This window comes from Cavia porcellus, unplaced genomic scaffold (assembly GCF_034190915.1).
Source record: "Cavia porcellus strain 051 isolate PalLab524CR breed Dunkin Hartley unplaced genomic scaffold, mCavPor4.1 scaffold_9, whole genome shotgun sequence".
Taxonomy (NCBI): domain Eukaryota; kingdom Metazoa; phylum Chordata; class Mammalia; order Rodentia; family Caviidae; genus Cavia; species Cavia porcellus.
In genome coordinates, this window is record NW_026947492.1 from 30,313,376 (window position 1) to 30,890,091 (window position 576,716).

General features: G+C 34.6%; 4 protein-coding genes and 1 non-coding gene across 14 annotated transcripts; 3 read left to right on the forward strand and 2 right to left on the reverse strand.

Moving 5' to 3' along the window:
• Positions 1-2,241: 2,241 nt before the first annotated feature.
• Positions 2,242-26,227, reverse strand: Aasdhppt (aminoadipate-semialdehyde dehydrogenase-phosphopantetheinyl transferase). 2 transcript variants are annotated; one of them, XM_003472537.5, is made up of 6 exons: positions 25,944-26,223; positions 24,390-24,615; positions 11,077-11,198; positions 10,384-10,545; positions 7,225-7,296; positions 2,242-4,047 (listed from the first exon to the last, which is right to left on the reverse strand). In XM_003472537.5, the coding sequence occupies exons 1-6, from the start codon at positions 26,124-26,126 to the stop codon at positions 3,883-3,885; spliced, it is 930 nt and encodes a 309-aa protein (XP_003472585.2). In that variant the 5' UTR covers positions 26,127-26,223; the 3' UTR covers positions 2,242-3,882. The 2 variants fall into 2 exon arrangements, with proteins under 2 accessions (XP_003472585.2, XP_063112209.1); XM_063256139.1 differs by lacking the exon at positions 10,384-10,545 and having other exon boundaries at positions 25,944-26,227.
• A 99-nt stretch (positions 26,228-26,326) lies between these two features.
• On the forward strand, positions 26,327-55,200 carry Kbtbd3 (kelch repeat and BTB domain containing 3). 2 transcript variants are annotated; one of them, XM_003472533.5, is made up of 3 exons: positions 26,327-26,502; positions 44,088-44,332; positions 47,330-55,200. In XM_003472533.5, the coding sequence occupies exons 2-3, from the start codon at positions 44,100-44,102 to the stop codon at positions 48,930-48,932; spliced, it is 1,836 nt and encodes a 611-aa protein (XP_003472581.1). In that variant the 5' UTR covers positions 26,327-26,502; positions 44,088-44,099; the 3' UTR covers positions 48,933-55,200. The 2 variants fall into 2 exon arrangements, with proteins under 2 accessions (XP_003472581.1, XP_013011061.1); XM_013155607.2 differs by lacking the exon at positions 26,327-26,502 and adding an exon at positions 46,805-46,934 and having other exon boundaries at positions 44,171-44,332.
• Positions 55,201-87,024: 31,824 nt separating this feature from the next.
• Positions 87,025-98,798, forward strand: Msantd4 (Myb/SANT DNA binding domain containing 4 with coiled-coils). The gene is made up of 3 exons (XM_003472530.5): positions 87,025-87,178; positions 95,694-96,311; positions 96,634-98,798. Exons 2-3 carry the CDS (start codon positions 95,850-95,852, stop codon positions 97,207-97,209), a joined length of 1,038 nt encoding a protein of 345 aa, XP_003472578.1. The 5' UTR covers positions 87,025-87,178; positions 95,694-95,849; the 3' UTR covers positions 97,210-98,798.
• Positions 98,799-106,696: 7,898 nt separating this feature from the next.
• Positions 106,697-440,999, reverse strand: Gria4 (glutamate ionotropic receptor AMPA type subunit 4). Of its 8 annotated transcripts, none has more exons than XM_063256141.1 (17): positions 440,816-440,999; positions 440,170-440,345; positions 438,859-439,017; positions 317,662-317,901; positions 213,275-213,459; positions 193,102-193,155; positions 179,860-180,018; positions 175,147-175,314; positions 174,547-174,651; positions 168,732-168,842; positions 160,985-161,191; positions 154,831-155,201; positions 152,332-152,530; positions 144,553-144,800; positions 115,184-115,298; positions 112,883-113,017; positions 106,697-109,156 (listed from the first exon to the last, which is right to left on the reverse strand). In XM_063256141.1, exons 2-17 carry the CDS (start codon positions 440,255-440,257, stop codon positions 108,992-108,994), a joined length of 2,709 nt encoding a protein of 902 aa, XP_063112211.1. In that variant the 5' UTR covers positions 440,258-440,345; positions 440,816-440,999; the 3' UTR covers positions 106,697-108,991. The 8 variants fall into 8 exon arrangements, 7 of the variants coding, with proteins under 7 accessions (XP_063112211.1, XP_063112214.1, XP_063112210.1 ...); XM_063256144.1 differs by having other exon boundaries at positions 112,770-113,017; XM_063256140.1 differs by lacking the exon at positions 115,184-115,298 and adding an exon at positions 121,737-121,851.
• A 92,191-nt stretch (positions 441,000-533,190) lies between these two features.
• LOC111757705 (small nucleolar RNA SNORA12) lies at positions 533,191-533,336 on the forward strand. Its single transcript, XR_002791989.2, has one exon. It is a non-coding gene; the product is annotated as a small nucleolar RNA SNORA12 (small nucleolar RNA).
• The last annotated feature ends 43,380 nt before the right edge of the window (positions 533,337-576,716 follow it).

Consider the following 576,716-nt stretch of genomic DNA (forward strand, 5'->3'; position numbering starts at 1 on the left):
ATGCAGTTATATGCCAGTTTTCTGCTTTAGTTCTTTCCCATTTTTTTCCCACTGAGCAAATGACCTTAAAAACAAGAGGGATTGTGAATTCATAGAGGGAAAAATCCTCTCAAGTCCCTTGTTTTACTTAAAATGCAGGCAAATTTGCATTTTTGGATTCTACTTCTCTGTACTGCTTTTATTCTCAAGTGTTTTTTCTGATACTTTCGGTGCACAAATGCCTCTAGATGTCTAATTGCTATGCTGTGATGAGTAACTACTGTAAATACTCCTAAGGTACACATATTGTTTGAAAGGTTTGGGCTCAGACATGAACTCAGTTATTTTGACACTTGCTTTAAAGTAACATTTTTCCATTACAATGTTCCAATCCTTATAGGAAAATCGAGGATATAAGCACAAAACATTATGCCTTAATTTTCGGTGTGTACTCAAGTAGTAACAGAATAAAACTATAAATATGGTAGAGATTACTCCTAGCGAGGAAAGGAGTCTTTAGTTGCATCTGCTTTATTCCTGAAGGAAAAAAAAAAAAAGAGAAAATATAGCATAATGGCAACAGGTTAGTAACATACTCTAATTGAACCAGCAAAAGCTACAAGTAAAGCCTCTTAATCCTACCATCCCTGACTCCTTGGTATCAGTTGTTGAATATTTACAAGCACATTTTCATTAAGCTTAGTAACAGTTAAGTTCAGGCTCTGGACATGGGCTGTCCAGGTTCAGATAAGCTCCACGAGTCCAAGGATATCTGATCCTCCATATGCTACTCAGCACTATCTCAGCACCTTATCTTCCCAGGCACTGTAACAGAACCTACCCCCTAAGTCTGTAAGCACTAAATAACCTGATAAACGTGAAGCATTTAGAAGACAACTATTCCAACATAAATATATTGAACTAGATGCATATGTCTTTTGACATCAACTGATAATGCAAAGATTCATTTTCCCCATAAAAGTGAGACGGATCAGTATGTCTTTTCATATCCTCTTTGTTTTCAGGATTTTTTCTGATCAATTGTATGTGTACACGTATATGTATACATCTGTTTAAGTCCCCAAAATTTAGATGGTTGTTAAACCAGTGAAGACTTACTCAAGCTTAATTCACTTATAAGCACAAGATACTGAGTAGGAAGAATTCTGACAATGAATATTTTAACTGAAAATTTATCTAAATCTAGTAATTTTCTGAATCATCAAGAAACACATATGCAGACCCAGTTTTTAAAGAAGCAATTCATTAAAGAAGTTATTAGTAAGACTAATAATGGCATACAATGGGCAGTAATGTACAATGCACAAAACAGTTTTGGATAGAACCAAACTTTACATTTGGTAACGCCAAATTCTTGGACAAAGAATAAAGTAATATAGCTAATCAACAGGGTAGAGGGGAACAGGCTACTGGTTTAAGAGCAAACTGGACCCTGAAGCTGTCTTGCAGAGGTGGATCTTCCCTATGTCCTCTATTTTAGAAACTACTTGAGGATATGCACCACACAATGGAATACATCTAAGAAAGACACAAGATACAAGAAATGGGGAGACAGGGAAAACGAGAGGCAAACTATCCCCAGGATGACAGCAAAGGAGATTTCAGGATGACAGCTTTATCCCAGCCACAGTAGTCTAGACTGGACCAAGCTGACTACTGCAGAGTGGTTCTTCAAGATGAATGGAACTGCCAGGGTAACTGTTTGAGCATATGCACAAAGCATTCATACATTTCTTAGAGATCTATACCAAGTCAACTGACTCAAGGAAATAAAAATGTGGGGTAAGGTAAAAATACCACATTGTTCAGTGGTAACCAGTGTTTACATAATCTTAATAATGTAAGCATATTCTTAGTCTAACCATAGTGAAAAATGTAACATTGAATTACAATATAATTATATTGAGAAGAAAAAGGGGTAAGAGCAGAATGTGTAAAGCAAAGAAAAAGACAAAAAGTTTGAATTAAGAATCAAAGAAAGAATACTTAAAAATCAATTAAAAGCAATAAAAATGTTATCTGGAGACATGGTAATAAGTGACAAAAATATTAACTCAAGAGTTCAAACAGCTTGCTTTGGGGACAGGAGAAAAGGACAAAAAAGTCACAGTAATGGTGAGTTTCTTTAGACAAAAATGTCACTTTGACTTTTTAAACAATTTGCAGGTAGAAGTTTAAAAATAGACAAAAAAAAATGTAAACACCACAAAATCTAGCAGTGTCAGGCTCATAAAAACTCCATAACTGTTAATCATTTTATTATTATAATGACAAGACAAATGATTCTTTGTATCACCATTACATTCACGCTAGAGATAACAATACTTTCTCTGTCATAAATGCTGTTTGATCTTTTTAAGACACTATTTATTATGCTTGGAGTAACAGCATGCTTAATGAAAGAAATACAAAACATTCCACTTTTTTTAACTGAGCAAAGTATCTACTTTTATATAATTTACACCCAACTTTTAATGTTAGTAATAGAAACAGTGAAATATTTTACTCCTTGATATTTAACAAGAGCAAGACTAACCCCAAAGACATGCACTACAACCATATAATAGGTTCTATCATCAATATGATGGACTCGATGTCTTTAATATATTATGTTCACACTTTGTCTTATTTTTAACATAGAAACAGATGAAGATGGTGAGCAAAAGGATCACAAAAAAACACAAATAGCTAATAACATCAATATATCTCATTTATAATGAATGAAATGCAAATTGTAAAAATGCATATTTTTCAGTTATACTAGCAAAGATTAAATATACAGGAAAATAAAAGATAATAACTACTGATGACCAGGAAGCATATCGGTGGAATGGCCACACATATAGTACTAAATGGAAGTATAAATTGTACAACCTTTTTGAAGAGCAATATGGTAATATTAAAGCTTTAAAATGAATGCTTAAGCCCTTTGAATCAGTTATTCTACTTCTAAAAATCTCACTAAGAACATAATTATGTACCTTAAAATGTACAAGGATATTCACTGTACCACCACTAAATAGTAATAAAATGCAGACAACTAAAATGTCTAATACAGAGGAGAATAAGCATGTTATCACCTATCTTTCTTATGCAGGTAGCAGGTTGTAGCTCTATGCCATCCTCTCAAACCTGCCTTAGCTTTTTCTTTTCCAACAGAATCTGCTCAAGAGGCAGAAAGTGTTAGATGCTGGTTTTCTTTAAACAGATCTGAAAAGACAGAAACTGTGGAGATATCTTCAGGGGACCACTGGGAGACATCTTCTTCACTAATAAAATAATTGTAACAGGGAAGCATTTCCTGCCTTATAGATGCGCTTTTTATTAAGAGGTAAAACTAGACTTTATAGCAGTTGTTCTTATAATTGAGAAGGGAAACGAGCCTAAGGCAAAATAAATAAATTGAGGCCAAACAAATGAACAAAAAGTAAAACATAACCACCCTGAATTGTAAATGTCCTCAGTTATCAACCCAAATATAATTGAACATTATCATCTCTGATCAAATTAGTATTAATCATACAAGAAGGTACTCTAGAACCATAAGTTCATGTGCTAGAGGTATAGTTATCAAGAGTAGATGCAGTTTTAAAAAATTACAAAACAGCATGTTCCCTTTAAAAAAAAAAAAAAGTTAATACAGATTCATTTGACAAGAAAAAAGTCTAGAAAGATACTCCAGGTTTAGAGTAGTGATTTCTGATAGGATTTAAATATTTCCTTTTTGCCCATTTGCATTTTCTACAATCTTCATTTATCAGTTGAAGATTCTGTCGCCCTATTTCTATTAATTCAACCCAAGTTTGGATAGGAAGGATTTATTTCATTGAATACAGAAGATACAAACAGTTGTCACTTTCTCTTCTTACTCAGTGAATAATATCATGACTTTGTACCATTTCGTATTAGAATTTCTTCTGTAAAGTAGAAACAGTCCCAAAATGAAGGATCTTCAGGTGTCATGGGAACAGCAGATGACATTAAATCATTAAAGGTAAGAATAGTAAACTGCCTCTGGGATGGTTTAGAATCATCTTGGGAAGGAACCTATAAAAGGGAAAAATAAATCACCTTATTATACTACATAATCTTATGATCAATTTTATGACTATAAAAAAAATAAAACAAAATTACATTTCAGTGGTACTACATTACAAATTCAGTTGAATTTCTAGAATATTTTTACTCTTTACATTAGTGTTACCAATAGAAAACACAGTTCTTGAACTTTTTGTATCTGACAGTAACCTTTGGTATATACTTAAAACTGTACAGACTACAACTGGGATTTAACACCTTTTTAGTGCATACTTGCAACACATATTTGCATTCTTTGCATGGGTTGGAGTGGTTAGCTAACACTCTTCCTTTTCTTCCATTCCTGTTCCTCTTCCGCCCACTTCTGTCTCATGATTTTTTCCCATCTGAGAAAGATCTACCTCCCTAATTCCTATTATCTTTTATTTTGTTATTTATAATTTGCGTTTTTATATACGAGAAACCATGCATATTTAACTTCGTGTGTCTGATTTATTTCACTTAACATTATGTTATCAAGGTACATCTATTTTTCTACAAATGACTCAACGTTGTTTCCTATTGGCAGCATAGAATTCCACTATGTGTAACTACCCCATTTTCTTCATCCATTCATCTGCTGATGGACATAAGGCTTCCAAGATTTGAAATGTGGTACCATTAAATATGGGTATGTATGCTTCACTATAATACAATGTGTTTAGCTGTTTCAGAAAGATAGCAGTAAGAATAATTAGTTCTAATGGAATTTCTAGTGTTAGCTCTTAAGGAACCTCTATACTGAGTTCCATAATGGCTGTACTATTCTATATTCTCACCAACAATGCAGAAGAGCACTCCCTCACCCTTGGCGCCTACCCAGTTTATTATTTGATGTCTTGATAGCCATTCTTTCTGGAGTGAGACGAAAGCTCAGTGTTGTTTTATTTTGCATTTCTCCAATGGCCAGCAATATTAAACCTTTCTTCATATATTTATTGGCCATTTGTGTTTTTTTTTTTGAAGTGTCTATTCATTTCACTTGCTCAATTTTTACTTTTATTTTAGGGGGATTAAATTCTTGATTTTTTTGTATATTCTAGGAATTAGTCCTCTGTGTAAGGAATATCTGGCAAACTTTTTCTCATTCTGTAGATTGTCTTTTTTTGCTGTGCAGTTTTTAAATATGATATGATCCCATTTGTTGATTCTGTGGACTACTTCCTAAGCAACCAGGATTCTATTCAGAAATTCTTTGGCCATGCTTATGACTTCACGATTTATCTATTTTGTCTTCCTGCAGATTAAGTGGTTCTGTTTTAGATTTAGTTCTCTGATTCATTTTGATTGTGATTTAGTGTATTGTGGAGACATGAGTCTTAGCTGAATCTTCTGCATGTGGTCAGACAGTTTTCCCTCCATCATTTGTTAAAGAGGCTCTTCCTCAGTGGAAATAATTCACCATGAAGTTAAACTGAATCTTTTACTCTGAAATACAGTCTTTGTTCAAGAACTCAACTCAGTGTAGCTCTTTCATAACCTATACATTCTAACACAGGCTGAGTATCCTTATGCTGAAAAATCTGAAATGCTCCTGAATCTGAAACTTTCTAAACACCAACATGATACCACCCCTGATGGTCAGTCAGAACACAGGTACACTAATGAATTTACTATGTATACTTGTGTACTATCCTTAAGATACTTCATTATGTACAGGTTAATTGTCTCAAATCCCCCAAAATGCAAAATGGTCTCATCCCAAGCATTTCCGATAAGGACTCTTAAATCTGCATAAACAGTAGTGGGGTTTTGTATAGTCTTTTAACAAAGTCAAACATTTATTTTACATGATGTATGTCTCATAGCTGCATTGTGATATAGTTATTATCCTGATTTTACAGATAGGGAAACTGAGGTTCATGAAGATTAAACTATTTGCCAAAGCTTAAACACAGGTTAAATGCGTCTAGAACTCATTATTTTCATTATGCCCGTGCTGCCTAAATAGGCTCTACACAGGGAAAGAAAAAGCACAGGCAGTACTAAATATGCATAAAGCTGACTTGAGAACATGAAGCTAAGTAACCTGGATTAGTACATTTTCCAATAACATGCATCAATTTTAACATGATATTCCTTTCTAAGGAGTATAATCTACGAAGTATTTTAATTCTTTGATTAATGTATTAAAGGGCTGGTCTATAGTCTGAGCTATTCTTCTAACGTAATACTATATACATTAACCATGCCACAATTCCCTCAAGTGTATTTCCTAAAACGCCTTGCATATAGTTTTAGTTATCACATTGCCAGTATTCCTTAAAGAAATTATCTCTGCAAAAGCACAAGTATACGTCGCCCCTAAGTTTTTTTCTCCTTCATTTATGAGATAATAGCATAACATACAAATAGTTCAATCAAAACTGATATTTTGCCACAATGTATGATCTCTCATGTATTTAATGTTATAATTTTGAGAATAATTTGGGATATTTGGGATATCAAAAGGGAAAAGACTCAATATGCAACCTATTACTACCCAACGTTAAACATAGTGCTTTTCATATTCAACACAGTCCCAGTTTCCTGGGGAATAAATTCCTGTTAAGATAATTATGACAGGGGGCTGGGGATTTAGCTCAGCGGCATAAGCACCTGCCTTGCAAGCAGGCGGTCGTGAGTTCAATCCCCGGTACCAATAAAAAGAAAAAAGAAAAAAAAAAAGTGTAAGATAATTATGACAGTGGCCATAGTTTCTTGGGGTTTTTTTTCTTCTTTATTGGGAATTGAACCCAGGCCTTTTTCACTGCGCTATACCCCTAGCCTCCATTTTATTTAAATTTTGAGACAAGATTTTGCTAAACTGCCCAGGCACTTGCTTCCAGAGTGTTGGGATTAACTGCATGCTTGTAACACCACTATAAGCAACTATAATGAATTCTATTAGAAATGTAACCATATGACAGTATTGCCACCATTTTTCTTTGCAGTGCTTACGTGTATTTCAATACAAAGCAGATAACATGTTCTTTAAGTTTCTATAATCCTAGATAATCTTAAAAGGTTTGCTAATGAAAAACACTTAAAAGTGTATAATCTTATAAAAATAAACACACCTTTAACCTGATATAAAGTTTCTGTTTTTATCAGTAAAGGATAAACTTAACACCATTTATGCTTTTGAAAAAACAAGACAAATCTTACATCCTTTTGTCTAGATCCATCAGGTTTTCTAAGAGCAACTGCAACAAAATGGTGCTCATCTATTTTGCTTTCCTGAAAATTAAAGGAAATAGCTTAATAAATATATCTACAATTGTACTTACATTTTTCAAATCTTATTTTCTTTCATTACACACACACACACATACAAATGCACTCTCTCCAGGTGCCAACCAATAGGCAAACAAGATCAAGTGTTCACCACATTCAAATGTTACATGTCTTAACATTTTAAAATATAAACCCTGTCCCAACTTTTATTTATTGCTCACTTTCAGTTTGTTTGATGTTTCTTAATGACTAGATCTAGGCTATGCACTCTCAACAAGAACATTACACAGGCACACAGATAGCTATCTGCTCCTCGCTGGATTAATTTTATATATGCTTAATGTTCATTTAAAAAATGAGATGCAATTCTGGCTGATAAGCATTCAGTGAACTATATACATAAGCCTATGGAAAAATCAAGGCAGAAATTTATAGGTAATTTATAACACTAACAAATATGCATATTTTCTATTTTTCTCTACAAATGACGAAGTGGAAGGAGTTGAAAAATGTAACAGTGACTGAGGCAGACACAAAATTATAAGCAACTACTAAAAACTAAACAAAATTTTCTCTTAAAAACCAGCAAATAGGGCACTCTTCTATTAACCCATCAACTGAATAAAAGCTGTAAGCACAAAGTCATTAAGGATCTTTCATTCTCTATCTGTCTTTTCATATTTTCATACCTTAAGATATCCAAATTAGCAAAAACTAAAACTCAAAAAAAAAAAAAAAATTAAGACAAGAATAGTTATAGAAGAGACCAGGCATGTGGCACATGTCTGTTACCCCAGCACTTGGGAGGCTGAGGCAAGAAGACTGCTGTGAGTTCAAGGCCAGCTGGGGTTATAAACAGCTCAACCAGCTTGAACTGCATATGAAACCCTGTCTCAAAAAGACCAACAAACAAACAAACAAAAAACCAAAAAAGAATACTTATGGAAGAAAAGAAGACCAAGAATCACCAAATGTAATAGATAAAGTTTTCAAAAAATAAATTGGCAACAAAATTCTTTGTTTTTTCTTAAACAGTAAAACAAATCACACAGATTTAAAAATATCTAAAATAATATTTTAGAAATTTAAACATAGTTCTTACATGTATGGGATATTGTAATAAATCTAATATGATATACATAGTTCTTGACGTAGTTCTTACATGTATGGGATATTGTAATAAATCTAATATGACATACAGTATAAATGGTAACCTAAGAATGTTGCTTATGGCTGCACTGTTTGGAATATTCCTAGTACTGTGAGACACTGGGACAGTCACTTTGTAACAGGCCCCAAAACAAGATTTATTCCCTTAGGCCCCCAATAAGATCATAGTAATTTATTACAATATTATAAACAAAATCCTTTTTCTATAGAGCCTTCCTCATTATTTCCACTGAATGTAAAGGACAGTAAAATGAACATTGTATACAGATGGTTTGGCTATAATTTCTTTTGGAAAAGGATGTTAGCAGTTCTGCAGCAGCTGCACATACAGCAAGGATCAGAGATATCTGTGGGCAACCAGTTTTTGTGCAGGCTGTCAGCTAAAATCCCAAGAATCCTTCCTCAACTTTTTGGTTTATGCTGTTATAAGCCACGATTCAATGAAATGAATTCCAAAATGAAGCTTCATCACATCTACTCAGACCTTGTCAGCATTAGGGTTATGAAATGTGACAGGATTTATGTCAGTATCAGGATATATGAAAGGTTAGAATAGGTCACTAACAACTGATGACTTATTTTATATCCTACCATCGTTCCTTCTCAGCCTCCTCCACCATTCATCTGTGTAACATCAGCATTCTCAGGCCATTCTCTTAAGTATCTCACAGTTCAAACTTCAAGTCTCCTGCTCTTAACTACCACGAGCATGTTAGCACTTAAACAGTCTCTGCCCCAGCACAGCCTTCCATTCTATTAGCCTAGTTGACAGCTTCACTTCAGTGTTTCAATGGTATCTCAAACTTAAAATTCCATTTGCTTTCTAGTATTTTATATTTCAATACACAGTAGAATAAGCCAGAGTATTCCTCGTATCTTTGACACCTAACTTTCTAACTTCCACATACCATTACAAACAGGACCTGGTCTTCTTAAAACACAAACTTGACTCTATCACTCCCTATTTAATATCTGTTAAGAAAAACAGGTGAGAAAATTAGTGAACACCTCCTATTTTACCATTCACTGCTAACTCCGGGCAACCAACTTTCTTTGCATGTCAATTCCAATGTTGTAGAAGTAACCACATTATAATACAGCCTATTAATATTCTGGACTCTGAACATTTAATGTAAGCAGAATGAAATACAGTACACTACCTCCTTGGCTAGTGATTGGTCTGGAGAGTACACACAGGACCCATGTTAGGACAGTGAGTCCTTCTATGGGGATTTTGGACTTGCAATAGACAGTGAGCTTACTAGTCTCCTTTGAGTTTTTTATAAAGTGGTATATAAACAGCGAAGCAACTAAGTTCCTGCAACTCAGCCCAGAGAAGCTAAGATAGCTGGTGTGCAGAACAATGAACACAGATGAGAAAAAAATAAACGTAAGAAAGATATATAAAAAGGCAAAAGATAAAGAGGTCTGAGTTCTTCATTCCTGAATTCTGGCTAATTTTGAGGTCTAATTACTGAACTATTCTAGTGGCTTGTAGTTATGGCTTTTTGATTTTCTGAATCTGTGTTGGGTTTCTCACTGGCAACCAAGAACCGCTAGTGACAGAAACCAAATAAACACAAGGGCCAAAACCCTTTAGTGTGACTAGTTAACGCCTCTCGTGGCGTACTAGCCCAGGGTATCCCTTCTTCACAACCCATCCAAAGTGACCATCTTTAGCTTCTCACTCTTTCCGTTCTAGGGCCTCTATTCTTGTCCCATTCCGCTTAACCAGAATGTCTCGTCTTCCAACTGTCAGCTTACACGTTACATGCTCTCACAGTTCCCTGACTTCATCTTCAGAGCATCAAAACTGGATTTCACATGCGTTTAATTTCAACAATTAGCCACAAAATAATCTTAAACACAGGCCCAGAATATGGATATTCTCAATTATAACAAGTCTGATACATTTTTTACCTCAAATGCCCATTCTTTTTCTTCTTCCCCATCCAGGAACAAACGTGTTTCTTTATAAACCTGGCCTATATCCAAGTTTAACGGGGAGATATCAAATTCGAGCCTTTGCAATTCAAATCCCAGTCCAACACCAATGGCTTTAATGAAGCTTTCCTTCAGTGCCTAGGACACAGGTAGATATTTTTCTTTTAGACTATTCAGTAGAAAAAACTTTTCATAAAATCTACATGGCTAATACATCCAGATTTCTAACGTCATAGTATATTACAGCTATAAGCTTATAGTATCACAGAAACAAATTATCCATGTGAACTTAAAGCAAATCATTTAAACTCTATGCCTTTACTCCCTTATGCATAAACTGTGTTAACTACATTGTATTCTTACAGGGCTGTTCAGACAATTAAGTTAACCATCTTATGAAAAGTTGAAGGTGATATCCTGTGGCATACAGTAATATTACATAAGGTTGTGTGTATGAACTTAAGACAGAACACATTAAAGTAAAATGTTCTCTTTTTAGCTTTTAGATCATTAATTGAACATTAAATATATTAAATTTTCTCAAATATTACACGGTATGGTATAACTAAGGAAATATTTATTTTTAGTGAAGATATTACTTTACTCTTATTGTTAGTGAAGATAATGGAATCACTATATTTTATTTTAAAAATTACAAAAGAATCTTACCCAATTCCTATAAAACATATCCAGCTGAGTCCACTCATCTTTAAAGCTTCTGATTGTTTCCCATTCTTTGTTGGTAAACTTTCTTTTCATAATATGAAAAAATTCTGGAATTGAACCACGACCTGTCAAGCAAAAAAAATTAAAAACAGCTCTATTAAAAAAAAAAAAAAAAAAAAAACAACAGCTGTTCTATGGATTGAAACTGCTAAAGACAACACAAAAAAGAAAACTACAGGAAAACGCTTAGGATTATATCCTAAACAAAATAAGACCAAATCAACTGATGAGAAGAATACATCAAGACAAGCATGGATTAACCTAGAAACATAAGAACAGTTTAAAAGAAATCAGTGAAATAATGTATTATTAAATAACTGAGCAGAAAAGCAATATAGTTGCACCAAAAGATATTCCAAAAATTTAGCAGCTAGATCTGTTATAAATTCTAAATAACTAAGAAAAAATATCTTTTATAAGACAAAATATGTCTCAAAAATCAACAAATATTCCTAAAACAAAGCTGTGCTATTCTGCGGTTTGAATTCTTACTCTGCTGTATTACAGGGAGACGGGGAGAGTGACATGTTACTGTGACTATCCCTGCTTGTGGGTCAGAATCTTTGGAACTGGTTTGTGGCCTAAAGAATCCCAAAATGCTGTAAGGAGATCCTGGTAGATGACTGTAGCTGAAACTTGGAAGACCAAAGTGTCGATGGAAATGCAGACAAGAAACAGGCCAGGCAGGCTCAGGAAGTCTCAGCTAGGAACAAGAGTGCCACTGGCAACTGGATTAGACAGCATGTGTGTTACACTGTGGCAAAAAGTTCGTCTGTATTTTGCTCATGTCCTAAGACTCTGTGTGACCATGAATTTAAAAACAGTAGGTTAATTAATCTAGCAGGAGAAATTTCAAGGCTGTGGCATGGATACTGCTATCTTGGTCAGATCTATGAGAATCAAGAGAAGGCAAATGTAAAAAAGCTTATAATTTCACCACAAAGGAAATGCCTGGAAAGCAATCCATCCAGTCAGAGGCCACCTTAGCCGTGGTCCACTGCTCAAGTGTGTGGTAGATCTGGCACAATACACATGGTGCTGACTTTCAAGCTGCATATAAAATGAAAGATGTGTTGAATCATAGTGGTTTCCACCCAAATTTCAGAAGAAAACTGAGTGGCCATGCAGTCTACCCAACAGACAGCAGTGTGTGGAGCCAAAAGTGCAGGATACCAAAATTTGGAGATGCCAGGAACATGGATCATCCTCTGGGGTAAAAAAATGTAGAAAGGAAGCAGAATCAGCCCAAGCGAGACCCTAGGGGCTACACCTGGCAGTATTGGAAGGACAGGGCTGACCCAGTCCTTCCTGACCCAGTTTACCACCACCTACCCAGGAGTTGAATGTATCCTCTGCCAGTTTTCAGTATCAGCTTAGGTCTGTTTCCTTTCTACCTTCCTGTTCCTCACTTTTGGAATAGGAATGTTTGTTTCATGCCACTATACATTGATATTTACAGATCAGAGTTTATCTTGAGTCTCAGAGAAAACTTTACACTTGGGCTTTTCAGCAATGTCAGAACTATTAAGATGTTAGTGACGCTTAGAGATGGCTAAATGCATTTTGCACAATGAGATGAATATGAGCCTTTTCTGGGCCAGGATGCAGGATGTTAGACTTAGATCTAAAATGTTCCTCCCCAAAGGCTCATGTTTTTAGAAGGTGATTGAATTGTAAGGTGCTATAGGTTGGTCTGATTAGAGGCAGAACACCCAGAGAATGACCTGGAAAGGTAAATTCTTTCTGCTTCTTGACTGCCATGGGTTGAACAGCTTTGTCTCACCCTGCCCTTTCTGACCTGGAGTGGTAGTGAACCCATGGCATGTGTGCTGCAGTAGGTACACAGAGTCCTCTATTAGAATGCAAGCCCAAGCTAAGTCACCCAGCAGCCAGGCATCGTTTTTTTCTAAGTGAAAACCTCAGAATTCAGGTTTAAGCAGTGTATACACATGGTAATAAACACATGAGTTTTGGGGTGCAGTTTGGGCACTTGGTCTTTGAAAGGTTCACCATCCCTGCTGCAGACTAAACCATGAACCAATGAAACCTGTCTTCCTTAAATTGTGGGTGTCAGGTATTTTGTCCTAGCAATGAGAGAGCTGATTAACACAGTAGTTTAACGGAAATCAAAGAAAAAGAATTAATTACTAAATAATTAAGCAGAAAGACAATATGGTTGTACCAAAAGATGTTCTAAAAATATGACAAAGTATAACAGCCAAATCAGTCATAAATTCTAAAAAGGAAATGTCTTATATAAGAGTATGTCTCAGAAATCTGTAACAAACACTCTTAAAATACAGCTATGTTGTTCAAAAGTTTACATTTTTACTTTGCTATATTTCAGAGGGAAAAAGAGAACCCTTTTTCACTGTAAGTTGCTAACTTTTTGCTGAAAGTTATTCTTTTATTCTAAATTATCACTGTGACTGGAAATAATGGTATACAAAATAGAACTGGTACTTACAGTCACAGAATATACACAATTTCTCCTATAGTAAATAACTTTTCCATAGTTAACTCTAGAATAGAAAATATTAAGGTCAGTTCTTACAAAACTGTTTATGAACTACCCCCACCATCACCACCTCTACTTCAAAAGACTCCAAATAGTTTTTAAGACAGACTGTTAGAGAAGGAGAGGGAAATCAGGATAAAAGGGAGGAGGGTAAGGCAGACTAATGGGGTGGATATGATCAAAGTAGGTTACGTATATGTTATGCAAAAGTCACAATGGAGCATATTACTCTAATTACTATGTACTAATTTTTAAGTCTTCAAAATAGTTTCCTTGTTTAGCTGGGAAATATTTCTGATATCCTAATATGTACCATTTTGTGATACTTTAGATGGAAGACAAAATTATCATTTATTTTCAGGCACTGAAATATTAAACTACGATCTTAACAGTCTCATCACATAGGATATTCTTTGGATCATGGATCCTTTCATGATTCAACACCATCCTGAGTATAACTAGAAGCCACTGAATAAAAACTGTTTTATTCAGTGCACCAATAGTATGTGCTGGCTTAATAAATAATATACTAAAAAAGCACCCTGAAGAAAGTAAAGGAGTAATCCCATCCAAAAAGGATTTATGCAAATCTGGTTTTAAATACATGAGTGATAAACTGTTTTACTCTTGAATGAATTCTGGCATAAATAATATTAAGTAATAACAATAGCTGGATTTTGAGATAACATTATATACATTGAGATAATATTATGTATAATTTTAATGTACTAATATCCAAAATGTTTAAACAGATGTGCTGTGTTGTTGTTTTAATTGCGGGTTTCTTCAAGTTTTCATTCTATCACTTCTAAGAAGGCTTCGGAATTTTAATTAAATATGACAAAGCAATCAAGGAAAAAATTAAGTATGTGCGCTTATGAAAACCTAATCAACATAAAAAGCAATCTAACACAATCACTAGCAAGCAATCACACAACTCATTATTTATGGCTAAAAGAAGAACCCAATATGAGTACATTTTCACATATTTTTGAGAGAAACTTATCTAAGCCACAAATGAAATTTGACAATGACAAGAAAAGGTGATTTTGTAAATATTCAGCTAAAGCACAACAGCACCACACTGTGGTGTTATGGGGGAAATACAAGAGTGAATATTAGGTTTAAGCACAGCTCACTTACGAAGTAGGAATAAAGAAAAACTATTAAAATATTAGTAGAAAAATAAACCTGCCCTGCCAACTTTTCAACATTACTGGACATTTAAATTGGCAAATCCTCCTAATAATACTCTATGATATCCACATCTACTGTATTATATTCTACTTATCCTGAGAATTTAAGAACTTGGTGACTATATACATAAATAAGAAAAATAAGTGTCTGGAAAACACATACAACCACTAAGCAAGTTTAGAAAAATCTTATCCTCTAGCTTACAGCTTAATCTCTAAGACATGTTAGAGACTAATGAAATGTTCTGCAATAATCAATACCTCATAGCAACTAAACACAGTAACATGGAACAAAAATCAGTCAATACCCTTGTATACCAAAACACAAAAAGAAAACAGAAAAACCCCTAAAGGAAGCCCACCTGCATTCATCTCCCCAACAAGGCCGCCAATATATCTCACTTAAAGTTTGCTATTCTTCTTAAAGAAAAGGGACTAGTTATTTTTCAGGGAAAAGAGAGTGAGCTGAACAATACACATCTGCACAATCTTATTTCTAAGAGCGTGATAATATTTTACCGTGATATAAACCCAAAATAAGACCAACCCCTCAAAAATGCAGTTTGATAAACTGCATTTAAAAATCTCTTAACTGACAAAGTATCTCCAAGTTCTTGAAATATGGGCATAGCCAAAAAAAAAAAAAAAAAAAAAGACTAGGCTGACATATGATGTAGGCTTGACACTCACAGTCCCAAACTTTAGTTGTGCTTCTGTGGTTTATTTTAATATACATACATCAAGATGTACAGATGTTAACACACATAGCAAAGACACACGCAAACAAAGCTAAACAACTGGATTGAGAATACTGTCCTTCAACAAAGGACTACCAAGAGCCAGGAAGAGACCAAGGGCCGAGAGAATGGGACCATCACCATAGGGCCAGACAACAGAGTACACCGTCATTTTCAGGCATTGGAACCTAATGAAATTTTTCCTGCTTGGAAACTTGCTTGGGAACCATGATCCCTTTGTTTCCTTGTGACGTCTCCCTGAAATGAGAACAGCTATCCTTTGTCTCTCGTTACTGTACTTTAGAAGATGACTTGTTTCCATTTTCACAGATCTGTAGATGGGGAATTCTGTCCCAAAATGGATTATAGCTGACTTAGATGATACAGAGGAGACACACAACTTGCAGTGCTCATATTTAGATGAGATTGTATCTGAAGTGAGGGTATGGGTTAAGATTTGGGGAACATAAGATGGGTGAAGGCAGTTAATCTTTATTGTCATCTTGACTGGACTAAGAGATTAAAGCACATACTGGGTGTGTCTGGGTGGGTAATGGAGGGGTCACCTTGGGGACTGTATCTGGTCCTGGCCCTTTCTCTCTAGTGCTCTGCCCTTGTGCTCCACTTCTGGGTCACTGTGAATCAGAAGCTCTCCTCTACCATGTCCCTCTGCTGTGCTCTTTCTGCCTTGCAGCTAGATGACTACGGACTGAAACTCTGAAATCATGAACCAAATTAGACCTATCCTCCTTTAAGTGAAGGGTGTCCACTGTTTGTCTCAGCAACAAGAAAGTTGGCTAATGACAGTGAATTTATTTTGTAGGGGGGACAGATATAAATTAGATGAGGTGGGAGGGCTGGGCAAAAATCATCTCCCTAAAGTCAAATCCACCCAGAACCACAGAACATGATACTGACTTCAAAGAGTCTTCACAGATGTAATCAAGTTACAAGAACACACATATCAGGGTGAGCCCTGAATCTAAGAACTGGCATACCTGCCAAGGAGACAGAAAATGACACACAGACAGGAGAAAGAAAAGGCCATGTGAAGGAGGAAGAGGAAACTGAAATGAAGAAGCTATGAGTCACAAACTCCTCGGAAGTGCCAAGTACTAGGAAGAGGTAAGGAAGGACTTTTTCCCCAGGAGCTTCATAGGGATCAAGGACCTATGCCTTTCGGCCTCCCAGAACTGTCAAAGGATAAATTCATGATGTTTTAAGATAGTAAGTTGTGCTAGGTTGTTAACTACCCTGTGAAACTATTATATACATACAATTTTAAGTACAGAGGAGCAAAACCCATTCATCAGTCTAGTGTTACAGCCCTGGATTCCAATGTTAAAATACTGACTCCATCAATGTCTTAGATGATATTTATTTTACATCTCTAAGTACAATGAATTCCACAGATTAAGGAATAAACATGTTGAGTTCCTGGAACCATCCAGTACTCAATAAATATCACCTTTAAGATCATTGTGGTAGGTGTTTTTAGTGTGTATCTTTTTTTGTCAGTAACTGTTTCATCAAGTCCTCTGTGCATTCATCACTTAACACTTCAGTGGTTTTTTTCAGACAGGATCTTACTATGCAGTTCAGGCTGGCCTCAAACTTATAGTACTCCTGCCTCAGCCTCCTAAGTACTGGATTACAGGCATGTACCACCATGCCAGCTCTTTCTCATGAGTTCTTCTTTTTTTTGTCTTTTTCCTTTTTATCGGTACCGGGGATTGAACTCATGACTGCCTGCTTGCAAGGCAGGCACTTATGCCACTGAGCTAAATCCCCAGCCCTCTCATGAGTTCTTAAAAGCATTTTGAACGTTAACTGTATCAACCTTTGATTTATTTGCCACAAATACATCTCTTGGTTTGTGAAAGTGATTTAATATGAAATCATATCCACTGACTTTGTGGTTTCTTCCTCGTTCCTTTCATAAACGTGACCAAGCACATAATTTTTTTTGTGCCCTAGTAATTGTCACTAAACTCTAGCTTTGCAATATAACATGAAACGAGGATCTAATATTTTCTGACTGCTTTACTCATTTACAAACTATGAATAGGTCACAATTTTTCTTTTTGTTAACTTTGAAAATTACATTCAATACAATGTTTCCCAGACACGAATATGCCTAACAAGCAACTGGGAAAATTATTAAAATAAAAAATCTTTGTGGTACTCTGAAATTCTGGTGCAGTAAATTTTAAACAGAACATCTTTATATTTAATATTTGAGTCTCTTAAATACTTTATATTTTTATTGGTACCTGGGATTGAACTCACAACCTCACGCTTGCCTGGCAGGTACTTATATCGCTGAGCTAAATCCCTAGCTGGTGCAGTAATTTTGAGGCAGTTCCAAGGAACCTGCATTCTTAACAAACATCTTGGCTCATTTTGACATCGTAGCCACAATTTTAGAAACATCATTTTATGGTTCAATTTCTATTACAGAAGAGAAATCTAAGCCCAAAAACCTCCCATGAAACTTCACTGATAATATTTTACATGCTATTATTTTTTAAACTGTGGTAGAATACACACTTTTCTGTCCATCTTAAAGTGTATGGTTCAGTGGTATATTCTCAATGTTGTGCAACAATCACTATTATCCACCTCTATAACTTTTTATTCCAAGAAACTCAACTTGCCTATTCCCAAAATTCCTATTTTCAATGAAATGTTTATTTTTTTTAATCTCTCTATCAATAACAGTTTAAAAACTGTAGTTTCATAATCTCTATGCCCAACCTCTTTTTCCTTGTATTCATTTCTTTTCCATTCTGGAAGTTTCTCAGGTCTATCCTATGTATTATTGATCAATTTCCTATACAAAGCAGTCTATTTATAGCTTTATAAACAAGATTCTACTTTCACTAATAACTTTTTGGAGAAGGCTGCATTTATGATAATTTGAGGTAATGGAATTACCTTGCTAATTTTGATAATTTAATAATGAAGGCCGATTTTATCCCAAATTAAAAAACAAAATGTTCATGAAAATTTTTTTCCTCAAAAAGACATTTCTTTTTAAGCCCTTTGGTCTCTGAAATTTCCCCTAAATTCCTAAGTTTTAAAAAATTATTTTAGGGGAATTTACTTTTAAAAAAAGAGTACAGCTATATATATTTTTCTACACTACAGCTTTTAATTAACAATACATATTTCAAGTCATTTCCAACTGATACAAACCTCATTCTTTCACAACAGTTAATAATTTGTGGAATGGATCTAGCATAATTTATTTAGCTGATTCCTATTAATAATATAAAAATTATTACATATATCCTCTCCTCTCATGTTCTTCTTTCCAAGGGCCAGAAACAGAACTGCTAAATCAAGGGGTGCACACATTTTCCAAACAGTGCAGCGGTGCCTGCTTCCTCCATGTGTGCGTGACTGTTCTACTCCAACATCCTCACTTTTCCCAGGTGTTGCCTTCAGTGGTTCACAGAGCCGATGAGCACCTCAAGAGTCCCCTACATTTATAATTTTTTTACACTCAAGTCTCTTATTCTTTCAGAATTTATGACTTTTAATGTTTTAAAATCAAATGACCAACCAATTCTATCAGCATCATACATTACTAAGAAACCAATCATTTATCCACAGAATTAAAATATTATGTACATATATCAGGCTCTCTATCTTTTAATCTTCTAGTCATCCATCCTTCTTTACTCATATACTCATTTACACTGCCTAAAACAAGTATTGAAAAAATAGTAAGGCAATGTTTCATCGCTATACTTTTCATATTCTTATACAATCCCACTCATTTGCTCAATAAATACAAATTCCTTGACAATTTTACAAACAGTAGAATAACTACTTATAAGAAAGAAAGGACAAAACCTGCAAGTAAAGATTTGGCTTTCTATGAAGAAATTTAGAGTACTAAGGGAATGTGACTTTCTAAGGTTACGTACAAACTCTGTATCTAACCTTAAAGAAAAGCAAATAAATAAAAACTGCTTTAATTAAGCACACTCTGAAAACTGCAGATTTAGAATGTAAATTGCCCCAGAGACACGTGATATTGGGTGGATTATCAAACATGATATCTGAGGAACATAGAAATTTAGAAAAGAAAAGGAGAAAAATGAGGAGGAACCTTACTTACTTTTTTCACTGCTGAGACAAAATATCTGATACTCAAAGTTAAATAATGGAGGAAAGGTTTATTCCAGCTCACAGGTTGTAGAGTTTCAGTTCATTGTTAGCTGAGTCCAAGGCAAGATGGCATGCCAAAGGGAAATCAGAGGAGAAACAACACTGCAGACAGGAGGCGGCAGCAACAGCAACAAACAGCTAGCCTATTTCCCTTGTATACCACGAGGCTACCAGCCTTTTGGGTGGTACACTCACAACTATTCTAATTCAATTTAGTGGACGTGGTACCACATACATTATGCCCAGTATCATAAGCCCTAGATCCCGCCAGCTCCAAAAACCCCACCTATGAGCACATGAGGCTTTGTGGGGACATCTAGGTACAAGCCATAACTGGAGTTAAGAAAGAAGAGTGAAAAACACAACCATTTGCTATTACAATTCACTGAGAACAGTATATATCCAAATAGAAACTAATATGAGTATTCAATTTTTCATTATGAATCTTTTTTCACTTTTCAATTAACTTAGAGTATTTTAATAAGAATTAAGGAGCACTACGCTGAACTTTCCACTACTTTGTACGCTTAGTAGACACTTACTGAATATGTGCTATGTGCTAGACACTCTACAAGTTACTTAGTACTGTGACAAAAATCATCATGCAAGTGTGATTCCTGAACACAGCTAATGAAGGAGCACAGCTAATAAATATCCAAACCATTTAAATAGTGACTACCAATAAACAGAGCCATGAAGCAAAAGATCAAGTGTCAGGTAGTCCTTTTTGAAAAAGTACTATTTTCTCACCCTCGGGTCATAGGTAGTCAAGAGTAGGAACAATGGGCAGAGAAATCAGCTTTATTGCAATGATCTGAGCCTAAACAAGAAAAAATTTGCAACTTTCAAGGTAAACAAGACCAGTGTAGAAAAAAAAACAGTGATCAAATACAGCAGAAAAATATGAGAAGTGGAGGCCTGAGAATTGGTAGATGGGACTAAAACAACAAGGTCCAAGCGGCTTGTTTTATTCTATGAGCAATGAGAACCAACCGAAGAGTTTTAAGAAAACTGCCACAGATTTTTCAAAAGGTCATTGTATAATGGTTGTACTGACTGTGAAAGCACAAATGTGAACAGTGGGAACCAATTAGAAAACTATAAAGACAGCTAGTTAGAGAGTATGGTGGAAAGAGAAAGAAAAGGCTCCACTGTCTTCCTAGCAAAAAATACAACGCTTGTACCTAATTTTTAGCTGCTACTAAATAAGGCTGCTTTCCAGGGCAATCCCGTAAGACTCATTCCAAATTACTGAAATTAACTCAAATTAGTTCTGGCCTTAAATTCCTATCAAGTAATACCTTGCAAAGTTTATAATAAAAATATAACACGAAAATGTAAAGCCATGAGGGTAAACATTCTGGACTTTCCTGAAATCTATAAATTAATTTTTATATAGACCTTGCTGTACTATCTTGCCTCATTTTGTAAATATGGTAACAAAACTGAACAAATCATTACGCTATATTTTCTTTACACGTAAACGGCAAATGCCTTTACTAGCAGATAAAAATTAGATAACAAAGGAAAAAAATTTCACTCAGAAAATAATCATTCTTTCAAGGTGATGAATGTACTAACAATTATATTGGGGTTCTCAATAGCCAATAAACCATCTTTTACGGAGAATTACACAACAAATATTTATTGCGTTTGCAGTGTATACCAGTTTCTTTTATATAAGTGTCAGTTGTAAAAATCTCCTTTATAGTGGGCTTGCTGGAAGAAAGAAATTAAGTTTTCTAGATCCATCATTTTATTGTCTTCTCTGCAACAGCAACAGTGGGAGAACTGGAGAGGCAGGACATGAGCTATACTTAGTAAAAATGGCTAATGCAACAGGGAAAAAGATTCCTCAAGTTACTACATATGTATATTTGCAGATATAAAATGAATGTAACTGAATTGTCTCTTTCAGTATACTAATGTTCCCCCAAAAGCTGATCTGACATGGGAATTAACAATCTAGTAACAATATCCATCACAAAGTAGCTATCCTAGCTGCACATGGTGGCAAACATCTGTAACCACAGCACTCAAGAGGCTGAGGCATTAGGATCACCATGAGTTTGAGGCCAGCCGGGGCTACCGTGTGTACAAGACCACAAAACAAAACCAGAAAGTAGCTATCCTAACTTTTACCTTCCATTATTTTACAAGTCTCTCAGGAATCACCTCTATTAATTTCACTTATAGTGGCAAGAAGAACAATTCCAATCAATCCTTAGTGAACCAAAGCTGTGTCTACTTCCCATCCCCATGAAGAAATCACGCTACATGCATTGACACTTGAGAAATTAGCTGCATGTTGGCAAAAATAATGACAACTGGAAAATGTCTGTTCCTCTTATGTCACTGAATATAGCCATAAGTTTTTTGGTAACGAAAACAACTGCAGGAAAGGAAAGGCGTACATACTGTGATTAATCAACAGTCACCAGTCAAAAAGGTTGGAGAAAAGATCTAATAAAATATTGACAGAAAACTGAATCTTCAATGTGTTCATGTACCTTCCCGTCTTTTCAATTGATAATTGTTTATTGTCCAGTACTGACCACAAGCCAATTAATAAAAAAAAATTTTTATCCAGTACCTTTTCTAGCAGATACTGACATTCTGATTCAATCATTACTGTGTAGTTGTGTCTACTGTACTGTAAAGATTAATGAATGTCCGCTGCACAATTTCTGATTTTACGAAAAGCTCATGTTAGGACAGCTCAAAACTACAAAAACATACGGGCCGCATGCGGAGACTCTCTAAGTAAGTCCTCTATGGTTTTATGTGTGGTTGTTTTGGAATAAGTGTTGTACAACTGTGATGAATACTAGGTCTTTTCTTTAGAGATATGGTTTGGATATTATGTTACCTCCAAAACTTGTATTGACACTGAATCACCACAGGAGGTGTTCCTACGAGGTGGTAGAACATTTAAGAACCAACAAGGATGTGGGTCACTGCTCGCAAAGGTATTAATTCATTAAGTCTTACACAGTAAACAGTGGATTCTTGCTCTTGTGGGACTGGATTACTTCAAGGCAGGAAACTATGAAGTGAGGACGCCCCTTGCGTTTTGTCCGTTTCGTACATGCCAGCCTGCCCTTTCACTTCTGCTATGAGTTCAAGCTGCACTGGCACAAGGCTTTTTACTGCTCTTGGATTGCCCAGCCATCAGAAGAATGCATCAATATAAAGCTCTTTACAAATGACCCCATTTTAGGTATTCTGTGATAACAAAAAAGGGGGGACACAGAAAAATGCACATGGGTACATTCATAAAAAAATACAACAAACACTTTCATAAGGTTGAAAAAGTGCCCTGTGCTTATCCACAGTTTAGGTTAAAAACTTGACAAAATCACTAAGAGAGTCTTCTTTTGAGCAAACTACAGAATAGAATTGTAACAGAATTGTTATGAAAAAGACAGACAAAGCACACAGTAAAACACAAGAAAATGATAAAAGTTAAGATGAAATTCACAACCATACTGTGAAACCTACACCATCACAATACAGTGTTAGGTCATTCATTGACAAATTATTGAGGAAAATTATAAAGCAGGCAAAGGTAAGATATAATAATGCTCAAACTCTGATATAACTAACGTGAGTCTTGCTTTCCCATTGCTTCTAAGCACAAATGGTAAAGACAAGCAATTATGCTACTGAATAATTTAAACAGATCTGATACTAAAGGAGATATATATATGAGCATCTACAATAAAAGAACCACATTGTGACTGAACTTCACAAAACTGTTCCCTAAAGTAAAACTATAGTAAAACCTACACAGTGAATAAGGAATCTATGCAGAAATGGGGTTAGAGAATAAAGTTAACAAAAACTTTGTAGACTAAAAGGACCATTCACAAACAAAGTAAAGGCAATGTGAGACTAAGCTATTTATACAATATTAGGAAGATGTTGGTTCTCTTATTAATAGCTTTCTTCATAGCCTGTCACTCACCATCTTAAAAAATAATGATATATTACAGTCATAATAAAATGGCTGAAAGAACTTAGAAAACATACATAAAGTCCTTAGTAAAATGCTGTGGCCCAAATGTCAGTAATGGCAATTAAAGAGCAGACACCTAACTTGTATGTTGTGCAAAATGTTACAAATGGCCTGTTAATTCAGCTACTAGGCAAAGAGTAACAAATCTGCACAAACACATAAATAATTTAAATACTTTAATGATGTCTGCTGTTCATATTTACCTATATAAATGAGATAGGGCTGCACTTAGATTTTGCACAAACATATCATCTTTACTGATGAACTACAACATACTTTTACCATTAAGATTACTCTTTTAAACAAATTACCAACTTACTGATGAACTATGACGAATGCTTAAGTAAAACAAGCTGAGATTTAAGTCAAAAGGAAAATAATTTCACTTTGCTTCTAGGCAAAGTATTATATGGATCACCACTAATTTAGAATTTTTTGTAGAAATCTATTACTGTTACAGGGAATATATTTTTCAGTTATATGTTCTCTTGGATACTGAGTATTCAGTAAATTTTCTCAAAACTTAAATATCTACACTGTATCACATAGGTTCAATTATTCAATAGTTGAGAACTGAGACATACAGACACTTAAAAATGTGACATTACCTGGAAAACTAGTCTTCATTACATCAATTCCAACTTGTAACTCAGGTTCAGCAGCAAGTACTGCGTAGTCCCCTTGATGAGAGATGTTAAAGTTGAAATTGGGGTAAGGGTTCAATGAGTCCTTTGCAAGAACAGGCTTTCCTTTTGCAGTTCTTTGCAAGCGAATATTATTCCAAGGAATATTCAACTTCTCTGCAACTAATTTCCTTATCATCAGACGACCAGCCTGTTAAGTATATAAAACTTCATAAATATTAATGTCTACTAAAACATATACATTGTTCACATATGAAGTATTTTTTTGAGTTTTCTAAAGTTTCGTTTTGAAAGTACATAAGCATTAAATACAATGCATTAAGATTACGCAATTTTCCCCCCAGTTTTTTGAGTTCAGGCTACCCTTGAACTCACAGCAATTCTGCCTCAGCCTCCCTAGTGCTGATTATAGGCGTGTCCTACCACATCCAGCTCTAAACTTTTTAATTTGTAAGTATGGGATTATTATTTTATATCTAACATATCAATCGGGTCCGTATACTCTTAAGTGTAGCATACAATTTTACAGTATTGAGATACAATAGCGCTGATATTTCTCTATATTACCAGACGTTTTAGGTTGGTTCTAGTTTTGCTGTTATAAAAAGCCCACAAAGGGCAGCCCAACTTACTAACACTTGTGCATATATGCAGCTACTTCTAGGTACTACATACTGATCGCCTGGCTTCAAAAATTAGCAACATTAACCTATCTTGTTCCTTTCTTCCACCTCCACTAATTACTAAAAATAGAAAAGACTCCAGAAGTTGAATGGCAAGAGGAACTTTTTAAAAAGTATCCTTCAGTTTTTCCCTCCTTTAATTTTAACAAGTTTAAAAACTACAGGGCTTTCAAATTCACCCACTTCCCTATTTCTTACAATTATAAGAAAGTGGCCTTTGAAACTGTATCAGTTAACCCACTTTTCAAACGGGAGTATTTTTAAGAAATGACTTTTAAGTGATAGTGGAGGCTGTTTCAAACTGCACTACATAGTAAAAGCGTTTATTTTTGAATATAATTTGCCACTTTCTGTTAGAAAATACATACTAAACAGCATGCATGTATTAAATAGTTTCTCAAGCTATCCAATCAGGAAGGTATATCCAGGACTGTACCCTAACTGCGCTTCGGTAACAGGCGACTGGCCTAGGCCTCTCCCAGGGCCTCAGTTCGCAGGCATACAAGCTAAGTCATATAGTTAATATTTTCTGAGGCCTAACACGTGCACCGTACCCCTGGACAGTAGTGGGATATGTAAACGGCAGATTAAGCATGGGCTATGAACCAGCAAAGAATAAAATGCAACTTGGCAAAATTTAAAAATATAAATGACCATTCACCACGGGAAGAAAAACGTATCACTTCGTAGGCCTTCTGGGTACTTTGATGATTTACAGGGCCTCTATTTTCAATCGCATGTGGGGAGGAGCTAGTTTTTACTGCAATTGGCCTCTGAGAAGGTACAAAGACCGTGGAGGCCCGGCATCCCAGCCCACCTCCCCCAGCATTAGTACCATGGCTGCCTTAGCGTCCCGGGCAAAGACGAACTGGCCAATGCGCTCCTTCTCCTCCGGCTGGATCGATCGGACCGCCAGCAGCCATTCGGCTCGGCTGGGCAGCCAAGTGCCACAGGAAAAGGCCCAGCGCACGCCCTCCATGGATGGCACAGAGCAGAACCGTTTGGCAGGGAAAACCATGCACTCCGCAAGAAACCTCCAGGCGGATGGCGCGGAACCGAGCGTGGCCACGCACCCTTCTTGGTGGCGTCTTTGCGCAGGAGGCGGAGCGTCACGCACTGACCGCAGGCACGTTGCCCCGCCTCAAAGGCGGTAGTCTTCTTCAGTAGCAAGGAGCTGGGGGCGGAGACCACGACCTACGTCCGCGTTCTGCGGCATCGTGTGACGTCAGGTGGGCGTGGCCCTGGCGGTAAGGGCGGGACCGTACGCAAGCGCCCGGACCCTTACGCCACTCACACTTGGAGAAGAGCTAACGGGACAGTGGTACAAGCCAATCGCAACCAGTGCGCTGGAGGCAGGGAGACCGGGGTGGAGACTTCGGAGACTGCAGTTGCAGGTGGGTGAGCTCCGGGGTTTGCTGGAGGAATGGGATTGTAGCGTCTTATTTTGGGGGCTTGGGATGGGCTCCGTCGACCCCCAGAGGAGGGGGATGCTTTGGCTTTAGTGAATTTTGGCTCCTGCGTGTTCCTAGGGACGGGAGGGCTGCCTTTGGTGCCCGCGGAATTGTGCAGCGCGCGGCCCTGAGTTGCCGAACATCTCCCTTCGGCCCCCCCACCCCCCAGTCCAGCCTCCTCGGCCAAAAACCTAGCCTTGCCTTTTACACTCCTTCCCAGCCGCCCCGTCCACCTTACAAACAGCCTGGAAAGCCGAGCTAAGACCGTGGCCTCAGTGCGGGCTTGGGCTCCGCCTGAATCCCGGGCTGTCAGCCAGCTGCCGGGCGAGTCTGACCCTTCACTGCGGCACTGTGGGAGCCGGGTTCTGTTTTACAATTGCCACGACTGGGCTAGAACCCCCCGGGAACGACTGAAGGTTCTGTTACTGAAGCCCCAGTGATTTCATCCGGAGGCCCTTAGGCTAAGAACAACAAAATCCAGTAAATAACTTAGGTGGCCCTTTAGATTTACTGCATGCCTTTATTCAACTTCTTTCTCAGACTTGAAGAAGTCATATTGGTACGTGTCTTCCCATAGTTGTTCTAAGTAAACTGTAGATGCCTTATCTAAAAGCCAACTTGATCGATGTTCCTTCGGGTTTTGGCCCAAGGAAAAGTTGGTCTCTGCAGGTGAGGTAAATACCTCTCTAGATGGTAGACTGAGAGCCCTAGAACGGCATTCAGCCTATTTCATCTTCCTATGGCTCCACGGAAATAATCCAGCCGAGTAATAGCATGGTTACCTGACCCTTATATCTGTTATCTTTCTATTGGATTTTATTGTGATTTTCATGTATACTTGCTCCTATGCCCTTTTTGTGATATCTTGCACCTCGAATCCTTTGCATGCACACACACCTAGGTCCTTTTGAAGGACAGTTGCATTAATTACAGCCTTGGTATGTCAACTAATACTAAAAGCCTGTGTCAGGTGCAGTACTTAAGATCTGCTTACCGCTGGCAGTGAGCTCACTCACTGTATGACAAGGCAGGTGAAGCACACATATAAACAACTACAATGTGTAAATGTACATATGTGAAAGATATTAATACTCATACCTGTAATGACTACCATTCAGTTTTTCATTTTTTCACTTTATGTATATAAGCGTTTTATTATAACCTCCCATTTTTAAAACTGATTTTATACTTTTGATTTACTTTGTGTCTCTAAAACAATAGTATGTACGTTACATATTCTTTGTGTATTAGTTATTATTTGTAATAGAAAGTCAGCTCAGAAGGAATTTGTGAGTGGAAAATCTTAAATTCAAGTTTAGAAAGTCATATTCCACTATTTTACTATTAAACTAAGTTCACTGTATTAGATCTATGCAGCTTAATATACAGACAGATAGGTAGTCTTTACTTGTAATTTTCCTCTTTACCTGGAATGTTCTTGTATCTTCCTAGCATCACATTCCTTGTTCTCCTGTGTCATTCAGGCTCAAATGTCATATACTCACTCAATTTAAGAGTAACTGATTTTCCATCTCCTTTCCCTAACCAAAGCCTGGTGCCCTAAATGAGCTTAATCTCCTTCCCTATTTACTTTTTTAAATCTTACTTGTCCTTGAAGGCTTATCTTGAACCGTGCCTTAGTTTAAGGCTTATTCCGGTGTACTTTTAAAATAAGTCACATTGTTTACATAATTAATTTGGCAACCATTCTAGTATTGCCTTATGGCGTCTTTCTTATGTGTCTGCATTATGTATCTGTGCTATCTTGCAGATTAAAATAGAAACTACTCAAAGAGAAAATCTCATGTATATTTTAGTTTTTACAAATAGTAGACAGGAGTAAATGCTACTGATTTTTACGATACATTTTATTATTCAAACCAGAATAATACTAGTGTTTATTATCTACCTTTTCTTCTCTCACTATTTTAAAGGAAATATAAGCATAATTAACACCTTAGCAAATACATTTAATAAGCTGAAAAGCCATATTAAAAATTTGCATCCAGGGGCTGGGGATTTAGCTCAGCGGCATAAGTGCATGCCTTGCAAGCAGGCAGTCGGTGAGTTTGATCCCTGGTACCGATAAAAATGAAAAAGACCAAAAAAAAAAAAAAATTTGCATCCATGAGTCAGAAGAAGATGATGACTAATGTAACAGAGATGCAACAACGTTGTGAGTACTGGTTATCTTGCTTGATCCAGATTTGTGGCTTTTTAGCATCTTGGGAGACTTATGTCTGATCTGTTTCTACTACTCATGGGACTTTGGATAAAGCACATAATTTGAATTAATTTCAGTGAAAAGACATAAATGAAATCATTGTTTTAATTATGTAATTTTAAGGTAAAGATCACTAGCTTCTTTATTGAGCTTCAAACTTTGTTCTCTTAAACCTTATTCCTTTCCTTCAAGATTTCATTAAATACCTCCATAATTCTGCCAGTTACTCATGGAGCAAACTGTGAGTCTGCTTTTTCTTCATTCTCCATACCCAATCTATTCCAAGGTACTGTTGATTCTACTTCTAATATAGAAAAGTACCTAATTATATTAATCTCCATTACTGCTTAACTCTAGTCTAAACCACTATTCTTTCTCATAACAAGACGATACTGTTTAGTGTTTATAGCTTAGGAAGGTGATGCATTTTCTCTCAATGTCTCTTTTCCATGCCGTAAGTATAAACTGTCTTTAGAGCTGAATCTAGTAGTCCATGCTCCAAATACCAAACTGCATTGCATCCTACATCCTAATTATATTGAGGAAGACAGGCCAACAAAGTGCAAAGCTTGAAGAGGATCATGCTACCAAGGGGGGAAACTAATGAGAGGTTAAATAAGCTAAGGAGAGGCGAGTGAACATTTGACTCCTGTCATTGCATGGTGACTTTGATGGGAGTAGTTGTACTAGGGTGATACTGAGGTACTTGATTGTAGTGGATTAGAGATGGTAAATGGAGGTGATACTACTACACAATGTTCTTTAAAGAAGTTCTTCTGGTTAAGAGAAAAGTGGAATGTTTTCTAAAGTAGAATTAGAAGCCAAAGGTTGGACTTTTTTGTTTCTTGTTTGTTTAAAGAGGGGAGGTACCAGAACTTGCGTGCTATCAAAAATGTCTAGAACAAGAACACTTTTTAATGTAGGAGTGGGAAGGAGGTTGTGTGTGTGTGTGTGTGTGTGTGTGTGTGTGTGTGTGTGTGTACATCAGAGTAAAAGACTTGTCTGAAATGCTAGGCTATGTCCCCTCATATTTAGAATACCGTCTGCAATAATAATATTCTGTAAGTATTCTAACAATCACTGTATAGCATGACCCTTCTTATCTTAACTTTTTACTTTATTCATCATGTATCAACTAAAAACATGTTTAAAAATATAAATGAAATCAGTTCACTCTCTTAGTTTCTGTGCCATGATCCTCTTTAGGCTCTGCACTTTGTTGGCCTGTCTTCCTCACTATAATTAGGATGCAATGCAGCTGGGTATTTGGAACATGGACTACTGGACTCAGCTTTAAAGACAGTTTATACCTATGGCATGGAAGAGAGATATTAAAAGTTGTGTTGCTTTGCACTTGCATTTTGCAGTCCTATCTCTTGACATTCCTGATCCCAGTCACTGTACTCTAGCTCCATGGACCCCTTTTCGTTTCCTGAAGCTCAAGGACTCCTTTCTCATTTTAAAATTTTGAATATGATTTCTCCTACCAACTTCTTTTCTTCTCATCAGGACTCAGATGACACTTTCCTTCAGAAAGGCTTTCTTAATCCTGAAGTGCAAGGATTCTGGGGCCAGACTGTCTGGCTTCACTTCCCAGCTGCCGACTTCCTTGTTATGTGACCTTAGCCAAATTACTTCAGTTCACAAAATCTCATTTGCCCTCTATACCATGATAATGATAATAGCATCCTCTTTATACAGCTGATTCGAAGACTTAAAAGACTGTATAAATTATGTAGTATAGAGCCTGGCTCAGAGTAACCATGTATAGATGTAACTGTTAACCATTTTTTGAAGTAGGCTGCGCCCACAATGTTTCCCTTTATTTCGATTTCCTATACTCTGCTTCTTCCCAGTATGTATAACAAGTAATAATTATTAATCAATGTAGTTTAATGTCAGTCTTCCTCCTTAGGTAGATAGTGAACACCACAAATGCAGAGGCTATTTGCCATATTTTCCAAAATATCTCTAGTTCCTAATTCATTAGTTAATATTTGTAATGAAGTAATAGTAAGGTAATGCCAGAATTATGTGCTATATTTAAACATCAGTAATCAAATTAATGTCACTGGAAAACTCACTGAAATCAAATCCTAGAACAGTAAGATCACAGCCTAGTTTAGTATGCTACTTCTGTCAAGGGACATCTATTTTTCTGACAGTAATTTACTTCAAAGTCCTGGTTATTAGGCTTAATTCTTATACTTTTAATAATTCCATTATTTAAATCAATTTTTAATAGTAAACATTCAAAGAAAGGATAAAATAATAGTTTTGAAAGTTAATTTAGTATTTCTATCATAAGGTAAAATGAGATGCAACCTGATAAAGTACACTATTATTAAGTATATGCTTGTACATGCATAAAAAGCAAAATAAAAGCAAAATTAAGATACTCCTAAAGCGTCTTAACATGTAAAGGCTTTTTCACTCATTTTCAATGCAGTCTCTATGTCCATGTTTTGTTCAACAGTGGCATTCTCAATTTTAAAGCATTACTCACCATTTTTATACAAATATTTGTTATTATCTCCACCAAGATTTTCTTCCAAGATAATGATAAATATGTCATGTTAATCTAACTAAAATGATGGTAAGATGCCTATCCACTTCAGATATACATGTGAAAAAAATTTGCCTTAGAAAATATAAAAGACCATTATTGATTTTGAAGATATTTCAAGAAAAATTATCTTACAAGTATTTTGCCAGTTAAGAATTATTTTACAAGGGCCGATGGGTTTAGCTCAGTGGCATAAGCACCTGCCTGCCAAGCATGAGGTCGTGAGTCCAATCCCTGGTACCAGAAAAAAAAAAAAAGAATTATTTCACAGTTCATAATGTTATTGATTCTTGTCATTAATATTTATTGACAATATTTATTGAGTATTTATTAATACTCTTGACAGTATTAATTCAATATTTTGACATCATTTAAGTGTCATATCATGCCAGGGTGACTAGTTTACCTACTTTGCAGATGAGGAAGCCAGAGCTTTACGGAGGCTACACAGACGTTAGTAAGTGATGGTCTATTTCAGATGCTCTTCCTCTAGTTCCAAGTCCTGTGGTTTTTGTTATTTGTAAAATACGTTTATGTGGGTAGAGATTATGGTAACCAAATTTAAGAAATGGCAATTTTTAGCTTCTTGGATTTGTCATTCTATGTAGAATATACATGGCTTTCTGTACTTTTAAAAGTTTTATAAAAGTGAATATATATGACTTTAAAACATTATGTTACTATACTTGAAATTTTCTGGTAAAATTTCTGTTTATGAAAATTAGCAGTTATTTTATGCATAGATGATTGGATTCAATTCTTATTTATGAACTTTGATCTTCAATAACTTTAATACAAGATTTAAATTACATGTGTGTTTTAATGATAATGAAATTGATTAAAAGGTGTTTGGGTTGGATTTTTTTTTTTTTTTTTTTAATGTACCAGAGATCAAACTCCCGACCTTGCATTTGCCAAGCAGGCACTTAAGCCGCTGAACTAAATCCTGACCCCTGGCTTGGATTTTTTAAACTGATATTCTTAATGCCTATGCCACTATGCAAAAACATAATTTTTATCCTTTCAAAAGTCTCTATTTTGATACCTTTTTGTTGTTTTCTTTTATTTTCTACTTTTAAAAATACTGAGAAATCACTTCATACCCAAAATAGTGTGATATTTCTTTGCATTTCTTCAATGAGCACTTAGAGTAAAACTAGAATGTCAAAGTAGTTTCTGAATTGAATTGATATTTTATCATTTAAATTTTACTTTAAAATAATTTTCCATAGGTACAGAGTGTTCATGTATCCTTCACCAAATTTTCCCCAGTGACTAAATGATTAATCATTATAAAATTACTTAGTTAATAACAGAAATTCCATAATTGTAGTACAAACTCAGCATAAAGATTTTACATTGGCACAATGTGTGATTTTCTCGTATGTATACTTTCCACAATCAGGAGTCAGATTGCTGTAGGTCACTACAAATGGCTCCCTCAAACTTACTGTTTTCCTCCTCCACTTGCCACCATCCTAAATCCCTGGCAACTACCCATTTGTTTTCCACGTCTCTGATTTTGCTTCAAGAGTGATACAAGCATTGCATGATCTTTTGAGATTAGCTTTTCACTTAGCAGTAAAATCCATTTAAAATGTTATATATGTCAGTATTTTGCTCATTTTTAAATGGTGAATAGTATGGATGTTCCACAGATTGTTTATTCATTCACCTATTGTGCAGCAGTTTGGTTGTTTCCAGTTTTTTACTGTACAGATGAAGTGTTTATGGAATAGCATGTGCAAGTTTTTGTGCCCTTATAAGGTTTTAGTTCTCTGGAATAGTTGCCCACAAGTATGGTTGTTGGGTAATATAGTAAGTGTATGTGTTTGTTTATCATCTGTATATTCTCTTTGATGAACTATCTCTTTATGCCCTGTGACTAATTTTTCAGTTGGTTAGTGTGTGGTCAATTACTGGTGAGTTTTGAGAGTTCATATGTTCTATTTTACGGATTTGACTTGCAGATATTTTCTCTTAGCTTATAGCTTGTCTGCTTATCTTCTTAAGAGTTTTTCACAGAAGAAAAATCTTACTTTTGAAGAATTACAGACTGTTAATGCATTTTTGTTATATAGATTGTCTTTTTGACTGTCCTTTTGATTTTTGCTTTATAGATTGTCCTTTATAGATTGTCATGTCTAACAATTCATTGGTTAGTCCTGAGTCACAAAAATTTTTGCCTATATTTTAAAAATTTATGTTTTTATATTTTCATTTAAGCAGGTGTCTTATTTTGAGTTAAGTTTTCTATGAAGTGTAATGTTTAGGTGGAGGCTCTTTTTTCCTTTCTTGTTGGAAAGGGGGTCATTGTTCTTTTTGCTTCAGCATTATTTTTGAAAAGATTATTTTTCCTTCATTGCATTATTTGTATACCTTTCTCAAAAATGACCGTTATGTGGGGAGTCACTTCTATCCTACTTCCCATGTGTTTGTCCTTTCATCAATATCACACAATCTTGGTTATGTATAAACAGTGAGTCTCAAAAATAAGTAGAATAGTTATTGCCTTACTATGATTCTTTCTCCGAGTTATAGTAGATATTCTAGTTTACTTACCATCCTGTATAAATTTTATAATCTAAACCATATGTATGAAACTTTAGTAACAATCGTGTTAAATCTCGTATCATTTGGGGAAACTGACATCATTTCCTCTCTGTGGTGCTAAGGATTGAACTCATAGCCGAGTCTTTTTTTTTGGACAGTCTCACTAAATTAACCAAACTGGGCTCAGACTTGCTGTCCTCCAGCTCCAGCCTCTCAGGCTGCTGGCACTATAGGCATGTATAGTACTACCACACCAGCTTCGAGGTCTTCATTATGCTTTCATTAGTGGTTTACATCATAGGGCCATGTCTTCCCTTTATTTCAATCTTCTTTTATTGGGATTTTGTACTTCTCAGCATACATATCCTGTATGTGCTTTGCTATATTTGAATCTAAGGATTTCTTTTCCAGGCATTGTTAATTTTAGTTTTGAGTGTTCAATACTAATATATAAAACTCCAGTCTGGTTTTGTGTAGTGATCTTACTTTCTATGTGTATCTGATTATTTATTAATTTTGAGAGGTTTTTTCCTTGAGAATTTCTGTGTGGACTTCTTAGTGTCTGAAAATAGAGACAGTTTTGTTATTTCCTTACCAGTATATATGCCTTTTATTGAATTTCTTACTTTAGTGTGCTGGTTAGAGTGTTCAGTACTATGGTTAATCATAGTGTTGAGAGCGCATGTCCTTGTTGTTTTCTTCATTTTAAGGGGAAGGCATTTAATCTTTTACCATTTAGTATGTTAGACATAAAGTGGTTATTTTGTATGTATTCCCTATGAAGTTTGAGAGGGGAACTTTGACTTCTATTTCTTACTTGCTAGGAATTTTTCTAGTGAATAGGTATTTGATTTTTCTTAAGTGCTTTTTCAATACAGTTTTCTTCTTCAACAATGATGGCATACATTGATTGATACTCAGATACTGAATTAACCTCACATCCCTAGATAAACTTACTTGGTCATAATTTCATTCCTTTTGTGTTTTGATATGTTCTTTTTGCTAATATTTTTAATTTTTACTTGTAAGAGATATTTTTCTGTGGTTATGAAGTGTGTGTGTGTGCATTTATTTTTAGGAGCACCACAGTAATACTGATTTCTTTCTTTTCTTTTTCTTTTTTTTTTTTTTTTTTTTGACAAGAAGGCAGATTTTAATCTTTATGTCAGTGGACTATTGTAGAATAATTCCATAAAGGCAATAGCGTGTAATTTGCAGATAGCTTAGTTTACATAGCATTTAGAGGTACAAAGCAAGTGATGAAATGTTACATAATTGGTTCCATGCATTGAGTCATGTAGTGACAGGCAGGCTAGTCTTGAGCAGATTTGTGGAAGCACTCCAGAGAACAATGGGAGGGGCCCTTAGAGAATGAATAGAGTCAAAAGCATTACCACAGTCTAGGAACGTTCCATAAAGGAGACCTTATAGGTGAGCATAGTTTTTAAAGGCGTCCTTGACAGCCCAGGGTGCCAGAAGGTTTAGATAAATCCTAGGGTTCAGTGTTCATCAGAGGTCTGCAGCTGAGCTGTAGACACTGTCCAAATTAATTGAATTCATCAGAAACAGCAGAACAGAAGCTTAGTCAGAGACCACTAATTGATTATGAAATATCCAAGTTTTCTATTTTACAAATGTGCTCTACATTATAATTGTACCTCATCATCTGGAACCCATCAGTACACTCAAACAATTTTGTAAAGTTATCTCCTAACATGCAAATACTGATTATTTCTGAGTAGTAGCATATTTGGAAGCTGCATCTTTCTTGCCTGCTTTATTTCTTCAAATCGTTAAAAAAAAGAAAATGAATATTATTTTGATACAAGGCAATTGTAGATACTAACATCTATGTGTGTAGAGTCAAATATTAATATTCACTGTCACAAAAATAAAGTTAGCTGTTTAAATCTTTGTGATTTTCTGTATCTTCTGTTATAATCTTATCAATATTGAAATTATATATTTTTAAAAAATGTATTTTATATTACTTTAAAGAGATTAAGACAAAAGAGGATATAACAAAGCAGATCAGAACAATGTAAGCAACACAGCTCTTCACCACAAGACAACCCAGTATTAACAGTAGCTACCATAATGTTTCTTTCTTTGAAATACTTAAGCATACCTTCACATACAATAGTATCAAACATAACAAAATAGTATAAAACCATTTAAGAGAACAAAAGTATTATAGGGTATTCAGATAATGGAAAATGAACAATGGCTACTGTATCATCTCATTTTCCATAAAAAATTTGTTTATCACACATATTAAAATCCAATAAGACACAACATGATATAACCAATGGAGACAGAAAAACAAAAGGATGGTAGGACTTTAAAGCAAGATGATATTAAATCAGCAATTACTGCCATAACCTCTAATTTTCTTAAAAATAGCTGTTCATACCATCACACATAATAAAATCAAACAAACCAGAATAAAACCATTCCAACTAATGAATGATAACATTATAATGCTTCAGAGCAATGTAATGGGAGTCACGATTACCATAAAATCTTATGTACTCTTACCATTTCTTACACTAGGGAGACTATGTGAGTTTGATTTATTTCACTTAAGTGTATGGTTTCCAGTTGCGCCCATTTATTAGTAAATATCTCAATCAATGTGATCATTCTTTATAGCTGAGTAGTACTCCATCGTATAAAAATACCACATCTTTTTTATCCATTCCTCAGTTGATGGATACTTAGGTTGTTTCCAAGATCTGGCTGTTACAAATTGTGCTGCTATAAACACGGGTGCACATATATCACTGTGATATGATGCTTTCAGTTCCGGGAATATGCCCAGAAGTGGAATAGCTGGGTTGAATGGGATCTCCAATTCTAGATTTTTGAGGTATTTCCAGACTGACCTCTATAGTGGTTGCACCAGTCTGCACTCCCACCAACAGTGCAGGAGAGTTCCTTTTTCCTTACAACCTCTCCAGCATTTGTTGTTGGTACTTTACTTGATCCTGGCCATTCTTTCAGGAGTGAAATGGAATCTCTGTGGTTTTAATTTGCATTTCTCTAATGGGTAATGATGATGAACATTTTTTCATGTATTTATTTTGTTATTTGTATTTCTTCATTTGAGAATTGTGTATTCATCTCGGATGCCCATTTTTGCATTGGGTTTTTGAATTTTGGGGTCTGATTTTTTTAAAATTCTGTATATGTTTTAGACAGAAGTCCTTTGTCTGAGGGACAGTTCACTAAGATTTTTTCCCAGTTTGTGGGTTTTCTTTTCACTATGCATAGATTCTTTTGACATGCAGAAACACTTTTATAAGACATAATCCCAGTTATTGTTTCTGGGAAATATTTCCTGTGCAGTTTGATTCCTGTTCATGAATTCTCTAAGTACCCCTATGTCTTCAAGATTTTTACCTAATTTGTTTTCCAACAGATTTAGTGTTTCTATTTTAATATTTAGATCTTTGATCTATTTAGATTTTAGTTTAGTACATGGTGATAGGCATGGGTCTAGTTTCCAGCACCACTTACTAAAGAGACTGTCTTTCTTCCAGCGAACGTGTTTGGCTCCTTTATCAAAAGTGGTTGAGTGTGTTTGAGTGTGTTTGTAGTTGTGGTTTTATCTTCTAATCTATTCCATTGATCTTCGGCTGTGTTTTGATTCCAGTACCATGTTGATTTTATACAGTAGCTTTATAGTATAACTTCAAGTTAGGGATTGTGATGCCTTTTGCTTTGCCTTTGCTGCTTAGAATTACTTTTGCTATTCTAGGTCTCTTCTGGTTCGAGATGATTTTTAGGAGTGACTTTTTCTGGGTTTATGAGGTATGATAGTAGAATTTTCATTGGGATTGCACTGAATTTGTGTAACAGTTTTGGGAGAATGGCCATTTTCGCAATATTTATTCTTCCTATCCATGAACAAGGGATGTCTTTCCATTTTCTGAGGTCCTCTTCAATTTCTTTTTTCAGAGTATTATAATTTTCCCTGTTTAGATCTTTTACTTCTTTTGTGAGATTAATTCCTAAGTATTTCATTTTTTTTTTTTTTTTGTTTTAGATGCTCTCTTGGTGATTTTGTTGTTAGTTATAGGAATGCTGGTGATTTTTGGTAGTAACTTTGTATCCAGCTACATTGCTGAATTTATTCATTGTATCTAGGAGTCTTTCAATGGAGTTTTGGGGGTCTTCAATGTAGAGTATCATGTTGTCTGCAAATAATGATAATTTAACTTCCTCTTTTCTTACCCTTACTCCTTTCATTTCTATCTCTTGTCTAATTGCTCTGGCTAGGATTTCCAGTACTATGTTGAATAGGAGTGGTGATAAGGGACATCCTTGTCTTGTTCCTGATTTTAGGGTAAAGGCTTTCAGCCTTTTGGCCATTTAATATGATGCTGGCTGTTGGTTTGTCATAGATGGCCTTTATCATATTGAGGTAAAGACCATCTGTTCCAATTTTCTGTAAGGTTCTTATCTTGAATGAGTGTTGGACCTTGTCAAAAGCTTTTTCTCTATCTATAGAAATGATCATGTGATTCTTACTTTTGGCTTTAATGATATGATGGATTACATTTATTGATTTACATATGTTGAACCATCCCTGCATGCCTGGGATGAATCCCACTTGGTCATGGTGTATAATCTTCTTGATGATTTGCTGCATCTTGTTTGCCAGTATTTTATTGAGAATTTTTGCATATGTGTCCATTCAGGAAGTTGGCCTGCAGTTCTCTTTTTTAGTTGGGTCTTTCTCAGGTTTTGGTACTAGAGTAATATTTGCTTCCAGGAATGACTCAGGATGTATTACTTCCCTTCGGTTTTCACTGAAGAGTTTGAGGAGTGTCTGCATTAAGTCTTCTTTCTTGTAGTATTTCTTGTAGAATTCCACAGTGAATCTGTCTGGGCCTGGGCTCTTCTGTGTAGGTAAGGACTTAATTACTTTTTCAATTGCATTGATAGAGATTGGGTTATTCATCAGTTTTACCTCTTCTTTTTTTTTTTATAATTTTTTTTGTCTTTTTCTTTTTTTTTTTATCGGTACCAGGGATCGAACTCACGACCGCTTGCGTGCGAGGCAGGTGGTCATGCCGCTGAGCTAAATCCCCAGCCTCTGTTTTACCTCTTCTTGACCCAGCTTTGGTAGTTCATATGTTTCTAGAAATCTGTCCATTTCTTCTGTGTTACCAAACTATGAGAGTAGAGGTTTTTGAAATAAGTATTGATGGTCTTCTGTATTTTCACAGAGTCTGTAGTGATTTCAGCTTTTTCATTCCTTATTACATGAATTTGAGTTTTTTCTTTCCTTTTTAAAATAAGGTTGGCTAGTGGCTTATTAATTTTATTTATTCCCTCAAATAACCAACTCTTTGATTCTTTGATTCTTTGGATTGTTTTCTTAGTCTGTATTGAATTACTTTTGCTCTGATTTTTATAATTTCCTCTCTTCTTTTGCCTTTGGGCTTGACTTACTCTTCTTTTTCTAGATGTTTGAGGTGTAGCATCAGATTGTTTATATGTACTTGTTCTGTTTTCCTGATGTGAGAACTCAGGGCAATAAATTTTGCTTTGAGGACTTCTTTCATTGTATCCCACAGATTCCGGTAATTTATATTTGTATTTTCGTTTGCTTGTAGATATTAGTTCATTTCTTCTTTAATTTCCCCTGTGACCTACTGATTGCTCAAGAGTGTATTATTCAATTTCCATGTGTTTGTGGGTGTTTGCAGTTTCTTTCATCATGAATTTCTGGTTTCATGACACTGTGATCTGATAACATACATGGGATAAGTTCAGTTCTTTTGCATTTACTTTATGTTCTGTGGGCTAATATAAGGTCCATTTTAGAGAATGTGCCATGTACTTCCGAGAAGAATGCATATTCTGATGTTGTTGGGTAGTACCCTCTGTATATATCTATCAAGTCTATTTGTTTGTCATTCAGTTCTGTTATTTCTTTGCTGATTTTCTGTCTGATTGATCAATTGTGTCATTGACCTTTGTGTCAATGGTGTGTTAAGGTCTCCTGTTATAATTGTGTTATTGCCTATTTAATTTTTCATTTCTGTTAATACTTTGTATAGCTGGGAGCTCTGGAATGTAGTGCATATATATTTAAGATTGTTACTTCTTCCTTTTGAAGTTTTCCCGTAACTAGTATGTAGTGGCCTTCTTTATTTCTTCAGATCATTCTTGGTTTGAAGTTCACATTATCTGTAAACAGAATAGCTACCCCCACTTTTTGGGGTTCCTGTTGCATGAAGTATTGTTTTACATCCTTTGGCTTTCAGTCTATGAGAATTCTTTTGGGTTAGATAGGTTTCTTGTGGACAGAATATGATTGGATGTTGTTTCTTGATCCATTCTTCCAGTCTGTTTCTTTTAATTGGTTAATTGAGACCATTTACATTAATGGTTATAACTGTTATATATTGGTTTATTGTTGACATGTTATCTTTCTGCTCTTGCATCTTTACCTTTCCATTCTGTTTAATCATCTGCCTTGCTTAGTGTGTTTTGCTATGTGTATCTAGAATCTCTTTCAGTATTCTTTGCAGATTGGTTTGGTGATCATGAAGTTCTTAAGCTGTTTTTTGTCATGGAAGTAGCTTATTTCTCCATCCATTTTGAAGGACAGTTTTTCAGGTCACGTCAGTCTAGGTTGGAAGTTGTTTTCCTTTAGGATCTGAAATACTTCCCTCCATGCTCTTCTTGACTTCATTTTGTTGAGAAGTCTGTTGTGATTCTGATAGGTTTTCCTTTATAGGTGTTCTGTTTTCTAACAACTTTCAATATTCTATTTTTATGTTGGATTTCTGTATGTTGATTATTATATGTCTGGGTATAGTTTTATTTTGGTTATGGCTATTTGGAGTTCTATATGCTTCACTAATCTGATTGTCAGTTTCCATTCTCACGTTTAGGAAATTTTGAGCTATTACTTCCCCTTCTTTACATTATCTTTCAGCTGTTTAATTGTTTTTTCCTGATTTCTTGTTATTTTTAAACGATCTTTCCTTTCCTGTTCACTAGTTTCAATCTTTTGTTCCAGGTCTGAGATTCTATCGTCACTTTTGTTGATGTAGTTTTGACAACTTCCAGTGGAATTTTTGATTTCTTGTGTATCTCTTTGAATCTGCTTCATGTATTTTGTTTGTTTCTTATATTGTTCATCCAGAGATTCTATTTTTTTGCATTTTTCCTCTAATTTTTAAACTGTGTTTTCTTTAGATGTGTTTAGCATTTCTTTCATTACTTTTATCATTTCTTCTTTTACCTGGGAGATTATTTCTAATTTGAATTTCTTTATAACTTCCCATAGTTGCTTCTTAACTTCAGTTACTATTATTTCAGGTATTTCATTGTATGACTTGTATTTTCTTCTATGTATATGGTTCCTAGGCTTTCTTGGGATGTACTGGAGGTTTGAGATTGCATTTTTGATCTTTGGTCTTGTCATTTTCCTATATTTCCGTATATCAAGTGAGGTTCCAAAGCTTCCCCTGGGTGTTTTGGAAATTGCCTCCTATGTCCTCGGCTCCTGGGACTGAATGGAGGGTGCTGAGCGTGGTTCATTCTGGCCCACAGGACCTCTTCTGCCACCTCTGGTGTTCCAGGAAACTGGGCGGGCTCCTAACCACTGTGGGTGAAGGTCCAAAACTCTCCCAGGTCTAGCGTGGTGGCACTGGAATTCACCTTACATGCCTTCATCCTCCCTGATTGAAGAAGGTCACTGGGCGTGGTCTAGTGCAGCTGGAGAAAACTCCAGAGCCTAGTCCAGTGTGTCTGGAAGCTGGGTAGACACTTAACCACAGGGAGCAATGGTCTCAAACTCTCCCCAGGCTTGCCCTAGTGCACTGGAACTCACCTCTCGTGGCATCAGCGCCGTGAGTTGAGAGAAGGTCACTGGGCCTGGCCCAGTTAGGCCCAGGAAACCTGCTGAGCCTAGTCAAGTGTGGCTGGAAGCTTGCCGTGCTCTTAACCACTGGGAATGATGATTTCAACTCTTCTTGGGTCCATGCCAGTGTGCTGGAACTCACCTCGCTCTTTCTCAGCTCCCTGGATTCATTGTGATGCTTGACATTGTCCAATGATCCTTTGCAGCCCACAGTAAGCAGAAGTCACAGAAACTTGAGGTGAGCTCAGCTCCAGGCTCTCTAATACTGATTTCATAAAATTAGTTGGAGAGTATCACCTTATTTTCTTTTGTAAAATTCTTATTTATTCTTCTTTAAACTTAATATATTGAACTTTCATAGTAGTTAAAGGGCTGTTCAAATTATATATTTCATGTTGAGTTTTAGTGATGTAAATACTTAGTGCTACAAATTTTCATTTCAGTACTATTTTAGCTGCATCTCACAGTTTTTTCTTTTTCTGTTTTATTTTTTTCAAATCAATTTTATTTCAAAGAAAGAAGAAAAGGCTAAAACAAAATTTCAAAACACATCATCAGAGGGCAAAATGGTACATACACTGCACATTGTCATCCCCATATCATTCACCCAGAGCATAATATATCTGTTTACAATTGTCCAAACGATACCAGTGCAAATCTTTGTCTTCGTTGAACTAAGAGATATCAATATACAACTGTCTTAACTATTTTTATATACACATTTACATATGTTGTTGCTTTCAGCTTCTCACACTAGTGACATCTCACATATTTTGGTGTTTTATTTCCAGTTCAATTTATTTTATAACTAATCTTGAGAGTGGCCTGTGATCTCTTAGCAGTATATTTAACTTTCAAATAGCTGTATATTTTTATGGGTCTTATTGTTGTTACTAATTTCTAGTTTGACTCCATTATGTTTAGAAAACGTATAATTTCAGTTGGTTTCATTCATATGAAATTTGTTTCATGGAGCAAGATATGTTCAATCTGGTTATATAATAATCTTTAAGCACTAAAAAGGAATATAAGTCATGTTGTTAGGTGAAGATTGAAGGTACTGTTGAATTCTTGTATATGTTTGATGATTTTTTTATGTCTAGTTCACTTAATTTTGAAGAATGAAATAGGAAAGTCATTAGCAATCAGAGTGAATTTGTATACTTTGCTTTTCAGTTGTATCAAGTTTTGCTCCATAATTTTAAAGCTCTTTATTGGTACATCTAAGTCTTTGGTGGCTTACTATTATTTGTATTCATGAAAATTTTCCTTGCTGATATCTACTTTCTCTCATTAATATCGCATGTATGCTTGCATTTAATTAATGTTTCCATGGACTATCTCTTCTATTCTTTTACTTTCACCCTACTTAATATATTTGTAGTAAGTTACTTCTACAAAGCCTAAATTTGGGTCAGTTTTTAAAATCTACTCTGGTGATCTATCTGTAACTGATGTATATAGACCGCTTACCTTTAGTGCAATTATTTGAGTGTGTTTTCTATTCATTCTTTTTATTTTTCTGTTTTCTCTGCCTTCCTGTGGGCTACTTGAATCTTTTTTTAAGAATTCCATTTTGAGTTAATTATATTAGCTATGAGTATAATCTCTGTGCATTTTTTGGTAGCTTTTCAGCTTACTCTGACACCATCCTAGTAAAAAAAACAGGAGGAGGATGATTGAAGTCTGTCATTACAGCCTATTATGAGTAGAAATCTACAATTTTCATTGTTCCTTTGCAGGTGTGGTCAGTATAAAGCTAAAAAATGTTATTGTGCTGTTTAGCTGGGGTTTCTGTCTTGCTAGTTTGCTTCTTTACTGGCCATGTGACTAAAAAGAATATTTTTACTTGAAGTGCTTTATATCAATGCCCATTGTTTCAGAATGGCCAGCATCTTCAGTAGCTCACCACTATGTTATTTCTCAGGTCCCAGTTTCACTAGCCATTCAGCTTTCTTCTCTCCACATTTTTTTTTGTTGTTTTTTGTTTTTTGTTTTTGTTTTTTGGTCTTCATATGATTGTGGTGTGTGTATATCTCTCTCTGTGTTTATGTAAGTTTTTTTTTAGTAGAAAAATAAAGCAGGAATTTGTTTTTTTGTTTGTTTGTTTGTTTTGTTTTGTTTTGTTTTGTTTTTTGTCTTTTTTCCTTTTTATTGGTACCGGGGATCGAAGGAATTTGTTTTGTATGACTGTTGTCAGTGAGCAGTTTTGTATGATTGACAGAAGGGGACAAATTTTGTTGTCTAATATTTTTGTTAGGTCTCTACTACATCAGTGTTTTTTTTTTTTTTCATTCTAGTTCTAAGAACAGATGGAATTTGCTATGGATAAGTCATATGATTTCAACGAACGGAGCTCGTGTAATGGAATTCCATCTGAGAAGAAAAGCAGCTTCCTTGTATCAGAAGACCATGGACAAAAAATCCTAAGTGTATTGCAGAATTTCAGAGAACAAAATGTCTTTTATGATTTCAAAATAATCATAAAAGATGAAATAATCCCTTGTCATCGTTGTGTGTTAGCAGCATGTAGTGACTTTTTCAGGTATTTTACCTTGTATATGCCTCAGATTTTATGATATATGGGTAATTGACATATTTTATATAACTGCATTCAATTTTTCCTCCACAGGTACATGTGACAGTAATTTTTAATTCTTAAAGAAAAACTGAATTAACTAGTGATTTTTGAGAACTGAAGACTACTTTTTTGAAAGTGTGGGTCTTCCCAAGCCAGCATTTCCCAAAGTTATGTGGAACCTTAGCCCCATGAAATGTTCTGAGAGGCAGAAAACTTCATTTCCTCCGGGGTCAGGTTTGGGACGTCCCTATAGCACACCATATTACACAATAAATGGGAAGTTAAACAACTGAAAGACTAAAATTCAGAGAAAATGAGTCTGAAAGAGAAATAAACAAGTTCTGTATTGGACTCATGTATTATCCAAAAGTAGGGACTCTTTTCAGTCAGAAGACTTAAAATTTTTTCCTCTCTTTGGCAAATATTGCTGTAATAAGGAAAACTATCTCTTAGCTAAGGATGATTTCTCTAACATACCCAAATTGTTCTGATTATAAGCAGCCTTCTAAATATTTGTTTACTCATGTAGTAACCCAACAGGAAATGTCCCAGTCATGATACTATAAGAATCCCCTGTGATGATAACAGGTTCTGATTCTGCAGAATTAAGGGTTAACACATTACCTGAGCACTCTGGTAATGGTTTCAAAGTAATAATGTCCTGTGGGGCCTCTGGGTCAACAGAAAGGTAAGTCTGTTACAGTGATACCCTGGTCTTCAGCCCTTCCAGGGAAAGTACAATAAACTTCACTTTTTTTTTTTTTTTTTTTTTTTTTTGTCTTTTTCATTTTTATCGGTACCGGGGATTGAACTCACGACCGCCTGCTTGCAAGGCAGGTGCTTATGCCACTGAGCTAAATCCCCAGCCCCTAAACTTCACTTTTAATTTGGAGGCCAATATATAGGGTTTAAATCTCCATAAACCAATTTAGTAAAAACATGTGACAATATTATAAACAATGTAATTTATACCATTTTAATCCTTATTTCAACTCCTATTTTTCAATGACTGTCTAATTAGATCTTACTCACATTCTTTAGAGTATATCCTGTAAGCTGACTTTGTGTAGCAAACATTTTTTGATTTATGACATCTATCTCTGAAGAGCTTTTTGCTTTGACAGTGGGACCAGTGACATAGCTGCCCAGTTTACTGAGGACAGGGAGGCTACAATAGTTTGGAAATAGCTGTTTGCCTGACTAGGCTATAAGTGTTCATCTGTGCTTTGCATTTCTTCTCTCAGGCGATCTCAGTTATTCCTTGAATTCTAATATGGCCCTGAATGTTGCTATACTGTAGTGTGTTACTCTTAGTGACAGGGTCTTCCTTCCACTCATTTAATTCAGCTTTTTTTTTTTTTTTTTGTTAACGTTATGCTGCTCCCTGTGATACTGCCTTTCAGGGACAGGAAACTCTATGAGGGTTAAGTCCTTAGTCTCTTAATAGATATTCCATAAACCTAAATCCCAGATCTGCCACTTGTTGAACATATGCACTTCAGTAAATTACTTAACCTCTTTAGGCCTAAGTTCCTCATTTGTAAAAAGCTAGGGTAATAAAAATATTACCTAACTGATAGGATTGAATATAAATTATGATAAGCACAGTGCTCACTGGATTCAATTAATGTTAGCCAAGATGGCTATTATTACTTCCAAACTAGAGAAAAGTGGAAATAATCTGGTATGAACATGTAGCTTGATTTCCTTATAATGTTTTCATGCCAATAAACTATGTAAGCATTTGAATTTTTAGTCCTCTACCTCATATAATTAGCATCACAGATTAATATTTCTAAGTTGATAAACATCATTGGGAACTTGTACATAACGTGTGACATGCATGTATTTATCACTGTTTTTATTTGACTTTATATTACAAATATTAAATAACCTCATAGTAAGGCATTTTATCATCCTTCCTTTTCCTAGAGGTGTTCCTTATTTGGAAGATCCCTCTTATTTTTTAGTTGGCTGTTCTGTTACTTTAGTAGTTCTTCTTGCCCTCTGGAGCAGATTCAAGTAAATATGTTGGCTTTTCCCTGTAGTAGTTGAACACCTAAGGACACCACTGTCAAAGGTATTTTGAACAATACCAAATCATTATTAAACCAGAACAAGTGGTAAAATATATTTTATGCACTGCCCACATGTCTCCAAATTATCTATTTTATTTTTACCTGCAATAAGCCAAAGCAGTTCACAAATTCTTAGATTCTATCAACTTTACCACAAATACCATGAAGAAAAATAGACTTTAACAATGAAGAACTTTCATGCATCTCTGATTATTCAAATTCAGCACTCATCTCCATATTTTAGGGGCTGTTAACACAAAGACTTGTTTGGTATACTGGTATTGCACCAAATTCTTCATACTTCATGGTATAAAATCACATTCCCTTTTCCCTAAAATGATGTATAAATTTTTTTCAGATGTATCTTATTTAGTGACTTTCTGCATTCAAATTCACTAACACTTCACAAGGCCATATGGTATTACTGCCAAACTGGAAGTTACTTTGAAAAAATTTAAAATCCTAATTGCTAAAGAATTATGTTATAAGTAAGTTTATTTATTATGAATACAGTTGATACTGATTAACCCATAGATAGATGCTGTGATTTGAAAAAATGTGCCAATTTAATAATATGTAAGAACAAATCAGTCTATAAAATTTTAAATTTTTATAGTTATTTTTGGGTTAGTTGCTGTTTCTGCTATATTGTATATATTCTTAATATGGGAGTTATATAATACATGTTTATGGGCAGATAAATAATGTCACATAGTTATTTCATACATTAAAATTTCTTAGGATGTTATTAAAATATGATTTTATAAGTATATTTTAAAATCTACTTTAGAGCAAAGGAAATCAATATAAAGGTAATATTATATGTAATTGTGGAATAAAATATTCCTGTTTATTTCTTCTTTTGTGTTCTTTACTTTTTCAGGGCTATGTTTGAAGTAAACATGAAAGAAAGAGATGATGGAAGTGTTACCATTACTAATTTGTCCTCCAAAGCAGTAAAAGCTTTTCTTGATTATGCCTATACTGGAAAAACAAAAATAACAGATGATAATGTGGAAATGTTCTTCCAGTTGTCATCATTTCTTCAAGTTTCCTTCCTATCCAAAGCTTGCAGTGACTTTTTAATAAAAAGCATTAATCTTGTCAATTGTTTACATTTATTATCTATTTCAGATAGCTATGGCTGTACTCGATTGTTTGATCATGCATTGTACTTTGTACAGCATCACTTTTCTTTATTATTTAAATCGAGTGATTTCTTAGAGATAAGTTTTGGAGTATTACAAAAGTGTCTGGAGTCAGATAAATTAAATGTTCCTGAAGAAGAAACAGTACTGAAGGTTGTCCTTAGTTGGACTAAACATAACTTAGAGTCAAGGCAAAAGTATTTGCCGCATCTGCTTACAAAAGTAAGATTACATCAGATATCTGAAGATACACTTCAAGACTGTCTGCTGAATGAAGAGTGTTTACTGAAAAGCACAAATTGTTTTGACATAATTGTGGATGCAATTAAGTGTGTACAAGGTTCTAGTGGACTTTTTCCAGATGCTCGACCATCCACAACTGAAAAATACATATTCATTCATAAAACTGAGGAAAATGGAGAAAATCAGTATACGTTTTGCTATAACATTAAAACAGATTCATGGAAAATACTACCACAATCACACCTGATTGATTTGCCAGGGTCTAGTCTGTCTTCTTATGGAGAAAAAATATTCCTGACAGGTGGTTGCAAAGGAAAGTGTTGTAGAAAGGTTCGACTTCATATTGCTGAGACTTATCATGATGCCACTGATCAAACTTGGTGCTATTGTCCAGTCAAAAATGATTTCTTTTTGGTATCAACTATGAAAACACCAAGAACCATGCATACATCAGTTATGGCTCTCAATAAGTTATTTGTTATAGGTGGAAAGACTAGAGGATCTCAGGACATTAAAAGTCTCTTAGATGTTGAATCTTATGACCCTCTTTCCAAAGAGTGGGTATCTGTTAGCCCTTTACCTAGGGGCATATATTATCCAGAAGCAAGTGCATGCCAAAGTGTAATTTATGTTCTTGGATCAGAAGTAGAGATTACAGATGCCTTTAACCCGTCGCTTGATTGCTTCTTTAAATATAATGCTATAACTGATCAGTGGTCTGAACTAGTTGCAGAGTTTGGGCAATTTTTTCATGCTACACTAATTAAAGCTGTCCCAGTAAACTGTACACTGTATATATGTGACCTTTCCACCTATAAAGTATATAGTTTTTGTCCAGATACTTGTGTTTGGAAGGGTGAAGGATCTTTTGAATGTGCAGGCTTTAATGCAGGTGCAATTGGAATTGAAGATAAGATTTATATCTTAGGTGGTGATTATGCACCTGATGAAATCACTGATGAAGTGCAGGTCTACCACAGTAGCAGATCAGAATGGGAAGAAGTTTCTCCAATGCCCAGAGCCTTAACTGAATTTTACTGCCAGGTTATTCAGTTCAATAAATATAGGGACCCATGGTTTTCTAATCATTTCTAATAGTATATGCTTGGAGATTCTAAAACTGTTCCAGTTCCTATAACCTGCAATAAATGTGTTTACTATAATCATTGATAAAAAGGTCTTTATATATTAGTAAAATAAAATATTCCTGCTGTTATAGAATTATTACCTATGTATGCTATATGAATAACAATTCCAAGAAGCTTAGGTATAAACCTAAAATTATCCTGAATATAATTAATCTTGGAAAATCCAGAATACTTAGTTTTCAATATGTTAAGTCCTTTATGAAAAACTAAAAAAAAAAAGAATGTTCACAGATTTAAACTATAATATACAGGGAAATCGCTGAGGCACTAAAAATTATACATGCTATAATATGTGACATGAAAGATAGAAGGGATTGATCTCATTTTTATACTAAAGTTGCAAGAATTATTGAATTCCCAACCTTACTGATCATTGGTCAACTTCTTTTAAATGCTGTACTATTATGTTATATTATTTTGGTCAGTAGTTTTTCAAAAATGAAGTATATTGCTCCACTTTTCTAAATGCACTAAACAAAGTAGCTTTTTCTATGTTTCAGCTCTTTATTAAGAGTATATTGTACAATGTTATGCCATCAGTAATTACTTAAATCTTTAAAAATTACTTATTTTGTTAGTTTTTAGTGTCACATGCTTTCAGTGTTCTGAGTGCCATATCTCCTTATATTTTGGTTCAGTTTTAGTAAATTGGCATTGCCCATGAACTTTGTAGCTTTAAATTACACCTTGCTGAGTTTATCTTAGCATATAGCCCATTGGATGATATTTTTGGATTTGAAGTTGGAATCTTAAAATATTTTTTCCCATATCAACGTGGGTTCCAATGAAATTGAGGATATAGACATTGTGATATCCACATGAGTGGTCATCATTGTTCCATTTCTTAAACTTGACCAAAATCTGAGGTACAGTAGAAATTTCCAGATTTAATTTATACCATGTCACTTTTCTTTCATAATATATACCAGCTATAAAGCATCGTGTGACTTCACTACTTCAGTAAGTTATCATAGTGAATTATAAATTTAAAGTATGATTAGTCTTTTGGTATTGGTAGTATTGTTCATAGTCTGCATCTACTAAGACATTTAGTCTTCACCTCTCATGATGAAGGATATGAACATCCTTGTTTTCACCTAGATCTGCCTCACAAAAGGGTATGTTGCTTTAAACAGTTAAAACAGTTTAAGAAGATGTAGGCATTTTAGGTTTTAAGATCCCTAATTTAGATCTCAGGTAATGTGTAGATTGTATTTTCTGGAACCAAATGATGTTGTTTACTGTACTCTGTAGTAAATGTTACTCTAGTAAATGTAAAATGGAAATACACTTAAATGAAGGTCCTTTTATTTTACCATATAAATTTTTGCAAACACAAGTTTAAATATATTTTTCAAAATTGAAAAGATACTAATTTTTTGCAGTTCCAAAATCAGGGACTATCTCTAATTAGATGACAGCTCTTTAAAGAATATAGAATTGGTGGCCTTCTCATGTAAGCACATGTTTAATGGACTGCTCTTTTCTCTGTGTATGTTTAAGAAAACAAATCATGTGGAGGTGTCTCTTTGTGTAAATGTGCCTTTCAGAACAAATTAAGAAAGATTTTTAACAGTGAGTTACCTTTATGTGGACTTACTGAACTGTTAATTAAGCATATATAAATAGGGTACGTTTAAAATAAATAGGTTAATCACTGACTAGCAGTTGTTCATTTCTTCCAGAAAGAAGAAACTAAAGCAAAATTGAATCCCTTACCGATACTGTTTCATTATCATATCATCTTGATTTCCACCAAGCATATCTTTGACCATTCATTTATGGTAATGTTTCTAAAAATATCCTTGCCAAGAACTAGGTGGCTCCCTCTGCATTTGATTTAATACCTTTTCTAATACTGTAAGTCCTCATTTATGAACAAGTTCCACTCCAGGAGAATATTCTTAAGTTGAATTCATTCATAAGTCCAACAGGAGTCTTACCTTTGATACAAATGTGAAATGTGTATTCTGTGCTTCCTAGTAGTTTCCTCCATATTACCGCTGCTTTTCCTCTTGTGTCCAGACATCCTGGGCTCTGATTGAGCATTCCGATGGAACACAGTTTTACTATATAGTAAGCATACAGTAGCACAACTATGACAGTGGCCGCCAGACACTTAACTACTTGTGAGATTCATTCATATCTGTGAATATTCATAATACAAGGTCTGTTAGTGTCTGTGAAAGTTTGCAAGTTACATGTTCATGTTCATAAGTCAGGGATTTACTGTTCAGATTTTCTACTGTAGTTGTTACAGTTGCTTTGAGTTACTTTTTAATTATTTTTATCTTAATCATTGCCATCGCTTTATATAGAATCCTTGTGTTGCTCTGTCTGTCCTCAGGAGGAAAATACTGTGATCCCTCTTCTCTTTTTTTTTTTAATTTTTTCTCTTGTCACAGTAGAAATCGGTACTAGGCTTGGTTCCACTAACTGAATTCTCTAATTTTATATTTCTTTGTAGAATTTTTATTGGAAAATAGTTCTATCTTCAGAATCCTCTAGAAACCAGACCACACAGGGTCAGTCCCTAGACTGGTTCCACACTGTAGCGTTTTCCATCATGGTGGCTTTGCTAAGTGAGAGCGATGTCAGCCTGGCCTTACTCCTCATTCTTCATTTCTACCATACAAATCTCAGCGATTCCTCATCTATTCTCATTCCTCCAGGAGGAGCTATTTTTTCTGTCTCTTAAGTTTAGGTAAAAGAAAATAGCATCCTTTTATGACTTCTTCCCTTTGACTTTTTTTAAAGTCTGTTTCCTTTTAGTTACATTCTCTAGCCCTTTAGTTACAGTGTAGGAAATAAGACAATTGTGCTCATTATCCAGATGGCTGTTGGTCATATATAAGTTTTCTGTTTACTATTTCTAGCTCCATTGTTGTCTTGCTGTACTACACTTGGATTATGCTTTCAAAAACGTTTGAATACTGTAATATCTTTTAACATTAAGGTAGATATATAGGATTATGAAATATAAACTTAACATATGAGATCAAAGTTAATAGCAATTCCTAGAGCAATCTTTAAACTTGGGTTAAAATGTGGTATACCTTTTGTTCATTTTATAGCCTTTGGGACTATGTAGTGTGACAGTTATTTGTATAATCAAAATTAACTAAATTCTCTTAGTATTTAATTTTGGTATAGGGAAAGAAAAAGGTCTTTAGTACAACAGTATGCATCACATGTTACCTGTGGCGGCTAGGTTACTTAAGAGCAGACTTATACTGCAATATGATTCCATTTTCCAGATACTAAGAAAAGCCATTGAATGTGTGTTCAGTGTTCTTAGTTTAAGGTATACCACTTGAAAATAAGCTTCTAGCACAGAGGGAATGCATCTATTTATTTTTTTATATTTGGAAGTAATAAATTTCATAGTATGATTAAATACGTATTTGAAAACATGCTACTCAAAGATCATTCTCAGTTTAATTGGAATGTAGTATTTTAGGAAATGTTCTCCATATTTAGAATTGAAGTGTAAGATTCCAAAATCTCTTCCAAGGGACAATGTGAGAACAATCAAAAACCATGGGCTAGAATTTATAGAACAGTATGCTGTTCAGTATGAGAAAGAATTTTGTTTCACTGTATAAAATCTTACTTTAGAATGACATGTGACAGATTATTAGCTGAGTAATTTCCTACACAGCAGTGCGTGACCAAAGATTGTTAAACAGGATTTACACATTTTGATCTTGTTTTCTTACATGTGACTAATTACTTCTTCCAACTTATTTAGCACTTCAGGCAGTCTAATTTCAGTGGTTCTCCATATTCAAGATTTTTCAATAAGACTCAAGTTTTAAAAGTGTATCATTTGAGGAATATTTTCATTGAAAGGAATTCTCTTCTTTTTCTTTTCTTTCTTTAATTGCTCAGGAAACATTTATAAATGGTGCTGACACTTACAGTAAGTTGCTAACTGGAGTTTTTCCTTGTATTTACCATAGGTGCATTTTTTATAGTGAATAAAGTCCAGTATATAAAATTTTCTCTGAATTATTATTCTTATTTCCCTAAAAATGTATATAACCAGAGATACTGGTTTGAGTTAAATATTATTTAATTTGAAAGACTTTTTACCTTAAAAATTTAAATGTGTATAAATATATTTGATGACTGATGCTTAATCAAATTTAACATCAAATTACAGAATTTAATCACAAGATGATGCTATTACACATTTATCAAAAGATGACTCTTCTAAATCATAGACATGTTCAAATTTGAAAATAACCTTGGAATCTAATGTAGCTTCCAACCTAATGTAGAAAATCCCTCTAAATTATGAGACATCCTGAACATGCAGTCTGTTGTCAGTTTTTCATTCAGTGTGTTCAGGAGTAGAATTACTGTCTTCATTTTTGAATACTTCTATTCAAAATTCTTCCTAATATTGAAAATAATTCTGCCTCATTGTAATGATTTCCGACTGTTGATCTTAGGTTGCTGTCTCATGCCAGTGATTCAGATGTTTCAAGCAGTACCACGACACTCAGTCCTCCAAAACATCATCTCATTTTTCTTCTTGTTTAGGGGATTAGCCACTTTAACATCTCCTACGATGGCTGGATTTAAGCTTTGTCCGTATGCATTTGGCTCAAGAGAAACTATTCTAGCACTGTCACTTAAGTGGATCAAGCCTGAACAGCATTGCAGAATCTGTTTCATATGTAGACATTGCCTCTGTGTCCACCACCAGTGTACTAATTAATTGAGAATCTCATTCACTCACCGAGTCCTCCAGCTCCTAGAAATCTCACAGGTTTCACTCTTGCTGTTTCTTTCTTCTCTCTGTCCCTCCCTCATCACATAATTGCAAGTACATTTTCTACAAGGTAAATTTTAAATCAAATTTTAATGTCTATCTTTTGTCATTGAATAAAGTTTTCAAAAATTAAAAAAAAACTTCTAAAAAAGACTCCAGAGAATAAACAATAAATAACTAAAGTAATTATACCCTTGGTGATTAAGAACAGGTCAACTTGCTAATTGACCAGACTGTGGTAATAACTGTCTAAATTTTAAAGTTTATCTTTGCTGTTAGTCCAGTTGGAAAGCATAATATTTTCATAATATGAGGTCATAATTAAAGAATTAAATAACTGGATTAGCCAAGCAGATTTTTTTCATTTCATTTAACTTTTACGACATCCCCAACCATAAAGACATAACAGGCTTGAAAAATTATCCTGTTGGTCCCAAAGGTAAGAAGAAAACTCCTCTGTTAATGAGTATTTAATTACATAAACATTTCTTTACATTTCTTTCTTCCTCATTTAACTGTAAGCTTTTAGGAATAGGCTCATAACTTAATCATAATGGCTGTCATATAATGAGGCATTCAATAGGCTGATATTGTATTGAACCAAAGTGGGAAGCAACACATTTATTATGGTTATATTGTTACTGAATGGATTTATCTGTACATTTTGTGACTTGTATACAAAAGTTGTTCATATTTATGTTAGAGTTTTACATTTTAGAATGTTACTACGTTGTACTTTAGTCATGTATATGTGTTCTTTTTATATTTGGTATTTTGATTATGTTCAGTGTATGAGACAATTGATTTAGGTAGTGTATACAACTTTAGGGGTTTTTTTCCTTGTGTATGGAAAAGATAATTAAAAGCATTTTTCAAAAGTGAAATTGCTTTACATAGTTCATTGCCAACTTCTGGAGAGTATATATAGTTGACTGTCTGGTTTTGTGTGTATATAGTTGGTTCTTGAAAATGAGACTATAGATTCAAAGTCACTTATCCACAAAAATTTTTAGTGCTTAAGGATTATTTGTTTTTCATGAATTTTAATTATAATAATTCCGTGTTTCCTTTCAAAGGCAATAATTCACAAAACAATGATTTCAAATTGAATTAGTGTATTTACAACCTTCATCTTTCTAATAAGTGCATAATATCTTCAGTGATATTTTTCCCACTTTTTTGGTGGAGGAGGGAATAATGTCCAAAGCATCTTACCTTATATATACGGGTAGCTTATTTCACTTCTCTATTACTGGAATGTAATCTTCTGCCATTTGCTATAAGAAATAAAATCAGCATTTCTGCAGGTCCGTATTAATCATATTAACATGTATTAAAGCATTTATTCCTATAAATAATTATATTAAAATGTATATAAGAAAAATAATGTCTGTGTTTATTACTGTCTGAAATAAAACAGGTAGAAGAACGTGAATGTCAGAGCTTTCTTTTTTTGTCTCTTTCCAGACATCTTAGGCATCCTATGGGGGCTCTGATGGATTCAGGACCACCAAGAGATGGGGGTAGCAGTTGATCGTTAGAAGAGGTTTCTTTTCCGTAGTTGAGATAGGTCCAGCCGTGTATACTTGAAGACAAGACAACCTTGTCTAAAATGAAGGAGTAACAGCTAGTCTTCAGGTGACTTACAGTATGGGACAAACCTCCAGGCCCTGGCTGAGTTAACAAAAAAAATAGACAAAATGCCCATAAGCTGCAGATGGCTGCAGCAGAAGCTAGCCAGGTGTACAGGGTCAGGAACTGTCCTCTTATCTCCCTGGCTCACAGACATCAAAACGCCGGTCAGCTTCCAACATGTAAACCTTTCTACCTCACATGCCAGATACTCATGGAAGAGAGCCAGCAAAGGGACCAAAGCCCGAAAGCCTTAAGTCGTAACAGGACAGGGCTTTTTAAATTTTTGTATTCGATGGGTTATATTCTAGTACTGTATTTATAGTTGTTCTTCGCTCTGGACAAGACTGTTTTCTATCGTGTTGTTTTAACATTGGGAGCTATTGCTTCCTAAATGACCTTGGCTGCCAAGTCCTTTTTCCAGATGATAGCCCAGCTGAAAACAGAGTTCCTCCTTGGAAACCCAACTCTTAAAACGTAAACTCTGTTCCTCTCTCCCAGGTGTTCATAAAGCCAGTTTCTTTAGCAAAACTGTAAAAATGTCTAAGGCTACTCTTCATTCTTTGATCTAAACTCCAGACTTGTTTTCATTATCTTTACTTTTTCATGTTTCTCTAGTTTTTTGAAATTGTTTGCCTTCAAATATTTCCTTTGTTTATAATCTCCCTAGACAGAATCCTTTAACAGAGTTTACTTAAATTTTAAGGCCATGGTGGGAAATTGACCTGCCACTAGGTTGCTGAGGTTACTTCCCTCAAATCAGAGGCGTCTCTCAGTCAACATTTTAATAGGGGCTCACGAGAGGGCAGCTTTCCTTTTCTGTCACTAGACAGATTGGTTAGCCATCAAAGTCTGATGCACTGGCTTTAAAGTTCTTTCCCTAAATTTGGAACCAGCCTGAATTATCCCCTTTCCTCTTATAGAAGAAAGGAAAGAAGCACTTCAGTGATATTTCAACCTCCACTCTTACAGAAGATAAGGCATAAAAAGCATTTAAAGTAGCATGTTGTCTTCTTTCCAGTCACTGAATTATATAAGATGGGATACAGGATTTTATATATTTACAATATAAGTTACAAAATTTTTAGTCAAAAACTAACAATATAACCACTGTATATATTTGATCTATATGTATATTTTCCAGAGAAAATAACTTAAAAAATAATACTCTTCATTGTTGATCTACAAAGTTTCAAAACACTAAGAATTCTGTAGTTTTTAAAATACCAACAAACATTGAAGATTGAGGCCCTTGTGGCCTCCTCTTACTTGGTCTACATAATGAACATTGATTATTTAAAACTGCTAACTTTATTATTAAATAACTTTTATAAAATCCATTTTCCCAGGGTAACATCACTTTGTGCTTACTAAATTTTGTGGTTTTAAAAACCTTTATAAAACTTAGTAAGCCTAACCTATGATATCTAAATTATAATAATATTCATTAAAATCTTAAACTATTGTGAACTCTCTAAAAATCTAATTTACACATAAATATTAAGCAAATCATCTTAGTGTTTATAGTGTTAATTTCAGCTGCAGTTGGTAAATATTTTTCTATTTCTTCCAGGTTCAGGGCTAAATGTTTAACCTGATTTTGCTCTGGTAATAATTAGAGAATTTTCAAAGGGAAATTAATTACTCTTCCTTAACCCTGACCAAAATGTGTGCTGTAAAATGAATTTAAAATTTTAATCAGGAAAAGCCCTCCCTGTGGGCTTTTCATATTTTAAAATCCAATTAGTTTTAATGTTTTTCCTTTTAGAGATTATCCACCCTTTTATATTATGAAGCATTAATTGGAATTCAAATTCTTTATTGCTCTTTCTCAAAGAACTTCTTAACAAATCAGTATACTTTTGTTTCTTACAAATAGTCTTCATGTCATGTCTATTCCACAATATCTTCCATTTAAATATGGTTCCCATTTCTCTTGTAAGTACAAACTAAAATGTACTCATTGCTAAAAATTTTCAAAGAAAAATATTCAATAGTTTAAAATAATGCATCTATTGTATACAGCATCCTTGATAAGTGAAATTTGGCAGAACTAACCAATGTTGTGTTAGTGAAAAGATAACACGAATGTATAGGTTTAGGCAGTTTTCTGCAAGCTTGCTTTACAAAATAAAATAATCATTTGAAAAATACCTGTTAAAAAAATCTGAGACCTCACTCTTTTTTTTTTTAAAGGATTAAGATAAAAGAGGACATAACAACACAGGTCAGAACAGAACAATTTAAGCAACATAGTGTTTCACCATAAGACAACCCGACATAACAGTAGCTACCACAGTGTCTCCTTGAAATCTTTGAGAATACCTTCATATACTATAGAATCAAACATAACAAGACAGTGTAAAACCATTCAAGAGAATGAAAGTATTATGGGGTATTCAGAACCAACTAACAAAATGAACAATGCTTACTATATTATCTCCTTGTCTATAAAAAATTTTGTTTATACCATCACATATAATAAAATCCAATAATATATAACATGATACTGATGGAGACAGAAGAACAAAAGCTTGGTGGAACTTCAAAACAAGATGATATTAAATCAGCACTAGCTCTTGTGGTGTCTTGTTTTCTTCAAAATAGCTGTTCATACCATCACAGACAATATAATCAAACAACCCAGAATAAAACCATTTCAACTAATGAATGAAATCATATAAGGCTTCAAAGCAATATAATGGGGAGTCAAGATTACCACATACTTTTATGTATTCTTACCACTTCTTACACTAGGGAAACTATTCGGTAATTATACATGTGAGTTTGATTTATTTTGCTTAAGAGTATTGTCTCAAGCTGCATCCATTTATTTATAAATAATGTGCTCATTCTTAATAGCTGAATAGTACTCCACTGTATAAAAATACCACATCTTTTTTATCCATTACTCAGTTGGTGGACACTTAGGTTGTTTCCGAGATCTGGCTATTACAAATTGTGCTGCTGTAAACATAGGTACATATATATCACTGTGGTATGATGTTTTCAGTTCTTCTGGGAATATGCCTAGAAGTGGAATAGTTGCAACAAATGGGACTTCCAATCCCAGCTTTTTGAGAAATCTCCAGACTGACCTCAACAATGGTTGCACCAGTTTACACTCCCAACAACAATGCAGGAGAGTTCTTTATCCTCACAGCCTCTCCAGCATTTATTGTTGGTAGTTTTCTTGATCCTGCAAATTCTTTTTTTTTTTTTAATTTAAGGAGAAAAAGAAAAAAATAGAAAAAGGATACAAGTTATACAGAATTTCAGAAAACAAGCAGTAGGAAATCACTAGTTAATAGATTACATATTGTTATCTTAGAAATAGTTGTTCAAGTTACAAAATTAAATCATATAAAATGGACTTTCAAACAGTGAGACTGGAAACAGTTTTGTTCAATGATCCAACAAAACTTAGTAATATGGTTATCTATCTTATACACTTAAATATATATGCAGTTATATTCTTTGGAGCACTTTCTTTTCCTTTCTTTTGTACAATGACAATTACATATTTTGGGTTTTGTTACTCCCACAGTTCTTATTACTTTTTTTTGGAAGAGAGTAAAACCAAATGTGACATAACAGAACAGTCAGTCAAATCAAAAGGATGGACATAATAGATAACGTAAAAACAAAATACTAGGTGATCAACAATGGTTACCATACTGCCTCTTGCTATCTTAAAAAGAATTGCCTATATTGGCAGTTATAATAAAATTGAACAAAACAGTAAAGAATAAAACCAAAACATTGGAGACATTACAGGACTTTAAAAGAAGATAATAGTCAACCGGAATGGGCATCATAATGAATCTTATTGTCTTCACAGTTGTTGCCTATACTTTCAAACCTGGTACTATCAAGCAAAGCAGAATAGAGGAAAATCAGTCACAGCAAGATGGTGAGGGCTATACAGGGTGCCAAATCAAGTTAATAGGAAATCAAAGTGGGTTACTATAATGTATCCTGCTTTTTTTATTTTTCCCTTAATTAAAAAGATAAAAAAGATTGAGATGAAGGAGGGCATAACAACAAAACAGTGCAGGTCAAAACATAACCATTTAAGCAAAATAGTGTTTCACTACAAGATATCCTGACATAAAAGTAGTTACCATAATGTCTCTTTCCTTGAAATCTTTGAGTATAACTTCATATACTGTAGCACCAAATATATCAAGACAATGTAAAACCATTCAAGAGAATGATAGTATTACAGGGTATTTAGAACCAACTATCAGAAAATGAACAATGGTTTCTGTATAATCTCCTTGTCTATAAAAGTTTTTGCTTATATTATCATATACAATAAAATCCAATAAGATACAACCTGTTAAGACTGATGGAGACAGAAGAATAAAAGCTTGATGGGACTTCAAAGCAAGATGATACTAAATCAGCACTAGCTATTATGATGTCTTGTTTTCTCCAAAATAGCTGTTCCTACTATCCAATCTTCTCTGCCTCATTTCTGTTGAGCTCTTTTTCTGTCGTTTGTTGTCAGTTTGTCTTCTTCATTTCGCTTTCTGCTCCATACCTTGTGGCCTCTCTGCCACTGTTTCTGAAGTCTTGGTATTTTCCTTTTTTTAGAATGTCCTGCAGTATTCTCTGTAGAGTTGAATTGGTGGTTGCAAATTCCCCTAGTTCCTCTTTATCCTGGAAGCACCTTGTTTTTCCATCAATTTCTAGGGACAGTTGTGCAGGATATATCAATCTTGGCTAGAGGTTGTTATCTTTCAAAGCTTGAATTATTTCCCCCCATGCTCTTCATGATTTGATGGTTTGTGCTGAGAAGTCTGCTGTAATTCTGATGGGTGTTCCCTTGTAAGTGATCTGTTTCTTGTCTCTGATGGCCTTTAGTATTCTGTTCCTATATTGGATTTCTGGAATTTTGATTATTATATGCCTGGGTGTAACTCTGTTTGGGTTGTAGGTGGCTGGGGTCCTGTATGCCTCAAACATCTGAGTATCTTTACCTTTTGCTAAATTAGGGAAATTCTCTTGGATTATTTCTGTGAATAGCTTTTGTAGTCCATTTGTTTGTGTCCCTACTTCTTTTTTTATGTTCTTAATTATTAAGTTATAGATCCTCTTATCATGTTCTTCATGTTCTAGCCTTTGTATTATTAAATCTTTTTTTTTGTCTTTTTCATTTTTATTGGTACCAGGGATCAAACTCACGACTGCCTGCTTGCAAGGCAGGCGCTTATGCCACTGAGCTAAATCCCCAGCCCCTAGCCTTTGTATTATTGCTGTTTGCTTTCTTGTTATTTTTAAGAAGTTTTTCATTTCATACTCCCATATTACAAATCTGCCCTCCAATTCAGGTAATCTATCCTTAGTTTCTCTCAAGCTGTTATGCCAGCTTTCGATAGAGCTTTTAGTTTCCTGGTAATCTCTTTGAACCTGCTTCACATATTCTATGTTTTCTGTATTTTCTCCATCAAACAATTCTTGCCTTTTTTTCTGTTCTTCCATTCTACCATCTGTTTTTTCTTGGGTGGTGTTTAGCATTTCTCTAACTATTCTACTTATATCTTGCTTTATTTCATTAAATACTTCATTTTTAAACTCGTCTATGAGGCTCTGGAGATATCGCTTTATGTCTATTGGTGCCGTGTCTGACATTGCGTGTTTTCTGTCTTCCTTTGCATTTCCCTTTCCTGGATCAGTGTTCTCAGGATTGGGGACTGAGGATCCTTTCTTGTTACTTCTTCTTCCCATACTTTTTGTTCTTTCCATACAAGCGAATGTAAGAGGCCCAATTTTTTTCTCTTTGTCAGTTACAGTTTGTTTGAATTGCACTGGCTAGGTGTTCCCGCCCACTGCAGTGTACTAGGGAGACACAGACCTCAGCAGCCTTTTCTGGGTCTGCCCCTCCAGGTCAACCTACCAAAGGCTTCACTGCTAGGGTGCACCTCCAGGTTCTGGGACCTGGTTTGGGCTAGCCTACTGGGTCTTAGCAGCATCATGCAGGCCAGGCACTCCCCACCAATCCCACTTGAGAGGGGAATATGCAGCTAATGTCACTGCAGTGTCCTGTTCTGGCAAGTCTGCCTGGTCCCAGTATGTCCTTTGCTGGAGCCTCCTACTCTATGAAAGGGTCCCCATTCAGCTCACTCGCTGCAAGTCGATGTAGGGCTCCCTGTTAGTCCTCAACTCCGTTCGCAGATTCCCACTCTCACAGCTTTTGTGTGTCTCTCTCCCTGCCCTGCAGATTTGGATGCAGCAGCGGCAGCAGGAAATTCAAATCACAGCTTCCAATGGCACAGGTTCTAGCTTCTCGCACTGAGATTTTATCTGTTCCTGTTATAGCACCAGGATTGGATTTCCAGTTGGTTTGGTTTCTCTTAGCTTAGTTCATTCCTGCATCACCAGGGTGTATCTCCCCTTGCTTAGGACTCCTCATACTGCACCATTCCTGGATCTTAAGTGGGGTATCTCAGAGAGCCTCCATAGCTGCTGCTATCTATCCACCATGTTCTCCCAGAAGTCCTCTCCTGGCAATTCTTTCAGGAGTGAAATGGAATCTCTGTGGTTTTAATTTGCATTTGTCTAATGAGTAATGATGATGAACATTTTTTCATGTATTTATTTGCCATTTGTATTTCTTCATCTGAGAATTGTGTATTCATCTCAGATGCCGATTTTTAGATTGGATATTTGAATTTTGGAGGTCTGATTTTTTAAATTCTTTATATGTTTTAGAGAGAAGTCCTTTGTCTGAGGGACAGTTCACTAAGATTTTTTCCCAGTTTGTGGGTTTTCTTTTCACTAAGCTGGAGATTTCTTTTGACGTGCAAAAACTTTTTAATGAGACGTGACCCCAGTTATTGATTCTGGGAAGTTTTTCCCATGCAGTTTGATTCCTGTTCATGAATTCTCTACCTACCCCTATGTCTTTAAGGTTTTAACCCAATTTGTCTTCTAATAGAGTTAGCATTTCTGTTTTAAATATTCAGATCTTTGATCCATTTAAATTTTAATTTAGTACATGGTGATAGGCATGGGTCTAGTTTTAGTTTTTGGCATGTGGAGAGCCTGTTTTTCCAACATCATTTATTAAAGAGACTGTCATTCTTCTAGTGAATATGTTTGGCCCCTTTATCAAAGATAAGGTGGTTGAGTGTGTTTGTAGTTGTGATTATGTCTTCTAATCTATTGCATTGATCTTCAGCTCTGTTTTTATTCCAGTACCATGTTGATTTTACTACAGTTGCTTTTAGTATAACTTCAAGTCAGGGATTGTGATGCCTCCTGCCTTGCCTTTGCTGCTTAGAACTGTCTTTGCTCTTCTAGGGAAGACCTCATTCTTGAAACTTTTGTTTAGTAACTTCTAGATTCATGTATTAGTAACTCATATTTTCTTTTCTTTCTTTCTTTCTTTCTTTCTTTTTATTTATTTATTTTTTTTCTTTTTTGGTACTGGGAATCAAACTCATGACTTCCCAATTCCCAAGCAGGCATTTATGCTGCTGAGCTAAATCCCCTGCCCAGGGAACTCATATTTTCAACAAATACTGCCAATATTTCTTATTGTTGGGCAAATCAGGAATGCATTGAAGTAGACATTGAGGATCAAGCTCTGAAATCATTCATTATAAAGAATTAAGTATTAGCTATAAAAATACAACTAAGGTTCTTATACATTCTGTGCCCCAGTTTTTTTTTTCCTGAGTGAATCTAGGATAATAGTTATATCTCCCACAAAAAAGTGACAATTCAGTTGAATAATGCATTTGATGGTGCTTAGCAAATGACAGTTTCAATAAATGTTTCTGTCTCTTCTCCATTCTTTCTTTGATTTCAAAAGAAGCCATCTTCTCCTAACTTTTCAAAATGCTATGTCTTTCAGCTCAAAATGCTACCACAATGCTACCACAGTCTTTCAGCTCAAAATCAGATATATTTTAAATCTGAAAAATATGTCTGCCTTGACAAAGGGAATTGATGTGAGAGAGTAAAACTTTGGCTAATACATAGTTTTGACTTCCCTACGCATTCATTCTTAGGCCCAACCATGAGTTTCTTATTGATTTATTTGTTTAACAACTATTTCTTTGGGCTCCTACTGAGTGTTATTACCAGACTAGTCTTGGAAGTACAGCATAATGAAAAGGAAACAGTCCATTCCCTGTTCTTGAATCACTGGGGATCCTCCTGCCTCTGAATTTGTCGATTTTTTCATGTTCTATTTCTAACACTTTCAATTTGGCCCCATTTTTTCCCTATTCACTCTAAAGGTATTGAGCCTTAGAAAATTTCTAATTTTTGACATCTGTTCTGGTCAAATGGGCAGCCTCATTAACTCCTTGACCACAGCTCTAAAACTTAACAGGAAATCCTGTCAATGATGCCAGACGAAGCATGAAACCAAGCTCACTTGCCTATCCAGGAGCAAAGAAGCCAGACAATCAGAACTCTAGAGCAGTCTAAAATGGTGATAGATCTTAGCAGTTATTAAGAAACTGAGTTTATTGAATAACTTATTTTTATGAATTCCAACACGAGATAGGTAAATTTTTGAATGAACAAAATTAATTTTTTCTCAGTTTTATATAGGGGGTTATGTTGGCAAGGTCTAAGTGTCATGCAAGAGTACTGTATTTATATTTTACTTGATAAACTGAATGAGAATATAGTTTCTCATGTGTTCCCCCACCATGTATGCTGACCAAAAACAGCACACATTTAAAAGCATATGTAGAGTTCAGCTACTGATTTTTAGAAATACCAAATGAGGGTGGCTAGTCATGAAAAAATACATTTATGTACAGGGATTCCTTTTAATAATTTAAGAACTCTCTTCGGTCCTGCAAATGTGCTTAATGCAGCATTCAAATAAAAGACAGCAGAGGCAAGTAGTAGAATTCTCATGTTACAAGAAATATTGGAGGAATACAATGCACAGTCAGAACCTCAGGAAAAAGGACACGGACGAAGAATAGAAATAAGTGAAGAAGAGTTATGTCAATACCTATCAAAGACCCTTTCCAAAGTGCTTGGTATCTAGGTCCCCTGCAGTGAGTCCCCAGTCTCCTGCCACGTGTTATGGTACATGACAGGAAGAAAGAGCAAGAGACAGAGTAGAGGTGCAGACAGGGATCTGGGTGACCAGTTGTTCTCAGGCCCCCTATCTGTAGATAGCCACCATTTTATTTAGCCCATGCAGGGAGAGGAATAGGGTATTTTTCCTGAACAGCATAGAAGTGCTGTTTAATGGGTAAGTTTAACATCATAAAGGAAACAAGTTAAGATTCATGTCAACACCTGTGTACAAGTTTCCCTGTATTGTCTTCAACAGACTGCATTCTGCTCTGTGAGCCTGATTGACCAAGAGGAACTGGAATTTCCACATTCTAAAACCAGCCCACAAGGAAGGGTAAGGAGGCTCTCAGACAGATTCTATGTCAGTTTATAACTTGTGGTCCTCAACATTCCCCCTTTTTATTTTTGTTATTGCAGCAGTTGAAACAGCCATATACAGGCTATGATGGCCATCGTAGCAGCAGACATATTCTCAGGAGTTTGTAGGAAAGCCCTGTCACACCACCAGCACGTGAGGCTCTTTTATTTCTTTAGTTTTCCTCATGCTATGGGTTTTGTAGCCTGTGTGCATCTTAGTACTTGCAGTGTTGGGCTTTTCTTTAGGGTCATTCTCAAGAACACTCATACTGGAGAGCCAGACAAGAACAGGGCACACTATGGCAGTGGGATGTTTCTCTCTCTGTGCTCACATACTCTGGAAGGGCAGCCATAACAGTGTTTCATTGTCTATTAACACACAGGCATACCCTTTACCCCATGTTATCAATTGCACTGGGATATTCCACTTTTCTGATGTTCTTCTATAGAATCTGAGCCCAAGATCTGCTAGTCACAATTGTCCTTTTACCAATGAAGTTCTGATGGAAGGCATTTACTTTCTGCAACCAGGTTTAAAACATTTAAGGTAAAGATTCCAATATCTAATTTTGCATGTGGAAGTAACCATATCCCCCCCATTTGCTTTTGTAATTGTGTTTTCAAGGAAAGGTGAGTATGTGGGTAGTCATGTTGTACTTTAGCAGTTATGAATTCTTACAGATTTTATTATAATTTATTCTTAATAATCTATAACAGGGAGCAATTACTGGTGTAATCAGAAACTGCCAGGAGGCAGTGATTGGAGTGCCTTCCTGTATCTAGCTTATTATTATGGCTTTGTTTGATATATCTTTTAGTTATACTTTTCTGTTAGATGTTTAGAACCAAGTTAAATTGAGACCTATATTAATTAAAATTAACTTCTTGAGATCTATCAGATTCAGTTAGTTCTCCTTCATGATTTATCTGGGAACCCGATGTACTGTGCCTCTCACTTCTTTTAGTGTCAGCTGACGGGACAAGTCACAGACTTTATGACCAATTTCTATGGAAGCATGGGAGACTCTCACCTCCAGTGATCCTTCTTTGTCACTCCATTAGCTGTTTCCATCCTCTGGGGCCCAGCAATCTTTTGACTTATATAACTCAGCAGAGTTGTAGGGTGTCACAGAAAAGGTTCCCTCATGTCTTCGGTCCTCCTTGACCTGGGAGGGATGGGACCAAAATATTGGCTGTCCTCTATGCCCTGTTACCTTTCTAACTTTGGTCTCCAAACCTCATTTTTTCAACACCTGGAAGAAAATATCAATGACATTAGCATTTTAGTGAGAGCAATGAGCTTGTTATAATTTTATCAGGATAGCAAGCATGTTGAAATATAAAGTATAACTAGAAAACTGTTATTTCTTAACAGCCATTGTTTTCCTAGTTGAATCCTGTAGGGTAGTAAGAGACAACAGTGACAAATTGTAAAGAAAACTTGAGATCAAAATCCACACGTAGCATTTTAGCATGACAATCATGAGGATTTTTTTTTTTGTTTGTTTGTTTCCTTTTTATTGGTACCGGGGATCGAACTCACGACTGCCTGCTTGCAAGGCAGACGCTTATGCCGCTGAGCTAAATCCCCAGCCCCAATATTGTTTTTGTAAAGCACTTAAATCTCCATGTTGGTGTAGAATACATTTTTAGTCAATCATTTCTATCTAACACTTAAGAAACTCTCACCTAATTTGTTGTCCTTTAATGGAATGTCGCTGAAGAAATTATTGACACTGTCTGGATTGTTTAATACCTAAGCATCTCTAAGTGCAATAACACATGTATAACAAAGACATCATAGAAGACTTTTTAAAAAAATGTTTTTTCTCTAATGTAGGTTTGACATATATCTCCTATTACAAGTAACTGGAGCTCAAGAGAAAAGCAGATATCTGAATCTAAAAAACTTGTCATTATAAACAATCCCAGTTTTACATTTTAGAAGACCTGTACATCTGGAAGACATGAATACATTTAATATACCATGAGTTTAGCAAAAGTGAATTGTCATAGCCATATGAAACCTCTGTTTCTTAATTTAGTTTTGTGCCAAGAATATCTTTTAATGAGAAAATCTTATTTTATTTAGAGAAAATTTAAGCTTTTGACAATAACCAATATGAATGTATCACAATAATATACTTAACAACTTTTATTGGGGTGCCTCCCATAAGGCGATGGCAACTATTGGGGCCCATTTAGTGAATAAAAGATGGAATAAGATTTTTTTCAGGCATCTGCTCCTTTATTCACCAAGGGGTGCCCTGTCCAACAGCTTCCCAATAATAAGGGGTATATGTATAACTATCTTAACAATTTTAATGGTCTATAAGAACCAGAGCATAACAAATAGCACATTACTTCGACCAATGTAATGTTCTCAGGTCACTGTACTAGGACAACAGTATGCATTATATTCATAAAATGAATTTTGACATTATTTTGACCAGCTGGAAACTTAGGTGGAAGCATGTCTTTAATATTGATGATATTTATCTGCAAGCCAACATAAATCACAAACAAATGTTTTAAAAATCCAAAAAGAAAGAAAATTTTGAGCTCAAGTAAAACAACTATTTACATATTAAACACAAACAAATACACATAAGACAATTTATTTATGAAATCTGAGTGCAGTTTATAGTTGGCCAATTTGAACTATGAAAACGTAATTTTAAACAGACTGGTCAGAATATTTTGTAGGTCAATTAACAGAGATCCCTTGTAATAAGAATCAGAAGGAATAACACCTTTTATACCCATGAAAGTAGTAAAGAGAGTTTTAAAAATGGATCCTAGGCTGATAGTTTATCTAATTGGAATATCTATTGATACAGGCTACTCATTGTTGCTTTGATAGCCAAAGTAGTTGGATAGTCACTGCTGATAGCCAAAAATGCTATTTTGAAGTCATATATTAGTGTTTCTTCTAATGGAATAGACCGTCAAAGATAATTTAATTATTTCTAAGATGTGAGCAGGCCAGGTGTCGGAGTAGAAAAAGAGCTCTGAAAATAGTGGTCAACTTGAAAGATATTCTTGAGAGAAATCACGATGACAGGCAGTCCGTGGGGATGGGGGCTGTGCCTATTTTTCAATATTTGTTATCATTTAGAACTGTTATTAACCTCATAAGATTCCCTAGAAATGTTTTGTTCTATCAGTGGAATTATCTGTGTTGTAAAAGTCAGTCTGCCTTGTATTATAACAGGTCAGCATCATCCTTGAGAGAGGGAAGAGGAGTTAATCTCTAGTTCTGTTTAAGACTATAAGGCAGATAAACTTGGATTAAAAGTTGTACATCTAGAGCTTTAGGATTAAATATAGATTGATTTTTCAATAAAACCCAGAGACAGGTGAACAAAATTCTACAGCAGGTATTTGTTGGGGACCACAGATTATAAATTGACATACAATCTGTCTGAGACAAGTTCTCATGACAGCCTGAACCCACTGGCATTCTTGAACCGACAGGCAACCCACTTGTCTGCCTGGATTTCTGGGGTCCCCTTTTGTTTGTCCAATGTGTGGGAATATTTGAGAGATTTAAAATCTAATTGTACCATGTAATATTATTTGTATTTTACGAGTCATTCATCTTTGTTACTTTCTTGTTGCTGAGACACAACATTGGACATCTGAGACTCACTGGAGAGGAGGTTTATTTTGGCTCACTGTTACAGTCCTTTGTCAACCGGCTGCAAGCTAGAGACAGCCTAGGAGAAGGGTTTTGGCAAAGGAAAGCTGCTTTCATCAGCACTCTGAAGTAGGGAGAAAGGAAGAGCCAAAGAGAGAAACAACTCCAGGTCATGACCCAGGGACCTGCCTCTACCAGGCCCCACCACCTAGGAAGAAGCCAGCTAAAGTGCTCCCAAGATCCAGTCACCTTCCCAAAGACCCGCCTCTGATTACAGGTGGGTTTGGAGCTCATTGCTGATCTAAACCATAACACTGCTGCTCTTTTATTTTTAGTTCCTTGTAGCAGGAATTTGATACAGGAAGCTAGAGGGGGCTCTATCACTGTGTTGTTTAGCACTTTAGTGGCTTAGTTACTTTCTGTGAGAAATAGGAATAATAATAATGTGCTGGCAAGAGGACCACTGTGAGTACTGAGTGCGTTAACATGTGAAGTACCCTGCAGATAATGCCAGGCCAATAACAGAACCACATAAAGTGAGTTTTTATGATTGGTTCTCTAATTTTGACATTTTAAGTTATATAACATAGAACTCAAATATAATTTTATGTCTTTTTAACTTAGGATGCTTAAAGATACACAGAATAGTATGAAATAAGCAACCCAAATTTTAAATACTAGACCTGCTTCTTTGCTCCTTTCTAAGCTTTATGAAGATAACAATTCCTCTAAATAAAACTACAGTGCTTTCAAATTACCAAAGTACATTACATTCTGTGAATACTCAGCAAATGTTTAATGATAATATTTTAGTGCTTCTGAAAACAATAGTTTTATTCTATATTTTAATAAAGTAAATTGCAGTTTTTATAATTTAACAGCAGAAGCTGAATATTCAAATTTTATTCACAAGGTTAAATCTATTTAAAACCAAGGGCTCATTTAGTCTTTCCTCTGAACATTTTATCCCTTGATGATTAAATGCATTCATTAAAGACAACATAGATTTGTAGCTCTGTTGTTTCATAGCTTAATGGAATTTTGTTTGATTACTTATTGATTTAATTTTTAGAGATGCAAATATGTGTGGCCTACTTGCTGAGATGTATTTTATTTAATGGAATACAATTTAGGACACACATACCCTTCTTTTGTCCTGGTTTGTTTAACCACATTAGAAATACAAATCTAAAAAGAAACATTTTATACCAAAACATACAAATCAAAAAAGATGTATTTTACACCTAATAAAATCTGTCTAGTCATATAGATCTCAAGGTAAGCCTAGTTACAGATCTGACCTCTGTCTTGAGGTGACAGTAGGTAACCTCATAGAGACCAGCATATTAAGAGAGACAGAAAGAGAAAGAGAGACAGATAGACAGAGACAGAGAGACAGAGACAGAGAGACAGAGAGACAGAGACAGAGACGGAGAGACAGAGAGAGAGACAGAGACAGAGAGACAGAGACAGAGAGGCAGACAAAGACAGAAACAGAGACATAGAGGCAGAGAGAGACAGAGACAGAGAGAGAGACAGAGACAGAGACAGAGAGATACAGAGAGAGAGAGAGACAGAGAGACACAGAGAGAGAGGTATTAGCCAGACATGCTAGCACATAGCTGTAATCCCAGCACTCAGGAGGCTAAAGCAGGAGAATTTCCATGAGTTCAAAGCCAGCCTGTGCCACATAATGAGTTCCAGGACAGCCTGCACAACAAAGCAAGACCCTGTATAAAATAGAGAGAGACAGAGACAGAGACAGAGACAGAGACAGAGATTATTATGTGGAAAATTACCTACAAGTGATTTGTAACTTTAAAAGTAATGTCCCCAAAACAGACATCTCAGGAAAGAGACTGGGTCTACTGGTAGATCCAGAATAAATAGAGGTAGGTTAATAGGATTCCTGGTCCCATGCGGCTATAGATCTTAAGACTGTGAAAAAAACACTAAAATTCAGAATCTCAAAGAAATGCTTTTTCTGGTGGGTGGGGAAGAGAAAACAGAGCAGTTTCCCTAACCTCTAAGACTATGTTCTTTGGTAAGACTCTGACGGTGGGCAGGTGAGCAGAGGTGGATTAGGGGTAAGAACCTAGTTGCCAGTTATCAAGCGCATGGGAAGCTGATCTAGGAAAGGGGGACTAAAATAAAACCTAACATAAGAGTCTGTACTTTTAGAAGCTTTTGGTGAAGAGGAAGTCTGCTTGTGACCCAGCAGAAGCAGTAATGTATAATGGGAGTAACGCTGCGAATGGTGATCATGGAAATGACAAGGCTAATATCAGTGACTCAGATAACTAGAGATCCACTCCTGCCTCCAAAAGAGATGTTGAAGCAACAAATTCCAGCTAATGCTCCGAGAGAGACATAAAGCAAAATGATGGGTACTTTATATGCATTTCTTAATTAACCTTCATAACTCTAAGCACGTGAATCTCTATTTTATAAGTTTACAAATAAATCAACCGAAATTAGATGTGCCCAAGGACCCACAACTAGTAAAAAAAATGTGCTTAGAGTAGATCATAGTACTATTTTCTTGAAACCACACTGTCTCTCTATCAAAGTTTTTACTAACTCCATTAGATCATTACATTCCAAGGAGCCACAGCTGGAAATAGCAGTTTTGAAAATTTATTTGATCGATGTTTCCTATTTTATTATTTCAAGAAATACACATTTCATCTTTGTTTGACATTATAAGATTATTATTCATAAGAGTCATTATTGAAAAGTGAGTCCTTCCCTCATTAGGATATCATAAAGTTTGAGAATGATTGAACATCATTGATCAATTCTGCAGGGTAAGTGTCAACTGACAGCAAATTAAAATGTTTTTGCTCTATGAAAATAAAAGCAAATGGTCAATAGAATTTTACCACCATTTGTGTTTCTCCTTTGTTTTTCTGTTTTTTAGAGAAGCCAAACTGATTTTTATTTCCTCATCCAAATTACTTTAGTCAAGAAACAATGAGTCATAGAAATCCTTTAAGATTCTGTGATTTGTTCAATTGATTGCAAAATCATTCTGATAATTTAAAAATGTAGGGAAGTATTCACATCACATTGAAACAAAATTTAAAATATATTTGGAAATAAAAGTTCTAGTAATTGCTTAAAAAGTTACTATTAGAATAACATAATAGGATAATTTATGTTTAATAAAAAGCATTTCACCCAAATTGAATGTTACTTCAAAGTGTTCAAAGGAAATACAATGACCTAATCATAACTATACATGTTTAAACTTTTTATTATTTTGAAGGTAGTGAAATACAACAGAATAAGACATAACAAAGCCAACTAAGACAGTGCAGTGAAGTTGGTACAGAATGTCACAACAGGTTACTGGGATAACGGTAATAGGTATCATAGTATATCTTGTTATCTTTACAATAGTTGTTCTTTCAATCAGGTATAGTAAAATCATACCAAATATAGAACTTATCAAATATAGAACTTATCAAAACAGAATATTGAGTAGAGCAATACAATTAATCAGAACAAACCAAAACAGTGATAACAATATTTGCCTTCAAAGAGATGGTAGAAACAAATCTCCCCATTTGCTATATTGCATATTGTCAACCTCCCAAGAGATGCTCAGACCTCTGGCTCCCATTTGCTAATGGTGGGTAGTGGGGGATAGTATGTTTGATTTTCAGCCTGCATGCAGGTAGGCTTATGGCTGCTTACCAGGGAAGCGAGCAGGTTGTTTGGTTTCCCAGTGCCCCAAGTTCCAACATGGCGCTGATCTCAGGAGACGCTGGCTGGTTCTCTCCCTGGTGTGGCCACCACTTTCCCGGATCATGGCTGCTTAGCAGGGAGGCAACTGGGTTGCTTCTAAATATGCATGTTTATAATGAAATTAGCAATCATAAAAATAAATCATACATAAAGAACATATAAAAACAGTACTATAGACATAGATATTTTTCAAGAAGCAATAGTAATATCTTGTCTCTTTTACGCTTGCAGCTATTCATTTTTTTAAATAACACTGCAGTACATGTGGCAGATAGGCAAGGAACAGTGTCCACAGTTTGTAGAAGTAGATATAAAATCAGTCACTGGATTACTCAGACGAATCCCGATGGTATCTCCCCCGCTTTGTGGAATGAAAGAGTACGTGTGGCTTGTTTCTGATTCATGAAGCTTCAGCTGGAGCTGAAGGTAAGCATTCAGTTTCCAAGGTAGTTCCTATACTTATCTGCTGCCGTAGTGTTTCCTGGTATCTTTTCTTCTCTGCGTCAGGTTTTCTCCTCAAAAGTGTGGGATGTTGGCGTCACACCTCATATGGTGACGGCTGCCTAGTACGAGGGAGAAGTGGAAGCTGCCAAACCAATTGAGGGCTGTGCATGGAACACGTCTGCTGGCTTGGTATTATTGTTTCTGGAAATTTTTAAATTTTTGGTTTGTTTTCCCTTTTGGTTTGTTAAAGGCAGACACTAGACTTCTGCTGTGAAACAGCAATGGCACTGTCACACTGAGGAAGAGCCTGGGCGGGATGGGAAATACTGTTGCAGCCACCATCGGCAAAATGTAATCTGAACAAACTCAGATTTCTCTTAATTTATATTCAGTGATGTTCACACTACAACAAATTGCTTGATAGGAACAACTACACAAAATTAATCAATCAATGCATTCAACTTAGACTTTATATTAATGGTTAAAATATATCCATCTGATTAAAGCTCTTATGCTGATTAGGAACTATCTTGACTGCTTTGGCTAACCACGGTCATTTAATTATATTTAGAGAAATGATTAAAACCTCATTTTTACAGTTTGTACTTTAAGTCCTATGTTGTTGTGATCCTGATACCTATCTTGTTTTTTGGTTTGTTTGTTTGTGACTGGGAATCAAACTCAGGACCTTGCACTTTGCCAGGTTGGTGCTTATGCCTCTGAACTGAATTCCCGGGGCTGACACCTATCTATAAATAAGCCAAATTTACTACTGACCAGACTCCCAATGACTCTGCTGGCTCTTCCTTCACCATTTCTCACATAAGCTTCTCCTGTGATGTTAATGAGGTTTTTGTTTTTTCTTTGTGATTTGCGTGTCAATAATTTCCACTGCCTTAGTCGCTCTATTCACCAACTTTCAATGCTTGTCCAAGACACTTACATTGTAATCCCAATATCGAGTATTGTAATCCAAGTATTGTAAACCCCTTTTTTTATTTTGAAAAGCAAAACAGAAAAGAGGATAGAAACAATACACAATTTTAAAAATAGGAAATTAACACCAATTAATGTATTGCATATTGTTGTCTTAGAAGTTGTTCAGGTTACAAGATTTAGGCATAAAAATATGATCAAACAATGAAATAAAAACTGTTCTTTTGGATAAACTAACAGATTAGTAGGATAGCTACCTATCTTGTATATATGTGTATGCCTATAAACATAGTAACGTTTTTCCTTCTTCCTGCTCTCCTTTCCCCTATCCCAGTTGTTCTTTCCTTTTGAGCACTTTCTTTACCCTTCATTATCACATCTTCCTCACAACTCAAAAAGTTATATTTGTAATTCCTTGAGACATTATGGAATCCCAGCTAGCTAATTCCAATCTACACCTTTTATACAACCCACAGCAAGAGTAAAGACACCAAGATATGTTCAAAGTTAAGGGCAGCTAAGGGGTCCTAAACCTGATCCAAGTGAGGATATGGGGACAAAGGCCCTGATCCAAGGCCTCTCCCAGAATGTATTATCTTGTGAAGAAGGGCGTGGCTCACAGATAAGTGACAGTGAGGAAAGTGAGTAAATTGAGCTGGCTGGCCAGGTGGGGAAAAAAGCAAACAAACAATATAAACAGATAAAAATCTCTATGAGCAGGAGTTAAATATTTTAGTTAGCAACAAGAAAGTGAAATGTAAATTATTCTGCAAATACTCAGACCGTGTAGAGGTGGTGTTGGCACAGAAAAGAACAAGAATAGGGAACAAGAAGTGCTTGAGGAAGCAGCTGACAAGTTGGATCTGGCTTCAAAATGAGGATCTTGACAACAGCAAACAAGACACAGTGGATCAGGGAAATTACTTGGGAGATAAAATAATTTCTATAAATGAGTATGTTGAGAGCCCACACCCAGAGAAAACAGGATGAAATAGTCTTAAAAACCACCAAAAAAGCCAGGCATTAATGCCTGCAACCTCAGAACTCTGAGAACCTGAGGGTGATGATAAGTCTGAGCCCAGCCTGGGCAACTTAGTGGAACCCTGCCTCAAAGTAAAAATTAAAAAGAGAGCTTGGGGGGCTGGGGATTTAGCTCAGCGGCATAAGCGCCTGCCTTGCAAGCAGGCAGTCGTGAGTTTGATCCCCGGTACCAATAAAAAGGAAAAAGACAAAAAAACAAAAAAAAAAGAGAGAGCTTGGAATGTGTCTCAATATGAAGTCCCAAGGTTCAATCTTTAATACTGCCAGAAACAACAAAAATAAGGAAAAAAAAAAAAAAAACTAAAGAAGGAAATAAAGGATACTGGTTAGGGTGCTGGGGATATATGTCAAAAGTATAAGCACTTGTCTGGCAAGCACAAGGTCTAAATTCAATTGCTAGTACAAACAAACAAACAAACAAACAAAACCCAAGCTGGTTAGAACTAGGAATGAGTGAGAAATAAAACTAGTCATTTAACTATTGAACAAGCTCTTGCTTGTTTTTCTTTTTAACCTGAGAGAAATCCTCAACAATTGGTTTATGACTCATTATGACCTTGGATGTCTTTGATTGCCCATAATAGTGCCTCATGTTTTACAACAGTGGCTTGAAACTAGTTATTATTTTAGTCAAAATCGTTTGTTCTCTATGTAAAACAAAAATTCTCAGCATTCCTTATGGACAGTATAAAATAATATTCAAAGTCTACATTCACAAATAAATATAATCAATAGATAAAAGAGAATGCCAAATGATGTATTTCTTAATCATTGTCATCAGAAATGTGCTTCTATCACTTTGGCAACTAATTACAAAGCAATGCTCATGTTCCTGTATTTGGCATAATTTCTTCTACTTTCTATCATTCCTAAAGTTGTGAAGATATCTTTCTAGTTAGTCTTTTGTTTTCAAAGATATGTAGTCCTAGTGATTTTCATCAACAAATTGCAGTAAGAACAAGAAATAATTTTGACAAATAAATAGCAACAAACATAATAAATAACAAACATAAAACCTGCATAAAATATTTTCATGTAAAGAATCATTTTTTTGTAAAAGAATAGCCATTTACTCCCAGTAATCTATAAAAGCTTTAAAAATGCTTTCAGCACAGAGTATAAGGGACACCACACAGATAAGCAGGGGATTACGGAGGTAAGAAGTCAGCAGGAATCTGACTTAGAAGTAGGTTTCAAAATAAATTTAGGACTTATACAAAGTTAAGTCTATGATATAAGTTGTGGGAACAGAGTATTTCTTTCGTTCATTGACTAGGCTTTCAACAAATTTTTGTTAAATGAATAAAGGTGACAAAGTACACAAATAATGTATAAATACATAATATTAATAGAAGTATAAAATTATATATATTAATAGAAGTACACAATTGAGAATAATGAAATTTATAGTTTGATTATTTTATATTGGGGAAGAGATATCATTTAGCTTTTATAATTAATATATGGCACATCACATTTTAAAGCGTATAGAACAGTGGAAGTATTTTAAGGGGTCAAAGTAACAGGTTTAAAATCCTATTATAAGACTTAATAAAAGGAATTAGAGAAATTTAGCTAGCAAATTCTTACTGATTTTGGGAAAGATAAAATTCAAATATTTTATTATTTAAACTAGCTCACATATAGAGATCTTCCCACTCCTGCAAGTCAGTTGTTCCCATCTGAATCTTTACAATATCTGTTGTCAGTTTGCTATTGAAATTTTGGAAAACACAGCATATGGATCACCTAGCAAGCACATTATCTGATTGGATAACACTAATACCTAGGTTAGGCTGTAACAATTGTTAATTGTGTAAGGTGTTATAATAATATAACGTTCCTTCTTTTCTAGAGATACATTTAAAAATGCTTACAGAAGAAATGAAAAAAAAGTTCAATGCGTCTCAAGAAAAAGAATCAGTTTACAATATCTGTGAAATGAATGGGACAATCTCCAGAGAATCAGAATTTGATATTGTATCTTTTCACTTCCTTTTAACCTCTCCTAATTGTTCTTTATCTTATGCATACCATATGCAGTTAATATCAAATTCATTATCTTAGATTTACAGGAAGAATAATTATATATCATTTCTTAAAGTTTGGTTTCATTCTTTTTGTCACAAAATTTTGTCGCTTGATTTTGTCCCAAAATCAAGAAGTTTAGTTTATAAGATTCATTTCAAAGACTTTAATCTTTCAAATGGATAAAGGGTAACTCTAAATACCTTACCAAATGAGTTACTAAAACTTGATGCTCCTAAACTGAGACTAACACAGCATGCATTTGCTGAGAATTTGATTTCACAAAATCAAAGTTTTGATCATGCATATACTGATCACTAGAATCCCCAAAATTTTCCAGAGAAAAAATTATTATCAAATCAGTTATGTTAGTTTAATCTATGCCTGCCTTTACTTTCTAGTGAGCAAAAGAATTCTAGTCATATTGAAGAGAAATAAAATAATAAAGAAAAATTCCAGTCACTAAAAAAACATTAAAATATTGTTATTAACTCTGAATTAAATGGGCCAAAGTAAAAGGCATTTCAGAAACACTGTTCATTTCCCTTATGTAGAGCTAGAAGTTGCATTAATTTCCTATTGCTGTTAACAATACGAAGTAATTATAACACAGTGTGATCATCTTACATTTCTGGAGGTCAGAAATTGGAGTCGCTGGTTCAAAATTAATTTCCTTAGTTTTTTCCAGCTCCTAGAATCTGATTCTCCTCCTTGGTCCATGGTCCCCTTATTGCCTCTTCAGAGCCAGCAAAGGCTGATCAAGTCACTGTTTTCACTTTGATAGTCACTTTTTTTCGTCTCTCTTTTACTTCTAAGGATCCTTGTACTTAAATTCACCTTATCAAGAAAATCCAGAATAATTCTCCCATTTTAAGATTCTTGACCAAATGTTCAAAGCTCATTCTGCCAAATAAGGTGGCATATTTATATATTTGGGACATGAATATCTTTGAGGGAACACCATGCTTTCTATGACACAGCTACTCATACTCAGATAGGTTTTCTGTTGCCAGAATTACTATCATTGGCTGATGGAGAGATTCTCCTGCAATCCTGAAATGGAAGTTCATTTTGCGCAGTTAGTCTTGAAATAATCTTATAAAAGTGAATGCAAACTATGGAGGTGGTATTATCATTTTCATAGCCCAGGAGCATCTCACATTACATGGATTTGTGCTAGTAAACATAGAAACTTACCTACTATTAAGCATGTGGGTCCCATAGAATAAATGCATCTTGACTGCCCAAAACTACCTTCCAAAAGGGTCTAAAGATCTTGTCATTTTAAAGTAGACTGTACTTTGTTAAAAAAAAAAAAAAAGAGTGTCCCATTAGTCCATTGCTACCTAGTCACACAATATCTGTCTTAGTCGCTTTCCTCATTGCTGGGACAAAATACCAAGTACCCACAAATTAAAGAAGGAGAGATTTATTTTGGCTCACAGTTTTTGTCCATAATTGGATGGCTCCAATATAGGAAGATGTGATGGAAGTAGACCAGTGGAAAGCTGGTCACCTCAAGGCAACCAAGGAGTGGAGACAAAAGTGAGGAGTGTGGGAGAGAGGTGTGCTCTTCCAGGTCCTCATCCCAGCGACCTGCCTCTGCCAGTAAGACCCCAACTCCTAGCAATAAATAAATAAGCTACGTGACAGGCATCATCAAATCACCCAAAAGCACTGCATATAAGCAGGTGAGGCTCTTCAGGACATATAAATCAAACTGTAATGATCTTGACTTTTGTGTTTCAGCCATCTTGTATAGTCTTAGAATAAAACAAAGAACATTGTGTGGTAGAAGCTCAAGCATTAAACAAACATTTCTTATGTCCTACCACACGTTAGAAACTACATTTTTAATGGCAAAAATGAGCATGATAACGTCATTTCCTTGACTGACTCTAATGGAAATAATTAAGGCAAGTAAAAGATAGGTACAAAGGGTAATAGGTATTGTGCAGCAAGAAGGATCTTGATGAATTACTATAATAAAGAGTGTTTTGTCACCAAGGAAAGGAGGCTGCTAGAAAATAAAAAGGCTGGGTGGGGACAGAAGGACCAGTATAAACTACTGCCTGCTCTACTGATTTTGTTCAGTGCCACCACAGTTGCTGGGATGTGTGCACCAGGTCTGGCTCTTAAAACCACTATTTTCCATTTTGTTATTCTAAAAGTCCCTATTTTTGGAAGCTTAGAGAAAATGGTTTGAAATATCATGAAATGACAGTGCAGACATGCCTTACACACCGTGCTTCAATTTTACTAGTTGCAAATAGAAGGAATACTTACCAGAACAAAAATGAGAATTTCTATTTCTCTTATAGTCTTTTTTGTGTGAACTCTGTGAGTTTCTTATTAAATAATGCAGTGAAATAAATTGCTTTCATCTCTTGGAGGTTTCTTTCTTTCTTAAATCATTTTGAACTTTTTCTCTCTTCTTTGAGTATTCATATAGATGAATATATTTGAAATACTGACCAGAAAAGAATAGCAAACATATTCGGTAAAGCAACTGATTGTTACTATGACAACATCAAATGTGTTTGACATTTAGTCTTTCCATTATTCTCTGTTGCTATAGTAATGAAACCTTGGATTCTAACACCATTTCCAAATTCTATTAAAATAAAGCCCCTCGCATCCCCAAGCCAGAGGAAGGGCCAGTACTGTTAATGTACAAGACGTATTAGAATGCTTTTCAGCACTGAGATACAGATGATTTAAGAAACATTTTGCTGCACTTTAATCAAACTGAAAACATCTAAAAGTAAAAAGGAGTACAGCAGGAACATTAAAAGTATTTTTGCTATGAAAATCAGTCTTTTATCTTTTTTAACACATATAAAACAACCTTAATTTATGAGATTAAAGTTACTGAAATTTAATATCCAATCTTAATACACTAAGAAAATAATTTTTGTTTTGTTTTAGGTCTACATATAGTAAAAATAAGAGCAACACAGGGTCACCAAACTAAGTAAATACTTAGGATTCTGAGGAGCTTTATGTATTCAGGAAAATATATAGTCTATTTATTCACTCAAACTTATGATTGGGAACAAGAACATTTTTATGTTATTAATTTGTTATGTGTAACAGTAGAAGCATGCCTTGGTTACACATTTTAATTAATGGAGGAAAATAGGATTTGAAAGTAAAATGAAGGACAGGATAGAAAGAAGACAATGTAGAAGAAAAAAGGGATATTAGAAAATTAGTTGTAATGTAATAGCACGGGGGGGGGGTTACTAGGAAAGAAAGAACCAAAAATATGGAAAGATAGATAGAGATTTAAATAGAGACAGACCAAAAATCCTGAGAGGGCTGTTTTATAAGACCTATAGCAGGTATTATAGGCTAATTGACACAATATCAAATTATTCAACTACTAAAATCAATAAAAATTGCTAAAGACTTGTCGAAGTTCGTTCAGCTCTAGAATAATTTTCAAAAAATGTTTCTTGCTTGGAAAGAATAGATATATAATGATTAAATTAAGATTTCCTGGAATCAGGAAAATCTATCTTAGTTTTCCTATTTCCTTATAATCTTATCTTGAGTAAATCTAAATTTTCTGAATCTTATTTTTGTTTTTTGTAAAATGATGACGTGCCTTAAACTCATGCCTCAGGTTCCCTAATTATAAACACCTTAAAGAGGTACTTTGAGCAATGCATTTTTCAGATTGTCTTGTGTTTATTTAAATATCTATCGAATGTAGCTGTTGTTATATTTTCTAGCTAGGAATTATGGGAGTTTGGGAAAATGCTATATATTTTTGTCTTTTGTTTCTAAATTCATAAAGATTTTAACCATCAAATAGTATGATATAGATGGAAATGCCATTTAAAGTGGCAGGGAATGGTTCTTAGAAGTGAAACACACTATCTGGAGAAAATAATGGAGCAGAAGCATGTCGATTCGTGATGGGGTCTCAGGTGGATCTCTAATTAGTGACATTAAATAAGCCAAAAATTACCATAGACCCACGTTATATTTTGTCAAATTGGGATAAAATGATAATGTACTTAGAATAGAAATAAAAGATATAAATTATAAAGAAAACTATGATAATAATCTTCCAATTTATTTTCTTATCATGTAAAAAATATTTTGAAAAATGAATAATCACAAGTATAGTTCACATCCAACTTTTACTAACTATAGTTTAAATCTGGATCTTAATATCTTGAACCAAAAAGTGTTTTTATTTATTTAACCTGCTTGAACAAATAAACAATAAGATCTGGTGGTTTGAATTATGAACAATTGCTTTTCAACAATTCTAAAATCTGGCAAAACTGCTGGCAGATACACTTTCTGAGTTTATTGACAGCTGGCCGTGTGTCGTCCCTTGGCAGAAGGGATAAGGAACCACTCTGAATTATGTCTGGTAAGCACACGCATCTCACTCCTGACTATTCCACCTAGTCATCTCCCTTCCTAAGGCTCCAAGTCCAAATATCACTATCTTGGTAGAGTTTTAATATATGAACTTGGACTGTGTGGGGGAACACAAACACTTGGTGTATAATAACAAATACAATGTGTGAAATAGTACAGAGACAATGTTTGCATGTGTCTGTGGTAGAGGAATAAGTAGAAAACTGGAGGACGCCTGTTTATTTCCGGGTCTCATGAAATGCATTTCCCCCAACTTTTACTGTGCTCCCTTTGCCATTCCTCTTCAGAAAAACATTTCTACACATCGCTTCTCTAGTTGAACAACCCTAAAAGCCTTGCCAGTGATCAGAGTCCTTACCTTAAAATAATGTAAATGAGTTCCGTAACCATAGGTAAGCTTTCTAGGTAAACTCAGGATCCTTTTTATGCTGGTACTATTGTTACTATATATTAATCACAGCCTTTGTATTTTCCATAGACAAAGAATTTAGATAAAATAAAAAACAAGAACTTTGCCTATACATGATACATTTTGTGGTGTTTAGCAGGTATTCCGTGGAAATGGTCAAAGAGGTGGAGTAAAGACAAGGGACAAGAAGGATAAGATAGTACCAATAAATTTAAATTTAAAAAAGATAATTTCATTTGGCTGGTAAACAATAATATATTTATTCACTAAGATTACAATTCAAAAATCTGATGATTATTATGTATTCCAGAACATTAAAAATCTAAATTTATTTGGTGATAAAGAGTAAATGCAAGATCTGTGCTCTATCATGTGTATAAAATAATGGTAAGATTGTCTTCGAGCTTTCAATACACTCAAAAGAAAATGTTAGGGAAAAGATGGTATATTGTGAAAAAAAAAAAAAGAAAAGATGGTATATTGTGTATGGGGTGGGGAGTGTTGACTTCCTCATCTATTCAAACCTTTCCAATATTTTAGTCACCTTTAAAGAATCTCCCTTTAAAGAGCATCAATCTTTAGGCTAGTACAGTCTGATGTTTAAGTGCACACAAATAAATTAATTTGTATGTAGCCCTTAGATTAGTTTTTCAGAAAATAGTATTCAGTAATTCCTTGTTAAATGAGTTGGAGAGAACTGACTAGTGAATAAAAAGCTCCCAACTCCAAAACTCTCTTAGATTCTTATGAAAGTGAAAAATACTCAAACATAAATACAATAAAGAAGTTATAAAACTTCACAGCAATACCTTAAGCTGAGAAAACAGCACAATTAATTTTTACTACTAAAATGAAATTTATGCATCTGTTTTGCTATATAAAACCAGCCAGGTCAGTTTTCACTATTCAAAATATAGGACTTTTTTGCATAAGAAAAGTAATTTTCTGTCAACTCAAAGAAATAAATGGTTATTGAAGGAGCTACAGAAATGTTTGTTCAATCAGAGCCGTCCTTGATTGTTAAGAGATACATTATCCGAAGATGTATATATACACCAGAGGTGATTATTGAAAATGAGCTTTGAGTCAAAGATTATTAGAGCACATATTCCAAACTGCAAGCATAGATTTGAAAATGAATCCTCTTTTATGACCAATTTCATGTGCTGGAATAAAGAACACACTTTTTTTTTTAGTCCTGGGGATCAAACTCATGACTGTGTGCTTGCAAGGCAGGTGCTTATCCTGCTGAGCTAAATCCCCAGCGCAACAACACAATTTTAAAAAAAGGATTATTAATGATTTTTATGATCATTAACTGACTCGTCTTATTTCATAGGCGTTCTAGAAAAGACCAAAATTCAGCCAACCTTTCATTAGAAACAAAATTGGCAAGCTTACCACAGTTTATGCTGATTGGAATTTTAGGATTCACTCAACTTCTCAAGATTTGTATGGCACTTGGTATAAAAACACATAGATCAGTAGAATTGAATAGAAATCACAGAAATAAATTCATTCATTGAATAAATTTAATCCTTGATAATGGAGGAAAGAAGGACTTCAATAACTAGTGTTTAGGTAAGTTAAAGAATGAAATCAAGCCCTTATCATTTATCATGTACAAAAATTAACTTAAAAGGATTAAATACTTAAATGTTAGACCTGAAAGTATAAAGCTTTTGGATAAAAACTCAAGTAAAAAACTCCTTGATACTACTTTTGGCGAAGATTTTTTGGAAAAGAAACTTAAAGCACGGGAAATAGAAGCAATAATAAATGGAAATGCATTGGACCAGAAAACTTCTGCACAGCAGAAAAACAATAAAAAGAAAAGGTATTCTGCACAATACAAAAAAATTACAAGCTATACATCTGATAAGGGATCAATATCCAAAAGTATAAGAAATTCATACAACTTAACTGCAAAAAAGATTTTAAAATTAATATTCATCAGAAGGATACATACAAATGGTCCATAATTATATGAGAAGATGCCCACAGAGCTAATCATTAGGCAAATGTAAATTAAAATCACAATGAGATAGTCACTTTATATTTGTTAGGATGGTTATTATCTAAAATTTAAGTAAAGAAATAAATGTTGGTAAGGATGTGGAGAAAAAAATACCTAGTTAGTAAGGAAAATATGAGTTGATACAGCAGCTATGGGAAATAAAATAAATTAGATGTATCATTCAATCCAGCAATCCTACTTCTTGGCATATATCTAAAAGAAATGAAATCAATATCTCAAGAAGATGCCTGCATTCCCATGTTCACTGAAGAATTATGGACAATAGCCAAGATACGAAGAAAAACCCTGTGTTCATCCGTGGATAAAATTCTCTGGTTTATGTATTAAAGATGAAAGAAATTGTTAGGAGTGGTTGGCATGCCTGCAATCCCAGTACTCTGGGAGACTGAGGGAGGAGAATCTCATGATTCAGGCCAGCCTAGAGAATTCAGCAAAATCCTGTCTCAAAATAAAAATAATAAGAACTAGGGATGTGTCACAGTGATACAGCAACCTTGAGTTTGATTTCCTGTCTTAAAGAAAAAGGACAGAATTTCTTCCATTTGCAAAATCATAGCTAAATCTGGAGGACAGTCTACTAAGTAAAATAAACTAGGCAAAAATACAATTATTATACAATCTCTTATGTGTAGAATATAAAAAATCTTAAGCTCATGGAAAGCGTGTGTGGCACATTGGCTAGAAGGAAGATGAGAGAAATGAGGAAATGTTGGTCCAAGGGTACAAACTTTCATTTGTAAACAAACAAGCTCTGGGGAATCTAACATAAAGCATGGAGGCTACAGTTAGTAATATTGTATTGTTTACATTTAATTTGTTTAGTATATCTTTTGTCCCCCTACCACACACAAAGAGCAAGAATGATAGATCTATCAATTAATTTGACAGTGGTAATCATTTTATATATAGTATATAAAATCATCACAGTGTATATCTTGAGACAATAAAATTTTTATATAAATTAAACCTCAATAAATTTGAGAAAATTAAAAGAATGGATAAAGTTAATTTTAAAAATATATTTTCCTTAACTATGCAAATATTATGCTTCCACTTATAATCAACATAAAAATTATCAAAGATATTTTTAAACTTTTTCATACTAAATTTTAAAATTTGTGTACATTTTACATATACAACATATCAATTTAGGCACTATCTTGTTCTTTATCAAAAATAGTTGGTGTTCAGATTTCAAAACCATTGTAATTAAAAAGTAAATTCATGTAGCCCAAATTTTCCAAACATACTTGAGAGCTGTCTAGTAACTGAAACAAATACCAGTTTGGGAGTTAAAATTAAATACAATTGGCCAGGGGTGGTGGTGCACATCTATAATCCTAGCAGTCTGGAGGCTGAGGCAGGAGGACTGCTACAAATTTGAAGCCAACTTGAGTTATAAAGTGAGTTCAAGGTCACCCTAAACTGCAGAGGGAAATCCTGTTTCAAAAAAATTAAATACAATTAAAATTAAATTATTCAGTTATACTAGCCACAATTCAAAACTCATTTGGCAATCACATTTTGATAGTACAAGTTTTGAATAATTATGTAAATAACTGTGGGTGAAACCTCTGGCCTGAATTAGTACTTACACAAATCACATCAGTAAGCAGAGTATGATGTTAGTAAGGGGCACTAACATTGACTGTTATGGATTATCGCCATTTTCTCCCTTTTGGTCCACATCCACTCAGACAAGGGCTAGCTGGGAAGAAATAGTGATAGTACTCGGAAAATCTCCTACAATCTGCAAATGCTGATGTGAACTGGGGAAAGCACAAAGTTAATGATATTAAAATAAGCTTCCTAATATTTACACTTTCTAGATTATCTCTGTTACTGAGTTATTAAACAGATTTAAGTGATGGACAGACGCTGAAAGGAGATAAGGTGTTTGGTTACAGTGGGAATGGATTTTTATTTTCCTTTGTCATACACTTACCTAAAAATCAGCACAAACACCCCATATTATAAAATACAAGTTCCTATATTGTTCCCAAAACAATGAAAGCTTGTTTTGTTTTACTTAGGCAAAAATACAGACATACTGCATTTTGGCATTGCCATAAGAAAAATCTGTAAAATTAAATGTCATTACATTTCAAAGAGCCTACTATAGTCACTTCAGCTACTAAAATATCAAAGAGCCTACTTTGTAAGCACTTCCTATTTTCTGCTGGGAAGTTCTAGGAATGTACAGAAAGGACTCATCATTTATCCAGAATATTTCACCTTTATTTACAAGTCTTTCTACTATTATAGTCTATAACTCTATGCATCATGTTAGACATAAGGAGAAAGTTTTGGTTGTAGGCTACGACCCATGGATGTTCACCTGAGAGTAGGGCTGCCTTGGGATACACTAGTTAGCCTCAAATCTTCAGGTATACTCCCACAGAAAGCTGGGATTACAGACCTGCTTGACAGCGCCCAGTTTGAGCATCCTGTTTTATCTGGCAAATCTACACAGTATGACTATTTGGGAGTAGGGTTAAGATAACATGAAGAAAGGAAAGCTTCCTTCAGAAAATAATCTCTCAAATGAATCCTGGCCATGGCAGAGAAGTGGCTGCAGGGGAAAAAAAAAAAAAAAAAAAAAAAAATCCTTTCTGGATGGAAACACAGCAAAGCCAGTAGAGTCCCAAAGACATTCCTGAGTCTAGGAACTGAAAGAAGCAAAGCAATTAGGGTAAGGAAGAAAAAAGGAATATTGGGAGATGATGCTTCAAGGAAAAGCATGTGCTTTGTGTTTTAGGACTTTGTAAACCTTGTAAGACTACACTTCATGGTAAAATCAGAGAAATTGCACCAGAAAACTTTAGCTTGATTACAGTTTGAAGAACAGATTACAGTAAGGCAGACAGGATCCAGGGAAATCAGATTGCTGACATAATTCAGGAGAGAAAACACAGGCAGTGGGACGAAAAGCGCTGTATTAACACCTCCATTTGCGATGGCAGAGAATGAGGTAACTGCAAAGATGGACAGAAGAAGATGGAAATGGAGGAGAATCACAAGATCCGCACAATAGGAGGAAAACCGAACGATTGAAAAAAATTAAACGGTCTCTTTGATAAGTCAAGGATAAGAAGTGACTCCTAGATTTGACCAAACGTAAGTAACCATTGAGCCTTGGCAAAGGCAGTTTCAGTGGAATGGTTCTGGCCAAAAGACATCGCAGTTGTTTGCGTAAAGGAAAATGAAGACTTTGGAACCCAGCTGGAGCACAAAAGACTCTCAATTCTTTTTTGACGTTTTAATAATAGGCCGAGGATCAAAGAGCAGAGCTGAGTTAGAGAAGGAGCGGCTGTGTCCCAATCAAGCGGAATAGCGCAGCTAGCCTGTCTCTAGGGACCAATCCTCTTGTAGAGCCCACTTGATTGACGGAGCTGCTCGCCAAAGACGGAGTGCAGAGCGGGGAGGCGAATCACAAGGGGGCGGGATCCAGGGTACTAACCCGGAACCGTTTGGGACTCGATTCCCATTGTGAGGCCCTGGCCTGGGGCGGGATCTCATGCAGAATAGCAATATTATTCGGCCCAATGGATGAGCTATGCCAAATAAAAGGCAGCCACGCTAGCCAATGGAGGGACGGAGAAGTTGGTGGGCGGGGAGTCAATGAAGCATCTCTTTTCTACCCTGAGGGGCGATCCAGCGGAGGTGCAACCAGGTCGCAGGTGAGCCTTGCTGTGCTGGAAAAGGTGGCGAGGGAAACTATCCCCGCGGAAATGGGGTGCCCTCGCTAGGTGGGCTGGGACGTGTGGGCCCGGAGGGGTCAGCGGCAAGTGGTTACCTCGCCACTGCGGGCTAGGATCCTGGTTTTGCAACGCGTAGCGGGGCTACAGCGCTCGGGAGAAGGACCGCACTGGGCTGTAGCCTGGCCAGGGAGGGCGAGAAGGCCCAGGCCACTGAAACAGAGCTGCCGAAGTTTCTGGGCACACAGTTGGGACTCTCGTTTAATAGATGGAGCGAGCGTCTTTCCAAGTTGCCTCGACTCGCACAGGTGCAGCCGCATCGTCCGGCGGAGCCCGCGAGCGTCCCCTGTGCCCGGCGGCCTGGGAGAGGCAAAGGCCTGGGAGAGGCAGAGGCGGCGGGCAGGGTGATTGTGTTTTGATAACCAGCGACCCTAAACTTCAGTTGTTTACCTGGCACAAGTTTAGAGAACAGCATCCTGTTGGGCAAGGAAGTGACTCTCCCTTAAGAATATAGAGGAGAGAAGAACCGCTCTTTCCAGTGGAATGGGGTGGTGGGAGGATTAAGGAAAGTTTGTCTGTTTGTAATGCTTTTCTTCTCCAACTGCTTAATGAATTGATCACTCTATCTCTCATTCTTTTTTAACTTAGACTTCACTGTTTTTTTATACCTCTTAATACAGTATCTAGGGACTTATTTCTCAACTTGTCCTGGTAAATAATGGCCCGTTTATGATATGCAATTAATGGTACATCATCTTCACAAGGATTATGTAAGTGAACTGCATATTATTCCCATTTTCAACCAGTAAAGAATGATTGTAAGGTGAGAATTTAGGGAAGTGACTTGTGTCTGGGATTGGACGTTGGAGTTCTGTAAGGTTTAGATGTACAGACCGTTGGGACTATTGAAATTCCTACTGCAAAGTCAGGGATGGCAACCAACCAAAAAAAGTCGTTGGCATCTTTATACATTTCATGGAGTATTTTTATAATTGCAGCACTTGGTGTCTTTTTTTTGTCTTTTTCATTTTTATCGGTACCAGGGATCGAACTCACGACCGCCTGCTTGCAAGGCAGGTGCTTATGCCACTGAGCTAAATCCCCAGCTCCAGCACTTGGTGTCTTGCGCATTGTAGGAACTTAGTAAATGTATTTTGGAGAAATTGTTGGACATAGATGGCTGAAAGTCCATTACACGAGTACACACATGTGAAGGAGATGATCACAAGAGTAAGATTAACATTCCTGAAAACATAATTTTTATGTGTATAAACATAACTACCAAATGTTAACAGTTCAACATGCATAAATGTTAGCATCTTTACACTAAGGTTTCAAGCACAGAGTTTCACACACTTATGTCAAAATTGATAGGAAATCTAAGATGTGTTCCAGTATCTAAAGTATGTTTTGTCAATAATATAGTTCATCAACTTAGCGTGGATCAGTCAGGGATAACGGAACATTACTTTGTAAGCTAGAAGTATAAATAAAATAGACCATGTAAATAGCAACAATTGGTGCCAAATTTTAAAAATTATATTAAAAAATTAAAAAGTATATCGACTCCATAGTAAGTTAAAAAGCACCTTTATTTCTGTGATGTATCAAAAAATTCATAATCCAACTACTAAATCGATTTCAAATTGAAATTTGCAATCTAATGGTTAATATCTGCATAATTTAGGATTTTCTTAAATGTCCATTTATTGCATTATAAACATTTATCATGTGACAGTTTAGATATATATTTATCATATATTACAGTTTATATATGTTATTATAGTAACAGTGCCTCTGAATGAAAGGTGACTGGCTTGAATTTTAAAATAAGTGAGCTTTTACCATTAGCACTGATTTTAAGACCTTGTATTAGCAAAGGTCTTGTTATTAAAGATCTGCTGATATTTGACGTTATCTAATTTTCCAGCTTTAGTTCCTGGTACTTCTCCTATTTTTTTCCTCCCTTAGTGGTCTATTTCTTCAAATAAAATGCTGATTTTGTTCTCAAAACCTTTTTATTCCATCAAAGATTTTTCTCGTTTTCCTTGAGTGTTCTGTTAGGGCTTCTTTTCTTCAAATGTTAGCACTCAGTTAATCCAGTAAAGAAATATTTCTAAATCCAGATACTGTACTAAAGGTTTCCGTAGTGCAGTGGTTAACACGTTCGCCTCGCACAGATACCGTACTAAAAGTTAATGCATAGTAGCTGAAATTTTTTGTGAATTTACTAGGTGTTAGTCTCTGTAAACTTAATTGGATTATGTATTTTAATCCATAGGATGTCATGAATGTTATTCTATTGTTATTCCCATTTACAGATAGGAAACAAGAATAGAAGTTTTATTTGCTTGAGATCAGAGAACTATGAAGTGGTAGAATTGGCACATAAGCCTGTGTAGTTTGTGTTCACAACTTTTAATTTACATGCTCACATTACTTTTTCACATGCATTTTTTTTTAAAGATATCTTTTTACAGTTTTAACTAGGCTGTAAGTTATTTGCTTGCAGGTGATATTCTTCTGGCCTTTTATATAGCTCTCTGTACTTTATATAGCTTTATGTACTTTCCCAAAAATAAACTAGCTTTTTTACTTTGTGGCAGATGAGGTCTTTCCATAACCAGTCTCCAAAAGGAAATCTTTTAGCATGTACAGCATTTGTGCTCCTTCTTGCCTTTCTGTGCAGGGTGGTTCTTAGTGTTCGCTGACACAGAGAGAGTTTTTAAAATTCCTAATGTCTAGCCCTATTGCAAGATTGTTTTAGTTTATCAGAGAAGGGTTTGGCTAGAGGTATTTAAAAAAATCCTTAGGTGACTTTTTTATGTGTGTATAACTGAGTTTTAATATGTTGCCCAAACCACCACGTAACTCCTGGGCTCAAGTAATCCTCTTCCTTCAGTTTCCTTAGTTGCTGGCACTGTAGACTCCTTATGTGATTTTGATAACTTAGTGACTTATATTCAATATTTTACCTACTTGTACATGTGCTCTTGAGTTGGTGAAATGCAGCTAATACAAAATGAGACGTGCTGTTAACTGTAACATACTCAGTTTTTAAAACTTAGTGGAAGAAACAAGAATGAGAATATCCCTTTAACTTTTATATTAATTATAAATTACAATGATAATATAAAGATTATATAAGATTAAACTATTGTTTAAATGGCACTTTCAGATTTTTACTTTCATTGTAGTTATTAGGAAATTAAAAATCACTAAGAAGTTTAAAACCACATACGTGGACCACAATATTTTATTCAACATTGTTCCTCTAGCATGACAGTAGATTTGTGAGCAATGGATTTATGAGACTTGAAAAAGGTAATTTTCTATAATAAAAAGTTCACGTAAATAGATCATTTTAATCACTTGAGAGTAGAGTGTGCTGTAGGCTAATATATAGGTACATGCCTGGTGCACATGATCCTGAGAGCCAGTGATTGTAGTATACAAAGTTGGTGATTCTGTTGCAGACAGTATCCTGCTCTACTCTCTCTGACCACTGATAGATAGCACCTTTGTGAATGTACACATACAATTCATTTTATTTGGTTTCAGTATCAACATTTGCATAGGAATGATGCTAATATGCTAAGACATATGCATGCTCTAATGGAACATGTATTGCATCTATTCCGTTATGCGGCATGGTAGTTTATTTTTTGCATAGTTCTCTATTAATGGATATTTGTGTGTTTCCATGTTTTTACCTTGAAAATATGATAGTAGCTTTTTGTTTCAAAAACTATTCTAGATTTTTTGGAAACAAGTCATCCTATCACATTAAGAATTTGATTTGATATGGAATTTTACGCCACGTTTTCCTACTTTCAAGATATCTAACTTATTTTTTAAAAATGTCTTTGATAATCCAGTTTTTAAAAATGTTTTTGATAATCTGTTTACCATTGATAGATACTAAGTAGCCATGTAGCCTATGCACTGGAAAAAGTATTTGTTGTTGTTGTTGGGAATTTTGTCTAAGCTATTAATTGTTATATTCTGTGGCATAGTTACAGAGTATGTGGGTTTCTAATGTCTTTGCTTATTCTCATAAACTGGTTCTTACCCATACTGAGTTGGGTTGCTGCCTTTTTATAAAAATTATATTCTTTGTGTGCCCATAGAAATCTCAGTTTTCCTAGTTTAATCTTCAGTTATTTTGGTTTCTGCTTCATTTTGCCCCCCCTGATCACCTCTTACTTTTACATTTTTGCCTCTTCCTGTTTGTTCGGCCTATGCCAAGTATTGAAGATACTGTCTTTGGAACAGATAGTCTGCATTCTCTGAGATCCTCAGTGGTAGGGCAAATGGTAGAAGGAAGAAAGTCAAGTTTTTATTTCATTTGTTCCTTCAAATATCTTGCAACGCAGGGTAGTAAGAAGAGACTATTGGGCCAGTTCAATGATACAGAAGTCAGTTGCTTCAGTTGTTTTTATTGTTAATTATAAACATGGCACTGCCATAGTATTTTTAGTTACCTCTGAAGAAAAGCTGAATACTTGTTTACTGTATTGGATAACTTGAATTACATAAGGACCATTAGACCACAGTGCTAATTCAAAATGTTCCTCTAAAATTATAAGTATTGTGGAATGTTTACTTAACTTGCTTGGGGTCTGTTGTTAAAATACTTCATTTCTTTAATTTTTCAAATTGATACTAATTTGATATATATAAAAATAGTTGCCGTAGTGTTTTAGAAAACCAGCCCCTATCCAAACAAAAGCAATCCCAACTTGTAGCATTTTTCAATGCTATAATTTTAAAGTTGCGGGGTAAATACTGCCATCTTGGACCATTTTTAGCTTCCCACTTGACATCTCTGAAAGTAGAAATGAAAAGATGTGTATCTGACATTCGTGAACTCTCCTAAGTAAGCTTTGTAATGTAACATACATATTACAAAGCATTATGGAGAGCCATAGATCTACCAGTTAAATAGGACAGTACCAGTATTATTGTGACTTTTTTATTCCTCTTTATTAAAATTATTTAGATTTTGACCTTAATGATAGCAGATACTTAACATTGCTTTGTGTATGCCAGGAAATATTTCCCATATTTTACTAAATCCTTTCTTCTTTATAGGGAGGTTAAGTAATTAAGGCCACATAACTAGTAAGTAGTAGATCTCAATTCCTTGTCTGGGGAATCCAAGTCCAGAATCTGCTCATAATCTCTACATGCACTGCCCTTTAATGATGTTTTGATTTATAAATACCTTTACTTATATTCTTTTGACAAAACACAAATCCTTATGTTAATATCCAGCTTATTGTCACAGATTACACATTCTGATTTAGTAGATTTCAACTTATTAAATGTTTGGAGATATTTTGAAACTAGTTTAAAAATAGGTTGCAGTCCTTGTTTTTATATACTTTGTCCTTTTCGTGAAATTGAAGTGATTTTTTTTTTGACAGTTCATTTTCTGATATTTAGAATTTCTCATTCTCTGTAACCTCTGTTTCAAAAGTAAGTGACTCTCCGGAGATAGTTATTCCATATGAGTGGCTAGGAACAAACAGATGTGGTGACGGGCATACTTTTGGTGATGTTATAGGCCATATATCAAGTCAGTTGAATAAATATTACTAAAAAAACAAAAGAATAAAGGTTTACTGAAATGGTGATAACATGCTGTGTTATTAAAGTTTCAAAATAAGGCAATAACATCCACTTTTAATTATGTAAGAGAAAGCTCAAACAGTGATAGAAAGAAACTTGTGTGTTTTCCGGTTGAATTTACCCTGGCTTGTTTTCTAGGACCCTAGAAGACACTCTTTGTATGGTGAATGGTCAAATAACTATTTTCATAGTAATAAAAATTTTAAACTGAGAGATACTATGTTGAAAGGCAAAATGAGATACGGTAAAATTTCAAGGAGTTTGTGGGAATAGATTTATGAATTAGGCAGCTCTAAATCAGAAATATTTCATTAGAGATTCTGCTTAGGGAATGCAAGGAAAAGGCTTTTATAGGATGAAAGTGGAAGTAAAAGAAAATGTTTCATGGGTTATAGTTCCAGGCCTTGTTTGTTCTAGCCTGTTGAAAAGTTCCCATTATATAACCATAAATTTTTTGGCTGATTCTGATTGATTGGCCTTATGTTTCATTTTTCTTATATATGGCACTGACATGACATAGCCTAAGTAATTTTGTTTATATTTACAAATCAAAGTTAAAAGTAACTTAGAGGGTCTGACTGACTGTGACTGTTAGGGATTCTTCAGACCTAGTTTCCATTTTATTTTACTTTAACACATGATAAGAGGAATGTAACAGGTTAAAAATTTGAGTACGTTTTCTACTGATATACAAAATTATATCTGACTCTTCCACATAGGTCAAAATCTACTCCTTTTAAAAATATGCCAAATGTTATCTCAAAACTTGCTTTAACAACACATTTCTGATTTAGCTATCACACACTGCTAAGAAAGCTAAGATATATATAACATAAGGGAACCTGGGTATAAATCCTGTTATTTAGCCATGTACAAATTAACCTTTTAGGCTTGTTTTATAAATAAAAATACTGATATTTGTAGTACAGTGATCAGGTGAGGACTAAATTAGTGGATCTAGAATTTTACAAATATTTGATATTTTTTCCTGTTGCCTGAAAACCTTTGTGGTCTTATACTGATACAGCTGGAAAGGGCTTTTAGTAGTGTCATCCCGTCTTCTCATTTTGTAGGCTATAGTCTGTACCAGTGATAACTGAGGGAATTTGAAATCAGAGATCGTGGTCTGTGTATGTATTCCGTATTCTTTCTGAGCTCTAGCTTCCTATTACATACCTTTGAAATCTGTTTCCCAAGTACATTTTCTAATCTTTATCCCACTTTTCTCCTGAACCAGTATATATAAAGCAGTGTTTGCTATAGTACTATATAAGGTATTGGGACCTTTTCTGCTTCTAGGAGAAAAATGAGCTCTTGACACAGAATGCAGCATTTGTTCTAACCTCCCAGACTCCTCCACCTTTCCATACATAGCAGAAAACACTTCCCCTCTTTGAGGATTTTAGATGTGTTTTATGTAGTAGTCTACCACTTGCTGTACTTGTGTAAGACTTGACTGTAAGCATGTGAAACATTCATTTTACTGGGGGGTCTTGTGCAGAAATGCTTAAACTTTTTCATGTATTATAATCACCTAGATATTTTATTGAAACACAAATTGCTGTGTGCCACCTCTACAGTTGCAGATTCCGTGAATCTGCAGTGGGGTGTACCTGGTAAGTTTCAGATTGATGAACAAAGAGCCAGTGTCATCTGGAAATTGGAGAAACATTCTGTCTTCTGTCTAAAAATAAATGCTTACAAGAGGATTTGAAATTCATACTAAAAATTTGCCACATATATGTTTCTAAATTTATTTTACAAAGACTAAAAGTGCAGTATACCTAGTTATTTGACTATATTATCATCTTCAGCGGTGAAGTAAAAGTAGCCCAGAAAGTTATAAAGTACTACTGAGAAAACCTCCGAAGAAAAGCAAATAATGAAACATATTAATGAACAGACCACCAGTGCACTTACCTTTGTTTCAGGTCAAGGGATTTTATTTGGAGTGGCATGAGGGTGGGGACAGGTAAACCAAGAACTGTGTACAGCTCCAGAATGGTGAGGAATTGGCACTTTGCTTTTTTTTTTGTTTTATTTTGTTTTAATTTATAATTTTCTTTAACTGATTAGTTAGGCAGGGTGACTGTGAGAAATCATTGTCATTTTTATATTACTACTTAATTTTATTGTATCCTAAAAATAGTTGCATTGTTTCAGAAAAATTTATTCTTACTTTATAGAGTTAAAGTTAGTTTGACCTAAATATAAGTTTTAACTTATGAATGTATAATTAATTGTCAGTTTTTAAAAAACATTACATTTTTGGGCTTTACTGCTTGTTCAGCTCAGCTCTTTAGTTTTGTCTTTGGTATTTCAAGCCCATAGCCATTTTAGCAGATCAGCTCAGTCATTCAGCAGGTATTTGTCACGTGCTGCCACGTGCCAGAAACTCTGCTGCACACTAAGGAGATGATGGGAGCAGAAACCTTCCTGTACCCTTATGAAACTTTTCACAAAGTGGGCAAGAGTAGGCCAAGAAGGGCACCGTCCATTCAGTGGGTAGAAGGAAGATTATGAACAGAGGCCCTGAACAGATAAGGACTTTGACAGGAGCAGGGGGCTGAAAGCAGGCTGATGTTGGTGGAGGAAAGCGGGTAAATTCATGGGAGGAGCTGGAGCAACAGGAGCTGGTCAGGAGTACAACTAGTTAGAATCTTTTGTATCATCTCACAAGAGAGAAGGTGGTAGCTTATGGACCATGATGATCATGGCAGAGAGAAGTAGATGATCTCAATTCTTATTTAAAATGTGTGTGTGTGTGTGTGTGTGTGTGTGTGTGAAGCTATATAGGTTATTGGGCTGAATGTTACAGATGTTGCAGGTTGACTGGTTGATTTTGCTTTGCTTTCTCTCTTAGGAATTACCCAGCTTGCCTCCACTTCTAGACACACGGGAAACCCAATGATTTGAGCTAAGTGCCAACAGGGGACTGTCCTTGGTTTTTGTGCTGTGCAGTGCTCCTCAAGTTCTTTTCAGATCTTCTCTGGTAAAAATTGCATTTAAGTTTTGAAAAATGAAGCAGTTGAAAAGAAAAAGGAAAAGCAATTTTAGTGTTCAAGAAACTCAGACTCTTTTGAAAGAAATTACCAAGAGGAAAGAAGTCATTTTTTCCAAGCAGCTCAATACCACGATCAATGTGATGAAGCGAATGGCCTGGGAGGAGATCGCGCAGTGCGTGAACGCTGTAGGTGAAGGAGAACAGAGGACAGGGACGGAAGTGAAAAGAAGGTACCTAGACTGGAGAGCACTTATGAAGAGAAAGAGGATGAAGGCCAACCTTAAGCTGGTGGGTTCAGGATTCCCCCTTCCCACGTCTGACTTAGATGATTCCCTCACTGAGGAGATAGACGAAAAGATCGGATTCCGAAATGATGCAAATTTTGACTGGCAAAATGTGACAGATTTCAGGGATGCAGGTGGATCCTTAACAGAGGTCAAAGTGGAAGAGGAAGAAAGGGATCCCCAGAGTCCTGAAGTAAGTATTAGCCTGGGTCACTTTTTTTTTCATTTTCAATTCTAACGTGAGAGTTTATAGTCCTCAGATAATTGATTCTCTTATTTTCAAGCTCACTTAATAAGATTATTCTGTTTGTGTTCTTTTTTACATTATTAAAGTGGGAAACGTTAATTGTCCCTAATTTGTTTATTGGTAGTATCAGATAATTCAGTGTACATTGCTTTCACAAAGTTAAATGCTTTTATGTGTTCCAATGATATTAAGAAATATCTGTCCTAATGTAACAATTACCAATGAGGTAGAGGTAAATACTGGAAATCACTTGTCTCTTTTCTCTCAGTTTGAGATTGAAGAAGAAGAAGAAATGTTGTCATCCGTCATACCGGATTCCAGGAGGGAAACCGAGCTTCCCGATTTCCCCCACATCGATGAGTTTTTCACACTGAACGCAACACCATCTAAATCTGCATACGACGAACCCCATTTGCTGGTAAACATAGAGAAACAGAAACTAGAGTTGGAGAAACGCCGCCTGGACATCGAGGCCGAGAGACTGCAGGTAGAAAAGGAGCGGCTGCAGATAGAGAAGGAGAGGCTGCGGCACCTGGACCTGGAGCACGAGCGACTCCAGCTGGAGAAGGAGCGGCTGCAGATTGAGAGGGAGAAGCTGAGGCTGCAGATAGTCGGTTCCGAGAAACCGGCCTTGGAAAATGAACTTGGGCAAGGAGAAAAGTCCTTACTTCAGCCACAGGATATGGAAACAGAGAAGCTAAAACTTGAGCGGGAACGCTTACAGCTGGAGAAAGATAGACTGCAGTTTTTGAAGTTCGAATCTGAGAAGCTACAGATCGAGAAGGAACGCTTACAAGTGGAAAAGGAGAGACTTCGTATTCAGAAAGAGGGACACTTGCAGTGATGTTTTTTTAGGTTTCTAGTAAATGTTTATATAAACTAGATTTTTCTCATACCAGGGTGGTGTAAAGGTAGTTTCTGGATTGCAGTGTTGTTTTCCTGATGTCTGTTTTCAGTAGATAGAGATAGTTACTTGTGGGTAGCCATATGCTTAAGTTGTATATTGTATAAAACCTCTGTGCCCTACTATAAACAGAGTAGCAGAATTATTGTGCTAGACTCTTCACATTAGTAATATTATATAGTCTTGTATTATCTGTGTACCCAGAGTTTACAATTATGTCTGTATAAAATTCTAGTCCAGTGGTTCTCAATTTGGGTAATTTGGGCCCGGGGAAGACATTTGACAATGTCTGGAGACATTTTTGATTGTCAAAACTGAGTGAGGAGGCAGATGGCTCTTAGCATCTATTATTTAGAGCCTAGAGATGCTAATCATCCTGAGATGCACAAGTCATCGCTCTTCAAAGGGAAGGATCAGCCAACGTAGAATGTCATTAGTGTCAAGTTTGAGAAACCCCATGCTAGTGTAGTGCACCTCTATAACTATACTGTATAGTTTTAGGATATTAAGACCTCAGATACTTAAGTGGGTAGATAATTAAATGGCCAAAAACTTAACTATGAAATATTGCTGTGTAGTATGTTAAATGTAGGAAATGATGAAAATTATAGGTATTTTATTCCCATGTTTCCATTTAAAAATGGCCTGATAGAAAATAATACAGGGCACATCTGAAATTACTTAATGTGAGATACTTTGAAAAACAGTTCTTTCATCTATAGTTGCTTTGGAAGCAACAACTTTGAAGCTTTAGTTCTCTTTTTCTTCAAATCTGTTGTCTTAGTTTGAATACAAAAATTATTTCAATCGTGTACTGAAATCTTATGTAAGAGAATGGCCGAAGTAGTAAAAATGGTACCAGTATAAAAATGGTACCAGTAGTCCATAAGCTTGCACCCAGTGAATGGTTGGTTGACTTATAGAATATAAAAGGATAGCTATTTGGGAGTGGGAAGTAGGGGAGAATGTACTTTATATCAAATAATGATGAGATGGAAACAAAGATAATAGCTGTATGTTACAGATAGGGGAAACACCACACAGTATTTGACCTCATCTGTGTAGTGGTCATGTGTGTAGTAGCTGTTTCTGAGTCTGATACTTGAAGTCACACAGTGAGTAAATTGCTAATCTTTTCTATTGCGGCGTATTTTGTCTTTGCTATTCCCTGAGGAACAAAGTTTGTCTCTTCAGTCCCTTTGGTGTTTTGAGGCCAGGGACAGGCTTAACCTTTTCCACAGTCCAGGTGATTCTGATGCACACTAAAGTTGAAAATGGCTGCACGTGTTCACTTTGTGTTTTCTGATTTCCAGGGCTAATATGTAGCTTTAATACGTCTCCTGTTGACATACTACCTTAACTGTGTCTCTTGTTAAATTACAAATGGGTTAAAATCTTTTTGACATTTGAGTATGGGTATACAGGAGAGAAATACACTTCTGCGTACTTACCCTGCTTTTGAAATAGTGTTATTTTTGTATCACTATAATAAATGCTTCTACCATAGAAATAAATTTGCCTATACCATCTGTGTGAAAGTTTATCATTTCAAGTGCTATGCTGTGATCTAAGACTGGACATTAGCAAGCCTGAGAGAGACCCCTGGCATTGTGACTGGGAGCGGACCCCTAATACCCGGGGCAGACTTCTGAGCTGCACGCCTCACATACATTATTTATTTGCTCCTTAACTGCCTTTGAGCTAAGTCATGTAATCCTTACTTTTATAAGAAAGAAAACTGTTGTATCTGTTTACTTAATACCTGAAAAATACACTAAGGGATATAAATATACCCAAGATTGTAGGCTAAAAGTGGAATAAACTATAGGTATAGTCATAGCTTTGCCATTTGATAATAATGTCAGCTTGCCCTTCCACTTAATTTCCTCAGATACAAAGTGAACATAATGCTAACCTACTCTGCTAGGGTTGCATATTGCTCAAATGCAAAATGATATTCGTGGTTTCAGATGAATAGATTTTAATTTTCTGGGAAAGCATAAAGATAGCTAATTATTAATTTCAGATGACGCATACTCGAGTCCTGGATGTAGAAACAAAATGCCTAACATTTTCTAGTGCTTTGGTCAAGACTGTTGGATTTCTTATCTCCGGTGCAGGTAGGTTGAGTCACTCCAACAGTTACTGCCTTTTCTGTCAGTTATTACTGTGCCACAAACTATCAAAAATTTGATGGCTGAAAACAACCAGCTTGTTACTCATGGTTTTAGTAGAAATTTGACTGAACTTAGCTGGACAGTTTTGATGTTGGCTGCTTTTCTGTGGTAAGCTCCAAGGTGGCAAGATGATTCAGCTTCTTCTAGTTAGCTGAGTATTGGGTGGAGCAGGGGCCTGAGCTGCTATGGTGTTGATGGTCCAGTCAGGCAAGCTTGGGCTTGGTCTAATAACGGGTGATGGAAGTCCAAGAGAGGGAGCACAGGTGCTCAACATGCATTGAGGCCTTAGTTAAAGAATAGACACAAAATCGCACCCTCCTGGGCTGTATAGAGCCCAAAATTAATTGCAGGGCTAGCCCAGAGTCAAAGGGTAGGGATTAAAGTTCATTTCTTGAACAAAAGAACTGCAATTTCGGTTGAATGAGAAATTAAGCCATTTTTATAATCAGGCTTCTGCAGCTCCGTTTCAATTGGCTTGGAATATACCTGATTTGATCTGTCCCTGCAACTGTCTAATTTAGCATTTGTCTTAGACAAAAATGTCCCGAAGACCTTGAATTATCACCCTGTTTAAAAGATGTCTTGATTTACACAAAAGTGCCATAAATTTACAGAAAAGTGTTCTCTAGGCCTAGGTAGGTACATTGTAGTCTTTATGACTAAAGAGAATTCCTGCTTCACTTCTTTCATTTTCCGTCAGAATTGTCCATTTTATATGACTTTCTCTTCATTATTTTATCTCTTCATGTTTTGTCACCTCTTTATATATAAAGCAAATCATAGTGCTTAGAGAATATTTTATTTAGTTCAGTTAACAGCTGCCTTTTCCTGGTTCTGCCTGTAACATTTTTTTGTTTGGACCCAAAACGATGTCACTGTATGTTGACATTATACTTTTGAAAAATATAATTTTTAATTTTAAATTTGCTATAATGTCTAACACTGCCAGAGTTCTAATAGGCTGTTTCCTTTCTCAACATCTAACTTCTTTTTGATGTGCGTTAATCCTTTATATACATACCAGACAATGTTTTGACAGTTCATTCATTAAAATTCAGCTGAAGATTGTCAAATGTATTTCTGAAAAATTTCTGCCAATGCATATCAAAAGAGATTTAGCTTATGTTTAACTGGAAGACAGTTAAGAAGAATACATCTTTTAGAAAAAATAGGTAGTTGGTTGCTTAAATCTTAGAAGATTCATTTACCACTGTAGATTGAAACTATTGTATTACGCTTTTTGATTCAAGATTAGGATGAAAGAAGAAATGATAATTATTACCAAACTTGAATTTTGAAATGTATCCAGACATTAAGAAGTTCCTCAGTAGTTTTCATTGGGATATATCTTGTAATATTTAGCACTTATTTTTCTGATATGATCTATCTTTTTAAAAAAATAAGTTGAAATAAAAAAATTCCCTGTTATTCCATTTCAAATTGAAATCTCCAGTTTTAACATTTGAGCTGAACTGTAAACCTGAATGTGCAATTGTTACAAGTATCTCCCCCTGTACATTCTGCGGTCTTGTCAAGTATATTCAGGCCAGCACATGCCAGCTCTGAATTCATTAGCTATTTGTCTCATAAATCCTTTTCCTCTGCAGTGACACCGTTTATTCCAGGTTGTTTGGAAATTTTAAAGGTATCTTTAAATCTTTTGCCTTCCTCTTTTTGCCCAAGATGTTGATGACCGTCTGCCTCGCCTTCTGGTGATGCTTAAGATCAGCTTCTTCCACTCTCCCATGTAACCCTCTGCAGCTTAGATCCCAGCAAGCTCCAGTTTCTTGTCCAGTCCTCCTTGTGTGACACATTTAGCATAGATTTCCCTAAGTATGCTCTCTAATATCCATGAAGTAGCCAAAGAAGAGCTGAATGTAGGAAAGACCATCTCTGTTATCAGCTCTACTTCACGCTGTCAAGCTGCTCTCCAAGTACACCATGCATTTTTTTTTATCTTTGCCTTTGATCCTGTTACTGTCACACTTGCCTTTCTTTTTTCCTATCCCAAAGTGATACTCAGCAGAGAAAAATTCAGGTCCATGCACTTTATCATTTCTATCACTGTTTGCCATAATTTAAGGATACTAAAATGAATTTTACTGAATATAATTAGAATATTTTATCACATAAAATTATATTATTATATCTTCCAATGTTTCTTCTGAGGAACTTTTTCCATTGTTACTGGCCAGCATTGGTGTTAGGCAGTCAGTTTTCACCTTGGCATCAGGACCTTCCAAAAGTAAAACTGGGCCATCTCTGGTGAGAGTTTTCTGCCTCCGCTCAGCATAATAGCCCCCCCCCCCGAGTAATACTGATACAAGCTCTTGAACCCAGAACAGTTTCTTGTCCTTTAAAGAATAGCCTTTAAGAATTTGTTTCTGTTTTACCTGATTCCTTCTCCTTCTACTTTTTCTTCTCCTCCTATTCCTCCTCCTCTTCCTTCATTTTTTTCTTCTTTTTGTCTATTTGAGACAGGATCTCACTATGCAGTTCAGGCTGGCCTTGAGTTCACTTTGCAGCCCAGGCTGGTCTTGAACTCTCAACCAGCCTCCTGCTTCAGCCTCCTCAGTGCTGGGATTACAAGTATGCACCACCCTGCTCAGCCTCCTGATTTCTTCTTACCCACTGTGTCACTGTCAGTACAGTACCATGCCTTCCCTGCTGCACAAATGTGAAACTTTGTGCACTCCCTTTCTCCTCGAAGGGGCTTGTACTTTGGAATTCAGATTGCCTGGTTGTCATGGGAAGTTTTCTGATTTGAACAAGAAAAGTTATTATTTTATAGATTCTTTGATTTTTTTTTTTCCTCATGGTTAGAATGAAAGTAGCTTTTTCTTTTCCTCTTTAAAGCTTTTTTTTTTTCTTACTTGGAAGCAGAAGCCCAGGGCTATGGAGATGAAATAAAGTTTTGTTTATTGAACTTCCCATGACAAGATGCTGTGATAAGTAATTTATAAAAATTCATTCTCAACTTCAGAGCAACATAAAATTCTTAGGATTATTCCCATTTACATATGAAACGGCAGCTTTCTCTAGAGGCCAGAGAGTAAGTGCCAGCACAAGAATTCACACTTAATTTTGTCTGACTCTAAAGCTCAAAATTGGTTCTTTCCACAACTCATTTCTTGCCTCTGGAAATAAAGAGCTGACTGATATAAAGCAGAGAACTTTATAAAAATAATCATGTAACAGCAGTATAAGTGCTGTTTTAAAAGTGAGCACAGAATATAGAGTAATGCAAAATGTTTTCAAATTGAGCCCATTTCAGAATGTCTACTTGAGGATATAATATCTAGAATACTTCCTGATGCCAAATTAGGCATAAAGGGTTTTTACATATTTAGCTTTTTAAAAAATATCTTCCTTATTCTTTCCCCATATTATGCCTCATAATGAAAACCAGAACTTGTTTTCCCTGCCTTTGTTATTGCTAGGTCAGAGCCCTGTTAGGTACTCTCCTCCTGAATTTTAATTTGGAAAGCAGCAACTTATAGAAACCTTTTCCTGAGGAGGTGAGCAAGCATGTTACTAGGTACCTGCTCACACAGCCTCAAGAAACCAAGGTCCTGGGAGTGGTGTCTATGTTCAGTGTCCTTGTGGCAGTATCTGGAACAAGGACACTGAGGTATGTACCTTTACTAGTAGGTAAACGTACACTGCGCTAGATCAGCAACTGCGATTATTCCGAGCATCTTTGCTATTTGTCTTCAGACCTTATTTAAAAAAATTTTTTTTTCTGAGAAACTGGTATCTATTCTGTCACCTATCTAATTTTCATTAATTAACTCACTTTCCGCTTAACTGCATAGGCGGGGCTTTGTTGATTACAGGTAGGAATCCTATCTGAAGCACTGGGCAACCCAAATAGAAGAAATAACTGGCAAAAATTTTAAGGGAAAGAAAATGAAGCAAACCCAATTTGTGAATAATGTGATGTTACTGTTGGGGAAAGTAGGTGAGAAAAGATACTGGAGAAGGTCACTGTCTCACATGGTGCACCTCGAATTCTCTTATTTAAGAAGTGACCAAATCATATTTGAATTTGAGAAAGTCATTGTGGCTTCCATGTAAAGAATGAACTAAATAAGCCAGGAGACCTAGCTGGGGACAACTTTAGTAATAACAGTGAGAAATTGAGTCCCCGCATTAAGTCAGTTGTGGTATGAGGGAAAAGCATGAGTAGAACACAGAAATATTTAGGAGGTAGTACGAGCTAAAGATGTTGATTAGATATCAAGACGATGAAAAAAGATTCTAGAATAATTCTAGAATTGATATATGGAAAGAAATGTCACTGAAACTGATATACAAAAGGAAGGAGACACATAGGATAGAGAAGAGAGTTTGACATTTGGCAGTTGAGAAGTCAAAAGGAAGATCATCAGATAATTGAATATATGGCACTACAGTGAGACAGAAATTTCTTTGTAAATAATGTAAAAGTGACTGCAGACATCTTGGTAATAGTAAGACCAACCAGATGCAAAACGTATTGTGAGGAGGGGGGGGGACAAAAGATGCAAATCTAGCTTGGCAGAAATTTAATACAAATGGGGAACGTAGAACACACTGAGACATTCTCAACAGAAGAAAAATAATAATTCATGCAAATGCATGAAGAGATAATGGGAGGTAACTACAAGATGATTACTGGTGACCCTGAGAAGAACATTTTGGTGACATGATCAAGTGAAATAATGGGGTTGGTAATGGATTCATGGTCACTACTTTAGTTAACCAAGGTGAGAAAACAAGGAGAGAAGTGGATGACTAACTGAAGGAAGATGAGAATATAATCAATCAAATGGTTACATGTCTCTTGGCATGAGTGATTTAAAGAACGCAAAGGCAAAGATCAGTGGAGAATCAAGGAATTACAAGCAAAGGGATTAAATAAACATCTTCGCTGTCCATTCCCTAATGATAATGTGTTGGGATGCCCAGATAACCAAGGGAGGTAATAGAGTAGAGGGATTGTGATGTGTGATTGCAAAGATGAAAATTTTCAGAATTGCCATCCTTTTTTTTTCTAGGTTTGTAGCATGTAGAGCGATGTTATCAGAAGATGTATAGCATTCTGGGGGAGGTTGGGAATGTGAAGATTCCTTATTTTATATTAAGAACGAGAGAATAATGACCTTGTCAAGGGGAGAGGCTAACAGTGGGAAATGAATATGGAAAAGAAAGAGAAGGGCACAAGAGTCTTGGGAGACAAATGTAGACAAGACAGAGAAGAATTATTGGGATAATATTTTTGTAGGGTTGCAAACAAGAATGACAAGGATATTGATACACTCCCTGAACTTTAGTCTTTCAGGTAGAATTTAATTTATAGTTCCTGTGCACATTGTATCTCAGTAACCCTGAAGTCACCTACTTTGATAGTGGCCTTGGAAATTTAATGATGTTGGGAAACTTTGAGTGTTTAGGTTTAAAGACGATATTGATAGAAAATCTTGCTCTGAAAAAACCTCAAGCAGGTGAGATTCATGAACTCTGTTTTAGAACTTTGAAGTAGTGCCAGTTTGTTGATCAAAGGATTAAATAAACATCTAGATGGAGCCAGCTATGAACTAAATTGTTTCAAATTCCTTCTTTTATAAAAATATTGGAACTATTTCTATTTATGTCAAGAACCAGCTCTAAAAGGAGTTGGATGGGGCCTGGTCCTATATAGGGAGCTCCTTGGCATCCCCCCAGACATGGGGTTTAGAATTTCCTACTGGATTCCTGCCTTCTAGATAACTATGACACCAATGTGAGCCCTGTAGGAACACTTAAAGTATGCATATTATGAGATGAGGAAACACGGAACATTACACACCTAGCAATGTAGAAACCGTATGTCAAGCATCTCTGTTTCATACTTCTTGGCTTTTTGCCCAGCCTTTTGCTTTTGTAATAGCTCTTTTCTCTCTTTTCTTCTTTTTTTCTTCTTATTTCTTCACCGCCATGTGAAGGAAAATAAAACAAAAGAAAATAAGTGAACAGGTTTTCTTTTTCATGGAAAATAGTTTTCTGTTGTCTTCTGAGATACAATTTCTTGTCCTCATATCTTGTTTCTAGTAATTGATCAAAGTGTTCTCTTAAAGGTGGGTCTGTTTTGAAAAGACTGCTGGCATTGGCTGCTTAGAAGATATATAAATAAGCCACCTGTTATATTTGCCTTTGGTTTTACAAATACTAAGATTCTAGCCTGCGATATTGCCTGACACTAAAACTCCTTGTGAATGTGTATGAAAAGATGTATTTTTCATGAGATATCATACTAATAAATGTAAGGGTGATGCATCTATAGTTCAATTTGTCTTTCAACTTAATTCTCCAGGATATCACTTTTCATTTTGTTCTTATTCCTGTTACACTGCATCAGTGTTGCAGATTGGGATATTTACTTTTCTGAAAGTTATTTGAATATTTTTTCACAAATACATGTTTATGTACTGACAAATAAATACTGAACGCCTGCTATGCACTATGCCTTAGGGAAATAGAATAACTGATAGTTTATAGGTAGAGAAAGCTGACCAATATGTGTCAGACTGAAATACATGCAGTCAAGGCAAGACTGATTTTCAACAAGCTGCTATTGAATTGAGTGTAGCAAATGTTTCTTTTTAGATCTTCAACTAAAAACTGAGGACACTTTAGATCTTTTAACTGGTCATTGTATATGTTTAACTGATGTAGTTTCAAAGTTGGATTTATCTGATATGTTTAGGCGCTTTCTTTTTTGGTAACTGAGTTCTTCAACTTTGTGAAATCAAATGTTTTAAATGTTTTTAATATATAGGATTTCATCAAATAGCATGTAGGGAAGTGTCTCTTTTCACTGATGCATGTTTAAATTTTTGCCTTTCTTAAAATTATTCCTTACTATAAGAAATTTAAGTATGACACAAGTCCAAGGGTTAAAGGAAAGTTGTCTTTAGAAGTATAGCTAAAAATGTAACCAAATTCATTTTCTGAGTTACCTTTTTTGTGACAATGTCTCTCGTTAAACAAATTGTCAAATTATACTACAGCTAGGTACAATGATATACAGAGCCTTCTTATATGATGAGATTTACCAAATGATTTTTTTGCTTTCCTTTTATCTACTTTAGAAAAAATGCCATGAAATCAGCCAACCTTGAGATTTCATTTTGATTCAATTTATACTTAGCACACATTTTAGACACTATCAATGGGGAAAGATGATGTTTTTCTGCTTTCACTTAATTAAATTAATTCAATTCAGTTCATTTTTTTCATCAACAAATATTTATTAAGCACCTACAATATGCCAGGCACTGTGCTGGGTGCTGGGGGATACAACTGTGAACAAGATAGACACAGTCCCTGCCCTCAAGGAGCTTACAGTCTAGTAGTTTTACAGACAAGTACACAGGCAATTACAATGCAGAATGGTGAGTGCCGTGATGGGGAAGAACATTAAAGAATGGCACCTAACTCAGTCTCTTAGGCAAGGGGTAGCGTGTACTTATAAATCCTCCCAGGGCTAGTAAAGTTCGAATACTGAAGGGTGAGTATAAGTTAGTTAGGTAAAGAGAAGACAAAGAATTGTTACAGGCTGAGGAAATAATATGCGGTGTCCCAAGTGCTGCTTTGGAGGTTTGTTTGCTGATAGGAGGAGTTGGGTAGGAGTAAGAGAAATTCATAAAGGAATAAACAGGGACATTGCCAGGAAGAGAATCATTTGCTCTTCTCGAGAACCTGGAATTTTTCCTGAGGGAACAGTGCGTGTGTGTATATTATCTGACATAAATTTTTAAGAATGTTCTACTGCAGCACAGAGATGAAATGAGAGATGGGTTAAGGAGAGGAAATTAATTGTTCACCTTTTCCTGCTTGTCTTCCATGATCCTACACCTGTACTCTCATCAGCCAGGTTAATGTGTACATTCTTCAAACAAGCTGTGAATGCTCAGGGGACTGAATACGCGTTGCTCAGATATTGGCCTCTTAACCTTTCTCCTATGAAAACTCATCCCACAAGGTCAGTCTTTTGGAATCATCCTAACTTGTGCTTTCTGCCAAGATTCCTAAGGATGTGATTTTTATTTATAGTAGAGTACTTATTTACATCTAATGAACTAAAACCTTCTTTGCAACCATGTTAATTTAATCCAACATAACAATATAATTTTTATATAAATAAAACAAAATAAATTTTTCTTCACATAAGAGCTAATCCTTCATCTGTGGTCTACTCCAAACTATTCTTAGTGCCTTCAGAGGATTTAATTGGGACAATGAGAATGAGGGGAGAAGCTCGTTGGACACATGACTTTATGCAGCAAAATACAGTCAAGTGAAATTTCAACACACAGTGACAGGGCATGTTACTATCCAGACAGTGATTCATTCCAGTACTCAAAAACTCCATCTTCCACAATTTAACCTCCTAACAAGTGAAAAATCTATAAAACAGGAGTAGCTTAGTATGCAAAAATAATAAGGACTAGCTACATTTTCCAGAAAGGTCCACCACTTGACTTCTATAATCCCTTGTATACTCTCACAGTTTCTCAAATAACTTTAATTGTAAGAAAAAAAAAAACCTTTAAGCTCTGTAGATATTGTAAGAACATCTGTTGTTTTATTCTTTTCAGTGGGTACAAAAACCACAATTTTGTACACAGAACAAGATTATAAATAATATTGATAATATGAATGACCCGTAGTCTCTTCTGATTCCACATCGCAGAGTGATGATTTAACGTCAACACTTTCTTCATTTTGATTTTGTTTCTGGTGTGAGACAAATGCAATCTGTGAACCAACTCATGTGACAGAGTGAAGTTTACAGCAAACGAGAAGACGACCAACAACTTTTGTAGAAAAAAGTCTCTAAAGTTTATTACAGTGATGGCATTTATATCAATTATTGCAATGTATTGTTCCCTAAGATGGTTAGAAAAAAGAATTGTGTTGTCCTCTACTGAATTTATGTCAGTTAAAAAGCAAGCATGTTTCAGTATTTGTTTTCTCCAAAGTAAGTGTAAATACTTCCTTTAAATTTTTTTTTCACAGGATTTACATGTTTATTATTTTCTTATCACAGTTTAGTGATTTATTTTCTCAGCTGGATATTCTTCCATTGGCTATATGGGTGTTCTGGAGACAGAGGTTAGCATGTTCATTGACTTCTACAACTATTTTATCCCTTTTGGTGAAGACGAAGGCCTTGCTGAGCAAGAACTTCACAGTTTAATGAGCTAACTGGCAAGTCTGATTAGTTTTTAAGTTCACTCAAGTGAAATTTGTTGCTGTTAATACACCCATCCCAGCTCCCCTACCCATTTCCCAAAAAACCTAAATTGTGAGTTTTCCTGATATAAAATCTGAGTTTGGGTATCCGAGCTGAGCTCATGCACACGTTTCTGCGGCTGATGTCCAGAGCATTAGCATTCACTTCTCGCTCTCAGCCAAAGAACTGGTTTAGCAAAGACCCGCACTTGGTGTGTCCCTCAGGGCTGCATTTCCATCAGTCACCAACACAGTTTAGTTAAGGCACTCAATTATTTTTTTGGTTTTTATGGTAGGTCCGACGCAATGACAGCCAATCCCGAGCTCTGTCTAACTGCAGTTCCAGTGTGTACAGCCTTTGGGCAGTCGGGCGTCAAGACGCGGCCGTTTTCTCCTACACTCCCAGTGATGGATAACCTGGCTTTGTTTCTTATGGCTTCAGAAAAGGTCAGCTGGGTTGCATGGAAAGGAAACAGAAAGAAGGCGGTGTGTTATAATATTTGTTTGTTCACCAAAACGTGACACAGCAAACACCAAAATATCAATAATTAGACATCTGCATTTTTTCCATAGTCTTTTGGTCAGATGTAAACTGCTTATGAAAGTGTGGAAAGCTCACCTACACTGAAGACTTAAACAGTCTAGTGTCTGTGGTCCTACCTATTTAAAAATAGTTTCAATTCATAAGTCAGGTTTTGTTTAGTCAATCTGGGCAGGAAACATCTTTTAACCTGCTGCTCTATCCACGAGTAGTTCTACAGGAGCCTAAAAGTTTCTTAATGTTGATAACATTCTTTGAATAATTATTTTTCTTATAGATATTATATACTTTAGAGTGCAAAGGTTAGACTCTTAAGATTGAGAAGCTGCATATACAAACTATATGTATCAATTATGAATGTTTTCATAATACAGACCAATCCACAAACACCTTGATTTATTCACACTGGTTATAGACATGACTCAGAACAGTACAACTAGTGACATGTAGTTCACTTTGTGCCTCTTATGGGAGTAAAGGATCATATTTTAAGAATTATGCTGGAATAGGATACACTAAAAAGGAGACACATGTAAAAGGGGACTGTTTTAAGACTTAGTGAATGATTAATACTGAGAAACTTCCCAGATGGAAGCTCTAGGGTTAAATCTCTGAACTGTCCATTAAATTCTTATTCTTTAACTTTTAAGATAGCAAATGATAATACACAAAGGAAAAGCAGGCAGTGCTATTATATAAATCTAATTCTTGTTCATTCATTGCCTTTAAATTCTTTCAAGTAGCTGAATTCTCAAGTTAACAGAAAAATAAGCTAAAGGGGCGCCTGTTTCACCACTAACAATGCATATGATTCTCCATTGTGAATTTAAGTTTAATCCTGTAGAAAATTGTATCTGTTTATTCTGATCTGGTACTCAAATGTTAAAAATATATATTACAATTATGAAATTAATTAGTATAAAAACTGTTGGAGTACAAATGTTTAGAAATCATTTACTGTAATAACTTAGAAAAATTGAACTAAAATTGCTAATCGTGACTTCGCGTTGATAAAAAACCAAGGTGAATGTCAAGTTCTCTTTTTAGTGAATAGGGGACTGGGAAATGGAGGTGACATTAGTAATCTTGCTCTTTGAAGTGAAACTCTTGGCACCTAATTTATTAGAGATGAATATTTTTCTACTCAATATTACAGTATGTACAGTTTTGGAAATTCATATAAAGAAAGGCATTTAAACTACTACGTATAACATGAAATTTTAGTTAAAAATGTTATATTTAAGGAAGATAGTGCAGAAATTGGCTTCAAAGTTGCTGAATAACTTTCTCCTGTAATCTTGTTTTTCAATGTTATGTGCTTTATATGATTAGACAGTTTTTAGATGGATGATTTTGAGTCGTTAAAAAATATGGTCAATGAAGTTTTTGAAAGGAAAAGCCCACTTAATTTGATAGGAAGGTAAAAATTGCATAACTTTCAAGTCTGCTCTATGAGGCAGAGCAGGTCACTTATTCTGAATGTCAGTGTCTTTTAAAAATGGATACAAATGTTTTCTTTTTAAAAGTATATACTTAAAAGTTCAAGTTTAGTTTTAAAGGGAAACATGATGAACTTCAATACCACATTCTGACTTCAAAACATACGTGTAAGTTAAATAAGCAGAAGTCTTTTTAACAATTTCCTAGAACTTTATAATAAATTGACATTCTTGAAGATTTCTTTCTCCAATTCCTTATATATTTTTATTCTTTTATTTCTTCATTCTTGGACTTTGCTAAAGTTTGGTTTGGAAAGAAAAATTAGTAACAAAAACATTTTTAGCCTTATAAAATCTTTTCTCAGAATTCAGTCCAAATAACTGGCTTTGAAAACTAGTCAAGTATTATTTTTCCCAATTTGGGTAAAATTGCTGCTTAACTCTGTAAACACTAAAATGAAAACATTTTTAGGTTGGCAAAGTATTGCACGTCTGTAATCCCAGCTACTCTGAAGACTGAGGCAAACAAGATCTCAAGTTTGAGAGTTTGAGACCTTCAGGGGCAACTTAAATTCCTATTTTAAAAAATCCCAGCAAAATACAGTTAACAGGGCTGGGGATGAATCTTAGAAGTAGAGCACCTCTGAGTTCAGTCGCCAGTGTAGGGTAGGACATGGAATGGGCAATGAAACATCTCCTAATGATGAGATGCCCTGATTCCTTCTCAGTTTGTTGTCTTGCTCAATATGCTTTGACCTTGGTGAACTGAGGACTTCGTTCTTAGTGCTCATTTTATAAAAATTCAAATTGGGAAAGGAGCACTTGGAGATGATCTACATGCAGTTGTACAGCACTGTCACTGACGTCTAGATAATGGTAAAAGCAGTTAGATGTGGATCAACATGGATGACTTCATTTTTGGTTTAAGATATTAAGTATCGCAATAATGTACATCTAAATAACTATCAAAATCAAGCACATTTATCTGGTATAACCTCAGGTGTACACCTTACTAAAATTATATTTGGTTTTTTACTTTAAAAAACATTAAACACTGAATGTCTTTTGAAGTTTCAAAGATTCATTTATCATGTAATAAGGCTAAGCAGTCTATTCACTTGCTGTTGTTATATAATTTTAGCAAATGGTTTTTGGAGCTCTGAGTTTAGAAAAAGCAATAGCATGTCCAATCAGGTCTCATTTTAAAATTACTTTCTATTATTAGAGGAAAGAAATGAACATTTCGATTCTTAAAAAAGTGGACTCTATCTCCTGTTTCTCACTGACAGCATACAACTCTTTGCAATGACATAATGAGAGAATGTAAGTGGATCTGGTTTGCCTTGTTTTAAGGCCATTGAAATGAAAAAGCTGCATACTCACTCAGTACAATTTTCATCACTATTGCTGCTATGGATTGCATATATTTCTGAGATTTTGATGGATGACTTGTCTAAAATACACGTTTGCCTAAGTGATACTGTGAATGTAATTGGGTATCATAGTCAAAGTTCTGACAATTATTCTTCTCTGCAGGGTCGGCTCAAGGACTACTGTTACAAACCAACAATGGGGATTTGTGCTTTAAAAATAAAGGTGGCTAGTATAAAGCCGATTAGAACTGCAGGTAAGGAATTCATGGAATACATACATACCATGTGCCTTAAAAAACATAGGCAATTATGTATGTTTTAATCATTTGAAAAAGATTTTGTCATTATTTTATTAGCACTAAATCTAAATATGGATTGTTAGAAAGGAGATTTGCCTGGTTTGTATGTGAGGAAGCCCAGATCTAATTTCCAATGTCCCCAATTTCAGGGGAATTTTACTGTTTACATCATTTTACAGAGCAATTCTGGCACGTTTTTGTCTTTCTGACCCATGCAATGCAGATATCTATTGGCAACATAAAGTTTCAAACGGTACATCTGCAGCCAAAGAAAACTGAATTGCTTTGCACCGAAGTTTTGAAAAATAGAAAGCTCTAATTAGAAGCAAGCAATACCACCACTGGACAGACAGGTCACGACACTGCGTTCACAGGATGCATCCCCACTCACTGTAGCAGGCCCTAAGTCCTACCCCTAAATCTTAATACTTTCGGTTCCATATACGTTGTAACCTTCTCTATAGGTTGCTAAATTGTGGGTATTCTGCGAGGAAGTTGGGTTAAAAGTCTGTGCACTCTTTGCCACCTTCATTCTCTTCGCTTCTGCCCTGGACTTGTAACAGAACTCTATCAAAGCCACCAGCATTGCCAAGCCCAAGCCGCCAACTAGAATGTAGAAGACGCCGGCTACGTTGCTCAGGCTCAAGGCACTCGTCTTGTCCTAGGAGGGATAAAGATACTTCAGTTAACTGGGAACATGTCACAAGAACACATGAAATTCAAGCAGTCAATTAAAGTCAACACTTAATTTAACCAGAAATTATTTAATATAAGTCACTGATGTAGGTTTATGGGTTTAAGAGTAAAGCTTATAGCTCTCAGAAGAGCAATTATGATTACCAATAAATTGTGTGCAACTACATTCAATAAAATCTGCAACAACTTATCATTAAATATGTAGTGAAAAGCACTATACTTAGACAGAGATGAGCATTTGTATATTTATATGGGGTGCCAGAAGTGAGTTATTACAGAATTTGAAAATGACCTGTTGAAATTTCAATTACATGGGAAAAGGGACCTCTTTTGATTTTACTTCCTTCAAAACATAATATTAATGTATAAGATGGCTCTTGAATAAATTTAAGTTTACATTTACTACTTAGGGAACAGAAGTTTTCCAGCTGGTAGTTTCACATTTTGTTCATAATTGCTTTATCATATATGTACCAAGAATGTCCTATGGTCCATGTCCTTAGGTTTTTTCAGTTATGTCTATATGCAGAATCTCATAAAAAATGTCACTTTTGCATATTATGTACTATTTAGAAATAGTTGTATGTGCATAAAACCTAGGTAACTTTTTAAAGCTAACTTTTAAAAATACGCAAATAGCCATATTCAATTGAGAAATAAATTATATATGGACAAATTTATAACTTATTTATTAATGTAAAGGTATAACTCCATTCACACTTAAAAGTGCTTCACCAATTAATATTTTAGATGTATTCATGTTTACCACACATACATAAATCTAGAGGTGGTCAAGCATATTCTAGCAAGATATTAAAATTGTAAAAAGAATTTGGATTTTTTCACAAATTATAAACAATAATTATTACATAATATTATTTCAACAAGTATTTTGGTGGAGGATTCTTTATAGCTGTCATTTTCTCATCAGTATAAATTTGTGCAAAATATGGTTGAGAAGTTTACTTAATAAAAGTACTTAGTTTTATTAGGAGAATGTCTAATTCAAAAGATGACTGCTGTCTACTCGGCCGTACGATCAACTGAGTGGGCCAAAAGTTTTACAATAATTTAATTCGTAAAATAGTTACTCATTAAATATTTATGCTTGTCTTTCCATCAGGATTTAAGATACTTGTTTCATAATCTGGCCACGATCATGTCATTCCACTCTGGTTCAAAGGCAGTCACAAGTGATTAAACACATAGGGATAAGGCTTGAAAATGGATTAATTAGCTGGGCTTTATCTCCTTCTCCAATTTATTGAGGCTCTTTTATTTAAGTCACTTTTTAATGTTTAAATATAACTAGTAAGTTGTTTTCTTTCTAGAAGAAAATACAAAAAAAAGTGGATTCCAAGAATTTATGACTTTCAGCCACTGTTAACGATATTATTATGTGTAGATATTTTGAGTCAATGACAAACTTGTTATATTTTTTCTTTAGAATAAAACATAAACTTATTTGGCAGAATTAGGCCTATAGGTTTCTGCATGGTTCTAAAATGAATTCATTAATAAATATTTTAGAACTTGATATTATTGTAAACACTGACATTAATCTAGTGTGGGTTTGGAGAATTCAATCGGAAAGCTCATTCTGTTCATCTTTCAGCACAGAAATGTAACAGAGCATCTTTAAACTAGAGTGGAATGCTTGGTGATAAAGCAACAAAAGGCTAAACTGAATAAACATTTATTTAAGATTTAGCGGTTTTTATTTTCTAGATGACTCCTAACCAATTACCCATTTCTTGTTTTGAGGATACATTAGTTCTCAAAGAAATAAATTTCATTGTCTTTATCTCTAAAACAACAACAACAAAATTTTATTAGTGGTACGTAAATTTGAGATAATATACATAATTTTGTTATTTTATATATTTTTGCTGTTAATTTAAGTTTATTTGAAAGATTTAATATCAGGGAGCAGGTTGTACAGTAATTTCCTGAAATTAGTCCCCGTGCTTGAAATCTATGGCTAATCTATTATGAAATCTATTAGCTGCTAATTGAGACAGTGGCTGTGTGTACAGAAAAATGATGGGTTGTTAAGGTTTCCATATTTGACAGTTGCTCCCATTTACTATTTTGTGAACACAAGAGGAGGCCCCGAACTGCAGCGACTGACCTTGCTTCCCGAGTCCTTGGGTCCACATTCACCTTTATCGTACCACCATTTGTTTTTCAGCTTGTCTAAGACGCCTGCCTCACTGAGTTTCAAAACGGCAAGGTTTACAGGAGTTCTTCACGTGGAAAATAACATAAATAACATTATATATGTTATTTTATGTTATTCAAGTAAAACTACATTAGAATCGCATGGCAAAGTGACAGAGCAGAGGCCACAGTAGGTGCTATGTCTTGTACTATAGGCCCAGGTTTAGAGTCAGACATAAAACTGGGACCTGCTCCATCGCTTTAGGTAACAGGCACATACTGCTAGGGATATTGTTAAATAAAATGTATGCAATTACTGTGAATCCAAAACTATTGGCCTGAGTTGGGTTACTTGAATTTATAATGTTCCCCATGTAAATGTGGTAGTTTCACAAGTTTCTTTTTCTCTTTAAAAAAAAAAAAAACACAAGTGGCTTCAGGATGATGGAAACTTATTATGAAAGCTAAACATGACTGACCTCATTTCTTGCATGCATTACAACTCAGTTTGTGGGATATTACTTTATGTTCTACTATGTGCAAAGCATCCATCAATATATTGACTCCATAACTATTTTGATTCAGGACTTAAATGAAAGAGGAGAGTGATTCTAGTGTCACAGACCAAGGTTCACCTCATGCAAAGGAATGTCTTCATAAGACAAATTTGTAAATTCTTGAATTTAAGTACAGCATAAGCCATGCTAATACTTTCTTTCTGAATTGCAGCATTTAACCTAAATAATATCACTAGAAGCAATGCTCACCTAAAGTCTCATATTAATACACTTAAAGTATAAGATGAAGTGATTATAATTACTCTACAAATTATTACCAACAAACAAATGAGAGATTAGGGATAACTAAGGCTTCTCTGAAGAGAGAAGCTTCCCTTCATATAAAGTCTTTTTCTTTTCTTTTCCCATCTTTGATCCCTTCAGTACTCATTATTGTGTAAGGAGTCTTAAAGAAGTTAGCTATCAGCAAACACTGGTATTTTGAGTAATATAATTCTTCCAGCTTTCATTCCCAGATAGTAAGATGAAAGCTTAAGTTGGGTGGGGTGGAGCAGTAACTCCTAGGATCTTTTGCTGTGACAGTTATCTTGGTTGATTGACCTTTGTTTCATTTCACTGGTGATAGGTTGAGTTTCTCTGGATATTTTTAAGGCTGCTGGTGGTTTTGTCTTTCTATATCATCCAGTGCCTCATGGAAAATGTGGACTGTGTTTGGTTGAAAAAAAAAACATGCATTATTGAGTTACCTGGAGATTAATTCCATCAATCCTGCTACACAGCTAGGTAATGCCTTAATAATGATGACAATAATAATAGCTAACATTTGCTGGACACTTACTATGTAACAGGTACTGTTAAAAGATTTAACATCTTTATAACTATCACACTTTATGAATGAGGAAACCAAGACACACAAAACTTAGTTACACAGCTAGCTAGGCATTAGCTGAACCAGGATTTGTGTAATTTCACAGAATGTGCAATTAAAAATGTGACAGAAGACTTAGGGAATGTAATTCCTGATTAATTGAGTTTTCTGATTAAAAGTGATACTAAAAACTGTGTTGCTTTTGAACAAAACTATCTCTAAAATGTAAGTTTTTCATTTTTTACTATATTTTTCTGAATACAGTTTGAATTTTTTTGTCAGTGTCATGAGACATTACTATGGTTTGGGCTTGTTATCCTATTTAAACAGTAGTAGGTGATTGCCATGTTCCTAGATTACTAAATTGGATTTTGGTTTAACATCTAGCATAAGCATGATGTAACACTATACTAAAAGCTCTTTCTGAAAATGAGTGGTTCACTGGGATGTTAAGATTAATGGAGTTAATCCAGGTTTTAATATTTAAGCCCCTCTCATTCCACATACGGTGCTCCTCCACCTCTATGTATGAAGCAATTGTTACAGATTACATCTGTGGGTGTTTGGTTTACTGTGGACACCTTAAGAGCGAAAGCTATAACTCATCTTTGTAAAGCAATATTTAACAATATCTGGCCCAGGTAAGTGATCTGGAAAGTCATCAAGGTGAAATTGTCATCCTTTGTTTAGAATAATCTTTTTTCTTTTAATTGATACACTAAAAGTCTTTTTGTTTGCTTTGAGACCCATCATGTTGCCCAGGCTAGTCTGTAACTTCTGGGCTTAAGCAACCCTCCTTCCTCAGTCTCCTCATTAACCAGAGCTGTAAGTTTTTTGGTCTCCAGGCCAGCCTTGCCAAAGCCTTTTAAACACATACATAGCTCAATTTCATTAGCACATATTGCATTTCTTGAATGAGGTGGCTGAAAGGAGGATCCAGGGCTGCAAAGAGGAAGAAAATGAAAGAAAGGAGACTCTTTTTCGTGTTTCTCCTAAAAAGGACAGTTGAAGGCACAATTAGTTTAAAAATTGCCTTGGCTTGTGTCTTTCCCTGTTGAAGGTATTCTTCTGTCTTCCTTCCTTCCCCTTTCCTCTAGCCTCCTTGTCCCTTTAGCTCTTTGCTCCAGGGATCTTGCTTTATAGAGTAAGATTAAATTGCCATTTTGAAACAGAATCTTCACTACCAACCATTCTTAGCAGTCAACTAGTGGCATAACTTGATAGAGCAAAGACTTTATTATTGGAAAAGCCCTCTCTGAGTTTTCCCTAGTGGTTTTTACCTTTTATTTCCTCTTGCTTATGGATGTGTGTTTTCTGTACTGATCCTTTATGCTAATTTCTGTGTGAGTTGGTTCTTGTGTGCTCTTGGTTGCCCTTGGAAATTTTGTCGGTGTCCATAACGTCAAATCATCATAGTACTACAATAGCCTCAAAGTAATTCATTTTCATATATATATATATATATATATATATATATTTCTATCATTATGTGTGTGATGTGGATAGACATAAAAATAATTTTGTAAGCATAATTAGTAAATAACGTATCCCTAGGAATTATTTACTATGCAATTCTTTGAAGAAGTCAGCCCATTACTTGTATACTTACAAACTGGCATAAAATACTTTGTATTGTTTATATTTAGACTAAACCATTTCTGATTAAGCAAAGGGGAAATTATGGTTTAGATATGCAATATATATTTTTAAATTGAATCACTGTTAATAAATTTCTATTTTACTCACGAGTATGAATTTCTTATGATCATATTTTTAAAAAACTACACAGTGATATTATTAATGCAAAGAATGTTTTCAAATAAATGAATTTAAACCCCCAAAGAATGCCTTGTCACTTTTTTTCTTTTAAGATGGCAACTGCTTTTCCTCACATCTCTTGAACTTCTTGGTGCTGGAGGGCTGTGGGAGTGTCACACAGCTGTAGAACGTGGAGTGTGACAGGAAGGCTGTCACAGGGACTGTGACTAGTTAAGTTGTTGTGTATATTAAATCATAAATTCCTTGAGAGAAAAGACAGTGAGTGATGCTCTTTCTCTCCACAGGTAGTGGCACATCGCCCTGTGAAAGCACAAGATAGATAATTTGCTGCTGAGTGGAAGGCTGGAGAGGTGTGTCACCCTTCATGGCATTCCTGCAGCCAACTTGTCACAAGGCTGTGCGTGACAGGTGGGCCAATTGTCTTCTCATAGGCACTTTTCCACGTGTAATACAGTTTTCTATTTATTTCTCCTTCATTAGATGAAACACTGTTGCGAAAGTTAGTGTTCTATGTCCATAATTCTGTATTTTACAATCAAATAACCAGGATTTTGGCAGGCTTGTGTTGAGAGCTCTATGTATTTCCTTCCTATAGTGAATTGGTAGCATTTGTCTCTTCTGCTTTGGTTTTACACTAACAAAGGCCCTAGGTAACTGCAGTCCTCAACTGGTTTTTTTTCCTCCTTATTTTACTTATTTTTAGGAATATCAGGCCAAAGGGGAGAGTAAGGTAAGTTTAAAGAGAAATTCAGACACCCGAAGAAGAAATAAAATAAAGATGAAAAAGCAACAATTGCCTTCTGGTAATAACATTGATCTAAATTGGCTCAGGGCATTTACAATGTCATCTTTTATTATAAATTCAGAGTGCAGCATTACTACATTTAGATTGTAACAACCTGTTCTCTTGGTGATAAGCCTGACATACATATGCAAACTACTAGAATTTTGAATTTAGGAAGCAAACAAAATTTCTGAGAGAAAATAGAAAATACTTTTTAAAAAGGACGGGGAGGACAGGACACAGTGCCTGCCTGGTAAGCATAAAGTCCTGAGTTTGATTCCCAGTACAAAACAAAAAATACTTTAATTTCGTTTAGGTAAACATTTTATGCTAATTTTGTACTATCTTGGAAAGCTGCTTCTTAAGATTTGAAGTAAGTTTCTAGAATACAATTTTCTAGTCCATATTGATGAAAATGATGTTCTACATACCAAAAAGAATAAGCAGTTTGATTTTTGGTTTTGAAAATGATAAGGTTAGGTTCACAATTTTTCTTTTGGATGACAAATACTTACTAAGTAGACATATACCAAACAATGTGTTGAATGCAAAGCTGATAAAATTTAGCCACGTTGCCTAATCCTTTTTTCATGTAAATAAATTACAGCTATTTTTGGTGCATAGATTCTTCCAATACACACATATATCTGCCATGTTTATTTTTCTCTAGAAAGTCTTAGTACACTAAAAAGACTTCATTACTTGTAGAAAATTTTATCTCTATTGTGATTCTCATATCTGAAGTAAAAATAAAAATTTGCAAACAAAAATTTTCTAATGGTCTCAAATGTTTTTATTTTTCTGGAGCTACTATAGGGCATTTTATGATATTTCCAATTTTCATGGAGGCATACTGGATTATTAGTATTAACTTGAGTAATAACATCTGTATGTATACATATATTTACTTATATGTTTACAGAAACTATCAGAAAATTCTAGGCAAGTTGAGGCTCCAAAATGGAAAATAAAGACTTCTTAAGGTGGTTTAAGTGTGGTTTGTTCCCATCAGAATTCAGGGTTCAGGCTTAATTCCCAATGTGACAAGAATGTGGTAAAGGAAAGGGGTTTTCTAAAGGACTATTAGGGACATGAGGCATCTGCCTTGCTGGATGGTTCAAATTTTATTTATTTATTTATTTTTGGTGCTGGCAATCAAACCCAGGGCCACAGCTATGTGAGGCCAGTGATCTGGCATTGAGTTAAATCCCCCTAGAGACTGTGCTAGCTTTCTCAAACCTAGATTAGATTTTAAGGGACTGGGTTAGTTTTTCACATGAGCAAGTCGTTGTAAAAAAGCAAATCTGACCTCTTAATACTCTCTTTTTCTCTTGTGTCTCATCTTGGGATGCCATCTGTCATTGTGAAGTATCCAGTGAGCCCTCGCTCATGCTGTTTGGACTTTCAAGCTACCAAGATTAAAGCCAACTAAGTGTCTTTCTTTTTACCTACCTAGTATTAAGTACTTTGTTATAGCAACACAAAATGGATTAAGACAGATGTTGTCTAGAAGAGAGGCAAAGTTTTAACTTTCTCTTCCAGCAGTAGGCCTGATTATCAGATGAAAATATATTAGTGAGCTTAATTTTAAGGACTTTTTAAAATGGGTTTGAGAGGAGCTAATGACAGCCATCCCAACAGATACTCCCTGAAAACAGAGTATATAACAGAATTTATAAGTTCAGTTGGTGGTCACATGACAGAATTTATAGCCCAATCAAAATTTGGAAAATTTTCCAGATTAAAAAATCTGCATTTTCAAATGTATACTTAGCTTTTTCATTACGTTTCCTTAGCAATTGAAAGTAGTCAAGATTTCCCCCTCTATGGATGATGTTAAGTCTACCAAAACTGATACATGTGAAGAAGTCTTCTGAGATGTTAGTTAATATATTCTGTCAGTTGTGAACTTCTTCTTTTTAGATACTGCTTAGAATTTATATAAAACATTCTTTTATAAAAGAAATCTGGGAATGTGACCCAGATGGAGTGAAGGTAAAGACCAGTCACCCTTGTTTTTGTAGCCTGATCATTTTGTAATTAATCCAGTAATAAAAGGCAACAAAAAATGTGTAGTTCACATAACTATCTTTGAGGTTTTGTTTAGCTTTGATGGAACCCATGATATTTAAATGGAGAAAATTTGATAGTGGAATTTGCAAGCATGCCTAGGTGGAGTCAGGTTATTGGTGTTACTCAGAAATGTTTTGTAGAAGTTTGGGTCAAGTAATGGTGAAGAAATAAAGACAGGTTTACTCTCCTGTCTTGACTAGATTATACTTTCACAAATTCGCATCCCTTCTGCTTTCCAATAGTAAGGTTCACAGGACTGTGTTTGAACCACAACCTTTTAAAACCAGAATTTTTCAGTGACTATTTTCATCAGATGTCTTAGGCGTCACCAAATTGGTAACAGTTGCAAATATTTTTGCTTTGACAGTAATTGCATACTTAAGTTTGCAAAGGGACTTAACCAACAATTCAAGTGTTAGTAGGTCCAAATCTTAAGTCTCCCAGCAGATGCACCTATTACTTTACATACTGTTTACCCGCTGTTGGTGACATTGAGGCTAACCTTGGAGTCACCTCCCCCGCTGCCACATTCTCCTTTGTCGTACCACCATTTGTTTTTCAATTTGTCCAAGAGGCCTTGTTCATTCAGTTTTAAAACTGCGAGGTTAACAGCATTTCTTGAAACGATAAAACATATTTTGTAAGAAACTGTACAGCTGTTAAGATGTTAGAAGGAATGAGGACTTAAGCTCTTTTATAAGCTTCTCCCAGACGCTAAATAAACCTCTCATTTTGCCATCCTGTATCCCCTTCCACCAAAGTTCAAGTCAAAAACAATTTTAACTGGTTGCAAATGTATTAAGCATGCAATATTTGGTGCTGTTCATGATCAAAGTTCATTTATTTTCAAATAACTAATCTCATCAACCAATTACATGGATTTTTTTTTCAGAACAGTAATAAACTTAAATTTACTAGTAATTGAGAAAGAATTGTGTCTTAAGTTTCTTTGCCTCTGAGTATGGCAATGACCCAAAACAGAATGAAATGAAAATTCATTCCCAAAAGGAAAAGCAAAATGGCAATATTAGGCCAACAAACCAGCCATTAATTTTGTGTTCAGTTTTCTTAACAAGAATATAGTTTGTTTAACTATTGCCTTTATTATTTTTGTGAGTTGGTTTGGTTTAGCTGATCTCAGAATCTAGGATTTCCAAGTTGGTCCATTTTCCTGGGCTAGAGGTGACATGCTAGGCAAGAAATAAAAGCTTTGAGGGAAAAGTTCTTAAGTCCAAATTTTATGATGATTGGCTGCCTTCTGGAAATTAGGATCAAATATCCAACTTGATTTTTTAAATTAAGAAATTAAGCCCCAAGAAGTCATGCTGTGTGCGATATGAACTTTGCAGACGCTCTAGATTAGATTTTTCTCCATGTTTACTTCTACAGAGAAAGAAGGGCAGTTACTTAGTAAGAGGACTGAAAACATGTCTTGGGTTTCTGATTTTCATGCATTTGCTTTCACATTACAGTTTTCAAATGACCCATTAACTCTTTGAAGAGGTTTTCTTATATTTAATGAAATTTTCATTAAATCTAGGTGGCTTATATCCTGGGGAAAATTTCAGTTCAATCCATGCTATGCTGTTTAAGAAACATTGAATCTGGTGATTACAGAATGCCAAAAAAGTTACAGATAAAATAAAATGAAACAATCAGATTAATGAATAGTATGATTTGCAGGCAAAATGTCATTTAGCTAACTAATAAAATGTGTTGGATATGTTCTCACTAAATAACCTGTTAAAGTGTTATCTTAAAATGTGTTCAGGGTATTTCAGATAGGTGACATCATTTTCTACTGTTATGATGGGCTCATCTGCTAGGAGAGTAAACACTTATGAGTGAATCACACACATTGGGAGTGTTAACCCTTATGAGTTAAGAGTTTCACTAATAAGTTCATTCCCATTCCCAGCTGTAGGGAAAAAACTACCCATTAACAGTGTAAAATAACTAATGTATATTTCCTAAACTGAACAATATCAGACATTTGGGTTACAATTGCCAAAAGGAACAAATTAAAATGTAGAAATGAAAGAATATTCAGTGAAGACAGATATGTATTTGAAAAATTCTGTTGGGAAAAAGGAATTGTTTTAAAGGTTGGCATGGTGACACATGCATATAATCCCAGAACTTGGGAGGCTGAGGCAGGGGGGATCATTATGATTTTAAGGCCAGGTTGGGCTACAAATGAGTTGAAGGCCAGCCCAAACTGTGTAATGAGACCTTGTCTCAAAAGATTGAAAAAGAAAAAAAAAAAAAAAAGAATTGTTTTATTCTGTGTTTCAATGAATTTGTCTTTCAATGAATTAAATCTACTAACATTTTCTAATTAGAAAAAATTATTGTAACTTTTTTTCTAGTTTAAACATTCTTATTAGATTTTTTATTGAAGCGATATCCCAATTACTTTATATAATGATTTAGACCATTCATTTGATAAAACTAAAATCATTTCATGAGAGGGTTATTTAACAGGGTTGTTAGCCATATCCAAAGACAGTTTCACAGCACAACAGAACACAAATAAAGCAAATAAAAGAATGGATAAGAAAAAAAACTTTATGTTGAAAAAGTTGTTTGGAATTGAGCTTTCTAAAAAATTGTTTTAAGATATTGTCTTTCTAATACCATTTAATAGGCCATGTAAAAACAGTTTAGTTTCACACTGCTATCCATACATGTATGTATATAAATTTCTGTTTGTTTAATATTCTACATTTGACCAGTAGACAAATCACTGTCCTACTCATAGCTAATCTACCTGTTTTCCTTTCTAAAACCTGTGGTCCCTCAATAGAGTCTGTTTAATACCATCATATATAAAGTTTAATGATACAAAGTAAAAGGCACTTACAGTTAGTATTTGAAATGATTTGTATATTTCAAGATTTCTTTGTATGTTAAAATTACCAATTACTTTCTCCAACTGCTCACCTGAAGATATAATTTTCTTGGGTTAGATCTAAAGGCCTCCTTCGATTGCTACTTAGACTGCAACATAAACCTCATATAGATGGATCATTTGGATGTATGTTCTACTTTATGCAATGCATTACTCTTACATGTTATTAATAGTAATCATCAAATGATTATAAAATGTATAAAGTTATACACTCATTTTACTAGACTATGTTAAACAGTTCTTTTTATTCAGGAATCCCAAAGGGATTCAATAAGACTAACGAATTCACAACTCATGTGCACAGAAACATAGAAAATAGACCCTTGCTGCAACACATTTTGTTACTGCTTTGAAATCTTCCTTATATATATATTTCAGACATTGACATCAAAATCAGTGTCAGAAACTCATAATGATTATAAAGAGCATTCTTACACTAAACGCATCAAGGAAGTTGTAATACTGACCTACCAAACAGAAAACAAGAAAAGAAAAATATTGTGGGAAATGTCTTATACCAATTACTCCTTTTATTGTATCAAGTGAAGCTTCCACAGAATAAAATCAATTGAAATGGATTGTTTTACACATAAAAATGGAAGGCAGGGAAGAAACGATCATAAGTTATCATATTTGTTTGGATGCGTAAATCACGCTGGAGAACTCAGGTGTGTGGATATTGGCCTTTTAAGATTTGAAAGAGGACACAGGTATTTATTTATTTGCCTTTCTCTTATATGCCTCTGGAACGTTTAGGTAAGAAAAATCTATTTCCACATAGCTTTTTAAATTTATTAATTTATTTTACTAATAGTAAGGTAATAAGGCAAGTTACTCTGGACTAGAATGAAAATATTCACTTGGTTGAACTTCAGGACCTCTGGAAATTTTCCAAAAGTTCTTAAATTTTAGAATTTTCTTTTCAGCAACTTGGTATTATGAACACTTACCTCATTGCCCTAGACCCCTTTTTATTAAGACTGTTATAGAAATGTCACATAAAACAAAAACTTTAAAACAGCCACTAACAGATGGAAACTTTTTCCATTTATCAACTTTAGAAAAATTAACAGTGTAATGTAAAATGTTTTGTTAAAAACATACTTAATCCAGGCTCTGATCTTTGCCTTTCTCTCTACCTTACCATAAATGATTTATCATGAAATTCTATAAATTTGAATATGTTCCTATGGTTACTTTATATCTTATGCATGTTGTTTACTTCAGAGTCATATATATCTTTAAATTTCCCTGTTGTTGAGTTGTGTTGTATATGTGACAACATGTCTACTTAAACAGGGAAATTTATAAGGCACAAGTTTGTGACTTCCTTATTTCTTCAGTTTGTGAATTTTTTTTATAAAGAACTGATGATACAAACCCTTATGTTTAGTAAACATCTGTCCACAGGATAATCAGTACACATATAGTTTATAGAATAAATAATGTCCAAAATATAAATAAATTATAGAGTAAAATCAAAGATACTAGGAAACATGGAGGGAGATCTTTTGCAAAAGGAAAGGGACTAAGAGATAGAGGGAAGAAGGGAAAATGAGAGGCCAAGGAGGTAAAAAAAACCCAAAAAAACCCGAAGAGGTGTTGGGTATATTCCTCAGCTCCCCATGATGAATGCAATCATTATATAATCCTACAAACATGTAGTAATAAAATAAAAAATGAAACACAAATGAATCATATACTAAACTAAAAAAAACTTTTTAAAAAAACTTAAAAAAAAAGTAATGCTAATTAAATTCTAGTTTACTTTATGTAATAACCATTCAATTGCTAGAACCAATAGGGTATGGTCCCAGAGCCTTAACTACTGTGCAATGACTCCATTGCTCTATTATCCTGACAAAATAAGATCCCTTAGTTATACAAACATGAAAAGTTTCCTCAGTCTTAACTCTGTATTTTCTTCCTGGAGTGTTCTTTTTATACTGTATTCTCTATAAAAGTTAAGCACCTGATATTACAATGTCTAAAATATTTACATATCTTTCATAGTCTCCATCAAACCCTAATACATATTTTGAAAACATTAAAAATTAGATGAACTTATAAGAAATTTTGTAAAGAATTAAGCATATTGCTTTAAAAATCAACAAGGGACATTAATAGGTAACAGGCTGAAACACAAATCACACGATAATAATTCAGCCTTACTTGGAACTAAACTAGTGAATTAAAGAAGTGCAAATTAAAATAAAAAAGAAGCACAAATTTATATTTTCTTTATTCATATTGGAAAGGATAAAAATAGAGATGATGATATAGTTAAGAATTTAATAAATTGGGCATTCTCATGCACTGATGATCAAACTAAAAATTAGAGAATAATTGGCCCTTATACAACTCAACTTTAAAAATGTTTATCTTTGATCCAATAATTTTGTCCTATTGGACACAAGTTAGAGTCGGATATCAGAGCCATTTATTGCAAACACAGATGCTTAGAACTAACTCTGTCCAGTAAATTCTTCGAGATTAGGTAGTTTATTTACATTTCTACAATGCTCCTGGGGTATTAATATTGAAAAGCACCAATAAGCTATATGATAGATTTGACAGTCATTAAAAAAATTAATGACTATAACTTAAATTAAAAATAAATAATATATATTCTTTGTGCTTTTTATCTGACAATAATCAACGCATGTATTTAATTTTAACAAAAATACGCTGGATGGAAATACAATAAATCATTTTCTCTGGGTGGAGGGTTTATGACTGACTTTTACTTTTTATGCTTCTCTACTCACTCAAAAGTCTCCACAGTGGACAGTGATATTTTAGTGATTAGTAAAAAACAAATAAACAGAACCACCTTTCAATCATTTTATGATACAATGCTTTACTGAGTTGTTTAATTCAAGTCAAAGTTTATGTTCTATTTTATATCAAATGCGATTTGAAGAAGTAGAATCTAAGCGTTATTTTTGGGAATTTCCAAAACACATTCATTGCTCCTGTTATGAGTTTGCTGTGATACCCCTGGTTTTGCACTTCAGATTGAAAGATTTGTATTATACTGGTTTCTACAAAGTTTCTGCCTTACTCAGGGAGAACAGGTCAGGCAGAGAAGTATGAGTAATGCTTGAATTAGCAGGCCTGCCTCCTCAGATAGAATCTGCAGGTGGTTAATGGATCTCTCATGCCCAGAAAGAAGACTTGCTGTGTCATACATATTTACATAGCCCCGGTGAATCCTGTCCCCCAGGCTGAGTTAAATTAAAGTGACTGTCAATAGGGTTTAAGTCTGCCTAAGAGGGCCGTTTTCCGAAAAGTATGAGTATAGTACTGTTTTTACAAAAAAATAATTTTCATGGCTAACAACTTTGTTCTTTCCTAGAAAAGTACTACAGACCTTAGGAAAAAAAATCTTTGAAAATTTTTTGCAGGAATTAAAAACTGCAATTTTAAAAATCATATTACATATTGGCTATATCCTTTTTTAAACAGCAAACAAATTTCAGATTGCAGAATTTACTTGATTTAAACATGATTAATTTAAACATTATGAAACCATATATGCATATGAATATATATGTATATTGAGACAGAGAGACACACAGATAGAATTTCTAAACCACTCTAATAAAACAGTAATTTCATGGAAAAGGAATAAGGTGAAATTTGTATAGACTATAATGTTTTAAAATGATGTCTACATTGTAAATATGGTTACAACAGTTGCATGCATGAAAACTTATTCTTTATAACAAGATGAGGTAGATGAAAGATAACATCAATTGGGATTTATCTTTATAATTTAATTAATAATTTCCTTCAGGTGATGGTGAATGAAGCAAATTTGCAGAAAAACATAATTTTCAATAAACCCCAGAACTTGTATCAATTCAATTAATAACTAAATGAGAAGATAACTATCAATCAGGAAAATATAAAAAGTAAATAAAAATCATTAGGCTGTCAAATGATGCAGCATCAAGAACTGAATATGTCTGATTTTAAGAAAAGACATTTGGATTAACATTTCTAACCTTTATCAGTTATTTAGGCCTGGAAGGGTAACCAATTCTGAGCATTTTCAATGCTTCACTAAGTTTTCAATTTAACTTGTAGCTATGCTATTACTTTTCTTCCCAAATTATTCCTGTCAATAGACAGGCACAGGGACTTTTTGCTTCATTGGATTTGTGCACTTATTTTGAAAAGCAGAATTTGTACTAAACTGTTCTACATATATATGTAAATTTTTAGGAAAGATATTAAGCCTTCACTCCAGTTTGCTTATGAAATGACAAGCAAGGTTTACGAAATTTTTGCAAATGGAAAGGCAATTCCCCAACATGATTTGTGATGGAGTATCTGAAAACTACCTTGATAAGGAATGATTTAGTGTCTTTTGTTTTGGGATTTAGATGATATATACTGTTGTAATTGGTACTATATGGATGTTTTTATTTTCTACTGCAAATGGGTCAAGGAGAACTAAATAAATGAGGTAGCTACTGATCTAGCTTCCTGAAGTTGTCACTGACTTGTGTTCTTTGGAATTTGCACACCTATTTTCTACCTGAAAATTGAGTCTAGAGAATGTGATTAAGTGAAAGTGCATTGTGATTGTTGTAAGATTATCTGCCAGCAGTTTAGTCAGTACATTAGAAAGGGATTGTGAGAAATGAAAATTTTAATTATATTTTAATATTAGATGTTTATAAACATGATCCTCACAAATATTTCATACAGTTGACTTTCATAATTTTGTCAATTTTAGATCACAAGAGTAAAATTCCTTCACCTACTTTGAGTCATTTCTATTTTAGAATTTGATGAAAGCCTGATACTTTCTTAGAAAAGATGCACAGCTAAAAATAATTGACTTCCATACGATTTCAGGAGATTCACAGACCTTGGGTGGGAAATCATGTATCTGGATTTTAAAATATCTGCTCTAGATTCTAGTAACACTTGTCTTTTGTGGTATGTACTAAAAGTAAAAGAAATAAAAATTTCTCTGGCATGGTGATTCTAGAATTTTAATACAGAACTTTTAATATTCATTAGTCAGGAGGGGATTACTCTCAATCTGTTATCTTTCTGCAAACATGATGTGTGAGACTTGTTATAAGACTGTTCTTCAGTGGTTAAAACATTTAAAAATCTGTCAAAAATACATTTAGATACATATGTATAAGTGGAGGACATATCAGTAGTTAATATTAAATAATGTAAATTCATTTTCTTTGTGGTGCCCTTGAGAGCATGCAGTCTCTTCCCTAATTCAGCCTAGTTATCATTACTGTTTCTGTTCGGATCAGGAAAAGGGAGCTTGGTTGTAGATGAGACCACACATTCCTGGATGAAATGCTTCACATTTCTACTTTTACTTTTCAGATTGTGGTTATTATTAAAGTACAACTTCAAAAATATAAGAGCTGATTACTATCATATTCATGATATGTGAACCCAAAAGTCCTGCCTCCTTTCTTAGTATCTGAACCCTAAAGTACTGTGCCTTTCATGCAGACACCCTGCCTTGACCATGATGGGTTATGTGGACTCTGCCTATCCTTGACTTTGGATTCCTTCAACTTCTATGCTATCCTCTTTACCCTCCTTGATTTCCAGAATGTTCAATTCTTTTTTTTTTTTTTTTTTTGGTACTGGGGATCGAACTCATGACCTCGCACTTGCCAGACAGGTGCTTCTGCCACTGAGCTATATCCCCAGCCCTTCCAGAACGCTCTAAACCATTCCGTGAATTACACATCAGTCACGTTTCCTTTTGCTATTTGTTTCCTAAAAACTTTCATCAGTTGCTGTAAAGATTTAGATTCCTACAAATTTTGAGTCCAGTGGGAGTGGGGCTATGTCTAATCTTGTTTTGTGGGTGTGTCCACGGGGGCCTATTCAAAGTTAGGTGACTTGCCCATCAAAGCCCAGCTGGACACAGGACTTCTGCCTTCTAGTCCAGTGCTCTTTCCCAAGTACTGTGTATGATGCAGTCTTTGCATTTTGTCAGTGCCCTTTCCTTTCAATCTATCTTTATTTATCCCTCCTAGGTCTCTCTGAGGGAAATTTTCTTTTTCTTGAGACATTTTAGTAAAGTTTTACCTAATTAATCTTTGAAAGCTATTTAAACGTGTATATCTTCTATACTACTCAGCTGGCAACTTCTGATCTCTTTGGCTAAACACTCCTTGAATTGACATAAAAACTTGTCAACTGAGATGATACTTCCTAAAAAAAGTAGTAGAGAATTTTCATTAAAAGGAATAACAAAATGTATGTAGTAGCTTCATTTAATTAGATGATAACATTTATCTTCTCCCAAGGTTAAAACGTCTATCTGAATAAATACAAAATTCTTAATGATGTAAGGTCTAACGTTTCGGGACTTGTACCTTTGGATCCTAAGGGGCAGCATCATAAGGAAATTTTCTAATCCAGTCTGCAGTAAATTCAAAACTTTTATCCAGAAGGAATAGAAATGTAAAATCAAATAATAAAATCAAGAGACCCAGCCACAAACTCATTCTTGTGTTTCAAGTTTCATTTGTTTTCCTTTCCTAGAGCCAGATAAAAACTATTTTTTCTGAAAAGTGCATGGGAATTCATACTTCCATTTCTACTGGATTGGAATCATTCAGTTGAACCCTCACCACTCAAGACCAGAGGGACTGGCTCCTACAGTCCATGCTTTGCTCCCCAGAGTAAGAACACCCTCACCTCTCCATTCCTTTGTAGTGTTTTGTCAAAAACCAGCAGAAACTCATTGTGCCCTTCAATATTTTATTCTTTTTCTGACATTCAAGGCTTCCCAGTGATTCACTTACATATGTTCTTATTTGTTTATGTTTTTAAGACAGGGTCTCTCTATGTATTTCAGGCTGTCTTGAACTGACTATGTAGACCAGCCTTCACTTGAATTTGTAGCAATCCTCTTGCCTCAGCCTCATAAATTCTGGGATCACAGGCATGTGTCACCATGCCTGTCCAAATATGTTTTGGAAATATAGGTTTGTTATATTTTATTAAGCCAAGTACTGTTTCAACTTATTGATAGATTAACTGAATTTTATATCAATCCTGTATTATTGGGTTATAACTCCACTTCACACGTGAGGAAAATAAGACCTAAAGTTGTGTGATTAGTAAATGGCAACGTGTCAGTTCAATACAAAAGTCTAGTCTATTAATCCCGCTAGTCTCCCATCTGGACTCTCTGCCTCTAGCAAGGTCAGTTTTTTAATCAGTCTCGAAGATATTTTATTTAAAATTCACTCCAAATTCACAATAGGACTTTCACTGGGAATTTCTTTTTTCCTTTCTCTTACCCTTTCTGCATTTCCTCATTTTCCAGTACCCAACCATGGACTAACTCATTCAACTAGTGTTTATCAATGATTATATCTTCACCTTCTTTATGAAGTCTTTCTGGATTCTCCAGATTCTATTCATCTTCTGTTTTTGAAGAATAGCATCTGCTATCGGAAAGTACTCACATTTGCTTTGAGTTGTACATGACATTGCAAAAGTGTGTGTGTACATATTCTCTCCTTTTTTGAGGGTAGCAATTATGTCTTATAGTATATTACACCATTTTTAGCCCAAGGCAGAGAAAGCAGTGCTGTGGAGTTGATTTGTAATAACTACATATAGAACTGACATCACATGGAGTTAATTTGAAGGGCTGTTTGGTAAACATTCCAGTAAAGAAAATTGTGTTGGACAGTGAAAGGGAATCATTCAATTGTGGAATCTAACAGATGTTTGTAAAGACCTAGTGTGAAGTGTTTTTTTTTAAAAAATGCTTTGGCAAGAAAGACATCAAAATATTATTGACACTGATGATCTTGATGAATAATGGTGGATAATTTGATCCATTAAATCATCAAAATAATCTAGAAAATATTTCAGAAAGGTTAGACATAGTTGAAATAAAAGGGCTCACCAATTTACTTTATGTCAGCAGATAACACAATGTAAGTAGCTGAACTACAACTTTCTTGTTAATTTTACACTTCCAACTAAATTTTAAAATGAAAATCTCAAATAGTGCTATTTTAATAAATCAGTCTACTTACAAGTATCAAAACATATCACTTGTAGAAATTTTTCTTTAATTAATTTGTTAGCTAGAATAATTCAGTTAGAAATTAAACATTGTATTTATTATCAACAAATGCTAAGTGTCAGCATTACGTTTGGTTTAATTTCACTGCAGGGGTTTTTTTTTTTTTTGTTTGTTTGTTTTTTGTTTTTTCTGGTACCGGGAAAACAACTCAGCACCTTGCACTTGCTAGGCAGGCGCTTGTGCTACTGAGCTATATCCCCAGCCCCTCGATATATATTTAATTTCCTGAATATGTCTAGTAAACCATCACATATAAATACTTTATTCTATCAAGTTCTTTAGAGTAAAAAAACCCAAAGAATCAGTTTCAGCTTCCTCTCATTTAAGGTTCATGGTCTTTTCCACTAGGCATGTATTTGAGTGTTACAACATAAAATGTGTTGTAATTGATTTCTTTTTCACTTACTATATTTCTGATTTGGCTTTAGTTATGTGAGAGAATAGCACAAATAGAAAAATGAACTTGAATGATGATGATGTTTCTTAGAGAAACAGAGATCACAAGCTAAAGAAAGGAAATTTTCTGAAATCTCCATTTAAAAATTCAGGACTGTAATGGGGCTGATAACTAGGAAAGTATGACGCTTTTTAGTTATTATTTCAAATGTCTAAAGACAAAGACTTTAAGTTTGCAGCACTCTAAGTGACAAAACAAATCTTTGAGGGCAGTAGCGTTCATAACCATATTTAAAATAGGAATATGTCCCAATGCTCAATTACTAATTCAAATAGAAAAAGTGGCAAAATTAAATTCTTTAAATAGTTTCACTGACATTTGCTTCTATTGATATTAATACTAAAACTTATCACATGCTTATTTTAATTATTTGTTCCTCATCAGAAATTGAATATATCTTAGTGTATAAATTTGAACACTTCTATGAATATATTCTTTGATGTACCTAATATGTTGTGTGCAATTAATATAAACCAATACTTTGTACTGTACTAAGCAATTTCAAAAACTTTTCCCCCTCAATTTCAGGTTATCCCAAATAAGTCACTTAGAACCACCACCAATTCTTATCCTGAATGAGATTATCATGAAATAGTTCATAAGAATTCAAAGTATACAACACATCTTCCTGCCATAAGTAACATTCCAATGTACATGAAATCGTACTGACATAATTGCCAGAAATTGTGACAATTTCTCTTTCTTTCTCTCTCTTTTTTTCTTTCTTTCCTTCCTTCTTTCTTTCTTTCTTTCTTTCTTCTTTCTTTCTTTCTTTCTTTCTTTCTTTCTTTCTTTCTTTCTTTCTTTCTTCTTTTTTGGACTGTTGCTTAATCAAAGGTTCCATATGTTTGGCATCTTAAAATTTAGGATTGAATAAATCAGGAATGAATAGTGTGACTCAAATGTATCCTGTACTCTTCTCTAACGTTAGCTTCTTTCTTTTTGAGCTACAAGTGCCTCAGATTCTTGATCCTAAAACAATTCTAAAATCTACTGGAGTTACATAAGATCTTGCCTCTTTAGAGGGCAGTGACCACAAGGAGCTCATCTGACCAGGCTCTGGAAGCTGTTCCTCTTTGTGATCTACAAGATCCATCTGTTTTCTACAGTTTCAAATTCTAGATGCTTTTGAAATTCTCTTTCTTGTTCCTCTCTTTTAATTCTCCTCTCTGAAAGTACCAATTGAAACAGGCATTGAAGTCAGGGAATACCAATGATAATTTTGAAACAACAGCATAAAATTAGAGGGTACAGTGGAAACCATGAAAATCAATATGAGAGATCTGGGAAGAGGGTATTTCAGTAAGGAAAATAATGTTTTTATCTATTATTTTTATCTATTATTTATCTATTCTTTTATCTATTATTTTTTCAATTATAGTTTTAATAATTAGACTAAAATATCATTTTATCTGTATTACTTCAGATTAAAAGATTAGAATGATATTTTAAAATATGTATCATTAAAATTATATCAGTATTTTATTAAAATTCTTCTTAATAATATATTCATTAGAAAAACATTGGATTTTAGTTTTATTGTTTTGTGGCTTCTTACCTATTATGGTTTGATTATAGATATGTATATTTCACATATAAAGAAATTAAAGTTGAAGAATCTAAGCCTTAAAGGTATACCGGTACAAGTTAATATCCAATATGATGGAAAACATAAATATATTTTCATATAATTGATATGATTTGTGTGAAGGGTTTCCTTTTTTCCTGCTGTAAAATTTGTAAGTGGATTATGCACAGGCAGCAAGCTGTTTTCTTATTGCTGGTGAGTTAAAAATATAAATGTATAAAGAAAAAGGATTAAAAAATACATGGGGGAGGGGTTTCCTTCAAATGGATGGAACCCATTCTTTTGAAAGAAAACTCCCCTCTTACCTTGGTCCTGGAGCTGGTTAGTTCTCCTCTGTGCTCCTCCTAGGGGAGAAATACCCAAAGTTAAACAATAATAGAACATGGTCTTGTATTAAAGTCAAGTTCAATTCTGGCCAACCCTTTCCTCAGGTCTCACAAGATACTACCAACTGTCTGATATACTGGAACTTCCACTGAATTGAATTTAAAACCTGTTTTCATGATTAAGCCAAAGGGGAATGAACATTAGCTAAGTAAGAGTGGGAAGCCGTATCCACTCTTCAGCCTGTCTTGTCAGAGAGCTCTAATAAATTGAAGTCTGGGTTAGTTGCATGGAATTCATGGGAGAGCATCAGTTGGGTAATTTTCATCAGTCAGAGCCAATAGTGGAGGCTGAGTCTAGGAAACCCCAAGAGCCCTCAGGGAGCAGGAGGCTGCCTTTTCAACCCTCATTTCTGATAGGACAAAAGAATGAGAAATGATGTTACCAGGAACTATGTGATTGTTTTATTTTTTGAAAATAAGGAATCACAGGTTAAAGAAAGATGTTTCTTTTCTTTCTTGTCCAAGTAATAATTAGGCCCAAGCTTGCTTCATTTCCAAGTCCAGGCAAGTTCAGGGCAGTACGACCATTATTGGATGGGATTTTTTCTTAATGCATGTCAAGTTACCAGGTCTTCTGGTGTCGTTGAAGAGAAAAAGGCAGCATAAAGAATGCAGTCTGGATTTGGGAATTCAATAGTAACAAGCCTCAATATCACCTCTGTCACCCATCAGCTATTTGAACTGCTTTAGCAGCGATAAGTAACTTCCAGATGAAGATAATAGAACCATCTTCAAACAGTTGTGGGGGTCAACTTAAAAAAGATAATAATGCACGTATGCTTGGCATTAGTAGTTAGTAAACTTTAGTTTTCATTGTACAGTCTCTGACATGACCTTTAATAATTTGAACTACCTCATCTCTCCCCAGGCTCCTGCCTAATTAATTGACCATAGAGTCCGTTCTCGGTTACCCTTTGGCATAATTTCAGATATGGTGGTGACTGGTTCCCATATAAAATCAAATACCAGACAATTGATTGAATTCCGTGAGACATGAAGGAGAGTGGAGACCAAGAATGAGCCCGAACCTATACAAGATCATGTGCTATTGTTATTTAACTTTGGGTAACTTATTAAAATTCTTCATCAAGTAAAATGATCAGGTGAGAGAATGGATGTACTTTGGAACCTCAGTGTGTCCCAGTATGTTCCAGAGACATCAAAATGAGGGATGTTGTCATCAATACTGTGAATGGCCATTATGAAAATGTTCAGGGAACAACTGTATGGCAAACTGTATGTTACACAATGAAATCTCGTCTCTATCTATTGCTGTTATACTTAAAAATTGCATGATATAAACATAGCATAATAAAATTCCTCCATCTACTATACACATGTTTTTCCTTGTGTTCTTCCTTGGGAACTGTAACTTCATTCATTATTTTTAATGAATGTACTAAAAATAACTTTTGACAAAGTTTTTATCCACTAATGCTATTAATCACCCAACATATGCAATTTCCTTTTTATTGAAACAAATACAACTGGAAACTGTAAAACTATGCTTACAATAGAAAAAAAGAGTAAAGTATACTTTATGAAAACACCTATTTTATCCATGGAAGCTCCTTTTATGACCATTTTGAAGTAAATGACTTTATATTTAGAAATAATCTGGAGATCTATGAATAAGAACTATTGCTATACTTCCCAGATTGAGTAAAATTATAGTGGTTGTGCAGTATTCATGCTTCAGGGCATAAACTTATTGCTATTTTTGATGAAGAGAAAAACAGAAAAGAAAGTAAGTAATACTGAGTTGTTAGGGTTATTACAATGTCCTTAAAAGTCACCTTCTGAAGTATTTTATATCAAAATACCACACAACACCATATTGCGTGAATCATCTTTTAACATATCTGAGTATGAAAAATAAATTTTATTCTCAAAAAACAAAGCACCTCTTATGTATTTATGATTCATTTTTGCTGTTTTATTTCTACTTTAATGTAATTCAGTGAACCATGTGGAAGTCAACATATAATTTTAAATGCACGATAGATAGGTGTACGAGACTATAGTTCTGTGGCTTTTTATAGAAAAATATTTTCATTAAAATTCTTTTTATGTCATAGTGTAGATGGACCAGCTATTCACTAGCAAAGTGACATGTTTAATTCCAAACCAGAAGAACTTCTACTGAGGTTCTGAGATTGAGTTTTTCTCTCAAATGAATTAATTATTGGCAACTCCAAAGCATCATAAAATAATTTTTAGGTTTGCTAAGTGTATTCCAGGGTATGGACCAGAATTTTGACGTCTTCAAGCAGGAAGGCAATATAGCTATCCTCCTCAACTCTCCAAATAATATGGGGATCTCTAACTTTTACTCATACAGGTCTGATATTGGAAATGATAACCCAATCTGACCTTTTCAGGAGCCAACAAGTTTAATCGTTATAAAATCTCTCATTGTGCTAACCTGAAATCTAGCTTTGTGTCATTTCTTCAACTCAAAAAAATTACATAGTGTATTAAAAATAAATTTAAAATTATGGAAACTTGAATGATGTAGGGGTATTTTCAGCATATGTGGAAATATCAAACTTTGACATACAAGAATTATAGAAATTGTAAGTTTTCAAAAGAAACTGTATTTATATTGAAATACTTTTTGGGGGATCGTTTCCCCTAAGAGCGCTGGAGAGAGTCAGAAGCCCTGAGTTCTAACTTGAGCAGTGGGACTGCGGGCAAGTCACTTAACATCTCTAGTTTATTGTGTCTTCCCTCGAATCAAATGACACAAGATGGTTAAAATGAGCAAGTAAAAATATATGTGGAAGTGGCTTGAAAGTTATAACACTATAGTATTAGTGATAGTGCTTGATATTAGATATACCAATCAGTAATTTTTGGTGTCTTATATGAGCCAAACTGAAACACAATCATTTTTAAGTGAACAAAGTAATAAATTAAGTGACAAAAAATGATATGTTAACTGATTTTTAAACTTGTTCAGTATTATCATTTAGTAGTAACTTTCCAGGCTATTCCCTTTATTTTTTACTCTGGGAGACAATCTGAAGTCAGCATTCTTTGGATACTATTAACTCCTATTTACCTAGATAAGATAAGGCAAAGATAAGGCAAAGGTTAGGGGTGTGTCTTAAAGACTCTGGACACCGTCCTTAAGTTTTTTTCTTATTTTTTATAAAATTATTTTTACTGTTAACTAACAGAACTAACAGTACTAACAGGCACTAACTGTAAATCAGTTGTCCTCGCTGATCTTGCTTAGTGTGTGTGTGTGTGTGTGTGTGTGTGTGTGTGTTTCTAGTTTCAAAAGCCTAGAGCTGGGTGCACACAATGGTTTTCCTAGTAGTAAAGTGAATTTGGTTTGTTACTCCTTCAAAGCAGAACAATGGAAAGCTGCAGATCTTTCAGCACCAAATATTGTAATCACCAAAATTCAATTGTGATAGAGACTCGGGAAGTATTTCCTGAGAATTTTTCTATCTTTTGTTTGTGAGGGATCAAAGAAGAGGAAGCCTTATACGGTATTCTTTTATTTCCTTTTGAAAATAAGGAACTCCATGTCACATTTGTTTGACTCCAGTTGAATTCCAATTCCAATTAACTCTCAGATTTGTAGTACTTAGAGAAACACTGAATTTTAACATTTTAAGATTTCACAAACTTTTTGGAAAAGTATTTCAGTCTATGTATATTACTTAACTGTAGAGTTTAGATTTTCACAAAGTATAGACTGTGTTCATTTATAAAGAACTATTTTCAATAATGACTTCTGATAATGTGATATTATTTATAACTTTTTTACTGTAACTATTATTGAAAATATCTTTGTAATCAATATGGTATCTATTTCTAATAAGGCTCAGTGCTATAGCTAGGTATTTTGCAGAGCTGAACAGTGACTTTCTACTTACATATAGCCAAGTGTGTATGATACTGTAAGTTATCTCAGAAGGATTTTTATTCTTAAAAATAGAATTACAGTGCTGAAGTTTTGGTGGGAGGGACTAAGCTTTGAAATAATTAGGCCACAGTTTCTTATTCCCAGTTAAAGTGGAAAGTAATTCTCAACCAGTCACTACTGTTTTCTAGCTCATTCTCAATGACTGCCAAACTATTTTGTCTTCCTTTTCTGAAGTATGAGTCTTAAATCTAGCCTCATATTGGTTGATACTGTTTTTTAAAGACAAAGTTAATAATATCTAAAGTAGTGGATGGTTTTATTTTTGAAGAAAACCATTATCTTCTATGATCTGTTAAGTAGCTGTTGATCATTAATATAAACGGCATTAAAGTGGCATGGAGTACAATTCTATAGAAGATTAGATTATATTCAGAATAAATTGAGCTTCATAGTATTTTATTTAAGGCATTTTGGAGGTTCATGGTAAACATGACTATCACCAAACCTCTCTCCAAAGCTATCTGTATTAGTATGAATGCATGTGTGTGTAATATTCTAATGATTTTTTTTGTGTGTGTGTATCTAACTGTTGCAAATATTTTACTCTTTTCCTTCAATTCCTCCCTGTTCTACTGCTATAGTATGCTAAGAGTGGCCTAAGGTAAGGAGAGGAAGAAATCTACTGCGGCATGATTATAATGTCTTTCTTCTTGCCAAACTGTTCAGAGTTGTATGAGTTCTGGTAGTTACGATCCCCTCCGAGTAGCCCATATTGAGGTCCCTTGGCTGTCATCTTCAAGTAGGAAGCTAAGTCTGGAGAACAACACAAAACTTGTCACTTGATCTCTGCTGATGTTCTGAGGACAAATTAAGGTACTTATAATCCAAATACAGACAATTTTATCGTTAGTTTCAAGAGCACTCACTAGTTATAGAAGTTATGATCTGATAGTGTGAGGTCCTAGAGTGGAAAAAATTAACCTGATACATTTATTTAGCAATTGAAGCATTATTAAAAGAACTCAAGAATGGTTATATAGTCATGATAGAAACTATTGTTATGCACCACAGTAACAAAACTCTTTGAGAATTTAAATCTTGATTTGGAGAATGCTTGGTGTGAGGCCATGGAGGTGATTTTAATGACAAAGGAAAACTATTGAAGCATAATGCATTGCAGTAAACAGGCACTGGCGTCTGCACACCAGATCCTTGCACAAATAAGGCTTTGCCTTTGATCTAAATCACCCCTCATGGTAATATTGTGCATGCCTTGGTGTTCTTCCCTGTTATGGGAGTACGGAACCTCCTCATCTACACATTTTATCAATTCATTCCTGCCAGGTGACCTTGTGGATGTTGAAAATCTCACATGGTAATTTCTCTGCTAAATGATGTCTGTTCTGCATTGAAGCCTTAAATATGAGCAACATGTCCATATACTCAGTCACAACTCAGCATAAAAATAACAGCTCCAGGCACCTGGATATACATTGGTCTCCCTCTCTTTCTGGCTCTAGGATTCAAAGCTTCATAAATTGCTCTACCAATATCTCTTTTCAAGTCCCATCCTTTTGTTAGGAGATCTTTTCTTTCACAGCTGAATCTCTCACTAGGGCGTCTTAATTGTGTCTCTCTCTAGACCTTAGCATTGGAAGAACTCTTGGAGATGTCTTCTCTAGTTACACTGTTTTGTAGTTTGAGTTCCAGAGAACTCTTATGTGGGTTCCCACCCACCATTACAGCAAGGTGGATCCAAATTCACAGGATTTCTACACATTTGCTTTGTTCTTCCCACATCTTATTTTATTCTGACTGCTAGATGGAGGGGCAACTGTGTCTGGAGATCATTTTTCGAAGTGGTGTGATCTGTAAAAATGAGTGGTGAAGTATGGAACCTATGTGGCTTTCTTGTCATATGCCAAGAGAAAATTCTTGAATATGCTACAAATGTAGGGATAAATTTAGCTAGAGATCTCTGGTGTACTTATTATGGGTCAGATTATGAACTGTGGTCTTAAATACACTTTTATGTTTCCAAATACTCTTGGCATGTGGAAGTCAAATACCTAACTTAGCCATAGGTTCTGTACCTATGTCAGTTTATGTTGCAATGGAATTAACATGAATTGTATGGGATATATATATATATTCTTTTTGAGTGTTCTTCATATTTTATAGGACTTGGCCCTGAAGCAATTGGATGGGTTGAAAGAGCAATGGTTTGGAATTCTAGCTCCCCTTAGCCTATCAGAATTGGAATCTAACCTTAGATTCCTCATTGTATCAAGTTGTAAAACTTACTAAATGCCTAAACTACTTTTGCAGCAATTTTATCTTGTTAAATTTATCAGGCAAAAGTATTGCTCTTTATTCAATTCAGTATTGCTCAGTATTCAATTCAATATTGAACTGAAGTTTTCAACCTGATATTTCCTAGTTGGGGACCTGCAAAACATTTCAAAAGTGAACAATTTAAAAACTGCCTGAGAAGTTCTCAGTTGGAAGTTCCCAACCATTGAGTTGTTTGTCAAATGACTGAAGACAAATTATTATTATTGGGGAGGAAAAAAGGCAAAATTATATAATGCCTGACAAGTATTAAAGAAATGCAAAAAAGAAAAACAGTATTTGATTTCTCTTCATGTCAATTATAACTTTTATTGTAAAAAAATTAATAGAAAGAACTAAATTAAAAACTTGAAATTTCAAATGATAATTGTTTTATGCTTCCTATTGTGCTCAGCATCCAAAAAAAATAAAATATGCAGATTATACAGTGCAATTATTTTTCCCTAGGACCTATGTAATATCCATACCTTCACCATGTGAGAGATTGATGTGTGAATGCTAAATACTTGGTACCCATCATGCACATCATAGGTAGCTGTTTAAGGATATTACCACATGGGGATTTGTGTGTATTTGTGTATGTGTAGGTTAAGGGATGTGATTGATTTTTATTGTGCTTGTTTAATCTCTAGCCCGGTGGATTACATTCAAAATATGACAGGAAGGCACAGAAAATTATCTGTGACATCTTTCTATTTATTTATTTATGATGGGTTCTAACTGTGTAGTTCAGACTGGCTTTGAATTCACTATACAGCCAATGCTGGCCTTGAATTTGCGGCACTCCTTTGGCCTCATCCTCTTGAGAGCTGGGATTATTGGTCTGAGCCACCACACTTGGCTATCTTTTAATAAAAAAATGGGAGAAAATCATAGACATTTCTTTCCCTGATGATTAACATAATAAAAAATTATGTACGAATTTACTGGAACTCATTTCTGGAAGATGCAAAAGTTCATCCTTTTGAGGCCAGGTAATGCTCAATAATGTTAGTGTCTACAATTAAGTAATGAAAGTTGACTTGTTTCTAATTTTTTGAAACATGGCTTATATCTTTATTCTTAAACACAGACTCCTTTTTTCTAAAACTTCAAAATACAACTGAACTTATGACTAACTATACATGGCAAAATGGCCTCTTAGGATAATACATTATTCATACATGAACTTGAATACTAATTTAATACTTCTGCTCTTGCAAATATCCAAAGTGGAAGAAGCGTCATTTGGCTTATGAAGAACTCAGATTTAACTCTCTAGTGAACCAAACAAAGACAGGTTTCAAAGACACTCCATATGGAATACCTCTGCATCCCAGTCTAATGAATGGAATTAATTTGAACGTGCGTTAACAACTTTAAAAATTTACGCAGAATCTGCCTGTTTGTTCATTTCTGGATTAGTTTGCCTCTTTCAGAAAATAAGAACCCTAGTATAATAGTAATGAGAATTGAAATCGAATGAGCCCGTGCTTAAATGCCCAGGGGTGGGGGAGTGGGGAGATGCAAGGCAAGGAATGCCAGTTATCCGTCAGTGTCTTTTGAATGTTCTCAGAAAACAGCACAAAAATGCTGAGGCTTTGGCATGCAGGGGCCAGCTTGCTCAGGAAACTGTGGTGTATACAAAGCAAAGTGCATAAACAAACTCTCCATCCAGGAAGCTGAGTTTAACAACTGCCTCATTAACAAGATGGAGGGAAGGACAGGAAAAGGGGGAAGCCAATGACTGAGTATTATACAGATCTAGACAGATGAAGCCCTTCAGCAGCTCCCCAAACAATCCCTGCAGTGTGGATTTGACAAAGTGGCACATTTAAGAGGGAACTCTCTTGCCATCAATGGGAGTCAGATGTACCCGCATCTTAGGGCCAAATTCAGTCTCTGGAGCTTGACTTTATCAGTAGACACAAGACAGAGCACAAGCCAGCTATACTCACAGAAGATTAATTAAGGGCAGAAGAGACATCCAGTGAATGCAGTCACAGACAGAACACTGATCTACATGTCAGCCAGCATTGCTTCTACCTCTTCTTTTTTCATTTAAATTATTTCCACTAAGGTACTCTGCTAATTACTACTTCAACAGAAATTTATTTGCTGACTGACTACACTGAAATGTTACACTTTTTTATTACTACATTGGGCAAAGTATATAGACTGAACATTCTGACGCCAGTTTAAGTTTCTGAATGGTCAAAATCTTTTGTGGTGAAATTCTATCATGTATAATATATTAGTTTGAATTTCTCATTACACATTTCTTCAGTTTTATGTGGAATGTAAATTCAAATAAATCAGATCAGAATTGCCAAAGTCAACTGTCAACTAGTCTTTACTAGTTTTCCTGATTTCCTTTTAAAATTGTTTGTTTTATAACGTACTGTAAACCTCTACTGTTTATGATAGTGTTGCTTTTAAATATACAGTTGTTTTCCACACCCTTTTCCAATACCAGTATTTGTTTCTATGGATGTCTTAATCCATACCCACCCAGCACACATCTAAAAATCACATTGCAGTGCCCTTTTTTGAAACCAATGAAAACAATCATGTGATACGTATATTGCTTTCATTTTTTATGGGCAATAACGCAAGTCTCATTACCTTCAATTTTCAATGGCTTACCAGAGACATCATTTTTCAAGACCAGGTTCCTGGTTAAGTCCTTTAGCAAAGATTCTGACTTCCTCTTGAATCTGTGCTTTGTGTGCATCTCTCCTAAGCAGCACTGAGACCAGAGTAATCTGTCAGTCATCACTTGTGATGGGCTGTAGTCCCATCTGTTCAACAGCAGCCTTTATTGCTTAAGGAAAATAGGAAATTCTGCCTCCTGGACACAAACATGTGCATTTTCTATGTCCAGGACCAAAAGGATGAAAGGGGCAGATTTAACCAATATTTCCATAAGAATGAAAGTCTCACTTTTAACTCACACGTGGAGTGCTTCTCTTATAAATCACATTTCAGGGTCTATTTGCAAACTTATCTGAATTGTTGTGGATCTAATTTTACAGATCTTACTTACACCATACTCCCTTTGAAATAGGCAGGAGTGTGACTTGAGTAAGCACTATAAAATTAGAGCCTGTTTTCCTCTCAAAGTATGGTTACTTTTATAAACAGGTGATTTCAAAAGTTAATGCCATAAAACCTCTAGATAATCTAAAATAGAATGATTCCATAACAAATAAAACATTGAAATGGGGGAAAAAGTGATCTGCTTAGAAGAAGTTGCTTTCTTCTTACTCAGAAACTAACAACAAGCATAATTTAAAAATAATGATAAAATATAGAATTATTACTGACAATGACAGTGTAGATGTTGGGCAAAAAAAAAAAAAAAAAACTGGTGAGATATATAAGCATATGATACTCATATTTTAGGCCTCCTGGAAGCAGCCAGTGTTCAACCAGTTTGGTTTTTATATGGCCTTCAAAGATTTATGTCAATTATCATTACTTCAAAATTTAAAAGTTACCTGATTGTTGATCAAAAAATATGAAATGAATAAAAAGAAAACAAACAAACAAACATACCATGTTCACACACAAAAGAAAATAATTCTCTCGGGGACATCAGGGAAGGTGGAATACTATAACAACACATGTTATATTGTTATACTATTCCACCCACCTTAATGAGGAACCCTTGGGCGTTGCTACTCCATAGCCTTTCGAATCCAGATTTCCTCCCACTTTCATCGTGTCACATGGCTTTCGCTGCTCAATGTATTCATTCATAGTGGACTCCAGAAGAAAGGCAAATTTGCCCTTGGATTTGCGGACACGAGCTACTCCCTCAGCTGTGGTCCTAGTGAACACCGATGGCTCTGCTGATCGCATGTAGGTCCACATCTTTTCATACACTGCTATTTTTGATCTCTGGAGGAAATGAAAATAAAATTAAATACAGGAAAAAAGAGAACAACATGTTAATATTGACTGAAGCAAGATGGGGATAAAGGCTTTTAGTATCTTTCCACTCCCCCCGCCGCCCAGTTCCCGCTTGCCCTACACTAACACAGTAGTTAGAGGATATTACTTTTTAATAACTAGAAAACTGTCCTTTGAACTGTTTAGGAAAATCATTGAAATGGCAGATATATAAAGATATGCATTTCTTTCAGTAAGAATTACCACAGTCAACTGCTTAAATAGTAACTTTTTTTTCAGATGTAGAAAGCCATGAAGAACACTGAGCATTTAAAATCTTGTTTTATGTTGTGTTCACGATAAATGTAAAAGGCCCGTGGACTTGATTTCAGATTTGTAAAATTCTATTTAATGCTGTACTCAAGTTACAACAACAATAAGAACTGTTATATCCATTGTTCATGCTGCAAAATAGGGTGCATAAAAAGTTCAGTTTCTATCAAGTCAATAAGTGAACACTGAAGAAGGAGAAAAACTTGACTAACAGTTATAAACCAACTATACACCACAGAAGAACCAAATTCTAGGCTCGTCAAAACATTATTTAACTCTTTCTGTCAGAATTTCCAAATAGGACATATACAGAGCTGTGAAGTGAATTGATTCCTGTTTTCCTGCTTTGTATTCTGGTGAGTTTATCATCTTTGTCTCCCATTTATTTCTTTTTAGAAATTACTTTTGTCTACCTGAGCTCTCTGTACGTTACTCCCACTAATTAATTTGCTTAGGTTATCATCTCCACTGGGCTCAGATGTTTTTTATTCATACATTTATATATAATGTAAAAACATATTCAAGTGAGCTCATGTTCCCGAAAGATTTATTTAGTAAGTTAGAAAAGCCCTATTGCTGTTCGAATGATTCATACAGACTTTATGATTACATTATTCAGTAAGACTTATAAAATTTATATATGGATCCAAATAAAAAGTAATGGAAATTTTATGTGTGAACCTAATTCTGAATAACATGCATATTTATTATATTAATCTTTCTTTTTATCAAATACAGAGTCCACTAAAATTAGTTCTTAAGTAGTCAACAAATATTCTGAATAGCAAATTAGGGATACATATTTTTGGGCAAAAGGAAATAATCCAGGTAGACAATAAAAAAAAAGAAAACAAATAAAAGTTGTTTTCAAAATTCTAATTTCAAAAGGTGGGAAATTAGTAATCAAAAAGCCTGTAATAAACCACTGAATGATTCACATATTTGAATAACAAAGAAGATGTATATTCAAATATTAACAAATATCAAGATGGGAAATAGATAGGCTTTATTGTATTATGAAATGTTTTTATGTTATGAACACTTGAAAAGTAGCTCATAACATACAGATTGTGATGAATGTATGTGTGTGTTTTCATATTAGAAAATTGTAGGCTAACATTATATATATATATATATATATATATATATATATTTTTTTTTTTTTTTTTTTTTTTTTTTTTTTTTTTTTTGGTGCTGGGGATTGAACTCATGATCTCTCGCTTGCCAGGCAGGCACTTAAGCCACTGAGCTAAATCCCCAGGCCTGGGTAACATTATATTTAATTCAATTTCAATTGCAAAGACACTTGCAAAGATTTTGTGTACTCTGCAGACAAAGGGAGGATTTAAAACTTCAGCTACAGGATCTACTGGGGAGGTGATATAGTCAGGGCTCACTCATTCCCCGCCTAAAAGGGGAGTTCTGGAGCCTCATTTTTCTGAGCAACCCCTTTGTGTTGTGTTCTTGAGTGTCTCCTATAGATATAGGTAAATCCTCCTGTCTCCTTTTAAAAAAATAAATAAGCTGGGTCTGGGAGTAGCCCATCAAGAAGAAGAAGCCAATTAGGTCTTCTGGTAAGAAGCGCAGGCAAGCCATGTGGGGCCCAGGAAGGGAGAAGCCATAAAGTAGCTCCTCTGAGCCTACCTGCACGCTTGGGCTGAGAATCCAAACCTCCTCACTTACCTCAAACAACCAGCTGGTTTAGGGACAGGCTGAGGTGATAGCAACTGAGGTACAAAAAAGCAACTGAATGCTTGTATTGTTTGGTTAACTTTGCAGACCTAGGCCCTGAGTATCCCTTGGGAGGATGACAAGTATGTAATACAGCAAATATGGGGGATTTCCTTCCGTTTTGTTTTGAAATCCAATATTGTTCTCACTGTTTTGTTTTGTTATGATTTATTGTTTTGTTTTTTTTAGTGTCCTGTTTTGATTGGCTTTATTCTGTTTTGATTGGTTTGATTTTGCTATGTCTGATGGAATGGACAACTATTATGAAGATAACCAGAAATATTATGGTAGCCAATGTTGATTTCCTATTATCCTGCTTTGAAGTTCTGAACCAATTTCACTGCTTTCTTTTGATCGGTTTTATTCTGTTTTGTTTTGTCGGGTTTTATTATCTTTAAAATGAAATAATTTTTAAAAATTTTAAATAAGTAAAAGTAGAGTTCCTTTTTAGAAAATCAACTCTTTTACTTTACAATGACTTCACAAAAATATTAATTTTCTGGATCACATGATAAAAGATTGTTCTCGTATACCTATTGTGATGATTTGCAATTCAGATGTGTTAATAAATAAATTCTTTAGATATATAATCACTTCTTAACTATATTTATAACTTTAGAGTTTCGCTCCAAAAAGTGTAAGTCCACACATATATTGTAGATTTAGCTGTAAGTAATATAGTGAAAACAGAAAAAATAAAACCAATGAGTACTGAATGAAGAGAACAGTTAAACCAAAACTAACAGCAAAATGGACAAAGTATTTTTACAGCTTGGTGCTACAGTCCATTGATATTTTAAGAATTCATTTCTATAATATTAATGTGAGAAAAATTACTACATTTGTTTAACTATATTGAATTATGTATTACTTAAAAGCAAAATACTTTGATCCAGTCTTTTTAAAAGGTGGAAGAAAGAGGAATCCAGAGTGGTTATGCTAGATTTAGGATGTCTAAGGTACCACAGAAACTGTGAAACCGAATCTCAGTGGAAAATAGAAGAAAAAGTATTTCTTTTTGAAGAAAAAAATTTAGTTTGGTTTGTCAACAGGTTAGTGTTTCAAAAATCTGATTCTGATTTCAAGGGACACCACTTGGATACGATCATTTTCACACGGGGACAGAGGGGAGGCAATCAAGAAGTGAAGGGTGAAAACTTTTTGTGCTTATTGTGTGACAGCCACACAGTGCTTGCTTTGGGGCGAAGGCAAAGAAGTATTTCTATGTTTGATAAGAGGGGCTAAAAGGAGGAAATTCTTGCAGACCCAGCTACCTCCTAAACGACTGAGTTTTTAAGGCCCTAAAGCCTTCAATGGTAGTACAGCACGTATGTACAAATCAAGTCAGGCACGGAAGTGTGCTCAAGGAAATAAGCAAAGATAATAAAAGACATAATTTCTCACAGTAGAAAATTAGTCTCTGAACTATTTGTTTCACACATATTGTAAAACAAGGATCAGGAAACTCTGATTTAAAACATTCTATTAGTTAAAATGTTTCTTGGAGTTTTACAACTGTGCTATTCTTTTAATTTCTAAAAAATGAAGTATTTTCCTATACCTGCTTGTAAAACAAACTATAAACACCACACATTTTAGTTAATGTTTACATTGCTGCCAGGTGAATTCCTTTTTTCTTCTAGCAGCTTCTGCAGCAAGACTGTGTTTTATTCTAGTGAGAGCTCATCAGTGTGTTATTTGACGATATGCTAAACCCTGAGATAGTAATCCACCTTCTTTATGCATTGATGATTTCACTGATGAGTGGAACTCGCAGATGATAAAATCTGCATTGAAATGAAAATCAGTGTGTTTGATTCAGGTGTATAATGAAAAAGTATCTAAACAGAAAGGCTGTCATTAAGTGACAAGTGACATTCCTTAAATGACTGTGTTTGTGCATAACAAGGTGTGCAGAGCATGAAGCATATCAAGTTTCATAATGGGACAAAACCAATGCACGGTTGAATTTGGGTATAATTTTCCCCCATGGCCTACTTCTTTCTTCAGTTGATTACACCTGCTACATTTTTTTGAGAGCTGAGTATAGGTCACTGCCTGAGGCAGCTTTGTGGAGCTGACAGATGTGCCATTACTTTGCCTTTACGAGAAAACATTTTTGACAAGTACCAAAATACCCTTCATGTTCTGTTTCTTCAGCCCATCTGACAAATGGTTATTGAAACCAGGTCATCATGTGTAGAAAATGAGTGAAGGAAATCAGGTAGGAAATGAATGAAATTTTTATCAGAAAACCCAAATTTATGCATTCCTGAAAGTATGCTGCTATGGAAAGTTACTTTCTAGTCCCGTTAGGGCCCAGAGAATTCTGCAAAAATAAATACCTATACTTACAAAAGTCTTCCAACTGAAAAACTGAGGTTGAGAAGAAGAGAAAGGAAACAGGGCCTGGTTTGGAAGACTAAACTTAGGAAGCAGCTTTCATTGTTCCTGAATTTCTTAACAATATATTGTCTTATCTGCCTTACCAGTGTTAGGAACTTGATCAGTTTCTTAAAAACTTACAAACTTTAGAAATAAGTATTTTTGGTGTAGTTCATGTAAAAGACTACACAGTAAGTTATTTCTGAAACCTTTTTAGTGAGCCAACAAGATATTTATTTTTCTGTTTATCGCACAGGCAGATAGATGATAAACGTGCAAATATTTCCTTTATTAAATGATAATCAGTCATCACTTTTCAGCAAAATGCAAGTGACCATAGAAACCTGCATTTATTTTACTGCATACACAGAATGGTTTCCAGGTAAAATCAGTGAATTTTGTCTACTGAATTCTGGGTGGAAGCAATTTCAGAGTGACAGATTTTCAACTGTGTACCAGCATTATGTTAGAATGCATTACAGTATTAGGTTTTTATTGCTAAGTGTGGGGATGAGGATGCACTCACTAAGTTAAAGACATTTGGTAAATTAACTATATTTGGAGAGTATACTGTCATAACAAAATTTTTAAAAATCTACAATTTTTTTAAAGGTTTATGCAGTTATATCTAATAAAAGTGTTCCAAATTATGGACAACAATGTTACTCACCATTGTTTTTTTTTTTTTTTTTTTTAGGCAATGCCCAAGAATGAGTTCAACTGAATTTTTTTTTTTTTTTGTACCAGGAATCAAGTTTTTCTTGTTTTAGTTCATGTTAAATAGTACATTAAAATCAAATCTTTTTAAAAAAGCACATCTCAAGAACATAAAATTTCAAACTGGTTAAGTAGTAGCACATTATATTGCTTTTACTTTTCAAGTTCAGTGAAAAAAATTATGTGTATATGTTTAAAGTGAAAATTAAATCTCTAAAATATTTGAGTAAGTCTGACTATTAAATAAGCAACACTTATATATAAAAGCATAGGAAATGGTGAAATATATCATGTTTTCTACACCAAAGAATATTCTAATCTTTAGACCAATGATGCCAATTATAAAATGTATTCATTATTACCTACTTCATAATTATGAAAATATATCTAACTACTTTTTCAGTTTTCAATTCTGAACTCTTTTCTGTGGCCAGATATTACCATATACGTATCTTTGGATTTAAAGAGAACCAAAATAGAAAAAGTGTTCACTGATCAAAAAACTCAACCCCATAATGCATCAAACAACTAAATACAACAATGGTAACAACAACAACAACAACAACAACAACAACAACTTGTGTACACTTATGGAAAGACGAAGAAACTCATCTACCTATGTAGTGCAATTTTACCAGTTTGAATCAGCACAAGTGAAATATCATACCGTCAAATGCCCAGAACTTATGGTTTTGCTACTATCGTCCTATGAGAAAGTAAACATGTTGCTTTGAATTGATAGAAAACATCTTACAGAATAATGTAACTTATAGAAGCAGTACAATCTGTAGTTAAGGTTTTGAAGTCATAGACATTTGCAAGACTTTTTGAACAGAACCCAGTTGCACAGGAAATACTGTAGTACTGAGCAACATCAAATTAAAGTTTCTGCACAGTCAAGGAAATAACGGACAGAAGGAAGACACAAATGACAAAGGACAAAAAACCTGGCAGTTATTCCTCAGAGGATTAATACCTAGAATATATAGAAAGCTCAAAAATATTAGACCCCTCAAAATAAAAGACTCAGTCTAAAATTCGGCAAGTGAAATGAATAGACACTTCATAAAGAAAAGTAAAAATGACCGATAAGTACATGAAGAAATACTCAACATCACTGGCCATTAGAAAAATGCAAATTAAAACAACCCTGAGATTCCTTCTTACTCCAGAAAGGCTATCACCAAGAAATCAAATAATAATACTGAGAAGACTGTAGGGAAAAAGGAACCCTTCCACACTGCTGGTGGGAGTATAAACTAGTTCAGTCACAATGGGAATAATACGGAGGCAATGCAAAAAACCCTGAAACGAGAAATTCCATTTGACCCAGCTATTATCTTTCTAGGTATATTCTTGAAGGAATGAAAGACATCATATTATAGCAATACACGCATACTCATGTTTATAGAAGCACAGTTCATAACAGGTAAATCTTGGAAGTAGCCTAGACGTCCATCAACAGATGAACATATAAAGAAAATGGGATATTTGTACCCAATGGAGAATTACTCTGCCATAAAGAAGGATAAACTTGACTCATTTGTATGAGGCAAAATGAATGCACCTTAAGACCATAATGTTAAGTAAAATAAATCACACACACAAACTTAAATATTGTATGGCTTCTCTTATATGAGAAACTCACAAAGAGCACAGCAAAAATATAGATAATAGGAAGTGGTAGATCATTCTGCAGGGGCGGGGAATCAAGAGAGAGACCGAGTGTGGAAAAAGGGAGGGAAAGGAATGGGCGTGTTATATACACGTGCCAGCTCCACACGAGGAATATAAACTCTATGTACTGGAAACATGCAGGGAAGGAAGGAAGGAGAGAGAGAGAGAGAGAGAGAGAGAGAGAGAGAGAGAGAGAGAGAGAGAAGAGGGGAGATAAAAAGAGGGATAGAGGATGGAAAAAGGAATTGCGGTATATTAGGTAAATGTATCAATTGCTCACAAGAAATGTAAATATTATGTACTACAAACATTTACTAAAGAAAAGAAAATAGTAAAATGTGCTTTCATTTTTATACTCTAAGCCCCAAAGCAAACATAAATCCAATCTTGTCCAATCCAGTATTACCACAGCATGATCAACACTGGAAAGCTTTGGAAAAATTACATTATAAATTTGCTTTGATTACCTTTTCACTGTTATTATTTCTTAAAGGCTTCCTCCTGCAGAATGAATCAATCCATTAGCTTTTTAAATGAAAGTCATTATAAAGTTCAGGAAGTATTAGTATTGGACATAACTTTTACCATTATGTGTGAAGAATCTATGAAAGCTAAAATCATAATATGATTCTTGGACAAATAATCTGAATTTCAAAGTTATGAACATATGTCATCATTAGTCTTTCCCTGAACTTACTCTAAAGAATTCTTTTGTTGACCCTGAATCCAGTGTTCCATACGCAATTTCTGTTTGTTTGGCCAAGTCTTCTGCGCTTTCTATGGGGGAGACCATTCTCTCAACCGTCAGGAAAGCAGCCAAGTTAGCAGTATAAGATGATATAATGATGAGGGTAAAGAACCACCAAACACCTCCAACAATTCGACCTGAGAGGGATCTAAACATGAATAGGATAATTCACATTGTTGTTTCTCTAAGCAACATACAGAAAGAAGATATGTCAGTTTCATCAAGCATTCTTAAAAATAATAATTGCAAGTTTCATTTATTTTCTGACAATCAACTCAAGAAAGATGTTAATATTTCCTTATAATCTTATGGCGTTTATGCTGTACTGAATACATGTGCCACTGAAAGTATGGAGACCTTTTCTATTTAATGCTTAACTAGCAGACATGTGGAACTTAATGACTTTATTTTAGATAAACAAAAGGAACACTTCCTTAAATTCATTACTACCCTCTTTCACTCATATTTCAGGCTTTCTGAAATTAGTTACAGCCTAAGGTTGATGAGATAAATGTGAGGCAATGATTTAGGTGGCAAGACTGTTTCATCGCTTAGTTGGACATAAAATAGCAGCACCTCTGGACAATGATGGGGTCCTAGAGTCAGTGCAAGTCTGTGGCTGCTTTTTCGTAGGGAGAGAAACACTGTCTTTAGCTTCACTGAGAGCCCTGCCCAGGGAGCAAGGCCACGCTTCACAGGAGGCTGGACAAGATGGAGGCTTGGGATTGGTTTCAAACTGACCATACTTCCATACTTCAGAATTGTCTCTGCATTTGGTACTCAGTTTCTGAGATGAGCAGAGGGTGAGATAGTGTATGCCATAAAGTATCTTATATAAGGGAACGAAAGTGTTCTTCCTACATTTGCTCTTTGGCTATCAGAAACTGAGTGTGAGTATAGAAGAAAAGTTAAAAACAGATGACTGAAGAGATACAGGAAACTTTTACTCATTGGGACTATCAAACTATTTTAAATTCTTGCGGCAAATCATTTTTAGATTTAAAAATGTCTTGTGTATAATCTGAGATCTTTTGTAGGCTAAGGCAGGAGAATCTCAATTGAGCCCAGCCTGGGCAATTTAATGACTTAGCAAGATTCTGTATCAAAATAAAAATTAATAAGGGCTAGGGATGTAGTTTGGTGTAAATGTCCTGGGTTCAGATCTCTCTCTCTCTTTCTCTCTCTCTCTCACACACACACACATACACTGATTATTTTTTTAAGTGTGAATGATCGTTCCGTATTTCCCAAGGTACTTCTAATTTTAAAGTGCTGTCTTACTACTTGTTATTGTATGTGATACTTCTCGGTTTTAACTTAATATTTCCTTAATCTTGTCTTTTAAAAACCATTATGTCATTTGCTTTGATGCTAATTCGTTTAATTGAAAATTATTGATTCAGTTTCTCATGTTGTTGGAATTTAAGGGCATTTATCATTTTGCTGGTTTTTATGAAGCACATGGCCACATTATAGAAAAAATATTACTTTTTGAAAAAGCAAATTAGTGATGCTAACACGCAATCAAAATTAAATTCAACATTTTGCTTTTCATGCTTTATTTTCCCTGTGGGAGAAGTTGGGAAATTTTCTTGCAGTGGGAGATAAGCTAAGTTTTAGGGAGCACAGAAAATGAATAATGGTATCCAATAAAAGGATCCATGCATCCCCAGGTCCTGAAAAATATTTCTAAGCAACTAGCATTTATTACCTTGTTGGCATTTTTCCTACTGCTTAGCTTATTTATGTGTTGTTACATAAAACAATATATCTTGTACAAATCACATTGACTTACTGTTTAGGAAATTCCACGACAGAAATCTCCCTTAAACCATTTGAGCTGATTAAGTTCAACATTTATTTTTAACATTGGAAAACAACAGTAGCAACAGAAACAATATTCATCTTTGAAAAGGATACAAAATTAAAAAATGAATGCCTCTTCTGCAGTTTAGGTTTTCTTCCTTTCCTTACTAGGGGTAGAACACCAGATCCTTCACACTAAAAACTGCCTTTCCAGCCCTTAAATTTTTTTAAATTTAGAGATAAAAGTCTTGCTAAATCATTAAATTGCCAGAACTGTACTCATTCACACTTGCTATTGTCCTGCCTCAGCCTCCCAGCGTGCTGGGACTGCAAGCATGCAACACCAGTTTAGTTTCCATCTGTGAAACCACTGAATGCAATATTGATATAAAATAATTTTTAAGTTCCCACGGTTTGACTATTTACTTTTCTGTTGAGAAATTTAATCATTATGCTCTAGAGTATCTATGTTTTGTGCCAGTTTGGAAGAAACTGGCTATGAACATACTTACATCAATGAGAATTGTTGATTTCCTCTGAGTTTAGAACTGTGCTCTGCCTCCAGAAGAACACAGACAGATACTCTGTACAACATTCAGAATTACTGGGAACTTGGTGAGCAATGTGAGTTTTGAAACTAACCTTGGTGAAATGTCACATCCTTGTTGCATAAAAGCACCAAGGGAAAACCAGAGGCTGTTAAAGATGCCAAACTCATTGGGAGGCTGGTCACTGGGTCCTTCCTTTCCATCCTCCGGCTCTTCTGTGTGCCACTCATAGGGGCTAAACCTGCTCACTAGGAACAAGACCACACTGACCCCGATGTAGGCAAAGACTATGCACATCCATATCTCATAGGCCAGAGGGTCCAGGAAGGAGAACACTCCGGGCTTTGACTTCTGAGGCTTCTTGATCATGATAGAGATGCCCAAGCTCATGAAGGGCTTGGAGAAGTCAATGACCTCTTCCCGAACCAAAGTGATTGTCAGAGGTGCAATAGCAATCTCCGCTTTCTGTAAGAAAAAAGACACAGGGGACACATAGATTAGTGAATTTGAAGAAGCACTGGAGTGATACAAAGTTAGCCAATCATGTATTCATCCTGAAGTTTTCAAGTGCCAAAGTGAAAAATAATTCCAATTATAAATAAGAACATGAATGGTAATTTGTTTCCGTAAGATATTACTTGAATGACATAAAGTATTTTTAATATAGCGAGCAGTTAGATAAAAAGATGAGAAACAGAGAGTGGATGCACAGAAGTAACTTCAACTCACATCACTGTTACGACTTTTTGAGGGTTGAAATAGTGCGGAGGAAAAGACTTAATAGTTTTGCCATATGGCTGTGTTTCTGAATTTCTTGGCAGGAATGCAGCTATGCAGCAGCCTTTTCTGTTTCATTTGGAATGTTGCCCCCAATTCATTACTTAGCCACCCTTAATGTTAGGAATTGCAAATTTCAAACAGTCCTTTCTTATTTATTCCTTTCCAATTACAAGAAAACTGATCCTAGAGTCTGTGTTTATATGATAAAAGAAAACCCATTGTTTGACAACATTTTCCAACTCATTGCACACACAAAAATCTGGAAATTGGCATTTATTTCTTGCTATGCACACACTTTGATTTTCTGCTTCCAATTTTTGAAAAAGACTTTGGAACACAGTAGTTTCAATTCTGATATTATGATCAGAATAAACCAGCTTCCTTTTCCAGTTTTGTGATTTTGAGCAATTTTTTGAGCCGCTTTCTGTATCTTCAAAATGGTCCATTTAAACTTCCTAACAGTCTTATGTTTGTCATTGTCTTCTAGATGATGGAATTAGGTCACATAAAGATGGACCTTACACATGTGGCAGCTCTGAATCTGAGCCTATTGAACCATATCACCTCTAAAATCAAATGAAATAAAACGGTGTAAAAACTAAACTGTCATACACTCCACAAGTAAAATGTTATAATTATTTATCTTAAAAGAAAAATATTTAATTCTGATAGGGAATCAGAAACATAGCCATACACATGAAAGGCTGCCACGCTTACATTCACTCCTGTATCCTCTAGAGCTTCTGAGTTGATGTCAGAGCCCCTGCTCAACCAAAGGGCAGTGAAGGGCAAGGATGGCGCGGGGACCGCCCTGCAGTCATGTCTCTGTTGGGAGACTGTATCTTCAAGTAGGAGCAAATAATTTTCCTCATAAATGCTCACACACAGAAGACCCAGAAGTACTAGAGAGACTGTTATTTTCATCATGTTAGTATTGTTGGTATCATTTCCCTTACCTAAAGAATGTATGAATTTGCTACAGAAAAATTAGTATATAAAAATAACAGATTCAACAAATCAGGACGTTATCTTGTTCCCCTTGCCTACTTTGCATTCTTTCTGAATGCCCCCAATAGACTTTGCTTTATAAATATTTTTATTATTTTAAAAATAGAACATTATAAAACACTATTTTTTTCTTCTCAATGAGTATGATGAATGTTTTCAACTTAAACATACAGATTAAAGCTTTCAAATATTTCATCAAACTAAACGATCAAAAGGTACTCAAATTTATGTCTTGTGGGATGTTTGTAAGGCTTCTAGCTTTATACAATTTAAAATGATAGCTGCAAACATTTTTAAAGACAAGTTTGCAGACATAATGTAGTCATTTAAAATAAATCTCCAGGGTTGGCAAAATACTCAGTGGTAACCAGATAGTCATGCACGAGTGAGACCCTGTGTCCAGTCTCCAGCAATGAAAAAAGTCTAGAAAAGGAACTCTAGATTCTGGTCTAACTAGTAATGACTTTTTCAATGCTTATGATGTATTTTCCCTTCCTTTTCTCCAGAAAGATGATGCAAGCATCTTCTGTCACCAACAGGACATGAAAGGACCTGTAGCTTTGATCCTCAGAAACCTCCTGTTGTTTTCTTACATATCTTTGCCAATTTTCTTTATGAAAGAATTCATCATAGTAATTGAAATTTGTTTTTATAAGGTAAGTAGCTCTTTTTACTTCTTTTATGCATTGTCTATCATACTGTGATCCCACCTTCTACAAGGACACTAATTTTTGGTTTTCCAATTTGTGGACAGTTTAAAACAAATTTGAGTATCAACTTTTATTTTCCATATATGTTACAAATATTTTCCCTATTCATTAGCTGTTTTATTTCCATAACTTACTTCATGGTACTTTAGTATAATACATAGTTTTATTATACATATTTGTGTAATGATCATTCTCCTCATGGGAAGTGGGTACATGTATATAATACATCTTAATTCTTTTTTAATCCCTTTCTTTCCCCTCTTTTCCTCCTTCCTCCCTTAATGTCTTGTACCCTTTTTCTTTGTAAAAATCTACCTCCCCTTTATCTATAATACATATTTCATTTCACTCTTTGTTTGTGTTTGGAGTTTCATGTATTTTAAATTTTTTTGTATGTATACAAAATTCTTTTTTGTTTCCAGTCCTTGTTTCATGCTTTAGAATTACCCTTCTTATTATCATATTTATAACCTAAAATTTATTTAGTATAATTCATGATAAACCATAGCAAGATTATTAATATTCCAAGTAGTTGTCCTTCTTTCCTAACAGGAATGGATAAAAAATGTGCCCTTTCACTGACTTGAAATATCTCCTTTCATGTATTATATTTTTCTGTATAGAATCAACTGAAAATTTTCATTTATACAAGTTACCATCAAAGGCAGAGGAGAACCTTAAATAGAAAGATAAGAAAAATGAAATGAAAGTGTTCTGAGAAATAGATGCAGTGGACAGTGAATATTGGGTGACGGTGGTGACAGAAATGTCTATTGAGGATACCTGAGATTTGTGAGTTTCAAAAAAACATGGTTAAAAACCAGAATCTACATGGATTTTCTCTGCTAACGCTAGGGATGTTATATGTCTCTTGTTAATAACTGTCAGTGTGTACTAAAAGTGGGTATATAAAAAGTTTCTTTTAGGGGTTGCACAAGATTTATGACCTCTAGCGCTGCTTGAGTGAGGTTGGTAAAGCAATATTTCCACATGTACTGCATGCAGGTGTGTCCGTGCCAGAGAGCTATGCAGTGTGCTTTGAGAAATACTCCCTTGCATTAGGACACTAACAGCAACTAAAAATGAAAAAAGAAAAGAAAAAAGAACGAGAAGGAGGAGGGGCCCAGGTGAGGCATGGAGCAGCAATACTCAGTGGGAAATAAGCACACTGCTAGAGTGCACAGATGTGATCACAAAAAGGGTCTCAGCGTATGAGAGGTTCTGAGGTTTTGTGTACCTCTGTGGTGATGTTTCACAATCCACATCAATTATAGCTGCAACACTTGCAGAGTAAGTAAAAACAAGTAATAGATTTGAAGTTAATCATTGAAATGGATTCAAAATTAATCATCTGGCTGTATTCAGAATAAGACAATGAATTGAATTTTATCTGAAGAGGAGGAAGTGGGCATTCCTGCATGTATTAGCAGGAAGAAAAAGATTGATTAGCTGCTGCTAGGACAGACTTTGTAGACAGCAGGGAAAAGTACAAAATCTGTGGAAAGCTTAAGAGACATAGAAGAAGATTCTCTCAGGGACATAAGTAGGCAGTTACAGTGTCAGAGGCTGAAATCTTTAAATACTTAGATTGGCTGTAGAAAGATTATGTTGTTGTCAATAACCATTATGTTAACTTTTTTCTCTATGACTTTGGGACTTTGTGATACCATGGCATGAATAGTACTGATATGTTCTTATTGATTGTGCTGTTCTCTTGCTATCATTCATTTTAATTATTTAAAGTCCACCCCGCACAGCCAGGGTTTTAGCACAGTGGCATAAGCACATGCCTGACAAGCATGAGGTCGAGTTTGATCCCAGGTACCACCAAAAAAAAAAAAAATCTATTCCCAAAACAAAACATGATCAGAACACTTACAAAGGCTTGGACTTGGACTGTCCACCCGCAAGATAGGGACTCTAGAGGAGAAATATGTAACAAATGCTCTCAGAAAGTAACTCAGGTTAGTTAGGCTGCCTATAACTAGTAAGTAACCTAAGTATAATTTTTCAGATGAAAAGCTTAATAGTATTTTGAAAAGGCATTGAATTATTGTATAAATTTGAGCATCTCTAAAATCTCAAATGCTCCACAATCTGAAACTTCTGATCAGTGACATGATGCTTGCTACCAGTGGAAAATTCCACACCTTGCCTCACGTGATTGATTACAATCAAAACATGGGTCCAAGCACAGAAAGTCTGTTTCATGCACAATATTATCTTACAATATTTTATACAATTACTTTCAAGCTAAGTTTAAAATACGTGTGTGAAATATAAATAAATTTTGTCTAGTCCCTAGAAATCTGATTATTCTTAAATCTGGAAAAAGTAGATAATGTCTGTGTCTGAAAATTGCTTACTGTTTAAAAAGTTTAAGATATTAGCGAAAGAACAGATTTATATTGGGAAGCTTTTTTTCTTTGAATTTTAAGAATCAGGGAATCTTCTGCTAAAGTATGTTTTGCCTTTTTAAAAACTATCTTTTCTCCCTCATTTATGGTCGTCATCTAAGCAGTCAGAAATTCTTTCTTATAGATATAAAACTGATTGCTTTATAATGTCAAACAAAATTTCCTCTTTCTGCTAGGCTGTAGCTACTGTATTGTACCACACTGAAAATATTCGTTGCTTTATGGTCTGAAAAGCGAGATGCAGAATCATGAAACTATCCAATGCAGTGCAGATAGGAAAGTGAGTCTCTCTGGATTTTAGATATATCCTAAATATTTTTATCTTTACTCTATTCCAAGATGACTCTCTGTGTCATTCAACATTTCAAAGGGCCCTCAAGAGGATTAATCAGATGTATGCATTGAAAGTGAAATCTGTGAAATCCAAATTGACTTTCAGGACATTTCAGAATGTATTTCAAGTATATGGTATCCTTTGTAATTACATGACAAACCAGGATTACTGTTAGCTATTGATCTGACTCTGGACTTTAAAATACTACATCATCTCTAGCATTGTGTAAGTGCGGGTTTCATTTTGACACTGCAGTGGTAGCTCAAGAGAGAGATTTCGCTCTTATTCATTTAGGCACTAATGTTAGCGGCTGCATCTGCCCTTGGCTAACCATGTGCCCACTTAGTACTTGGCACACACAGGAGAGGGCGTGTGTGCTTTGTGGGAGGCTTATTTCAGACAAATTTCTGGCCTTTGTGTTTTATTATGTATGCTGGTATGAAAAATGATGGCATTACATAAAGTTTACATGTACTGTGTTCTGCAGAACTGTAAAAATATTGAATTATGGGTGAATATTTTATAGAAACTATTGTAGTGATCATCAATTACTTAAAAGATGCTTATAAGTATTTACAAGTAACAGAGATATAAATAACTAGTCAAATAATAAACCAACATTACATTGCTTAAAGAAATCTATTCCTATAATTACCAAATAAGAGATTTACTAATATAATTCTGTGGTGTAGCGACATCAATCTGCAGGGAGCAGTCATCTCAGATCCTGAAGTCTGTGTTTCTCTTTGTTTTTAAGTAGGAAAGCATATTCTGAATTTTTATCCCTTTTCTGACTTCGAAGTTATTAAATATCAGTTTCATTACTCAAAAATCACATTTTTCAGGAAATAAGGAAACATTTGAATACTATTCATGGCTCTTGGAACATAATTGTGAATTTTAAAAACAATAGAAGACATTTAAAACTTGATAAGAACCCAAGTGAAAAAAAGTTTCATGGTAACATAAGTAGATTTTTCAATAAATTGATTTGCTTACCCCGTAAACAAGTTCTCCTACCATCCCATTCCAGATTTTTGTATCTGCATCCCTCGCTCCATATTTTCCATCAGGGACAATGGCAATTTTGTACTTGATACCAATATGTTTTGCAATTTCAGATGCCAAATCTACACAGTATCCTTCATACTTGTCATTTCCTTCAAACATTTCATGATTTTTCTTGTACATAACGTATGGGGATTCCTATAACGAGAGAAGGATAACTGTAAAGGAGAAACTACGAAACATTTGAAAGTCTTCGTGTCACTTTACAGCTTCAGAATTTGAGAAATAAGGTATATTTGCTATTGCATACATACGATTTTATGTGACTAGAAAGAAATAATAAGATAGATACAAATCTACTTGGAAGTATATAAACTGCTCTATCTTGGATACTGAAAGTAAAGTATTTAAAATAATTTTCAGTTGAATAATAGGTAATTAGAAAAATGTCCATTAGTAATTTTCTAGGGAAGCATAAATATCTTCTTTGACGATTAAATTATTCTTCCCAAAATATACTGTGAAATTATAGATTATTCAATATTCAACTTTATATAATACCAAACACATTCAGGATCAAATAGCTCAATAGTCTGCATTTGTAAGCCACATTTCACTGTGTCTTTTAAGAAAAGGCTATATAAACTTTCTTTGATCTCTAATATTTAGCAACAACACTAATTTTCTGTACAATTGTTCAACAAAAATAAGTTAATAACTTTAAAAATCATATAAATTCATTTGCTAATTTTGTTCAATGTTTTGGCATTAACTGTGCTTCATGACTTTTAAGTCTATTATAAAATATGTCTCTAATGGAAAATAGCAATTTTTCCCAATATTGATGTTGTCATTTAGTTTTCTAAGCAACTGAGTCAGAAAGTAGGATGAAGAATCATTGTGAGCATCCATAAAAAATAAATCATTTACCAGTAGCTAGTGACTACCAAAGAGTTTGTACTTGGAACACAAACAGCACCTCCACACACACACTCACAGTCAAACCATTTAAAGACTGTAATTAAAGAGATTTGTTTACAAAAACTGTTTAAATTTGTAAATGACACCTAAAGTCAGCTGTGTGCGCAGTAGACAAAACTCCTAGTCATGTCCAATTTTTCCAGAGAAGGACTGATAACCTTTCGGTCATGGTATTATTGACATAACATACTTGCCTTTTATAAAATTATACTCTTCATTTAGTAAGTTTCTTTGAGACAGGTTTTACTGTGTAGCTCAGCCTGACCTTGAACATAGCTTAAGCTGTCTCAAATTCACAGTGATTCCTCTACTTAAGCCTTCAAAGGGCTGAGATTAAAAGTATGCACGACCACTTACAACGAGCAATTGTTCTAAAAAAAACCCTTTATTTTCCCTTAGAAAATTCACAATCATGTGTGGCAGTTGTTCTTGGAATTCTGAATTAGAGAGTTATTTACTTTGCATAATATGACAGTCCTACACTAATTCTGACTTTAAGTACTTTGTAAATGTAGAACTCCATTTAACAACACTTAATAAAATGTGTAAACTGCATGACATTTCATTTTCTCATAGATATTCTAAGTAATTCTACAGTGTAGACTTCTCCAGGATTGACCTTCATACTATTTTCTTAAATCTTACCTATACTTGGCATGACCAAAGGGTCTCACTTTTTGAATTTGATGAATATTCTAATACTGGATTTGGTTAAATAATGTGTCTCTACCCTCTATAAAATGAAAACAACTAACCATCTCTTCTCTAGATAGATAAAAATTATTAGTTCACAGAAAACATTTTGTAAATTTATAAGGTTTGAATTTGTAAAAGTGATTATGAAGATGGATGAGTTGTTGCAAAACATTGTTAATTTCTAAAATATGTTATAAAAGTAGTTATGAGCTAATTCTTGGTTTTCTTTTTTTAAATAGTTATCTAATTGTACAATATGGAAGATTATGTAAGAAAAAGAAAAAAGTCATATATTTGTAAATGGCTTTGCATTCTAATTTAAGTGTCTGTACAGCTGGCATCCCTAAGAAGCTTATGACTCATTCAAAACATGGATAGCTAAGGCACATTGGATACTAAAGAAGAAAATCAGACCCACAGTGTCTGAGTATCTGAACACTCGCAAACCTGTTTCTCACTTATATACGCTGCCATATTAACATGTAACATGTATAGAAGTTTCTAGAGCCCCAATAATCTAACCACTTAATTCTCTCTTCATAATGTAGTGAAACTTTTGTTAATTAAAACTGTGTGTTTATTGTTTAATCAAATATTTATTAAGTACCTACTGTAGGTCAGGCAATTTTTTGGAAGATATAGGCACACATTTTTATTTTTACAAGTTTTTAGAAAATGTCCCTTGTTCTGTTATGTTCAAAGTAATTGCAAATTCTCTGTAACAAGGTTAAAGGAGTGTGAATGGGAGGATCAATGATAAAATGTAATGAAAACAGTAATAAATCTTACTTAACTTTGCTCTGTGTCAGTCACAATGCTAAACTCTTTAATTATGCCCTCTGATTCATTTTACACATTGACACTGTGAAGTAGAAATTTCCTATTTTACAGATGGGGAAGTTAAGACTCACAGGCAAAACAATTGTTCGGTTTTACAGAGAAAACAAGTGACAGACCTAACTTCTGCATGTGAGTTTGGCCCACACTTTGAAATATCTGCAAATTGTTGAAGCTATTATTGCACATCAAAGTATATGCAACTATTGAGACTCTAGGTGACTTAAGCAAAGAGGGAGCAAAAGAAATGTATTCCGCATCTCTGGAATATGAAATTTTTTATATGTTTTTTGGTAAAAATACAGGTCCACTTTCAATTATCCTCATGGTGTGTGGCACATTAAAAACACTCAGTAAATGTACAGATACCTTGTTCTATCAGTGCTTCTTACAGAATACGATTGCTAAGTAATCACATTAGAACTTCTGATTTAGATTTTCAAAGTGAAACTAAGTATTTTAAAGTGCTAGGTCATCTGTTCTGAAGCAGGCATATGCATATATGAGTAAAGTATTTCCTCAGTGTCTTCTCTCTCAGTTTTTCTTGTGTATAGTTGGAGCCCATCTGCCCTTTGCTCTTTGTTTTCCTGCCAAGCACAGCCAACAAAGCTAGAAAAACTTTTAGTTTACTGAAGATGTTGGCTGCAAATTTATCCAGCCTGTTTGCACAACCAGGGCCATAAACAGAGACTGAGACTTCAGTGAGTAGTGCATGCAGCATAAGAGAAAAGAGATCCCACTGTGAGGGAGAGAAAGGTTGGGCTTTTCCTGCATCACAGCTTTCATGGCTACTCAGCTCTATCCCATTACTTTGAGTGTGTCTCATTTTGCTTTTCTTTCATGTCAGATCCAAAGCAGATTCTTAACACTGCAAACCTCACTTGCCCTCTCCCAAAGCTGACATGCACACAGTCTTGCGTGTAGCTCTTGAAACACTACGTACTGGCGAGATTTAACACAGAGTTTTAGATTTACTATGGGTGAACGAAATATGAAATCTTTTCAATATTATAAGTGACATTTTGAAAAACATTGAGGGATAAGGGAGTATTTTTGAATGTTAATCTATATAGAGCCCCTAGTGTTTGGTTGTAGATAGAAATGAAAGGATGAGAGGAGTGAAACACGATCTTTCACCTTGTTCTTGAGTGCAATCTTCTTTTGTTATTATAAATTACTGCATTCTGTAGGACACTAATTCTTCAGAAGCCATTTTAAATGCATTATTTCTTAGTGATAACAAGTATATTAAGGCAAGTTTACAAGTAAAATAGATGGTGTCCTACATCTGTTCTGTTACTTCAGAAATCACTGTGTCTAAAGTAGCAACATTAGGACTTGGCTATGAAAATGTTTATGTAAATCAATTTAGATGACTTTTAAACAATAGAGTACAATTTTTATACTTATATAATTTCAAATATTATTTGTATTTAGCAAAACAAAATATTCAAAGAAGATGCACACTGGAAAGGCTTTAAGATTTTCTAAATATCGCATATAACCTTTACACTTACTATTAAAATAATCAAATATAATAAAATAAACTGGGTCAATCTTTGTTTCCATTGTGAATATTTGATTTCTCCAAAAAATGTTAATGAATATAGACAATTTATTCCATGAATTAAATTCTTAAAAGTGGAAATTCTGGTGTTATCATTCAATTTGGGAAAAATGAATGAACTTAATGGTTTTACAATTTTAAATTTGGCCAAAATAATGTATTTTGAAGCAAACTGAGTTATGAGCCCTTTAGTAAGAGGAAAATGTGAAAGTAGGGGGTTAATATTTGGTATGAGGATGAAAATAAATTTTAATTTAGTTTTTGGTATATATATTCATAAATATATAAATAAATATACATGAAAGTATATATGGTGTATAAATTCATATATGCATAAAATTATGCATACATACGTATATATGTATTGTGCATCTACAAAATATCAAATAACTCATAACAACTAAAAAATAACTTCTGAAAAGATTAAGTGGGATAAGTAAAATTGCTTTTGGATTTGTGAAATAATTCTGAGACTGCAGTGAATAAATATGACTATGGAAATTTTTCCTAAGGAATTGCTATATACATAAGCATATAGCATAATATTCCCTTAGCTGAGTAATGCATCACAAATAGCATTTAACTTTGCTAGTATAGCGTAGAAGGTAAAGAGCTTGTCTGACATAGCACTACAGCATGTTTCTCTACAGAATTGAATAATCAAAAAAGGTAGCAAGATTCCAGAGGAAATCACTTTTTCTTCCCTCAGATCTATTAGAAACTGCTTTTCCTTCAATTTCTGTACTTAGTCTAACCACATACCACAGATCTGGTTTCCTTAGGTGGTTTACAAAAACTATGCCTTTAAATGCAAAAAATTAAATTGGTATAGTCATAGTGTCATGTCTATCATAGATTTTATAAGAATTTTAGTCAATAAGATAAAGATTATGACATTAATTTTATTTTCCATTTAGACTTAGTCTTGTTATTGTATTTAGTATGACTTACTAAAAAATCCATCATTAAAAAGATCACATTATAAATATACAGCACTCTTGTAAGAAATAAATTTTAAATGATATGCAAACTAACATCCCCTTTTATTTAAGAATGAAAACAATTATATTATGAATCATGTTTCTTATCTACTGATTCTCACCAGGACATAAATTCCCTGAGTGCTAGATTTTTTTTCTGTTGTTTTCAACTGACATATCTCCAGAGTCTTTAACTGTGCCTCACACAGCAGACGCTCAATAAACATTTATGAGTAACTGAATTTCTCAATCAATTTTATTTAATAATAGCACATAAAATTACAATGAGTTGACATATAAATAACAGCATACACAAAGGAAAAACAGCAACACCATATCAACTTTCATAAAAATAGATGGCTTCAAGTGCTCCTTCTCAGGCTTATTCTGTATTTAGGTATCTATATTGCACATATTAAAATGTCTCAGTAACTCCATTTGTGTTGGTTGTTTTCAATTGAACTTTGAAGATTATTACATGCAGGTGTCCATATCTTATTCATCCCCAAATAATCATATTTCTTTCAAAATGAATAAGGTGATAGAACTGTCATAGGTACCAGGCTACCATTTTGAAACAAAGCAAACACAAAGAACACTTTCAGGGGAAAGATTCTAGTGTATCATTTTGAATTACTGAATGATTATGCAGTTGCAAATACCAGAGTTATTATTCATGTGAAGATTACATTTGTATACAAAAAGACAGATGCTACTATTACACTTCTTTGATAGCAAAAATATTGACGGCATCAATCAAACACCAGATAATTTTACAAAATCTTCTTATATCTATAGGAAACAGTTGGAGTTTTCAATCATTTTTACTTATTTTTTTAATAGCATGCTTCCTGAAAACTAGCCATACTTGCAAAATTAATTATTTCAGCTTTAAGAACCTGTCCAAACCTGTTAAACAGGAATGGAAAGGAAATTTTCTACATTTTATCTATAATGCATATTAATACATATTATTTCACAAAAAACAGGCAAATTTTCAAAAATTTCTAAAGAAAACCATTGTATATATTCAGAAAACAAGCACAAGTTCAGAGATTTTTTACTTTTAGAAAATCTATCTTGTCCAATAGGAATGATATAATGATATAATTCTATGACTTATGCACAATGCCTCAGTTCACAATATAGGAATTCATTTGTCAGATTTGCTAAGTGATTCTTTTCAACATCTATTTTTCTTGAGAAAGATGAGGATTATTTCTTCTTTTGCACTAGTGTTTCAGAAAAGTCACAGATAACTAAAAAAACTGTTTTCTGGTAGTCCAGAGTTGGTCATCCAAGAAGAATCCCACATGAAAATTAAGCTTAAAATTACTACACAGGAGGACAAGACTCGTGCCTTAGTTAGCAATGGTCGAAGAGCGTGGAATTCTTTTCTTTCTTGATCAATTTCTTAAAATAGGATTCTTCATCATAGGCTGAAAAGAGGAGGACTGTACTGAAGTATGAATTTCCATTACTGTGTCTTTTTTTAGGAAAAGAAATATATATATATTTTGCTCTCAAGTCCCATGCAAACATTACACAATTAAGTTAGAGGGTTTACACAAACACTGCTGTTGGTTGGTTTGCATCTTAAAATCATAAATTTCCAATCAAATCTTGTCAAATTACATTAAATTGCTAAATGGTGATCTAACACAGATGTAACTACTTGCAACATATGAAAACTTCTCTCTGGTATTTGCATGCTTTGACCTCAATGTCAGTTTTAGAAACAATTTGACATTGCTAAAAAGCTAAAACTAAAAATTAAAATTGTGTAAGATAAAAACTAAATTGCATAAAATACCTTCATTGTATTTAGAATAAGTGCTTTTATAAATAATAATATGCTTTACCTAAAAAGACAGTGAGCTGAGGATATATAACTTTAAATTAAATAGAAAAGGTCACTGATTTAGATCTGTTTTGACTAGTGTTGATTCTAAAGGGCATGTTTGACTTTAGAGGAGAAAAATATATAAGATTTTCTATTATTTAAAAGATAGGTTTCATGAGAACCTTAAGATGTGATCGAATGAAGCAATCACACTTAATTACTAGAAGCCCAATGAATTATGTGTGTATTTCTTCTGATCAATGAGAAAAATAATAGGTACAAAGAAACTTCTGCTAACATCAAAAATAATTACAGAGTAAAACTAATATCTAAAGCATTCATTTATGTAAAACATGCCCACTAAAATCTCCACATTATAAAGAGAATGCAAATTATTGGATGATTAAACTACTTCAAAATTATAATTTTAAGTATTATTAACTATTATTACATTGATGTTTTCAAAAAACAATAACAATAATAATATGGTGTTTATGACTAGTATTTTTATGACTGGATGTTGACCTTTTTCATATTTAGTATTTCGTATTTGGGTCTTAGTATTCCATACATTTCCATCTAGAGCGTGACAGTCTCAGTTTTTAACATCTAAGATTTTCCCAAGAACAATGCAATAAAAGGTACATAAATACAAGTACTGAACGTACTCAAAGATCGGGATAAACCTATCCATAGCCTTAATAGACTTGGTGGCTTAGAGTACTTATGTCACCTCTAAGATTCAGCTTTGACTCTCACCATACACCATAAGCCAGGGAGTTAAAACTGCCGATAGACTAAACGGAACACCATAAAACATACACCAAAACTTACCATAATTGTGGTTACAACTACTGTTCTGTTCTCAATAGCAGCTGTGTCATTGCCAAGGGTGGGTACATCTTGAATCAAGACTAATTTATCCATATCATTCCAGTAACCAACCTGCCAAATACAGAAAGACTTCTAAAAATCTATTTTAGAGGAGTATACTCCAGCTATCATTGGAATGAGTGCTCCAAATAAACAAGCAATCAGAATAAATTTAAAAAGGAAATGAAAAAAGTGAAAGTTTTTAAAATTGCTGATAAACCATTCTCTTGGTTTATATATATATTTTCTTTTTGGTACGAGAAATTGAATTCACAACCTCAGGCTTGCCAATCTAAATGCTACCAAACTAAATCCTCAGCCCTAAAATTTATATATATTTTAAGCACTGTAGAAATGGTACTTGGTTTGATATAATCTAATCCCCTGATAGCAACACAGTACCTTTTATAAAATGCTACTTACCTCTATGATGAACATGAATCAGCATTGTTTTCATTTTCAAAGCTTATATTTATATGTGTATTTTAACTTAAAATCATTGTAATACTTTATCATTTAGAAATGAAGTGTTTTTTCATAATGTTAATTAAGCAATTAAGTACAGTAAGAAATAGTAAATTACAATGAGACCACACTAGAAATTTAAGATTCTCTGAGTTATACAGACCCTTAAATGACAGCAATGATTACAACATATTGCACATTTGCTCTAGGCAGATACTGCACACTTTGTGTTTTATTTGCATTTTAATGTTAGCGTACATATTAAATGTAGAGATTAAAGACACAAGCTTGGTAATATGTTGCTTCTATGGAAAACAGTTTCTCAAAATGAGTGTTCTTTAAAGCTCACCATACTTCCTTTTTTAAGGAAGCTTCCTTTTTTCTTGAAGCTGTTGATAAAGTTCATGTCTCCATAAAATGTGTGCATTTGCTTATTGTGCTCACTATTTGTTCTCCTATGTTTTGGGGGCCTCTGCTCCCTCTTCAAGTGTCTTAACTGCCATGTTAGTATTTATCAGCATATTAAAATACAAAGCATTAGCATGTCAAAAAACGTCACTATAATATTCACAAGTTTTGCATATCTATAATTCAATAGCAGGATAAATGAAGAGAAATAATTTTCATTAGCATGTCTTGCAGTACTTGGTTTGACCCTAAATTATGGTTTACATGAATTCAACAATTGTTTTCAGTTATCCAAGAAAATTTATTTCTAGCTGATATTTGTTTAGCAATTCTGTGAAAAAAATTTAATTGAAAAACAAGAATACTTTTGAGACCCTCCCTTTCTTCAGATGCTTCCTGCTAATTCTCTTTCCCATACGACAGGTACATGATGTAGAAAATAGGTTTTACAGTTTCGCACTTTATTAATGTGCAGCCACCCTACAAATCTCAGCAGCCTACTCTAAGGCAAAACATTTTTTCTTTACTAATTTGTCTCACAGCAGAAAAAAATCTCAGATTTGGGACACATTTTAAATGATAAATGATCCACAAATATGCTCCACTTTTGTATCTTTGAATAACTATTTGTAGAGGACAATATGTAAATATCAACTAGTGATTTCTTACTGTTTATTCTTTCTTTGAAAGTATGTATTATTTCTACCCATTTTCTGTTTTGTTTAGTCTTTCTTTAAAATTAAAAAAAACAGAGCAAAGGGAGGGAAAGGTGGAAACTACCGTCACTTTCTTCTATTATCTTGAATTTTTGCATTGTTTACATTAATTTTATTAGTCTGGCTTTGTTCTGTCTTTTGTTAGATTTTATGCTTTCAGATGGTAAGGGAAGCTATTTTGAATACAATGGGAACTATTATGGTAATCATGGTTTCCTATTTTATTGTTTCCTATTTTATTGTTTATTAATAGTCTTATAATGCTTTCATTCATTGGTCTGATTTTATTTTGTTTTGTTTAATTTTATTATGTGAGATGGTATGAACACTATTTTGAAGAAAACAATACATTATGATTGCTATTGCTGATTTACTATCATCTTGTTTTGAAGTCCTACCATGCTTTGGTTCTTCTGTTTTGATTGGTTCTATCCTGTTGTGTTTATTTGATTTTATTATGTGTGATGTTATAGACAAATTTTTTGAGGAAAATGAGGCATCACAGCAGCCATTGTTCATTTCCTGTTATTTGGTTTTGAAGTCCTCTAATGCTTTCATTCTTTTGAATTTTTTTTACTATATTGTTATGTTTGATATATTGTGTGTGCAGGTATGCTCAACTATTTCAAAGAAAAGAGACATTATGTTAGCTACTGTTGATGTCCAGTTGTTTTGTTGTGAAGTGCTGTGTTGCTTGCATTTCCCTGTTCTGATTTGTTTTGTTTCATTCTGTTTTCTGTTGTTCTCTTTAAAATTAAATAAAATGAAAAGAAAAAGCAGAAAGTTATCTTCTTGTATTATCTGCATGAAATTGTGGTGAAAACTGAGGCCACATTTTCTAATAAGGTCAAATCTATGGCAGATTTCAGGGGTCTGTGGATTTATTGGAAAGATAGTCTTTACATAGATCATTTCCTAAAGAAAAGAATCCCAAGGCTTCAATCTAGAATAACATGTGAGATGGAATTTTTTCTCTAGTTCTTCCCAGAATTTTATATTTTACTCAATACTTTTGTCTGACCTCATTTGATCTATTAAGGAATAGATGTATTTTTTATAGAGATACAACCTGGACAACAGGGGTTATATACTGCAAAAGTATGGAAGCATTTAGATCGCTAACTTGACAAAGATATTCAAAATATTCATCTTTGGGCTTTTAAAGATAAATTTTGCACAAATATTACCAGAATAAATTCTATATGTGTAGGAGTCCATATCTATGGTTGACTTGATTTGTAAAATAGGGTTGAGGTTGGGATTGAGAGATTACACTCTCTCACTGGGAATCTTATAGGCAGTGGGGCTGATGTTTCATAGGAGTCCACAGAGAGAGCTTTGGAGCTACTGGAATTTTGGCTTCCATCTCTTTCTAGCTGGACAGGATACTTAGTTTGTCTGTGCCTTACTTTTCTATAAAATGAGAAATTATCTATTTATCTATCTCATTTATCTATGATCAATCTCTCTCTCTCTCTCTCTCTATATATATATATATATATATATATATATATATATACCTTATTTTTACATTGTCATGAGGATTAAATATAAAAATGCATATCAATTTTCCATGACAGTACCTGGCATGAACCTGCTCCTAGATAAATGAATTGTTTATAACTAAGAATTCATGTAACCATGTAAGTCTGGTAAAAAGAAAAATCTGCTCTGAAACTCTGGGGAACACCAAACAATAAGAAGGGTCTACTTTTCTTAGGAGTCTGGACTTCATAAAGAGCTTTGCATCCTCTGCTTAATGGGACTCAGTCAGTTACAGAAGTCAGACAAATGGAGGGGTTGGCTTTCCAATCTATTTCAGAGATCACTCCCTTGCTGGCAAGTGTTCAATTTACAAGAATAATTGCTCAGTTCTCAGGCATATTGCCTAGCCTCACCAGCGTACTGTTTCTCACGGTAGCTTATTTTTAAGTTTAATATTCCCAACAGAATGCTCGAGTTGATCCTTTGCAACCCACAAGAAAACGAAGACAGATGAGTCTACACCATTTTACACTTGATATTTCTTTAAGTCTTGGATGAAGGTCATCTGGGCATGAAGATATATTGCTCATTACTCTCTCAACTTACTCTAACTTTCTCCTCAAAAAGTCTTCATTTTTGTCACCACCACAGTTCAATAAGCCCTGAAGGATTCCGTGTTATAAATAGTCCCACTAGACACCACACTAGTTACCAGCGGCTTCCTTTCTTCATTATTCCTTCTTTATACAGAACCATTTGACTTTCTGTACTCACTGATGTGTAAAACATGGAGTTCTCTTTCGAATTTAAAAATTAGTAGTTGTACTGAATAGTTTTCCAAGGTCTGGGATGTGACAGAAATGTGGTGTGTCTTCCCTCTGCCCATCCATTACCCGGTATTTTTAAGAACCTCTGGAGTACTCTGTCTGTTTCACAGCTAAGTGGGACTCTGTTTCAAGGGGTCTCTGTTTCCTGCTGCTGGCAGGGTGCTAAGTGGGTACAGTGGCATCTGACACAGAGCTCAGTGAGTTTACCTCTCAGGAAGTGTGTCCCGCCCTCTTCCCTTGCTTCTGCACAGGTCTACAGAAGCCTATCATGGTGGCCAGCTTGGGTGTCCTCAGCTTCACTCATCTCCTGTCTTATCTGACCTAGCCCTGTAGATGCTGGTCTGCCATGGATCAGCTGTCAGCCTCCATGCCAGAAGATGCTGCCATGGGAATGACAAGCCGGAGAGGTTTTCACGGCAGCTCGAGGTTTCTTCTCACATGGATGTCAAAGCACACCCACATGATAGAGTACAGCAAGACACCACTTTAAAGTGTTCATCATTTTCCATCCATGGCTTTAACTGTCCTGCCCCGAGGCCTTTCTTCTGATTTCTCTCCCTGTTTACACCACCGCTCCTTGGCTCACTTTAAACCCCACCTTCCCCATGCAGCCATTCCTAACGTGCTTTCCTCCTTCCACAAATTCTGCATGTCCTTTCCTCAAGTGGCATTTGAAACACACGTATTCCTCTCTACTAGAAAATAAGCTTCTTAGGAACATGGTCCATTCAGGCTGGGTACGATGTGGGAAGATTCTTCTGGAACCAGGTATATCTGAATCTTTGTTTTCCCAGACATGAGCTTTAGGCAAGTAACCACACTGCTTGGGTTATAACTTTCTCCTCTGAAGAATGGATATAATATTCAAGTTATAGATTTGCAGCAAGGATTAGATGATGTGAAGCACGAAGTCCAGCCTTGGGACATAGCAGTAATTTCATAATCTGTAGATCCTCTTACTCCACTAAGTCAGGAAGGTGTATTTTGGAAATACTTTTTAAACAGCCAAGTGTGGAAAGAGTTTTAGATAAGGCTACCTTTAATACCTTTTTCTTTGATATTCTAGTTAATTTTTGAGAAAAGACAAGTTAAACTTTTAGCTTGCTATTTGTAACCAATTACTGAGGTGAGGTTATATGGTTCTATCACATAAAGTACTCTTTGGAAGGAAGACTGTTGACATGTTTGGTCACGACTTAGGCTCACGGACTTACTTTTCCAAGTGCAAGTTGCTGAATCCAGCTCCCTCCCAATCAGCAGAAGTGTTTCTTTTTCTTCTCAGCTAACAGTAATTTTCATAATCTTGTCTTTCTTTTGCCTTCTTCCTTGCATTTATCTACGGGTTTACCTTAAGAGCCTCTGATCTCCTCTGAGGATGCTCATCCATTAAAGGGATTAGTATTCTTTGCACTCTTTTAGGTGACTTCATGGATGATATATGGACATAGCACTGCACTGTGCTCTTTCCTGCTGAGTAAGTTATACTTGCATCCTTCCCCAGTTGCTTCCATTGTGTTATAAATGGTAAACACTTTAGTTGATTCAGCTTTGCTAAACCATAGACTATCAATTATATAATACAAAAATTTATCAGTACATATTACCAAGAAAGTATTATTTGTAAGTACTCACATTCAATATTGTAGAATAACCAGTTTTTCATTCCTATAAGCCTTTAAAAATGACAAGTGCAAACCATGCAATGTTATTTTTATGTATGTATTTGATTTTCTGAGTCAGTCTCACTATGTCATCCAGACTGGCTTTGAATTCATAGTGATCCTCCTGTCTCAGCCTCATGAGCGCTGGGACTGCAGATGGATACCACCATGCCTGGCTTAGGATTGTCTGTTTTTCAGTTTGATAGTGGCTCACCTTTCTGGGTCCAGTGCTCTTTAGCTCAAACACATCCATTGTGTAATTGACTCTACGTCCATAGTGGTCAAATTGAACATTTCCAGTTAGTCCCTGAATTCGAACCTATGGAGGAAAAAGAAAACCCACACATGTATTCAATAGCAACTTCACTTAGAGAAATCTCGCCTTCATCTGATAGGAGTATGCTCACATAAGGATGTGGAACTATAAATTAGCACTATTTATTGGGATTTTGTTGGGTAGCTGAGCAGCATTTATGATGGCAACTGCTCTGTCAGCCAGCTTGTCTGAGTGATTGCAGTGAATTGAAGACATTTGTTAATCTAGTGTGCGTCTAGCGAGCAAAGTTCTTGTAGTATTTGAGGTTTTTACTCTAGCAAAATTTTGTTTATCATTGGCTGTTTATCTATATAAGATATTAACATCATGATGCTAACCTGATTATACTTAGGATACTTTCCAGTCACCTCAACAGTGGTTATGGCTTAATGTATTAAGTTGCCGATTGTAATACATATTTACACTCAGAAAAACTGTTTTCCTAAACATTCCACTTAAGATAATATCAAATAAGTAGAAGTTAACAGAGGGAGTTACCTGTTTGAGTGTCCTCTCCATGTCAATGCCTTGGCCCCATGGAGCAGCAGGGTTTGCCAGACAATCCCCAGCATTTCCTCTCCTTGAAATATCTATTTTCTGCCTCCTGAGACTTCGGAAAGTTTCAGCCATCACCAGGACACCATCATAAGTCAGGGCAGAGGTGTACTAATCAAATGAAAATGACAGCAACAGTAAATATTAAAATCTTATCTAGGAATAGTCTGGAGGTTCTCTGAGTTTCTGACAAAAACACTATCCTATATGCATTATAGTTAAATTACTGATAATGCACTCTGGCTTTAGAAGTTTCTACTCTTGCTTGAATACAAAGACTGTATACCAAATATTACCATCATAATTTTAAAATGAGAAAACACACTCTAAAAAGAGAGATTTTAATACACAACTTCCCATCAGTTAGGTTAAGCAACGCCTTAGGCGAGGACTTTGTATCTAATTGTAAAAGGCTCTAAAAACGCTGTGTGTGGCATTGTTCAATTTGCTTTCTAGTTTATTATAGTGGTTGAGGCCAAGGGTGTGGGATGTAATCTTTTCTCCTCCAAAATGTCTAGCAGGATTCCCTGGCTCATTCATATTTATTATTTTAAAGTGTATATCTTTGTTTAGTCTCCTAGAAAAACTGATAGGTGGTTTACTGTTATTAAAATATGCTATCATAGATAACAACTTCTCCATTAACAAATATGTTTCACTAGTCATCACCCTAAATAAGAAGGAGCATCTTAACTAGAGACGTGATTCGTACCTGTAAACCCAGGACTCTGGAAATCTGAGGGAAAGGAATGCAAGTTTGAACTTAAGCCTCTGTATGTGCATAAGGAGATTAGGAAGATTAAGTCATTTCTTTTAAGTTTTTCACACAACTAGGGCCAAAGTGGAGATATGAAAAATAGATTGTTTGCTTTCCAACCACTACTCCATGCTGTACTTGAAGAACGTGAGCCTCCAAATACATTTTCAAGGTGAGAGCAGAAGTGAGGAAAAACCAAGTAACTTGTTTAAGCCATAAATGAAAAGAAAATAGATGCCTTTGGTAGAGTTTGAATAGAATGGTTAGAGAATTAATATGCACTTGGAAAACATGGTACACTTGTTTTAGAGCATGGAAGAGGGTCAACTACGTCATCTCTTTCAGGAACTCTACATGGTTAATTCCATATGATTATCACTTTCTACACCTATATGATGGGTAGGATTTGCTGTGGAAAAGGGGGAGTTCTCTCTCTGACTTTCTGTTTGTAAATTCCAACTGTAGAAAGCAAACATGAGCAATGTGACCATAACACACAAAAACTAGGAAGAGGTAAATTAAACCAGGAATATAAAAAATAAAGAATACAGTATAAATTCTAACCAAGTCTTCATAGTAGAGGACCTAACTATGAAGCTTGTATTAGAAGGATGTATAAATTAGGAGACTTGCTATGTATCCTTCAGAATATGATACAAAGGCTTAAGAACACGCCTAGGATAGAGCAGCTGCAAGAAATCAAGATGATAAGTGAGGAGCTACTTAGAAATGAATATATTTCTTCTCCTGCCTGAACTCACACATCTATCACATTGTCTTTTTGTAAATCAAGAAAATACAAATAAGAAATAAACTGAAACTTACTAAAGACATAAAGACAAAAGAAAATGCAGTACTAGCATTTCAGGATCAAGAGAGAGAGAGAGAGAGAGAGAGAGAGAGAGAGAGAGAGAGAGAGAGAGAGAGAGAGAGAGAGAAACACTTGCTTTTTCAGTTTGCAGAGAGAAGCCGAGAAGAGATGAGATAAACATGTAAGTGCACTTGCTGCTTTTAAACTTCATGCATTTTTGTGAAGAAAGTGTACTAGAAAAAAAGAGCAGTATAACACAGAGGGCCTCAGAGTACAGGAGAGGTTCAGCCAGAACTTGACAAGCCATAGAAGATGGAAAGAAACACTAATTCAACAGGTCTTAGCTTTCCAGTGAGTGCCATTCTTGCCCATGTGCCTCATTGTGTTGTCACCCAGGAAACCATATTTATGTGTGTACAACTTCTAGATGTCACCTTGAAAATTCCTATTAAACAAACATTTAATTTGGGGGAAGGATAGAAGTAAATTTAAGCCTGTAAGTATTAACTTCTCTGACCAGTGATCAGCCTAGTAGAATGAATTGTGTTTCCCAAGCTGTAGATTGACAAGACAGAGATGAGCGATATCACAGTGCAGCGGAAAGAGTACGGCCATGGAAAGAAAGGACTGAGATGAACTTGACTTCTGCTACACACAGATTTATGGGAAAGCAAAGCACATTCTTCAGTTATGAAACATAAAATAGAACAAAATCCAATAAATAAGGTAATAACCTCTATCTACTATGGTTGTTTTGAGGACAAAATTTTATATCATATCTGAGATTTCTTTGAAAAATGGTCTTAGACACTGGTTAGGAATCATAAGGACTACAAGGATTAATAATAGATGCTTACTGTCCCTTAAGAAGTTTACAGGTGTGAAACAATAAGCCTACAAAGAATTATTTTAAATTTTTGGGAAAAAAAACATGTTCAAATGTTATGAAGAGGACCAAGGAAAAGAGGTTCACATTTACTGGAGAAATTTTCTAGAGGCTTTGAAAGAAAATGGTGTTTGACATAAAGCTTTGGAAGATGGATGGATTTGGACTGGTAGAAATGAAAGTGTGGAACTATTGCAGTGAGAGCACACTGTTTATTGAGTGAGACAAGGATAGAGAAGTGTTCTTGCTGGAGCATCAGGGTGGGGCAGACACTGATTTCCCCTGTATTATGGCTGACCTTTGTTCACAAAGTGACAAGACAAAAAATCTTGGTGGAAATACTAAGAGACTGAAATATAATTTATATAATAGCAATCAATTCTTGTTTGTGGATTCTAGGCATTTGAAATTGCCTCGTTGCAAGTACTTATTTTTGACCCCCACATCCATACTAGCAGAATTTTTGCGATTACTTGTGGACATGCGTGGAGTGCCAAAAATGTGATTCACTCAACATAAAATGTCCCAGTTCTAATTGAATAAGAAAAACACTATTTTTGTTTGTTTCTGTTCTTATATCATAATCATGTGATCAATGCTGTTTTTCTTAATTTTTTTGCTTTCTGCGGACCATCTTCCTATTTGAAATGGACCAGAAGCACTGTGTTGAGTGCTGTCTAGTGTTCCTAAGTTCAAAAATGTGATGTGCTGTGAGGAGTAAACATTCATATCACACAAGCATAATCCAGTGATGTTATACAAGTGTTAGGCATAGTTAATTGTTAACAAATCAAAAATGTATTGAGATTTCTTTAAACTGAAACATACATAAAACAATGTTATGAATTATTTGGTTGAAAAATATAGATACATGCTCACAGACACAAACCCTGTATTTCTTTGAAAAAAGGTTTAACATTTGCTCATATATTATTTAAAAAGGTTATAGAAATAACTAACACAAGCAATTGAAATTGACTGTATATATTTATTAAATTTGGAGTGCCTACAATCATGCAAAGAGCTGTGGAAATTATCTATATATGTAGGTCATATTTATTATAGTATATCATAAAAGCTGTATTTATTAAACATGAAATTGGTTTAAATCTTAATAGCTCTATCAAACAGGCAGAATTATCACAGAAGAATGCCATAAAGGATCATATAATTTTTATATAACAAAGAGTTCAAAGCTGTAGTATGAATAAGTCTAATTGGAAGTTATTGAATAGGAGTTATTAAAATGATTCTATCCTGATATTTTGTGAACCTGATCCTCAATTTAAGGACAGTCAATGAATACACCCACTATGTTCTTACACACATTAATCTGGAAAATCAGAGAGTAGAAATCTAGTGCCTGACACATACAGGACACCCAATATATTTTTGGATACCCAATATATATTTTGAAAAATCCATGGTTCTATAGGCTAGCTATTAATATTCTAATATTGCAGAGGAGAAATCAACATGGTCAAAATGAAAAATTCTGTAGTTCAAAAATGGAGTAGTTAAGAACCTCAATTTTTCTATACTTGAATTTCCAAATTAGAAATTAAAACTCTTTCCTGGAATATGCTGTTGGTGTAAACACTGTTGACTGTGATGTCTTATTATGTGACACGTCATAACCTCCTATCGTACTCTATTGACTACCCAATGTCTAAGAAAACCATTTAGCTTTTCAAATGTGTTTATGGTGGGAAATTTACCAGCTATCTTCATAAATACTAATAATATGCTTCTGCAATACTTTTCAGAAAAAATTAATGTCTAGTTGTTTACTGTTACTTTTAAAGAGAAATTATTAAGCTCTACATTTGCACTGCTAACAAATTCTTATTTCCTCATTATAAGTCATATTACAAAACAGTTTTTATCTGGCTAGAAAAGTTAGTAATGGACATGTATAGTAGAAATATTGAGCTAGTGAAACTTTAGAAACCAAATAATTTCTTCAAATAAGTTCATATGATAAAATTATAAACTTCTCAACTTAATGTATAAGAACTCTGCCCTTAAATACTGAAGTTTAGAGACTGTTAGAGGCCTATTCAGTACAACAACAGTAACAAAAGGCTGCTTTCCTATGAGAGATTATCTTTGAAAAAAAACACAGCTAGAATTGCATAATGAACCTTCTACCTTAAAATTTTAAAAATACCCAAAGTATATGAGATTCAAAAAGGCAAATACCTTTGGGGGGGTCTCAGACCCTGGATACTCTCTCTGATCTAGTTTCTTCCAGCGATCCATTAGCTTGGTTACCATAGGTGTATTAAAATCTACCAACTGGAATCCTGTAACATTCGCTCCTCCATGTATAAACCTCTCAAGAGAAATATCCTTGAATCCCTATGAAATCAACATGAAATGTTAAGTTTAGCACATTAACATATATTTCAGCTTTTCAATATTAATATAGATCAATGAGCAATATATACATCTAAGTAGAATTCTAATAAACAATAGCTAGAAGGAATAAAAAAATAGACTTATGTTAGCTTTTAAATTCTGTTCCTCAAAATCCAATACATAGAAAGAATTCAATTCAGTATCAGTTCAATTCAGCATCAGTATCAGTTCAATGCAACTCAAATATTTCTCAAATGATTTTTAATGTCTTTTTTGAAGTATAAAGGGGTATATAGGGGAAATATAACATCAACGAATCTTCTGCTGAGAACACCACTGCCTCTGGAGTAGATATGTGTGTTTTCTCTTAGTATACCTATATTATCTTTTGAGGTAATAGGGATAGGACTTAGGGTCTTCACACCCAGGATTACATCCCAAGCCCATTTTAATTTTTTTTGTTTGGTGATACAGAGTCATGAAGTCTCAAATTCACCCAGACTGGGCTCAGATTAACGATATTTCTGTCTCAGTCTCTCAGAGTGCTGGTGTTACAGTGGTGTGACATCATGCATGATTATCCTCTGATACAGATATGTGAAAATGTGTATTATATGAAAGTAACACCAAGATACCATGACACTCCAAGTCTGTGATAGGTTAAAACATTTAAAGCTGTTTTGGCATCATTACAAAGTGGTTTATAAGCAGAGAGAGCTGCTTATTTGAACTCGAGAGGATAAAACTTTTGATGAGCTTCTGTGTGGTCAGAACAATGATATTTTTTTCCAAGTGGAATGCAGAAGTTGGCAGAGTGAGAAGGGAGAGGTCGTCTCTTTGGGCCTAGATGTAATAACCTAGGTTTCAAAAATTCTGGAAAAGAATTCTTTCTCTCCTGTCTATGTATTTTCTCTCTCTCTTTCTCTCTCTCTCCCTCCTTTCTCAGCACCCTTAATTTCCATTAAGAATATAAAGCATGCCATAAAAATATATACTCAACGAAATAAAGGAGCAAAAGTAGATTAAGGAGGTAAATTAATAAAGCCAAGTGTATCAGTTCAGAGAACAATAAATGTCGTTTGTGCATTTACGTGTGCATGCACGCACACTCACACACACACACACACACGCTCACAGATGCAGTTTATAGTCTCTATAAGTCTTTTTTGTTTTGCTGTGTAGTAAAAGTTCTTTTGAAGATGTGAAAATGTTTCAGTTCTCCTGAGAATACTAAGGGAAAGTGTTTTTTGTCTTGGTCTGTCTGTCTGTCCCTTTTCCTTTTTGTGGGAGAAAGTGAGTGTCAGAAACCCTGAACTCTGACATTAGTGGAGGAAGCAGTGAAGACTTAGGGCTGTTCACATTGGTCATGCTTTCGGAAACATTTAGGTTTTTATTTTTGTTTTTATTTAATTTATTTCATAAAGAAGCAGATTGCTGTCTGGTTCACATATGATATTGCTGTTTGGTTTTCTATGAAGAAATAGAGCAGCCCTTTGGCAACTATGCAAAATGGTTGATGGGAGGTCCAGGTACTTGATCTAGTAACTGATGCTGAAGTTGGGTTTACTGTGTGCAGACACTGTGTTAAGCACTTTGCACCGATTCTCTGTCTAGTTCAGTCTTCACAACAAAGTTAGGAAGCGGTATCCATTACTAATCTTACAGAGGAAAAAGTCTGAGGCTCAATGCAACAACGCAAACTTTTCAAGGTCACTCAGTAAATATATAATAGGGCTAAATTCCAAGCACATGAATGGATGTTTGAATTTGCATTTTTACTTTATTCTCATGCATACTCTTCCATAAAGATAACGAAATGTTTTGAATTTCATTAATTATCAGTGGGTATGCAATAGCAGTACAGTGATACTGGAGACAAAGAAAACTGAGACTTTGAATCCCACCTTTAACTTTCTAACTTAGATTTTCTACCTGCAAAATGAAAATAGTATTGCTAACATATCTCGCACATCATGTCTGCATTCAATAATTAATATTGATTATTAATTAACTCACCAAACAACTACATATTTCATGGCTACCATGTGCCAGCTAATTTGACAGATCAATAATATTCTAAATAAAGTGGATGTCAAAAAGCAAATTTATGTTTCAGAAACAGGAAACAACAATTTTTTTGCCTCATCAATCTCTAGCTACTAAAATGTCAGTTGAATATTTGTTTGTTTTGACCAGAGCATAGGGCAGACCCACAGCAGGAAACTAATTCCAATGATTTCTAAAATCCACAGTAATTCAATTGTCGTATTAGTTGCTAACTGATGACACTATTATTTTCTTTCAGCCAGGGCTAAAAGGCTTGGTCTTCCAAGCCTTCTTTCATGTCATTCACCACAGTTGCAAGACAGAAGCAAAGATGCAACCTTCAGAAAAACGTACGCATTGTAAAGACTGTCTGACAAGTAACTGTCCATATTTCTCTGCTTCTATTCTGTTGCTGCATTGAAGGAGAACTAAGAAAAGTTACTTTACCTGATGATAAACTGCTTCCAGTTCTGATTTGAATGAATAGAGGATGACGTTAATATCAGCTATGTCTGGTTGAACACAGGCAATATTTTTCCTTTCATACATTTTCATATGATTTTATATAGAAAATTGATAGGATCTAGCCTGAAAAGTTGTTTCCTTGGAAACAGTTGCTTTGGTGGCCATTTAGCTTCAGTTTGTATCAAGGGAATACTGTGGAACTGAAAGTTCTAGGGCAACATTGTAATAAAATCGACTACTCCGCAGTCAGGGGGAAATTGGTGGCTAAGTAACTAAGTAAATAATGTCCCAGAGGGCAAAGTGAGCAGAAAGCCCCTCTGCCTATTGAAATGGGCTGCTATGTTGCTTACATTTCCCAGTGGTTAGTGAACTCTCCAAATTAATTACCAATTTGGTTTCCCTTTTTAGTTGTAATCATATATCCTGCAGGAGGGATGCTTATACATATCAGCTAAGCATATCATCCTGATGACTACTTATGTAAATCTGTAGATCCATTACAATATCAATATTTAATTAATGTTCATCCTTTAAATCTTACCTAACTCTGCTAACATTTCTGCTGTGTTTCTTAGGGTGACAGGTTATTAAATCATATTGCAACTGTTCTGATGCTGTTAACAAAGGAAGATAAAATAGAATAGAAAAATTTCCCTCCATAATCTTCTTACGAATTAGTCTGTGAAGAACTGGCTTAATATTTGCACTTTTAAAAATTAGTGCATCTCTTCAGGGCATGAAATTTGCGGTCACCTTGTAGAATAGTTACATGCACATAATACAGCTTGTTTCTCTTAAATCCTCTTCCCACCCTGCCTCTCTCTGCTTCTAAATCATCCTTTCCCTTGTTGATGCTTTTTGTTAGTATTATTTATAGCTGGTGTTTGTGACATGCAATGTTTAAATTCTTTGAGGATATCAGGTTCTGTACATGGCATATCTTAACTATTCTTGCTTATCTTTTTCCCTCCCTCTGTCCCGCAACCTCAATCTCCCTGAGCCCTTTCCATTTGTAAGAAATCTGTCCTTCGTTTCCATCTATCCTTTGTTATGGCCTTTGCTTGTACTTTGCCTTTTTTCAGATGAGAGCTATCTTATGGCATTTAACCTTTTATGTCTGACTTATTTTACTAAACATATATTTTCCAGGTGCATCCATTTTCCTATAAATGTCTCAGATGTATTCTCCTTTATAGCTGAATTGTACTTCATTACAGAGACACCATTTTTTTTTAACAATAAATTTGTCTGTTGATGGGAATGCATGCTTACTTCTAGCATTTAGTTGGTATGAATTTTGCAGCTGTGAATACTGGTGTGCATGTATTGATGCAGCATAATGTCTTTAGGTCTTCTGGGACACTAATAAGAGGACAAGCTGGGTCAACTGGAATCTCTAATTTCTAGGTCTAGATTTAATTATAGTTCTAATTTCAGTTCTTAGACAAAACCCCATAAAGGTATTACTTGTTTACATTCCATAAAGGTATTACTTGTTTACATTCCCAGAAACAATGTAGAAGGATTCTTTTGTTTTGTTTTGTTTTTAGCCAGCATTTGTTATGATTTGACTTCTTGATTGCTATTCTTTCTGGTATAAGATAGAATCCTAACACTGTTTTACTTTGTTTACTCTAATGACTCTCTAGTCATGTCTTTAATGTTTGCTGGCCACTTGTACCTCTTCTGAGAAGTACCTGTTCATTTTGCTTGCCATTTTTTCTTTCTTTCTTTCTTTTCTTTTCTTTTTTTTTTTTTTTTTTTTTGTCTTTTTCCTTTTTATCGGTACCGGGGATCAAACTCACGACCGCCTGCTTGCAAGGCAGGTGCTTATGCCGCTGAGCTAAATCCCCAGCCCCTTGCTTGCCATTTTCTGATTATTTATTTCAGATAGACTAATGTTTTTAATTCTTTGTATTCTAGATAATAGTGTCTGTCTGAGAAATATTGACAGGATTTTCCCATTCTGCAGTAGGTTGTCTCTTTATTAATTGATTACTTTATTGTCTAGAGGCTTTTTAATTTGATAAAATCCCATTTGTTGATTCTTGCTGTTATCCCTTGTGCAATTTGGTGTGCTATTTAGAAAATCCTTTCTTAAATCTTTGAGTTCAAGTATTTTACCTTTTATTTTCCAGTGGAATCAACGTTTCTGTCTTTAATGCTTATATTTTTAATCCATTTTTATTACAGCTTAGTACAAGATGAAAGATATGAGTTCAACTTAAGACTTCTGCCAACTTATCCAATTTTCCCAGCACTACTTGTTCAATAGATTATCTTTCCTCCAATGTATGCTTTTATCAAATATCTGTGTCTGTGGATGCTTCTGTATCCTCTGTTCTGTTTCTTTGACTCAAATATCTGTTTTGGCTCAGTGCCATGCCAATTGATCACTGTCACTTTATAGTATAGCTTCAAGTCAATTATTGTGACATCTCCTGTTTTGCTCTTGTTGCCCAAGTTTGCTTTTGCTACTTTTAGTCTATTTCAGGGCCATTTAAGTTTTATAAGTGTATTCTCCAAATTTGTGAAGAATGTTGTTGGCATTTTGAAAGTGATTGCACTGAATCTGCATAAAAGTTTTAGGAGTATGGGCAGTATTTCATCTGCCTATCTAGAAGTAGGGAACATTTTTCCATTTTCTGATTTCTTCTTCAGTCTCCTTTTTCAGAGCACTGTAGTTTTCTTTGGGGTCTTTGTATATTTTTTTGATTATGTTAATTCCTAGACATTCAAATTTTCTTGATGGTACTGCAAGTGGCATTGTTTTCATAATTTCTATCTGATTCACTTCATTATTGGTGTATTTATGTGTTGACTTTGTATTCAGCTACATGGCTGAAGTCATCTATGAATTCTAAGAGTTTTTGGGTCTCCTAAGTAGAGTATCATTTCATCTGCAAATGATAATATTTTCAATTCTTTCTTTCCTGTATGAATCCCTTTTATTTCTCCCTATTTCCTGGTTGCTCTGACTAATGTTTTAAGTACTATGTTGAATAAAAGTGATACTGTATTTCAATAAATTGGAAAATTTTGATGAAATGGACTAATTTCTAGCCTCATGCAAACTACCAAAGCTAAATCAAGAAGACACACAAGTGCTGAACAACCGAATAATAAACCATGAAATTGAGACAATACTAAAAAAAAATCTACCAACTAAAAAAAATCAGGACCAAATGGATTCATTATGATTCTATAAAACCTTTAAGGATGTTATGTCACTGTCATAGTTTATGTCGATGGCCCCCAGGTCTCATGTGTTTGCATTATGCATTTCTGATTGGTTCATTGTCTAGAGTTTGGATTGATTGTGTCAGTGCTACACCCACATAGGGGTGGAGCCAGCATTCAATGTAATGGCAGGAAGAAGGTATGTCTCTCTCTCTTGCTGGTTTCTGCCTTGCTGTTTGCAGCCGCCATGAACTGTGGCCCTGCCTTGGAGCCAACTGACTATGGACTGAAACCTCCAAAAACTGTAAAAAAGAAACCTTTCCTTCCCCAAATTTGGTCATCAGGTATTTTGTCTCAGAGATGAATAAAAAGTAACTAAGACAGTCACCAATACTCTTCTAGTTTTTCAAAGAAATTGGAAGACATAGAGTGCTTCCAAACTCATTTATGGAAGCCAGCATCATTCTGATCCTAAAAACAGATAAAGAACAGACTGAAAAAGAAAACTATAGACCAATTTCATAATGAACATAGATGCAAAAAAAAAATTAGTACCAAAGGGACCAAATGATATTAGTGAACAGAATGCAACACACCATCAAAAAGATCACATACCATGACCAACTGTGTTTCATCCCAGAGTTGCAGGAATGGTTTATAATCAATCAAAAAATATAATATACAATATAAATAGAAGCAAAAATAATATAATAATATCAATTGATGTAGAAAAGGTTTTTTAAAAACAAAATCCAACCCTCTCATGACAAAAACTTTGAGAAAATAGACAAATATGAGAATATTTAATAGATAAATATGAGAATAGATAAATATGAGAAAAAAAAACTATCTATGACAAACAGGTGGCCAATATCATATTAAATGGGGAAAACCTGAAATTATTCCCTTTAAAATCAGGAACAAGACAAGGATCCCCACTATTACCACTTCTATTTAGCATGGTAATGGAAACATCAGCCAGATCAAACACAGGCACATGTAGGTGATCTGGTCACGCATGCTCAGTGCAGAAAATCTGAAACAGAATGACTAATAAAAAATTAATATCAAAGGGAGCATTACTAGAACTATGTCTGATTGTGTGGTTTAGAAATCTTTGGAAATCATTTGTGGGAGGAGTTTGGAAAAAGTTCAGGAAAGGAGGAAAGAGAAGTCCTTGATTCCTGTAAGTAAAGCTTAATAAGCGATTCAGAGGTTAGAAAATCAGAACGCTGGGGCTGGGGATTTAGCTCAGTGGCATAAGCATCTGCCTTGCAAGCAGATGGTCATGAGTTTGGTCCCCGGTACTGGTAAAAAAAAAAAAAAAAAAAAAAAAAAAGTTTACAAGAAAATCAGAATGCTGATAAAAATGCAGAAAGTAAAGTCCAGGCTCACAAAGTTTCAGACGGGCATAAGGATTCTATTCAAAACCTAGGCCAGAGGCCAAACATATTACACTCTGGCAAGGAATTTATCTATATTTTATTCATGTCCTAAAATTTTACATGGGGCTGAATTTAAAGATCTTGGACTAGGTAAGCTGCTGAAGAACATTGCAAGGTATTCCAGTGTTCAGACTATGTGTACTGCTGGCTGCCTTTAATCAGATCTGCTATAAAAATTATGAGCAAAAGACAGAACAAAAAGACATAAAAGATTCTAATTTCGTCAGAATGTAAGCACCTACAATTTTGAGGCAAAAGAAGGCATGATTGCTGACAGGATGAGCATTTAAAAGAGGCCAACTACTTTGCTTTTCTTAATCCCTTTGGTATCAGGAATTGAACTCAGGACCTTGTGACTGCCAGGCAGGTGCTTTGCCTCTGAGTTATATCCTTAGCCCTGAATCAAGTGCTTTGCATCAAGACAACAGGCAAGATGGTTTAAAGGCATTTTAGCAGTTGGCCAGACACCACTCTTTCAAGGCCTAAGAATGCCAAAGTGTAAAGACTTTTTAATAAAAGAGAACCCAGTCGCGCCCTGTTCCTTCAGGGCCACAGAGATAATGGTATCCTCAACTTCAGCCAGTCAGGGACTCCGAGGCCCCTGCAGCCATGGTCCTCTTGGAGTCACCACATGATGCAGGTTTTTCAGGCATACAGAACACAAGAGTTGAGAGTCATGTAGGCTTACACACAAATTTTGAAAGAATGTCTGTGCAGTATGCCTCTGAGGGTAGAGTATATGTACTAGGAATGTAAAGACAAATACGTATTGGATAGTTCAGAAAGTTAGAGACCACAGGAACGCAGATCATCTGCTGAGGAAGGATGCAATGAGTAAAGCTAGTCAAGAGAGAAGCCCTGAGGGCTACAGTCAGCAGAGCTGTCAAAGCAGGACTGCCCAAGCCCTTTGGAGCTGAGATCTCGCTACATCCTGCCAGAGATGTTAGACATGAAGCTATGGTGTTGAATGTTTTTGTGTGCTTTCTTTCTATCCTTCACTTTTACTTTTTGGAATGAGAATTTTCACTCCATGCGATTGTATGAGAGTAACTTTCTTTTTAATTTTCACAAGGGCTCACTTTTAAGAGTGTGCCTTAAATTTCAAAAGATACTTTGGAGTTTGGCTTTTTACTCAATGCTGAAACTGTGGAGACTTTGTTGACTCTTACAGATGAATTACATATATTTGGCACAATGAAGTGGACATTAGCCTTTAGGGAGTTAGAGGCAGAATGTTATATTTGGAAGATGTTTGGATTATTGGGATGCTATACCCATTAGCTAAATGTGCTATTAGGAAGTGGGGCCTTGTTGGAGGTGTGTGACTGGGACACAACCTGAAAGGGTGTGTTTTAGTCCCCAGCTCCCCATTTCCCCCATCACTGTTTCTTGGTTGCCATGGCATGAATATCATCCCTCTTCAATGCTCTTCCACAAGCCTATTTCTGCCTTGGAATCAACCCACTGATAATTGTAAGCCAAAATAAACCTCTCTTCCCTTAAGTTGTCGATTTTAACTATTTTGCCCAGTGATGGGAGCATGAGTAATATGCTAAATAAATCTTAAAAGCTTAAACACTTAAATGAGAGCAGGATTCTTACTTTGCCTTATAAGTGGGAGATATACCAAGAGTTCCTTATTGCTTTTCGTGGTCATATTTAAACTATCAAAGGGCTCAAGGAGGAGTGAATATAAATACAAAGATTGTGTCTAAGGCCAAGTAACCCTTAAGAATGGTGCAAGAAACTTATAAATGAAGTCGCTTTGTGACTTTATTGCCACTGTGTGATAAGCCATGTTATTTATTTGTATATTTATTTCTTGAAATTAGAATAGAGATTTAAACTTGCTATTGAAACTTAATAGTCTGTAAGATCTTGGATAAATTACACTGAACCTCATATTTTGGTCTATCAAATAAACACATCAAGTTTTAAGGACTAATTAAAACAATTATAGTAATAAAATAAAAATATCAACGAAAACCAGATGCAGAGGACAAGCGAAGTCCAACAGATAAAGACCTATCTTACAAGGCAAAAAAAGACATAATTTCTGTTAGTAATCTTGTGTTGTTCTAAGAGTTTATTTGTAGCTGTACGTCAGGATGTTTGATGTTTACTGATACAGAGCTGATCTAACACAATGATCTGATAGATGAAAAATATGAATTCTGTACAATCATTGCTCAGGGTGACTTGCATACCCAGAAGAAGGGCTATCAGAATGCATACTTAGGGACCATTTTTTAAAAGAGAGTGATTGTAACTATAAAGATTGGGTGGAATGAATTCTTCGAGGTGAGAATGGCTGCCTAAATTAAAATTTTAAGGAGAAAGAAACCTTAGTTGCTGACAGTTAATTGTTTTGGAGAGGATGCATGTGGATAGAGTGAGAAAGAGACCCTGGGGTAAGCAGGGTAAAATCATAAAGGGCTATCTGCATAAAGTTAAGTAGTATAAATAGTTGATCCTAGAGGTGCTTAGCTTTAGAATGTTTGCTCTGGTTATGAGATGTTAACACTGGGGCAGTGAGTCAGGGTATGGCATTTTAAGAGAAAAAGCAAGTCCTGTGGAGAGGTGAGATTAGTATTAGCAGGTAAAGATGCAAAGTGCACAGGAGATCAGATCATGAAACATCTGATGTTCTTCACTATATTTGCAGCCTGAGGCCAATAAAAAAAATTTAAGCAGAGAAGTGGTATAATCTTTTCTATCTTAAATACTTGGTAGTAAAAAAAAAAAAAAAAAGCAAGAGAGAAAAATCCAGGGGCAAAATATAGAAGTAATTTTCTTACTTCAATCTCTGAAAAAATAGACTACTTTAAACCAACAGACAGATAACATTTTCCTGCCTCTATCTGTTTTGGAAATCTCTAGAACAGAACTTTGTATATCAAGAAACAATGTGCTTTCATCAGCATCTTAGGTGATTAGTTGTGTCTAAATAAAATTTACATATACCCATATACAAACCATTCACAGGATACAGAAAAGGAAAAGAAATTCAGCAATTTACCATTTTTGATAAGTTTACTCATATTTAGTAACAATCCTTAATGATAGTAGCAGTGATGATCATACAGGAATTTCAAGAATCAGGAAGTGACATATCAGTTCCTTCAGGTACCAATCATAGTTCATGCAAGTTATGTGCCGCCTACTCTGTGGACCCTTTTGGACACTCACTAGTCTCAGGCTTGACTGAAGAAATGTTAGCTTCATTTAACTTGCGAAAGTTGAAATGCCAGAACACTACAATAACTTTAAAGGCTGGAAGGTCTCTGAGACATGGAAAGTATCCATTGCCACTTCATCAGGGCAGGAGAGTGCATACACTGGACATAAACTAACTGAAGAAGCTGAGCTCAGTTCACAGTTAATTGCATGATAAATTTAAACAATGCTGAAAAATATCCACAATCTATTTTCATCCTTACTTAAAATGAAACTCAATATTATTTTATTTGCTGACATGGAATTGACCTCTTTTTTTCCAGTTTTATTTATGATCTTTAGGGAGTCAATATTTCTGTGTCAGTTCTTACTTTGTTTTTGCTTAGGGGAATTACACTTGTTTAAAGAATATGCATACTTAAACCAAGTTTTGCCAGGGAATTAACCTTGTTCATTTATTTATTTTTTATCGGTACCAGGATTGAACTCATGACCACGTGCTTGCAAAGAAGGTCCTTACACTGCTGAGCTAAATTCCCAACCCCTTAACCTTGTTTAGATAAGGGAGGTCCTTGACTTAAAAGTATATACCTGCAAACTTTTGATACAACTTCATGCATCACATATTTCTATCTTTTAAGCTTTATTCTTCTGTTCTTGGGTGAGATAAGCTAACCTTTATAATTTCTGTTTTTACTTTCAATAAAATACTAAAATATTCATTAAATATTGTGTTAAAGCAGTTTAACAGTATTTTAAATCTTCTGGAATACTTTTATCTACCCAGTAAGCAGTGTGAATTGCTATTTTAAAATAAGTTTTTACTAATTAAATCAGCCTTGTCAAATGTGTTAAATACCAGACACCTATTAATTTAAAACTAAAATCATAAATTATGAGTGCAAGTATTTTCTAAATTTATTTCATATTGTTTATTCCAGTTATATAGAAATACATCATATTTTTGATTATTCATTTTTTACTGAAACTTTGAAGAACTCATTTATTCTACAATTGTTCTTTATTCTCTAAGATTTTTTTATATACAAAATCTTTTTTTTTTTTAATCAGGAGCCTTTAAAAATTTTTTTTCACTGAGTCATTGCAATTTGGTACAAAGTTCTGAGTGGTGAGAAGGTAGAAGAAAGCCAACATTGTAACATTAAACATAATGTTAATATAATTTTTTCTTTTAATTCTAAATTGACTTCACATTAAGGAATCTTATTACATGGCTCTCAAAAAACAGTTGTTGATTGGCTAATGATACAGAAATCATTCTGATGTTCTAAGTCGCAGTCCTTTAGAGCTAAATGAATTTGGATAGAATTGTGTTAATATAATGTGCAAGTCACTGGCTTAATCATGTATTACAAAGATATCAACGACATGCGATTAAAAGCTTGCTTATTTTTAGTGAGAGTGATGGTCATATATCATTATAAGCAAAATGTTTTCTATTTTAAATACTGGCATTTCAGACAGCTTAAACATACTGGCGTTTACTAGAGTTGTTTTCGACAAGCTATGATATCTATTAGAATTAGGGCACTATAAATATTCATTCTTTTGTACTGCATATTTATTTTAGCTTCTAGTGTCAGAAGCTCATTTTTGGAATGACAGTTTATAACATACTGATTTTTATCCCTTAATTCCATTCTTTAGAAAAAATAGATGTCAAAATCCTTTATTTGTAGTAATTAATTAGAATCTCATTATACAATGTCATTGTGAGTACAGATATTCCATAATCATTAGATCTTTTATAGTGATTAATAGTAGAATATATTTGATTTATTATTCATATTTTGATAAAAAATAATAAAGCACACTCTGTGGATTAGCTAAATCTATGAAAAAGACAGGTCAGATTTTTCCAGTATTTCCACAATAATTATCAGGTTGCAAAATTATATTTTATTTAAGAAATAAAACACAATTATTGTTCATAGTCTGACTCTACTTTACTGTTTCAGCTCCATATTGAAATCCTGCTCACTAAAGTCTGAAAATTTCAATATTACTATATCGTGGACTACACACCACATAAAAAGAGGGACAGATCTGAATCTCTTTTCTATCCTTTAGCCCCTTTTTTGTTTCAAGCACAAGATACTTGTCAGAGAACTGTGTGATGAGAATAGTCAGGAAAAACATAAAACTTGAATTCTGTAGGAATTCAGGTGATATCCTAGCACAACAAGAGAATGTCTCTCCATAGCCCGCTGCACTGGAAGGTTAACAAAAATCCTTCAGTGACGCTCATCAAGAAACTTCCCTGGGTTGTTAACAATGTCATTAATGTGTGTGTGTCTTATTCACTAACATCTATGTATGTGAAAAGTTGACATTCAAGAGACTTGCTTATACAGCCAGTCTATCCCATTTTTGTTAAAACTGAAGAACATAGACCATAAGTTTAGATGTTTTATGTAAGTCATATATTGGCAATCCTCATCTACAGAGTAGTCTTTATCACTTAGACAAAAAGCTAGCATTTAATTTGACAAAACATTAACACTATAATTAATGGCAAATTCAATATAATTAATTTTTAAAAATCTCTTTGACAGGTATCAAGCTGATCAGCGTAAAAATGCATTGATTTTATACTAGAAACATGATAATCATTGTAAAAAAAAAACCCTTTGAGTTATGAAAGTATGTGGCCTAACCATTCATTAGGACATTATTTTAAGGTACAACTAAAATCATTTTAAGTATTTCAGTAATTCTCACAAAAAAGCAGAAAATAAACAGTCCTTACCAAGTTGGCAATGATATAATGGTAGCCTTTAACGTGTTTTCCAACACTGACAATCTGCGGAGATAAAAATAAATAAGAGAAAATAAGTTTAACTTTGTTAAGAGATTATTTTTAAAAAGTTACCCTTCTACCATGATTTCATGTGGAACTGTGATAGGAAAATCACATAGTTTTTCTTAAGAAAGTGATATGTTCTAATGAGAAGAATTTGATGTGCTACACTAAAAGTGAGTTATTAAGTTTAAAAAATATCATTTCTATCCATCACACTTTATAAATGACCAATTATTTTACTATACTTTGTTAAGAAACCTAGTATGTAAGGATTTCCTTTAAAAAGAATGACAACACTCTGAACCAACCAATAATTTAAATATCTTTCTTAAGAAAATATTTTCTATTAGATTCTATCTAATCTTAATTTTGTTGCAGAGAACTTAAATATGTTTAATTTATTGATAATTTACAGAAATGGAGAACCATGTAGTTTTCTTCAGTAGTTAAGAAAGATTGTATATGAGGAGACTGGACTGTTGTCTTGAACAAGAAGCAATACATGTTAAATGCACAATCTGTTTTTAAACATCTCTGATAACAGCAAATGTGCAGTTCATTCTCATCTGCATATGAGTAATTCTTAAAATAATAATTAGGACAAAATGACATCAAAAGTCTTTCCTGTTTCTACTAGATTAATTTTTTTCCAAGAATTATTTTAGGAATACTTAGAAAATTATAAACTCAGAAATTATAAGGAAATAAAAAAAATTTATGAACAATTTTATTCCTCCATTAGCAATTAAAATTCTTGTCTTCTATAAGACTGAGAATTTCTTTGATAAGAGACAAAAATCTAATTGCAGTTACTACTGAGCAGTTTTGTAGCCTCACTGGTGACCACAAATCAAGCTTTTAATACATTTCTATTATTAAAGTAAAAATCCTATTTGTTTTTAGCTTTTTAGGATCCTCTAAAGATAGTTCATTTGTTTGAGGTATTTGTTCAAAGTAGAAGATAACTTTTTAAAAACCAAAACATGTCAATTTTTTATAGGTTTTTTAAAAAAAAATTTAAAGAGAAAAAGGAAAAAAAAAACAGAAAAAGGGTACAAGTTATACAAAATTAAAAAAAAAACAGTAGGAAATCACTAGTTAATAGATTACATATTGTCATCTTAGAAACAGTTGTTCAAGTTACAAAATTAAAGCATATAAAGTGGACATTCAAATAGTGAGACTGCAAACAGTTCTGTTCAATGATCCAACAAAAACTCAGTAATATGGTTATCTATCTTATACGCTTACATATACATGCAGTTATATCCTTTAGAGCATTTTCTTTTCCTCTTTTTTTTACAATGACAGTTACACATTTTGGGTTTTATTACTCCCACAGTTCTTAATACTTTTTTTTTTTTGAAGAGAATAAAACCAAATGTGACATAACAAAACAGAGTCAGTCAAATCAAAAAGATGGACACGATACATAATGTAAAGACAGAATACAAGGTAATCAACAATGGTTACCATAATGCCTCTTGCTATCTTAAAAAGAATTGCCTATATCATCAGTTATAATAAAATTGAACAAAACAGTAAAGAACAAAACCAATAAAACCAAAACATTGGGGACGTTACAGGACTTCAAAAGAAGATAATAGTCAAATCAGAATAGGCATCATAGTGAATCTTATTGTCTTCACAGTTGTTGCCTATAGACTCAAACTTGGTACTATCAAGCAAAACAGAATAGAGTAAAATCAGTCAAAACAAGATGGTGAGTTAATTGTGCTAGGAACAATTTTCTTTACACGGCTTTGTTGGTGTGTAATTTCTGCTCATTCCATCTTTCTCCTCTTGAGTATACGTAATGTTCTTTTTAACTTTAAGGTCCTACAGCTTGAGTTATCCAATTGGATTGAATGTTTACATTCCAATATATGTTTATATTGCCCAAAGTTTGTATTACCCTACTATGAGGATTTCTCTTCAACTCTGGAAAATTCTAAGTCAGTATCAATTAAAATGTTTCCCCCAAAGATGTTTGTGTTTGCTTGTAACAGACACTGCCTGTCACTGCTTTTATGATAATTTCTCAAATTCTAAATTCTCGGGTCATAGTATGCAGTGTAAATTCAAAATAGAATCCATTGAAAGAAGAAGTCTGTTACCATTCTAAGTGCAGATCACTGAGCACACTAAGTTCTGGCTACAGTTGAGAAAACTTAACTGACTCCCTGTACATATGGCACAAATTTTTTCCTGTAGCTTTTTACTGGTTTTTGGCCTTTGAATGGCTGAGCTTTAAAAAGGGCCTATGATCTGATTTGTGGCCTTGACTGAGTCCGAAGAACTTGTTATTGGGTGAGCATTAAATGCCCAATCAGGTTACCCTATGCAACAACTTCCTTCTTTACAGATGGATTTCAATCTTATCCATTTAAGATTTTCTCTGTTTACTTGAAAGTTCACCTATCCATTTCTAAAATATTTACAAAGCATTTCTAAATCATTTTTGTTGCTAGATGTGTCTAATCTTCAATTTCACTTACAAAACTCCCCAAGAGAATATTACCACGAAGTGAGGACAAGCAATAAATACACAGGGTTATAACATTTGGCGAAGTAGTGTAAGGAGTCATACTGGGTAATATAAAGCTGAGTGATTTCTTTTAAGTTGTTCAGGCTGGAGTCATTTCTTCACTGGAAATCCCAGTTATAGTTTGTGCAAAGGACAATGATCACAAATATTTGATAATTGGTATTCATTTGGGACCACATATTCTAGTAACGAGTTTGCTATTAGATTCTTGGTATTTGACATCAGTGGGGCTTGATGTCATCCAGCAATCCATTGTTTATTCTTTTCCTGTTTCATTGTTCCTAACTTTATTCGGTGTTGTTATTTAAATCTTTTTTTACTTTCTTTCTGTCTCATTCCCACCCTGTTACTTTTTTCTTAACACTCCGAGTTTGTGACTTCTGTGTGATTGTAGTCAAAATCCCGTGTCAGATTTATCAAATATTCATTTTAAGGCAGAAACACTTGTAACTGTTGTAAAACACAAGGACCTGTGGGAATTTGGTAGTGGGTGTCTCCACAAGGAAATCGCTGTTGGTTCTATTATTTAGACTTGCATCAGGACAGAAGGGAACTGTCATCAGTTAGAACTTTGCAATACAATTTAAAGGATGAAGACTCATAAAAACAAAGGAACTGAGAGGGACAAAAGTCTGTGCAGCAAACGTCTTGCAGGGTTTGTTTTCATTGGTATTCAGGGTATGAGGGCTGAGGCACCAAGGATCTGAAGATTCCTCACTGCCTGGAGATGCTGGTACCATGTTTATCTTTGCTGACCAGATCCTTGCTGGGAGAAAACGAACACATCACTCAACCTGTTAGAAGACTCACTGTCTTTGAACAATAGGGAATTCTCTATCACCAATATCTGGGGTGGTTATGGTTTAAAGCTGATCTTGGTTCTTCTGCTAAGTATTCACTCCTAGATGAAAGATTCTTTGTGAAAAAATCCAGTTTATATTCTATGAAATAGTGTTTTATAAAGAGTGCCAAGTTTTTTTTTTAAAGTGATGTGTAAATCTGACGTCAATGTTTTTATCATCCCTTTCAAAGTGAAGTATTTTTTATGCGAAGTTAATCTGAGTAACTTGAATTTGGGGGCAGAAAAGACCTTGTGCTTCTATACACTTGATATTATTCTTTCTTTGTAAGTACTGTAGAAAAAAGAAATAATTTGAGGTGAAACATATAAGGATGAAGTGGTACTGCCTTCATACTAGTGTGGATGGATAAGTTGCTTGGAATAGTGATGTCTAGGTCAATTACTTCATTGTAAAAATAATTGTAAATTTTCATTAAGATAAAAAGTTGCATGGATAAAGAAGCTGCCTCATTTACTAGAAACAAAGGATACAACTAGACAAGGAATTATTCTGAAGGAGAGTATAGAAAGGATGTGGAAGTTATATTGTCACCACTTTGAGTCAATCTTTACAAGAATAAAACACTTAAGAGAAGTAACTATTTTTCTCTAGTTTGTAGGAAATAGACAACTGTTTAGAAATATCTATGATGCTGGTCAAATAATTTAGCTGTAAAATCAGGGTTATGTATACATGTTTTAATAAGGTAAATACCAGGCATAAACATTGGGGCTGTTTTTATTAGCATATTTTGACAAAATCAATATTTGTAAATGTAACCTCTAAAGTTTTTTCATTAATTAAAGCTGGTGATGAATCCACAGCCTCACCTTCAATCTTGGTTTTCATCTTGTCCTTGACTTTCCATTCAGTTCAGTTCAACAAAAGGGAACAAACTGCCTCCCACGTGTGAGTTTCGGGATAGGAGAATGGAGGATTATAAAGATAAGTAATTCAGTGCTGCTGTTTCTACAGTGCTTATTATCTCATAAGGGGATAAGAGTGAAATAGAAACAACTGAAAATGCAAAGCAGAACAGCAGGAGTGTTACAGGTTTCAAGGAGAAAGATACCAATTGCTGGGGAGAGCAGGTAGATTTTAAATGAATGAACACTAACGATTGACTAGATGAATGACTAAAATGCAGAGCAGGATACAAACATCACAAATATTAGTATGTAAAGTCAACTTGAGACTTGTAAATGAATGGATCTGACCTTCAACTCACAGTGAGATTCTATATGTATCCTTTATGGTTTACTCAGGAATCTTTGTATAAGGAGTGCTTCGTGTTTTCAGAAACTATTATGATGAAGCTGTGTTTGGGGCATCAAAAAATATCTTTTAGCTAAAATTACAGAGTGACACATGGGCATGAATGATTTTGTTTCTCTTTTGATATGATTTTATAAGTCAGCTAGGAATTTTTTTCTTGGATATTATTATGTTCCGGAGAATTCAGTTTCGTAGAGAAAAGAATATAATGCATACTGCTGATCAGTGATAGGAACTGCCATGACAGCAGCCATTCTCACTTATCTTTTTTAAAAATAGGAATTATACTTGTTAAAATATCTCCTGAATATTGATTTCTATAGGCTTCAAAATATTTTACCTCAGGAAAAATTAATTTCTTGTTAGTGCCATCAAAAAATGTATAAGGGAATGGGGTTTTTGCACTCAAGCTGTAGTTGTAAACTAAGACAATAGTCCGATGTTAGTTTTAGTGGTAAGATGTAGGGAAAGGTAGAAAAAATAAAACATCTCAGATCTTGAATAAGGTATGAGAAGAGCTTTAGGAAGAGAACAGAAATCTGTGCTCTTATGAGATACTTAGAATTATGTGGGTGTGCATATGGCTACGTAGTATGTGTACGGATTTTAATATTTTGTATCGTTGCATTGTTAGCTATTATATAAGTTTTGGTTGGAAGTAAATCTCTTCAGGGGATTAAAAGGGAAGAGAACTGTGTATAAAAGGACGATTCCATGTTAAAGTAATGACATTTCTCTCATAAGACATTCATAACAAGCCTGACTAACTTTTAGTAAAGATACATTGGGATACATTCTTCTTCAATATGGAGTCTTATACAGACAGGAAGTTGTTATGTCTTGTGTAAGACTCAGTGATGTATCACTTTTTCATTTCAATGCAGATGTGCTCACTTGCCAAGAACAGCACTTGAATTTCCTTGCCTCAGGATTTTCTCTGTCTCCACATCCTTGGCTTTGGAGTGGGCAGTGGTCAGAGCTGCAGGACCACTAGCTTCCTCACCCCACGGCAGTCTTCATCCCATGACAGGCAGGAGTTGAGGGTAAATACTGCCACTCTCTTGCCCCACAAGTAAGATGATTTCACGGAACATTCTGTACTTGCTCTTTCTAGTAATTAGCTTACACTCTTCTCAAATGAGCTCACAGCCTATCACCCAATACTCATTTACTTGACAAATGCACCTTTTACCCGCTATGTTTCTCCAGAGAACTCTTCCTTTTGGTCTGGTCTTTACTTTCCAAACAGTTTGCTTTCAAATCCTTGTCTTAAGATACACTTCTGGGGAAAATAAAGTAAAAAAAAAAAACTCACTGAAGTGGAAAAAACATTTACTAACATTTGTTAGTTAATGGTCCTAAGTTTTTTTTATCTCTGTAGTGTTACACATCTGTGTTACATCTGAGTCTCTAATCTCTGTGTTTAAGGACTTGAGAAAACTCCAGTGAGTGTTTAAATTTAAAAACTTGTTATAGGAAAGAACACATTGCTATCAATTCCAATCAAACTACTCACTTCTAAACACTCCTTCATCCCCTCATTCTGTCACTCTTTGTGAGCAGTTTTGGAAATTCTCTTTCATGAATGTCTTTAAAATGGTGTGGTCAAAAGTTTCATTGAATGCTACTATTGCATGCCACTGAAGAAAAAGGCAGGCTCTTAGAAACATTCCAGTATATCTGCATCCACCTATTCACCAGATAAGCCACCGTGTGATTGAATTCTGGCTACTGCCTAGAGTCTAATTAACAATGAGAAGTAAACATTTTGCATTGCTCCATGACACTGAGACAGTTGGGATTGCACAACTGGACTCTCAAGAAGAAAGACTTCCAACAATACTGTTTCAGAAAGAGACAGGAACAATGGTATAAGTGCATCTGAAGTAAAGAGTAGCATTTTGAGGGGGATGAATGGCAATATGACTTTTATAACAACATTTTATTTTAATTTAAACACACATTGTATATCTCAATCACCATATATAAAGAAGAACTCAAGTTACGTATTATGCCCAACTTTTATTTGGGTATCTATAATCGAAGAAAAAATTTGCTGTCTTCCATGGGTAAGTGGTAATAGTTTAATGTCATTAATTAATTCTTTATACCTTAAAACAAGATTTTCCTTTTCATACTATCTGAAATATCTCATGGACACTTTTTTTTACAGGTGCTTATGCCACTGAGCTAAATCCCAGACCCCTCATGGAATTATCTTATTTCTCCTTTAATTTTGAAAGATAGTTTTTCAGGGTACATCAATCTGGGTTGGAAGTTGTTATCTTTCAGAACTTGAAATATTTCCCTCATGATCTCCTTGACTTGATGGGTTGTGTTGACAAGTCTGCTGTGATTCTAATTGGTTTTACTTTATAAGTGATCTATTTCTTTTCTCTAATAGCCTTTAATAGTCTATTCTTGTGCTGAATTTCTGGGATCTTGATTATTAAACGTCTGGGCTTAGATTTATTTTGGTTATGGCTAGTTGCAGTTCTATATGCCTCACTGATCTGTATGTCAGGTATTTTTCCATGTTTGGGAAGTTTTCCGCTATTATTTCTGTAAATAGTCTTTTTATGCCATTTGGGTTGACCTCTGCTTCTTTGCTGACACCTGTCAAGTCTTAAATTATTTGTCTTTGGGTTGTTTTACAGTCATTGAATTGCTTTTTCCTGGTTCTTTGTTATTTTTAAGAGATCCTTCCTTTTGTGATTGCTAGCTGCAATCCTGTCTCCAAGGTTCAAAGGTCTATTTTTCAGTTTCTTTCAAGCAGTTTTGCCAGCTTTCAAAGGAGTTTTTAATTTCCTGGATATCTGTTTCATGCATTGTTTTTCTTTCTTGTATTGCTCATTCAAAGTTTCCATCATTTTCTAATGCTACTCTTCTTTTATCTATGTTTTCTTTAGATATGCTTAGCATTTCTTTCATTATGTTTGTCATTTCTTCTTTTACTTGAGACATTATTTCTGATCTGATTACTTTTACAGCCTCATGATGTTGTTTCTTTACTCTGATTGCTATCCTTTCAGAAATTTCAGGTATGTGACTTCTAATGTCTTCTGTTTCTATGTCTCCTAGACTTTTTTGGTGTAGGCTGGAGGACTGAGATTGCCTTTTGCCCTTTGTTTTGACATTTCCCTGGGTTCCTTTGGATGAACCAATTGTGGGGTCTCAAGTGCTTCTCGTGTTGGCTACCTGTCTGTAGTATAGGAGAATGGGTCAGGCACCTGGGTTTCTTCTACCCTAGGTTCCCAGAGAGGAGTTGGGGTGCTGGGATGACTTCTCCAGACATGTGCAGTTACATTGAGGCTCCCTAAATGATGGCAGTTATGTGGGAGCTTGGCTGGCTGGTTCTCCCTACCAGCACTGGTTACAGGTCCCTGATGGTGGCTGGCAGGCTCATGGGGGCATCTATGTTCGGTTTCTTCTGGTGTTTACAGTCCTGTGATAATGTCCCTGTTGCATCCCAGGGATGTGAGGGATATAGACCTAATGTTGGCCTCTCTATGTGGGGGTTGAGACTGGTCTTCTGTCAGTGGAGTTGTTCAGTGTTCAACTTCTGTCTCTCCCCTGCTGCTTCTGATATTTCCATGTTACCAGCCTCACTGATTACTTCACCCTCCACATGTGTATGTGCATCTGTGCAGTGGGCTGTTGTTCTGGGTATTGGGGTTCCTGTTAGTCTTACACTATTCTAGTAGGCCTGGCCTCCAGGATTCAGTGGATGAGACCTGGAAAACAGCATCACTGTTTGCCAGCTGGCCTGCCCTGCAGGATGTAATGGAGAGGCACAGAGCATGAACTTACTCTCCTCCAGCCAGTTCACCCTCTGGGATGTAACAGAGGGATGCAGAGCATGGCCTCACTCTCCTTCAGCTGGTTTGCCTTCTGGGATGTAATGGATGTGTACAGAGTGTAGACTCATTGCCCTCTAGCTGACCTGCCCTCGGGGATGTAATCTCTCCCCCCGTTTTATTGATTAGCAAACTGTGGGTTCTATAATAAATATATTTTGAATAGGGTCCTGAGGAAAGTAACAACTCAAGTGTTGGCATTTAATTTTTCTTTTCTGTGACAGTCGCTCAAACTGCCAATGTCCATAGAAGAGCGTCTCCTAGGCAGAGTATATCCTCCTCTCTGCCTTTAATGGTGATATAAAATTCTACATTAACAAAGCTTAAATTATGTAATTCTCAAGATATTAACTATAAGTATTTCTTAGTAGAGCTTCATTTGATTTAATAGCATTTTAATTTTATCATTTAAAATGTTTGCAAAGAGGCATAAAAGACTGCATGACATTTGTAATTATGGATTGGAAGTACATATAGTAGCTTAATTGTTTATAATCATGCTCTTTTTAAATTAAAGAGATATTTATGAGAATCAATATGAACAGATGAACTGGAGAGGGATAGTCCCTTGCTTTCATAAACAAACATATTAAAAAAGTCATTAAATGATGAAGCTGAGACTTCAGCAAAAGTGTTTGATGACAACGTCTGTGTTTTTCCCACTCCTCTTTTTGCTTTCTTTAGACCACACCCATTGAGCAAAATGACTGATACTTGGCCAATATTAAGATATCCTTCATAAAAGGAAAATTAATAAAACTGATACTTGTGAGAATGACATTCTTTTCACATTAAATGTTTGATGAATGTTTAACTCATTTATGAAGAAAATCTAAGTTTCTCATAATGAAACAGAAACATAATTCTGGTTCACTGCAAATGTCTGAACATATTGCTTATTTAAATAGCAGTATATATGCATAGTGTTCCTAATTCTATTTTGTGTAAAACTGAAATTGGCCCTCACAGATGGAAAAATATTAGGTAAGCTTTAATGCATCTAAGTCTTCATGTGAAATTTTAGGATATATCTATAATACAACTAATTAGCAGAAAATTTGTATTTAGTTTTGCATAATTCATACTTTCCTAAGTATATTTAAAACAAAGGTTCAAGTTGCATTTTAAATTTGTGCATGCTGAAATCAGTCTGATAGGTCATGCTATTGATTTGCTACAAGTTCAAAATAATCATTGAGAGGGTAAAGTAAATGTATTTTATGGCCTAATTTTTTGAAAAATGGCAATTTCAAAACTATAAATCTATAAATTAGCTTTCTTTAACCAGACAATAATCAGACTATCTCATGTCTTGAAATGATCAGTAAACATATCATCAATGAGGAAATATCTATTTTTGAGTTATAAAGACAACTAAAAAGGACTGGTAGTAATGAGAATACAAGTTATTTTTAAATTCATATGCTGTCACATATATTTTTATGTAATAATGAGGGAATATGTGATGAGCTTTAACATTACATATGCACAAGAAGAAATCCTATTGTTTAAAAAAGAGATGCATTGTCTCTGTATGCCCGTGGAATTTTCACAGGATGGACAGCATCCAAGGCCCCAGCTCTCTGGAAGTCTCTGACTCTGTAAGTGGTGTAGAGGAATGTGTGAGCCATTGGTTATGGAAGTCTCCTGTTAATTTCTTAGCTTCTTACCATACATTCTTGCTTTGAGATTAGTTTTTCTTAAATCGTATTTGAGTTATTACCCTCTGAACTATTGCCTTATTTTTGAATGAATACTGGTGAAGTGAAATATGAGGAGATGAGTGCAGGAAAAAAGCATTGCATGACCGTTTTTGCTTGGAGAACTATGTTAAATAAAATTTAGGAGAATTATTTGCTGTAGGATATTTATAGATTTGAATATGCTAATGTACGCTGAAATTGCAGCATCCAGATAAAGGTATGCAGTTTTGCTGAACAGTTTTCAAAGATTAAAGACTTTCTCCTTTTTGCATCGCTCTTCACGTATCCTCTTTAACTTTTACCTACATTTCAGATCTTATGTTGCTTTAGATTTCACATAAATGGTGCCAAAGCAGCATTTTCTTATTTCCCTTCAGTGTGGATTATGATAAGGCACAATAATAATTCACTTGTGGCATATTTAAAATAATTTCTGTCCATAATTTTGGAGGTATTAACTTCATCACTTTCAGCTAATAATGGGTTTTAAATTTTGTATTACTGTGTGTAAGTATTTTTGAGAGATGAACTTGACGAATTAAATATGTAAAACATATGACCCCGGAGTTGCTCACTTTCTTTTATTCCAATTTGCACTTGAGACAATTTGAGATTTTTTTTTTAAATGAAAGAAGATGACTTATTTGAAGATAGGTAAAAAGGGAAAAGAGAGATGACAGCTACTTTGGACAGTTATGGAGTATTTGAAAGTGAAATACCTGCGCTTATTTGAGGTTTTTAAATGTGCTACTTCAAACAGGTAATAGATAATCAAAGAAAACAAATGTAAACAATATACTATTTTAATAAATAAGCATAAATTTTAAAGTAAATGCTTTACATTTATCCAAATGCTGAACTCTAATATTATTTTAGAAAGCAAACAAAATTCTAAGTAAATAGAGAAAAGTCAAGGCGAAAGTTTCTACTTAATAAATTAAATTGATCTATATAGTGAAGGTATATTTGCACAGCACTATCAGTGACAAGTATTTTGCTTTTGTTGTATAAGGACCAAAATTTAAAAATTGTCAAATTAAAAAAAATAACCTACTCATATCAGCTATATTACTTAAAAGCTTAACAAAAAATAATTAGCACTACAATTGCTAAACTAAGTCCATATAGTGCTTGAAAAAAACAGATGCTTAGTCATAATTAAATAAATAAATTTGCAATAACTGTGTCACATTATATTTTTTCCTTTTTGCTTGTTGAAATGTCAAACTAAAGACTCATTTTTCTGGGGAATTTTACCTCATCATGTAGCAGTTTTATCTCATTTTTTACAAACATTGTCATATTTCTTGATTTATTTGTGCTGTTGTTTCCCTTTATATTTGCAGATCCTTCACTGGATAGTTTAAAATTTATCAATCTTATATAGAAGATTAGGAAATTGTTAGGTGTTGGATAAATATGTGTCAGATAAAGGATCAAATAGATATGTGCTATATACATGTAGATGATAGAAAAATAGGGTGGTGTGGGCAGTGACAAAACTATGTATTTATCTTGTGATGCCTGCAGTTTATTCCTTTTACTAAATCATTGTATTATATTATATACATCAACTTATATATATATATACCTCCCTCTCCCCATTGTGGGATCTGTGTTGTTGAAGGGAAGGCCATAGGGCAGCTATAGATGTGAGTTAAGCTTTAAAATATTGCAATCATTTGGTATATGGGGCTCTACAGAAAGAAATATTAAAAAATAGATAAATATCTCATACCCAGTCTTCACTATTCTTTCTTTTTGCATTTGTCCACGATTTTGAGAACCTTACTTTTTCCTTTTGTTTCTCTCTTTTTCGTTTCTTGCTTGCTTGCTTTTGGCTAGAAACAATACTAGTTGGATTTCTTTACATAATCTAATCTTAAATTTGGCACAAACTCAGTTTATAGAGAAGCAATATTCAATTAAGTATTTGATCTTAAGGGGTGGATTAAGAATGACTTTGCATCATTGCCTGACTAAATTGAAGTGATTAAAATGATGCATCACTTCATTTACTGGTAAATAGAATGCTTTATTACAGAACTGTGTAGTATAATTCTCTATAATTTGTAAAAGTATAGTTATACATATGATGTTTACAAGACTCAGAAAAATGTGCTCGCATGGACCAAACAACTGGACCTTTGGATTTTTGTGTCAAAAACAATAATGAAAATTATTTTAATAGTTGCTAACACAAATTTAGTTGACTTAATCCTAAAATCACAGTGCTTCTAACACAAAAGTACTTGCATTCTAACAATCATATTTTTTTCCTTCCTTGAGAAAACATATGCCTTGTTTTCTTTACTTTTCCACATTATATTTAAGAAAACCTTATAAGAAAATGCTGTATTACCATAACCATAACAGTTTCTAGGAGACAATTACACACCTCTATGTAACCCTGCCGACTCTATTCACACTAGTCTAATTGAGATCATAAAATGAATGTTTCTGTTGTCTAGGAAAACAACAAACCTAGTGCATTATAATGGGATCCCAGATTTAAATAAATGCAGTCAAAAAGTAAGATAAAAGAAGAAAATTCACCTTCCTAGTATAACTTAATATCTTTCTCAGATTGTTTCTTATTTTGCTGCAGTCCTGACTGAGCAAAGCTTGATAAGCAAAGGAGCTTTATAATGAAGCACAAGTTGCACACTCTGCCAATACTGCAGTGTGGGAAGTCGCAGATACGATTTCTGTGCTATAATAATTTCTCCAGGTGTGTGATTTGTTTCCCTTGCATCTCACTCAACATGTAATATATGGAAATGAAACTCGTTTGTTTTTTTTCAGCATATTCAACATACTCAACAAAATATAGGAGTCCCATAATTTTAGAGGACTCTAGAAAAGAATGCTCCCCAGGTAACTGAGTGCTTCAGAAACTCAAATATTACTACTGGGTCTTGCCTTAACCACAAGATGTGCTCATGTCTTCAAGAGAGGCACAGCCACATTTTCATTTATTTAACAATCATGACTTGAGCCACTATTGGGTCACTGGGGAAAATAGAGGCAAAGTGATAGATTCTGCCATGATGGAGATATTATAGCACTAGGAAAAACTAACTAAATTCACTCAATTTAAGGCTTATACATTTTTGTTCCCTTTAACCTTTATAGCTTCACCCTTGATTAATGTCTATTCCAATTTCCATTTTTGCCCATTACCCAGCTTTTATCATACAAAGTAACTCTCTACATGTTTTTAGATTTTTCCTTTGCAGTTTTTTTTTTTTTTTTCCTATTCATGACTACCCTTACCTTTTTTCTGTAGCTAGGTAAATCCAATGTATATTTAATTAAATTTTTTTCTGTAAAACACTCTAGACTTCTTTGACTAGACTTAGCCATTCAATCTTTGGGCTATTGATGTGTTTTGTAATATGTCTGTTTCTGAAGTCATCATATTGTTCTATAATTGTTTAGGCAAACTTTGGTGGTCTTCGCTTGAGCATAAGCATTTCTTGTAGGAATGATGTTTTATTCTTCTATGTATGGTCCTGAGTTCCTGGAACATAATTGCTGAATGAATGTCTGTGATGTTGAATGCAGACTGTATTGCCTATCATTGTTGGTTATTTCCACTGTCAGAACGTGAGCCACTTAACCCTCCCACAGATGACTCCACTAATCAAAACCCGTACCCCAATCGTCAAACATCTCATGGAGTGACTCTTCCTCCAATCTGTTGCTACAGTTCCTTTCTGTTTGTGTTTCTTTTCATCTCTTCTGCCTCTTACAATTTTGTATTTTTTGCACTTGAGATTTCTTTTTCTGGCTTTGATGTGAAAAAACTGATCAGATAGACATTAGCCAGTAATGATGAATGATTCAACCAGTTATGGGGTAGAGAGGCAGATCTTTTAAAATGGTGACTTTTAAAATTCCTGTATTTAATGTCATTCTGAGGAATGAAAGTGGAACCAGTTGAATTTTAGTTTGATTTGGTACAATTCCTAGTGTTTGAGAATTACAAAAATTTTAAAATTCAGACTCTGGTTATGCAATATCTTGTCAGTGCTGTTATGCATTTGACAGTTTTTGAGAGATTCTGCCCGAGACCTGAGATATCATATAAGCTAGTGCTAGACATTGTAAGACAGTTGTGGGTTTAGAGTAAGTTAATTGCAATCAAGTTCACAAATCACTTCTCATGTGCAAACGGTCACACTTATGTTTGAGAGGAATGTTCTTCTGTTTCTAATTGATCTAGGCCTGATGTTATTGGTTTCCTTTGGTGATTCAATGAAGTCAGAGAGGTCAGTTATGGCTTTTATGCTTGTTATCAATTTTTAAACAGTATAGGAAGGTCACTAGTGTAGTCAATTATCTGAGATTCACAGTGTGTCTAGTGAGACAGTGACATTTCTTTTCACATCGTGAAAGTAGCAATATTACTGAAAGGGGTGCCAATTACATCTGAGATATGTGATAGACAACTATTGAGATACCTGTCAGCCAATTGCAGAGCCATTTTCTCCATCCTTTTGTTAAATGTCTATTTTGTATTATAAGGTCAATCTTTATCATATTATCCTGATAGTTAGGAAACTTAAATATATCCACTGTGTCTTGGGGTCAATACAGTGCCAATTTTCTATCATCAAATATTCATAATAACTGGCATTCGTAGCAAAATCCCTGAGGCAGTGAAAACCTTACTCACTTTCTATGCACTATATTTCTAAAAGAAAGAGCATATTTTTTAGCAAGCAGTTTTGGCTTAAATCTTAACTAATTAAGACTTACTAGTCAAAATAGAAAATGTATCTGTTTTGCTTAGCACATGAGCGTGCATGAGTGCATGTGTGCATGTGTCTTAATTACATTTATCTCATTGTTGAGACAAAACACCTGATGCCCAAAGTTAAGGGAGGAAAGGTTTATTTAGCTCACAGTTTGTGGAGATTGCAGTCCATAATTGGCTGGCTCCAAGGCAGAGTGGCACATAGCAAAGGGCAACAGTTCCTGGTTATGGAAGACAGCTAAGGGAACAAAACAGGTGGGCAGCAAGACTCTTTCTGCCTCTTTTGTGTTATCCAGACTGCTGGGACTAGGGCGGTGCCAATCCAATCAGTGAACTGATGCAGCAACCACCTACACTGAATCCAGCACCCTGAATACCAGTACTGAACCATGAATCAATCACAAACTATAGATTCAGGTATTTTCAAAAAAAATCCCAACTAAGAGTACTTAGGCTTTGAGAGGACATCTAGACACAAACCATAACGATGTATGTGTGCATATATGTGTATAGGGGGTATGCAACAAATATTGATGGATAAAGAATAGCTAGAAGAGTCATCTGAGTTAAGTTTTATCTCATGTCTCTTTTTGAAGACTTATCCCCTTGATAAAATAATATGTTGCATCACAATCAAACACAACACCAGAAAAATTTTGGTGGAAATAGCATTATTGAGTTTTAGAGCAAGTAAGGTTTTCCAATATCGTCTCAGCTCAATTTTCTTATTTAAAATTAAGAGAATAATAGGTTTTAGGTGACTTCATCTATTTTTTTCAATGAACAATTGAAAATTTCTTATCCATCCCCAGGAGTGAAAATATTTCTCCTCCTTTTCTTCTTTTTGAAACACTCATAATTTGCTTTAATTGTTCCTCAGAAGTGGAGTTGGGGGTCTCTGAGAAGAGATTTCACTGATACTAGGCAAAAATCTAACATAGGACCCTAATATATGCCATTTCACAGTTGAGTGAAATGTATGAGCAACCACTTGCCTTAAGTGCTATTTGTCAGATAATTTGCTGGTGGTGTGTGTGTGTGGCATTGGAGCTTGAACCCAGGCCTTCACCCTGAGCTCTTTTTAAAATTTTGAAACAAGTATCTCTAAATTACTAAGTTGCCCAAGCTGGGCTCAAATTTGTGATTCTCCAGTCTCAACTTCTCAGAGTGCAAGGATTACACCACCAGGCCAAGCTCAAATAAGTTTAAATGCCAAGAAGATAATTAAGGTCGAGTTTTTTCTTCTTTGCTATTGGTTAAACATGTGCATCAAAGTGCAAAATATCCCTGTTCAATTTATAAGGTGTTAGAATCCCAGAGACTCTGCAAGTACCCAGTTTGCAATTAAACATAAAAGATATGTCTAAAAGTAAAATAATATACAAAAATCTTCTACTAGAAATCATTTATTGTGATATGAAAATAGTTCTTTAGATTCTAGCTATATTGAACTATGCTACAAAATAACTTACACATTTTTAGAGGAATAAAATTATGTGAGATAGGTTTGTATCCAAAACAGAATTTGCATTACTTCTCAAAATATTAATTTAAGTAAAACTATAGACTTTACCGATAATCACAAATCAACAAATTTTAACCAATATTTTTAATTTTTAAGTTCTTTTCTACAGATGAATGGATTACATTGTCCATTAAATTTAGAAAGTCAGCAATACAATCTGGAATGGAGTTTATATGTTTCTATTGCAGGTGCAGTGGGTATTACTGGTTTTTTTTTTTTTTTTCCTTATCTTGCTATTTAGGTTGAATCAAAATGCCTTAAAGTTTATTTTTATATACTTGTTCAAAGGACAAAATGACAACAAATTAAAGATCTGAGTTTGCTTTAACATTCTAATTGGACCCCTCAAACCCATCGGAATCAGAACAGGCTCAAAGATCTCTGGGCCTGCGAGTTGGTCAGGCAGCATTTGTGTACAGAAAACAGCAATGGCAGAGGGCTGGTTTAATTGCCTACAGCTTGCTGTTTGCCTTATTTGAAAGAGCTGACTGCCTGCGACTGACTGAGGCTCAGCTGCTGCCACTGGATGACACTCAGCTATTTGTACTCAGGTTGCAGCCTGATCATCCTGGTGTTCAGCCACAGAGCGTCCTCAGGCCAGACATTTAATTTACCATTCTGATGTTCATGTTTTGAAACATTGAAATGAGTACAAGGATAACTGCTTTCTAAAATAGCAGCACACTGATAAGAATTAATTAGTTTATGACATAAAAGAATTTGGGAAACACATACAGAAGATGAAATGCTTCTCTAACAATAGCTGTCCATTATGCTCAAAGAATACTGCGTAAATTCTATCTATTATGTTTTTCCAAACGGATACAAATTGAAATGTCAAGGGAGTAATTATTGACAGCATGCCACCATAATGCAAAGAGTGCTTGCCCTTCTAGAAATGTAACAATGCATTCTCTTCTCTTCATTGTATTAAGTTCACCATCTTCTGAGAAAGGGATACTTTTTCCAAGGCATTTTCTCTGATGAGGATTATTTAGCATTTAACTTTTTAATTTTTCAATGTGTTCAAATAATTTTAATTGATAGAATTAGACATCTTTACAGGGTAAAGTGTGATGTTTCCATCGTGTCTTGAACAACTCAGGATATTTAAGTAATATCTTATGTCAAATATTTATTATTTCCTTGTGATGAGGGCATTCAGAGTCCTCTTCTATCTGTTTTGAATTATGTGATATAATATTGTTAACTAGATTCAACCTCTGTGTAGAAACATCAGAGCTGTTACTCTTCCATGGCTGAGACTTTGACTTTGTCTCCTTCCCTTCCCAGCCCCTAATAAACAGTTCTCGAAAGACATTTCGGTTGATTTGCTGAAATTGCTTTCCATTGTTAATTTATGAAGAAGGATTTTTGAAACACATGGGCATTGTTGAAAACCAAGTATACACAAAATCTTCACAGAGTTTGGATTAACTTTTTTGCGTGGATGAATCAAGAGTTGAATTAATAAATTTAGTTCACTCAAAAAGGAAGTTTTGTTGCTATGTGTTTATTTTTTTCTCTGTAAGAATCTTTTTGGTCCATGTTTTATCCACTGAGTAACTACTTTGAAGACAATGGCATACAAGGTCTCAACCATTGTGATTCTGTCATAATGTTGCTATGATATTTTTTCATAGAACAAAAAAATTTGAAAAGAAGTATTAAAAGAGATTTTGTTTAGAACTATGAAGAATTAAAATACAGGTAACAAAAAGTCATGTTCAGAATCCAAAAAAGCTTTTCTTGAGGAGGATGGAAACTTTATAGGATATTGAAAGTACGTTATTTTCTCACAATAGAGCAGGCTATTATAATATAAGCGATGTCTGCCTGAGAGGAGTCCCAGGGACGAAAGTCTATTATTATTCTTACTATCCCTGTTAAGCCATGATAGAAGAGACTTTTTACAATTCAGCAAAATGAATGGGGAAGGTAGACTCCGAAGTTGTATGTTTTCTTTGAAATGACCCTCAAAATAAGATGTCTAGTGCCCTTAGCAGGAGCTCATTTACCGCTTGTTCAGAGTTTTTTCTGAGCTCCTGAGTATGCCGATTTTCTTCTTAGAAATCAGTTAAGCCACTGAAATGGTCACTGTGCTTTGGGTACTCAATGGCTTCCTCCAGACACTGTCTTTGAAGCACAGGTGCTGAGTGGAGGGTCTTTCCGAGCCTTACTCAACCTCTGACAGGAATTTGGCAAGCCTGGCAGGACTTGGAATTGGCCTCGCTGTGGGATTCATCATGAGTTATTTACAAAGCTTCAGTTGTTAAGGTCAAACAACTCAAACTCTCAGTGAGGGTGGACGTGGGAGGGAGAAAATGGGAGTCAACAATCAAGTGACTGCATTGCTTAAGAAAGAGAACAACGTTTTCTCTTTTTTTTTAATTCCATAAATATCCATTACAAATGTTTATATATCCAGCAAAGTTACAACTTGCATATTTTGTTTGGACTCTCTCAGAACTACATAGGCTTATAACTAATATTGGCAAAAATAATAAGTGTCGTAGATATTTTTTTCTTCTATAAAAGAATGACAGGCAGTGAAAGCTTTGCCAGTTCCTTTTGTAGTGCAGTGTGACTTCACACCTTATAGATGCAGCACATTTTGCAACTATTGCACAAATGCAACATGTAGTTAGATATCCAGTTTGCTGCCTTTAGATACTAGGTAGAATTTCTGAGACATATTTTGGATTTGATTTTTATCACTGAGCACTGATGTGATTCTGATGTCAGTATCAAACTTGACAAGTTTATCACCACAAATAAGCAAATCTATATGTGACAAATAAAGCTATATGTAACAAATTAACGTTAGACGAACTGTGTTGTCACATTCGTAGATGAGTACGAGCAAGTGTTTGTGAAACCACTAGATGGCACACGCTCACTGCGCTCTTGGCTGAAGACAGTTTAAGCATTTGTTCTGAGATGCAGGCTCAGCCAGGAGGTGGAAGTTAGCCATCGCTGGATGACATTTTCCTGTCATTTAATGCAACGACAAAGCTGAGTTTTAATTTTTCCTGCCTACTTCAATCAAATCAAGGTATATTTATCTTCCTTTATAAAGGTATATTTGTCTTCCTTTACAAAGACAGTTGAAAATCAGCTTTATCATGGTGGCTAACATATTTAAAATGTCTAGCAGAGAAATGTACTGTTCATGAAATTCTACTTAATTTTCTTTTATTTCATTGTTTTGGAAATTTTTATTTCTATTTCTCATCCATCTAATTTCTAAAAGGCACATATCTGAAAATTTTCTTAGCTTTCAGAAAATATTCTACACTTCAAAATTAATATTTCTGAAAATAGAGATCCACGAGCTCTTGATGATTCACCAAGGGTCTTTTGTTTGTTTATAGCTTACAGCTGTCTGAGAAATGATGCTCCTAAATTTACTGAGACTCAAGATTCAAAGTGTCTTCTGATGACAAAATATTTTGATTTAGTCCTGGAGATAAATCAGATCGAACACCCAAACATCACACTCAAAACTAAAAGATTGAGAGAAGATATTAATGGAGACACAGCAGGCAAAGGTCAGCATTTTTTATATGAACAATAGATCAATAATGAGATAAAATATAGGACTTACCTGTTCTAAAATGTTTTGAAGCCTCTCTATCTCACAATCTATTACAAATTTCTTTTCTTGTCGTCTGTCAAGTTCTTCTAAAAGTTGTCTGTAGCTGACATCATTAAAATTTTCCACACATATAGCACTGACGTGCCAACCATTTTGTCCTGCTTTTTCCATAATAGCTTGAAGTATTGAGTAGCCTATTATGGGGAAAAAACCAACAGTTAGCAAAAAGATGCTTTTATTCCCCTTTATTCTTTTGCCTACATCAATATTTTTATGTTCCAAAATATATAACAATTGCTCTGAAACTGAGAAGCCTGAGCGATTATTTCAGAGTCATTTATTCTTTCTTTCTTTACTCAGGGTAACAAAAATCTCTTAAGCCATTAAATGAAGTAGCAGACGATAATTTATGTAAGCTCTCACAATCTCTCTACTGGAGAAAATCCCATTGTTCTAGATGCACTGTCCATGAGATAGACCACAAACAAACGAACTCTACCACCACCTGTAGTAAATAACAGTTCCTAAGCCTTTTTGCTATTTTACTCCCTGGACAGAATTCATTTTAAACAACAATTTTTGATTTCCCCTTGAGTAAGGTAGTAACATTTTCAATTCTATTATGAAAGAGGAGAAACAGTACAATGATACTGATTGAGGACCCATTACTGACAGAACCACATTGGTGGTGAGGACAGATCTATGCTAGAAAGACTTTATTTAATAAACACCTTCTCTCTTTGCAGGAGAATGGTGTGGCCTGGGGTGAGTAAAATAACAGCTTGGTGAGACACTGAGAACTCAAAATTAGCTAGAGGAGACAGACATTCAAATAAACAAATGCAATTTAGTTTTAAAAAGTGTAATGACCATTATTTAAGGTAAAGTGTTGGCCCAAGGAAAGGATTAGGTAAATCTGAGTGGGAGAAAAAAATAGCACAAATGAAAAATAACTCAAATTTGGGTTTTGAAAGCTGAAAAAGAGCATGGAAGCTTGCCAGAAGTGGGAATGGTCAGTAGGTGAAGGGAGCTTTCTGGAGAGGAAGAGATAGACTCCTCCTCCAGATTCCTCTGCATGTGGAAGAGATGTTACCTGGTATAAGCCCTGAGGTTAAGGAAGGAATCTGTAAAATTCTTAGCTCATCCCAGAACTAAGAATGTGTCTTCATGCCAACATTCTTCACATACTATCCTGCTATTTGCTGCTTTGAGGTTTGAATTGTAATGTGAGAGAAGAAAGGAAAAAGACCCTTTGACTTTATAAATAGCCTTTAAATAAGGGTTGGTTAGGATTAAAGCTTGCAAGTCAGTAGTTTTCAGTTTTACAGCATACTGGCATATACAAAATATTCTAGTTATAGTTAAGGAAGTCTAATGCTTATTTGTGCTAATTCTATAGTAACTGCCTGTATTTCCTTTCTCCCTGAGTTCTGGAATTGGGATAGAGATCTGGGTGCAAGTGAAGGTTTAAAATAAATACACAGCACTTACAGGATAAGCACATATTTGTTTCGACTTCTGATTAGTATGTGGACTTCTTCGATTCAACAGACTTCGATTTTGAGGTATTTTTTTACTGTCAGTTTCAAACATTATGATGCTCAGGTAATATCAACAGATGGAACTGATGATGAGATCATATTTGAAATATAAATTACTTGGTATTCTGCCAATTGAAATACTGTGGAAGCCAGGATTCATTTCCATTGAAATAAAAAAAAAAAAAAATCCCTAAAGACTGAGAGGGCATGTTAATTACTACACAATTATTCTGGTATATCTGTTGCTCCATTTAGTCTTTTCTTATGTAATGCATGCAAGCAATTATCTTTTTAAATCTTACCAATCCAAAATCCTCATCCCCTTATCTGCTTGGAAATCAAGACTCTCTTCTCTGTTTCCTATTCAGGTCGTATGTAAAATGATGGCATGAAACCTTTTATAATATATATGTGTCTTCATACCTCATTTTTTCTGCTCTTAGGATTTGCATAGTTATGGTAACTGAGGCTATGTTCCCTTTATTTAGTTTTTGACACTCATAAGTGTGTTATTTGACTTGAAAAGAACACGAAAATGCTAGTTGGTATCTTACTTTTCCCTTTTATTCTTTTATTTACTAACATAGCAAAGTAATTCTAAGACATTAGTTTGCTTGACTGTTTTCAAAATGACAAATTATGGACCACACACATTGACATGTTTTTCTGCTGTCTGGGATTCATTCATAGCTAGGCGCTGATCTCTAGAAATTCAGATCTTTTGGTACTATGTGGTTGTTAGACCTCACATCAGTGCCAGGCATCCGTGTTGTTATTCTCCTGCTGACATGATGTTTACAGGATTTAGATATATATACCTTCTGATGAAATAAATGTATGCTTCCACTCATATAACAATATTGAGAGGTTTATACTAATAAAATAAAATCGTAATTCAATTGCAGCATTTCATTAGCTAATTGTTCAGATTTACACATGAAGCTAAAACTGAAAAGACACAACTATAACACAGTCTTTGTTCAGTGTCAAAGAAGTTTGACTACCTAAAAATCCACATTAATCACAGTCAGAAATAAATGACATCTTTTTAGTGCAGGACAACTGACATACAGTTACAGTTTCAGAGCCTTGTTGAAGCTTATATTCTTTTGCAAGCCGTGTTTGATTTAATATGCTTTCTTATTATTCATTGCTGCTCAGATGTTTATGTCTGTCTTGTTTGCCAAGGTAACTCTGACTATATAATAACCGGGAGAAAATTCTGCTGTTGGATGCATGATTATAAAACTTAGTTGTTATATAAACTAGAAAACCACAATTCAGGTCATTATTTCTACATCTTTTATATCTTGCTAATTATTAAAAATCTGTAGCTTAATGTTTCTAATCAAAAATAAATGCTGCAGTTTTAGGTGGCCATCACTTGGCTAGCAAGAATTTACTACTGTAAAGAATATTTTAAACCTTGACTCTACATGGACATCTAACATTTTAATTCAATATAATTCACTGAAAAAGCAAGACTATAAGATATATTAAAATAAAGGTATAATTCTTGTCATTACATGGAAACTAATGTATGATAAAACTGCCTGGATTATTGTGCAAAACATACAGTACTCCATAAACAATTTTAAAGGGATAAAAATATATTTCAGCATAATAGGGAAAGCATACCATGAACATGATCAGGTTTTTGGATTAAAATAAGTAACCAAAGTCTTTTCTGCATTTATCAGAGGATACTATCATGTACACATATTTTAAAAATGTTATTATACTATACAATGATACTGAAATTCTGTTAAATAGAACCATAGTAAGGTAAGCAGTCCAACACCACTGCATCTTTACACATCCGCGTTTCTAATATCATCCACCTATTTCAATTGATGAACACATCAGAGATGCTGCTGCTATCCACACAAGCTGGGTTTATTTATTTGATATTCTTTTTCTGCAAGATTTATTTAATTCAACTGTCTGTACATAGACCAGAAGGGATAGAATCACCAGAAACTTACGCCAGGGAGGAGATAACTTCAAACTGACAAGAGTTGCCGCATGTCATAAAAATTTCCCTTGGACAAAGACTGAAAAGTGTTTGCTGTATTTTTCAGTAAAAAGGTCATTGGGGTGCTCAACATGAACAGAAAATGGAAAGCTGAATATAGAAGTTCTATTTCAGAGCAACAAGGAATTGAAGTGGGAATGGAAAGACCTGAATTACAGAAGTTATCAAGAAATATTATCAGTGTAACAAAGTTGCGAGATAAAGCATATGCTTTGAGTAACATGGGAGAGAGAAACATCTAGGTTACAGGAGCTAATGTGGGAAAGAGAAAACTGAATGTTGCAGGGTATTGGTGAGCCTGAAAAGGCTCAGTGTCCAAAGATGACAGTGGCAGCCTATACCTGCTCAAATTAAAGCTGCCCTCAATGATCTCATAAACTGCTATTCAGATACCTACTACTATATTCTCAGTTTCTCTTATCTGGATCAAAACTAGAGGATGTGAGAAGAAACATATGCATATGTGGAAATCTACTTCATGCGGATTATTGATCTGAGTTATAGAGAGAAAGAAGATTCTGTTATCTTCACTGCATTTAATAACACCACACTGGGACTGTACAGCAGATTTAGTAACCGTTTAGTTTGATTCTTGTCAATGCAGCTTAGTAGTGAAATAATGTGTTCAAAGGTCACAATGTGGATCAAGTTCTCAGCACACTGAAGGAAGAACCAACATTGTAGCTTTAGTACAGTTATCTGCAGCTGTGACTATAGCATTTATTCATGCCAGCATTCAAGATGCTATAGTGAAATAAGCAATGATTTTCTTACTTCTATAGCTTGAAGGTATCATGGAATCTTGAGATAAGATGAAATGTCTTGAATTTTTTTCTTGTGTAAAAATTCTCAAGAGTAAAAATAAGAAATGTACCTTCAAAGATGGATTAAAAATGACCACTTTCAAAGGTGATCATTAGGTCTAGATTTTCCCTAAGGACTCTTGTATTTTCTGACAATAACATTTGTTGTTTCCTAACTCCTATTTTACAGTGTTTTTACATGATACCTTACAAAGGAATCTGATATTTTATTTCTTTAAAGTAAAAGTGTTGTAGTAGCCTGTAAATTGGCCTTTACTAGTAATTTTCCATTTCATTCAAAACAATGAAATTTTCACCTGGGCATATGGGTAGCCAGAATAAATGCATTTTCTCAACTTTTATGCAGCTGAGTATTGCTCAGTGAGCAAGTTTGGGCTAGTACATTGTGTAAAAGCTTCAGGAGATATTCCTCAAAAGGCTGAAGGAGTATGCCTTTCATCTTGCTGCCTGAATATAAAGAGCGCCTTTTAACCTCAAGGCTGCGAAGGATGAAATGGCTCGATTGAAGAAACTTGTGCTCTGGCTTATTGAAATGGGCTGCTATACCCCGATCATCTATATGGAATTTCAGGTGATTGAAATAAATCTATTATCTCATTTTAACTATTAGTACGGGTTAAAGTTTTCAGTCAGGTGTAACTGAGATTAATCTTGATTCATAAGGCATATAACAAGTATTCTCAGCTATGCGCTACAGATTCAAGGCAGTCAGCATCTCCTCCAAAAAAATGTCCAGTCATTATTCTGTCTTTTTTTTTGTGTGTTGCAACTGTAGAATTTTATTTCAGCACTACAAATGACTGAGTCCATTAATTGATATGTTCATTTGTTTACATAGCAAGTATATAGATCTCTGTGAACAGGATTCTAATTATTGCATATCTCTACATAAATCTTTAGTGTTTTACTATTATTTTTATGGTACCAACATCTGGTGATACTTGGTTGTTGTCTGGTTTTCTTTCATCTCATTTTGGGCACTATTCTTCTTGCTACCTACATGCCAGTAGCACTGGCCTTTTTGGATAAGATACCAGTGTTTTTGCATGCAATATTGCTACTTTCAAAAAAACATCTCCTTAATCTTTTGCTTTCTGTTCATCATTTAGATCTCAATATCACACTATTCCAGTTAAATTACTTCCTACTGAAATAAATTCTCTCTTGGCTTTCTGTAAATTTATTTCAGAGATTTTCAGTCACAGATTTGAATTATATGTTTGCAAGATTAGAGTTTTCCTTCGTTAGTATGTGTGGATTCCATGAAAGTAGAAACTATGCTTGTGATCCATATATAGCAAATATTTGGATGGATGAGTAATTTAATGGGCAGTTGATTGAAAGGAATTGACATATCAAAAGTCTTAGATAAAAGACAAAGCATTGGTCATATTCAAGAACTTCAAATACTCCATTTTTCCCTCATGTATTTGGAAGGATAGGGTATGTGTGGAAAATTAGTGTGGTCTGTGGAATAAGTTTCTAAGTCTTGAAAGCTAAGGAGGCAAGGGACAAACTTGAAGAGACTGTGTATCATTTTAAGGAATTTGGACTTCTCAAGGACATTCAGAAGACATTTACAAAGCAGAATGGGATTGTTAGAAGTGAAATGCTACGGGTAACAAAGAAACAGAAAAACCACTTAGCAAGCTATATTGTAGTAATACGATGAGGGGTAATGTGAGTTGGACTGGGGCTCATGCAAAGAAAGGAGAATAGAATCTAGATTAAAGGAGCAGGATGAATCAAGCTTGTGATTGATGTGGCATCAGGGAAGCAGAAGGATTTGAGCATGGCCACCCTTTGCTCTTCTGGTGGCCATCCAATGTTTCTTTTTCAGTTGGAATTCTTCAGTCTTTTTTGGATTCCCAAAAGAAGAATCTGCTTTTCTATTTCAATAATAGGTACCAATTGGCTTCTTATAAAAACAATTCTTATAGTCACCTCCTTTATCACCCAAAGTATGATAAGTTCTGATGCAGATTGGAGAAATTCCTTTTCATTCTTACTACGGGCATCTGAAATTCTACTCTATAGATTTTGAATATTCTATAGTACATTAGGTATCTTTCAACATCGTATCTCCTTACACCATGGACCTTTATTCATGTCTTTTTACAGCATAAAGCAATTTATATTTATTAAGTAAGACATCCTTGAAAGACTAATATCTTAATCAAAATAAATATCCATAAGTTCTATAGCTATTATTTTACCCATAAAGTGAGATTTCTATGTCAAACAATGTAAAATCCTCAATTCTGATTTCTTTTTTATATCACACTATACCAAATTGACTAAAACTTCTATGAAATGCAGCCTTGTACAATAGGAGAAGTACAATATACATTTGTAAATGAATAAATATTCAAACAGTTTGTCTTGAATCAAGCTTTTAAAGTACAGAAGACATAATTTTAAGTCTCAAGTCTATTCAAAATGTCAGTACTTTGGAAAATGACAGTGTTAACAGGGAATAAGATGCGGACTTCCCAGTAGTGAGAATGCCAGGAACTATGATGTAGTTCTTGGAGTAGAGGGGGATTTGCTGAACAGAGATGCTGAGGAAGAAGAAACTACTGTACTATAAGACAAAGGGACAGATGCAGGAAGCTTGAGGAATCCTTAGTAAATCAATAATAGTTGTAGTTAATGCAATACTTGGCTGGAGTAATGGATGCACAAATCACATCATGCCATACTGGTGTTATACTTCAGATCTAAAATGACCTCCAAAGCCTCATGTGTATGGAAGGTGATTGGATCATGGGTGTGAATTGGTCTACCAATGAGTTTACAGCTTAGTGTGCTGTCAGGAAGTGGGCCTGGCTGGAGGAAGGCCAGTTGGCGGGGGAGCTGGAAGCTGTGTCTCCCCTGCCAGTGTCCCCCTGGAACTCTGCTTCTCCACTGCCATGCTGCCGGTTGTTTTCTTTCATCCTGGCCTCTGCCGTGATACCTCGTCTTAGAGCTAGTTCACTGTAGACTAAAACATGAGCCAAAATAAACCTCTCTCTCCTTAAATTGTGAGTTTTGGGTATTTTTACCGGGCAACTAGAGAAGTAATTAAGACAAATGGCTTTTCACAGTATAATTCGATCTTAAAGCAATCCTATGAAGTAGGTATTTTCCATGCACTGGGGACAAGACAAGTGATTTCTATGATTTCTAAATCATAACCCTGGAGTTCAGGTCTCCGATTCTCCAGCTGAGTCCTAGTCAAGGGACTTCTCAACACACTTTCTGCAAGGAAAAAAGGAAACATTAACGAGTCTGTGTTGTGGAGCTTGTTGACTAAATGACACCATCAATCTGTCTTGTTAATGCGTTTTCTATCTTAGTACATTTGTCAGAGCTACTTTAAAAATACAGCGAGAGTCTGATCTTTGGTCTCTAACTCTGCTCCTTCACCCAGATCCAAGCTTCTGGCAGGATTATCAGCATAACAGCCTCATGGTTTTCCTGACTTAGCTTTTTCTCCTGCCTTCTGCATGGCCTAGCTTTTCCCGTGCCTTTTATACCAATGTTGCCTCTGTAGTGAGGCCATCCTTTTGTTACCTGATCTGAAATTTTGGCTCTCTCGTCCTGAAACTTCTAGTCTCCTTTGCTCTGTCTTCTCCGTGGTATTTTCCAGTATTAGAATGCTTGGCATTTTCCTCACATACCTCATTTAATACCTACTTTTTCCACTAGAATGTGAGCTTGTAGAGCCACAGACTGTTCTTTTTCACTGTGCTTGCTTAGAAGAGTGCCTGGCATCTAAAAGACACTCAGTAAACACTTTTAAATAATTAAATACTGAAACTTTAGAAATGACTTCATTGATAATAAAACACTGAGCTCTTTGGAGCAGGGTAAAGATAGTTTTATAAATCGGCTTTCATAATATTAGCTGGAATACAGCGGAAATGATAAATGATTAGAAAGAGAAGGAAAAAAAGGAATCCAAATAGGAGATGGTAAAATTAACACATGCATAATGCAACAACTCCTCGCATATAGTCTAATTCTGAGGGAGAAAAAGGGAGAGACAAATGCTTGCTTTGCTCTAAATTCTATATTTATTCCCTCATCTGCATATAAGCCAGAAAATTTTTTAATCCTGTTAGGTGAAGCCATGTAAAATGATCATTTCTGTTGGTCAAAAATAGCCAGCTATCACATCTTACTATTTAACCTAGAAATGGTTATCATAAGTAATAATAACTTATGACAAATTATACCAAGTGTTATTAAAATAACCTAAAAGGTACTTAATTTGTAACTTACTTATTATATCCTAAAAGATGTGAAAGATTACTACAGAAACTTCCAAATCTGGGCAGGAAGAGGTCATGGATTGTGAGAGCCAAAAGCCGTATGTAATTCAGTAAAGATAATTCATATTTTCCCTTCATATTACTCCACAGTTATCACTATCAATATTTATAGCAACTACCTTGAGTCATTAATAAAAGCTAAAGGGGACTGGGGACTTAGCTCCATGGCTCAAGCATTTGCCCGGTAAGCACAAGGTCATGAGTTTGTTGGTACCAAAAAAAAAAAAAAAAAAAAAAAAAAAAAAAAAAAAAAAAGAAGAAAAGCTAAAATAATCTTCACGGAACTCAGAGCTGGGCATGGCACCCATGCCTGTAGAGCCTTAGTAGTCTGAGGCAGAAGGATCACAAGTTCCAACCCATCCTGGGCAATTATTGACTTAGCTATAAAATGTCTCAGAATTAATAAAAAATGAGGAGTGTAGCTGAGCGTGAAGGCTCAGAGTTACATTCCCAGTAATGCGGAAAATGGACTCCTCAGACCCCCAAATCCTCAGAAGTAAAGTAAGTGTGAAATTCATTTCAGAAAGAACTCCACCCTAAATGATTAAAAACTGAAATAATTTTTATTCATACATACGAAAACTGAGTTAACTCTGTAAATTTTGCTTATTGGTTGAACAAGATAGCCAACACTTTGCACAAATTTTTGATTTTTAAAAGACCAATTAATTTGTCCTATTTATAGTGAGGTTTGAATCCAAGAGATCTCATTAATGAATCATGAAATCAATCACTAGCAACTAAACATAAAAGTGTTACACAATATATTAAATATCAGTTTGTTACATTCACATGCCAAGCTGTGTACTGTAATAATATTAATTTGTATCTGGATTTTATGCAACAAAGCTACAACTATTCATTTTTGTCAATTTGAAAGTGATATTTTAAAATGTTACTTTGTCTTTTCCTTAGAGCAGAAACAGTACATAATTTTCTGGTGGCGATTCTGGTGAAAGGATTTGCATACAATTATGGACACAATTTTTGTTCCTAGCAGGAACAAACACAGGATGAAGTGAATATTCACCGTATGATTAGCCTAATTTTTATATCCCACTGAGGGTAGCTCAATTCCAAGAAGTAATTGTAGACTCATGTCAATGACCCAGAGTGAATCTACTTGATTACTCATGATTAAATTTCTTTAGAGGGAAACAGCTCAGAGGTGATCAGCTAAACACAGAGTGATTTCTTGATCAGCAGGCTGTATGACAAATGATGGGTTTTGTGGTGGACTTGGCGGCCGTCAACTATAAAGTTGTTCTTCTCACACAAACTCTGTGATTCTGAGGCAAAGTTCTGAGCTTTCCACTTTTGCCTTTTTATGTAATGAAAATGATTAATGTGGGATTTTATTACCCATTATAATTTTTCTGTGACTGCTAATAAAAGTCAGCTTGGTTCCCTTTGGTAGAGACGACCTATTGCTTTTGGCTACTGGAGGAAATTACTTTGTGGACTCTTGGGAGGGAATTCAGCCCTGTAATTTTGGGACAATCATGACATATGTGAACATCCTACATTTCCTTCTAAGAGTAAAAACGGAAGCCTAATTCTTATCTGTATTTGGTTATTAGGAATTTGCTCAGTCACTTTTACTCAGGAATTCGGGAGATTCAGACTCTTCCCCTCTCCACTCCCATCTTGAGCTAATTTTCAACCTTTTCCCTGATACGATATTGAAGATGTCTCCTGAGTGACCCTCTGCGTATTGTTCTTTCTTTTTCATTCATGGGTGTTTACTGAGAGCTGACTAACACACTAGGCTGCAGATACGGAAATAAACAAAGCAGTAAGTGTGCGCACCTTCATGAACATTATGCTTCTGTGACTGAGGCTGACAAAAACAAATGCACACATACATTTATAATAAGAGGAGACAGGTGGTCTAAAGAAGACTGTAGGACTGGGGGAGATATTAGGATGGGAGCATAGATTCCCAAACCAGTCGCTCACTTTGTCTCTTAGTTATGCATGATTCAGCTCATACTGAAGACCAGACTCATCTGATAACTGGATCCCTTGTGTTAATGCACGGATGTGCTGTCTCCAGCTGAAGAATGTTTTCCCCATGCTCGCTTGTACCTCTGCTTCAGTTTCAGACCGTTTTAAAAGCCTTCTCCGGCTTCCTCCATACTGACATTTCCCCAGCAAACTGTTCGCATAGTAATCACAGCTCTCACCACCTTAAATTAATTAATACAATTATTAACTAAATTCTACCTGGGAGTTTTGAAAGTGGTAAGTACACAGTGAGCCGGTTGTTGATTTCAAGGATATTGAATTAAAGTAATTGCAATAGTTGGTTTACTTCATTTCCCTTGAAATGTTAAAGTACTTCTTATTCATTTCTGTTTCCTAGTTTTTTCACACAAAGCAAACAATATGTTCAATAAGAATAAATTAGATTGGACTGAATGACTGGGATAAAAATGCTGCCTTTTTGAAATATCTCCCCTCATTTGCTCAAGCCCATTAATAGTAGAGGTAACAATAATAAGTAACAATTTTTCAAAACCTACTTAATCCAAGGATATTCTAGTAAGTGCTTTGTTGGCACTGTTTTAGTTTTATTACCTGTATTTTACGTTAAAAAAAACTTATGATTGAAGTTCTTGGCCAAAATCACTTAACTACTGAGTGGTACAGATTTATTCCGGCTGGCATTAAACTTTGCTTTTTATTCTGCTCTTTGATGTGCTCTACAATACAAAGAAAACTTAATTCTACTCTATTTGGGTTAATTTGATTCCACCAATAAGGATTCTTTGGGACCCAGGCAGATCCCTGACCACAAAGCACTTCTAGGGGTATTTCTAAGTGCTGTGGGTTCTGCTCTTGTCATTTGGCCTCCACTGACCAGCTTTCACTCTGAGTTCAGAGAGACTAGTCTCCCTCCCCCTGCGCACTCTCCTCGCTGATGTCTGGCAGATCCGATCCCAGTGTTACACAACCACTGTAAAGATTAAAATAATGACCAAAGTTTCCTTCTTCAAAATAGCCTACAATGCTGCCCTGCGGTCCGGTTTTGTTAATGATGTTGCCCTTGGCTCCGCTGAGGGCCTACTATCAACCACCTTCTCTCTGCAGGACATCAAACGCTAAATCTAGAATTAGGTCAGCTTTAGTTAAAAGCTTTGAATTACTACTTAGATCTATCTATATGTTTGCCCAACTTCTTCCTTTCTAGGAAGAGTCCCAGGACTGTTTTGCGCATTAAATCTGAATTGTGGTATAGAATCACTTGATGATACAGAGATTAATGTACTCAAGCTTCCCGAATAGTAAAACCAAAAAGTATCTGTATTTCTAATTAGAATAAAATTTTCCTGGCAACTAGACACATAACAGAAATACTTATCTCTATTTTCATAATTGCTACATTTTTGAATGAATTATTATCCAGGATAGACAGGACACCAAACTTTTTTTTTTTAACAATTATTATCATGTCAAATCTGTAGGTAAACATTTGTTTTCTTTTGTGATTTAACAACCTAGATACCACTGATATCTTGATTGCAACTCAATAAGGTTTTTAAGGCTTACTATCAGAAAATAAAAAGGCACCATGAAATTAATTGTGCTAGTATCATCTTTCTAAAACTGGCAAACTTAGTACAGTTATATGACATATAAAACCTACATACAAAAATGAAGCAATTAATGAGGATTGAATTCTTTTAGAAACTTTGTTTTAAAAAACAAAATCTCTGAGAATATTTAGCAGGAAATCACAGGTAGGATTTTAGGGCTGTGACTGTAAAGTTTGAGATTTTAATCCATCTGATATCTCTGGTAGTCCAGGTTGCAGAGGGGAAGGGACCACATTTATTATAAGAAGCACTACACTTTCATAGCACAGCATTGTCTCGGTGTGGGGCTCGCACCCAGGGCCTGCCTCATTGGCTTCAATCACCAACAGGGCCTATCTGGTGGTGCTGCGGCTGCTAATCAGTTTGAAAAGGAAGTACAGCATTATTACCAAATTGACACATTGATTTCAGGCTCCTTGATTACCTATGTTTCTTGGGAATTGTGCTGGATCCACTTTCTATTACTCACATGCTACTGTGTGATGGTGATGGAGGAGGCTGACTGGTGTGGTGTATGTCTGTGGTCTTTGAGTCCCAGTTGAGTCGATCAAAAGAAGTCATGTGCAACATATTAAAGGGGAGAGTGGCATCAGGGTAGTGTTTCATGATTTCTTTTCCACCAGGTCAGTGTGGTGATGTCTGTATCCACATAGAGAGGTCACAGTCTCTACCATTCAGCATTCTCCACAGTCCTACACTCTCCATAAGATCATAGCTTCCCCATCCCTATTTATCACACTAGAGGGTCCACCCTGCTGCCGCCTCTAGTACAGATGCACCGTTCCTTTTCAAGGTGTCACTAAATCCTGCCTACATCTCAATCAGTCCCAGTTTTAAGATGTTCTTCATTATCCAGTTAGGCTATAACATTTGTTTCCCATTAGAATAGCAACTAATTAAAGAAGTTTTCAGTGTAAAGCAAGTATAAGTTTGGAAGAATAAACTGATAAGTAAAACTTTTCTACCTATGACATTATATTCTAAATTCTAAATTCATTATATTCTAAATTCCCAGAATGCAATGAGAGCCTTTGTAACTTTCACTTCTTTCTAGAATCCAAAAAGGGCTATTCTCTGTTCTTATATCCTTAAATGTTACCACTTCTAAGTAAATTAGATTTTATACTATGGGATAATTAAGCATATAATTATCAAATCAACTTGGGCATATACTTTGAATATATATAGTCTTTATCAATTAAAAGTTTTTAAAAAATGAATATCACCATTTATATTTTCAAAGGCCAAAAAATAATTTGCATTCTAGCACTCTTTATTTTGTTTGTCCCTTAATGAACTGTGTTTCATATTTTAAACAAAGATAATTTATAATAAATAATAAGCAAATATTCTTCATTATGGCAATGATAGGGTATGATGGCATTTCTACGCAGTAGAGTTGGCCAGAAAGGACAAGTCTTTTTCCACCTAACTGCTGCCACAAATGATGGTTTACTTGTCACAAACATGTCAAAAGTAAAATCATTACTTTTGGTAGACATTATGCAAAATTAAACTGGTTAGTTATATAAAACCCTGTCTATTATGTTTACTGGTTAATCTCCTGAAATAACTTTTCTAACTTACTCATGTTGGAAGGGATATCAGTGGAGAGTCTTTAATTAAACAGTCCATAGAGACATTTGAAGAGGACTTCCAATGGCACAAGGGTGAGTTTTAATAACTGTTATTAAAGTTTTCTAAATGTAAACATTACTACCTTGTAATATGGAGCTTTAATGTCATAATCCATCGATTATATAAATATTTGACCTAACAAACACAAAATTGCTTTGTGGGAAAAAGATCTAAATTTGTCTATAAATAGCTTTCCCCGGGGAGTTGAGGATTCCTTTTCTGCACACTGCAGCATTAACACAAAATATGTTCTATCTTGTCACGTCATCATTTGTTTCTTAAATTTTATGCATGCTAATTCAAGGAACAAAACAAAAATCAGTGTTTTGCCCTCTCCTTAAGTATTCTCTCTTACTACCTGCTATTGTGATTCATATATTGATAGAGAAAATGGGATTAGTTGTAGTCTCTGCTTCCCCTTCAGTTACTTATATTTACAACCTAACATGCCCAGGATGGGTACTGGATGGCATCAGCTCACCACCACTGCAAAACTGGGTTAACAAGGGACACTATTGCAGACATTCAACCTTCAACTTTTATTGAAAGTCTTTTCAATAAATAATGACATTTAGAAAGCTACTGTATTTGTTGCAAACCTATTTAAAGAAAAGGTTTGTACTTACTGTCCTTTAAGTAAAGTCTCACAGTTGACTTTTCTATCTGACTTCAGCACTTAGATGTCATTTCTTGGAGAACTGGTCTACTCAACATTTTTCTTGTGGTAATAGCAATTGCACAATCAATAGCATTCTGTTTTCCCAACTGATTACCAAGCAGATCAAAGAAAATATTATGCTTAATCATTAAAATTGTTTCAATACTGATGTCTTCAATGATTTTTTCATTACTTCATCTATTTCTTTATAAATATACAAATGTATTTGTGTTTAATAATCTCATAGGTTTAGTATATGTTTTCAAATGCATTAAATATACACTGTGTAATTGCAAATATGTGCATCACATTATATATGCCTACATTATATTATAACACCATCTCAGTTCCACTTTATAGAGTCAAAATATAGATATGTAGGAAAATATGTTCTAAAATTGTTTTAGTCAATACCTTTTCCTTCATACCTTCCAAATTAAAAGTAGTGTTAAAACAATTTATATGCAATGGGAAGTTAAAAAGTCAAAAATCTCAAAATGGATATTGTTTCCTAAAATTCAATTCTAATATTTCTGATTTTTAGAATTATTAAATATGTATATGTACATCCAAAGATGTAGAGTGAGTAGAATTCTAAACCATTCAAACACTTTGTAAGTTAGAAACCTAGTCTTACTACTAACTATACAGATAAACACACTATGAATAGTCAAGGAATTTTTTCATTTTGCTTTGACAAGTAAAAAACACTATGCTTCTGTAAGAAGGAAATGTATGAGCCATAATTAACATTTATTGACAGGTTATTTTGTGCTGTATTAAGGACCTCACATGGATTTTCTTAGTTTCCTCAAAACAATTATGGTATTGATACTTTTGATAATTTTTTCAGATGAAAAATTAGCATTAACAAACCTGGTGGCAGAATATGTTTTTCAAGATAGCTACCAAAAATTCTTCTTCTCTATATACACTTCTTAGTATGAAACTTTGGCTTCAAAATTGTGGGGTCAAAGAAGTACATAAGGTAATAATAAAATGATCGTTGTTGCTAAAAATCATTAAATCTGAGGATGAGTTGTTTATCAGCAATAGGTTACCAGAACTCTGGTTAAAGTCACAAAACTAGTAAACAGTCAAAGCTTGGGTATGGAGCCAAGCTTCATCATCGCCCCTTCCACTACCTCACATACATCTTATTTACTATCTTTTATTAACTGAAGGGATGAACACTGCTTTTTGTATAAAGATGCATAGAATAGTATTGCGTGCTTGTGTGTGTGGCAGTGCGTGCAGTAGTAGAAGCAGGATTAATAGCAGTAGCGACAGTAAAAGGAATTTGGATAGCATCAGAGAAGATTATTTTTAAAACAAGCATCATTTTTAAAACATTCTGGACAAAGAACGTGATGGAATAGTTTAACTTTTAGAATCTTTAGAAGACATTCATATTCTTAACATATTTGCCTGGCTGGTATTTAGCTCAGTGGCCTAAGTGCCTGCTTAGCAGACCTGCGGTCATGAGTTCAATCTCCGGTACAAAACAAAACACAAATAAAACCAACTTAACAATAACAACCCCCCCCCCAACAAACAAACAAACAAAAAAGAACATATTTCCCAATAACATAAAACCTACAAATTTACATAGACTGCATTATACTGTAGATTGGAGCAGTTGCTTTTAATGCAAAAGGTCTTGTTTTACAATTGCTTCGCAATTCATTAATTTTCATTTTATTCCTCAAAAGGGCATCTAGGGTCTAGGTTGTGCATTTGTAAAACATAGCTCTCACTAGAATTCATAATTTACTAAGTCTCAGTATGCTATTTGAGGAGGTTCTTGGGACATGATGAGGTCAGAGGAGAACAGAAAAGAAACTTATTTGGCATGTTTAATAATAGACTATTAGTCCACAGAGTAGTCTGAAATCTTTTTAAACATGACTGAAGGTGACTTGTGTCTTAGATGCATTTGGATTGGATTTGTTAATTTGTAGGAATTGGATGGGGAAATTATACATTTGACTAAGTTTTTAGCTAAATGATATTTAATTTGGATTGCTCATTGCAAGTAGTTGAGTGCATGATTCAGCACAAAGACAGACATGCTTTCAAAAGGAAGAGAGGGCAATGTTAATGGTAGAACACGATATCAGTTATAAACCAGGGCTGTGGAGGCAAACCACGATATTACAGCAGTTAGCAAACTAGCTGTGAAGGAGAGTAGTTATAAAAAGACACTGCTCTCAAGCAGTTCTAATTCTCTTATTATAAGTGAGAACTGGCAAAAGTATTGAAAAAAACAATGACCAATGGAAGAGGTCACATGAAAGTTCAGAGGTATTACGTGCAAGGAGCTCTAGGTATTCAGGTAGCTCCTGAATCTCTGATTATTTTTCTTATTCTTATCTTTCTTATTTCTTATTCTTATCTCATTCAAGCATTTATACCTCAGAGGAGTTACATATGCGCCTCTTGGCTTTTCTGTTTTGTCATTTCAGAGACTTATGGCATCATTAGACAGTTTTTCAGGTACTTATAGCTGAAGAACAGGAACTGGTATCTACTGTTGAAATAATGGAATTCTAGGTCTCCCCTCTTTGCAGGATGTTGAGACCAAGATTGCTAGACCTGCATTGAAATTCAGCAGTAGTGCCAGCTTTCTTAGTTTGGGAGGACACTGAAAAGGGCAACGCTATGAGTTGACAGAATTCATTAGATTTTATTCTTGAAATGCTAACGTGAATTTTAGCTGTATGAGAGTATTCAGACAGAGGCTATAATAATTAATTTATTAGATTTTTATTGTTGATTATCTATTGTATTTTGTTTTTTAAAACTAGTTTGAAAGTGTTAACAAATAGACATAATAGACTTTCACAAAACGATGTACATTAGATTTAAAGATGAATGACCCTATCATGTAAATAAATTCAGCTTCCAATTCTAATCCATGTGGGATCAAAAAGCATTTTCCAGCTGGGAGGAATCATAGTGACAATTTAATCAAACCCCTGATGTGGCACAAAGGATGAGCCAGAGTGGCTATATGAGTTGCCCAAGGCAGAGAGCTAGTTATGAAAAAAGCTAGTTGGTGGCAGATAAGGATCTTTTAAAAAATTCCATTCTGACAGCTCTGAGGACAACGTCCTTGCCCTTGGGGAAATCTGAACAGGGAGAAGCTGCGTGAAAGTCAGACCAAATTCAAGAGGATTTAGGCATTTGCCATTGTTAATGTGAACTTCTTTTAGCTTTGAATAGAAAGGAGTAAAAGGAAATAAGACTGTGCCTACTAAGTTCTCATGAAAACAGTCTCTAAAACGGAATGGAAGTGATCCAAAAGTTCGATTCCCTTTTCTGCTAGCATCATATTTTTCCAGGAATAGATCTGCACAAATAAATTTTGAATCCATCAATAGTTGGTTGACCCCAGTCTCAATAGATCAGAAACCCTACTTTCTCCTCCTGATTCAGGGACAGCCCACTTTGTTCTATCTTATCTCCAGCTCTCCCATTTCCCCTTTAAAATTTGTGGCTGCCACATCTTTGGAAGACATCAAGAGGGCATGAGCAGAGAATCACATAATCGCCTCAAAACCTGCTCAAGGTTTGACAGGTGAAGTGTTTGCTTTCAGAATGACCTAGAAAGTGATCAGTTATCCATTTGTGGTAGGCAAGTGCCAGGCAGGCTTGTCAGTAAATCCTTTTATTTCCAACTTCAAAATCTCAGTACCTCCACTGCTGCTGTCCAGGTCTAAGCCCCACCATCTTTATCCTTCGTTATTAAATTGCTTCCTAAGAGCTTTTATACTTTTTGCTCTGGACCCCTTTCCATCTGTCCTAATCACAGTTCCCAGACCGATTCTGTGCAACCCACAGCCGTACTGTGCTGCCTCCCTGCTTAAAATCCTCTAGTGGCTTTCTGTATCACACAGAACAAAAGAGAACCCCTCGTCATGTAGTTTATCCCTCCTCTTATTTCTCAGACTGCTCTTCTTGGCCCTTGCTTATTCTGTCCTCATCAAACCAGCTTCAGCGCCACTCCTAGGTTGGGAAAGGCACCCACCCTCTTCTCAGGGCTTGGCCACACTGTCCTCTCTACCTTGTCTGCAGTGATGCCTATGGGGAAAACTTTAAGGTAGAGAAGTTTAGGTTTCACTCAAATAATAACTTCTTAGTGGGATCTTCGCTGAGTCCCATTTTTAAAAATCAAATTAAAAAATTTAAATTCTATGTCACAGCGCTTAGATCATAGTAGGTTCTCAGTGAATGTTAATTGAGTGAATGAAGGACAGCCCCTCGTGGTTCTGTTAGTTTTGACAATCACAGTTATCACGAGGCATCTCTGCCAAAATACCTGAAACTTCTCAAATTTCTTTAGATCTGAAATCTGGAATTAGTTCTCTGAGTCGTGGGCTCTGCAGTTTTTGGAACTTCAAAACAGAGATGGAGACCCTCATTGAGACTTGCCAATTTTTTACCTGAACAAGTCAGAATGATAAAAAAATATATTCAAACCTTATGACTGCCATCCACACCTGAATAATTAGTAAAGAAATGATTTTAAAGAAATAAGAAAGGTATATTTAAGAATAAAGAAGTTTTTTCAAATAGGAAAAATTAGCTTCACAGATAACTCTCTCCTCCATCCTGATTTCTTCCAGGCCAATTCAGCAAGGTGGGTCCCTATGGATCTTAAACTCTGGACACTAAGTTCTTAGCTCTCTTGAATCCTAATTTAACCATCCACGGTTAAAGATGGCACTTCTGTCCACAGAGCCCAGAGAGTACACTGTGTCTTAATTTTGTCACCAAAGGTCAAAATTAAGTGTTCAGAAAGAAGTGCCAAGTTTAAAACATTAGATGTAGATATGAGGAGAAAATATCCTTTAAAGTTTTAAGAATTTTTCTTGGGGAAACCTATTAAGCACTTCCTCTGCTGTTCAGGTGTTTGAATACTGATTTAGCTGAGTCTTTAAGAGTGAGAAGTCATATCAGAAAGAAATGAATGCTAAAAAGAAATTATTCAAATGTGTAGCCCAGTGTTACTCCACTGAGTTTTATATGGAGCAAACTAGATACTTAAAGAGATTTGAAACACAAATAGAATTTGTAGGGCTAACAAGTAGGCATTTATATACAGCCTGATTTCTTTGCTTTTAGAGTCTTCTATAAGTCATGGAGGGTAATCGCATATTTTTTGAGAATTTAGGATGGTTGATTATGAAAAGGTCTGTGAAAGTAAGGAAAGGTCAAAACTTCATAGTTAATAATAGATGAAAAGGGACAATTTATGAAACCACCGAAACTCTCAAATTCAGATTCCAGATTCTTTTCGTTACTGCAACTGGCTTACAGATGCACATTTTTCACCATGTTGTGAGACATTTAAGAAATGCTTATACTATATTAGGTTTGATAAATATTGAACTTGGAGAAGGAATATCTTGAAACTGTTTGAAGAACCCTTTGAAGGAATTTTAACATATTTTAAAATTTCTCAAAGAAATTGAATAGTTCAAACCTCCTAAGAAGGTAAGAGCATAGCATTTTGATATGAATAATATACCATACAAAAGAGTGCATTCTAACATGCCACACACACAAGCTACAGGTATATTTGTATACTTCTGTCAAAATGAATCATTTCACATCCCTCTACTGTATCATACTAAGGATTCCATGAGGTATGCTATCGTTTTGTGAGACAGTCTTGGAGTTTTAAACAAAATAATGTGTGTGGAGAGAACTATCTGTAGTTTACCCAATGCAGAAGAAAAAAACACATTTTGGTGCCAGTGTGACTCATTTTGTTGTGGATAGTAAATTCGTTACTGAAGTTTTGAATACCACTAGTGAGAAATGGTTTGTATCTCATAGGTTATAATAGTAGAAAAATGTAATGCACATTTATGAAAAGAAAAATGTGTTGCCTAAAATGTGAATAATTCCTCAGCAATCTGAAACTACTATTTATAATAGAAACTTTCTGAAATATGACAATACTATCTGCAATCTCATGTCAAATATTAGTCAAATTATTTTAAAATATAAAAGTTAATTGGATTATTCTACAGGGCTAACCCCAGAACTCTGTACTCAGTCATTTGCCTGTAAGCCTTGAGAAAACAAATTACCTGACCCTAAAGTACAGGAGTGGGTGTGTACATTACACAGCAGCAGAAGACATTCTGTTACTTTATACAGAACTAATATTCCTGAGAACCTACGTAGGCACACATACTGCATCATCATTCAAAGAAAGGCTGATATTAAGGCTTAATTTGTAGGAATGAAACTTGTAGGTAGGTTTTAATTTAAAACTTAGAGCATTCTAACTCATACAGTGAGAACCATAATTATTTGATATATTATCTTTATTGAAAAATTATGCTAACGTTAAATGTTTTTACCTGTTTTCTTTTATTGAGCCTCAATTCAGCTTTTTAACAAAGTTTAATTCATTTAAATGATCAAAACATTAGAATGAGTTTGAGGTAATAATTTTGAAACAATCTGAATAAAGTGTCTTCTGATGGAAGGCACAGAGTGAGTTTTATCTCTCCAATCCCATTATGATTCTGTTGGAAAGTTAAGTGATTATAATAGAAACAGAATGAATCATTCTGTGATGTTTTCTCACCTACCACTACCTCACTGGTTTCTGGTTGTTTGATCCAGTAGTTCTCCTTTCTTTTTTTTAATTCCCAAAGATCTTCTTTCTCCCTGTCCTGTACTAATTTTATCTTTTGTGGTTGGCTTTGCTGTTCTGTTCCTTGAGAAAATGAAGCACATAATTCTTCACTCTCTTCATTTCCTTCAAGTGGAAAGATTGGCCTGCAGTGCCTTCAGCATGACTAAAGCCAGTGTCCCTTATGGTTTCTCCAATAGTAAAACAAAGGAATGTATTTGATTTGCTAATCCCAGTGGCTCCAAGTTGTGGGTTTGGATCCAGCATCTGAAGATCCAATGTTGCTGTAGTGTGTTTGTAGAAACATCTTTGCTCATGGGGAACTTCGGTCTTAAGTACACCATGTGAATTGTCCGGTTGCTAGTCCAAGAATATTCTGAAAATGCTGCTTGCAGTAGAGATCATCATACACATACACTATAAAGCCAAAGCTACCAGTATGGAAAGTAATGCACACACATCTAATAAATTCATCCTAATATATAATCTAAGACTGCTTCTCAAATGTGTCATTAATTTCACAATTACTTAGTGTACTTTTTAAAAAGAATGCCCTCAGGCTCAGAACCTCTGTAGGTACGACTCACAAGCTCTACATGCCATTACATGGAAAGTAAATTTGGGAAGCAGTGACTGCACATGATGGCAGAGAGAGTATCAGCTGTGAGAAACCAGAAGGCCAAGTGGAAAGTGGAGAAGTATGTGCCTCTTAGAAGGAAGAAGACCCTCAAGGCAGGGCGCCCAGAGTGGGTAGAGAACAGAGAGGCTGGCATCTACCGTCAGCCAGACTGTGCTCCTGCATCACTGAATCAAGTCAAGATCACCACTAGTTGAACAGCAGAAACCTCCAAATGAAACACCCTCCATGGATGGGTGTCACAGTAAAATTAAGTAAAGCAGTGTAAAATTACCTCCCTCTCTCCCACCATCCCTGCTAGCCGGCTAGGTGAGTGTGACCCAGACAGTGAACAGCCAGGGTTTTCAGTCTCCTCTGCCTCTTCAGTCAGATGCAATGAGAGGAACAGAGACGAAGACTACAAAACAGCTATTTCCAGAGCCCTGGCTTCTAAGACTATGTACTTTCCTTTTCAGGATCCTACTTCTTTTCTGCCAGCCTAATAGTTTAAACTCTTTGCTATTAAGAAAAGTCAAGGAAGGAAGCTGTAAACTGAAATGCTATTATCTCACAGTTGGTCTTCGTTATTACATTTATCTCCCTCATGATGTTCAAAATCGCCTTTGAAAATTGGCTTTCAGCTTCTACTCTTAAATACATTGAAGCTTTTCCATTTTGATGAATTTTGTTTCCTACTTTTGTCTTCTGAGCCATTCATTTCCTTCTTTTCTCTACCAACTTTCTCACATGACGAGTGTATATATACTTCTAGATTCACTTTCTCACCATTCACTTTATTTTTAGCCCCTTTAATGACAATGGTTGCAACAGAAAGTGCTCTGCCTTTTCAAATATAATGGCTTTTGATTTTGTGTTGCTTAAAAGTTATAAAGAATAATAGTTTAATATGCATCACCTGAGAATCCACCTCCCAAACTGCTCATTAATCACATATTTTAGTATGGTAATTAAAAATGTGCCTGTAGTTTGTAAATCTTCACTTGAATATACATGGTTACATTTTCTCACCATTTGATTGCCCACTGTGGCATTTATAGTTTCATTTATTTATATTATGTAAGAATGAGAAAGGAAAACAACATCATAGTATAATTTGAATATGTCACATCAAAGCTACATGGATTTGGACCATTTATCTTCTAGTGTTCTACAAATATATTAATAAAGATTATGGTCTTGACAGATGTATCATTTGTGAAGAAGTAAAATTTTGCACATATGACTGTAAGAAAATTCTCTACTTAAGAGTTAATAATATAATCAATTGCTTGTGCTTTAGTATATTCAAATTTTAAAGAAGTATAACATTTACAGATAAAACTAAGTGAAAAAATTTATTAAATAAACTATCAAAGATATTTAATAAAGAATAATATATTTCAGTTCTTTGGTATTGTCAACTTATTAACATTTCTAAAAATTAAAACTTACCTTGCATATTATAACAAAATGTAAGTAATTTGTCTTGTTTATTCCAAAATATAAATTTTACATTTATAGTCTCTAGAAACCCTTCAATAAAATGCATTATACTAATGAACTGTATTGACTGGGATGACGCTGAAATTTATGGAAGAGTATTTGCAGCAGGCTGACATTTAAACAGCCAGCCTGAATAGGATTTCTCTTTTTAGTATATTAACTTGCTGCAGGCATGCTCAAGGCCTGGATGTCTGCTCCAACCCATGGGGAATTGATGCTTTTGGTTCATGCCACACAGCATAGTGGCAAAAAAAGCTCTTCATGTAGCAAGACAGTAAAATATCTGAAAGTTTCTTTAACTCTCTTTCACTGGATATTTCTAGTGAATGCCACATTGTCCATAAACTCTTGGATTCACTTAATACCCTTTCTGTTTTGTTCGACTTAAAATGCCAATATTGCTCCCACAGCTAACACTGGCATTACTCTCCCCAAACAGGCTTCATTAATAGAGTCAAAGTATAGCAGCATGTCACCACGTCACATTCTGTTTAGTATTCCTGTGGCCACATAATGTCTTGACAGATTTATTATGGAATGGTGAGAGATTTTTAACGCATGAGACAAGATGTATGGGTAGCACATGAAGACTATAACTTGGGGTCTGTACTCTTATCTGCCCTTACATACTATCCCATTGATTTTCTATTATACTTTTACAGGTTATTGTTTTCATAATGATAATATTTATCCTGAATAATTCCAGTATTCAAAAAGTCTGAGCTATAGAGTAGGAATGCATACACATACACACATTTAATGTGGAAAGATAAAAATAGCAACAAATGGAAGATGTCTGCTCCTTGATCCTTCCTTTCTTTTATATAATTATGATTTAATCTTTGTGTTTGTACTGTTTCCCCACGACGTTGCATACTTCCAAAGTCACAGCCATTAACACATTTTTCTGCAACTATTCTTTTACTTTCACTTCCTTGACATAATCTAAGAAATCAGCATAAAAATTAAAATATTCTAGAAAGGAAAGGCAGAGTTAAATGACTGTTGATGAAAATGTATTGTAATTAAATGAGCAGTTGAGACTTCACCAGGAACTATGGCTACAGAAGAGCAAAATGAAAGTAATGAAAATTAATTATGTAAAAATAATGCAATAAAATTTGAAGGTAATTAGAGGTACATGGAAGAAAAAGTAATGACACCAAGTTCTGCATCTTTGACAATGCAGAACCAGCCTAAGACAAAAACAAAACTAGAATTACTTCAAAAAACTTTTACCTAATATTAAAATAATCCTATGGGAATTTAAAAAATTTTTGAAATTCATCAACTAGCAGAATAATTAATTTTATAAAGGCAGCATTACAGTTTGAATTTTACTTAGTAAAATTATTTCTACTAACTATATTTTTATCTCCATTCATATAAGTTCCATTGTATTTGCACCAATTGATTTACCAGGTTAATAAGGATCATATTGACTAGTTTACAGATGTTACAACTAGATAGAAAGACAGACACAAAACAGGGTGTGTAGTTGATAACACTGCCCTGAAACAGACCGAAATAATGTCCACTAAATATTAATGTTGGCTATTTTTGGATAATAACCATTTTGTAACCCACAAATCTTATGGAATATCTAACACCCTCTTAGCATCCAGTAAATATTGGCTGCACAAGTGATGAGAATGGAAAACTCTGCTTAGGGGTAAAAGCAACGAGAAGTACTCAGAGTTAAGTTCTTCTAGGAATGCTGAAAAAGATGGAGGTTTGAAGGAAACTGTATTATTAAACCGCTAGTAAAAATGTTTTATAATTATGTATGTTTGTGCCTAAGAAGATAATGAGAGATGTCTCTGTCATAAAAAACAGCGTGTTCAATTTCCTAGCTGTTGGCTTTGTTCAGTACCATTACTAAAGACAGAGATAACCAATTAACTGTTTTCAACATATTCAGTGAAATTCATCCTCCAGAAAAAAAGAGAGTCGAATTCACAGCCACAAAAAGACAGGGCAGGTGTCAGCCAGCCTCAGATCCCTGTTTCTGCCTCATCTTTTCTGCCAACACTGATAAGCATATGACAGAAAACTCCCAATTTAGATAACCCAGGTATCTGCATGGCTGAATGAAAAGCAAGGACTTGATCCTTAATGTAATGGAGCAGCTCAGCAGAAGCAGAACTGAATTGGGAGTCAGAGGACAGTTTCACTTTGGAATAATCACTTCTCTAGGCTTCAGTTTGCTCATCTGTAAAATGAAGATACCAATACTCATTCTGTGTACTTCAGAGGGTTGCAGTGGAGAACAAATTAGATAAAGTAAAAGAACATGCTCTGTAAACTGTAAAACACTACACACGGCAAACCTGTCATTATTTAAGGTCATCTTTGATTCTCTAAAGCGGGGACAAAGCGGGGAGGAAAAGCAGCTTTGCCGTCAATTAATACCTTGTCTCTGGAGCTCCTCCGGGAGCTTGTGTAAAGACAGTGGTATAAAGCTAACCGCCCCTAAGCAGAGATCCTTACACACATTTTTAAGGAAATGGCTTTTATCGTTCTGTCGCATTTTAGCAGATATAGGTCAGGTTGGTGCTGCTTTCAGTCTGCTGTTTTTTAGAATGCTGCTTTGGCTTTCAACTTTATGCCTGAATATTTGAGGGTGATTGTTTCAGGCCTCTCTACACTCAGTCTTTTCTTCACCGAACTCCTGGTTTCCTGTTTTCTATTAACTGCTTTCTTCAGTTCTCTAATAACATTTCCTGCTACTCACCAGACACACTGATCTAGGTGTTGCACAAGCCCTTTGAATTTGGCATTTTCAAAATGGAGGTGGTCTTCTTTTCTGTACTTACTTTTCCTGGATTTTGCGTCACTTACTTTAGAACCCAGTTTAGAAACTAGAGGTTCAGGGAGATGGTTGATGATTGCATGGTGCATAACCCTAAGGGCTGCCATTGACACAGAAGCTATGTATGGAGCTAATGTCATGCAGTGTACAGACTGCAAACTGAGCGTGGTACCCTTTCCAAGAATTCCAGCCCTTGGCCCCTTATGTAGATGGTCACTAACTCCTTGATTTCTACAATAAAGAAACGCCTGCAGATGATTCTTAATTTCTCAGAAACACTCTCTGTAACACTTACAGGATTTTATAATGGGGTCTATCTTTACTTGGTAAACGCAGGGAACATATTCTAAGTATGGGCTTTTATATGTGAAATATAGTAGCAAATTTTTTGTGGATCTTTAAAATACACATGTAATGTTGAACACAGATGAGTATGTGCAGGTATATCTGTGTGTGTGTTTATGAGAGAATTTTCAAAGGTAGCTCTCAACAATTTCCTTTCCCTGCATACTCATTTGCTCATGACATTAGGAGGTAAGGTTTATTTTTTCTCAACTTGATCTATGCTAGACTTTTTGACTAGTGCTGACCATACAAACGTTACCAAGAGTGATGTAACTGAAGACGTGCTAATACTTGCACATTGAAACTTGTCCTTTGAAATATTCCTTCTTCATGCCAAACATGTCTCTCTAACTTATGTCTTCCCACATCCATCTCTCCTCGCGTCTAAACTTTCTAATTTATATTTACTTATGGGTAAAGTGGCTTTTTGCTTCTTTTCCTTAATTTCTATCCTCTATACAAAGTGGAACACATACAAATGGATCATTTAAATCTCTTTCTTTACTCCAGACTTCTTCCCAAATGCCAGCCTTCTGCTAATATATCCCGGCATGGCACGGGGAACATGTTTTATTATAGATAGGCTACACTGTATGGTCCCTCTGTCACGCAGACTAATCTCTGTGGGTAGTTGATTATGTTTCAATTTAAACTGCTTGGCAAAGTCCCTTTACTTTTCACAAACACAATTATGAGGGCTGTTCCTGGACGCTAGCAATCCTTGATACTTTTGTCACTGGCAGATAAGGCTGGTAATTAAAATCATTCCACAGCCATCCGCTGAAATCTGTTCAGTTCGTGCCGTATTGGCTAAGTAAGAAGATTCACACTAGGAGGAATTTATTTCTCCATTCTGTAACTCCTGCTAAAGAGCTAGTCGTTGATCTTGCCCTGCCAGAAGTTAAGGTGACAGCTCACAAGAGAGTTGATGCGTCAGTTCTTAGCTTTAGACAGATCCTGATCAGTTCCTGATCCAGATCATTCAAAGTACTTCCTTATCTTATTAATTAGATGGTCTTCGGTAAATTACTAAATCTTAATTAGCCTCACTTTTCTCATCTATCAAGCCATTATAGATATATCTGTAAGAATTAGAGTCTATCACACCATGTATGTATTGTACATCACTGGGTGTAACTCAATAAATAATGATTATTATTATTAAGTGATTCTGTCTTATCTCTTGCAGATCTGTTTGGGAATCCAGGAAATTCTATGTCTCCTCCCCACTCTGAATTCTCCAATTTGTAATATCATCAAGTCATTCTCTGTGATTAGGCTGAACATTGTCTCTGAAAATTTGGAGTGCTTTACATGATTTAATATAAGGAATCTCATGTCAAAAATTAGATCTGGGGACTCCTTACAATACAAGAGATAGTCACCAAGGACATGAGATTAATGTTTTCAGATAAATAATTCCTCAAGATGTTATTATCATTTGAAAATGTTTTTTATACTCTACATGAGAAATCAGAACATAGAGACCACAAAATTGAGTCTGAGTGACTTATACTCTTTTTATGAAAACAGTGAAATTGTTTTACCTGTCTTTCATCTTCTAGAAATTCTACTGAGTGATAAAATGTCATGTTTAAATTTGTCCTCATTTTGCAGTTTGACTAGGAAATGGAAGCTTTCCTAAATATAGATTTTATTCATTTGGAATCATCAGTAATACCTGATATTAACAGTCACAAATGGGAATTGTCAACAGAGCTTAAGTAGCATTTCCAACATATGGAATTATTTGAGTACATGCCACACACAGGTTCACTGATGGCTACTGTGTGGATAATAATTTCTCATGCATAAAAAATGCATCCTTGGCTATGTCATATGTCTACCGTTAAAAGTCCTTTTGGGTTCAGTGTGAATGCAGTGACTTTCACATAGAATGATACAAACTGAAAGATTTTGTTTTCTCTTTATAAACCCAGAGGGACTAGTTCACTTAAGAAACAAGTTAAATTGTGCAGAGTAGATACAACAATATATTTGAAATATTCAGTGTTCTTCCTCTCCATTTATATTTAAAAATGGTTAGGATGTCAGTTGTCAAGTTGGAATAAAGCCTTGTGGACCTATTGTTAACGGCTAAAAATAGAGTGGCATTGAAAATTACAGTGCAGAAGCTATCCTTTCTAATGATAGTATCTTAACAATGCACTGTGTATCAAAACATTGCCTGTAAGAAAAGCACTGCCTTAAAAAAACATTTGCCACATGGTCTTTTAATATTGAGCACTAAAATCCTTTCTTACTTTAGAACATACCACATTGTTGGACAGAATGTAATTCAGTATTTAATCCCTAAACACAGAAAGCAAATTTAGTTAATATTCTATTGATTTAATTAAAAATATTTTTTAAAAATGTCCATACAATATAATGAAATATAAGATTAATAAATATATATATTCTCTTTTGTAATCTCCATTAATTTCTATTCTGTTCCTTTGATGATAGAAATCATAAATTAATTAGTAGTAATATAGCAAATAGCTGAATTTTCTCTGCTAGCTCTGTAGCACTGATGAATGGAAGAAAATTTAAACAGTTTTTTTTTAGCTCTCATTATCTTTTTCTTTCATGAAAGGCAGTGGTACCAGAATAGTCACGCTGTTCTCTTCTCTATTATCCTAACTGTAAAGTAACATTAGAGAACATTTTAGTAATACTGTGAAGTGAAGAAGATTCATTCAAGCTAAGTTGCTTCAACATGAGAAAATTTTCTGAAATAAAAATTTAGCTCATTACTTCTCTAACTTTGTTTTTTCTTGTAAATGTTTTCACTCTACTTAATAGTGACAAACAGGAATGTAATTTAGCAACTCTTATTAACCAAAGTCATAGAATCTTAGCATATATCATAAATGTTACTTTACTATTATTATAGACTGCTAAGTTAGATAAAAACATTATAGGCAGTCAGAGAGGGATATGTCCTTGAAGGAGCCAGTGCAGAACAGATATGTTGCAACTGCAGGGAAGACAGAAACCTCAGCAGTGGACCAAACCTCAAGACAAAAGATAAACAAATGCACCCACATACTTCCTAAGGATAAAGATCAAGGACTGTTATTCTCATTAGACGTAGATCACCTTGAGGAAGTCAGGAAGTGTCACTGACCCAAACTCCTACAGGAAGAACCCCTGTTCTATTTTTATGTTCTCTTGCTGCATGACTTGCTGCCCAATTTAATCCCAATTTAATCCATTTTACTTGAATAATTATACTCTTAATCTTATTGGTTGACTATAGCTTTGTTCCACCTCACACCCACATTATGATTTCCCATTTTCCCCCACCTTAGGTTTGCCTAGCCCTCTGGTTTTGCTCTACAAAATTCTTCTGAAAAGTAGGTCCTCATCAACCCACTAAGGACCTCTTCTGTCTCTCTTAGACAGAAACTTTCTTTCCCCACTGAATAGATTCTGCTCTTAACCTCCATTGTTCTTAGAATTCTTTCTTTGATTTTAGAGAACAGGAACTCATACTGGGTTGACAGTTGAGCAGGTTGGGAGTTTCTTTCCCCTATACCACTTTGGAGAAGTTAGAATCAAGACAAAATGCCTATAAAACCCCCAAACACAGAAACTGGAAGTTTCAGAAACTGCCAAAAACTGGTAAGTTAATAGGGTTAGATAATAGGGTATGCTTCTAAATTATCTTTTGAATCCTTGCAGGAGCCAGTATAAGGTATGGCTGAGGTTACAGGTGTGGCATTAGAGAGAGTCAAGTGGAATTCTGTATGTGGAAAAGATAAGAGTTGAGTCATTTGCCTAGTTCAATTGTAAGAATTCTGGAAGCCAGGGTTATATACAGTAAGCCAGAGACTGGGAACACTTCTGGGGAGAAGCTGTCTAACCTAAAAGGAAAAACTTGGGGAACTGAAATAGGTAAAGTCTTGTCAAACATACAGTGGGACCACTGTCTTGATAAGCTCCATTTAAGTTCTGTTGGGCTTCCAGCTAGACTTGTAGTGGCTCAATATCAAAGAAGCTAAACAGGCTAGGAATATTACACTGTATTACATTTTCAGAAAGTCTCTAAGATGAAAGACAGGCATTAAAACAAGGAAAGAACTTAAAGAACAGGATAACGCAGGTAGCAGAAGACTTAGAAAACTAACAGAAATTGAAATTGATATGCTGAAAACCTATGACAAAATATTACCCTCATGAAACTAAGAGTGAGGCTTTGAAAAGGAGAAGGAGGAGAAGGTGGAAAAGGAAGAAGAGGAGGAGGAGGAGAGAGAGAGATAGAGAGAGAGAGACAATCTAGAAATTCAAGAATTGATAACAAAAATTAATATTTTTATTTTAAAGGGAAAAATATAAACAAACGATAAAACTGAGTTTCAAAACAGTTTAGTAGGGCAACTACAAAAGTTGATACATTGCATATTGTTGTCTTCCTAGTAGTTTTTCATAGTACAGGATAGAGACATGATATCTTGTCTAAACAATATTAACATAGAACATTCTTTTCAAGGAACAAATAGAAGCTAGCTGGATAATTATTTTAACTATCTTGTGTATACACATATTTTTAGAAATTAAAAATTTAATATATGGAAGAGAAAGTTGAAATCTCTGAAAGCAGGACAAAAATAAAAGAAACACAAAAAGTTCTGAAAACCCTAAAGTTAAGAAACAAGTATTTTAGAAAGAGGCGACAAAGGAAAGTACCAAAGAAACAATGATAAAATTTCCCTGAAATAAAGAGAACACACTTTTACTTAAAATAACTTATTAAGATCTATTAAAAATTTATTTCACACCTAATATTGAGATACAATTCTCCATGGGTCTTATATGTTGCACATTTTTTGAGAATGGACTGTACTTGTTTCAGATTTATTCTGAAGGATATGTGGGTGCAAACAGTCTTGGAAAATAGAGATACTATATTCTCCTCATGTAAAGAGTAGGATTTGCTTATTCTCAAACTACAGTGTCTTCCTATGGAGTAATCTAGGCTAAGCATACTAAAGTCAGAATCATTGTGTTCCTTTCTTTTGACGCAGTTCTATGTATGCATGTGTCCCGTGAACCTCTCAGTTTCACTCTGGAAACTGAGCTGGGAGAACTGTTTAAAAAAAGTGTTATTTTAGCTAAAGTAATTTCTGTGAGTAATAAATTATCCCTGACTTTGAATCCAGAATCTTATGATTTCTGTCATCACTGAACTATAATAGGATGACATGTTGTCTTGTAAGTCGGGTAGACCCATCATGGTACCTGACAATTTCGGGAAGTGGGAGGATAAGGATCTTAAAGATTGATTAACAGAATTTACAAGAAATCCATAGGAGTCAGTAGCAAGTATGTGGAGTAATTGTAAAGTCAAGCAGGCAATGAATTCTCTTCTTTATTACTTATTAATGAGTAAAAAATTGATGTGGTAACTGCTGACCAAGAAAGAGGAAATGTGTTCGAAGACATCTTTTCAAATCATGTTCCCACTTTGCTATCTCTATTCTACAAAGAGGAGGTCCTTATTAATTTAGTCTCAGGTCTGTCCAAACATGATCACATTACTTAATTCATTCTGTGGGGGCCATTTTTATCTGTTTCAGACAAGAGTTCCAGAGTTGCGTACCCTCACTGAGAGAAAAAGAAAAGAGATTTATGACTGTTAGAGCTAGATACTAAATGACCTGGTGGAGCTTAGTCTGATTTGCTCAAAAAATGAGAAAAGCATGAATCTTTATTAAGGAAGCCTGTCCACAGCAAGGACTGCTAAGGACACAGACATTCTTGCAAAGATGTCAACCTATCATGATAAGTTTAGATCCATTCAGTTAAGACAACAGAAGATCTAAGAGGTTAATTTTCCTTTTTCTTTCCTCCTCTTCTCCCTCTCTCCTCCTCTCTCCCCTTCTTCCTCTTCCTCTTGTCTCCTCTTTCTTCTTTTGCAGCTGATGTTGGCTGTTGTGAAGGACCTTTGGTCCTCTCAGGAGTTTGAAAGGTGAGCCCTAATGGGAAATCAAAGGTGAGGCATCTTCTCATCAAGTTTTACTTATGTTGGATCTGGTACTGATGCAGGCCCTACTGGAAAATGGGCAACTAATACAGAGAAATCTAAAAGTGTAGCAACATTATACCTTGAAATGTAAAATGCAAATAGTACCTTGTTTACTGGCACAAAGCCTCTCAATCTCTAAGCTTTTGGTCAGTTCATTTCCTCTTCTCCTTCCTCCTCTTCTACCTATAAGAACATTCATGCATAGGGGTGAAGCTGAGGTCTCACTGTCCTTAGGAGAATGGAATGCTATGGGTACTAGTCTGAGTATGCCAGAGAAAACAGGGATACCATTTTTCCTGTATTTATTGTATACAGGTGTGTACCATTTCACCTTTCCTGTTCAGGAACACGGAAACCTCAGTTCAACTGATGGATCTGGAAGGATTTCACTGGGTGAAAGTAAGCTAAAGTGACTTCATGAATACAACCCTTAAGGAGAATTCAGTGCCCTATTTCTGTGGCTTCCACTGCAGCATATATAATTGGTATTGTTTGTCTGCATTATGAATGTTCATAAATGCCAGATGGGATTTTCTCAATTGAGAAGAGCCACACATAGAGAAAAGAGGGTAACTTTGGTGCTTCACAGTCCTAATGACCCTTGGAGCTAAATGTGTGCTGGGTGATTTTGTTAACTGATGCTTTGGGATACTCCTTTGTGTTTGGGGCTCTGTCTCCTTCACACAGCTGCAGCTGTGAAAATGAAATGTCTGCTGCACAGAACTCTTGTGATTCTTTGGCCTGAAAATTTCACTTTGGAAAAGGTCAACTTCTACTCTATTCTGCCTAAAAATGTGACCAAACAGTAAGTCTTTCCTGTCTGTTGAAGTGGTACATTGAAGAACACAGTTGTCTTGGAATCAGAAGAATCTCAGCTTCAGCTAAAACGATGGCAGTTTACTTCTTGAACAAAAATATCTCATTTGATGATACTGCACTATTCACCGTACTTCCCCTAAATGCCTGGGCTTGGGTTAGAGATGGAGCATCTGAAATCCCGCAATATTCTCCAGCCTGCTAGAGTCACACACATACTGCCAACTGTGCAGAACTGAAAATGCTCAGTGCACAGAACTCAAGCCCGTTCTCATAGTTCTGGGCAATACTGACCTTGATGAACCCTCTAATATTAACTCTTCAGTGACTGCGAAGGTCCTAATTTTTTCATCCAACACTTGAAAAATCGTAAGACTGGCAGATTAGAAAAACTCCTTTTTGACACCATGAACTGTGCATACAAACTGAGGGTGTAGCTGAACTCTGAGTTGTTCACTGGCATCAGGTGACTAACAATGGGGAAAGGGATGGTCTTTCATGAGACTAAGTAAAATAAAAAAAAAACTCCTGAAGCTTGTATCACCCAGATTTTTACCATTTTCCCTGGGTGCATCCTCAAAGGCATATCTCCAAATATGCTACTATTCTAAGGTACTGGGTATTGGAGCATTAATATTTGAATAGAGTAAAGCACTATAACTCAGCCCGTGGCACATATTTCTACTAAAAATTGCAAAAATTCATGTGTCTAAAATATCTTTCAGATTAAAACCATGGAAGGCTTAAATAGTTACTCTAATGCTTCAAGCTCCATTATTACCTCCAATCCCAATATCTATGGATATTACACTTTGCATATACTGTATTAAAACTTAGAAAGCAATATATTTTTTCAGAGTTATTTATTCTGTTTCAAGAAAAACAGCAGTAACCACAATATCTTGGGAGAATGCCACAGGCACTATTTCATCAGTGGTTTTTCTTCTTGAGCTCATATCAGCAATTCTTCAAATTTCTTAGCCAGGGTCCTACTCCACCTCCAGCTTCTCTCATTCTTTCCCTCCATCCCCTCCTTTCATCTTCCTCCCACCCTGCTTCTCCTTCTCCTTCTTCCTCTTTCTCTTCTTCTTCCCCTACCACTTCTGCTTTGAATAAAGGAGTTCCTGGCTTGTTGACTTTTCTCTTTTCCTTTGTTTGCTTTAGAGAACTATTTCCAAGCCAGGGAAAGTGAAATGCTTACTATAAGTAGGGAGTGATCTGCTAATTACATCTCAGGATACAGGTGCACAACAGTTACCTAAGTCCTGCACATGGAGTTTTGAGAGTCTGGTCATAAGGTGGCTTAAACCTGACACCAGCCCTAACAGGGTAATACAAAAGCACAGTGCATAAGGAGGTTTTGGTTTTTTGTTGTTGTTGTTGTTGTTGTTGTTGTTGTTGTTGTTTTCTATTGTGTTGTCTTACTGTAGCTTGTTTTCTTCCTATAGAGTATACTTAATTTCTGAGACTTTTATTTGGTCCAAATTCACTCTGCAAAGCCTGTTTCTTCTCTCTACCTTTAGTAAATATAAAACATTGCTACTATTTGCAAATGTCTTGGCCAGTTCTTTGTTCAAGACAGAAAGAACCTAGAAACCATCTCTAGAAGAGCTCAGCAACCCAAAACCCTGTAACATTCCTCCTTCCCCTTGGTTTTAAAATCTTTTTGGCTTATGAAATTATTTTTTCCACAAGAACTTGACTAAAGTAATTTTTGCCTGTACTTGTCGAAGACATTGGATGTTTTTGATGAGGAAAAGAAAAAAGAAAAAAGAAAGAAACACCTCTATAGACTGTAACAAGTTACTTCTGTAATTCAAGCTGTGTTCTGTAATAATTCAAAACCAGCTCTGGTTAAATCCATTGGGAGACATATATGAATCTGCCAACAAACATTGTGATTCAAAATGAAATTCTGTAAGCAATGATAAAAATTCTTTTTTATCACAATGCATTTGTGAGACTCTGACAGAAATTCTGAACAAGATTAATGGGAAAATATGAAATGGGATTGAACTGAGAGTAAGTTAATATATCGGCTACCACTACTGTCATTCTAAAATAGTAGAAAACACTGGGGACTGCTTATGCATACTGAAAAGAACTGAATACTTACAACACTGTGGAAGAAGTGTGCAGAAGCATCATTTACAGAAGAAAGGGAATGGTTCATATAATATATTTTTTCAACATTTACACTGTATTCAGACCTTCCAAACAATTTCAAAATTTTATATATTCCCATTAATTGTCAATTTGAGGGACTGACTGGAGGGTAAGTTCAACAGTACAGTGCTTGACTGGCAGGGATGGGAACCTGGGTTTGATCCCCAGCCATGAGAAACAAAGAAAGTCAGTTTTGCCACACATACTTTTGAGACATATTGACCTAATAATGGTCCCACTCTTTTCACTGGCATTGCATTATTATTATGTTAAGAAGATACTTAATGAAATATGTCATGAGGATAATTAAATTCCAGTTCTTTATACTTCAATTAATTACTTAATTACCAAAATATAATAAAAATTAAGTAAACTTACAAAACTTATAACAGAAGTAGTACATGAGAAATTTTAGTAAAAGGGAAATTCAGGTAACAAGTGAATGCATTTGCTCAACACCCTACAAGTTTTATGTTCACATGCAAAGGGATCCTTCGCAAGAGTTAATAATGTATTTGGTGACACTGACCTGCATAAACAAATACTTATAATAAACATTTTATTTTCCCTGACTTTCAAACAACTTTCTAAATCAAACAAAAGAAGAGAGGAAGGTCAGTGAACTCTAAGTTTCTTTGCTCGAGACCCCAGCTCTCTTCCTCTGCGATAGGCCTCAGGCAACACTTCTGGCAGTGTCTTTGGGTCCACATTTACACTTTAGCACTGTTATTATTGCTTACCTGTCATGTGAGTGTTTACATTATTTGTCAAGCCTTATTAATCATGAAAAAAGAAAATGTTGAATGACAGTATGGCTAAAAACTACCTTAAGCAAGAGCATTTGAGGTTTACTTAAGCTTTCGGTATTACTACGTCTTTGTAATGTGAATTGTGCTACATCATGAGGATTTTCCTCCTTCGGGACTACGCGGTGAGCCCGGTTGAAATGAGAGCTCATCTGCAATCTGCAATAGTTCTGTTGCATTATGTTGCTGTCTCAAAGCAGCAGTGAAATCAGCCCGAGTCTGCTTAACATAAGGCATGGTTTGTACCAATTAGTTGTCTAATGTGGTGTGTGTACAATCTTAGCATAAATTTTGTGGAGAAATTATGAAACAAAATATGCAAATTCACATTAAGACTGTGCACAGTTTCTTCCCAAGGAATAATATTAAAAAGATTAAATTGCTCCAATAAAATTTTAAATCACTCAGATTTGGGCTTTTTTCTTTGTTTTTCTGGCATTTCTCAGAAAAAATAGCTTCTAAAATTTGACCTTTGAGTGTAAGTTCTGATCTTATCATTTTTTATATATTGAGACTGAATGCAATTTTGTGTAAAAGTTTAGTGAAATTTGCAATTTATCAGAAGATAGGAGAGTGAAGAAGAAGGTTCCACAGTGACATAAGTAAAACCAATTAAAACGTCAAAGACCACAAAAACTACTGAAAGCCTGGGGCCTCATAGCGTGTCATGGAAGTCTTCTTCCCTCTGTCTCAACAGGCAATCAATCATTTTCTAGTTGGAGAACAGGACAAAGATTGCATGGGACAAATTCAAATTAACAAAGGCACATTTTGAAACTATCATATCTGAGTAAAACTTTCAGATTCTTAGTCTATGGTTCCTTAAAGGACATTTATAATCTTGTGAGTAAAGAACTGAAAATTCTGTGAGGTTTTCAGACTTTTCTATAGGCTCCTTCCTAGTCACCTACAAACACAATGGAATGAAATTAAAGATAAGGAATACGGAATGGTACACTTAAAATCAAACCAGAGAAAAATGATAATTCTAATTGGGAGTATCTGACTTGGAAGTAGAAGATGGACATTTTCACATGGGAAATGTGGCGGAGAACTTCTATCAAATTGACAAAATGTATGAAAGTTGCCCAAGTGATTCGTGGCAATGCCATGTCTGGGAGCCGAGGAAGGGTGACTTGAGATGACCACTGGAGCAGACGATGTGTGAAGACGAATGATGGAAAGAGATAAGAAGCTAGAAATTAGTTCTTTCCCCTACCAGTTGTATAGACTTGGACAAAACTGTTACTCTCTAGGCCTAAATTTCTTCATATTCGAAGTAGAGATTCTTTTAGTTTCCTAGAGTTGCATAACACAGTACCCAAAACTGGGTGGTTTAAAACAGGGTAAGCATATTTTTCTCAGCTAGAGGCTAGAAATGCAGTTAGAGTGGCCGCATGGCCGTGCTCCTGTTGAAGGCTGTAGGACCATTCATTTCTGTTGACTCTTTGTATCTTCTGTATCTATCTTACTGGCAGTATTTGGTGCTGCCTCAGAGCTGTGTAGCTGCGTCTCTGCTTCATTGTCACTCTGCATTACCTCTCTGTGTATCTGTCTTCATTCACATGGCTGTCTTTTAAAGACACCACTCCTATTGGATTAGGGGTGTGCAATACCCCAGTACATCCTCATTTTTAAGGGTTTATATCCTCATTGTCTATATACTCAATAAAGGCATACTTGGAAGTACTGAGGATTAAGATTTCAAAGTATCTTTGGGGAGGGAGGACACAACTCACTTGTGCAGGAATAGTAATGCATCCTAATTTTATTACATGGCTGAGAGACTTAAATATTACCATGTATTACAATGTATATATTCTATAAAATGTGAGTTAGATATACTTTTATCTATCCTTAACCTCCACCCAAGAGAGTTTTATGCATCCCACACACCATTAACCTACAAACCCTACATACCCTCTCGGAAAGAAGAGAGCCTCCAATAAACGTTATATTTTTAATATGAAGTATAGTTATTCCTTAGTTGAATTTATGGAACATCATCATTGATACCTAATATGATATTTTCCAGTAATGAACTATGATTTTCTGATTGCTTATAATGATACAATTAATGAGGGCTAAAATTACTCCAATACATTCTATGTACTGAGCACGGCTATGAATGATTTATGAAAACTAGCTGTCATCCAAATAGGCACATGGAAATTCACATTTTAATAGATTAAGAGCCTAGGTACAGAAATATGAATTGCTTTGTACGAGGTCACATAAGAACAAGGAGAGCAAGGCTCCAAATCAGAGGGTGTGGCTTTCACAGCCCAAGTTCTCAAAATTCTACCCTGTCCACCTCTCGTAGAGAGCTTGCACATCAATAAGTAAAAGGAAAAGCAATTTCCAATCTTCCACCTTTAGATGCCCTAGTTCTTCCTGAAATCATAAAACGTTTTTATCATGCCTCAAGAGACAAATTGTATACCAAAATAAACTGACAATGTTTCAACTCCAATGGCTGGGTTTTAGGTCCTTAATCCATTCTAAAGATGAAAGGAACAATTTCTTCCATTGTCTTGATTTCCTTGGTTAAAATGCATAATCATGAAAGCAACCTAATTCACATAGCTTGACTTTGTTATACAATCATAAACAATTAAATTAAAAACAGGGGAAGACTTTAGGTTAAAATATATAGTTTTCTAAAATCCCCTATCAAACTTGTATTGCTTTTCAAAGGCCAATATTAAATGCATGTCAGCACCCTATACTACAGGTTACTTATGCATGGCTATTAACTCAAGCCCTTCCTGGCCCGTGTTGCCTTTTCTGTCCTGCTGCTTGCCTTTTGGCTATTCAGTCTCCCCTACAGTGCATGTGAAAGGGAAGACGTCAGAATGTGAAAGTTGGATTTGTCACATAATTGCTTTAGGCAGGCGTTTTGTGCTGTAAAGTGATTAAAACTTCACTCAGAAGATGTCTGTGGACATTTTGAGATAGTTTTCCCTCTGAATTATCTGTGTCACAGTTACTAATTGCAAAAAAATATTGATTGAATACTTGGAGAAAAGAAACAGTAAGCACAGGTGGTTGTAGTGCACTGAATTATCCCATCAGACATACAGGTTATTGGTCTGCAGAAGGTGACTGTGAAAAATTGTACCTATAGGACTGTTTCACAGGAGGTCCCCTGAACAACAACAGACCTATGCTTCTGGTTTTCTGTTGGATGTTTCTGTATGAAGGAAGCACAAGTGGTTTTGACTTGCTAGATTAAAGAACAAACATGGTCCTCTCTTAGCAAATTTTGGTACTCTAATTATGAGTGAGGGATCTCTGTAGATTGTCGTATATACTAGCAATTGCTGTCTAATCTTTTAAAAACATTTATTACTTTGATCAAACTATTTTTAGCAGTGTAAAATTTTCCCTTGTCTTTTAAATTTTATTTTTGCCTTATACCACCTTCTTGAAGTCTATTCCAGAATATTTGTATCTCTACTTTGTGCTCTTGCTATGGATACAAGATTACATCAGTAAATTTAAAATGACTGCATGATTTTTCGCTGAATTCACTTTGTTCGTACATGTTCTTTGGTTATTTTTCATCATTTAGTTTCAATTGTCTCCCTGTTATATCTTTTTAATTATTAACTGGAAAATGTTTTTCCTAAATTATTTAAAGGCTAGAGGTACTAGAGATAGGTCAGTTCGGTTTTTTTCCAGGAAAGCGAACATTTTCTTATGAAATAAGATTTTGCCTATGTATTGTTTAGATTTCTGTAATTTTCAACTAAAGAACAAATAAGTAAAATGTTTCCTGTGAAATAAATGTTGCAGCTGTGATACTTATGATATGTGAATTGACCACTGGGTCAACAAATATTTGTTGAATGTTTACTTTATGTCTACAGATTTCCATTTTGTACCATGTTTTTCAATTATAGAGATCTTGACTATTAAAAATAGTTTTCTTTTGTTAATCTACATATATAGATGCATACATAAACAACAAGAGAGAAACATTTTTGTTATTGCCCTATGTCTTGTGCTGGACCTGAGATCTATATCTATCTATCTACCTATCTGTTTCAATTACATCTGTATCTTAATTTTATGTATCCTGCAATTAGAATGTTGCTTTTATGACAATTTATTGTTTAATTTTATGATAATTTACTGATATTTACAATTTGTGTTTGAAAAACTGGTCCAATGTTTTACTTAATTTCCATAGCAAAATAATGATATTTATACAGTTACAAATCTCCTTTCACAAATGAAAATATTTCATCTTGAAAGATAACCAACTTGGCTAATAAAATAAAGTCAGTAGGTGGAGGAGCTGGAGTCTGAGTTTTGGAGTCAGAGTATCTTAACCATGATACTCTGCAAGTGATAGAAATAATCTAGTCTACTGAGACCCGCCCAGGCATCATGTAAGTGCTGTTTCTAAAAATATACAATCTTATTGTCCTAATGAAGAAATCTGTACTTAAGAAATAAAGTGTGGTGTGTGGTAGCACTCAGTTAATCAATACATTTCTGGAAACATGGCCTTACTGTCTGGATAAATGGATAAATTCCCTGGCACACTGTTAAACTAAGCCAACTTGAAAGAAATAAGAAATTTCCTAAGAAGCTAAGATCTTAAAATCACACTTTCTTTGAAGTTATTAAATTTAAAAAAAATATATTTCCTGAGAGTTTAGATATAGCAGGAATTGTTCCCAAGCTCTGCTCATTCTTTAGGAGCGACTGAGAGGGCATAAACCCTTCAAACGCATCTGACAGTGTATTTCAATTTCATTTCTTGTATTTGGCATGTTTTTTTTTTTTTTTTTCCCAGTAACAGCTAAAGCAACATCAACAGCAGATGGACCAGGCAGCAGAAAAGAACCAGGGGCTCTCAGCTGAGAGACGACCTGATGTAAGAGGGAGGTCAGCAGTCAGGTCAAAAGGCAGATGCAGAATAGCAAGTCCAGAAAGGCCCTAGGAAGAAAGTCACTTTCCCACCTACCTTCTGGTGCGATAAAGAATTAATAACAACATTACTTATTACACCTGGTAGTATTTCAAGGTCTTTTTCCAAATCAAGTCAAGGATTTTTTGGCAAGAAGAAAAAATTTCCACCCAAAATGAATACCATAGTTTCAAGATTGACCTAAACTTGCAGGCACCTTTGAGCTATCATACTGGTTCAAGAGAGGTGGAATTTATTGACTTGTATATATGGAGATGTTCAGTGGAAAGCCTGCAGTTAGGTTTTATTTGATTTAGGGCATTAAGTACTATAGCATTTATCAGGAAACATGATGAATATCTCTATCTGTTAATAAATGAAAAGGACTGGTTTATCAAGATTCATTTATTCACCTATTCACTCTAGCAAAACCAATCTTTGTTTGTTTGTTTGTTTTACCAACAAGTCACTGGATGGACTCTGATTTGCCAAGCTTGGATCCCATGCCTGTTTCTGCACCAGTCACTGTGATCAGGGAGAGAGTGTTATAGTTCATTCATTAGCTAAGGGGAAACAAGATGTACTCCATTCTTGGTGAGGATTCTCCATGTATTAATTGTTTGAAATTCTCTGTATGAAAGGAGTAAAAGGAAGAGCTTTTAGGACAGTAGATGTTCATAATAATTGCTAGGCATTTATTTCTGCACATATTTCATGTACTTTAGAGTCTGAGACTGAAAAATGTATCCAATTATGTACTCTTAAAATGATAATTATGGCAAACGTTTATTATTTTCTATTGTTACTCTACTAGGGATATTATCTGTGTTTTCTCATTTAAATCTCACACAATAACCTCAATATTGTTACATTATCACAAATCAGAGCACTAAAGTTCAAAGAGGTTAACTTGCTCAAGGCTACTCAGACAGCAACATTTGCTGTACAAAAATTTATCCTTTTTGATGGAATTTACTATGGACTTTGATTTCTAAAAATTGTCATCAGACATATAATATTATAGATACATATTAGCAATAATAATAATGAATAGTACAGATACCACTAAATATACAATAATAAGTTGCTTATTGGCAAAGTTTATTTCATATCGTGTGTCAGAGATTAATGCCTATTTTTTCAACAGTGGCCACAAGTTTTCAAAACTATAAATCATATCAGGTCATCTTCTATTTAAAAATCCTGCTTGACTCATGTTAGACTTAAACTTAAATCTAAACTTCTTACTGTGGACTAAAAGGCTCCGCTGTTCTTACTAACCTCCCCCCCGCCCTCTGCACTCCCCTGTAGCACATCAGGTTACTTTTCAGCTCAGCACATTTACACGTGCTGTTTCACTTGAGTTTTGTTCTCTTTTGTGTATTGTGATTGTTGCTGTTCTTGCAGGACTGGGTCTCTGTTCTACTTCAGATCTCTGCTCCTACACCACCTGAGAGAAAGCCTTTCTAGGACCACTTATTAGACCAATTCTCGTCCCACATCCCCTTATGTCCTTGTTCTGTTTATAGTCAGTCGCTGCCTGTCTTATACTTCTAATGTGTCCTCAGAACTTTGAACTTAGAGCCAGGTAGATGCAGAAACTCTGCACTTTTGAGGAGAGAACTGTCCACCCTATTCTATGAGCTGGGGGCTAGTGAAATTCTAGTTAATATCAATAAGGGTATGAGAGGTTAGAAATGAGTCCAGATGTTGCATAGTTAGCAAATAGGGGAGCCCATATATAAACCTTAATCCCAAGGCTTTTCTATTTATTGCCCTTTTTGGTCTGGGTCTTTCTTAGTTCTCTCTAAGAATGATAATATAGTAATGTGTCCAAAACAATTTTGTTCCCCTAGAAAAATATTATAGTCATTTATAAAGCATAAAGCAGGAATATGTCTGTTTTTAGCACCTTTTGGAAATTTTCTTCACTTGGTAGAACTATTTTTGGCACCTTATAACATCTACAACATGAATTTTATTATAGCTGTTCAATCTTGAAAAGATTTCAAGCTCTACCAGCATCTTACATATGAAACAAATAACTACATGACTGTAAGATTCATTATTGAGGATTTTTGATTAATCCATTACCTAGATATGAATAAAACAGATGTGACCTTAGGAGAGTCCCTCTGTTTTCCACTTTCTCTTTATAAAAAATGTCATGTTTGATTATTAGAACTAACTGTGATGTTTATTTTCTAGTCCAGATAAAGAAATGAGATACTCATTCCTAATTTCTTTGTAATCATATTTAAAGTATTATAATTTTTAAGCACTGTACTTTTCCTTGTAACAGTTATGAAGTTGGGCCAGGGATATAGCTCAGTGGTACAGCACTTGCCTACCTGCCTGGCAAGTACAAGGGTTTGAGTTAGATTTCTGGCACAGAAAAAAAAAAAAAAAAAAAAAAAGAAATCATCTTTATGTATAAGCAGAATTGTTGGAGAGAAGACTAAAATCAGAAGCCCAGAGTTTTAATTAGAGTTCAATGCTATTTTGTTGAGACCCAGAAGGAAGCAGAAAGCAAGAAAAGAGCATTGAGATCCTACTCCACGTTAGTATTTGATAGTCACATTCTGAGTTCACTTAACTTTCACGTCCAACTAGCTCACTATTATCTCTTTTTCAAAGATTAGGTAAAGGTTTACTAAACATGGATCAACTACTTAAAAGACAGTAGTAGGGTGACAAAGACAGGATTCACAGTAAGGTGTCATTGATTCCCACAGTGCCCTAGCACAAAACTCCGCATTCTCCTGGAGAATGTCACCGGGTGGCGGTACGGACAGATCAATATGTGTTTGGGTCTTACTGTTTTTAACTGGAGAATGAGATGGGCAGAAGTTTCTAAAGGTCCCAATCAAGCAAACTTATGTAATTGTTTATGTCTCATTATTCATGACTGATTCATGAAGCCAGCTACATGTATAAATGCTTATCATATAAATTTGAAGGCACTCCGTGTGTGACATGGGAAACAGCAAAGAAACAGACAGAAGCTGAGCGATTCCACCAGCTAATGTGTACTACTACAGAGGAAACCAAGACAGGTAGCCCCTGTAAGGTCACAAAGGTAGTTATGAAGAAATGATTAGACTCTATCTAAAACAGTGAGCTATTGAAAGCTTACTTTGGTCATTCAGGCTTTCGCTCTTCAGCATTCATGCATCCTCCCACATGCCCACTTTAGGTGCAATTATGGAACATCTGACTCAGAAATGAGTCCACAGGTTTTCTCCCTTAAAACTATGAGAGAGGACAGAGACAGAAAGGCAGAAATGGGTGCTGGTCTCTGTGGATTCTAGCCCAGAGAAAGCACCTGCCAGGAAAAGTTCAGGCAAACTTTGCATGTCATGCATCTGCCTCATCAAGACTAAGCTTTGTGGTGTTGTGTAAGGTTGCCACATATAGCAAAGTAAGGTGCTCAGTTAAATTTGAATTTCAGATAAACATCAAATAATTTTTAGTAAGCCAACATTTGTAACATATTTTTCCAAGAAAATTATTCAATGTGTATTTGAAATTCAAATTTAACTGGATATCTTGTATTGTTTGCAGGAGGCCAATCTGAGTCATTTCTAAGAAATGATAAAGCACGCAGGTAATGCCACTCTCTCATTTATGAACGGGCATTAATAAAATCTCTTGACTGAGCAATTCCGGTCAGCCTTTGTGCACTGCCAGGGTGGAGTTCCAAAGCCACAGCTACCAGAGGCTGCCTCTGGGGATGTGACATTTGGGACTTGCACACCAAAAGAATGGAGATGGGGTGAGAGAAAAAGGGACTACAGAGAGGGCTTAGAGATCTCTCACCACTCTGGCAGTGAGAATCTTCATTTCTGTCTCATTTGTAGTCTGAGACTGGTGAAGGATGTTTGAAGGTCACAGTGTGTTTAAAAGGCACCTCCTGCTCGCAGTTCTCCTGGTAGGGCTGCTGTGTTCCCTGTAGCCTCTGCCCCACGGACCACAGTGGGGCTTCTTCTTGTCTCCGCTCACCTAACGGATTCCTGCAAGACTAGGTCGATTTTATTTTATTTTTTGAGTCCTGCAAGACTGTACTGTGTTAAAAATGTAACACTCATTTAGCTTTTTCCCTGTCTCCCCAAATCTACAAGAGCTTACCATGCATATAATTTGCTAAAAATCATAGCATTATAGGTATATTGCCTTTGAATGTCAGATAGCTCCAGAAATGGAACACACAAAATAATGTAGCCAACCGTCAAAAATGGCTTATAAATGTCATTTGATGTTGTTTTCCTCACAGAAATAATTTTGGGAAAGGCAGCTTATATACATTTTATATTTCCTTTATTCTGGCTTTTACAAAAAAGATGTTCTGTTTTCATGTATCAGGTGAAATAGTAGAAGGTTCTGGTTAGGGGAATATTATTAAAATGTCTAGGTAGGTTTTAAAATTTGTATGTAACCTCTGAGTTAGGGGTCCAACTTTGCCTCAGGAGGAAGTAAGAGGTGAGGGGCATTTCGAAGCAGCTTCTCAGGAGTATTTTCCTTCTGTTCCCCACCACCCCTTTTCAAAGAGCTGCTTGGTGATGTGGAATGGACAGGAGCTCATCCTGTCTTCTTTTTACCAGTGGACACCTCCAGGACCTAGTGACATAGCTTCCCAATGATGGGCTCTGTTTGTGGCAGGCTCACTAAACTGATTTTTGTGGCAGGTGTCATTATCATTTGAGTCAACCTCTAGAAGTGCCCCGATGGCTGAGTGGCATGCTGACCTTGGCTCATAGGTTAGGGTCTATTTCTATTCTTTTTTCTCCTTTTAGGGCAAAAAGAGAGTAACAAGTTGCAAACTGTATTCCAAAACTAAAAGTAAATTAAATGACTGCAACTTCTACCAGCAATCAGTCTGTTGTGATACTGATTCACCAGTCATCTGCATAGTGGCAGTGAGAATTCAGTCTTTTTATGTAGAACAAGAGTGTTTGTCCTTAATGTCTTTTTAATTTAGTTTGTTAGAAATGCATTAGTGAACAATCATAGAGTGTTATGTAGCTTTATTATGTAGCTTTTATTTTAGTAGTTTATTATGTAGCTTTTATTTTAGAGTTTTATCTATTATATAAGATCATGGTTGTTATTAATGCTATTATTGCATGTAGAAAATAAAAACATAGGGATGATGCTTGTTTAGGTTCAGAGAAGACGCAGCGTTCTATCCAGGAGAACCCAGGGAAACTGGATGCTGGACAAATGAAAACTGTGTGGCAACACAAACTAAAATCCACCCACATATTTATGAAGCGATTTGCTTTTCCTTGGAATTCACTGAATTCTTTAATTGGAACTATGTCATGAATTTTGCCACAGACTTTTGTGCTCCCCAGCCGTTATTAATGTTTATTTTAATTAACAAACTTTGAAGTGAATGGTTCTGTTAAATTTTAGCAGATTTACAGATTGAGTCTCCATTTTTCTATTCATAAGATAGACTTAAAACTAGCATTTATTCCTCTGCAGGCCTAGGCTAAATGTGTTTGTGTTTTAATTTTTAATGTGAAAACTTAAAATATTTTAAAAATTAAAAATTGATAAAGGCTTATAGGGCTCTAAGAAGGAAAACACTTGTGGAGAGCTGTTATAGAGTGCTAGTATTTTAAACTGTGCTATTACAAAAGTAAAAAGGCTAATAAAGTTAAAATTTACAAAATATAATCATTTGTAGTAATCTAGGTATTTGTTATTGAGGAAAAATACTTTTAAGTATCCGTGTTTCTCACTTACTCCCAGTTCCTCCCTGCCTCAGTGTCCGCGGGTCCTTCAGTTCTGTATGGTATACCAATTTTAAATTTTATGTTGTGCATTAATGCATTCTTTCCATATTTAGATATGTTTAGGTGCACAAACTCTTATTATTATGTTACAAGTCCTTGCCATATTTAGTGTGGTAACCTCTCGTGCAGGAGGAGCCTACTACACGGCACGATATAGGTATGAGGTAGCTTACGTAAACCACCTTTGTTAGGGTACAGACTATCTATGGTGTTCGCACAGTAGCTCAATTACATAATCACGTACTTCTCAAAAAGTTTCCTCCCTCATTAAGCAGTGCAAGGCTGTAGACCAAATAAAATTAAAATCTAGAACAGTAAAGGCATTGAGTAAGAGAGTTTATTTGAAGCAAAACAGGAGATAAATGTACAAAACATTCAGAACATAAAGGAAGTAAAGAATCCAAAGAAAAATATGAACTAAAAAAAGAAAGAAAGAAAGAAACAAGAAAGTGACCAAGACATCAGAATGGATGATAGAAACAGAAGACGAGTCACTGGATAATAGTAAACATACTGAGACTCAGCAATCAGTGATGGAGTAGGAAAAAAAAAAAAAAAACAAGCAAACTATTTTTCAGAATTGAAAAGAGACTGTAGTTGCATTATGTACAGTTGCATTATGTAGGTCTCACTGAACTCTATAAAAATTGAGTAAGTAGAAGTCAACATCAAAACACATTGCTAACAAAAATAAATCAAAGTTGTGCATGTACCTAGTTTAACAAGATAATTAGTCGTACAAGGAGTAGAAAGAGAGAGATCCTTTCCTTTCTAACCTCAATTTTCATTCCTTAGAGGTATAAACGCAAAACTCTTAGAAGTATTTGCCTTGATTACAAATTTCTAATATATAAGTTTTAAGCATCACACCATTTCTTTGTTTTTGTAGTGCATATTAATCATACAGAGTAATGGGTTTTTTCCATATAAGCATATAGCACACTTTGGTCTTTTCACCTCCATTACCCTCTCCATGAGCCCTCCCCTGATTTTCTTTCTCCTCTTTGATGGCCTCACTTCTATGTTCACAACTTTTTTCTTTCACACATTTTTCTTTCTGAGTCTGTAACACCAAACTAACAAATAATCAGTCAACTGCTGGGGGAATTAACTGAACAGAGACTTCATAAAAGAATTACAGATAACCAATAGTTACATTGAAAAAAAGTTCAACATCTTCAGCCATCAGTGAAATGCAAATCAAAATGACACTGAGAAAACCTCTATTCCATGAGGACTGGTTATCGTTAAGAATTAAAAAATCAAAAGTAGTAAAGAGTAAGTTTTGGCAAGGCTTTGGGGGATATACTATTGTTATGGTTGTAAATTGGTATAGCTACCATGGAGATCATTATAGAAGTTCCTAAAGAAAACTAAGACTAGAATTACTATATGATCTAGCTATACCCTCCTGTATATTACCTGAAGGAACTAACATCAACATACTGCAGTAATAATACCGTGGGATTACCCATGTGTATCGCAACAGTTCCCAACAGTCAAGTTATGCAGTCAGCCTCAGGGCCCATCAATGGATGAAAGGATAAAGAAAATGTGGTCTATATACACAATGAAGTATTATTCAGCCATAAAGAATAATTGTCAGGAATTGTCTGGAAAATGGATGGAACTGGAGATCATTATACTAAGTGAAATAAATTAGAGTCATAATATTTTTAGAGTAATGTTAGTATTACATACAACCATTGATTTCCTGTCATGAAAAATGAACACTGAGCTATCTTAAACTTCAACGACTACCCATTTATTTTTCTTCACTTTCATTCTATTAAGACAGTTGTCACAGTTTTGAGTTGCAGCAACATGTGGTGTTATTGTAATTATAAATCTTTAGTCCCATTAATTTGTACTGGACAGTTTTCTCAACTTCTCTGTAACTAGTGAGAAACTGCTTTGTATTCTAATATTTTAAAATTATGTAATGACATAAGGACTTTTTTCTCATTTATGTGTTGAGCTATCCAAACTGTCAAACAGCTTTATCTTTAGAATTTATGTCATTTTTAGTCTTGTCTAGTCTCTTTTTATGAATTGTTGCTACCTGAATATTCAGTGTTGTGAATTCATTCTCGAGTTGCCTTAATTTTTAATTCTAATTTTTCTTTGTCTTTAGTTATTATGTCTAAGAAATTTTTATCATTACTATAAATGTTTTTAAAATCTTTATCTTATTTTTTATCTTCAAGAATTTTTTTTATTGTTTTAGATGTGTTTTATTTCATTTTCTCTTTTTTTATGTCATGTATCCTTTGAACAGGAATTTGAACATTTTTCGGCATCTTGCATGGATACTGTTAAAATTAAAATTATTTTCTTTGGATAAAAATTATTTTGGTTGACGTGAAAGCTATTTTGCTTGGATGGAACCATTTTCCAGATAAGGACATTTGTCAAATGTCTCATGTAGTATACACCCATGCAGTATGTAGCAGTAAAGCATTATGAAGGTTACCTTTAATTATGTAGAATTTAATTTTCAGCTATTTTCTTCATGGTATAGCTTCCCTAAACTAGATAGTCTACAATAGCTTTGATTTATTCTTTTTAGAAATAAAACTCTCAAAATTTCAAGGCCTATTAGATGGGTAAATGCCAATCACTTGCCTCGGGGCAGTGTCTTGGTTACTTTTCTCTCATTGCTGAGGCAAAATATCTGATACCCAAAGTGAAGGAAGGAAAGGCTTATTTAGCTTACAGTTTGTGGGAGTTTCGGTCCATATCAGCTGACTCTAAGGCAGGGTGGCATGGCCCTGGAGCAACACTTCAAGACAGCAGCCAGCAAAAGCAGCCAGCGCAAAAGAGGGAAGAACAAGTATCTTCTCCCTTACACAGCATGCAGGCCACCCCCCTGACCCTGGCAGATGTAGCACTCACAAAATCTCTGTGGCCTGCTCTTGCACAGGATGAGGATATTTACAAATTGAGGATCCTGGCTCCCTGCTGAGTCTCTCAGTTAAACTTCTCTAAACTTCTCAAGTTGACACAATGTATCAATCTTAACAGGCAACTTCTAGAGTTTTTAACAGACTTTCTACAACTATATCCTGTTTCCAGCTGCCCATACTTTGTGTTTTCCCAAGGAAACTAATGTCTCCATTCTTGACCCTTTCTGGTGACTCTGATGGCTTCTCTTTTGTTCTGTATCTTTTTTCTCAGTAGGCATAATCTCCCTCTGCTCTGTCAGATCAAATATTGGACTCTCTTTTTTCCCAGTTTTGTTCTCTCACACCCACTGATCATGTGGGAACACTGCCACCTCTCCACTGTTCATTTCTTACTGTCATTCTGGCAGGGTAGTGAGGAAACACTGGAGAGGAATTCAGTTCAATCTTAATTACTAAAAGTTTATTTACTGTAACTTTAAAAGCCAGCAATTACTGATTTAAGGAAAGCCTGGAAAAAGGAAGAACAGATTATTCTCTTAAATTAGAAATTCAGGCCAGTTTTGAATTTCTCTTCTGCAATTACAATTTGGTTTGGTTCTTTGCTGTCTTAAGGCCTCCCTAAACCTTTGCTTGAGACATTGTCATTTTCCCCTAAATTTCTTGATTAAATGGAACTCTTGTGACAGGTCCTGGGTTTGTAGGTAAGCCACATTTTCTGGGTTCCTGAGGGAGGCTCTTTGCCACAAAATAACCTTGACAAAGTTTGACATTGTGGCATTTAATAATGGAATATATCCTTTGTGTTTAGAAGGCTTTTAAAGTTTCACAAATTCTTATTAAAATGTAAATGTCTATGGATGGGATAACCTTCCAAGCTATTAGCAATTACTCTGGTCAAGAAAGTCTTGAGCTGGAGGGAAGGGCAGCTTATCACATACATTGACCTTTAGCATTCCAGATTTTGTTTTGTTTTTGGCCTTTATGTTGTATTGCTTTAATTTAGTCATTTATTTTATGAAACTCCTTTGACTTTAGCTATTACTTTTTGCTTCAGTTATTCCCAATTTGGTCTCTGATATGAGTTTATCTTTTTAAATTATTTTCCTTTGCTTGTTTCTTCCTCTCAATATGAACTTTACATTCCTTGTGTAATTTGGAAATTTGACTGATGCAAAGACTATTTCAGATGCTTAATTGCTCATGATTTTCCTCTTAACCATCAGTTGCTGGTTATGGGCTGTCTTAGTAGATCATGGATGGTCTCTTTACTCTATTTTCTATTTCCTGATCAATCTTTTCACAGATGAGTCACACTAATTAATTAGTGCAGTGTTTGTAGAACAGTATTTTGATTCCTTTTCAGCTTACTCATTTCTTTAAAAAAATGCTAAGATTAGCATTACAGAAATGGAAAGGCTGGCACAAAACAAAATAAAACTGATTTGAAAGTGTGTTTATTCAAAATATTAACAACTGGGGCTGAGGATTTAGCTCAGCGGCATAAGCACCTGCCGCAGGCACTTGCAAGCAGGCGGTCGTGAGTTCGATCCCTGGTACCAATAAAAATGAAAAAGACAAAAAAAAAAAAAAAAAAAGAAGAAAAAAATAAAACATTAACAACTGTCTTAGTTACTCTTTACTTGTTGCTGAGACAAAATACCTGATGCACCAAGTTGGGAAAGGAAAGGTTTATTTCTTATAGTTTTTGGCTCCAAAGCAGGGTGGCATGGCAGGGCCGCAGTTCATGGTGGCTGTATAAAGCAAGGCAGAAACCGGCAAGACAGCGACACACTTTCTTCCTGCCATTACGTCACATCCTGACTCCACCCCTATGTGAGTGTAGTACTGATAACCGTCAATCCATGCACTATACAATGAACCAATCACAGATGCATAAAGTAAATGCATGAGGCCTGACATGCCTCATAAACCATGAGACCAAAGACATGAACCATGACAGCAATTAAGTTGTCAAAATAGATTTAAAAGCATAAAATTCTGTATCTCATATAGTGTAATTCCTGAGAACAATTGATTAGCTATCAGGATATAGAGAGTATCTAAGTCGTATTTTTCTATTATATGTTCATACGTGTAAGTAGATTGTTTTGCAGTCATTTTTATGTTCTCTTTGGAAAAAGACAAACTGCTGTGCTCTAGTCATTTAATTGAAAATACTTTTGCAATGCTATTTATATCTAAAATATTTCCCTGGTTGTTTTCACATAGGAATGATTTTCATATAAAACACACTTTTCAATTGCTCAAAAATGAGAGGAGCAGTTTAAAAAATGAAGGATTTAAGTTTTCTATTAGCTACTAACATATCCTCAGAATTTTAAAATTTTATAATCATTCACATAAAACTTATGTATTTTTATTAGTTTCCTCCTCCATTCTAGTGAACTATTGTTAGCTGTAACTTATTTGCCCCCTTGATATTTTTAGCAATTCTTATCAGGGCCTTCTTGTATCTACTATCATTTACCAGTATAAGAGTGCACAGTTAAAACAAAATTTATTTTCTTCCTTTTTGATACAAGCCACAGTTTAATGAATCAGCTAAGAAGAAAATTCTCACTTCTAGGAAGATGGTGGAGTGGTGAGCAGCAGGGAAATCTCTCTCAAAATCTGGTGTCCAGATAATGGAATATAGCAACATGAGGAAGAGAAAAAGGAATGAGATGGGTCCCCTGGACGCAGGAAGGATCTAATGTGAGATTTGACTTCCATGGAGAGTGATAATCTGGAAATCCAGCAAAAATAAGAAAGCCAGGCCTGCTGCCTTGGCCCACTGAGAAGAAACTATATCACCCCCTCTCCCTTCCTGATGAACCAGCCACCAGACTTGGAGAGGAAGCCCCATGTTCCCAGAGAGACAGCTGCAGCACGTCCAAAGAAGAAGCCATACCACCCCCAGTGAACATGCTGCCTCAAGTCAGTGAGAAGAAGCCACATCCTATGGTGAGCCCCATGCAAAACAAACCCAGGAGATGTTGACACAAAGAAATTGAAAGTCACATACCCAAGATTTCTGAAATGATAGCAACTGAAGAAAAAAACAATTTAGGACTTAGATTGCTTAACTTTGTATGTCTATGTCTCATCAGAACAAGTGCAGGAGAAATTAGAAGTCACACAGCTGAAATTTCTGAAATGGTAGCAACTGAAGTACAGAAACAACTCAGGGTTTATACTGTTTGACTGACTTTGCACGCCTGTACCTAACAACTATTTTGAGGATAACAATGTGGAGTGTAGTAGGCATTGTTGATTTCTTACCTTGTTTTTGAAATTCAAGGTCATTCTCATTGTGTTGTTTTCATTTTATTGCTTTGCTTTGTTTTATTCTCTTTAACATAAAAAAGAAGAAAATTTCAACTTCTTTCCTACATATAAAAACATGTCTTTTCTTAAATATGCCTGTGTCTGTGTGTTTTAATTAAATGCAACCAAGATGTTCATATAATTATTATTTATGAGGGAAAATAAAAACAGCTATAAATCATACTATGCCTCTAATAATTAGGTTTATGTTCTTCCAAGCCTAAGAGAAATCATTATGAGAAGTTATATCATATGAATCTATTAATTAGAATGTTTAATTAACATTTCTTATGTGCACAGTATAAGTGTAAACCAATAGACTGCCAATTTACACTTTAAACAAACATAATACCGAGCACGGTTAGATCATAATTCATTCTATCATAATATTTTAGTCATATAGCAAATGAACATGTTTATTAATTTTTTGTGCACAGAAAGTTTAAAGACAATGAAAAGCATTTTGGTAGCCACTGTTGATTTCCTACTATCCTGTTTTGAAATCTTGTATCATTTTTACTGTTCTGTTTTAATGGGCTTTTTTGTTTTATTTTGTTTGATTTTATTATCTTTAAAATAAAATTTAAAAAATTATATGCCAAAACTCCTTATTTTCTCCATCCTCAAATTTATCTTTTGACTTTTTCAAAATCTAAGGTCAAACACGAGACCTTCATGATACAATTGTCATTCAATTTCAGCCTTCATGATATTAATATCCATTGCTCTTTGCTTTTTGGTATAGTGTTAATAAGACTTTCCTGTCTATTCAACCTATCAACTGTAATATAATCTTACTTTGTGATTAGGGACACATTTTGTAAATTTTTGAAGCCACAAACAAAGCTGATTAGGAGTTTATGAAGTATTCTTTCCTAAAATTTATTTTATTAGTACATGTTTCCAATACATAATGATTAATTAGCATATGCACATATCACATTGTAATTCTTTTTAAGTTCCCTTCCCCTCTGCTTTTCTCCTTCCCTCCATCTGTCGGTCCTTTTCCATTTGCAAATATACAATCATGTTGTGTAACTAGGCTGAAGAATGTGAAAGGAAATAAAATAATAAAGGCACACAAGTACATTTATCACTTCCCCATGATGAATATATCAGTATGTACTGAAAATATGTACTAATAAACAGAAAAATTTAAAATAAAGTGGAAGCATGTTGCAAAAAGCACTTCAATTCATGTAGTTATTCATGAGCATTAATCTAAAATATGGCTTGAAAAAGCCTATGATTTAATTATCTCAATTACGCTTTCATGCCATTAAAATAAAGTTTCAGTATAATTATATTTTCACACTAACATGTAAATAAATAACATTTGTTCTACTCTATATGGAACATAATAGGACATTCATGCATATCTATATCTATATAACTGGATAGTGTAGAATGTGTACATCTGTCTACCTGTATGTTGAATATGTATTTGTTTATTTAGAAAGGCACAGATACTGTATATCATTAGCCAAAACAATGTAGACTTCAAAGTAGCAATAATCTAGTCTCAGAGTCTCAGTATTATTCTTCATGTAATAAGGTATAAATAATAACTCGTTTCCTTCTTATAAGAATTTGTTACTTTTCCACTGAAATGTTACATCTAAGAATAGTCTGAAAAATAATATGGAAAGTTTCATTAAACATTAAATGTATAATAAGAAGTTATTTTCATACAAGCAAAGTATTATGGCAAATGCACATTTAATGTAGGATTATTAATTTTTAAAAATATAGACAATTTTTACCATAACTCTTAGTAGATGTTTTTTTTTATTTTTCACTAAAAAGTCTTGACTGAAAATTTCACAAATTAATCACTGTGATATAGATCAGAGAAAAATTTAAAATATACTTAAATTCAAAATGCCCACTACTGTTACAAGATTCCAATGTATCTAGTGTCCGTGTATGTACAATGTACAAAGTAGCACATAATAGATAAAGAAACATTACATAACATCTCTGCTGATATTATTGATATATTTATACTAGGCATAATATAAATTAACAAAATGTAGCTACTAATTAATAATCTACTGTGAAATAGGTAAAACTAAATGTATACATGTCTATAACATAAATTTGCTAATTCACAATCAGTTTATAGGATATATTGTATCAAGAATTGTATTTAATATCCTTAAAAAAGTTATCCTGGTAAACAATAGTCAATATTTATTTTTATGCATTTCTGCATGAATTCGTAACACCTAGCAATCCTTTTGATATTAAGTTATTGAATAGGTGAGAAAATGTCTTTCCTATTTTAGTGAATTGAGAAATATTGATAGCAATTACTTTTTTTTGGATAAACTTACTTTTTTTCATTTTTGTGCCAAGGAATTCAATTAACTACTCTTTCTGCATTTTGATGACTTGTATCCCTGAAGAGGTCACTGAACCCACCAAACATGGACTTTATGTGTTAGAAAGGTACACTCACTCATCTTCATTGTGCAAGTTCCTGGATGTCTTGCGTGGTTTTAAATCCAAGAGACATCACACAGTTCTTTGATGGGAGCGCATAGGAAGAGCTCCTTGGCCACAGGTCATTCTCTAGTGCTGTCATTCTGGCTCCGTTTTCCGAGGTCTTCTAGCAGACGGTTTTTGCTGTTCAACCCTGGCCTCCCTTTTTCTAATTTCTTTCGTTGTGTCCTGTTGTTCCACTGCCCGCCTTAGGAACTCAAATACCCTATATTTGTAGGTTTGTTTGGGATCACTGACGAAACTGATGAATCTCCCTGATGCGGATGCATTGCACATCTGCACTCCGCCGGCTGCCTGCCCATGTGCCCTTTTGTGAACTCGCCCCCTTCCTCGCATCGCTGCTGTGCCTGGTTATTCTGCTCAACTGTCATCCCAGATGCTGGCCTTTGCTTCAGCTCTGCCTTGCAGTGTTTGTATTCTGTGTGCGCTCTCCTTTGTGATTCATACTTAGGTATCACTTTTTAGTATTGTAACTTTTTTTTTTATAGGAAACACAGTGTCTACTAAGGAGCATAATATTATTTTTATTATCACACTTATTACTAAAAAGTTTTTCCTTATTTTGTGCCGGAATTAGCCTCCCCATTGTGTTTTCCCCTTATTTTGGCTTCAGCAACAGCAAGCATAGTGTCTGTACATAGTGGTTGTTATTCTATAGAAATCTAAATTTTCAATTGAAAATGTTTTCTTCCCATGAAGAATAATATAGTAGAATAATAATAAATACTGAGTTTTGCCAATTTGAATGGAACTCTTTTAAGCTCTGATGCTAGAAATCTCTACATTTCTTCCTTTAAAGTTCATTTGGTATTTTTTTCATTCATGAAGTAATAATCATTGGAAGTGAACATGTTCATTTAATTTTCTCTAACATTAAAAACTTTGTTCTCTCTCTGTTCTGTAACTTGAATCAAAGCAAAACCCAAACACATATAATCCGTTTTCCTGAAAGTTCATTTTAACATTTTTGACTTATCTGAGTTTTCAATATTCCTAATCTATTTGTTTTAAATATTAAATATTGCAATAGCTTAATACAGTGTAATGAAGTTTCTCCTCTCTCCTTTGGTTTTAACAAATAACTTTTTTTTGTCTTTTTGAAACAGGGTCTCACTATGAAGTTCAGGCTGACCTTGAGCTCACTTCATAGCTCAGGTTGGCTTGAACATTCAACAATCTTCCTGCCTCAGACTCCTGAGTGCTGGGATTATAAGAGTGCATCACCATGCTTGGCACAAATAACATTCTTAAAAATAATTATTTTACTCCTAATTTCATTCTCTTTAGAATTTAGTGTATCTTTCAAATAAATATCTGGGAAAATTTATAGAGTTAAAATGTTATGTTTACTATTCTGGATTGTCATCATGTATAATATCTGTTAAGAGATGATACTTTGTATTTCAGTACGTTTTAATGATTCCAAACTAAAATTAAGAAATTTCTTTGTAGAAGCAGATTTTGTTAATTTATTCAGATACATTTTGGAATTTATTTTTAAAATTAGGAAATTTTAAGTAGCAGAAATATTAGTGTGTCAGATGAGGCTTATGCATTATAAAATTAAAATGAGACTGAATAGTTTGCTTGCTTTGGAAATATTTGACTTTCTATTCATTCAGGATACATCAGTTATTTTAATTGATTAGTCATGTTTAAACCTAAACATACTGAAAGGATTAATTATAAATATTCAGATAAAGTTAATTACCATTTATTCCCAGTTAGAAACAACATTTTCCCCTAATTTAAATTTTAGATAATTTGAATATTCAGACTTAGTATTTTAAAATGTATGTACCCTACATGTCCTCACTATAGTCTCAGCTGAGGCTTAGAAAGTGCAGGTGACTTGCCAAAAGTTATAGTTAGAAAATGGTAGTAGTGAGATTATAGATAGGTAATCTCACTTTTACAAATTCCTATGTCATCTTTCACAGTGTAGTCACTTCCCCCTGTGATTACACTGTCAATATTAGCAAAAACTGTACAATCTCAATATAATGTTGATTTCAAACATTCCCCAACTCACTTTTTTTTTTTTTTTTTTTTTTTGAGACAAGGTCTCACTATGTAATCCAGAGTGCCCTCAAATGCTCAAAGTTCCTCCTGCCTCAGCCTTCTGAATCCTGGGATTAGGGAATTGCAGGCATGCGTCACCATGCCCAGCTCCCTCTGATTAATTCTTTCTATAGCCATATACTAATAGGGTCCCTGAGCCCTACCAAAATTGTCAACCCATTTTTGTTCTATCCTTCATTGTCTTTGGTTGTTTTTCTGCTTCCTAATTTAGGTGAAATTTTACGGGCAACCAGGATAGTACTTAAATTTACTAATTTCTTGCCCCTTTGGAATTTATGATTTTTGTTTGGCAAAACTGTAACAGAGAATAAGTCTAACTTATCGTCAGGCTGACCCTGGATTCTTACAACTGAATGCAGCTGGAGAAAAATCTCATAGTTACACCAACTATTCTTTTTTTAATTTTAAATGATCTCTTGTAATCATACTTTGTTTTCTTAGTTCATCTTCATTTTATTCTCCCACATCAGTGAAGATCAATCTTTTAGAGTTTTCTGTGACACAAATAACCTCAGCTACACAGATGGCCTTGGTTCCTACTGTGCCTAAAACCTGAAGCCTTCCGAAGGGGACTTTCCCAAACTCCTACACTGTAACTGACCCTGCATCTGATCTGTGCAATTATTCCTCTTCTCTTCTGTCACTAGGGATGAACCATCTGTGTTCCTGGCTAAGACAAAGTCCTACATGTGTACCTGGGCCGTGTCTGCTGTGGTACCTCCAGCATTTCTCCTCTCTGGGTCCACACTGGCAGTTGTTTTTCTCTCCAGTGATTACGTAATTAAACTATAAACATGCAACACCTTCTCCTCTTTACTGCCCCCATTTCTGTTTCCTTCTTTACAGAAAATGTGGAAAGAGTCCTCCATCTTGCTGTCTTTTCCTTGTTTGCTTGAACACTCTCAGATTAGACTTTTATCTATTTAGTGAAGCTGCTCCTGTGAAGATCCAAGTGACTATCAATTTGTTCATCCCAGTGGGAATTTCTCATTTCTTTTCTTACTTGATTTATAAATCTCCTTTTCACTAAAGCTATAACTTTCCTGGAAACCTCATATTTGCCATTTGAACTATCTAACTGATGTAGAATTCCTTATACCATTCAAAATATGCTGTTCTTAATCCCTTTACTGCTTAAATCTTATCTCAACTACCTCTAATGATCAGAGTGGTCCAACACAGAGTTTCTTATTTGGATCTCTCTTATTTTCTCTCTCCTTTCCATGAGCTGATACTAGAGATGATTTTTAAATGGTATTTTATACTAATCACTCTCAAACTTATATCTTCATCCTGGTCCTCTCTGCCTGGTCACAGACCGACTCATTTGCCCACTTGGCATATCAGCTTGGAGATGTAATGATAAGAACTTAAAATTAAAATATTAATAACTTTATCTGGCTTTCCCCATCCTCATCATGGTAATGATAGTTCCATTTTCTGGCTCCACAGCAAAGAACTCAGTTAGCATATCCTGTTGGTGATATTTTCAAAATATATTCAACCTTTTTTCTCAAGGTCAGAAAATATATTCAACTTTTTTCTCAAGGTCAGTGTAGGCATCATACTCCTGGATCATTATCCTAATGGCTACCTTCTAAGTAGCCTCAGCTTTTTCCTAACCCTATTTTCAATCAGCTTACAGACAGATCTTGCATAGAATCAGATTATGTCAGTCCTCTTCTCAGTGAAACCTAACTATCATATGTAAAGTCCCATGTGATACATCTTGTGAGATATTTTCCTGTCCTTTTACTTTTCTTTTTCCAGTCAATTTGGTTTTCTTACTATTTTTTAAACACTCTAAGGAAGCTGCCCTCTGAATCTGCTTTTGATATTTTTCTCACAAGTGGCCTTTTTCAGGGAAGTTCTCAAGGCTAACTCCTTCACCTCTTTACTTGGTACCTTCCTAGTGATTCAGGTTTTTCTCTCTCTAATATTGATTCCGTGTTCTCTACTTTTTTCTTTGTCAACCTGTCATATAATTTATTTATGTTTTGTTCATCTCTTTTACTTGAATACATGCTACATGGCTATAGAAAGCGTTTTGTACATTTGTGTGTTTCTGTGTGTGTGTGTGTGTGTGTTTGTGTGTGTATTTGTATCTCTTGTGTATGTTTGCTATCAGGAGATTTTTCTTTTTTTATTGCTGAATATAGAACAGTTTCTGGCTTATAGAGTACTTAACAAATATTTAATGAATAAATCAATATTATATAAAAGAGGTAGAATTCACATTTGGCATTGTGTTATTCCAAAAATTCATGTTTTCTTTGTTGTAAAGCTTCATGTTCAAAAACTCATATTTGTTGCTTAAATTTTAATCTGTAAATAGCTAGACAAAGGCATTAAATTCTGTGATAAACAGTAGAAAACAAACAGGTATGGAATTTATGGTCTTGTCAGAAAGCAGATGACGTCAAGAATGAATTGTAAAAATTGGTATATAATTAATTCCCAGTAGTGTGGTACTAAATGATTACAAGTTTTGTGAAGAGAAAATGGATTCCACCATAGTTTCAAAATGGTAGTATGGGGCCAGGGCATAAACACCTGCCTGGCAAGCACAAGGTTGTGAGTTCAATCCCCAGTACCCCCTCTCCCCCAAATGGTAATATGATCAAGATAATTAAAGTGATAGGCAATATTTAGCTAGATTATGGACAAAGGATTACTTACGTTGGAAAGATACTGGAGTTCTGACTGCCTGGAATGGATTAGGAGTATAATGTTTAATACCACATGTGAGATCCCAAGCAAAACACAGAGGAATTAAGACTTTACGCCACGTTAAATTGAAAGGCAGAGTGTAATCACGGATCCAAGAATTAATTATTCAATCAGTGTCCCTGATTATTTATGTATGTAAAAACCAATGTATTTGCATGTTTTAAAACTTTTATTCTTCTCTGAAAGGAATGCATCACTGGGTGGGCATTTACCCTGAGCGTATTGATAGTTTTTGGTTTGTGCCTTGTGTCTCATTTAGTCACAATTTCCTTATTGCATTTATGTATTAGTACTTCTAATACAGCACCTTCTGCATAATCACTTGAATTTAAATTTTTTTATTTTCAGTATCAAATTAAGAAATGAACATTTACACTGTAATCAAAACAAAGGCTAATGACAAACTTTAATGAGTTCCTTACAAGATAAAATTGTCAGTAGCTATGATATTAATCTATTGCTCAGTACAAGTGCAGTATAAATTTTTAAAAAATGTTCAAAGTAAAATAAATGGTCATTGATTCACAGAAAGAGTTGTAGCCTAGTACTAAGATAACTTTCCTTTTATAGTGCTATTTGCTTAAGTCTTCATGTATTTATTCTGAATATGACTACCTACAATGCTTACTATCTACTTACCTTCTCTTGGACCTCAAAGGGTGGTAGAACCATAACCTTATGATAATTAATTTGCTCTACAGTGGGACTGGTTGAAGGCAATTGGAGTAATGACAGTGTTATCACATTTTGGAAATGTGTGATTGAAACAAACCATTATATCTGTGAGCCTAGCTGCAGTGAAAGCCAAACACTCTGAGAGTGCAGCTCACATGATTTCTGAATCTCACTTACTGCTGCCAACATATGAGTGCACATCTCAGTTTTATCCTATTTCAGTTCATTTGGAAAAGAACAGATTTAAGATTTAATGAAAGTATCCACAAAAATGAGCACATGTTGAAAAGGGAAAAAAGATGAACAATCACTCCAAACGTGCCATATTTAATTTTAGGATAATGGGTTAGTTGGACGGAATCAATGAAAGTATTGAGTTGCATCCTGGGGAACAAAAAGTACAGAGAGTCAAAGATTTGGCCAAGCATGAAAGTGAAATAAAAGCTACTGATACAGTTTCATTTAAAATGATGTATTTTATGAAGAAATCACTATGTCCAAATTGTACGATGTTTAGAAATGTGCCTTACATAGGTGGCACGTGGCTGGTAGTCCATCCTGCATTAGATTTTCTGTTGAAATTCCACTTATTAATTGATGAAGGTCCTACCCTACAGTACATTTTTTTTCTACTCATTGAATTCCTTAAATCATTAAAAGTAATGTGAATGGTTTACATTATGAAGAGCTATAAAGTTAATCAAACTATAACCTTTATAATAATTCTATTAGTAATAATATCAATTATACACACAGAATAGCCATTCTTGTTCTAGCACTGGTCTGATTTTATTTCTGTATTTTTCTAAAGGCAGAGCAGATCTCACACAGTGTTTCTGAATTAATTCAACCATACCTGTCACTCTCCCTAGCTGACTGCTTGCTTCTCCCTAACAATCTCTGCCCAGTGAGCTTTATTCTGTTTTAAAAATTCATCAGTAGCTTCCCATTATCCTTAAAATAAAGTGTATAGTTTTTTGAGTCTTACCTTACTCTGTCTAAAGAGACCTTTTTAGCGCCAACTCTTAAATTCAGACATCCACCTATTTCACTCACACACTCATATTAATTTTTTTTTTTGTACTGGGGATTGAACTCACAACTTTGCACTTGCCTGGCAGGCACTTGTTGTGCCCTTGAGCTAAATCGTCAGCCAGATAATTCTTTTACTATAACACTTTCTTCAGTTCCTTGAACATAAACTACTTTTACTAGTTTTTCAGTAAGAGAGCCAAGGCATAAACTTCTCTGAAAGTTTACACCACCACACTAATTAATCCAATTAAATGATCATTCTTCCCCTGTTATGTTTTATATCAGGGTCCCCTCCCCCCATGACACAGGCGGTGGGGCTTGTGGCAGATGCCTGGACTGGAGGCATCCATACAGTGCAGCTTGGTGCTAGGAGGTGGGGTGCTGTTAGAAGAGGGGGCACTGTGGGCCGAACTGGAAGGTGTGTCTCCTTCTCCTCCTTCACTCTGTCTCCTGTGCACCATGAGGGAGCAGCTTTCCTTCGTCCAGGCCTCTCCACATTGCCACTTGTGCTTGGGTCCAGCTGACCAGGTAAGGACTGAAACTTTATAATGTGAGCCAAAATAACCCTCTCCCCCTTTAAGCTGTAGATACCAGCGATGGCCCCGCAATGAAAAAAATAATTAAGATACCTGTCATGTACTTGTCACATAATTAAATCACAATTCCTCATTTAATTAATTTCTTCATTTAGACTGCTGTTTTGAACAGTTCCTGGTATCTTGGGCCTATTTAGCATTCAAGTGAGGTCTGTTGCTCCCTTCTCAGAACAATTCTTTTAAATGCATAAAATGAAGTGTATAGGATTATAAAAGAAATCAGTTCCACTGTAATTCAATTTCAGTGTAGTAACTAAATTTACGATATCATAAGATCTGCATTTTATTAGTGCATTAAATAATAAAAATTAATGGTATATATATAACAGGCAAGTTAAAAACCAGGACAAGGAAAATGATTCTTTAGGTGTCCACAAGACTAATCCCGTGAAATTATATGCTATTTTTAATGTTTGACAAAGTTACAGATACTACCAGTATTTCTGGTTTGTGGCCTATATTTATAATTAATTTAATACTAAATTAGAGATTTAGGTTAAAAAAATAAAGCTGTATTTAAGATGTATTTTTTTCCAGTACAAGTTATAACTCCCCTCTCTTTAAGTTAAAATTCTTATACTAGAGTGTTTACAGCAGAACACACACTGCATCTAGATTTTTTCATCTTTGATATATCTATTAGATGTGATAGAAAAATGAGGTGGATATTTAAATTAAAAACACTCTTTAAGTAAAAGACATTGCCACTGATTTTACCAAAATACACCATTTCCAACACACACACACACACACACACACACACACACACACACACACACTTACACGCACACACACCCTTTGAACACGCTTATTCCATCATTCTCATCACTTGCTGAGACCACCACCAAGGAAGTCCTCTTCCAGTAGTGCAATGACTGCTGACTCGATTTCCTGAATTGATTCAAAATATTTATCTTTCATGGCCATTTTGACTTTGGGGAACATTCAGAAGTCACATGGTACCAGATTTGGTGAACAGGTGGATGAAGACACGCCATCACGTTTTTAAGTGCCTGCTTGGTTCGGGATGGCATTCCGCGGCAACGGACGCCATACTTCACGCCTGTCTCATAAAGACATTCACAAAAGAGAACCTCAGGAATTGCTGCAGAGGGTGGTAACAATAATGGAATCAACCTGAATTGCTGAAAACGATGGTAAGAATGATGGGATCAATGATGGGCCCAAAGTGGAGGAAAGTATGTTGTGGTGGATTAATGGCAATGTGTCTTGTACTATGATAAAAATGGTTTAAGAATGCGTTGTACATTTTGGTTGTCAGATACATTCATATTTGTGATGGTTATCAGTTTTTGTTCTAAACAGTGGAGATAAAGCTGTGAAAAAAACCCAGAAACTTTGTATTATGAGGGAGAGAGGACAGAGAATGTCCATAGAAGGAAACAATTCCAAAGCACACCACAAATATTATATTTATGTCCCTGCCTCATTTTGTTTTTTTCCCAAGACACCAAATATCGAAATTCTGATTGAATTCAATATCAAAGAAATCATTAAAAAATGAGAGTGATTGTTAGTGCTTTTTAAAATAAACATTGTTATAACAAATGGTTATGTTTGGGGATCCTTAATACGGAGAATTATAATTCCTACATTTTTGTGTCCTGGATCATGCAACTCTTTCTTTTTTGAGTGTCTTATAGTTCCTAGCTACCTATTAACTATTCAAGATTCACTCATCATTTACTGTGAAAAGAGTTCCCTCCAATCTTCCCCTCCCTGGTTCAGCACTCTGATTAGGACCTTTCGTTGCTTTCAAGTAGCAAATTGGGCCTATCTCTAGAAAGCAGACAGAGGAGTGAATTATCTGCTTCAGAATTCATTCTATTTCTTTTCTTCTGAGATCTGTGACCCTGTGTTTGTTAGAGTTACAACGCCCTTGCTGAGGCACTGTTTCCATATTCCCGTGAGGATGACTTTACAGGAGGCTTTCAGTCTGTCACTATCCATTCTTGCTTGGTTAATAATGCTTCAAAAGCTGGGTGTGACTTTATAGTTCTTGAAAGTGTGAGGCAGGGGGATTGCCTTGAGTCTCAGGCCAGCCTGGGCTACATAGTGAGTTCAAGGTCAGCCTGACCTACAAGAGAGAGACCTCAAGATAACAAAAAGAAAAAAAAATGTTCGAGGGTCCACTTTAAGAGAGGTAGGTAAGTTTTGCATTTTGGAACTCATGAATTCCTGTCAAGTTAACAATCTATGCTCATTTTGGGGTTTTGGACTTCTTCCTGTAGGATTTCATGGGACCGTCTCTCTCATGTAGGGGAGGAACTCAGCCGGAACCACAGCTAGATGTAGAGCTCCAAGTACTGGGCTTGTGCCAGTCTTCTTTCTTTGTTATTCCCGAGGAAGAGACAGGACAGGGGATTGGGGATCCTTGACACTGTCCTTTCCTTTACGCATATGGGAAATGGAATAGCTTTCACTAGATACTCAAGAGACTGCCGAAACTAGGACCAGGAGGGAGTGGTTCTACAAATGTTTGCTGGACCAAATCGATCTTTTTAACAAAATGGTGAAATTTACCAACCTGTGGGCGCAGGAATCTATTTTTTTTTTGATAACAATGTGCGTTTTTCCTTAAGTAAGAGAATAAAGGAATGTGTTGACATTCTGACATAACAGTTTAGTCTCAATAATTTAGTTTTTGACTAAACAAGAAGAATAATTCATGGCTTATCTTTGCATTCTGGAAAAACATTTGCTGGCAAACTGACTAGACTAGACCATATGTCCAGATTCAATCTGAAATATCTGTTTATGTGTGTCTCCTGCTCTAGACTATAAACCAGTTGAAGAGGCATTAACTGACACATATTTAACTGTTTAAAAATTTCAGTTAGACTCAAATGTTTCAAGGAAAGAGACACTATGGTAACTACTATTAATGTCAGGCTATCTGGTGGTGAAATATAATGATGCTTAAATTGTTCGGTTCTGACCTGTGTTGTGCTATTGATATGCTCTTTTTTAAAATCTCGATCTCCACCCCCCCTTTTTTTTTCTTTTTTTAAAATTTAATTTATATCTTAGTATCTTTTAATTAAGGGAAAACTAAATTAAAAATAGCGAGATCTATTATAGTACCTTTTTTGTTTTCCTATTAACCTGATTTGAACGCTTGTATTGGTCTCCACATCTTGTTCTGACTGATTTTATTATATTCTGTTTTGATTAATAGTATCAAATTTGAGGGTATAGGCAACCACTATGAAGGCAACCAGATACTGTATGATGCCCATTATGGTTTGACTATTATGTTCTTTGGAAGTCCTGCAAGGTCTCCAATGTGGGTTTTACTGGTCTTATTCTGTACTGTTTTGTTCAATTCTTTTATACCAACTGATATAGGCACCTCTTTGTAGGATAACAAGAGGCATAATGGTAACCATTGTTGATCACCTAGTAATCTCTTTTAGCATTATATACTATGTCCATCCTCCTGCTCTAATTGACTCTGTTTTGCTTTGTCACATTGTGGTTTTTTTTGTTCTGTTTTGTTTTGTCTTGTTTCTTGTTTTATATATATTTTTTTCTTTTCCTCTTTAAAGAAAAAGTTATAAGAACTGTGGGAGTAATGGAACCCAAAATGAGTGATTGTTAGTGTAAAATAGGGCGGAAAGAAAGTGATCTAAAGGATACAACTGCAAGAGTATTTAAGAGTGTAGGATAGAAAACCATATTACTGAGTTTTTGTTGGATCATTGAACAGAACTGTCTACAATCTCACTGTATTAATGTTCACTTTGTATGCTTTAATTTTGTAACCTGGATAACTGTTTCTGAGATGACAATATGTAATCTATTTACTAGTGTATTCTTACTGTATATTTTTTCTCCTGAAATTCTGTATTACTTGTAGCCTTTTACTGTCTTGCTTTGTCTTGTTTTGTTTTTCTCTTCAAATAAAAAAATTCAGTTTTGGCATAAAAATGTTCAGTTAAAACTTAAATTTATGAGTCCATCAGTAATGTTATGTGTGTTGATTAAGCAACTGTTTTCTTACTGATAATTATTGGAAAAAATAAAATAAATCTTCAAATATATTGTAAATATGTACTAATTTTAAAAACTCACATGTCTAATACAGAGATAATGCATACAAAAATTTGTCTGAATATGAAATAAAATTCATTAACAATGATTACTTTTCATATGAAGGTTTATTTTTGACAGAAATTTATAAAAGAAATAAAGCTTTTTATGACATAAATGCCATCAAATTTTAATTTTATGAGGGAGATTTTGCTTCTACTGCTAATGTCAAAATGTGTTATCTCTTAGAGCCAATCCTGTAAACTTATAGAAAACAAATTGAATATGTGACCTTGACTCCTCTTGCAAATTCCTTTTTATATTTCTGTATACCTAAAGCGTTTTCTAGAGAATTTATATCCAAGCTTTTGATGTACTTTTATCATATTCAACACTCTGGGATTCACTTCGGTTCTATAAATCTAATAGCATATGAAGTTCAGGTCTGTTATTTTTTGTTTCCACATGGGAAAAGCCAAGTATAACTATACGCTTTGGCATTCCTTAAATGTTTTCTGAGTGTCTTTCACGTGTGGCATTTAGAAGTAACATTTTGAAGGCATTACCCTAGCTGAAGAGGCAGAGATGTTGCTGTTTATATTTGCATTTCATCCAATATTAGGTCAGTTCTCTTTGAAACACTATCTTACAGAAAGTTCTCTTGAGAATGTCTCTAACCTTTTCCAGCTTCTACTGGCTTTCTGGGGATAAGTGCTTTTATGAAACTCTAATGATTTAGAACATTGCTAATAAATTACCCAAATATAACTCACTTTGGATTTTTAAATTATTTTACTTTGAAAACAATTTAAAAGTTGTATTGTTACATTTTAGATATGTATAATGATAATATTCATCATAGAGAATTTGTACCTGTACATGATATATCTTAGTTTGATATTAAACCCCAATGCTAACTTCAACTGGATACTCAGCTGATATAAGTATTCATTTTACTGCAGTGCCTTTGAATATTGAAGTATTTGTATTGTTTTTAGTATATTGTCTATATGATACACTTCTGTATAGGAAGCAAAGCCAAATCAGTCCTTTCAAACAACTGAGAAGGCTACTGAGTTTATTTAACTTCACATAGCAGTCTCTAGCTTCATTCCTTTTCCTAAAAATGACTCAATTTTCTTTATGGCTGAGTAATATTCTATTGTGCATATACAGTATACTACATTTCATCCATCCATTCATACATGCATGAGCACCTAGGCTAATTCCATAGCATTGTGTGTTTTGAATTGTGCCAGTGAGTGTGGATATGCAGCTGTATCTATAATAGGCTGTCTTTAATTCTTTTAGAATTATGCTGAAGAGTGGTACAGAGGGATCAAAGGGTAGCTCTATATTTGTTTTTTTGAGGCATGTCCATTTTGGAAAGGGGACAATGGAAAGGGAATGATTAGATTAGAGAATGTTAAAAGTGTACAGGATTATGACAAAATACAATCCACTATTCTATGTAACTAATGTGCACTAATAAAAAATGAAATGAAATTAAATTCAGGAATGAAATATGTCACTCTTTTTAATTAAGGGGTGCTCCATGTGCATATTGACTCTAAATATTTTTAACTTTTAAAAATGTATTGGAAAGAGAATTCCAATGCCTTGTATAGAGGAATACTATAAGTGAAATGCACAACACTTTTCAAAGACAAACCTAGAAACTAGCTTATGTTTGATTATTTTAGTAGTGATATACATATAAGAGCATATTAAGATATTTTTCTGTTTCCCACTGTGCAAAATATCTTTACTTTGGTGATTATACTTTGTTTAGCAGTACTATAATTCATAATTCAACTTTTTTTTTGGTTATTGTGGTCTTGGACTAAACTACTGCTGATACATTCTATATTAAATGAGCCAACTTAGAGGAAAAATACCTAAAACAACCCTTAGACATGATCAGCAAGAAGGCCATCTGGCTGGAAGCTCCCTCAGCACTTTCAGGGATGGCTTAGTCAAGCTAATCATCCACCCAGTGGGAGGACAGCACTCAGAGAGGCCACTGGATCTGCTGACACAGACTCTGCTTGATGATAAATAGAGGAAAATGCTGCCATTACGGAGAGGGATGTGCAGTGGACAGCCAAGGTTCCTTCAGGGCAAAAGAACAGGCGTCTGATCAAGTCAGATAAAAAGTAAATGGATATGAACAGTTCATCAAACTGTTATTTTAAATTTGCATTTTTAAGACTTAGCTCTTGTTACCTTCAGATCTCAAAACTAGTTTTGATATGTCAAAGTATAAAATGGAAAGTGTGTATAGTAGCATGATAACAGCCTGTACTTTGTAAACCTACACTAAGGCCTCCATGGGCTGTCACTTTCAATTTACAGCACTATGTCTAAGCCTTTTAGTTTCCTGACTTGAGAAAGAAAAGTGAAAATGTAACGGAGAATTGATGCACGGGGACATTAAGTTTATATTAAGGAGGTTTCACATTTTATTACTCATTCTCTATGGTGGATAAGGCTGTTCCATAACTGGAAAGAGAGCTGTAGAAGTAGCCTATCATCTTAGCAGCATGGGAGAAGATAACCAAGCTCCCAGCTCACCTGCTACCTGGGTCTGAAGTCAAGAGTGGGCAATAGATGGATCTTCAGTGACTGACAGAGCTAAAGAGAGTTTCAGACAAAGCATACTAAAAGGTTTGTCCCACAGTGCTGGCAGCAAATAACTAAAGCGTGACACACATTGATGTGTGTTGGCTTCTGTGAAGGTAACAGATGTCGCTCTGACAGGTTAGCTAAAGAAAACACTTTGTATAGTAAAAGGATGCAAAAGGGGAGACAGAATAAGAAAGGTTGGAGAAGTTCCAACCAGTCTGTGATTCTTACCTATGCAGGTGGAAGGAAAGAATGAATTATTTTCTCTTGGAGTTTGGTAGGCAGTTTTGCATTTTGAATAGCTAACAGCATTTAATAGCTGTGTGAGAATGGTAGGAAAAAATTCTGTATTTTCATCCTCACCGAGAGGCATAAAGTCCCCTTGCGTGACTCAGACTGCCTTGATCATCCATCAATGTTGCTGTCCACTCCGTTTTAAATAGGAGTGCTTCAGAAGAAGCAGCTATTCTTCAAACTGACATTTAGGACTGTTAAGAATACCACCATGACTTCACTTAGCTTTTTATTTTTTCCCCTGTTCCTTTTGATCAGTAAAGTCACCCTGAGCAACAATAAAATTAAAGACTTTCATTTACAGAATCTGCTTATATAAGCTTAAATTTGATTTTAACAGGTCAGAATATTATCTTTGTATTTTGCTTTTAAGTAACGTGAACAGAAATAAGATTCCATTAATTTTCTAGCTGAAAAGTAGATGTCCAAAAAGATAGGACTGCTAGTGGTCACAGGGCAAGTTAATTAAGACTCTTGGGATCCTAGTCTGAGAAATCAGATTGAGCTGTAAGAAAAAAGGCAGAAGCAGAAGCTCACATATCCTGGTTCTAAATGCTTTGGGTTTGTTTAAATGTTCATTTTTGTTAGCATATCTAAGGGTCACAGTTGATTTGGATTTCTCTTGTTCTATCTAGATCAATTCTGGAGGATAAAACTCAATCAGAGCTTGAGTCATCATGGAAACCTTTCTACGAGTCTGGGATCTAATACAAACCCAAATGCACTGCTAACAATGTTTACTCTCTGTAACTTATATTCCACCAGATGGGAAGCATAAAATTCGTTTTTAGATCCATACTTTGTCAAAGCAAGGAGTTAACATTTTAATTTGTCTTTCATGTCTTATATCCACTTTTAGTTACTACCATTTCTATCTGCAAGGCTACACAATTTAGGATCTGTGTTCCAAAATACATCTATTTAAGAGATGTGGTGTTGTAAACCTGTAATCCCTGTGAGGCTGAGGCAGGAAGTTCAAGTATGAAATATGCTGGGCAGCTTAGCAAGATGCCATCCAAAATATAAAATCAAATTAAATTAAAAATAAAATAAAAGATGGAGGATACAGCTCAATGCTAGTGTATCCCTAGATTTGATCCCTAGTACTGAGAAAAAAACACAAAACAAACCAAAACACAAAATAAAACAAAACACCCAAATCAAGTATTTAGAACCAGCTAAATACTTTCAGCTCTGTGTCACTAGAAATGTTTAACTTCTTCTTTTGACTATAGATGATGCTGACTTTTAGATTTATAGATAATGCTAAATTTTAATTCTCTTTTTGGCTGGAGAACTACAGATCGATTATTCAATTCTCTTAATATGCTCTTCATGTCACTTTCTAGTCATATAAATACATCTGTCAGAACCAAAAGACTTCTCTTTAACAGCACGGTTAAGAGATTCATTTTAACTGTTGGAGACATTAGACCAAAGTGGAAAGTCCTTTTTTGTTACTGTTTATTTGCATGTATATTTGCAAATACTTTTTGAAAGTAACAATGATATCATTGCAAAATATCTTAATTTGCATAACTGTAGAACCAGGACATAGAGCTTTATAGGTAACTTTAATGCTGAAGAGCCATTTTTGTTACAGTATATTGCAAAAAATTAATTTTGTGGGAATGCTGTCATTCAGTTATAATCTTTTATTGAATATTATTTTAACGCCAACAATTTTAGTTACTATTACTTTTTGAATCAAATATTGGTTTATTCTATGTGACTTCTTTCTTTTGTGTGAAGGAGGGAGCTCTTGTAATAGACAATCTACTTCTATTTATTGAATAGACGTAGATAATGGTCAAGACAATATAGTAGTGCCAATGTTATAAAGCAAATACTAAAGCAGTGCAAAAATAGGAATACTTCCATAATTCATCTTTTTGTTCTGTAAACAGACAGTACTTAGGCAACATTTTTTGCATATTAACTTGTGTGATATCCATAATCTTATGTGATTCTGCTAGTCACACCATCAGTTTTAATATTGCCATAGTTACAAAAAAGAATTATTATATAGAATTTTTCACCATATGTACACTGTTTTGTGTCATTTATAGAATATTTTCTTTGTCTTAGACTCCTCAGCACTCTGGCTACCGGAATAATGTTTCATACTTTCTGTAGGCTTGAGAGGGCCTAACAAAAAAATTAATGAGCTTTTTTTAACTGGGAAAAGGAATTTATTGTTTGTTTGCTATATCTGTTCAAATTTACATTATAATGGTTCACATAATTGTTAATTATTTTGAGTGTGATTTGATCGTAGAGCCATAGGCTTTTAGATTAGTTTATATACAACACAATAGACTTTGAAAAGTTTTGGAACTGAACTGAGATCTATGCTTAATTATCTTTGCTTGGAGAGACTGCTTAGACAGTTTGGCAGGTAAATGGCTTCAAATCTGTGTCCTCTGCTGCAAATGTTATCTACCAAATCCTCATGCAGGAAGCTTCCAAACTTAACTCAGTGGGAGGCCTTGGATCAACACTGTATATCATGTGCATGGCACTATTCAATCCAGGTATTATCAGGAACAGCATATATAATTCAGACCTTTGGTCTTGATAACCAGTGAAAGTCCTACTTAGTGAGTGAATCTGTATTATTGCAAACTGAAGAAATATGGTTCAGACTTCTAAATGAAATGTTTCTCTGAAAGGCTTTTAGGAGGAAAGTTTTCTAGAAATCTTTCACATGATTTCCCATTAATATTATGTAATATTTCTCCTCTAAAGGAAGCCATGTTGACTTGTTGGAGCTTAGTACAGTTAACAGCAATTAATAAATATGTGAAACTTTAAAAAAATGTAGCTGTCTTGGCCTGTCAGTTTAAGTACAGTCAATTAGTCCTTTTTGCCAGAATGCAGGATGAAAACCACTGCAACCTACATCAAGAAAAAGAGTGCTTTGTAGATGTACAATGTGAGGGGAACCTGGATGCTCAGAGGACAATGCCTCAATCTCCATGGCAGTGAGTGTCAGCTCTGATAGTTTTCCATTTACCTTTTGCTGAAAGAGATTTCTTTCTTTGCTTGTAGAAATCTATTTCTTTTTTCTGAAAGTCCAAAATGCACCATAACAAGGTTTACTGTTTAATTCAGTGGGATTGCTAGTGGTTCCACTGAAACTGCAGCTTCATAGACTATAGAGATTCTCATAGAGCTTCTCCTGCAGAGTGGTAGCAATGAAAGCTTACCACACACACACACACACACACACACACACACACACACACTCACACACACACAAACACACACACACACTCTCACATGCATGCACACACACATACAATCCAACCCCTTTCAATATTTAATAAAAGACTTACGTAGGGGCATGATTTTTCCCCCCTACTGAATCAGAAGAGATAAACTAGAATAGATGCTATGTCGCATTTTTCTTTTAGTAAAGAAACCCATCAACCTTTGGTTAAATGACTGGCTAAAGAAAGGAAAGAAGGAAGGAAAGATTATCTTCCGTTGTTTAACATGTTATTTTTTAATCTAAAAATTTCTTATAAGGAGAAATTAAGAAATAATATAGCTAGATGTTTCCTGAATCAATAATATATAAAACATATATTGCTGAAGTGATCTGATTTTCAATTTAATTAAGATGAATGAATTTAACAAGAGCAAATTCTTGCCTCACTTTCCTCATGACTTTAGATAATCTTTTAAACTAGAAAATTCAATTCAACCTGTGAGCTTTAGAGTCATATTAGGTCATAAATATTTTATAATCATTGTAATAAATAGCTGGTAAAAGGCAGACATTTCATTGTAGGCATGAATACTTTTATCCTAGTTGATTGAGACCACTACAATTCATTGAACTGAAACCTTGAGTTTTCCAACACTTCTTTTTGACTTTATTACTAATGTAAAATGTAGATAACAGTAGCTAAGAGACAGTATCAATTTAATACTTTTTAATGTGATAGAACTCTGAAGATATATGTGTCTTGATTTATAATGAAAGTTTCCTGTGGTAAAGATTGATTTAAAAATGTTAAAAGTTCAAACATATCAAGGGGATAAATTATATCAAGGGATACCTACTTTATACTTTAGATGATGTGTGTGATGACTTCCCAAGAAACAACTGCTGTCCTTTGGATACTTCATAGCAATCATTTAAATCACTTCTATTTGCTGTTTCATTTATTGTTTTTTCGTGTCCTTTTTGTAATGTTTTGCATAGTTTTCATTTGTTATCAAATCAAAATATCAAAATATTGATATAATTTGTCAGAATAATAGTTATAATCAGTGCATCCATATTTATATGGTGAATTTTCCCTTATTTATTTTCACTCCATGTAGGTTAATTTTGAATTTGCAAATGAAGAAATTGCAGTTGGGTGAGAGTATTTGCTTTTCTTGATTATCTAAGTCCCAGTATCATGTGCTGTTCACTGGCAGGAATCTGGATTTTGGAGATATACTGTTTGGGCTTGAATTCTGTCACAGAGTGATTTGGGGGCCAGAGCAGCATGTGAGCTTAATACATGTTAGTATTACTATTATTATATTTTACATGTTGATATTATTATTTCTACACAGAGATTTTCCAAATGTCATATCCAGAACCTATTAAAATGTTTAAGATTGCAGATTCCTGGACCTTACTGAGACCCACTGAGTCACAGGATCTCATCTAAAAATCACTGTGGTAGTCATCCCCATAGGTGATTCTGATCTTCTAAAAAATTTTTACGTTGCAAAAGAGGCTATATTTCAACAAGTACTTTTCTTATAGCACAAGACTTATTTATGCCAGCCAAATGCTTCATTAAGAGGCATAGCGTGATTATATAATTTTCAAATGTAAGATATACTGAGGAACAGAGCAGGGGAAAAGATAATTTGCACCACACAAGCATGTAAAATTTTAAGACATCAAGCCCAGCAGATCTGCTGTTTACTAAAAATCTATTATTTTTTAAAAAGCTCTATGTCATGCAACACATACAGACTGAGATCTTTGCTGGGCCGTCCTGGGCTTACTACGAGGACAAAGATGGAAAAGGCCAGACCCATACACTCATGGCACTGTAAACATGAAATGTTCACATTCAAGACTAAATATTAACTTGAATATTTCATTGATAAAACCATATTTTGAATAAGTGTTGATTAAAACTACATAAATTATGAAACTATTGAGATATTTATGAGAAATGCTTTTAAGATTTCAAGTTGAATCTGATTGTAAGATCACAAATATACCTTCTCATTAATTTTCTTACAACAATTAGAGTACATTTCTAGAAATGAGTAGTAATAATAATAAAGACAACTAGAATTTACACAGTGCTTGTTATAACCCAGCAGGCACTTTTCACATATGGATTCAATCTTCCACAACAACCTTTTGAGGAAAAGAGCATTTTTGTCTGTATTTTTCCTGAGAGCTGAGGAGCTAAGAGATGAAGCAATCCAACTCCATACAAAAATATAGGAAGAAAATCCCTGAGAACTTGTACTCAAGACCACTATGCTCTGCCAGCTTGCTATATTCAAGTGCATTGCACTTACATAATTAGTGTATTCCATGCAGCTTTGCATAGCTGTGCAAAGTGAAACTAGATGCCAGTATATATTCTCAAATTAATTATTTCTGTTGATCTTAGTTTCAATTATGAAACAGACTTGTATGACCTTTATAGTCACGGTGGTACAAATACACACATCTATATGTAATCATATATATACACATACATACAGTCAGACATTATACATTTAGAAAAGATATGCCATTTTTCTTTGTATCAAAGTCTGTCACTTTTGAATAGCATAATTCATAAAATGTGTTAATATTACATGTGAGTAAAAGTATTATAACAAAATTCCAACTAAGTCAGGAAGAAACATAGATGGTGGAGGAAACTTTTCAGCATTTCTGATGAGCAGCTGCTCTGGTTGGTCGAACGCTTCCTTAGCGTGACCGTTATTGAATCTTTATACTTCTGCACTGGCATTATGCTTCTCTGAAAGGAATTTAGAATTATCTGAATGAATGGAAAGAGATCTATCTCTGTCCAATTGAATAATTCCCAGAGTAACAGCTGTGTGGAGCCAGCACTGAAAGTCACTCTGGAAATGAGATGATGTGACTTTGTGTTCTCTTCACTTTTGCATTTCCTTCATTTTTGTATTTTAGTTCTCCCACATGCTTGGGAGCAGCACACATTCAGTTATTCCTGAATTTCAAATGCCTTTTTGTCCACTGCAGTGATAAAGCTAATGCATACATTTTCTTTTATTCACTGATAGTTATATATTCAGGGTAAAAGTCTATTTTCTTTGAATTATCTTACTCTTGGGTTTATTACAGGATAGCATAACATTAAACAGATAAAAACACAGAATTTATTGCAAGAAGATTTTTAAGTCCATCTCTAAATAAAGTGCAATAGCATTTATTAAGCAGTTATTGTAGGCTAGGTATTGAGTTGCATTTTGATAAAATTTTATATTTATTTTTTCACTCGGCCCTTAGTTTCATCTGCGGCTTAAGAAGTTGAGTAACAGGCATGAAGTACTAAAGCTAGAACCCAAACCTGAGCCAGACTTGTTTGAACCCAAATTCTTGAGTTTCCTGTCATCCTTACAGGATGACGTTGCTCTATTTGTGAACAGATGTTTTGTGCTCATGTAGGGAAGTAGCAGCACCTTGGAAAAACCTGAGGCCCCGAAGACCTAAACATAACAGTACCTAAATCCATAACCTCTTCCCTGCCTGAGTTATCAAGTTAGGGTAGTTTTCTTAAGCTGAAGAAATCGCAAGGCCTTATGAGTTGGTTTAGTTTTGCAGGAATCCAAGGATCCTAACACTGAGAGTTGCTATCTCAAAAACTGAACTTCATAACTTTGCTTTATGGTTTTATGTAGTGTAACAGAAAATAAAAATCCACTCATTGATAGAAACACTGAAATCATAGACTGCTTGCTTTCAAAGGAATTACTAATACGCTTTTCCAAAATTTCTGTTTTTAAGAGTTAAATTAAAGGATGCATTCAACAGGTCGTAATCTTGGAATTCCATTTCTAAGACTTCGCATCAAACATGTATCTTAGCAGATTGCATGTTTACTTAGATTTTTTTCATTGAAAATTTAGTACTTTATATACTACATACATGGTTACTAAACTCAAATAATAAAAGAGAAACTTTCTTCTCCACAAACTTTCCTTTCCACAAGCAGCTTTAAAAAGTTTTTAAGATTATTTAGTAAATATGAGATGGGATAAAAATATGGTAAATATTGAATTAAAAATGAAATTTACACAGTAAAACATATTTGCTGTTAATCAACCTCAAAACACCTCCCCTTGCTTCTAACCTGCTCATCCCATCATCCTGCCAGTTTGAGAAGTTCTCAAAGTCCCGCCTCTTTGTGATTGCCTCAGCATCCGGAATCAGTTCAAGAAACTTTTGTGGCTTAAAACGGTGTTATGATGGGTCCTCATCTACCTTGCTTTGAATTTGAATTTGAATTTGAAATCAAAGGTTTCAATCTGAATCACGTGAGGCTGGCTCTTCTGCAAAGTCAAAGGGAATCAATTCAGGACACCCAGGTAACCACAACAATGTGACTTCCAAAGACACTTCTGAGAGAGATTTTCCAGCACTGCATGAGACAGTGGCAGGAACAATGGGACAAGCATGTGTGAACCATGAGGGGAGGACCTATTTTGAGGAAAACTAATAGCGATATGTTTTTTACAGTCATTGTTAGGTTTTTTTTTTTAATTACACTTTCCTCATAGCTAGAACAGTATTGCCACACAGGCCACGTGTATTTCACTGTGGGAAATAAATCTTACTGTGTGCATAGGTGGATTTGAAGAGAGAAAATAGGAAATCTTAGAGCAGCCTAAATATATTGCCCTTATCTCATTACACAAATCTCAAAATCAGTGAAGGAAAGCATTGAAAACTTTCATCTAAGAGTGAGAAAAGAAGATTAGTTTGCCTAGGCATCAATCTCTGCTTTAGATTAGTTTATTTTACAGCTGACAAAGGGCCACTGTCTCTCCTAAGTCCTTAAGCAAAAATTCCATAAAAACCCTAAGACCCTTTTGTTTATTGTAAAATAAACAAATCTGCAGTGAAGAAATAAATGCCTATAGTTTTGAATAGGTGAATGTTTTTATTTTAGCCTTTTTTCTAGGCCAGCTGGATTATTGACTTACTCTCGAATAAAGTTCTTAAAAGTAAGTAGAAATTACAATGTGTAGTTTTGCATATGTAGTTCTTAAGGCTCTGTCAGTGATTTTTAAACAAAGAAGAATGAGTTGAATTACACCTAGCTATAAATGAAGAGAATACCAACGAGGTGGCATTGCTTTTTTTCTCTGGAAACTAAAATGAATTGAGGTTTTAACTTTTGCTTTCCATGAGCAACATAATTATCTCCAATATAAAATGTATTCCAGAAAATATGAATCAAAAATAAAAACAAAAAGAAATAGATGTGTACTTTATTCATCTAGCAATTCCTTCTACAATAAAATGAAACTTAGACTCCAATACCAGGAAAGAACAAGAGCATAAATGGATAAATAAAAGTACTAGAACACCTGCAAGTCAAGGCTAATCTTTTTTGGAGCCTCTATTCACAATAATGGGAGTTTCCTGTGAGAGGGCTTTAATTTGTGATGTGGTTCATAGAAACTCCAGACAAAAAGGAAACGACAGATAAGGATCCCTAAGGACAGCATGATTCATGTATGACTAATGTTAACATTTCCCAAGGGTTAATGGAAAATGTTAATTTGGAAGAGGTGAACACGACTCTTCAAGTTCTTATGATTAAATGTGTACAGATCAGCAGTTATGAACAATTTAAATATCGGATCAGGTTTTTAAAACTGATTTAAAAATCAAATCATTAATTTTCTTTTACTGAACTCTTGTTAAATCTTAAAGGTTACCAATCAGATTTATTAGATAAAGTCAACCTCAGTTTAAGTTTGAACAACTTTCATTGTAATGTGTGTGTGAGTAAAAGTTTGACATAGCTATAGTTTGTTATTTTTCTTTTGCCACTTTAAACTGTTTGTATCTGTATAATAAGATGGTTAAAGTTTTGTCGGGCAGCCAGAGAATGTTAAATCCTAATCCACGGAACTGGTGAATATTCTCTTGTATGGAAAACTATTATTTATTGTAGTTAATAAAGATTTTGAGATGGGAAGATTCAAGCAATTAGGAATTAGGTAGGGAGCGACGGTTACAATGTGAAGGTAGAGTCCAGAGAGGTTTGCAGACACGATGCAGATTACATGGAAGATGAAGGAAGAGGTCAAATGCAAATGATGCATGAAATGTAGCCTGAGAAACAGGAAAAAGCAAGGAAATAAATTTTTCCTTGCAGCATCTAGCAGAAATTTGGCTCTGCCAACATCTTGGTTTTAGTAAGTGCGGCTAATTTCTCTTTCTGACACACAAAATATGTACAGAATTCTGAGACAATAAATGGGTGCTGTTATAGGCTACTGAGTTTGTGGTAATTTATTATATCAGCTATGGAAAACTAGTATTTGTTGATAACTGGTTGGTAGTGGATATAATGCAGGACCTAATTTTATTTTATTTTTCAAATTGTCAAACACCTAAACACTGTTGTATTCCAGAAATTTTCAAGTTTGAATTATGACATTTCTCATTTGTTTTACTAAATTCCTATAAATCTGTTGTATTCCAGTTTTCAAGTTTGAATTATGACATTTCTCATTTGTTTTACTAAATTCCTATAAATCATTCATCTTTTTTTAAATTTTGGATTTGGGATGTATTTATTTATTTATTTTTGGTACCCAGGATTGAACTCATGACCTTGCGCTTGACAGGCAGGCGCTTGTGCCACTGAGCTAAATCCCCAGCCCAAGGGATGTATTTATTTGAATATTTTAGTCTTATAAATTTTAACATGTGGAGCCAGGGTTTAGCTCAGCTGCCTAAAGCGCCTGTCTGGTAAGCATGAGATTGTGAGTTTGATCCCTGGCACCAAAAATAAGTAAGCAAATAAGTTAAATTAAATTAAGTTAACAAATACATTTTAACATGTGGTAGAAAGCATCTCCTCTTTCTAACTTTCCTCCCATCGCCCCAGACTCCTTTCAATGCTTTCATTCGTATCAAACATTCATACCTCCTCAGGGTGAATTTTCAGAGTTCACCCTTTTAAGAAAACAGTTCTTGAAATTCAATTATACATTTTTCCTATTTTTTCAATTTCTGCAGTTTTATTTCTTATAATTTTGGCTTTTTTTCATTAATTTTAAATAGTTTGACATTAATGATTTTACTTCTCTTAGTTTCTTTTTTTTATTTTACAAATTTACATGAAGTTTGATTTTTACCTTTCAGTTTTCACTAATAACATACTTATCCAATATATTAACAAATATAATTTCTATGATTTTTACATTTTAATATATTAATTTTAAATAGTTGACTATGAGCATTTGATATATTTATAAAAGGAATATATCCTTTATAATTAATTTCAAATGTGTATATTATAGTATTCACATTCACAATTTTGTTTTATTTTAGTGTTTCAGTTAAAATCAGGAGAAAGAGCTTAAAGTTCTTAAAGCTATCTTTGGTAGCTTTTTAAATGTAGGCTCATTAGATATTATATTAGTTCATGGTCAATCATCATTGCTTTTGATATTCTATGATTCCAATCATTGCAAACTGATTAATTTAATAAAAAACAATTGCTTGATTTATGTGCAGTTAATATACACATGCTTTATTTGTTTGGTTTCTTAACTAGTTGTTGCCTCCCTTTTTGGAATGTTGCTGTGTTTGTTTGAGTGCTGTCTCCCTCTTTTTTACCTTCTGCTCCATTGTGCCTGGCACTTATGCAAAGGGATAATTTCAACAGACAAAATGTGGAGGGCAGCAAGTTTAACATACAAAGCCAGTGCCTAAGAAAGAAAATGAAGAGGAGGAGCAAGAGTTCAGGAGGGGAGGAGAGAATAAGGAACTATTTATAAAGCTAGAAGTGAGTGGTTTACATGCTCTGTGGCTTTACTACCTATGTACATTAACTTTTGTCCTCTACATTATTTAACATCTTTTCATATACTTAGACTTCTGGTATGTTTTCCTGTGTTTTTATTTCTTCAGCTGAAAACTTATTTGTATTTTCTTGTTTCACAATAGATATCTTCAAAGATGTAAAATTCTCTGTTAGCACAAACTTAGCTATACACTATATACTTTTATAATGTTTTTTGGAACTTATTTTACATTTAGAGAAATTTAATTTCTTTTTCACAAATTTACCTAATATTAACATTTTACAAATACACATTATTTATCTGTGTATTCATCCATCCACATACATGTTCCATGGATATTATTCAATTTTGTTCTGAAGCAAAATACATACATGGTTCTTTACTCATATTTCATGCATGTCACCTAAGAATGAACTAACATACATAACCTTTGTAAAATTGTATATATAAAATTTGTAAATCAATACCTGTTTCATTAAAAAATACTAATTATTCTTAGAGAAACATGTTTGACAAAAGGACTAACATTTTAGCATGAACTAATACAGAGGGATGTGGAAATTGTTATATTAAATGTATAGAAAATGGCAGAAATAGCATTAGCCTGAGAGAGATGCTGAGAGCACTGATGTGTGGTAATGACTTAATGTGAAAGATTTTAGGATGAGGAACATATGGCTGAGAACATACACTATAGAAAATGATCATGGGAGCATAATGTCTCAATGGAGTTATAAAAAGTAGTGTCAGACACCAAGGAGGCATTTAAAAGGATTAAAAATGGAAGTTATTTAATAGTATGGAATATTTGGAATATCTTTGGATTTGAATAACTAAATGTTAATTTTTTGAAGATATTACATTCTGCAGGGTGATGGTGTAGAAAATATTACATATTTGCAAAGGAATAGAGAGTGAACATGCTAGAAAAATGTGCACCGTGTTCCTTGAAGTGATGACAGAATGTGTGATGAGCAATGAAGGTGACATTAAGTAAACACAGCTTACCCAAGTGCAGGTTATAAAGTCTATTTGATCACTTATGAATTGGGGGGCTTCTGATCGTTGTGGATGCAAAGCACACAGGGAACTAAAGGAGAGAGAGTGCTGACATCGTGCAAAGGAAACTCCTGTGTGTGTGAGAGGAAGCTTGGGTTCATCTGGAGTTAGCCTTGGATGGGTCTTAGGGCTCATTTTTGGTGTCAGGAAGAAGGGAATGGATGAGTATTCCAAAGCCCTTTGATGTTGACACACTCATGGGAAATGGAGGCTGATCAACAGAGAACTTTTCACTTCATGGTTGGGAAACAAAGCACTATGAAGACAGAGGCTGGACTTCCACAGTTTCTTTCAAGGAAGTGCCCTTGGTGATATAAAACCTCACAGCAGGCCTTAGCGCTAATGTTTAACTACCTCTCAAAAGTACCAAGCTAGGAATCAAGCCTTCCACATATGGGCAGTCAGGGATACTCCAAATCCAAATAATAAACAACATTTAATAAAATTTAGTGTTATTTTGAATGAGTGTGGTGGAGACAGAAAATCTGCCCAAGTACCCAAACGTATTCAACTTATTCAAATATATGTAGACAAACTAAGAGAGAAAAGACATAAAATTTGATAAAAATATGTATTAGTAAGTGAAAAAAAATTAGTATTTTCATGTATTGAATATATGCAAGATGGAAATATATTTGTTTTGAAAACTTGGAAAATTCTAGAGAAAACCAAGTAAGAAAAATCTACCCACAGCTGCAGTCTGTCTTTTAATGGGAACATTAGGGTGTAAGCAGGACGTTACAATAGATTTAACTCTTCTTTTGGTTGGATGATAAATACACCATAAAGTTATAGCAAGCCAAAGTAGGTAATCATCTATATTCGTGCATCATTCCTTACCCCAAAGAGAAATCTAAAAGGTGTTTTCTGATTTAAAGTTAACTTATATTACCAGCACTTTTCTTACTAGCATTTATAATACATACTGCAGTATATAGTGGATGTATTAATCCACGAGTTAAAATAACTGGTACTTTATAACATATTTCTGTTTTTTTTAAATTAAATAAGAAGAAAAACTTCCTCTTGGACTCTGAGGCAAGACTGCAAATTTAGCCCATTCTAGTAACCTGTAAAAAATTCTGCCTCAGAATACAGAATAAAGCTGTTGAGGATGTAACATAATGCAAAGTCTGTAGGTACAATCCCCATACTGGAAAAAAAAGCAAAAATCTTTAAAAATATGATCTGATTCCAAATCTAAATGACGAACTTTGACTAAAGCTTGCCTACTCTGATGACTCACGTGTCTGACACCTCCTTAGCACTCATTTTCACTTGCTCACTTGGCTTTCCATTTAATTTTCTTGCATGCAGAATATTCCACAATGCTTTAGTGTTTGATCATGCCATTATTTTATTTTAAAGTAACTACTGTTATTCTTTTTCCTAGGGCACAAAATCCAATCTCAAGCAAAGCATTTACAATCTGACATTATCTATTCCCATCTGTCCTAAACATCCCACCAACCTAATTCTCCATGTCAAAACCTCCCATTTCACCCTTTTTTTTTCTTCAAGCAATACTGAATTATTTACTATTTGTGTAACTTTGCGCTCTTGTACACATTATTTTCTCTGAAAAGCACTCCTCTCTCTCCACTTCAACGGAAACATCTATCAGTGAATCTTTAAGATCTACTCAGCTCAAAACTATCCATTCTGAAGCTTGCCCTGTCTCTGAGCAAATAAACCTGCCCTTTCTGTAGCACACCATACAAACGCAGAGCTTGTAAGGGCCTCAGTCAGAGTACGGCCTTATCATGTGATATGGTTAGCTGCATAGGATAACGAGATACCTGCTGTTTCATTTTACTCCCTATTAACCAAGAACCTATTGGCTCCTTTAACCATTAACCTCCTATTAACCATAAGACATCATTATATGCCAGTCCATCACTGAGGTCTAGGGACTCAGCACAACTTAACACTTGTCTCAGCTCATAGTCCCTCCCTTGCTTTGCTACTAAGCCTATGCTCCAAAAAACATAGCCTGCTTGCCATTCACCTTGATCCTTACCATCTTGCTTACTCCCCTGTACTGTTTCCTCTCCCTGGGATGCCTTCTTCCTATATTAACTTCTTAGGAACCAGTCAAATTCTATCCTTCTTAAAATGCGTGAAAGTACCTAATCTGGTATATTAACACCTATGTCAATTTGATAGTTTACACATAGATTTATCTAGCTATAGAGATTCACCACAGACATTTATTTAACTCAATAAAATGCTTTAACTCACACTAAGAAGCCCTATTTTTACCTAAGCACCACTTATTCATAGTGATTCATATGAGCATCTGTTCATAGGAAGTACCAGATGTGTTTGTTCTTTAAAAAGGTACCGGAGGTGTGGTTTATATTTTTTTCTCTTTTCTTTTTAGGAAAAAAAAAAACCCACTTTCACAAGAAAGCTAAAGCAACCCTTTATATCCTAAGATTGAAACATGTATCATTATGGTAATTTACTTATCTTCAAGTGATCCTTGATGTAACTGTCTGACTTTATAACTCTATCTTCTCTAGTTTAAACTAAATTTTAATTTTTAAAACCTGCTAATGCCACTATCTTAATGCCAGTATTATTCTTTATCCATCCACAAATGATGTTTCTCAGAAGACAATTTGGTTTTCATTAATAAAAATTCATTTAAAAGAAAACTGGCACATGCGTAGGTTTTACTTTCAGTATTGAACTTGGCATTACTTCTTGGGGCTGGCAGTCCCCACTGTGCTGGCCTTATCCACTGTTATGTAGTCTAGTTGGACAGCCAACACCTGTGACCACACAAAAGACCATACACAGCAGCTGCAGGACTCAGATGTCCACTCTGAAATAAATTTCTAAAGCTGAAATATTTGACTTTATGATTGGCTCTATCTTTTGAGCCCTTAAGAACTGTAAGGATTGCTTGGAGCTGTAGAGTGTTATTTATTAATTGTCTATGGTCTGCTTACTTTACTAGTTTCTTTGTCTGTCTCTGAGTAAAATAAAGATGGAGGTTCTCTGTGGCATAGTAATGTAGGGATTGAGAGCACAGATTTCCGCACTAAAGTGGTGGCATTTAAAGCCTGGATTTCCTACTTCCTGTGTGATCTTGTACAGGCTACATAACCTTTAAGAACCTAACAGTTTTCTCATCAGTAAAACTGAAATGGTAGTAGCACCCACCTCTTTCTAATCCTGTGAAAATTATATGAATTTAGTTATATAAAGCTTTCAGATCCATTATGTACATAGTAAGCTTCTTATCATTATTAGATTATAAAGTCTTAAAAAATCTCCAATGCCACTTAAAAGTGATTTTTTTCATAATATCCAATAAGCCTTTTCACTTGTTTATAAATTTTCTTTTCCACTTGTATTTCTGTGGAATATGATTTTTTTATCCATAACATGTATAAGGGTCATCAATACATATTTGTTTTATGACTAATTTTAGTGAATTTAGGATGAAATACATTAGTTTTTCCAAATATTTTTTCAGAATTATTTAAAGAACGTATCACAGAATTACCAAGGGGTAAGAGATAAAAGAAAAAAATACATATTTTTATTGATCAATCAGATATCAGATACCCTATGAATTCCACATGTAGCCTAGAAGCCAGCACTCCTGGTCCCTTTTCTGGGCATCAGGAGCTACTGAGTATCCCCGCCTTGGGATCAGTATTTAGTGAGTGTGTGTGCTCCGTATTTTGTTGCATTCGCAAATCATTTTTATCTGTTTAAAATTTTGTTATTAAATGCTATTGAATGAATACATATGATATTGACATTTTATTAATAAATGTTAATAACATTTTGTTATCAAATGTCATTCAACAGATAACTGTAATTTCTTGAGTCCTAGAAATAACTTTAGATGCCAAGAAAACAGCAGTGAAATACTAATGCTGTGCTATACTGCAGCTTATATTAAATAAGTGAAATGAATAGGTTGTGTTGTAGTGAAATCTGCTATAGAGAAAAAAGTGAAACAGAAAAATAGGACAGAGAATGACAGGAAAGAGAATAGAAGTGGTCATCAAGGGCCTCCCCATGAGAAGGACACATTAAAGAGTTTAGCAGCACGGGGAGGGTGTCTCTACAGTCTTGGAGTGTTCCAGCCATAGCAGGGAACATGGACAGAAGATGTGAGGGTGAGGTGTTCTGCAGTTCCTCAGAAGAAGTATGATTTTACACAGGATGAAATGGGAGAAACCTGGGCAGCTTTGTGAAGAGAAGAGGTGCGATTTGCCTGTTTTAGAAGGTTCGCTCTGAACGCTGTGATACAAAGATAGTTCGGAGTGTGAGCAGAAGCTGAGAGGTCAGTTAGGAAATTGTGCTAACAATTCTCCTTAGAAACGATAGTGCCTCTATCTTTGGTCTATTTTTTAATTAACTTAGATTCAGTCAGAATTTTAGAAATGACTGTAAATTCATTATAAAGTTAAAAGTGCTGCTATTAGATTGTGATTCCAAGTTTAATATGCAAAGTCCATCCTGATAACAACATAGAAGATAAGGAAGCATAAAACAAAAATTATACAAATGACTTAAAAGTGAAAACTGATGATTTTACTTTACCACATGCACATACATCACAGAAATTTATGAATGCTTGTGAAGTTTTTCAGGAATATAGAAGTCTTTCTATATGTGTCTTTTCTTAATAGACACATACAGAAAAGAAAATAAGTTGTTGGCATGTAGCATAGTCTTTTCTCATATGCTATTTTATAATGGGGGCTTTGATCAGATCTACGATGCTATGGTATCTCAAAGAATGGGAAATAACATTCTGTGAGTGTAAAGAACTGAGTTCTATTTATCCAGTCATTGAAAAGGATATTTTACTATTATTCTGAAAGTTAGAAACTAAGATTTTTTTGGGTCAGGAATGTAATACATCAGGTGCAAGCACTTGTGTTTGAGACATTAGGGATTTATAATTTTGTTTCCATGGCACCTGTAATCACATCCTTACGTAGATCCCAAAATAAACTTCACAAATACTTGGTGAGTTGCCTATATAAATCATTTTTGAAAGATACTTCTGTATTATACAAATTTAGTTTTAGTAATAAATGCACACAGAAAAAATTTAAGAAACTTGTTTAGCTATAAGGTGACTTTGTTGGTAGAATACATTTTCCATGAAGATTCAAAGCTAAAAAGTAGAAAGTTTTTCTAAGGATGGAGTTGGTAAGTATTTTAGGTTCTGCATGTCACACATGCTTTACTGAAACTACTGAATTCTGTCATAGTTGAGGGGAAATGGGTGATACATTCATGAAATTGTGGCTGTATTTCAATAAAACTTTATTTACAAAAAATGGCTGTTGTTTGGATTTGGCCCATGGGCTGTAGTTTTTTTTTTTTTTTTTTTTTTTTAATGACTGCTCTAGAGATTAGGACAGGAAAGTTTCAGAGGTCTAAAGGTGTGTGGAAGCTGGTATATTCTACTTACTATACAATATACACAAGGATGTTGTTTCCTGAGCTGGTCTTGTCAATGCACTTTATCTTCTGTCTCACATTTATTTCCACTTTTCTGCTTACTTTCTTATTGATATCATTAGTAATATGCTGCCTTTAGGTCTTCTTCAGATTCACTTTATGTTATGTACAATTCATCAGTACTTTGATCCTTGCTATTATTGATGATTCAATTTTACTTTTGTTATTTCTTGAATTATTACCCTGTTTTTTTTCCCCAAAAATTAAACATCCATATAAAGAGGACTAATCTGAATAGGAGTATTTCTCCACACTGAATCAGAGGAACTATGCCTATTTCATTATCTGTTCCATTTTGCATCGTGTATTAGCCTGTGCTAAGTTTAGCTGCATTACGGTGTTTGCTACTTGGGCTGCTGTTTGAGGCTTCGTGATCCTCTTCTTCTGAGGACATTCTTAGGCCTTGCATAGATATATAGATGAAGCTACCATTAGTTACAAGCTTCTGGATTTGCTGAACACCCTGGCTATTTAATCAGTGGACAGTTCTGACCCTATGCTGATACTTTATGTTTTTGATTAGTCTTTTGTAGCTAGTGTAGGTAAGCCTGTCTTGTTTCCACGTTTTTAGACAAAAACCAGTAATTTCCAATACAAGAGCCAGCAGAAGGACATTTTAAAAATTATTTTCAGAAACTTTAATTTTAGTCATAAAAATATGTTATATGGGAAACCCGGAAATGTTCAGAGGGGATGCCAGCATGTGTACATCTCCTACTTCAAGAAAATCAATGAAGATGTATGGGTAATATTACAATCACTTGCATTTTAGAATGCCTTATGTATTTTTTCTTTTTTGTGTCAGAAATTGAACTCAGGCTTTTGTGCTTTATGTATTTTTTTTAAACGAAATTGTTTGGTAGCTTCAGGACTAAAGGAATCCTAAAGAGGTGATATAGTCCAGAATTCTAGTATCAAATTAATTAATGATTATTCTCCCAAAAGTGCTTTTTCCATAAATTGCTGCAAAATGAAATGTAAATGGCCAAAAAAGTGCTCAACATTGAGATTCCATCTTGCTCAAGAAAGAATGACTATCATTAAATATCCAAAAAAACAAGCAACAAAAAATAACCAATGCTGGTGGGGTTGCAGGGGAAAAGACACCCTGTTAACTGCTTGGGGTAGTGTAAACTAGTACAACCACTATGCAAAGCTGCCTGGAGCTTCCTCAAAAAACTAACACTAGAAACTGTTTGACCCAGTTATTCCTCTTGTTGTATTCAAAAAAGAGTTATAATATCATACAACAGTGATAAATGCATACTTCTGTTTATAACAGCACAATTCATGATATGCCAGCCTTGGAAAAGGCCTATATACTCATTTATACATACTGGAATACTGCTCAGCCACAAAATAAATTCAATTTATTTGTAAAAAAGTGGATACACATTAAGATCATAATGTTAAGTGAAACAGACACACAAGTTTAAATACTGCATAACTTCTCTTACAAGAGCAACTTAAAATAGTTACAAATACAAAATTAAATTTAGAAAATAGGCACCAAGAACATGTATACAATGTATCATTTTGATACTTTGGGTTTCTTATATAAGAGAAACCACGTGATATTCAAGGTGTGTGTCTGATTCATTTCACTCAACACTATGAGCTCAAGCCCGGTCAATTTTCCTATTAGTGCATCATGTTTATCCTTCTTGAAAACTGAGTCTTTTGTATGTAAATAGCACACTTCAGTAGTGGAACATAATCATTGTGTACCACAAGCATGTATGAATAAAACAATATAAATTGAAAAAAGAAGAGAAATAGGGAGTTAGATCTTTACTAGTGGGAGGAGGATCTGGAAAAGGTGGGGGAAGGGAATGAGAAGAATTAAGATATATTAAATACATGTACCTGCACCCTACAATGAATGTAAATGTGTACTACAAGCATGTATTAATAATAATAATTTAATAAAAGAATCTAGAGTAAAAGCTACTACTCAAATAGCGATTGTTCTATTTCAAAAAAGAAGCTACTTGCCATAAATATTACCTTGACTCACAGATTGTTAAAATATTCAATGGCACAGTTGAAGAATAGGAAGACTATTTTTAAGACAATGAAAATTTCTCTTGTTTATTTTTTCTTCTCTGTTCATATCTTGGAAAAACAACCCAGCTTACTCTTGCTGCAGTAATCTGAAGGCAGCACATGCTTCAGATGAATGCACACAATTCTCAAGTGTGTCATTGTAACTCAATATTCATTTGGGTGATTTAAATCTTGCTTATTCCTTATACTATATATAGCTCCTATATAAGTAAGTATAATTGGGAGTATGTCCTTTCTAATATAAACTTACTTTACTGGGATACTTTTTATAATTTATGTTTCTATATGCCATTTTTTCTGTATACTTGAAAATTGGATAATATGATGTTGACAATCTTAAATTCACAAAATGCAGTAATTGAAATGCTTCAAATAACATGCATTTGAGAGAAAATGTATAGTACAATGAATGTAAGTCATGAAGTATGATATTAAAGCTATCAAAAAACAAGAACTTTAGTATCAGTCAGTGGGAAAATGTTAATTTCATGTTTAGTTATTGTCTATTTCTGGATTGGCCTTCTAAGGTCATGTTTAAGGTATTTTAAGATACTCACAAATAGAATAACTTTTAAAATGAGTCATAGTTTAAATCTTTTGTATGTGAAAACTGATAGAAATGTGCCTCTTATATACCTTCTGCTAAAATTCACACGAAAAATGCTAAATGGTTACCATGGAAGTGGGAGAGAAAGTAATGTGCACCCACATACCATACTCCCTCGCATGGAACACTTTTTTGGCAAAGGCAAACATGTGAAGGGCTTGGAGAGCAATATCCCCCACAGAATCTGTTTATCCCCTTCCACGTTAAAGTGACAGACTCTTACAAAGATGAGCAGTTAAGCTGTTTTTCTCCAGGACACAATGTCTGTTTGTTATGATCTTAGCCTGACATTTATTGAAATAGAATAAAATCTTTACAATAAACTTTGGAAAATAATATGAGTATAGTCTTTTATATGATAATTTTAATGATCTTTAGATACTAAAATCTTTCACTATGCTACTAGATAGTACTCGTCGTAAAAAACATAAAAAATTTTTTTTTGGATTATTGTCATTGGTTCAATAAACTTTTTGTTGCATATTAACATTATATGGCAAACTTGCTTCTCTTTTTTTTAAAATTTTATTTAGAAGGAAAAAGAGAAAAACACAAAACAAAACAAAGCGGTGTAAGGGTACAAGTAATACAGAACTACAAAAAACAAAAACAAAAACAAAAAACAAAAAACAGTAAGAAATCACCAGTTAATAGATTACATATTATCATCTTAGAGATAGTTGCTCAAATCACAGTATCAAAGCATACAAAGTGGACATTCATCAGTGAGACTGCAAACAGTTGTGTTTAATGATCCAACCAAAAACATTAATATGGTCAGCTATTTAACACTCCTAAACACACTTGCTGTTGTATCCTTTAGAGCTCTTTTTTTCCCTCTCTTTTTTACAACAAAATTTACACATTTTGAGTTTTATTACTCCTTAGTTCTTATTACTTTTTTGGGAGGGAGAGAATAAAGTCAAATATGGCAAAACAAAGCTGTCAGTCAAAACCAAGGATAGACATAGCACATGATGTAAAAACAGAGTACAAGGTTATCAACAATAGTTATCAACACAAACTTGCTTCTCAAATGTCACTTAAGAACCCAGTGGCATAGGGATATCACATAATGCTACTGAAATCTTAGAGAACATTGTCATCACAACAATTGCCAACTTTACTTCCATCTTTGTACAAATCTCATATGCTACAGATTTCAGTCAAAACAGACTAGGACACAATCTGCAGAACTCCAAGAACTTTTTCACCTCCATTCTTTGATCTGTACACCTGGTGTTTTCCCTGTTGCTTCCCTTTTTCGTTTTTTTTTTTTTTTTTTTTTTTTAGAAAAATTGATTTCTTTGGAATTTTTTGTCCTTTCACAGAGTAGTAAGGTCATCCACTACCTGATGTTGCATATCCTTTTTCATGTTATGTTTGTATTTCTAACACAAATTAATATGGTCACCAGATCTTATTTAACTTACATTTCTCTGACGGTCACCTCAAATATTCTTTATGCCAGTGAGTCTACAACTTGTTGAGAATTCAGTGAAGAGTTTAACTACACTGTAAATGTAAATGCTTAAAATATCTATGGCAGGTAAATATCCCACAATAAATGAGTACAATATATGAAAGAGATTTGACTAACATTGTGGTAAACCAGAAGAATATTCTTGCTAACTAATTAAAAGCAAAGTTTCTTAGAACATAATCACCCAAAAAGTTATTAGCCTCACTTTTACCAATAATGTATCAGTCTATAGGGTTTATTTTTTATCACAAAAAGGCATAAGAGAAATTTTGTGTTCCAGTGAAACTGATCCATATGTTGTTTACGATGTTTACATGACTTTATGTTTTATTAACATTTATAGAACTGTACATTAAAACTTCACTGTATCACAGTCATAAAAAGAGTAGTGTAATAAATTTTTCATAGTAAAACACAGAAAAACAGTACCTTCATGATATCAGACTGTATATAAAACCACAAGAAATAAGTATAAAGCTCCATGATATTGATATTAAGGCTTTCTATTCCTTCAGATATTATCAAGAGAATGGAAAAGTGCTCCTCATGATGGTAAAGGATATTTGAAATTTATATATCTCCGAAAGACTTATACCCAGAATAGATAAAGAATTTGTAAGTTCAGTAAAGGAAAAATAATTCTTAGAAAAACTAAAAATTTCACAAAATGATTTTCAAATAGCCAATGAGTGATTTTTCAAATGGTCAGCTGATAAAGTTTATCAACTTCATTAATCATCAAAAGAGTGCAAATTTAACCTATGATGTCACAAAACTGCATGCCTCCCAAATTAGTCATGATAAGCTAAGAAATTCTGGTAAGTTTAAGTATTGATAAAAATGTGGAGCAAATAAAAGTTCTCTTATGCTTGTGGGAAGATGACTGTCACACCAACAGACATGCAAAATATTGCCAGAACAGTTCTCTTGATAACAGCCTCAAACTGGAAAACTTCACCCACAAATGAATTATATGCGTTAGATTCAAACCAAGGACTGCTATACCTAGTGTGAGCTCAACAACTACAACTGACTCAGCAATATTATGTTCAGGGTTTACAAACAATACATAAAACTTAAAACAGTTAAGTCACACAAGAGTATAGACTTTCTGATTCTATTTATATACATTGCCAAATCAGCAAAGCTCTTAATAAATGTCTGATTATTGATTACCCAATGGAAAGTGGTATGTGGAAGAATACACAGAGGGGAATTTGGAAAATCAGCAGTTTTTTACATGAAGAACAAAAAGCAGTAGACGACTCTAGGGTTTGTAATGAGAGAAAGCGGCTCACACATCTCTGCCTAAGAAATGAACTAGGGCTGGAATTTGAGCAACGAATGAGGTGGAGAAGGGCATCGTAAAAAGAAAATTAGGAGTTGGCAAATAAGAGAATGATACAAATTTTTATGAATTGTGTTTGCTCTTCCTTGACAATCTCCTAAACTTTCTTTGGTGTTCTCCTCTCACCCAAGACAACCAGGAATCCTCACAGAGATCCATGTCATGAGAACAGTGGAGACATATAATTTGTTAAAATGATCCATTCACTGCTTCTCTTGCTATTTGCTTTTTGGGCATTTTAGGTTCTAAAATAGTAGAGAGAACTAAATTTTGGGCTTTGGTGCCTACCATATTGCAGCTGAGCAGAGATCCTTCAGACTTCCATGTAGGCAAACACTGGAGTTCATGGTCACATTCCTGTCCACATCCATTGTGCTTGTAGCACCAGTCTCCTGGTTTGATATAAGGGATGACTTCCAATGTCATGGGAGGATCTCTTCAGCCTGTCCAGTGAAGTGCTATGATAATCATGTCAGCAGGCCTGTTCAGGCAGTTTGCTATATGGTTGACTTTGTCTATCTCTGTGGGGTTTTTTTTTTTTTTTTTTTTTTTTTTTTTTTTTTTTTGGCATGGTGATGTTTCTTAGCTTTCAGACTATATGTAAACAACACAAGGTGTTTCAGAAGCAATACTTAAGAGAACCCAGACACCTCACTAATTATGAAGACGGTGAAGAGGAAAAAGAGAAGTAATTCTTGACTTCTACCAAGAAAGTTCCTATTGGAAATGTATGTCGTCTACCTTTTGGTACAGATATCAGTAGAGGTGATCTTGTTGGTTCTCCTTTCATATTATCAGTGACCACTTGTTACCAAATACATTTATTGCAGTAGCAGATTGTGTGAATGGCCTTATTCATGTGTGTTAATTGGGACACAGGAAAAGGTTATATCCGTCTACCTCCGAGTACCCTCTGAGTGGTAGCTCTGATTTTCTGTGTTATGTTCTTCATGCACACTATTGACACATGTGTATTCTCTGGGTAACTCTGAGTAACAGACCCGGAGGCTGTATAAAATTCCATTACTAGTGCTGATGGTCACCAATGAGAACATGTGGAATGGATGTAAAACGGACCCCAAGTGATCTACTGAAGAATATGTACTTTACTTTTATTCACTGTTTCCTGATGCTCTTATCTTGAGAAAATAAAAATGTGAAATGTGATAAATCCACTTTCTTCTTGCAGTAAGTGATCACTTTATTTCAGTTTTGGAGGTTTTAATTCATGGTTGGTCGGTTCCGTAGTGTTGAGGGCTGCATAAAGGTGGTACCTCAGGGGAACACATGGAAGTGGAAGTTTCCTACCTCATGACAGCCCAGGAACTGAAAAACAGGTTGAAATATTGAGACTTCCCAAGGGGTTATGGAAAAGAGATATCTTAGGAATGTGTGTGCCTATTCACACATGTGAGTAATACTCCTTTTATTTATATCATTAGGAAATTTCTAACACATTTAATGAATATCTATTACAACAAGAGAGGTGCAAAAGAAAAACATTTTAAGAAACATGAACATAATTAAATTCAAATTTCAGTGTCCATAGGTTTTTCCTGGAACACAGTCATACTCATGCATCTATATATTATCAGCAGCTTTTTTTCACTGCAATATCAAAGTGAGACATCAAAGTGTGACAGAAAACGTGGCTGACAAGGAGGAAACTATCTAGTATCTGCCTCTTTATGTCAGGAGAAACAAACTGTATTTGTTTAATAAGTAAGGCATAATAAACTCAGTGTAAATTTCTTGCAACATAGTATATGTTTTTTTGTTTTGTTTTGTTTTGTTTTGTTTGGTACCTGGGATCGAACTGAAGACCTTGCGCTTGCCAGGCATGGGCTTATGCCACCGAGCTAAATCCCCGGCCTCTCAACATAGTATAATATAATGGTTAAAATAAACAGTTAGTTGAACAGCAGTAACAAAAAAGTTAAACAAAAGATAAAGTTGTGCTAGCTTTGTTATTGGGCTTTGAGACTTGGGAAGAATTAATTAAACCATGTCCTAATTATCTTAAGAATAAAGTAAGGTAATTCTGTTTATCTTTGGGGCTTTGGGGAAATTAAATATGTAACACACTAAGCAAAACAGTGTATAATGCAGTATGTAGAGAAAAAAAGATATGCTTCAAACATAAATGTGAAGTTTAAAATGAAAAGATGGCAAAGGATTCGTTTTTGAAAATGTGAAACAAAGAAAGCTTTGTTAATATTAAAAAACAGACTTCAGGACAAATTGCTTATACAGGAGAGGCGAATGTATCACGTAGGCTGCAAATGGGTCAGTTTACCAGGAAGATACTAAACATTTTAATCTTTTAATTAAAATATGTCACATGCACAAAAATAATTTATAGAATTTCATTAAGAATTGACAAAACTATGATGAACACTGTAGATTTCCATGTTCCTTTCTCAAGTCAAATCTTAAGTCAATTTCTCAAGTCAAGAAATGTAACAAATATGCAGGAGTCTTGGCGCATAATGATTGCACAAAGAAACTTGTAGCTAAAAATTAAAGAGCAAATATTCTTCTTTATCTCCCAGGAAAGATTAGTAAACTTGACCATATGCTGGAACATGAGAGAATTCAAAAAATATTTGAAAGAATTAATATCATAAATAATACATTTCTGGGTTCAGAATCCATTGATCAATTCATATTAATGCATTGGTATGTATCTCAAAATATATGATATAAAAAAGCCTCAAAAAGAAGAGTTACTGACTATTAGGCTTTTACAGTCTTCACGCTCAGGGTGCTTTTTTTTTTTTAATTTTAAAGAGAAAAAAAGCACAGGAAAATCAAGACGCAAGCAAACAAACAGGGCAACAGAAAAAACAATAGCAATATAGATTTCACATCAAAATGATAGAAATTGAACAATGGTTGTTATATTATATACTGTTATCTTCAAAATAGTTGCTCTGGTTACCAGATACAGGCTCCCAAAATTGATCAAACAATGTAATTGCCTTTAGAGCAGTTTCTTTGCCTTTGACTGTGTCTATGTCTGTTGTAACTTTTCGATATTATTTACTCTTCTGGCTTCTTACACTAGTGAGACAATATGGTGTTTCCATATGCAAGTCTGATTTATTTCATTTATGAGTATATTTTCTAGTTGCATCAGTTTACTATAAAATCCTTGATTTTATATTTTTTAATGCATATCCAGGTGTTTTAAGGTGCATCCTACTAAAATTCTAAGGAAGAGATATTTTAAATATTCTACACATCAACCAAGAATACTAATTATATGCTGTAGTGTCCATAGAAGGCTGTTTTATTTTGTAATGATATAGAAGGCTAACATAACCTTATTACAAAATCATCAATTACATGTGATAAATAAAAATTATAAGGCACTGTAGAATTTTATTCCAAGTTAAAAAAAAAAAAAAGATTGGTGGGGAGGCCACAACGAATGGAGCAGAGAACAAAATGAAGAAGACAAACTGACAGCTACTGACAGAAAAAGAGCTCAACAGAAATGACACAGAGAAGATTGGATGATAGGAACAGCTATTTTGGAGAAAATGACATCTTAATAGGTAATACTGATTTAGTACCATCTTGTTTTGAAGTCTCATCTAGCTTTTGTTCTTCTGTCTCCAATGGTCTAAACAGGTTGTATCTTATTGGATTTTATTATGTACGATAGTATAAGCAAAAACCTTTTAAAGACAAGGAGATTATACAGAAACCATTTTTCATTTTCTGTTGGTCGATTCTAAATATTCTATAATGCTGTCATTCTCTTAAATGGTTTTACATTGTTTTGATATACTTAATGCTACAATATACGAAGTTGTACTCAAGGACTTCAAGGAAAGAGTCAATATGGTAACTACTTTTGGGTCGGAATTATCTGGTGGTGAAACACTATTCTGCTTAAATGGTTATGTTTTGATCTGCCCTGTTTCGCTGTTATGCCCTCTTTTTTCTCAATCTCCACTCCATTATTTACTTTTTTATTTTTATCCGTTTAATTAAAGGGAAAAAATAGCAGGATATAATATAGTAACCCACTTTGACTTTCTATTATCTCGATTTGAAGCCCTGTATTACTCTCACCATCTTGTTTTTGACTGATATTCCCCTATTCTGTTTTGCTGGATAGTATCAGGTTCGAAAGTTAGGCATCAGCTGAGAAGATAATGAGATTCATTATAACGCCCATTCTCGTTGATTTTTATCTACTTTTGAAGACCTACAATGTCTCCAATGTTTTGGTTTTGTCGGTTTTGTTCTTTACTGTTTTGTTCAATTGTATTACAACTAATGATATAGGCAATTCTATTAGAGATAGCGGGAGGCATTATGGTAACCATTGTTGATTACCTTGTATTATGTTTTTATATTATCTATTATGTCCACCCTTTTGACTTGACCGATTCTGTTCTGTTATGTCACATTTGGTTTTACTCTCTTCCAAAAAAGCAATAAGAACCGTGGGAGCAATGAAACCCAAAATGTGTAATAGTCATTGTACAAAAGAGAGGAAAAGAAAGTGCTCTAAACTATATAACTGCATGTATATTTAAGTGTATAAGATAGAAAATGATATCACAGAGTTTTATTGGATCATTGAACAGAACTGTTTGCAGTATCATTATTGGAATGTCCACTCTACAAGCTTTAATTTTGTGACTTGAACAATTATTTCTAAGATGGCAATATGTAATCCATTAACTAGTGATTTCCTACTGCGCATTTTTTTCTTCTGTAAATCTGTATAACTTGTACCCCTTCACTGTTTTTTTTTCCTTTTCTCCTTAAATAAATAAAAAAAAAAAGATTGGCTGAGTTTACAATGGAAAATTCATTCAAGAGCTATTGCTGGTTGATGTAGAAGAATAAAGAGGGTCCAAGCAAAGGCTACTATGATTTGAAAGGAAGGATGAATTTTGGATATTTTCAGGTGATATATATTTGGCAGGAGCAGTCATTATTTGGGTGTGATTTCATGAGGCATTAAAAAAACTAGTAAAAATGATTCCTATGTTCAGCATGTAAGGCACAGTGTCACTGTTTATGACAGAGAATGTAGAATGTATCAAAAGCAGCAAGTTTAGTAATAAAAGCAGGTAATCAATTCCCCTTTAGAATGTTGAGTTTTGATATACGAATGGAACATGGATAGTAACTATGAGTCTAGCTCAGTGGAGAGGACTGGATTCTAAATACACATTTCAAAGTCACTGCTCTACAAGTGGAAGTGAGATCCTACAATTCATTCATTTGTATTGATCAGGTGTGACTGTGTGCAGCAGTATTAACCTTGTTAAAAAAAATCAGTGACTAAGACAGAAACCCTGTTATTAGAAGCCTTAAAGAGCCATTCACGGTTATTCTGTAAATTTGTATAACTTGTACCCCTTCACTGTTTTTTTTTTTTCCTTTCTTTTCTTTTCTCCTTAAATAAAAATTAAAAAAAAAAAAAAAGAGCCATTCACACAGAATAAAAAAATACGGTGTTTGCTTTAGAAAATGCAGACACTGCCAGAGCACACAGCAGGGAGTTTTACTCACTTGAGGGTAAGCATGCGGAAAAGACTCCTTGAGGGAAGTTATGCTCAGATGTGAAAATAAATAAGAGTTATCCAGGGGGAAAATGTTTGCAAAAATAATTGAGGTGAAGGAATAATTTGTAGAACTATCAAGGCAAGATAAAAAAAAAATCAAAATCTTTTAAAAGACCATTTCTACTGGGGTGTGTTTCAGCAGAACTAGGCCACACAATGATATTGAAGAAGCAATCAGAAGAAAGTCCACAGAAATGTGGACTTCATATGACGGGTAATGATAAGTCATGCAGTGATTTTTACTAGGAGTGTGACATATGTATTTCTTATTTAGACATATTATAAAACAGGCAAAGTGGGTGAAGACAGAACCCAGATAGAATGCTAGACTTACAGGAGCGGTGAGGAGATGGGGAGTCTTTGAAAGAAAAGGAGAATAAGCAATGAAAATTTATATTTCACTTTGTTCATTTACGGCTTTAACATTTATAATCAATAATGTCCATGTTTTTGAACATGTATTGTCACACAAAATATCAACCAAAAACCTGTGACTCATAATAAAATGATAAATTTTTTTCAAAATTTAAGGATAGACTATTATAGTATTAGTATACTAATAATGATAATGGTCATAATAAAAGAATAATAGCTAAAACATACAGTGTTTAATATGTTTAACTTTATAAGTAATTTATGCATATATTATGGTGTAGTGCCTGAATAGATTTTATTTTTAGCATTATATTCTCAGTCTAAAAAAAATGAAATCTAGTAATATTAGGGAACTTACCCAAGGTCAAAATGTAAAAAATGGTAAAGCCGATATTAAATGCTGGCATTTAACATTGTGATCATACAGCTACCAATGCTGACGCTATCTGGGCTTAAGAGCTAAGAATTTCTATTTGCACCTACAAAAGATTGGTATGTATTTCACAGTTCCTATTTTAGGGAGTTTATATATCTAAGAATTCTTTTCAACAAATCATGTTACTGCCTCCCATAGTTCTAATATCATACGTTATAGCACCATGAATAATTTATAAAGCATGTTGTTGAGTGACCCTTACCTATGACGTGGTTTACACTGTATTTCAATCTTAATTGGGAAAATCATTTGCACACATTTGTCTTATTTTTGTAAGGAGGTAATGTTTTCAGTCAGAGCTCTAAAGGAACTTTTTCTATAGATGTTCAGAAAGAAACATTTTTAAAATAAAACTCATCAGAAATCATGAATCATTTGTAAATGTTACTGCTGGGGAAAGTCATAGGTCATTGAAAATACAGAACTGGTCAGAAAGCCTATGCATCTTGGTCCTTTTCATGTAAAAAATATTATTAGATCTTTAGATTCACATTTTTTCAACCTAACGATTGTTATGGAGTAGGTTTCCTGTCCTTAGAGCTTAGACATGGTTGAATAACTCAACTGACAAGTTCAGTGTCTACTCAGAGCTCTAGCAAAAAGTTATTTACACAAATTTATATTTAAAACAACATCAAAATAGTTAATGGGAAAAAGCAGAACTCTGTTAACATTCTATATATTCATTCATTAGTTTGTCAGATTCTTTAATTTTGATGAGTTAGGTGAAAATCCCTTTTCAGTGAGTACGAAGTTCAAAGGCATTGTTCAGATCCTCCATTATCACTGACTAAATATGGACAGTGGGAAGGAACAGCCACCCGGGTGACCTATCAGTTGGCAATGTGTACCTATGCCTTGTAATGACAATTGACCTGATCCAGCACCAACATTCATCTTTGCCCCCTACCGTCTCATTTAGGCCTCTTCAACCTTTCCAGCAAACCTTCACAAGGCTGCCTACACTACTAAGCCATCTGTAGGTTTCTGTACTTCCATCTTTGAAATTTCTCTATTATGATGACCTACAGATTATTTTCCTATGTTCTGCTTTTTTTCTTTTTACTACCCTAGTTTTAGCTTCTTACCATTATTCTTTGCTCATTCTCCTTGTTTGCCAGGCCTTGTTAGATTTCAGCACTCCTTCATGTTGGCTACCAGCAGCATTTGCCCTCGAATCCCTCAGTGTGGGACCAGAGACAGTGAGATCTGCCACACACACACACACACACACACACACACACACACACACACACACACCTCATTTTCTCTTTGCCTCTTTCCACAATGGAAGAGAGACTGGACACATAACTTTCTTCATAAAGATATATGGCTCAGAGCAAGAGTGCCCCTCAAAGACCTCATGGGCAGACCTATTGGAAGGTGACTGAATCATGGGGACCATGTAGCTGACTTGCTGGTCACTGGGGTCAGCACATGGAAGGATGTGTCTCTCACTATAGTGATAGCAGCATTTCCATGTTATGCCATCCAGTACGTAATTTCCTAGGTTTCTGGGCATGCTATGCAATCTGTAGGATATATTCTTGGTAAGAAGAATGCCAACAAGAATCAATGAGCCAAAGGAAACAAGCAAAATACACTAAAGGAAAACTTTCTGCTCCATGGTCTGCCAAATATAACTCTCCTAGTAACAGTTTATATAACATTTCAATATATGATATTCAATACAAGATATTTAACAACCTCTGAAATAAAACCATAATCTAGAAGCCACTTAAGCCATAGTCTGGGAATCACTAATTTTCATACAACAAAATTAAGCATTAAAGAAAATCAAGGGTAAGTGAAACAAAATCTTTGCCAGCAATTGCGGATAACTTTTCAAGAGATCAAAACTGTTGGCAATCATAACAGTTTTGAAAAATATCGTCAGTAATCATTACCATTTTAAAACATTGGGATTGTTTCTCTTCCTTTTTCTTTCATTCAAAAACTTACTTTGTTACCTATGATATGTTAGGAATGGTCAAAAACACATGCTAAATATTTAAGGATCTGGGCAAATAAACACAGTAAACATATATTTACTTGTTAAGATGATTTCAGATGAGAAAATAATTGTTACTTATATATGTATATCAAATTAACTTTTATCCCTTCAAGGAAAATTAAATCATGTCAATTAGAATTTAAAAATTCAAGTTATACTTTATTAGAAAATTTGATATTTTCAAAAGATTTCTAAATATTTAAATTTAATTAAATCTAAATAATGTCTTTCAGCAGTTTTCATTATAAGGAAATTGAATTTAATTCAAGCACTATTTCTCTAAGTGATTTTTGTATGTTGGCCATTAAATACTTAATCTATAAATTACGGCACCATTAATCACAAATGAATTATATGATTAGATATAAGGTCCTAAAATTTTTGGAACCTATTTTGAAAGACTTCTCTTATTTACTTCATTAACTTATTTTGTATTTTTAGAATAAAAGATCATTATTTTAAACAAAACATAGAATTTGACTTGAGATCTCATTATAACATACGAATTATTGGAGAAGCACTCACCTATTAGAAGAAGGGATATGCAGATACATAGTCCACATAGTGTGTATATGATCTTTGAAAGATTTATGCTCAAGATATTTGCTAAGATCTTTTTTATATTGAAAAGTATTAGTCAAGAAAATATTTTATAATTTCAGTCAAATTGAAATATGTTCTTTTTTATAATATATTATCTAAATGGTTCAGTTCAGATTGACAACTAATAGTAGGTGAAATAAATAGGTTCACATATTTACAGGAAAGAATTAGCATATGCTATGCAATAGAAAATATACTGATGATACTGAATTGTAAAGCTTATTTCTTAAAATAAAATTTACCAAATATGATAATAAAGGAGATGTATGGGCACCACTGTTGTGACATCTTCAATGATATCTTTCTATCTAATATCTAATTTTTAGGAATAAAAATTCATTTAATGAGTTTTCAATTTGTGAATATAAGAAATTGTAACTGAAATTTGAGGGTGGATTATAACCTCAAAATGTTTGTTTTGCTTGTTTATTGTTTTTTACATGGGAAAAAAGAACATCTATTGTTCTCATTCATTTTATAAATGGAATTCCTTCTCCTTGATGTTCTTAAAATATTGCCAGTTTCAATTTATTGAAAGAGAATTTCTTGTATTCTGATAACTTTTAAGCCCCAAGAGAAAGGATTTAACTATAAAACTGTTCCGTAATGTCTATTTTGAATCATGTTATTTTGCTACATTTATATCACTAAATGAAAGACACAACTGAATATATGTATATATATATATATATATATATATATATATATTTGCAGGTGAGAAGATATATATATATATATATATGTTAAGAAATGCCTAAATTGACAAGTTACTGTGGACAAAAAAAAATGTTTGGAATTTTGTTATATGGATTGTCAATAGATACTGTGGTAGTTACCTTGCCTCTTCAATATACAAGTCGATGTGTATCATTTATAGTCTGTACAGTCTGATACGTAGATTTAAAATGAAAGGTTACTGGCAAGAAGCCACTATAGTAAGTCTGTACCACTGTCATAACCCTTTGATTACTCATAAAGACAACATTGTGGCTCAATTAGATATTATTTTAAGATATTCTAAAGCATTAACTCATTTGCCTGTGAAGGTAATAATTGCACCTGAAATGTCATCACAGAGACTTTTAAAAGAGAAGTTGATGGGAAATTGTTAAATGTATGGTATGTGATGTTTGGTATAAATTTCTTCTTCTTCTTTTTTTTTTTTTTTTTTTTTTCTGAGACACAGTATTGCTGTGTACTCCACGCTAGCCTCAAACTCATGCAATCTTTTTGACTCAGCCTCTAATTGCTGGTATTTTCAGGTTCACCTCCACACCTGACTAATCTTCATTTTCTATCCCACAATTTCTATAATTCTTGGAATCCCTAGAGTGAGAGGAGTGTCTTTGTTTACAGTAATGAGATGGTTGATTACCTCTGCCAGCAAAAAAACCCTTCAGCATTGGTACTGGTTACTGGAAAAATCAAGGCATGTTTAGGAGATTGGGACTTCTAATCCAACTCCCAAACCTCTGTGGAAGGAAAAGCACCAGAAAGCAGATTATCAGTGGCCAATTATGTAATCAATCAGTACTATAAAATGATGTGTCACGAAATTCTAGAGAACAGAGTTTTTAAAACTTCAGGACAGCTAAATGCCTGGAGGTGATGGCCCAGAAGTGGCATGAAAGGTTTTTATGCTTCTAGTGCACGTTTTCCACTCATTGTTTATCTGTATTCTTTGTAACATCTTTCATAATAAATAAATAAACATGAAAAATTGCTTTCTGAGTTCTGTGAGTTGATTTGACAAACCAGTGGTACTCCCTCCGGAAGCTGTCATGGGAACTCTGATACACAGCATTCATTCAAAAGCACAGGTCAAACATCAACTTGGCTTCTGAAGTGGGGGCTGTCTGGCAGGGATGGAGCCTTTAAACAGTGGTAAGTGATGCTATTTTTAGGTAGATAAAGGTAGCACTGAATTAAATTAGAGGACAGCTAGCTGGTGTCTACTGGAGAATTAACCAGAGAACTGTTTGGTGGGTGGGCTTGTGAAAAAAGTCCACATATTTTGGTGACCCTGTATAATATGTCTGATGTTGTGTGATAGAAGGAAAGTCATCTTGGTTTGATTTTGCTATACATGTAGTTATGTTAATTCAAGCAAAGTTGCAGAGCATGTTTTCCCACATATAACTTCAGGAATTATATGTTTTTTCTTCAACTAATAGTTTCTTCCCAGAGTCAGGATAAAATATTGATAAAAGGTATCAACTATTTTCTAATCTTAGCAGTAATAAGGGTAAGTATATATTTTGGCTAAATCACAAAAGCAATCCAAGGCCATTTCAAATGGACAGTTAGTTTTCCTGCTGTAGGCAGGAATTTGGACTTACCCCTGTCCGTGTCGTACAGGAAGACAAAACAGTTCCATTCATAGTGGTCCAGCAGACTTAGGAGGGCTCCTCGTAATGAAGGCCTTAGCTGCAGCACAAATTGGCTCTCCCCCTCTGTAGGGAAGCTTGGTGTGATAAGGGAGATGTGTAAGGCGCTGCAGAACGAGGTCAAAGTGTGTACTGACCTCTTATCATAGAGTCCAAAAATGGCAAATACTCCTCTGGAGTACTGGGAACAGACTGAAATGCAAAACAGAAAAAAGAAACCATTAGCACAGCTGAAAATTCTTGACCTGGGAATCTTTATCCTGTAAAATAAAAGAAATTTGAATTACTGATACTACCTATGTAATATAAGAAGTTAAATATACAATTAATTGTACAATCACATTTTTGAGTTTGTACTCAAAGTCATGCATTGACTGAAGCTGATCAGTAAAAATTAAGATGGTATTTTCAATTAAATGAAAATTAGAATAAAATTAAGTAATATTCTCCATATGATGTGGGGAATCCCATGCTAGAGACCTTCATAGGTGATAAATCTAAATTTTATATGATTATCTTCTCACCTGCAAAAATTACGATGATATACTTTTGAATTTTTGAGTGTTAATGCTCTAAATTGCTTTCTTTATAAGCTATATGCTATCTTCTCTATTTTTTGGCCATTATGAGACATAAAGCATAATAGGATTTATTAAGTATTTATAAAAGAAAAATATCCAACTCAAATTCTATGTACCTCCCAGAAACACAGCTGATCGCTTCAGCAGACTGGCTGGTTCCGAAGGCTTGTTCTGACAGTGGATTTAGACAATGGCAGTGGATTTAGACTCCTTTTTTGTAAAATTTAAGGAATATTATAATTTAACCATTATCTTGAACTTTAATTCAGTTCAATTCTTATACTAGTCAATTACATGAATTTACTATTGCATTTGTTAATCTAGTAAACCAAGTAGATGAATTCGACCCTCACCTCATGAACGTTACCCTATGGCTTTGGGGGTATTTGTATCAATTCTTTACTTTTAGGCTGATATTGCTTTGGTCCTTTGTGTTTTCTTTTTTTCTTGTTTTCTGGGTTTTCATGCAAATTGTGATCCTGTTCTCAAACTTTACATGGCAAATAATCTCAGTCAACCCCTCTTTTTGCTTTGTGGTGGTACGTTGTGGATGTAGGACTTGGCATGTGCTAAGCAGGTGTCCTATCACAGAGCCACAAACGGATGCATTTTTATTATACTGGAAAAAAGAGTCAAAGGGCTTCAGAATGCAAATCCTAGCTTCCAGTTTTTAGTTTGGTGCCAAAACTACACAAAATTTTAATATTTGTTTTAGAAAAAGTAAGCAAATAAGATTTACAAATTAGATACTTTAACTTGTTCATCTATATTGTTCAATTTACACAGTCTTACTGTTATGGCACATTAAGACCATATTATTTTCACGTTTTAGTTTCCACTGTTTTTCTAGGAATCCAAGGAGTACTCCAGGAAGACTCGTGCAGTTTTACATGGGAAATATTGGTGAGATAACATTAGGTGGGCAACACTGGACCACTTTTTCTGCTACCCTTTCTACTTAAAAAAAAAAAAAAAATCCCAAAGCATTCCTGCTTCTATCCATTTCAGAGATTGAGCCACTATCTGTGTAAAGCTTTACATGTAAAAAGTATTAATTACTAAACAACTGATATGGTAAATCTAGAATCCCGTGAAATGTCTCATGCATACATAGGTGGAGCTTTTGGAATATGACTGAATTATGCGATTGCTATAGTTGAGTCGCTTTGGGGAGATGGTGTCACCGTAGAGGAGGCAGGTGACGGAGGTTTAAGTGTGTGACCTGGAAGGGTATAGCTTCCTCCTAGCTCCTCCCCTCACTCTCTGATTCCGAGCCTCCATGACATGAATGACTTTTTTCTGCCTAACCTTTCCACTGTGTCTTCCTGATTTGGATTTGCTCAGCTTTGGGTAAAGGCATGAGCCTTTTAAGCAGTTGAGTTTCAGGTGTTCTGTGCTAGTGAGGAGAAGGTGACTAGTACTTAATATTGAAAAACAACAAATGTGCTACATAAAAAGTCGTTCTACTGCGTGTTTTTATTGTATAATTTTCATTATGACTTCCTCCCTATTCCAGTGCTTACTAAGGTATTTAGCTCATTTCAGTTTATTCTAGTGAGTCTCAACAAATTCCATTTAATTTTTTTCTGATATTTAATCATCTTCAATATGATACATCTTCTATTTATGCATTTTCATTTGTATCAACATACATACGTATTTTGCAACTTTTATATTTATTGGAAACTCTACCTGCATTCCTACATTATTACTGTGAAATTACACATCTCAGACTAATTAACATTGTTCCCAGTTGTAATCTGTCACTAACATTTTGTACTTTGTTTGCAGATTTCCACATGTGGTAATATTCCTGCAGTTTTTCTCTAACTTAGATACTAATCGGGGCAGGTGAGGAGTACTAGGTTTTCTTTGTATGAGAAAAGTTGTTAGCCAAATAGTCAATGTTATTGCCTTGCTGTGATACTTTGAACAACATTTTATTTACTTAGTATATTTAAATTTAAGAGTATAACTATTTTCCTACTTATTATAATCTAGCTTTTGAAGACCTCTTAAATCAAAATTTTGCTTGGCTATTTTTTATGGCAACTATTGTTGCTTAGCATACAAATAATTATTCAAACAATGGAATTTATTAGACCATAGAAATTATACATAAATCAGTGATGGTAAAATAAACTGAATATAAGTGTGTTCAGGTTATATAAACAGGAAAAGAAACAACTTCATTGCTGTCATGTATAAAATGGCAAAATAAGCAAGAATTAGTGCTTAGTCACTGAGAAGATGCAATGATATTAGATTGATATTTATTTTGGGATACAAACAGTAATCAGGAAAAAACCATTCATTGAAATAATCCAATCATAATTTTAAGTACATGTTCTATATTTTGCTTCTCTAATGAGATCAGTTGGATCATGTATTATGTAAATAAACACATAATATCAACACATGGTAATAAACTATTCATCGTTTAACAGATCATATCAATTAATTAAATATGGCTTCTCATCAGGTAATCACTCAGCTTCATTCCAGTGCTGAAAAGAGTTATGTAATTTATGATGATTTGTAGTCCTGTCTCACATGCAAATCAAGTGACATTTTCTTAGCTCGGTGTTTCTCAAGCTGTGAGAAACTTTCTAATCCAGGAGATGTGCTGAATTTGACATGACCACTGCAGTGTGGTCCAAAGGAATTGGGACTACTTGTCCACCTACCGCCCTCCTCTTTCTCCTTTACTGTACTTCCAATTCTCCTCCTCTTAGTGCCTGGGATACCGGGGATCGAACTCACGATTTCCTGCTCGCTAGGCAGGTGCTTATGCCACTAAATCCCTGTCTCTAACTGCTTTATTAGCTCCACTCTTCCATTTTTTAAAGCAAAGAACTCATTTAACCCCATGTTTCCTCCATCTCTCACTACCTGCTCACAGTTCTCTTACGGAGGGAATTGTCTATTCACAAACTTCCTACTTGGTCCTATACTTTTGCATCACTCAAACCATTTTCATCAACTTTATTAACGACCAACTACATTGCAATTCCTAGATTTTGCTCCTGTCTTGCAGGTATCCTGTTGTGTTTGACTTTTTTTTGACTCTTTGAAAGGTTTCCCTACTTTGTGTTCTAGCAGCTATCTGTGTTCTTCAGTCTCTGAGGATGTATTGTCTACTCTTATAGTTAGTGTACCTCAATATTTTTTCTCTCCTTAGCTCTTCACTCTATGGATACTTCATAGATGAGCTTCTGTAAATTAGTGATTTTAATTATAGTCTGTTTTCTCAGGGCTCCCCAAATTGTACCATGAAATTCACATACTTTCCTTTAACTTTGGATTCACGTGTCCAGTTGTCTTTCACAACCTGTGTCATACTGACCTTTGTGAAAATGGCTGGAATAATATCATCTTTATCCTGTCGGATGCCATAGTGCTTTTTCCTCCCTGTTCCTAACTGAAGTCAGTCATCTGTCTTCTCACTGACCCTGAGTGACTTCCTTGACTATTAAATTGTAATAGAATGAGTACATATGACCCTTTGGTGTGAGATTGTCTCTTCCTGTGGATATATGACCTGTGTGTCCAACTGCCGCCAGACTGAGAGCAAGCCTGGGCTGTACGAAGAAATCCAAATAGAAAGAAAGGAACAAAAACACATGTGACTCAGCCACAGCTGACAGCCGGACTGAACCGCAGAATGAGTGAATAATATTAGATAAGGACACTCTGGTCCTCAGTTAAAATACTCTGATAATGTTTCACCAAATAGTGATTAAATCTTGTCCCAAATATAAAATCATGGACAAAATTTTAAAAAAATCGATCCTATTTTAAGTCATTAAGATCAAAGTGGTTTGCTGTGGAACAATATGTAATAAAAATATCTATATGAACTGTTTTTTTTTAAGTGTACCTATATAATAAACATTCAGTAAATATTTTTAGTCAAAATAGTTAATGAGTATTGTTTTAAATATGTACAAATTAATACTTGTCCATATCTTTTCCAAGAGTCCATCATCAACTGTTCTTAACTCTCCTTTCCCCTTATAATACAGAATTCTACATACTATGTTTTTTTTTTTTTTTGTGTGTGTGTGTGTCTTTTTCATTTTTATTGGTACCAGGGATTGACTGCCTGCTTGCAAGGCAGGTGCTTATGCCGCTGAGCTAAATCCCCAGGCCCAGAATTCTATATACTATGTTTATTGGTTCAGTTGTTCCTCTTAAATTTTATAGTCATACTTGAAATAAATTCTTAATTTAATGAGTATCTCTACATTTTTTTGAGTAATGCAGACATGTGTAACCATATTGACCTCAGACATCACCCTTTTGTCATATATATTTTTGTTTCGCAGAATTATAGCTTTACCTGTGTTTAATACTTTTAAATACCTCATATCCTTTCAAATATATTTATTATCTGCAATGCATGTTAACATAACATTATTTTGTATGTATTTCACTTTTTTTCATGGTTGATTACCAACATATACTTTGTAATTTCAAATTATGAGTTCATTTTTTGAGTTTATTGGTGCATTTTAGATACATAATGATCACACTCATCAAAGGGAACTTATATCTGTGTATGATACATATTGTTCCTCTTTTTCTCCCATTCTCCTCCCCTACCTTCAACCCCTATTCTTCTCTTTATTTACAGAGTTTTGTTTCCATTTTATTCTTTTTTCTTTTCTCCCCCTTTCCCCCATCCTGCCCACCTTTCCTTCTGAACAATTTCTATTTCACAATATCTATTACACATTTTGGTTCTTAATTACATCTTCAGTTTGTCATACCAGACAGACAATGTGATAGACATGCATGTTAAATTTATTTCATTCATTTACCTAAAAATGTTTTAACTTATCATTCTTCATAGTCAAATAATACTCCATTTATAAAAAGTATCTTTTTTATTCATTCATCAGTCAATGGGAATTTGGATTTTCCCCAGTATTTAGCTATTACAAACTGCTGCTATGAACATAGGTGTGCAAATATCTCTGTGGTATAAAGCTTTTAATTGAAGGTACTAAGAAGAGGAGTAGCTGGATCCAATGCGCCTCTAGTCCTTGTTTTTTGAGGAATCTCTAAACTGATTTCTTCAGGGAGTATACATTCACACCAGCTATGAGGAAAGGTTCCTTTTTCCACACGGCCATGTCAACATTTCTTACTGTTTTAGTTCCTGGTGGCAGCTGTTCTTTCTGGAGTGAGATGGAATTTCAGCAGTGTTTTAATTTGCATCTATCGAATGATCAATAACGTTGAATTTGTTTTCATATATTTATTTTCCATTTGTACTTATTCTGACAGGTTCTTTTCATTTCAGATGCCCAGTCTTGAACTCGGTCTTTAAATTTTGAAGTCTAGTTATTTTCATTCTTGTTATGTTCTAGATACTAGTCTTTTGTATGAGGGACAACTGGCTGAATTTTTTCTCACTCTGTGGATTTCCTTTTCACATTGTTGGTGATTTAATTTGATGTGAATAAGATAGAATCGTAGTTGCTGATTCTTTGTAGTATTTTCTCTGCTACTACCCGACTATATAAAACAAATACTAATGGACATGAAAAGTCAAATAAATGTGAACACAGTTGTAATGGAGGTCCCACTGTCACAAATAGATTTACCAACTAGACAAAAAAAAAAAAAAGAAATATCAGAACTAAACCAAATTTTTGATCAAATGGACTTATGTTGGAAACCACTATGAAGCAAAGCAGGTCTGCACAGAATTTAAATTTTACTAATTGACTTTCTATGTTTTTTGTGAGTCTGTCCTAGGCCTAAGCCCCTTGCTGCGGCGGGAGCTGAGTCATAGTAAGTGAACCTCTATGAATCACTGGTCCTGGCTGAGGCCTGTAGTGGCCTGTGAGGACAAAGATACCTCAAAGGGCAAGATAAGCTCACAGCTACGGACACTCTGGCTCCAACCCCAATTAACAAGGTAGAGACTGCATGTGCAAAGATTACTCCTACAGTCTCACTTCTACCAAGTCTTCATGATAAGACAGTGATACTGAATTGACTTGATTCATTACTTGGAGACGTTCTTGAAGTGACTCCCAAGGCCCTGCTCATTGCCTGTCCTTTCCTCAGTTTCTCCACATTTGTCCTTAATCCTAATATAAGTGGACTGACCCAGAGAATCCGTTGTCTTTACACTCAAAGCCTCAAGCTTAATTAAAGGGTTTTGACCCTCTTGCAGCCCTACAAATCATATAATTTGTCTCTTTTTATTTAACCTCTGCTGTACACTCATTTGGGAGATCGAAGATCTAGGACAGAACCCGACAGACTTAGTAGATGTTTATAAAGTATTCCACCCAACAGCATCAGCATACACATTCTTCTCAGTGATACATGGGACATTCTCCAAAATAGCCCACATAGTAGCTTACAGAATATGCTTAAATAAATGGAAAATAATTGAAATTACCCAATGCATATCATCCCACTGTAAAACAATGAAACTGGAAATCAATGGCAAAGAGGCTATAAAATCTTCATAAACAAAAATTAAATGATACCCTATTGGACAACTCATGAGTCTCAGAGGAAATTAAAAAAATAAGTTAAACAGTACCTACAATTAAATGATAATGACAATACAATATACCAAAACTTATGAGATATGATGAAAGCAGCCTAAAGTAGAAAATTAATAGTGGTCTATTCTCATATTAGGAAAACAGAATAAACTCAAATAAACAACCTAATGCTGAACCTCAGACTTCTAGAAAAAGATGATCAACTGAATCTCAAAACTAGTATGATGAAGAAAATTATAAAGATCAGAGCAGTAATTAGTGCAAGTGAGACTAATAAAACAATATGAAGAATCAATGAATTGCAGAGATAGTTCTTTGACAGATTAAATAAAATGGACAATCATTAGCCAAACTCATCAAAAAAATGAATACTGAAATTCACACAATTAGGAGTAAAAAGGCTAAAATCACAATGGAGTCTTCAGAAATCCAGAAGATCACCAATACCTGCTTTGAGAAACTTTAATAAGATGGAAATCGCAGAAGACATGGATAGATTCTTAACTATATATGAATTACCAAATAAGTCAAGAAGATATAAACATTTGAATTTACCAAATATCAATCATATTGAATGTGTAATTAAAAACTTACCAACAAAGAAAAGCCCACATCTTGATGGATTCACTGCTGAATTCCAAAAGAAATTTAGAGAATATCTAATACTATTACTTATCAAGCTTTTTAATAAAATTGAAAGGGAAGCAATACTCCCAAAGTTATACACGGAAGCAAGTATTATCCTGATACCAAAGGCTCAAGAAGGACTCAATCCTGAGAGAGGGAGAGAGGGAGAGAGAAAGAGAGAGAGAGAGAGAGAGAGAGAGAGAGAGAGAGAGAGAGAGAACTATAGGCCCATCTGCCTGATGAATATAGATGTAAAAATCCTCAATGAGATACTGACAAACAGAATGCAGCATAACATTGAGAAGATTATATATCAGGACCAGGTAGGATTCATTCCAGGAATTCAAGGGTGGTTCAGCATATGCAAATAAACAAATGAAATACACTATAATAACAGAGCCGTATGAACATCTCAAGAAATGCAGAAAAAAACCTGACAAATACAACATCCATTCATGATAAAAAGCCCTACAGAAAATTGGAATAGATGGTCTTTATCTCAATCTGATAAAAGACATCAATAGCAAACTAACAGCCAACATCACACTGAAAAATCAAAAACTGAAAGCCTTTAGTCTAAAATAAGGAACAAGAAAAGGGTGTCCATTATCACTACTCCTATTCAGTACAGTTATGGAAACATTTAAATTAGACAAGGGAAAGAAATAAAAAGAACGAAAATAGGAAATGAAGTTGTTATTATTTGCAGATTACATGATACTTGCATAGAAGACCCCAAAAACTCCACCATGTCTTCTAGATTTAAAATATGTGCTGCCAAAGTGAGCATAAGACATTTAGATTTAATACACAGATTCAAAACATGTAAGTTGATACAAAGCCATTACTCAAAATCAATACCATTCCTGTATACAAACAGCAAACTCACTGAAAGAAAACTTCAGGAAACCCTGACTTATATAATAGTACCAAGAAAAAAAAAATACTTAGAAATAAACCTAACAAGGGAAGTAAAAGATCTCATTATATCCAGAATTAAGCAGGAGCCTGAGGACTTGGTATTTTTGCTTAGTGAAGATTGGTAGTGAGTCCAACCATACGAAAGTTAAGCAAGATGAAGCAGCTGGTGCAAAGGTCCTGAGGGGTGATGAGAAGGGAACTTAATAGAAATAGGAATATATGCTTTTATATATTGCTGTAGTATGATTCAAAGGCTAGCAGAATTTTAAGTAGATATTAAAAGCAAACTTATTGATAGTTTTTGTTTAATGGAGAGAACTGGGAAGAAGAAAATTGTATATACATATGAGATTTCCACAGTCTAATTTTTTACCACAGAATTTACTTTATTTATTTATTTTGCACCTGTCATAATTATTTAAAATTACTTATATGCTTGCTTGTTTGTCTATTATAGCTGGGAAAAATATGTTGCAATAGTAGAGATAATTTAAATATCTTGGTTTTTGGCATATTCTAGGCCTTTATATCAGCATATGGAAACTACTCAGTATTTACCGAAAGGATAAAATCATGGTTTCTGGTAAAGATACAGAATGAAGAGGAACTCAGGAAAGTCAAAGCCACAGAAGTCTACTTTTCACTTTCCTGAGTTGACTCTGAAGTTTAAAATTTCCATTTCTATAGTAACTCTGGGCACTTAGTCTCTACATACGTTTCTTCTCTCTGTAAGACTATGAATAAACTCACCACTAGTTTTTAATTAAGCTTGGTTTCTGAATGCTGCCAAGTACTTGACATAGAAATTTAATACATCCTTGTGAGGAAACTAATTATAATCACACTTATGTAATAATTGTGTAACAGCTCAACCTCATGTGATGAGAGTCCTCTTCATGATTGACAATATATGCCTCTACATTTTTTCTAATTTTTAAAATCGGAGAAATGTTGTATTGTCATTTTCATGCATTTAATTCTCCCCATCCGGGCTGTGAGGACACGGCCAGTGCACTCAGCGGTAGAGGGACTGAACCTACTTATGGCATGTTATTCATTTCCGGTCTTGCAGCCTCGCCAAAGCTTCGTGCCACAGTCCTCAGTCTTTGTCTTTGTTATTGTGTTCCACGCTTACTTACCTAATTACCACCACTAACTTTTCTAATCCTGCTATTTATCTTTCTTTTGAAATCAATCTAAAAACCTCTCTGGATTTAAAGACTGACTTATCTTAATGTACTTCTAGCCCACTTGAAAACCTAACAAAGTCAGGTTGCAATAGTTCAGCATCTCTTTTCTTCTTTGTATTATTTGATATTCATATGACAAGCTTCTAATGTTCAGATTTGAAAAAGCTCACTTAGACAGTGGATGGAGAATGCTGGGTCCAGAATTCATTAATTTATGCCCTTAAGGCATTATTGTAGGTTATTAATATGTAAATGCTAATATTCTTAGAATTCTAAATGGTTGTTAGTTACAGTACATAAAGTTATGAAGCTAATCACCATCACTGACAAGTTGAAATGCAAATTACACAAAATATTTCACTTTAATTTCATCACAATTAAGTACTCTAAGTTTCTCAGATAGCTTCTCTGAAGTGGCCTCTGGACTGTGCTGTCAAAGATCACAGTAAGGGACAGTCACATGCTGCAGGCTCACAGCCCTGCTCATGCTTGCCTCCAGTTTTATAATATCTCAGCTTGAAAGCACATTTCAATTCTAAATTAAACTAATTGAGGGCTCAGTAAAAATATACAGCCTTGTTTGCATATTTCTTTCCGGAGTCGGGTCATCATAATGGAAACACATGGCTCATTCTGCTTCCAAGATCTATAAAAGCATAAACAGAAGCCTATTTACAGTACTCAGCACAAGGAGCAAGATTCCGTCCTGTGTGAACATCATTCTTTTATAATACTAATATGCAGCCATAAAGGTTCCACCAGGTGAGCCCTTTGTAGGAAGGAAGGTGATAAGAGAAGAAGAAACTTATTTCAAAAAGTGACCTAAATCAAAACAGGTATATTTGCTTCTGATCAGCTTCCAATCATGGGTAAACAGAGTACAGTACAGAAAAAAGATGCACCCAGTGATTTATTATTTAGCATTAAGAAATTTGGAATATATTTTTATCTTTAAGTGGCTCCTTAATGGAAACATTTGAATTCTATCTATATTTTATACCTTCTGACTTGATTGCATAACTGCAGAAAGAATCATTTTACGCCAGAGCAACAATTTTTCAATGTCTAAATAATATGCTGGAAGCTTTCCTTCATCAGGAGACACAGCTGTCTTTCAAAAAATCATTTAAATGCGTTTTGGAAGTAGAGACCATCAATTAAAAATGGAATGCAGTGATAATTGGGCAGCAAGTTGACTGCATTTGGAAACAACTATCCTTGTGACTACTAGACTTCCTGAAAATCTGAATTGTCATCGCTTATTTTGGATGCAGAATTTGTGATATTCGTTAATGTCTGTTTGTGCCATTAGACATAATTCTGTGACCACAAGGACTGGGATGACTTTAGGCATCAATTTTTTTCCTCTTGCCTCCAGCATAGAGCTTGGCACATAACGGGGGAGATAATAAGTATCTGCTGAGGAAATGGAGGCTAAGAAGAGGTTATGTATGAAGGTATTTCACATTAATAAATACGTTTTGCTTAGTTAATCCACAGAATGAATAATGCTCAAATACAATAGTATTTAAGATAACATAGCTACCAGGGTTAATCTAAAAGTAGCTTGTTTGGAATTTTCCATTCATACTTTTAACTTGTGCTTTATGCAAACGCTCTATATGTCTTGAACATTGTGGGAGCCATTTAGGCAGCTAACTGAGGAAGGGGAAGAAATTAACAATTAATACATTCCTTCTGTGTGCAAGACTCTGTAAGAGTCATTATTTTACATTTTAGGACATTCTTATAGATAGGTTTTAATTTTGATTTTTTTCTTCTTTTAGTATTAAAATTTGGTGACATTATATAACTAATGAAAGTTTATACATCTAAGTATAAACTTATACATCTAAGTGATGAAAAAACTTATACATCTAAGTGATGTATAAATTTATACATCTAAGTGATGAAAAAGTAGTTTTTAACCTACGTCAGATTCCAAAATTCACGCTCATTCCACAGCACTGTTAAAAGAAAAATCTCCAGCTAACTACTTCTTCCTTTCTGCTCTGCTGAAGGTACTGGGGCCATTTTATCCTTATTGATCCTACACGAGGCACTGTAAGAACACTTACCCTTCATGGGAATAGAAGGCGGTCTTAAGGGATTACTGAAAATCGGTTTCCTGTTAAGAAGCTACTTCTTAAGGCAAACTGAGTTTTAGCTGTGAGTTTAAAAGAACAAACACACATATAACTCATATCAACAAGACTGAAACATTCAATGTTTCAATATTTTATTTTTGTGATTGTGTCATGTTAAAATTTTAGGAGAAAATTTAAAGCTAACCATAGCTAGACAAAAATATAACATTTTCATGATTTAGTTTCTTCAAATATAGTAACAAATGCTAAGAAATGTCTTCCTTTTCCAAAATACAATATTAGAACTAGTGGCTAGATGTTTGAAAAGGCTATAAGGTCATTGGTTTAATGCATTATGATTCAATATTTTGCCCTTTCTCAATGTCAAGAACAGAATTCAAACATTTGGGCCATAAACCACGAAGGAAAACATGAAACAGAAATAAACAGTCATTTCAGTTACTTTCTCTGTAAAAAATGTTTTTTAAGACAGATTTTGGACTCTCAGACACATTTCCAGAGTTTTTAATTAATAAATTTTCTTTTATAAAGTTTTTTACTTCTTGCCACTAATTTATATATTATAGAACAGAATGATGTTTAATGAAAATGTTATTTGATTTCCTATGATATTAAAACATGATTTATTAGTCAATAATATTGCTAACAATTTCTATATCTATGTATATGTTTGTATGTGATTTAGGAATTTATAATAGAACATACTTTAATATAATCATACAGTATTAAAAGCATTAAAGCTTGAAGTATACAATTCCATGATTTTTCATTAAAATAGTATTTTTATGACAACTCAGACTTCTTAGAATTGTTTGAATTTTTTATGAATTCAGAGTTTACATTAGAAACTTGATGTTTGAAAAAAATGTAAGATATATATTTGTATTTATATGTGTATACATTTATTTTCTTGGTAGATAAAAGACAATAAAATTGTTCTATCTAAAATAAAAAAATTATATAACATTAAATTTGATTACATAAATAGAATAATTCATATCAGATATTGAGACCAGTAGACATACATACTATATCAAATACTACACAGTAAATTTTAAAATTTTTCTAAAGAATTAGATTATTTAACATGTTATGCAAGAAAGAATATCTTTCAGAATTTGTACAAGAAAATTAAACTTCACAGTTCTGTGAATACTCATGAATATTACCCCTCTCATTTTCTAACACAGCCAATCATATCCTCAAAAAGAGGTAGAATCATTGACTCTTATTCCAGTATAACTCTTCAGCCACCTGAATGTCTATGGAACCCGAACCTCCACTACACGAAACCTTCACAATAACATGTAATGTAAATGTGTGATACTCAAATTCAAGCGAAGAATTAAAGGTAACCAAGATATCTGGAGACTTTGAGTTTTTGACAGTCATTAAATCTGAAAATGTGTATTTGACTTATTTTTAAATGTTGGTCATTAATTAAAGCATTTAGTTATTTTAGAATGTAACCAGATGCATTTTATTTGCATGCAACATATTAGCTAGAACTGACAATTTTCTGTGAGCACTTTCATTGTACCCTGATCATTTATATCTGACAATATATTACCAAACCACATTAGAGGAGATTCACAGTGTTCATTTTAAACTGCTGCTCTTACATTGGAGTTGTCTATTGTCAGAATTAACATGTGAATAAAAACATTAACATGTATTGTTCCAATACATGAATTAACATGTATTGTTCCACTGACAAAGAGAAATATCTTTTCTGGATTATGGAATTTTGTAATTGGAAAGAATCAGACCATCTAGATGGATTATCTCCTTTTACAACTCAAGGAACATGATTCCCTAAGAGATAATATCACCTACTGATCACCTTTAGACACTGATAGTGTAAAGCCAGTATCTTGAGTTTAGTCTCAAAAAAGAGACAGAAGTTCAATTCAAATAAGGCAGGCAGTTTAACGGCAGAATCCTACTGTTGGATAGTATCAACAAATTAATAGAGATTTGAGAGTATATATTTTATTTATTGTTAATGGTGAGAAATACACTTGAGAGCATGGGAAAGGTATATGTTCCTGTTCACTGTTACATTCATATTCCATGTTTTGTGATTTTTTGATAAGTGAGTATAATAAAATAATTCTGCAAATTTTTGCCATGGGTCTGTGCATATTTTAATTCATCAAAATTTTACATGTGATATAAATTATTCACCTTCTGTCAGTCAAGATAAGTGAGTTGCTTTATTTCTCTAATTTACTTATATTCAAATAGACATGTAAACCATGGAACATAACATTGAGTCATTAAGCAGTTTTTTGATTCTGTAACTTGATTTTTTTCTGACTTAATATGCACAAACACCATGAGATGAGGTTTCTAAGAACTTACTCTGAGAAATTTGTGTTTGATACACAAATACACAGTAATTCAGCATATACTTACTGATTATTATGAACAGCATATTATGTTTCTGATAATCCGGGGGACTGAGCATAAGTAAAATATATTTCATAATTTTTGAATATATCAAATTAGAATTTTATGTGATAGTGTTATTTCCATCATAGGTAGAGTAAGTATTCATTCAACAATATTGCATATCTACTCTGAGTTAGGGAAAATGCTAGGTGCTGGGGTAGTTCCCACTAAAGAATATCTGTGGTTCCCACTTCTGTGTAATCACCAACATTGTAAGAAGACTTAGTACTTGTAAAAGAGAACAGGACCCTATGTAAACTTTATCTGAGTTTTAACTAGAAATATACAAGTACCAAGATGGGGAAAATTTTAGACATAATGAATGAAAAGTGCAAAAAGCTATAATGAAACTAAATGATCCTGCTTGGTGCCTAGAACAAGGGAGAGAGAGAGAGAGAGAGAGAGAGAGAGAGAGAGAGAGAGAGAGAGAGAGAGAGCGAGAGAGAGAGAGACAGACAGGAGAATAGAGAGAATAGTGAGTGAGAAGGTTGAAGCAGTATCAGGACAAGTCTTGGATGAGAGTGTAAGGAACCATGTGGATTTTGGACTTTATCTTAAGGGGAGAAGTAAGCATCACTCCCACTCTGAAGCAAGAGAGTGAAATTAGCTTCTGGTTAGAAAATTAATTAAACGAGTCTAGAACCGCATTCGGGAATCTTGATAGCTAGAAATGCAGTAATCCAGGCTAAAGCTGTTGAAAGTTTTGAATTGGAGAGAAATGGATGGAGTCAAAGCTTGTTTTCCAAGTAAAATTACGGGGCTTTGGTGAATAATTATACATGGGCATTAAATAAAATTCACATTTCCATCTCTGGTTAAGGAAGGCAACCAGCTCAGTGTCAGTTTTTTCATCCACTCACTGAGATAGATCCATCTGTAAAAGATGTGGTTTTGTATGTGAGTTTGAAATGCTGGCAGGAAATTCAAGGGAAAATGTCGTACAGCCATTGAGCACACACACCTATTTGAAGCTGGAGATACAGGTTTCAGCTACATTAAAACTATAGGAGTAGAAATAAACTTTTTGAAAATGTTTGTTTTTCTTTGGTTTCTTTAGAAAACAAAAGAGAAACCGAGGAATAGGAACAATAAATCCTTAAATATACGATGAATACATCATGTCCGTGTTACATGGGGGTGGGGTTTTTGAATGTCTACTTGCAGATAAAAATTGATCTAATACACACTAACGAGCTAGGTAACTAGACAATGAAATGATAGAGGCAGGAAGATTTTTTCTGGGGGGGATTTTGCTCCTCTAGTATTACTTTTCTGTGCAAGAATCCAGCAGCTTACCCCGAGGAATCTCAGCACCTGTTTTCCCCACCAGTGGCTGTAGCTAAGCATCTCTACCCCACAGTGACCCAGCAACACGAGACCGCTTCCCTAGAAGTGCACACTTACATTTCTACTCTTTTTGCTCTTTCTAACGCTTCCCCGATTCATACCCTCTACTCATGGTGAACCATTCCATAGTTATATTCTGGCCCCTCCACTTTCAAACACGTTTATTTGCCAATTGCCAACTTTCCACAGCTACACTCTCTCCAGAGAAGTCCAAATTAAAAGCCTTGACAGGCGGCCTTATACTGGTATTTAAGGCCTCCTGGCTCATTCTCCTTCATTATATAGCTAGTTGCTATGCTTTTGTACTTTCTAATTCTAAAGAGCTCAGAATCATCTTGTAAACATTTTAGTACATTTTCTACTACTTAATAGCTTTTTTAAATAGCAATACTTCCCCTCAAATGAATTTTGTGGTTTTTACTCATGATTAGATGCTAACTAGTGTAGATTATAATATGGAATCTGCCAGTTCAAACAAGTGTCCATGAGGTAGAAGCAGTCACCACGGGTACCTCTGAGGCTGCAGTCAGGGCTGGGGTCCCAAGGAGTACAGATGAGGGTGGATGCACACCGTGTTCAAGCCGAAAACCTAGCGATATCACAAATGTCTTCATTGACCACTAATTTTAATGTAATTGATTTAGGCAATGTTTATATTATATCTTCCTGTTCTAGTTGTCTACCCTCCTGGAAATTCTGGGAACACTTAATAATTTTTAATAAATTATTTTTTCACTTAAGGAGCCAGAATGGTGTTGCTTACTACTAAGAACTAGAAATGACTAACATTGATGACTTAAACTGTTTCAGACACTGTTCTAATTATTTATATTTTATGAGATTCTAATCAGTGCTTACAGAGATCATATAAAGTATCAGTAGTCTTCATTTTACAAAGAAATAAAGCCTAAGAGATTAAGACTTGTCAAAGCTCCCAGAACTAAGAAAAGGTGGGATTCAAATCCAGATACCGATTTCTGAATCTCATGCCCTCGTGCTTGAAAAATTGGGATATTTGGTTTACTACTCATAGAATTATATAGAAAAAACTATTATCTCTGTGACAATGCCATCAAATACAGCATTTTATTTTGCCCCAACAAAATAGGAATTATATTTGTCAATCTAGAAAAGAAAAACAATCGTGTAACTTATGTGTTCATGGATCTGGGCTGAATTTTAACAGAAATTTAGAACCGAATGAGGTCAACTATTTCTCTGGGTCTCCTCCTCTTATCATTGTCCACGTATTTTTCATAGTTCCACAAAATACACTAGTGAATTGAGAAATCCAAGCAATACATTATCAGTTCTCTGTCTAATGAATGATTCAAATTAGAAAGGAAATACTAAGGTTAAAGTTAATTCCTATTAAAATCAAGGAAAATTCGTTGTACAAAAGAGAGGAAAAGAAAGTGCTCTAAAGGACATAACTGCATGTATACTTAAGTGTATAAGATAGGTAACCATATTACTGAGTTTTGTTAGATCATTGAACAGAACTGTGTGCAGTCTTACTGTTTGAATGTCCACTTTATATGCTTTAATTTTATAACTTGAACAACTATTTCTAAGATGTCAATCTGTAATCTATTAACTAGCAATTTCCTACTGTTTATTTTTTCTGAAATTCTGTATAACTTGTACCCTTTTTCTACTTTTATTTCCTTTTTCTCCTTAAATAAAAAAAAAAAAAATCAAGGAAAGTAAATCAGTGACAATGAACTTCCTATTTTGTCCTTTGGAGCATTACCTTATTTATAATAATCACTGCTCAATCATCTTTTTACTATCTATGTTTACATATTCATTTTGTAAAATAAAGAAAAATTTATGCTTTTATTTAAAAATTTTAATTGATCTAACTCAGTGAATCATTCCTTAAAGGATACTGTTTTAAAAGACAGATTAAGGCACTACTCAATTTCTGGACTATTTAACAAAAATGCAGAGTTTAAACAATTTAAGGAACCCATTACACTCAACTACATTTTAAAAATTGCATAATTTGATTAAATTGACATTTAAATGTCAAGTACTTTTTCAGCATTTCCTTTCTCATGATTGCTCACCGCTGAGACATTTGTGGGTAATTAGGAGGTTTTCTCCCTATCTTTCTTATTTAATCATTTACAGTATCTCTCTCCAACCTAACGCATTGACAGGTTGAAGGGTCCAGCTGTCTTGCTTTTAAAAGTGATTTTGGGTTGGAGGTTGGATCATTAAACTGACTTGTTATAGTCAGTACTTTAAAAGTGTTAAAATTTAATTAAGCAAAAATCTTTTAAATAAAGGAAGGTTTGTTTCAATAGGTTAACTTACAAAAGTGCCAAATTCTAAGTATGTGAATATAAATTTGATGGTGCCATGATTTTATTATAAACATGTCTGGAGCATATTAATTTGATTAAATAATTTAAATTTTACTTACCTAAATTTTTATTTTATTGGTACAATCCAATTAATATGGAGTATATTTATGGCATTTAATAAAAATATAGTGCATACATTTAACTTTATACATATATAACTAAACTGAATATAATTACACAAAAGTGAAAATTAAATTTTGTTATTTTTACCTTTGAATTTAAAGGTTTCAAAGGAATAATACTTAATGGTGCTAAGTGTGTGAAAAGATGGGATTTTTTTTTTTTTTTACTATACACAAACCATGAGATGGTATAACTTATAAAAACTGCAACTTATTATTTATAAGGAGCCCTAACTTTCTTATCAGATAACTTTTGGGAAGTGATTCTAAAAGAATGGAGTGCAAAGATATTCTGTCTCAATAATATAGCACACGAGAGAAACTGGAAAAAAGCTGACTTTCCAATACTGAACAATTTTATAATTACATAGTTACATATACAGTATGATTTCAAGTTAGGAAAGGGCAGAGAACATGTATCAGTACATCAAGAAAAGTTGTCTCTGAGGGGTGAGTATATATAATTTTTTTATATTGCTTTATGAGTTTCAGCTTGCAGCAGACTTATGAAAATCAACATTTACTGCAAGTCTAGTTAAGGAACGAGTCTTGAGCACAAGAAAAGTACTTCCGAAAGAGTAAACAATCTTTGCTCTCCAGACCAAACCTTTTCTTCATGTCCAAAATGGATGACTGATAGTTGAGATTTAGGCTGCTGTAGGAATGGAGGAGGGAAGGATGTCCCTGGCAGAAGGGAGGAAATGTAAAGGTCAGGGTGAATGATTGCATAAGTAATCTATGCAATTACTGGTTTAATTAAGCTTTCCCTTTCTGTTTGGTTGTAAATCCTGCTAGGGCAGGATCTTGTGAAGGAATTTTTTTTTTTTTTTTTTTTGGCATTTTGTACAGTACTTTAAAGTTTTAATAAATATTTGTAGAATCAATGAGCAGATCTAATTATAGAATGTTCCTTAATGTGTTTATTTGAGCTTAGATTAATAGATTATTTTTGCAAACAACCAAATACATGTTTACAAATATTATGCTAAGAATTGAAATTAAATTTTAAGAGTCTTTCAATTTGTTTATTTCTCTCAGAAGTCTATGAGAATACAGGAGAGATGCAAAGAGAAATGAAAATCCAAGCAGCGGAGAACAAGAAGACACGGTGCTGTCTTGGTTCCCAGGTACTTCAAAGAAACAGAGATGAGCAGAAAGACTAGAATTTATTTAAAATTTTCTCAGCTTTAGCAGTGAGTGGCTTGTCATGAAACTCAAGTGGCCCCAAAATTAACAAAGGAGATTGGCTAGATAAAAATGTTCTAAACGCAAGACTCAAATCACGGTCAAGTGAGAAAGAGCAAGCAGGTCTCAATTCCAGGAGAAAGGCTGCCATGCCAGGAGGGAGGAAGAGCCGCATTCTGCAGAACTGCCCATAGAAATGTGTCCTTCAAGACAAGCTGCGCCATTCCCAGTCGGCTTCTGTGAGCCAACATCTCTTTCCACCTAAAATGAAGCCTGAGGGCTGTCAGGTACCAAATAACTCAAATCCAGATAATTCCTAAAGATACTTTGTCCGGGATATCTCCAGGCGCTTTGAGTCAGTACACCTATAATGCAATCACTCTGTAGCCTGAGTCTGTATTGTAGCACAATCTTTAACTTTGTGGTAGGATGGTTTTGGTATTTACATAAGTAGTGGCATGCTTCTAATAAAGGTGCATGGCCATTTGACCAATAAACTGAGCCATATATCAAAGTATCAGTTTAAAATATAAATGCCAAAAAAAGTCAAGAAGATGATGTAAATAAGTGAAGTAAAAAGACTGTAAGTCAAACAGCCCACTTCTTATCCTGGCTTTTAATAATATAAAAATTTGAGCTTTTTCAATATGGACATATTTTGTTTACGCAGCCTCTGGTTTAAAAATGTACCTTTTCACATTTGTAAAATATTATAATTTCAAAAATATTTAGGATTTCTCAGGTTGGATATAATAATGGATTCTAAAAAAGACTTTCATTTTTCTTCTAAGTCCACTATACAAAACAGCAAAATCCAACAATTATAACTGGTGGCACCAAGCTCTGACTCCCTGGAATGTGTTTGGTCGAGGCCAATTAATGCTCCTCTGCCAGTGATTGCCAAGAGGAAATGTCAGTTCAGCAATATTGTTAGAAAAGATGTAAGTTTGGAATTTTATAAGCCATCTCTCAATTTTAAAATATTAGGCCTCATTTAAGAAAAACGTTGTCTTAAAAAAAAAAAAAAGAAAAAAAAAAAAAAAAACAACTATTGGTCTGAAAATTAAATTTGACACCCTGATGTAATTTTGTACTTTGGTGTGTAAAATCAGAAGAGGTCGTTTTCCTAGATGACAGGGGAATACATTTTGCAACCCATTTAAATTAAAGTGTAATCATACCACTGTTGAGAAACTCTAGGATAGAAGAGTCTGAGTGGAAGACTAATTGGTAAGTTTTTTTTTTTTTTTTTTTTTTTTTTTTTTTTTTTTTTTTTTACAGTAACACGAAAATGTAATTTTAAAGGATGTTGGCTGCTCATAAAAATACAGTATAGAACAGCTAATTCTCCACATTTATAATTTCAACAGTCATTCTTTGAAAAATTATGTAGACCACCTGGGGTTCTTTTTTCTTCAAAAATTTTGCCTACCCACAGAACCAAAGCCCATGTGAATCACTTGTAAAGAAAATGCTGTACTGGTTTATACCTGTGTCCTTTCATGCATGGAACTTAAGAATAAAAGTGGTGTGGATACTGTGGATTTCTTCATTAATTTTCAAAATAAATCAAGCACACATGCTTATTTAAAAAGTAGGGTCTGTTTTGTCCTGTGCCTACTGTCATATTTCCAAGCATTAAGTTCTACTACTGCCATAGAGTAGAACATAATTAAACAAGTACATCGTTAACTTAAACTGGTCTAAGGACCTGTTTTTAATATTCATAAAATTTAAAGTATACAGATGCAGAAAGAAGCATTATTAGTTTAGTGGGCTGCCAAAGATCAGGAATGTTGGTATGTCACAGAAGAGCAGTGAATGGCGTGACTTTGTTGCTACCAAAACTTCTGATGTTTTCCATTGCAAATCATGATTCTGTTCATTACATGCTATGAATGACACGGAAAATGGAGATCGCTATTTAATCATTCCTACTCTTTGGGGGAAGCTACAAATTTGGTAACACTAAATTCACAATTAATTAATTTTAAACCTGAATCCTGAAACCTGTACTAATGCCTTGAGAAGTTCAGTTTATCTATTTTAGAAATCAGCACTACACAGTTAAGCTGTAATTGGACAACTCTCTTTTAAATTTAAAAGTAAATCTCCTTTTTAACAGTGAAGTTTGAACCAATTTGATGTCTTAGTCTGGAGCTCCACAACACATGTGTGATATAAGTCCATTCATGCCTCATGTCCCCTGGCTGGCTCCAAACTTCTAAGTGGACTGTTGATTGAAATTGACAAGAATTCTGCTCAAGGTGCTTCAATAAGCACAAATCTTTTCCATTTCAGTACTCTGGTAACTCAAAGGAATGAGCTGCTAGGGGAGCAGCGGAATGGAAAGCAAGTGTACATTTCTTCTTTTACATCAGCAGTCAGCACACGCCTCCACAGAGCTCTTTTTACAGCATGACTTCACATGCTAAACAAGCAAACCACAACCATTATGACCACAAACAAAATAATACCATATATATGTCAGGTGGACTGAAAACAATTTCTTAATTCTTTTCTTTATGCATTACCATGAGAGGACAATGATTTTATGTTGTTATAAACACCAATGTCAGGATTTCTGAAATCTTCTCCACCTGCCTCAAACATACATCTGTCCACCCATCCATTTATTCACCTTGCCAGCCAAATTGGCTGACAGTGCGTTCTGTAAACTATCACAAAGACTACAGATGGGAGAGAGATCGTACTCACAGTCCTACATTATTGCTATCACTGCCTAGCTTGTCATACTCCGTACTATGCATCAGTCATCTATGAGTTATAGTGTGGATCTGATCATATACCTTAAAATAACCATACTAGTGAAAACTTGGCAATGTTGGGTTGCTTTCTCTTAGTACTACATATGTATTTTCTAATTCACTTGATAACGTTGCATTTTGTGCACTGGTTTCAGATACTTACACTTCTTAAGTAACTTTAAGACACATTTATTTTTCCGTATATCAGATATATGTTTGTGTTGAAGCATGATACATAAATTTGGCTTAGATTATGCTACACTGTTAACCAGCAACCCATTTCTTTTTCCCAGAGAACAAAGTCTGTATGTGAAAATTAGTTTGACTGTGTATCTCTTCGTTGTGAGTTTTTGCAAAACTATTTGCAAGTAAGAAAAGTATATACCCACTGAGTTTGCGTTTCTCTTTCCAAGGATGATTATTCCTATTTTCCAATGAAAGAAGCTAACTTATAATGATATCTTTTAAGGGTATAGAACATATATCACTGAATTAATTTAGAAAATCCTGGACAGTATTTTGCTTTAGAAGATACAGAGAGCTTTTGGTTTATTCTCATTCACTCTCTAAAGGCTCCCCATTGAGAGTTGTCTAAGAAGATAGTTGGTGGAGTGGCTTAAGTAACACCAGAATTCCCATTTAGATTTTTTTAAATTTTATTTAGTAAACATGTTTATTTATAGTCACATGAAAAAATTATTCAGTATGGAATTTGTCCTGTTCTGAAATGGAAAAATGAATTTGAAAAGGGATTGAACATGTTCATTTTGGCATTTCTGAAATTCTGATTCTATGAAATTAATGGCATTGTTAACTTCATTTTCAAACTATGGGGAAAAATATTTGTCATGGATATTCTGCTGATCAACACATAAACTGCCACGGGGGGCTTTGCTAAAATAAATATCTATATGAAATCGAATACCAAGAATTACAATAGGGAAAGGCAGAATCAGTTTTTTTTCTTTTATGGGTTAGAGCAAGTCATAAAAAGTGAGAACAATTTCTTCTTCTGAAAGTAAAGCACTAAAGTAATTTACATTATAATATAGTATCATTGCTAATTAAAGAGTGGATTACTGACCTTTTGAGTATGAATTTTTCAATCATTTTCCATTTTTACATAATTTTTGCCCTTAGTTACATACAGATTTTTCTGCTAAGTGACAAAACCTTATAATAGGACATGTCTGGAGAAACTAGTATTGACCTAAAAGCAAAATATTTTTTTCTAGGTGACTGTGCCTGGAGTTCACTGACCTGTTGGTAGTGACACACGGGGCTCTGTGTAGAGTGCCAGTGTGCAGTTCCTGGGTCTCTGAGAAAGTGTCTACCATTTACTTTTAAGACACATTAGAAATAGAGTCACATTCAGCAATAGCACAGATGTTTTATGCTTTCTCTGACTGAGATAAATCTTAATTTAGGGAACTAAGTTTTTATTTTAACCTCTATATTATCTTTTCAAATTATTAAAATTAAGGAAGCTGAGAATTACAACTGGAATCTTTGAAAGTCATTTGAAGAGTTTACATTATCAAGTGAAGCATAAATAATTTAAATTGTTTTACTTGATTATGTAAGTAAAGTTTTTAAATCACATTTCTTCATGTTGTCACAAGATGTACAGTTAATCATTGCAGAAATGTGGCCTACGTGATAGAATGTTGTCCTGTCAATTTGGAGTCCTTCAGTTGATTCTGAAAACTCTCCATCCTCAAGTTTGGCTACCAGTGGAAAAATGGAAAGTTATAAGTAAGGACAAGAAATTAACAGAGACATGACTGGCACTTACAGAAAAATTATGCCTTTATTATGCATAACTTTTATTTTTAATTGTTTTAATATTTGGGATATAGTACTCTAATGTTCACTTTCCTCTTCCTCTGCATTAGTTCTGTATTTCTGGTCCCTACATGAGTCTCAGAACGCACTGGGGGACCTTGACGTATAATCCTGCAGACAGGCATGGAGATCACTGAATTATAGTTCAAGAATTGCCCAAAACATGTAGTTCCTGTATTGCATTTTTCTGACCCTTTTGTCTTAATGGGAGTGATTTCTTCTTGATTTGATTTGTTGTATTATTCAATTAACAATTAATGAGAACGAAACACTCCTTTTGAGGGCTGCTTGGCACCCAAAATAAAAATAGAAAGACAAACAGTAACATGTTTTGATTTTCAACAGGGAACCACATGTACAGGTAACTGAGCAAAGGGAAAGCTTTCTCTAGTGCTGCATTTTAAAAGGGGTTTGAGACATGAAGCTTCATGGAAGTTAGAAGCATTATAGAAAGTGTCCTTAACAATATGCTCAGAGCAAATGTAATTGACAGGCTCCATAGTATGGTAAGTTACAGAACTTTTCGATTATGACCATTGCCAAAGTTTGCAACTTTGCAGAATGCCAAGGTAACTATCTATAATTCAAAATTAGATTGACGTTAATATGACAAGATGGTGCAGTACTTATCATAAGACAGAGAAGCTATTAATCTGATTTGTTAAAAGATAAAAATGTATTGGAACCAATAGTGAGTGCGATTGTCATCAGGTCTGGCCTCGATGGCAGTGGATTCTAAATTATTGGTATATCCACTACTTAGGAGACAAGAAAAGCAGATGGTTTCACTGTAAATCTTTTGTATATGTTAGGGATGTTAATCTAGACTCTTGACTAATACAAGACTCCTAGAGATGTCTGAAATCAGCCAAAATACTCATACCTACACATATACTTAAACACACACACACACACACACACACACACACACACACACATATACTACATTTATAAATCAGATATTACCATCACTGCTCAATAAATTGTTTCATTGGCTCATTTTGTAACACAGGTTCTTAGAGAATCAAAATAAAATAATTATTTGGAAGTACACCTTCTAACATGAATTTACTAGGTGTTAATTAATTATGCTTTGTAAGATAATAAATATTATCTCATAATAGGTTCTATTAAGTGTTACATCTGATAATACATTAGTGGCAAACCCCATTACTGATTGAGGTAGTGGCTACTTTGTGGCAGGATAACCATATTGGCATCTTGTGATAAGGATTCATCTATTTTTTTTTCAGGGAAGCAGTCAGTAAGATGATTTAAAAGTTCTGTCAGACATCTAGACATTAAAATATTGAACAAGTCTAATTTTACAACATGTTATACAGCAAAATTTCCTTCATTAAAATTAGACCTAGAAATTTGAGTCTCAATTACTAGTTTGATTTTTCGGTCTTCAAAAATGTTTAAGTAGTTAAGGTAGTTTTAGTTTAACATTATTAAATACTATTAAATTTGTGATCTTCAGATCACAAATTCTTGAGAAGCAAAAATCTTTTTAATATTATATCAAACAGCCTCTAAATATTCATATGTCTACAAATTTAAATTTGGAAGCTGACAGTTAAATTCCACCTATTGTCAAATACAAGCTCCCAATACTATGCAAAACCTAGATCTCAGGGACTTTGTCTCAGGTCCTGTAGAAGTTTAGTGGTTTCTATGTAATTGTGATAACAACATTAACTTAGGACAGCTGCACCCACAGAAGGACCTTAGCTTCCAAGGCTTAGAAATTCCAGAGTGTGTTGCGGTGCATAGAATCCTGTCCTTGCAAAGCTGTACTACCCGTGATCCTCTGAGAACTCAGTTTATAATTTTAAATTGTACTTTTTTTTATATCAGTGGCCTCAAGCTACTTTACCTTTCATTTTGGTTCTGCATATTCATCTTTAAAATATGCTGCGCTTTTAATTAGCATATATTAATTAATAATTCCTGAACTAGCTTATCTTACTAATTTAACAGCGACCTCAAATTAAAAAGCTTCTTGTACAAAGCAGAAAAATTTGAGATTGATTGAAAGCTTTATTCCCCACAGATTATACAGGAAAGAATGAAAACTTGTAAGCAAAACTGAAATATGTAAGGCATGGTAGAACTTTTTTTTTGACTGTTTTTAATTAAACATTGCTTTTCTTTACAAAAGCCTTAGAGACAATATGTCTCCATAACCCTATTATTTTAACAAATGGTTCCATTTTATAAATTATCTTTGCATGTGTGCCTAAGTGTACTCAATTAAATGTAGTTAATATTTTTATATTATAAAATATGCTTACTGCTTCTTAGAAGAGTTCTCTGTAGTTTTAAAAATAAGTATGAATTTCATATATCTTGCATGAAATTCCATATTTCATCATGTTTAAAAATACTCAGTAACATTTAGTTTTTCTAAATATTTATAAAACATATTATAAAATACTTTTATAAAAGTATTTTTATAAAATATTTTTTGAAAATAATGAAAGCATTGTTTTTTATAAAAAATTTATTAAAGGTTTTTTCCATGTTTCTTACTTTTTGAGCTATACAAGTACGAGGAATGACCTGAAGCTAAACGTGCTTTTAAAATCTGCACTACAATGATTTATTCATAGTTAATTCGTTCAAAAGCTTTTCATTAAAAAGAAAAACAAGATCTATATGAAAAGGATTTAGTAGACATGGTGAAGGGAGCAAGGGACACAATTTTAAAATCATATACCCTTTGTTCATTGTGGCACTGTTCACAAAAAAACCCATTATGGGATCAACCTAAATCTATCAACATAATGAATGGGTAAAGAAAACGTGTATATATACACGATGGAACACATTCTAGGCTTTGAAAAAGGAAATTCTGCAGTTTGCAACAACATGGAAGGAAGTGGGGAACATTATGCTAAATGAAATAAGTCAGGCATGCTCTCACATTTATGTGGAACACAACACTTGAATTCATTGAAGCAGAGAACAGAACACTGGTTATGAAAGCTGCGGGATGAGAGGAATGAGGATTTGTACAAGGATACAAAATCTCAGTTAAACAAGAGGATTGTTTTTAATTATATTGCAATAGTGGGATGCAATTAATAATGAGCATTACACATTTTGCATATACTGAGAGTAAATTTCAAATGGGTGCATCAAAGAAGGTTAAGTATTGGAGGAGATCAATATGTTAGCAAGCTTTAATTATTCTACTTTGTATCAACAAATCACAGCATCAGTATATACTCTAGAATTTTCTACAATTATCATGCCCCTGACAGGAATATTTCCATTAATTTATCCCTTTTCCATAACTATGGTACATAGGTATAAAATTATTCTATAAAAGTTAGCTATAAAGTTAGTTATAAAAATAGCAAATTGAAGGACTGATTCAGCATAAATAAGAGTATAACTATAGATCCTTTCATGCACAAATACATTATTTACCATATTGTTAAAGATCTTTCCCTCCCAAATACCATATTCTATTTTACAAATGAAATATTTAGGAAGAAATTTTGCCACCAGTAGCCAGTCAGAATGTGTTACACTACTGAGAAAATAATAAATTTTGTATTTCGTATATAAACCAACACTTACTCAATCTGCTAAATTTCAAGTAAGTCCCAAATTTTAACTTCACATCTAACATAGTTGTCATTTTTTTGATGTTTAAATATAATGTAACAGTGACAACTGATGGAATTCTTTGTAGTGTTTTAAATAGAATTCTTTTGGTGGTGTGTTCAGGGGCCAAGGATCTTACTGTGAGCCTGCAGCTCATTCTAGAGGTTTCTCTCATGAAAAATCTGAGGTCATCGCTGCTTCCAGTTAGTCAATTCAGCTAAAAGAGCAATCCAGCGATGTAGAAAAAAACAAAACAAAACAAAAAACCGCGGCTTCTTAGTCAAGGTATAAACCAGGGCAAAAGAACTTTTCACGCAGTGGCCCCTGGTGTCCCAAAGACGAATGTTTCATGGTGAGTTGGCTTGCCTATGAGCATGTTGTCAGGTTACAGGTAGTCTCTCTGAGCATACAGTGTGGTTATCTGACCCCAGTGTTAGAATAAGAAAAATAAAATAAAAAACAATAAAAGATTTCAGGAAGGATATGCTACACACTTGGCCACGCTGCACTGATGAACTGACAGATTTTGAAAGTTAGTAGATACTTCTCACAATAAATAGAATGTTTCTGTTTGCTAGGAGAAATAAAAGAAGAATATAATCTGGTGTGCTACGGTACAGCAAGGTTTATACAATTAACCGTAATATATTATAGATCTTAAATATTGCAGTAATTTAAACATATTCACCAGAAAGAAATGATAAATATTTAAGATGGTGGATATGTTAATTATCCTGTTGACCACTACTCAATGTATGAATGAAACAAAACTTCGTATTGTTCCTCATAACTACAATATTATGTGTCTCTCAAAAATACTTAAAACATTTTTAAAGCAGGAAAAATTCTTTGTCTTCTCCAGCGCATCCTGCAGAAGATACATGGTAAAACTATCCACGTGTTTAATAGCACATCAATCTGAGTGTGTATGTAATCTCCATCTGCTCCCTGGCACCCACTGCTTCACATCCCGTATTGATTTTTAATTTCTGTGGATTCACAGTTTTTCTCACACTCCACCTCCTCTACATCTTGATCAACATTTTAACCACAATGGTGGTTTCAAACTACTATCAATAGCTATTTCCTCCCTTCCTCTGCCTTCTCTTTCCCAAATGCCTGTTAAACACATGGGAGAAACATCACAGAAATGATGCACTGGCCTTCTAAAGTGTGAGGTACCTATGACTGAGAATATCACCTCCGATCAATCACTTAGTTAACAGCTGCGTCTCTCCTGTGCCTGCGCAGTGAAGTTACTAACTTCCCTTACTTTTTTTTTTTTTTTTTTGGTACCAGGGATCAAACTCAAAACCTTGTGCTTGCCTGGCAGGTGCTTATGCTGCTGAGCTAAATCCTTAGCCCATTCCTTCCTTATTTTTAATGACATTACAGGCCAAACCCACAGCCTTGTGCATTCTACCACTGAGCTACACCCCCAGCCCTGTCATCTCTTTAATAATTAAGAAGTATTTTGATTAAAAATACATTGACACTATTCAATCTCCTGTTTCTCATTTTATTTCACTTATTAATTTCCACATGTACTGAGATTCTTTCTGTAATCAATATTACGCGTTTTTTGACTAATGCTGACTTTTCTATTTTCATTTTTCCATTTAGATTATTTGTTGAAATTGCAAGGAATAGCTGCTTCCCCTCTATAATTTTATTCTTTCACTTATTTACATAAGTTGAGACTCATAAACATTTATTTCATTTTATGGTTGTAACACAGTGTAAGAATTCTTCTGCCCACATCTATATATGGACTCATTTGCTTTTCACTGGTCCCTGAATCCTTTCCAGCTCTCTCTCAATCATTCCGGAAGCACTGCTTACTTCTGGAACCACAAGACGGTCCTTTCTCACCCTGCTCCCTCCAGGCGCAGCCATCAGACATTCTGCTATTGGACTTTGATTTCTTAAATTGGAAACTAATACTTAGAAATTAAGATCCAGATGTTAAGTGATGTCAGTAGTCCTGGGATATTCTTGCTCATAGGTCTTTTGAGTGGAGAGAGTTAGGAAATACAGGTATGGATGCCTACATATACATATCTGTATGTCTATAGCTAATATTATGTAAATATATTGAAAATCTATGAGTTCATAACTCTACCCCTGATGTTAATGCACTGTAAGAAGACTCATTTGAGCTTTTCTTTTTCTCTTATTTGTAACTTTTATTAGGCTCTTATTATCAATGTATTTACTTATTTGCTAATTGTATTTATTATCATTAACTTATCAAGAACTTGTTTGAAAATAAAATAATTTCAAAAGGACTGAAGATGCAGTTCAGTGAGAGGGCCCTAAATTCATTACTCAATATCACCAAACTTTATTAGCTAATACATTTATAACAAACCAAGTTACTTACTGGAGTGCAATATTTATGTGTAGTAAACAGTCAAAATTTTATTTTCTAAAATTACTTAAGTTTTTTTCTTTCTCCAGTGTGATTATACTCTATTCATTTATAACACAGATATATCAGTTAGATAACTCGGTTCCCTCTACATTCTGATTGGTTTTATTTGTGGTTTAGTGTATATTCTTTTTTATTTGAAAAAGTAAAACAAAAAAAAGGTAGCAATGATACAGAATTAGAAAAAATTAAGAAAATATGTGTAGTTGATTTATTGCATATTGTTATCTTAGAAGTCATTCAAGTTACAAAATCAAATAAAAAAACAGACAATCAATGACAGAATTTAAAAAATTAAGAATTCATCTCTAGTTGATATATTCTAAAGATCTATAAAAGTATACTTAATATCACTTTTTATACTACTATATTTCCATTGCCTCACACTGTATGTTGGAAATAAATTGTATTTATTTCTAATACAACCTTCTAGGATTTCTTTTGAAGAAGATTAGTAGATGAATGTAGGGTTTTTGCGTTCTTTTTATAACATGCAATATGAAACATGATTAGACTCCTTCACAATTTGTTGTTTTCATTTTTTAAATTTTATTTAAAGAAAGAGAAAAAAACAGAAAAAGGGTACAAATAATATAGAATTTAAAAAAAACAGTAAGAAATTACTAGTTAATAGATTACATATTGTCATTTAGAAATAATTGTTCAAGTTACAAAATTAAAGCATAAAGTGGACATTCAAACAGTGAGACTGCAAACAGTTGTGTTTAATGATACAACAAAAACTTAGTAATATGGTCATCTATCTTACACATCCAAACACACTTGCAGCTGTATCCTTTAGAGCACTTTCTTAAATAAGAACTGTGGGAGTAATAAAACCCCAAATGTGTAATTTTTATTGTAAAAAAGAGAGGAAAGGAGAATTTGTTGTTTTCTAATAGCAAGCTGAAAACCTATTTTGAGCCTCTTCAAAATGTGCACTTTGTGAATCTTCATCATTTCCAGTTACTATTGCGAGGTCTTAAAGTGAGCACTGGCAGGTACAATGTTTACCATGTAGCACAACGCGGCTATCCTAGAATATACATTTCTGTTTGTACAAGGTATGGAGAAGTAGAACCTGGATTACACTTCATACCTCCAATAATTTCTAATTCATTATTCAGCAGTTTTTCATAGTGTTAGGTAATGATATTGTTCTTCCAAACTTCTTCACTGCATAAATGGTTCTGCTGACTCAATGTTCCTGTTTGCAGAAATCATAGCAACTCAGAAATTTCAGGGTTTTCAGTTTTAGCTTGCTTGGTAAATTCAGTGGTTAACACATTTGTGACTCAGGTCATATTTTCTAGGCATCCCCTAGAATACTATTTATTTTCAAAGCCTTCCTTGGAAATAAAGTATACCAGTAAAATGCAGTGGTAGTACATACCTGGCCTTTTTATTTGTATTACTGACAACACCTGGAACAAGGTTAGTACTAATGATTTCATATTCAGCTATTAAGCCAATTGAATCTGTCACCATCTTTTCTTAATTTTTTCCATAGTAAGGCCTAAGAGGTTATTCAGAAAGCACCAAGTTTCAGAAAACTGCACGAAACCTTGCATTTTTGCATAAGCCAGACGAGAGCAGAAACCAGAGCTCTGAACACCGGCCTCTCCTCTTCTGTCAAAGGACTGTGAGCCAGTGAAGTGTTTCTGCAAGGTGGAGAAAGGTCCTGCACAGGACTCACATCAATGCTCTTCCCCTTCTGTTTGTAGTTTCTTAGTACTGTAGAGTGTCAATTCACACCAAGTTTCATTCAGCTACTCTCCTACCTAAGGGCACTTAGGTTGTTTCCAGTATCCTGCATTTAGAACTAATGCTGCAGCAAATAGCCCTGTTCATCTGTGTTGCTGGAAGTGCACGTCCTAGGGAGACCCCTATGAGTGGGATTGCTGGGTCAACGGGTAAGTATAGAGGCAGCTTATGTTAGGTACTGTCCAACTTTTCTGCAGAGGAGTTGCACAGGTGTAAATTTTCATTACAAGTTATTGGAGTCCTTGTTTCCCCATGCTTCAGCCAAAAGGGTATATTGTTATTAATATTTCTTCATCCAATAAGTGAAAAATAATCAGTGTTAAAAATAAACTAGTAATAAGATTAAGATCATTATTTTAATTTGTAGTAGTCAAATTATTTGAACTTTCAGTAGGTGGGTATATTTAAGGTTTCTCTCTCCTTCCCTCTCTCTCCCCTTCTCTCCTCTCCTTTGTATATCTGTCTGGACCTCTCTGTCTCTGTCTCTGTCTGTCTCTCTCTCATATGAGGGTCTGCACATATTATTCAACTTTTTTTCATTGAGTTCATGACCCTTCTCTTGAAATTTTAAATTCTTAAACTCTTATGGGGATATTAGCCTTTTGGGTTATACACTGAAAATATTTTCTCCCAACTTATCTATTGTCCATGATTTATTTATGGTATTGTTTTAGTTAAATTGTTTAGAGTTATATGCATCAATTTTTCTTCAAGTTTGTGAAATACAATGTTTTACTAAAGAGGAATTTGCCTCTGTTTTCTCTAGTTCTTGTATATTTTTCATTTTCTTTTTACATTTAGATTCCTAATCCACTTGGAATTTCTTTTGCAGTGTTGGTAAACCTTTGAGGGACAAGTGCCCAAACCACAATCCATAACCTTTTATTTACTGTAATATGTCAAAAATGCACTTAAACCTGAATATTGAAGTTTTAGTTTAGAAAAACACTTCATATATTAGCACCTTTTGTTTTAAAAGAAAAGCAAATAACACACAAACCACAGATTCACCACCACATGTATGATGTATATAATTAATTTTAATTTTCCAAATCACTGTAATATGGACCAGGTATGTAGCTCAGCAGTGCAGTGCCTGTCTGACAAGCATGAGGCTCTGAGTTTGATTCCAAGGACCAAAAAAATAAAATAGTAAAAAAACCAAAACCAAAAAATGACTATACGATGTCCCAGAATCATAAATTAACAAATCTCTTTGCCCACGATGCTCCAAAGATTCTATAATTACCATGTAATAAATTTCTGTGTATATTTATATTTCTTGCCTTCCATGCCCTTCCACTTGCCTTCTTGTCCCTTCATGTGCCATTACCACACTATTGCAATTACAGAAGCTTTGAAAAACATTTTTATAAGAATAGGATTCTTTCCCAGTATTTTCTTGACTTTTGTTGCCTTGTTTTTTTCCCAATAAAATATCTGAATAGTGTTAAAATACCAGTAAGTTCTCCTGTTCAGTTTTAAGCATGCTTTTTGAAAAGCAGTTAAAAAGTAGCATATATAAATATATATTTTATTTTGTAGCACTGAAGATCAAATCCATGACCTTTACAGTCCTTGTTTCTTATTTGAGGCATGATCATGCTAAATTACTGAATTACGCAAACTGCCCTTTAATTTGCTCTGCCCCTGTCTTATTCTCTCAGTGTGCTTGGAATATAAGTATGCATCATCACATTCAGCTCGTATAAATACATATATGTCTATATACATATATAAAAATATAGATAGGACAGTGTTGCTAGCATTTGAATGTGCCGGGGTTAAAAATTTAGATTAAGTAGATCACTTCTATAAAATTTTACATGAATCTCATTATTATTAATATGATTTCCTACTATTTTTATATTTTATCACATGAATATTTTTAATTTATTTTCCTACCTGAGCACCACTAGTTGTATGCATTTCTTATTCTTTGAACTCTTTTTCTTTATTGTCATTATTTTATTTATTTGGTTTTCTAATTCTAGATTTTTAATCTTATATGTACAATTTTTACATATAATTACGTTTAATATTTCATTCAATTATGTTAATTTACCCTTTCATTATATTTTATTGCTTCAGAATCCACTTAGCAACTTAGATGCATAATTCTCTTTTCAGTTACAGTGGTACATTGATTCGTGAAGTTAATTCTTACTTCTTTTTGGCTGGAACCAGAATCATGGAACAAATTCTGTGATCAGAACTGTAGAAAGAAATTAGTTTGTGAATGAAGGTATCCATGTATTTTATTTCATATTTAATTTAGTTGGAACTTATTGTGGCATATCAGTGAAGGTCCAAGATGTAAGTAAACTAACTTCAACAACTAGACAAAATGTTAATATGTTAATATAAGAATGCAAGTGGCTGTAGAAAAAATTATATATTACCTTAAAAATATTTCTTCTTTAGCAAAGATATAAATTAAACCTACCTTTAAGGAATGTCCCTTTAACGTTTCATAGCATCAAGACTGAATTCCTATTACACTTACATTTTCTGGGCTGTCATAGATCTAATAATCAACACTTTTCAGGTGGGAGAGGCTAAGTGAAGATGTAATCTTAATCAATGATTTCCCCACACTATTTAATTTCATTTGAGGAGGTTAAAATTATGTTTGCTTCACACCTGCTGAAAGTAACAGCCAAATGCCTTAAATAAATCTTGTTTCATATTCATATGAACATCCACACTTGCTTCTATAATGGAATTTAATTCTTGATCAGCACAAGTTGGCTTTGAAATAAAGGCACATTTAAAAATCACACAGTTGCATATTCAAAACTCCCTAATTGGTTTAAGAAATCTGAACTTCCTAAAAAGTCTTCCACAGAGATGTAACATAGAGATGTATCCTATCCCATCCCAACTCCATTCTGTAAACACATTTTCATTGCTGCCAAGGGCTTACTCATTGAGCCAATGAAGCTGAACCTTTACTACCCATCACTGTGCAGGTTGTTTGGTAAAAAGCAAAGCAACTATGCAATTTCAGCACCTAGTGATAAATCCTATGACAAAAGCAAACAGCATAATAAATGGACAGACAGGAAAGGTACCTAATTCTCAGGGCATCCAGATTATCATTTCTGGGCAGAAATAGCATTCCAAATGAAACCCGACAGAGGAATAAACTGCACCAGATTAGGAGAGTTTTTAGAGTATAAGGAATCGGGCACAGTCCCATGTGATTCATAATTCTCATGGATGGGGATAAGATGAGAAGCTGAAGAATCAGTTAGGTGCCTGCAGATGAATGGTCTTTCACGCGTACTGAAGAATTTAACTGCATCCTCAAGGGGAAAAAAAAGCTAACATACATTTGCATTGTTACAACAACATTTTGAATTCTGTGAGGTGAATGCATAGGAAAGAAATAAGACTAGAGGCAGGAAAACTAGTGAGAAATAAATGTATTAGACTACACAAGAGTTGATGGTGGCTTGAAGTAATTTTTGTATCAGTGAAACAGTTTCAAGATAGAGTTGACTTAGCAGGCTGAATTTCTAGATTATGAAGCTAAACAAGAGAGAAAAGTCAAAGATAATATCCCCGTTTCTGGCCTGAACATCTGACCATCACCAGAGCATAGACAGTTGCCAAAAGATAAAGGAAAAGAGAGATCTGATGTAGGATTAGACACATTCATTGAAAGTGTGCCAGCATCTGTTTAACTGTAGCATGGGATTTAAACACTTTTGCTGGCAGCGAAGCTTAAATATGGAAGAAAGTAATTGGGCCACATGGGATCAGAACTACTAATAAGAATGATGTACTCTAGTTTAGCAAGATGTGCATGGCATTAGCTCTCAGTTCCAAAGCAATTCTCCCATTCATTAAGTAAGAGGATAATTCTATGACAGAATTTTGGAAATATGTTGACTTATCTGAAGTCCATGTACCACACTAGAAATATGATGACTCACTGTTCATTGTCTGTAGTTATGTAATTAACTAATCACATAGGTTCAGTGGTTGCCAACAAAGGTTTTGCTACTTTGAGCTGTGTCATATCCCAGAAAGACAGCAATGGTAGCATCTACCACTAGGAGAAACACTCTAGGTATTACTGGTATCATAAAAATACCACATACTCTATGCTTTGGGAGACAGTATAGGATATGCATCAATTTATAACATATTCATTCTTTCATTTATTTATTCCACAAATATTTATTGATCGCCTGACTAGATTCTAGGCACTTTTCCAGGTACTAGAAATAAAATAGTGAATAAAATAGACAACATTCCTCCTTTTGGGAGGTCTTTCATGATTGAAAACAAATAAGTGTGCCAAGTAGCAGGACATGTTCTGAATAATATTAAATCAGAGTAAGGAGAATGGAGGTATGTATGATTAGTAGTGGAATACTAGAAGAATGGGCACTGCTAATTTAAGTATCTACAGTAAACCCTTTTGGTAAGGTGATGTTTGAAACATGTAAAGGGCAAAGGCAGAGAGCCATGGGGATGGGATATTTGTGGTATGACTGTTTCAGGCAAAAGTAAAAGTAAGTACAAGACTTCAATAGTTCCAATGCAAAGAGCAGCAAGGGATAAAGTAACAAAGATAAACAGAAACTTGATCTTTATTTTTAAACAATTTACACTTATTTACAGAATATATATATATATATATATATATATATATATATATATATATAAAGGTAAAAGTTGTCTGCTATGGTTTGCATCTGAATGTCCTCCAAAAGCCCCATGCAATCATGGGGTGTGGGACTTTCAAAAATGGCTGAATCTAGAGTTTGTGATTGGTTCATTGTTTAGTGCTAGGATTGGTGGTATGTGTGTTGCACCTGCCCTGGGGCAGCTAGCTTGCATACAATATAAGAGAGCAAAAGCAGCTTGCTTCTCCCTTTGGGCCAAAATGCTTGTCACTTTTGGTATGTTCCAGAGCTAACATGAATGATTGAGCCTCAGTCATGCCATCTCCTACCTTGGAGCCACCTGAGTATGCATGAAACCTCCACAAACCATAAGCTAAATAAGTCTTTCCTTCCTTAAAAGTAACCAAGACAGAATTTGTTACCACAGAAATAAGGTCATTGCTGTGGCTGGTGTGACCATGTGATTTAAGAGCATTTGAAAACAACCTGTGGGGAGAATGTGGAATGGTTTGGAGATGTCACCTGAAAGAATAGAGCTGGAATGCCTTAGGCTGTTCTGTATAGGAGATTCTGGTTAGAGTTCAGAATTCCAGAAGGCTGAGAGAAATACTACCAGTAAAGACAGGGTTGGGAGGTTTCTGCTGGGAAGAAAGACAGCATTGATTGTTGGACTGCAGATGATATATTTTATGGCTTGGTAAAAAAGTTTGTCTGTATTTTGCTCATGTCCAGAGATTTTGCCTGAGACTAAGTTTAAGAGCAGTGGACTAATTAAATGGGCAGAAAAAATTTCAAGGCAGTTGAATGTTGGGGCTGTGGCATGGTTATTGTTGGTGACTTTTATCCGGGTTTATGTTGTAAATCAAGAGAAAAGAGCCCAGGAGGATGATTTAAAATGTGAGTCTGGCCAGAAAGGAGTGCCAATAAAGTTGTGAACTGCAAAGATAGGAAAGGAGACAGCTGCAGAGCACCATGTTTCAGAATTGAAGCAACCACACTGTATTCCAGAATGGCAGCAGCTTCCAGATTTTGAAATGGCAGTGGCATACAGAACTTATTTCTCATAATTGGATTTAGAGTGCCCAGTGACTCAGGAACTCATCCCTATAGATAAGAAAGAAGAAAATCTGCCTGTTGTTCGAACTGGCGGCAGACCTTGGCATTATTCACGTGGCATGGTTTTAGGTACATACAGAATGCAAGATTTCTGAGCTTAAAAAGGCTTCCATCCTAATCTCAGAAGGTCTGGAAGGTCAGGCAATGTGCTGCTGAGAGGGCAGGGTGGAAAGCTGTGAGGCTGAAGCCAATGGTTCAATGGAGACCCCAGAAGGATTTGGAAAAGTCAGGAGGGTAGGTCATCTAAGGAAACCTGGAAGCAGGGAGCAAAGCCAGACTAAGAGAGAAGCCATAAGAGCTACAACCACTGAAAACACCATAGAGGTGGAATCACATAAGCCTTTTGGAGCTCACAATTTGCCACAGGTTGCTTCAGAAGCTCGACATGGAAGTGGAGGACTTCATATTTGCCCTGCTGGAGTTTGGACATGGTTTTGCCTCAATCATTTGTATCCTCCTGTATGTAACTTTTGGAATGGAAATGTCTATCTTGTGTCACTGAATGTAGGAAGTGTTTGACTTTCTCTTCATCTGTACAGGGACTCACAGCTAAGAGTTTGCCTTAAATCTCAGAGAAAACTTGGTATTTGGATTTTTCAGCAATGATGAAACTGTTAGGACTTTGGTAACTTTTGCAGATGGACTAAATGCCTTTTGCATAAAAGAATTTGCATGAAACTTTGGAAAGCCAGGGGCAGAATCTTATGCTTTGCATCTGAATGCCCCCTTGAAGCATCATGCAGTCATGGGGAGCAGACCTTCCAAAGATGACTAATCTAGAGTTTGTGACGGATTCATTGTTTAGTGCTGGGATTGGCTGTGTAAATGCTGCACCCAACCTGGAGCAGGTAGTTTGCATACAGTATAAAGCAACGAAAGTGACTTAATCTTCCCTTTTGATCTTTTGCTCTTGTTGCATTTGATATCTGCTGCAGCAGCTAACATGAACAGCTGCCTCTCAGCCATGCCACCCTGCCTTGGAGTCAGCTGACTTTACACTGAAACCTCCATAAACTGTAAGCTAAATAAACCTTTCCTTCCTTAATTTTGAGTGTCAGGTATTTTGATTAGCAATGAGAAAAAAAGTAAACAAAAGAGTTTCTATATGAAGAAAAAGTTATAGCATTTCCTCTGGAATAAAGGATTGAGAAGCAAAACAGTAAGAACTGGAAGAAAAAAATGATACCAATGTTGTATCTACTTCTAAATGACATATAAGATTAGCAGTACCAGAAGTTATGTGTTGGGAGCCATTGAAGCTGGAAATTGAAAACATGTGCAGGGCTGTGGCATGACCAGGGCATGGCTGACCCAAGAACAAAGAGATGCCTCAAAGGGCAAGATAGGGCCATAGTTGAAGACACCTGGCTTCAACCCCAATTAACAAGATAGAGATTGCAGCTGCAGGCTGCTCACTCCTGTAGTGAAAGTCAACCTGGAGACTTCCTCCTAAGAAGTTCTAAATTAACAGTCTTGGAAAAGTCCTTGAACCACTCCCAAGGTCCTGCTCAGTTTCCTGTGTTTTCCACTCCAACCCCTTCCTTGTTTGAAAACTAAATAAATAAGGGTAGCCCAGAGACATTTCTTATCTCAGCCCCCAGAGTCTTGAACTCTATTAGAGGGTTTGATCTTCCTGAGTCCTAAAATCATATCACTTGTCTCACTTATTTAAACCTTCACCATACACTTGTTTGGGAGTTTGGGGATCTTGGCCATGTTCCCAAGTTATGATTTCATTCAAGTTCTGGTATGAACACCTGGTATAAATGTTGTGGAGAGTAGAATCTGGTTTTCTGAATAACAGTATCAATCTGATTTACAGGTTCTCTCTACAACCAAATAGCAAGCATGCAGCATCTAAAGGCCCTTGCAAGGGATTATCTTCTTTCTACTCTATGTTCAATATGCAGCATAAAGACTGGTCCTCAGTAAATATTTTCTGAATGAATAGATAACTAAATGAAGAAAAAACAAATGCTCATCATTTAAAAGATATTTATAAAATACGTGATAAACTTTTCAATTTCAGTTTTAATTAAAGAAGACAAAGAAAAGCAAAGCTTTATTTGGGCAAATATTAGGATTCAGTGGTAGAAAGTTAGGGTAACTAAACATAGATGACAAGACTGATATGGCATATTTAGGAATTCAATGGCCCCACCTTGCAAAGATGAAAGACTGATTTCACAAATAAATGGTTGTGTATCTCTGAATAGCAGTAGCTCCTGCAAGCTACAAGGTCATCCTGGTACTGGCAGAAATGACATGCTGTTCATCAGCTGATCTTTGAGCACACATACCCGTGGATAATAACTAGCATCGTGTTATCAAGTATGACAGGCACAATCTGATGTGTGTGTGTGTGTGTGTAATGTTATGTCTTCATCTACAAAGTGACTACACATTATCCCTTGTTTTCTGGTAGATTATAAGAAGTTTTCCTTGTAGCTACTGCAGTTTCTTCGAGGCCACAGTTACTTCTGCATTGATTCAGTCAAAATCTCTTCTTGTGTCTTATTGAGAAGCATATCCATGTTAGTAGGGAAACAAATCTGATTCTGAGGGTCAGTGGATAACTGAGAGGATTAAAATGCCCTTTAACTCCACAAGAGTACTACCTTATTTTAAAACTTCCCTGTGTGTATAAATAATTCTGGTGGTATCAAGATACATCATATTTTTTGTTAAATATCTGCCAAAATATCATTCCTATTTGGACCCTATTATGATGCTGAAAACTAAAATTTTATATAATCACATTAATTATAGGTCATATTAATTCTTTGTGTTATAGTAATTTAATAGTATAATTATATTTTATAGTTATAGAAGTCATTAAGACTTGGTTTATTTGCACATAATAGCAATAATAAAGATAAATGGAAAGTGGCTAGTGGGCATATAATCAGTACCATCATAAACAGAGAATTTTACAAATAGATTCTATTTTTTCATTTCTAGCACAGCAGACTTGTGTGAGTGAGAAACAAAAGTAACTGCTTGATTTAAAATAATAACTTCTTCCACAAGTGCATCACATCAAATCTTTCCCCACTCCCTCAGTTTTTAACACAGTTCTTGTCACACAGAAGAACCAAGTAAATGTATTATAATTGAATGAGAGAATGGATGGATGGACGAATGAGAATAGGTGTTCGGATTTCAAGCAATTTAAATCATCTTGGTGAGGCACATTTCGGAGTTTATACAGCACTTGTATCTTTGGAAAAATGGATTTCTCTGCCATCTTAAACTCCTGTCCTTCACTTTAGCCCCATCTCAGATTCACTGATGCTCTTTTACTCTGATTTTACACCAGGAATTCTCGACCTAGTTCTCTCGGATGGAACATGAAAGTCCTACCACTACAGGCAAAATTGTTGAGTACAAATACATTTGGGTGTTTGTTTTTTTGAGAGAGGGAGGGAGAAAGAAAGAGAGAAGAAGAAAAAAACAGAGACAGACAGAGACAGAGAGAAGGAGGAGAGACAGGAATTACTTCTACTTATTTTTTAAAGGCATGTTGCTTCCAACATGGTTTTTAAATGCATTTTCAAACATCTGCAAAAAGATATTCATTGTACTTCTTTTAGGTGCTTGTTTTGGAATTTTTTTTCTAGAAAATTATAAAGTTCTAAGCATGCTGGAAAATAATAACAATAGTTATTTTTGAATATGAAATACACAACTAGGCAAATTCTATTTATATATCTTTGGTATGCACTTTGTACAGAAAAATATAAGCCTTAAAAAATCTTTTTCAGGTGCAAACTAAAATTAAATTTTAGTAAGAATTGTCATCTAAAAAACTATAGAGCACTACTTATGGAGAGCTTATATTATGCAGAGGGCTTGCTATTATTAAATTTTAAATAGCTGAAATTGAAAAAATGTATTTTGACACATATGAATATATCTAAGAAACATAAATATAATATAATGACTTAATGGAACTTTACAGGCTGGATAGAACTAGACAGAAATATATTTTACTTCCACCTTCAAAAAAATGGTTACTTTAACTTAATGAATAAATACTGAGCCCTGCTTTGTTGGAAGCTCTGTGTAACTCTTGAGATGTAGCAAGAAGACATCGACTTGTCCCGAGGGTCACAGTCCTGTGGTGGAGACAGAGTAAGGCAGGAGAGAGAGAGAAGTCTCCCGCTGAGGGATGCTCTGTGCGTCAAGATCAAGTACCTACCATGTGTTGGGCTGGGGTGAGGGGAGGTGCAGAAAGGAAGTAACTTCTGAGTTTCAGGTGTGATTAAACCAGACTCTGGCCAGATGGGAAAGGAGGATATGGTAGGGGAGCAATGGACCTGATGGTGAAGGTAGTCAGCATAAAAGTTCAGATATGACAGGAGGTTGGTGGCTTCAAGAAACTGAAAATTTCTTTAGGAGATTAGAAATGTCAAAGCACTGAGTCTTTATATCATTTGAGTTTGCTGGTCCCTTATCCAGCGTAAATTGAACAAATAGTGCTGTGACATGTAAAAGATGAATTCATGTCATAGTTGGAGAAAAGCTTTTGAAGCAAATGTAAAATCTTTTATTCACTGAGCTAAATTAACCATTTTCTTGAAGGTGGAAGTAAAATACATTTCTGTCTAGTTCTGTAGAGCCTGTAAAGTTCCATTAAATATTTCCATTGAACTCTGCTAAATTACCTCTACAAAGAAAGTTGTTACACAAAGTTCCTACTATGTTATCAACCATTGATGACCAAACTCCTTTAAAGACCAGGTAATAAATATTTTATGCTTTTTTTAGTCACCTGGTTAAAACTATTTAACTGCTTTTGTAATGTGAAAGTAGGAATAGTTAGCATACCTTCAAAGGAACATAGCAGATTTTCAACAAAACTTATTTGTAAAAATAGGTGGCAGGTTGGATTTGGCCATGACTTATAGTTCATGGTGTGTGCTGTCTGGTGTGACTGTGACCACCCCCACCCCACACCCACCCCCTGCACACACAAAATCACAAGCAGTCACAGAGACATAGGATACACCTACCACACACTGGCCAAAGTGCTTTTGGTCCAGGCAGCCCACCAGTGAACACAGACACGAGCCACTCTCACATATATAAAGGTGTAGGGAGTCACATAAACATATTGGTCACTTGGGATTAGTGATAGGGACCCAAACAGCAGTATTTGCAAATAGGTATTGCATTTACAGACACTAGTAATGACATACCATTGTGACAAAGTGGAACACAAAGAGTCTTGGGCACTAGGTCTTGGACTGTCACAGTCACCCCACTCCTTGAGACACTGTGGCAGGACACAGACAAGTATTACAACGAAGTAATACTTGCCACCACACCTTTACTGATCTCTGCTTTAGACTTTTTCCATCCATATTTAGTACAGAATTTATAATAATTACAAACAGTGCTGTAAAACAAACTATTTTCCATGGTTAGGAAGAAAATATTAAAATACTATGCATTCTGTTAGGATTTAGTGAGGAAACAAGTAAGTTGACAATTAAAGAAAAGAAGAATGTAATGACATGCTAAAAAGATTTCCTGTGTTCCATGAGTGCACAAGAAAATAAATGCCTTCTTTTTATTTTGGTCAACAGGGAATATTTCTTCATGGGAATATTTATATTCCCCTTCTCAAAGTTGCTGGGCTTAAGAATATATACTGCTCTGCAATCAAACATTTTGAAAATCAACTCTATTATCACAATTAAGCTACTCGAACTTTGGGGGGTAAAGTATTTGTTTTAAAAAGTCTTGAACCTCAAATGCTGTTTTTTTTTCCTTATGTTGGATGTCTCTGTCATTGCTGATAAACTATTATTAAACATATATAAGAATGGAGTCATAGATAAGGAATATTTCATAAAATGCACAGATAATTTAATTTCCAAAAGAATAAATAACATATTTTATTATTTGTTTACTTTCACAGTAGTTTTCATTTTTAAAATGATGATTTGATTTAACCCAATCTTTATTTTCCCTCTTCATGCTTAAATAGCAATCTATTGGTCTCATAAAGTGGTACGGAAATAACTGAACTTTTCTATAGGGTGAGCTCAGTGAAGTCTGAGACAGATACTGACCTATCAATTTAATAGGAAAACATAGAGAATCCAGAGTCTTGGGGAAGTTTGTTGTTGTTGTTGTATTATTTACTAAGAACAAACATATATAATCAAAATACCACAGTTTTCTTTTGCATATTTCATGTCCATTATACTTCATTAATGCTCAAAAGCTAGGTTATTTCACCAAAATAACTAATACTATAAATTAATTTAGTAATTTATACTACATTATTTCAAAAAATGAAAATTTAAACAATACATACGTAAAATGTGAAATTACTACATTTTCAAATGATTCCAATGATACATTCATTTTTTAAGTTGTTGTTTGTTTTGTTTCGGCACAGGAATCAAACTCACAACCATGTGCTTGCAAGGCAGGTGCTTATGCCACTGAGCTAAATCCCTGGTGATGCATTCATTTGTAAATGCAAAATCTCTATTTCCAGAATTCTACTTTAGAATTTAAAATTTAAAGCTGAAAAAAAAATGGATTACCAGCAAGTTACATAAAGAAATACTTAGACAAAAGACTATTCTGAGCTTAGTAGTAAAAACGTGGGGTAAAACATCTTTGTGATTTATGTGCCAGGGAGAGGATGTTAAGATGAAATTTTTCCCAGGTTGATCCTAAGACCTGACTCTCTAAAAGTGTCCTACTCTCTAGTAGCAGCAAAGGGGCTGCAGCGGTGTGAGAGAATAGCAAATGCCTGACGAGTGGTTACTGTTTCCTGGTTCACATCACAGCTCTTCAGCAGCACAGTGCTCTGCAGCAGAAGCTTCAGTGCCATTGGAAGAGCTGCAAAAAGCTGGAGTATTTATTACTATTTCTTCTTTTTCTAAATATAATTTGCCTACGGTATGTATGAGCTGTGTTATGTCTATAATGGGACCACACGGTTATCTATCCCTGTCTTTGTCATCATTGTCATCATCAGCATCAGCACTGTCAACTGTGTAATAGTGTGTTCTTCAGCTTCCTGAGCATCTTACATCTTCAATAGCTCAGCATCACGGAGGTCACCTTTACTGAGTCTGAATTGATCTAGATTCTCTCTTAAGTGCATGACTCTCTACTTATTAATTCAAACTGATGCCACTTAAAATATGCTTTGATGAAGATAGTTTGTTTAATCCACAGAATAATCTTTGAAGTACTATAGCTAAGCTCATTTTACAGATGAGAAAACTCAGGCAGTGATAGGCAGAGCTAACATTTAATAAAATAAAGCAAACTATTATTCAGATAACTATGTAAAATTCAAGTATGATTTCATAAGAAAATTTAACCTTACCTCTGGCTAATACATATAAGAGAAATACATTTTTTATCTTTTTCAAAGAAACTTTTATTATGTACTATTTCATTTCATGACTCAACTTCTATATTTAAACACCATTTTGGGGAAGTTTTTGTTTTGTTTTGTTTTTGACTGTTAAATTATGCCACTCATAAGAGGCATATGTCACTATATCTAACTGGACACAGAATTTGTAGGAATCAATACCGTAGAATTATGCTCACTTGTTCTACCCACCATCTTCATCTGATGAGAACTAACTAACCAGTGAACAAACCAACCAATTAATATACTATTAAAACAAAACCTTCAGTGAGTAGAGGAAAAGGCACTGTCCTTCCCTTGTTGTCTAGGTAGAAGGATTGTTTTCTTCTGAATCAGTGCAAACCGTCAAAAGAAAGAACGATTTTTCTTGTTTCTTTCAGGATTTTAGCATTTAATTTCTTGGTTTCAACTCCCTGCTTTTGGCTCTTCAAGTATAGTAACTTCTCTTAAAGACTTGATGCACTCAAGGAAAATATCTACCTACTTATATTTGAAGCCTAATTTTTAAAGGTTCTTTATAGAGTAAAGAAAACCTACAGTCAGTTATTTTTATTTAAGGGGATGCAAACACTCATTACCAAAAATCTCCCATAAAACTCCAGTCTACAAATAAGAAGATGGTCAAAGCCTAGCGTCCAATTGCAAGCTCAACCTTCTCATTTTAAAGAGGAGGCAATGAAAACTGAGTTCAAAAATATACATTCGTTAGGAGAGAGAGAGACAGACAGAGAGAGAGAAAGAGAGAGAGAGAGAGAGAGAGAGAGAGAGAGAGAGAGAGTCTGATAGGCAAATTAACTCACATTGATTAAATATTTATTATTGAAGTTGATTATGATTATTTAATAACTATGCCTTTGTTAGAAGTGAGATGTGATTTTTTTTTTTTTTTACAGTTCGGGAAAAGAGCTGTCTTTGGCTGGATAGATAAATATTCTCGTCTGAAGGTTGTGAGATATGATATGGGCAACTCTCTTTTATTTCAGGTATTTGAATATTTCTTTTATGTAAACATCTTAATCAAGAAGCAATGAGAATATTTTTAGAACAAAGTTTATCTTCATAAAAAAGTCACTTTGTGCTAAATGCTTGTTTTATAGGAAATATCCTATATCCCAGCTTCACTCAGACCATATTCTTATTCTTTTGTATATTAAGAGTAACCCTTGCAGAGTTGACTATTCTTTGCCAAGACATACATGATTAGGTATCATCTAAAATATTAATGTAGAATAAATTTAATCACATATACACTTAAGTCTAATCAAATAATCATTAGCTCCTTACAAACAGAGACACTTCTGTAGGTAAGTGAACATGAGCTGGATTAAGAGAAATAAATATAAACTCTTATGACATGCAAAAGAAAATGAGAGAAAATTTCCTAAAGGCAGAGAAAGTAGAGGCTGCCATGGGAATCAAGATCATGTATCATTCATTGCGAGCAGAAAAGTCATAGGATTAAGAGGGATGGAAGGGTTGCTTATCATTTCTTGCTCAATCTTTTTCCCTCTAACTTTAAAGCAAAACATATAAGTACAGGGACTAAGTGCAAATGAAATATCATTATTCTAGGGTTGTTCTAGAGCTACCAGAAGGTTTCCTCAGATAAGGGAGTTTGCTAAGGTGTACAGATAAGCACTCATTAAAAGCTTGTGATCCAGAATCCGCCAACAGGAACTTGATGACTTTTCAGTGCAGATGGACTAAAATTCAACTTAAGAAATAGCTGTGGATCTCAGAACCCATCCTTCACAATCTCACATATCCTATTCTGTTACTGTGCATAAGCTAAGAGTTGCTAAAAAGGATGGACTTTGAATCACAAAATTGTGTTGACAGCACTGAAGGGATTCTGTCATATGGCTTGATGACGCTCTGGAAAAGGAGACAGAACAAAAGAAAATAAAGATGCTACCATCTCAGTCATTTTAAATAGAAAGCAAAAGCTGAGGATTTAGCTTAGTTGCAAAGTGCCTGCCTGACAAGCACAAAGCCCTGAATTTGATTCCCAGTACCAAAAACAAAACAAAACAAAACAAACATTAAAAAATTGTTTAAAAAGCTAAATATTCAGTCCAATTTTTTTTGGAAAAAACTTTTAGTATCTACTATGAGTTATTTCTGCATATGATTGTACTGCCATATTGTGAATGAAAACTTCAGTGTGTATAAGAAAATTATTTTGATACTGACAACATCACAATGCCTGTTCATAGAAGGAAAAATACACTGCTGGCTTTAATTGGTTCAACATTCAGTTCAATGCATGACAATGTGCTTTATAGTGGAACAGAAACTACAAGTTCTGGGTCACAGAAGGATTAGAAAAGATGTGAACATTTCATCAAAGTTTCTGCAGCATCTGCTTTTCAGTGAGGCACAAAGGTTAAAATTCTAGATCAGAAAACAGGCAGAGAAAGATGTGGGTGACAGTCTCGAGCCATTTCAGTGCTTCTTAAGTGACAGCAGAAGCACAGTCCTCCTCATGCATTTATCCTTTTGCTTAGTTTCTCCAGTGTCACCAAATATGCCTATCTTTGGCAGTGCCTTGAAATAGCCAGCTTGTGAATGAGTTTTGCATCACTTAACATCTTCAACATAAAATACATTTATCAATTTAAAACAGCAGATAAACTTACGTTGTGTTAATGCCATTTGTAAGGGACAACTAAGCCTATGTATCTTCTGTACTTAACCTACTCTCTCACTCTGTATTTGCTGTGTATGGGTAAGCCAGCCTTCAGGCATCAGGCCTGTATGTGTCCTAATCCAAAATGCATTCCTTGGTTATCTATACAGTGTATACTAGAACAAATCCCTCTGATGTTAATAGTGCCTAAGACTTTTTCCTCTTAGCACTACAATCTTTGTTAATAATGTATCACCATATGTTGTGTGTTTACCATGCACAGCTTTACTAAAATAATTTCTTTCCCATAGCACTATGCTAAGGATGGATTATAAGCACTGAAAACGTGACTCTTTAATTCCAGGAACTATTATGCCCCTAGTACTCAACACGCTCCTGCTCTATAGTAGTTTAATACATATTGTTCAAAGTACAGATTTTTTCCTGTTTCATTTTACTTTTATCCAGTCTAGTGATTTTGAAAATGTGTGAAATGTGCTAGTTACTAGATATATGAGGGAGGAATCAACAAGGAGTACAGATAGATAGAAAGACAGACAGGCAGACAGATAGAAAGATAGATAGATAGATAGATAGATAGATAGATAGATAGATAGACACATGGATAGATACAGAATTTGAAATGACCTGGAAGTACAAACACGTTTCTTTATATGGTTAAAATTTTTCTTCTCTACATAGGGATTTAGATGAAGTTATTCTTGGAGGGTGATTAAAAATTAATTGATTTAAAAAATAACCCATCTGATGAAAATGAAGACAAAGTTAAGAGAAGTAAAACTTGATAGAGTTACTTAATAGACATATAAGGATTAATTGTATTCTGTTACATTTAAAGGGAGAATGATGTGCTCTGCTGAAACTGAGCACTTGGAGTCTTGAGAGTTGTTAGTGCCTAAGTATCTTCTGCTTCATTTCAGCCCTTCCCTATATGACCACACTCGCTTTTGCATTTGTCACCATCACCACGATTGTACCTGTCACAGCCCCTCTGAGAATACCTTTGCCCTCTGGATGGCTCTGTTTCTATAGAGGACCCTGTCATTATCTAGGTTGGGAAAATTAGTTTTTCAAATTGATACATTTTTTATATTTAATTAATTAGCAAGTCACCCTGGTCTGTCCAAGACACACAAATATTTGAAGACTCAAATAATAGTTAATCCCTTTTACAAAGCTTTTCATGGGCCTTCGGCAGGAGACTCCCATAGCTCTGTCTTTCAAGGACACCTCACTTGCTCCCTAAAGGCCAGTAGCACATCTGCTCTAGAATCAGCACAGAGAGTATCAACAATTTAATAACAATGATAAGAATCAAACTACTTTTGCCAAACTCTCTACCAAAAATAGAGATTTTTTTTTCAAATGCATATTTCATAACACTTTACAGAGAAGGGGAGCAGAAGAGACTGATAACAAATGTAACACTTACAAATTAACTCCTCCCAATGTTTCTCCAATGCCTCCTTCTGTTATCATCTTTATTTTGTTCTTTATTGCATTTTTGTAGAATAGCTTCAATTTTCATTTCCTAGTTTTGAGTATTTTCTCTTCTTTGCTCAAGATCTAAATGAATGCCTCATGTTTTAAAATGCATGAGGTTTTCTGTGACTTTTATGATTTAAACATCTTCACCATTTTGCTATTATATACTAGAATACCACGTTGGTCACAAAATATTAAGGATGTTTATAACAGTCATTATTGAATTTTTGATTCTCATCTGTCATTTCTTTCTTATGCAACTCACAGTAGGACTCTGCCAATCTATCCTGCAATTTTCTTCCTCCTTCCATATTAATATATCAGTATTTCCTTTTTCTTGTAGACTATCTTCTTTCTACTTGCATTACTATATCTTGAATTCAATCCAAATGTCCCAAACTGTTATCAAGTCAACATAAAATCATTGTAAAATCATGAATCTTTTACAATATTTTTCATATTAAACCCAGAAGGAGGTGTTGATTTTACATGATAGGACACCTCAGTTCGGACTGGTCACATCTAAAGGACTTCACATGGCTCACAGCGCCCACATGGAGGGTGTAGTGATAAACACCATGACTTATTGTGGAACTAGATAAAATTATGGGCTTCATAGACTTCATGATTTAGAGTTACAGATATCTCAGTTTTGTGTGCTATTAATATTAACGCACTCTAGGAAATTGTAATTGAAGTGAAATTTCTTGTTAACTTTTTGTAAGTGCTGGGTTCCCAATTATAAAGCAGAAGCAAATACTGTTAATGGTGGAAAACAGTAAATAGACTGACTCTTGCGTCTCCCATCTATCTCTTGGCACGTCACTGACTAAAACACAGGTCATTTATTTGAAATCTCTAATTTTCATCAACAAATGCATACAAAACTAATATTTTACTCTTATAATGTTTTTATTTACTCTTCTTTTTAATAGTAGAGATTGAATCAAGGGCCTTATACATGCTAAATAAGTGCTCTACCACAGCCCCAAAGTAAGATTTTACAATCTTAATTTTAAGCCAAGTGAATTTCCCAAGGGTCACGTACAATCTTTTCATCTCGTAATATTTTTTAAAAAAAATTCTGTTCCCACTGGAGGCACCAGTATAATTAAGTGGCATAGACCGTCCAGTGTTTTAAAGGACAGATTGGGTTCCAGGATTGTGCACACTTCCCTGGAGAGGGTTTCCACAGAGTTCATGTGAGTAGCGATGCCTTGTATAGAGGACTTTATAGTGTGACAGTAGGGTTACACATGGACCCTCAGAGAAGCACTTAGCTTGTGATATTAACTCAGTTACTTATTATTATGTCTTAGAATGCACTTGAGATGAATATTTGTAAAACAGAGCAAAGACAAATCACTCCCTAAAATCTCTCTCTCTCTCTCTCTCTCTCTCTCTCTCTCTCTTTCTCTCTCTCTCTCTCACACACACACACACACTTCCTGCTAAAGAGACAGGTGAGGAAGCTCATTGGTAAAAGCAGGAGGCTAAATACAGAACATAATTTAGTTACCCTTTTTCCTCTACTCTGTGAAGACTGATTATTTATTTATTTGGTGTTAGGGATCAAACCCAGGGCTTTGCATATGCTAGGCATGCATTCTACCACAGTGCTACATATCCTTATCCTCTAAAGAGATGTAAAAAAAAAAATAGATTACTAGGGTCTAATCAGAGATCCACAGTCATGTTTGGTACTCCATACATTGCCTCTTAGCAATAATTTCTCTTCACATTGATTGAGTCCTTGTACTTGGCCTATATTCAGAGAATTCATTTGTCTTAACTGTGTTCCTCACCATCCTGAGGCAGATTCTTAAAGATTTAGGTGCACTGCTAGCTATGTGCTAATATCTTGTGGGGCTGGAGCAAGATTCTCTGGCAAGTTGAACAAGTTCTAAAGTAGCACTCAATATATGATACTGTTTCTCTCATGACTAGGTTCATGAACCCAAGAATCAAGAATTAGAATCAAGGGCTAGGGATTTAGCTCAATGGTATAAGTGCTTGCCTTGCAAGCAGGTAGTTGTGAGTTCGATCCCTGGTACCGATAAAAAAAAATAAAATGTAGAAACAGGAATCGTACCACTCACAATAATTCCTAGTGGCCATTAACAAACTTTTATTTTTATTTTTTGTAACTATAGTTTCATGTCTTACTGGCTTTAGAGACTTAATTTCAAACAGAGCAATGATTTCACCAGGGAATACAGCACTGATGCATTGAGGCAGAAGTTAAACCTGCCAGCTAGTCACTTTGAACTCCCATCCCTCTCCTTCCCTCCACATCCCTCCACATCCCTCTCCATTAACAAGCAGAGAAAACAATTCTATGATGGATATGGTAGTTGATATTGCCAACCAAGGAGAAATTAGATTAGTACTCCACAGTGGAATTAAGCAACAGAGACCTGGAATATAAGAGATCCACATGAGAGTCTTTTAATGAAAATCACTGGGAAACCACTGCATAATTTAGGCCAAAGTTCAATGGTCTAAGCCTTTGAGGTTTGGCTCACCACATCAAATGAACAATTATAACCAACTGAGATGCTTGTTAAGAGCAAAGGAAATAAGCAATGGCTAGTATAAGATGATTATGACAAAATGACTACTAATATCATGAGTATTTTCTTCTTATTTTGTTGTAAATATATTTAAATACATGTATGTATACTTATGCATGTGTTTGTATAGTATTTTCCCTCCTCCTTTACCCATATAGCATAAATGTATTGACATCATCTTAATATTTATTATTAAGTTTACATCATGCTACTTAAATTTCAGTATATTAAGCAAGGATCTTATATCCAGGATTATTTAGTCGCATGCAGGATAATTGTAACATGTTGGGCCAAAGTATGGATTTCCTAATGTTTCATTTGGGATATTCAGTATGGTCTAACAAAATGTATTTGAGTGCCAAGCTGGTTTCCGGTAGACTTGTGATTTTATGTATCAACTTTGCTGGGTCAAAGTGCCCAAGCAGTTGGTCAAACATTATTTTGAGTATTTCTGTGAGGGTTTTATTTTGGATGAAATTTTTTTTTTTTTATTTAAGAGGAAAAAGAGAAAAACACAAAACAAACCAAAGCGGCGTAAGGATACACGCAATACAGAACTACAAAACAAAACAAAACAAAACAAAACAAAACAAAAAACCATAACAGTAAGAAATTACCTGCTAGTAGATTACACACTATTTTCTTGGAAATAGTTCCTCAAATCACAGTATCAAAGAACACAAGGTGGACATTCAAACAGGGAGACCGCAAACAGCTGTGTTCAATGTTCCAAAAACATTGATAAAGTCAGCTATTTAACACCCCCAAACACACTTGCTGTTATATCCGTTAGAGCTCCTTTTCTTTTTTTTTTTCCCTCTCTTTTTTACAACAAAATTTACACATCTTGGATTTTATTACTCCTTAGTGCTTATTACTTTCTTTGGGGGGGGGGAAGAATACAGTCAAATATGGCAAAACAAAGCTGTCAGTCAATACCAAGGATAGACGTAGCACATGGTGTAGAACAGAGTACAAGTTTATCAACAATGGTTATCAACGTTGTCCCTTGTTTCCTTAAAAAGAATTGTCTATCTTATTAGATATTATAAAGTTGGACAAAACAGTAGAGAACAAGACCAATAAAACTTAGGCATTGTAAACATTACAGGACTTCCAAAGAAGACAATAGTCAAACCAGAATGGGTATCTTAGTGAATCTTACTGTCTTCAAAGTAGTTGCCTATGTCTTCAAACTTGACACTATCATATAGAATGGAACAGAGTCTAATCAGTCAAAACAAGATCGTGGGAGTACTACAGGACTTCAAAACAAGTTAATAGGAAATCGAAAAGAGTTACTATTTATATATCCTAATTTTTTTGAATTTTTTCTTTAATTAAGACAAACATAAGAAATGACTAAATAATTTTTTTGAAACAATAAGGGGAAGATTGAGATAAAACAGGACATAACAATATAACAATAGAGGTCACAGCATGACTGTTTCAATAACCTAGTACTTCACCACCTTATAACCTGACTTAATAGTAGTTACCATAGTGTCTTTTTCCTTGAAATATTTGGGTAAAACTTCATATACTCTAGCTTCAAATATTTTCATATCAAGAAGCCCAGAATACAGCCTTTCTAATTAATGAGTGAAAACTTTATAAGGCTTCAAGGCCACCTAATGGGGAATCATGATTACCACATATTTTTATATATTTGAATCATTACTTACATTAGGGAAACTATTCGGTATTCACACATGCGAGATTGATTTATTTCACTTATGAGTATGGTCTCAAGCTGTGCCCATTTATTGATAAATATCTCAATGTGATCCTTCTTTATAGCTGAATAATACTCCATTGTATAGAAATACCACAACTTTTTTATCCATTCCTCAGTTGATGGGCACTTGGGTTGTTTCCAAGATCTGGCGATTACAAATTGTGCTGCTATAAACATAGGTGCACATATATCACTGTGGTATGATGCTTTCAGTTCTTCTGGGAATATGCCTAGAAGTGGAATAGCTGGAATAAATGGGATTTCCAGTCCCAACTTTTTGAGAAATCTCCAGACAGATCTCCACAAAGGCTGTACCAGTCTACACTCCCACCAGCAGTGCAGGAGAGTTCCTTTTTCCCCACAGCCTCTCCAGCATTTGTTGTCGGTTTTCTTGATCCTGGCCATTCTTTCAGGAGTGAGATGGTATCTCAGTGTGGTTTTAATTTGCATTTCTCTAATGACCAATGATGATGAGCATTTTTTCATGTATTTATTTGCCATTTGCATTTCTTCATCTGAGAGTTGCATATTCATCTCAGATGCCCATTTTTGGATTGGATCTTTGAATTTCGGAGGTCTGAGTTTCTTTAATTCTTTGTATGTTTTAGACAAGAGGCCCTTGTCTGAGAGAGAGTTCACTAAAATCTTTTCCCAGTTTGTGGGTTTTCTTTTCACTATGCTGGAGATTTCTTTTGACATGCAGAAACTTTTTAATAAGAAGTGGTCCCAGTTATTGATTCTGGGAAGTATTTCCCGTGCGGTTTGAGTCCTGTTCATGAATTCTTTACCTACTCCTATGTCTCCAAGGTTTCTACCTATTTTGTCTTCCAATAGATTTAGTGTTTCTGTTTTAATATTCAGATCTTTGACCCATTTACATTTTAATTTAGTACATGGTGATAGACATGGGTCTAGCTTTAGTTTTCGGCAAATGGAGAGCCAGTTTTTCCAGCACCATTTATTAAAGAGACTGTCGTTCTTCCAGTGAACCTGCTTGGCTCCTTTATCAAAAATAAGGTGGTTGAGTGTGTTCGTAGTTGTGGTTGTATCTTCTAATCTATTCCACTGATCTTCAGCTCTGTTTTGATTCCAATACCATGTTGATTTTACTACTGTTGCTTTGTAGTATAACTTCAAGTCAGGGATTGTGATGCCTCCTGCTTTGTCTTTGCTGCTTAGAATTGCCTTTGCGATTCTAGGTCTCTTCTGGTTCCAGATGAAATTTAGGAGTGATTTCTCTAGATCTATAAGGTATGTTGATGGTATTTCTATTGGGATTGCATTGAATCTGTATAACAGTTTTGGGAGAATGGCCATTTTCACAATGTTTGTTCTTCCTATCCATGAGCAAGGGATGTCTTTCCATTTTCTGAGATCATCTTCAGTTTCCTTTTTCAGTGTATTATAATTTTCACTGTATAAGTCTTTCACTTCTTTCGTAAGAGTAATTCCTAAATATTTCATTTTTTTGCTTGCTAATGTGAATAGTCCAGTTTCTCTTATTTCCCTCTCTGTAATTTTGTTGTTCGTGTATAGGAATGCTATTGATTTCTGAGTATTGATTTTGTATCCAGCCACATTACTGAATTTATTTATTGTATCTAAGAGTATTTCAATGGAGTTTAGGGGGTCTTCTATGTAGAGTATCATGTCATCTGCAAACAATGATAATTTAACTTCTTCTTTTCCTATCTTTACCCCTTTTATTTCTCTTTCTTGCCTAATTGCTCTGGCTAGTACTTCCAGTACTATATTAAATAGGAGTGGTGATAAAGGACATCCTTGTCTTGTACCCGATTTTAAAGTAAAGGCTTTCAATTTTTGGCCATTTAGTATGATGTTGGCTGTTGGTTTGTCATAAATGGCCTTTATTATATTGAGGTAAAGACCATTTATTCCAATTTTCTGTAAAGTTCTTATCATGAATAAGTGTTGGACCTTATCGAAGGCTTTTTCTGCATCTATAGAGATGATCATGTGATTCTTATTTTTGGCTTTATTGATATGGTGGATTACATTTATTGATTTGCGTATGTTGAACCATCCTTGCATTCCTGGGATGAATCCCACCTGGTCATGGTGTATAATCTTCTTGATGATTTGCTGGATCCTATTTGCCAATATTTTATTGAGGATTTTTGCATCTGTGTTCATTAGGGAGATCGGTCTATAGTTCTCTTTTATAGTTGGGTCTTTCTCAGGTTTTGGTACTAGAGTAATATTTGCTTCCAGGAATGACTTAGGAAGGATTGCTTCCCTTTCAATTTCATTGAATAGTTTGAGGAGTGTCAGCATTAGGTCTTCTTTATATTTCTTGTAGAATTCTGCAGTGAATCCATCTGGGCCTGGGCTCTTCTTGGTGGGCAAGGACCCAATTACATTCTCAATTTCATTAGCAGAGATTGGGTTATTCAACAGTTTTATATCCTCTTGATCTAGCTTTGGTACTTCATATGCTTCTAAGAATCTGTCTATTTCTTCTGTGCTATCAAACTTTTGAGAGTAGAGGTTTTCGAAATAGGTGTTGATGATCCTCTGTATTTCTATTGGGTCTGTAGTGATTTCTCCTTTTTCATTTCTTATTGCATGAATTTGAGCTTTTTCTTTCCTTTTTTTAATAAGGTTGGCTAGGGGCTTATCGATTTTATTTATTCTTTCAAAGAACCAACTCTTTGATTCGTTGATTCTTTGGATTGTTTTCTTAGTCTCTATTGCATTGATTTCTGCTCTGATTCTTATAATTTCCTCTCTTCTTTTGGCTTTGGGCTTGACTTGCTCTTCTTTTTCTAGCTGTTTGAGGTGTAGCATCAAGTTATTTACTTGTATTCGTTCTGTTTTCCTGATGTGGGAACTCAGTGCAATAAATTTTCCTCTCAGAACGGCTTTCATTGCATCCCACAGATTCCGGTAAGTTGTATCTGCATTTTCATTTTCTTTTAGGTATTGTTTAATTTCTTCTTTAATTTCTTCTGTGACCCACTGATTACTCAAGAGTGTGTTATTTAGTTTCCATGTGTTTGCGGAATTTTTGCAGTATCCTTTGTCATTAATTTCTAATTTCAGAGCGCTATGGTCCGATAATATGCAAGGGATGATTTCAACTCTTTTGCATTTGCTTAAATATGTTCTGTGAGCTAATATATGGTCTATTTTAGAAAATGATCCATGTACTGCTGAGAAGAATGTGTATTCTGATGTTGTTGGGTGGAACATTCTGTATATGTCTATCAAACCCATTTGTTCACAGGTGTGATTCAGTTCTGTTATTTCTTTGCTCATTTTCTGTCTGGTTGATCTGTCCCTTGGTGTCAGTGGTGTATTAAGGTCTCCTGTTACAATTGTGTTACTGATAATTTGAGTTTTCATTTCTGTTAATAATTGTTTTATATAACTGGGTGCTCTGGAGTTTGGTGCATATATATTTAAGATAGTTATCTCTTCCTCTTGGAGTTTTCCCCTTACGAGTATGTAGTGACCTTCTTTGTCCTTTATGGTCATTGTTGGTTTAAAGTTCACGTTGTCTGCAAACAGAATGGCTACTCCTGCCTTTTTTTGGATTCCTGCTGCATGAAGAATTGTTTTCCATCCTTTGACTTTCAGTCTGTGAGTATCTTTCTGGGTTAGATGGGTTTCCTGTAAACAGCATATGGTTGGATTTTGTTTCTTGATCCATTCTGCTAGTCTGTTTCTTTTGATTGGTGCATTGAGACCATTTACATTAATGGTTATTACTGTTAAATGCTGGTTAATTGTAGGAATGTTATCTCTCTGCTGTTGCATCTTTATCTTTCGGTTCTGTTTAATTATTTGCTTTGCTTAGTGGTTTTTTCCTTTGTGTATCTAAACTGTCTTTCAATATTTTTTGCAGGGTTGGTTTGGTGTTCATGAAGTTCTTCAGCTGTTCTTTGTCATGGAAGTATCGTATTGCACCATCTATTTTGAATGATAGTTTTGCAGGATATATCAGTCTTGGTTGGAAATCATTTTGCTTTAGGATCTGGAATACTTCACTCCATGCTCTTCTTGACTTTATCGTTTGTGCTGAGAAGTCTGCTGTGATTCTGATAGGTTTTCCTTTATAAGTGATTTGTCTTTTCTCTCTGACAGCTTTTAATAATCTATTCTTGTGTTGGATTTCTGGGATGGTGACTATTATATGTCTGGGTGTAGTTTTATTTTGGTTATGACTGTTTGGAGTTCTATATGCTTCACTGATCCTGATGTCAGTTTCTGATCTCATGCTTGGGAAATTTTCAGCTATTACTTCTCTAAATATCCTCCTGACATCCTTCATGTTGTCTCCCTCTCTTTCATTAATCCCTATCATTCTTATGTTATTCTTCTTTGCATCGTCTTGCAGTTGTTGAATTGTTGTTTCCTGGTTCCTTGTTATTTTCAAAAGATCTTTCCTTTCCTGTTCACTAGCTGCAATCCTGTCTTCAAGGTCTGAAATTCTATCTTCACTTTCATTAAGGCGGTTTTTACAACTTTCAGTGGAGTTTTTTATTTCCTGTATATCTCTGTGCATCTGCATTATGTATTCTGTTTGTTTCTTATATTGCTCGTCTAGGGATTCTATCTTTTTGTTTAGTTCCTCCAATTTTTTATCTGTGTTTTCTTTAGATATATTTAGAATCTCTTTCATTTCTTTTATCATTTCTTCTTTTATCTGGGAGATTATTTCGAGTTTGAATTTCTTTAAAGCTTCCTGGAGTTGCTTGTCAATTTCAGTGGCTATTATGTCCGATATATGAGGTGGATGGGATATATTTTCTTCTATATACATCGCTCCTAGGGTTTCTTGAGATGGGCTGGAGGTTTGAGGTTGTAATTTGGTCTTTCGTTTTGTCATTTTCCTATATTTCTGTGTTTCAAGTGTTACTTGAAAGCTTCCTCAGGATCTGTTGAAAATCCCCTTCTATGTTTGGAGCTACTGGGACTATGGCGCCGCGCTACTCCAAGCCATTAGGCCTACAGAACCAGTGGCCCTCCTCTGCCTGCTCAGAACTCCGCAGTTCCAGACAAGCTGGGCCTCAGGGACACTGTGCGCCCACCTGCCCCTTGGAAGCTCCACAGTTCTTCAATCGCAGCCGGGTTAGGGTACTCACCACAGGCCGCAGTGCTTCAGGAACCTGTGGACCCTCCCTGGTTGCAGAGATATCCACAGTCCTCCAGACACACAGAGAGGCCAGTGAGGGCACCCCAGATCTGCCCAGCTCCTCCTCTGCAGACCTGTGGCCAGGCGCGGCAGCTAAACAGGCTGGGCTAGGCTGGTAGTGTGGGCCAGCCCACCTATTGGGAGCTCAGCAGGTCTCCAAATGAAGCTGGGAATGGGGAGGCTGATGTGGAAGCCTCAAACCCACCTCTCTCCTTCACTGCACCTGGAAGCCTGAGGGAACTCCAGCAGTCTGGGCGCAGAAATCCAGAGTCCTCCAGACGCGCAGAGAGGCCAGTGAGGGCATCCCAGATCTGCCCAGCTCCTCCTCTGCAGACCTGTGGCCAGGCGCGGCAGCTAAACAGGCTGGGCTAGGCTGGTAGTGTGGGACAACCCACCTATTGGGAGCTCAGCAGGTCTCCAAATGAAGCCTGGAATGGGGAGGCTGATGTGGAAGCCTTAAACCCACCTCTCTCCTTCACTGCACCTGGAAGCCTGAGGGAACTCCAGCAGTCTGGGCACAGAAATCCAGAGTCCTCCAGACACGCAGAGAGGCCAGTGAGGGCACCCCAGATCTGCCCAGCTCCTCCTCTGCAGACCTGTGGCCAGGCGCGGCAGCTAAACAGGCTGGACTAGGCTGGTAGTGTGGGCCAGCCCACCTATCGGGAGCTCAGCAGGTCTCCAAATGAAGCCTGGAATGGGGAGGCTGATGTGGAAGCCTCAAACCCACCTCTCGCCTTCACTGCACCTGGAAGCCTGAGGGAACTCCAGCAGTCTGGGCGCAGAAATCCAGAGTCCTCCAGACACGCAGAGAGGCCAGTGAGGGCACCCCAGATCTGCCCAGCTCCTCCTCTGCAGACCTGTGGCCAGGCGCGGCAGCTAAACAGGCTGGGCTAGGCTGGTAGTGTGGGCCAGCCCACCTATTGGGAGCTCAGCAGGTCTCCAAATGAAGCCGGGAATGGGGAGGCTGATGTGGAAGCCTTAAACCCACCTCTCTCCTTCACTGCACCTGGAAGCCTGAGGGAACTCCAGCAGTCTGGGCGCAGAAATCCAGAGTCCTCCAGACGCGCAGAGAGGCCAGTGAGGGCACCCCAGATCTGCCCAGCTCCTCCTCTGCAGACCTGTGGCTAGGCGCCTATTTTGGATGAAATTAATGTAAACCACTGATTGAGTTAAATGGACTGTCTTGTATCATATAAGTGGTCCTTATCCAACCAACTGACAGCCTTAATAAACAAATGCTGATGGATTCTATCAGCAGACTTCTTCCTTTTCCCCTATTTTTGTAGCCTCCTAGTTTACTCCTTCTAGCCCATAAAATCAGATGAGCTAAAACTTCAAAATTTCTTTCTCTCCCTCGTTGCTCCTTCCTTTCTGTCTCTCTCCCTCTCTCTATCTCTTCCCTTTTACATGTTTTGAAAGCATCTGATTTAGAGTTAGAACCCTTTACATTGTGAAGTGACCTACAAAGTATCCTTAATGATCTCTCTTCTGTCCTGGAAAACATCAAATATGTCCCTCCATGATCAAGTATTCTATTAGCTTTCATATTACTATGACACAGTACTTTAACCCCACAATTTAAGGGAGAAATTTAATTTGACTGGGCTGTGAAAGGATTCAGTCCATAGTTGGCTAGGCCCAAGGCAAGTATGTTGTGGTTAAAGGGCCTGGCAGAGGCAAGCTGTTTATTTCATGGTGGCTAGGAAGCTATGCCTGCATATCTCAGTGCACATGCAGAAAGCACCCAAGAGGAAAGGACAGTGGATCAGATACAGAGCCTTGGGTGCTTCTCCCGATCCACCCGGACACATCTAGAAATGTGCTCCACTAACCCCCTGGAAGACCCCCAATGAATAAGGTTGACATTGCATGCTTCATGCCACAAATGTTTTTATTTTTTTCAAATAGTATGCTTTTAACTTAAGGATATGTGAGAATATTATTCTGAAGTGACTTATGACTTTCATCTAGTCATAATTTTTGATGTGTTCAGTGACATCAATTTGAATGGCAATTTCAATGTTTCTAGGGGAAACCATTCAGAAATTAATTTCAAAACCTGGGTTTCAAGGCCTTTAAAGTGCCATGTTGACCATATTTCTCTAGCAACTGGTTATGTAAGCTACTTAAATAAATGTTGAGTACAGTTTAGCACTGCATAGAAAAGCATTAACTTCCCTAATTAAATACAGAATTTAAGTGAATACAACAAGAGCAATTTTTAGCTAGACCTCTCTCTTTAAATCTTCTGAAACTAAAAACGAAGATAATGGATTACGTCCATTAGATTTCTCAGGGGAAAGAGGAACATCATAATCAGTGCTGCCAGGACTTCCCTGAAGGCCTGTGCACAGTTGGGCCCATACATTAACTTTACATAGACTCCTACCCAACTTACCACTAAACAGGACTCAAATCCCAGGTTAAATCAAGTTTTCTCTCAAGCTATGAAAGAAAGGCTATAGTTGAGGTTGAGCATCCCTAAAACAAAAGCCTGAAATTGGAAATGCTCCAAAGTCTGATGAGTGCCAACTTAATTCCATAAGAGCGAAATTCTGTGTTTAACCTCATGTGATGAATTGCAGTCAGAGCACACACTGAATCTATTTATTAAAATTACCTTCAGGCAATGTGGGCAGGGCGTTTAAGGGACATGAGTGAATTCTGCATTTAGATTTGGGTACCATCTCACATATACGCAAGTGTTACTAAACTCAAAGAATTCCCCAATGCAAAATACTTCTGAGGCCAAACACTTGGGATAAATGATACTCGATATGTAATTTTTTTTTAAAAAAAATGTATACTTGAATAGACATTATACATAAAAATGCTAAATTAAATAAATTAGGTTGCATATTTATAATTTTATACATGGATTTTATTTTGTTTTGTGCCAAGTACTATGTAGATCATCAGTGATGTACTATAGAATAGGGTAGATACGATTTGTCATGGATCACCAAGACATGCTTTTCAGAAATGCAGACAAATAGTCATCTCAAGATAATAATGCTCAATTCCTTATCAAAATACACAGTTCTGTCTACTCATCTCTATGACCTATTCATTTAAGAATGTCCTCCTTGTTCTTGCACACCAGTTATCTACACTTTGATGCTTTTGTGAACCTAGAATTCTCTTTTTATATAGATCCTTTTATGAATACTTCTCGCATAATGTAGAATTACACATTTGTTATCTGGTGACTTTACTAACATGAATTATTTGCTTGTTCTGGAACAAAGTTAGTTGTTTTCTGTTCTTCACCTGCGATAAACTTGGACATGTTTCTATAACTGAATGCATAATTTAATTTTATTATTACTATTGAGTATTACGCACACAAGTGTAACAAAGGTTACACTATCATATGAAAAGAATGCTAAAATACACTTCTACCAGCAGCACCTACATATGCAGTCACTGTCTGCAACTTCCTGTCACTGATGCATGTAGTCATCTCCTGACTCCTTCCAGTGCTTTAACACACAAGCAAACACAATCGCACACGGATATGTTGACTTGACTTTACAGCTTTGTTGCATCTGTGCATTCCATCTTCTTCACATTCCAATGTATAGGCATAAAACAGTTTATTCATTACTAAAGGAAGGACATTTGCTTTATTTCTCTGTTTTCTTGAATACAAACAGTTATTTAGTAAAATACTGAAACGGTCTTCTGTGTGCTTCTATAGATAGTTTTCTAGAGTACTGGAACTCTAGGAAATATGCATGTATTTTTAATTATGTAATTATTACTAAATATTTTAAAGTGATAATAGAATTCAAGACATATTTTCAGCATACACACTTGTCCATTCCCCCTTATTCTTTCCAATGTTTAATATTCCTCATTATACGTTACATTTTATAAAGAACATTTCAGTTTTTAGCAAATGTACTGTGCCTAATGTATTTTTCAAAGTTCACAAGTGTTTATGAAATAGTAAATAAATCAATAGATTTATATATCCATGATGGATTACATGAAAGATTAAAAAATCATAACATTTTGTATTTAATGTAATCATATAATTATAATTCACAATTAAACTAGTACTAGGTCACACTATTCAAATACCTGTTCATAGTTCTCATTAGCAATTGGGTAACTGAAATAGTGCAAATATCAGAAACTGTAATTCACAAGATACTTACATTTGGCAATATAAATGACTCCAAAATTTAAATAAAAGTATTTGCATTCTAAAAGAATAAAAGATCATACATATTAAGGCGTTTCTACCACCCATCTTAGGCAATCAAACATAACAAAGATGTGTTTTCAGTTCAAAATTATAGAAAACACTGAGATTAGCTTGACAATGAATGTACTGTTTGATGATCCTAATTGATCTTTTTCTTAAGAAAATAGTTTAAAGACACCAAACTGAATTCTAATTATGAAACAATGCGCACCTGAAATGGACCTTTTAAGTGTTAATTATATTACCTCAAAGTTTTCTGTCAAATATTAAGCAAAATTCTAAAGCTGGGCACTGGCTTACTAAATTCACTAGTCAATGAATTGTTCTTTGAACCCTGAATGTTGAGGGCTATTATTCTTTCTAAAGGTCAATATGTAGATGACTCAAGTTATTATATATTTATAAAGTTCAAAATGTACAGAAATTTCAGTGAAGAATTAAATTTCAGCGCATCAATCACATAATTTTCCTGTGTATGTGTGTGTGTAAATTTTAGGGGTAAAGGATTCTTAAATTCATTCAATTAGGAAAATTCTACTACCTATCAGCAGAAGATTTGTTTTGTCAATTAGGAAAATTCTACTACCTATCAGCAGAAGATTTGTTTTAAGAATCCTTTACCCCTAAAATTTACACACACACACACACACACACACACACACACACACACACAACACACACACACACACACGCACGCACACACGCACACACGCACACACACACACATTATCTACTTTGCTAAATATCTTCTCAATGAATGTGAATTAATATGAATTGCCATTTTGTAAAGATAGCAACACACAGGAGAAGCAATTCTTTCATAGGAATTTGTTCTACATTGCCATCGGTTTATACCTAATTTCTTGAGAGGGGACAGTAAGGGAAAGAAAATGTGTGTCATTAATTGACTACCTTTCCTGAGTTTCAGCTATAATGAATTATCTTGAAAAGAACATAAACCCAGTGCTTGTCAGCTACTTTAAGAACACACCCCCTAAGGAGCTCTTTCAGTGCTGTAAAATGGTCTCCATGCAGAGATTTCCTTTTTCACACAGGCACTTATACTTTCAATTCTTTACATGTCTCTGAGGATTAAGATGAGAAGGTTAATACTTTCATCTGCAAGATGATGGCTTACCACTACTGAGGTTTTGATTTTACAACTGAGTTTCTGCTGGAATAGTATTTGTTTTATTTTTCATGGAGCAGAAGATATGTTTTACATTTCCAGTAGTGATACTAAAGCACTTCTCATTTTCTTCTTGCAATGTGCCTTTTTTTTTTTTTTTGGTTTAAATTGGAAAAGGAGGTTTATATTGAAATGCACACTTTTAATGCTTTGTAAGAAAGGAGATATAATGTGCATAGCCATACTAAGAAGCACACATCTCTATGAGTGCTAGAATAACAGAATTTACTACCTATCTAGACAATTTCAAGCCATGTGGTTCAACTTTACAGAAATTCATCGTTTTTGGCAATGATTTCACTATAAGACAAGTAACATTTGGCCACAAATGCTGTCATAAATGCTACTGCAGTCTTCATAGCTAGTCTGCTTCATGCTTTTTCTTTCAACCACATCAACAGAAAAATCACATTAGGCAGATGGGGTTGTAAATTCTGTAGTAGCTGTTGATACATACAATTAAATTTGCCTAATTGAATAAATTTAAGAATCCTTTTCCCCCTAAAATTTACACACACACACACACACACACACACACACACACATACACACACATACACACATACACATTACACATTATCTACTTTGCTAAATATCTTCTCAATTTGACATTGCCAAAATTTATTATAAAATTGATTTAAATGCTTAGCAAAATTTTAGTATACCATAGAATATGCAGACTGTTGAAATTGTATATATATATATATATATATATATATATATAATTTTATGACATCTATAACAAATTGATAGAATTTTTCATTAAATGAAAAATATTTAAATTACCTACTATCTAATCCCATGTATATTTCTATATTTCCAAATTATTATGGTTACATATAGCATGGCCCCCAAATTCCCCTATGTTCAGAGACAGGATTTTGAAGGTAAGTGGATAATGCAAGTGCTATATTTATCAGTGAACTGATCGTTGATGAGTTTATGACCTTGCATGCTTTCAGGAAATGGAGGAGGTATGACTCTGGGGGTGTGCTTTGGAAGTACAACGTCTCCCTGGCTTCTCGCTTTGCTCTCTCTCTTTCCTGACTGCCATGGGGTGAACAACTTTTGCGTGTCGTCCCTTTTATCATGATGCTCCTGCCTTGGAGCCAGCTGGTCAAGGACCAAATCCTCTGAAAACTGAGAGCTAAAATAAACCTCTCCTACTTTAAATGGCAGGTACTAGGGGCTTTGTCCCAGAGATGGGAAAGTGGCTGATATATTTTGCTTTATAGATCCTTCAGATAAATTATATTTCAAATTTAAAATGTAACTTCAGCTTGATTTTATATGCAGGTGGTTGTTACAAATTCTTGTCTTTAAATCTCAGTACATTAAAAATGTCCAGGACCACTACAAAATCTAGTTGCATTTTAAAATATTAGTTATAATTTTCCAATTTAACAATATTACCTTTGAAAGTAGAATGATTTGATATTTTAGTCTGACATGGCTAACTTTAAAATGATAGTCTTAACAGTGAACTAATTACTAATATTCATAATATTGTTTTCTTTACTATTTTCTAATTTTATTTTACTAAACAAATGTTAAACACCAAAAATTTATGTTAGGTAATGAGAAACTTTAAAATAAGAATAACAGTTCTTTCATGTGAGATGAATATGGAAAAGAAATGAGACTTAATAATTAACTGGCATCTCAAATTCAGAAAATTCCTAGTGAGTAGATAAAAGTTATTTCTAAGTCCTGCAGAAAAGGAGGGACAACGAGAGAAAATTTTTCAGTACGGAAGCAAACACCTGATTTCATGACATCAGTTTTTGGAAAGGCATCAATTGGGTTTTACCTTTTGTAAACTTCAATGAGAAACTCAGTGAATTGATTTGGCTTTGCACACCCTCTTTTGCATATTTATAATGCACTATTCATGCTCTTATTTAAGTATTTATAGCCTGCCTCTTTAAACAACACTGTATATTATATGTTTTATTTATTTATTCACTATTTTATGGACTATTGAATTTGGGCACCTAACGGCAGTCACTTCTACAATTTCAACACCAGAGACAGTGTCTTCTCCAGTTATTTTCTTGGAGTTTTGCAGCCATCTAGTAATTTTATCTTGCGGGGACAATGTACGCACAGCACAGTGAAACAGATCAGATGATAAATTTACTTTGAGGGCATAACAACTTGAAGGTTGGGACCCTTTTCTGTACATCTTCTTCCAGGGAAGGCTTCCTTAAGAAAAGAAGATGAGACTTGAAGATAAATAGCAGAAACCCATGTAAGATAAGGTATGTTGTTCTTGGTAGAGTACCTATAGGTCCACAAAAGGAATAGATCATGACTTCCAGCAACTGAATTATAAGAGCTTGAAATTAGGTGAGTGAAGGTGATTATTATACAGTATGACTAAAAAGAAAGTGGAAGTTAGATGTCACAGAATTTTCTAATATTTATTGAAGGCTATAGAAATTATTAACAAATTGTTCAATGAAAGTTGATATTTATAAATAATATATCAGCAATTTTAGGTAAATAAAATAATGCAAGTTGGAAAAGTATTCCATTTTCCAAATAATTCTAAAGTTAACTTATGTATTGTTCATTATAGGTGAAATAACATGATGCCATATTTTAAAATAACAGGTGTCAATATATTATAAAATAATAATCAATTCAATTTTGAGAATGTCATCATTGCCAATGCAGATTTATACTGAGTTGTGTATTTAAAAATTACTTTCAATTGTATGATGAAAGTCAATTATTTCTCTTAGGGCTACCAAACTGACCTGCCTGAAAAAGTTTCACTGTGGAGTGTTACCACTAGAAAATATTCTTTCACTTTTATTATATTCATAGAAAGGAAAAGTAGTGGCATTAAAATTATTTTCATTGGCAAGAATTTATGAGCTACGTTAGTCTATTTTTCTTTATTTCTTTCTGTCTTTCTTGCTTGCTTAGTTTTGCCTTTGTTTTCTTTCTTTGAGACAGGGTCGCATTATGCAGTTCAGGCTGGTCTTGAGCTCACTTTGTAACCCAGGCTGGTCTCGAACTTGGAAGGATCCTCCTGCCTCAGCCTCCCAAGTGCTGGAATCACAGGTGTGATCCACTAAGCCTGGCTCTCCATTGTCCAGTTAGCACAAAATATTATTTATGTGTAACTTTGCAGAAGATATGACAAGATGGAACATGAGTTTTAAAGCTGCAACTATTGGATACTCCTTTGACCATACTGTAGCTCTCAGTCCTGTCTTACGTCTACAGTGATAATCAATGTCTGTTATGGCTTTTTTTCTAGATACCTTTCCCTAAGCCTTGTATGGTCACAGGCAGAGCTTTTCAGAGGTGGCTGGATCTAGAGTGTGTGATGCTGGGATTAAAGTGTGCAATTCTAGTACAAAGTGTGTGTGACTGGTCTACTGGTTGGTTTGGCATAATTCTGAGTGTAGATAATTGGAAGGTTCACCTGGGTACGAGGACACTACCTGTCCTCAGGAAGTGTAGCCTGGATGGAATATAAGTGACAGAAAGAGGGTTATTGTCATTGCTTGCTGCTTGTTGATTCTTCATTGCTTTGCTACCTTTATCGTGTCAAGAACTGCTTCTCCTCCGCCATGCCACTCTGCCTCGGAGCCTGCCAACTACGGACTGAAATCGCTACAAACTGCGAGTCAAAATAAAACTTTCCTCCTGAAACTTTGGACATTGGGTGTTTTGTCTCAGCAATGAGAAAAATAACTAAGAAAGTAACTTTTAAATAAAATACAAATATGATTATTCAACTCATAACAAATTGTAATGTAGTTATTGATTTAAAAATACATTTTTCATAAGCCCTAACCATTCTATTTACTCTTGATTGCAGTTTTGTTTTGTGATATCTCTTCTAAATGTCAGTTTTGAATAATAAACTTTCTCGAGAGCTAGAGTTTCAAACACCAGTGAAGATAATTAAGCTTCTTCCAGCTCCAGCAGTAACGGTATAATCACTAAAGCAATGTTTCTGGAAGCACAGCAGTAAATAGACACAGGCATCAGAAGCACCAGACATGCTTGTTAAAAGCAAATCGCTTAGACCCGCAGATGGCTTCCTAAGTCAACCAACACATGTGCTGGGTGGCGTCTGCAAATATACAGTTTTATCAGATGCCCTAAATTTAAATTCTAGGAATAGGATAGAACTCGGCTGATATTAACAGATATTTACTTAAGCCTAGGTGACTTTACACTGAATTTTCTTTCCACAATGCAATACCACTAATTTTATTGCTTTTAACTTTGTTTGATCTGTTATCAATGTCAAAAGTAAAATTTTTGGTGACTACCTGTTCTATGCAGTGCTTGTAACGTCTCATCTTTTCTGAAGCCATTTCTCCATCGAATTTGATAAAAAACCATGTTAGGTTTTAATCCTTGGCACCTGAACATATGTTACCTTACATGGCAAAAGGGACTTTGTAGATATTATTTAGTTTAAAGACTTTGAGTTTGGAGACTACCTTGTATTATCCCAGCAGTCTACTATAATCACATGAATTCATAAAAGGAAAGAACACTATCTGTGGTCACAGAGGGAGAATGCAATAAAGGCACACAGGTGCAATGTTGTGTCTTTTATGGTAATGAGAGAGGCCCCAGCCCAGGAATGCAGGCAGCCCCTACAGGGTGAAAAAGGTGGTGAATGAATCTTCTAGCCTATAGGAAAAGAACCTAGCTATCCTGATACACTGGCTGTACCAAGCTTCTAACTAAACTTGTGCTGTTTTAAGCCATTAGATTTGTAGCAGTTTGTTATGACAGCCATGGAAGGCTAATGCAGAAGGCACTGACTGTTCATTTAGGATGCAGGCACTGATAAGACCAGATGCTGACAAGGAGAAAGATATCCTACTTATAAACATTTGGGCTTTGTTTTCTTGTTGAATAAGAGTATTAGAGAATTATAATAAATGCACTTATGTGTATAAAGGTATGTAAAACTAAAGATTTTAGCATCCAAAGTGTTAGTTCCACTCACTTTTAATTGTTCAGATGCCAATAGAATTGAAGAAGTAAAAAAATCTTCAAGTAGATCTAGATTCTCTACCACTTTTTAGTTCTGGTGGTTTTGGATAAACATTAATTTTCTGTTCACATTATTCAGCCTTTGAGAAATGGGTATGACAATCAAAATGTACTTCCTCAAAATTTCTATTTAATTAAAATAAGACAATTGATGCAAAGACAACTCCTAAAATATAAAATGTCCAACAATGTTCAGATAAGGATTCCATCGATTTATGATAGTTTAAATTAAGATTTTTTTTAGTTCTCAAGGCTATATAAGTAAACCCTAAGCAGCTGAAACTTTTTAAATCAGTTAAAGTGCAACAGTGTTGCTCAAATTGTATAGTTTTTTGGGGTACAGGTGATCAAACCAAAGGACTCATGCAAGCTTAGCCCGCACTCTACCACTGAGGTAGGCCTCTAGTCTATTTCATATCTCAAATTTAAAATTTTGATCTTTTCCTGCCTTGGTGATATGCCTAAAATCTTCTTTTTAGATGCTGCTCAGTGGCATTAAAAGACAGTACCCAGTCAACTAAAAAATCATGAAAACAAGCAGCTAGTATTTTACAGTGTATTGTGTTACTAAATTAATATGTTATAGGTTTGGTATATTAAGTTCATTTTCAACTGAGGATAGTTTCATTTTAAAATAATGACTTATTATTATTATTTTTTGTACCACAGAGGCAATAGAATATAGTAATAATATCCAAGATATTTAATAGATATTGTAATAATGAAAGGGAGAGAAAGTGCTCAAAAGGAAAGAACAACTTGTTGGTATGTGCAGGTAACTGTATATAACTTTAAGTGTTCAAGACATAGCCATACTACTAAGTTTTTGATAGTCCCTCAAACAGAGTATTTTGTACTGTTATTGTTTCATTGTCTGTTCATCTTTCATGCTTTGATTTTGTCACTTGAACAACTACTTCTAAGACAAAAATATGTAATATATCAACTAGTGATGATTTCTTAATGTTTTTTGAAATTCTGTATCATTTCTACTCTTTTAAAAATAAAAGTGAATAAATATTTTTATCTAAAATTAATAAATGATGAGTTATTAAAGACAGAACTTCATTTTAACTAGAGGAGCATCTAAATTGTACAAAGTTACAGTGAAGTATCCAGGAGAATTGAATCACCTTGCAATAGGTCAGCCTAAGAAGGAAACTTTGGAAGGACACTACCTACACACGCTACTGATTACATAGACACGATGCACTTAAGATTTTTGGTTTCTTTCCCAGTATCTAGAAACAAATTTCCTCAATAAATGGAACATTCTAATTTTCATTTATTCCAGACCTGCCTTTAAATTTTTTATTACTTCTTACATTTACTATATCCATGTAACCTACAGGGAAGAGCAGGAAGGAAATGGCTTTGGAGTTTCATTTTACATGCACATGGCTTGTTCTCTGAGTCCAAATGGTGTTTCTGAACTCTTCCGGGTATAGAAACATAGGTGTCTACTTAAAATAGATGCCTGTTTTACAGATGTAGCATCTAGGATCAGCAGGCTGCAGAAGCAACTTGGCAAAACTTATCTCATGGTTTCCTCTGCAGTAGTTGTTTAACAATTCCCAAAACTGACACAGATAAAATGATACACAAAACACTTTTTTTTTTGTCTTTTTCCTTTTTATCGGTATCGGGGATTGAACTCACGACTACCTGTTTGCAAGGCAAGCACTTATGCCACTGAGCTAAACCCCTCGCCCCTACACAAACACTTTAATGAATAAAGTTCATTCACTGGTGATGTTACTAACATACATAATCTGAGCAGGCTGGCTGCTAGGCACTTGAGATGTAGATGGGAATATGTACATACAGTAAGTTCTCTGATTTCTCCACGTTGCTAAACTATGCTGTGCGGTAGCAATGTAGGAAATATGAGAAACATAAAAAAAAAGACCTAAATTTTCTGGGGTCACTTCTTCAATGGAGTTGGGCAGAACAAGTAAACTACAAGCTAGAATATTGCAATTGGGTTCTGTGACAAAGAATCAAAACAGATCTATGAGTACACAGCATGATTCAATCTATTTGGAAGTATGCAGCATGATCTTCTATTTATTTGTTTAAAAATTGACTGAAGTATTCTTGGGTAGCTAGAATAGCACAGATAAAGTCAGAAAATATAATTGCATATTCTGTATGGGTGAAGTGAAAATGATAGGGAAATAATTTTAGAAATTATAGTACAAAAAGGATATTATTTTATTTTAAACAGATAAATTACATATGACATATATGTGTATACATCTATATGTATATATGTATATATGTGCATATATATATATGTATGTGTGTGCATATATATATATATATATATATATATATGTTTATTCAATCTGAAAAGAAACCAAAGTATGACACACACACACACACACACACACACACACACTCGAAATATATAAATTAGAAAAACATTTTAATTATGGAGTGGAAAGATGAAAGTCTGAGAGACTAAAGTTGGAGTATTTTAACATATTATGATCCTTAATGAAGGACATATGTAAGAGTAATAGAGGAAATCGGCTTAGACAAAACAAGGAGATATCATACTAGGAATAATCAAGATGTGGTGACTGAGTAAGTGGAGCAAGTCTAGGAAACTCAGTAAAAACAACAATGTTTTCTGCACACCTGACTATGTTCTTAAGAACAATAGGAGGTAGTTTCAGGTGAAATTATGTTAACTGTGGTACCCGAGACAACTATGCGGCAAGAATAAGCAGGGCATTTAACACTGGTAACTGGAGCTCAGGAAATATAAAAATTTTAGGGCAAGCAATTTGAAAGTCTTATCATTTCAACTACAGTAAATTGACAAACAAAAAGAAAGAAAAAGTTAAAATGGGATGCATTCAACTAAAAAAAGATTGTGCACAACAAAGGAAATAATAGATCAAAGAGACAAATTATAACGGGAGAAAATATTTGTAGCTTATATATCTGGTAAGAGATTAATATTCAAAATGTATCAGAAATGCAAAAAACTCAGTAAAAAAACAAAACAAAAACAAAACCTAATAACCTAAGAAAATCCATAATCTTATAAATAAGAAAATGACCTGATATATATTTCTTAACAAAACAAAAATGGCCAACATACATGTGAAAAGATCCTTGGGTTCATGTATTATTGAGAAACTGTAAAATTAAATTTCAATGAGATATTACCCCATACCTCTTAACTTAGCTATGTTACAAAAAAAGAGGAAATAATGGATTTGGGTTTGGATTGGAGAAATGATGATTCTTACCCACTGCTGGTGGGAATGTGCATTGATCCTTCTCCTTCTCCTCCTGTCCTTGTCTTTCTTCCTCTCCTTCTCCTCTTTTTTTTTTTTTTTTTTTTTAATCAGGGATCAAACTTAGCATCTTGTGCTTGCCAGGCAGGTGCTGTGCCAGTGAGCTATATCCCCAGTCACGTTGAGAAATATATACTATGGGAAGCAGTAAAGAGGTTCTTAAGAAAAAAATACGGTACCTTGGTTCACAAACTTAATTTGGTCCATGGTGATGGGGAAAATGGCCATGACCAAGTATGCTACCTGATGCAGAGATGCTGAATGGAAGCAAAATTTTGGCTTGGTCACAAAAGGATTGTTTGTAAACAGAAGGTGTTTGCATAAAACTGTAACTTTAGTAAGTATGTACCAAAAAGTAATGAAGTTAGCACCTTGAAGATATATCTTCACTCCTGTGTACACTGGAACGTTATTTATAATAACCAAGGTATGCAAATCAGCTGAGTTTCCATTAATGGTTGAATGGACAGAAAATAGAATAATATTGAACCACAAACAAGGATATCCAGTTAGTTGCAACACTATCGATGAATGCGGAATGTATTACATCAGACTCAGTAAGACAAATACTGCATGAACTCACTTACTTGGAACATCAAATAATTAAACTTGTGGATGTAGAAAGTAAAATGATGCTTGCCAGAAGCTGCAGGCAGGCATAAGAGATACTAGTCAAAAGGCACAAAATTTTAGTTACACAAGATTAGTAAGTTCTAAAGATGGAACGTTTGGCACAGAGATTATAATTAATATGCTGCATTGCATACTTGAAATTTGCAAAGGATAGATTTTAAGAATTCTTTTTGGTACCAGGGATCAAACTCACGACTGCATGCTTCCAAGGCAGGTACTTATGCCGCTGAGCTAAATCCCCAGCCACAGGAATTCTTGATATACACACATAATCATAACATATGGTGAAAAAGTAGCAAATGTGCTTTTCTGGTGATGAGCTCATAAAAATACATCAAAACGTCACTTATTATACCTTAAATCCATTTCATGTTTATAGCAATTGTACAACAATATAGATTTAAAAAATACATTGTAGATGGAGGCAAATTGTTAGTTGCTAGACATGTTTCTTTTTTTTTTTTTTTTTTTTTTTTTTTTGTCTTTTTCCTTTTTTTCGGTACCAGGGATCGAACTCACGACTGCCTGCTTTCAAGGCAAGCACTTATGCCGCTGAGCTAAACCCCCAGCCCCTAGACATGTTTCTGTGAGCTATAGTTCTACTGAGATTGTACATAAACTACTTGTTTCTTAAAATTAATGCAAACAAGTAGTGACCAGATACAGAGATAACTAAAAAGGGGTAGAAATAAAACAGAATGTCACTGCCTTTTTTAGTTGTACTCTCCCACAGTGTTCATGGTCACAGTATTACATAGTATGCTTTCAAATAAACATTAAATCCAAAGAAGATACATATGGAGTATCTTTATAAATGGTACTTTGCCAGAATATCATACTTCTTTGCTGAGTATAAATAAAATCTAACAAGAAATACATAGTTCACATGGTTTTTATTAATAAAAAATATTTGAGTTGAATTACATTCCTACAATATGTATCATTTAAGTGGTTCTGAGTATATGTAGTTACGTTGCAGGACTTGATAAATATATACTATGCATGTGGGAGGAATTATTAAGGAAGCCCAGTGAGGGAACCACTGCAAGCCTTTCAGTCCTGCTGCCATGTCATTAATGAAGTTGTTAGTGATCTTGAGGTGTGCACAGGCATTGTGCTCTCACTAAATACTCAGTGGCAAGAGCAGGTCGTTAATTGAGGAAGATATTTAGAATTTGGTTGTTTAATCGTGACCAAAAGAAGTTTGCTTAAAAAGAAATTTTGAAAAGAGACATTCATAAAGTAAACAAAAAAAATCAAAATTAAATAATGTTTCATGTAACACACATGAATTATCGTTAAGGAAAAAGAAAGAAAGAAGGACAGACAGAAATACAGACAGACACACAAAAGGGAGAAAGAAAGAGAAAAGGAAAGGAGGGCAGAAGGGAAGGGAGGAAAATAAAACAATATAATTTAGGTAAGGTAAGAAAAATGTTACTTAGATATTCTTTTATAAAAAAATAAGCCAAAAATATTAAAACAACATATCTCCAGACATTAAGGAATTCTTTTCAGTTATTTAATTATATAATTTTATAATAATGAGAAAACAGCAGAGGGCTAGGTCCATGCCAAATGCTGCTTCCTATTGATATATTTATTTCATACTTTGTTTCATTTTATTATTTCAATTCATTTTTAAAAAAAAGATTAGAATTATTAGAGTGTCTTGGTTAAAACCAGAAAATTCACAAATAACGAAAGAATGAACATTTTAGCATGTACATGATTAAATCAGGCAAAATATAATTTTGTTTGTTTTTTTTTTTTTTTACTTTTCTATTTTGAATGAGTGCTTAAAGGCATAAAATTTATGGAAATATATTTTAACTTGAACATCACACCCACTGCAGCACAAAATAAGTATTCAGCATATATTGTTTGACTGGCTCAGTGAAAAATGCGACACCTTTTATATATATTAATAAACTACTTTTTATTTTATACTTAACTTTCAGTGGGTTAAAAAATGTTTATTAGTATCTGGAGATCAATACCTAAATTTTAAAAACTTGTAGATAAAGCTTTCAATTTGTTTGAAAACAAATCCTCATCTGTTCATACCTAAGACTTTATTTTCATAAAGAATAAAATAAAGACAGCACAAAATCAGAAATAAGATTGAAAGGCACTTGGCTTCAACAAAATACCTAATTTCCCTTTCCTGTCCATGAGTTACTCCTTGTGCATCTGAAAGCTGTGAAGAGGGTTCTTCTTAAGTAACACCATACATGCATCATAGCTACATGCACTTGGAACCATCAGTATTTTGTGATACATTTATAGACATCAAGCTTGGTGTCTCCTGTGCAAATGTTTCATAAGCATTAAATTCATTAAGAGGAGTGCCTTACAAGTATATATGATGTATTTCTATCTTCCTAATTTGATAGGAATACATGTGATAATATTTTGACTCAATTTACCCTACCAGGGCAGTTTATAATTCTAATGATTGAGAAATTAGGAGTTCTTAAAATATTTTAGTTTAGGTCTCTTAAAAGCAGAAATTAATAGCTTAATGTAGATGTTAAACTGAGCTAAGTCATTTTCTTTCATGTTTTCCACTTTCTGGGCTCCTGTCACTTTAGGTTCACGTACTCTTCATTGTGCCTGGCTTTTTAAAAAATTTTTTTTAAAAAAATTTATTAGCATACAATTACAGTACACAGTAATTACATTCATTGTTGGAAATTGGTGCATATATATGAGGACATCCCAATTTTACCTTTTCTCCTTCCCTCCACTCACTTTTATTTTGGTAGCATTGGAGTCATTAATTTATCTGATAAGTCATTATAAAGTTGATTATTATATATTCATATTAGCAACATACTAAGAGACTAAAAAGCATATAAAATACATAAAGTATTTCCAAAACAAGGTACACTTTTAAATATATTGTCCATATTGGGTAACAATAAATTACTTTTCTTTTTTCTATAATTTGTCTTTATTTCATACTTTATTTATATATTGAATTTTCCATATAAGAGAAATCAGGTGATATTTAAACTCTTATGTCTGATTTACTTCACTTGATATTATGGTCTCAGAGTGCACTTATTTTCTTACAGATCGTTAAGTTTATTTTTCCAGGGAAGTAGTACACCATTATGTACAAATATCACGTTTTATTTATCCATTCGTCATTCATGGACATACTGGCGGTTTCTAAGCTTTAGCTGTTGTGAACTCTGACGCTAAAAACATGATTATGCATACATCACTGTCGTATGATGTCTTTAACACTTTTGGGAATATATCCAGAAAGGGACCAGCTGGATCTAATGGATTTCTGGTTTAGTTTTCTAAAGAATCTCTGTAGTAGGGGCTGGGGATTTAGCTCAGCGGCATAAGCGCCTGCCTTGCAAGCAGGCAGTCGTGAGTTCGATCCCTGGTACCGATAAAAAAGAAAAAAGACAAAAAAAAAAAAAATCAGATAAGAATCTCTGTAGTGATTTCCATAGTGGTTTATGTTTACATTCCCATCAGCAGTGAAGAAGGGTTCCTTAATCCCTATTGTCTTGGCAGCATTTGTCATTGCTGATTTCCTGATGATAGCCATTCTTTCCTGGTGAGATGGAATCTCAGTGTTGCATATTTTAATTTGCTTACTCAAATGACATAGATGTTGAACAATTTTTCATATATTTTTTGGCCATTTATATTTCTTTATCTGTGAAATCTCTAATTCAAATACCTATTTTTATTTGGTCTTTATATTTAGAGGGCCTAAATTGTCTGAAATCTTAATATATGCTAGATATTAGTCCTTTGTGGAGTAGCCTGAGAATTTTTTGGTAGTTTTGTAGGTTGTCTCTTGACTCTGCTGGTTGTTTCTTTTGATTTGCACAAGATTTTTATTTGATGTGATCCCATCTGCTGGTTTTTGGTATTATTTCTTGGGCAAACTGGGATCTCTTTAGGAGGTTTTTGACTACACCTATGACTTCAAGTGTTTACCCTGTTTTGTCTTTCAGAAGATTGTTTGCTTTGATGTTTAACTCTTAGGTCCATTTTGATTACAATCTAAAACACCATGAAAGGGATAGGTCACATTTCAGTCATTAGCAAGAAGACAGCTACTTATTAAAAATCAAGGATTTGGCCACTTTGTCAAAGATAGCATACTCAAATATGTCTCTGTATATTCTGTTCTGTTCTATTGACCCATGAGTATATTTTCCCTTTTTTAAAAAAATACCATCCTGTTTTTATTACTGAAATTCTGTAGTATAATGTTAAGTCCAAGATTGTGATGGCCCGTGCCTTGCCTTTGTTGCCTGGAATTGCTTTTGCCATTCTCAGGTCTCTTCTGATTCTACTTGAATTTTAGGATCGCTCTTTCTAGTTCTGTGAGGAATGCTATTGGCATTTTCATTGGGATTAAAATACATATTAAAATATAAATTTTATATTAGCTTCAGACCTAAGGCCATATTGCCTATATTGGTTCTGCCTATCCAGACATAAGGACTATCTTTGCACATTTTAGTGTCTACTTAAGTCTATTTTTGGTGTACTATAGTTCACATTATAGAGGCCTTTTTCTTCCATGATTATGTTAATTCCTAAATTTTCATTTTTCTTGGTGCTGTTGTGAAAGATATTATTTCCCTAATTCCTCTCTCAGTGAGCTTGTTATTGGTGTACAAGAATGCAACTGAGTATTGAGCACTGACTTTGTATCTTGTTGCACTGCAGACTTTGGTTATTAATTCCAGGTACCCTTTAGTGGAGTTTTTGGTTATTATCTATTAAGAAGCACGTTACTTGAAAATAGTAATAATTTAACTTCCTCCTTTCTATCTATATCCTTTTTATTTTTCTCTTAATTGCTCTAGATAATATTTCAAGAGCTATATTGAACAGAAGTGGTGATAGTAGACAAGTTTATTTTGTTCTTGATTTTATAAGGAAAGCTTTCAGCTTCTCTCTGTTTAGTAGGATGTTAGCCATTGGTTTCTCATAGGTGGTTTTTAACCAGATTGAGACACGGACCTTCTACTTCTATTTTCCTCAGTTTTTTAAAATCATAAATGAATATTGGATTTTGTCAAATGCTTTTTCTGTTCTATTGAGATCTATGTGATTTTTGTCCCTTCCTGTTTATGTGGTGGATTGCATTGACTGTTTTGCATATTTGAACCATTCTGAATCTTTGCACTCAGTCCTACTTTTTCATGATGTCTGATCTTTGTGCTGTGGTGTTTTGCAGCACCATTCCTGGTCATGCATCATGCTCATTCTCCATGGCCAATATAACCTTAGAATACAGTAAAGTCAAACAGCTAAAATTAGGTCATACAGTCTGGGTACAGATCTTGGTTGTGTCACTTATGCATAAAGTTAAAACAAATTAACTGAAACTATCAAAAAGCTCAAACTCTTTATGTAAAATGAGAATAATAAAAATATCTTAAAAAGTAGTCTGAGTCTTAACACGTGAAAAACACTGAAAGTTATCCTCAATACAAAGTAAAAATCATGTATTTATTAACCATATTATTATCCCATAATCAAATGTTTTACCCTCTTCATGCTACTGAAAAACTATTTGTCAAAATATTTCAAAAGTAACACACACTAAGATATTTAACTAAATGAAGTATTTGAAAGAAAATTTTATAATGCTTTCCTTGAGTTTAAGAAACAAGCATACTGACTTATAATTGAACACTCATAACGTTGTTTGTATTGGAATGCTAAATAGTGAAAAAAGATGTCATAAAATATTCCAAAAGTTTATCCTCATAAAAGTAAGAATATAGTTCCTTTAAAAATTATTTTAGTTAAAATGTCTACTAAGTTAAATTACGGATAGGTACTTTGTCAGTCTGAATTAATTCTATTTGAATTATCTCTCAAATATTGTCAAATGATCTCCTAAATAGTACCAGTTCAAATTTGAATAAATTAATTGAAAGTACTTCTTATAATTGCTTATTCTTCTTGAAAGAGAATCAAATGTTTGGATCCTTGGGGCATCATTAAACAAAATGAAAATCACCCAATTGATTCTATCATGGGCTGTATAATGGAAAAGGACAAAAACAAGAATATTAGAACTAAGTTTATTTCTCAAACTGCAGAAATAATTTGTATTTGAGACCTAGTGACATTTTATTTGATTTAACCACTTGGTCAGGAATAGTTTCATTTGTGAAAACTGCCCAGAATATTTCTGTCTTTTTCACAGGGATAATTAAATTATACTAGTTTAATAAAATAACTAATTGGTTGTTCTAGCTATCTTACAAATAGAAATGACTATTGATTCTCCATGGAGGAAAGTGCTAGATAATACTAGTGGTGAAGCCTATCAAAGCTGTAAAATATAGACAATATACTACTTTCCTCCTCTGCAAGTCTGCTCCTCACATTTCATTTATTTGAAGGCCCCTGCAGTTTGACAATATTAATATTTGTCTTGATTCTCTTAAGGGAGAGGGAGACTACACTCACATAGTTGTTACAGTATATTGTTATAATTGTTCTACTTTATTGTTAATTACTTTAGTTACTGATCTTAATGTATAGATTAAACTGCCACAAGAATATAGGTGTAGTGAAAAAAGAATACAGCATGGGATGTATATATATATATATATATATACGCACATACATAGATGTATATGATTTGTTACTATTCATGATTTGAAGGATAGACTGAGGATCTTGAAATGTATTCCTCATGCATAAGGGGGAACTACTATATAGATAATTAAAATTATCTTCTTAATTTATACTTCAAATTGCATGCTTTTCTGCTTATACTACAAGTTGGGATAACTTCACAGTGCGGTTAAAATGCTTCTGATCTCATATTGCTTCAGTTTTTCCTGATCTGTGCTCTCATACACTGCTGCTCTGTTTGCTCCCAGTCATGATCATTTTCTATTTTTTTTTTCTCTCAAAGTCAACAAGCTCATTCAATCACGGGACTTTTGCTTGAATGTTTTGTGGTGTTCACTTCTCTGAGTTCATATCCGAGCTAATAAAATCACTTCATATGACAGAAGTTTTCGTAAACCTGACTGCTAGAATGTGTACCTTAATTTCCATCTCCTCAATCCAACACCTTGGCTTTCTTGTGTTCCCCATGGTATCCCAACATCACAGCGTGCAGATATTCATTACATTCTTTACTAGTAGAGCTATGGAATAAACATTATGTGACAGGCTTTACGCTTTTAGTGATATATCCTGTTTTTAATTTTCCCTAACAGCCCAACAAGGCAAAAATTGTTATTTTGATGCTGTGTTTAGTAAGGCTGAGACTCATGGTATGTCTAACTCCAAAATTTACTTTCCACTAATTTTCTATTAAGGGTTAACAAAGACAATACTGTACTTAAGTATTCTAAATCCATTTCCCACTGTTTATACAATAATGGAAGGTCGCACTATTCAGGGAGATTTTATTGTGCAATAAAAACTTATTGCCTTCATTCTAATCCCACAGATGGGCCCTGCTTTCTAGTCACATGGAAAACTTCGGAAACCTCATATGTCATTAAAAATATTCTCCATGTCCTTGTAACTACTTTTCCCTAATGCTATAACGGTTTTCTCTCTGATGTATATTCACATCCTTGTGAGTGACAGTGTTTCCTAAGTCCTCTGTAAATTTAGAATTGTCCTTCTCTTAAACAGAAGGCTACAGATACTTCTGGTGTAGCACTGTCACTTTGAAGCACACTCACACTTTGATTTCCCAAGTAAGCCAATGATTTGTAAGACTAATGAATCCATATTTTTTATCTGAACGGCTAGACACCTGGGACTTAGTAAATTTGCAATAAATATTTATTGAAGAAATAGATGCATTCAGGGAATCCCATTATGTATGCACGTATGTGTGTATGTATGTATGTATGTATGTATGTGTGCATGTGTGTATATATGCAGTTTTGCTTTTTGAGATAGGATCTCGCTTTGTAGTGCAGACTGGCCTTGAACTCACTAAAGCAGCCCAGGCCGGCCTCAAAATTTCAGTGATCCTTTGCCTCAGCCTCCAGAGTGCTGACATTACAGATGTGAGCCACCATGTCCAGCTGGGAATTCCAATTATTTGTGACCAAAATGAGATCTAGTTATGGACAAACTGTAGTAAGCTTTATAATACGGTCAACCTTAATTAATGAAATAATTTTTAATTTCACATGTAATGAACCTTGAATTATATAAACTTTTGGACTTTAAGAATGATGGATAATATAAAGAATTTGAAAGGACTGTTAGTTCTATTCAGAAACACAAATTTATAATAATTACTTGCATTTGATGGCAACATTTTTTTGTAAAAGAAGAAGAATATTTTGAATTATCTACCACAAAAACACGTTTGAAAACTCTATTCCCATTCACTGGTTTTCACACAGTATGATACTATGTATTTACTTTCCAAGTCATGGACATGTCAGAGTTGGGTGTGAGATGGTGTGAGGACTGTGACACTGACACCTTAACGAGTTAAGGGACAGCAGGGTCACTTTTGTCACTCTCATTGTCTGATATGACTTCATTCACAGCGAAGGAACTGTTTTTCCCCCTAACTTTTTAACTAACCTTTGTTTTCTTGACATGTTTAATGTTTTTATCATGTCATTTATTTTCATCAGAATATCTTTCAACAATGGGCATCATCTTGGTTACATAAGAAACATTTTGTTATATGATTATTTCCATCCCTTTCAAACATCTATTTCAGCATACATAAAGAAGCAAAACTGCTTTCATCATCCCTAAAAACTCACTTCTTATGCACCACTGTGGCCTTGTGCACAATATTTTCTTCTTGGGATCCTGACAGGTTCACTGCTCCTTAACTTGAACTCTGCTTTGTTCCTTGGCATTCTCCCTGTCCCATTCCTCCAAATTCCAAGTACACATCAGCCTCTGTATTGATCTTTCTGTCTCATACAGTGCAATTCTCTTCCTTTATTTTTCATCCTCATATTATTTTTTTTAATCAGCGAGAACCTTAGACTCTGGAGATAGTTAAATCTGGGGCTCAAGTCCCGTTGATTCCCTTTGAGATGTATGAACTTGGGAAAGCTACTCAATTCACTAGCTCTACTTCTCATAATATTCTCAACACAATACTCTAGAAAAAAAAATTGCCTTCTAAGTGCAAAGTCAATATCAGTCTGCTGCCTGGCACTGAAACTATTGCTGATAAGCATCCTGAGGCTAGTCTGAATCTTGTTCTTTGTACATTATCTCTTGTTTTCTTCCTGAAGTTTTGGCATCAACTTTTTATCCTTCGGTTTTTGAATGATTTCTGATTTTATTCTCATCATTTTGGATACTTAGTGGATGTTTTAATCTGGAAACTCATGTCCTTGAGCTATGAGGTATTTTATTTATGTACTTACTGTTTTAAATTAAATTTCTTCGGCTCAGTTTTTCCTTAATCAAGCAAATTATTAATCAAGTATTAGAATTTCTGTAGTTATATTCTCTGATTCCTTTGCTTAATGATTTCTAGGTCTCTTTATAATTCATTTTGCTTCTGGAAACCTTAGTATTTTTTTGAAATTTTTTTCCCCAAGTGCTGGTGATCCTTGGCATTTTTCATGTCAAGAATTACTAAGTAAGAAAATAATTGACTGGAGCTTGGTAGAAATAGTTGGGACTTATCAGGTAGCAGGCTTTCTTTTTAACTGGTTAGAGAGGTGGCTTTTGGCTCTGAGTAACAGCACATCTAAATAAAGTGGTTTAAATAGTACAGAATAGCTATAAAAATAGAGATGATGCCACAAGTTTAGTAATGCTACTTTGGGCACAGAATCTTTTTTTTTAATTCTTCTTTGCCAAACTTAATATATTGGCAATTACAAGTAGCCTAGATAGACACAAATAATGTAATAGAGGAAAAGAGTGTTTTCTTCTGATACTTTTCTTTTTAATATTAGATAAATCTTCCCCAGAATCTCTTAAGACTTCTTCATAAACAGTTTTTCAGGACAGGGTCAAATGTTAATGTCTGAGATTAAGGGAGATTTCAAAAATCATTATTTGGTATTTTTACCTTCTGTACTGACAGCCATGCTGTGCCAAACAGAAGTCCAGAAGGAGACATCAATGTCATTTGGGTAACAGAACACAGGAAGTGCCACACAGATGATGTGACAGAAACCAACTAATATATTGGAACTCTTGGATATTTTATATATACCAGAATTAGTAACTACAAATTTTATTGCACATATATAATTGGTGTGTTTGTAATGTATAAGTATTACATTAATCTTGGGTAAGTACTATGCCCAAGTATATTGTTTTCTAAGGTTCAGTGGTGCTAGCCACATTTATGGTTTTCCTCTTGATTTTGTTTCTGTGAACACTATAATCTACTGATGACATTTCTATCATTGATTTCATCAGTGTGAATTTGTGTCTTTTTACTTCTTGATCATCATTTTGTTGAAGTATTGCTAAAAAGAAAAATTTTACACATGTATTCAGTTTATCAGACTGATTTGGGAATTTAGAATTTAATTTCAATAGAAAATTGACAACCTAATTTAATTCTAATAGAAAATTGAAGACCTACCTATCTTTTCCATTAATGTTTAAGGAAAAAATTTAGTAATTTATTACATCAGACTACTGTCTTATAAGCATCTCTTAAAAATTATTTCAAAATATCATAGATTTAAGAAGTCTCTGCTCATTTCACACCTGAGTCCTGTATTTCTATACATTTCTTCTAGTCTGAAAAACGTCAGATGTAACTGCCAAGCTCGTTTCTGTCACCTGCCGCTTAGCTTATGCTAATATTTCCTTTTTATCCTCATTTCTTTCAGCCTAAAATTACTCATATTTGGGTTTGTTTCCTCCCAGAAATCAGCTTCTTTCATCCCATATCTGCACCTTTTTATCTAGGATAGCAACTTTTTCTCCTTTCATAGATATATTTCAGAACTTCCTTTGAAGTATCATGATTTTATAAATTTCAGGCAATTTCCAACACACTGTAAAAAGCTCAGTTACATAATATTCTGAGCCTGATTTTTACAATGTAGATTACAGGTTCAAACAAAGCACAATATTGAAGAGGAAGTGAAGAGTCAGTTATCTCTTCTTCATCGTTGATGGAAGACAGCAAACTCTTCTAAAAGCATATTTCTTATTTGAATACTAGAAATACCTTCATCAAATTATATGCCTTTTTCAGTAATACTACTGATAATTGGAATGAAAAATGACTATAAGCTGAAATATTTTAAAAATGAGACTGTGACATTCAAGAGTTTAGTATCTCTGAATCGTCTGCCCTACTATATTCACAAAACATGCTTAGATTTTTCTCTAAAATAATATTTAAAAGTGATAAACTTCTTCAAAATACTTTTAAATACTGACAACCTAAAATAGGTAATAAATTATGAATATTTAAGCACCTTATTTTTAAGAGCAATTTTAGTCTACAGTATAATTGAACAAAAACTGCAGTTACTAATGCAGTTTCCTTTGCTGATTAAGAAAATCTCTTTTACGTGTACTTTCTTTAAAAATTTCATTCCACTTTCTCTTTTTTGTTTTTAATTTGATTATGTTCCATATAGACCATGAAGCACCTTTTATAAGTTAGACTACCCTGGTGAGGACTGCCAAATAATTAGTGGTATGTAATTGTCAAATGAAATGAAGCTATACTAAGGCTCAAATGGCATTTCTAATACCTAGATGTGCACTTTTGTATGTGTTGGCCACAAATCACATAATTTAAAAGGTTAAAAGCTAAAAGTAGACCACAGAGTAATAAGACTTTTATATTAGCAAGCAATAAATTGATTCTCAAATCTGTGGGAATAAAGCTAACGTTTTCTCTGCATCTTGTAATTCATTCTTTGTAGCACTGACTTTGTAGTTGTCCAGAACATATGAAGCATTATCACTGTAATATGGCTAATACATTTTTAGAATCCACTCTATCATCAAAACACAGGTTTTAAATAAATATAGAACTATAAAGTAATTGTATGAGATAAAATTTCAGAACTTATAAACTATAAATAGATAAAGGTACCACTTTCCTCTCCATGTACCAATATAAATACAAGAGAAACTTGTATAGTGTGAAAAAGGGCACAAAAATCATAAGAAACATTGTTTCTTTTCTGAAAAATAAAAGGAGCTATGTCTCATCTGTATTGAAAGCAAAATACCTTTTCCTTAACTGCAGTTCTTCAGTTTTCATAGCTATTTAACTACTTGGATGATAACACTCCATTATTATCATGAAAGATAAAACTATAGTTGAATAGAAATAAGGGGCTTGTTTTCTGAATATTTGAATTACTATTTAGTGAAAGCTGCAAAAATGTATCCAAACTTGAAACAAATACACACTTACAAAGATTAACAGTACTTGATACTTGAAAGGAAACAATGAAATGCAATTCCACTCTTTCTACAGTTTCATCTTAATCATGCAAATTGTCAAGGTCAACCATTTAAGACACTTTTCTTACAAGTTCACAGTAAAAATGTTGTCAAATGGCTGGCAATAGTAACAAAATTACAGTGAAAATTTACCAAGTAGGTACTCAGTAAATAAGCATAGTCCATTTTAAAGATTTTTATACTTATGAACTGAGATTTACTTATTGCATGGCATTTGAAGAATATTCTTCTAGTCTTTTTAGATAGCACCAGTGGCCTTTACCTTACAATTTTACATAAAAGAAATATTGCATTACTTCTTAAACTTCATTCCAGATCACTCTCTCTTTGTAGAAAATTTCTAATTAGTTTATGATCATGATTGTATGTGACAGGCACCGGGACAGTTGAGTATACTGTCCAAGTCAGATGGAAAGTAAAAATATTCCCGGATATCATCAATGGGTAGCTGATTATGAGGCTGAAAAGGGTTCCAGCAATCAGAAATATATGTGATATGATTTCCTAAGGATTTGGAAGAAGGTTTAGACTAACAAGGCATTTGCAATACACTGAGTGTTCTGTTACACAACTTCTGTGATCATTTCTAATATGAAGGTTAGCAATTCTTAACAAATAACACCATGAAAAATCAGTACAAAGACATTAATGCATTTAAGAAGCACTCCATTTCTTTTACTAAGGAAAATAAAAATTCATTAGAAGAGCTGCAGAATATTTGAAAATTGGTGGATAGCTTTAAAAAAGCTTAGTTGTTACAGATAAAATAGTTAATTATCAATTAACAATAATTACTTTCTTGCATAACCTGTTACTTCTGAAATTCAGGGCTAGCACTGAATATTACCATATCCATTAATACTGTCTCCTTGGTTCTCTATACATTTTCAGGGCTTCAATTAACATTCATGGAATAAAGTATGTACTTCATTAATTAATATTTTTGTTACTTGGAGTGATAATCCCAATTTTTTTAAATGAACAAGTCAAATATTATAATTTATAGTAAAACTAAACCATTCCATTCAATTAGCAGTTAACTTTAGTATTCATTTTGATTCATTATTGAATTTATCAGTAAAGATTTTCTGATAGTGTTCCTCTTGCTAATTCATACCATTTTTGACTTTGTAAATCAAGGCTGCTTTTTATAAGAATATAAAACCCTAATTGACATTATTTTTTAAAATAATTATAAAGTAATAAATATATACTTCTTAATAATTCCAATAAGAGTCTCAAACCGAACACTAATCCGAAAGTCTATAGCATTGAGGGAAACAATTCATACAAAAATTCTGAAAGCTTTAAAGTATCCTTAAAGAATAAATGTGCCCCGAAAGAATCAATAAATATAACAAAGCCTTAGAAATGCAGAGATTATTTCTTTATTATAATGTCACTTAACAGAAGAATCCTATTCTATTAACATAATTTTGGTTCTCTACACAAAACAGAAAAGTTATCTTATAATTTCATTATTTGAAACTTGTGTAGAGAGGAGGTATTGGTGCCTAGAGAATTATTCTTTGAGGACCTCAATGTGGTCATGATTAAGAATAATAACTGCGAAGTTTTATTTCACAAACCCCCAGTTATCATGCTCCAGTAGCCATTCTTTTTAAAGAATGAACAAGGAAAACAAATATGAATAAAGAAAAACAAATATGGATAACAACAAGGAACAAGGAAACACAGATGAAAAAATAGAGCAAAATTCCATGCAGATGAATATCTGATCTATGTAATATAGGTATCTATAGCTTAGGAGAGGACAAAGTAAATGCCATTGAGGAGTCTGAGGACCAGGACCAGGAGCAAGGGCAGGGTTATATTTAGTCTGGGAACAAAGCCTTGCTGCTCAAGGAATTGCTCAGTATGGAGATGCGTTAGGTTCCCTGTGTAGTTTTTCATGTTAGAAATGTGTGCAGGTTACTTCAGGCATTCTGTTGGATGCCTACTCTTGTATGGAGGGGACGTTGGATTAGAATACAGGGCACATTCTCCTGGGTGGTGGGGGCGGTGTCCTGAGGCGGGAAAGGTGAGCAATTCTACCAGACTGCCAAAGTAGCTGTTTCCTTCCTTCCTACCTCTGTCCTAACCCCAAGACTGTGATCAGTAGACAAGGAGGATAACATTTCATGTACATTCATGTGTGTGTGTGGTTTACAATGCTAACAGTGTAATACACAATGTATTATGCGTGTAACATTATATTACAATCTCATTTTAAATTGTAAAACAAAAATATATTTGCTTATTGATTTTTTAATAATATAAAATTATAATTAATGATAGTCACCATGCTATACAATAGATTTCTTAAACTAATTCCTTCTACTTAAATGAAATTTTCTGTCCTTTGACCAACATCATCTCACAGCCTATCTTTTTCTCCTCCAACTTTTGGTAGCCAGAATTCTATCCTATGCTTCTTTTAGACAAAAAGTTTTAGAGTTCCCACTCTAAAACTCTAAAAGTATGCATCATTTGTCTTTATTTCTGTCTCATTTATTTCACTTAACATAATGTTCTGCAGTTTCTCATGATGTCACATTGATAAGCTTTCCTTCCAGCTAGAGGCTGATTAGTATATATATGTACCCAATGGAATACTATTCTTTGCTCTTAAAGTTCTTTTGTCAGTTTTGTTTTTTTAAGTCATCTTTTTTTCCCCTGAAAATAAATTGCTATATTTTGAAAAAACTCAAAACCAAACTCAAAAGACCAACTCAAAACTGTTTGTCACATTACCTTCTCTATCACCAGCCTTCATTCATTCTTCAAGATTTAAGACAGTATTATCTTTAGGATGCTTCTGTTGATTCTATATTACCTGATTTTTCTTCTATTCAAGTATAAAGAATCAAATCTGAGGAGATTTCTGTCCAACACTGAGCTATGTTCACAGAGGAAAAGTTTCTGGAAAACATTCTGACATTCAAATGAATATGACTCCACGGATTGGTCGGCTGATTAGCACTTTGAACATATACGATGGAGCATGTCTCGATACTATTACAGTAAAGAGGCTCGCTTTTCTGAGAATGGCAGATCAGAAATTTTCTGAAATGAAGAGACAAAAAGTTCTTGCTAATTTCATAACACTTGATGATGAAGCACATTTCCTAAACTGCTGGGTCGCTACACCTTCTCATTCATATTAATCACAAATAAAGAAACATTTGTTCAAAAAAATCTGAGCGTTAAAGTGGGTACCCTCCTCTCATTTGACACACTGCAAGTCGGTGTTAATGCAGATAAATCTAATGAGCACAGTTGTGGTGTCAGCTTTGATCTGGAAACTGAAGAGGGTATGTGAGATTCTCCTAGATATCTTGTGCTTCCTCAATGTTTTTGTTTCTGTGAATTCTTATATTCTACTGTCATATTTTTATTTCTATTATTCTTTTATTCCAAATTTAAATGATTTGGAACTTGATTATGTTGTATATGCTCATTATAATATTTGTTGATTAAGATATTATTGTGACCTCTTCTTAATAAAATAAGAACATTGAAGGTTCTCTTATAACACAATTTTATTTCAATATCTTTTTATAAGCACAGGGATTTTCTGTAACTGTATTTAGGGGGCCTTTACAAGAAAAAGAGACTTTATGTCTAATAATAAGAGTAACATGTCAAGAAAACTAACTTCTTTGTGGAATATCCAACTAAAGCATTACTATTAAATGAAGCTCAAAGTTAAAGGTCTGCAAAATAGCTCACTTTGTGCATGAAATTTGGACCTCTTTCATCAACAATATTTGCTTTACTGTTTTGGATGTGAAGTGACAGAGTCCTATTAATTAACTGAAGGACTAGCATTATTCGTTCTTTTGGCACTGAAGCAATTCTAATTTCTTTAACTTTCATATTAAAAGTTATTAAATCTACAAAATTCAGAAGTTTATTAAATGTGAAGGTGATATCTTAGTTACTCATTAAAAACTAATAAAGTTCTCAAATGATAAATATTATACTTTATTTTACTTTTACATTCTTCAATAGCATCATGACAGATTGGATATACATTCATAAACGACTCATGGCAAATATAAAACAAAGCTCCAAACTGGCTCCACTTCCTAGTTTCACATTATGCAAATAACTCATTACTGAATTAATCCACTGATGGTGCCAACGTGATTCAATCATCTTCCAAAAGCCCTCTGAATACAAGAGACTGTGGGGGATACTTTAGATTTAAACACTAACAGGTTAAATCTCAGCTGTGTTCAAGTGAATCATGTGACTTTAAGGAAAGAAATTTAATTTTCCCAGTAAAAGGAATTATGAAATCTAATAGACATTTTAAAATTTAACAGTTCACAATTACCTTGGTTGTATTTTAAACATGAAAAATACAATGGTAACTTCATTGTAAATTAAATTTTGAAGAAAAACACATTGTACAATTGTGAAGTAAAATATCACATTGAATTTTAAAGAAATTCTTTGGTCATTCTACTTTTTTACTTTATAAATATTGTAAAATATAAAAAAATGTTGACTGGTTATAAAGAAGACATATGATTGTGGTGTTGAGATTTTCAGCAGGCAAAATGTTAGGTCCCTATTACATTTATTATTCAAACAGAGCCATTAACGTACATCATTCATAAATTAACTTCATCTGTTTAAGAAGATTTAAATATATTTTTCATTTGTACAGGCACTTGTCCTCCCACTAAAATTTTGTTTTGTTTTTATTTTTTTCCTAAAAGCAAATATAATGAATGCAGAAATGCTTAATTCAGAGTTGGAAAGACAAGGAACACCAAATTAAATCTGGCATAGCATAAATATCCCTTTTCCATATCGAGTTAATGTGACTAAACACATAACCCTATTCCAAATAAGAGAGAGATAGGATGATTTTTCTGTTTTTTTTTTTTTTGTTTGTTTGTTTGCTTTTGTGGTTATTTACTGTTTTAAGGGAAAACAATGACAGGCTGTTAGAATATAAAGTAAATATTTGCTGATTGTCTCCTTTATGTGGTATGTTGATTTGAAAACTGAAATTAGATAACTGAAATGGATTTGTGAGAACCTTCACTAATAAAAATGTAAATGATGATAGGAAGAGGAAAGGAAGAATAAATGCTATTCTGAGATGGCTAGAGGAAGAGAGAATGTGTGTTAACTCAAATGAAGACAATCAAACGAAGAAAACAATTTCCTCAGAGCACAGGTAAGATAGAATAGTTGCAGTGGAGGAGCGATAATTAATGGGACAAAAATGTAAGAAGCTGTAGTCAGTAAAGAGGCTTAAATAGGGTGCAATGATTTTATTATGGATGTAGGCAGGATAATCAAAGATGTTATTTCATGAATTCATGACAAACACAGAAAAGGCGTCTCTGAGGTGCAGGTTTCTAATAAGAAAATCTGTACTTGAGTACACCATTAGTTTGTGCCAACCACATTCATTTTAAAGGATTGATGCATTTATAAAATAAAATAACATGATTTAGAGCAATGAGTGTTTAGTAGATGCATGGTGGTTTGCTTTTTGGGTGAATGGCCCCAGCCTTGGAGCCTCTATAAACAGTGTTCCTGATCCATCTCTTTTATTATTTCTTTTGCTGTTCATATAAGTATGATCTGCCTGCCACTTTGGTTTCATATCATTCACTATGGAAGTTTTTGCTAGAATTCTAAAGCATGACCTTAGCATTTCTCAGAAAAAAAATTCACAATTCTATTCCTGCAGTTTCCTGAACAAGAACTACTCTATTATTTCAGGAAAAAATATCTCCTATCATTTACCAAGTGAAGTGAAATTAGTTTTTATATAAATGATATATATGTAGAGAACTATATCACAGTAAGAAATTAGAAATCATGTCCTACATCATAAACATGTATAATTTTTTGTTTTAGTATAAAATACATTTTTACCAAAAGAATTTGTAATCTAAAATATCAAAGTTAACACAGAACTGACAGTGAATTAATCAACCATTTTTCTTTTTTATTCTTAAATATGAGTTCTTACATATCTGTTTATAATTAAGGTCCAGTGCCTTATTCTCCTAGCTTGCAAAATTTTCTGTCCTTAGAAGATGCAGAGAACCCGGTGGTATCACAATCTTCTTTTCAATATAATGATCGATTTGCATATCTTACCTCTCCTACTAGGTTTCAAATTACAGGAGAATAAAGCATTTATGTGGTTTTTCTTTAAATTCTTTATAGTACCTGACATGATATGTAGGTTAAGTGCTCAGAAAATATTTACAAATAATTCAGTTAACTATTATAAAAAGATATTTTTATAGATGATTCATGCTACATTGTATTAACTAAATCCAGAAGTACTACTCTCAGAAAATTCAGTCCAATATAAAAACATTATTTTTAACATAGCAGTGATACTATAATAAAATCTTTATAATGCTACTATAAGCAAAAGGATTAAAGGCGACAGGCACAGAATTGTAGTTAATACTAGAAAATACATTAAAACTAATTATTTAGATCCATTTCTAATGTTAAGAGTAAGAAGGCTTGTGTTCATACCTCATACTATTTAGCTTTATGAAAACTGTTTTCAGATAGGTGATTAGCTTCTGAGTGCTAATGGACAGCACAAAATATCTAATTTATACAACATTTTGTAGTTTTAATCTTCAAAATGTAAATTTATCTTTGATTACGTAAAATTTTATTCTAAAATATTATTTTATATTAGTGCATGTTTAAGTAATTTAATAGAACTTTAAATTTAGCCAGAAAGCAAAACAGTAAATGATTATGTGGTAATATTCAACCACATCAGATTGAGGGGAAATGGATGGTTTTGGATAGCAAGAGACACTGCACTAATTCACTTCTACTAAGCAGTTAGAATTGAGAATTTCTGTCACTGTAGTTTATTTGAAATGATTTATTGTTGAGGGCTATTGTCACTCCATGTTACCATTTTAGAATTTTTTTTTTACAAAGAGCTCATAGATTAAATAAGCATCCTTTTTCCAAAGCATATGTTTATAATGACCTTGTCACACCAGTGAGGAAGCCTCACCATATGGTCGCACTAAATGAGGCTAGACTTTAGACAATGGACTTCTGAAATTCAGGCAAAAGAGGGAGAAGAGGAGGGGTGGCTTTTTCACATTTAACCCTGGCATTACCCAGCTAAGATGTTTTCTTGCATTGGGGCATAAAAGGACAAGATGAAAATGATGCTTTGATTGATATCCATAGCAACTGTGCTAATACAAGTAAATGAGATTTTGAATAAAAAGTAATTCTGAACTTTAAAAGACTCTGACCTTGAAAAACATACAATGACAAAGTATCTTTACAAGATAAAATAAACGGAATAGATGATGAGAGAAATATAGAAAAGTATACTGTTGATACTTGCAATTTATAATCACCATTACCTTAAAATAAACATTTCATAGCAACACCTGCCTTTACAAAAAGGAAAATTTGTACTACGAGTCATACAATTTGAAGATCATATCATAAAAACTGAACTGTGACAGTTAAGAAGGTATTTGCCTTGTATTGGCTTTGCATTGGAAGATGCTCAGGTACCCTAAGACTATATGCTCAGGTTTGTGGATTATAAATACACTTAATTAGGAGCAAGTGTCTTGAGTTCTTACTGAAGACACCTGTGGTGAAGAAATGCAGGGTAAAGCCAGCTCTGAGTGTATTTGCACTACTGCATTCTGGTCTCCGGCAGCATTCCACACTAGTGTCACAGAGATCATCTCCTGGACTTTCTTGTTTCCAAATTCTCATACAAGCATTTTTTCTTTTTCTTTCTTTCCTTCCATCTTTCTTTCTTTCTCTCCTTTTTTTTAGGATTTGGGTTTTTGGAAAAGAGGTAAAATAAATAAGATTAGCATAGTCTGTGATGTTTAAATTTGTGTAAGAATTACTGCAGATTGCTCTGTATTCAAAGGTCAAGTCTGCCCATAGACTCTAATACAGTTTTCAGTGCAGTGATGGGAAGGGTCCTAGAGGGGACCATTTGGTGGGATGTGAAGAGCTGGAAGCTCGGTATGGACTGCTGCCACAGCTCTGGGTGGCAGGAAGGGGCAACCTCTTCTCTACCTGTCATGATCTGTGCAGTGGCATGGATCCAGGACCAGACTCATTCCTGTGAGTCCTACTGACTGTGTCCTTCATGTATTTCCCTTTTCAAAAATATAATTCCCACAATTCCGATTTCAATTTCATGTAGTCATTTCTCCCAAAGTAAAGTCAATGGAATATTTCATGGAACTGTCATTTATCAGCACTAAGATTAATATTCATAGTATTTTCCCTTTTAAATTTTAGCTTTTATCTTCCAAATCACAAATTTTATGTTTAAATAGGATTTTTAATGAGGCTTGTAGTTCAAATACTTTTATTCTGAAGTAATTAATTTTCTATACAAAAGTAATTTCTCCTGTTCTATTTTGTGTTCCAAAAAATTAAAGAAAATGTAAAGTCTCTATTATTATTTTGCAGAATTTTAAAATGTGAACTCACTATAAATGATTGCCTATATATATATATATATATATATATATATATGATTGCAGAAAGATTTAAGAAAGTAAAGTCACACAGATTGTAGATTTACCTAACAATATACTTATCAAAACACTACTTGTTATTTGACTTATGCCTTATTTTTGAAGCAAGGTATATAAATATACCTTTATGGGATGCTCACATATGATAGATGACTAGACACGGGTCTCTACATTCCTCAAGTTCCACTCAAAAACTGTATTCCTCAGAATCATTTAAGAAAATATTGTTAGATGATTTATAGAAAGCATATGTTTTAAAATAGATTTTTCTAAGACTTTTCCAACATTTACCTATACCTCAGATAAATGAGATTTTATATTCACAATCATGCAGCAAGTCCTGTAAGTGATTCCCCATATGTTATATAGTAAATTGATTTGGGCAACCTGGGAAATTTGTGCAAAGTCAGAATCTAAGGTAGTAAAAAGTGACAGCTATCAAGCATTCTTTGTCCTTTTGTGAGACAGGGAAACAGCATGGAATTGGGAGGCAGGAGGCCTTCTCTGAAGACCGCTTTCTGGGTAAAGGACTTTGAACTGTGGTGGTCACAGCCACAGTCAGACTGCTATATGCAGCAGATATATGATAATTAGCACTTTTCAAGCAAAAGCTCCAACAAAGCTCAGAATGGTTTTTTAAGTTATGACAATTGGTCCTGTTCTTAAAATTCGGACTGAGACTTAAAAAGTTCTGGAACCTGCATAGAAGGCTGTGTATGCATGATATTTAGGAAACAGAAAACACCGTTTTCAATCTATGAGCACCATTGAGCTATTTCTAGGAGTAGTGGTTTCCATTCCAATATTTCTATTTCCTAACATATTGTTCTTATCAACAGATAATAACTGTAGACTTTCGACTTAATGTGTTACTTTGGCACATTCATATATTGTGTAATAATCAACTCAGTACACTTAGGTTACTCATCATCTCAAATATTCATCATTATCTTGTGATAAGAGCATTCAAAATCCTCTTTTCTAACTGCTTTGAATTATACAATATAATACTGTTGACTACAGTAATTCTTCTGTGTAACACAGCACCAGAACATATGCCTCCTATCTGGCCATGACTTTGCATCTCCCATCTACCCACCCACTCTTCTCTCCATCTTCCTTGGCTTCTGGTAACCACTATTCTGCATTCTATATTTGTGATCTAAGCTTTTTCAGATTCCACATGTAAGTGAAGCCATGTGATATATACATGTCTTGCTATGACTTAGCACAGTCTCAATGAACATATATTGTTCTCAGTGCATATTTATTTTATAAAACATTGAGTTTCAATGTAGTATTTTTATAATGCACATACATATACATTTTTTATCAGCTTAGTGAGTAGTAGATTGGCTGTCATCTATTTAATTTCAAAAATTCTTTTCGGGGCTGTAATTTATATTTGCTATTGAACTTAACTATTTGATTTATAGAATTCTGTATTTCAAGAACTTTGCAAACTTGTCCTTATCTAGAGCTTCCTTGAAAGAAAGCATCATTATGGAAGGTAGATTTATTTTTGTTTAACAGTCTCTAAACTCCAGGGCAATTATGCTTGATCTGTGAACTCACAGCTTAAATGATAATGCAAATTTGCATTCAGAAATACTACGGAAGGATTTTTTATAATTTACACCTTGTGCTATATATATGCTGTTCTTAGGAGATTTAATAGAAAAACAAATGCAGTCTCTTCCCTCAAAAACTTTGTAACCTACTAAGCAGATTTATATCTTTGAGATATTGTAAGTATACATGTTAAAATTAATTTCTTTGAATCTGGCAATCAGAAAAATACATATATTACACAGAAAAATATATGGAACATCAAAAATACATGTGGATTTTCAAAAAGTAATCTTTTGAATTTAAGGAAACTTTCAAAAAACCCCTAGTTACAAAATAAAATTCATGTCTTTATATTATACTGATTCATTAAATGACACTATTGAGCATATATAAAAGTTGCATTTCTCACAAAATACAAAAGAAGCATAATACACTACAGATTATTTTCCAGAAGCTTCTAAGTTTAAATTCTAATTTTTATTAAATATTGTAAGGCATTTGGAAGATTGAGCACATAATCTTAAGGATGAAAATCTCTACCAATCAAAGACACCTCAGGTCTTAATTTTTACCTCTATCTGAGATACACTACAGGATATGTGTTCTGTGTTGGCTTCTGAGAAACTTCCCATGAATCTCTTACATGGAAATTTTATTTTAATCTAATTTTGTATTTTCTGCACGTTTCCTTCTTGTTGATAGGTTGTCAATGATATTTGTTCACTCCAGATCTGGTTTCCTCAACTACTTGAATACCTGATCACATCTGAAATAACTATACTCAACAGACATTTCTAAGCCAATTCATATCAAAATGAATTTGTGCTATATGTTGAGTGTTCCTTATCAGAAATCTTTTTGGGTAGAAGTGTTTTAGATTTTTCTTATTTTGAAGTATTTGCATTTACATAATGAGATACTTTGACATAGGACCAAAGATTAAGCATGTTGTACACATGCCTTATACATGCGGCCTGCAAATAATTTTTATAATATTTGACTACACTCCATCACATGAAATCAGGTGTGGAGTTTTTTAGTTGTCAGGTCATATTGGTGCTTAAAAAAGTTTTGGGCTTTGGAATATTTTGAATTTTGGATTAAGAATGTTTATACAGTATTACTCAGGGCTTTGTACTGTTTTTCTGTTTCATGGTAAGTAGGACTATGCTCCATCATCTTTCGAAAGACAATCTTTGTATCATCTCATTAATGAAACATTTTTTCATGAGGTTGAATGAATGACATACACAATTATTTGAACAATTACTGTGGTTATGCAACCCTTACAGTACTGTACATAAAAAGTATTTCCATGTTACTTTTCATAATTTTACTTAAAAACAAAGCAAGTCTTTCTGCCCTTTATTTATGTATTAGAGTCATTAAACTCACAGAGGACAGGACATTAAACTCAAAGAGGACAGAAGAAAAATTCATCAGCAAGTTACACAGCTGGTGAGCAACTAATCGCGGAACTGAATTTAGGTTTAGGTTTAGAGCACTTGTTTCTTCACACACAAAAGAACTGGGAGTGGAAGGCTGGACACAATTCTGTGAATGGAAAGAGGCAGAAAGACATTCAGAGGAGCCCTATTGTCTTTAAAACTGATGAAAGTGTAAAAGGCCAGAGACTAAAAAGCGAAGGTAAATCAAAGATCTGTGTCTGAGGTAGAAATTCTTATGTGGGGTGAAATGAAAAACTAGTTTAAATCATAGAATAAATTCAGAATGATGAGGGTGACGAGACATGAGATAAGTGACTTTAATTAAGGTTATTTCACTTTCTTGTGTCCTTCTTCCTTATTCGCTAAATTTATTCTGCATACCCCTGCTGGAATAAGGTCACAAACTCCTCTTTCCACAGAAAAAAATCCCTACCCAAGGCTTCAGGTGTTCCCTGTATTAAAATTAAAGTGGTTCTTTTCTTGCCTTGTAGACTCCTGAGTTCATCATTAAATTCCCCTCCCCTGTCCCCACACTTCACGTGCCCTACAGTCCTATGCAACACCTTCCTTGTCACTTTGTTCCCTTTTCTTTTCATGATGTTAACTTACTCTGTTCAACCTATTTTCACACAGGTCCATTTTATTGCATCACTCAAAATAAAACTGTAGTTACTACCCTTAACGTTTATACCATTTTTTTTTACTATTTTAATACAACATAAAGCATCTTCTGATTTAACCTCTACTTATCATCTTATTACTGATTATGTTACTTTTGTTTCTCTAGTAAGTTATAAGCTTTATAGGGTCAATACCATGTTTAACATTTCATTTTATTAACAGGTATGGCACAATGAAAGAAGGAAGTTTACAACTGAACATTCAATTAGTTAAAAGTGAAAAGCGAATACAGTAAAAATTTCACATAATCAGGCAAAAGATCTTGGTAGCAAACTGCAACAGATGCATATGGAATATAGACTATGTAACTGCTCAGCAATTTAGAGTCTTTGAGATAAGAGGAATGGTTCACATTCGCAGGAGTTAAACTTAGTCCAAAACTGTCACAGGATTTATTTCTTACCATACAAATTCTAGCATCTAAATAAATCAGTATGATTTTACTTCATTAGACAACTTAGTTTGGCTAATGTAGGTTCCTTTCTCTAATCTGCTACCATGGCTTTATATGAGGCAGGTAAACTTTTTTCTTGGTCCATGAGAAAAAAAGAGAAGATATCTTTTCAGTATATTAAAAATATACTTCAGCATGCAGTAACCCAATCAAGGCTGGTTGCCACCTCTCCAGTGTAATCATAGCTTCTAACACATAGCACTCAGGTATTCAGAGATCTTCAGTAGATTGTGTGTGGTCTGAGTCTCCATAATGAAATATTGCTTGGAACTCTACACATGTGAAACCAGCTTCAAAACTGGGTAGAAGTGAGGAAATGTTAGTAGATCTAGGTATTTATAATGTGCATGAAGGGTAAAAGGTACTTGGGTTTTTAAAATGGTGTTAATTTTTCAGCAGCCGTACTTCATTTGGGCTCAACTTTACATTTGGTTAGTTTTGGGTCAAAAGTTTTCAAAGTTTTCTGCTCTGCTTTTGGTTCCTAATTCTCAATACAAATCTGATTAAAAGTATCCATCAGTTCCCCGAGCTCTCTTGAACTTCCTCGAACCAGTTCAATTAGTTTACTGCCCTAATCTCCATCTTCTGAAGTCACAGGATATAGGCAACATCTTGCTGTGTCATTGTCTTACTGTCTCATTATCTCTGTTTCTGTTTGTTTCCATTTCTGTTTCCGTCTGTCTCTGTCCTCCTCCTCCTTTGTCTCTCTCTCTCTCTCTGTCTCTCTCTCTTTCTCTTCTCGCAACAGTGAAACATGCATGGCTTCTACTCTGCTCAATAGTCCTTGTTTATACCCAACAACTCCATAAACTTGATCTTTACTGCCCAAATTTCATGCTGGTCACCTGAGTTCCAACTAAAGTTATGTGCTGGGCTGTGCTTACAGGCTTTCATGGCTTCTCGGGCTGATTCTTCTGTCTCCTCTTGCAAACCTCTTCCAGAGGCTCCTGAACTACTTGTTTAGAGTCCCCACAGTGACTACTTCTCCAGTATCATTTTTTGGGTGATATTATTCAGATTATTATTAGTGGATAAACACTTAACACACCTTGCCTCAAAGAGCAGGGGTTTATTTGACTCACTGTTTTGGAGGATTCAGTTCATGGTTAGCTAGATTCAAACAAAATATCACAGTAGTAGAAGGGCAAGGGGAAGCTAAACTGTTGACTTCATGCCAGCGGGGGAGTAGAGCAGAGGAACAGTTTGACAGAAGCAGCAGTAGGAACCAGACAGAGCAGCCAAGCTCTCATCACCCCCTTTCACCAGATACTTCCAGGAGGCTGCTTCACTAATCAGCTGGTAGCTGGCAAAGCAGTGGAGCTGACAAACTCAGCACGACCAACAACTGCGATGAAACACACTCAGGAAACAGAAGAGCTCAGAATGACAGTGAAAGGCAACTTGTTCAAATAGTGTCATAACTGGCCATTTTGGTTCTAAATCTTGAAGATAGTATGTTTTAATGTAATGGCTTTTCAACAGTCATCCATTCAAATAAACTTCACAAAACACTCTTGTTCAGTCAGGCATGGCTTGCGTAGATACAACTCCAGCACTGTGAGACACTAAGCCAGGTGGATCACTAGTTTGAACTCAGTTTGGGCAACTGAGCAACTCAGTGAGATTTTGCCTCAGAAATTATTTTTAAAAATGGCTGGGCATGTAGCTCAGTACGAAGTTTTTCCAACAAAATTGCTTTTTACTTCTTTAGTTCTATAGTTCAAACACACTCATTGATACAGAGTCTGTTACAATTAATACTCAATTGCATGCTTAAAAGTTAAGGAAAACACTGGTAGCATCTAGCTATCATTTCTTTCCATTTTGATATCTGCACATTTGTTGAGTATTTATTTAGTTTCATAAATTGTGTCATGAGTCAAACACCATGCATTTACTCATAAATATAGTGGCAAATCATTCATGCTAGAATTCATATTCTGGAAGGGCATGCACAAATGAATTATAGAATAATATAACAAGGTAAGCTCAAGGTACTATGGAATCTTAACAAAGTGGAGTTTAAACCACTTTAGAGTGGTCAAAAAAGACTCCACATAAAATGTCACCAGATATCTGAGACCAATCAGCTCACTTATGCACTATCAACTTCTATAAAGAATGAAAATAATGTATTCTTTATAATATATGCTGACTTATAACCAGCAACTATAACAGTTGTAGTTTATTAAAGTTGGTTTTTAAATTTTCAAATAATTGTGTGCTACCAAATAAATTAAACATGACAGCTTATAAGCAAACAAAATACACTAACATGATAATTTTTTTTCTAGTTTATCTTTCTGTGTGGATAGAACAAGAACTAAGCACATAGTGGAAATATCACTACATTTTCTTTTGCTTAGCTTCTTTGATTAACCAGAAAATTCATAAATATAGAAAAAGCAGAACATGTAAAAATGGAAATTCTACATAAAGACACTAAAAATATGAGAACCGTCACCAGTTTTGTATGATCCTTTTTCTATTATATATTATTATTCTTACAAAATTGCAACCAAAGAGAATCTATTTTTTCCACTCACTATTATATGGTATATATTTCCCACATACTGAAAATATCTGGATCATATTTAAAAGATATATATTTTACTTTCAAATAGTATATCAGTTGCAGTTTAGTAATTAAAGCACTGGAATATTAGTATTACTAAATGGAAATTTTTCTTCTAAAATAAAATAATGCATAGGAGAAATTAAGACATTGCTCTTTGAAAAATAAAGTACAGAACTATTTTAGCAACAGTTCTCCCTCGATGAAAACATTCACAGTTAGGTTCTAATCTGTGATTTCACCACTTCTATAAAATGAGGCTTATTTGCACATTCACTTGTGTTTTCATAGCAATCATTACTAAATTTTGTGAAAACAAGAAGAATCAAATGCTATAGTTATGCATGTATTAAATATGTATGAAACAGTTCTGATGTGATATATATGTATATATATATATATATATATATATACAAATAACAAAATGTTAAGTTCTCTTGAACCATATATATATATATATATATATATATGTCAGTTTTCTAATTTTTATTTTAAAGAAAAATTTGTAAGACTGTTATGCAAAAGTATGCACAGGAAAATTAGTAATTATTTCAAAACGAATAAACAAACACATCTTGCAAGTTATATATACTAGTTTCTCACTAGTTATATACACTAGCATACTTTTTGATAGGCTATATGTGTATGCACACATATTCAGTTTGGTAACATTATTATTTAACATACATTGTGTGATTCATTTTTAAAAACAAAAATATTCACATTCAATAGTATGTGATTAAAATGCCAAGTCACAACTGGAGTAAAAATCACTCTTTCTGTTAAGATAATTGAATACTACATTCCATCAACAACAATAATTAAAAAGGGGGAGATAGTCTGCTGTTATGGATTAAGAACAGGTAATCAACTTAAAGCCAGCTGGATTACATCAGCATGGCACTGAGCAAAGATGCTCCACCTGAGGAAAGTTGCCAACCTAAATAGGGACTTAGAGGAGAAGTTGTTGTGTTAAAGCATTGGGACGTTAATGCGTTGTTTTGTTGAGGTGTTGTGGCATTGTGGTTCTCCTATGTGTTGCTATTTGAGCCGTTTGGTTCTCCTGGAGAAACTCTGGTTCTCACATCCAGCATTGCTTCCTGACTCCAGTGGGGAAGACGTGTGCCACTTGGTCTCCAGGATGAGCTCCTCAAGCTGGCTTCCTGGCATGTACCTGACTGTGCTTGGAGGAGGAGCTTGGGGCCTCAATCTCACTGAGGATGGCTGCGTGCCTTTCAGGACAGCCCTAGTCCTTGTTCTGAGTGTAACTTCTTGGCTCCAGCGTAGAACCCTCAATCTACCAGCACAGCTTCTTCACCCACTGGCATGGACTTTCTGGCTTCCACCTCTGACCTTTGGGCTTTCTCAGTATGGATCCATAAAAGAGACTGGCATAAGTCCTTCTTGTGGGCTATGGACCTCCCATTGGACCTGTGGGAGGCATTGTCCTGAGTTCTGGGTCTTCATCTGGACTCATGTGGGACATTGCTATGAGATTTAGACCCTTGACTTAATATTCTATGTCTCTGGTGTTGTGGATCGATATCCTGCAGTTTCTTGTTTTACCTCTGGGTGACCATCATAAAACAATATTATAAACTCCATGTCCTGATTCTAATTGTTCTCTGTGTATAACCCCTAACTACAACATCTACGTTTAATAAGGATTAGAATTTGTAATATTCTGTTAACACCTGTACTAATCTCTAAGGAGAATTAACTATACACATATTGTAAGTGATGCATATTTTTGTTTTTGCTTTTATTCTTCCCAGTGATATCAGCTAGTTCTCAATCTGTTTATAATCTTTAAAAAATCAGGATTGCAGTTTGGGGGATACGTGGTTGAGATGATAGAGAAGAACTGGTTGATGGATATAACAGTTCATACTGAAAACAGCAAGCAGTGTATATACAATAGTGGGTTAATAGCAAAAACTAAACTTTAAAAGTTACATCTCTTGTCTAGGGTATAGTTTCTTAGTGTAGGATTTGGTATAAGAAAGGAGCTGCATTTTTCCATATATAAGAATTATCAACAACAGAATTATTAACAGTGCTACCGCAAGTCTTTCTAAAACACAAATGTAACAATGCCATACGCGGTTTAAAATAGATCTTACTGCCTTCTATTCTAGAATAATATATTCATCCTAGCCTACAGATCAGTGTGCACCGCCACTGTCCCTGACTCTGCAGTATTATATGCACATTCCTCTCAATCACATACTCCCCCATCTGTCAAATGCTCCTTTCCTCATCAACACCGTATTCCCCATATTCGATTTCCTAGAGTTGTCCTGGGATCCCGTTTCATCTCTTCACTGAATGGTAAGTTCTCATGTAGCTTTTAAGGCCCAAGTGAGTTATCACGTGCTTTCTGAATCTCATTCCCTATGCTGGGAGAATGGGAAAGGAAGGGATGAAACCAGAATCAGTGACTTTTCATCTCCTCCACTGACTAATATTGCTAACTACCTGTCCCAAATCAGGAAGCCCAAAACTCCCAAGACAAGCAATGACTCTGTCTTTATTCAGCTATCATCCAAGACAGATGTGGAAGTTTTGTGTTCCTTCAGAAAGCTAATGCTTTTAAAAATCATTTAACTAGATAAATCAGTTTTGTAAATCACCAATATAGTTGGAAACTTTCCCTTTTTATATCTTTTTAACAAGAACACTTTTTTCTGTAATGGTCTAAAATTTCTGTAAAAAGAAAAAAAATTAAAGTACATAAAGAAAAGACAAAAGGATTCTCTATACACACAGAAAAACCTTCTGAGATTTGGAACTATTGGCAGAGTTCAGATAATGAATTTTCATGATGGACAGCCTTTCTTCAAGAGTCTGGAAAGTGTTAATTAATTTAACCATGACAAAGTGAAGATAAAGTAATGCTCTCATGAACATTTCATGAACATCATACCTGGAGGTTTTCTTATAGTCTTGGTGTCAAATGATTAATAATTTTAATGTCTTTCAGTAGATTATGAAAAATTTACTTTCTAACACTTTATATAAATTTTAAATGTCCCAGCCATCTTGAGTCTTAAGATTCTGTTTTACCACCAAATCAGCCAGTTTATTACAAAAATTATATATATGATTTTAATTTTTTCTCTTATTACTAAGGTCAGGCATGTTGTACAGCTTATGCATTAGTTACCTTTTTTGTTTCAATATTAATTATCTTTCATATATCCGGTCTCCTTTCCTTTTTATCTGAATGGGGTATGTATGCGTGTGCATGTGAGTCATCTTTTATCCTCTATGGTTGCATGAAATATTTTCCCATATTTAGGAATTTTTGGTTTGCTTTGATGTTACAAAAGCACAGATGCAATGAAATGGCCATCTTATATGTGTAATATGGACAAATATGATGACTTTTTAGCACAAGTTACATTTAACAATCCATATATACCTTAAGAAGTAAACGTTCATAATCTGATAACATTTTGCATCTATATTCCACTCTGAAGTTTATCACCAATGTATATAACAGTCAACCTAAAAATGCTTACAATAATTTATACCTAACTTAATAAGAATCGAGGTAGTTTTAGTATTTCTGAAACAAGTTTAAATTTAAGAATGTACATATAAAATCTTACACTGTGACTATTTTAAAATGCTCTATTGGGAGTTTAAAATGCTTTTTGAAGAGATTAATTAGTAGTAACTCGTGAAAAAGTGCAGAATGCGAAGTTTTAATAATCATAGTCTTAACATGAACCAACAGAATGCTACACTTTAAGAGCACCTTCATACTTGTAATACCTAAATAACTGGAATCCATAGTCTTATCTGGAAAGCTCACGTCAGATGACATTCATGACTTTCAGGAAGGTTAAATTTAATTCTGTATAGATCATGACAAGGATGTTAGGGTTACTTCAAATCAATATATTTTAATGAAATAATGATAAAACAGAGAACACCCAAAATGCCAGAATTCAATGTTAATAGTTTTTAAAACTATGTTATATGGAAAGATTTATTAAATAATAAGAAAACACACAACGTGTTGTAAAAAATGTGAAGACTATGAGTCATATAGAAATGAAACTATATTTATATTTGTATTATTTGATTCTAGCTAAGAATTAGTTTTAGTTATTCATTCAAGAAGTAGGTTCCTTCCTCTTTTCTCCCATAATCACCCTACACTGCATATGGAATATTTATGTTCCAGACTCTAATAGGCCTTTATGGTGGTGGTATTAATATACTATCATCTTTTCTATAATGGAACTCAGTTGACAGTTTATCTATCTACTTACCTACCTACTATGTAAATGTAGATGTAGATGTAGATACAGATACAGATATAGTAGATATAGATATAGATATAGATATAGATATAGATATATACATAGATATAGATATTTGACAGGACTAGAGATTGAGCCAACAGCCTTCACACTGAGCTACCCTCCAACATATTTCATTTTATTTTATTATTTAAAATGTTTTATTTTGTAACAGAATTTTACTAAGTCCCTAAGCTGACCAGATTGGGCTTAAACTTTTGAGCCTCCTGCCTCAGCTTCCTACAATGCTGATGACAGGTAGGAGTCACCATACCCAGCTCTCACATATATATATATATATATATATATATATATATATATATATGACAAAAACAGTATAAAATGGAAAAGTTGACTATCCAAGCAAGATGTGGTGAATATCTTTGTTGCGTGAGATACACTTAGACTTTTTAAATGTATAATGCCTCTCTGCTTCTCTAAAAGAGTGATATACTTGTACTGTGTTTAACGTATTGACTTGAAGTGGTTAGTACTGAAAGGATTTTGCCCTAAAATAATTTATAGCCACCAGAGAGTGGTGGCACAAAAAGGGTCCCAATTGGCTGCTCGTGGGTCATCAATGCTCGCCCCGAGTGTAGTCCCTGGTCAGAGGTTATATGTACATCCCATACCCCATGTTCCAATCAGAAGAGGCCTCGGCCGTCTATGATCATTGGACTCTTCTCCACATCCTTGGAATACAGGCTACTGTTACTTTATATATTTTTTTTCTCTCTTTCCTCGCGCCAAAACCCCTATCATTTGGTTCCCTGATGGGAAGGCAGAGTGAGTGTCTCTTGGGGTCCTTCCAGTTTGAGTCCCCCTGCTAATTCATAGACCGGACTGGACTTGGATTAATTCCTCATTTTTCAACATGTGGGAACTGCTCAACTTGTCGACACCACCCTGCAAACAACACCAGCCTATCTCATTTACCACGGTGAGCAAATTTCCATCCCGGGTTTTCTGTTACCATGGGCTAGGCCCACACCAGATTACCCATTCCGGTCTGGACTAAGATAGCAGTTCTCATGCTCCTTGCATGGTCTGAGTCAGAGCTGTTACTCTGGTCTTCTGGGATCCCAACCAGGTGCCTTTTGGTAATGACCAGTGGGTTTGGGTTGGAGCCTTTTAATCACGCTTCCAAAATAGGTGAAGACCTCTTTTGTTAAGTGTGATCTGGGACAATTTTCACATTCCTTGGGGGAGAGCCAGAGCTCTCACATCTTGAGGCAAAATTGTTCCTTTGGTTCACTTTTAATTCATTCATGAGGAATACTATTTCATGTTCCCGAACAGCGCACTTCTAGAGTGCCTGGTTCGTAACCTCCCTATCTTTTGCCTAAAGAAAACTATAAGAATTAAACAATTAATCTTTTTACTGCCAGGAGGCATGGCCAACCTATGAGCTTAACAGCTGCCCATGGTCTAAAGAGGGGATGTTTGGCCCTTGTATTCTCAAAAATTTTTATGACTTTTGCTATACTGGCAACAAGTGAGCAGAAATTCCACACGTACAGGCCTTCCTTACCCTAAGGACGTGTTCTTCTCTCTTTAAATCATTTACAACACCTCAAATATTTTTAGCTAATTCTACTGTACCAGCAACTCTCCTCCCCTCAAGACCCATTAGATGATGTGCCCCCCCATCTTTACTCTCCATCCTCCCTGTCCCCAAAATCAAACCCCGCATCCTCCTCAGCCACAGGTTTCTATATCCCTGTACCATCCTCTCCTCCTCCCTTACCACACCTCTAATCCTTCCCTTAGCATCCCTCCCTAGTCTCCAACTTCTCAGTCCCCCAACCTGAGCCATCTGTTCCATCTGAGGGTTCTTTGTGCCCTTCCCCTGTGTCGTCATTTTCTCCGCTGACATGTATGGTGATACATGGTCCCAGGTGTTCCAGCCTTCTGACAGGCCATGTGGTTGTCAGCAGCCAGCTTGCTGTAGTTCGTGTGGAGAACAGCCACCATCTTGTGGCCCTCTGCCACTGCCATCTTGCAGTGGGTCTCCGGGTCAATGGCTGCTCCATTGTGGCCCCTCATGTGATCAGCAGCAGCTATCCTGCTGCGGGTCACTGATGACCAGCCGCCATCTTGCGCTCAGTCACTGTGCTACTGGCAGCAGCCTGTGTTTCCTTGTTGCATGGTGATGAGCAGCCATTTTGAGGACAATCATTGGGTAATTGCCCATACACACCTGCTGGACAGTTGGCCACTTGATGGCTATCTACTCTATGGCCTTCTCAGCCTCGGTCTCTACTCCCACTTTGGGAACAGGCTGGCCCCAAGGATTAGTTAATATACGTGTACCTTGCTCCCTTTCTGACCTATCTCAGATTAGCCACAGATTAGGTTGCTTTTCTGTTGACCCACAGAAGTATGCTAGAGAATTTTAATTTATAACTAATTGTTATGATTTACATTTCAAGGATATTTATGTGATTCTGAACTCTACCCTCAGCTCATAAGAGCGAGCTCAGCTGTAGCAAGCAGCATGAGTAGAAGCTGATTGCAGACATAAGGCAAATATTGCTGAGAATGACCCTGGGCCTACTTTAGTGCCTGAACAGGATCCTAACTGGAATTACCAAAATGGAGAAAGTTCTTATAAAATACATAAGATGATTGAATGTCTAATTGTGGGCCTTAATAAAATTTCTCACAAACATACTAACTATAATAAACTGTTCGAACAGGTCCAGGAGGCTAATAAAAATCTGCCTGTGTTTCTGAATCAGTTTAGGGGCACCTTAATTAAGTTTACTAATGTAAATCCAGACTCTCATGAATGGGTGATTGTTGTTAATGTTTATTTCTCAGTCTGTTCCTGATATTCGTGCAAAGTTACAAAAGGCCCTTAAACCCATAAGGCCTATGGCTCTCAAATCTCATAAGGAGACCTTCTTAACATAGCTTTCTGAGTTTTCAACAACAGAGAAAAAACTCAAAAAGAGGAAAAAAAGGTACAAAAAAAGAAATTTGCTAAATATCAATCTGATCTCTTAGCAGTGGCACTTGGGGCACCCAAGACAGGAAAGCCAAAACAAGATGGAGCTGCCTGAGCCCCTCTCAGACCATGCTTCAAGTGCAACAAAGAAGGACATTGGGCAAGACAGTGCCCCAATTCTGGCATTCCTTTGGGGTCTTGCCCCTATTGCAATCTCAAGGGCCACTGGAAGAGTGACTGTCCTAGCCAAGAGAGAGCAGGTAAGCCATCCTCTAACTCCTTGCCCTCACAGAGATTTTATCACTGCCAGATTCATCACTGACTGATCTACTTGGACTTGCTGCTGAAGATTTATGGGGCTCAGGGCCCATAGCCCCCATTAAAGTATCCTTCTTGGAACCCTGAGTTTCACTGGAGGTCTCAGATAAGGCACTATCTGTACTTGTAGACATGGGAGTGACTTATAGTGTATTTTCTGAGGTTTCAAGCCCTTGTATTAAGTCCTCGGTCTCTGTAGTGGGTGTTAACAGCCAGCCTACACAGACTTTGCAGATAGGGCCTATTCCATGCAGGTTCCAGACTCTTTTCTTTACTCATAGCTACCTAGTAATTCAAACATGTCCCACACCCCTTTTAGGTAGGAATCTTCTTTAAAAACTTAACTTCTCCTTTATCTTCTCCCTCCCCACAGCTCTTTGTCCTTCAGACACCCTCACAGTATACTACAAAGTCATCCTCTCCCCTTCCTCCTTTTCTGGTCGATCCTATAGTTTGGGATACTTCCAATCCCACCTGCACTACCCATGCCATACTTATTTTAATTCATCTAAGGGATCCTTCAATTTATCCTCGCATTCCCCAATACTTGTTACAATAACATGCTGATCTCTGCCTTCCCCAACCCTCTGAAGGGACCAAACCAGATCCTCTCATATCCCCTGGAGATCTAATTTATCTCAAATGTTCTAAATCCACAGTATTAAAAACAAGGTGGAGCAGCCCCACTTGGTCTTCTTGGCACCCCTAACAGTGGTCAAAATTGCTAGACTGCCATCCTGGTTCCACATCACTCAAGCTAAGCGGTCCCATCCCAACCCTGAATCTAACCATCCTGACTGGTCATCTCATCTTCTATCACACACCAGTCTCCATCTCACTAAGGCCTCACAGCTGCAACTTTCAGACTAAGTCACATTTTGTTATCCAATTTGGTTCCTAATTCTTTACATTCTATTAATTATCTTTTTTACAGCAGGACTCTTGACAGTCTTTCCTAAAGACTCCCACATCATGTGTAAGATATTCTTCATGTTGTTCTATGTGACAATTGTCTTAGTTCTCTCTACCTTCTGCTGTTTAGTCAAATGTGAGATCCCTGAGGGCATAGGCTCTTATCTCCCTTATAGTGACACAGCTACACCCTCCCTATCCTTAATCTTTTCAGCTCAACTCTTAGACCAAAGACAAGTCCTACATATCTCCTCCTAACCCCATAATTATTTTTCAGAATTCTACCTCACCATGGTAATGATTTTACCTCACCGTGGTCATGATGGAATGTCACATTTAAATCAATGGCATCTTTCCTTTACCTCACCTGGGTCCTTAAATATGATAGTGGCCTTCCTCCTCACAGCACCTTGTCTCTTTGTGTTGTCAGTCTAACATGTGGGCATTTACCAATGATGAAGTTGTCCTGGCTAAAACACCTGACACCAGCTTCTATATGGGCATCAACCATCATCCTGTCAACCTTCCTAAACCCCAATATGGCCTCCCCTTTCAGCTGGGAAATAGTAAGAGAGAGACTTCACCCTTTTCCTAACAATAAAAAGATGGGAATGAAAGAATTTTACCCTAAAATAAATTACAGCCTCCAGGGAACGGTGGCATAAAAAGGGTCCCAATTGGCTGCTCTCAAGTCATCAATGCCTGCCCTAAGCGCAGTCCCCAGTCAGAGGTTGTATGTACATCCCATACCCCATGATCCCATCAGAAGAGGCCCAGGCCATCTATGGTTGTTGGACTCTTCTCCACATCCTTGGCATAAAGGTTACTGTTACTTTGTATTTTTTTTCTCTTTCCTCATGCCGAAAACTCTATCAAGTACTATTGTTATTCAGTATGGACTGAGTTTCTTGACTGTCGGCGTAATAAAATAAACATTTTTGGTTATAGGCTTTCTATGAGGAATGGAGGAAGAATGGCAGTTTTTTAGGATATACAAAGAATCTTTTCCTCTTGATTGTAAATCTGTAGAATAACCTTAGCATGATGGAACATGCTTATACTCCCAGTAGTTGGGAATCTCAGGCGGGAGGATTTTAAATTTGAGTCTAGACTGGGTGACTTAGTGAGGCACTGTCTCAAATGAACGAAACAACAACAAAAAGCTGAGAGTGTGGTTGAGTGTGGAGACCTTTTGTCCAATCTGCAGTACTGCAAAATGAAAAAAAAAAAAAAATCTTTGGAGTAAAGAAAAGGTGAAATTGCCTAGTGAAGACAGTTTACATACATGACTATTAAATAATTAACCAAAGGTAAAATTATTTCAAACAATGAAGCAAAAAAGGGATAAGAAAAGCAGTAAATCGTTTGGATATTTACAAGAAAGGTGGAGATCACAAACAATACTCAGTATTGAGGGTGTCCTCTGGGCTCCAGCCCCTGACCCCTTTGTGAAAAGTCTTCTGCATTTGTGAACTTTATGGAGTGCAGAGGAGGCAGCATCTGAACAGACGGAATTCTCCTGAGTATGCTTACCAGTCCACCTGGGCTTCCGAATCGGGCTGTCTGCTACTTTCAAAGTAGTCGCCATCAGCATTTTTAGGTTCTTTGGTCAGCAGACACCAAATTGTATCCACACATAGATTTAAAATTAACCAAGTGCCATGTGGCCAGCACAAAATGCATTATTTGGTATCATCACTTCTAACTTCTTCCAGAGCTTTTTATCTTTTCTACTTAAGCTCATCCTATAAAATAATCTAATGGAAACAGATGAGAAAAAAAATTTAAAGAAAAAACATTAAGATTTTGTTGGGCTCAGCTTCCTCATTTTCTTCATATCCTTTAAGTTTTTGTAAGAGTACAATAAAAAATGTCTCTCTGATGGGTGAGTAAAAACTCGCTACATACTTTTCATTTAAACAAATGAAATTGTTTGTATTGAATGATTCCTAGTTTCTCCAGGAACTGCATGAAGTGGGGTGCAGTAAGAGAACATCCTACTTTCTACCAGAAATCGCAGTTTGAGAACGTATGGCTTAACACATGAAACATAGCCCTATATTCTTCAAGTTTTATTCTAGTGGGAAATGTAGATGACGAATAAATAAAAAGATGAAAATAATAGCTCTAGAATGTGATACAATTAAAAAGTCATTGTGTTGGTTGTCTGTCATAGAGTAATTGGAAAGAAACTAGGAAGTACAAGAAAACAAATAATGAAAACAACAAAACCAGTAGTATGACCAGGAAGCACTTCCAGAGAAAGGGCGGGTAGGAAAGAATAGCAAATAACAGAAGTGTGGAAGAGATAAAATGTAGTCTTGCCTAAGCTCATGTTCCATCATGAAAGGGCGTCAGCTTGCATAAGCGTGGCAGTTCAAAGCATAGGCAAAACCCCCAGCTTACTCGAAAAACAGAGCAGAAAAAAAATTGAGATCCAAATATATATAAGAGAATAAATTACAAAACGTTATAAGCATAAAAGTTAAAGCCATAAATACATTTCAAAGAGTTAGATAATGTCTTTCAATGTTAAGGATAAAAATGCTTTTATAATCCTAACACAAATCTCAGAAGCCACTAACAAAATGACTCATAGTTTTGATTAAACAAAAATGTAAAATGTTTTATGGCAAAAGATATCATAAATGAGCTGGAAGTAAAGGAAAAATGGACTGATTTTCATTTTATATTTTAAAGAATTAATTTCTATGGTACATAAAATTCTCCCACTAATAACAAAAAATTCATTGGCAAAGGGAAAGAACAGTTCGTAGTGAATGAAGTACATTGGTTGCACAAGCATAGGAAATTTTCTCAGCTTCACAATTAATCAAAAATATGCAAATTAAAGGAGTAATTAGATGTCATTTTCACCCATCAGGACAAGTAAAGATTCAAGAGACTGATAATGGTTAGTGTTGGCAGGTCATTGAAAGATAATTGTTCTCACATGCTGGTAGCTGTAAATTCAAATGGAATTTTAAAGGAGAGTAAGATAAAATCTGGTCAAAGCACAAATCTACACTATTTGAATTAGTAATTACACTTCTACAGTTTGATGCTATGGAAATGTTCACACATGTACACAAAGAGCTTACTTGCTATTTTATTTGTAGTGTAAAAAATGTTGAATTAACTTAAATAATGACCTAAAACGGATTAAATATGTTAATCATATATAACTTCTCATAATGGTACATTATGTAGCATTTGAAAAGAATGAGATATTTCTCATGCACTGATGGAAATCTTTCACGATTAAATGAAATATTAAAATATAGGTATACAGTGTTATTATTTGCAACAAAATAATTTTACTTCTGGGAATACATAATAGAAACTTATGTCCACTCTTTATCTCTCTATGTTTAAAATCTAGAAAGATCTGCAAAAACCTGTTTATCTCTATATGATGAAATTAAAGAATATTTATAAGTTTTTAAGATTCTTGAATGTTTTGAAATTTTCATAAGCTTATGTTACCTTTAAAATAAAAGTATGAAAAATACACAGAGGATAATTTTTTTTTTTTTTTTGGTACTGGAGGTTGAACCCAGTGGCTTTACACTGAGATATACCTCCAGTTCATTATTCTATATTTTATTTTAAGACAGGATCTTTCTGTTTTGCTAAGTTGTCCAATATTGGTTGAAACTTCAGATTCTCCTGTCTCAGCCCACCAGAGTGCTGGAATCACAGATAATCACCATCACATATTATTTTCAAGGTTACCAATAAAAAACTGCACTTTGGAACAAGTTAATAACAGTAAGCAAATACTTATTTCAGCTTATGGTATAATGTTTGCTCTGTCAGAAGAAATATTGTGGATTATTGATGGAAATGTACATCGCAAATATTTTTTTAATTTTTAAGAAGATATTGAAACTTTTATTAACAAAACAGCAGTTATATTAAGTTGAAAACAAGTGATGATGCTATAAATACTGGAATGCTTTAGTCTTGGCTGGTTTTTCCAAACAGTTGTTATCATGTTTATTTGAAATTTAAAAAGTCAAAGAGATTATCAGACAGCTAAACATATTAGTTCATTTAAGAGAATAGTTTTGCATATCTGTAGTTATTGTGAAATCATGTAATTTTCCAATAAAAAATATGCAAGCTAGACAATGAATGGAGCATCCAATACTGTTTGGGTAACAGTTGAGTAATTTAGTTATTATTTATGTGTGAAAGCATGTATGACATAAATTTGACAATATGAAGTAAGGGTGTGTCACCATTTAGAATTCTAAACTTTTTATGTTGTGTTGAAATTCCATAGAAGAATCACTGTACAATGTAAAATGCAATACTTGTTAAAGCGAATGAATGCTGTAATAGGGATAGCATTGAGCAAAACATTTTAATACTGAAATTAAATAGTACCTCACTATAGGCACACCAAGTTATGATATTTTGTAGGCACTGTACTGCTCAAGCTATTATAGTATGAATGGTCATTCACTATGAATTTGTTAAGCAAACTGACTTTAAGGTCTGATAACAACAGTGCTTCAAGATCTTCGGAAAATTTTATTAACTATATTAATCTTCAGTTGCTCTACCTATAAAGTGATAAAAATAACAATGCTTACTCCTCAGACTTCTATAGAAATTGAGATAACATACATCCCTGGCATATGTCCAGCCCTCCACTATAGTAGCTACAGTATTATTAATATTATTATCAGAGGACAAATGGATTTCAAAGAAAAGGGAGCTGCCCACAGTGTCAAATCCTGCAAAGAACTGCAAGACACTGAGAACTAAGAAACAATTATAAAGCTTGCTAATTTGTAAGTCACTGATGACCTTCAAGAACACAGTGTCCCAGGAGTGCAGATGAAAAGGCAAAAAGTAAACAGTGATAAAAATAGAGGCTTATGTAGACTATGTAGCACTTCTGATAGTAAGTGAAGAAATAAAATAGTATGAGAGGTAGAGAACCAAGCTGAGTATTTGTCCAGCGAGGACACAGTGATTATATTCCATATTGGATGAATCTGGTAGCGATGTTGTTGGTTGATTTATAGGATAAAATCCTACTCCAAATCATGACAGTGGGGAATGAAGAGCTCTTTGTTTATGTAACTTCTATGTGGTGTCTTCAAAACTCCAGTATTGGGTCTTTCTTGTGCCTGGAACTCACTGAATAGCCAGCTGTTTAACAGTTTAAGACTCTTTCTCTGTAAATACCTATGAGAACACACTATGCATGAGCACATACAATTGTGCATAAAAATAGAAGTCACTTTCTTTTTTATATAAATTAAAATGAATTAAATTGAGAGATCAAAAACTATGAAGCATCAACTAAACACTGTATGTTTATGCAATATATAAATGGCCTTTTCAAAATGTAAAAACAAAATATGTCACATAAAATGTTGATTGACTCAGAAAATATATTTAGCTAAAATTAGTTGAGTTGTATCTATATGCAGGATATTTTTCACACACTTTTCTATCTTAAAATGTATATCTTGGTAGTGATTTTCCTGTGTTAACGATGAGGAAACTGATTCAGAAGTGCAACTTATCCAGTCTCAGCACACTCAAAACCATGTAGTTCAAAAGTTTGGAAAAGACTATATAAAAGATAAAAATACTCTAGGCCAATAGATACAAAAATTACATATCAGTAACCTGTATATGAGGTTAATAAAGGTGACTTTTTTCCTGGCCAAAAGTATAAAAGAGCACTGTGAAAAGAAGAGAATCACACATCTTAAATATGCTATAATTTTCTTTGCAATGTATTTTTTGAACTCCACAGCTTTTGATCACTGTTTACTTGGAATTCTATCCACCTCCTGGCTCCAGTGGAATTATTCTTGCCTTCTTTTCCTCTGAGCTCTCTGACCTTCCTACAGCCTCATGTTTAGTCTTCACCTCATAAGTGCTCCTACCTCTTGGCACCTTGCATTCTAGTCTTTCCCTACTGAGGCTTGTCCTGGGTGAGCTCGTCATCTCCCTGGCTCCAGACATCACAAATTCTCTCCAGTTAGCTGAGACCGAATGCAAGTGCTCTACAGTTCACACCCAACTTTTAACACACCTCTATGGTTTGGTGCCTCTTTAACAACTAAAAGTCAACACAGCCATCTTAAACTTACCTTTCCCAATCAGATCTGCCCCTTCCTCTGTGTACTCCTTCCTATGATGAGTAGCTGGACATATTTGTGCAGACCAGACATCTGAGGTGACTCCTTTTATTCTTAATTACCACACATTTCACTTTCCCCTAAAGACATTCAGTCAATCAATGAGTTCTATCGAAACTTTGGTACCCTTGAATCTGTGAGTTTTTGTCTCAGAGTTTCTACTTTTAGCCAAGCATCCATTATTTTAGACTGCATAACTTCAACATTCAAATTAATGAGATATTTCCTGTGTTTTGTCCTCTTCCAATTTAAAATTTTTCCTCTTACAACCATCTTGTTCTTTGTAAAATATAAATATGATCACGTGTTCAAATAATTTATGGGTGCCTTTTTATCCCAGAGTCTCCCTGCAGCACATACATAATAGATCGTCTGTAAATCCATAAAGGCTCATCTCCTGGCACACCTTTCCTCCTCACTCTCAGCATCACTAACAGATGAATCCCTTTGCTGGGCTCAGGTACACCAGGCTCCTCACACACTGTACCTTCTTCTCATGGAGCACTGTTGGTCAAGCTACAGTTTTATCACATGGAACAGGCAACATCACTGCTTAGAGGCCGTCTCACGTGTGGTGTGATTGTCCTTCCTTTATTCCTCCTCATCATAGCATTCGGCTTTCCATTCTCAGCACTGTATCTTAATGTACTATAATCGGTACTATGAAAACTGATTTGTCTATTTTTTCCCATTGAACTGTAAGCTCACTGAAGATAGTAATTATTCTTTAAGTTTTACATTCTCGGTTTCTAGTATAGTGTCGAGCATTGCACTTGATAGGCATGTTCACTGAACAAATGGTTATAGTCATCATCCAGTCTAATGAATGGATGGATGACTTCATTATGTAATATGATTTCAGCCTTTGCTATATCACTCACTACTGTGTGATTAATGAGTAAATTGTCCAGAACTGTCTTGCCCTATTTTCTTCAAAATGTGGCAATTAAATTAGAGAAAAGATAAATGGTAATTCTTCTTTCTTTCTTAATTCAAGCATTTTCAATATAGACGTACTTTCTGTACTTTTATGTCTTCCTGGGAAAAAAACACTATGATGGTAGGTAGTAGGAAGACCTAGTTCAGTGCAATCCATTAGTACACAGTCATTGGCAATTAAAAGTCTTCTCAGACTATCACTGTAACCTTAGCTTAGATCAAATAAAATAATTCATATGAATCAGTCTAAAAACTATATGTGATCGTAAAATGTAAAATACATCATATTTATCCTTCATATTGAAATCCAAAAGATAGTATTACTCATGAATAAAATTTTATATGTATTTTCATGTATTTCCCAGTGCCGGAAAATAAAATTTTCCTCTTTGAAAAATAACACATGGGAGAATGCAGGTGGAATAAAACAGTTTTTCTGATAGCTTTATGAAAGTTTAATCCCAAGATTACTTTCAAATGCATCATCTTATCATTTATGAAAGGGACAAACCATAAGAATATGACTCATATTTTGGTCATTAATCGCAAGACGCAAAATCATGGGGAAGATGAAAAAATTATGAAACCAAAGAACTACTTTAAATCAGCATAAAATCTTGCTATCAATTCAAAATTTAAAAAATTCCGATAGAGCTGCAGTAGAATAGCACTATCCATTTTATGAAAAAAAAGCAAAACTGTATTTAATTCTAATGCATCTTTACTGATTTTGGTATAGTTGAAAATTTATCTCTAGCATGGCTAGATTTATGATAGTAGCTCATTTTAAATTCTTAAATACTTTTTCAGTGCTTCATTTTCTTAGAAGGGAAAACATATAGCAATATTTAAATAGTGTTAAAGCAAAGAATTATATTATTTAGTATATTTAAATTTAATGAGATTTTATGCACCTAAATATTAGATATAGCGTCTAATTTTCCAGGTACTGAACTTAACTAAACAAATGTATACGCCAAGCTACTTTTAAAAGTTCCAGTTTTCTCAGATACTTTAAGTTGACAAGAAAATTGGTCACAGATAGTATGACTATTTTTCTTACAGCAATTTTTCATTAGTAATGAAGTATCTAATCCATTCATGAAGGTTTCAACTTCTTAAACTATCATCTCTTAAGCAACTTGAAAAATATTTTAAAAGATAAAGATAAATATATCATTATAAATAAGAAAAGAAAAATATTAACCAGTTCGTTTTTGCTATCAAACTTCAAAAACTTAGAAATATTTTTTAAAACTCATTTGTAATTCTCCAAAGTTACAATATGTAAGAACTTTATCTATTTTATTACATACTTCAAATTGCCCATAAGAATTATTTCAGAAACTGAATATTCATGGAATATGTTGTACAGAAACCACCTTATTATGGCATTAATATTTTTATACGTGTTCTATATAGCTGGATTAAACAAATAGCAATATCTTAAGTATTTTCATCTTTTAGAATATTTGGTGGTAGACTAATTTGGTATTTTGTTTCCTGCTTTTGGTTAGGTTTTGCATACATCATCTTCCAAAGCAAAATACCTCAATCAATTAATATGGAAAAATATTATTAAAATCAACCTATTTCAGATCATCTCTACTATTGTGCAAAGGACATTACTCAACTTAACTGACATGTTTGTTTACAAAGAAAACAGTTTCATATCTATTTGGAATATAGCTGTATGATATTTTAAGTAAAGAAAATTTTCCATATTGATTTTATTTTTAAAATTTTGATTTTTGTCATCCTCGGTCTCTGATTAGATCATAAGAAAGAAATGTGTAAGTTTAATTACATTTGAAAATATTATTATAAGAGCTATATATCACACTTATTTTTGTTATTGAAATAGAAAGTAGTTTTTAATATGGGTCTCATAATTTTAGTTCAATATTCAACAAACAGTGACTTTCCAAAAACATGATTATCTACAAAATGGAAAAAAACATATTGTAATTTAATCTTACAAAAATGTTAATGAAAATAAAGTAGAAATATAAGCCAAATTATTTCTACTTCCAGGAGCTTGGGATTTATGCTGAAACTGCTACATGAGAGTTAATCAGGTTTAAACTCAGAAGTACGTAAATTTTATTCATATATTGGTTTAGTGTCCCAAAATTTTCTTAGGGCATTAATTTAATTTTGAGCAGAAAAACCCTGTTAATTTACATCTGTCCTCTAACTCACTTTATTCTTTATCTATCATTTGCGAGAATGTACATTTCATAATATAATTAAACATGCCCTGGTTAATGGCCTTTACTCATAGAGAGATTACACTGAAGTTTTGCAAGAGGCCACCACAGGAAATCAAAATTAAAATGAACTTAACACACCCTGTAAAATTTCTTCAAGCCAACATGACCAATGTAAAAATGTAGTCTGTATTACATGAGAAAAAAAACTCTATGCTAATACTCCATAATGCTAAATTTCAAGAGCTATTTTTACCCTTTTGTACCAAAGACAATGAGCTTGACCCATGAGGTTGCCTTATACTTGCTTCTTGCATGCACCTTTAATTAGCAAGGAAAATCACATGTATGTGTGCTTTTGGTGAGTCTCTTCCACAAGCACCAATCACCTGATCCACACTGCCTAACTGCTGATTTCCTAAATTCTGCTTAGATTTACCTTAGGGACATTTGGCACACTCATTTCTCACATGCATTTTCCTTTACTTTGCTACAACATTTTTCTTTATTACTGTTTGTTTTTTAAAAATACTTTGAAACACACAAAATCAATTGTATGTGATTGTGAAAAATATTACATTATTTCATATTGTGTTATATTGAATTCAAAACAGAATCAAGCTTTGTTTGTTTCAACTTTTTCAACATGTTATACTTTGTACTTTTTCTGCTTCTTTTTCTGTATGTAACTTCCTATCAGTTTTTTATATTTCCAGGTAATTTACCAATCCCGTGTTATTCCATGTATATTTCTATTAATAAATCAATACTAGTTAAAATGATGCCCAATGAAGTTAATATATGATAGGAAGAAAGGGTTAGCACATAGCTTCACATAGCTGAAGTTATTGTGCACACTTAAGTATATTTAACATTTTAATTTAAGCAATACAAAATAAAACCAAAATATCTGATACCTTTAAGAAAATCAATCAATATTCAATAATATTTAATGTGCAATTTACCATTGACAAAGCATGTTTACTTATATTTGTATCATAAGTTAATTTTGAAGCTAGTAACATTTGTATTGACGTGAGAAAATATTTAAATAAAAAATATTCATGTGTTGAGAAGAATATTTCCTATAGATCTATTTGAAATACTGACATCCCCTTTAACACTTGAAATATATAAAACTTATGAAAACAGCTATCTACACACCTAGCTCTACTCTATATGTATTTTGGTTTTAAATATCTTCCTTATGTTTTAATGTAGCATGAATTTTATCTCTAAATAAAATTATTATTAATTAAGTGATACTCATAGGGTCTGCAGCATTCCTGAAAGATAATACAGTTGGGACATTTTACTGAACTATCATGCTTCAACCTTTTTATGAAAATTTTAAAAAGAAGTAATGAAAAAACCCTAAAAATAAAGGAAAGGTGATCATACTACCTGTGAAATATGTTGAAGATAAAAAAAAAAAAAGAACGGATATATTTAAACTGAGGACAGCTATCCCCTAAACATTTAAATACCAGTTGCTTCAGTTTCTCTTGTTTCTTTTGTGTCTTTTTGTACTAGAGAATTTTTAAAATTACAGTGTCCCAACTTGATTTTAGAAAAGTGCTCTAAAATTAACATTAAACATTCTGCTGCTGCTGTGAAAGTTTATAAAATTTTATCTGAAAGCGATTCCTACATGTTTCAGATAATCTAGTCATCATTTTACTATATAAACTTCAAACAGTAGGAATTGCCATATAAAATCAAGAAAGCAAAATGAAATACACTTCCTTCAACAATAAAAAAAGCAACAATCTCATTAACTGATCATGTTTCAAATTAATACAGTTGACTTTTTTTTTCATGTAGTTATCTAGGATCTTGACATGGAATCACTGTACAACTGTTTCCTTGTAGCAGTATGTGGGGCCACTCATTTAGTTTCAATACTGGTTTCATCTAGCCAGCCTGGTTTGTGAATCCAGGTGAATCAGAGACTAACGTGATTTGACATCAGCATAAGGATTCATAGAGCTCTATCCACAGGATGCATGCATTATGTGATAGTAGGAGACATTTACAACCCAGAATATAAGCGTAGGACAGCCTCAAGTGACATCACCGCATCTTCTGCAGCATCAATCGACCTACTCAAATATCTGTGCTCTCCACATCACTCTCTGCTTTCCCCCTTATTAGCATTATTAGCAGGCCTTCCACTGCCTTCATATGTGTAACTGAGGACGTACCTTCTTTCAAAGCAAGACACGAGCTTACTCAAGTGAAAAGCAAATAAGAAAAAACACAGGCACCGAATCAACAGCCAGATAAAGGCACAGTTCTTACCAATTAGGCTTTCAGATGATAGGAACAACTCTGAAATATTAAAGAAGAATTTAACTTGAATTATCCAGAGAACACATGAAGAATCCCAGGAAAGAAGAAAAAAGGGGGAAAGAATGGAGAAAAAGGAGAAAGAGACCAGCTGAAATCTCTGAGACTTGATCTTGCTTTATGACTCTCATTTTCTCTGAAACCAGGAAATTAGAGGACTTTTTAATTTCTTACTAAAGATACTAATAACAATAATAAAAAGAAGGCGACTCTACTGCCTCATTTTAATTCTCTGTAAATTTATCAGTAACTTGTCTTTTACTTACAGGCGTTTGTTACAGCAAAACTGTTGGCTGTCTCGATGTTGTCCACATGAGGTACCAAATTAAAAGGAGCTTCCGACGCATTGGGGCTGGTGTTGTGAAGAAAAATCGCTAACCGAAAAGCAGTGTATTCCTGATCTGTGTTTCGGATGAAGAGACCACCTATCAAAAACAGCAGGGAAAGCACATTCAATGCCGCCTCTTGTAAACAGGATACCCAGCACAAGTACTGTCAAATTTACTGCAGCTGAAAAGCACACCCAATTAAGGCGCTATCTTTTCCACAGCTGGGGACACTGCACTTTGTCCCTAAGGTGCCAGCTTGGAATTTTAATCTTTAGTACAGTTCAGCCTTTTCTTGATCCAGTTTATCAGGATCACAACGATCTCTGAGACCATTTAGTGTGTTCTGCCTTCTCTCTCGTGCCCTCCCCAGGATTCACAGCACACTGCTAACACCATCCAGCTCAGGGCATCTCTCTCTGCCAGGCATGAACGGAAGAGAGATTGACATTAAAAAAGGAACACCTAAGAAATGTTGAGATAAGTAGGCAGTAGGGAAATCAGAAAGGAGGGATGAACTTTTATCTTTCCACAGCTCGTGGATCAGCCTGATCAGCTTGGTTGTGTGCACAGTCCACCAGAAATGATGCAGTGTTTGAGGCTGGGCTTAGCTGGAAGAAATTCAATAGCTGCGTCCCATTAAAAGACAGGAGGAGAGCACAGTGAGAAAAGCCAAGGATGGATGGGATCCCTGCAAACAGAGCAGAGGTGGAGAAATATAGGGGAAAGCTTTAAGAGAAAAATAAAAAGGAGAAGATCCCGGGGAGGATCTAACTTTGACATCTGCTAACCTACCGGGTAGCTAGACAAGGCAGGCGGTGCGGAGGAAAACGCACCCCCACCAGTCTCTCTGTAACAGGATGAAAGCCGCAGCAGCCAGCACGGGAAGAAGAGGGTTTGTTTAATAAAAATAAAACAAACTCTTCCCTTCGTGTTTTCACCCCTTTAAGGGATGAAAAGAAACGTAAAAGACAATCAGACCTCGCTGAGCCCCCCCCCCCCAACTTATTCCAGCCTACTTGAGCTGAAGGCAGAAAGAGGGGAAGGGTAAGGCGGGGTGGGCGGACTGTCCTGTGTGTGCCAATCGCACCTGCAGCGAAAGGCACATCTTTCTAGGCGAGAAGAGGAGATCAGAAAGGATGGAGCCGCCGCCGAACGTTTCCCTGAAATGCTTATCAGCAACTCATTTAACTCACTTTCGGATATCTGCTACAACCAGCCACACTCACACCACAGCAGAGCACAGCTTACCTATTTGCACGCTGCTCGGAAAGGCTCCCATGGCGAGTCCCCAAAATCCAGAAAACAACAAGACAATCTGACTACAAATAATCCTCATCTTCTTTTCTCCTCTCCCTGGAGCGCGCTCTCTCTTTCTCTCACACTCTTCCTAGAGGCTGTTCAGAGAGGCATTGAAGACGATGGCGCTAAAATTAAAAACAACCAAAAAAAAAAAAAAAGGAAAAAAGGAGAAAGGTTTGGGCGGTTGTGACTAGGACTCTTTCTCCTTAGCTAGCCATCGCGAGCTGCCAGGTTTTCCCCGCAGTCTCCATAGCCCTGGGAGAGGTTTTCTGTCCGGCTGCAAAGGTTGCACATGTAAAAGATGGTGGTGGCGCGTCTAGTGGCTGCTGGCAGGGAGGAGACATGCGCTCTCTCTTTGCCTCACTTGCACCCGCGCTCGCCCCTCGCTTCCTCACATACTCACCAGCGCCGGCGCCGCGGCTGCCGCACGCGCCCCCCCCCCCCATCCCGGACCCCAGCCCAGCCCCAGCCCAGCCCCAGCCCAGCCCCAGCCCAGCCCCAGCCCAGCCCCAGCCCGCAGCAGCCGCGTCCCAGCCCCGGCGCACCCTCCGCGCCCCTCGCCCACCGCCCCGCCGGCTCCCCGGTGGGTGCTCACCGCGCGCTCGGAGCTCGTCTGGAGACGGCAGTTATCCTCCCCACCGCGCACAGGCTCCCTCCACTCTTCTTCCCCGTTTCAGAGGGACGGGCTCCGGGGATGGGGTCCCCGCGCCCCTCTCTGGGCTCTCCGGGCGCTTGTGCTCCTTGGCTGCACTTGGCTGGGTATTGGCTCGCGGACAAGGGCTGCAAGCCCTGTTCAGGGGCTCAGGGGGCTTAGTACCTCCCCTTGCCCCCGGCCCCCTGCCGCATGCTGCGGACTCCGGGGAGGCCGCGCTGCCTCCCAGCTCGCAGCTCCGCTCCTCGCCTCCCTCGGTCGAGCCCTCTGCTGCCGCTGGGCTGCGCGCGCGGGGCTCCAGTCCTCGCTGCAGCAGACGCCCGGGAATCTGGAGAGCCGGACCGGAGTGCGGAGGCCAAGGGGCTCGGGAGGGTCAGGGGAGAGAGGGGGGCAAAGGTCAGCCTGGGGGACCTAACTCACCGGCTCGGGCTGCAGGACAGAAGTGGGGAAGGTAAGGCTGGGCAGGCCAGGCAGGGAAGTTGAAAAATCCCGGGGAGGGGAGCATGGAGGGACAGGTTAACTGGAGTAAAGGTTAAGGGTAAAGAAAAGGCCGGGAAATGCTGAGACAGGAAAACAGAAAGGGAAGTCTAGTGTGTTTTTGAAGGGCGTGAAACAGAAATAGAATCAATTAAGAGTCCTATGAAGTGAGGAGTAGGAGAAGTCATTAGGACCCCCCCCACCCCCACTTTCTTTCTTGGGGCTCATTCAGGAGGACCCTTCTCCAACACTGCAGGGACAGAAGGGACTTGGCGCGAGGACAAAGAGGAGGACCTCAGGCCACTGCTGGAAGTGGTGGGCACAGGTGTCTGATGCAGCTCTTTCCAGGCACATCTGGTTTGGCGGGGGCTCTGGAAGCCCCCTTCTATTTCCTGTCACCCTTCGGAAGTCATGAGCACTTGTCTGATGATGTGTGCAGTTGCTTTGACCATATAGAAGAAAATAAAACTGAATTATCCTAGAAAGTTTTAGGATTGTGGTGTCACTTAGCTCCAGACAGTCTTGGCTGTGGCCCCCGCCCTTCCAGGGAAGGTGGCTGTCTTCAGCGACAGATTTCTGACTTCTTATATGTGTCTTCTTCTGTATGTGTCTCTTATCCAGGCAGTCAGCTCGGTTTCCTGTCAGTAATAAACTCAGTCTTTAAAGGTAGGGACCTTTGGGCAGCGTCTCCCATGAAATGTTTACAAAGACCAAGTGCAGGTGTTTGTCTGACACAGCGTTTGGTTTTTTTTTTTTGTTTGTTTGTTTGTTTTTGTCTTTTTCATTTTTATCAGTACCGGGGATCGAACTCACGACCGCCTGCTTGCAAGGCAGGTGCTTATGCGGCTGAGCTAAACCCCCAGCCCCTTGGTATAAAAGGAAAATGGAAAGATTAAGGTAAAATGTTTTGCAGTGTCCCTACCTGGAAAGGCTTTTAAAATATGTATTCTTTATTCTTTTAAGCCTTCTTTTTGAGTTTGATTTTGTGAATAAATTTTGTAATTGTGACTTGACAAATACTTGTCATAGCATGGGGACCACTGCAGAGCTGTCAGCAGCTCACCATCAGGAGTTACCTGTAGTTTGTAGACATTCAGAATCGTGTTAATAGAGCTTTCTTGTTTTCTGAATTTTGAATTTTACTTTTATAGTTCTATTGTTTTTGCATTTATTTACTTTCTTGTTTCATTTCAGCACAGATTGTTATGACAAAAGCAACTCGCTGTGAGTAATTGGGTTACACAAATCATACATTTGTCATTTTAGTTTATGAGATTTTAGTCTTGCACATCAAGTGGGACTTGAAATGTTTTGTTTTTTACCTTTTCTATCTGTGAGAGCCACGCTGCAAATAATAGCATTCTGCTTTCTGTATGAGATAATAAAATAGGCTACATAAAATTCACGTTGAATTAATGCAATTAAAATTTCAAAACCCACTAAACTGTTAAACTCATTGCCTACTTGGGTAACTAGTGAAGCTCTGATTGACGTGCAGAGAAAATAATTAACCTTTATTATTTGAAAACTGAACGATGAGTGCTTTCAGGTGATGGGTGCTGTAATAATACCATTGATATGGCTGCAGGATAAGTTTTATTTTTCATTCATTCTTGGAAATACCTGGATTAATGCAGCTACAGGTAATTTTATGTCATGGTGATCTCTCTTTCTTTACATATGTATAATATATTGAGGCATATTATTTTACATATTTGTCATATATGGAGGTATACATACTTTTCAGGTGCTTGAGGTATAAAAGGATGGAAAGCATAATCTCTGCTCTTATTAGAAAATATGTAATGTTTACAGATGCTTACTAATGGGGTGAGATTGTTTCAGGCCTTACATATACCACTAGATCAATAGAAATCTCTAAGTGTCAATAGGTAGGTAAGAAATCCATCTGGAGGTTAAAATTCATGTTCAAGTTTATATTGTTAGTAAATGATAAAACAGAGCTCGGAATAAAAATCAGGTGGTCTGATTTCAGAAACTGCTGTCTTTGATAAAATCTACGATGCCAGTGAGTTCATATTACAGTGAGGGTCTAGGAGCTGAATAGGAACAGGAAAAGTCCATGGCAATTGGAAAGGTTGTGTTTACCACTTAAAACATATCAAGTTTTTAGAGTAATAATTCTGACTTTGCAGTACAGCCTCCCAGCTGCCTGCCTGTGTTACTTGGCTATATTATTCAAATATCTCGTCACAGAATATAGGTAGACTTTCAGCACAATTTTAACACAGTACCCAAATCTAATTAATAAAAATTTGCCAAAAAGTTTTCATAAAAGGAGGTACAAAGGGCCACATGAACAAAACACAGTGTACAATTCTGACTAGGAGGAAAAGCAGAAAGAGTTTACAGAGAAATAGAATTTGAACTGAAATTTTATGAATTTGTGACAATTATCAGATAGAGGAAATTTGGTTGGAGGGTGTGTAAGTTCACATCCCTGTCTGGACATTGGTGCTTCTGGCTGTGTGAGGGCAAGCAGGGAAAGTGAGGCTAGGAAGCAGAAGGAGGGATGGTTATGAGCCACTTCTTTTGAAGTTTTGTCATTGAATCATAGAGATGGAAAACCAATGAAATAGTGTGACTAGAGGGGTGAAATGCTGAGATTTGCACTTTGGACTCCAAGTCTTTAAGAAAGTTTGATGAAAACTGTACAATGAAGCTAGAGGCAAAGACAGATTTGGAAATTTTAAATAGAATATAGATGAAAAATTATCGTGTCAACAAAGCAATTTGCTAGTTGATCTTGATGTCATACTTTTAGTTTAATCCTAAATATAACCTACCAGATTCATAACTTTTACATACACAAAAATGTTTGCTATTTTCCAGAAAAAAGCAAAAAGGAATCTACATACCCATTGATAGGAGACAATCTTGCTAAGTTATGGTACATCTATACTATGATGTGCCATGCAAATATGTTACTACTAAGGGAAGAGCAGTGTGTCTGCATGTCACCTCTGGATGATCTCAAGACACACTGTTGCTCAAAGTGGTCTAAAGTAGACATTTTTATTTATTTTTTTAACATTTTCATGTTTATTTTCAGTATAGGATGCTCCTGAATCATCATACATAATCCTTGTTCTGTCCATTTTTCTGAAGAGTGGAGAATGGAAAACCAAGAACTAGGCATGAGTACAAATAGTGTTATTGGTGTGTCTTTATGAAATTTGATAAAAAAGAATATGGTGAATGCTGCTGCTGAATGACAGCCAGTAGAAAGATGGATTCATTAAAATATTGTGGTGTGTCTTCGTTCATCTTATTTACTAGAACTGGCAGTGTGTGATTTGTGGCTCTTCCCTAGAGTCAAAATGATCATGTAGAGAATAGGTATTGAAATGATTTATGATATCAAGGTCCTGAAGAGAGCAAAACTATAGACACAAATGAAGATGGCCAGAACTGCTTAAAAAGTGACCAGAATGATGAGGTAAGTGTGTTCAAAATGAAGCAAAGTACTTTGAAAGGAACCATAATATGTTTTTTACTATAATAAATCAGAGGCAATATTTTAAGATGTACATTCATTGTATTTTTCAATCATATCTCTGTATCTGTATGTATATCTATGTCTATCATATATATATATATATATATATATATCACATACTAGTAATTCTTTCCCCATTTATAAATATTTTAAATTAATTCATATTGCTGTCTCCCATTCAAATTCAATACTGTAGCATTCATTCTGGTCTCCCTTCTTATTTAACCATTACTTTACTTGCCAGTACTAAGAAACTTGGCTTCCACAATCAAGTAAAATATATTTTTTTATGATGTTACACCTAAATCTAAGTTCTCCAAAAACAATTGAACTTTCAATGCCATGTATTTTGTTTTCAGACACTGGTAAAAACTAAAAATGCAGTAATTTGCATTGTCTATAATTGTTAATTTTATTCCTGGAAAACATTGAGTTTTGTAAACAGTATAGACAGGTCTTGTTCTTGATATTCTTATAAGAAGCTAGTGCATTGTCCAGAATACTATCAATTTAATAATTTTTTTATGAATTTACTAGCCAAATCACTGCTTAGTAGCTCCTTGTTTTTTTGATATGTATATGTTTTTCTCCAATTGATTTAATTTTTTAAATTTTCATGTATTTTGCTGCTATAACTTTGCAGCAACAGAAACAATACCTTGGTGCCTCGCCTTGCTTTACATTTTTATCTATCTGTCTTCCATCTTAAAATCAGAACAGTAATCTTGCTCATAGCAGTTGGTTGATAAATCTTTTGTCATCTATCTACCTCACATGATCTTTCCATGAAACTGATTTGTCATGTGCATGACTTTAATACTGATAAATAATCTCCAATCCAGAACCACAGAATTCTCATTATAAAAACATTGCTTTTCCTGTTTTATGTTCCCCATGCCTCTCCATAGTCATTGTAATTGAATAAAATCACTGACTGGAACCTGGAAGATTTCTCCTCATCTACTCATTCACTCACCATGTATTTCTAGAATATTTCTTATGAATTATGGTATCATGAGGGAATGGAAAATTGTTGTATCCATCATGACATCTTGGCTAATAGTTAAAAGACTTCAAAAATGTACACATATGCATGAACACATATACGGAAGTGAGTTCAAGAATTATATTGGAAATCCTGTATTAGTAGAAAAAATCTAGTGATCTTCAAGTGATGGAGGATGTTATATTTTATGTAAATCTCCTTATATCTAGGTGGCTTTTCTTCATCTCATACCTATCCCAGGATAGGAATGGCCAAGTAAAATATCATGGAAAAGTTGACGTTTCAGTATGATTACAAATGACTAAGTGAAGTTAAAAGGTATTATTAACTTGATTGATTTGAGAACCATGCAGCAGATTAGTTCCACATATCAGTTATTGTGTCTTGGTGTCATGGAGGTGTGACCCTAGATCTATATCTGGTCTCTGATGCCCTCTCTCTAATGCTGTTTCCCTGCTCTGCTTCCTGGTCACCAAGAAATGAGTAGTTTTGCTCTGCAATGCCCTTCTGCCATGACCTTCCTGCACTGGAGCCAGCCAAGGGCAGACTGAAGCCCCTGGAAATGTGAATCAAACAAACCTCTTCTCTGCTAAGCTTTTGGTGCTTGATATTGTTTATCAGCAAAGGACAACTGACCAACAGACTAAAATATTTTCTTGTTAAAGAATAAAAGACAATACCTGATAGAAGGAAAAGGTGAATGTGTTTTAACAGAACAATGAATAGGCAAGAGTAAGAATCATAATGAAGATCATTAGCCAATAAAAGTTCATAGTCTGATTGAATTTTGGCATATAGCAGCTTTAAAAAATACTGGGTACATGTGTTGGTTTAATTTTTTTTTTCATTGTTGAGACAAATACCTGATGCCCAAAATTAAGGAAGAAAAGGTTTATGTAGTTTACAGTTTGTTGAAGTTTTAGTCTATAATCAGCTGGCTGCAGGGCAGAGTGGCATATGGCAGAGCAACCATTTTTGGTGGTGGTAGACAGCAAAAGCAACAAGAGCCAAAAGAGAGGAGCACAAGAGAAGATTTATTTTGTCTTTTCTATGTATGTAGGCCACACCCACTTGAATGTAATACTCATACCCCTGATCTCAGCATTGGACCATGAATCATTTATAAACTCTAGCAGCCTGCCCCCATGACCATGTAAGGCTTTGGAGGGACATCCAGACCCAAACCACAGTAGTATATATATATATATATAGTAAATTAAACTGGAGCTTTGAACTAGACATGTTACCTTTGTTTTGCTAATAGTATTTCTCCTTACAGGTCATTTTGTTTAACTTCACTCATGTTGAAACAGTAGATGGAGAATTGATGAAATTATTAAACCCACACAATTTGTTTTTTGTACCGAGGATCAAACCCACAACTCATGCTTGCCAGGCAGGATTTGTACCACTGAGCTAAATCCTCGGCTCCTCACAAAATTCCTGTTCAATATTTTAAAAATTTAATTTTATTTTAGACTACTTACTGATATAATTGTCATTTATAAAGCAGCTTCTACAGGTACAATTTTTAGTTGATCAAAACAACCCTTCAGTTTAGTTAGTGTGTCTTGTTTTATAAGTGAAACAATTAAAATTGATCAGGCTTAAGTATCCAGCCGAATGTAGCAGGATTCAGAAGAGCATATTTCTGGCTGGTAGCCTGTGATCTTTGGACCACATATCTAACATGCATTTGTGAGAGAAGTCAAAGGTTAGGTTTGTACCAGTTTTCTTAGTCTTAGTTCTGACTTAAACAGAAGCTTAGAAAACATATGCATATTGAATATGTATACATATTTGAAGAAATTTTAATAACAACACAAATACTATAGTAGCAATATTATATCAATATTTATTTCCGTTTAACAAGTGGAAATATTCACTTTGTTGGAGAAGATTATAACAAAAGAAGAACAAATGTAGACACAGTCGGCGAACACAGCATTTTAAATGATTTATAGTAGGGTTCCACCTCCCACCCCAAGGTTCATTATTAATCCCATGCCAAACAGCTCGTTGCATTTAAATCCTATCCTGAACATTTTTCTACTGTTTTGATTCTTTCTTTCCTTTCCTTTTTTAGTAACTAAGAAAATGGAATTGTATGTAGTTAGTCATACTCTATCCTACTCCTTTCTCTTGAAAATATCTGTGGCTGTGATGGAATGTATTTCCCATAGCACATTTTACAAAAATAGCATGGAACCATAATATCTTCATTTTCAAGATGATTCTGTCTGCAAACTGCTCTGCTTTTTTGAAAGTCTCGTTCTATGTGTGTTTTCCAAGTATCCGTCTCATCCAATGTAGAGATCACAAGCCATTAATAAGAGAGCTCAATAACTGCACTCTCCAGATGCACCATTCAAATTTGAAAATATTATTTTAATATATTTATTTAATTTTAAAATATGAAAAATATTATAAAAGCATACTTAAGATTGCTTGAATTATGATGGGATTCTATGTGTAAAATCAAATTTATATCAGTGAACAACTTTTTAGTGATTATTAAAAATTTGGGATCACAGGTCACTGTTGTTTCCTTTTGCACTTTTATCTCAAACAAGGGTATTCAAATAACTTTATTGCTGTTTCTGATGTGGTATTTGGTAGTGCTGATTTTACATACCTTTTAAAATCATCATTTTAACTAATGAATATAGCTTTAAAAAATAAGCATTCATCTGATCTACATAAGTACGGCATTTCATTGGATATACTTTCGTTTATTATAATTGATTAACAGTATCTATTAACCTTTTACTCTTTGCCTTACATAGTGGATGTGATTCTGTTATACACTAAGTTGACAATTAGATTCCTCAGCATGATCATATGTGTAAACACATGTAATGCATTGTAAAAATAGAAAAGTATTGTGTAAGAGATCACTTTCTAAACCCACAAGTAAGTGATGATAAAATGTACCCTAAAAAAGAGCTATGTATGTAAAAGTGTAGATTTACACTAAATGAAAATGTTCAGAGATTGCTAGAAAATGTAGCTAAGTACTGGTTTGCAATTGGACAACATAAAATATGCAAGATCAAGCAAACCAAAATGCTTTTAGACATAACATAAAAACATAGAAATTTTTTGGTTGGAATTAGAATCAATATCAAGTAAATAAAATCATGAGTAAAATAAAAAAAAAACAGTATATGAAGTGAGTAGAAAGATGTGTTATCAGGTAGACTCTCAGAGTGCGTTGGAGAGTAGGCATTATACTATGAAAACATTTGGGGAAATAATTAGTTTCATTTATGCATTGTTGGTTACACTGAGGAATACAGAACAGAGATATCAATTTGACAATAGAATATATGGATCCAAGTCTCAGCTGGTAGATCTGGACCAAACATTGTACCTAGAGGGGATAGTTTGTCTAAATGTGATGGTGCCATTACAGAAGAGACGGTGCACCTTCTCGGGTGAAAATGTAGGAGAAACCTGGGGATGTACACTAGAGGATTAAGGTAGGGAAGACAAGAATGATGCTAGAAAGCAGCATGAAGGAAGTCATGAGAAAATTAATTCAAGCACTTCAAGTGAAAAGAGAGTACTCAGAAGAAAAAGTGACTACTGTACCAAATAATCCAGACCACCAGCAAAATATAGTCTGACAATTGTTCAGTAGTCATGCAAAGCTACTGATGAAGTTCCAAGAAAGTGATTTCAGTTTATTAGTATGTGTTGCAAGCCAGATTTATTAGACTCAGGGAAAAAAAGAAGACAAAGTTATGAAAGACTGTGAAAATATTTCTATCATACCGTTCTCTCCATTCTAAACTTAGCATGGTTTTTTTTTTCTTACTTGTTTCTTTTACCTTACATTCACTCTTTCTGTGATTCTCCAGGTAAATGTAATCACTCATTGCTCTGCCTGCCTATACCACCAACATACTACTGACTTTAAACTTTGGAGCCGTTTCAGTTTATTTTCATTGAATTTATGAAAAGTAAAGCTGCTTTAGAGTCCAAGGTGCGTCCTTAAGAGAGTCTGCCCTGTTGATGTAGGCACTCTCCTGTTTCATAGAAAAATGACTTCAAACAGAGGCAGATTTGAAGGGATTATTATCCGGTTTAGTTAAAATATAGAGTACTGATGAAAACGATTAACTTCCAAGTTTTAACAAAAATACCGTCAGAAATATATATCAAATTCCAAAATATTTTTCAGTTTTTAAGGAGAAATGAATTTCCAGTGACTATAATAGTACTTTTAATTACATTTTCTTTTGAATGAGTAAATATAATTCTTCATGATTTTTTTACTGAGACTCTCTCAACAGTGTTGTTAATTCTCATCAATGAGAAACTTTGATCATAGAAGTTAGTGATAAAAATGTTAACCATTTATGCAATAAGCATTTGTCACTTTTTCACAGTTAAAGTTATTCAATAATTTGTCTTCTTTAACTGAAAAGCATAAACTCTCTGTTAATAATGGGTATACATTTTAGATATGGTCAAAGGTTTTTGTGTTTGGTCAGCCTTTTCATTACTGAGACAAACTGCATGACATCTACATTTTAAAGGAGGAGGACTATACTTGGCTCTCAGTGCTAGAGGATTTAGTCCATTGTCAGCTGGCTCCTAGATAGGAACATCACAGTGGAATGGATTGAGAGCAAAATTGCTAACCTTGTGTAGCTGGGAAGAAGAGCAGTGTGACATCTCCATAACGGAAGGGACCAGGCACCAGGCATGAACCCCAGTGTTGCATCTCTACCACACTACCAGACACACTCATTAGGGTGCTATTCAGTTGGCAGATTCAAGGCTCATGGAGCTGACAGTCCACCTTAACTATCACATTCGCCTGAACTATCATATTGACTATTGGACAGTAACAGTCTGCTTCATGCATTATCAGAACAGTCACAGACAGAGCAAAACCAGTCAAAAGAATATTAATTGCCAAAGGACAAAAGTATTCAGTATTTGTGAAGAAAAAATTTTAGAGTGAATCCTGAACGAGATCCCCACTTGAATTTTCTATTCTCTTTCTCCCAACCAAGAGCACTGTGGGTGGAGTGACAAACTTGTGGGCCCACAAAAGATAAATTTCACAGGAAACTCCTCAGGTTCCTTCTGCAATGGGCAATGTGTGTTGTACAGCTGTATACTGAAGCAGACAATCACACAGTAGATCCTCTTGGGGGCTGTCTTTCGTGTCTTTTAGATGAGCAGGGAGGACTCATTGTCTTTCAGTAAACTCATTGCTTGAAAAACAATAGAAACCTTCCTTAGAAAACTCAGGCACAAGTATACTTTACGGCAGACTTGGATAGGGACTCTGAAAACACCTGTTCCCACCTGTTCATCACAAAGACATTTGTGACACACCTATAAGCCCTCTGCAGTGCATTATTGAAGGATTGGAGTGCTCTGTCCTAAAAAACAGAGCAGGTTGTTTTAAAATTGAAGAAGAAAAGAAATAGGAGAAGAGAAGGTGAAGAAGAGGACTCAGGAGCTTCTCTATAACATTAGGAAGGGTGATGACCATTGTCACTATTGAACACTTGAAGTGTTAATATGCTGTGTTTTAGGGAAAATGTTAACATACATAAAAAATACTCTGCTGGGAACCATACACATTACAAGTAGTGTAGTATGCAGAACACAATACTCATAATGAAGATCAAAACTCAGAGCCTAGTTTAAGACTGACTGCATCTACAGAGAAGATTAAAAGTAAGTGATATCAGTTATTGTGCAAATTAAATGATCACAAATATGTAACAATGACATAAGGGAAGGGTTTCAAATTGTATGATTTCTTCCTAAATTACTTAGAAATGTCAAAACAATATGAAAAATTTTAAACAGCCAACAATTTTTCAGGAAATATAAAGAACAAAACAACAATCTGCAAATGGAAATACATGATTTTTTCCTAATTCAGAAAAGATATTTTTATGAGTTTATTATGCTCTGAGTGTAATGACAGATTTCTAATTCATGAAACAATTCTTCACTTTTTACTGGTTGTAAAAATATACAAAGATTAAGATTTTTCAATAATTTAGATATTCTAAAGTATTCTATGAAAATTATGAGTCAGAATATGACACTTTGCTCCTATCTCAAATTGTTCCTTACATTATTTTCATAGAAGAGTTATACTGAATTTTAACCCCTGGAAAGCTTCTCAAATTTAAAGAAGTTAAAATTTATACCGCATACTGTCTTAAGTCTAGCTCTAAGGGAATGTTGCCATGATATTCTCATTTATTCACATAAATCTAGTGACTTTAGTCATGTAATAATTATATTATCATTCTGTAAAATAATGTGCTGATTGGTTTATCAATGACTTGGCACAATAATAACTTGAAATGTTAACTGACCTTCATGAACTGAAGTTTTTGTTGACTGCACTTTAATACATGATATGAAATGTTAATAATCTTTAACAGTAGCATTTAAAACTGCCTGTTACTGTTCACAATTACTGATATTAATGTTTAAAATCTTTTGGTTAACTAAGCATCTAAAAATAATTAAGAAATGCAAAACTAGGAAATTTCTCTAGGATTACTCATTTCATTTGTAATTAAATATAGATTAAATGCTGAAATGTATTATATACCAATGAACACTACTTGATATGCTCAAATATCTCTGTTAGGGATGGATCAACATACACAAATAAATGAGCATAATATATCATGCCCACAGAGCTAAAGCCTAATGTTACCTGATCATCTCAATAGATGCAGAAAAACTTTTGATAAAGTCCAACATTCATCCATGATAAAAATACAAAAACTGGAATAAATGGTCTTTACTTCAATCTGATAAAAGCCTTCTATGACAAACCTACAGCCAACATCTTACTAAATAGACAAAACTCAAAGCTTTCACTATAAAATCAGTAACAGGACATGGATGTCTACTTTCACTAGTTCAATATATTTCTGAAGACACTGTCCAAAGCAATTAGATAGGAAAGAGAAATAAAGGAATTAATTAATAGAAAAAGAAGTTAATTATCATTATTCACAAATAACATGATACTCCACATATAAAATCTAAAAATTTCCACTAAAATACTACTAGAGTCATTAAGCAAATTCAGCAGCATAGCTGGATACAAAGTCATCACTCAAAAATTAATACCATTCCTGTACACAAACAATAAACTCACTGAAAGAAAAATCAGAGAAACCACACTCTTCACAATAGCATTCAAACAACAAAATAATTAGGAATTAACCTAACAAAGGAAGTTATAGAACTTCACATTGAAAATTATAATTTTCTGGTAAAGGAGATTGAGGAGGATATCAGAAAATGGAAACTTATCCCTTGCTCATGGACAGAAAGACTCAACATTGCAAAAATGGCCATATTCCCAAAACTGTTGTACAGAATTAATTCAACTCAATCAAAATACAATTAGTATACCTCACACATCTAGAGAAAATATTTCAAAATTAATTTGTAGACAAAAGAGACCTGGATAGTAAAGGCAATCTTGGGCAACAAATGCAAGACAGGAGGCATCAAAATCCCTGACTGGAAGTTATATTACAAAACTACTGTGATAAAATCATCATGGTAGTACCAAAAAAAAAAAAAAAAAAACCAAACACACACACACACACACACACACACACACACACACACAGACCTGAAGATTAGTGGAACAGATTAGAAGAAGCACTCATTGCTACAAACATACTCAACCACCTTATCTTTGGCAAAGGGGCCAAAAATGTTCATTAGGAGAAAAATAGTCTTTTTAGTAACTGGCATTCTACATGCCAAAGACTAAAGTTAGACTTGTGTCTATCACCATGCATTAAACTAAGATCAAAATGGATCAAAGATGTAAATATTAAAACAGAAACACTAAATCTACTGGGTGACAAAATAAGTAAATACCTGGAAAACATAGGGTAAGCACGGATTTCACGAACAAAATCCAGACTGCACGGGAAGTATTTCAAAGAATCACCAATCGGGACCTCACCTTATTAAAAAATTTTGCACATCAAAAAAAAAAAAAAACACAAATAGAGTGAAAAGAAAACCCACCCAGCAAGAAAAAATTTAGCCAACTGTTCCTCAGACATGGGAGTTCTATCTAGAACAAATAAAGATTTAAAAAAATTGGCCCCTCAAATTCAAAGACCCGATCCAAAAATGGGTATCTGAAATTAATACACACTTCATAGATCAAGAAATACAAATGACAAGTAAATACGTGAAAAAAATGTTCAACATCATTCATCACTTGAGAAGTGCAAATTAACATAACACTGGGATTCCATCTCACCCTAGAAAGACTAGCTATCATCAAGAAATCAACCAATAACAAATGCTGGAGGGACTGTGGGTAAAAGGGACCCTTCTTCTTTGTTGATAGGAGTGTAGACGCGTACAACCACTGTGGAAATCAGTGTTGAGATGTCTCAATAAACTAGGATTAAAGGTTTCATTCTGCCCAGCTGTTACCCTTCTGGGTATCTTCTCAGAAGAATTAAACATCGTACCACAGTGATATATGTGTACTCCGTTTATAGCACCACAATTTATAATAGGTAAATCATGGAAACAACCCATATGCCCACCAATCACGACATAGATAAAAAAGTGTGGCATTTGTATACAACGAAGTACTACTTAGATGTAAACAAGGATAAATTCAAGGCTTTTATAGGTAAATGAGTGCAACTTGAGACAATACTCATAAGTGAAATAAATCAGGCTTGCATTTATAGACATCATATTGTCTCTCTAGTATAAGAAACTGAAAGAGTAACTATGAACCAAAAAGTACAATAGATAGAGAAGAAACTGCTCAAACAGAAAGAACAACTTGATGGGCGTATAGAGAAAAAAAAGAAATGGAAAACAAAAACAATATATATAACATATATATTTTATATTTGTATATTTATACACATGAGACAGCTAAGATAATTATACTACTAATTTCTTTTGGTTCACTGAAAAAATGGTAAGTGCTTACACTGTTGATCAATTTTTCATGCCTATATTTTGTAATATGAGCATCTACTTTGAAGATAACAATACACAAAATGTTAACCATTGTTTATCTCCTATCATCTTGTTTTGAAATTTTCTACTATTGTTGTTATTGTTTTTTTCTCTTTAAAATAAAAAATTCTCTGCTAATTAAAGAATCTCTGTGCTATTGTGCGCAAGAATTTTTGTATCATGTCAATGAATTGCATTTCTTTTTAAATGCAAAGCAAGTTTAAAGTCAATACTTTTGGCATTTCTAGAGATTTATGTAATTGCCCTTGCATAAATATAATTTTAAGCAAACTAAATTGTCATTTACATTTTAATGGAATTTTTATTTTAGAATATTTTTAGAAAATTGTGTAGCACAGTTACCATAAACCCTCATCTAGTCCTCTCCAGATATTAAGATTATTAGTGTCTTGTATTTTTAGAATAAATTTGTGGTCTAGCTTGGTGGATATGAGTCTGATATGAATTTGTATTCTGTTATTGATGGAGGGAATAGTTTTAATTTATATAAATCAAGTCTTCTTTCCTGATCGATTTGAGTATAATGATAGACATCCATTTCTCTTTGAAGATTTACAAATATTTGTCTCATGTATTTTGATGCTTTGTCCTTAGGTACACTGATGTGTAGAATTTTTATGCTTTTTAGAGACTTGACTCTTTTGTCATTATGTGATACAATTCTTTTCTGCTGGATAGTATCACTTGTCCTGAACTCAGCTTTGTCTGATATTAATATGCTGAGCCTTATTTTCCTTTGATCAATTGTCAACATTTTCATTTTCCATCACTTCACTTCTGTCTTATCTCAGTCTGCACAATTCAAGTGGATTCTAGTAGACAATATATATATATATATATATATATAGTTGGGTCCTGCTTAATTGTATATTCTGACAAATTGTGCCAATTATTGGCATATTTAGATCAATTAGAATGAAATTTATTATAATTCACTATATTATTTAAGGTTTAGGGAAAGCTTTTGACAGAGAGAATGAACATAATATCTAAAATACAAAAGATATGTATATTTGCCCATTTATCAAACAGCATTCATAGCAAAATAGTATAATAAATAAAAGTTTGAAGAAATATTTTTAAGGTGCATCATTTAAAGGTAGTATCTATAGTATGAAAAGATCTTAAAATTAATAGTTTAACATAACAATAATAATATAATATACAGAACATATTTAGAAATAGGGGCACACAGAGTGAGATGCTGTACCTCTCAAAGTTTTTTTTAAATTATTTTTTATTTAAAAGGAAAAAGAGAAAAAAAAACAGAACAAAGCAAAACAGTGTAAGGGTGCAAGTAATACAGAACTACAAAAAGAAAAAAAAAACAGTAAGATATCACCAATTAATAGATTACACACTATCATCTTTGAAACAGTGATTCAGGTCACAGGATCAAAGTGTACATAGTGAACATTCAAATAGTGAGACTGCAAATAGTTGTGTTCAATGATCAATCAAAAATATTAATATGTTCATCTATTTAACACATCTAAACACACTTGCTGTTGTATCCTTTTGGGCACTTTTTTTCCCCTCACTTTATTACAACAAAATTTACACATTTTGGGTTTTATTGCTCCCATAGATCTTATTACTTTTTTTGGTAAGAGAATAAAATCAAACATGATAAAACAAAGCTGTCAGTCAAAACCAAGGATAGACATAGCACATGATGTAAAACAGAGTACAAGGTTATCAACAATGGTTACCATAATGCCTCTTGCTTCCTTAAGAAGAATGGTCCATCTCATTAGGTATTATAAAGTTGAACAAAACAGTAGAGAACAAGTCCAATAAAACCTAAACATTGTAAGCCTTACAGAACTTCAAAAGAGGATAATAGTCAAACCAGAATGGGCATCAAGTGAATCTTATTGCCTTCAAAGTAGTTGCCTATACTCTGATACTTAATACTATCACCCAGAGTTTGGGTACACACAATTAAACTCACAATCAGATATGACACTGCAATGTTGGTACACTTAGCATTTGGACAAAAATAAAACAGTACTAACACTTCATACTGACAAAGTTATGGCATTTCCCATATTTACTGTGAAATTAAATATTTAATGTTATATATTTAACAGTAATATGACCATATCTCAGTTATTTTTCTCTTGTTAAAGTATCTGACGCCCAAAATTAAGGGAAGAAAGATTTATTCAGCTCATAGTTTTTAGAGGTTTCAGTTCATAGTTGACTGGCTCAAATGTAGGGTGGCACATGGCAGAGGGGCAACAGTTCATGCCAGACCCAAAGTAGCAAAGCAACAAGAGGCAGATAAACGTCTTTCTGTCCTTTGTGCTTCATCCGGGCTACTGGGATTAGGATGGTGCCAAACCAATCAGCGAACTGATTTAGTAACTACCCACCCTCAATCCTAGCATTGAACCCTGAATCAATTACACACTCTAGATCCAGCTACTGTCAGAAAAATCCCAATATGCCTGCATGAGGCTTTGGGGGCACACTGAGATACAAACCAAAACATGCCATTTCTTTTAAAATTCAAAACTCACATATGATGCATCAGTCCAGGTATACCAGAACTATCTAAGAGTAAAAACATATCAGAATATCTATCTATTTAAAGATACTGATTGTGTCTTTTTTACTGTAGCATTTTTAATAGTAAGAGAGGAAAAAGAATGGGAATAGGAAAGGAAAGAAGAAAAAAGGAAGGATGGAAAGAAGGAAAGGAGTGCCAAAGCTGGAGAGAAAGGATGAAAAGGGGTGGGAGGGGAAGAAAATGGGAAACAGGGTGATAGGGTGGGAAGAGAAAAATGAAGTGGGTTGCAAAAACTGTGGCACACACTCCTCATAGCATATCAGTTATCAGAAAAAGGTGACAAATGGTCTAGTCTGTATGATAAAATGAGAAAGGCAAATTTAGAGACACATATGCTGTTTATATAATACCAACAGAAAAATGTTTCTACGTGTGTGTACCTTATATGCGTCTATGTGCTCACATCTATAGATGTTGTGCATGTGCATATCTTACACGTGTGTATGCATTTGTGTAGCTGAATGCACATTTGAAGGGAGGCACTGAAGGATGCACAACTAATCTTTAACCAGAAAGATGGAAAGATAAAGAGGTTGGGAGAAATCAGAGGGAGTAAAGGCAAACTATAAAGATTATATACAGAATATCTTACATTGTATATTTCACCAGGAATGGTGGTCACACGGTAATCCCAGCACTCTGAAAGACAGAGGCAGGAGGGTAATAGTCTGAGTAACTTAGCAACTTAGCAAAGCTGTTCGCAATATAAAAACTAAAGAATTGGTTTGGGATGTTATCTCAGTGGATCGGGGATTGATTCCCCAGTTCCACCAAAAAAGTTTTCTGTTTGTATATAATTCATAGGGAGCTTTATCAAAGGACAATCACCAACGCATTATTATCCCAGAAATAGTCTAACAGGTGATTTTTAAAAAGTTTTTAATATGTTTGTATATTATATAAATTATTTGTAAAACTTATACTGTTTGTAATTTTCAAAAAATAATTTCAGTAGTAAAATAAGTATAAGAGGTCTCTTTATTCCTTTTGCAATTAATGTAAAACTAAAATTTTGAACTTCACTTTTTATGATCATCAGAGAAGTTTTTAAACTTTTAAATTCCATAGTGAATGTTTTATTGTTTGTTACTGATTAAATGGTAATAAAAGTTTAGAATACAAAAATTAAAAATAAAATATGTCTGTTTACCTCCCATTTGGGTTCCTCAGCGCATTCACTGACACTATATCACCCTGACATATATTTTGTGGCAGTAGATATTTCCATATTACAAATTTCTTATTAACATTAGCCCTGATAATTGTCTTATATTACCAAATACCAATAATTATTTTCTTTAAAGCTTAAAACTCATAAAAAGATTCTAATTTAACTGCACTTCCAAAAATGAATCAACTTTATAGTATATTTCAATACTATAACTCATTTTATTTCACAGAGAAATAAGCTGAATTATTTTCATGTTTTGATCTGCCCAATCAAGCCATAGAACACTGTCTTTGGGAATCAAATTTACATACAGGAAAATATAATTGGTAATTTTGGTCTCATCCTATTTTTCTTTTTTAACACATTGTATAGTGTCTAACCCTATACCAATTCTGTCTCTAGAGTCACAATTCTGTTTGTTAATAGTTCATTATCTTTTTCCTTTAAAATTTTTGTTCAAGAGGAACCTTCTGACAATGAAACATTTTAAAATATTCTATTTTAGGTACATAATGTTATTTAAAGTTATAGTGATGATTTCTGTATTCCAGGAGGAGGAAAGAATTATTGTGATACCAGATAAGATCTATATTAGATTTTAATACCAGTGTCATCATAGCTAGCAACACAGTACAAAACACTGCAATATAAAAATGATTTAAAGTAATTAACTAAGTGACAAAGGGTCCACAGTGTCAATGCTGTGCCATTTCATCTTAAAACGTGACACTTTTACATGGACACAATGATCAGTTTACTGAGCTGTTTGAGTCCCACAGTGACCAAAGCTCAACTGCTGGGGAGATAAATGCTCTTTGGTTATTCTTGGATTCTCTGGAGACTGTGCATTGAGGCAATTAAGAAATAGATAAATCTAAGGCACAGAATAAAAATACTAGGCCTCGAAGATAAAAATGACAGTACATTGGTAGATGCTAAACATGAAAAATATTCTTTTCACCCAGTCTGGTTATCTGTTCTCAGTTAAGACGAGATCTGCTAATTCCTTCTTAGATACTATGAAGTCACCAACTAATACTGCTAATACTGCTGTGCACTATTCTCACTGGTTCCTTGATGCTAGAGATAATAAACTCATTTCTAAACCAATGAAATCCTAGGTATATACCCAAGCAACGCTGGATTAGCGTACTGAAAAAGAAGAAATTTTATTCTGGAAATGGAAAAGATTAATCCATATACTACTGTTTTAGATAAATACTTCTCACTTTGGCTTAGTATTATTTTTCAGTCTACGTGCTGAAAACCTACAAACATTGTAATCATTACTGCTTAGGATATTATGATGTCACTTGGCATTTCTGTGGAGTTTCCTTTGGGTTTGTGCTAGTTACAATCACTGAGTACAGATGCAGCCTCAGAAAGGGGCACTGAGGGTTTGTGAGAGCAGCAGGAAACCACAGCAGTGAAAGCTTGCACTGCACCCCTGACCCCAGCTCCTCATTCACTGGAGATAACAGAACTGGTTCCATTATTTACACAGATGAGCCCATCTTCTGGTTAATGGAATAGTTAAACTATTTTTTCCCTAAGAATTGGCACATATATATGATGAATAGTCATATAGCATCCCTAAATACCTTTTCTGTTTATGTTGCATTACTATTACCCAGCTAATGGTGACAAAACAAAGAATTAAATTCAACAAATGGAAATAAGACAATAACTATTCATTAAGACAAATTTTGAGGGCTAAATTTAGAGAGCTCTAAATGATGGCAACATAGATAATTGAAGTGTGTGTTTCATCATTTCCAAGTGTAATTTCCAAGTGTAAATCTAATGTCCGCTATTAGATGACAACTTATATTTCTACATCGATAAAGATGAGGCAGTAGGATCACAAGTTTGAGGCAAGATCTGGTTATTACAAATTGTGCTGCTATAAACAGGGGTGCATAGATATCACTGTGGCACGATGTTTTTTAATTCTTCTGGGAAGATACCCAGAAGGGGAAGGGCGGAATGAGACCTAATCTTAGCTTTTTGAGACACCCCCAAACTGATTTCCACAGTGGTTTTAACAGTCTATACTCCCATAAACAGTAGAGGAGGGTTCCTTTTTTCCCACAGTCCTTTCAGCATTTCTTATTTGGTTGATTTCTTGATGACAGCCATTCTTTCTAGGGTGAGATGTAATCCCAGTGTTGTATTAATTTGCATCTCTCAGGTGATGAATGATGTTGAACACTTTTCACATATTTATTTGCCATTTGTATTTCTTCATCTGTGAAGTTTATACTCATTTCAGATGCCTATTTTTGGATTGGGTCTTTGAATTTTTTTCCAGTTTCTTTATGTATTCTAGATAGAAGTCTTTTGTTCATGAAAAAGTTGTCTAATTTTTTTTCTCACTCTGGCTTTTCTTTTCAACCTGTTGGCAGTTTCTTTTGATTTACAAAAGCTTTTTAATGGCTTTTTTTTTTTTTTTTTGTCGGTACCGGGGATCGAACTCATGACCACCTGCTTGCAAGGCAGGCACTTATGGCGCTGAGCTAAATCCCCAGCCCCTACAAAAACTTTTTGATAAGATGAGATTCCAGGTGTTGATTCTTTGATGTATTTCCCCTGCAGTCTGGGTTTGTCCATGAACTCTTTGCCTATGCCTATGTCTTCAAGATTTCTGTTTTGTCTTCCAGTAGATTTAGTGTTTCTGTTTAAGTATTTAGTTCTTTGATCCATTTTGACTTTAGTTTTGTCCATGTTGTTAAATATGCATCTAGTTTTACTCTTTGGAATATGGAGAGCTGGTTTTTTCAGCACCATTTATTAAAGAGGCTATCCTTCTTCCAGTGAACATGTTTTACCCCTTTGTCAACGATAAGGCGGCTGCATGTGCTTGTAGTTGTGTGCATCTTCCAATCTGTTTCACTGATCCTCAGGTCTTTCTTTTTGCTAGTGTCATGCTGAATTTAAAGAATATAATTTTTAAATAAAAATTGTCATTTCACATTATCCATACCAAACACTATAGTATTGATACCCCTGTATTCTACCTTCTCTGTTCTCATTGTGATGAAAAATAGATTTATTTCAATCGTTTTAAAACCAATTAAAAGGAATCTCAAAAACTGTTCAGTCTTCTTCAAAGCAGCTTTTGATGATAGCATCATAAAGATGAGTGAAATATAAAGTACAACTTATAGCACTATAGTAAAAGCAGCAAAGCTAAAGATGATTATTAAATAACTTTATCTTTACAGAATGTCAAGTTTCGGGTCTTCAAGTCCCAGATCACCTTTTTGATCTTTAATGTTTTTTAATCCTACACTATTATTTTAAATGCTCAATATTTTACATAAATGAAATATAATAGAACATTTTAATTGAGCTATGTAAAAATAGTATTTTACAGACATATTTTGTCTGTTGTAAGGCGAAAGACAAATTGTTTGAGTTTATATTGTGTTAAACTAATATTCCTGAGAAATTAGCATCATTTAGACAATTTTTCATTTGTATAAGTATTAAAATTATTCTATATATATGAAACTGTTATTTGTAACATGAAGACATTCAGGCTACAGACCTAAGATAGACTGAGAAAAATACTATATGATCTCACTTATTTTTAAAATACAGATAAATAGATTCAGAATGTTTGTTTCTAAAGGAAGGGAAGTGGAACAAAGAGAATCAGGTTAAGGTGTAAAATTTTAGCATAAGATACAATGAATGATTTTAGAGATAAAATGTATAGTAGGAAGACTATAGTCTAATATTCTTGTTGTACTGAAAATTTGCTTGAAAATATATTTCATAGATTATGTAAAAAGGATAAATACAGAAATTGATGGATATGTTGTCTTTAGTAATGATTTATTTTCTAAATGTATGTGAATTTAAAAGTGTACAATGAAATTAAATTAAAAGATGCTCCATGTGTTGCACTGCATGAAATACTGTTTTCAGTTTTGGACCCATGTTTTAGGTTGTGTGTAAATAATCTTTGTGTTTAGAAGAGAGTCATAGATATGATTATTTACCTAGAAACAAACAAACGAACAAAAAAAAACCCTGGAGAACAAATGAAGAATAAATAAGGTTTAGTCTGGAAAAATGATGGCTGCTAAGAGAAGAAAGATATTTCAAGGAACTGGTTTAAGAAACGAATATTTGACTGAATGACTCAATTATTCTGAAGCTATCTAATTGACGGCTTCCACTGACTATAACAATATTCATTGCTACTTTCAATATCATCCAGGGGAAAGGATTCTGTGTGAAAGAGTACTGGTCTTTGTACACTTTACAATACTTAAATGTAGACTATGTGTGTGATTATTTCATAAGGAAAGTTTAGTAGAATAAATACTGGAAGAAAGTTTCAATTTTGTTACATTCTGATTCCCATGCCAAATCTGTTATAATTAATATCTTTAAAAACTGTCTGTGAACTACATGCTCTCATTAAAATTTTAGTATTTTGAGGTCAGTTCATATTGATCAATTGAATGTTATACCTTTTAAAATTTTATACCTAGCTCTGATATCCTGTGGTGCTGAAAATCTATCTACACGTAAATTTATATTTTTAAATTCGTTTGTAAATAAAGAATTGAATTTTAATTGAAATGTTAAATTAAGTAACAAAATTAACACTAAATTTTTAATTTTTGGGGGGGGTATCAGGAATCAAATTCAGTACCACAGCCTTGTAAGGAAGGCACTTATGAGCTAAATTCCCCCAAACCCAACCCTGAAAATTTTATCCAACTAGAAAAGTTCCATTTATAATAAGTCCACTTCATTAAGATTGCAAACCTACTTCAAAATATTTCCATCAAAATTCTTTAAGAACAATTAGGACTAAATTCCTCATGACTTTAGAATTTCTCTCTTCCAATGTGTTTGAGAAAACCTAGATGGTGGCAATGTTCTTGATTATGGTTTCATTTTCAAAACACTTAAAAAAGAATGAATTAAACATTTTGAGAAATTGATGCAAACAGATTAAGAGTTGGAATGCTTATTTTCTTCGGTTCAGATTTTTCTTTTAATGAATACCTTCAATGAGACCAATGATGATAAAGTTTCAGATATTTTTGAGATTTAAGATTGAGATTTAATGAATGAAATATAGGAGTTGATTTAACTTTGGGGGCTACAAACAGTTAATGAATCAATTCTATGATGCTGAATATAAGTGTTCTTACATCAGCCTTATTACTTGTGATAAATTCAATTTAATTATTTATTTACGTAGAAGATTAAAAGGACAGTTCAGTTTTCTAAGCATTGGTTATGTGCTTAAATAGTTACTCAGTAATAGTAAACCAAAATATATCATTGTCATTCTAATACTTTGCTCCTATTAATGTTTTCATAGATGCTAGATTCAGCTTGTGGAGAAATACGGGATAAACATAGCTATGTTTCTGTTTTTATTTATTTTTTGAGACAAGTTCCCACAATGTAGTTCAGGCTGAATTTGAACTCTCTGTGTAGCCCAGGCTGGGTGTGAGCACATAGTAATCCTCCAGCCTCAGATTTCCAAGTGCTAGGATTGCAGGTGTTCACCACCACTTAACATTATTTTTTTACTGTCTTTTGTTTAATTTTAAAGTTTTATTAATGCAAGCTTCTGTACACAGTAATTAAATTCACTACGGGGAATTGGTATGTGTCCAGAACACATCTTGATTCTTTTTATTTCTTCTTTTCTTTCCTTCTCTTTCCCCTCCCTTCATTTGTTGGTTGTACTTACATTTTTAGTAGTGCATAAACTATAGTGATTCTGGCATCTTTGGAATGGCATGAACATAATACCAAGTAATCCAGTCAGATTGCAATGAAAATGTATGATTTTAGTAAATTTAAAAGAGCATCATTTGGTTGCTTCATAAGTCAATCAAAATATTTACTAGGAGTCTATTATAATCAGTTCTTAGAATACTATTATCCATTTTCTGACAGTGTTATTTCAACTTAAAATCACATTCAGGAAATAACACTATGAATTATCTTCCAAAGCATCAGCATATTACAGATGAAGAAAACTAATCATATATAAAGCAACCCTTATCAAAATTTTTTCTAGGGTAAATTGTCGGGGTCGCTCCCGGCCAGCAGGAAAGACACACGACAAAGTCTGGCGGTGTGCAACCTTGCCTTTATTTGTCTCCGCGTGGGCCCCGCGAGGCCTCCTCTCTGTCACCAGCCCTTTCTCGCCGGTGGACTTTCTCTATCTCTCTCGTGCTTCTCTCGTGGCGGGAGAGGCATTCACTTTTATAGGGTAACAGTGGCCAATCAGTTCAAAGCGCGCGATGCGGGCTGACTGGCTAACATCAGCTGTTGCTAGGCAGACTATCTCACAGAGCGGGTTGTTTAAGTCGCCAGCGCAATCAGGGGGCAGGAAGCAGGCGCCAACTTGACTCACTCGATGGGAGGGGCAATCTAGCTCAGGCTCCGCTCCCACCCACAGGCCCTACGTCCGCCAAGTAAGGCGACCGGTGTTGGCCGCGGCTCCCAACATCTCCCCCTAATTTATTTACTTTGAATGAATGTATGCATCGCAGCCCGCCCTGGATCGAGTGCAGAGGCTTATGCCCTGTGTTGAGGCCCACCGTAGGCCCTTGGCTTGGACCCTGGTCGGCCGCCCCGGGTCCGCCAAGGCCTTGAGACCCTCGTCCTTTTTCCAGGGCCAGGAGTGAACTGGACGGAACCTGGATGCACATAGGCATGCACTCATGCCCCTCCGTGTGATCCCCTCGGAGAGGCATCTAGATCTGGGCAGATTCTAGTAATCCAGCGGCTTTCGTGCGCCATGGGGTAGGGCCTGGCTTAGGTCGAGTCGTGCTGGGGAGGCACGCTCTTACCCGTCATTGACTCACCCACCCTGCTGTGTGGTGTCATTAGGGAAGGAATGCGGAAGACCCGCCACACCTAGACCCGGTCGTAGGCCAGTCGAGCGAGCCATGCGTAGGCCTGGGGGTCATTGTGCCCATCACGGGCTGCTGCCAGGGCCGCATGGGCAACCAGGCGTACTTGACGCCGGGCCGCCGCAAGGCACCCATTAATAAATGATGTAACCCATCGGAGCAAGCATGGTCCTATAAGCAGGAGCAAGAACAAGGAGCATAGAGGGCCTAACAATGGTAAAACATAGGGGAGCAAGCCATTCCAGGCTCCCCAAAAAGGGATTGTCCTGCAGTTCTTTTAGGGCTCATCTTGTTGTTGGGTCTGCGGTTGGCCTCTGGTGGAACAGGCCTGATCTTCAGTCGAGGGACTTGTCGCGTCAACCTCTCTGGGACCCACAGTGGTTTTCGTCCCGGTTCCTGCGGAAAAACACAAACCGCGCCTCGGTTCCAGGTAACCACCGGATCCGGGCCCATCCATTGTCATGCCATAGATAACCGCGCCTTTGGAGGCAGGCCTTGGCTTACTCCCCCTTTTTATTTTTTATTTTTTATTTTTTTTATTTTTGGTCTTTTTCGTTTTTTTTTTTTTTTTTTTTTTTAATCGGTGCCAGGGATCGAACTCGCGATTGCCTGCTTACAAGGCAGGCGCTTATGCCGCTGAGCTAAATCCCCAGCCCCCGTTTCCTCGACCGGCGTTTTTCTCAGCCTGCTCGGCAGAGTAGCCGCCCATGAAAATACCGTCCGCCCCGCAGCGCAACGTCATAGGACGGCGGTCGCGACAGAGTGGAACGGGGCGTCACTTCCTGTGCCGGCTGAGAGAAGGGAGGGTTCCCTGTAGCGGCCTCTCGGCGGGGAGCCGCTTCTGGAGAAGAGCTCCAGGGCGGAGCGGATGGCTCTCTATCTCCTCCCCGCCAGAGAGCGCTCGGGGGCCCTTTTTCCTCTCTCTGCTTTTTTCGAGCGGCGCACGCACACAATTCGCGGCGCAACTCGGCATAGGAGTCAAGGCACGCATGTATCATTTCCCACAGGGGGCGAATAGCCGGCGAAATATCGCCTCCCAATTCCGCCGAGGCGAGGTCCCCGCCTAACTTCTCCCATGACGGCAGGTTTAAATGCCCCGTGGGTAAAAACCAGGGAGCCACCCTATCTATCTCTGCTATGAATAGTTCCAGTGTTTTTTGACCTACCCTGAGGTCTCTAGCTTTTAAAAGCTTTTTAAGGGCCTTTACCAAGGGCCGCGCCTCTGCGCTCGGTAAATTACCCATCCTCAACCTCTAAGGGCTGTTACTCACCGCGTGTGACTTAAAGAACCCGTCACCTACGCGTGAGCCTGAGGGGAGTCTAAAAGCCCTGTAGGTGCGCGCCACCCAGAGCCCAGGCTTATCCCCAACTCACCTGTCCGGCAGCACCACGTTGGAGCGTTGCACACCACCGCTGTGTCTCGGGGTTGATCAGTCCCCGTACGGGCCACCAAATGTCGGGGTCGCTCCCGGCCGGCAGGAAAGACACACGACAAAGTCTGGCGGTGTGCAACCTTGCCTTTATTTGTCTCCGCGTGGGCCCCGCGAGGCCTCCTCTCTGTCACCAGCCCTTTCTCGCCGGTGGACTTTCTCTATCTCTCTCGTGCTTCTCTCGTGGCGGGAGAGGCATTCACTTTTATAGGGTAACAGTGGCCAATCAGTTCAAAGCGCGCGATGCGGGCTGACTGGCTAACATCAGCTGTTGCTAGGCAGACTATCTCACAGAGCGGGTTGTTTAAGTCGCCAGTGCAATCAGGGGGCAGGAAGCAGGCGCCAACTTGACTCACTCGATGGGAGGGGCAATCTAGCTCAGGCTCCGCTCCCACCCACAGGCCCTACGTCCGCCAAGTAAGGCGACCGGTGTTGGCCGCGGCTCCCAACAGTAAATATTTGTAACTCTGAGACAAAAAAGATTAACTATATTGAGGCTATATAAAAAATGAAAACATATTGCACCAGTAGCAAATATACATAATAATATAAGCTTACATACAAATACATTAAAATGCTTCATTTCACCAGTAATAAAAGGATTGCAAATCAAACTCACTAAGTTATTTTCCTACCTATAAAGTGAGCTCATATTTTAAATTAAATATTTCTTACTGGAGACTTTTATGATGAGATAAATATATCACAAGTGAGCATATAACCACTATAACTGTGTGAATCACTCAATTAAATATTGTATTTTGTATGACTCTGATTCCCTGGTATAATAGATGAATAATAAAAAATCAATATACTTTATATATGGAAATTCTTTTTCTGCTTTATTTGTGGCAAAGATATTGAAAAATAAACCAAAATCCTTAGTAGCTGATAAATTATTACACATTCATGCAAGCAAATATTATAAAGCTTTGGAAAAGACATTTAAGAAAATTCTTAGTAATGAGAAAATTCTTATTGTATAATGTTAAATTTTAAATAGATAATAAATTTAATAGGCCAGAAATGAAAATGAAATGCATGAGAGAAAGCAGACTAGAAATAAAGATGCTCTATTGCTAAAAATGTTGTCTACACGATCTGATTATGAGTGTTCATTATTTTGTATTTTTAATTTTTTATGATATTTGCCATACCCTAAAATGAATAATTTCCCTATTAATCATGCAAACATATAAGCAGATACATTATATTTAAGTGACTATAGGCTTCCATGAAAAGCAATATGACTGTTAAATCCATGATAACACTAAAGCGTTTCTTCATATGCTGGAGACAGTGTAGCTTTTGCGTTTTGTTTTTCTAGCAGTGCAAAAGGAAAGCAATGGCTCAGATCCAGAAACAAATTCCTAAAAATAGTAGTAAATCAGCCACTTAGATATCAATTTGTTTATTGATAGGTGGACTCTCAATCAACCCCTAAATTCTTGATCCATCAAACAAAAATCAACTCAACTTATTTTACACTTTCTTGAAAGAAATTGTCGAGCAAATGTCGAAACTCTCATCACTTTTTAATGTATTAACTACCCTCAGAATCATCATGAAGAAATGATTATAGAATGCAAAATTCTATTACTAAAATCACAATTATTCTTTAAAACTAAAAATTTTTATAAAAATTTCACTTGCATGATAGTTTAGAAAAAAATTAAGTACAATGCACAAGTCCAAGTAAACATTGCTCAGTTATTAAAATTACATTGTGAAGATTATGCAATTTCTTGATACAGGACTTAAGACTAGAGAGTAAAACGCAGAAGATGCCAATACAGTGCATTCAGGATTCCAATGGAGTCAGTTAGATGTGTTCATTTATATATAAAAGAATCTGAGAGAAACACATGGGGTATCAAGAGTTTGATCACCTCTGAATAATGAATGATTTTCATCCTATTTTATTTATACTTTATTTGAAAAAAATAAATATGATGTAAAAATTTATTTATTTGGTTGCCTAAAAATGTTTCTAATCTTTATTCCTGCTGAACAATTTAAAAAATCCAGAAAAATACCAAAAATACTGCAAAAACTCCCACATGCCCTTTAAGTAATTTCTCCTATGTCTTAATAATTTACACAAATATAACGTATTTATGATGGTACATGAACTAACACTGATTAATCACTATGCACAATATCTAAACTGTATTCAGATACCCTTATCTTTTCCTAACATCCTTTTTTACTCTCTGCAGGACGTGCATTACCTTCACTGTTTTTGTCACTGGATTTCCTCTTACCTGTAACAGTTCCTCAAACTGTTTCTGACGACATCAACAGTGTTTTAGAAATGCTACTCAGATATTTTTCAAAAAAAATTTCTCTTAGGCCTTGTCTGCTTTCATTTTCATGGTGAAATCCAATCATATGCAGGGCGCGCAGTGCTACCATGATTCTATCACGGCTTCTCTTGATCACCTGGGTGAGGCACTGTTTTTCTGATTTCTCTACCTAAAGTTACCTGGCACCCACCTCTGCCTGCCCACCCCGTCGTCTTTGGGAGGATGTCTCTATCTGTAACCCGCACTTAAGAAGTGGAAGTGGAAGCTTTGCTGCCAGAGGCAGAGCGTTTACAGAAGGTATTTGCAACTCTTCTGCGTGAGAAATTTACATATTGTTGTAAAAATTAATTTCATTGGTATGTTTTAAGTATACATTCGCCATAGGGAATTTGTGCCTGCACATGGTGATTCTCCAGTCGTTTTTTTTTTTTTTTTCACTGCTCTCGTCTTCAACTCCTTTTCCCCTCATTTCAAAAGCTTTGTTTCCAGGTTTTTCTTGGATTCTCATTTTTACTTTTTGCTGCCTTTATTTTCTCTTGCCCCTTGCAAGTTCTCCTCCCCATTTGAACATTTTCTTCCTATTTCACAGTATCTAGTGTACGTTTTAGTGCTTATATACCCTTTCCGTTTCTCACACCAGAGAAACGATGCAATATTTACACTTGTGTGTCTAATTTGTTTCACTTAAGAATGTGGTATCAAGGTGCATTCATTTACTTAGAAACACTGCAAGTTTATCCTTTATGGCAGAGTAGCACTCCACTGCATTAAAAAACACATTTTCTTCATTCATCACTTGATGGGCATTTGGATTTTTTGTAAACTTTATCTATTATAACCTTTGCTGCTATAAATATGGGTGTTCATATATCTGTATGGTACAATGTTTTAAAATATATTTAAGATCTGATTACTTATATTAAATGCATTGTCAAATACGCACATATTTGTTTGCTTGGGGGAAATAATATTTTATAAATATTTCCAGTACTGAGTAAAATGTGTTTAGGGAATAATATAATTTTCCATCTTTATTTACTTTTTAAGAATTTAACTTTGTATGTATAGATAATGGATTTTTAATATCTAACTTTGGTAATCTTATGTTAGATTTCAAACAAATTTGCAATTGTTTCTACATCATAATTTCAAAAAACTGAAAAGTTTAGTGTCTCATGATGTTACAAAGAAGGAGTGAAATTATACTATTAAAATTATATTAATTCCAGGTGATATATAATAAAACGATTATGCTATCTTATTACTTAAAATAAGACATTTAGAAAAAGAGGAAAGTAAAAAAAAGTATGTTTTAGATACACAGCATATCTTCTAACCCATCTCCATGTGGAAATAATTTTATTTTTATATTGTCATTAATTCACACATATTCAGAAAATAATCAATGGCAAAGAAAATTTAATATGCAAATTAAATCACTAATACATTTTATTGGATTGGAAAAAAATTATAATCTAGTTGTTGGAGGCCATTAATATTATTAGCTTTCTTACTTATTTGTAAATATCTTGCTCTTCAATAAGGTCTGTCCTCTAGAATTTATTTGTTGGTGTACACATCCCAGAACAAGTTTATGTGGGTTGAAATCTCATTTTCCTCCCTTTTACTGTGACCATGGACTAATTGCAGATTATTTAACCCCCGGGCCTCTTTTTCTATTGATAGTGCAAGTATCTAAACAATCCTACTTTCTTATATTAGTAATATATTTAAAAAGATAAACGTTTCTAATTTATAGTGCTCACTTGATAAAATATACATTTGATTATGATTTTGATTATTTGTGTGATTATCTAATAACTCATTGCAAAGATGCAGACAGAAATGAAGAAATATACTGGAAAGTACTGTAGTTTTTTGTATGTGCATATTTTCAATTATAATTGTTCATAGCTTTATAAATATACATACATGAATATACATATATGGAAAGAAATTTTATACCATAACAGCAATACTGTATTTTTATTTTCAAAAATGTATTCAGTTTTTTTTTTATTTTGGAGCTAGGGTCTAACTGTGTATATCAGGCTGGTTTTGAACTCATTATGTATCCCAAGCTGGCCTTGAACTCCTTCCTAGTGAACCTCTTTTCTCAGTCTCCTGAGTGATGGGAGGTGTGCACCACCACAAATACTGTATTTTTAAAAATTCATTGACATTCAACCAATTTTTGTATCAGTGTTTTCAAAGACCTCACTTGGAATATATAATATGCTGTGAGTGACATTTTGACATAAATATGATGTGTTTTATAAGACATGTAAACTAAAATATTTTGCACTTATACATTTAAATATACTCATCTAGATATTTCTTCTTTCATCAGTAGTCAAGAATTAAATAATCTTTAAATTGATTTGAGCTACTCTGACAATCCAGACTTAAAGAGCTATTTTTGTCAATATTTAAGAATACTTTAGTATATTTTCTAAAGTAACTTCTGTCACATTTTATTCACTTGCAATCTTCTTTTATTCTTGCAGAGATTTGCTAGATTTTCAGATTTTGTTTGATTAAATGGGAAAAAGAAAATGTTTATTGCCTCTAATTTTAAACCACTGAAAGTGAACTGGCTGCTCCTAATTTAAAATTCATTCAGGAGAAAAATCATTCTTTTAGGAAAGACAAATAATAGGAACTTCTATCTATATTTGGGTACCCTATCAATCTATCTATCATCTATCTATCTACTGTCTATCTATCTATCCATCATGTCTACCTACATATCATCTATTATCTTTCTAGATGAGCATGTTTATATTTACCAGTCATGTCATACTACCTAAAGGTGAGGACTTTGAGGTAATATAAGGTAACAGCAGAATTCCCATTTAACATGACAACACTTGCTGAAGGTTTTCTTTCCAGACTTGGAGCAGCTATCTTCACTCATATTCTCTAGAACCAATATCTTATTTATTGTGTTCCTATGATAGGTGTACAATAGTGAGTAAGACAGGCTCAATTCCGCTTTCCAAAGTACCTTAAAATATTGTAAAAATTATAGTTATTTAAACTATGTGTGACTAACAAGCAGCAAATATTATATTTATAAACAGAATAATTAAGAATCATACAGTTGTTTAAGAAGTTTAAATATAATTGCATTCAAAAGTACTTGGACTGGTACTTTTGAAATATTTCCCATATGTAAAAAGAGAGTGTTTCTAGAGTTGAAAGGGTAGATAGACTTTAAATTTTCCCTATTTAATTGACGCAAATTGTGTCTTACTTGGCGAAATATCTCATTTAGTCATTTGAGGGGAATTTCTTCTTCTTCTTTTTTTTTTTTTTTTTTTTTTGTCAGTACCAGGGATTGAACTCACAACCATCTGCTTGCAAGGCAGGTGCTTATGCCGCTGAGCTAAATCCCCAGCCCATTTTGAGGGGGATTTCTAATAAACTGGTTGAATTAACAACAAGAATTAATAATTTAAACTCCTGAAAACTCTTGTGACTGTACACTCCTTATAGCATCTAAAATCAATTCAGATAAAATGATATTAAATGTCTTAAATTTCATCTTCAACTGTCCAGCTGCTCATGCCTTTCATCCCAGCCTCTGAGAGACAGAGGCAGGAGGGTTGCACAAGTTCAAGGCTCGTTATGGGCTACAAGAGTGAGTTCAAGACCTGCCTGAACTGAAAAATGAGACTCTGTCTCAAGAAACAAAACAGAACAATACATTTTCAACTTACCTACACTATTTATCTTTCCTTCCCAGAACCCGCATATAACTTTTGGCTACTTCTGATGTTCTACACAAAATTCAGGTAATTAAATTTGATTTTACTTTATTTTTTATGGACAGAGATTTCTCAAAATATTCATAAGATTATCACAAGAATTGCAAAGAATAGGCAATCACATGAGCATACTGAGTTTCGGTCCTCTGGGAATCAAGAAAACTTTCCAGCTACATTAATCCCAGAATATGAAAATATTTGAACTGAAAATGGCCTCTGTCCATTAACAATATTGAGGGAAACCTGAATGGGGATTCATCCTATGCTGAGGCTACACAGAACAAAAGAGGTTGATACTGCTTTGCATTCATGATTTTACTGTGGAGATGAAGAGCACTAAACTAAGATCAAGTTTCCTAAGTTACTATTAGCCTCCTGTTACTTATCATATTCTTTCATTACAAATGTTTTGATATTCCAATTACTTTATTTGTAGTAATATCTAAGGTGCAAACATGATGTCCCAGAGATCGGGGGAGGGGGAAGAGATGGAAGGGATAGGGCAAGGAAAAAAGGAATTATGATGTGTTATGTTCATGTTCCAACACAACAAATGTAAACATTGTATACTACATACATGTACTAATGAGCTAAAATAATAGATAAGTAAAGTGCAACATTTGGATGTATTAGTTGGGGATTATATATAAGGAAAACTTATGCCCCCCAAACAAATGTACATTTCACATTGGACAATATGTACCAATTGTATGAGTATAGAAATTGGTGTTTTTATTTTAAAGCCTACCAGAGATCAAAGCATGGCGCTCATACATCCAAAAACTGTGCATGACAAGAAGGGAGACACAAATAACCTTTCCTCCTAAACTAAAATAGCTAAATTATTTCTTTCATATATCTACTTTGAGAGTCCCAGTCTTTTGTCCACATGTTTTTTGTCTATTTTTAGCATATTTATCATTATTCTTGGGTTGGGAGAGATCTATACTTTGTATACAAGGTCTTTAGCAGTAAATATTTTGTATAATTTTCATTTTATTTACTTTTTTCTAAAAAGTAAAAGTTTTCAATTTTGAAGAGATTGTCAACTAAAACCCATTTATTTGTGATTTTTTGTTCTTTTGACACATTTCTAGATTCTATTTGAAAATATTCATGTTATGAAGAATATTTGCAATTTTCTTCTTTTAGAAGTATTTATATCAGATTTTTCTGTTCAGGATTTTATGACTTCATGAGGTAGAGACTTTATTTTATGAAACTGCTTTACAATCCACATAATTCCATTAGTATTTGAAATTATGTAGACTCTTGTTTGTGGAAACTATGTCAAGAGGAAATGCAGTTTCATTAATACATATAAGTCTATTCATATTTATCCCTTCTTCTGTAACACATAATGAACTCTCTTTCTCTCCTTAGGTGAATGCATTAGTACAAAGCCAGTCATAAACAATGCCTTTATAATCCTTCCACTGCCTGCAGCATCTATAATACATCTCATTTCTCAGACTGGTACTTTGTTTTCTCTCTCTTTCTTTCTGTATTTGTCTTACACAATTTTTGTCAGTTGTGCTATCTGTTTAAAGAGCCAAAGTTTGTTTCTTCTATTTTTCTCCATTGTTTTCTGTTTTATTAATTCTTAAGTTTTATTCCTTTATTTCCTTTTTTCCACATCCTTTGAGTTTATTATGCTCTTTCTTCATAACTCCTCAGGGTGCAGATTTTTTATATTTCATTTTCTTTGCAGGGTACTGCGGATCGAACTCACAACCTCATGCTTGCCAGGCAGGTGCTTGTGTGGCCGAGCTAAAACTCTGGCCCTCTGAGGGTAGAGATTTAAAGAATTGATTTTTAGTTTCTTTTGCTTTCAAATATAATTATTAAAAGCCATAAATTTTCTTGAGCATACAGCTCTAGATTAACCTCACAGCTTACGTGATTTTTTTCTGTTTAATTTGTAATTTTAAAAATTTCCTTGGTGACTTCTCTTATTCATGGATTATTGATAAGACATTTAATTTGGAAGCACTTTTCTTCATTTTCAAATATTGTTGTCTTTCTAGGAATCCAGTTATTAATTTAGAGTCTATTTTGACTGAAATATTTTGTAAAATTCTAATCTTTAGAAATTTCCTGACTTATTGATGGCAGAGCATGTGGTCTATTTTGATGAATATTTTATGTGAAAATAATGTGAATTCTGAAGTATTGTATCCACTGTTCTATATTTAAATGTAACAAAATTATTTTCAAATTATCTACATATTTGTAAATTTTTCAAAAATTGCTTCATTTATTACTGATTATGGTCTTAAGAGTTCTGATAATGATTTTAGATCTTTGGCTATTCCAAATTTCATTTTTGTATTTTGAAGTCTTATTTTGTAAGGTAAATAAGTACGAAATGATTGCTAAACATAAAGTCAGATTTTTTTTTCAGAAAGATTTATATCTAAAGTCTTGAATTTAGGTCCATGATCTGTTTTGAGTTAATATTTCTGTGTACTGTGAGATAATTTTGTAAGTTTACCTGACATGTACATATAAGAAGTGCTATGAATTGAAATTTTTGTCTAAAAATTATATAACAAGTATTTTTAAACTATTGTTTCAATATTTTCAAGATAGCTATCAGTTTTAATAACATATTAAAATATATTGAAAATTAGTACTTACATAATCATTTATTTTCTGAAATTATCAAGACATATAATATTGGCAACTGCTAATAACCACCAAAAATGTTATACAATACGAATATTCTTAGTACAAATAATGTAATCATTGCCTATAAGCATTTGTCAGAATATAATCAGAGAATCATTGTATGTCAACGATAATTTACAAACATTATTTGTCACATTACAAAGATTTAAGATTTTCCTGTGGGTTCAATTGTATTAAAAATAATTTGGAATGTTTTGTAGACAACCTGAATCACACATATTAAGTGACTGAAGCAGAAACTGAAATGAAAATTGCCTACAGTTCCTATTCTTGTCTTGAGTTTTTAAAATTTCAGTGAGAGGAGTTGGTCCATCCGAGGTGAAAATTAAATTTTCCTGATAATGTTTATTTAATCAAAGAGATAATTTACTATTGATTAAATATGTTCCCCATAAATCTTGCCTTGCTGGCTCTGGGAGGTACAGTTAGCCTGTCTGTGATGCCACACATACAGCCTGATGAGCAACAGCACCATTGATGCGCTTAAGTCATCCCAGTTTAAACCAGATAACAAGTGCTTCAGATAATCACTCTCACGAGAATGAAGATGAGATAGATGAGGCCTTGGAATCACTGGTTCATCACATGCTCATCTCCATCTGCACGGCTTGGGGTCCTGTCACACTTTGTGCCACCAGAGGAGCCGCTGCATCCTCCAGGAGACTGTGAAGAGACCATAGGCCGGGGAGCTTATTGGCTGCCTTGTTACATGGCAACAAGTGTGTAATTAACCCTGGTCCTTAGCACAGGGCCTGGTGCTTCCCAAGGAGTGATTTTCTAAATCATGTTGTCTAAAGATAAAGATCATTCTAACATCTGACGTTCGGCTTTGCTAGACCCCATTTCATTAGCACAGAAACAAGTGGGCCACAGAGGAACTCTGCGAATGCTACTTATCTTGCCTTTAGATATTTTTCTTAATAAAGGCATTTCTGAAATTGATATACATACTGCTTGGTGTCTTTAAGCCTAGTTGGCAGGCTTATAAATACACACACACACACACACACACACACACACACACACACACACTTCCTCTTACTATATTTTATCGGTGAATCAGAATTTAATAAATAGAGTAAGGAAAGAATTATTTTAAATACATGCACCTTCATCTAATTGGGCAGCAGAAATTCACATTGCATGTTTTGTCTAATATTTTTTATGCTATTAGTAATGCTTTATGTGGAACTTCTGATATTATTACTGAGAATGAAAGGTATTTTTTTGCCTTCGGTTTTCTGTGTATGCATTTTTATTGCAGCAGAAATATGGTGTTCCTCTAATGGTGTGTGGCTTTTTGTCTTTCACTATTAAGTAGTAAACCTCAAATGAGTTTTGAACACTTATTAATTACACTGAAATTTTACACAATACTAAACTAACTAGTACATCACTAAGCATGTAATAAAAGCAGACTTTCGTACTTTGTTATATTATATTTACTTACAGATAATATTATAAGTAACTATAATTCAAGGTGCAAAATACACATTATTAATGATAGAAGAGCTTTATTTCACACAAAGTCTTGCAATGCATTTTTTATATTTCTATACATACATGACTAAGTTTGTTATATTTTATAAATAAAATCATTATCATCATCACCATCACTTTCTAGAGCACAGATCATACTTTCCTGTCTGGACTGCATTATCAATTCTTCTTAATAAGGGTGAGTCATGAAGAGATTCGATTTTCCTCCCCTCCCCCTTCCCCATTCCTTCCCCCTCCCCCTCCCCTCTGCTCTCCTTTCCCTCCCCTCCCCTCCCCTCCTCTCCTCTCCCCTCCTCTCTTCTCCTCTCCTCTCCTTTGTTTTCATGGTACTAGAAATTGAACCTAGGGCCTTCATACTGAGCTACAATATAAGCCCAGTTCCCTGCCACCCTTTTTGAGACAGGGTTTTGTTAAATCCCTGATTTGTACAGTTTGGGCTTGAATTTACAATTCCCCTACCTCAGTTTCACAGAGTTCTGAGCTTACATGCATGCATCACCATGTGTGACTTTAACATTGTCTTGTAAGGAAATAACTCAATGTCAAATTTTATGTAAAGGCAGTTCCTGCCAGTAGAACGAAGAATTGCTCCTGTTGGAAAAGTAGGTTCAAGGGTATTTATGGGTCCTAAGATTTCATCTTTTCTGTATGTATAAATTTCTTTCTCTGAAACAGGTGGTCCCCTCATTCCTCATTAGTACTCTTAATATAGGGCAAAACACCAGATATGTTGGTTCACTGAACTGGTATAACCATCCACAAATTTTAGAATAGATTTTACCTGTTCTTTGACTATATATACTCAACCAAGTGATAATCATGAAGTCTCTAAAATTAGTGCGATGAAGACAATTTTCTTCCCCAATTTGTGTAATATTTGTCACAAGTGGCCAAATATCACTGTTCTTATCACCAAAGATCATTTTTGACTGATCCCTGACAATTTATGTAGAATTGTTGGATATGAAGGACATCTATTTTATTTTAGTTATAACTATTGGTTCTACCTTATTTTAAAATTAAAAGATAAGTCCAAACATATTATTTCAGCCCAATTCTGCTGGTTGTTCACTAAGAAAGATACTTCCATGGAAGTATTCCATGGATACTTCCATGGAAGTATTCCATGGATACTTCCATATTTATAAAGAAGGAAAATTAGACTCAAGAAAGTTACATGACTCTGAAGATCACAAATCTCAAAAGGCAGACAGCACCCTGGATACAGGACTTTTCTTTCTCATGCTATTTCATAATTGCTTAATTGTTTTTAAACTTTGTTTTAAAACTTTAAAACTTAACTGTTTTGTTTAAATTGTTTTTAAACTTTGATCAAATAATCCTTCTGCAGTGGGAGAAATAGATTTAAGTATGTCTCTGGTAGTATTGCTTTAAGGACTGGATGGTTTTTTTCAAGCAAATAGCTGCAAATAAGGTAAGTGTATATTCCTCAGAATATGCAGGTGATTGATATAAAAATTATGCATTTTGTTGCTGCAGGGTTATGTGTGATATTTGTCCCAAAACTGATTATGCAAGATATCAGTGACTAAGCTTTTCTTCTCAGTTACATGCTTGCTGTAGGTCAAGCATTTAATAGATATGTATTTATTTTTTGTATTTCATAAATCTGTGATTTTTGTGTCTTAATAGCACTCATTTTGTAATTGGAGGATTTCAAAATTGATGGGCTATAGATGAATAAATAATCACTTTGTTTTTAGGTATTAATTGTGTGAGTGTGTTATGATTTCCTTTATTAAAAATTCATATATATGAAAAACTTGTTATTTTAATGTACCATTTGGATTTTTATCAATTAAAAATAACTAACAGCTTGTTTTTCATTTTTTCCATGTAAACTTTCTCATAACTCTTTTTTAAATCAGAGAAAGCCTTTGCATCATCGGTCATTATATTTAAGTATCATACCTACGTTTGTTTAATTTTGTTGGCAGCTTTACCTCTTAGGAGATCATTTATTTATTTGGATAGTAGTTTTGCAAAACATCACTTGGAAAGTAAGCCATACTAAAAAGATTGATTAATATATAATTTCAAAAAGCAAATAAAGGTTATTTGTGAAGTTTAATGCTAGGGCATTTCTATCTTAGTAGAATGCCAATCATATTATTCAATAATTATTTTTTCTGTCCATGTATATACTTGTCAAAAGTTTTGCCCTAGTCTCAGGGAAAGCAATATTACTCAGAAAGCAGTGAGGGACAGAGAGAGATAAAAGACACATTTTTTCCACTGAGTTCTTTGGTTTACCAGTGTGTAAACCTCTAATTCTTGAAATTACAAAGAGAGATAGTTCTATGAAAAAACTCACGCTGTTCACTCAAATTGTACTTCAAGTATTGAGGACCTAGAAACTAAAAAGAATCAAAGGAAACAATTTTAGGGACATAAAAAGTGTAAAGAACCAAAGAAAACAATTTTATGTACTTCTTGTATTTCTTCAGAAATTCCATGTCGATATCTAGAGAGATTCCTAGAGCACTTAAAAGTACAAACAAAATCAACCCCTTGACCAGAGTTAAATAAAATGAATAGAGGGCCATTGAGTTGGACTGAACTTTGTACTAGGCTCAAAGACCAAATCAAAATGGAGTGCCTTACGTTAAATTTCCAAGCCAGCAAGCAGAAACTAAGTTGTTTATTTGACTTACCAAGAAATCAAGATAGAGATAATGCGAAATCTTCAAACAGATTTTTAAAGTTGGTATTATAAGTACATTCCTTCTGATTTAACTTTCACCAGGAAAGTAACTGAAATGATACATCCTTCCCTTTTTTTGTTTATGAGAAGTCCAGTTTTACTCATTTCAATGGAACACTCATGCTGCTTCATAGAATGAAGTGTTGTGCAATTCTAAAACTGCAAGTAAAATTCTGTTATGATGTTTAATTTGTGTAATTTTATGGCATCCAGATGCTGTATATTTGTCAATTGTATCTATTCAAGTTTGATGACTTGTTTTTTAAAATGGATTACTTAATTCTATGGCTCCATTTTCGAAAGCTCATCTTATTCAATAAATATCAGTAAGTGTGAGAACATTTTATATTTAGGATAAATGAAATGGATTTTTAAAATTTTATGATTAGAAAATTTAAAATGAGAGTAAAGATAGATCTAATTACAAAAGGTTGTCTTTAGAGTAACTTTTGTATTATGTCACCCCTTTCATAAATTTGAATTCAAAAGTTGTCCCACTCAGGAAAATGTGTCAGTTATAAAAGAACAGTTGTTTAAGATAAAACTAATGCTGTTATTTGTGGCTTGATTCTCTTCAGGTAGGTAATTACTAGGCTTCAGTGCTATCTTTAGAGCAGGCATTGCACTTAACCTGTTCTGTAGGAACTTGGTAGTATTTTTTTCTTTACTACGTATGTGATTTCAAATTGCTGTCTTTAAATTGATTTCAGTATGGCAGGAAAAGAGCTATTATATCATCCTACCGACCCACACATATATACTTGTCACAATGTTACTGACATATTTGAGGTCACCTTACATATTTGAGATCCAAATTTAATTTCAGCTAGTTAGAAATAGGAACTGCCCTATCTTAACCTTCAATTTCCTGTCCTCTACCAGCACTGTGATGGTTTCTAATCTTGTTCTTCTTTCTTTCTTCATTTTGATTTTAAAACAGCGTAGTTTTAATCAATATGATTTAAGTTAGATACTGTACGCATCAATTTCTTCAACTATGGATATTAAGATATTTTCTATGGAAGAAATAGAACATTGCTTTCTTTTCATGGCACAGTATAAGAATAGTCCTGTGTTGTTTATTTCATAGTACTGACATACCTTCACAGTTAACTTCCAAAATTTTCTTTTATTTTTTTAAATACTATCTCAAGGTGACAGTTTTACAAAAATGGCCTCCAAGTTTCTCATTTTGATATCCATAAAAATAAAATAACTAAAGTACATACTTAAAATGTTATGATAAAATATTTTTGACATTTTATTTTGAATTAATTTTATGATTTGATATGAGCTAATTTTAAGATGGTCCCCAGACACATATCTAGACATACAGTTTGCTTTCATTAAATGTAATAGAAAACAGATTCTAATGTCTCATGATAAGTTTTAAATGTCTATAGAAATCTTACACCCTTTAAAAAGCAAGTCTTTGCCTACAGAACTGGAAATAGAGGAAGGAAAAATAAGAGTTACTTGCTACTGCAATTATCTGCTTTTTAGACTTTTACTCAAGGAAGCACAATCAGCAAAAAAAGAGAAACAGGGAGGACACTAACGGACCCAGCAGACTTTGCAGGCTTCCATTTACCACATTAGCTGGAGTCACCACAGATGTCATGCAAACAACTGTCTTCAGTGCTGTAAGGCCTGACTCTTGCCAGGGGCTTGCAACCAGCCCAAGACCTGCGGAAAATAACATCCCCTAGCAATGTATTGAAACAAACAAGTCTTTTTGTTTACTTAGGTATGAAGCATGGTCAGGTACAATCATCTAGCAGCAGGCTCTAGAACTGCAAGGATAGACTTACATGAGTTCTCTGCTACCAGTGCGGTGTATTCAAAGGGCTGGGAAGTCAGGCAGTAAACTAGAACAGTGATCCCCAAATTACATTCTGGACCTTATTAATAAATTTTGAAGAAAAGTTTCATGTCTACATCCATTTGAGGAGTTTTTGCTTAAGTTCTACTTGAATACCTATTAAAAAAGATTTTTCTCTAGGGCAAGAATTTCTTTTCAATATTCAGTGCAGGTTGAGTAAACTTGAATTTGCCCTTGAGCTGAATCTCTTCATATATTCCTGTTACTTATGCAATAATTGTAGTCACTTGGGAAACAGTTATTTGGAGTGACACTTTCTTACATCCTTGCTCTCCACTGTCACCACCTGGCAACAACCCTGTGTTGCAGATATCAAGTATCTTGTAGGGCACTCTTTCCACCCAGACTTTGTGCTGAATAAGACAGCAGACTGCATTTTACCACTTTCTTCGTGAAGTCAATGTTGTGATAAACTATATTCTTGCCATGGACTGTGAATGAAAATGTCATATTACCCTTCAGTGCTGAGCCCTTAGGCACTGAATATGAGCCCCTCCGTGTATTCTTGTCTTTGAGCCAGCTGGGGCACGGCCATGTCCGTGACCTACTTTGAATTTACAGTTAAAAATAAAGCCCTCAGGAGTGGCAAAACTACATGATGGAAATAATACGGATGTCTGAATGTCCTGACTAACTGGGGCTGCTAACCTTTGAGAGGTATTAAGGGGAATTACATTTTATATTCTTGCTACTTATGTATATGAAAATTTGGTGTTTTTCTGCCCCCGCCTCCAGGGTCTTGATCTGTATTTCAGGCTGGCTTTGAACTCACTGTTGTAGCCTAGCATGACCTCCAGATTTCTGCAATTCTCCTGCCTAAGTGTCCCTAGTACTGATAAATTTCACACTGTTAAGCCACCATAACATTGAGGTTTTTTGTTTCAGCAGCTTTGCATTATCTGAATAAAACCAGCCTCACAAAGACTATTTACCATTTACTGAGCATTTACCCTCTGTAAAGCAGAAGTATCATCTTACCTAACTCTACTCTGAGCAATCTATATATATTAGACAATTAATTCCTTAAACAATATTTTGAACTGTTGTTTTCTTTGTACAAATGAAGTAAATTAGATAGAAAAGTGAAGTAGATCACATGGCCCCCTACAGTAAAACAGTAACAGAGGTGATATTTGAGCAAATTCAGTCTGGCTCTAAATCTAAACCTTTTATCTTAATGCTTTGCAGCTATTCACACAGAATCTTCAAACAGAAGTTTACTTCATTAATTAAGGGATATTTATATATGAAAATATTTTGTATAGTTACAGATATTTATTCAAGCCATGCATTTATATATATTTACATATATCCACAAAATTACAATCAATAAATCCACAAAAATACATTAGTCATGCAATATTTCATTCAGCATTTCAGCATTTCAAGAGTATGTGTATGAAGTTTCCAGATTAGTCAAGTGTCAGAGTTCTAGATAATATATTCATAGAACTATAAATCAAAGGAAAACTATAATGATTGATTTTTGATTCTGAAAAAATTAACATTTAGCTCAAGAGCTTAAAATAATGTTCAAGTAATAGACCTAACCAAATATTAATAGGGATATGATACATTATGCAAAAAAAAAAAAAAGCCAGGACAACATAGAATTAGAGGAGAGGAAAAAAGTCCTTTAGTAGCAGTACAGGAAACTGAAGTGGTTTAGAAAGAATACAAAGCCTGACAGAAGGGTGGCTTGGCACCCAGTGCAATTTAGTTTGACTGCTATGCAGACATCTTAGATAAGGAAGATATTGATCATAGAATTCTTAGGAAATCTGAGTTAATATTTCAGAAATATATTTATAAAATTAAATATAATAATTTATATTAGTGTAATCTTTTATGAAATAAATTCTTGAGAATAAAATATGTCATTAATTGAAAGCAATGTCAATAGTTATAGAAAACAATTGCTCTGGGAAAAATCATATGCATGTGTCTCCAATTTATTGGGCATTTTGGAAATGTAAATTTCTAAATCTTCTTTCAAATTTTTGATGCTATTTCTGTTTTTAATTGATCTGCATAAGTTGTACACTTTATCTCCTATATAGGAATTTATTTTGCCAGTCTTTTGTCTTCTTTTTATTTTTATACTGTCTTTGAAGAATATAAGCTCTTAATGTGAACACCGTCCAATCTGTTAGTCCTTTCCTATGGAGATAGTGGATTCTACATGCTACTTATGAAATGCATATCTGGCATGAAGAAATAAATAATTTTTTCTTTATTACCTTGTAAAATCTTGATTAATTTATGCTTATATTTATATTACCAATTCATCTACATTTTAAATGCTGCCTAGAAGAATTTTTAAACACAGATATCAAACTAACCTGATACTATTGATGGAAAAGCCTGAGACCTCTAATTCTGCTATCGAGTGACACCTCTGTTGAATAAATGAGTCTCTCTGTGCATCTCCATGTATATATTTATTCTCTTTCTATGGCTTATTTGTAGCCTTTTATGTAAGACACATTTTAATTATTGTCATTTTAGAAATGTTTCTATTAAGTATTCTAAATCTAAAAATGTATTTTTACATTTTCAAGAACAAGAACAATTTAGCTATTCTTAGACTTTATATTATCCTAGTAAATTTTAAAATTTGCTTTCCAATATTCACATATTTCGTATGTACAAGGACTCATAACTTGGCTAGGGTTTTACTATGACTATAAAAAATTTAGACACATCGAGAGAACAGTTTTATGATAATGTCTGTTCCAATTAGTAAGTGGACTTCTGGTGTTTCATTGACTATTTAACACAGCATTCTTCACTGTTTCAGACTTCATCTTTTGCTAATTTTCATTTAGATTCCTATTATAAAAATGTTTATGTAAAACATGCATTTAAATTATAGTTATATCTGGCATTGGAAATGCAAATGAGTTTGTAAAATATTGCACCTCAGGGCTGAACTTGTACAACATATTTGTTTAGTTTGTCAGTTACTATAAATTTTCAAAGTTTAAATAAAATTGTGAATATTGATCATTTTACAGATTTCCTCCATTCTTAAACTTACATCTCTGCAATTGACAGAGCCTCTAATATAATACAAACTTGAAACAGTGAAAACGAGTCTTCTCTTTTTCCTGGCTGTAGCCAAAAGCTTTCCATATTTGATCACTGAAAACATAGCAATTATTACAGCATTTTTTTTGTCAGAGGTTCTTTTTGGCAAGAGTGTTCATTTTCTATTGTGCAAAAGTCACAAAATAACTTTCTGAACGTTTTGAGAGAATGTTGTCTTTTTACTTTATATAATTATAGTGGTTATTTACTTTGAGAAATTTTTCAAATATTGTGTATTCCTGGAATATGCATTCCTGACACATGACATAAATTGATTGCTGTTTCTTTCCTCAGGTTGATTTCATCAGAGATGTTTATGAGAGAGCTTGCATGTCAATATTCCTTTCTTTTAGGGTTTTTGTCTGACTTTCATGCAACATATGCAATAGAAAAATACATGGAAATTATTTTCTCTCTTTGGTTCTGGAAATAGTTAAGCATATTCTTTGTATAAGTGCATCTTTATAGAAATTTTTGGAAAATAATGATGATATAATGTGGAGTTGGAATTTTATGAGAAGTTTTATATTGCAGTCATTGCTTTAACAGAATTAAGACTTCAGTTTTTAGGGATTTTCTATGTTTAGCTTTGTAAACCATGAAGTTGAAAAAATTTGTCCTTTGAACATGCTCAGATTAGAGGGGAAAAAGGGAGAGAGAAGGAGAAAGGAAAGAAGGAACAAGAAAATAGAATAGAAGGAAAAGATGAAAATAAAGCTTTTGTAAATAAAGAAGATAACGGTTGAAGAGCGGTGTTATAGATAAAAACTTAGTGGTCAATTTAATGCCAGTGGAATGAAATCACCATGGTGCTCAGCATAGATGTTTCACCTGTGGAAAGTAGGCAGCATAAATAGAGATGTGGAGAAAGAGAAAGGAGGTTCGTTGAGGCGTGGAGGCATTGTGGGTTCTCCTATGTGTTGCTGTTTGAGCCGTTGGTTCTCCTGGAGGAGCTCTATTGAGCATTGCTTCTTGGTTCTGAAGAGGAAGACATGTGCCACTTGGTCTCCAGGATGAACTTGGCATGCTGGCTTCCTGGCGTGTACTCCACTGTGCTTATCATTGGAGGAGCTTGGGGCCTCTGTGTCACTGAGGATGGTGTGGTGCTTTTCAGGACAGCCCTGGTCTTTGTTGTGGAGTGTGACTTCTTGCCTCCAGTGTAGAATCCTCAACCTATCAGTACAGCTTCTTCACCCTTTTGGCATAGACTTTCTGACCTTTGGGCCTTTCAGCATGGGTGTATAAAAGAGACTGGTATGAGTCCTTCTTGTAGGTTCTAGACCTCAGGCTGGATCATGGGAGGCATTGTCATGAGCCCTGGGTACTTCATCTGGACTCATGTAGGACATTGCTGTGGGTGGGATTCAGGCCCTTAGCGAAATATTCTATGTCTTTAGTGTTGTGGATAGATTTCTTGCATTTTCTTGTGTTAACTCTAGATGACCATCATAAAAATAATATTTTAAACTCCATATCCTGATTTTAATTGTTTGCTGTACAACCCCTGATTATAATAAGAGGGGAGGAAAATGAGGGGAAAAAAAAAGGATACATCATGGGGTGGTACAAACTCATTATGATGCATATTATCATTATGGATATTTAAAATGTACCAGTGAAATCAAAAGTTAGAAAACATTTTGTCAATTTTACTTGAATTTTCAAATTTTGACTTATATATTTTACTTAGAACATATTGTTATAAAATATTTAGAATGTATTGTTATAAATTATGTTATAATATTTAGAACATATTGTTATAAAAATAAAATCTATTATCTATGCTTTAATATTTATTTAAGTACTGAGGATCAAACTCATGACCTTGTGCTTGCCAGACAGGCACTTATGCCGCTGAGTTATATCCTCAGCTTTTATTTTCTAATATTAATACATAATTTTAAATTTTTTCTGCATTACACTTGTCAAGAATTTATTATTCTAAACTTTCAAAAAAGCAAGTTGCAGTTTTGTTGGTTTTGTCTTTTACATTAGATTTCAATGACATTAGTGACTTTATATTAAAATGTATTGCTCTTTCTGTAATATATTTAGGTGAATATTTAGACAATTGATTTTCAGGTTTGTTATCTTTTTCTAATTATAAATTTGAGGCTGAAATATATTCTTCCATGAAGATTTAGCTGTACTTTAAATATCATGTATTTTCTTATCAGTCAATCAAGTACTCTATTTCCTTGTAATTTCTTTTTAATATTTATCTTTTTTAACGTATTTTTTTCTTGTTATTTATATATATTCATTTTATAGTCAAAGAACATATTCCGTATAGTGTTTAGTATTTATTGGAATAGTTTTAAGGAAGTAATAGTTATTTTAATAAATGTTTCATTGTATTATTTATTTATTTGTTTATTTATTTATTGGTGTCAGGGATCAAGCTCACAACCTTGTGCTTGCTAGGCAGGCACTTATCCCTTGCCCTCAGTATACATTTTAAAAGGAAGCTTTCTACTCAGCAACAAAAGTGCTTGCTTGGCACTGAGTTCAATTACCAGTACCAAACAAACAAAAAATTAAAGATTTCTATCATTGATTTATGCAATAATTTATAAATACTAACTATATCCTATTGTTTAATCATGATACTCAAAGTTTCTATATCTTGTCTATTTATTGTTTGTCAAGTTATTCTATTAGTTATTGAGAACTGTGTACTAAATTGTGCAATGATGTTAACTGCATCTCTTTAAGTTATTTAATTGTTTTTGCTTTGTGTAATTTGAGGCTATATCAAATAGACTTTGGCACAATTAGATTTTTCTTCATATTAAATCCTTATTATGCCACTATCTGTTATTGTCATGGTTTATGCCTGTGTCCCCCAGGCCTCATGAGTTTGCATTGTGCATTTGCGCATTTGCATTGTCTAGTGCTTGGATTGATGGTGTCAGTGCTCCACCCACAAAGGGGTGGAGCCAGCATGTGATGTAATGGCAGGAAGAAGGTGTGTCTTGCTCTTTGCTGGTTTCCACTTGCTGTTTGCAGCCGCCATGAACTGTGGCCCTGCCATGCCCGCCTGCCTTGGAGCCAACTAAATGTGGAACCTCTAAAAACTGTAAGAAATAAACCTTTCCTTTCCCATCTTGGGCTTCAGGTATTTTTGTCTCAGCGACAAGTAAAAAGTAACTAAGACAGTTAGGGTTTGTGTCTAGATATCCCCCCAAAGCCCCTTGCAGCCATGGAGGGTAGGTTTCACAGAGTAGCTGAATCTAGATTTCATCACTGATTCATGATGCAATGCTCAGATGAAGGGCGTGAGTGCCATACCCACCCAAAAGCCTGAATACGGGGGACAGAAAGAGGCTTATTTCTTCTCTTTCCCCATTGTTGCTCTTGCTATTTTCCACCACCATGAAGTACTGTCCCTCTGCCATGTGTCACCCCGCCTTGAAGCCAGCTGCGTATGGACTGAAATCTCTACAAACTGAGTTACATAAGCCTTTCCCTTTTAACCTTGGGTATCAGGTATTTTTTTTTTTTTTTTTCAGTAAGAAAAGTAACTAAGATGCTATCTCTCACCACAAATTGTATGCATATTAATATTAGTACATTCATTATCACTTTCTTTAAATTTGTACTTAAAAGTTATATGTCTTAGTTATTTTTTACTTGTTGCTGGGACAAAATACCCAGCACCCAAAGTTAGGAAAGTTTATTTCTTATAGTTCTTGGAGGTTTCAGTCCATACACAATTAGTTCAGAGGCAACATGGCATGGCAAGGCAGCCATTCATGGCTGGTTGTAAACCAGCAAACAGAGAGACATACTTTCTTCCTGCTGATACATCATATTCTGGCTCCACCTCTGGGCAGGTGAAACACTCACACCACCAATCTGAGTGCTAGACAGTGAACCAATCACAAACGTTAGATTTGGTCAAGTCTATAATTGCATGAGGCTTGACAGCCACTGACATAAATCATGACATTATACTTTTCCACTCTGTATTTTAATGTTTTTGTATCCTTGCATTAAATTTTATTTCTAATCTTCACCATTGAGTCTTACAATCTTGGACTATTAATTGAGTTATTCAGTTAATATGTACTTTACAAAACTATTGAAATATTTGAATTGCATTTTCTATTTTACCATTTGCTTATATTTGTTCTACTTTTATGTTCCCTCTGAGTTTGAATAACTTTATTGAAATACAGTTTAATTGCTAAAAAATTCAGTAAATGTAGTGCATATAATTGAGTGATGTATTCAAAGAGCTGTTATATTCATTACACTTAAATTGGAGATCTTTTTCTTTATTCCAAAACAAATTATCATTAGCTTACACCAAATCGTCACACATAAAGATCTAAGCAATCATTAGTATACTTTTTGTTTGTGTTGTGTAATAAATTTCCACTAAGTAGAATAAAATAATACCTAGTCCTTTGTGGTTACCCAGGTCTACTTAACGTGTTTTTAAGGCTTATCTTGAAGCATGCATCAGTACTTCATTTCTTCATATGACTGAGTAATATTCCATGTTATAATAATATCATACATTTTATTTATCCATTCATCAGTCCACATACTGATGAGTTGTTTCCACTTATTAGCTATTATGAGTACTGTTGGAATTCATAAATTTTGTGTGGAGATATATATATATATATATATATATATATATATAATATACATATGTCTTTTGTGTTTTTAACTAGGAGTGGAATTGTAAGATTATATGATAACTATTTTTCCTGATTTGAGGAACTAGTGAATTGTTCTTAAGGAAGAACTGCATCACTTAACATTCCTACCAGCAACATACAGTGTGCATGCTTATAATCCTAGTACTCTGGAGACACAGGATGAAAGCTGTGAATTTGAGACCAGCCTAGGATATACAGTGAGTTTAAGGCCAGCCTAGACTACATAATGAGACCCTATCTCAAAGAACAAAAAACAAAAAAAGACAAAACCAAAAAGAAATTCCAGTTTTATACATCTGCACAAACAGTTCTCATTGTCTCTTTTTAATGTGTGAAAATACTAATATGTCATGGGTTTAATTTGCATTTCCAGTGATTAACAGTGTTGACATTATTTTCTGTAGTTATTGGTCACTTGTATAATTTCTGGAGAGATTTCTATTCCAGCCCTTTGCCCACTGTTATTATTTAGATCTAGAGTATCATCACCTCCACTAATTCTCATGTGTGCAGTTTAGGGCTTTTGGAAGGGAACTGGGGCATGGACTTCTGTAGCTGAGTTGCTGTTTGGTGGTGGGGCCTGGTAGGAGGTAGATCACAGTGTGGAGGCTGACCTGGAAAGGTGTGTCTCCCTCCCTGGATCTTCCCTTCACATTCTTGCTTCCTAGCTGCAATGATACTAGCAGTTTTCCTCCATCACACTATCTGCTATGATCTTTCTGCTTTGTGGTCAACCAACCCAACTAGAGAGTGAAACCCAGGAAAACTATGAGTCAAAATAAATCTCTTTTTCTTTAAATTGTGTATGTTGGATGTTTTGTCCTACCAAAGAGAGAATGACTAAAATATTCACTTTAGAAATTTTGCTGTCTTATTATTACTGAATTATATATTCTACAAACAAATCAGTTTTCAGAAATTTGATTTAAAGATATTTTACTCCATTTTGTGCCTGTGGATTTTTTTCTTTCTTTCTTTTTTTAAATTTTTTTAAACTAGTTTGTTATTGGAATCAAAAATCTTTAAATTTTGATGTGGTCTTATTTATATTTTTCTTTGTCACTTGTGCCTTTCATCTTATAACTAATAAATTATTAAATACAGTTATATTGTGAACATGAATAATTTCTACTTTTTGTATATGGTATGGGGTAGAGGTCCAAGTTCATTCCAATACATGTGAGTATATAATTACCTTAATTCTTAATACATGATTGACTTTAGGTATTATTCACAAGAGAAAATTTAAAATATTTGTATAATCAGTACAGCATCCTGATTGCCTTTGGTGATAGTTTTATTGACCTTTTTGTTTTCCTGTATAGAGGTTCTACTTTCCTATTTGTGTGCCTTGTACCTTTTCTTAGAAGACTAGACATGACTCATAGTTTTATGTGTCAACTCTGAGAATGAGAAACCAGGTCTCCTTCACATTTTGTTTTTATTTGTTAAATGAATTTTCTGGCCTGATTATCTAATGTCTGTATTTTCTTTATGGTGTGTTTTGTTGGTTTAGTGGTCAGATAATGAGATTTCCTTAAATGTCTTGAACCAGTTAGCCTTTTGGGATTTGTCTTGCTTAGGTGATGAACATCAATGGTTTACAATTCCGCCTTGGTCTTCCTTTTAGCTTTCCTTGGGTCCTCAGATCAGACAAAGGCAGCAAGCTGATAGCATTCTAGTATTTTGTGGGTGTACGTAATGTTCTGTACATGCATCACAGTCTTCCAGATAGTAGGGGTTCCCTAAAAGACATTTGGCTCCACAAAACTTTCTTTTGGAGCTCTTTTTGTTACAAAACTTTCTTTTGGAGCTCTTAAATACCAGCAATACTACTTGGTTGTTGCTAATTCTTTTTTAATGAAATACCTGACAATATGACTTACTTGTTGGAACAAATTGAGTAAGATAAAGACAAAAATTGAGGACTAGTCTTTCTTAAAGAGCAAAAATATATCCCAAATACTGATGAGGCTTGGAGGATATAAAGCCTTCAAATTTAGTTTACTACCCCCCTTAGCTATGAGATGAGTGCTATTTTGCACAGTTACTCAGTTTTCCAGGTAAGCATGGACTTGGGAGACAAGACAGGAGTACACCGAACCATAATACTACCAATGCTGCTATTTTACTGAAATTTAGCAGTCTTTCCTCAGTTACGACCCTGAGAGGGCTGCTGACCTTCAATTCCTGTAGTTCTGAAAATGTAATTTGCAGCAATGATTGTCTAGTATTTTCCTTGCTCATATGGAAGAGCGTTTTCTCAGAAGTCCTCCCTTCACCATTCAAGAAGTCTTATTAACTCTAGCTTTTATTATCTTCCTTTTAATAAAGTATTTATTTCATGTCGCTTCCCCATTTTATACTTATTTGAAGTCCAATTTTTGTTTTCATTTAGCAGAAATTTTTGAAATTCTAATGTATTTAATACTAAAATAATTTAGCACTTTTAACATTTCTCAGAAAATTGAGTATTGTTGTAACTTTATTTTTATTTCACTGAATTTTAGTGTTTCAGTGTCACTTTTATCAGGAACTTAAATTCTCTTCCCTGAACATTGTTTTTGTAGTCAGTATTCATTAACATTTATTTAGACGCTATTGTAGTTTGCTAAATGGCCCTTTGCCCCCAAAGCCTTATGTAGTCATGGAGGTGACTGAGTCTAGCCTTTGTGATTGGTTCATTGTCCAGCTCTCCGATTGGCAGTATGAGTGTTGCACCTGTCCAGGGGCAGGGTACCAGCATAGTCTAAGGGAAGGAAGGAAGTCTGCTTTTCCCCTTTGCCCCTTTTGGTCTTGTCACTTGCAGCTGCCATGAAGTTTCTCCTTAGTGAGAAACTTCAAGGCCACCCTGCCTTGGAGCCAGCTTATTATGGACTGAAACTTCCACAAACAGTGTACTAAATCAGCTTTTCCTTCCTTCATCTTGGATGTTGGATATTTTGTTCCAGTAATGAGAAAAAAGTAAGGAAGACAGATGTCATCAGTTCCTTTGCCATAATGTACATTGGCTTTCCATTGCTGATAATACTTGAGAAAAACAGTTTGAAGGAGGAAAAACTTATTTTGGCTTTTGGTTTAACAAGTTTTAGTCCATGGTCAGTTGATCTCCTCTCTTTGAGAGCAAACATTATGTGACAGGGAAAACCCCCTTACCTCCTGGGTCTCGTGACAAGATAAAGTCATTAAGGACATGTATACAGTACCTACTTTTTCCAACTAGTTCCCAAATAAGTTTCTCTCATCTCTTTAACAGAACCTAGACTGGAAACCAACTGTTTAGTACATGGCTTTCAGGGAATATTTAAGATTCAAATCTTAAAAATGTGCAGTGGTATCTTGGTTCATGAATATAATTTGTTTAATGAGTTTGGGGAAGACGACTGTCATGGTTTATGTCTGTGGCCCCGAGGCCTCATGCGTTTGCATTACACATTTGTAATTGGTTCATTGTCTAGTGCTCTGATGGATGGTGTCAGTGCTACACCCACCTAGGGGCGGAGCCAGCATACAATGTAATGGCTGGAGGAAGGCCTCTCTCTTGCTGGTTTCTGCCTTGCTGTTTGCGGCTGCCATGAACTGCGGCCCCGCCATGCCATCCTGTCTTGGAGCCAAGTATGACTGAAACCTCCCAAAACTGTAAGAAATAAAACTTTCCATCAGGTATTTGTCTCAGCAACCAGTAAAAAGTAACTAAGACAATGGCCCTATCTGTATTTGTGTGGGGAAATCGGCTGTGGTTGTGTTTCTGTTCTGATGCATAAACAAAATTTTGTCATTTGCTTTTGTTTGAGAACTGAAGTACTTGCAAACAGAAGCATTTATAAATTGAGGCCTTATTTTATTTATTTGCATTTCTATTCTTTTACTTGGGATAGCTTTCTTTATACATAGAAAAATACTTTGACTATGTCTTAGTATATTACTTTGGTAGTAAATTTTCTGTTTTTTATATAAATAATTTTTTCTATGTTTGATAATATGAATACTGGGTAGAGACTTCTAGATTGACAAGGATTTTTCTATTGTTGCTTTCCGTTCTTTAAATTTGCTTTTCTATTATCTTCTGGATTCTACCATTTCATTGAGAAAAATTTCACTCACATTGTTTCTCCTTTGAGGTAACACAGTCTTTTGCTCTTCATACTTTTAAGATTTTTTCATTTTAACTGTAGTTTTTAGAGGTTATATTGTGATGTATCTAGATACTTTTTACAATCATTCTTCTTGATTTGTAGAACTTCTTACATTTTCAAATGCTACTTCAACTCCATTCTACTTTCCTTTGCTCCTGAAATGTTATTACCTATGTCATAATTTTCATGAATCACTTTTCTTTAGTTTTTAAATCTCTCTTATTTTTGTTGGTGCTTCAGAGGGGACCTGTGGCTTCACATATACTAAGTACAAGCTCAGGGCCACTGAGCCACATCCGCAGCCCTGCTCACTCCTTTTATTCTGTTTCCCTACTTTAGCCTTCAGTGTAGAGGTTTGTTTTATTATTTTATCTTCACACTTAATTATTTTGTCTTCTGTGCCCTCTATAGTTTGATCCATCAATTGATGCATTAATTTCAATTACAGAATATCAAGGTACTAAAATTTTGAACTATTTTTTATAGTATTAGGGATTGAATCCCATAGTGCTTCACTGTGTTAACTGGACCCTTTCACACAGATTTTTCAGACTTGAGGCAGAGTCCAAGTAAGTTGCCTATTGTAGGTTCAAACTTGTGTTTCTCCTGCTGCTGCTTCTCAAGTAGCTAGGATCACAGCTAGACTTTACTTTTTATGTATATCATTTCTTTGCTTAAATTTTTCATTTCTCTGAACAAATTGATCAAAAGTATTTTAATGTTTATTGCTAAATGCCGAAATATCTTTAATATCCTATATGCTATTTTTTATTTTATACTTTTTCTCTGGAATTTTAATCGTATGTTTTTCTGTGGAGTTTGGTGAGTTTCTATTAAGTGTCAGTCATTTTTAAAAAATTTATAGTTAATTTATTATTGTTTTAGTTTGACAATATTATTTTTATTTTTATTATATGAAATCAAATGAAGAGTCAGGTCACACTAACACATTTAAGCTACTTATTTCAATAAATGTCTACTTAAATTTTGTGCTTACTATTAATCATAAACTTTATGATTTCCCTTTATGGAAGTTGATTTCAGCTCATGGTTCATATTTCCCTTTCACTTTCTAATACTTTCTCTTAAGTTCTTTGTTCTCATAGATGAACCAGATATTTCTTAGCAGTCCTTTTGGAACTGCTGTGCCAAAACATATCCGTAAACAGATGTACTAATACTGTTTTTACTTTAGGAGAAACATTAATAATTCCATAACTCATCTACAACAGATTCTTATAGTAAGATCAATAACATGAAGAGTCCGGTTCAGATACTTAAATGATACGTTATATTCAGGGACAATCATCTTATGGAATATTGATTTATGAAATTTATACAGATACCAATAAATTTTGTCTCCATTTAAACAAGAGCATATTGACAATTCATGTTTGTGAATAGAATAAACTGTTAATCTAAAGTGCGGCATTCTTTGTCACAGGTAATAAATGGACAGAGGTTTATTGAATTCACTTTAAGAATTTTACAAATGGGTATAAAATGAAAAATAAAACTGTATTAGTCTGTTTCCTCCTTGATGGAACAAAATACCTGACATCCACAATTTAAAGAAGGGGATGCTTATTTTGGTTAAAGTTTTAGAAGCTTCAGCCCTTCCATGATCTGTGGCATAGTGGGGGGACCTAGATGGCAGGAAGCTGCTCACTTCACGATGCACAGAAAGTAGAGAGTCAAGGGAGGAGACAGGTAGAGCCATGTATCATCCGGATATGCCCTCGGGGACCTGCCCTTCCAATGCGACCCCACCTCCTAACAGCTAATCAGTTATAAAGGTCACATAATCCAATCAGCTTCCAAACTCACTAGGCTGTGGGAGCCACTTTAGAGCTAAAGTATAATAAAAACTAAACTGTAAATAAGCCATGAAAATTATTTAAATGTTAATGAACGAACCAGATACATGACTTTCCCATGCATGAGAGTAGGTCCTGTTGAAAGATGTGGCCGTGAACTGTTGCGAGGTCCTTTGAAAGGACTGAATAAATGGATAGCTTTACTGTGGTGTGTTTATATTGGTTAACTACAAAGCTACCCACCCTCCACAGGAACAAGCTTGTTTTCAGAGCCTCATATTGTATTGTATTACATTTGTGTCTTTTTCTGTTTTCCGATCTGAGAGCAAAGTCTTTATTAAAAGGTACTGTGCTTGTCATATCTATATTATTCCCTGCATGCAATAGGGATTCACAGAAGATTTTGAGGATGAGAAATAAGCTAAAATAAGGACTTTGACAATATTTTGAAGGTGAGTAAAGATATAATCCAAAGCCATGCAGACTAGAGGCAGTAAGTAGTTAAGGAACTACACGGTAGTGCACTGCAAACAAAGAGAATGATATGAAAGATCCTAAGGAGCCACCGTGGTGGTTCATGCCTGTAATCCCAGCACTCAGGAGGCCGAGGCAGGAGGATCATTGCAAATTCAAGACCAGCCAGGTCTACAAAGTGAGTCTGAACTGCAGAGGACGACCCTATCAAAAAAAAAAAAAAAAAAAAAAAAAAAAGATTTGTTTGTAGAAACTAGCAATACCTCATCATGAGACATTCAAGCACATTGTTCTGATTTTACCACCTTCATATAATTGGTCATTACTTATACTCATACTGGTCTTTTCCATTGGCTACCCTTTTTCATGGTACATTTTAACTCCAACTTTAATATTTTTGGGCTGGGGATGTGTTTCAGTGGTAGAGTACCTATTTAGCAACATTAAAGCCCTGTGTTTGATATCTAGCACAAAATCAAACAAAGAAACAACAAAAACAAGATCCAATCTTCATAGATATGGTTGGGTTGTTATGTCAAATCTCCAAACCATTCCATCTTCCAGAGATCACTTTGTTACTTCGCTAGCAATCAATCCATACCCTTTATTGTGTAGTTATCTAAGAGCTTTCCAAGTTACTTCATTAATTTAAACTCAAGTACAATTGAAAAGGACTTGTTGTGAATAATAAAATACATCTTTTTTACTTTATCACTGTTATAATTTAGGACATTTGAAAGATTTTAAGGTCACTGGCCAGGAATGGGGAAGAGATCACATTGAGTCGTTCCTTGCTTAGTGACATGGATGGGGAAACACATTAGTAGAAATGAAACTTTAAGTGATTTCATCATCTTGCATACAACACAGAGAGTACTTTTGTGCAGATAAAATGAGATGTACCTTACTGATGAACAATAATCATCAGTAGTTTTTCATGGTAATTAAGGTTTTGAAATTTAATAATAAAATAAAAATAACTAATTTTGAAAATTAAAAGTATATCACTTTTAAAAATCACACACAAAATAAAAATTTCAAATCTATAAAAGCCTATCATCTATCTATTATCTGTCTGTGTATCTGTTTATCTATTATCTGTCAATCTCACTGTTGTTGAATTTGTTTGTCAGTCTTCTAACTGTAGCAACCCTTGGCAGTATTTTTAGGCTCTAAGTCTATTATATGCCTTTTAGACCTAATTTTCCTTTCTATTATTTCCTGTCATTTTCATAGAGAAGACAAACTTTCTCAGATCCTTTAAGCTAGCCATGAAAAGGCTTGGGAAGGATCCTGCTGGACAGGAAAGGGGAATACATTTATTCCTCAGTGACCCTTCCTTCCAGGGCTCCTCATCCTTTGAATATACATCCCAGCAAACACTTGGATTCTTGAAATCCACTTGCCAACTCTTTTGTTTTTCTTTCCTTAGACCACTTATATGTTTTAGGTAAGATCTGTCCAAAAATATCTAAAGGGAAATATCTTGAAGTTTAATTGTGATGAAGATCTATCTATTCTTTATGCTACAATAAGGCAACAAGTGATTTCTCCTCTTTTTTGTGCATATAAACAAATGACCTTTTTGTGTTTTTAATTTCTTTGGACATCAGCACCAACCTTAGTCTTTAGAATTGTCCCCATATCATGAATTATAATGAACAAACGATTGGATAATCTCTGATTTGGTTTGTATTTATTTACAGGGATTGGTATTGCTGGATATTTTGTAATGGAACTGAATGAAAATTAGATTGGCATCTTAATTATGGAGCAAATGAGGAACTTTGTTTTATACATTTCCATTTTCTGCATTTTTCTCTTGCCACAATGACAGTGATAGCAGTGTGTGGTGGGGACAGTGAGGTGAAGATTGTCTAGAATCTTGCTTTCAGAGTTAGAGACAAATATTTAGGGTAACTGACATGGTAAACTAATCAAGCATTGGGAGAGTGGTCACTAGAAGTTCCATTAAAGGCTGGATGAGTTAAAGGATGGCCAATGAATCCTGTAAATGTTAATATTTATGTATTGGTTAGGTAAGTAAATGTCACCACTATAAAAGGAAGGAGTAATATAGGTACATACAGCTTAATTAAAACCAGGCCATGACATTTTTTATGGCAAAGATGATTGTATCATCACTAGTGTTCAGTTGTTTGAGAAAATGGTAAAGATGGTCTTTCTTTTGAAGATTCTGACCACACCCAGAATTAGCCCATCTATGAAAACACAAAGAAGAAGAAAGACAAGAACAAGCAAAAACAGAGAAAACTGCAAGATTTCAGAGAAACTGCAGAGAAAATAGATAAACTAACTCCATTCCCAGGCATAGGATATGCACACTTGAGTTTAAAAATGTGTATTCTAAGCCACCATTCAAAACTCTTGAAATATATTTTAACAGAAAATAATTGCAAAGTACTTACTACTTCATTTAAAATGCATATCATTGAATTAATGAATCTGAGTTATTTTCTCTCCTGCTATGTCCTTGACTGAATAATTATGGTAGTTACAATTCACTGAAATATAAAGAATTGATGATCTCTATGCTAAGTGATTGACACTTATTATTTCATTTAAATTGCAAATGTTGCTTAGAGAAGAACTATTTAATTATACCTGCTTTACCTATAGAGAAATTTAGTTTAGAATATGTTAAGAAACTTGACTAAGATCAATTAGATTGTTAAAAGGAGTAGCTAGAATTCTTATCTATGTCTAACATCAAAACTCATTCACTTAACACAACTTGTTGTGTTGTGCTCTACTGCTCAAGTAGTTTAAATAAATAAAAATTTAAATTCAAGTTATATTTGTTTCCCTCAAACAAATAAACAGTTTTCTCATTCAACCTTCAAGCAATTTCTGAAGCTCAACACATGGAATTCAGATTCACATACTGCAGGAGTCACACTGCTTGCTAGCGCTCTTGACAATTAAGCAGGAGTCTCAATTGGAAAAATTCTGTAATATACATGTATATGAGCTGTATTGCAGTGAGCTTGCATAGCTAGCTGGTATAGATGACATTAGAATCTAGGAAAGCAACTATTTCAAAGTGATCATCAATATAATATAAAATACGATATTTCAGGAGCTGAATGGATTTCAAGAAAAGTTAGCGAAAGAGGAAACAGACTATAACAAACCAAAGCAGAATCCTAACTGAGGTCCAGTGTCAAAGTTGCTTATGAAAAAGAGAAGTCGTATCATTAATGGAGATGGATGATCAGAAGTTTTGTTTTGTATTACACATGGCAGAAATTGTAAAAATAATCCTGTATTACTTTGCACTTATAATTTTAGGGTATTTGTACATATGTATTTTAATATTTAGATGATGATATTCCCTCATGTTTCATGATTCTAACTTCTCTCAGATCATATGTCACTTGATAAGCATTAGTGCCTAAATTTTTATTATCCTCAAAGCAAACTATCATTTTTCCCGGGATGAATCAGTGTTGTTGATTTTATACACTGAACTGAGTAGATAAGAAAATTTACAGTATACAGTATATTGAAACTTTTAAATATTTAGTCTCTATACTAAATTTAAATATCTTCTTTTTGTCCTTTGCTATTTCTTGATTTCCCCTCCTGTGGAAACGAGGCAGGCCCTGAACAATATTTAGTGGAGTTTCTATTTATAATTAATCTGCATGTACAATACACATTGTTTTCTTTCCAGTAAAGAGAGCAAGCTGTAACTCTGTCTTGTCCTTGTTCTTTTTCTTACAACCCCCTTTTTCTATAACTTATATAAAAGCAGAGTAAGGTTTCCTGTGACTGATGATCAGGATTTTCGTACACTGCAGTTTGTGAGTGTTCCATTCACTTTTCACTCTCAACATCCCCAGCCTCGTCTCCGGAAACTGGTTTTAAGTGTACACTTCTGATTCTTTCTGGCTCATTCTCAGCTGTCATGCAGCATCATTTAATTACGTTGCTTTCTCTCTTCTACTGTTTTCCTTCTCTTAAAGATTAGTGAGAATTTACTGCCTCCACTTCAGTTTCCCTTCATTGCTTAGCTTCTTGAAGTTTGATTTTTTTCTCCAACCTTGTAAGTGAAGCTGCCCTTGTACAGCTCTACAGTGACCCGTAACTAATGAGAATTTTTTAATATTTATAATTTAATTCCCTGATTTGACTGCAGTGAAACTGATTGTTTCTTGCCGTCAGTATTCCTGTGTCCTACTGTTTGCTTTCCTGTATTTATGCTCTCTTATTTTCTGTTTTCATAGTGGATTCTTCTCTTATTCTGCAATGGTGCTTGCTCCAGTTCTATTTCTAACCTAGTTCTCACTCTGTACACCACCCTTACTCTCTTTCACCCATTCTTACATTTTATGTACTGAGTGCACTTAACAATATTGTATGTCCTCTATACAGTGCCATCATCCCATCAGTTATGGCACACATAGTAAATTCTTTCCAGTAGGGAATATATTTGTTACAAAGACTGTTCATATTTTTGGACTTTTTATTATTTGTTATACACTGTATTAACCTCAGAAAGTCTTTGTGTTGTCCTCCAAGAAAAGGTGAATTATTCACATTTTCATAAATGAAGAAACCCAATCTTAGCAAATACGGGTAAAATTTCTAGATAATACTGTTGATTATTGGGAAGGCAAGATTGAGAATAAATCTTTTTCTGATTCTGAAACCAATACCCTTTCCACTGTATAATTTTATTTTCCAGGTCCCTCTGCTTTCAGTCTTCCTAAGCAGCTACAGCATTTAGAATCTTATATTTAAAAGCTTTTCTGGGACACAAGCTGCTCCTTCTCTAATCTTTGCACAATTGTGTTTATCATCATCTTTAAATATTTGTTGGAAGACTAATGGTTAAGAATTACTCTATTTCTACCCAATCTGAGCTCGTGTGTCCATCTCTTATCAAACCCGCTGTACATTTTCCTGTTAATGTTGAGCGAGTCCTCTTAATTATTAATACTTTTTAGTCATTTCCTTTCAGTTCCAATTCTAGAAAGCCTAATTTTGATTCTCTACTACTTTAGGAGATAAAGTAGGAGTGAGGGATAGATGTCTCATAAAATTAGAATCTTGTGATGGTTAAAGATTCTAACTTTGGTGCAGTTTCTAGTAAAGGCCTAGCAAACAACTACTGCTAAATAAATATATTATTAATTTTGCTGAATCTAGCATTGAGCTAAATTACTCTGTGACCTCCTTTAATGCTGGAAAGTGGGGGAAAAGCTTAGTAATGTAAAACCAGTGCTGCTGTGCATGGGAAAGCAACAAATGATTGCTTATGCAAGTCTGTAAGAGGAAGTATTTTGTAGCTATTCCTAGCTCAGTAAATCTAAAATAGCTTGCCAGATGTGATTTCTAGGTTTCTATAAAATTCAACATTTTTATATATATTGAAAGAGCAGAAAAATCATTTCACATATAGCATCACTAAAGAAAAATAAGCTAGATTTTCATCTTCCTTCCATCTTTCCTTCTTTCTTCCTTTTTTCTTTACATTGGTGTATAACAGTTCTGAGTGTGGACACTGAGTTGAGTTAGGAAAATTTCCCACTGCTGAATAAAGAGAATTTAATATTTTCCAGGATTATAATGCTTATTTAATAACAACAAATAATTAAGCTTGGTGAATATGAATTCTCATCTATAGTTCTGTGATTCTATACTTCTGAAGAACATTAAAATACTATATTAATGCCCATTTTCAGTAACTAACTTGAACGAGATATCTCTTAAAATTAGCAGGTTCTACTGTGTAGCTTGATTGTCTTTTCAGTAACCAAATGGCAATTTACCCTTCATGTAATCTCTCTTGTCCAGACAACCTTTACTTGCTTCTGGCAAAGTACTTTCAAAGTATTTCAGGCAAAGTATTTATAAAACCTTAAATATTTCATTTCTTTCCTTAGTAATTAAACCTTTTAAATCATGGTTTAAAATGCAGTATGGCTGGTTATGTTATAATACATTGTCCTCTCAGTTAAAATTTATTTATAGAAAATTTCAAAATATTGATGTTTAAAAGATTCATCTGGAGTATCCATAAAAAGATTTATTTCTAGACTCTACCTCATGTATTCTTGTATAACAGTTTTTTTTTACAAGAGATAGAATATCTGAATTTTTAAGCATTCTATGTAATGTATATTTTGGTGATGTGGTTTTTCCATGAGACAAAGTTTGAGAAACTATAGCTTTTGCTATTTTCCCTTGATGATCCTGTGCATGCTATACAATGAATTTAACATTCAATATTACAAATATCTATTAAATACCATCAATGCTGTCAAATATCACAGTGATTATAAATTCAGATTTTTTTTCCTTTTGTAGTGATATGACATTTTCATTATTGTTGCTTTTTACATTAAACCAAAATAATATGTATAAGTAGCATTGAGAAATCATATTGGAGTACCCATAAAATGGTTCACAATTTTATATAGCACACTTTTCAAAAGTAAAGACCTAATATGCTAGCTGTAATCATGAAATTACATGGTTTACTAATTAATATGTATATTAATAATGAATCTAAAATTCTGATGTCAACAAAGATCACAACTCACACTAGAATACTACCTTAAAATATTAAGTGTCTTAGAATATAAAGTTCTTGGGCTGGGGATTTAGCTCAGTGGCATAAGCACCTACCTGGCAAGCGTGAGGTCATGAATTTGATCCCCAGTACCAAAAATAAAAATATAAAAGATAAATAAACATGAAGTCCTTTCTGAGAAGTAGGATCCACATGCTAGTGACTGTGATTCATGGTAGAATTTCTTGAAATCAAACAAATCATAACCAATTACATCAAATAATTTTGCAAGTTTACTTTAAGGTTTAAATGCAGTAAATTTACTCAGACCAGCTTAAAATGTTAAAAAATTATAATTTAGAAATTATGAAACCAAAAAATGCCAGAGAAATGATTTAATGTATATAAATATAGCCTTCCTCAAAAAAATTTAATACAACTTTTAAATTAGAAATAATCCCTGTACTGTCCCCATCATGCTGTGGAGTTATCTGCGATCTGTGTTTCTTACCTTTTCTACAGCACCATTCCTCAGTAGCCCAAAGCCTTGCCCCGGCCAACGCACTGGGCTCTTCTTCCTGCTGCCAATACTGATTCTCAATAATCTGACTAATCTTTGCTGTGAATGCCAATTTCAATTTTAATGAGGCGTTTTCCATTTCAAGAACATCAATCAGACTGGTCTTTGAAAAACTATTTATTCAGGAAATGTGTGGTAAATTGTAGAAATGTACTTAGTACAAAATGGGTAAATTTGTCATAGAAATTCAACATAAGCAAGCCAGGCTGGGCTTTCTAATACTGAACCTGAGACTGGCACTAGTCTTTCCATGTGGGAGGCTGTAGATTCTTCCCTGTATCCCACAATGTGGTGCTGAATTCTTCATTAGTTTTACAGCTACAGGTATGCTTGAGGCTAACATGCATTCTTTACCTAGTACAAATTCTACAATTGTCCATTTACGTTAAGCTTAGTTGTATTGCCCTAATTTTCCAAATTTTGTCAACTGTATTTATCAGTATTTAAGAGGAGAGAAATATAGTGAAATATGCAATGATAGATTTATCAATTTTCCACTTTTGTGCCTAATTTTTGCTTTATATTATGTAATGCTATTTTATTTTTGAAAAGAGCATATCAAGAATAGTTACTATTTTCTATTAACTTGAATTTATTAGTTTAACCTACTGACTGTAACATGTGTAAACTTTATGTGAAAATGATTTATCTGATATAAATTTTTATTTATGGCTTGTTCTTTGGCTAGCATATCTTTCAGCATTTTTTTCTTTGTAATTTTTTGTTTAACCTGAGACATGTGAAGAAATTAATAGAATGCCTAGGTTTAAAGCATATATTTGAAAAACATTATTGATTAAATTTTATTTTTTAAATTCAATACAAAAATCACAGTTCTTGAGTTTGTATTTATTTTCTTTATTGGTTTGTTTTTATATATTTCCTTTGACTTCACAGAATTGAAAGTTGTGTGTGTGTGTGCATGTGTGTGTATGTGTGTCTGTGTGAGTGTGTGGTGCTGGCCATCAAATTCAGGGCCTGGGGCATCAAAGCATGTGCTCTGCCATTGATCTCTGTCCCCAGCCCTCAATAAACTTAAACTTGGTTTTAAATTTTTATGAGTATTATGAATTAGGGAAAGGGATGAGAGAAAGGCATATGGATAACTGTGTGTTTTCTAATAATTTGAAAATTTATATGTTGTTTGTATTAATATTAATTAATACTTTTAAGTTTGCCTTTATTCACTAAAATAAAGTGACTCATGCTTGTAAACAAGTGATATTTTAATTAATTTTATCAGGCCCTGACCCAAATCCCCTATCTTCCAAATGAGTGTACAGCAGAGTTTAAATAAAATGAGACAAATTGCATGATTTTTAGGGCTCCAGTAGGTTCAAAACCCTTTAGTGGAGCTGGAGACTCTGAGGGCTATGACAAAGCATTCTCTGTTAACCCATTTTTATTAGGACTAAGACAAAAGACAGGAAAACTCAGGAAAGCACAGGAAATGAGCAGGACCTCTGGGGTCATTTCAAAGACTTCCTCAAGTAGTAGGTTAAGCTAAATTAGGAGAAGCATCTTATCTCCAAGATAACATATATGGTAGGATTGAGACTGCAGGAGTGAGATGCCTGTAGCTGCGGCCTCTATGTACTTAATTAGTGTTGGAGCCAAGGTGTCTTCCGCTGTGGCCCTGTCTTGTCCTTTGAGGTACCTCTGCCCTCACAGGCCACTACAGGCCTCAGCCAGAACCAGTGGTTCACAGAGGTTCACTTACTATGAATCAGCTCCCATCACCAGGCAAGGGGCCGAGGCCTAAGAAGACTCACAGATAAACATGGAAAGCCAATTAGTAAAATTTAAATCCTGCTCAGAGCTGCTGGGTAGTAGTCGCCAACATAATGTAGTATCTCTTTTAATCTACAATAAAAGACTGAACTATGTTCTGTGATGAGAAGAAAAAAATAGCATGCTTTCTGCCAAATACAAAAGATACTTGTACTCTAATAATATTTTATTTTGCATCCCCAAACTGTTTATAAATCAGTGTACAGTTATAAGGAAATTCCCATGATTTATGTTTACATTCCATTTTTACAGTTTGAAGCTCTAGCATCTTTAAGATAACTATTTGAAAGCAGTTGTTTTACTATAATGATGAAAGACTTTAATTGGTTTTCTTAGTGCTAAGCTTTTTTTGACTACAAAATGGCTAAACTTTCAACAGACAGAGTGACTGGTTAGCATAGGGCATTGAGCATGAGTGTGTTTTATGTGGAAAAGGGATTAGGCTAAAGACACCTATAGATTGAATATCTCCACTAAAACTCAGTTTAGAATTGAATCCCTATTGTGAGAAATTAAGAAATGTGACCAGGTAGAACCTTTCAGAGTTGATTAGATCATGAGGGCAAAGCCTTCATGTAACTAGAAGGCATTAATTCATCTGTGGATAAAAGGATCTAGTTAAATTGATTATCTGTGAATGAGTTTGTTATAAAAGTGAATTTTGTTCTGACTGAGTATGTGCCCTCTCTTGATGTGATGTCCTAGTCACTGCTGGACTAGACTCCCCACCAGCAAGAGGGCCCTTAACAGATGCAATATCTTGTCCTTGAATTTCTTAGACTCAAAAAATATGAGAAAAATAAAACTTTATTTTTACAAATTGTACTTTGTGTAGGAACACAAAGCAAAATAATACACAGATTCAAAGAGTAATACTAGAATTTGTAATGGAACTAAGAAAATGTGGACCTAAACAATTCACCATTTGGGGAGTTTAGGGAAAGCTTTGCACCGTAGCTCCTTAGCATGCTCAGACTTAACTGATGAGGGATTTTTAGTTTAATAAAACCTGAGAAGGAAGATACTTGTAGGCAGAGACGAGGATGTGGGAAGCCTGAAGCATGGGAAGAACATGGGACATGTGCAGAAGTTAATAGGATTGAGCCTAATGTGGAAGCGGTGGCTAGTGAGGAAAAAGAGGGGGAAGGTGAAGCTAGGCGAGGCAGGAAGAGAGATGAAGATCTGCAGATCCAATGAGAAAGCCTGGAAGATTTCAAACAGGAAGCATCATTCCATCATAGACTAGAAGATGCAACCACAACACAAACACATTCAATCACCTTATTTTTGATAAAGGGACCAAACATGTTCAAGACGTGAACATGTGAAAGATGTTCAATCTCAAGATTGTGAAAGAACGACAATCTTTTTAATAAATGGTGCTGGGAAACCTGGCTCTCCACATGCCGAAAACTAAAATTAGACCCATGTCTATCACCATATGCTAAATTAAAACCTAAATGGGTCAAAGATCTGCATATTAAAACAGAAACACTAAATCTATTGGAAGACAAATTGGGTAAAAACCTTGAAGACATAGGAGTAGGTAGAGAATTCATGAACAGGACTCAAACCGCATGGGAAATACTTCCCAAAATCAATAAATGGGATTGTCTCTTATTAAAAAGAAATATCCAGCATAGTGAAAAGAAAACCCACAAACTGGGAAAAAATCTTAGTGAACTGTCCCTCAGACAAAGGAATTCTGTCTAAAACATATAAAGAATTAAAAAAAATCAGAACCCAAAATTCAAAGATCCAATCCAAAAATGGGCATCTGAGATGAATACACACTTCTCAGATGAAGAAATACAAATGGCAAATAAATACATGAAAAAATGTTCATCATCATTACTCATTAGAGAAATTCAAATTAAAACCACATCAAGATTCCATCTCACTCCTGAAAGAATGGCCAGGATCAAGACAACTATCAACAACAAATGCTGGAGAGGCTGTGGGGGAAAAGGAACTCTCCTGCACTCTTGGTTCGAGTGTAGACTGGTGTAGAGGTCATTTCTGGCGATTTCTCAAAAAGCTGGGATCGGAAGTCCCATTTGTTCTAGCTATTCCACTTCTAGGCATATTCCCAGAAAAACTGAAAACATCATACCAGAGTGATATATGTGCACCCATGTTTATAGCAGCACAATTTGTAATAGCCAGATCTTGGAAACAACCTGTGTCCATCAACTGAGGAATGGATAAAAAGTTGTGGTATTTTAATAAAATGGAGAAACTCAGCTATAAAGAATGATCACATTGAGATATTTACAAATAAATGGGTGCAACTTGAGACCATACTCATAAGCAAAATAAATAAAATTCACATGTATAAATACCAAATAGCTGTCCCTAGTGTAAGAAATGATAAGAATACATAAAAGTATGTGATAATCATGATTCCCCATTATATTGCTTTGAAGCCTTATAATGTGTTTATTCATTAATTGGAATGGTTTTATTTTGGGTTGTTTGATGTTATTGTCTATGATGACATGAACAGTTATTTTGAAGAAAACAAGACCATATAATAGCTAGTGCTGATATAATATCATCTTGTTTTGAAGTCCCACGAAGTTTTTGTTCTTCTGTCTCCATCGGTTTATCATGTTGTATCATACAGGATTTCATTGTATGTAATAGTATAAACAAAATTTTTTATAGACTAGGAGATAATATAGAAACCATTTTTCTTTTTCTGTTAGTTGGTTCTAAATACCCTGTAATACTTTTATTCTCTTGAAAGGTTTTACATTGCCGTGTTGTGTTTAATGCTATAATACACAAAGTTATACTCAAATATTTCAAGGAAAGAGACACTATGGTAGCTACTGTTATGTCGGGTTATCTTGTGGTGAAACACTATGTTGCTTAAATTGTTCTGTCCTGATGTGGGTTATTATGTTGTTATGTCCTTTTTTATCTTAATCCCCTTCTTTCTTTTAATTTTTTAATTAAAAATATCATTCCATCTATAGGAACTGCATTATTTTTCAGAGCTGATGCAAATGTAATGATTAAAAACACTGGGAACAGAGACACAATGCCTTTGCCCAGCTGGAAATGTAATCATCCTAAGGAATAAACAGGCCAACGTGACCCTGCACAGTGGACACTGGCTGACAGCTATGCCTTCCACATTGAATATGGGGGGGTTCAATAATTGGAAAGGGATAAAATGTACAAATTTTATTATTGACAGCATAAATTCTCTCCCTTTGAATGTATGAATTCTGTGTTGTTCTTCCAACATCTCTGGTTTTTCAGCAGCTATTTGACTCAGTAATTGGCTTTTACAGTTTAATAATTCTTACTTCCTCAGAACATGTTTGAGAATCAAAAGACAGTCTCAGATTGCATCTTCCCGGCAACACTGTGCCAGGCAACAATCCTGGTCAGCACATATGTTCAACACTTGTTTGGCAGCAGGGTACAGCATTGTCTTAGACTCAACAGTCACTTGGTTTGGCATGCCTTACTCAATACCCATCTAGTGTTTTTTTGCTTCCCAGTGCAAGCATTAGAATACTGGTATCATCAATTCCTTAATATATACATTTCAGAATACATTTAAAAATAAAAGAATTAATTTTATACATTTCCACTTAAATGTAAAAAGAGAAAATGATTTTATTTGAAGACAGAGTGGTTGCAGATATAATTAGTTAAAATAGAATTCAGTAGGGTGGTTCCTAATTCAGTAAGTCTTTATGACAGAGACATTTTCAGACAGGCTTATAGAGAAAGAAGGTGATAAGAAGAGACCAAGAAAGAAGTCACATACAAGCCAAAGACAGAGGCCTAGAATCCATCTTTTTTTCAAAATCTTCAGAAGGAATTACCACAGAATATATTTCAGTTTGGTATTGTGTCACAGCAATTTTAGCACACTGATACATAGTGGCATGCATCCCTAAATTTACAGTCTTTACACCAATATTCAGTGGTTAACATACCTGACTTGTTATTTCAGGAAAACATAACTGATGAGCTGCTGACTTAGGGTAAACTGTTGCCTATTATAAAAACATGATCTAGAAAACACAATTTTGATAACTGTAATAATTTATGGAAAAGAGTTTCTGGTATTTCTCAGTACCTTGAAGGAATTGTTTATGATCACTAATGAGGTTTTCTTCAGAATCCCAATTAAAAAAGTTTTGTGTATTTTTTTATCTTATAGATAATAAGCAACACAAAATTTTACAGCAAATTAATAGGAAAATAACAATAGTTAATACTTTACATATTGATATTTTAATTTTTTATTTTTAAAGAGAAAAATCAATAAAATCAGTGATTCAAAATTTTAGGAGAACCAACAGCTCCAAAAGAACCAACAGCTTCAAAGAACAAGAATGCTTAGGGGAATCCACAAAGCTCCTTTTTTCTCTCCAGGCCTCACTTTTATGCTGGCAACTGTCCTCAATGAGCCATTCACACTCAGCACCATGCCGATTTAGTTCAACTTGTGTTTAAGTTGACCACCAGTTAACAACTCACTACAACTTCTTACACTAGGGAGAAAATGCAATATTTACACTTGTGAGTCTGATTTTCTTCACTTCTAAGAATGGTCGAGTTGCATCCAATTACCTATAAAAGGCTTGAGTTTATCTTTCTTTATAGCTGAGTAGGGCTCTGCTGTATAAAAATGCCACATCTTTTTTATTCATTTCTCAGTTGATAAGTATTTTGTTGTTTGCAAAATTTATCTATAATAAATTGTGCTGCTATAAACCTGGGTAACATATATTGCTGTGACATGTTTTAAATTGTTCTGGGAATATAACCAGGGGAATAGGTGGGTGGAATGGCAACTCTAATTGTAGTTTTTGAGACATCTTCAAACTGATTTCCACAGTGGTTGTACCAGTCTTCACTCCTAATAACAGTGGAGAAGGGTTTCTTTTTCCCCACAGTCTCTTCAGTGTTTGCTGTTTGATGATTTCTTTATGATAGCCATTCTTTCTGGAGTGGGATATAATCTGTGTTGTATTAATTTCAATTTCTTAAGTGACCAATGCTGTTGAACATCTTTTAATATGTGTATTTGCCATTTGTATTTCTTCATTTTAGAAAGGTGTACTCATTTTTGGATTCAACTTTTACATTTGGTCAGTTTGATTTTTAAAAATTCTTTATATGTTCAAGATAGAAGTCCTTTATCTCAAGAACAATTGGCTAAAACATTTTCCCACTCTGTGGGTTCTTTTCACTCTGTTGGTGAATTCTTTTGCTGTGGAAAACTGTCGATGTCCGCTCCCGGCCAGCAGGAAGGACACACGACAAAGTCTGGTAGTGGACAACCTTTTCTTTTTATTTTCCTTCTCCGTACAGCCTGCCCTGGGTTCTCCCAGCTGAAGCCTCCTCTGGTCCGCTCCCCGCGGCTCCTTTTGTGCTTCAGTCTGCCCCAAAGCCTCTACCGGTCCGCTCTCCGCGGCTCCTTTTGGGCTTCTACTTCCGGGCTTCTATCTGGCTTCTACTTCCGCCCAGGGGTGGCACCGGTATATATACGGGTACAGTGTCCAATCATGTTAAAGTAAGCAAGGCAAGCTGATTGGCTAACATCATCAGTTGCCAGGCAGACTATATTGTTGAGCGGGTTGTTTACGCGGTAAGCAGGAAACTAACATATTCGATGGGAGGGGTAATCTACCCCAGGCTTTGCTCTTTACCACAGGCCGCACGTCCGCCAAGTGAGGCGACCGGGCTCGGGGCTGCGGCTCCCAACAGAAAACCTTTTTAATATGATGAGATTTCAATTGTTGTTTCTGTAAAGTGTTTCCCATGCTGTTTTAGTTTTGTTCACGAATTCTCTACCTGTAATGTGTATTCAAGATTTCTACCTACTTGCGCTTCCAATAGATTTAGTGTTTTTGTTTTGATATTTAGATCTTGGATCCATCTTTAGTTTAGTGTACGTTGATAGACATGGGCCTGTTTTTAGCCTTTGCTTGTGAAAAGCCACTTTTTCTAGCAGCATTTATTAACATCTTTCTTCCAGTGAACCTGTTTTGCCTCTTTGTCTAAAATAAAGTGGCCAAGAGTGTTTGCAGTTGTTTCTGCATCATCTGATCTATTCCATTGGTCCTCCAGTATGCTTTTTTATTGCCAGTACTATCCTGATTTTATCGTAGTAGCTTTGCAGTATAATTTCAAGTCAGGGATTGTGATGTCTCCTGCCTTTCCTTTGTTGTTCATGATTGCTTTTGCTATTCTAGGCATCTTCTTGTTCCAGATAAATTTTAGGAATGTGTCTTCTGTTCTCTGAGGTTTGTTAGTGGTGTTTTGTTCAGGATTGCATTAAATATGTATAACAATTTTGGAAATATGAACATTTTCAATATGTTGGCTTTTCTATCCATGAACAAGGGATATCGCTCCATTTTCTGACATCTTTTTTCAATCCCCTTTTTCAGAATAATATAATTTTCAATATATAGATTCTTTACTTGCATTGTTGATTCATATTTCATTTTTTGTATTCTATGGGACGTGGTTGCCCTAATTTTTGTCTCAGTGAATTTTTTGTGTACAGTAGTTCTGTTTGCTTTTGAGTGATAACTTGTATCCAGCTATATTACTGATTTTGTTTAATAAATATAGAAGTCTTTTGGTGGATTTTTTGGTGTCTTCTATGTAGAGCATCATGTCATCTGCAAATAATGGTAGTTTAACATCTTCCTTTCCAATCCTTATTCCTTTTATTTCTCTTTGTAGTCTAATTGCTCTGGCTAGTAATTCCAGAACTATATTGAATAGGAGTGATGATAGTGGACATTCTTATCTTGTTCTTGATTTTAGAGTGAAAGATTTCAGTTTTTGTCCATGTAGTATACTTTTGGCTGTTTTTTGGTCATAGATGGCTTTTATCAGATTGAAGACTCTATTCCAGGTTTCTGTAGGGTTTTTATCATGAACAAGTGTTGGACTTAGAAGCTTTATCTGCATCTATTGAGATGATCATATGAGTTTGTCTCTAACTCTGTTGATATGGTACATTGCATTTATTGTTTTGCAAATTTGAATCATTCCTCATTGCTGAGATGAATCTTACTAGGCAATGGGATATAATCTTCCTGATGATTTGTTGCGCTGTGTTTGCTAGTATCTTATGGAGGAGTTTTGCATCTGTGTTCATTGGTGAGATTGGCCTCTACTTCTCTGTCTTGGTTGGCTCTTTCTCTGATTTTTATATCAGATACTTGCCTTCAGGGGTGAGTTCAGGAGTATTGCTTCCCTTTCAATTTCATTAAAGACTTTGAGGAGTATTGATATTAAATCTTCTCTTATTTTTCTTGTAAAATTCAGTAGTGTATCCATCAGGACTTAGGCTTTTCTTTGTTGGTAAGTTTTTAATTACTTTTTAAGTTTTCATTTTCATTGACTGACATGAGATTATTGAGAATATTTATTTCTTCTTTATTCAGCTTTGGTAACATATGTAAATCTGTCCATATTTCTTGTGTTTTCCTTTTTGTTAAAGGTTTTTGAAGTAGGTGTTTATGATTTTCTGAATTTACACGGGATCTGTACCAGTTACCTCCTTTCCATTCCTTGTTGCATGAATTTAAGTCTTTCCTTTCCTTTTATAATAAGATTGGCTAAAGGTTTGCCAATTTTATTTATTAATTCAAAGAACCAACTCTTCAATTCATTAATATTTGTATTGTTTTCTTAGTCTCAATTGTATTAATTCTGTTCTGATTTTTATAATTTCCTCCTTTTCATGGGTTTTGGGCTTGATTTGTTCTTCCTTTTTCTAGAAGCTTGAGGTGTAACATTAGATGAATTATTTGTGCTCATTCTGTTTCTGATGTACAAATTCACTGCTATAAATTTCCCTCTTGGGACTGCTTTCATTATGTCCCACATGTGCTGGTACATTATATCTGTATTTTTTGTTTAATTGTAGATACTATTTAATATCTTCTTCAATTTCATCTGTGGTCCATTTGTCATTGAGGAGGGTATTATTTAATTTCCATATATTTATGAAATTTTTGTGTGTTTTTGGCATTAATTTACAGTGTCATTGCACTAGATCAGATAATATACATGAGATAATCTCAGTTCTTTTGAATTTCCTTAAGCAAATTCTGTGGGTTAGTGTATTATCTATTACATGGGTTAGTGTATTATCTATTATAGAGAATGTCTCTTGTGAAACTATAAAGAATGTATATTCTGAAGTTGTTAGGTGGAACACTGTAAACATCTACTAAGTCCATTTGTTCACAGGTTGGTTTGCTTCTGAAATTTCTTTACCAAATTTTGTCTGGTTGATCTATGTATTTATGACAGTGTGGTATTAAGGTCCTCAATTATGTTGTTGTTCATTTGACTTTTCATGTCTGTTAATATTTGTCTTAAATAGTTGGATGCTCCAATATTTGATGCATACATATTAATGTTTTTTATGTCTTCCTCTCAGAGACTTTTCCCTGACAAGTATTAGTGACATTCTTTATTGCTTTTGATTATTTTTGGTTTGAAGTTCACATTATCTGCAAACAGAATAGTTACCCCTGTTTATTGTTTTTCATTCTTTGATTTTTTTAGCCTATGAAATTCTTTTTGAGTTAAATGTATTTCTTGCATGCAGCATAACACTGTATCTTGTTTGTTGATCCATTCTGCCAGTCTGTTTATTTTGATTGGTGAATTGAGGCCAATTGCATTGATGGTTATACTGGCATGTTCTGGCTTCTCTTTGTCATGTTATTTTCTTACTGTTGTTTCCCTTCTTTCCCCCTCATTTAATTGATTGCTTGCCTTGCTCTGTCATTAATTTCTGTTGTTTTTCTTGGAATTGTGGCCATTGTTACCTGTCTAGAATATATTTTATACCCTTTGTAGTGTTTGTTTGGTGGTCATGACTTTCATCAGTTGTATTTGTCATGGCAATATATTGCTTCTCCACTAATTTTGAAAGATAGTTTTGCAGAGTACATCAGCCTGGGTTGGAAATTTTTTTCTTTCAGGACCTGAAGTATTTCATTCCAGATTGTTTTTGACTTGAGAGCTTTTGCTGAGAAATCTGCTGTGATTTTGATGAACTTTGTTTTATAGATGATCTGCTTCTTTTCTCTAACAGCTTTTTAATATTCTGTTCTTGGGCTGAATTTCTCAAATATTGATTATTATATGTCTAGGTGTAGATTTATTTTGGTTATGGCTAGTTGGAGTTCTATATGGCTCACTTATATGTATGTCAGATTCTTTTCCCATGCTTAGGAAATTTTGCGGTATTACCTTTACAGATAGCTTTTTATGTTGACCTCTGAATTTTTCAGTGTCACTGATTATTCGTATATTATTTTTCTTTGCATTATCTTTCTGCTATTGGGTTTGCATTTCCTGATCTTTTGTTGTTTTCAGTAGATCTTTCCTCTCATGATTGCTAGGTGCAACCCTGTCTTCAAGATCTGAAAGTCTGTCTGCAGGTTTGTTCAAGTGGTTTTTCCAGCTTGTGATATAATTTTTAATTTCCTTCATATCTGTTTGAATCCTTTATATGCATTCTATTTCTTTCCTACATTGATTAATCATGACTTCCATCCTCTCCTTATCATCATCTATTATTTGTACCTGTTGTTACTCTAGATTTGCTGAGCAGTTCCTTTATGGGTGTTGACATTTCTCTTTTTACCTGAGAGATTATTTCTGATCAGATTTTCTCTGTAGCCTCATGGATTTGTTTCTTTACTTTGATGGTTCTCATTTCAGAAATGTAAATGTGTGTCTTCCATTTTCCTCTGTCTCATTGTCTCCTAAACTTATTCTGGGTTGGCTGGAGGTCTGAGGGTTCTATTTTGCTTTTGCATCTTGTCATTTTGTACCTCAAAAGTTTTTGTTTTGTTTCCATATTTAGCCTTACAAGTTTTTGTTGTTGTTGCTGTAGGTAGCTTTATCACTACCAGTATGAAAGTCTCTCTGGGCAAAGTTTGTTCTTCAGGATTGTCTTCTATGTGTAGGAAGTTCTTGGTTTGTGTTTGTCCTAAGATTCTATCTGTGCAGTTAGTTCTGAGTGAGACATTGGTATCTGTTGGTTTTGGTCCCCAGTCCTTTGGTGCTGGGGTGTGGTAAGGTTACCACCCTAGAATTTCCCGGTATTGTTACTGAAGCAAGAACAGTTGATTACGACAAATATGTAGTCCTAGCTAGCACAATATAATTAGCACTAACCATAACATCAAGCACAGTTTAGAAACTGCCAAACTATGGCAACTATGAATTTTGTACCATCTCATTTATTTTTTATCTCAATACTGTAACAAAATACCTGACATACAAAATTCAGGAAAGGAAGATTTGTTTGACTTATAGTTTGGGGAGGTTTCAGTCCATTATCAGCTGGCTCCAAGGTAGGGTGGTGTGGCATAAGAGCAACAGTTCAAGGCAGCAGAAGACAGCAAAAGCAGCAAGAGCAAAGTGAGCAGAGAGCAAACAGCAAGAACAAAGTTGGGGGAAAGCAAGCCTCTTTGCTCCCTTGTATTGTATACAGGCCACCAACTGGCCGGTCATTAGGGAGGAACAGTGTGTCAGCAGAATTTATTGCTGGACTTCAGCATCTTCTCTTTGGAGGAAGGCAGAAGATGCAGGGGATCATATTTCCCAAACCTATTCTGCATAGCTTGGTTTAGTCACACTGTTTTAGTGTTTCTTTTCTTTTTTTTAAAATTCCAAGTATTGTGGGCAGTTTTCTTAATGTGGAAACTCACCAGAAGCCAGGTGGGTTGGCTGGCTCTTTTATTAAGTCCCTTATCTATATTTTGCTTGATCTATTAGTCTCTTAACGTCAGATTGATTTTAGCTTCGGAGTATATGTTCCTCCCCTTTCTTCTAAGTACTTGTGCTTTAGTCAAATTTCTCTGAGTATCTCTCAACAAGGTTCTTCCTCTACTCAGCCATGTTGTCTCCTCTCTAGAATCTCAATTTTTAAAAGAATATTTCAAAGGAAAATTTTCTGGGGCAAGGCAATCTCTTTTCAATGCATAATTAGTGCTCAGAAATTTATATGAAATATATCCAGTTGGAACAAAATAAGGAACAATTGAATTTCAACCAAAAATAATCCAATTTGTCACTAATTATACAGCCTACAGCTCTCATATAAACAACATAATTACCTCAGCTATGACAATTAAACAACAAGAATACGGTAACTCTAATTAGCATTTTGACATTTATGTGTTATGGGAAACCATGGGAATAATACAATGCTTTAATAAAATATACTTTGAATTATCCTTACTTGAAATTACCAAGCGCTGTTAGTATGTTTAATAGCTTCACTATAATGTATCATTAATTTATGGGAGTAAAAGTATGTATACTGTATTTATAGATGTCATAGAATTTTGAAAATTTCCTCTGTCAGCTACTTGAAAGCTTACAAGCACATTTTTGATTTGTACATGAACATCTGCATTTATTGCTCTCTTAGTAACTAATGTTGGAGTTGGTCATTTTGTAGTTCAAATGTTACAAATCATAGCTTACATATGTTACTTTTTATTTCCCCTTCAGGAGGAAATAGCTAACAAAACTAATATATATATATATATATATATATATATTGCCAGAAAACTAAAAGTAAAATTTCTAACTCTACTCTTTTATTGATTAAATGGATCAACTGCATTAAATGCATTTATTTAATATACATACATACAAGGTATCAAACTTTATTCTCAGTGTTGGATGCAGACATAAGGAGACAAAACTCTTTCTCTTCTATGGAATTAATATCTTCTAACAAGTGAGAAAGACAATATAGAAACAAACAAAAAGAGTTAAGATTAAGTCAAGGTAATGAAAGGTATATTTCAGGATGATGAGACTGTAAAGGAAACGAGTGCGGCTGTGGTCCTGACGGACTGAATCAGTTAGAATGGTTCAGGAAGGCCTCTAAGTAGGCATACCTAGGATATGAGGGAGAACCCATAGACAATTCTAAGCAAAGAACTTTTCAGGTGAAAAGCATAATGAGTGCAAAGCCTCTTAAGGCAGAAACTGGCTACATTCTATAAGAAAAACAAGAAGCCCATCATGTGGCTGGAGGGAATGTTTGAGGGAAGGTATGTCAGGGAAGGGGATCAGTGATGCGGGCAGAAGCCTGGGCATGTTTTGGCCTTCTTCCAGGGTACTTGGCCTAATCATCCTTAACAGCTAGGAAATGAGACTTCGAAGTATATGCTTATCATATTTTATCATTGCCATTGAGAGAAAAGATTCCCTACAGCTAAAGGGAAGAAGCATAATTTGATTTACTGACAAATTTCCTATGGCATAATTTGTTGTGCCACTAACTAAACTTATGCTGGTTGGAAATCACTATACTCAAATCTCAGTTTGAATAAAGGAAATTATTACATTTTTATGCTTTTTCATCCATTGTAATTAAATTTTTATAAAGCTCATCCTTAGATTGAAATAATAATTCAAATATCATAAATTATATATGAAACTTGTCTATCAAATTGTAAATTACAGATCATATATGGGAATAACAAGATCTCTGACATTTACATTTTTCTACTGGTGAGAGATGCTGAACAATTTTCACATATTTATAAAATAATACACAATGGAAAAGAGGGATATAGGTCTTTCTGCAAAAGGCAAGATGGAAGGAAGGTGGAGGAGGGAAGAGGAGATGATGAAAAAGAGAATTAAAATATGTTCATGGACCAACTCCCCACAAGGAATGTAATCATATATATTGAAAGCATGGTCTAGTAAAATAAAAGCAAATTGCAAAAGAAATCTCTGAAAATACCTAAAATGTTGCAACAGTATATAAGCATTAATAAAAAAATATGATCAGACATAGATAAGGTAGATTACCGAAATCTAGGCTCACTTTGTATGTAACTATTCAAATTCTTTAGTTAATTTATTTGATATTTACAAATATTCTATTTATGACATTGCATCCTGGAACTATTTATTTTTTATAAGATATAACTCACATCTATAGAATTCAGTTTTTAAAATGTTTCAGTGGTTTTAGTCTATGAGATTTAGTCTACAAAGTTTAGTTTATAAGATTGTGGACCATAATCATTACATAATTTCAGAATATTTTCCTTAGCCTCTCTCCCCCCAAATTAACATCTATTTCTAGCAAGATATCTTCCCTCCCCATTCTCTATCAGCAATGTCAATCTAAGCTCCCTCTTTGTCTCTATGTTCTATCATGGATTCTCCACATATATGACATCATACAATGTGTCCTTTTGCACTCAGTATGATATTTTCAAGATTCGTCTGTGTTGTAGCATGCATTGACCTATTTCCCTTTTTATGACTGAATAATATTCTATTGCATGGATATGTCACATTTTATTTACCTATTCACCAGTTCAAAAACACTTGAAATGATTTTAGTTTTTCATTATTATGGATGATGTTGCTACGAACATTTATTTACAAGAATTTTGTAAACATTTGATTTCTAGGAATAGAATTCCTGGATCAGGTGATAACTCTACGTTTAATTTTTGAGATGTTTCGAAATATCTTCAACACAGGTGATTAATTTTACCTTCTAACCAGCAGATTTAAGGATTGCATTATCTCTACATCACTGCCAATGAACTAAATATATTTTTTGATTAATAGATATGTATAGGAATAGATAAGATATTGAACTTCTTTTAGATTATGTGACAATGGAATTCCAACTTACAGAAGTTTAAAATTAACTATTTTGAAATATTTTTAAATTTATCTGTATGTAAAATATCACAAAGAAATAAGGCTTAAAAGATCATTACTGACTCTTATCATGGCCTATTTATTCTTTAGCATATGCAGGGTCATAGTCTATATCTTTTTCTACTTCACAGTCACCATATCTGATGTTCTATTCCAGTGAAAGGAAAAGCCTATTCTACCTCAGAGTGAAACAATAGAGTACAGCTGCTTAGAAACTAACAAGAGGAACCGGTAGAGGATTGGAGCCCAGTGTTAGAGTCTTAAGATCAGAACTAAATGAATAGGTTAGGCTTGACTGATAATGGAAACTATTGTGTCCCTAGAGTATTATAATCCCAAATTATTTCTAAGATACATGACCAACATCAGGAAGCCAAATACAGCATGATGCTCTGAATAGAGAGCAATGATCTATAAAAAGACAATTGGAAGACATTGTACAGTTCAGAAAAGCAGTTTTTGAGGAAATTTGTGGAAAACAGGTAATTAGTTCCCTGCTTGGGAATGAAATTTTCTGGTGATTCTTTGTTTCTGGGGGTGTGAAACTGCCTAAAGCATTTTTGTCTCAGGAGAAGTACAGAGAATAAGTTTGTTACAAGAAGAAGCCTGTGGGAAAAGGAGCCCAAACCACAGGTAAATGCTAAGGATTATGGCATAGCGTGTAGACATCAGCACAGATTAAGCACAGAGGCATCACGGTCTGAATACGAGCACACACGTGAAAGCTGTTACCTAGATGCCACTGGCTACCACTATCTTTATTTCCAGGGTAGAGAAAAGCAGACTATAGACCCTTGAAAGTGGACAGTGAGTCTTGGAACCTAGTGTCACGGGCTGGCCTTCAGGGAACTGGTTTAGGGAGCCCAGTTGCTCTGTGATTAACTGTACCTACCAACTGCACGTGGGAAGGACATGTGAAAGTCAAGCTTCGCCGTCTGGAGTGAAAATCTTTGGGAAGAGAAAAGCAGAAAGGGTGGAAAAGGAGGGAAGGCTGGAAACATCCATAGGGAATTATATTACAGAAAAAAACAAGATTATTGTCATTATCACAGTACAAGTGATTTAACAAAATAGGACCCAACTTTGGTTATTTCCCTTCTCATTCCTCATCTCCTCCCCACATGCAGGCATGGGGACACTGACCTATCCTGATTGGGCTTATGGGTTCATTCTAGTTGATGGCTCGGACCTGTTCTTTCTAACCTCGTCTTTGGTGATTCATTATTTTTAAAAAAGTGTATAAATTTGAAAGATTTGCAGCCTTCATCTTTGATACCAGTTTTCCAAATTCCTTCCACTATACCTCATAATCAATTTCCACAAAATTGTCTAAAAGGTATTGTGCAACCCCACACCAATCACATTATTCCCAAGAGGACAATCCATCAGGTCTACATTACTTTTCAAACCAAGTCCCATATTCATAGGCATGTCTAGGTTTGATCTGTAATTATCTTTCAACCACTTCACATATGAGCACTATTTTTTCCATATCTTTATTGTTATGAACTAAAAGATATTATTATGAACTAATAGGTATTATGATACTAACTAAAAGTTATTATGAACTAAAAGATATTATGAATATCTTTATTAATATGAACTAAAATTCTCCTAGATTCTGGTCTTTGTGTTTGTTGTTTCTGTTTCTTTGATTTTAGTTCCAAATTTTTACCACTATGACCTCTAGTGAGTTTCCCACTCTTACTTTCTACAGTATATTATGTTTCCGTCTGTCCTACTGTTTCAACTATGTTAATATGTCTGTCACCTTTAGGATGTGAGCTCCACGGACAAATAGACCATGTCTTGTCCATATTCATTTTAATATGTAATGTGTTGGATAATAGTGAGTTCTCAATAAGGCTTAGGCTAAAACCAAGCAGGAGCATTCAAACATTCTGATAATGAAGAAACTGCATAGAACTTTCTTTGAACTATGTGATTCTTAGAATTTGTACTTTAAAAATGCATACAGAATTTACCAGGCTGTGTAAATATACACACGTGGAGTTAGCACCTTCTCTATGCCGTAGTTTCTCCACATGTAAAATGACTTTAGTAAACATATTCACTCATGAGATTAATGTAAAATTTAAATGGATCAAACAAAAGAGAGTTTAGACAGTGTCTTGCATACAGAGAGTATGTATGTATTATTCTTGATGTTGTAAGTGTGAGTAAGGGTAATGTCTGTCATTTGAATAAGAAGCTAGGTCCTGTTTTTATGAGAATGGGAAATGGAACCTTGTATTAAACCTTGTTAATTTGATACTGTGTATTAAGCCCTATTAGTTTCATAATTCTATTTCACTTGATCAATACAATCTAATTCATTAGGAAATGTTAATGTTTATATCTAGATGTCTCCTTAATGTTTTGTGGGATCACACATTGGGCTTTAGAGAGTTAATTGTGTTATGGGAGTATGGTACTAATCCACTGATGAATTTAAAACTAAATGTGAGATTGACAGGTGGAGCCTGGTGGGAGAAGGTGGTCACTGGGGCCTGTGGCCTGCCGGGGTCTATCTCCCTCCCCTTTCCCCTAATCTCTCTCTGCTTCCTAGTATCATGCCATGAAACCTTTTTTTTTTTTTTCTCTGCCTTACTATCCTGTTTTGAAGCCAGATGTCTGTGGACTGAAACCTCTACAACTTGTGAGCCACTGTAAATCTTTTTCTCATTGAAGTTGTGAACATTGACTTTTCTATCTCAGCAACCAAGAAGGTAACCAAGGCAGTAAGTCAAAGCATAAAGAGCAAACTCACTGCTTTGTTCACACAGTTTGGAAGTGCATACACATTAACTACCAGGCATTCTGTTTGGAAGTCAGCACAGGTTATTTTGGATTGTCTCCTTTCACTATGATAATATATAACTTAGGTAACTGAGAGTGAGAAGTTTCCAAATTCTTTAATCATAATTGTTGAAATACTGAAGCTGTCTCATCACTCACAATGACTTGGTCAGCATGATGAAGCGATTAAAACATCAGGTAATGTTAGAAATACTTAGAATAATATATAATGGAGCAGATGCAAGGGTTTTCAAAATAATGACTTTAAGTGTGTGGTGTTCTCGAATGTAAATGATATTCTACTCATAGGATTACAATAAGGATATACGATAGAATATTTGTACAGTATTTGTAAAGATTTGTAATGTATTTGTACAGTATTTCATCTCAATATAAAAAAGTTTTTTTTCTAATGAAACAAAATTGTAAAAAAGAAAGGCTCACTCATGATAAACCCGGTTCTCAATCAACAGAGTTTATTTCAAAAGGAATTCAGCTTAAGTCATCTTAAATTAGATATCATTTCAACCTGATAATCTATAATTAGACTTAGGTTGTTTAGCGCTGCAATATTTAGAGGATCAGAATCCTTTTTGTTACTCATCATCTTATTCTGGGTAGACTTAGTAATTATACATCTGCTGAGAAAGTAAAAATCTTTGATACTGTTACTATGAAACTATAAGACACTAAGAATATAATCTTGAAATTAAACAAACTTGGTTCTCAATTCCAAGTTACACACTTACTATTCTGAGGACATTATGCAGTTTTTCCAGGCTCAATACTTTTATTGACAAAATGTCAATACCACTCATTTCATAGAAAAAATTAGTAAATCACTATGCAAATGCTACCACACATTTATGAACAAATAAAAGCAATTTGTACTATCCAATAAACAGCTAAATATGAGTGATTGAAAAGAGAAAATGTTTATCTCATTTTCCAGTAAAATTATTACTAAAATACATCTGCACCACTACACAAAGTATAACTGGCTGTACTTTTCTAAAGTAAGAAGACATTTTTTCTTGAGGAAATTTTATCCACCATGTGGAATGATGTTATTGAATTTAAGAATGATGATAACCCATACACAGATTATCAAGGTGTGTAATATAAAGAGAATTGAATTAAATTGGGGAATAATTCATTTCTCCACTACTTTATTATAATAATACACATGAATAAAAATGACCAAGTTATCAATGCGTATGTTCAAGAATTTTGTCAAAATAATACTTGGTAACTGGTGTATAAGTACAGAATTGTACCAAAAGGTCCCCTATGTGTCCTTTTATTCTCTAAACATAGATTTAGTTTTCCAATAGCAAAAGTTATAGTACTGGAAAAGTTATAGCTCCCAAAAGAAAATCAGTGTTAATTTTCAATGTCCTGGTTGCCAACAGTTCTGCGAGTATATAACAATATACTGCTTTCTCAAATTAAAGCAAGACACACTACATGTACCTGGCCAGTAAATGGTGCTTAATGGTTAGGGGAAGAATTAAGAGAAGAAAATTAACGATTTACACGACTCTTTCTTAAACCACTGTTCTCAGCTCTATGCATTCTGACATGGAAACTGAATACTGTGTCCATGCTATTGATTTTAGATTAAGTGGCACATAAAACATCACAGTGTTCAGAAAATAAATAACTAAATTCTTCCTCCAGAACTAATGATATTTAGAAGAGTTTTTTTTTATTGAACAGTTTGAGATTTCTACAAAACCTTGCTAGATTAAAATGCAAGCCATGTGCCATGACTAATCTTAGCTGACACTCTAACATCTTTTCATTTCCTACTAGATTGTAACGTTCTCTGCTCTCACAGAGATTAATGAATGAAAGAATTGTAAAAGGATAAAATCAGTTAATTACTAACATTTGAAATTACAATTCATATTTAGATTGTAATTCTATTTTTTTAGTGAAGGACACAAAGCATAAATTTTGAATTCTATTAACCTTATAGACATGACATGCAAATTTAATATAACTTTATAAAATTTAGATTAATAATTACTGAGCCATATTCAGGAAAGCAAATTGGGGAGTTGCTTCTATACTTTTAATTATTGTGAAATAGGATCACCTTTCAGTTGCTGAAAAATATAATTCTTAAAGTTAAAATATTTGAAATCTGATCCAAAAGTAAAATTTTTTGGTATATAACACCATGAGACACCTCGGGTACAGAAAGATATCAAATGAAAAAAACTTTACAGGCTGTAGTGCTTTTTCTCTGAAGCCTTAAATGTTTTGTAAGAACTGTACAATTCTTAAAAGGTAAAAAAAAAAGTGCATTCCTGATGTTATGAGACAAATATCATAATGTTCTCGGGCCCACAAGCTATTTATCACACTCTGGGTCCTTCATGTTTAAGGAAATTGAACCTTGTAGGTAGAGTTGGTTCTTTTTTTTAAAACATATCATTTCATTTTTCCTTTCCCTGCCTCCACTGTAGTCATCATTAACCTGGAATAGGTGTGACAGACTGAATTTCCCAATGTATCCTGCTCCCGTATGTTTTCCTCAATGTGACCTTAAATCCTCGGTAATTTAACTCATTTTTTTTTTTTTTTGCATTCTGTGAATTATTTATCTTAGGAAAAGTCTCAGCCATTCTTTTTTCAAAGACTACTTTTTCTCTGTATTTTTCTTCTTCTTTTTTTAAGACAGGGTCTAGGTATGCAGTTCAGGCTGGCCTTGACCTCACTTTGTAGCCCAGGCTGGTTTCCAACTCGCAATGATCCTCCTGCTTCAGCCTCCTGAGTGCTGGGGTTGCTGGCCTTTGCACTATTACCTGGCCTCTTCTTTCTGTTGGATGGCAGTTAGACACATGTGACTTCTCATTGTGGATTGGCTGCTTTGTTTTTCCATCATCCATCATTGTGCTAGACATTGTCTTTGACTTGCTTTCAATATTACTGAATCTCTCTTCTGCTCTGTCAAATCTGCTAGTAAGACCATGCATTTTTAAATATTAGTTCTATACCTTTAGCTTTTGATTGTTGTGATTTTAGGCTTTTTAAAATATACTATATTATTTCTTACTTCTTCCAGATGTTCATCACATTTTTAACACTTAAATTTTTTTTATCTCTTTCAATCTGATAATATTAGATATATACTTTGGATCTCTGGCAATATGAATTCAAGTTTGAGGATATGCAAGTTTTAATCACATATATTTTTTGGTTTCTATTTAAATTGTCTTATTTACAATCATTAATAGTTAATTTATACTCTAATTTTTTGTAACATTAATTTCTAGGAACCTTATCTTTCCCAGAAAGAATTTTATTTCAATTATCATGACACTGGATGGCCCCAGAAGTCTAGAATCAACTAATCCCAAAACCAGTGAGTAAGAATTTCTGTGACAGACAAGAATTTATTTACCCAGAGGTGGGCAAATCCAGGTTTGTATTTAGTTGCTCTTATTTCCAGCATGAAGTACTTCACAAGGAAAAAAAGACATGCTCCGTTCTGTGCCTGCTGCAGATAGATGTCCAACTACTGTTAATAAGTCTTAACAGCCTGTCAACAGTTGTGCCAGATCTGTGCCAAATACTCACAGGTGTAAGTAGTTCTAAGTGTAGAGTTTATTCTTAGAGTCTCACGATGTTTTTTAACCTCACTAGTTTACTAATACTCTTACTTTCACGTTCATTTTTGTAAAACTATTTTGGTCTATTGTGTTTTCCTTACTAGGATTTATATCCGAACTATGCTAATCAATTATTGCTGGAGCTAGGCGCCATTTCACCCTCAGAATCAGAAAGTCAGTACTCTGCCAAATATTTAGTATGCTTCACTGTTAGTATTTTCAGCTACTGAAACTCTTGTTAAACACAGGTTAGAGATTTTCATTCTTTCTTCAAAGTTTTATTAGTTTCCTATCATATGATAGACTTTTTAAAAAATCTCTTTCTCTCTTTGGGAAATGCCCTGGGCTGTATCTCATGACTACTCAGCTTTTCTTATGATTCTGACTTACCTGCTATTCAATCCATTAATTTATATTCTGTTTAATATGTTACATTTATCTTAATATAAAATATATACTATTTGTAACTTACTCAAGACTGTTTTTCCAGTGTCCACTTTTATTCATTGTGGTTTCTCTTCTATTTCTTAAAGGATTTTATACATGTTTTGTCTACTGTTTCTGTTAGATAACTCTGTTTCTTTCTAGTTTTTGATATCTTAGCTTTCTGTTGGTTGCAGTCAATGTGTTTCTCTAATACTGGTTTCCAACTATTTAGAAAGATTTGTAGAAAATTCTGCTTTAAGGAGGGTTATATCTTAGTTAATTTTCTGTTTCTGTAACACAATGCCCAAGACTGCGTAAGTTACAAGGGAAGTTTCCTTTGCCTCATATTTGAGGAGCTAGGATGTCCAAGAGCATGACACCAACATGTTCTTACTACTTCACAGCAGAAAGCCAAGGCCAAGCAGGTGAGCATGTAAGACTGAAAATACAAGCAGGCAGCCTGTTCTGTGGTAGCTAATTCAGCCCTGTGAGAACTGGATTAATTACTCTGAATGATGTTATGATATCTTAAAGTCTCACATTAGCACAATGGCAATCCAGTTTCAAACGAGTCTTTGAGAGGGCTAACTGCATTAAGATCATGGGAAGTGTGTTTTGTTTCCTTCTCATCCTTGGATGTATCAGCTGAATGTCTCCACTATGATTTCTGATATCTCACTCATTCTAGATCTTATTTCATATTAATTTACCTAATTTAGGAATATAAAATTTTCAGGGTAGTTCATTTTCTATATGTGTTAAAGAAATACATGATACATGAGGCTTAATTTCCCACATAAGATTGATTTTCTGGGCCAAAGTCCCCATAAAAATCCAATAATCTTCACTTTTTTAGTTATTTCAAAGGTGTGCAGCTTTTGAGATCACAGCTTGAGGAAGTGTCTCGTTTTTAAGTCTGTACTTGACCGAACACAAGATCACGTATCTTTTCTCTTTGTAATTGTTAGAAACATCGGCTGACTATTTTTTTTTTCCCCCATTGGCTGGCTATTTCCTCATCTTTAAGTCTTCAAACACAAGGCTCCTGAACTTAATTTTTGGCAAGTTTATTCAAAAGTGGTGTATAGAACAGGGAGATGGAACTGACAGCACAGTGTCCAAATGCTCAGCGTATATCATAAGACATACTTTTATCTGGCATCACTTATTCATAAGGTACCAAGCAGGAATGGTATATGGTAGGTGAGACTGGAAATATAAAGCAGAATTTTCATACTACATTAAGGATTATGTTCTTTATTTTTAATGAGTTGCATAGTCACAGACAATGATTATGGTAGTTCACAGAAGATATTTTAGAAGAAACATGAAATAGGAAGCAAATCAGTATATGTTCAATAGTAAGTGATTAATTTACAATATAAATCAGATCATACTGCTCGTGTCCAAAGCCATCCAATGGCTTTGAGTTTCATTCCTACTAAAACCTAGAACCTAAAATGGCAGTCATCATGTACTCCTAATTTATGTACGGCTAATATTAATGTATTCTGCTTTTTCTATTCTCCACATCACTCATGACCATTGAACAGACCTTATATATGGTCTACCTTTATATATTTGGCACATTTAACTATTTAACTGTTTATCTGCCACCCTTTTCCATAAAGCAAGCTTCATGAGAGCAGGGAGGATTGTTTTATGCGCAAGTGTATTACAACTTGTAAAAGCCAAGCTTATATGAAATATTCAGTAAGGGTTTTGAAAATGATTCAATAAATAAATGGCTGAGTCTACTGGTGGAATCTGAGACATGGACAGCTGTCACAGAGTTTTGTTGGTGCCTGTCTGGTTACACACATAGTTAGACACCTGTGACACTTCTTCAGAATGCTGAATTCAAGTATAATTATTAATTGAATAGGAAATTGTAACATAATACCAATGTACATTTTCAAATTAAATTATCTCCATACATTTAAGGGAATTATACTTCAAAATTCCTCTTTTAATTAATAGCAAATAAATTTGCTTTAGCACTGTATATAATGGGATTTATTGGCAAAATCTTTCTCCAGGAAATTAAAATTGATATGTTTGTATTCAAGTGTAAATCAATTCTTAACAAGATCTGATCATCACTAACCTCTTTAACACATCTTTCACTAAATTGTCCTATCAAAGTATGTGTAATACTTTAAAAATATGCATCAGCTACTCTGAATTTCCAGACTGCATTGCCCTTTGCTGTATATTTCCTCAAGGATTCTGTATGTGCCATCCTTTCTGCTTTCATCTCTCTGGCTCTAATGCCATTTATGTCACCAAGCTTACCTGTACTCATTCTCTTGGTTTAAGTTTCATGGAACCTTTAAATAAAGTTCTGTCTGACCCCCGATAACTAAGTATGATGCTTCTGTTCTCATAATCTCTACCTTTGCAATTGCATCATTTCATTTTATGTATTTTTCCCCTAAATTGTAAACTCCATTAGAACCAAGGAGATTATATTTTGTTTAGCAATATACATTCACTGTTTAACAAAGAATCTTACACAAAATGACTGATACACATTTTGTATTAACTGAATTGTGGCTCCTTAAAATTAACGTTTTGCATCCTTAACCACAAATGAGATGCTATTTGGAGACAGGGTTTCTGATTTATTATAAAATGTAGATGAGGTCATGAGGGTGAAGGCTTTGTGAAGGGACTGATGCCCTTACAAAGAAATAGAAAAGACTCTCTCTCTGTCTTTCTCTCTCTTTCTATGTCTCTGTCTCCGTGTCTTTCTGACTATCTCTCTCTCTCTCTTCCTCTCTGTCTCTCTCTACCTCTGTCTCTGTCTCTTTCTTTGTGTCATGAGAAAACACAGGGAATCAGTGTTGCAAGTCTGCAAGTCATGATGCGATCACATTTCAGAATCCAGAGTATTACAGTGTGGGTAACCTGATCTCAGATTTCCAATCTCTGTTGTTTAAACAAAATTTTGTTTCAGTAGCTCAATCTAAATAGCACGTGTATTTGCTTCATTAAAATAATGAAGGAGCTCAACAAATGAGGTATTTATTATTAATAACATTTAATCTCTTACTAGGTCATCTTGTGTCTTGATTGGTTTTGTAACTTGGAATCTATAGATGTTATATTTTCTCATATTGTTGGATGGATCTTTTATCAAACATTACAATACAATGGACACAACATCAAGGTTTCCAATTTTAGAACACAACTTTTGGTCCTGTATTAGGGACATATTTTCCAACATGGTTTAGTAAGAGCTAGTACCTGGCTGTAGGATAAGTATTATCACATTCAACTTACTTGCCTATATATAAACCAGTTTTATAATTTTATTGATGAGGTTTAAATGAATTCCTATTCAATAAAAAACTGAAATCAGGAGAAATCAGGTGCTTCCCATATATAAGTTGAACACATGGATAAAGTGAAGCATTTAGATTATCTTCAGGGAAGGAAGTCAACATATTTATGGAGTGTGAGTGGAAAGAGTTTACATGCTCTGTTGGGTTTTAGAAGATGAGTTCTTTTCAAGACAATGCCCTGGAATAATTTCTGTATTATTATGAAAAATTTCTTTGGTTTCTTGATTGAGAATTCATGGTGATATTGAGTAAAAATAATTTATCCAATTTTTAGAACTTAAGTTTTGTTCACCTAGTAAATGTTGATTCACTAATTCTTTTTCACATGGTGTAGCTTTTTCCCACCTATTAAAATACATATTTATATTAGTTTTTCTGAATAGTGATGAACACTTCTGTCACAGGTGCCATTGGCTGTCACTGACTTTTCTTTGCTCCTCTGAAGTTGGCAGTGGGGTTCAGTGTCATGTGCTGTCTCTTTCTGGGGCCTACGCAGAAGAAAGTATCACCTTCTGGAGCAGTCTGGGATTTTTTAAATGTTATTGAGTTGTTTCTGAGCCTGTATTTCTGTTATTCCTTTATTTTTTAATGTATTTTTAGTTAATATATTTTTAACTGGCACATAAAAATATAATATCAATGGAATGGTATGCAATATTTTGAAACATGTATATATTGCATAATATTCAAACCAAGTCAAAACATCTGTCTTCTGAAAGTTTGATTTTTTCCTTCGGTAACATTCAAAATTCTTTCCACTAGCTTTATGTCATGAGCAGTATATTAATATCTATATCACCCTGCTGAGCAGAAGCTCACCACACTCTTTCTCCTGTTTCTGTGAAAGTGGGAGAAGTTCTGGAGCAATTCTTCTGAATGATTGTCCGTATAATTGGTGCGCTGACATTTTTACACATTCTGTTGATGAAGGTGAGTCATGTGATCAAAGTAGGAGTCTGAGGTTGGTGATATACATTAATGGAAGAAGGGAAATTGATGGAAGCAATAATTCAATATACCACATTACCTCATCGAGTAAAACTAAGTTTAAATAGAATGAATTAAATATTTTTGCTTTATTTTCCATGCAAATTCATTAAGGATTTAATCATAAATATTGGGATGAGAAATCTAAAGGAGGAAGTTTGGCGAGTGAAACATTATTGGAGGCATTAGTAATAGGCGCAAAAATGCTAAAATGCAAAAATAAGGAAATGAGAGAATAATTAAACCTAATGGAATTAAAAGAATAAAGGATAAAAGAAATAACATAGATTGTGGCCCCTGGTGAAGAGTTTCAACTAAGTGAACCTTGTTAAAGCACCTATTATGTTGTAGGTTGACACAGGATTTTGCATAAAGAAATACTTACTTATGACTCTTTTCCTTCCAGGAAATTGTATAAAATCTATTTAACACCAGTCATTAAAACAATCTTTTTCATTGTCAAAAGTTTACATGCGTGCTTAGGTTTATTATATTTTTCTTTTTGAAAAAAGCACTGGATAACTGGATGAGCATGACAATTTCGTATTTTCTGCCCCCATTTTCTGTCGTTCTAATTAGCACATTAGGATAAATGCATCAATGGTTTCCTAATATCAAATAAGTTGGGAAAGGGCCAGCCCTTGCTTCACTTTCACCTCTCTGACACTGTGCAGAGTGGTCTCTTTTGAATCCGCCTTCTTTGGGCTGTGGTTCCATCTGTCACTGCAGCTCATTCCCCTTCACAGTTCACTCCATCTTCCTCGTGATCTCTGCCATCATTTTGGAATGTGGGATTCTCCAAGATTCATTCACAGATCTTTTATAAATTTTATGTGCTCTCATCTATTCTCTCAATCCATTCACTTTTTTAGCTGGAATATCTAATCTATATCTGTTTCTATTTGTGGTCTCCACTTAGCAAGAACTTTAGATTTGAGAAGTCTAATTGGGATTTGAGAAGTCTAATTGGAAATCAGTGAACTCAATACTCTCTCTATTCCGCTTATTATTACCCTTATGTCTGTATTTTGGTAATAATTATGTTTAGAAGGAGCTCAGTTACATATGAAGTAGAACTATTTATAAGCTGACTATTTTTATATATCAAAATTTAATACCTAAAAGAAGCAGACATAATTTGCTAAATAAATATTAATTTCTCATTTGCACAATGTGCTTAAAACTGTCCCTGAGTTATTATACACATTTTTTCAAATGACTTCATGGCTTGAAAATATCAGTCATATCAACATGGAACTATTTATTCTTTCAAGATAAGATTTCACAACTCATGCATTGCTAATTACAATGGCCACTAATGGAATTCACTAATTTATAACATCGTTAAAAATATATTTAAAGGACTTTGTATGACATAAACACTTTCAGTCATAGGTTTTTATGGACTTTTAACCATTAAAGAGAATTATACCTAGAAGTGCAAAGGATCATATACAATGAGAAAATTTATATTTCATGATAAAAAGACTTTCAGAAATTCAGCCAGAATGCTATGTATATCATACAAAAACTCATTGTTACATAGATAGTAGATGATAATTATTCAATTAATTTAACAAAAGTAATGGCAAGAAGAAAATAAGAATGGAAATTGGTAGGAATGAAGGGAAAGAGGCTCAGTAATGTCTTTGAAAGACAATTTTTTATTTCAAATCTTTGCAATATGAGAATTTTCTAAAAAGCACTAAAAATGGAAGGATGATCTTTGCTTTGCCTTTTATGTTATAACTTTATTTTTAAACATGTTGCAATGCCCACAATCAGTGTAGATAAAATTCTACTCACCCATGGAAGACTGAATACTAATAATTTGTTACTTGTAAAATAAATGTACCTTATATTTTTGAGCAAAACTGAATTGATAAAATCACTTAAAAATAAAAAAAGGCATCGACTTCCAGGTTATGGGTTGAGAAACTTCTTTAATTTAAACATGTTCAAGATGTTGGTTTTATACTATTTTTCAGAATTCATTTCATAGAACATAGATAAAGAATAATGTATGAAGATAGTCATCCACTTAAAAAGTAATGAAAAAATTTCTAGTATATTTGTCTCCTGGAATTTATAGGTTACTTACTTGGGCCTAGAGATTATGCTTTCCACTGTTCATGATCCCTGGGAAACACACCGCTCCAGAATGAGGAATAATGGCTATCATTTCTCCCCCCATCAGGTAATGAGGGGTGACTACTCAGCACAAGAGAACAAGAAATGGTAGAAGTCCATAAGGAGCTCGTCGAATCCATTATCTTTCATTTTCTTCCAATTTAATTTTGAGTACTCTCAAGTTTTGAATCTTTGAATCATAATCCAAAATTCATGTCTCAATTTAATATAGTTGTGTATAACAAGAGAACTAAAAATTGTGCTTTAGATCATTGGTCAGCAAGTTCATTTATATACCATGAGAAATGGTCATTGGTTTATGCTGGTATTTTCCCAAAACTCATACCTGCCTTAGTCCACATGAAATATTTCATAAGAATAGCAAAGTATTATAGAGCACATTTTCATTCATTATTTTTTCTTAAGTTTTTTGATAGCTCCCTGTATTACCTTAGTCATATATCTTTCTGTGTGTTTCCCCCCAGAGTAATACATACCTTATAAATGTGTGGAAACTCAGAAATTAGTTGGTGTGTGGCACATTTAATTTTAATGTTTTTCTTTCTTGCTCTTCATGCATATGCACATATACACACTTATTTCACATGTTTATTAATATACACAACAGAGATAATCATATCTATGTCTATACTAATAAGTATGAAAGCGAACTTTCTTATACTAAGCATATTTTAACTTAATATTATACTAATCTATATTTTATAGAAAAGGAATTAAATATCTAAGTACTTTAAATTAATAAAATATAACGTTATCCACTAATGATTAAAAACACAGAGTATTTTCAACTTTCCATTATGTATATAATGTTTTTAATCTTATAGTAATTAGGTGCTATTTTCACAAATAGAAATGTCTGTATCATAGTTTATGAATATTATGTATCTAACAATAATGCCTGATATGTGATTTTTATTAGTATCAATACCTGTATATTAGAATATAATTTTTTCACTTAATGGCATGGGTCTCTTAAAGTTTTAAGACAGTAGATTTGTTCACTAAGTTTGTAATGCTGGTAAATGCAAATATTTGTATTCAAACTTCACTTCATTTTTGTGAATTATGAATGTTTTCATATTATCCACTTATAGGTTGAAGTCTCAGCATTTCTCTTAGAAGTTTATGTGCTCACCCTGTTCCTTATTTTACAAAGATACTAGTTGTGGCAATTTCTTTCTGGCACATTTGTTAAATTTTCAAATGGGTCTGAGTCTACCACACACATTGTAAGGAGCTAGCAAAAGCTGAAAGACTGAAATATCTCTCTTGAGCTTTTTTTGTATCAGACATTGTTTCTCACAATCTACCTCATAAGTTTAAGTCCTGGAGTGCACAAGCAACCTCCTTCCCTACCCTCCCCCGTGAGTGGCTGTGAGCCTGCTAGCTCACAGGCTGAGAATCAAACATCACATCCCCCCCCCCACCCCGCCACCTACCTGCTTCCCTACCTGTTAGCAAGTGGGAGCCAGTGAGCTGGACATCCCTTAAGAGGTTGACCATAGGCAATGTAGCAAATAAGGGAGATTTCCTTCTACTATCTCTTTGAAGTCAAATACTTTTATTCCTGTTTTGCTTTGTTCTAATTATTGGTGTAATTTTAGCCTGTTTTGTTTTGTTAAACTTCAATATACATGAAAGTATGGACAGCTATTTTGAAGAGAACGAGAGATTCTACGATAGCCATTAGTGATTTCCCTATTGTCTGGTTTTGAAGATTCTGATTCTGTTCAGATCAGTTTTATACTTTGTTGTTTTGTATGAATTCTCTGTATGTGAAGACATGGACAACTATTGAAAGAAAACAAGAGACAATATGATAGATAGTGAAGATCTCAGGTCATCTAGCTTTGAAATTTATATCTCTTACATTGCTTTCTTATGTCCTATTTTGTTCTTTTTTGTTGTGTTTAATTAAAAAAAAACAAAGGAAAACAAAACCCCAAAGATATTATCCACTAACACTAATGAATTGAAGGTGTAAAGATTCTTCGTGTGGGAAGTGGAAAATGGTGGAGTGGTGACTGGAAGCAATGTTCAGCCTCTCCAAGATCCAGAATCCAGATCCTGGAAAATAACACTTTGGTGAAGGTAAAAAGAGAAATAGATTGTCAGGAAATAGGAAGGAACTAACAGGAAAATCAGGAGCTGTAGAGACCATAGAGGGAACGTATATAACACAAAAAACATTTTAAAAATCTGGATTCTCTGTCTGGCTATTGGGTGGCAGGGAGGACCATTAGTTAATGGTTGATATATTGTGTCAATTTAAGAAGCTTAGAAGCTTATCTAAGTAACTTAGCAGGGCTGGGGTCCTCGCTTTGTAAACAACCTGAACCTGTGCAAGAAGAGGGCACGGATATGACGTGACTGACATACCCACACACTAAGGTGGTGGAGAGGTGACATCTACAGTATAAGGGAGGAGAGGATGTTTGCTCTTTGTGCTTTTGCCATCTTTCACTGCTACGAACTGTTATCCCTCAACTGTGCCACCATCCCTTGGAGCCAGCTGGTTGTGGACTGAAACCTCCATAAACTGTGAGCTAAATAAACCTTTTCTCCTTAATTTTGGAAGCTTGGTATTTTGTATCAATGATGAGAGAAAAGTAACCAAGACAATAACCTAGTTCTGCAGAAGCAAAATAAGAACTCAGGGCTGTGAGATGCAGGGAGAAATGGTGCAGATCACAACTGCTGTGAACTTCAAAGCAACATGCAGTTTACTCTGAGGGGATTTATTTCACACAGTGAGTAACAGCCAGAATGCAATTCCAGCCCAGGCACCTACTGTATCACTAAAGTGTTTCATCAGGCTCCATTTTAGAAAGGGGTGTATTATTTAAATTCAGGGCTCAGAACAAGTATAAGACAACTTCATATAAGAGCTACTGGAATTGCCCTCCCATGGTGCCTGTGTGAGAAGTAATGATAGAAGAGAACTACAGATAAAGGGCAACCTGGAAAGGGTTTCCCTGAGAAGTTTAGACTCAGCTGGGAAGGACATGCCCCACCCAGCCCCCACCCAGTGAGAAGTCAGGCCTGGCTTAGTTACTCTCAGGAACAGTTGGGTTTTACAGTGCTGGATTAAGTTACTTGAACTCTGCCATGCAGCCTGTATCGGACATTGATCTGAAGCCTGAGTTCCTTCCCCATCTACCAGCATGAGCAAGGCCATGTCTAATGACATTGCCACAGCCTAGGATTACCTGGGATGTCACCTGGAACAGTGGGGCACCTCACCAGCCCTCAGACTGTAAGTATTCTGTCAGATTACTTAAGTTGATGGTTTGGTTATTGATGTTAAATTTAACATATCCTAGATGTAGTGTTTTTAAAATAGTATTAGTGATTAGAGTCTACTTAATAAATGCTTGTGCTAAAATCTCATCATGTTTTGTCTGGATGATTGGAGACTAGTTTATTTTGTATAATCTCAGTTTCTTCAAGTATAAATGTGGGGAGATAATAATAATAGTTACATTATGACAAACAGTTCCCTGAATGATTGAGTTTAATCAGATTTAACAATTGTCTGATGACCTAGGCTGATGTTATTTATTGATTTGAAGGAATGTTTTATTAGGAATTTTATCAATAAGAAATCAGAAGTATTTTTGTAGTAAAATTGTATTTTAAAGCCATTATCTATATGCTCAACAAACATTTATTAAACACTATAAATTAAAATGCAACGTCAAGAAATTACCATGTACAAAAGTAAGAAAAATCAGAACCAGGGACAGAATGTTAGAACAGGATAACAGGATTACGGAAATGAGTTGTTCTGACTTAGTCTATCTAATATAGTGGCACAACTGTTCCTTTCCTAAACATATAAATGCTCTCAGCAGGGAAGAATCCCTTACAGATTCCCTCTTATATTTATCCATCCAGCACTCTTTACCTTTCTACCCTCTTCTATTTTTCCTTAGTAATCCATTATGTATTTATGATACTTTGTAAACTCAGTCCCTACCACCATAATCAGGATGATGTACTTTGCCCAACTGAAACAAACATGCTTTTTGTCTAAAGTGAAGGATTTAGAACTAGACAGGAAAGTCAGAAAGGAGGAACTGGTACTGAAAGGCAGCCGATATTAATCAAGGCTAGAACAGGAAGGGGGATGGCTTTTCATAATGGCTAAACACAATCCCCAAAATCATCAGATGGAAGGATAGGAATTATTTCTCAGTGGCAGACAGAGAAAGAGCAGTGTGGATGCTCTTTCAACGTGGAAAGAGTGACTTACTTAGTTTTCATAATAAATACTTCATGACAAAAATTTTACATGGCTTTCTGTGAAATACATAGCTATTAGGGAAGAAACTAGCATTTTGATGAGACTAAATTTTCTAACTTGTCAATGCTTAAAGATTTTTCGCTATAAAAATGGCATTATTATTAATTAACACAAAAAGGCATAGATATGGAAGTTGCATCTTTCAGTGTAATATTTCAGAAAACAATTGCTAGAAGTCACTGTGGGGTGTATCTGTGTGGAAAAAAATTTCAAATATATTTTTAAAAGCAAGTTCAGGAAAACTAGTTATTATCACAGGGAAGTTAACATTCTTTCTATTGACTCTACTTTAGTAGTTTGGAAATGCAATAAACTCTTCACTTCCTATGCAACTCTATTAATTGCTTACTAAATATATTACATGAACTATATATATATATATATATATGAATAATTTGAGAGTTAAAATAACTTCAAATACTGTTTAAAATAGTAATATGTGCTATTCTAATAATGTATATATCTTTTTTGTTGTATTTATCTCCATCAAGCAATATGCTTAACTCAGATTCAGAGTGTTTAATAACTGATATATTATTCAAAGACACTCCCTGTAATTTTACATATGTGTTTAATGACAACTTTATATATACTTTCCCATATTGTGATAAATTTATTCTGTCATAACATTTCAGCAAGCATATAATTCACAGCTATTTTGGGGCATTGATATAATATTTTAACTTTGGGTGCATTTTCTAAAATACAGCCAGTATCTGAACACCATATTATTACGTATATTTATCTGGCTTTCGTTTATTTCCTTGATTTTCTGATAGTGAAATTTCTTCAAATTTATGATATGAAAAACATCCTTTTGCTAAACAGATGTTTTTGACAAATTACTACTTAAATCTCCTGTTTAGAAATATTTGTATAAAATTAACTTAACTCTTGTTTTCATTTATTTAGGTATGGCCCTTTTTAACTCACAAGCTACTAATCCGTATCAAAGTGATTTTACCTCATTTTAACATTTTTATCTTTTTTCTAATATCCTGGGAAGGCCTCTTTCCCTCTGTCATGAATTTATTCCTGTTATGTCTTAGGGACTTCTTCTGGGTATCTTCTCCCAGATAATCTCACTACTCACATAGCTTCCTAATTATTTGTTTTTAATACCACGCAGGTCTGCATTTTGGCCCAAATGGCTTTCCAGCAAGGTGTGCTGTGTTCCAAATAACTGCTGCATTTTCCTACTAAGACGTGCTATTAGCAATTTGAAGAGATCTGTTTCAAAGTGAGCTTATATCCTGCCTGCACCCAGCCTTCACTCTGCCTCCTCCTGACAGACCTGGGCTAGAAGAAAGTAGTCTTGTGGCCAGGATGCCATGCTAGCCTTTGCACCCTGATTCTTCTTCCTCACAGGGTGAAAAGCTGGCAAAGCAGAGAGATGTGCCCCGTTGGGGCTCAGATCTCACTTTTGAATCATACTTCATGTTTCTGAACTTCCCATTGCCCCCCAGACCTGCACTGATTTCTTCTCAAGTGTTAGCTACATTCATACCTGCTCGTTTTATTCAGTGATTCCAAGAGAAACAGAACCAATATGTCATGTACTAAAGGAATGCTCATACGATTGTGGAATAAAAGTAAAATAATCTGCAAGGTGGGCTGGCAGGATGGATAGAGAGTCAGAGAAGAGGCAGTGGTGAAGGTCAAATTCAAAGGCAGTTTATAGACAGAATTTCTTATTGCCTTAGAGAGGGGACCATTTTTCTAGTCAGGACTTCAACTGCTTAAATGAAATCAGTCCACATTAGATGTGGCAATCTGCTTTACTCAAAGTCCAGTGATTCACATTTTGATATCATTCAAAAGCATCCTCACAGACACAGGACAAATAATGTTTTTTTTTTTTTTATTTAAGGAGAAAAAGAAAAAAAATAAAAAGGGTACAAAATGCAAAATTTAAAAAATAAACAGTAGGAAATCACTAGTTAATAGATTACATATTTTCATCTTAGAAATAGTTGTTCAAGTTACAAAATTGAAGCATATAAAGTGCACTTTAAAACAGTAAGAGTGAAAACAGTTTTGTTCAATGATCCAAAAAAACTCAGTAATATGGTTATTTATCTTATACACTTAAACATATATGCAGTTATAACCTTTAGAGCACTTTCTTTTCTTTTGTGCAATGACAATTACACATTTTGGGTTTTATTACTCTCACAGTTCTTACCACTTTTTTTGAAGAGAGTAGTGGGTCAGTCATGGTGACACATAAAATATCTGAGGTATTTATTCTTAGAGGGTATTTGTTTCCAATGGATATGGACATGCAAGTTGTACTTGAAAGAGAAAGGAGGTCAGAGCCAAGCATGGTAACACATACCTATAATTCCAGCTATCTGGCTGGCTAAAGAAGGAGGACCTCAAGGTCAGTTCCACTCCTGCCTGGGAAGTTAGTGACTTACCAAGACTGTCTCAAAATAAAGAACAAAAAGGGCTGGAGATATGGCTCACTGCCAAGGTCCTAGAACCAGACTAGGATGAGGGGGAGAGAGAGACAGAGAGAGAGAGAGAGAGAGAGAGAGAGAGAGAGAGAGAGAGAGAGAGAGAGAGAGAGAGAGAGACAGAGAGAGAGAGAGAGAGAGAGAGAGAGAGCGCTCTATTCATGCTACTGTTGTCTGTAAAAAGCTTTGAGGATTCCTAGAACTTTAAATTTGAAGTTAAGAGGGAGTGGAATAGAAAGTTTTTTATGTAGCTATTTATGGCTTTATGTGCAGTTTCCTACGTTTAGACAGTTGGCTGGAGGGCCTGATTTTCCTCTTGCACTGGACCCTACATCTTCTAACCTTAGGGCAGGATAGCCCCTTACCTGTAACCACAAGATCCTTTCCCTCTTATGTTCTATTCTCAGTGAGTGATAATACAAGACACTGCTCCAGGTTTTTAATCTTAATACTTTCTTTTTCACACCCTTAAATTCACTGCATCACCAACTCTTGTATTTCTGTCTCTTCCTGTCCTCTTTTCCTCAGCATTGCTCACTTCTGGAAATACTCTCTCCCCTGGACCCCAACATTCAGTACTGCATCAGTCTTATCTATTTTTTGATATTAATGTCAAAGTAAGTTTTAAAAAAAAAAACATGATGGACATGGTGGAGCTATCTTGTAATCCTATCACTGGGAGGCTGAAGCAAGAGGATCAGAAACTCAAAGCCTAAGCACCTTAAAATTTTTTTAAAAAATTAATAAATAAAACAGCTCATGTGAAGGCCCTGGACTCAGTCCCTTGTGCTGAAAAACAAATAAGCAAATAACATTTCATCTTAAAACTTGATTCATGATTTTTAAACCTTTTTATTTTATTTTATTTATTTTTTTTTTTTTTTGAGTCACAAATCAAACTCAGGACCCCATGCTTGCCAGGCAAGCACCATATTGCTGGGCTAGACCCCTAGCCGTCTTTTGAGGCTAAAATTCACGTTATCTTAAAAGATAAGAACTGTCATGAAATGGGCCATTCTTACATTTCTAGATTTACTTCTTTACAGTTTACCCAAATTATATAGAACAATGCTTATATTGCATTGTATATGTACATGTGTGTACATAAAGATTTTCCATTGAAACTATCACTATCTATTGAAAATATACACCAATAAAAAGCTCCTGAAAGATTTCCCTGAAGTTTCAAATTGCAATAGGTCATGCCAGTACCTTACCAGTATCCTTAGCAGGTAGCTATTATATGCTTCCTTTGTAGTGTTGGGGTTATTAAAAACTTGTTTAATTGTATACATGTAGGAGCTAGAACATTTCTTGAAGCACTCTAAAAGCGAAAGAAATAATGATTAGATAAAACTGAGAGCAGAGCATTTGTTTGCCTTTGATATTTCTGAAGTTATAAAAGACACAAGATCTTTGAAAAAAGAGCCAAAAACATATGTTGGAGGACAGATAGTGTCTTTAGCAAATGGTGCTGGGAAAACTGACTATTTTCATGCAGAAGATTGAATCTACATCCATATCTCTAAGTATTTACCCTAAACTTAAAATGTTTCATAGTTCTAAATATGAGAAGAGAAATACTGAACTTTGTGAAATACAAGGTAGAAAATCTCTTGAAGGCATAAACTTTGGCAAAGACTTTCTGAATTCAGAAAATGAAATTATACAAAATTACAAAGATTCTTTACAACAAAACAAACAATCACAATGTGAGAAGATAAATCACAGAATACAAAAACATTTTAACAGCTACACCTGGGAGAAAGAATTAATAACTAGAATGTTCAAAGAACTCAAAAATTTAGACACTCCAGAATCAAAGACCTAGTCAAAAAATGGGCCACTGAAATGAATAAACACTTCTCAGAAGGAAAAGTATAAATGGTTAATAAAAATGTAAAAAAAAATGTGTTCAATTTCTCTGATCAGTAGAGAAATGCAAATTAAAACAGCTTGGAAAAATCCTCTTACTCCAGAAAAAACGGCCATCATCAAGAAATCAAAGAATACCAAATGCTGATGAAGCTATAGGAAAAAAGAACATTTCCATATTATCAGTAGGAATGTAAATTAGTACAACCATTATGGAAATTAGTGTTGCAATTCCTTACAAAACTAAAAACAGAAATTCTATCCAACCCAGCTATTCTCTGCTTCTTGGTTTCTTCTGAAACCGGTAAAGACACGTTGTGCATGCCTCTGTGTATGGCAGGACAGTTCATGATGGCTAAATCACGGAAGTAGCCTATCGCATATGCCCATCAACAGATAAATGGCTAAAAACATACGGCATTTATACACAATGAGATAGTACTCTGTATTAAAGAAAGATAAATTTGACTCATTTTTAAGAAAATGTATGCACATTGAATTCATGAGTGAAATGAATCTGACACACATGTTTAAAATCATGTTTCTCTTCTATGAGAATCCAAAAATAAAAATAGCAACAAAACAAAAGATAAAAAACAGGGAGTAGAGGATATTCCTTGTCAAATGGGAAAGAGACTAAAAGGTGAAGAGGGAGGAAGGAGGAGTGGGGCAGAGATAACAAAAGGTAATGAGATGTGTCGTGTGCCTTCATCAACTACAGTGTACTGTAAACATGCACTAAAAAAGGAAACATGAAATATTTTCCTTTTGCAATATATTTTTGTAGAGAAATCTGAACGATATTTTCATCTGTGGCAGCCAGGATTCTTTAGGGAAAAAAAATTGATTAACCATAGAGAAAACAACACCCAACACTAAAGCAAAAAAGCTTAATCTTCCTCATGTGTCAGTTACACTTACTGAAGTATGGTTCTTAAAACAGACACGTGTGTAACAATTTAAATTTCTAAAGCACATATGAAGCTCTTCATGCACAAAACTGTTAAGACTTAACCTAACATCTCAATGGAATGTATTATTCAAATAGATTATCCCGTAATTTATAGACAAAGTAACCGTAAGAATTAAGAACAAAGACTAATGTAAGCATATACTTTAGGTAACCGTACACGGGTAATGTTCGTGAGGGTCATCTCTTACCAATTAACCTCGAGAGTAAAGTCCTGGAGGGAAAAAGACATCCTGAACTGGTAAAGTACATTTGCAGGTCCCAGATGAAGATGGGAAAAGGTATTTAAGTGCTTGCTTTTTCTTCATATTTTTCATACTTCTTTGCCCTACTTGAAATAGCATCTGATCCATCCTTACTGCCTTGCTTAATTCAATCAAATTCCCATCTTCCTTAACAAATACAGGAGTTTAATTGTCTTATTTTCTTGTTTTGTTTCTTCTGGGCAAGGTCTCACTGTGTAACCCTGGCTGGCCTTGAACTTGTAGTCCGCCTGCCCTAGTCTCTGGAGGATTGGGCTTGCATGCACACTGCATCTCATTTGGCTTTAATGACATGTAATAGTTTAGAAGTAAAAGATGGATTTCCTTTAGGTATTACAGGAACCACATTTATAATTGTTCATAGAAGCTCATTGCTTTGGAGTGAAAATTTATTTCATAGCACTTAGGTTAACTGAAATAAAAAGAAACAACATTTCTTGGGTTTCTTTTGATAACAGAATTGATTATTGGCTGCCAAGGTGATGCATAGCTTCCTTTTTTAAGTGAAAGAAAGATGATGAAAACACTATAAATCAATATCTTTTTGACTTAAGAAATAGTAATGATTTTACTTATGTAGAGAAAAAGCTAAAAGTCAAATCTTTACTAGTTTTTATTGTAGTTATTAAAAACAGAGAATATGTCTAGATAAATTTGCAGACTAAGCTTCTAATACACAAGTACAGGGAGACACATTCACACTCTATTCAATCTATAGAAAAACTGCGTTAACCCTGGAGTGTTTGAGTTCTATCCAAACTTTCCTCAGTTGAAAAGTACAGCTGCTAATAACTGATTCTTTTGCCACTTTATATGCTGTGTAATCTAACTCATTGACAACATACGACTGGAGCAGGTTTGATTTTATCAGATTTGGGATCTCTGATGGCAGAGTTAGAAATAAACACCAGTTAGCTTCAATAAGATACCTATAAAAGGAGACCTCTGTTTTACAATATCATAAACAGTTTGGATTCAAACTGGAGGTAAACACTATCCCAAATATCTAATACTTATGTATTATTTGTTCATTTAAAAATTTCCCAAAGTATATAATGCTCTAGAGATTCCAAAGTTCAAATAGGCTAAAATACTCTTTATAGAAATTTTTAGAAATTATAGTAGCAATTAATAAACACTATTAACAATATTTTCAATGATATTTATGATTGAAAAGTTCTTCAAGATACTGTTTATTTGTTTTTCCTATAGGCTTGATTTTAATAACGTTTACTGTGTCCTTACTGCATATGCCACACTTTAGCTATAGTTTTGGATGTGTTTCCAATAGAGAAATGGTATTTGGCGGTAATATCGGTTGCTGTCAGTCAAGAAGTGCTAATCTATAGTAAATATGTTCATTTTTCATATGTAGTAAGTCAGAGCAGAAATTCTAGAAAAAGCATGAAGATACACAACTTAATTTTAGGTTCAGAGCAGAAATCCAAAAGAAAAGAAGTTATTAACTGATTCATCTACCAAATATTCATAAAGTAACAGATGTTTGCCAATCTTATATCATCAGCTGCAGTTTTAGTCATAAACATGACAGAAAAGGATTACTATGATTATTAGTGGGGTGTAATACTAGAAAAAGTTAAATAGATAACATGCTAAAATCATTATTCACTAATTTATGCATGCTGATACTCAGGAATAGAAATTTTGGTAGTCATTGAGTACCTAAGGATAGTTAATTCAGAAGCAAGTTTACTTTAGAATGCTCACTCAATTCTTTGGTGTTTATTTCCAAAATGCTCTTTTCCTATAATATCTTTGAGATATAATAATGTTAACATTTGGTTGTATTTCCCTCTTTCTTTTTGAAAGTTCTTGACCCTTCATTAACTTTCTGGTTGTGAATTTTGGTATTTATCCTGTATTTTACCCTTACCATCTTAATCCTGTCCTCCGATACCTGCTGTTTAGCTCTGCCTCTGTCTCTTGATTATGCCATGATTAAGTCTCTGTTTATTAGCTAATGGCTCAATGTTGGTTCTTAGGCTCTTGGTTCCTTTCTATGTACATCTTGGAGTCTTAAATGACAACTACCATGGAGTTTGCTTTTTAATATAATCATTTTGCTACCTTAATTTAAGAATACTTCTTCCATTCCTCACTCCTTTAATAAGAACATACTTGTTTTTTTCAGCAACAAGATCTGGAAGCATCTGAATTGTTTACTATTATTTTATTAGTATTATAGTCGTATAAAATTTAAGAAAATTCGTTTGTACTTGGGATGCAAGGTTCTTCTGCCAACATAAAATCTACTTACCAATCTGAACTCAGAATTAAAAATAGTGGATAGGAGGAGTTGTTGCTATGTTTTCTAATGATTTCAGTGTCACTGGTATCCAAATCATTAAATATTCATAAATTGTAGAATGTTTGTTTTAAAAAATTTGTTTTGGGAATTAAGTTGTTGAATTTCTTTGAGCAATTTGTTGGTTTACTTCTGTCTCCACCTGCATTTGGATAATTGAGTACTCTTCTTTTATTTGTTATTAAGTTTTCAGTTAAATTCCATTGTCAATTTTACAAAAAGAAATGTTTGCTGATATAATAATAAATGAGAATAAAGGAAAATTATTAGAAATTTTCCACAGGGAAAGTTGTCAACTATCTTGATACCCTGAAACACTGAGACTTTTAAATGCTATTTATGAGATTTTGTTTGGCCAAGAAGTCAGATGCTAGTAAATCAGCTGAATTGTCTCTAGTGCCCAGGTTACTCTGGAAGCTCAGCAGAGCCAGCTGGGTTCAGTCAGCCTTCATGAATACTGGAAGAACCTCCCGTGGTGAGATGGAAGAGGGAATTGAGAACAAAGACCAAAAATTGGCTCCAGTTTTATAAGTTAAATCTTCCCCTAACATAATGATGCCACAGAAGAGAAAAGTACAAATGTGTAATCTAATTGTTTTTGAACAAATATGCTAACAGAAATACAATAAATGAAAAATTAATTAATGGATTTCATTAGATAATGGTGGCCTAAGTTAGACAACCAAATACATTTTAGAATGTAAGAATGTAAAATTTGAGTGGAGAAAATAAAACAAAAGTAAGAATCTAGAAGAAACAGCAAAATAGATTTTCTAAAGTATGTAATGAAATTTCTAGGATAAAAATCAGCAAATCTAAACTGAATTTAAGACCAGGTAAAAGCTATAGTTACTTTGTTTCATTGGCTTTCTGTTTCATAAGAATGTAAACAGGAGATAATTTTAATATTTCTTATTTTGGTAAGGAATTATGGGGAGACAATAGATTGAAGAAAGACACTGAGGTATATATGTGAACACATCTTTCTGATAAAATAAATAAAATAATTAATATTGTATTATTGTTTGAATGTAGTTTGCTCCCCAAACCTCACAAGTTGGAAACTTGGTCACCAGTGTGGTGATGTGGAAAGTATAGGGCATTTAGGATGTAGGGCACAGGACGAAGCAGTTAAGTCTTACAGTCATACTACATGCGTTAACAACATTATGAGATTTAAAAACTCTTATACAAGTAGTAGTCTTTTATTCAGTGGAATTTTAAATGTTTTAATCTACATTTATTATAAATATAATTAATGAATGTGAATAGTATTTTAAAAGATATTCAGTAATTCTGGCTTGTAATCATTAGTATTTAAATTTAGCAATTAAAACTTTAAATATTTCCCGGTATTTTGAGGTTGTAGAATTGATAATATGGAAACTCTTTGTTTATTAAAGGTAATCCCGTCACATACCAAAATTGTAAAAAAAAACATTGTTCTCTATATTGCTCTTCACTATAGTTTTGTGTTCATTTCCCCATGGGAACACTGAAGCCCAAACCATTTAATAATTAGTCCAAGGTAATCCGCTACTAGTGAAAAAACTATATTTCGTCTCAAGAACCCAAATTCTTAGGATAGCACCATGTTGCTTTAAGTTGTATAATATTATACCTGAATGGAATTCGATTTGAACTAATTTAAGTTTTATAAAACTGAAAATTTTGCATACTTCTTTTATAGGATTTACTGTTCCATTTATCTAGTCTTTTTATTTTACAGTCTCTTTTCAGATTACCTAACCTAATCTCAAGTACTCAGTCATTATTTTTATCCTAATTATTCCTGAATGGACAAATACCTCCTCACAATTTAATATTTAGAGCAGTCCTAGTTACTTCAAACACATCCTACTGAACTGACCCAATTTCAGTTATTATCCTATACCTATTTTTATGTTTTTAAAGTTGTTTTCTCATCAAATGACACAACTTTCAATTTTTATTTTTATATTAAATTATTTTTATGTTAAAAATTTAAGACATTTTGCTTCCTCATTTACGTTATTTCCAAAGTTCTAATATGTTTAATTAAATTAACTTTACCTTTTAAATATTTCTCATATTGCTTTGTTCTCATAGGTTGTTTCTGCCCTAAACCTGATACAAGCTATCACTATCTCTCAGCGTGATTATTTAAAAACTGATTTACTCTCTATTACCTACTCTAATACACTTCCAATCTACTGTACCTACTATAACTAGAGAGATATTCATGATACATGCTTGAGATCATTCCCATGTAATTTAAAACCTTTCAATTCCTGCTTCTAATATTTAGAATTAAAGTCATCCATGTGGCCTAAAATTCAGGTGAATTGCCTCTCAAGCCTGATATCATATGATGCAATGTACCTGGCAAAAATGTCCAGGTGAATTTATGTACAGTGGACAATCCTCTGCCTTCAGAATGACATATTAGTCTAACAATCAATGGACAAATCAGAAGTGATCCAGCCTCCACTGTGCAAGAACAGGTATCTGTAAGATTCACTAAATACCATTTGGAAAAGGAAGGATGGAAGAGTCCATAGTCATGATGAACTCTAATGGGACTGACTTTGTAAACTTTTGCTGGGGAGAGCACAGTTACTTGAACAGTTCCAGACTCTGCTATTTGAAAGCAAATATTTTGTCTCTTTTATCCTCCGTGTATCAATGACTCCTTTGAAATGGTCATTAGTGACGGTGCTTATCTTGGGGAATGCCATATCATAGCTGAATCTTGTAAAAGCTGAAGGCTATTTTTACAGCAGACTTTTTGTTTACTTGACATTACAGATAAGTTAATTTAGTCACCACAGTCAGTACAGGTTGAGCATGTTATCCAATTGTTGGGATCAGAAGTGTTTCAGATTCTGGATTGTTTCGTAATATTCACAAGAGCACTCTTGACAACCGAACTCAAATATAAATTCAAAATTTATTGCTTCATGCACATCTGTTACACACAGCCTCAAGGCAACTTCATGCAATGTCTTCAATGCGTACAGGTTTTGACTCTAGCACATCACATATGGTGAAATATGCAATTTTCCCTTGGTTCCATGGTGTTGGCAGTCAGTTTTCAGCTGTGGAACAGTTAAAAATTTTGGGTTAGGAATACGTAACATGTGCCATAATGTATAAACATACTAAAATTTTGCTAAATGTAATTATCCACAGTAATTATTAACTTATTTAGATCTTACCTTTTTTCTTTCTCCGAAACTAATGGCAGAAATCCTGAGGTTACATAACCTTCCAAACCTGTCCTCCCCTCTCTCCAAACATTTCAACTTAGTTGTTAAGGCCTTGTTCAACTAAAAGATTTCAGTAGGCATTTTCTACTTTGACATTTAAAAGCCTTCATTATTTTCAACTTTGCATGGGTTTTTAAAAAAGTTTGTTGGTTAGTAAATAGCTTAAATCACATCCTGGTGCAGACACATGCTAACTCCATGTTATGGAGTTATGTCCTGAAACATTACTCTAGTAAAAGTGTATCTATATGATGCCCTGAACTTTTTGATAAGCGACCCCAAGGCTTTCTTGGAAATCTAGCACGTTACAATTCAAAAAAGAAAACAAATAGGCACAAATGTAGTTTTAATGTGTGAAACCAAATGCATATTGTAATTGCAGCATTTCTGAAGAATATAGTTTGTGATTAATTAGTTTTAGTGAAAGAAAGCTAATACAATAAGTTTATATAAAACCAAATCAATGCTAGTGGTTGTGACAGTCAATCTTAGTATTCAAATTTGTGATATTAAGAGACGCCTAACGGTTTTAAGGAAACTAAGAACAATAACAACATGTAAAAGGAGAGAAGTGTAGCTTTGAGTACTGTATGTGATGGCCCTTGTGGCTTCTTTCCTTGGAGTTTCCCTGCTCTATTTCCTGGCTACCATGAACTGACCTTTGACACACCAAGCAATTTCTCTTTGATGTCCCTGCCATGGGGCCCACGAATCAGGCATGGAGTCCTCTGTGATTATGAGTCACATTAAATCTCTTCCATTTTAAGTAGTGGGCGTTGGGCATTGTGTTTCAAAAAATGAGAAATACACATAACCAATGACATGTTCTGTTTTTTAAACTTTATCTGGGGCCATCATTTCCTGATTACAAAGAACAAATGGTCAAAACTAAGTTGATTAATTGATATAATTTAATGTCATGATTCTAATCTTGTAGGGATGATAATGGAGACAAGAAAGCAATGGAGACATTGTGAGTTAGATCAAACAGAATAAAAACAGAGCCTTTTACCCTATGTATTACTGGTTCACTGTGCCACAAAGCAAATCTGAAAACCATACACTGTACTTTGAATTCAGATTGAGTTGCAAACTTGATAGCATATTAATAATTTGTAAATAAACTATTGAATAAACTGAATAAACTATTACCTGATGTGATTTTTATTGGCGCTTCCTGGTTTAGTTCACAAATATGAGGTGACATGAGGAAACTAATTGAATATGACATTTCTATAAAATGCTATTAAAATATTACAGCGCATGTTGCTAGATGGATTGGCTATGCATATCTAGGTATGCCAAATGATAAATTTAAAAGTAATAAAAGACCTTTCAATTTATTTAATGTTTCACTAGCTTTAAAATTTTTGCATTGAAACAATTTTTTGACAAAATAAAATAATAAGGCATTGAAATTTACTAATTTAAGCAATCTATACACTTAAATCTGAATTAATTCCTTCAAATCTTTTTAGTGAAAATGCCTCCCAAGGGTGAATATGCATGGAAATATATATAATCTAAGTATAAACAAAACTTCTGCTTGTCCAAATGGATCTTTTTTATTATTTGATAATTTGCTAATTTGTATTACAGTGTTAGCACCATTCATTTGAATTTTTATATTGGTTCCAGAAGCTACTCTCAAAAAAATTATGTTGTCTTCAAGTGTGTGTCCTGTACTCTTATATAAGCATGCAATTTTGTATTCGTGTGAAATAAAACTGCCTGCCCCAGTAGCTTCCACTGTAGATCAGATCTTGTTCTTGGCATTCTGAAGCATAGTAGCAGACCTGTATTTTCTTCATCCTTACAGCTTGATGCCAAAATGCCAGCCCATTATTACACAGAGTGTGGGGTAGACATAGTTATTGAGTGAGATATTTAATTTAGCCTCATATGAAGGAGATATTTTTATATTTTTGAACATCAATAGTTTGGGAGGAATTAAATATTTTCTTCAATTCCAGACAGTTCATGAATACTTACAGCCAGAGTTACTCAAAGCCTGTACTCAACACTGTGATGCTACTACAAGAAAATGTTAAAATTTCTTTCTCCTTACTCTTTGATAATATAGAAATTAATGACTGCTGGTGTTAAGTGACATATGGGATGGCTCAAGTTATGCAGTTGTGTACAAATGCAGTTGATTCAGGTAAAACCTCTTCTTATCATGAGTGGTCATGTAGGTTTGGTGCTTTTATGTTACAGATTTATACACAATTATTACAGAAACAATTTTATAGGTTATTTGCCCAGGGGTTCTTGTCAAGTTTTTGCCTTTGTCAACAAGTACACGAGAAAGTTAATTTGAGCGAGAAAAGTTTTATTTTGGTTCATGGTTTCTGAAGGTACAACATATGGTAGCCTGGCTCCAAGAAGAAAATTTATGATGGAAGAGCACGTGGAATACAGCTGGTCAGCTCATGGTGTGAGGCAAGCAGAGAGCAGGGCATACTCAGTGTAGAGGGGCCAGGGCCTGGACATAGACCTCTAGTCATGCTTGAAATACCTATTTCCTCCAGATACGCACTACCTCTGAGTAACCCATTCAGTTATAAATTCATCAATGGTTAACTTACTGATTACGTTAGTGTCCCCACCTTACCCTCATTTTCCCTAGAGTGGTTGAATCCAGTCAAATCGACAAAGATTAATCAGTACATCAAAGATTTTCTATTTCTTTTCCATCCCACTACCCAATGCATTAAAAATCTACAACTATTAGCTTGTCACTGGTTTGGCTGTTTGTTTATCATTATACTCAATGATTCTGCACTATTCTGAGTTACCATATTTGTTAGATAAAATATCCCTTTAGGGTAGCAGCTAGCCCCCTGAGTCTTCTCCCTAACTCTTTCTTCCCACCAGGTCTCATCAGGTAGTAGCAAGAATGATTTCCTGAAATGTAAATTTTCTGCTAAACACCCGCAATTGCTTCCACGGTTTCCATGACCATGCATAACCTTTCTCTGATTATTTCTTGTTCCTCAGATTCTCCCTTTTCCCTTCTGCTCATTTGTCTCTGGTACACCACACTTCTTACATTTGGAAGGTACATCACACAAGTGTTTGTCTCAGGGATTTCTCTTTTATTTCTCTCCCAACCTCGGACAGCTCCACACAGCCCCTTCCTTGCTCTGTCATTTCTTTGTCAAACATCACTTCTTCACAACTGCTGCCTCTGACCACCCAACCCAGATTACAGTACTCATCCTAGATCACTCCTCATGTGCGTTCTCACTCCCACCTTGGCTTATTTTCCTTCGTAGATAATCTTCATATAAATTAAGACATCTATTATTAATTGTTTGTTACATTGAAAGACCAAATGAAATCTAATATCCGAGAAGAGTGTCTTGGTGTATCTTATTTACCGTAATGCTATCTATACAACTGTGCCTGCCATAATGAAAACATATCATTCACTGAAAGGATACCATTTTCTGAGAAAAATACTTAGCATCTTAGAATAAGGAAGCTTCTTCGGTGGCCACACTCATGAGATAAAGGACATAATCAACAGAAGTGTGATGGCCAAATAGAGAATAATCAGGAAAAAAGAAAATGCCTGATTTCATTTTGCAATCATTATACTTGGCCACTGAGATGTCCACTCACTTTCCTAGTATCATACATTTGAAAATGATAAATCCAAAGCCACAACTCGACTTCCAATATTCATTCAACTTCTCCATGAAGTGTGGAGGCAGCTTGAGAATCCAATCAAGATCAAAACATTTCTCAGATATCCCCTTTAAGAAGACAGTGGTGCTTTAAATGTTTTACTGGATTCTGGGGCCTGGTTCTGAGCACCAAGAGAGAGGAGAGAAAGATCTGTAGGCAGGAACGATTACCCAGGAGCAGTCAGTACCCACAACTTAATCTTGGGACCCTCATTTCCAATAAACGTCATTCTGATTCTTAAAATAGTCTTTAAAAGACAGAGTTTTTCTATAATCCAGAAAAATTGTTTAATAGTAAGTCCATTCTCTACATCCTTTGTCAGGCTGGCCCAGTACTGATCCTTCAACAATTTTGCTTGAATCTTGCAGTGGGTAGTCTCCTTGATAACCATGCACCACACTTTCTAGAAAGAAATTTCTATTTTATTCCTCTATCCTTAACATGCTCTTGCAATTCCTGTCAAATAACAGATGGTTTATTCATCCAAAGGGCTTAGGAATCTAAGGGCTAAGATGACAGTCAAAAACCTTTAACACTGCTCTTTGGGTGTGTGTTTATAGTATATCTAGATATACAGCATCATATATATTATCATAGATTATAAACTCCGGTCCACTAAAGTATTAGCATATATAGTTTGTAGGTGTCTCCTGAGCACCTGTTCAGCCCTACTGAGGGTAACAGAGAGCTGGCACCCAAAGAGCTCCTTCCTTCCTTTCCCCAGTCACATTTCCTCACCCCATCTGGGTTTCCATACTGGGTTCTTGCCATATGCCTATGACCTGAGAAAAAATACCCTGAGTTAAACATATAAAAGTGCTAATCCCAATTAAAACTGATACAAATTAACATTTCTTGTGTGGGAAAGTGCTTATCTCCTTGTTAGCGTCATCTCACTTGTCCAGAAAAGCTCATGTATAAACAATTATATCTCATTTTCATATGAATAATATGCACTCAAAAGACTGAGTATATAAACAAAGTCAATGTGGGTTTATTTGAAATGTACTGTTTCTTTACACGTCAGGAACTAGAAAAGGAAATTTGATGAATAATATGGTGGAGAAGAACTATAATAGCATTAGGTATATGCTGATAACAATAATGGTATTGTTACAGTTAGAACAAATGCTTTGAGTAGACACTTTTATTTGTGAAAAAAATTATTCTTGAGGAGCTGTCGAATAGGGTACAGTTCACATTCAAACTCACTTCTTTATTTTTGTCTATCATTCTGCGCCACATACCATATTATTTTTATATCAATCTGTACAAGTCAGCATTTTATAAGATGGTGAATAAATAGTTTATTCTCTCATTTGGGTACAGATGTTTTTTTCAGGACTACTCTCTGGTTTAGCCTAGCTCACTCCATTTAGCCTCTCCCTGATCCAGCAATATAATGGCCATGCTGACCACATTGGTCATCTTGCAAAATACTTTTAAAAAATGAAGACCTGCTTCATGAAATATTTTAAAGCACTTAAACATCTTTTGTTCCTTAGGGAGACCAAGTTCTTCATATGCCATCGATGTATGCAAAGAAGTTAGATGAACTCTCACAGGTACTGACCAAGACTTGCAGTCAAAATTTTGTAGTTGTCACTGTAAATAAACAGAGAGCAGTGTTAGAGGATCACTTCTCTTTTGGAAAGCTTGTCTCAGCTTTTAAAACACAAAATTCCTCACACATAAAACTGCATGTCAGTAACACACTCTTAAAACTGTATAACTAACTATGTGTTCAGGTTGAACTGTGTCATCCCACTCTCTAACTTCCTATATTGAAATTTACTTCCACTTCATAATATAACTGCATTTAAGAATTGAATGTTTAAAGTGACAATTAAAGCTAAATTAGGTTAAAATTACTCATCTGCTGATCTTTGACTTTTAGCAATACAGATCTGTGAGTAAAGAAATTTTTGTGGTTTAATACACTCTAAAGGATTTTTCACTATCAGCAACAGCAAACTAGTATACCAGCTAACTTTGTTTAGGCTAATGCCTGAATAATGTTACTTATGGATGATTAAAGAGAGTTTCTAAACCATTGGTGGAAAAGAAAATACTCTTTTTTAGTCTGTTAACTTCAAGTGAGAGATTATTTAGAAAAGAAAAGTCTACCTTTCCCCAACTTTTCAACTGACATTTTTTTTGCTTCTGTAAGAAATATGCTAAACATGATTATGTTTGTGTGGCTAAGTAAATTTAGGGAGTAATACTCTAGAAAAGGGACTCAGAAAGAAAATACGCTTTTCTGAAGGGAAATATACAGCCAGACAGATCAGGAGGGGTGAGGCAGTTAAATCACACATGAGAAGTAACTCGGATTTCTAGCTCAAGGACACTAAGTTTCAGATCAAACTATGAAGCCAAATCATATAATCCTGCCCTCCCCTCTTGGTTGACATTGGATTTGATGCGTATTCTTGCATACTAATTGGAAGAAAGTTGCTATGGAAAACAAAATGTAAGATTTTTTGGTGATTAAGACATTCCATGCAGTTCTTTTTGGAATTCAATTTAGATATTTGTTTTTAAGGGATTTTGAAAGAACATAGGGCACTGGGGAGGCTGAGGCAGGATTACTGTGAATTTGAGGCCAGCTGGGCTACATAATGGGTCAATACCAGCCAGAACTGTATAGCAAGAAGAAGAAAGAAAGAAAGAAAGAAAGAAAGAAAGAAAGAAAGAAAGAAAGAAAGGGTTTATGAACAATATTCTGCAGTTTCACATTTGTCCTTGGTTACTGCTATAATAAAAATATGATAGTGACCAAAATGAGTGTCAAAAATTCTGTCAAACATTTATAATTTGTTTTACAGGAGCAGTAAACTATGCCATGAAGAATGACAATATATTGTCACATATTTAGTTCTTTCTTTCTCTAAAACAGAGGAATGAAAAGTGCTTGTCAAGGACTTACTGCGAATCAATCACTTTACTTTTATTCTTTTGATAATCTTTATAGATGCCTAATAAAATATCAGGACTTTTGGGAAGATGGCTGAGTAGAAAGCAGCAGAGAAAACAGCCCCTCTCTGAGACACCATCTAAATGTGAGAATACACCATTGAGGAAGACAAGAAGGAAGGAAGTGGATCCCCTGGACCCAGGCAGAGTCTGAAGTCTGAATCAAAACCCACGGAGAGAGGAACAAGAAAAACTTCAACCAAGAAGGCAATAGCTGGTGGCGCCTTTGTGCCGAGCTGGACTGGCAGCATGAGGGGAGCTGTTGGAATTTGGGAGCTTGTGCTCAAGGTGATGATGGTGGCTGGCAACCCCAGAAGCCTCTGCAGAAAGATTAAGTGGTGGAGGGGAGCAGCAGATATGGAGGACTTTCTTGGCTGGTGGTGAGTGCAGAAGACTTGATCCTCCCATGGGAGAGAGAGATTGGCGGGAGCCATTTTGGAGCTGGACTGGTAAGCCCAGAACTAGAACCCTTGCAGGCTTCCTCCAGCAGAGGCCAGGTGAGTTCAGACCCATGAAAACTGCTCGGACTATAGTGAGCCCAGTGAATCTGGTCTTGGGGAAGGCCTGCTAAGGTTGTCTGCTACTCCATCATAAAGTAGCTCCTGGCTTGCAGGGATAGAGTGGCATGATGTGGGATGCTGTCTCGACAGGCTGTCTACTAGTGAATCCAGAGACGGTCCTGCAAGTGGACTATTTTTTTTGTTTGTTTGCTTATTTTATTTTGTGATTTTTGTTTTTCTTTTGTTCTTTCCTTGTTTGTTTTTAATTTGTTTTTGTTTCTCTTTCTTACTTGTTTTTTTTTTTTTTTTTTTTTTTTTTCTGAGTGTGAATGTGGTTCCTAACCTCCTTGTGGGTATGGTTTTATTTTGTTCTTTTATCTCTTCCAGCTCTCTTTTCCTTGAGTCTTCTGCATCAGTTTCCACAAGTTGGTGGGATCCATTTTTGTCTTCCAACCTACTTGTAATCTCTCCCCCCCCTCCACTTTTCTGTTTTTCTTTTTAATCCATTTTCAATCTTAACCCTTGAGGGTAGAATTGCTATATGACAGTCTTATATATTGTATATAACATTTTAAATTCCATCAAAAATATGAGAAGACACTTAAACAAGACACAACCTCAAACACTCAGTTTGCTAAAGGCAAACTCAGGGAGCAGTGAGGCTGGAAAATACAAATCCTCCTACCAGGGCTCTGCAAAGTGGTAACAAAGCAACTGAATGGGGCTCTGGAAAGAACAAAATCAGAAATAATCTCTCAAAATACTACAGAAATTACCAAAATACACACCATGCTTGTGATGTTATAGACACAGACACAGACACAGATAAAAAAGACAAGCTTAAGAAAATTATAGAAGCACAGCATAAGAAACAAACAGAATCATAAAGCAAATTCAAGCGAATATCCAGGAGAATAAAAACTCCACTGAAAGTTTTCAAAGCACACGAGGCCCATATGAGGGCAGGATCTCAGATATTGAAGATAGGATTGAAGTTAGTGGTTGGGAAAAAGATTTCTCAAAACTAACAAGGGAAAAATCAATCCAACAGCTGTTAGATGAGACAAAGAAGAATAACTTAAGATTAATTGGAATCAATGAACAAGCAGGAGATATCACAAATGACATTAAAAACATGTTCACAGACATTGTGACAGAAAACTTTCCTGGCAGAGGAAAACAATATGACATTCAAATAAGTGAGGCATATTTAACTCCAATTAGCAATGATAAAAACAAACTCCCTACATCCAGGCATATCATAGTCAAGATTCCAGAAATTCAACATAAGAATATTTTAAATGCTGTTAGGGAAAAGAAACAAATTACTTATAAAGGAAAGTGCATCAGAATCACAAGTGGACTTCATCCAAACTCTCAAGTCAGGAAAGGATGGAATGAAGTACTTGAAGTTCTAAAGGAAAACTACTTTCAACCCAGAATGATGTATCCTATAAAACTATCTTTCAAAATTGATGGAGAGATAAGATACTTCCATGACAAAGAACACCTGAGGAAATTTATATCTACCAAACCAGCACTCCAGAATGTTCTGAAAGATAGTCTAGAAAGAGGTAATAAAGACTACAGCTTCATGAACCCCAACAAAAGGAATCTACCAGGAAAGGCAAACAGAGGGAAGGGGGAAAAGGGGGAAAATAACATGACAAGGATAAATCAATACATATCAGTTAACTAGTTAACCAGTAATTAGTAATGTTAATGATCTCAATTTACCAGTCAAAAGACATAAGCAGAATGGTTCAAGAAGCAAGATCCAGCAATGCAATATATACAAGAAACACATTTAATCCAAAAAGAGATTCATAGATTGAAAGTTAAAGGATGCAAAACAATGCTCTATGCAACAGGAATCCAGAAAAAAAGCACAGGTTGCTATTCTATTCGCTGACAAAGTGAATTTCAAGCCAAGCCTGACTAAAAAAGATAAAGAAGGTCACTACATCTTGGTAAAGAGAACAATCCAAGAAGAAGAGATAGCAATCATGAATATATATGCACAAATAGTGCACCCAGCTGTACAAAACAATTATTAATGGCCACAAAAAATAAAATAAGCCTTAACACAATTGTATAGATCTCAATACCCTGTTGTCACAAAGGCAAATCAATTAGACAAAAAAATCAATAATGAAATATTGATTAAACTAAATCAAACTTTTGAACAAAAGGACTTAGTGTTCAACACACAACATCAGAATACACATTCTTTTCAGCCGCACATGGGATATTCTTCAAAATAGACCATATACTAGCTTGTAGAGTATACTTAAGTAAATATAAAGGAATTGAAATTGTCCATGCACACTGTCAGACCACAGGGCAATGAAACTGGAAATCCATACCAAAGGAAACTGTAAGAACTTTGTCAACACATGGAAATTAAATAGCACCCTATTTAATCATCAAGGGTCACAGGTGAAATAAAATAATAAATTAGACAGTTTTTACAATTGAATGATAACGACAATACAACATACCAGAACTTGTGGGAAACAATGAAAGCAGTCTTAAGAGGGAAATTTATAGCAATAAATACCTAGATCAGGAAAACAGAGCAAACACATATAAACAACTTAATGTTGAACTTAAAAGTGCTAGAAAAAAAGTGTAGGCTAGGCAAAAAGCTCATACAGTGGAGGAAATTATAAGGACCAAAGCAGATATTAACACACTGGAGATTAAAAAGTAAATACAAAGAAAGTGTTCATTCTTTGAAACATTAAATAAACCGGATAAACCCTTGGCCAATCTTATCAAAAAAATGAAAGAAAAGACTCAAGTCCCTGCAATTAGAAATTAAAAGGGTAAAATTATAACAGATCCTGTATAAACCCAGAAAATCATCTATACTTACTTTGAAAATTTGTATTCAAATAAGTTGAAAAATGCAGAAGAAATGGATAGATTCCTACATACATATGAATTAACAAAACTGAATCAAGAAGATATAAAGATCCTAAATAGCCCAATCAATAAATGAAATGAAAGATGTAATTAAAAACCTATCAATAAACAAAAGCCCAGGCCCTGCCTGATTCACTACTGAATTCTACAAGAAATTTAGGGAGGACTTAACACTACTACTTTCTCAAACTCTTTAATGAAATTGAAAGGGAAGCAACACTCCCAAATCCATTCTTGGAAGCAAGCATTACTATGATTCAAAAAACAGAGAAAGACCTAACTAAGAAAGAGAATTACAGACCAATCTCCCTACTGAACATTGTTGCAAAAATCTTCAATAAGATATTGGCAAACAGTTTGCAGCAAATCAAGAAAGTAGGATTTATCTCAGTGATGCAGGGATGGTTCAATATACATAAATCCATAAATGTAATACATCATATTAACAAAGTCAAGGACAAAAACCGTATGATCATCTCAATAGATGCAGATCCTCTGAATTTCCACATTTTATGCTTTTCATTCTTCATCAAAGAAAATGAAAAGAAACAACTCCTCAACTAATTAATTCTTTGTATTGTTTTCTTTACATTGCATTAGTTTTTCCTCTAATCTTTATAATTTCCTTTTCTATGAGTTTTGGACTTGAATTAATCTTTTTTATGTACAAGCTAGAAGTGCAGCATTAGATTGTTTACTTGTGTTCATTCTGTTTCCTAATATGAGATTTCATCACTATAAATTTTCCTCTTATGATTGCTTTTATTGTATCCTATAGGTTTCTGTATGCTGTATGTTCATTTTCATCTGATTGTGATAATGTTTTAATTCCTTCTTGAATTTCATTTGTGACCCATTGGTGGTTCAGGATGGTGTTACTTAATTTCCATATGTTTATGGAGGTTTTGTAATACTTTTGCCATTAATTTTCCATTTTTATTTCATTAGGGTCAAATCTTATGCACAGGATTGTATTGACTACTTTGCATCTACCTAAGCATCTTGTTTGTTACCAAGAATCTTGCCACCAGTCCATTTTTTTTCATTGGTGAATTGGGGCTATTTACATTGATGATTATAACTGATATATACTGGCTTATCTTTGGCAGGTTATTTTTCTGTTGTTGATTCACTGTTTTTTCCCTGTTTAACTTCTTATCCTGCCAATGGTTTCTCTCTGACGTTGTTCTGGAAATTCTGGAAATTTTTGTGTCTGTCCTGAGTATCTTTCAGTACTCTTTGTAGGGTTAGTTTTGTGGTCATATATTGTTTTAGTTTGTTCTTTGCCATGGAAGTATCTTATTTACCCACTAATTTTGAAAGATAGCTTTGCAAGTTTCATCAATCCTAGTTGGAACTTTTTTTTCAGGACTTGAAACACTTCATTTACTTCTTGATTGAGGGTTTGCTATGATTTTGATAGAATTTCCCTTCTAGGAGATCTGTTTCTTTTCTCTAACAGCTTTTAATATTCTGTTTTTGCACCAAATTTTTGGGATCTTGATTTTTATATGCCTGAGTGCAGATTTATTTTGGTTATGAGGTTTACATGAAGTTTTGGTTTGGAGTTTTATATGCCTCACTTATATGTATATGAGGTTCTGTTCCCATGCTTGGGAAATTTCTGCTATTATTTCTGCAAATATTTCATATCTTTTCTGTTGACTCATGCTTTTTTTCATTGACACCTATCAATCTTATATTATTTTTCTTTGCCTCATCTTGAAACTGCTGAATTGTTATTTTATTGTCCCTTGTTATTCTTACAAGATCTTTCCTTTCATGATCACTAGCCACAATCCTGTCTTCAAGGTCTGAACGTCTATCTTCAGTTTCATTCAAGTGGTTTTTTGAGATTTTATTGGAATTTTTAATTTCCTGGATATTTCTTTGAATCTATTTCATGTATTATAGTTCTTATATTGTTCATTCAATGGTTTAGTTTTCCTATGCTCTATATTTTTTAAATTTATGTCTTCTTTAGCGATTCTGAGAAAGTTCCCAATTATTGATGTCAGTTCTTTTCTTTCTTGAGGAATTATTTCTGTTTTTATTTCCTCTCTAGTCTCATGGCTTTGTTTCTTTACTTTACTTGCTGTCTTTCCAGAAATTGCAAGTGTGCATCTTCCAATGTCTTTTCATGTGTCTGTCTCCTATATTCATTCTGGGTGAGTTGGGGGCTTGATATTGCATTTTGCTTTTTTGTCTTGTCACTTTCTGTTCTAAGTACCTCTGCCCCTAAACAAAATTCTGATTTTCCTAAATTATCACCTTTTGGTTTTTTTTTTTTTTTTTTTGTTCTGTTCAAATCTTGTTAGTCTTACCTGTGCATTTTATGCACTAGTTAGGAGCCCACTTGTGGCTGGCATTTCCCAATCAGTTATGTGGTGCATAGCAAGGGCCAGTCACCAAGTTTCTCTTGCAGGGCTAGTTGGGGAGTCCCATTTAATTCCTGGGCTGACTAAGCCAATTGTTACTGATGTGGACCACCTCTTGGCTTGCACTGCTACTCCTGCTTTAGGAGTTCCAGGCCATGTGTTCCATGTGTCTATCATGTATACCCTATTTGGGGCCCTACTTTGCCCATGGGAATCTCACAGGCCTGGCATAGTTCCTTGAATGAATGATAGATATGGTCCCAGGCCCAGAATGGTCTCCTGTATGGAAGGCCAGCTTGCATGAGTGGACCCAGAGCCAGCATGGCCTCCTGTACAGTTACACATCCAGTGCTGTCCCCTGGATGGAGGGAATGCTTGATCTCAGGCCTATTTTGGTCCCATGGATAAGGGGAGGCTCACCAGTGCCATCCCAGGCCCAGAGCAGTGCTGACAGATATTTTTAAATTAAAAAAATTCTTTCCAATTTTATCAAATTAATAAATGACAGAGAAGTTATCTCAACCCAGGTTTCTATGATCCTAGACTATAAGCTTTTAACTATATTTTTCTATGAATATGATGCTCAGTAGCATGAAGCTAAGAATTACCATCAGTACAGAAAGCATTAGAGGACTAGGAAAAGACTAGAGAATCCTTTCCTTTAAGCTACTTATGAACACAAATATGCACCATATAGTTTACTATTCTTTTCATGAATGTCAAAACATAATTTTGAATCTACATTTTATTGTAGATTACTATTCCACTTTATTGTAGATTACTGTTCCACTTAAGTGGTGAAAATTTGAATATTCTAAATCATCATTGTAAAATTACAATAGCCTGATGGGCTGAAGCCATATGTTTAATTCTTTTACTTCCATAAACACCATAATTTAAGTGAGAATAAAGATGTATGGAAGGCAATATACTTATAGAAATATTAGAATCGGTGGACCGAGATTGAGGTACCACAGATTCTAACAAATTACAATAAATTTTGAAAAGTAAAATAATATGGATGTATAAACCGGAGTGGAGCTCAGAGTATGAACAGAGAAGTGAAAAGGAAGTTGTATGTCCTTCCAAATAAGAGGACAGGATGCTTCTTGATTTTGACTAGATAGGTACAGCAAAACAAATACAGGGATGGAGCATTTGAATCAAAGATGTTCTCTTGAGGAAAACGATGTGTAACCCTCCTTCTTTTCCACTCACATGCCCCGCGTGCAATGATTTCCTACAGGATAATGCTAGGGAAATATCATCCTAGAAATTAATCCATGGAGGATGATCTAGGGCTCTAAAATAAGGACCTGTATTCCAGAATGTGCTGCTCTGCTACAATTTGTCATGCTCCTCATTCCCACATAGGAAATAAACCTTACATACTGTATGCCTGGCCCATATGTAGATAGCAGGTCGTCAGTCTCTTATTAAGGACAGAAATTTTCAGGGAAGGAGAAAGGCAGGTTAGCCAAGACAATTAATATTGTCTCCTAATGTTAATCTCTTTCAGTCTTGACTTAGAAATAAAAAGGAAAACTTAGCAAATATTTGAGGTACATCAGCAGTGCAGAGAAATATTCTAATATTAATGTATATAATGATTTATATTAGTATATAAAGTTCAGTTAGAAAGGAAAAAGAATGTTATTTGGAAATGATTTTTAGTGTCAGACAACACGAGGGAATAGGATGTATCTATGAAAACAATCAATAGCATTATCTATTACATATATCATGCTCTGCATACAAGATTATATAGATTATCTTTTGACCTTTTCAACAAACCTTATTATTCATAGTTACAGATAGGATAACTGTGTCATAGAGAAATTCAATAACTTGCTTGTGTTTATGCCTATTTTCTTTTATAGAACTTATTAAAAAGCAGCAGAATATTTTAATCAAACTAATGAAAAATACCAGAGAAAATAAATTAAGATAAAAAACAGGAATTAGAAAGTCATAGCTTGCTTTACATTTTGTATTCCCACTAAGATGCTTATAAAAATATTAGAACAAGAAGAGGGAGGAAAGGGAATGAATCAGAGAGCGCAGAAACATATGCCACCTACCCAAGCTTGAAATTTTTGAGTCAATAACTAAAAAGAAAAAAATGCTAATATATAACATAAAAGAATCAATATAGGAAGAACATTATCTAGCTAATAGGAAATACAGTAATAGAACAAAGAAAAATATAGAAGAGAATACAATCAATAAATATACAAGAGAATTCCAGGAACATGAAATGATCTGCTGCTGAGTCAGCAGAAAAAAATGAAAACACACACACAATTTAGGTATATTGTAGTAGACTATTATGACACTTGTGATACAAAGAGTGTGTAGAATATTTTGAGAGAGGAAAAATAGATGAGAAAACAAGAAGAGACACAAAAATGGAAGAATGGAAATTCTAATGGCATCAAATTCTTCATTAGCATCACTTGATACTAGATATTTTGATATCAGTGCTCATCACCATTGTATAGAACATTGCTTAGTACATGGTAAATGCAAAAAAAATCAGTGGTCAAATTAATAAGATAAAATAAAATAAAATAAAATAAAAACTATCAAGCTTACTAAGAATCGAAGTGGTAATGGTACATATATCCTAAGTCGTAGTGCTTTCTGATTCTATAATATACATCTCATTTCTAGTGACTATCTGGTGAGAAAAAATATACCATGAGTTAAATCACTCAAGACTACTTTCCTATGCACTCTTTTTTCAGTTTTACTGAATTAATCTTTTAGAAACAAACACATCTAAGTAATAATTATGGACATTTTCTACACATTTTTATTAATGAAATACAAACTTATGGCTAAGTGAAACAAGATTTGTATTTGCTTTGAATTTTTATCTTAATCAAGTCAAAATCACTAGACTTAATAGGCTGATCTGAATGTTTGATAGATATCCATTGATTTCTGTAAAATATATTGTACCGTGTATCTACACACAATAAAATAGTTTTAAGACTATGATGAATTTTTGTAGAAGCAATTTAATTCAACTTTTATTTTTGATTTATAATTCTTTATTTGTAGTCTTTAAAGACTGATTTTTGAACATAAAACATTTCTTTAGATGTAAATTCAGTTTGATTCAATATAACCTAAATGACCTCTTTCTTTAAATATTATAATAAAATATAGTGAGTTATATGATTACTTATCTCAAAATTCTACTTTTCAAGTTCAGAGAAGAAAGATAATTTGCAAAAACTCGTTTAACTATTAAGTGGTTCCTGGGATTCTAATTACCTAGAGTGATGCATAGCATAACCTGACAATTGTACATCATTTTTCACATGGAGATACATAAACTAATTATTTTGTAGATAAATAAGCAATAAATGTGTGTTATCCATGCTCATGATCAATTTGGACTTTGAGATTAACATTTGTAATGAAGTTTGCATAGTAGGCGTATGAGATTGGTAATCTTCCAGACCAGGAGAAAGAACTTCACTGCTGCATCTGCCACTTTCCTGTAGCTGAGACAAACTACAACTAACACAGAGCTTTATTTTGTCTCCGAGTTTCAGAGTTCAGTCTATAGTAGCCTTGCTTTGCAGCAGAAACAGCATGAAGGAAGGACATAGGAAGGCCTGCTGAATCCATGGTGGCCAGGAAGCAGAGAAAGAAGAGGGTAGGCATGGTGAAAAGAATACACCCAAGTCACAGCCCAGTGATATACCTCTTCCGACCAAGTCCAAACTCCCAAACAGAATGTTCAGCTGGTAACTCAGTATGGATTAACCCATTGGTAAGTATGCGGCTCTATTCTGATCAGCTTCCAACTTTGACCACACGAGGCTTTGGGGGGATATTTAAGATAAAGCAATAGGAGCTAATAATAAGACAATTACAGAAATATAGCAAGTCAGGGTGAAATTAGACTAAATTTAAAAGTTGATACTGGGACTCACTTGTGATTTCTTTTCAAACCAATACCTAAAACATGAGATTGACATTTGCATCGTTTTTCCTTCAATCAATGTAACACTTCATAAAACTGCAATTGAAAAATATTCTTTCAAAAAAAGTGAAACGTGGAGTTTGGCTGGCATGTTTTTGGGCTTTTTTAATGTGGTAAGTATTTTACTCTAAACTACACTTCATTATTCTATTTTTAGGAATCTATTATTTTTTCAAATTACTATTTTGATATTATGTTAGTATTTTCTTTAGTAAAATAAAATGGTTGATGTGTCTACTAAAGAAAACTAACTCTATTCATTCTAAGTTTAAGTTTTATAATATCTAACACCTTTTTAGAAATGTCTGACAATGAAAGAAGCTTTGTGGGTTTAGCCCTACTGTTTCTTTAGACTTTTAAAGAAATGGGACTGTTTACACATTATACTGTGTAATAGTTGCCAACATTTTAGGGCTGGAAAATATGATAGAGTCTTAATGAAAGGTAGCGTGCTACTGTAAATTAAGTAAAAACTATTCAGCACTTCCTTTCATTACATAAAAACCTCAATTGTGTCTTAAATGCACATTCTGATCATTAAAATATACTCATAGCTTTTAATAGTATCATTCCTTCCAAATCATTTAATAACATAATTAGCATTCAGCTTTTTAAACTATTAATTTACTATGAGTTTCATCACAGCTTAAGGAGCGACCCAACCATTAACTGCTGATATTGAATAAATCTTTAGGGGCTTAGAAACATAGTATAAGTGACAGTTGGAATTAGCACTATTAATTAGCAAATAAGTAACTTGTGCTCCTACTATTTGGTTGAAAGTTAACTCTGATCCATCTGGATTTTGCCAAGGTTGTAATTTTAAGTTATTTTTATTGATAATCTATTGTATGTGTACATAAAAGCAAAATTTATATTTTGTTATTGAAAATAATTAGAAATTTAATTTCTAGAAACATGATGCTTAAAAAGAAATTAATTTTAATACAGATGATTTAGAGAATCAACATATCATATAGAACTTTTTGTTGTTAATATATGCATATATTTAGAAAATAAGTGTTAAGATTTTGCATATTTTTTTTTTTTTTTGTACCAGGGATCGAACTCACCACCTCTTGGGAGCACTTAAGCCGCTGAGCTAGATCCTTGGCAGGTTTTTATTTTATACAAGACCTTCACGGATTTTCATAATATACCTATGCTGGTAGAAATTGTGCCTCTAGAAACTTTACAGATATTTGCCTTAATTTTTAGGCATGTTACTTTATTGGGTCTTTTAGAATATGTTAATTAAACTTGGTGTTTAAACTATTCAATTCATCTTACATTATTGAAGATTTCTTGCTTATTGCAATGGTACTATTGTAATACTTTAAACATTCTTTAAATAGACTAAAACTTACCTTTTGTTTGAATTCTTGACAATTCACCTATTTAATATTTTTTCTTCCTGTTTAATACAATAGAATATTTTAAATGTTTTGATATTGTTGTAAAATATTTTTGTGAAATATATCTTCAGCTTTTTATATTAAACAATTGATTTAAGATGATGCTGACACAAATCTATAATTTTATCCATAATCTTTATGTATTCAATACTTTTTGTCTACTACATTAATATATCAATAGCTGACATTATTTATTATACATACATCTATGACTAGTATATTTTATCCTTTTAAAATGTTAATACGAAATTTATGTAGTAGAATTCAGAAGAGGTTAGATAATCAGGGAAAAATTAATATAGGTTCTTGACATACATGTTTAAAGTGAACTGTTTATTTATAAGATTCATCTTTTAAAACCTATATTTAATGGTACGATTTGTGTTCCTCTTCAAGAGAATTAGTTCTATCAATAAATGCTTTCTAAACCTTCTTCCACATGCCCTAGACCTGCTTCAGAACTTTGTCATTTCTCACCTAGAATATGAAGACATCATGTACTTGTTCAGTCTTATTTTATGCTATGTTTCTTTTAGTAAAAAATAAAATCATAGACACCTGATGTAACCATGTACTCTCATGTACCTACTTACCTTATCTCACCATCTAATGTAACTAATTCCCCATGTATCTGTAAACTTACTACTTGTGCTTTAAAATTTAGGGCACACAAAACAGAACCTCTGGAATGGAGTTATGTGTACATTAGAAGTCTTTCAAAAGCAGCATAGCACAGTTGTAGGAGGCTTTAAAATGCTTCTGAATATTGTTGGCACTCTAGAAGGCTCTGTGCATTGGCAAGGCTGGGCTCTCATGCAGGGCCAGCCCACAACAGAGATGACCCAGTTAGATCCCCATGGACCATGAGATACTTTGCAAAACGAATTGAAAACCAAAGTAAACACGTTAGCTACCCAAACTTCGAACATCTACCACAAAGCTTATGGTTTCCTTCAACTGTAGGTGGAAAATTTATTGGCTTATGATGCTTAAAGTTTTTCCAACCACTGGATGATCACTAAGGTATGATTAGGAAAGTGAATTTAAAAATATTTATAATGATTAATTTTAAAACTTAAGAAGAGATTTTTAGTGTTTGGAGATGATAGAGGAAACATATCTTAAGAATTAGTTTAGGTAAGTTACTCAGTGGAATAAAACAAAAATAAAGAATGTTTAGAATTCAGAATTGCTATGTATATATCCTCTAAATTATGAGCTGTCCAGACAATAAAGAAAATGTGAGAAGGAAAATAATTGCAATCAATAGGAGGTATCATTGAACTTCAACATATTCAACTAATAAAAGGAAGTGCATTCAGAGAGTTAAGGGAATTGTCAGCAATTATTTATGAAGTAGAGTAGATGAATATAGAAATATAAAATGTAAAACTAATAGAAATTCAGAGGTTAGAAGGAACACTAACAGTGAAAAAAGACACTATGCTATTCTATGGGAGATATGAAGAGGAAGAAAAATCAGTAAATGTGAAGCTAGCTCATTAGTGTTTATATAAACCACACAGACTGAACAATGAATGCATTAAAAATGAGCAGATTCTGAGAACCCTCCCAAATGTTATTAAATATATTAATGTACACATCATAGGAATCTCAAAACACAAGAGTAAAAGAAAAAGTATAATAAAATGATAAAAATCACAGAATTTATTCAAAACTTGAAAGTATTCGTCTAAGGACAAAACCATAAGGAGCTCATACACTAGAATTAAATGTTTAAAGAAGCAGACTTGATAAGTGTAGTAGATCTAATTGTCACGATTTTTCTTTGTGTATAAATTAATTGTTATAATCATTTTTTGTTCTAATGAACACAACCTTCTGTTATCTGTCCTTGTCAATTGTTTAACATTCTCTGTAAATTATGATAACTGATGGTATTTCTGTAAATTCATAAATATGCTATATTAATGATACAATATGTGTGTACTAGTTTGTGGTATTTGTGGAGGTATGTTGATGCAGGTTCTCATTATATAGTTACGCAGTGTGGCCATGAACTCACTATGTAGCCCAGGCTGGCCTTGAACTTGTGGTGAACCTCTTGCCTCAGTCTTTCAAATACTGGGATTACAGATGTGCAAAACCACACCTGGCTGTGATATGTTTTTAAATTAAATCCTTACCTACACTTGAAAAAGTATGCATTCAAATTCTATAAACAATCTTTGTCTAATAAGTTGAGATTATTTTATTTATTTACTTATTTAATTTGATAAACTGAATTTTTCATATAGATGTATATGTATCATATATATGTTGTTGTGAAAAGTGTATATATCATTTAACACCTAAACTGAGCTAATTACTTATTCATTCAAGTCACATATTTATTTTGTAATACGAATACTTAAAATCTACTCTTAACAGTTATCAAGAATATCATATACATGGTTATCATTTATAGTTATTATTTGAAGTCACTATTTTGCATAATCTCTTTAATTACTCCTTTTATCTAACGGAACTTTGTTATCCTCTGACTAATATCTATACAGCTACTGGCCCTCTTCAGCCCTGATAACCACCATTCCACATCTCAAATTCATTAAGATCCACGTACTGAATACATGAGATCACACAGTGTTTTCCTGTTCTTAGCTTATTTAATTTTGTGTCCTCCAAGTCTACTCATGTTGTTTCAAATGACAAGATTTCTTTTCTAAAATAATATTGAACAGAATTCCATTGTATATACAGATCATATTTTACTTATTTATTTATGGATGAATATCTAGATTAAATTCATATATTGCTGGCTTTTTAAAATAATATTACAATGAACATAGGAGTTCATATAGCTCCTTGATAAACTGATTTCATTTTCTTTGGATATAAACCCAGCGTAGGGCTGCTAGATCAAGTTTAGATCTAATTTTAATGCTTTTCATAATGACTATTAATAAGCATTTCTGTCAACAGTATGCAAGGTCTCCTGTTCTACTACATGCTTATCTACGCTTATTTTATTGTCCTTTTTGATAACATTCATTCTAACATTTGTGTCCTAATATCTATTTTGCCTTTAATTTGCATTTATCTAATGATTGATAAATTTATGAATATTTATAGACCTGGCAGCAACTTGTGTATCTACTTTAGAGAAGTCTCTTCAGCTCCTTTGCTTATTGTTTTCAATTGGATTATTTGTTTTATATACTGATTTGTTTGAATTCTTTATTAAATACTGTTGGTATCAGATCCTTATAAGGGGCTAGAGTTTAACTCAGTAATTTAGCCATTGCCTAGAATAAATGATGCTATGACTCTGATTTTCAGCAACTCTCCCACCCCAAAGAAAAACTAAAATTCAGATATTGTATGGTTTGCAAACATTTTCTTCATTCTGATTATTTCTTCACTTTGTAAATTGTTTCCTTGACCAGAGTGAAGCTTTTTCAAATAATATAATCTCATTTCTCAATATCTTTGTTGCTTATGTTTTTTGGGTTTCTGTCCAAAAATCACATCTCAGACCATGGTTGTTGAACTTTTCCTCTGGGTTTTCCCCTGGTGATTTTACAGGTATAATCCTTATATTTAAATGATTGCTCTATTTTGATTTGCTTGCTACATGTGGGGAAAGATAATCATAAAATTTAGTTTCTCTGAACGTGTATCTGAAGTTTATCCTAGACAACTTAGTAAAGGTAATTTTTTTCTCCAAGGTTTGTTCTTGGTACCTCTATCAGAATCAATCGACCATGAATACATAGCTGTATTCTTAGCTTATTCATAGCTATATAGTATTCTTTTCTATGGCTTTAATATAGTTGTGTGACTTATCTTGAAGTTAAAAGTTCTAAAATGTCCAGTTTTGTTCTTTTTGCTTAATATTTATCGCTTTGGTTATTTAATATATTTTGTGGCTCCATACAAATTTGGGATTTTTCTGTTTCTGTGAAAATATCATTAGAATTTTCATAAGTATTGCACTGACTCTTTGGCTCACTTTGGTAACACAAACACTTTTTAGTGCATGATCACAGATTATCTACGCAGGTTTTCTTTTGTCTCTTTCATCAGTCTTCTGTAGTTCTTTCACCTTACTGGTAAAACTTATTACCAAGTATTTTACTCTTTTGTGCTTATTGTAAGTGGACTATTTTTTTCTAGAATTATTATAGTATAGAATTCCATCTAAATTTTATTTTCATTTTATGTCCTAAGACCTTACTGAGCAATCCTTTCCCTCTATACTCTCGGTAGCCGCCTTGATCTTCTTGTCTTCAACACATTCTCCTCTGCCACTTGCCTCTGTCACATCGCAGTGGTACCAACAGGACTGAAACTTCATCAAACTATGAACCATGAAAAGCTTTTCCCCTTTTAATTGATGATCATTGGGTACTGGGTCTCAACAGCGAAGAAATAGCTAAGTCAGTTATTGTTACTATTTGTTCCTTTAACTCAATTAATGCTTGCATTGTACATTTGGGCATCTTTGTTAGGTACATATATGCTTATAATTGTTGTATTTTCTTTTCAAATTTATCCTTTTCTAATTATACAGTGACTTTATCATTTTTTTTTACATTTTTGGCTCAAAGTATATTTTATGTAACTGTTGCTACTTCTATACTCTTTTGATTTTCATTTATATAAAATCTTTATCTGCCCCATCGGTTTTGGTATGTTTCTTTAGAGTTAAAGTCTCTTGAAGACGATATATTACAGCCAATTTTTTAAAAATTCTTTCAGTTAATGTGTTATGATTAAAGAATTAAACCATATGTTCCAGTTAACTTAATTTTTTGAGGATTTGTTGCTTCAATTTTGCTAATTACTCTTCTTTAGTTTATAGATGATTTGTTCCTTTCTGATTCTCTTCTTGCTTTCCCTTGTGATTAAGCAAATTTTTCTGGAAGTATCTTTTGATTCCTTACTATTAGATTTTTGCTTTGTGGTTAACACAAGGGTTACCAAAAACATACTTAAAACACAATGTATTTAAGTGACATCATCTTAAACTTGACTGTATTAAATATTATGACTACTCTTCCTTTTCTTAGCATTCAAAATTTGATGAAACAATTTATATTTTGTAATTCATTAATATTATTTTAATAGCTTTATCTTTTTAATGCTAAAGTCATGCATGGTTTCCACACCTCCAATGTGGCAACAGAATAATCTGAATTTGATAATACCTAATATTTTGCTATTAAGTTTTATAACTTTGTATTTTTTCATGTTACTATTTAACCTCCTTTCACCTTCAGCTTTCTTTTTATCTGAAGAAGTACCTTGGTTAATCATACATTAGGTCTGATGGTGATGAATGCCTTCAGCGTATGTTTGTATGGGGATGTCTTTATTTCTACTCCTTTGTGAAGCAGGGCTCCACAGCTCTCATACCAGAGGACTCACACCCATTTTTGGCTTGTTAGGAATGGGTACAGAATAGGAGGTGAGTAATGGGTGTGTGAGTGAAGCTTAATATGTATTTATTGTCACCCGATAGCAGTCACACTATGGCCTGAGATCCTCCTTCTGTTACATCAGCAGCATTGAGTTAATATAGCAGTATAAACCCTAAAGTGATTGGCCTGTGGGAGGGACCTGGGTTGCATGACTCTTAGGACTTGCTTATAGCTGATGATCATTGAAGTTATGATGCTAGTACTGGGGCATGCCTCAAATAGACTAACATTAGCATAGAGGTTTGACAGCACAGAAACCACAATAAATCAGTAGCTTACAGGATCATATCAAAACCCTACCAGTGAGCAACAAGGGACAAGTTGTATCTGGTGGCATGCTTTAATTTACTTCAATTATACAGCTGCATCTGATGACAGGATTTAAGTAAAAATCTGACACATATTTTACTCTGGGAGTAGCCTGGCCTTTCTTTTATGTATCATTTCCATCTATGTTCTTTTCCCTTACTACACAATTGTCTCACTCATAGCTTTGGTAAGCCTATAAACTAATTCTAGGGAAAATGAATAAAAATAAAGTTCAGTGATGAGCTTACCTAAAAAAAAATAAAGAGCCAGTGCTGGGTGGCAGAAGACTCTTAGAATGATAATTAAAAAAAAAACCTGAAAAATTACCAAGAATCCTGCTTAAATCACAGCTACATGGCAACAGGTGATTCATATTCTCCAGTCACACTGTGTATGCTTTGTAGCAGTTAGCTCCTCATTATGAAGCCAGCAAGCCTTCAAAACTGCTTCGTCACATAGAGACCAAGCATCCCACATTAAAAGATAAGTCTTTGGAGTTTTTTTTTTTTGAAAGAATTCAAAATGTGAATGCAAAAACGCAAGCAATTTTGAAGGCCACCACTTTATCTAATATGTCTGTATGGATAGCATCACTCTTGGTGGTGGACCATGATGCTAAAACTAAGAAGTTCCTTATTACTGCTAAGAGAAAGTCCTGCTTGCTGCTAAGGACATTTGTCATAAACTTCAGGAGAGACTGCAGTCTAAAAGTTGGTGTGCACTTTTCTTTCGGCTAGTACCATAACTAGACAAATTGGCGAATTAGTAGAGGATATTGGAGAAGAGTGGTTAGGGAGCATTAACAAATTATGTGGTATGTGACTCACGTTAAAACAACTTCTGATGTGATAATTAAGCTACAGTGCTTATCTGCAATATATTTTTCAGGATGGTGTGCATGAAATGTGTTATATGCACTTTGTTGGCAACCAGTACTACAGCTGTACTATTCATGTCCTTGCATGATTACATATCAGAGACACTGAATTGGACATTTTATATTCTTTTGTATGGTTGCTATAACCAGATGACTTTCTGCTTTCACTACTCACCACTCAGTGTGTGCACTATATCATCCATAATAAAATGATGGTCAATCAAAAACTGTCACCTGAGCAACAGTTTGGAGATTAAAATGATCAACTACATTAAAGTCCATAGCCTTACTTCATACCTCATCCAGTAATTTTGAGAAGAGATGGACATAGAGAAAATACTTATTCACACTCAGAAGTAAAATATCTTTCTAGGGACAGATCACTAGCTAGGGTTCTGGAATCATGAGAGCTGCCTCAGATTTGTTTAGAATAATGCAGCAACTGGCAGTATATTTCAGTGACACAGAATGGGTAATATATTAAGCCTGCTTGATGAACTCAATCTGTCTTTTCAGGGAAGAATGGCACCTTTGCTCAAATTAACAAATAAAGTGGCTACAGTTAAAGCCAAACTGAATTACAGAGCATGCAATAAGCATTAGGATTTTTGACATTTTAAACATGAGCAGAGATTTTGAAAGAGACTAACCTAAAGCCTTACTTCTTCCAACTGTTGGCATTGTCAGATTTTAAGCGTTTGAACATTACTTCCTAATCACAAAAGATCCTCCAAAATGTAACAGATCCATAAGCCTTTTGTGAATAAGGCAAGTGGACCAACTTTTTCCATGTTAGACAAGAAATAATTTTGTAAAATGACATATGAGGGTGGCCTTAAAAGTTTGTTGAACAAAATCTCAAATCACCACATTTATTTTGGATTAAATCTGAGATGAAATATTCATAAAATTACCATAAAGGCACTGAAAACCTACTATCATTTCCAACATCCTGGGCATAAGTGGCCTCATTTTGATGTCTTTTCAGTACAAAGAAGTAGAAAAATATTTTAACAAGTTCAAATTGATTTTATGTGGGGAATTCTTTCTTCAGTTAGCCCATTTTCAGATCCAGGGAAGGGTGTCTGTTAAGACTTGAAGGTGTCCCAGGGAGAGAATCACCAAGCACCTCCCGAGATCCACGCCATGTTGGAACATAGGGTGCTGGGGAACCAAGCAACCAGCTCACCCACCCTGGTAAGTGCTGTGGACCAGCCTGTAGCCTAGTGCAGCATAATGCTTGTGCTGGCTGCAGCCTAAGTTTACAAGGGCTGTACCTTTAACCTCCAGTATTAATCAGGAGTCTTCAGGCCTTTAAGGCCAGCCTGGAGCTTATCTCTGTTGATTCTGCACTGGAGGCTGAGTGCTCAGGAGCTGGACTCTAGCTTGGGTATGGGAGATCTGATCTAGATTCTGGGGCTTTAGGATTCAGCTTGAGTCCTGGCTACACACAGGAGGTTTTCAAGACTTGGTTTGTAAGTTTTATTCCACTATCTTGCTGATATTTGTTCAATACAGTAGTTCAATTAATTTTGGCAATTATAGATAATGCAATAATAATTAAAATATGGAAGTTATAAACATGTTATGGGATCTCAAGGTCACAACATCAATTTAGGGAAGTAGACCAGATACATAGAAATATGATTAGTGATTCGCATTTTTATAAATTTCAAATATCCACTCTAGTTATATATAACATTGATGTTATTAGACTCAATTACCCATGAAGCTTCTGCCATAGGTATTTTAATGTTCTCCTTTGGCTATGCATCACATTAGTCATTATACAGGAGTCTAGCAAGCAGTGATTGGTTTTTGTTTGTAATTCTTCCTAATGCAAAAAGTAACATAGCCAAACACCATGTTACTTTATGACCCTCCAATATTATGTAGATTGTTCTAGGCTTTCTACTATTTGTCCTCTGTGTTGTGTTGTTGACAGGATTGGGGAAATAAAGGAAGCTGCAGAACCTGATATGGTCATTTTTTTGCAGTGTATCTTTTATGTTTAGACAATATGGCTTCCTATAAGTTAGTAAAAGATATTTTTTGCTTTTGAAGTTAATTATGGTTTCTCAAAATTACAAGTTTCTAAAATAATCATCATGACTTCATGATATTCAGTGTATGTTCTCACACATTTTCTATGTAAAATTGTACTAGTATACAATTGGACATCAGACAGAATTGTTATAGCCTTCTCAAAGATCAAATAACCTCAGAGATTAAATGATATAGGTAGATAAGTTAGAAGTTATAGGAGTTAGAAATAACTACTTTATTATAGATATGTGTGGGTTTGAATTGCAGTTTTATTTTTTATAGACATACAAATCATAATAAATCATTTAATATCTAAGAATCCATGTTTCATTGGAGAAACGCAGATAATTTACATTATGAGCATGTATTGAAGAATAAAGGAGGAAAATAATGTGATCAATTCATGATAATTTATGATAATTAGCATTATAGTCATTATCAGACTAAAGTTTTTTGATATTCACTAATTCGCATTTCTTGCAGACCTGCCTTTTATAGTTTACAGTAGGACTATTTAAAAGAAAACTATAGTCACACTCATTTTACTTATCTTCTTTTTCTTCATCAATGATCGACACTTACAATTTAAGTGAAATACAACATAATATTTCCTGAATACAAATGTCTATAGAATTATTCATGCCAGTTAATTTTAGGTGACAAAAACAAAGGACCACCTACTGTAGAAGACTGGAGCTCTTCAAAGTAGCCACACTTCCTTCTTCTTTCCTTTGTTTCATCAAGATTACAAGCCTACTGGCTATATTAGAGTTGGACTGGGTCTTTGTCCCTCAGTTGGCTGGCCTCTGTGTCAATCATTCTCAAATACACAGAGAACACTGATTTCCTAACCAGCTAGATGTTTCCTATTCCAGTCAAGTTGGCACATTGCAATTAATTGTCACCACAAGATTCAAATGACATTTACATGCCTTTGTATTTTAAATTTGAAAAGGGAAATGCATTCAAACAATAATTATATTCATTAGTACAATTATCTTTAATTTGAAATGTTAAATCTTTTATGGGCTAACAGACTAGATACAACGAATGTGTCAAGACATTAAAGTAACTGTTGTTCATAGCTTATTCTCACAGGAAAGGAGGAATCTTTTATAGTTTTAAGGTACACTCTAGCTTTGTAGGTGATTTACTTTTAATCTTCACTATTTGTCAATTTCCACAGCAGCCTTAAGTATTCAGTTATTTTATAGAAATGGGAGGTTAAACAAAGGTTGTATGGCTGTACAGTAAAAGCTGTGTATTTATTAACTAGGCTCTTTAAACAAGAATTTTATCAACTGAAAACAGCTTATGAGTGGATAAATTGTGTCCAATAAAATGCTTTGGAGGAAGCTCACAATTAATCCTTGTAGTTTCATGGATGTTGAAATGTTAAATATACGAACAAATATATCACATATGCATTTTTTACTTATCCCTTAATATAAAAGCATATGGACTAAAAGTAAGTTGTTATTCTTATGCTTTAAATGTTGCACATAGCCCCAGTTTATTTAAAGTGAAGTTTAGAATGAATTCTTTTTCCAACTCACTCTCTTTAGACAAACAGCCGAGACCAAGAATAAAAGCGATTTTCATGTTGATAAAAATTTCTTTTTCATTCAACACTCTTTATTTGAGTTGGTTTTGATTTTTTGATAAATAAGCAAAATCATTTTTTTTGTTTCATTGGGCATTTGGAATAAGGCAATTGAATACATTTATTAGATTTGACCTTTAGACCCCAAGAAAATATTATTTCTTTAGAAGTGCTACATTTTTCTACCTACTTAAAGTTTTAATCCTCCTAAAGCTATCATATGGTTTTGTTCAATTTATTTTTATTTTAACATTTTTCCCTGTCAACTCTCCTATCACCTATTAACATTTGTCATCCCATTTAGCAAATGTATAAATTTAATGAGAAAAGAACTTTAGCTTTTTTGTTCACATAGAAGAATATTCAGCACAAAGTATATACTAATAACTATTCAATGAAGCAATAAACATAATAAGAACCCAGTTTAGGTTTCTACTCACACCTATAAGCATAAGAAACTCTGTATCAAATTGTTTTCTCCACTTTAAAGTATTTTTTATACTTACAAAATCACTTTCATCTTAGTCACATGTGGCAGTAAGCATATTCATGAAACATAACAATGGAAAATATGTTCAATAAGAACCATCTAAAGTATCTGATGCATTTTTATTGAAATCGAAATTATAAAAACTGGTTTATAGTGTTTAAAGTATCTTTTGTATTTTTTCAATGAAAAATTAGTATTCTTCAAAATGGATATTTTCAATGCTTGTTAGTGAAAATTTTAGCATTTCTTAGAAATGGCATTAAAATGTGAGATAACCCTGTATAACTCTAAGATGTACAGGGTATCAAAAATTAAAATTTCTCCCCAGAAAGTCATTTGGCTTTGTTTCTTTCTCACTTTGAAATTTGAGAAATTTCCGTGCATATAGATTGTATTTTTCTTTTCTTGTAAAACTTTTTTTTTATTTTCATCCTGAGAATAAAGACTACTTGATTCATTCTCTAAAAAATTCTAACTTTTTCTAATTAAATACCAAAATGTGGTATTCTGTGACGAATTATTACCTTTCCTAAAATTATTAGGAAAAGAAATTGTATCATAGAGATAGACCTAACTTTTGT

Bases quoted from the DNA above. Each gene is read 5' to 3' on its own strand.
- Aasdhppt (XM_003472537.5), bottom strand. From the start codon at position 26,126: ATGGTTTTCCCTGCCAAACGGTTCTGCTCTGTGCCATCCATGGAGGGC. The intron at 24,616-25,943 runs GTACTAATGCTG...TATACTTAACAG, and splicing joins GGGACGCTAAGGCAGCCATG to GCTGGTCGTCTGATGATAAG. The intron at 11,199-24,389 runs GTAATGTCACAT...TTTGCTTGACAG, and splicing joins AATGAAGACTAGTTTTCCAG to GTCGTGGTTCAATTCCAGAA.
- Kbtbd3 (XM_003472533.5), top strand. From the start codon at position 44,100: ATGGAATTTGCTATGGATAAGTCATATGATTTCAACGAACGGAGCTCG. The intron at 44,333-47,329 runs GTATTTTACCTT...TTACTTTTTCAG, and splicing joins GCATGTAGTGACTTTTTCAG to GGCTATGTTTGAAGTAAACA.
- Msantd4 (XM_003472530.5), top strand. From the start codon at position 95,850: ATGAAGCAGTTGAAAAGAAAAAGGAAAAGCAATTTTAGTGTTCAAGAA. The intron at 96,312-96,633 runs GTAAGTATTAGC...CTTTTCTCTCAG, and splicing joins GGGATCCCCAGAGTCCTGAA to TTTGAGATTGAAGAAGAAGA.
- Gria4 (XM_063256141.1), bottom strand. From the start codon at position 440,257: ATGAGGATTATTTGTAGTCAGATTGTCTTGTTGTTTTCTGGATTTTGG. The intron at 439,018-440,169 runs GTAAGCTGTGCT...TGTTTTTGATAG, and splicing joins TCCGAGCAGCGTGCAAATAG to GTGGTCTCTTCATCCGAAAC. The intron at 155,202-160,984 runs GTAAGCAAATCA...TTTTTCTTACAG, and splicing joins TAGGAGAACTTGTTTACGGG to AAAGCGGAGATTGCTATTGC.